Source organism: Urocitellus parryii, chromosome 5 (genome assembly GCF_045843805.1).
Source record: "Urocitellus parryii isolate mUroPar1 chromosome 5, mUroPar1.hap1, whole genome shotgun sequence".
Classification (NCBI taxonomy): Eukaryota; Metazoa; Chordata; class Mammalia; order Rodentia; family Sciuridae; genus Urocitellus; species Urocitellus parryii.
Genome location: NC_135535.1, coordinates 46,093,977 through 46,523,097, shown reverse-complemented (window position 1 = coordinate 46,523,097; position 429,121 = coordinate 46,093,977). Strand labels below are relative to the sequence as shown.

Genomic DNA, 429,121 nt, shown 5'->3' with positions numbered 1-429,121 from the left:
TCTCTTGGCTTGCAGCTGGCCGCCTTCTCACTGTGTTCTCCTGTGGGACACTACTGGTATATCTTCATTCCTATAAGAACATCAGTCCTGTGGGATTAGGGAATTGCCCTTATGACCTAATTTAACTTTAATTTTTAAAAATTTTTAAAAAATAATGTTAAGGTATTTTAAAATTTTTATTTATTTATTTATTTATCTATTTTTTAGTTGGTGCTGAGAATCAACCCAGTGCCTCACACATGCTCTACCACTGAGGCACACCCCAGCCCCCTTAATTACTTCTTTTTTAAAAAATTTTTTTATTGGTTGTTCACAACATTACAAAGCTCTTGACATATCATATTTCATACATTAGATTGAAGTGGCTTATGAACTCCCAATTTTACCCCAAATGCAGATTGCAGAATCAAGTCGGTTACACATCCACAATTTTACATAATGCCCTATTAGTAACTGTTGTATTCTGCTACCTTTCCTATCCCCTACTATCCCCCCTCCCCTTCCCTCACATCTTCTCTCTCTACCCCATCTACTGTAATTCATTTCTCTCCTTGTTTATTTTCCCATTCCCCTCACAACCTCTTATATGTAATTTTGTATAGCAATGAGGGTCTCCCTTCATTTCCATGCAATTTCCCTTTTCTCTCCCTTTCCCTCCCATCTCATGTCTCTGTTTAATGTTAATCTTTTCTTCCTGCTCTTCCTCCCTGCTCTGTTCATAGTTGCTCTCATTATATCAAAGAAGACATTTGGTATTTGTTTTTTAGGGATTGGCTAGCTTCACTAAGCATAATCTGCTCTAGTGCCATCCATTTCCCTGAAAATTCCATGATTTTGTCATTTTTCAGTGCTGCGTAATATTCCATGGTGTATAAATGCCACATTTTTTAATCCATTCATCTATTGAAGGGCATCTGGGTTGGTTCCACAGTCTAGCTATTGTGAATTGTGCTGCTATGAACATCGATGTGGCATTATCCCTGTAGCACGCTCTTTTATGGTGGTTCCATTCCCAGCTTTCCCAGGAATCTCCAAACTGCTTTCCAAATTGGCTGCACCAATTTGCAGTCCCACCAGCAATGTACAAGTGTACCCTTTTCTCCACATCCTCGCCAGCACTTGTTGTTGTTTGACTTCATAGTGCCTGCCAATCTTATGGGAGTGAGATGGTATCTTAGGGTGGTTTTGATTTGCATTTCTCTGACTGCTAGAGATGGTGAGCATTTTTTCATGTACTTGTTGATTGATTGTATATCCTCCTCTGAGAAGTGTCTGTTCAGGTCCTAGGCCCATTTGTTGATTGGGTTATTTGTTATCTTATTGTCTAATTTTTTGAGTTCTTTGTATACTCTGGATATTAGGGCTCTATCTGAAGTGTGAGGAGTAAAAATTTGTTCCCAGGATGTAGGCTCCCTATTTACCTCTCTTATTGTTTCTCTTGCTGAGAAAAAACTTTTTAGTTTAAGTAAGTCCCATTTGTTGATTCTTGTTATTAACTCTTGTGCTATGGGTGTCCTATTAAGGAATTTGGAGCCTGACCCCACAATATGTAGATCGGAGCCAACTTTTTCTTCTATCAGACTCAGAGTCTCTGATTTGATATCAAGCTCCTTGATCCATTTTGAGTTAACTTTTGTGCATGGCGAGAGAAAGGGATTCAGTTTCATTTTGTTGCATATGGATTTCCAGTTTTCCCAACACCATTTGTTGAAGATGCTATCCTTCCTCCATTGCATGCTTTTAGCCCCTTTATCAAATATAAGATAGTTGTAACTTTGTGGATTAGTCTCTGTGTCCTCTATTCTATACCATTGGTCCACCCGCCTGTTTTGGTACCAGTACCATGCTGTTTTTGTCACTATTGCTCTGTAATATAGTTTGAAATCTGGTATCGCTATACCGCCTGATTCACACTTCCTGCTTAGAATTGCTTTTGCTATTCTGGGTCTTTTATTTTTCCATATGAATTTCATGATTGCTTTATCTATTTCTACAAGAAATGCCGTTGGGATTTTGATTGGCATTGCATTAAACCTATAGAGAACTTTTGGTAATATTGCCATTTTGATAATGTTAGTTCTGCCTATCCATGAACAGGGTATGTTTTTCCATCTTCTAAGATCTTCTTCTACTTCTCTCTTTAGGGTTCTGTAGTTTTCATTGTATAAATCTTTCACCTCTTTTGTTAGGTTGATTCCCAAGTATTTTATTTTTTTTGAGGATATTGTGAATGGAGTGTTTTTCCTCATTTCCGTTTCAGAAGTTTTGTTGCTGATATACAGGAATGCCTTTGATTTATGCGTGTTAATTTTATATCCTGCCACTTTGCTGAATTCATTTATTAGTTCTAGTAGTTTCTTTGTAGACCCTTTTGGGTCTTCTAGGTATAGAATCATGTCGTCCGCAAATAGTGATAATTTAAGTTCTTCTTTTCCTATTTTTATGCCTTTAATTTCTTTTGTCTGTTAATTGCTCTGGCTAGTATTTCAAGGACTAAATTAAATAGAAGTGGTGAGAGAGGGCATCCCTGTCTTGTTTCAGATTTTAGAGGGAATGCCTTCAACTTTTCTCCATTCAGAATGATGTTAGCCTGAGGCTTAGCATAGATAGCTTTTACAATGTCAAGGTAAGTTCCTGTTATCCCTAGTTTTTCTAATGTTTTGAAAATAAAGGGATGCTGTACTTTGTCGAATGCTTTCTCTGCGTCTATTGAGATGATCATATGGTTCTTATCTTTAAGTCTATTGATGTGGTGAATAACATTTATTGATTTCTGTATATTGAACCAGCCTTGCATCCCAGGGATGAATCCTACTTGATCATGGTGCACAATTTTTTTGATGTGTTTTTGTATTCGATTTGCCAGAATTTTATTGAGGATTTTTGCATCTAGGTTCATTAGAGATATTGGTCTGTAGTTTTCTTTCTTTGAGGTGTCTTTGTTTGGTTTCGGAATCAGGGTGATGTTGGCCTCATAGAATGAATTTGGAAGAGCTCCCTCTTTTTCTATTTCCTGAAATAACTTGAAAAGTATTGGTATTAATTCTTCTTTAAAGGTTTTGTAAAACTCTGCTGTATACCCATCCGGTCCTGGGCTTTTCTTGGTTGGTAGTCTTTTGATTGCTTCTTCAATTTCATCCATTGATATTGGTCTGTTCAAATTGTGTGTATCCTCCTGACTCAGTCTGGGCAAATCATATGACTTAAGAAATTTATCGATGTCTTCACTATCTTCTATTTTATTGGAATATAGGTTTTCAAAATAATTTCTAATTGTCTTCTGTATTTCTGTAGCATCTGTTGTGATATTGCCTTTTTCATCCCGTATGTTAGTAATTTGAGTTCTCTCTCTTCTTCTCTTCCTTAGCATGGCTAAGGGTCTGTTGATCTTATTTATTTTTTTGAAGAACCAACTTTTAGTTTTGTTAATTTTTTCAATAGTTTCTTTTGTTTCAATTTCATTGATTTCCGCTCTGATTTTAATTATTTCTTGCCTTCTGCTACATTTGCTGTTGTTTTGCTCTTCCTTTTCTAGGGCTTTGAGATGAAGTGTGAGCTCATTTATTTGTTGTTTTTTTTTCTTTTCTTGAGGAATGACCTCCAGGCGATGAATTTCCCTCTTAAAACTGCTTTCATTGTGTCCCATAGATTCCGATATGTTGTGTCTGTATTTTCATTTATCTCTAAGAATTTTTTGATTTCCTCCTTTATGTCTTCTGTAACCCATTGATCATTCAGTAACATATTGTTCATTTTTCATGTGATGTAGGATTTTTCCTTCCTTCTTTTATCATTGATTTCCAGTTTAATTCCATTATGATCAGATAAATTGCATGGTATTATCTCCACCCCTTTATATTTACTGAGGGTTGCCCTATGGCATAACATATTGTCTATTTTTGAGAAGGATCCATGTGCTGCTGAGAAAAAAGTATATCCATTTGATGATGGTTGATATATTCTATATATGTCAGTTAAGTCTAGGTTATTGATTGTGGTATTGAGTTCTATAGTTTCTTTATTCAGCTTTTGTTTGGAGGATATGTCCAATGGTGAGAGAGGTGTGTTGAAGTCACCCATAATTATTTGTTGTGGTCTATTTGATTCTTGAACTTGAGGAGAATTTGTTTTATGAATGTCACAGCACCATTATTTGGTGCATAAATATTGGTAATTGTTATGTCTTGTTGGTGAATGGTTCCTTTTAACAGTATATAATGTCCTTCCTTATCCCTTTTGATTAACTTAGTCTTGAAGTCAATTGTATTTGATATGAGGATGGCCACCCCTGCTTGATTACGAGGACCATGTGTGTGGTATATTTTTTCCCATCCTTTCACCTTCAGCCTGTGTATGTCTTTTCCAATCAGATGTGTCTCCTGGAGGCAGCATATTGTTGGATTTGTTTTTTTAATCCATGATACCAGCCTATGTCGCTTTATTGGAGAGTTTAAGCCATTAACATTTAGAGTTACTATTGATATATGGTTTGTACTTCCAGCCATGTTTGATTATTTATCCTTTTTTTTTTAAAAATTTAGTTTGTTTCTCCATGATTATCTTTCCCCCCACCCTCTGTCTTTACCGAGGCACTTCCCACTGATGGTTTTTGTTATTGTTTTTCATTTCTTCCTTGTGTAGTGCTTTGCAATGCTGGTTTTCTGGCTGCAAATTCTTTTAACTTTTGTTTATCATGAAAGATTTTTATTTCGTTGTCATACCTGAAGCTTAATTTTGCTGGATACAGAATTCTTGGTTGGCATCCATTGTCTTTCAGTGTTTGAAATACATTGTTCCGTGACCTTCTTGCTTTCAGCGTCTGTGATGAAAAATCCGTTGTTAACCTTATTGGTTTACCCCTGAATGTAACATGCCTCCTTTCTCTTGTAGCTTTTAATATTTTCTCTTTCTTCTCTATATTGGATATCTTCATAACAATGTGTCTTGGCGTTGGTCTACTGTGATTTTGTGTGCTTGGTGTCCTGTATGCATCTTCAATTTGTATATCTGTTTCCTTTTTTATTTATGGAAAGTTTTCTGTAATTATTTCATTCAGCAGGTTACTCATTCCCTTGGTTTGAATCTCTGTACCTTCTTCTATCCCGATAACTCATAAGTTTGGTTTTTTTATGTTATCCCATAACTCTTGGATGTTTTTCTCGTGATTTTTTACCAGCCTTTCTGAGTTGGCTAGACTCTTTTCAAGATGATATATTTTGTCTTCATTATCTGACGTTCTGGCTTCTACTTGCTCCACTCTGTTAGTGATACTCTCAATTGAGTTTTTAATTTGGTTTATCGTTTCCTTCATTTCTAGAATTATTGTTTGATTATTCTTTATAATCTCTATCTCCTGATAAAGATGTTTAACTTCCTCTTTTATCTGTTTATGTAATTCATTCTCAATGTGTTCTTTTGCTGCTTGAATTTGCTGTCTCGTATCCTCTTTAAGGTTCCATTCTATCTGTCTAAGGTGTTCCTTGAGTTCTTTATATGACCATTTTTCTGATGACTCTAGGTCCTCCTGAATATTTAGGCTGTCCTGCATTGTTTGTACTCCTTTTCTTCCTTCCGTTTTCAAGCTGCTCATGTTACTTCTTGTTCTGTTTGACTGCTGAGTTACTGTTTACTCCTATAAATTTATTTGATGCTTGGGAGGAAAGGTATTAGAAGGGAAGGGAAGAAGTCACTAAAGAGAATGAGAGTAAGCAGGTAGAATTCAAGGAAGGGGGAATAAGAAAATTGAAAAGAAATGAAAAGACAAAAGAAGAAAAAAAAATAGGAAATTAAAAAAGAAAAAAATTAAAAAAAAAATAATAAAAAAATAAAAATTAAAATTAGAAGAAAAAGAATTTTTAAAAAATTGAAAAAAAATTTAAAAGACAACAAGAAAGAAAAGTGAAAATGAAAGAAAAAACCCAAATCAAAAAAAAAGAGAGAAAAAAAACTAATAAATGCAGTCTTAGAGTTTGATTAACTTCTCTTCCAGTAGGTGGCGCTGTGCCCACCAGGCCAAGCTTCTCCTGTCAATACGCGGGAACCAATCACTGTGCAGCAGCTCCTCCTACCAGACTGGGCGGGTCTCCAATCCTTAGTGCCTAGGGCCTCCTTTTGTGTCTAGTCACTTCCCCACTTTTCCTCTAGCCAGGCCCCTCTCGCCGGTGCCGCTCACCACAATACTGGCTACACGCCAGGTCTGCTGCTCCCGGGAGCCCTGTTTTCATGAACGACTGGGCACACTCTCCCAGTTTGCCCTTCCCTCAGACCCTAAGTTTGTAGAGCTTGGGGCTGAGAACCCTCAGCGAATTTTACTTGCCCTCCGGTAGCCACGCCCCCGGTAGCCACACCCCTGGTAGCTGGTGCAAGAGACCTCAGCTCTCAGCACTGGTGGGCGCGGTAGCCGGGAGTTCCGCACCACGGGTCCGCGCCACGTCTGATTCCCTAGGTCTGGCTACCGCGCTCACGGAGAGCTGGGAGGGGCCCTTAAGGTTTCCCCGCTGTGTGGAGAGGGAAGGCTAGGGGGTTACACACCTGCCGCCGCTGGTTTCAATGAAGTTATGGCCTCCGCCGCAGTCTGGTGACGTCAGTTCTCTGCCATGGTGGTATCTCTTGCAAATGGCGACAGTTCATTTCCCTTTGCCGGGTGACCAATGCAACGGGTGGGTCCTTACTGTCTCTCCCAAGCCCCGTTTCAAACCTGTTTCCACTACCTATGAAGGCTCGGTTGGCATTTACCTCCGTTGGCATTTACCTCTGTAGGATCAGAAGGGCCGACCAGTTGTTTCAGCCGGATGGATCAGTGCTGAGTTGCAGCTGTTTGTCTGCGGGAAGCAGGCGAACGGGAGCTTGAATTCAGCCGATCTGGGCTCAGTGTGTGTTCTGAGAGGCCCAGACTGTTGGCCCCAGATCCACATCAGCTCAGCATTGCCTAGTGATCCGGCTAGCCTCTGCAGGTGAAAACGGCTGTGGAGGCGACAGGAGGCGATGCCCTTGCCTTCTCCGGAGGCTACAGCGGCAACGCTCTCGCTCCCTCGCCCGTGTCCAGTAAGGTGGCGGATGGCGCGCAGGGACAGGAGCCTCTTCCTCAGCTACTGGGCTCTGAATCCTCTGCAGTAGCCGCAGAGGAGCCCGACGGGTGGGGGGAGGGGACGATCGGCATCAAAATTGGACTTCTGTTTTTCCCTCTTTAGGGAGAGGATTCCAGAGAAACATCAGGAAAACAGAATCTCTTAGGTTAAGATTCCAGGTCTTCCCCTAAGAAACATACCAGGATGTAATTCTGAGGTTCTCATTTCCTCCAGCAAAACTCTTTAAGCTTTGAGCCATTTGCTTCTAGGACAGCTTCCAAGACCTTCCCTTTTTTTTCCTACCCATAATTACTTCTTTTTAAAAAAAATGTGTATTTTTTTAATTGTAGGTGGACACAGTACCTTTATTTTATTTTTATGTGGTGCTGAGGATTGAACCCAGTGCTTCACTTGTGCCAGGTAAGCGCTCAACCACTCAGCCCCAGCCCCAGCCCCAACCCCCTTTTAATTACTTCTTTAAAGGCCATTGAAGGGCCAAATCTCCAAATACAGCTTCACTTGGATTGGGGCTTCAACCTTTGAACATTAGGGGTACAAAATTTAGTCTGAAACATTTTCGTACCAAATTCAAAACTGTAAGGGTATAGGTGAAGCCACTGTTACAGAAATACCCAGACCAGAGTAGTTCACCTATAGCGTTTTCTCTCCTGTAGCCAGCCAGAAATAATCCATGGAGATGTCCAGGGACTTGTCTTCCTTCTCCTTGTTTTCCTGCCCTTCCCTAGGATGTCCTCATCAGGACAGGCAGCTCAGAAGGGGGACATAAAGAAAGAAAGGGCAGGCATACACATTTCAAGAAAGGGAGACAGAAGTTGTATATTTCAGTTCTGTATACATCCCTTTGGTGAGAAATGGGCCTCTTGCAGAGCAGTGGTGTCTTCTAAAGGTTGGGACATGGGTTACACTAGTTAAACAAAGAGAAGAAGGATGAGTGAGGAGGAAAATGGTCAGTCCCATACTACATTCCTCTAGTGAACCCTGTACACATGGAAGTAAATAAATTGTTGAGTGTGAGAAGAGAATTGGTCCTGAAAAGAATGATTGCTTTTTGAAATTGAGATAATTCTTTCCATTATTTCATGTTCCTAAAATTAAAGTTTAATTAAATAAGCTTAATTTAATCACTGTTATGATTAAAATTGAATTAACCACAATTTTCTTAAAAACCAGTAAGAGAGCGAGAAGATAGAGAAATTTTGTTCTTCTGCTAGCCGTAAGAAATTTCAGAATGGTAACGGGACAGGGTGCTTTAGGCAGGATGTTGCATAGAAGTGATTTTAAAGACAGCCAATAGAGTTTGGAATTCTTAATGTGTATAGCAGAATCTGTGTGCTTCTTTAATCAAAATAAGAATTTCTATCTTTTTTTAATGCATTGCAGTTGTAAGAAAATATTGTATTTCTTGGAATGTAGAAAGTTTTAGAATTATAGGAAATTTTTAGAATTGCTAGGTTCAGTGGTGCATGCTTATAATCCCAATGACTCTGGAAGCTGAGTCAGGAGGATCAGAGTTCAAAGCTAGCCTCAGCAACTAAGTGAGGCCTTGAGCAACTTAAGAGAGACCCTGTCTCAAAATAAAAAATAAAAGGGCTGGGGATGTGGTTCAGTGGTAAAGCACCTCTGGGTTCAATCCCTGGTACATAAAAAAAAAAAAAAGAAAGGAAGAAAGAAAAAGAAAGAAAGAAAGAAAAGGAAGGAAATAGAAAGAAACATAGGGTTTCATAAAAGAGAACAGAGATATTCTATTAGGATGAATATGACTTCATGTGAGGAATTATCTAAATAAAAGAGAAACCAAAGAGGGAATTTGAAGTCAAACAGCTTGAATTTGAATCCAGCCATTCCATCTTCCCGGCTTTATGATATTGGGCAAGTTAGTTAATTTCTACAGTTCTCTCAAGTATAAAGTGAGGCTGATACTGGTAGCATATCACTAGGGAAGGATTAAATGAAACAATACAGGAGACATGCTAAGCACACAGTGCCAGACCCACAAATACTGTGATGATGATAGTGATGGTGGTGATCATGATGTTGACGGTCATCATGATGGTGTTGCTATAGCATTATTTCAGTAAAAAGCAAAAGATGGTCTCAAAACCAATTTTTCCAATCTGTTTTCATTATTCAGATATTTCTTACTTAATCACTACCAGTCCAAAATAAGACCAATACTGGGCGTTTCCTTTTGTGAAATTCTATCCCTGGTTTGTTTTTATTTCCAAAACTCTAACTCAAAAAAAAAAAAAAGTCTCTACAATCCAGATTCTTCTGAAATCTCAATTTTATTCCATCTTAATACATTGCTGTTTTGAAATTTTCCACATCACAGACTTAGCAATTTCCAACGTTATTAAAAGATGTTTCTTCTTTTTGATGCAAAGCAATTACTGGGATTCTTTCTTTTCCCAGAGATGAAATCCACAGAACATGCTCCTCTTTGTCCATCTTTGTACAAATTGAATTGAAAATGGCTGGGGTACTTTTTGCATGATTAATACATTCTCTAAAAAGAGGCAACAATTCTATATTCCGATGTTTGGAATGTATAAAATATTTTCTGTATCTCATTAGCAAGTCTCTGACTCAGGGTAACTTTTACAAAGGCTTTTTTTCCTCTGTGCTTCCCAAACGACAACTAATGAGGCTGATGAATGTCACCATGTGAGCTCTACACATATATGACAAGTGGAAAAAAGATCCAATTAAGGCCTGAACTTCCAAATGACATCTAGAAGCAATGAGAAATTCAAACAAGACCACCCTGAGTCTTTCAAGGAATTGGAGCTGTTTGAAGTTTGAGAGAAATGCTTTTAGTCATGTGAAAGTCAGTGATGTTAAAGGTCAGATGTGAAACTCCCTCCCAGAGTTCTGGCATTCATGGTAGTGGAGATGTATACAGAGTTAATGAGATAAAATCAAGAGAAGAAAGACACATGTTGATGTCAGGAGATGTGCCTGGCTAAATGCCAGATCTTGTTCATAGCAAGTAAAGGGATCCAATCCTTCAAAGTCATTGCCAAAGGCACTGCACACAACACTCTGCATCATGAATCTAATTGTTGCCACCATGCCCAATGCTACAAGTGCCTGTAATTAACAGAACAGTGCAGGGGTCACCTTTGGACATTTGTCCCATTTGGCAGACAGCAGTTATTGAACTTGCATCTCTGCTTCAAGTTTAGTTTGGCTGGGTGGGTGCAGCCAACTGTAGGAGGCCATTTGTTCCCCATTACAAAGTAACAAAGGGAAGATTCCTGGTAGAAATGTGACAATGATTTCTGAGCCTGGGGCTGGGATGGGAGCAGTGCTTAGTTATACCCTCAGACCTGACCCACCCACCCCAGCAATAGCACAGACATTTACTCTTCTACGTAAAACCAGGGCCTAAAATCAAACTTGATCATCATGGCAGTGGAGGGGGGGCTCTAGAACAGACAGACCTGGAGAAAGTGAGGAAGGAGTTCTTGATTGGCAGATGCTTATGTGTTCCTCAGATTGTCCTCCTGTAGGCACATATCTGTCTGTTCTTCTCACTGTAGGCTACAGAATACAGTCAAAGAAACCTCCACTGACTCATTGTGGAGTGCAGAGTAATATCTAGGTAGAGTATTACCCAATTAATACTAGATGTACTTTTTTTGAAGATTTTCTCTGAGTGGTCTCATCCATGCCCTGGTTTATCTGTCATCTCAGGTGTGATTCCCAGGTTGACTATTGCTTGCTGTTTTAGTCAGCTTTTTCACTGCTGTGACCAAAAGACCTGATAAGAACAATTCTAGAGGAGGGAAAGCTTATTTGGGGACTCACAGTTTCAGAGGTCTCAGGCCATAGAAAGTTGGCTCCATTACTTTGGGCCCAAGGTAAGGCAGAGCATCATGGCAGAAGAGGAGAGGAGAGGAAAGCCACCCAGGACGTGGTACCAGGAAGGGGGGGGGGGGGAGAGAGAGAGAGAGAGAGAGAGAGAGAGAGAGAGAGAAACTCTCCTCACCATATAAATCCCAACAGAATGACTCCATTGACCCATTTCCTCCAGCTACACCCTATCTGCCTACAGTTACCACCCAGTTAATAACTATCAGGGCATTGATGCACCGATTAGGTTAAGGCTCTCATAACATAATCATATCACCCCTAAACTTTTTTGCATTTCTCACACATGGGGGATACTTCATATCTAAACCATAACTCTTGCTTTTTCATATTCTAAGCTCTGGATGTATATGGCAATATCTCTGTTACGTTCTTATATCTCTGTCTCAAGCTTATTGATAGACAATGACTGACAATAAAAAATGGGACAACATACATAGAAAATAACCACTTACCTGCCTCAGATAACTTTTTCTTCTGAAAAGTTAGTGAAATATGTCAAATCATATAACAACCTTTTCTTAATATCTCAACATTTGTGTCACCCATTCATGTATACTCTTCTTCTTGGGGCCTGGGGTCCCCATGGCTTGAACTTGTCTTCTCATATGCATAGCTTGTTCTTCTCATCCATCAATCTGAGCTTAAATATTGACTTTTCCTAGAAGCATTTCCTAACCATCCACACAAGTAAATTAACCTACCATCCCAGATTCTTCTTTTTCTTTTTCTTCTTCTTCTTCTTCTTCTTCTTCTTCTTATTATTATTATTATTATTATTATTTGTCTCTCTCAATAGTTTACAAGATCCATGAATGTCTGTAGGCTTTTTGTTTTTATTTTTTTTTTACCAATGGAATAATGCCAAATTTAGGAAAGAATGAATGAATGAATGAATGTTCCCCACATCCATTGTCCTTTACACATGTGGTTTCCTATATTCTTCTTTGTCTTCGGAATTTTTATCCTGCCTCCAAACACAACCTCTTCCCTCCCTCTAGCTTCCAAGATTACAAGGATGATGGTAATAATGGTGATTACTTCCTCCTATGTGATTCCATAAAAATGTGTACATATCTCTCCTGTTTTAAGGATTTAGTGTTACTGTAAGAATTCAGCATGAGCTAAAGGGCTGTTTAATCCACTGATTCTCATGATCTCCTCATCACATAAGACAAGAAATATCTCATCTTTTTATCCACAAAGACAGTAGTAATAAATAACAACCCCCAACTAACTCTTTTTAAGTGTTTTCTTTGTGTATTCTGAGCTCTTTGTCAAACATTATTCCAAGTTCTTCATCATACCTGGGCAGTGAGGCACTTAGCATAGTACCTGGGGCAAATATAATCCTAGAAAGACATAAATTAATAAATAGCAAGTATATACTGCAATCTTAGTCTTTAAAAGTTTTAGAGAAAATAAGCAAATATTTTGTATTTAAATAACATATAACCCTTTAAGCAAGGAATAGCAGAAAGATCATTGTTTGCCATTAAATTACCCCAAAACTTAGCAACTTAAAACAATAAACACTAATTATTTCACACAATATCTGAATCATGAATCAGGAAGTAGCTTAACAGTAATTTTATTTTATTATTTATTTATTATTATTATTCCTATTATTATTATTATTTTTGTGGTCCTGGGGATCGAACCCAAGGCCTTGTGCATACAAAGCATGTATTTTATTACTGAGCTACATCCCCAACCTAGCTGTAATTTTAAATTATTTTTTTGTGTAACTCATGCCACTTAGATAAATCTAAGGATTGAAGTTATGGTGGAACAGAGATAAGAAGCTAGAGTCCAGCAGAATTATGAACAATTGTTCACATGACAGGCATCTTAAGAACAAAAGCAAGCAAAGTCTTGAATTTTTTGTTGGCATGAAGGGGCTTCCAAAAGAAATTATTGGCGACTTCAAGGGAAGACTTTAGATAGCTTTCAAGAGTAGACTCTGAAGGATCTGTGGCCCTTGCTCCTTCCTAACTGTGAACAGGCTTAGTTCAAAAACAAGGGCTTCAACATTCAAATAAAGGACTAGAATAGAAAATAGCCAGATCTTGAACACCTCACTGAAATTTTTGAAAGAGCCCTGGAGCCCTCAGAATAAACCAAACTAATGCTTTTATAGATAATGCTACTGGAAGCCTCCAGGGAAAGATAACTCTGGTAAAGAAGCCTTTAAATATTGTAACCAGGATGATATTGGGAAAACAGTCCTAGTTACAAAGTGAATGAAAATAAAAAGAATCAACAGAAATGATGTTTTGAGGGGGATTCAAGTACCAAATACCCATTTTATCCTTCTTTAAGTATTAAAGGACAACCTTGAAATGCAGCACCTCTCAGGATTAACAAACTCTCCAGGTGGTAGGTGGCTCTAATAATCCTGAGGCATGCTCCTTGGCCCAGCCCAGAATGTCCAAACAAATGTCTTTGGGTCTTTGGTTTGTAACCAAAGAACCTTCCTTTATCCTTTGTGCCACCACCTTGTAGCTGAATTGGAAAGGATCTGTTCTGCAAATGGATCTGTCAGAGTCTGTACTCTTCTGAACAACTCTTCTTTTAGATCCCATAGGTTTTTCTTATTCAAACCCAGATTAAGCCTAATTTGGAAATCAATGCACTGATATCCTATATCAAAATCAAACATAGACTGAAGATCTCCATGAAAACATGGACCCCCTGTGGACTAAATATTGTACTGACTTAAGTAGGAGAGGAAAGACTTTCTTCTACCTGCCTCAGTTTAGCTCCTGGGGCCCTGCAAATTAAACTGATGAAAAACCTATTACTGGAGAAGCAGTACATATCCATACAGAGGCCTTCGCATAAAGAAGGGATGGACTCAAAGGAGCTGTTAGACCCCAAACCTCCTTAAATACCATTTAATGAAGAGCATTGCCAAGAAGCAACAAGACAACAGAAGGGGGCTTAGGATCTTAAGGGTGGTAAATGATGGACTTATCCTGTTTGAAAGAGGAGAGACAGGAAACCTCCGGGAAGGGAATTTTATGCCTTGATTTTGGCCCAACAGCAGGGAGGGCAGAGAGTTTTTCTGTCTGCTGTTTCCTTAGTTGCCTTCAGTTAAACCAGTCCTTAAAACTGGCATATTTGGGGGTCGCATATTGAGATATTTGGGGATAGAATGTGTACAGATTAATACATCAAAGTTCACGTTGACATATTGAAATCCTATTCAAGCTTGAACATTGACTAAAAAACATTTGGGAAGGACTAAAATCAATAGTTGAAAGCCTACTAAAACAGACTTATCATCAACTTGAACCTGTCCTTAAAATACTCCCATCTATTTGCTCAAGAAACCCAAAGAGCCAAGATGTGGATTTTTTCAGGAACTTAGGGTCACAAATAAAACAGCCATTCTTTGGTTCCTGTGATACTATGTCCTAATGCAATTTCACCATGGGATTGTATGTTCTACTTAAAATCTGTGCTGTGCCTTGTTTAGTAGTCCCGTAGGGTAGTTTGAGACAGTTAATCCTGCTAGCTTTTCCTGGGAGAACCAACAGTCTGCCTGACAGCCATGATTCAATGATTTAATGAGTCCCCTTTTACTGTGTTTATTTCCCCCACTCCCATAATTCCTTGACTTGAACTTTGTGGACTTTAAATTTTCCTGCAATTATACTTGTGTCTAATATGTCAATGACTTCTCCTTATATTCTAAAAATGAATTGAGTTCTCTCAACATTATCATATTTTCTTATAATTTGAGCTCGTAAAGAACTTGAAGTTAGAACGAGAGTTATAATTTTGTCAAAACAAATTATATCCCTTAAATTGAAGTTTACCACTTTAATTTGGGACAGAGGAAAAAACATTCAAAACTTTCCCAGGACAGTTATTCAAAGTCATTATGGTGACTCAACTGTTCTAAAATCATCAAGTGAACTTAGGAGGAAAACCCAAATAAAAATCATCAGGCTTTTATGTGATTGAAATAAGTTTTCAGTACAGTAGTCAACCTTTATCCATGGGATACATTCCCAGATCCCCAGTAAATGCTTGAAACTTTAGATAAGTACTGAAATTTATGTAACTTTTTTTCTCATACACTCATATCTATGATATAATTTAATTTATAAATTAGGAGCAATACGAGGCTAATGAATATAACTAAGAATACTCTGTGCATAGTGGCACATACCTCCCAGCTATGTGGGAGGTTGGGACAGGAGGATCACTTGAGCCAAGGAGTTTGAGATGAGCCTGAGTATAGTGAGACCCTGGCTCAACAAAACAAAATAGCAATAAGCAAAAGAGAAAGAAGTTAAAAAACAAAACAACGGTAATTAATAATAAAATAGAACAATTATAGCAATGTATTATAATAGTAGTTATTTAAAACTTATGAATTGCTTATTTCTGGAATTTTCCATTTGATATTTTCAGACCACACTTAACTGATGATAACTGAAATTACAGAAAGTGAAACCATGGACAAGGGGGGATGCTAGGAAAGAAACTTCCTTGGGAACTTAAATATGAGACAGCATTTGTGATTTAAAATGAGACTTTAAAGTCAGGTGTAGTGGCTCATGCCTTTATTCCTAATTTGGAGGTAGAGGCAGGAGGATTGCATGTTCATAGCCAGTCTCAGTGAGATCCTGTCTCAAAATTAAAACCTTAGTGAGACCTTGTCTCAAAATTAAAAATAAAAGGGTTGGAGATGTAGCTCAATGGTAGACCACCCCTGGGTTCAATACCCCAGTACTGCAAAAACAAAACAAAACAAAAATGACAATAACAACAAAAGACACTCCATGCCTAAAATGAACCTTTTTACATCTTAATACCATGGGTCATTTTAAACCTTTCTATCATTCAAACCATAAGCAAAATGGATGATCCCAAGTGTTTGTACTCAACTTTACAGTACTGTATTTATTAGAGACTTTCCTTTGGCCCAGTGGCAAAAGCCTACCTTCCTTGTCTCAGGGTAATAGTAGCAACTGCAGCTACATTTGCGGAAGCTATTGCTAGTTTCTTAGGGCCTCCTTTAGACGTAGAGAACCCTCATAATATGCAAGCCCTGTTGCTTATTGAAGGTACATCATATTTCTTAGAAGATAGACTTACCTCTCATGAAATTCTATTACTCTCCTTCACACATTTCCTTCTCTTGTAGTAATGCTGAATTCTGTTCCTTTCCTTCTTTACTAGCAGAAGGGGTAAATCATGACTTCCTAACCATTGTCCAAAGGTAGTCCAGGCCCTGAACATACATATTAGAACCTCCTCTAAGAAATTCAGAGTTATTAGCTGAGTTTGCTGATGGGTCATACCTTAACATAAAACAGGAAATTATCAGACTGGATTTGTTGTCAGGGATCTCAACACTCACCTAGGATTCCTTTACTGAAGCCAAAGTCCACTCAGAAGGCAAAATTCATTGTGTTCACCAGGGTTTATCAACTTATTAAAGATAAAAGAGTTAATGCCAACCACAAGGGGCAGACGATGATTTGGAAATAACTAAGGATCTTGATGTCAGCGGGAGGGGTGGGGTGGGGAGGTGGAGGGTGGGAGCAAAGAAAAGTCATCAAAAGATTAAGTGTCGGGCTGGGGTTGTGGCTCAGCGGTAGAGCCCTCGCCTAACGCGTGCAAGGCCCTGGATTAGATCCTCAGCAGCACATAAAAATAAATAAAGGTATTGTATCCAACTATAACTAAAAAATAAATATTATAAAAAAGATTAAGTGCTCTTATGTTTATTAAGGAGGTAGAATGTCAAACGAAAGGGATTGCAAGAAAGGTAAAAGAAATGCCTTGCCTGGTCCAAGCATCAGGACCCCAGTTGACCTGACCATGGCCATCTTGGGTCATAGCCAACATGATGGTCCCTAAGTTACACTGGTCTGTTTCCCCAGCACAGTTTCCTGGCATGCTATAAATAAACAAAACCACCTGAGAGGCATGTGGAGCTGAACAGCCAGACCCTGGGACCATCAGTGCCAGGAATGTGCCTGAGGTCTTTGATGTTAGCTTGAGATAAACCAGATACATTCCAGCTTGGATAAAAGTCACTTTTGTCCTGACCACGATATAAGCCCTGCCCTCTGACCCAAATTGCAGGATCCACTGCCCTTGCTGACACTCTTTACCATGCTTCTGTCATTGAGTCCCTGACAAATTGAACTCCAGATCCTTGATCTGTTTGTCCCCCAAACACTGGGTTCAAAGAACCAGAGATTAATTCTAAGATCATAAGAAAAAAAGTTTATCTATTAGAGCACTAATCAAGATTTACCTTATAATCCTTACCTCATAGCTTCAATTCTAAACTATTATCTCATTCATTTGGCTCAATCTCAATAAATTCTGTGTCTTAAGCCACTGGGAGCCAGATTCCCAAGCCTGTAAATGTCTTTCCCTAACTTCCTTCTTTTAGTTACCACAAAGTTAGTTTCCTTTGCTGTAATAAATTTAACAAACTCAGCTTCATTTGATCAATAGCCTTTTCTGGCATCTCCATGACTTGCTGAAACCATGAAGAAAAATTGAGTTTCTTTTTCCTTTTCCTTCTTTCCTCCCTCCCTCCTTCTCTCCCTCCCTGCCTGCCTCTATTTCTTTCTTTCTTCCTTCCTTTCTTTTCTCAGCCCTTTTTGTGGTATTGATGATGGAACCCAGACTTTCACACATATCAGGCAAGTGTTCTACGATTGAGCTGCATCCCCCAATACTTCACAAATTTTATTTTGAGACATTAGCTTCCTAAATTACATAGGCTGTCTTCAAACTTGTCATCCTCTTGCCTTAGACTCCCTGAATAATTTGAATAAAATTGGGTTTCTTTAAAGTTTATATGTGATTATTAACCAGATTGTCTAAATCTCTTTCTTGGAAGTATGTAAGACCAATTTGAGAATAAGATTTACTCTTCTGGGCCATTTTGTTAAGGTAATTAGTGAGATAATGTATGGAAAGATAATGTATGCAAAAGGCTTAGTGCTTAACATAGTTCTTGGCACAATACAGGTAGTCAATGAATGGTAGCTATCTGAAAAATTCCTGATCTCCCAGTGGTTCCTTACTTGGGACCTTCAAGCCTGAAAACTATAGGTTAGTTGTCTCTGAATTTCAAGTTCAGATTCATAGGTCATCACTGGCTTCCCAAGTACATGACAGGCAGGAACCACCTGCTCTTCCTCTTTTCCTCCTAGCTTTTTGATTACTGTTCCTCTGCATTCCCCACCAGCAAGATGAGGGAGGAATTCAGCTTTGCGCTCTTTAACTATGTTAGGAGACTTTTTCTAGGGAATGATTAACACTGAGTAGAAGATCTCTGGTCAGTTACAGTTGAATGATTTTGTTTTATTTTGGTGCTGGGAATTGAACACAGGGCCTCAGGCATACTAAGTGCATGCTCAACCCCTGCTCTATACCCCTATCCCTGACATTTGATTTTAAAAATGAAAACTCAGAAATACTTTGACCCTAATAAACAGATTTCCTTTTCTACCATTTTACACAAATCAAGAAACAAACCTATAACTTCTTAAAACTATTTTGGATGGAATTGCTGCTAAACAGGGGAAACTTGATTAAGTTATGAGGTTCATGAAATTTAGAGGCTAAGAGAATCCTTGATATATCTGTAATTAATGGGCTTCGGTACCATGAACAACAACAAAAAAATAATTTAGCAAGAGGGATGCCCAGGAGGTTTCTCATGTTCCCCACACCTCAAAGACCAAGAAACACCAAAAAACAAAACAAAACAAAACAAAACCAACGCTTTCCCCATTATTCCTAAAAATTCTGCTTTCTGAGACAGCATATCCAAAATGCCAATTCTGTGTTATTATAAAATTCAAATTGACTCTGAAATTTAGAGGAAACAGATGAAGTATAAATGTGTGAATAAAATCTTCCAAGCTCTACACAAGAAAGAAAATGTTTAAAAGAAGAAGAGAGAGAGAGAGAAAAAAAAAAAAACTAAAGAAATGTTTGCTTTCGCCCTTTATAATTATTGGATAAAATAAAGAGGCTAAGACTGTGACTTCACCTCTTGTTGGGGACAAGTGGGGTGCAGGGTTTGTGAATGTGTTTAATGGACGGAGTGGGAAAGCTTACTGATGGGAAATGATGTTCTGGGAAGTGTTTGGCAATCAGACAGGGGTGAGGGGGGGCCTCATTTATAGCATTTGCTGATTTCTGGGGTGTAAATATTCTCACTGTTACTGATTGCAAGCTACCAATGTGGCATCACTGAATTTGGAGTTGGGAAGAGATGCAAGTAACACCATTATATACTATTTCATCACATAGACACAGCCAACAAAAATGAGCTCAAGAGCAGGTAATTATAAAATGTGGTAAAATTATTACAAAGTTATGAGCTTTGAGTATTTTATTACCTTCATCTTTAAATTGTTGTTTATACAATTTAATTTTTTAAAATGGCTATTGCTTAATGACTGGTTCAGATTTTTTTTTTTTTTTTTTTTTTTTTTTTTTTTTTTTTTTTTTTGTAGCAGGGATTGAACTCAGGGGCAATTGACCACTGAGCCACATCCCCAGCCCTAGTTTGTATTTTACTTAGACACAGGGTCTCATTGAGTTGCTTAGTGTCCTGCTGGTACTGAGGCTAGCTTTGAACTTTCGATCCTCCTGCCTCAGCCTCCTGAGCCACTGGGATTATGGGTGTATGCCACCACACCCAGCTCAGAAAATTTAACATTTGTCCTCTTGTGCATCAATACCAAAAGACCACTGCAAAGCCCATTGTGTCCCTTGATCTGTTTGCCTGTCATGTTGTACTAGCAGTTTTTATTGGCTATATGGATTATTTCAAACCTGAAGACTCAATCTCTGACCCACTTTTTTTTTTTCTTTTAACAAAGATCCTGTTGTAGGGACATATGAGGCAAAGCAGTGAAGATAGCAGGAAACAGTTTTATTTGGCTGCAGCCAGGTTCAGAGGGCACAGCTTTTGCTGTAATCAATAAATCCCCTGAACCCCAAGTTCAGGGAGTTTCAGAATTTTATACCCAGCATGTAAGGGGAGGGACTCAGAAGTTCACATAAAAGCAGCTTTTTCTTTCACTATTCTGGGCAAGCTAACTCTTCAAGGACAATTCCTGAGAAGGGGAGAGCTTCTTCTCCCCTTTCTTTCCTCCCCCTGCCAGCTGTTACCATGGAGCCCATTTGTAACTTATCTTAAAAATGTAGACATCTCTGTGAAGCCCAGCTCAAGGCCAGAGGCCTTGTTTGCACATTTCTTCAAAGTACTATACTGGATAAGTTTGTGAAAAACTAGTAAGGGGGTGTCCAACACCTGGAGTGCTGGTATCTTCTCGGCCAGTGGCCAAGTAAACAGGGCAACATGAAAATAGGAAGTTTATCTACAATGGACTCTTTTGCAGAGACTCTTTTGCTGACAGTTCTAAAATCAGCCATGGTGAAGAGGGCTTTTCTGTGGAGAAAGGGGGTGCCACTTCAATCCTACCTTTCATACAAAGAATATGCTCCTGTTGAATCTCAGTCTCAAGCAATGATTTCTCACCCTGGGTGGGACAAGGGTGAACTCTCCAACTGTATATTCTTCCAAAGGAGGATTGTTTTTTCCAGGGTCACATTGTTGGGGTGGGAAGGAAGCATGAGCTATAGTACCTCAGCCAATCAGTGGAACTTTTTTTAGATCATATGTGTAGGGACAGAGCAGTGACACTTTTCCTCAGAGTGATGTGGACCTGGCTGTTCAACTAAACTAATGTTCCAACTCAAATGACTCATTTTGTAGGAACACTAAGTTCACAGCCAACTTGTCAATATAAGAAAACTACCACCTTATTTCTTAACTTAAAAAGTATTGCTTAAATTTTATGAGTTATAATTCCCATTTTGGCGAAAGACTGAATTGCATGAAGATGATATGGGAGCCATGTTGGCTCTGTGTTCAGCTTGGGTGTCACATTTTCCAGGATGGTTATAGGAGACTGAAAACTGTCATCTAAAGACTAATTGAAGAAACCACTTTTCCTAGAGAAGATGAAAGGAAGACATGTTATGTACTTAAAAATACTTGAAAGGCTGTCATGTGGAAGAGAGATCAAACTTGTTTTACAAATCATCATGGTAGCTAGAAATGGGGGCTCTGTATCACAGAGGCCTAAGTCATTGTTCACTAGTTGTGTGATCTTGGACAAGTCATATAAACTCTCTAAACATCAGATCTCTTACCTACAGAACGGGGTGTATTGGTTTCTTATTACTAATGAAACAAGTTGCCACAAATATGGTGTTTAAAAGAACAATATGAGTTTGTTATTATGGGGGTTGAACTTCAAAACAGGTTTCACTTGGCTAAAAGCAAGATGTCAGCAGGTCTGCATTCTTTATTAAGGGTCTAGGAGAGAATCCATATCCTTTTTATTTTCAGTTTCTCCAGATCACCTACATTCCTTGGCTCATTACCTCAATCCTCCATCTTCAAAGCCATTAAGCTTGGGCAAGTTCTTCTCATATTGCTATCTCCTTGGTTCTCTTTCTTACTTCCTTTTTTCTTCTCTCTCTTCTCCATCCCCTTCCCCTCACTCCTCCTTCTCTTCTTCCTTCTCTTGAGACAGGGTCTCATTAATTTGTCCAGGCTGGCCTCAAACTTGTGATCCTCATGCTTCAGCTTCTTGAGTTGCTTAGATTACAGGCATACACCATCACCCCCCACCTCTGGTTATTTTTGTATACCTTCCTGATTAATTTTTAAGGACTCTTGTGATTTTACTGGGCATATCCAAATAATCCAAGGAAATTGCTTCATTTCAAGATGATTAGTATTCTAAGTCCATTTGCAAAGGAGAATCCTTGATTGTCCTTTGCCTATAATGAAATATATTTACAGATTCCAAGGATTAGAATGTGAAAATCTTTCAGGGCCTCTTATTTTGTCTGTATTATTATACAATGAGGATAGAAATATTTCTTACAGCATCATACTGAGGAAGAGTGAATTAAAAAGCTTTTGATCCAGCATGAGAACTTAATAAATATGAGCATCTATAATTATTATTATCTTTAATACAATTTGTTAGTTTGCTAGAGCAACCTAAACAAGGACCACAAAGTGGTGGTTTAAACAACAATAATTTATTTCTCACAAGCTTGGATGTTCAAAATCTGTGTGGTAGTGCACAACTGTAATCCCAGCTACTGGGGAGGCTGAGACAGAAAGGATCACAAGTTCAAAGCAAGGTTGAGCAACTTAGCCTCATCCTATTTTAAAATAAACAATAAAAAATGGCTGGGGATTTAGCTCAGTGGTAGAGTACTTACCTACCATGCACAAGCCTGGCTAGGTTCAATACACAGATCCTCAGTACTGAATTTAAAAAAAAAGAAAAGATAAAGGTATTGTCAAGGTTGATTCCTTCTGAGGGATGTGAGGGAAGAGTCTGTTATAAATCTCTCCGCTGGCTTCTGGTGATTTAATGGCAATAGTTGGCCTCCTTGGCTTGTAGATTTATCAATCAATCTTTGCTTTCATGTTCACTTTCTACCTATGTGCATATATATGTTCAAATTTCCCTTTTTTTTTAATAAGAATACCAATCATATTGGATTGGGGGGTCCACCCTACTCCAGTGTGACCTTAACTAACTAAATCTACAATGATCCTGTTCCCATATAAGGTTGCATTTTGAGGTGCTAAAAGCCAGGACTTCAATTTATGAATTCTGGGAGACACAATGACATTTATAGGAGCTTTTTATTTGGGGAAGTAGAAATGAAATTAAGAAAAGCAAGTGCAAATATACAGGCAGGTCTTTAACTGGGGCTTCAGCTGAAGAGAGACAGCACAGATCCAGAGATAACAGTCCTGTTGTCTCTCCAAACAAAGACAAATACAAGCTTTTATTGGTTTGCTGGAGTGAGTGAGATTTCCACTGGCCGGGGGCACAGTTCTAATAGATGTTTCTTCTTGCACAAGACTCAGATCACCAGGCGGTTACAGTCAACTTGTACTCTTGCAGTGGACACCATCATCCTATGCCAACATCCTGACCCTCTTGTTCAACCTGGGTCTCATGAAAGGGTTGAAGGACTTAGAGTACTTGTACTACTATAGCTGCTGAAAAAGCACAAGGGTGGTGGATTGAAGAAAACCCACACCAACTCCAATGGACAATCACTGGAGTTGTCTATATGTCTACGTGCAGTGTTGAGAAGAATCTACCCAAAAAGTTAAAGAAGCAAAGGAGGCAGACCTAATATGAAGAAGAGATCCCATTCCAGTCACCATCAGATATCTATAGGCCCAAGTGAAGAGTTGTTTTCAGCAAAAGTGTCCTTCAAGTCTGAAAAGTAACCTAGGCAACCATTATCATCAAGGCCCACACATCAAAGGTGTTATCTATAGCAAAGCTAGTGGGAAACTAATAATGGATTGCCCAGCTGTGTGACCTCCAAAATTAGTATTTTTTAAATTGAGGGGAAAAAAATCAGTGAAACTAGAGGGTTTCTTTAAGTTTTTCCCTGGTAATGCTTTTTTTTTTTTTTTTTTACAATTTTTAAAATATATATATATTTTTAGTTGTTGATGGACATTTATTTTCTTTCTTTCTTTATACATGGTGCTGAGAATCGAACCCGGTGCCTCACACATGCTAGGAAAGCGCTCTACCGCTGAGCCACAACCCCAGCCCCCTGGTAATGATTTTATCTTGTGCAAATTTTCTGCTTCTGTGGCCTTATCAGGCCCACATGATGGGTTTGAAAAAACAGAAGAGAAAAAAACTTGTCGTGCTGCAAAGGGTAATCATTTAGTGCATCCAAGGAATTATTTCATTGTCCCAGCTGCTGTCCCACCGTGGTGGCTCCTGACTGTTTCAACAACTCAACCCATAACAGAATCCAGAAGATTGAACAAGGACCAGTGGGTGGAAGGTGCAGGCAGAGCACACTTACCTTGTTAAAAGGAAGGGTTTTCTATCAGAGATCTGGGTATGGAGTGGAGTGCTGAGTTTTTCAGCATTCAACATTGTCCTTAGTGAGGACAAGGGTATTCTAGAGCAGATTTAAGCATCCCAAAACTACTTGGAAAAGATAAACTTTAAAATGCCCTCTTAGCTTCCTTAAAAAAACTCAAAATAGAACTACCATATAATCCAGCAATCCCACTACTGGATATATATCCAAAGAAGATGAAGTTATTCTACCAAAGAGATTACCCATGTTTATTGCAGTACCATTTACAATGGCTAAGATATGGAATTAATCTAGATGCCCATTAGTGGATAAATGGATAAATAAAATGTGGTATATATACACAATGAAATATTATTTAGCCATAAAAAGAATGAAATTCTGTCATTTGAAGCAACATGCATAGAACCAGAGATGGTTATGTTAAGTGATACAAACCAAACTCCAAGAGACAAATACCACATTTGCACTAATTTGTGTAAACTATAAAGTCAATCTCATAGAAAAATGGATTGGAATAGAGGTAATTAGATACATAGAAATACAGGAGGGTGAGGGGATGAGATATCAAAACAGAGAGGAGGAATTATTTCTGGTTTTCTATAGCACAGTATGGGGACTATTGTTCACAACAACTTGTGATGTATTTCAACCAGAAGAGTACAAAATTCCCAACAGATAACAATGATTAATGTTTGCTAAGATGGAAGTGTTTATAACCTTTTTTTAAAATTGTTACACACTGTATACATATACCATTATCATAATGTCCCCACAAAGATGCACAAATATTATGTCCCAACACCATTTGACCCAGTTATACCACTCCCTAGTATATACCCAAAGGACTTAAAGTCAGGATACTAAATTTATGCAGCCACATCAATATTTATAGAAGCTCAATTTATAATAGCTAAGCTATGGAACTGACCTAAGTGCCCCTCAACAGATGAATGGTAAAGAAAATGCAATATATATATACACGATAAAAGTGTGTATATAGTTTATATACTCAGACATGAAGAAAAATGACTTTATGACTTTTGCTGGTAAATGGATGGAGCTGAAGACTATCATGCTAAGTGAAATAAGCCAATCCCCCCCCCAAAAAAAACAAAGATTGAATAGAAGTTCATTGGATTAGACAAAGGGGAATGAAGAGAAGTGAGGGGACATAGGGATAGGAAAGACAGAATGAATCAGACAAAAGTTTCCTGTGTTCATATATGAATACATGACCAGGAAATCTCTACATCATGTACAACCACAAGAATGAGATGCTAATTAGAACGTTATGCTCTATGTATGTATAATACATAAAATATACTCTACTGCCATGTATACCTAAAAAGAATAAAAATATGTCTCAATAAAAGGTAAATATTGCACAATGTAATATAAAATAAAATATTAACCTGGAGATGATGGGGTTTTTGGTATAATCAACTCCTGAAAGCTGCCCCATTTCTCAGAGATTTATGAGAGCTTGGTAGAGCTTGGGTCTAATGTATATTCCCAGAGGGGCTGCTCTGTGGGGTTCAATGGCATTCTTGGGAAATTTTACCTGAATTTTCATTTCAGATGATAATGAAAGCATACTCCTTTAATCAAAAGTTGTAGAAGTAAGCACTTCAAAGCTCTTGTTGAATGTAATTCTGGGGTGTTGATCACTGTTTGAAGAGGCTGGCTCTGATTGTGCCTATGAGCCTATGTGGGTGAGAAAAATCTCACACACTTCCAGGCAAACCCCAACTAGTGTTGAACAAAATAAGTCTGGATTTAGGTAAAGAGAGGCTTTATTTGAAAGGATGATTGCGAAAGAGAGAAAGGAATGATTGGAATTAGCGGGAGAGAGACAGTTTCAATATGGAGAATGCTCCATCCAGGAGATCAGAGAGTAAAATCAGCCAGAAAGGTTCTTTTTTTCCATAGAAAGGACCAAATGAGGCTGGAAAGAATGGGGTGTGGGGAAATGGATGAGCTGGCGGTGTAATCAGAGAGTTAGCAGGGAATGTTTTATCCCAGGTCAGCCGATTCTCAGGATGGGTCGCTAAGAAGGGCTTGCATGCTGGCTCAGGCTGAGAATGTGCCAAAATTCCATTTTCTCCCCTAAAATATTTCTTGTATCTTCTCTGACACTCAGAACTCATCACAGGGGGTGACAGGTGATGGAGGGCAGGAAAGTCATTAGGCTAGCACTGGCCCTCACGAAGGGTGACAAATGTAGCCCTTTGGTTTATCTACAAATAAAGTTCAATGTAGAGTCTCAGAGATGCTATAGGGATGATAGAGGAAGATACACCCCATGTAACTTTAAATGTAGGCTCATAATTAGGTCAATCTTTAGTCATGCATCACTTAACGGAGGGATACATTCTGGGAAATGCCTCGTAGGTGATTTTGTCATTGAGCGAATATCACAGAGTGTACACACAAACTAAGAAGACCATGACATCACTAGGCAATTCAATCTCATGAGACCACCACAGTATATGCAGTCCATCATTAACAAATATGCACAGAGTATGACTAACACCTATAATGTGTTACAAAGGAATTTTTAAAAATAATGTGCTATAAGGGAGTTTTTAAAAAAATAAATCTTCTCATCATTTTCTGAATTACATTCCCCCCTCCCAGTGCTGAGCATCAAATGCAGGGTCTTGCATGTGCTAGGCAAGTGCTCTACCAGTGAGCCACACCTCCAACCCCAATATAATTTTTGTAACCCTCTTTATGTATGAATTTTTTTCATTTAAAGTTTATTTTTCACTCTACAGAAGCTTTAGCAAATGACAGTGACCCTCACTTCAGCTCTGAGACTTGCTGTTGACCAATTCTCTAATTTATCCCCACAAACCCATCATCCCCAGTTTTATACCTATACTGATGGAGACATTTTTCGTGCCATGGAACACTGCTGAAATTTTTTGTTCCATTTTTCCTGCTAGGCTGTGAGCTGCTTGAAAATAATTTCTCCCAGGCACCAAGTAAATGAATTTAAGACTGATTCCAGATATAATAATAATATAGCAATGCATAATATTAATGGATGTATTTCAACAAATTGCCCAGCATTGTCATTCATTGAATTTTAATACACTTTAATTGACTCCCAATGATCCTATGAAATATGAGACTGAGACCTAAAGAGGTCACAGCTGATACATGTAGAGGAGCAAAAATGTTCAAAACAGCAATGTGTATTCTAGAAATCAAAAATGGTTTGAGACAGTGAGGCTTAAATTGCAAGGGGAGGAGTGGCTACACCTAAAACTGGGGTCAGTGGGTGGGTAGTCACAGGCTGTGTCATGAAAGGCCCCTTAATGCCTGACAAGAAGCCTGGGATGCACTTCATGAGTGAATTGGCATCTCTGGTCAGATCAATCAATCAATCTATCTGTATCTCTCTCTTTCTGTGTATATCTATGTGTGTGTGTGTGTGTGTGTGTGTGTGTGTGTGTGTGTGTGTGTACACACTATTGGGGACTGAACCCAGGGCCTTGTACATGCTAGGCAAGCACTCTACCACTGAGTTACATCCCCAGCCCTATAAAATTTTTTTTGAGACAGGGCTGGCCTAGAACTTGTGATCCTCCTGCCTCAGTCTTCAGAGTAACTGGGATTACAGGCATGCACTACCATGTCTGGCTGTATTTTAGATAAATTAATCTGGGGACAGTGTGGAACATAGAATATCAAAAAGAGGTCTAGAGACCACACAGAGGACTTCAGGGTTTAGTGAGATGATGAGTCTAGTGCTCAGGCAGGAGAGTGCTAGGGAGAAGGGTTAACTCTGTAGAAGGCTAATGGAAAAAAATAGCACTTAAAGGTACTGAGGAGCACTTCCTGTTCAGGAGGTGTGGGTAGAAAAATCAACTGGTCCTGGAGATGTATCCAAAATCGCACGGGTTTTGAGTGAGCCTAGAATCTTCTGCTCTACTTGGAATCCCGTGCCTTTATCCTCTGCCATGCTGCCCAGCAGAGTGCACCCACAGCCTTGAGTGCTGAGGCCCAGGGAAGCTGATCTGGTCCAGGGAAATCCCAGGGAAGCCTTCAAGGCTGCACACTTTGTGGACAGTGGTTCCTTTTTGAGCTCTCCTCATTGCTCCATTTGAGTGTGTCCTGTGTTTGCTGCTGGACCCTTGAGTGATGTATCACTGCTGTCTTTACCCAAATGGGAGTGATGAGTGAGCATTTGTCACACCCTCCTTGCTCATGGCTGGGGGTCACGGACAACAGTAGTGATGGAACCTTCGAGATTCTGGTCTCCCTGCCCTTGTTTCCCCTGCTCATGGCTTGGGTAATGATTGCTTTCTTTGTCTTACTTGCTGTGAACAGTGTTTTAGGGACCTGTTCCTGTCTCCTTTTTCAGCAGTCATTCGGGTCTGACTTCTAGTCCATAGTTAATAGAATATCTGAGAATTGGGAGCTGCATTTTAGGGCCCATTTCTTCTGTCTTACGTGTGGATTTGTTTTCCTGTTTTGTTTTTGTTTTTAATCTCCCATTTTGAGTTGACATGACAGTTCTGCATGGTGTGATCACTGTCTCTTTGCCCTAAGAATTTGTAATCACCAAGAATTGCCCCACAGCCTGTTCTGGGCCCTCTAGAGAACAGATGGGATTTAATTTAGAATACATGACTGTGCTATCACATTAGTCTAAAATGCTGGTGGCAGGGACAATGTAGGGGCAAAGAGAAAGTCTCTCTGCCCCCGAAGGCTCACTGAAATGAATTTCCAATGGTCAGATTGATTTGAGACAAAGACACACGAGTTGATTAAGGTACATAATCATGTAGTCAGGCACAAAGTGGAAAACTCAAAGACATTTGAAACTTAAATAACTTTCTGAGATACAGAGAGCAATAATAAAGGGTTGAATGAGAGGGGCCTGGGGTATTCTGAACCATGGTGATGACAAGCTATGGCCCAGGTAAAGGGAAGACTCATGGGGTGAACAAAGGTTGTCCATTGATGCCGATAAAGTCTCTCAACCTCTCTGAGCTGCCCTGAGAAACATAGTTGAAAAGTTGGAGTGTGGGGGCTGGGGTTGTGCCTCAGTGGTAGAGCAATTGCCTAGCATGTGTGAGGCACTGGGTTCGATTTTCAGCACCGCATATAAATAAATAAAGGCATTGACAACTAAAACATATTAAAAAAAAAAGTTGGAGTGTGGTGATGACTTCAAATCTCTCCTCCAGTGATTAATCTTTCCTGCTTATTTGATGAGATTCTTAGGAGAGTGATTTAAACAATTTTTTTTCCTTTGGAAGACATTTTCCCCTGTCAGATGAGGGAATTCCAGAGATCATCCATCTCTAAACTTGGAGAAAGTGGGAGAGGAGCAAGACAAGCAACCTTGATTCTGAGGCAGCTTTGAAGGCCTCTTAGCATGTCAAAGCTCTAGTACTTGGGGTATTGATTTTTTTTTTTGAGCCCCAAGATCATCAACATCCAGGCTAATGGACAAATGGGTCTTTGGGCAAAAGTCATAAAAGGTAGAAGGAAGTGATTTGCAGCATACATGTGAGTCTGCAGTTGGAAACCCCAAACTAAATTTAAGCTGTGGAGCTTAATCTACCATTTCTCCACCCCATGAAACACCAGAAAATGGTTAAGAACACAGGTGCTAGAATTTCACTGTCCATGTTCTAGCTCTATGATCTAGAGCAAGGTTGCTAACTTTCCTGAGTCCTTCAGTTTTTTCATCTGCAGGATGGAGGTAATAATCCCTACTTTATTTGGTTTTGAGAGGGTTCAGTGAGACAATGCAGTTAATGAGGTAATGCCATTCAGAGTGGAACCTGACACATAACAACAATATCTGCTAACATTAGTGTCATGTGCTAGGACTAAAAAATTAACATTTCCATCCCTCTTTGTCCAGCAGAGCATGTTGTAGAGTTTATTTTCTTTCTACATATTTTTTACTGGTACATTATAGTTGTATAATGGTGGGATTTGTTGTTACATATTCATATGTATATGCACACAATATAATTTGGCCAATGTAATTTCCCAGTATTTTCCCCTTTCATTCCCCTCTACCTTCCACCTGGTCCCTTTCCTGTATTCTGTTGGTCTCTCTTCAGTTTTCATTAGATCCCCCCAACCTGTCTTTTCCTTTTTCCTTTCTAGCTTCCACATATGTGAAACACACAACCCTTGTCTTCCGAGTTTGGCTTATTTTGCTTAACATAATATTCTCAAGTTTCATTCATTTTCCTACAAATAACATGATTTATTTTTCGTTATGGCTGAATAAAACCCCATTGTGTTTTACTAAGCATTAAGAAAAAGTGATATATATATATATATATATATATATATATATATATATATATATATATCTCACATTTTCTTTATCCATTCATCTGTTGATGGACACTCGGGCTGGTTCCATATTTTGACTACTGTGAATTGTGCTGCTATAAACATAGGTATGCATGTAACACTATAGTGTGATGAATACTGAGGAGTGGTATAGCTAGGTCATATGGTGGTTCCATGCCCAGCCTTTTGAGGAACCTCCATACAAATTTCTAGTCCCACCAACAGTGTAATAGTGTTCCTTTTTCTGCATATCTTCTCCAGCTATTAGCATTTATTCTAACTGGAGTGAAATAAAATCTTAGTATAGTTTTGATTTGTGTTTCCCTAATTGCTAAAGATGTTGAACATTTTTTTCATATATTTGTTGGTTATTTGTGTTTCTTCTTTGAGTAGTGTCTGTTTAGTTCATTTGCTCATTTATTATTTGGATTATTTGTTTTTCAGGTGTTAAGTTTTTTTTAGTTCTTTATATTATACTGTGGATATTAATCCTCTGCTAGAGGCATAGCTAGCCAAGATTTCTCACATTCTGTGGATTCTCTCTGTGCATTTCTCATTGTTTCCTTTGCTGTGCAGAGCTTGCTTTTTAATTTGGTTCCATCCCACTTATTAACTCTTATTTCCTGAGCGTTAGGGGTCTTACTGAAATCATCACTGCTTGTGCCTATATGTTTGAGTGTTAAGCCTGTGTTTTCTTCTAAGAGTTGCATAATTTCTGGTCTAATTCCTAGGTCTTTGATCCATTTTGAGTTGACTTCTGTGCAGAGTGAGAGCTAAGGGTCTATTATATATGCAGTCTTATTCCTTCTACATATAGATAAACAGTTTCCCCAGCACCATTTGCTTAAAAGGCTGTCTTTTTTCCAATGTTTGTTTTTTTGTACCTTTATCAAAGATAGAATTTCTTTTCAAAGAGTTAGATTTGACTAATGAGAATTTATAAAGCAGGGAGGGAGGCTGCCCAAACTCCATGCAGAGTAGAATGCATCTGAATCACTTGGAAGATTTGTTGATAAAACACAGATTGCTAGTCCTCTCCACGGGAGTTTCAGATTCAATAGGACTGGGGGATGCTGATCTGAAAAATCTGTTTTTCTAACAAGGTCCTGCGTGATGCTGATACTGCAGGTCTGGGGACCAAACTTTGAGACAAATTGGCATGTAGGTCACATTTTGAAGTCAGAAAGATCCATATTGGCATCTGAACTTTGGCACTGAATGGCCTTGGGAAAATTACTTTTCTTCTTTGAACTTCAGTTTCCCTTTCTCCAAATATAGGTCCAATAACAAGAGTTGTATCAAGAGTTAAATTAGATGATCTGAATAGAACATTGAGCACCTGGCTAGTGTATCCGTGCATTAGCCTTTGTTCCCATCCTGCTAAATTTTGTGCAGCTCCCTCCTGGTTTTGTGCCTCTCCTCCCTGGTTTATAAAGTGAGGGATTTACTAGTATTTATTGCACAGTATCTGGAGGCACTAATAAGGACACAATGGCTTCAATGCTTTTTAAAAAGAAAAAGCAGAGCTGATGTGGTGGCACATGCCTATAATCCCAGGGAGTTGGGAGGCCGAGGCAAGATTATAAATTCAAGGCCAACTTGGGCAGCCTAATGATATTTTGCCTCAAAATAGAAAGCAATGGACCTCTGATCCTGGTAGCTCAGGACACTGAGGCAGGAGGATCCCAAGTTCAAAGTCTCAAAATAAAAAATAAAAAAGGGTTGGGGACGTGGCTTAGTGGTTAAGCACCCCTGGGTTCAATACCAGTTACCAAAAACAAAACAAAACAAACTGATGGGGATATAGATCAGAGGTAGAACCCTCCTGGGTTCAGTTTCAGTACTGAAAAAAAGAAAGCATTGTCTAAATGTGGTAATTTTTAATGTCTCAGAAGTTAAACATACATCATCTTCTGTAGCATTGTATTTTAGTTAAAAAAATTTTTTTTTAGTTGAACATGGACACAATGCCTGTAGTTTACTAATTTATTTACTTTTTGCAGTGCTGAGGAGTGAACTCAGTGCCTCACATGTGCAAGGCAAGCACTCTATCACTGAGCCACAATCCCAGCCCTTTGTTTTAATTTTTTTGTGTGTGTTTTGGGGGGTACTGGAGACTGAACTCTGGTTCTGAAGCATGCTAACTGAGCATGTGCTCTACCACTGAGCTACACTCCCAGCTCATCCGTAGCATTTAAACAGGACTTGGAATGTCCTCCTCTCAGGTTCAATGTAATGACCCTCTGCTACTGCAAGAGGTCAAGGACTCCAGGTTCTTTCAGATTCTACCTCTTGTCTTTAATTTACCCCCCAGTTTTCTTCTCTTCCCAGTCTTCCACCAAGCCAAAGCAACAAAGTAGGATCATTTCATTTCTCCTCCCATTCTCTGTTCACTTTTATTTATTGCTTGCATGTGTTCCTGTCACTTGGGAGGTCGATGGTCACTCCGCCACCTCAGTTGCGGGGGGTAGAGACTCGATGTCAAAACAACACATGGACACCGGGAGCTGGTGAGAGTGCTGGCTGATGAGAAACTGGAGCCGAAGTTCAGCAAGCTCAAGCTCATTTATTTTTGGAATGCATACAGCTGTTATAGGGTTCAGGTAGGGTGTGCCCGCCAATCACACATGAGCACCTTAACATCTATAAGCCAATCATCTTATGCCTAATGTAACCGCACTATGAGGAAGCACTAAATATTGCTGTCGTGATGGAAGGCACTCTAGAAGGATCTTTGTCCCTAAGGAAAGGGGGGCTATGAGTTGGGGGGTTACATGCCCTGAAGCACTTGACTCTCGGTTTCCTGACCTGGTAGTCTGGTAGCTTGACAACGCTGACCACAAGTGCTGAGGATGTGGTTTCACAGACAGCTCGCTAGAGCAGAGTGCCCAGTCTTGTAGGTGTTCCTGTCAGGCCTGTAAGAGCGTAGGTTTTCCTAGCACTCTGAGCGAGCAGTAGCTACTAGCTGTGAACCGAAAGTTATTCCAACAATTGCTGATATTATTTTTTGAATGTAGACAGTTATTTTCTTCTGTAGTCTTCTATCCTAAGTGAGGAAGAACATTCTACTAGGGTGAAGATTGGGGCAATAGTCATTGGAAAGTTCTGTAGGAATAAAATAAATCTTTAAAAAATTCATTTATAATTCTTATTAGTAATATTATCTAATTAAAGCTCCAACTTAGGACTATTCCCTGGCTTCTGAACTTCTCCACTTAAATTTTTTTAAATAAAATATACTTAGTACTTTTCTTTATACTTATTAGTATATATTAATTGTGCACAATAATTGGTTTCATTGTGACAAATTCATACATGAGTATAACATAATGCCCTTCATTTCTATAGTTATGTTCTCAATTTTTTTTAATGTGTGTTTTTGTTTAACTTAGCTCCTTGGCAAGCCCCAAGACAAATACTTCTTGATAATCAATGGCTTATAGCAGCCCTCTCTCTCTCTCTCTCTCTCTCTCTCTCTCTCTCTCTCTCTCTCTCTCAGTAATGGGAGTTGAATCCAGGGGTACTATACCACTTAGCTATATTCCCAGCCCTTTTTAATTTTTTATTTTGAGACAGGGTCTTGCTAAGTGACCCAGGCTGCCTTGAATTTGCACTGCTTCTGTTTCAGGTTCCTGAGTCACTGGGATTACAGGTGTATGCCACTGTGCTCACCTGCTAGATCTTTCTTAAAGACCAAAATAGATGTCAAGTTTCTTCCTGGGGTCAAGAGCTCCAGGGGAAAAGAGGAATATATTAAAGATAATTTACATTAAAGTCCTTGCATCATTACAATTATTAAAGAAAAAATTATTCATAACTTGATGAAGACGGTAAATTAGACTTTATGTAAGAGGGGCCATGGATTATGTATAAGGATCACTGCAATGAGATATTGTAGCCAGGGAGAGAGATTGGCCTCATCTCCCACAAGGACAAGCAAGAATGACTAAGGAGCAGAGTCGGGGGGGCAGTCAGTGGATGGAAATTTTCTAAGAGGAGACATCAGTAGTAAAGGGAATTTCTACTGCTGGCAAACCAGGGATGATGGGTTATGGAGGTTAGGCAGACACCAAGATTGGGGTATTGAAACCATATTGACCTTACACTGGATTCTATATAGACAGAGAGGGAAGCTCAAGTTCTGGCCTTGTCAAATGGAAAGCAAAGAGGAACCTGAAAAAAAATAACAAAGTTTTGGTCAGAGGAGAGAATCCTTGTTACTGTAAAGTAACTAGATCGAAAATTTTTTACCATAATAGAATTCCCTTAGCAAAGAGCTGTGTTGGGAGATACTTTAGTGCGTTGCCTCTGGTGGTGAGGAGGTAAATGTTTACTTCTAAACAGAACCAGCATTGCAGGTTTTTCTCTATTACTTGGGCTTGAATTCTACCAATTAGCTTTTACTCTTCTATTATGAATGTTCCTTTAATAGGCAACACCAAAAGCCTTCCCAGTTCCCCCAAATTCTCCTTGTAGAATCTTTTCTGGATTCTGGTGGTTTGATCTAATTAGCTTTCATAAAGATTTTCATAGAAACTCATATATTTTTCCTTTCCTATTCAATATTATTTTAGCTTTAGGAATTTTTTTGCTTCACTTTTGCTGGGGTCTGACTCTGAAATGAAGTCTAAGATTTATTAACAAACAGATGCATCCAGACATTATATATATATATATATATATATATATATATATATATATATATATATATATAAAGATTGATCATGCAAAAATGTTGAAGGTTCTCAGGATTGTAGATGGTCATTGGGTCTATTGGCTTCTGAGCAGTTTCCTTTTTCTTTTTTTTTTTTCCTCTTAACTTTTTTAGGAGCTTTGTTTTTTTGTCTGTATTTACATCTATGCAGGTTTTCTCCTGTGAGTAAAATTCCAGAATTGTCCTATTTTGCTCTATCATTTTTAAATGTGGGTCTTGGTTTCCTACACTGTTGATCCCAAGTTGGTCCTTCCAGTTTTAATATTTTATGATTGTGGAAGATGTATCAGCAAAAACACTAAGTGATTAGTTCAAATTGTAATCTCTTTCTCTCTCCAGAGCCTCACCCATGATAGGCAAGTGCTCTACCCTGAACCATATCCCCCTAGTCCCTAATATTCTTTTTTTTTTTAAAGAGGAAATTCCATAAATACTACTTAGGAAAAGTCCAACCTCATCGGTCAAATTATTTTGTTAACTTAATCATTGGAATCCAGAAACTGTTTTAAAATGGATTGCTTTGAATTAATGATTTTATATGTAATTCTTTATCCATTACTGTACTTGTTTTAAAGCAAAGGTTCCTGGAGTTAGTTATAGAAAAATAAAATACCAGAGTTGTGAAGGATACTGATCTTCCAACTGGAATATGAAAAAGACAAAGGGTAAAATCATAATTCTGGAAGCAGGCTCAGCAGCAATTTACCAAATGTCACATTGTCCACTAATGTGTAAAAGGTCTCTGAAGGGCTCCCAGCGACCCAGCTGGGGCAGCGCCTCTGAGGATACACCAGGACAGTTGGTAATAGATGACATTGTGGTTACTAATGAACTGAAGAACTAAAAACATGAATTTAGCTGGAGACAGCACTGAAGAGCCTATTACAATATACGCAATGCCGTAGGTGGCCAACTCTGCACTTCCAGGAGCAGAGGTTAAGACAGCCATGTCTTTTATGATAATGGCCTGCAAGATTTTTCTCATTTAAAAGCAGTCACCTTTGACCCTTCTCTTGAGCAGAAGGATGACAAAAATTGAGAAATGAGGAGCAGGCAAGTAGAAGACAGGACACTCTCTTTTCAACAAATAGGCACTTTTATTCCTATACTAATGAGAATGTACACAAGATACTATATAGATTTTTTTTAAATCACAGTTACAAATATAAAAATATATTAAGAACATACATAACTTATAGACTAATGAAGTTCTTTGTCCAAATAAAGTTGGTTATAAACACATTATCATGGGTAGATTCTTTAGTATGAAAAACCAGAATCATTCTACTGCTATTTTAATCAGATATGCAGAAAAAGAATAAATGATTTTAAGAGCATAAAAGTGCTTTACTATAGAATGTAATAAATTTAGTTTTTGTATTTATTTACACTAGAAATGTTTGCTTTACACAGATCAAGGAATGGCCAGATGAATCTCCATGGACATTAGAATTTTTGGATACTATCTCATATCCAAAGTTTCAGGCCAACAGAAATTCCCACTCAAAAAGTATATGCAGAATGTCTATGAGCTGCGAACTCATTTTTACAAGGTAGGAGTACAGAGGAGAATAAAGACTTGGTCCTTGTCCTTGAAGAATTGATAAGCCTGTGTGTCTCACGTGGAAGACCAAAAATCAAGTATTCTTCAGGGGTGTGGGTGTACTCTCCTGTCAGTGTGGCTGAGACCCTCCCCCTCACTTGCAGATGAACTCTTTAACTGTGTAAAGCCACAATTGTAAGTGCTTCTTTCTTGATAGGGTATTATTCACATGCACAGCTATCAAAATACAACATTTCAAACATATCTGAAAGTTTGCTGTTAGGGTGATGGTGGTATTTCTCCTTCTTCTTTTGGTACTAGGAGTTGAACCCAGGGACACTTTACCACTGAGCCACATCACCTGTCCTTTTTTTTTTTCTTTTGTCTTTATTTTGAGATTCAGTCTCCCTAAGTTGCTGAGGAGGCTGACCTTGAATGTATGTTTCTTCAGCTTCAACTGCCCAGGTTGCTGAGATTATAGGCATGCGCTACCACACCCAGCTTGATTATGGTATTCTTGAAAGAAATTACTTAAAGCAGAAAACAGCCATAACAAACCCTTCTTGTGACTATTCTAGAAGGGACACGTTGCATTTGTCTGACATTATTTGCAGTTTTGAATAACTTATTTTGGTACCTTATATAAGATCATGTGCATTGGCATATAGGATATAAAAATAATCTTTGGTAAATCTTTTATTTCCATTACATCAACCTCTATTTTAGGAACATTCACCAACAATTTCCTTATTTAATGAATGTATCTATATAGGCAATCTTTAAAAAAATTAAACGCATACATTTATTCCAAGGGAGCCTCCCTACCAGTCAAGAGTATTCTTTTAGCCAGAAATACTTTCATTGCTAGAAACATTTTTAGAACAGAACAGATTTTTGTTGTTATCATGGCTGCATCAAATGTTACCCTGAATTTTAACTAAAATGGCCAAACATTTTCAAAATCATCATGCACTGTAAGAATCTAAGGTGGATTAAATTATAGAATCCCAAACACAGTAAATTTAGTCAAACATCTGGTCAATTCACAAACTAAATGAATCAATTCAATTGCTTAATCAGATAAATTATCTGGCCAACACAGTCAAAATGAATCCCCAAAAAGGTTAATACAGGTTGAATATTCCATATGTAAAATACCAAAAGTATTTTGGATTTCACTTTTTTGGGGGATGGTAGAGTATTTACATATAATGTTTACCTTGAGAATGGGACCCAAGTCTAAATATGGAAAGTAAAAAAAATTTTTTTTGGTACTGGGCATTGAACTGAGGAGCACCCAACTACTGAGCCACATCCTCAGCCCTATTTTATATTTTATTTAGAGATAGGGTCTCACTGAGCTGCTTAGGGCCTCACTGTTGCTGAGGCTGGCTTTGAACTTGTAATCCAGGCATGCACCAAGGCACCCAGCCCTAAAAAATTTTTTTTCAATGGAAAAGGGAATTAAACCCAGAGCTCTGGATGTGCTAGTCAAGTAGTCTACCACTGAGCTGTATCCTAAGCCCATTTTGTTTTATATTTTGAGACAAGGTCTCAATAAGCTGCCCAGGCTGGCCTTGAACTTGCAATTCTCCCACCTCAGCTTCCCAAGGAGCCAGGATTGCAGATGTGCTCTGCTGCTGCCCCTGACTTGAAAATAATTTTATACAATGATTTTAGTGCACCTGTTGTTTTGACTGTCATGCATCACCTAAGGCCAGGGTGGAATTTTCCACTGTGGTGTCGGTTTAGTTAAAAAAAAAAAAAAAAAAAAAAAACTCTTGGATTTGGAGCATTTTGGATTTCAGAGTTTTGGATTAGGGATGTTCAACTTGTATGTCCTGATGGAAATACATGACGGAGATTTTTAAGGGACAGTATGGCTGGCCAGAATGGCTTGGTCTGGTTCAATTCCTTTTATTCAAATATTTTCCCATCTTTGTGTCATTTTATTTGCTGCCTGCAGTCATGCTTTGCAGTTTTCTTTGATGTGAAACATTCTTTGCATGCCTGATGTGATTCTAAATCTCAGACTAAAGATCCTCCGGAAATGAACAAGACATTTAGGTAAATATGACATTTTCTACTCTTGACTCTTCAGGAATGAGGAAGGGCTCAGAGCTTGCTCACTGCTACTTGGAGGAGGACCACTCTTCCCTTCTGGCCACTCCACCTTGGCTGATCAGTTACCATAAGCCAGCAGCTTATCACCTATTCATGTTGCTAGGTCAGGTTTGGTTTGGTCCACGTGTGTGAACTGATATCCCAGAGTACCCAAGAGCTGGGTCTCAGATGGGATCCTTCACTATCAGGCGGATCTGTTAGCTTTAGGATTTCAGGATTCCAACCTCAAGGAATTCCCAGACAGCTAAGTGAACAAGAATTTGGTAGATGGCAGATAATTTTGTTACAAAGGGTAAGGAGAGTATTTAATTAGGAAACTGGATTCTTAGGCACCAAGGCAAGAGAATCAGAGTGTGAAGTGTAACACGTTGAGTCTTATTTTTGTATTGCTGGACATCTGCTAAATGGCTTCATATTATTTTTTCATGTCATTTTGGGCTTTCTTCCAAGAGGTAATAACAAAATTAATTAAAGACCCTCCCCGCCAAAAAACAAATCCCAAACTGTTTTGTCGCATTTCAGTATTTGAAAATGAGAGCATGGTTATCTCTTTTATACCGTGGAGCCTATAAAATTATACCAATGGGTACAAAGCATTAAGAAGAACAGAAGGTAAAATCACATTCAACCAGCAGAGCAAACATATTTGACAGGGAGAGGGGGCAAGCCATGGGGCTTAGAGGACTAAGGGTTGGGAAGTTATTAGGACAAATTTGTGCAAGCCCAGACAGGGAAGCAAATCTCTGAAGAACTGATTCAAGAGCTGAAAAACTGGCTGCTTTTCAGAGAAAGACTTCATGATAATACAAAATTGATTTAATGAGAAGAGATTAAAGGAGTTAATTATAAGGAACTTGGATAAATAATGATTAAGATGCAAGACAGGACTCTCCGTAGATTTGAGAGCTCCAAACCACTTGGAAACCTTGATGATTAAAGTGTACCCCACAGGTGCACAGACAGGATGCCCACCAAGACAGGAAACGGAATGTTTGCTGAGACCAGCCCCATGATGCAATTAAATGGAAATATATCCAATTGAGCTGAATGTCAAGGAAGTCTTTTTTTCCCCTTCTCTTAAATTTAATGAATAGATCAACTATATTACGTATTTAGTCTTCCTGGGAGCAAAAGGGAATAGTATAATATTTGTTGCTAAGGAGATTTAAAATTAGGTGTAGAGTAGGAATCAATATTTCCTGGATTAGACTAAAAAAAAAAAAAGTACAGCTTCCCCTCCTCGTATTCATTTCTGTAACTCTGATTCCATCTCAGATGTTGCCAGGTGTGTGAGTGTTATTTGCTGTTGCAGATGTGTAGGTTGTTAAGGGCTGTGACTCCCGGGCTGCGCACTGTCAATTGCTCTCATTTGGATCCAGTGGTTGCTACAGAAGTAGCCTCATTACTTGCCAGAGAGAGGCTCCTGGAAGGTGACCACTGCCCTAGACTGGCTCAGTAATCTCAGTCCCTTGCCCAGGTCCTCTTTTAAATTCAAATGAAAATGGTGACAATGGCCTTAACTTTATTATTACCATGTGTTCTATGAATGTGGGTAGAAATGTAGATTCTGGTAGTGTTTGCAGGCCCTTACTAAAAGTTTTCTGAAGGAGTGAAAAGTCAAAAATGAATTTCTCTCTTCAGGCATCAATGTGCTTTGCACAGAATAATTTTAGTTTGAAAATGTTTTGTTTTCCTCTTGCTTTTCTTTATAGTGTAGATAAAATGATTCTTCATCAATATCAAACCTCCTAAGTTACTGACCTCTGTTTCCCTCCCGGTGCACATCTGCCTCACTTAACACAAACGTTGTTCCATTTCTTTCCTAGAGTAGCTATTTAGTTCCCTGATCCTGAATCAGAGACTAATGTTGTCACTTTACAAGGGCACAAAGAAGCTGGGAAAACTTTGAATCCTTTTATTACTCTGCACATTCATCCTTGTGAAGTGTCCCTCTATTTCGATACTTCAAATCACCCCAGAAAAATTCCCAAGTTGGGTACAGAGTTATATAAATATAAATATTTTAGGCACAATAAGACTTGTTATACTATTAATGGAAATTTATGTTAGTAGCAAGATACTTTGACAAAAAAAAGTTTTTTTTTCTGCCAATGAATTGGTGAGATCTCAAATATGACCTCTAATTAAAGACAAATATCTCCAGTTTGTTTTATCAGGTAGCCATAAGAATTTCATATAAATGCTTTTATGATTTTTCCCAGAAAGGCTCTTAGAACTGAACCTTGATAAAGGCAATGCCCACTTCCCGACTCACTGAAATTTGTCATAATCAAAATAAGGCACAAATACTGAGGATTAACTTGGTAGAGTACATATGGCCTTTTATATTAAATGCAACTTTAGGTGACTTGAAATTTTGACTTCATTGACCTACTATAAAAATCTTTTGGAAAATTTTGCACTAAAAACCACTGCAATTTTGTTTTTGTTGCTGTTTGCTTTTTAATTAGCTATATATGATGTTGATAGAAGTTTCTATGACAATGTTGGTATTAGATCCTTTGACCAAGAGCATAATCTGCCAACATAATCTTTTCATGGGAAAACTAAACATGACCTCTCCAGGAAAGCAGACCACTGGAAAGAAGACAAGGACCACTGTGTGTCCATAAGCCAACACTACAGCGCAGGTAAGCATGTTCATGTTCCACACTGTGAATGCAGCAAAATAATCTCTAGTTACTACGGATGGAGTTTTGTGTGCTTTGTTTCCAGTCAGGGTACAGCTGAGATTCTTCTTAACACAAGGAATTCCCTCAACCCTGCAGCCTGAGCTTGTACTAAAGTCACAAGGCCCCTGATCTGGCTACTTGGGCTTGAATCTGTGGCAGGAACAAGAGCAAAGAGCAGCTTATTTAGTCAAAATGACAAAGCTCAGCTTTGGTACAGTCTGATGCATGAATCTGAAAAATTCCTCTCCTAGTACTTTATTTTTTCATGTTTATGATCAATGCATACTAAGCATCCACTCTAAACAGAATTATTCCCGCTATCCTAATCCTGTTTTGACTTTTATTTATCCTGATAACATCTGAATCATACGTGGACTTCAAGCTTCATGGGACAGCAATGCAGCAAAGCTAGCCATGCTATATGTTCTCTCTAGTCCCTGCTCTTTATCCTGTCCAGCAAATATTACAGCAGGTAAGAAACACACAGCCCGAGGGATCTTTCTCTGCAAACACTTCCATGCCCATTTTACCAGTAATCCTGCCATACAAGTTGAATTGGTTTATGTAGAACAAGCCATGAACACTTTTGGGTGAAAAAATAGTATTATATAAAGCTTAATATTAAACATTATGAAAAAAATACATATTTACAGGAAAAACTACAAAATACAACTATGTACAATAATATCTGTTACCTTTAAATTACATAAATTCTTTAACATTCTCCAGATTAATAAATTATACATAGTATTGACAGAAATAGTCGGCACCTCTGCAGGGCAAGAAGCAAATTTTTTTTAAAACAAAATCACACAGTGAAAAATTTTTTATCCAGGAGATCTTCGGGTACATTCTTAATGCCTTGAATAGACTGCATCTGAAAGGGAGGACAAGGTGATTAGAGACCGCAGCGGTGGATGTCACTGTCGTTCTGTTTGTGAAAATGACAAGTCGGAAGGCTACTGGAAATGACTAAAGCTCAACATGGTTTAGGATGAGGACGGCCAGGTCACTCCATTTGGAAATAGATTATCAGATTTGGAAGGGGTGAGTGATGTTAGTCCATGCCCTCTGGCTTTACAGATAAAGTTACTGGCTCAGAGGGACAAAGTAACTCACTCAGGGCCACCCAGCTCATTAATGCTAGGTCTTTCCTCAACTAGGATCTAAATCTTGGCTTTCAAGATGGTGGTGATTTTATCCCGTAGTTAGTTTCTTTCAGACATGCCCAAGACTGTTCTAAAAAAAAAAAAATAGTCTCCAAAAGATCAAAGCAAGACAAAGGAACCTCTAAGATCCCCCAGAGTGTTCTCCATAATTTACTATACAGATAAATTAAGGGGTAATTATTCATAATACAAAAGATTATCTGATTTACAAAGACTCCTCTAAATAGTAGGTCTCTATTTGTGCTTTACGGATTATTAACTAACTATTCAACACATAGGCAAGCTGGTTGGTATAGCAGGTACAGAGGACTCAATAAAAGAAACCTTAAGACATTAAGAGGCATTGCCAACTTAAGGTCATTTAGAAATGAAGATAAGACAGGTCTGAAATAATGCTTGTCAAAGGAAAATTATCTGATTTTAGGTAGCTCTCAGTCCCCCTGGAGAGAAAGTTGCTGGTAGGTAGAAACAGATCTAACCAACATAATGCATGCTCACATTTGCAATCAGTCTATGTGATAACTTAGGTCATTATTAATGATGGCCCAGAGTCGGACAAGGCATGAAAACCATTCTCTTAGCAATCGGTCATTGTTTGATCAAAGAAGTACTTGTAATTTTTTTTCTGCTAATTTTTTTATTTGGAAGTGTTCCATGCTTGTTCTAGAATATACATAAGAATAGAAGAGAAAAATCACATATTTTTCTATTGTTCAGAGAAATGTATTTTACTACTGCATTTTCTCCTGGTCTTGCCCTTCACGCTTTGTTTTTGTATTACATTCTGCATCTATTATTTAACTTATGCTATAGTTTTGATGTGGTTTGTCATCAAAAAGGTTCAAGTCTTGGAAGCTCGGTCCCCAGGGTAACAATTCTGAAAGGTGAAAGGACTAGTGGGGTCTAGTGGGAAGTGACCAGGTCCTCATTGCCATGGTGAAGGGATTGATGCTGGTCTCTCTGTGGGTTAGGCCTCGTGAGAGTGGCTTAGTTCCTGCAAGAGTAGGCTATTTTAAGCTTTGCTCCTCCCCAGCTTTTTGGTCCCTTTCTCATCATATAATGTTTTTCACCATCACATGTCCTGTCACTAGGTGATGACATTGCCATGCTGCAATGCACCCATGAAGCCCCACCAGAGGCTGAACAGATGGAGTCTGCCCAATCTTGGACTTTTAGCCTCAAGAATTAGGAGTGAAATAAAAATCATTTCTCTTTCTTTCCCTTTTTTCTTTTTCTTTCTTTTTTTTTTTTTTTTTTTTGTGCTATGCTGAGAAGACTTGAGCATGCTAAGCATGTACTCTATCACTGAACTACCTCCCTGGCCCAGTCCTCTTTTCTTTTTAAAGTTCACAGTCTCAGATATTTTGCTATAGCAATACAAAATGGACTAAGACAACTTATTTGTAAGAATATCCATATTACTGTAATATATTAAAAAATAACATTCTTAAGCTAGGTGAGGTGGTATATGCCTATAGTCATAGCTATTCAGGAGGCTGAAGAAAAAGAGTTGCTTGAGCCCAAGAGTTGGAGGCCAGTGGGCAATGTAGTGAGATTTCATCTAAATATATCTCTATCTCTATTTCTATCTCTAAAACTCTTGACTTTTCTTTTTTTTTTTGCGGTGCTGGAGATCAAACCAAGGGCCTCACCCTTATTAGGCAAGTGCTCTATTACTAAGCTATGACCCAAGACCTTCTTTTTTTCCAATACTGGAGATTGAATCCAGGGGCATGTTATATCCCCAGCTACATTCCCAGACCTTTTTATTTTTGTTTTGAGACAAGGTCTCACTAAGTTGTTGAGGCTGGCCTCGGACTTGCCATTCTCCTGCCTCAGTCTCCCAAGAATCTGGTTATAGGCATTCACCACCAGGCCAAACCTAAGTCCTTCATTCTTTTTGTTCTTTTCTTTTTGTTGTTGATGGGCTTTGTTTTTTCATGCAGTGCTGACGGTTGAACCCAGTGCCTCACACATGCCGGGCAAGCCCTTCATTCTTAATGCCAACGTCCTATTTTATGAAGTGATACACCATGGTATTTAGTCCTTGCTGTGGTTTGAATATGGTTTGCACCACCAAGGGTCCACTATGATTGAAGGAGTGGTCTGCACGGTGGCAGTGTTAGGAAATACTGTGGTAGAACTTTCGGGATGTGGGGCCTAGCTTGGGGTCCTTAGACCTTTGGGAGTTAGTTCTCAGGGGACTCCTTCTTTTGAAAAGGTTGTTATAGTTGCCTACGATGGCCCCACCCAGCTCTCTCACTTCCTAGCTTAAGATGTGACAGCTTGCTCTTGTCAGGCACTCCTGTGACTGCCATCCACCATTTACCACGAGTTCCTCCCCAGAACTGAGCCAATTGCAGCACCATATCCTTGAAGCTCCCCAAATGTGGGCTAACTAAATCCTTTGTCTTTACAAAGTTAGCTGCCTCAGGTATTTCATTGTGCTAAATGCAAAGCTATCTAATGCAGTCCTTTGTTAAACAGTGTTTTCCACTCAAACTTTTAACTGTGAAAAGATTTATGCATGAAGCTTTTTTTGAATTTAGGGTGGCAGGAAAAGTACTGTGTTACAAAATAAGAACATATTAAGGATTCGGATTACTTGATTGCCAAATTCTTCTCCAAACAATTTTACAACTTGAACTCTCCATTGTGATTTCAATGCATCCTTCTCAGGGGTGAGGCTCATTGCTAGAAAAAGGAATGTTAAGCTGATTCCTTAATAAAGTGCATCCTGGGCTAGGGAGATAGAAACACTTCCTGGAATCGCTGCTGGAATGTGGGAGTACCCTCCTAACTGTTGCCATTCTTTTGGGGGACTTTCTGGGTAAAATAAGAAATGAAAGAGCTTTAAGTGATTAACAACTTCCAGACTGACTAAGTATTGAAAAATGACTTAAAAGCTAATGAACGAGATCCTACCTCTGTGATACTCTGGATTCACATTTTCGTAGATTGGAAACAAGGGGTTTTCTTGTTCACTCCGTAGCTTCCTTGCTCTGAGGACATCTCTTACACACTGATGTAGATATATGTATTGACACTATGGAAAAGCAGAAAACATATCAGAGGAGGGCCTGTTCTCAAGCATAAGAAAGGGGAGAGGCTGTCACAAAACACTGACAGTGATAGGGTTCTGTATAGTTAGCAAATCGTTTGATCATCACCTTGGTACATAAAAGAGGGAATAATTTTTAACCACTGAAAAGAGAAGAATGGTAATGGGCAGAGGGTGTTTATTAATTTCTTTTACATGATGCATATCGATACAGCATGTACTGTGAATACCTTAGAACGAGGTCTAGGCAACCGGTAATTTCATAATTAAATAGATGAATGAACGCCAAACATAAGCTATGCACTCTTCATAGTCATCTCATTTCATGATTTCAACAACCTTGTCAAGTATATAATTATCAATATAAACAGAGACTGAGAAGTTCATTAACTTCTCTAAGGTCACACAGCTCAGAAATGGGGCCCTAGGATTTGACCCAGGGGTATGGGCCTCCAACTTCATGTTTTCACTACACGGATTTTCTTATGAGAAGATAATTTCACAGCATGCTTGTTCTGTCCCCCTTGTTTTGCAGACACATTGAGAAAAAGGAGGTATGTCAGTTCTTGCAAGGTCAGCCTCTAGTCCAGCTCTGTTCAATCAGCACCTGAGTCTGGCTCAGGCAGGAATCTCAAAGATGCTGGCTCATTGCAGAGAATCCCAGAGGGTTACCTAGTGAGAAGGACCTGCCTGTCAGTTATGTAAGGATTAACTACTTTAGAAACATAAACAAATATAGAAAAGTCAGTGCTTTGGAGCCTGAAGACACCTTAAAGTCTTGCACTGACACCAGTGTCTCAGCCACAGGCAACCAATTTGTGCATGGAGCCCCTTCCTGACCAACAGCTAAGCTCTCTGATGAGGGAGAGGATGTCTGTGTGGACTTCGTGCTTGGCCTAGGGCTCCCCTTAATGATGTGACAATTGCTCAGAGCCCAGGGAGCGAGAAGGATAAGAGGGTAAGAGGGGAGCACACAGAGGAGACTGGGTGCTTAGCCTCTATCAGGTCCTGGCTGAACTGTGCGGCTTCTCAGCCTCGCTTTCTCCATCTAGAAAACAAGGAGCCCAAAGTCTCCCCGCAGATAACATCTTTGTTTTGTTTTTTTCTTCCATTTAAAGGGTATAAGCCCCAGTAGCTCCCCCTCCAAAAAAAAAAAAAAAAAAAAAAGACCTGGTATTGATGTCTGTTACATGGATACTGAAAAATATTTCTGGATCGCATGTTTAAAGCAATCAATGTAGTAAATAATAATTAATAAACGATTTGAGATACAAAATAAGGCTAAAAATAAAATCTCCTCTCACTAACAATTTTTCAAAGTGGACCAGTACTTGTTGTTATGGATTGGTAGAAGCCAGTCTGGGCATCTTCTCATGGGACTTTATAATTTAGGTATGGAATAATAATTAATACCTTGTGACATATTGGAAAACCAAATCAATCATAAATGAGGCCTGCACAAATATTAATAACTATTCTTTGCCTTTCAACTCACAGATCCTACTCATATTTATGAGTGTTTTATGCCACATTGACCTTGAAAATTTAGGAAGAGAACTATTCTGAGAATTGTTGTTGGAACAAGACAGACTTTTTGCTGTTTTAAAATTATAGACTGACATCTCATTGTGTCCTCTTATGCAAAACATAATTCCTATTTTTAATTCTACTGGGAGAGTAAATTATTTTGGGACCTTAGAGCTAAACTGTGAATGAACTCTATTATATCTATGCCATGGCCTATTAATAAATTCTTCAGCAATGGTCCACTGTGGGCTTTGAAACTAGTTAATATCCATTTATTTGCCTTGTCTTAAATATAAATTCTTTTCCCAATAGAGTGTCCCTTTGGAAATGATTACTACGGAAACCGTCAGATTTTTTAATGTGCTTCTCACTTTATTCTTAATGAAAAGTAAAAAAAATTCTAATAGATGAACCTCAAATCATGAAAAATTATGTCACGTTAATTGGCAAAGCCTTGGTTTGGCGTTAACACATTCAGTTCCATTCAATTTTACCAGTATTTGTAGTATTGGATAGTATTTATAGTATTATATGTCTGACCTTTCATGGTTCCTGAGTGCATAGTTTAGCAGAAGGGCAGACATGTGAACAAATACCTAGGAGATGATAAACATAAAATAGAATTGTGTGAAAAGTTTCATATAGAAGAGGAAGCCCTTGAGTTTTCTTTTGGGGGAGGAAAGTATCAAGCTAGATAGAAAAGGTGACATTAGTAAGAATTTGAACCAAGTAGGGCATTCCAAGTGATGAAATAATATGAAAGTGCTATATATTCTGGAAACAAAATTATGGTATGGGTGAGCTGTAGATTACATGGGTCATGCAACCTCCAAGACAGTCCCCAAATGGAATCTAGGAGCTTTAATCCTGTAACATCCCTGTGTTTCTTTCTCATGAGAAGCTGATATGAATGTTCTTTAACAAGTTATTGCTCTATCTGAATATCTCTCTCAAAGTCAGGCTGCAAACTTGCCCCAAGGCAGGCTGAAAGGAGAAACACATTTGCAACTCCCCTGTCTAATACCTATTTGTTTAGAAATCCCGTCTGATATATTCATTAAAAATTGTGACAACCTGCATTCCTTTGCATCCCAAATTTCCAGTATATAAGAATGTCAAGGTTAACTGTCACCATGGACCCAGAAAAATAACACAAGGGCTCAGAATGTCCTTTCCCCTTTGTGGAACCGTTTACCTCCCTGGAGCTCACTTGTGGATTAAATCCTTCTGCACCGGTTTCCATTTCCAAGTAAGTCAGCTCAGTTTGAGGGCCAGGGATTCAGAGACCATAGAAAATGTTCAACTTTTGCAGAGACTTCAAGCAAAACAGAAATTATTGAATATTGTTGGGATTTTGTTTGACCAGGCAAAAAGGGAGAAAGAAAATTCCTATCTTACTGCAATGTTTATTTCATCATGATTGAAAGAAACAAAGTTCATTCTGGCCCAGGGAGGAAAAACTTCCTTAATTTTAACAGAACCTGGTATTGATATCTGTTACATGGACATCATGTAGAATAGATGGGTAGACATGAAGCTGGAGAAGTAAGCCAGGGCCGGGTTATAAAGAAATTTGTGCATAAGGATAAGAATTTTAAGTTAAATTTACAAGCAATGGGAACTTCTCAGGATTTTTACGCAGGAGTTGACAAGGTCCCCAGGGAACTTTGATAGTGGCAGTGGTAATGAAGAGCTGTTAGGGGAGAAGCTGGAGGTAGGAGCCCCATTTGGCCACCACAATAGGCCCATCCAGAGTTAACAATAGTTTGAGCAAGGGGTAGCAGTAGGGGAGGGACTAGAACAAAGAGAAAGATCTTGGGTGGAACTGACAGGGCTTCCTGACCGCCTGGATGTGGGAACTGGAGGAAAAGAAGTCTGCTCCCTGGCTTGGGCAGACACATGGGTGGCAACACTGTTAATGGCAATTGGAAGGTACAAGAGCAGGAATGCTGCTCTGTTGTTTCTGCTGTCGTTTTCAAGGAAAGATAATGAGTTTGGTATTAACATTTTGAGTTTGAGGTGGCTATAAGGCCTCCAGGTGGAACTGTCTGATAGGCAGGTCGTTAAGTGAGTGCCAGGGAAGGAGCATTAGATTTGGGAGAAGGGAGCCCATGTGTGGGTTCTTGAAGACTCAAAATGAATGACATCACAAAGAATGAAGATTGGGAGAAACAGAGCCATGCTTTGAGGACAGAACTATGAGGAACCCAAACACTGAGAAGACCAGTTAAGAAGCAAAGCCAGAGAATCATCAGAGAGGTGAGAAAAGGAGAGAACCAGGAAAGGAAGGCATTGTTTCTGAGGAGGAGGAGGAAGAACTTTGGCACATTGCAGCTACCTCTGCTCTGAAAATCAGCCAGTGTCATTTGTGATAGAATTCCTGAACATGGCCCAGGAAGACAGTAACGAGGAAGCCTGAAACACACACACACACACACACACACACACACACACACACACTCTCACACAGCACTCTCAGATTACTTAAAATGTAAAACATGATAGCTTCTTTGCCCCCAAATTACAAGTTAATTATGGTCAGAGTTTGTGGAAGCAATGAAGCCAGATTTAAAGTTAGGTAGTCAGTGTAGTTAGGTAAATCGGGTCTAATATCAAGTGAAATCTAAAATGGAGGCCATGCTGGGAATGACTCAGGGAAAACAGGACAACTCATGGAATGTTAATAAAGTTCCGAAAAGGCCCTAGGCCAAAGTCCACCTGGAAGAAATGTTAATGAGCAGCCCCCAACAGATTTGAAGACAGCCCATCCCAAAGAAATGTTAATGAAGCCCAGGATACAGCCCCCAACAGACTTGGAGATAGCCCATCCCAAAGAAATGTTAATGAACAGCAAACTTGACTCGGAAATGCCCAGATTACTTGTCCCACCCCTCGGGCCTTCCAACCTACATTCCTGAAAGAACTATAAAAAGGGGAGACAACTGCACTTCCACGGATTCCACCTTCTGGGTCCCCTTCTTCCTCCGGGAGAAGTCTTTTCTTCTGTCCTTTAATAAATTTCTAATTTCTACTCTGACCTTGCCCCGGCGTGCTTCTTTGGTGTTATTCTTCAACATCGGGGAGCAAGGGGAGCAAGAACTCGTCACCGGTCAACAGCGGTAACAGCAACAATAAACTAATAATGAAATACTGAGGCTGACTTTTTAGCAAACCAATTGTGGGGTATTTGCTCACTCATTGAATAGATTTTTTTTTTTTTTTTAAAGATGATATAGAGAAGGAAAGCAAGTTCCTACCTTCTTAGATCACGTAGTCTTGAGAAAAACACTGAATGATAACAATTCTGACACAGGAAGATATAATTTTCAACTCTTAATGAATTAGCGTTAGACAGTGATCTTAAGAGGCTGCTAAAGCCATTAAGCAAAAGGTTAAGGGGACCCTGATGATGAATGACTCAGCCCATGGCCCAGGAACCCACTGTTAGTTTAGACTGTGCCACAGCGAGACATAGGCAAGATGATCTACCCGGTCACCTGGGGCAACAGCAAGTGCTCACACCATCCTCAAAGCAGGTGATTTAACAACCAGCTGGTGAAAAATAACAAGGAACAAACACAATACCCATGAAGCAACTAGCCACATCCAGAATGTGGGAAATCTACAGAAAAAAATGAGCTGGTTTCCTGACGGCTAAATGTCATGGAAAAGACATGGGAGGGAGGATTATCATAGATTAAAGAACGATTTTAAAGAAACTACAACCAAATAAAATGTGTGGGCTTTATTTGGATTTTAATGAAAATCAGCTAGTATTATTTTTCTTTACAAGAAATATATTTTTTTCTAAAAGATAATTAGGGACATTTAAATGTTGATTAGATGAAATTTAGGAATTATAGTTCAAATGGTTAGGTATAATAAATGCAGTGGTGGTCATAATATGATAAGCAGGATTTGCTTTAAACTATTTTAAAGGGGACAGGGTAAGGGAACAGTGTATGTAGGACATAGATGAGAAAATAACACAGAATTCTGATAATTGTAGAAGTTTGGGGTTTGGGCACATGAAACCTCCTTATACTATTTCTCTAGTTTTGTGGACATTATTTTTTTCAGTGCCAGAGATCCAATCCAGTGCCTTGTGCATACCAAGCAAGTATTCTATGGATGATCTACACCCCGCAACCCCAGTTCTGTGTAATTTTGAACAATTTCATAATACAATACTCAAGATACAGTGGATAGATTGTTCTCCAGCCTGGACAGTCAGAGATCAGGGAAATGGGTGCAGTCTTGCAGGAGGCAATGACGTCAGTATTTTGCTGAATAATGACATAATGAGAGTTCTGCTGGACATTAAAATGTGCTGTGTTAGAAAAGAATTCAGGGGACACGGTGGTTTGGGGAATAGTGGGCTAATGAAGCCCACAGTGACTCTCTGCTGCAGGATCCTCCCGTATTTTTAAGCGCTGCTGCCTGTGTAGTTTCCATGTTTACTATGACTTAAGAGGAGAGATAGTAGCATGTAGATAGAACTTTTTATCCATGGGAATCTTTTTTATTTTTCTTTTTTACAAAGAGAATTTTTGCAGAGATACTTGAGGAAAAACTTGGGAAACCCAAGAGTAAGAGAACTTGAGCCTGGCAAGTTGCTCATGTCGGAGAAAGACATGCTTGGTATATGGGGTGGGGGTTGGGGGGCAAACTGCTAACCCTGAGGCTGTGGCTTGATACTCAAGGGCCCAGGATTTTCTAGAACAGGGTCCAAGCCAGAGTGGTAGCCTCATATCTATGGGCTTTGTGCAAAGCTCATAAGCATCTGGACCTCAATTTTCTAGGCTAGAAATGGAATGTAATACCTTTTTTACTTGGTATTGTGAAAATTTAATGGGATAACATATTCAAAAGTAATCTGCAAATGTCAAAATGCTTACAAATAGAAGCATTTAGCAAGGAACATGGAGTCCCTTGGTGTCTCCAGAGATGCAGGTGCAGGTAGAGCTGGTCAGGTGGGTGGGTAGAGAAGAGATTGGAATCTTATTCCTCTTCACTAATGAAGTTCTTGTGCTCATACAGCCTATCTGAACTTGAGTTCCAAGATGGGTTGGCCTAGCCTTTTCCCGTATGTATAATGCACTGTTTTTTAAAATAATCATCTTTCTTCCTACCCACTGAAATTAATTCTTTTCTGAGCAGAGCAATCATCTCAGTAAAAATAAGGGCATACGTCATCCTCAAGGTTACTGAGATTTGTTACAAAATAACAAGTCTTGGAAAATGTCTATGTTCACTTCTCTTTCTCTTCCTCATGTGTCATAGTTATTTCCCTTTGTCAGAGGAAAGCCCTGGACGTTTCAGGGGGCAGGAGAAGGGTGCACTGTATCCTTCAGCCTGTAATTCTTACCTCAGTCTGGACCATGTGAACCCTGTGAAGTCTTAGGTCATGCACAGCTCCATAAATGTCCACGGAGTCTTTGGAGTCTAACTGCTGAAGGATTCGGTCCAACGCAATAAAGGTTCCAGTCCTACCCACACCAGCACTAGAAGAGATGTGCAGGAAGATTCAGCCTTTTTATTAAATTGTTTTTTCAAGATTGTACCCAGAGACTCTGGCCCAACCTTTCTTTTCTCTTCCAAGACATGGGAGAATATAGGAATATTTCTTTCTTTCAGAGAAACATTACCTAGAGTCCCAGTATTCCATCTCTTTTTTCCCTTCCTCCTCCTCCATTCCCTACCCCCATCAAGGGTAAGTACCATTCTGCATTTGGTGTGTATCATGTCCATGTTTGTTTTTATACTTTTCCTACATATATGTAGATCCATAAATAATATCTTTTATATGTTTCAAATATTTTACTAAAATGCTAACACATTTTATGTATCCTTTGTCGATTTTTCTACTCAATATTGTGTTTTGAGTTTTGTGCACGTTGTTATACGTAGATCTAATTTCATTTAATCATTCTATAAGAATTCATAAGCCATTGATGATCCATTCCTTATAGGTAGACAATTTTAGTTTAGAGATCATTTTTAGTTTTTCTCTATCAAAAAGTCCGTTGCAATGGACATCTTTGTGCACACAGGTGGCAACTAATCAAGGGCCTATGCCAGAAGAATAACTGCTGGGTTGGTTATAGGGTATCAACACTTGCAGCTTTGCCAGGGATTGCCAAATTGCTCCCCAAAGTGGTTGTTTAATCTGGGGATTTTTGATTCTGAGCAAGATGCTGATGACAAGATGAAATTATTCTCATCAACCCAGACAAAATTAGAGTTGGGAAGTTATGAGGGGGAGAATTCCTGCCTGCCCATTAGTGATATGTTCTTCCTCAAGAACTTTCTAAGTCCCTACAAGAATTTCCTTTTTGTTGACATGCACCTAATGCTTTGCCTACCTTTCAGGTATGCACCGATTTTGTAACAAGGTTTATCATATTCTTTAAGCCCACAGCAATTCAGATATGAAGCTCTGGACAGGACACCAGCACTTCCACCAAATGCTGATACCAACTCTTGCTCAGGTCTCCAAGACCAATGAACTTTGTGTCCAAGTAGCATATATAAATCTCTCTCTCTTGCTTTAAAACTTTCCCTTGCCTCAACCTCTTTGAACACACCCATTGTTTACTATGCTACATTTCCCACAGCAATGTTGCACTGTTCCCAGATAAAGATTATTATTCTTTGGAGAATTTCCCTCTGGTTATTATGTAGGTTGACAATCAGATAAACAAGAACAGTTCTCTAATGATTCTGGATGAAATGCCTGTCATTCTTTGGAAAGCAGGAAGTCCTTGAGTGCCTCACATTCCCATTAAAAGTGTTGGCATTCCAATAATATATAAACTCAGGGCTCCTGGGGTGTTGTGCTGATTGGGAGAAAATTAGTGCACTTGACATTTCTCTTACTGTAGCAATTCCCTGGCTCTTTATTTATTAGTGCCATTCAGTTAGGGCTATCAAAGTGTTGTTGCAAACATTAATTAGCTAAACACCAGGCTCCCCAGAGAGAGAAGGGGAGAGAGACAGAGAGAGAGAGAGAGAGAGAGAGAGAGAGAGAGAGAGAGAGAGAGAGAGATCGAGCACTTGATTTTATGGACAGACTATATGAAGCAAAGAGAAATGAAGATAGAACAGAAATTTAAGAGCAAAACTGGGTCTGCAGATGGCAAGTGCTATGCTGGGGCTGAAAGGTTTGTGTCTCCTAAGCTGTTGCTTAGGCCCTGAGGGCTCCACCCTTATAGATGAGATTAGTCTCTTATAAAAGGGCTGCAGGACAATAGCTAGGTCTTTTTGCCTTTCTGTTCCTTCCTGTGAGGACAAATCCTGTCCTCCTTCCTGGAGGACACGGCAGGGAGGCACTATCTTGGAATCAGACTGGACCCTCCAAAAATACTGAATCTGTCAGCACCTTGATCTTGGACTTCCCAGCCTCCTGAGCCGCAATAAGTAAATTTCTATTGTTTATAAGTTACCCAGTCTGTGGTGGTTTGTTATAGCAGCATCAATAAAGACATGCTACTAGAAAGGGATGGAGCCCAGATCAGGGGCTGTTGAAGGATCGGTGAGGTTAGTACAGGTGGAGGAGAGAAAGGAAGCTACTCCAAGGAGTGAGGATGGTAGGAGGCAAGGATAAGTGTGTACAGTCGCCTTCTGGCTGGAGTGGGAAGGAAGTTCTTGAGAACTCTGAAGGTGAGCTGGACCTTGGGAAGGGCATGGAAATCACTTAAGGATTTTGCATTTCATTCAGTAGGAAAAGGAACAAGAGGAAAAGAGAAGGAGAGAGCAGGATAGAAAGTGAGGGGGAGAGAGGTAGGAGGTGAAGAAAATGGAAAAGGAGAAGTCAGTGGAATGAGGTTGGGGAGCACAAGGAAGAAGGACGTAAGAAATCCTCCCAGGGCTGATAGGTTGGCTGGCTCAGACAAACCTTCCACCCACCACATTCCCCATGTTTGTGCCCTTTTTCAGACTCTGGGGCACAGTCCTTTCAGGGATGCCATTTTACTGTCTCCTAGGTTGTCACATACCTGCAGTGCACCACAGTGGGCCCAGCACCTGGAGTCCTATTGATGTAGTCCCTGACAGTTCTCACAAATTGGATGAGGGACTGGGTGGTCTCTGGGACTCCGTGGTCTGGCCACACTGTATAGTGAAAGTGACGGATGAGTCTGTTTGCATCAAGCTGCTCCTCCTATAAGAGCAGAGAGCAGGATAATCAGAGGAACGGCCCACTGCAGACTCAAATTTGACAATTGTGCCATGTGAGAACGTCTGTGGGCTGAAACTATAGCTAAAGAGGAACCCACAAAAGTTAAGATTCACAGATCTCCATCTTTCCAAGTGGAGTGATTGAATGAAGTGAAGCAAACTAACGTACACTGCATATCTTAAACTCCCTGATGGTCCACTCAGGCAGCACCGACTCTGAGAGCATCTGCAGGATGAGGTCCCCATAGTAGAGGGAGTCCTGATCCGCTGGCCAGTAATGATCACACTTTACCTAGAAGAAGACAGACAGAAAAAAAAGTGAGTTGGGAAACAACTCCAGTGAGAAACTGGACTTTCCCTCCTCTAAATGCCTGAGTTAGGATCTAAAACAATTGGAGCAATTAACCTGCTCAAGGTCAGTACTGAAGATGGGTGACTGCTCCAAGGGACAGGGAGACGTTGCACAAGGCGCTCCCCACCCCACCTGGATTCCTTTACCTCTCCAGCACAGTGTTTTGTGGCTCGAGGTTTTTTTTTCTTATTATCGATTTCTTCAGCATTCTAGTCCCACTAGCAGATAAACCAGGACTTACAATTTATTTACTGCTCTTTTTGAAGAATGATCCAGTCAAGCAGGGGAAGGCATTGTCTTCCTGGCTCTGTTTTGTTCATGTTTTTATCAATTTTCTAGCTTGGGCCATGTGCCAAGAGATCTTTGAGAAGTCCAAATTGTTAGCTAAGCTTGTCTTTTCATATGCGAAGAAAGGAGAGAGGGGACTGTGGACACTATTAATTTATTTTTGCATTTTGTCTGGGAGTATTTATACATTTATTTGTAAATGGATGTTTCATAAGTTATGTGCATTTGTTAGGACTATGTATTTGTGTATGTAGATATGTATATTGAGTACTGTGTCCATGGCTTTTATTCTAGTAATTATGATAAGGCATCCCAGGTGTAAAGATAGAATACATTTCTAGGTTTTACATACAAACATATTTATATGGTCACATACATATTTTAGTTGTCCCATTAAGCATATAGTTAATATGTGTCTCTATATTAATCTAAGCTAGTTTTGCTGAGGACATACATGTCTCACTGCAGCATGAATGACCTAAGAGACATTTGGAAATCCAACGTGTATTTATTAAGTACTTCATATGTGATTTCTCTTTTAATCCTAAAATTAACCATATAAAGTAGAGGAATCTAAGTGCTGTATAAGAGGTTTGCATGATTTGTCCAGATACTTTTTGCTTTGCCTCTGCTGACACAGCCTACTTCTTTCTTGAGAGCAGGGACAGGCCCCTTGACTCTTGCAGTCTCTCTTCCCTTGCTCTGAAGGATGGAGCAGATGAGGCTAGGCACTCTTTCTGACAATGTCATGGCCACTTCTGACAATCCCAGTCCTCACGGGGAGAAAGCTTTGACAGAAACTTCAAACCCAGAACAAGAACTGGAATCACCTGGATTTCCCGTTAGAGCCTTTCACAACTGAGTGGTTTAATTAACTAACAACATTCTCAAGCATCTGTATTTTGTTTCATGGGGTACAGCTTTGGATTGGGGTCGGGATGGAGGCAGGTGTGAATTCCATCTGGATGGTGAAAAGCCAAGGTGGGAAGTCAGGGCAGCTGTTCACTCACCCGGCCCTTCTCAACGCACTGGGTCACCATGACAATGTTGTGAACGTTCTGTTCCCACACCATTTTCCAGAAGTCATCCTTGGTGCCAGGAAGCGGTCCCTGAGTTGCGATGTATTCTCTTCTGAAGTTGTTGCCCTGTGGATGAATTTACAATATGGAAAAGCTGGGAACAATGGGCCTCTTCAGAACTGTAAACAAAGAGTCAGCTCTGCAGATCAGATGATCTGGAGGTCTCTGCCAGGACCCTGACTCCAGAGAAAGATACTTACACAAGTGTCAAGGCTTGAAAGCAGGAAGGACAAAGGCCAGAACACTGAACTATTGTTAAGAGCTAAACTTCCCTTAATCAGGCTGGGTCTATTCTAAAAGGCAAATGGAGGACTCAGGCAGTGATCTCGAAAACCCTTCACCTCAATTATGTGATTGTGTGTGCGTGTGTGTAAACTGTTTGAGGAACTGACTTTTTGTTATTTGGGATAATTGATAATACAATAATTTGATGTCACGAAGGAGAAGATTTCTGTGTGTGTGTGTGTGTGTGTGTGTGTGGGTGTGGGTGTGTCTCCCTGGTGACTGAACCCAGGGCACTCTACCACTAAGCTAGATCCCAAGCCCTTTTTCTTTTCTTCTTCTTCTTCTTCTTGTTCTTCTTTTTTTTTTTTTTTTTTTTTTGAGACATGGTCTCTCTAAGTTGCTCAGCCTGGCCTCAAACTTGCCATCCTTCTGCCTCAGCCTCCTGAGTTGCTGAGGTGACAGGTTCATATCACTGCTCCCAGCTATGCAAGAGAAGCTTAACCACTATTTGTTGCAGTTCCACCAAACAGTGTGCTGTGGGTCAGGACTTCCACAGACACTATTTAATACTAACCATGATTCTATGAGCTAGGGTCTTTCTTCCCACTCATCCTGCACTCCCAGCAATGCAGAATTACCTGTAAATCTTGGTTAAACTTGCTTTCTCTCCTCATCTATCCACAGGGTCTCCATGTTCTGTCACCTCTGCCACTGGGAACCCCACCCACCAGACACTGCCTCTCATCTGACTATCCCTACGTATCCTTAGCAGGTTGGTCGGCTCCACTGAGCTTCCTTTCTCTTTTACTCAGCTGGGTGATATTCTCCTCTTTGATGATCTGTGGCAACCTCTACCCTCTCACTATTCAAAGAGTGCTCCTCTGGCCACCAGCAATGGGATCACACAGGACCTTGTCAGAAAGGCAGAATCCCAGGCGCCACCTCAGTGCTGCTGACTCATTCTACCTTTTGACAAGATCCCTGGATTGTGCTGATATATGGTGATGGTGGAGAAGCACAGCTCTACCAGTTTCTACTGGCACTGCCTTGTATTTTCCTGTCCTGGTAGTTCCTTTAGGGTCGGGATCTCATCCTTGTACACAGCTCAGTGTTTGACCTACAGTTAGCACTTAACTAATTGGTGCTTACTGAGTGAATGAATGATTGTTTGAAGGATATATAATTACCCTAAGTTTTCAGAAAAGGAAATTGGAGACCTGGTAAACCAGCAAGGGATAGAAGTGGGATTCAAATTTGACGCTTAGAACTTCTGCTGCTGCAATGTGTTGAAGGAAGTTGGCAAGATGCTAGCCAGGATCAAAGTCCAAAAGTTTGACACAACCTTTGAGGTGTGTCTGTGGTTTTCAGAAATTCAAATAACAAGACTGACTTCCCTAGTAAGACAGCCTTAGCAGTGGAGGTCCATCTTCCATGGATCTTGTCAAAAGGGTGGCAGAGAAAACAGCCATTGGAAATGTATCCTGGGTGGATGGGCATTGCATATTACCATGGCCATTGTGAAAAACGGGGTTTAGCAGTGATTGAATTGAATTGCCTGCATTTTATGGCAATCAGACATGGTCTTCTACAAATCTAAAAATGTTTCCAGACCTGAGGGCAGTGGGAACATGCAAGAGGAGAGGTATTTCCAGTATAGCTACCTGTTAAAGCTTCATCTCGTGGTTAGTGGCTACTTACTGGGACATAGCTGGCATTGATGTAGTCGGAGCACGGGTCATCATCTACGTTGGACAGCTTCACTCTTGAGGTATCATCTGGAAGGAAGTTTGTTGAGAGATTTGTTGCTACATGCTGGGTTGGCATTTATTTATTTATTTTTTTGTAGCATATGGTATCTGATGTCTCTTATCTCTGATCTCCACAACAGTCATAAGGAGGTGTTTTTATCTCCATTTTACAGGTGAGGCTCAGACATGATAACTAACCTGCCCCATGTTGCACAGGTGGCACAGGAGACAATATGTAGCCCCAACTGTACCTTCCTTTGCAATGTTAATGACACTTGCCAAACTGGAGTGGCCAGTTCCCTTTCACTGATGGAGTAAATACAATCCAGAAAGATTACCTTCTGCTCCTTTACCTAGTGCAGTCAGGATAATTTTTTATAAAAACTGTGAACTAGAGATTTTGCTAAGAAAACCTAGATCAACTTGATGTCAGAGCCCTGCTGTTAACCCCACTGCTGCTCTCAGCCACGAAGGAGAAACAGCAGGTCCACACAGAGAAATCACAGCCAGCAGCAGAGTATCCTCAGAACCATAATTGAAGCTGGTAGTTATCTTTCTGGAGAAAAGTGCAGTAACATGCAAGTCATTCCTTATTAAAGTCATCCGGAGCCTGAGATCCTCCATTTCCAGTTCTGCCATATTTCTTTAGCCTCGTTTTATTCTTGGAAAAGAGCAGAAATGGCTAGAGGCAGACAGTGTCACAAATTTCAACACAAAACTTACAGGGCAATATATTGTTGTATCGATTTTTCCCTCTATTTTCCGGCAAGAGTGCGATGTCACACGACTGGTTTCGACCCACGTCTTTTAAGTCCTATTGCGTCAGAAATAAGTTTGAAAGTGGAAAATGTGAAAAAGAATAACAGACTTTGAGATTGATAATAATATAAAAACACATACACTAGTATGCTTTATTACTGCTTGTAGAATGCCTAGTATTCTCCATGCACTATCTCTGATCCCTTCAACAGCTCCAAATGGGAATGTTCTTATCACCATCTTACAGATGAGGCTTAGACAGGATAACTAATGTACTTTAGGTCACGCAAGTGGCAAAACTGGAAATCAAATCCAAAGCCTGGACACTTTTTTGCCAAACCACATTGTTTTCCAGGCAAGCAAATGGCCAGACTGGATAACGGATGGTTTTAGGTTTTGCATTTGACATTTGTTAATTCTTTCTTACCATCTGATCCTGGTAGCACTTGGTTTGCTGTGCTATTCTGGAACTCTGAGATTAGGTGGTTTATTGTGCAGGGAATGGTTTCAATCACAAAAACACTCAGCTGGGACCCTAAGTATCATTGTAACTCCCAAGTCCAATCAGCCTCTGATTCCACAGTAAAGGTCAGAAAGGATATACGGGGTAAAAAATGGGAGTTCATAACCCACTTGAATCAAATGTATGAAATATGATATGTCAAGAGCTTTGTAATGTTTTGAACAACCAATAAAAAAATAAAAGGATATTCTGCTAAGAACCAGGGGTGTTAAGGCTTCGTTGCATCTGAGTAGTACCTCATATTCCTTGGATAGAAGGTAGTTGGAGTCAGCCTGCAGCTTCATGAAATGCCCTTCAAACTGATTCACTTTTATGGGGCTGTAGAAACAAACAGAAAAAGAGAATTACTGAAGAAAAGAGGAAATGCTATAACCAGCCTGCATTGTATTTTAAAAGCAAATAATAAAGTAATTAATGTGTTCTCTCTTACCAAGAAGTTTTCCTGTTACTGTGAAGAAGCCAAAAGAAGAAAGGCCTTGTTAGCAAATCTCACACAAAGCCACCTTTCAATAAATTAAATAAAAGAAAATGTGGCACTTACCCTTTCTGGCCCAGATTCAAGTGGACAGATAATGGTCGATCCCTACGAATGCTCAGGCGGGCAGAGGGCCTTTCTCGACCATGGCTGAAATGTAAGGCAAAAGATTTTTAGTCTGATCATTCTTGATTTGAACAATTTTTTTTTCCATTTATGGTAAGGCTGTGCATGTTTGAGCAAATGTAGATTTTTCAGTATTCATGTATCTTTGCACTCAGCCAACATCTCTTTGAGGGAGGAACAGGGGAGGAAGAACATTAAAAAGTGGATCTTTCTCACTTAGAAACGGATCTCTATAATAACTGAAGATCTCTGCCTCCTGGTTTTTGGCTACAGGTCATAATCACTTCCTACACTCTCAATAAATCTTTTCTTAAAAAATAAAAAATTCCCAAACCAGTAAACCTTAAATGCCAGACATAACTACAAGAGAGCACATTGTGCCATATTAAAAAAAAAAAAAAATCACCAAAAGAAGAGGACGTGGCATTGGGGCCACATGCTATTTTCTTCTTTTTGGCTTCTTCTTAAATTAGGATGGCAGATACGAGCCATGAAATGGTGTTGTCAACCAGATTTTTCAGGATATTTCAGAAACGAGCTTGGGCATGCAATTGGCAAAATCTCTGTCTTCATGAAGATATGAACCAACAAAAAACATTATTCTTTCTTTGCAAAATGAGTTATTTCATATTTAAATACTTCTAAGGGTCAAATTCATCAATGGTACATGGCTGTGGAGGAGGATGAAAAAGGGAGTTGTTATTTTACGTTTTGACTTTTGTTTTTACTGAGAAAACAATGGAGATTTAACCTGGGGAAATTATTTCTCCTTCTTACTGTTCAAGCTCAAGCGCATTTTCAGTTGCATCTCTGAAACTGTGGGCCCGGTCACCAAAGGGTTCTTTGACTTACCTTGTTTTCCGTCTGCAGATGAAGAAGGCAACGAGAGCCACCAACATGCCAATTAAAAACAGGCCAGCACTCACACCTTCAATGACTCCAAACAAGGGCTCTGCAGTAATCCGGATGGAAAGAACACAGCCAGGTGGGAAAATTAGTGTAGGGGAACCAATAAAAGAGCTACGTAACCCAATCCCCGAAAACCAAATGCCAAATGTTTTCTCTGATATGAGGATGCTGATCCATAATGAGGACGGGGTGGGGGGAGTGGGGGTGGAGCATGGAAGGAATGGAGGAACTTTAGATTGGGCAAAGGGGATGGAGGGGAAGGGAGGGGGCATGGGGGTAGGAAAGATGATGGAATGAGATGTACATCATTACCCTAGGTACATATATGAAGATACAAATGGTGTGACTCTGCTTTGTATACAACCAGAGACATGAAGAATTGTGCTCTATGTGTGTAACATGAATTGAAATGCATTTTGCTGACATATGTAACAAATTAGAATTAAAAAAAAAGAGAGAGCTATGGAGGCTATTTCCAGGGAATGATATCACAAGTATAATTCAAATATGCACCTGAGAAGGTGAAATAGAAGAAATGTTGGCTACTACCCTGCCTGTCACAGGCAGACAAGTTAAGGGAAAAGTTCATTAACTTATTAAGGAATTTTGGACTTTCTGTTTTATCTGAAGCTTGGAGCACCTGAGATAAAAGCCACATGTTTGTCACCCAGATAAAGATTCGATTTCATTTACAGGAATCATGCTATAGAGCATCTGGGGCTTTAACAAATCCAGAGAATTGCTCTGGAGTTATTTTAACACAATCTCATTATCTTGTATGATATTGCCACTGGGAGTTTATGAATAGGTAAACTCCTGTTTTGTTTGTTTGTTTGTTTTTGTTTTTCTTTCAAGGCAAGTCTCTTGATGTTGCCAATCTGGCCTTGAACTTCTGGGTTCAAGCAATTTTCTTGCCTTAGCCTCCCGAGTAGCTAGGACTACAGGTATGTACTCTTGACCCAGCTTGCCCCGGCTCTCACTGCTCTCCCCCTGACCATGCTGGGGTTTGAACAAAAGGCCCTGTGAATGCTAGACAATGCTCTACCACTGAGCTACATTCCTAACTCTATATTTTTTACAGTTTTATTGAAATATAATTCATACACCAAATAATTCACTCATTTAAATTGTACTATTCAATAGCTTTTAGTAGTCATATAAGAGTTTTTAAAACATCACCACAATAAATTTATAACATATTTTTTATCAACTCCAAAAAAAAACTCCCATGTCTATTAGCAGTCACTCCCATTCCTCTTTCCCAGGCCCTGGCAACCAGGAGTCTACTTTCAATGTCTATGGATTTGCCTATTCTGGACATTTCATATAAACAGGAATCATAAATGTGTAGCCTTTTGTGATTGGCTTCTTTCACTTAGCATAATGTGTTCAGGATTCAACCAAATAGCATGTAGGAATATTTCATTCTTTTTAATGGATAAATAATTTTCTCATCATATGGATATATCAGTGTTTTTTTTTTTTGGCAGTTGTTAGTTTTTTTTTTTTTTTTTTTTTTTTTTTTGTGGGTCCAGGGTTTCTCACATGCTAGGTGAACTCTCTACTAACAGAGATGTATCCTCAGCCCACACCTACATATACATTTATCATTTCCACAAGCAACATTTGAGGGTTCCAATTCTCCATATTCTCACTATTGTCTTTTTGATTATTGATGTTCTAGTGATTATGAAGTGTCTTATTGTTGCTTTGATTTGCATTTCCCTAATGACTAAAGATGTTAAATGTCTTTTCAAATACTTATTGGCCATTTGCACATCTTTGTGCAAATTTCTACTCGGCTCCTTTGCCATATTTAAGTTGTGCTACTTGTCTCTTTATTAATGAGTTGTAGGTTAAGAGTTCTTTGTGTATTTTGAATTCTCAATCCTTATCAGGTATATGATTTACAAATATTTTCTCCATTTTGTGGGTTGTCTTTTCACTTGATGGTGTTCTTTCAAGCATTGAAAGCCTTTGTGGTTAACTCCAATACATTTACTTTTTCTTTTGTTGCATTGTTGTTATATCTGAGAAATAATTTTTTAACTCAAGGTCACATAATTGACTTCTATGTTTTCTTTTAAATGTGTTAATGTTTATCTCTCACATTTAGGTCTGTAGACTAGCCTGTTTTGGGAGTTACATTTTAAGACCTTGGATTTATTATCTCATGTTGCTTTTCAATACTCATCACATCAATACAATAATCTTTCTTTTAATATGCTTAATATTCTATTTTGAACCCATGTATAGTGTATTCCTTTACTGGATTACATAAAATTTCTGTTGTCTAAAAATATTTCACATGGGAAAGAATTATGTTTACAGAGTCCTGACTTAACATCAAATTATAAGTGAATACATCAAAATCCTCTTAGCTGGGTTTTGATCCTTCTTTGGTCTGAAAAGTGGAAGATTATCCCTGTCTTTGGCATAGATAGATAGGAAGGTTTGTGGGGTGAGCTACGTTTGTCATGCAGCAGGGGAGACTCTTTCAGCTCTGAAGAACTTCCCTAGACCAAGAGACCAGCACTGTAGCACACGGGCCACCCACGGGAAAGCTGGGACAGACAATGGTGTCAAGGAACAAGGTGATGAAAGAGATGCTATTCTCAGCATGATGGAAATATTCCGAGACAGTGCCGTGCAGAGGCTGTGTGCTCAGGCAGAAAGGGCTGGAAGCACAGCCGTGCCATCTTGGGCAAGTTACTGAGCTCTTGGAGCCTCAAGTCCTCACCTTTAAAATGGAGATGATAAAAGCAGTGAATTCAAAAGGTAGTAGTGAGGATTGGACAAGTTAATTCTATGTGGAATGCTTAACACCGCAGCTCCACAGAGGAGGTGCCCAGCAAATACTAGCCATTTTTATTACTGAGACTTTCCCATGAGCACACCAAAGATGTTTCTTTCATAAATTTATGTAAAGCCTTTTAAATTAACATTTTTATTATTTTTTTCATGGTGCTTGGAATTAAATCCAGGGCCTCATGCATGCTAGGCTAGCATTCTATCACTGAGCTACATCATTTTTTAACATCTAGTTCTTTAAATTAACATTTTTAAATAGTGAAAAAATAACATGTAAGAAGCAAATGAAGAAAAATCACCTATAACACTACTACTTTGAGATACTTGTCATTAATACTTTGTTGTTTTTTATCTAGTCTTTTTTCCTATGTCTAGGTGTTCCTCAGTTTTTGAGGGTGATTCGTTCTGAACCATTTCTGTCAGGATATCAAAATTCATGGTTGGTCAAGTCCTTTATATAAAATGATGTAGCGTATAACCTGTGCACTTCCTCTCTATGCATTGAGTCATCTCCAGATTTCTACAATATGTAAAAATATAAATGCTTTGTCAATAGTTTCTATACTATACTGTTTAGGGAATAATGATAAGAAAATCTCTGTACATGTTGAGTACAGACACAACTTTTTCCCAAAATATTTGCAATACACAATGAATTCAGAGGGTTGACTGTATGTGCATATGTACATTTCTAATCATAACAGAAAGCCTTTCATACCAATTTACATTTTGGCCTGGGCTAGATCTTTATTTTAATGTTTTTCAATTGCTGTTTTTTTTTTTTTTTTTTTTTTTTTCTTTTTTTTTTTTTTTTTATTGGTCGTTCATAACATTACATAGTTCTTAATACATCATATTACACGGTTTGATTCAAGTGGATTATGAACTCCCGCTTTTACCCCGTATACAAATTGCTGTATCACATCAGTTACCCTTCCATTGATTGACATATTGCCTTTCTAGTGTCTGATGTATTCTGCTGTCTGTCCTATTGTCTACTATCCCCCCTCCCCTCCCCTCCCCTCCCCTCCCCTTTTCTCTCTCTACCCCTTCTACTGTAAATCATGTCTTCCATTTGTATTCTCTTGACTTACCCCTCCTTACCTCTTATATGACATTTTGTATAACCCTGAGGATCGCCTTCCATTTCCATGCAATTTCCCTTCTCACTCCCTTTCCCTCCCATCTCTCATCCCTGTTTACTGTACATATTCTTCTCAAGCTCTTCGTCCCTACCCTGTCCTTGTTTACACCCCTTATATCAAAGGAGTCATTTGGTATTTGTTTTTTAAAGATTGACTAAAAAACAACCAATTTCTTCTAACCCTAATAGAAAAAAAATCTTGTACTGCATCTTCTTATCTAGGTTGGTCTCCCACAGAAGTTGTGTAATCTCCCTAATCCACATCAGCTCATGATCATCAAAGATAAAGTTCCATGTGAAAATAATGTTCCTCCTACCAATCAGGAAAGTCACCAGATCTCCCCCTACAGGTGACACAGTGGCTGGCAGAACACATGGGTGGATGGAAAGGTTAGCCTTACCTGACTCAGTGGTGATAGGCAAAGAGAAAAATGTGTCAGAATAGAGTGGCTTTGTGAATTCTTTCAGGTCTTCATCAAACAGCTGAGTAAAAGCCCGAATGCTGATTCTGAAAAGAAATCAGATTTACTCAAGATTTATTAAGTGTAAATTAACAGAACTGATTGAAAAATGTGTACAAGGAGAAACAGGGTGGGCATCTAGTCATTGCATATGGAGGGTGAATATAAATTACGGAATTAGATAAACCCGGGTTCATGCATTCATTCATTGAGGTAGTCATCAAATACTTATTGAGCTCCTGCTGTATGCTAGTTCCTGTTCTAGGAGCTAGGGATACTGCAAAGGAACAAAACAAGTCCCTACCACTCCAGAGGCTACATTCTCATAGAGAAGGTCAGACAATAAATCCACAAACATAAATATGGCAGATGGTAATGTGTGGTTTGAAAAAGAAAAGAGCGGCTTAAGGAAGATGTAAAGCAATAGGAATGGAGACTGTAGGGCTGATTTACTTGGTATGGTGAGTGAAGGTCTTCATTATAAGAAGATATTTTCACAGAAATCTGAGGAAAGAGTGTGTGGGTGGTGGGGGAGGGCAGGCCCACACTCCAGACAGTGGGAACTGGAGGTATAAGGCTCTGAGGTTGGAACATGCCTGGGACTTCTGAGAGGCAGTGAAAGACTAGCATGGCTGAAGTCCAGTGAGTGAGTGGTCAGAGAGGTGGATGGACCAGACTATGCAAGACCCAGGAGGCTATGGTGAAGACTTCAGCTTTGGTTCTAAGTGACATGTGAAGCTACTGGATGGTGTTCAGCAGGAGCATGAAGAATGGATAGCTGGGCAAAAGAAAAGAAGGAAAACTAGTTGGAAGGGTATTGTAATAATCCAGATGGGAAAGAGTAGCCTGGACCAGGGTGGTAGAGGTGAAGGTGGTGAGAAGTGGTGATATGTCAAAGAAAGAGCTGAAAGTTTTGCTGGTAGATGTGGAGTATGAAGGAAAGGTGCAATCAAGGATGATCCCACATGTTCTGACTGGGGAGCAACCGGAAGAGTGGAGGGAATATTTACCAACATGAGGGAAGACTCTTATAGAGTGGTAAATTGAGGAGTTTGAGAAGATCCAGAAAGAGTTTAGTTTTGGGAGCAGAATTCTAAAATGCCTATTAGAGATGGCAAGTGGCTCAAATGCCAATATTATTACTGCTGCTGTTATTGTTATTTTAACTTAGATACTTCCCCATCTTTTTGGCTCTAGTGTTTTTCTAAAGTGCCTTTTATTAAAAAATATTTTCATCTCATTGTTATTGTTCTTAACATGAAATGTTTATTAAAGGCCTTCTTTGTATCTGTTTGCTGTAGTTACAAAGAGATGCACTAGTCTTTAAAACTTGAAAAATAGAGCTGGGCTTAGGAGTACATGCCTGTTATCCTAGTAACTTGGAGGATAGAGGCAGGAAGATCTCAAGTTCAAGGCCAGGTTTGGCAACTCAGCAAGACCCTGTCTCAAAATAAAAAATAAAGAGAAAGGATTGGGGATGTAGCTCAGTGGTAGAGGGCCCCTGGATTCAATCCCCAGTACTGCACAACACCCAACCAACCAGCCTTGAAAAACAGACTATAAACAAATAGGGCAAATAGTAAGAGATGAAAGCACATATTAAATTGCAAACGAGGAGCACTGGAACTTGGAGAAAATGCAAACGAGGAGCACTGGAACTTGGAGAAAACTATTGGGTTGAATGAGGTGTGGTGACTAGAGCAGAAAGCCCAGCTAAGAGACTGCTGCAACAATCCAGGTCAAGGATATGGGGCCCTGACCTGGAGCAATGGCAGTGAGAACGGAAATAAGACTATGAAGGCACTGAGGGAGACTAGATGAGGCTTAGGCTAAAATAAGAAGGGAAGACTCAAAGATGAAAAAAAGCCTTGAGCTCAAGTCATTCAGGAGAACAATAGCACCATTGATAAAACTGGGAGCTCTACTGGAGAAAGATGATGAGCTTTGCTTGGTGAGGCATTGATTTAGAGCTCTCTAGCGGATATTTAGAGTTATTCCAGTCATTTGAACAAGAGAACTGATGAGGTGGCTGTCCATCCATCCACATGAGATAGTAACTGCCAATCAGCTGGTCCAAAATTCAACAAGCAAGATAAATCTACTAAAACAGATTTGTAAGCTCTGTTTGAATGTAAAGCCTAGGATCCACACTATAGGACCAATGTATCATGCTTTTGGCATGAATCAGGCCTATTCTGGAGTGTGACACTCAATGTCTGGGAACATAGGTCAGGAAGAATCAGAAATCATTAGAGGTGATTGACTAGGAAGATGATAGAGAAGACTTAGAGGAAGATGAGAGTTGGCTTCAGATTTAAGGAAAGCTGACACGTGAAAGAGGAAAGGGAAGTGATTGATTTTTCTTCTTAAAGGTAGAACTAGGCTCAGTAGGCTGAAGTCATAGGGAGGGAGGAATTCAGGAACATAAAATCATTTTCTAACATCTAGAGCATGAGCTACTTCATAGGTAGTGAGCTCCCAGTTGTTGGTGCAGATTTAAGCATACGTGGGAGTAGAACGAATTCCCAGGGAAGCTGTAGGAGGGTATCTCTGCATTAAGTTAAAGACTGGTTGGGATGACTTGAGTTCCTTCTATCTTAAAAGATCCCCTGATAAGATTTACTGAAGATTCCTTTGAAGATTTACTGATAAGAACATTAGGCTTGTTCTACATAGGAAGACTTACTACTCTTCATTTAAACCCAGTGAAAGTAAATGGAAGACTCTTTTCTCCTTTAAGAAAAAAAAACCCTACTTGTTTAATCCCAATTTATCGGGTCATGCCCTGTGGAAACGCTGAAGCAGGCACAGTGCAGGGCAAATAGTTCTGACCCTTCAGCTCCTCCTCCTAACTCAAGCCCAGGTCCGAATGTGAAATGAACATCGAGATGGCATTGATCAACTACATCTCTAGTTTCCAGCTCTAAAAGATCCTGGAAGTACATTGGGAGAGGTCTACAAAGGGTAACAAGTAATCACTATGTGTTAAACAAGAAAGTGAGGAGTATGTGTGTGTTGCTAATTTATTATACATTCGGAAATCGAAAAGAGTGTTTCTGAAGATAAGAGTTTCTTATGTTGGTATAGGCATTTATACATGTGGAAGGATTTTAACAAACACGGTTCTATTCATCTCCAAACTTCTTCAACATAACAAGGAAGTTTACTATATTACTTCAGAGGTTTGGAACTTGAATCCATGTCTTTTTGTCCAAGATCACAGAGAAAACTGGTGAAAGAAAACTAAACTCCATTTCTACCTCCTAGTGTGGACCTTTCTCTCCTACTTCCTCTTGATGTGATTTTTGGTTAAAAACAGTGACTTCTATTGGAGGAATGCCAAGAAGGGGCTGGGCCAACAACCAGAGAATCTGAACAGCTTTTGCTCTGTTGCTGATTAAGTAAATGGTCTCCAAAGTTCTGTTTATCTCAGTCCCTTCATTTATAAAATAAAAGCTTTGGATATAACAACTTTGTGTTCTGCTCTAAAATTCTAAGAATCACCAGTATCTAAAAAAAAAAAAAATTACGAAACAGATGCAGGGACCTTTGGGAACACAGGAACGAGACAGCGGCCTAGCAGATGCTTGGCTTAAAATGAGTGGTCATCAGGAACTCTTTGTAAACACAGACGCCACAACCACATTCCCTAGCCCCGCACTTAGCACCCACCCACAATCCTGTCACATCCTATTTCTCAGTCTTTCCTTCTACCTCTTTATGAACCCCTTGTTTGAAACTGGACTCCTTGTTCTTCTCTAAACAATCTGTGTAATTCTGCCTTCAAGCTTTGACTCCCACTGTTCTCTCCACATTGACTCTCCAAACTGTTCCTATCTCCGTATTTCTAAGTCCTTTCATCCTTTTTAGTGCCCAGCTAAAGTGATACATCCTCAAAGAAGTCTTCTGAACATTCACAGCATTTATTTAGCTATATCCTTCTGATGCCCTTCAACATTTCTGCCTGTATTTTATAGACATGTCTCCTTTCGACATTATAAACTCCTTGAAAGCAGGGACCTCACCTACTTATCTTTCTATCAACCCAACACCTGGTCAACCACCTTCCACGAAAGATGTAATAAAACACTCATTGAATAAGTCTTTAGCATGAAAAATATCATAATATGAATGAGATATTATTTTAATGAACAGGTATAAACTTGAATGTATCCAGAATCAGAATTCTATAGCAGAAAGTTAGCCATCACATGGTTTGATTTCCTACATTTGAGGAAAACGAGGTCAGGAGAAGCTGACGACCTGACTGTGGTCAGACTGCTATGCCATTTAGAATAAAAACAAAACCATATCAGCACTTTCATAGCCCCCAAACTATCTCTCACCCTAATGATGTGCCCTTTCTCTTTCCATAAGGAACATGCCAATAATAATCCATACGGTAATAGGAATTCAGCACTGAATGGGAACATATTATATTCATTGACATAATAAACTTGCATATCGCCTACACCTCACATTTCCCATTTCTTTTCATTGCTGATATTTATTTTTCATGTTTTTTTCCCCATTTACTTATTCTCTTTGTGTTGAGGGGCAGGGAGGAGATGACTGACAGCGGGAGGGTCACTGTGGTGATTACCACCTTGAGACAGGCAGAATTCTTACTGCACTGAGGCACGATCTGCAGCCACCACACAAGAGGTTGCTTAGTTTGCGGTTCTCCCATATATTTTGGAAGGTTATGCCCCCTCTTATCTAGAAGTATCTGCCTGGCATGCCTTTAGCAGGAATGAACCAAGCACACATTGGAGAAATACAGGAAAGTTGACATCTAGAAGATAAATATGTGCACCATGAGTTGATTAAGTTATAACAAGGATGGTTAACATTCACAGGTTGTCTGGCTCATTCCCTTATTTGTTCAGAAACATTTCAGGAGTACCTCTTTTGTGTCAAGTACTTGACACAGTGTTCTGTAACCAATGACACTTCTCTCTCCCCTATTAGACTGTGAACTCTCACAGCCTAGTGAAGAGGGAGGGTGATTTGTTGGTAAAGGGTTAAAAGCCACAGGTAAATGCAGGATTAGAGGGATACAGGGACAGGGTACCATGGCAATGGAGCTGAGGAAGCACTCAGGTGCCCAGCCAGGAGTTGACAGGGATGGTATGGGGCGGTTGAAGGTTGAGCTGACTGTTAAACCAGAGAAGAGTAGAAAGCATCCCAAAGAGTGAAAAGAACATGCATGGGTTCAGAGGTATAGGAGAGTTCAGGGAATTGGGAGGAATGAGGAGTAGAAAGTGGGCTGGTGTACTTGGGGCAAATGGTAGGAGACGAGCTACTGTAAGTGAATAGGAACCACAGTATGACCTTAATGTAGAAGGACAAATGAGGAAAGTGAGGATTCAAGAGCTGAAATGCTGCTTACAAGGTTACATAGCTTCAGAGCTGGGGCTCAAATGTAGGGGCTCTTACACAGACTTCCACAGCTACTGTGGATAATTAAGCAGGGTGCAGGGGGATGGGCCCACTGAAGATACAAATTGTCTCCAACTTCTCACTGGCTTTCTCTATGAAATGTGGTACAGTTGTCCTCCCTTATACAGTTTGACTTTCTGCAGTTTCAATTATCTACAGTCAATTGCCATCCCAAAATATTAAATGGAAAATTCCAGAAATAAGCAATTCAGAAGTTTTAAATTGCACACTTCTCTGAGTTGTGTAATGCAATCTCACGTTGTTCTGTTCACTACTGTCCAGGAGGTGAATCATCCCTGTGTTTAGCATTTGCACGCTGTGTATGCTTACCCACCTGTTAATCATTTAATAGCTGTCTTGTTATCAGATTGACTGTCAAGGTCTTGCAATGCTTATGTTCAAGTAACCCTTATTTTATTTAATAATAGCCCCAAAGTACAAAAGTAATAAAGCTGGCAATTTAGATATGCCAAAGAGAAGCTTCAAAGTGCTTCCTTTAGGTATATAATGTGAAAGATCTTTTTTAAAAAAATATTTTTTAGTTGTAGATGGACACAATATCTTTATTTATTTATTTATTTTAAAGAGAGAGGGGAGGGGGAGAGAGAGAGAGAGGGAGAGAGAGAGAGAGGGAATTTTTTTTTAATATTTATTTTTTAGTTTTCGGCGGACACAACATCTTTTTTTGTATGTGGTGCTGAGGATTGAACCCGGGCCGCACACATGCCAGGCGAGCGCGCTACCGCTTGAGCCACATCCCTAGCCCTATCTTTAATTTTATTTATTTATTTTTATGTGGTGCTGGGGATGGAACCCAGGGGCTCACGTGTGCAAGGCAAACGCTCTACTACTGAGCTACAACCCCAGCCTGAAATAAAGAAAAATAATGATATGGCTGAGGTTGCTAAGGTCTATAAGAAGGAATCTTTGACCCATGAAATTGTGAAGAGGGAAAAAGACATCCGTACTAGTTTTGTTGACACAACTCAAATTACAAAAGTTATGCCACATGAGTGATAATTATTTAGTCAAAATGGAAAAAGCATTAAATTAAATACTGCGGTTTCAGGCATCCACTAAAGGTCTTGGAACATATCTTCCTTGAATAAAGGGAGACTAATGTAAGGAGTCATCTTCTCCTTTCCCATCATAAGCAAACAAACAAAAACAGCCTCAATTTTCCACCTCTGAAGTGTTCTTGGGAGACTTGCTCAGGTTTCCTTGAACCCAAGAAGCCAGGGACCTGAGGCATATTTTAATTAGAGGAACTAAAGGATCCCAGTGTCTGATCTCACCTATGTTTCTTCTTTGCCCTAGGATGATCTCTCCTTCAAGTAGGCTCATATGTCTTAAAGTAAGTAACAATAATAAGTTTGTGCATGTTTACTCTGGAAGTGCTGACCTTGCCTGGGAGGTAATAGCAAGCTTGTGGTGAGTCCTGGGCAAAGATAACTACACACATTTTCCTGCATTTGTTGATGTGGAGGGACTAAGAACTCTTAGGTGTGATGTTATGTTTGAGTCTCCGATTGGAAATGGCAGAAAAGATCTTTCTACTGAGACTTAGGAATGATATTCAAAATATTTACAAGTCAATAAGACCTTAGCACTCACCAACCAGAACAGGAACTGGCCCAAGCAGAACCTAAGTGGCTGCCATATTGTCTGGGTACCAGTTCTGTTAACACCCAGCAGAAAGGGTACATCCTCTACGGAAGTCATAATTTTGGATGCCTATGGATTTGTATCCGAGTCTATAGTCTAGGCTCCATTTCCCTTGAGGACGCTGATTGGGATGTTACATGTTTCTGCTTCTACTTACTTTCTGGAAACACAGTGCACAACAAGAGCACAGACAATTTCTAGGGCTGCAAGGGCCTACAAATGGCAGTGTGCTTTCTGGGGCTAAGGCCAAATGGCTGCTGTTTTTCGCCTGCCATCTCAGAGGGAAGAAAGGGTGTCCCCAACTCATTCAGGGACTCTTTCCCTTCAGAGTTCTGCTGAACCACAAAACATCTTCATCTTTACATACCTCAGAAGGTAAATTAAATAATTCCAGTTCTCGTTAAGAGCAGAAGATATAAACTCATATTGTTCAAGTCTCCTTAAACTCAGTCTATTTGAATATTTTCACAAGAGGGAAGGTCATAAGTTATTTGACTCATATTAAAGAATTTGTAGGAAGAAAAAAACAGTCTATTAAAAGTCTTCAGTTTTTCACATAACAAATTGTGACTTTTGCAGAATGCTGAAAGCTCTTTTTACACATTACCTGAGAATGGAGGCAGAAAACCAACTTTTATAAATTACCCAGCAAAATGTAGAGTATTGTTGTAACATAGACTATTAATCTCAGAAGCTCACATCCAGCAGATTCTCAGATAGCTGAGCATCCTGTAATGTAGCATATCCTTTCTAGCAAAACAATGGTAATGCATCTAACCTGTAGGAAGTGTGTGGCTTCAGTGGTCCATCACAGAATTTTTGCTGAGTAGGATCGCATTTTCCACCTAGGCTATCCATCTCTGCTCCAAGCTTAATGTTAAAACTCTTGGAGTTGCTGTCAGGACTTTCGGCACATTTGCTGGCAAAATAATTGGTTTGATACACTCGAATGGAGGCATTGTGCCTGTATTCCAGGTAGGAAGGGAGAGGGTGCTGTTGTTCTGGCTTCATCTCATCGCTGCCTGGAGGAGAAAACCCACAGTTAAGGACTTGCTTTTCTTGTGGCTTGAGTGATTTCTAGCTAGGATTCTAAGGCTGCCTCCTCATCCATTATCTCTGGTCATCCCAGAGTATCGCTGTGAAAGTCTTTTGATGAAATTAATTTTAATTCACTTTTTTTCTAAAAGAAATTTTGTATACACAATATGCACACACGTGTATATCATCACTTTTCTAGGAAAATAAAATGAGATTAGGTCATTGCATCAAATGATAGTTAGTCCCAAAGGGAAGTGCTTGGGAGTAATATTAGCCAAATTATATTATTATATTGTGTATTGTGTGCATGTACTAATGTGTAACTACAAAATCCCATAAGTATGTACAATTATAATGCAGCAACAAAAAATGTGGGTAAAAAAATGAGAATGTACCCAGTAATTCCAGAAAGCTGGACAATTAATTCCCCATTGAGAGAGTGGACCGGCTCCACGAGCTCTCTACCTTGCCAATAACCACTGCAGTTGAGCTAATAAGGAAACCCCTATGACCTGGGAAATAGAGAACAGATAAGAGAAATCATGGCCCTGGCCAGAGCAGTTGTCCCACAAGGAACACTCCACATGCCATTCCCAGTCTGATAATTGCTCTGTGTGGCTCTCTGTTATCTTGGGTACAATTTAGTCCTGGCTCAAACTTGGTCCGTCACGCAGAGCACTTCCCAGAACTCCTCCCTTGTCCACCCAGCCTGCTGTGTGTTTTGGCACTGTCAACTAATTTTGATGTTGGCGGTAGAAAAGCATAACTAGGAAGATAAATATTATAGAGATTAGATACCATTTACAATGAACTTCAAGGTGTGGTACTGTGGGGTTCATTATCCTCTATTCTTGTTTAATAAAATTTGCTCACAATGAGTATATCTTGGAAATATCATTATTATTATTTTTGGTTATCAGTTTTCTACTAATGCTCTGTCTGAGGATGCAGATTGATTGGTAGAGGAGAAGGAAGGGATTGAGAGAGATTAATCCCAAGAACTGAGGTCCTCCCAACATCACATTCCCAAGTCCCATTTATCAAAGTTCCAAGTAGAGACTTTTATGGGTTTTTCTTTAATTCTATTTTCACTTTCCTAAGTTCCCATGTCCCCCTTCCTAAATCCTGAAGTCACCTTTCAAAATGTTCTTTGGTTTCCCTTCTTTCCCAAATTCCCTCTTTCACATCCCTCCAGCTGGCAGAGCTCCCTGCAGACAAGCAAATCCAAGACCCATGTGACAGATGACTGCTTGCATTTGATTAGTTCTTTTGTCACTAATTTTCCTTTCCTATAAAGGAAATATTTTGTTGGCAACAGTTGAAAAGGAATGTTGCTTTTAGAATGAGCATATATGCTATGTGTGACATTTACAGGAGATGAACTATTATTTTAAGGATCACAAGGGATCACAACCCATCTCCATGGACACCAGTAATGGAAACCCATCTATCTGGCTGCAGAACCCAAAGCTGCTGTTAGTGGGACTTCTTTTTGGTCACCTTCTTATATTCATGTAGTAAAACATTATTTCACTGCAGCCTAATTAAATTTTAAGTCTTTCCACAGTTCACAAATTCATCTTCAATTATGAGGTGTGAGAAAATTTGGGATGCACTACTGACCCTTGAAATTATTTAATCAATTATGCATAACCAACTTTAGTACAATTAAATTAAATGTAAAAGCACACAGACTGTTAGGGACCCAGTGAGACCAAAATACCATTTAGCCTAGAAATTGCTCCAGTGTTTGTTAGGTTTAAAGTTCTCTCCTTACCTACATACAAATGGGTCAAAATTGTCCCCTGACAGTCTTAAGAAATTCATGTGCAACACCTTAAACACTTTTGAGAAAATATTATGGAAGTAATATATATTAATATCATTCTAGGCACAAGCATCTCTTTTGGAGAAATAACACATTGGACCTCAATGGCAAATACATACCCCCAATATAACTCTCCTACCTGTAGTTTGACAAATGCTGATATAATAAGCTGTGGCCACACTCAGTTGTTATATGGAATGTTGTGATAACTTTTACCTAGTATTTATCCTGACTTTAGGAATTAGGTAGCCACTGAATAATTCAGGAAATACAGAATGAGTCATACCATTCTAAATTCAGTAAAGAAGGAATGCTTCTCATGAACACCTTTTGCCTCTTTCAAGCTTTTGGATATTTTTGTGAGTTGGTGGGTGACTTGAGAGTATATAGTTGGTTGTGGTATTTGAGACAGAGAAGGGCAAAGAATTGAGGCACATTGCTATTTAATGGTAAAACAAAAGAGTAACAATCAAGATTGGTAAGTTGTGAGAGGACTGAGTGTGTTCATACACACCATGCACCTCCAATAGTGCCTGGTAAATAGTAAGGGCTCAATTAATGATGGTTATGGTTATGATTATTATCTTCCTATTTAATCACTAGGCCCAAAGGTAATTGGCTTTATTGCCACAAGAGTTTTGGAGCAGTTTTTTTGTTGTTGTTACAACTCCCTGTATCCAGCAGAGACAGAGCAGAACGATATCAAAATTAACTTTTCTACTCTTAAAAAACTTGTGATGGAAGGAGTCCCCACATGACCTTTGAGAAAGCAATTCTCCATCTAACAGTAGAATTAGTTAACTCACATTAACTTACCATCAGCCTCTCTCACCACCACTGTGAAGTATTTCACAGCTCCATTGGTGTCACTGAACCAGCTGCAGTTGACAGTAAAGTTGATGGAAGATTTGCTAATTAGCACATCCTTCTCATTCACACGAACATGTGGGGGTGGAGGAGGAGGACCTGGAAAAAGAGGTGGGGAAGGAACCAAGAGGGGTCACAATGCAGCTCTCATCAACTCCCCAAGTCAGTGAAATGGACTCCACTCACTCACATCAGACTCAGCATGTGACACAGTGTGTGTGTGTTTCACACTTGCAGTCAAGAAATTCTCCTTTCCTGAAGGCAAGCAGGCAGAGGAAGTGATTTTCCAGTGGCAAATTAAATATAATGAAAGAGGCAGCTCCTCAGCAGGATTTCCTGAAGTTGTAAGCATCAAATTGCTTCCAAGCTCCATTATAGCTCTAACTATATCAGGCAAAGTGATGTATTTAGATACTAACTCATTCAGGTACTTTTAAGATCATTTCACTTGTTTGTTGTTAGGGTATTTTACCCAGAAAAATGTTTCCATTTTCTGGAGCCTTTTGGGTCCTCTTCTCCAAGTGACAAGTTTATGTATAAGGGAACTGTGTGCAAGTGAATAGTGGACTGGATACGATGGAGTAAGGTGCAAAGCCCCTTGTCCTGTGTGACAGGAGGCCCCACACATAGCTCCAGGGACACTTACGGTCTATCATTGTGATGGTGCTGTCTTCAACCACCTCGCTGGTCACACCGGCTGATTGCACCTTGATGGACACCAGGTACCTCTTATGGGGTACCAGCATCATGATGTTGAGCAGAGATTTTTCTTTCTCCAGCTTTCGGGAAAACTCAATTTCTTGGGTGTCCATTTTGCGGCATTCAATACTATACCCATCGAAGTCAGAATCGGGAGGAATCCAAGAGCAGGCAATGGCTGTCGAGTTCTGGGGCCGGCAGTGCAGGTTTTGTATTTTGTCTGGCTCTAAAGGAGACAGGGAAAGAGACGCATTTCAGCACTGGGGAAGATTATTTTGGTTTTCAGCTCCTTTAGGTCTAACTAGTTCTGAGAGTTCAACACATAGGGTTTTGTTTTCTTTTTAATATTTATTTTTCAGTTGTAGTTGAACACAATCCCTTTATTTTATTTATTCATTTTTATATGGTGCTGAAGATCAAACCCAGGGCCTCGCACGTGCTAGGCAAGCACTGTACCGCTGAGCCACAACCCCAGCCCATCAACACATAGTTTTCATCATTTATTTGGATGGTGTTTTGAGGAAAAAAAAATTCTATGGGTCTTCAAGAGAAGTTTTGCCTGCCAGACCTCACTTTCAAAAAAAATATTGAAAATTAAAATGGTGTCCCATTAGAAAATCACCAAATAATACATGACTGGGAACACAAATGTACACAGAAACACGGAAATCACGTGGCAGAAGTCAGGTAGAAGACGAGGAAGAGAAGTTTTGAGGTTAAAAGGGTGACTTGGTCAGCCTGAATACAAATTCTATTTACCAGCGCTGTACTCTTGAGCAAATTACTTTACCTCCCTATGTTCCATCTGTAAAATGAGGAAATTAAGAATATCTGCCTCTTGTGGTTATTATAATGATTCTCAATGGTGGACATGACTGGTCACCTAGAACAGTGGTTGGCATAGTAATTACTTAATAAATGTAAGATCTAATAGTGATGAAATTAGGAAATGACATTATCAATTTTTTATCCCTTAGACCCTGACTTCTGTCTCTCTCCTCCATTCTTTGCCTGCCCCTCTCTGCTGACATGACAAGCTTCAGGCACTGAAAGTGTGGTGGCTTCCCATGTAGGTCCATGTCATGCTGTTCTATCCCCCTGTGTTTATCACCATCCAGTGTTCTTCTGCTTAACACAGTAGCTGACACATAGTAGCAACTCAATAGATGGTAGCTGATCTATTGTTATTGTGAATGACACAGCAATGAGTAAAAGATTCAGTCTGAAAGAAAAGCTCTTATGAGACTGTTCAAGTTAGTAACCAAACTCTGAGACCGCCCCCAGTTAGCTGCATGTCTACCATCTCTAATTACATGCTATGAAGCTAAATTGGACAGTTGAGATGAGTAATTTATGAATTTTAATTATAGTAACTGAGTCATTTAAACAAGAAAAGTTCTCAGACCCCCAATACATAAATCAGAAGAGCTGTGGTCCTGTGTTGTAAGTGCTTTCAGGGCTCAGAAATGCTAAGCCAGAATGGGATCAAGCCCCCCCCTTGCATATCCTCTTTTTCCAGGAATTTCTCAGGAACTCTCAGACTCTGGGACTAGAACTTGAAAACTAGGTCTATGCCACTCTGTTTCACTCTAGGAGTTGAAAGCCTTGATAAAGAGTAAATTTCAAGGGTAAACTATTGGCCATAGCACAAAATACAATAAGTGCTCAGATGGCAATAATCAGTGAGATCAACCTATCAAATAAGCTCACAGAAACACTGTATATTGTAGGAAGAGAGTCGAAAAATAAGGGAAAAGGCAGTTATGATGGCCCTTGTGAACAGTGAATGGGAAAAACCAATTCCACTTTATTGTTGGGTTTTTATGGTCCCTCTTACAAAATTTCATCCTTTCTTTACTTTTCCCTTCCTCCACCTCCCCAAACTAATTTATATATCTTAAAGATCTTGTGGAGAAGACTAGCTATATAATTTTCACGGTCCAGTGCCAAATGAAAATGCATTGCCCAATGTTAAAAAATTAAGAATTTTAAGCCATTGACATCAAAGAATTAAGGCAAGTACAGGGTTTCTCTAAGCATGGGCTTCTGAGCGCATGCATAGCTGGTGACCCTGGCATTGCTTGTGGAATAGGTCATTCTTTCAACTCATGAAGGACTCGTTACATAGATGAATTTTAGGAACTATGTGTAGACTAAGTAGTCCCTTACAATGGTAATACCTGGTATTCTGCTTTGTAATGCAACACACCTTCTCTTGACACATATTTTGCTATGGAAATTCTTGTGCTAAACAATCACAGCTTTGACTCATCCATCATGTGTGACACCAAATTAATTCTTGTTTCATATCAAGGTCTACAAATGTCACTAAGTCACAAAGATTTAGATGAAGATGACTTTAAGAAAAAACTAACAAAGATTTTTTTTGGTATAGAGGAAGAACTGGGTCTTGAGGCAGGCAATAATTGTGTCTTTCAAAACACTAACTGCTTGTTGATCTGCTGAACTCCCTTCAAAATAAGTCATAGCTGAGTCCCAATGACACCTTTCTCTTCAGACTGGAGAAAATCTTTCAAGGCATCCTGCCAAATCCATAATTCTGATAATCTGCAGAAAGAATATCATGGGAATCTACTTCAACCTTTTTCTTCAATTTCTTCTCTCTCCCCTTGACCTCTAAATCCTCCTTGGCTTCCAAGACTCAAGTCACATCCCTTTTCACTAAGAAATGGACACTGCTCTGGTTTCTGGTTCTGCATGAATAGAGCTTGGAAGCTGCCACTCCATCCCAACAAATAAAAAGCTGATCAGACACAAAATTAGCAAATCTTCTTGGATCTGTAAGAGAAGTGAGGACACCGGGCAAACTGCTGTCCCCAAACACTACAGAGACAGAGAAGTGAATATGGAAGTGAATATGGAAGTTAGGGTTCACTAAAGCACTCATGAGCTGAGGACCAATCTAGGAACTGGTGTTCAGGTAGGAAAATCAGAGCTATAACAGAAGAATTGCTGGAGGCTGAGTGTGGGTATGTTTGAGAGCTAGAAACCGCAGGATGACCCAGATGTGGGAGCCCCCACACGTTTGTGAGTTTAAGCTCTGGGAACTTAACCAGGTTCCCACAATGAAAATGGGAGAAAAATCCCCTTGTGTGATGGTACCTATGGACTGTGTACCAGCTCTCTAAAGGAATAAGATGTGCTCATGTAGTCACCATGCAAAGCTCCCTCCCCACCTTGCCACATCACTAAAGGCCTATCACAGCTATTCCTCTTACCTAGTACATCATGTTTGGTTATAAAAAAAAAAATGTACAAAGCATATTAACAGGCAAAACACATAGTTTGAAAAGAATGAAGAAGCATCTGGAACCAGAAGAGGATATGACAGGAATGTGGGAACGATCTGCCCAGGAATTTAAAACAAGAATGCATGTGATAAAGCTCTAATGGATGAGGTAGACAACACAATAGAACAGACAGGTGATACAAAGTGGACATTCTAAGAACCGGAAAGATATGCTAGAGATCAAAACACTGTAATAAGAATGAAGAAAGACTTTGATGGAATTATTAGTAGGCTGGGCATGGCTGAGGAAAGAGTAGCTGAACTTGAGGACACAGGACAAACTGCTGTCCTCAAAACTACAATAGAGACCTGCAACTCTGACAACAACAACAACAACAACAACAACAACAAAAACAAGACTGAAAAAAACAGAGCAGAACATTCAAGGACCATGGAACAAATATAAAAGGCATAAAACAGGCACGATGGGAATACCAGAAGGAGAAACAAGAGTGACTAAGAATTTGCCACAAATTAATATTGGACACCAAGCCAGAGATCCTGGAAGCTCAGAGAACACCAAATAGGATGAATGTCCAAAATACACAAGTAAGCATATTTTTCACACTACAGAAAAGCAATGATAACCTCCTGAAAGAAGCCAAAGGAGAAAAACATGTTACCTATAGAAGAGCAAAGATAAGAATAAGTAAAGATAATAACTGCAAATTGTTCATCATAGCTAGAGCATATTTGTGAGAAAGTGAGAACTGGAATGATTTTTTTCTCTTGAGGCACTGGGGATGGAACCCCTGTGCACGCTAGGCAAATGTTCTATCTCTGAGTCACACCCTCAACACATGAAATGGTTTTATATAAGAACTATAAACCATAAATTTCTACTTTGTTTAAACCTCTGTTATTTTAGGTTTTGTATTACTCACAGCCCTACCCAATTTTAATACAATCCTAGATAAATAAATATATGATTTTATTTGTTACTCATAAAACACAGAGCTGAGTGCCTCTTTGGGCTGGTTGTTCTCCTCTGGAGCATGCCCCATTTAGCAAATACTGCTCTTAAATTCTAGCATACAGGATGGGGATATAATAGTCCAGATGTGACATACAAGTCCTACCTCTACTGGCATTGCATGAGCTCTTAAACTGAGCAGCCAGGAAGCTGTTGGGAAAGGTGGTCTTATGTGTGCAATCATTGGCTGCCCCACTTGGCTATGTAAAAATGAACCTTGTGCTAGAACATTTCCCTCACAAGAGGTCAAGAGCCCCATGGCTTGTACTGGGCTGATCACTCTGTGTGAGAACTTCTTTCCCATTTGCATGCTCAAAATATGTTCTTTTGTTCTGCATCACAGAGTACCCAGGCCACACCAAGACTATCTATATCTGTCCTCTGAGGAGGGGATCAGAACACTTCTACTGCCTCTGAGGGGAGTGTTTTGCCACTCGCCCAGCAACAGTATCTGGAGAGACCCACCGACCGGGGGCTGACGCATGCTGTTGAATCTGATCTTGTCTGGTCTCTTCTCTTCTCTCTGTGAGTAAAGCTTTGTTCTACCCAGTGCTTGATTACACTGGGTTTCACTTGGTGACTCCAATACCAAGATGCAAGGGGCAAAAGTATTGAGTCCTATTCTGGATTTGATAACCAGGGTGTTGTGTTCTGCTTAACAGATTCAATTGATACCATCTAAAATAAGCCGCTGATTCTGCAATCTGTATTTGGGGTAAAAATGGGAGTTCATAACCCACTTGAATCTAATGTATGAAATATGATATGTCAAGAGCTCTGTAATGTTTTGAACAACCAATAAAAAAAATGTAAAAAAAAAAATTAAAAAATAAAATAAAATAAAATAAGCCGCTGAAAACGCATCCTGAGCTTGCTATGAACCAGAACTCTTAGTTCTTTTTCACACATAATTATCTGATCCCAAACTGCTCTTTGATACAAAATTGAGCACAAGTTATACCTGTCATAGTTTTAATATTTATTGAATAAATGAAAAAAACTCTTGCTTAAATTTCTGATTTTCAACTACATATTTTAACAACCAATAATTGATCTAGGAAATTACATTTACTGGGTATTAACTGATTTATTTGCTGCTAGTTTTCCCCTTTCAATCTGTTCTCTGCAATGTACCCTGAGTGACTTGCTAAAGTGTAAATACTATCTCTGCAGATTTGAGAGGCTCCAATTGGTTCAGAATAAAGTTCAAAGTTGTTAGCACAGCACACAAGACATTTTATGATCGGATTCTCTTTATGCTCACCTTTCATTCTCTGGCCAACTACTTTCTGCTTTTTTATTAGCAGACTTTTCCCTCTCCTCCCTGACTTGCAATATTTTATTCTCCCTATCTGCAATATTCTTCACTTCTTTCCCCACTTTCACCTGATAAATCCTGTTCTCTCTTTATATTTCAATTTGGATTTTCTTCTTCTAGGACACTCTCCTGTATTGGCTCAGATGCCCCTAATACACATTTTTATAAAGTGTCATTTACTTCCCTTATCATAATCAAAGAATAATTATTTGTTCAATTATAATATCTCCTACCCAAGTTCCATGAGGGTACAAATAAATTCTTCATATTAAATTCCAATGTTGAATGAATGAAGAAATGCATGGAGACTTCTACCTGAATTCAAATCCAACCAATCTCAAATAAAAAAGTATATTCAAACCAAGCCCCGTTGGGATAAGATGTTGAATATATCCTTCCTCTCACTCCCTCTGAAATTCAAGAAAAGAAAAACATGTCATACTTGTTCTCACAGATCCAGAAATTGGTTTGCTGTAGGTTTTCCAGGAATCTCCACTGACAGTCTTGACGCTGAATTGATAGGATCTCCCTGGACGAAGACCATACACAATGCGTCCTTCTGATTTTCTGTTGCTGTAGGGGTTGAAGACAGTGAGTGCATCTCTGGGGAGCCATTGTAGCTCAAAGTCATTGTAGTCTGTCCAGTCTGGGGGTCCCTTCCAGGTGATGGCCAAAGATGTGTTTGCAACATCAGCAAATGACAAAAGACTGGGAGGACTTGGGGCTGTACGTAGGAGAAAGTGAAAGGTCACATAATCACATCTGTGCATCAACACATACAAATATGATCACTGATAATGATAATGACATAGGAGCTTTCATTTATAGTATTTATTATGTATAAGACAATGTCCTCAAATGTTTTATGTACCTTTTATTTAATAGTCATAATCAAGCTTCCTTACCAAGGTCATATAGAGTATGAATATTCCCTGAATAGGTTACAAGTGTGTCAATATGTATTGATTCCATCATATTTTGGGTGGCATGGCTGAGGTTCATAGATAATTATGTCCAGTTTTAGATCGCCTTGTTGATTGACCCCAGGTAGCATACAGATATTATCTAGGTGTGCTCAAGACATAAAAACTTTAGGAAGCACTGGTCATAGCAACACAATGATGATTTTATCATTATCTCCATTTTACAGATATGAAAACTGAATGCTCAGTGACCCATCTGGCTTCATAGAGATTAAGTGGCAGTGCAAAGCTAAGGATCTAGTTCTTTTTGACCAAAGAATGTATCTCTTATTCATTGTACCCTAGTGCCTTTTGCATTTCAGGAACTAGTATGTGGCGCATCATTGATTTTATTTATCATTAAAGACATAGTTAAAATGTGTATTAGGAAGCTGCTTCTCACCAACACTTGGCAATTGGTGATTGGGCTTCTTACCTGTTCTGCCCTCCCCTGTGACCTTATTGCTGAGATCTCCACTGTGAGTTATCACACACAGTGTGTACTTCCTTCCAGGGACAAGACCCTGAAAACGCCTCTCTGTCAGGTCCTTGTCTTTCCAGTTTTCCTTTTTTGTGCCATTGGGATTGTAGAGAATCAGTTCATAAAAGTCGAGGTCCCCAGGAGCTGGACTCCAGCTGAACCAAAGACTATCTGTCATGTTCCGATTAGATCCTTTGAGATGACTCACAGGGGCTGGGACTTAAATAGAAGAAAAGTTTACTGTGAATAAAATAAAAGTAAAGTATTTGGCCCACAGGTAAGAATACGAGCTACGCTGGTCAGGTAGGTGAGTAAGAACGCATTGTAGAGTCAGTTCTTAGTTACATTTTGGGTCACTTATGCTATGGGGCATGTGGACTGTAGATGTGGTGCAAATTAAAACAAAACAGGTGGTGGTTTCCATATGGTTGCCACAAACATCCTAACAAACAGGTAAAATGAAATGTTTATGAATTATTAATACTTAACCCAGTAGTTTGTCACTTAGGTTATAAAAGGCCCAGAAAAATGTTCATTAATGGTTCTAGCTCCTTCTATTCTGAGCCATCTAAATGGAAGCAAATACTCAATAACCCCTTTCTGAGTCTCTTTACTTCCTCTCTATCTGCCTTTAGTTTTCTACTCTCTTTGTTATCAAAATCTGCATTGGTACAACTTCACTTAAGAAAAGAAATGTTAACTGTCACTTCTACTATGGTATAAGTTAGGCACCTGCCACCTGCTCCATGCATATTTAAGCTTTGTTGTTCTTTGATCAGTAAAAAATGATGCCCCTTGTTGGAGGAGCTTCAAACATCAATGAGCAGGCAAGGGACAATGTGCAGAGGGCAGGTTGCCCTGGAAATGGTAACATGCAGGCAATTCTATTTGTCCTCTAAGCTCACCACTGCTCTTTTTCATTCCCTTTAGTGGCCCACTCTTGGGTGCCTTTGGGATATGTTTTTCAGGAGACTCTTTTCATCTTTGGGGCTCGGTTAAGATGCCTTCTCTGTTTAAAGTATTGTCTTGTCCTGCCAAGTCACTGTCACAACAGTATTCACTTCTTTCAAAGAATTTAAGATGTTCCAATGTCCTTCCCCTTTCAAATCTGCTGTCCCTGCCCCCTCTTCTCTCCCTTGTGCAGAGTTCTCGGAGGTCAGGGGCCTTATCTAGAAAAAAAGGAGACTCCCATTTTTCCTCTCTGTCTTGGAATCCTGTTTTTATTTCATTTAGTGCTATGTTTCCAATCAAAGTAATCATTGCTTGTTCAATTGTGGTTGCCCTTCTCTGGACCTGCCCTCTGCCTTGTGTTTTTTGTAGGAAGCTGAAGGACACAAATTGAATAGAGCCATGTTGGATTACAACCCTCGTGCACAGTTTGCTGGCAAGAAGAGAAGCCATATTCATTTTTTCATCAAGCACTAGGAGGAAAATAAGTGGAAGCAATAAATAAATAAATAAATAAACCAGAAGCCAGTGGGGGGAAAAAAAAACAGTCCACAAATTATTTATCTATCATCGAAGGCCTGATTTAGGGTTAAAAAGCTTGAAGGTCACAGAATTGTACAACGTTATTACCTGGATAGAATAGGGAACTAAGGACAAATCAAGGAAGAGGCAGTGAGCATTGGGAGAAGTTTCTTGCTATTTACTACTGCTTGGGTCTGGGTCTTACTTGTTCTGCCAAATATGAAAGACTCATTAGACAGCTCCCCACTGTGAGTCACGATCACCATTTTGTACATTCGGCCTTGTAGCAAGTTCTGGAAAGAGAAGCTCTGGATTTGTGGGTCCACTTGGGCTCTCTCCTGAAGAGTTCGATCCGGGTTGTACAGAAAGATGTTATACCAGTTGAACTCCCCCTCTGAGGCGGTCCAACTGAAGGACAGGTGTCTAGTGGAGTTTTCTGTGATCCTCAGGTTGGTGACAGCTGCTGGGACTGGAAAAGTCAAGAAGCGACAGAATGAGACTAAATTTTGGCATGTCCCTGACATGGTCCTCTCAGGATTAACAATGGGTGGGTGCAACTCAACCCAAGCCAGGTGGTATCTGCCTTTAAAATATGTTGACTTCCAGTGGCTGTGAATAGCAACCTCCTCAGTAGAGTACACAGTCTGCTGTTTATACAGGTTGCCCTTATGGACCCTGATGATAGCCCTTTCCAGTGGACATTCATGTCTTTGATCCAGAACTGTTCCCAACCAAGGCCCCAGATAGTATGTGGAGTCCCTTTGGGAAGTTCCAGGGCATGGCATTCAGGGTTCACATTGGGCAAATCATCATGTCCATCCATACCAGGCTACACAACAAGGAGCATGTGACTGAGCCCCTATGCAGTGCGCCAAGTTCAAGTTTCCTGGCCACCACAAGACCGACATCTCAAAGAAGTGGAACTTCCCTAAGTTTAATGAGGATGAATCTGAAGACATGGTGGCTGAGAAGCAGCTTGTTCCCTGTGTTCCCTGGACAAGTGGTGGGCTCTGCATTTGTGAGGCCTTCTAATGTGATACTCCCTCCTTCATCATTTCCACCAATAAATACTACTAAATAACCACAAAATAACTGACTTCATGGAGGCAAAGAATCCTGAAGTCTGAATTACTGATGCTAAAGCTATTAATTAAAAAAAAAAAGCCACAAGAGAACAACAACAACAAAATCAAAACAAAACAGAAATGGGAAATTATCGTCACAGACATATTTGGGAATTAAAATAATCTGATGTGGCTGACTAAATGTTTTTCTAATACTGAGAACTAGATTAGAGATCAAAAGACTGTCTTTGAGTCTCCACAAAGGCTAAGATATGGTCATTGAGAGGAAGGGAGAAGAAAATGGAAAAGAAAGGAAAAACAAATGGAAAGAGAAATCAGTCTTAGGAATATGGGAAAGAAAAACAACAGGAAAAGTCAAAGCCACTTTTAAAAAATGGTTTATATTGGGACTCTGCCACACCTTTGGACTTCAGTGGCACTTGGTGGTAAGGTGGTCCAGTGCTGCTAGAAAGTATTCACTTCTGGGTTGGCCTGAGTCTTGAGATGTGGATGTAAACAGAAAAGGGCATCTGTCTTGATTTTGCTTGAGTTCTCCTTTGTCCAGTTCTTTTTGTTTTTCCCTCTCCTTATTCCAACCCCTTAAAAGTTCATATTGGTCCTCATAGTGGCTATACTGGTTACACTTGCACCAAGAGTAAGAGTTTCCTTTTCTCCACACCCTTGCTAACATTAGCTACTTCTTGTCTTTTTGATAATAGCCACTCTAACCAGAGTGACATGATATCTCATTGTGAGTTTGACTTGCATTTCCTTGATGGCTAATGAAATCGAACTTTTTTTTCCCCTAAATTTATTGGCCATTTGAATTTCTTCTTTTGGGAAGTGTCCATTCATATCCTGTGTCTATTTTTAAATTGTATTATTTGGGTTTCTGTTATTGAGTTTTTTAAGTTCTTTCAACATTCTGAATATTAATCCTTTGTCAGATGAATTTCATGAAAAAAACATTTTCCCCTTTTTGTCTTGTCTTTTCTTTCTTTCTTTTTTTTTCTTTTTTCTTTTTGTATAGTGCTGGAGATTGAATGCAGGGCTTTGTGCATGCAAGGCAAGCACTGTACCAATCTGAGTTATATCCCCAGGCCATATTTTCCCCTTTCTTTAGGTTATCTCTTCACTCTGGTGATTGTGTCTCTGCAGAAGCATTTTAGTTTCTTTCTTTTTCTTTCTTTCTTTTTTTTAGAATTCCTAATCATTGTTCACATTTAATAATAATGAAAACTAAATTATTTTTCTTTTACAATTTTTTATATCTCTGGTTGTATACACAGTATATTCACACCAATTTGTGTCTTCATACATATACTATATTATGTTAGCATTTGTTTCCTGAGTTTTGGGGTCTTATTTAAAATATTATTTATTATACTATTGTCTTGAAATGTTCTTACTCATCTACTGGTATATTATAGTTTCCAGTATTACATTCAGATCTTCAATTCATTTCAAGCTCATTTTTTTTGTATAGGATGAGAGATAGGGGTCAAGTTTCAATCTTCTGCATGTGAATATCCAGTTTTCTGAACACCATTTGTTAAAGAGTCTGTCCTTTCTCCAATGTAGGATTTTGGTGCCTCTGTTGAGAATCAATTGGCTACAAATGCATGGGGGATATTTCCAGGTTCTCTCTTCTGTGTCTGTTTTTAGGCCAGTCCCATACAGCTTTGTTGTATATTTTGGTGTCAGGTAGTGTGATACTTCCAGCTTTGTTTCTTTTCTCTAGATTTTGGCTGTGGGGAGGTCTCTCCATTTTGTGTGTGTCTTCATCAATTTCTTTCATCAGAGTTTTATACTTTTCGTTGTAGAAGTCTTTCGTTTCCCTGAGTATATCTATTTCTAGTCATTATATTTTGTTTGCAGCAATTGTTAATGGGATTCCATTTTATGATTTCTTTCTCAGCAATTTCATTATTCATGCTCAAAATGCTATTTTTTATGTTGAGTCTATATTTTATAACTTCATCAAATTTATCTGATCTAACAGTCTTTTGATAGAGTTTTTAGGTTTTTCTATAGATAGAACATATCATCTGCAAACAGGATAATTTGTCTTCCTCCCTTCCTATTTTTTTCCTTTTATTTCTTTCTTTTGTCCAATTACTCTAAGACTTTCAGTACTATGTTGACTAACACTGGAAAAGTGGACATCCTTGCTTTGTTCCAGATCTTAGAAAAAAGGTTTCAGCTTCTCCCCCAATTACTATGATGTTGGGTAAGGATTTGTTATATTATAGCCACTATGTTGAAATATGTTCCTTCTACAATTAATTTGTTCAGAATTTTATCATAAATGGATGTTGACTTGTATCAAATGCTTTTTCTGCATCAGTTGAGATTATCGAAAGATTTTTGTCCATTTTGTTGATTGGTATACTATAATGGTTATATGTCTATGATGAACCATCCTTGCATCTCTGAGATAAATTCCTCTTATGATCAATGATCTTAACAATATGCTGTTGGATTTGATTTGCTAGTATTTTGTCAAGAATTTTTGCATTTGTGCTCTTTAGAGATACTGGTCTAGAGTTCTCGCTCCTTTTTTTTGTTTGTTTTGTTGGGTCCCTGTCTGGTTTTGATATCAGGGTAACACTGGCCTTGTAAAATGGAGTTGGAAGAATTCCCTCCCTTTATGATTTTTTGGAATAATTTGAGATCTGTTATTACTTCTTGGACAGTAGTTCAGGCCCATAGCTAGCAGTTGGCAGTGGGAGATGGCAACAGGAAAACACAGTGGCAGGAACTGTGGTACCAGCTCTCAGTCCTGGTGGTGGCAAAGACCCACAGGTGGTTAGCTGCAGGGGGAGGCAATGGTGGAGAACCATAGTCTCTGCTCCATGGTTCCTAATTTCAGGCCCGACACAAGAATTCTTAAAAGATGGAAGAAAGAGGCAGGAAAGTAGAGAAGGACATGTGACAACAGATACAGAGGTTGGAATGATTCCCTTGATGGAAGGGACCTTGAGCCAATGAATGTGGGCAGCCTCTAGAAGCTGGCAAGGCATAGATTCTCCGTCTAAAGGTACACAGCCCTGCTGACACCTGACATCTTGATTTCTTTCCTGTTTTCAGATTCTAACTCTCTAGAACTATAAAATAATAAATTTGTGTTGTTTTAAGCCACTAAGTTTGTGGCAATTTATTATAGCAGCAATAGGAAACTAATAGAGACAGCCTTAATGAAAAATCCAAATTGGATTGCGGTGGGCTGAAGTTTCACCCCTCTTATATTATGGTCTTATACAATAGCAGGCAAGGAGATATATGGTAAAATATATTAAATGCTACTAATTACCTGTTTGGCCTTCAGTTTGGGATTCCTTGCTAAAAAGGCCTCCGCTGACAGTTAGAATCTGTATCTTGTATTTCTTGCCTGGTGTTAGATCTTCAAATTTGTGCTGTTTGGCAGTAGCTGGCTCTGATGTGTTACTCAGAAGAATTCCATTTTCATTTAGAAGCAGGACATCATATCTTTCTGCCACACCAGCAGCTTTTTGCCAACTTACTATTAAGGAATGACTGCTGTATGCATTGTCTGCACTTAGTCCCTGGACAGATGCTGGAACTACAAAGAAACAAGAGAAGCAAGAGAACTCAGGTAATATCACTTAGGATAAAGTAATCAGTTGAGAAAAACTCTCTGAAGTCTGCTGGTAGAATACCAATGCCTCTGCTTTATTTGTGTCACACTGATTATTTCTGTGTGTCCTCTGGGAGTAAAGAGGAATGAGCATTTCTTGGCCTGAATTGTCTGAATAGCTATTTTGGTTCTCCAACAGGTAGAAAGATTAGTGAAAGTGACACAGAAGAACACACAGAGTGATATGCATATCTGTTTCCAAAAAGAATACTGAACAAATTTTCACTCAATGAATAGTTTGGATGGCTGAACTGTCATGTTTAGACTATACTCCCAATATTAACTCATGTCAAAACTTCCAGCCTGATTTAAGCAGTAGTAAGGTGATAGTATTTGTGCTCCTGATGTGCAAGGCAAAATAATATTTTTAATAATATTTCCCATTCTAGGTTCATTTCTTTTTTCATTCTAAATAATCTCCTTAGAAGATTTAATTCATTCCCATGGTTTGAATTGTCACTCACATAATGATGACTTTCAAATTTGATGACTCCCAAACTGATGATGCTCAAATTGAATTCCTCATCTCCCTTCCCCAACTTTCTTATTTCCCTATTTTTCTACCTCTTGGCTCAAGTGAGGCCCTTAGTTTGTCACTCTTACCTTTGTAAAGAGAATCAGACATAAGTCTTAAAATTTCCATGTGCTATATCTCATATATCTTGAGTTTATTTATTCTCTCCTTCTTAGGACAACAGCATTTCTTGCCACTGTCTCTTACTTTGTTACTTCCATGGATTCATTCTCCCAGCACTATCATGCTGATAGCCCTTGAATAGCTCTCTGTAAGTTTAAAACACCTTACTAGGTATACAAGACTCCTCATGATTTGATCTATCTACTTACTTGGCTACATGGCTCACATTCTTATTTCTAGCATACTGAGTAGCATATGGGTCCTCAAATGTGCCATGCTTTCTCTCACCCCCAGGTCTTTGCTTTTTCTGCTGTAACTACGTCAACTTAAACTTCACCTGGAAGAGCTGGAAGACCTCTTGATCTTGGTTGAAACATTACTTCCTACTAGAAGCCTTCACTGACTCTTCTTGTTGGTTCCCATAACACATAACACCCCATAATTTGTACAGTAATTGCTGAGTCCAGCTGTAGCAAACTAACGGGGGGGGTGACGAGTAACTTGTGTACATTGATACAGCAGGAGTGGGAGCCGTTTATTGTAGCACAGGAGGAGTATATATACATTCCACACAGCTTATCTTAATTAACATAAACTAGATACAGCAGTCAACCAATAAGGACTCTCCACAATTAATGGCTCACTGGCGCCACCTCACAAACCACTCCGTCTGGCAAAATGCCAGGCGCCATCCCGACTTGTTTATAGACTCTAACAAGTAATCACCTGTTTACCTCTCTGTTTTCTTCACTAGATTATAAGGTTCTTGAGGTTAGTGGCTCTGTCTTTCTACTGAATCCCCACTTTCTAACATAATCCCTTGCTTGCACCAAGGTTACAGGTAGAGAGTGTAGCTCTAGACATGAACTAGAGGCAGAGGAAGGTATGGCATAAAAGCCCAGGTGCCAGAACAAAATAAGTGCTCCTGAGAATGGGAAGCATAAGAAGTGTTGCATCGCAGTAGAGGGAGCATGGAGCCAGAGGGACCTAGATTTGATTTGTAGCTCTAGGTGTCATTACATGTATCCTTGGTTATGCTTCATAAACTTTCTGAGCTTTACTCTCCTCATCTGTAGGATAGATAAATGATCTCCCTTATAGTGTGACTAGATATCATTTTAAATGTCTAGTATATTCCAGGAACTTATTTTTGTTTAAAAATACATAAAATGAGGATATTAACATAAATAAAGAGATCCATTATTCACTCATCTTATGTAAATTATACTTGTAAATTATATGTAAATTATACTTGTTCTTTAGCTATCATGGGTAAAGAAGATGGCAGAAGAACATTTTTTTCTTAAAGATCTTTGAAAGAAGGTTGAAATTTTGAAAAATGCAGTTATGAAGCCTTGTTAACATTTTTACATTATATAGCTAGTATAAAAAATTATTCAAATGATTTGGCTTCCAATTACCTTTGATTTGTTTTGGAAATCTCTGTTAAGAAAGAAAAATGCAAAGGAAAAATGAGAAAGGCTCTTGAAAACATAGTGAAGCATACAAACTTAGGTGGTTTTATAATTGGAGTTTCAACTTGTGAACAGCCAAGCCCCTTCACCGACCCTTTATGGAGAACCATGAGAGTTCTACAGTCTGGCCCTCCTCCAGGAGGGCGCTCACCTGTCCGGCCGAGTGCCTCCATCTGGTTCCTCAGCGACCCGCTGACGGAGGCAATCACAATCTGGTACTGTTCCCCAGCCTCCAGTCTGTGGAACGTGTGCTCAGAGACGTGCTTGGGGATGGTCTGAGACTCAACCTTCTGATTCTGCCTGAAGGTGGACACCACGTAGGAATCAACATCTCCGCCACCTGGGGTCCAGGTCACCGTCAGGCTATCTGTTGCTCCATTGGGAGAGATATGAATATTTTTGACAGCACTAGGAACTAAAAAAAGAAAAGAAAAGAAATTTAAGAGCCATCAAGGGCGGCAGCTGTGGTTGTGAGGCACCTCCAGGTTCCGAGAGGAAGGAGGGGGACGTTGTACGCCGAGGAGATCGACCAACAGCGTTTCCCACAGTGTATCCTGGGGAACTAGGACCCACTGTGTCCTCAACACCGTGACCACTATAGAAGATGATCATGGGAACAGCAGTAGTAGTCATGCAAAAACCTTTTTACCGAAAAAGCTGCTTGAATGTCTGCAGAAACGTTCAAGTTTACCAAAAGTGAGGCACCCTTGGAACATTAATGAGCCATCACAATGCAGCTGTCCTTTATTTTCTTTTGGATAATATGTGACCTTTGGTCCCCTGACCTGCATTCCTTGGTAACTATTTCATTTTTTTCATTTGATTTCATTTTTCATTTTGGTGTACAAATTGTAACATTGCATCTCTCAAAGCACAGCATGCTTATTTCCTCAGATAGAGATACCCCTTTGCGATAAATTTGCAAAATGCTATCATTATTTTTTATAGTAAAATTCTTTTCAGTTTTATACAAATAAAAAAAAGTTTTTTGTTTTTTTTTTTTTAAAGAGTCATCACTTAGAGAATGAACTATGGAAAATGTCAACCAAAGTTTTCAGGCAGGGCTGGGGGTGGAGCTCAGTGGTAGAACCTTGTCTAGCATGCATGAAGATCTGGGTTCTATCCCCAGTACGGAAACAAACAAACAAAAACAAATGTCATGCTTTTTATGTTTTGGCATCTACTGAAAAAGAGGACATGACAAAAAAGTATCAATTTGCCATTTTTCTCTGATTTTCCTGCCTGACCTGAAGCTGATGGGGGAAAGTTTAGAGGGAGGTCAAGGTTAATGAATGGAAATGAAGAACATTAGTAATGTAGCAGGGGCTGGTTAGACTGCCTTACTCCAAGTCTTGGTTTACTCATTTACTAGCTGTGTGACTATAGGCAAATTAATTAATCTTTGTAAATTACAGTTTTCTTATAAGAAAAATTGTAATGATGATAATAATAACCACCCATAGAGTTGTGAGGATTGAACAAAATGTAGATACAAAGTGCTTTGCTGTGGGTCTAGCTCATGGCCAACTGTCAATAAATATCAACTAATATAGCAACAGTCCTAAAAAAGTTCCAAAGAAGTAACAGTCAAGAGAGAGTTATTTATTAAAATATATAATATAATCTGTCTATCTCACAAACACCAGCTAGATTATCAATTCAATGTTACTTCTTTGGAAGCCTCCTCCATATCACATTTCAACTTTATTAATCCAGCTTGGACAATGTCATTGTCACTATCAAGATAACTTTCTCCCTCTTGCCATCTCCCTTCTACCACTCCAAGTTCATCAAAATACCTGGGATACCCAGTATGTTAAATACACCACTATATCTAATCAGGTTCAAGAACAGTACCTAAGTTACCTGTTAGGCCTTCAATGAAGGCTGACTGCTGTACATCCCCACTTATCGTCAAGACGAGAATTTTATACTGGCGCCCTGGTGTTAGGGAGGTAAACCTGTACTCGGTTGCAGTATTTACTAGGTGAAAAGGAGGAAATACTTTCATGTCATTGAAGAGCAACTGAATCTCATACTGGTCAACGTCCCCATCAGCTCGTGACCAAGTCACATGCAGATCCTCAGTGCTCCTATTCCGCAGTGTTAGATCCTTAACAGGCTCTGGGACTAAGGAGAAAATGAGAAGATACTTCAGGAAAGGGACTGATTGGAGTTTACCTACACAATAATTTATGAATCACATTCAAGGAACTGGCAAACATCTCTCTTCCCCAAATAAACCACTCAAGCTACTTCATGCATAATTAAACAAGAAAAATTGGAAGCAACTATTAAAATTGTGATTTTTTTTCTTGACATAAATCTTAAATGCTACATGTTGGTAGAATATAATTATAAAATGAGTTATGATCTCAATCATAAGATAAAACACGAAGTCTAGAATTTTAATGCCATAGTGCAGGAGGACAGGGAAGAAAAATGGAACATTTGGCCTTCTTACTCCTCCACTATGCTTGCTTTTATCTACCAATAAATATTCTGTAATTATAGGCCATGACTTGGCTGGATGAAGTTAGCTTCAAGTAAGACTCAGTGGGAATGCAATTTACTAATCAGTAAGTGGAGAAAATGCGAGGCTCAGATATATTATTTACTCAGTGACCTTCCTGTCCAATCAAAAAAAAAAAAAGATTTTGCAAATTTTTCACGTACTTGTTCTTCCATTCCCTTGTTCGCTGGCTTCATATTGGCCGCTTATTGTACTAACGGTGACACTGTACAACCGTCCAGGGACTAGCTGAACAAATATACACTCATTTTCCGACTTGGGAATGCTCTTGGTTTGAATGAAGTTGTTTTTGTTTTTGATGGTGACTTCATAGTGATCAAAGTCTCCAGTGGCATGCACCCAGGATACCTTTAGGTAGTCACTCCTGGCCGAGTTGCTAACACTGACTCCTTGGACCTTGTCAGGCACTGAAACAGAGAACAGCAAAAGACTTAGTGATTCTGAGTAAGCAATTGATCAGATCAATTTGGGACAATAAAATAAAGTGACTAGATTTTTACTGTGTGCATTTAAAAGAAAAATCTTAGACCTCTTGATCATGAATCTCAAGGGGAAAGACTGTTATGCCCGTTGGGGTGATTAAATGGATCTTTTAACATAACCTGATGAACACATTCTAATCCTCTTGTTTGCCTATACAAAATGCTACTTATAAGATTGGATAATGATTTATTGTGCATAGACAGTGAAACATGTCATGATTAATGTCTTCTATTTAATTTAAAACACAAAGGTGTAGCTTTCTTGCCTTTAACATCAAGACACAAAATATGAATGAATCTTATAAATATAATACATGAAAAAAATCTAAGTCCCTAAAAGATTACATACTGTATTTTACAATGTTAAAGACACTAAAAATTTAAAACTCATAGAATTAGAACTGTATATAGATGCAATAAAACTATATAAAATGGAAGTAAGTGATATGTAAACGTGAGTTAAGATACTGGTTACCTTGGAATGGATTAATGGGGTAGAAGCCACACGATTTGATACAGATCACTGTCAAAGTCCTAGCTTTCAACTTTTGTAGTAGTTTCTCATGTACATCTTAAATTATAAAACATTATTAACTAAATGCCAAAAAAATAAACGTGACTGAGGAGGTAGCTCAAGGGTAGAGTGCTTGCCTAGCATGTACAAGGCTGTGGGTTCAATTCCTAGAACCATGACAAAGAAAAAAAAATAATGACAGTTGATGCATGTTTTTCAGAGTCAAGAATTATAATTAATGCTATTCTGTGTATCTGAATCTCCACAATAAATTCATAAGCAAACACAGTTTTTCCCCTCAATCAATGAATAGATAAATGCATATTACTAGGAACACTGTAAATAAGGCATTATGGTATTTAAAGCATGATATTAAGGATATTCTCATTTTTTCATTTGGAGTTGAATTTTGCTTTAATAGTAGATCACAGATTCATTTCTATCTGGCTATAACCAGACATTATAAATATTCATGAGAAGGGGCATTGAAAAGAGGCATAAACTTAGGTCCAGCATACTAAACTTATGTCCCAATTTTATCATGTCCTCTAGGCCTGTAAAACCTCTGTATGTGGCTTGGTATACATTAAAGGATTTTTGCTTTGACCACATGCCAAACTATGTTCAAATATTCTATTTTTTCCCCAAATCATAAAATGATCTAGAAACTTCAGTATTTTGGTATCTAAGCTATATTTTTTTCATGATGCTTTTCACACTTAAAAACTGCATTAACATCCTTTGTTGGATTATATTTACTGTTTAGTTTTATATTAGAACATAGCTCACCACAGATATACAGCAAGGACAGGTATGCTATGACATTCACCTCAAGCCAGTTACACTGTTGCTAGAATTTGGTCTCACCAGAGTTAAGGTGAAATTCTGAATTGACACTGTATGGGTGAGCTAAGAAAGGTCAATGATCCAGGCAATTTACTGAAGGCGAAGCAATTATTACAGGAAGAAAAACTAGGCTGAATACCATGCTAAGTCAATAAGGTGCTCTCCAGGTGGAACAAGAGGTAATTTGTGAGAAGAGCTTTGATGCACGATGAGATGATGAGATACAGAACTAGAAATATTGGTATTTTCACTCAAAATGTAGGAGAAGGGCATTAGGAAAGGAAAAGGGAATTAAGATAACCAGGCAAAATCAACAAGTCAACAACTCTGACATGACTTTCCAGTTAGAATCATTTGCCTCCATTAGTCATGCACCAAATTCAAGTTCATGCTGTTCAGAGTCAAGAGAGTGCTTTGAATTGAGGATCACTTTTCTTACATTTAGAAGCACTCTCAGCAAAAAGCATTGCAATGTTAATGTCAAAGGGATAGGGAATGCTCATGAATGAACTGGTGTTTATAGGTAGCAAGGGGTTAGAAGTTGGGTGACAATCTTCTTTAATTTCTAGTGATTTTTAGGATCTGAGTTAATAGGAGACAGTGACATAAGATTACTTTGTGAGAAAAAAATCAGCTTTTCAGGTCTAAGCCATCATTGTGATTATCAGAATGATTAGACTTCAAATGATGTGAGGGTAGGAATAACCTCTTTATATGCCCACGAGAGCTCTCAGGTATGGCATGATGTAATGGCAGAACTCTGATACTGGTCACAGCCATGTGACCTTGGAGAAGTCACACTTTCTCTCTGGGATTTTATCTTTGGATGAGAAGATGGGATTACATCATTCGAAGGACACATTTAATGCTAGTTTTCTGGTAACAAGGTAAATCCATGGTTCTTTACTATGAAATCTGATACTAACCAGGAACTCTCTCCTCAGATAAATGCACATATCCTTCTTATCCCCAACAATTTCACTTCTAAAGTCCACCCAGGGCCACCAGGTGAAACCCCCCCCGATCTAAGTGATTTCTGATTATTAGTTCAACAAATACTTATTGAGTGCCTACCAGGCCCTGGACTCTGTGCCAGGTAACAGGATGATGCCCATTGTCCCAGATCCTCATGGAGAAAGAGAATTTTTAAATGTAAAAATCAACCCAGAGCTCAGTAGAAAAGGTTTGACAAAATAGTGACGTCAACCTTAAGCAAAAACTCAGATGTAAACCCCAGAAAGCCTAAATATATTGGGAAAACGGTAGCTGTCTATATTTAGTTCTTTCTAGCACATGAAAGACCTGACATTCATTTGCTAAGATTTCTGCTCCCTAGTCTCAGAACTATAAAGGTTCACATTTTCACCTTTTGTGAGAAAGGATGAATAGTTGTCTTGACCAACAGACACTTCAGAAAGGATTTTAGGACACAGAGCTTTGTAGGCTCTGGAGTCAATCAGAACAAGGTTTAAATCCAGGATCAAAAACTTAGTGGCTGTTTAACAAGGTAAACAGTTGGACAAGTTACTTAACCTTCCCTGAACCTTGGTTTCCTGATCTATAAAATGGGAATCCTAACAACTGCCTCAAGAAGGAGTTTCTAAGGATTAGTTAACATATATAAACCAGGTCATTGCAACTAAAAATACTCGTTAAATAGAAATACTTGTTAAACGATTTGAATAGAATGTGAATTCTAACAAAAATTTTGTTTATCTTCCTCTAAAGGTCATATCTACTCACAGAAGGAGTTTCTTGAGTTAAAATCCAAATTCTCCATAAGGAGTTTGTGATCTCAATTGCCTTTCATCCTAGCTTGACAGGACTGTCACAGCTCTGTGATGCTCTGAGCCATATAACCTGTTGGTTCTTATGGAGCCCTGTACCTTCACACTCCCTTACCTGTCCGCTCTTGGCTGAAGGAATGATTCTCATACTTGCCACTCCTTGTAGTTATGGTCACATTGTAGAGGCGGCCTGGGGTGAGGGAGCTGAAGGAACACTCACTGACAGACTTGGCAATGACCAGGGACTGAACCACCCTGCTGTCGTGGGAGAGGGTCACCACATAGTTATCCACATCTCCAGGCGCTGGCAGCCAGGAAACACTGAGGTAGTCATTACGACCTGAATTGTTCACCGTCATGCCACTCACACTGGAAGGGACTGTAATTTTAAAAGGGGAGAAAATTTAAAAAGGAAAATGATCAAAAGTCCAAGTCACAACAGTATAGATTACTTGTTATAGCGCTCTCTCTCTCTCTCTCTCTCTCTCTCTCTCTCTCTATATATATATATATATATATATATATATATATATATATATATATATATATATTCTAACTTCATGAGCAGGAGGAGAAAGAGTCTTAGTACCACAGCTCCTGTGGATCTGGAAAACGAAGTCAATATCCCATGCTTTTTCCTGGCTTCTTCCCAAGAGATTTTGCCATTAGAGTGAAAAGATTTGAAATTTGTTCATTGTCTTATGTAAAAGCTATAATTGATGCAGCAAGAATTTATTATTCTGCAATGGAAAGGATACAAGCTTAGGAAGGAATAGGCCTCATCTTTGCTATGTACCTTGAGCAAGTAATTTCTTTTTTTCATGGTTTCAGTTCTTTTTTTTTTTGTTTATTACTTAACATTTGAGAGGCTTTGACTAGAAAACATCTTTTTTTTTTTTTTTTTAGAAAACATCTTAAGGTCCCTTCCAGCATGAGCATACTCTGATGGGTTAGGTGACTTTTTAATGTAGTAACAATAAAACAATTGTCTGATTGATCTAAAAAAAAAAAAAAAAAAAAAAAAAAAAAAAAAAAAAAAAGTCCAAGTCATCTATGTGGTCAGCAGAAACCATGAACTGAGGAGAGCTAATGTGATTACAGAAGAGGTCAAGGAAGTGTGAGGATTTTACTTTAGCTTCTAGCAGCTGAGTGCTCCTATGTCAGAAGGCTAACCAAAATAAAAATGCAAGGAAACTTTTCGATGCCTCATAAATACAAGGATGCCTCTACTGCACTTTTATGGGATTTCTGTGTGTACAGTATTTTCAGTGGAGGCATTTTTATGTGAATGCGGTAAGAAGTCCCCTATAGGAAAGGGAACAGACATTTCAACAATCCAAATGAATCAACCTGAACCAAACTCTTCACTAAAGCACAGATGTTTGAGGGAAAAGGTGGAGAATGAACAGCTTTTCTCAAGTGTGTAGGTTTTGGGATACCTTCAATCTTCATGTGAAGAAATCATTTATTCCTGGGGAGTTTGACAGCTAACATAACAGGGGCTGGGGGGGGGGGTGGTGGTACTGTGTTCTCCCTTTGCAAAGCATTTCCTGCCCTCTAGTGGCAAGATATAAGCCTCAAAGCCTACTCTGGATGCAGTAAGTCTGGAAACTGGACCAAATGTGGGCATACAGCTGTGATGGAGACAATCTTTCTGGAAAGGTGTCAACTCTAATCGTTTCCTTATGTCATTTGGGGACCAAACGCCACAAACTTTTACTGAAAACCTAATATTTGTCAAGTATATGAAAATAGAAAGTGTGGATACCTTCAAGGAGCTTCCTGACTAGAAGTAGACAGATGGTAAATTAGTAACCATGGTATGAAATAACGTTTGTGCTATGTATCAGAAGTGTGTGTTAGTAAATAGTACTGCCATTAGAGAATACCAGAACAAAATCCCACAGAATATATGAACTGCACTACTGTTTTCATCATTAATTGATTAACCTCAGCTCAATATTCTTATGTAATTGTCAATATACCAGAATATGGTATATAAAGGCGGGATTTGACTTCTGAGAATCCTTCTAATTTTACTGTTATTTGTGAGTCAAGCCCCAAAGCCTACTTACATAAAAAAATTATATACACCTTACTGAACAACTTTGCTAATGTTGATCCATGTATAGGGACACTTCCTAGCTACTAAGATAAACTTAACTCAGTCTGTCTTTAGGATGTTTAAATAATTCTGTGATGGGGGGCTATGGACTCAGATTTTCGTAAGCTATAAATACAAACATGTTGCATCTCACCTGTTCTTCCTTCCACCACCACTTGTCGGGAGGAGATCCCTCCACTCACTGTTGTTACCACCACGGAGTAAAGGCTGCCTGATTTCAGAGAGTGGAAGCTGTATTTGTTGGTCTCACTGGGAACACTTTCATTTTTGATGACCACATTTTCATGGATCAGTAAGACTTGGTAGAATTCTATGTCTCCCAGGGCCTCAGTCCAGTTGGTAAATAGACTACTGGTCATCCCTTGGTTGGCCACATGCAGGCCAGTTACTTGGGCAGGTACTAAAACACCAAGACAAAATAAATGACAATTAGTGACTCTAAGGAACTGTCATTAAAGTGGGCCAAAAAATGGAGACAGACTTGAAAGCACTAAAAATGAATTTGTTTGTTTTAGCTATAGACCCTCAGCTCTACTTCCTATGGCAAAAAAAAAAAAAAGTGGTTTAGATAGGAAATAAAAATTATTTAGGATGCAAGGATGAGATGCTTACTTACTAAACCATTTGATTTTAAATTTTAAATAGTGAAGGCTGTTGTATTTGAAGGCTTCTTCTTAAAATCTTCTTAAAATTTATTCTAATTAGTTATACATGACAGTAGAATGCATTTTGACATATCGTACATAAATGGAGTATAACTTCTCATTCTTCTGGTTGTACATGATGCAAGGCTTCTATGCTTTTCTCCTTTCTTAACCCATGAGAACTCAAAGCCATGGGATCACTCTAAGCCAAGGGTTAATATAGGTGGTATTAGGAAATCCTTTCAACCCAGTAATTATGTTACCGTTTAGCAAACTGGTTGCTTCTTTACTGGCACATTCTCAAATCTATTATTATTATACCCCCAAATAAACCACACTATTATATATTAAAATAATGATAATTTGAAGTCTACCAAATTATGCAATGTCCATGTATGAACATATATATAAATTTATATGTGCTCATTAAAATAATGATGATGATTATAACAACTATTGAATATCTACCATGCGCCAGTTATAGGCTGAATGTATTATAGAGGTTGTATTATTTGATAGCTCATTCAAAACACTATAAAGTTGGTTCTCTTTACTAATGAAAAAACCAAAGACCATTAAATGTAAGTTTTAAAGCTTTTATTACACAGTGTTGACAAATAATAAACCTGGGGTTCAAGGCTAGATCTGTCTAACCCCTAAACTTTAGACCCTTTTCTAATTAGCAATTATCGTTGCTTTCTACCTATCCATTAGCAAATCTTTTACACAGATATTGAAGTTGGCACTCTATTGAGAGATGTTTTTATTTGTTCTTCTTCTTTAAATTATAATAATCAAAGAGATCAAAACTCTAGCACACTCCATCTCAAAGTTCACTAAGATACAAACATATTCAATAAAAATGCTACTATAATATGGATCCGAAGTTCCTTTCCAATTTGAAATTTTATATGGCAAGCAAAGGAACTATAATACCAAAACAATTTTGAAATAGGGAACAAAGTTGGAGGACTAATATCACCCAGTTTCACTAGAAAGCTAAATGAATCAAGATAGCATGACTGGCAAGAGGCAGAAACAAAACTTGATGGTGCAGAACTGAAAGTTCAAAATAGACCAATGGTGGGGGGAAGTATATGTATGTAAAAATGTACACATTTATGTATATACATATATGCAGTTATATGTATATGTATTTGTATGTATATATGTATATACATATATGCAGTTATATGTATATGTATTTGTATGTATATATGTATATATATGTATATACAAATATATATAAATATGTCTGCATATATGTATGTACATATGTATATATTAGTCAATTTGTTTTACAGAGATTCAAAGGCAATTTAGTGGAGAAAGACCAGTCTTTTCAACAAATAGTTCTGCAATTATTAGATACATTATTTTCTTAGAAATTATTTCATTTCTTATACAAAGAAATGAAACCTCAACCCACATCTCATACCATATATAAAAATTAACTCAAAATGGTTCATAAACCTACATTCAAAGTATAAACTATAAATCTTCTAGGGAAAAAAATCTTAGTGATCTTAAGCAAAGGTTTTTTTAGTTGGACACCAAATGCATGATCTATAAGAGAACCAATCAATGGGAGATCAAAATTAAACACTTCTATTTAGTAAACGACACTTCTAAAATCATTAAGAAACAAGCCATAGACTGAATGGAAGCATTTTCAACACATATTTCTGACATAAGACTTGTGTCTAGGACAAAGAACTCTTAACATTCAATGATAGGGCTGGGGTTGTGGCTCAATGGTACAGCACTTGCCTTGTATGTGTGAGGCACTGGGTTCGATTCTCAGCACCATATATAAATAAATGAATAAATTAAAGATCCACGAACAACTAACAAAAATAAAATTAAAAAAAAAACACTCAATGATAAGGAAACAAAAAAATCCCTATTGAAAAGCAGGTAAAACATTTGAACTGAAACTTTCCCAAAGAAGATAAACAGAGGTGAATAAGCATACAAAAGGATTCACAAAGCCCTTAGGAATTATGAAAGGGCAAATTAAAACCACATGTGATACCAGGGACCTACTAGAATGGCTTAATTTTAAAACAAACAAATGAAGTGACAAAACCTAGTACTGCTGAGGATGTGGAGGAACGGGAATGCTCATACATTGCTGATGGGAATGTAAAATTTGACAGCGTAGCTGGGCATGGTGGCACAGGCCTGTAGTCCCAGCTATTCAGGAGGCTGAGGCAGGAGGATTGCTTAAGTTCGAGATTTCAAGGCCAGCCTGGGCAGCATAGCTAATCACACACACACACACACACACACACACACACACACACACACACACATACACACACACACACACACAAACATATATGTAAGGGGTGGAGTCTTGGGGAAGTAATAGGATCACGGGGGCTCTGAGCTCATCAATAGATTAATCCATTGATGGATTCATAATTGAATGGACTATTGGGAGGTGGTGGAAACTACAGGAAGTAGGGCCTTGTTCAAGGAAGTAGGTCACAAGGGGAGTGCCCTGGAAGGATATATCTTGTCCCTGGCCCCTTTCTTGTCCTCTCTCTTTGCTTCCTGGCTGCCATGAGGTGAGTACTTCTTGCCATAATAATCTGCCTTGCCAAAGGATCACAGCAATGGAGCCAAATGACAATGGACTGAAAAATAAATCTTTCTAGATTTATGTTGATTTTCTCAGGTATTTTGTCACAGTGACGAAAATCTAACACATTTCTGTGTACCATACTCTCTTCTCAGTGTTGCCCTATTTCTTTGCTCTGTTTTGTTTCAATTTTAACAAAAATAAACCCAAGCAAAATAGAAAGAAAGGAGTAATGAAGATAAGAGTTGGATTTGGTAAAATAGCAAACACACTAGAAATCCATAAAACATGGTACTTAATGAACATTTGTAAATTGAATGTTAAATAATTCATCAGACAGTACATGGTAAAATCTAAGATGTATAAAGATTATTACCTGTTCTTCCTTTTATTGAAGAGGAATTTTTTAAGTCTCCACTAATACTGGTGACTGTAGCTGTGTATTTTCGTCCAGGTACCAGATCAGTAAAAGTGAATTCTTTGGCATCTTTGGAGAGCGACTTGTGGATGAGTAAGAGGTCTCTGTCGGCTAGAGAGATGATGTATTTCTCCCACTCTGCAGCAGGGGTCTGCCACATGATGCCCAGTGAAGTTTCGTTAGCATGTTTGACCCGAAGCTGAAGGACAGCCAGGGGAACTGAGGAAAAAGTAACGATGGGGTGAGTCATTGATTAGCTCAGATGCACACACAGAGTATTTTTTAAGGAACTGTTCTCTTCCAACCTCAAGAGTTCTGGTTCAACATTTCTATTCTGAATACTTAAGCACTTTAGAATAAAAAAGGTTTACCACAAAAACTCTGCCATGTAACATAACCAGAAATAAAAATTCAAAAAAATATTGTTGGACAACACCTACTGGATCATTTATTTTTGATCTTAGGTAACTCAATTAGAGTTTATCTCTTCCTATGTATTTTGTGATACAAAAATATTTAATACAATCCTGTCATCCACAAAACCATCAAGAAAAATCTATGAGTATTTAGGTGGAGTGAAACATGTGTTAACCCCACAGTTTTGAAAGACCAAATGCTCAAGCCATTTAAGTCTCGAATTCAGTGAAAACTGGGATATGACATTGGCAGTTTGCTGGGTTACTTGGGAAGGAGAGGATATATCCACGAGTCATGAACACCTTCATATTTGCTTACCTGTCCTGCCTTGGCAACGTTCAGAATTCTTCATATTTCCACTCTCGACGATGACTTCTACCTCATACTGTCTTCCGGGTATGAGACCCACACCATCCATGACATACTGTGTTTCCTCCTTTCCCACAGTGGTGTTGAGCAGTGCTACAGAGTCATTGAAGAGCAGGATACGATACTGCTCCCAGTCTCCAGCAGGGGGCGACCAGCTCACCACAAAGGACCTCATCCAACCATTGTTGTTTGCCTCTAGGTTCCTAACCTTGTCTGGAACTGAACAATGAAATGTCAAGAAGGAGGAGTTAAAAACCTAAGAAAGAATATTCATTTGCCTTTCATGGGTAACAGTAGATGGAACACACAATATTTGCAATTCTAAGGACTGCTATCCCCTCTTGATGACCATGGAGGACAAGGGAGTATTCCTTTTTCATTCTGGAAACATCTGACACTCAAGAAATGTATGCTAAAATCATTTTAGTAAATTAACAGGTATGCAGTCTTCTGGAACACTATTAACAATAGAGGGATATGAATGCCGTTTTTTATTGATTACATGCTTTCCCTAGAGAAAATAATGACATTGCATCTAATGATGGTGACATTGACAGATGTGGCATCTTCGGGAAGAGGTACTGGATATTGTGGTCATGAAATGTTTCTCTTTTCCAAATGAAAAGAATAATATTCTTGAAATATAGCTCTGATCATATTATTCCTTTGCTTCTGAACACTCAAATTTTCTTTAAAAAATTACAGAATAAAATGTCAAGTGCTTCACTTGCATTTGTGGCTCTTCAAGTTCAGAACTCATATCCCCCCTGTCTTAACTGTGAAAATTCCCTGCAGCTACTCTTCCTCCTTCCAGCTGTGTACTCTACATCTGTGTGATTAAAATGCAGCCTCTTTTAAGCAAAGGTTGGGCCAGATGGTAAATACTTCAGGCTTTGCAGGTCACATATGGTCTGTATCTCATATTTTTCTCGGTGTTTTTGTTTGTTTCTACAATCCTCTAAATATATAAAAACCACTCATTAGCTTGGGGCAAGACAAAAACAAGCCATCAATCAGACTTGACCACAGGGAATAGTTTGCATGCAGAACCCTGCCTTAAAGGCAAATGTCTCAAACATTTTAACAATAATATAGCCATTTGCTCATATAAAGCACTGCATACATGCCATAAATTACTAAATTTATGGAAAACATGTTTAAGTGCTAAGTGGTCCTCATCATAAGAATGGATCAGAAGTGTCTTTTTTTTTTTTTTTGCTGATATCAATGTTAATGTATTTAAGTAACTCAAGTGATTGACATGAAAAAAGCATAAAACAGTGAAAATAGGCAGATCATTCAGGAATCCAAATACATTTGCTTAAATTACTCAAAAAATGCAGTTAGCCTCTGCTTTACTCTGTCTGTTGGACCCTGGCCCACAGACACTCCCAGTCATGTAGCTCCTACTTCCTGGGTAGGAGAAGGAGTTTCCCTCCTTTTTTATTTTGTCTTATTTTTTCTTATTCTAAGATGAATCAGAAGAGGACTTGGGCAATAAAGGGAAATTCTGGAGCCCAAGACTCACCTGTTCTGCCCATTACCATCTTCTGAGCAGAGAGTTCACCAGAAATACAGCTGATGGTAACTTGATAAAGTCGTCCAGGGGCTAAGTCTTTAAAGTGAGTTTCAATGATCTGAGGTGCTAATACTCTGGATTCCTTGATGGTCCCTTGGTGAGACAGGGTCACATTGTAGAAACTCACATCTCCAAGAGGTCTTTGCCATTTGACTTTTAGAGAGGTCAAACTGCCATCATTTGTCACCTTCAAATTTGAGACTTCCATGGGAGCTAATTAGCAAAGAATGGAAAAGAGATTTTACTCAGGATATCTTACCATTCCTGTGGCTAAATTCTGACCTATATTGTAGTTCCTGCAAGGCATACTCCTTGATCAGAAGAAAACAACTGCTTTGAGAGACAAAAATAATATTGTAAACACAATGAAGGCAACCTCATGGCAAGAGCACAACCTGGCAGTCAGGAGGCTGCATTCTGGCTGGGACTTGGCCAGCTCTCCTCAGGATTCCGGACAGCTCTCTCTCTGCATCTAGTGTTCCTTGCTGGTAAATAAATCCTGGTCCTAAAATAGTTCTGTCCAGCTCTGAAATTTTTAAATGCAGTCTTCTGAAACACTATTAACAATAGAGGTCTATCGTTTGATTAATTTCTTCTCATCAATAATATCCAGTACTGAATAAACAGGTTGATCCATGGATTGGTGTATTTTTTTTTTTTTACCTCTTGCACATGCTATAATTTTGGATCCCATTCACAGCATAATATGGTTTCATTAAGAATGGGTATATTATTCAACAAATGGTGCTGGAAAAACTGGAAATCCATATGTAGTAAAATGAAATTAAACCTCTATCTCTCATCCTGCACAAAAATCAACTCAAAGTGGATCAAAGACTTAGGCACTAGAATAGAGACCCTGCACCTAATAGAAGAGAAAGTAGGCCCAAATCTTCACCATATCCTTCACCTAGGATATGATTTCCTTAACAAGACCCCTAAAGCACAAGAAGTAAAATCAAGGATCAATAAATGGAATCAACTCAAATTAAAAATCTTCTTCTCAGCAAAGAAAACAATAATGTGAGAAGAGAGCCTACAGATTGGAGACAATCTTTACCACGTGCACCTCCGATAAAGCATTAATCCTACTCTAGTCAGAATGGCAGCTATTAAGAACACAAACAACAAGTGTTTGCTAGGATGTGGGGGAAAAGGCATACTGATACATTGCTGGTGATACTGCAAATTGGTGTAGTCAATATGGAAAGCAGTACGGAGAATCCTTGGAAAATTTGGAATGGAACTACCATTTGACCCAGCTATCCCACTCCTCGGTCTATACCCAAAGGACTTAAAAACAGCCTACTTCAGAGACACAGCCACATTAATGTTTATAACAGCACAATTTACAACAGGTAATTGTGGAACCAACCTAGATTCTCTTCAGTAGATGAATGGCTAAAGAAACTGTGGTATATAAACACAGTGGAATATTATTCAGCATTAAAAGAGAATGAAATCATGGCATTTGCAGGTAAATGGATAGAGTTAGAGAATATAATGCTAAGTGAAGTTAGCCAATCCCCAAAAAACCGAAGGCAAAATGTTTTCTCTGATTTAAGGATGCTGATTCATCATGGGGGAGGCATGGGAGGATTAGATGAACTCTAAATAAGGCAAAGGGGAAAGGGGGAAGGAGGTGAAGGGAGGGGTAATGAGGTAGGGAAGATGGTGGAATGAGGTAGGGAAGATGGTGGAATGAGATGGACATATATCATAAATACATGTATGAAGACAAGAATGGTATGACTCACTTTGTGTACAACCAGAGATATGAAAAATAGTACTCTATATGTGTAACATGAATTATAATGCATTCTGCTGTCATTATATATAACAAAATAAAATAAACTGAAAGCAAAATAAAACAACAACAAAAAACTTAACACCAAAAAACAAATAACCCAATCAATAAATGGGAAAAGGAACTGAACAGACACTTCACAGAAGAAGAAATACAACCAATCAACAAATATATGAAAAAGTGTTTAACATCTCTGGCATTTAGAGAAATGCAAATCAAAACTACACTAAGATTTCATCTCACTCCTGTCAGAATAACAATCATCAAGAATATTGACAACAATAAATGTTGACAAGGATGTGGGAAAAATGGTACACTCATACATTGCTGATGGGACTGCATGTTGGTACAACCATTATGGGAAGCAGTATGGAGATTCCTCAGAAAACTTGGAATGGAACCATCATTTGACCCAGCTATCCCACAGCTTGGTTTACACCTAACGGACTTAAAATCAGCATACTGTAGTAATGCAGCCATGTTAATGTTTATAGCAGCTCAATTCACAATAGCTAAACTATGGAACCAACGTAGGTGTCCTTCAATAGATTAATGTATAAAGAAAATGTGGTATATTTATTTAATGGAATATTACTCAGTTTTAAAGAAGAATGAAATTATGGCATTTGCCAGTAAATGGATGGAGTTGGAGAATATCATGCTAAGCAAAATAAGTCAATCCCAAAACACTAAAGGCCAAATGTTTTCTCTAATATCCGGATACTAATTCACAAAAAGGGGCACAGGACACTAGAAGTGAATAGAGTTACCTTAGATTAGGTAGAGACAAGTGAAAGGAGGGCAGAGGAGGGAATGTGGGGATAGGAAGGATAGTAAAACGAAACAGACATTATTACTTTATGACTCCATGACCAATGTGATTCTTTAACATGTACACTCAGAAAAAATATGAAATTATATCCCATCTATGTATGATATATCAAAGTGCATAAATGCATTCTACTGTTATGTAATTAAGACAAATTACAAAATAAAAAAAGAATGGGCATAGCATACTGACTTTGCAAGGGCAGAAGTACAATTTGTTTTTATCTCCATAAGTAACTCTTAAGATATATGGTATTTTTTTCAAAAATGTCTATTTATCTTTGAAATATGCTATAAAACTATATAAATGTACAGATGTCTCTAGTATCTTTCCCACCAGCTTCTTATAGTTTCAGAAACTTTCTTCATAGAAGTAATTTCCAAGTAACTAAATAATTTTAGATTTTTATCTTAAAATTAGACAATTGATGGAGAGGTGGGATTTATTAACACATCAGATCCTCTAGAAGCATTTTAATTTACTTCAAGCATTTGAATGTGAGCTCCATCAGGGCAACGATTGCCTGTCTTAGATGTTATTATGATCAGCGATGCCTAGCAGTTACAATCAATAAATATTGGTTGGGTGAATGAAAGAACTATTAATACTTGGCACAGATTATTTGATCAGTCTAGAGTAGCTGGGAAACTATGTCCTGTGGTGTTGAGTCCTAGGGTAGGTATTTGTGGATAAAGGGTTTCGGAAGTAACTTTCACTTGGAAGTAGGACTATATGTGACACTGAGAGAAGGAATCCTGTTTCAGTGTGAGTAATGTCACAAAGACATAGGTGCTTGCTTCAGAGACAGAAGCAGAAATCCTTAGGGAGGAGATGGGTGCACTAAAAAGAAAAACTGGGACTGTATCAGCTTTGTTTCCTTCAAAATGTTGCCAAGGACAACCCTCAACATTAGAATAAAAGCTACTCCTTCATTTTTCTACATAGAAAAGTAGATATATATGAAAGTCTTTTTATAACTTACACGAATTTCATTTTTTCCTATACTATTGTTATTCAAATAACTTAGTAAACTTGATTAAAACTTGATGTGACTTTTATTCTTGTTCAACTAGAGAAAGGGTACTTACCTGTCCTGACTAATTTCCACCTGTGGTTCTTCAGTCCTGCAGCCATAGTCACAATAGTGAGGTTGTAGAGGTGGCCAGGTATCAGCCCATGAAAAGTATAGGAGGTATCGCGTTTGTCCACAATACTGTCATGAACTAGGATCCCTTTATCCATTAGCATCAGCCTGTATTGTTCCACATTTCCAGAACCATGGGACCAGGAAATCAGGAGAGAATTAGTTTTTGATGAAATACCAATATCTTTCACTGGAGATGGCACTAGTGGGACAAAACGCATGTCCAAAATGTCATTCATAATGCTCTTAGAGAAGACATAGACACATTTAATAAGAAATCACATATTCACTAATGCTTTGGGTATATCTTAACTTGTATAACAGCAATAATAAATAATAGCACTCTGGAATTCATGGGACCTTGATTAATGCTCTTCAAAGTCTACAGCCTAAAGCTACATCGTAGGTGACTTGTCTATCTCACCTATTTAATAGGTATCAAGGTAGTTTTTGCCAATGAAGTACATCATGGCACAGCAGTAAGTGGAAGAGACAAAGGAAAGAAGCAGAGGAGATCAAAAGTGGAAAGAGAGGGAGATAAAACAAGAGAGAATGAATGAGGGAAGAGTGGGTGGTATGAAAGACATGTACTTTCTGGAAGGAGGTGATAAACAGCTGTGGACACCATGTGGGTACACTCCATGTCTTACTTCTCCCCACATCATGGAAGCAAAGATTTGTTGCAGACATAGGAACATGCAGAACACATCATGACTTGATGTTATTTAAGAAGAATACACAAAGGAGAAAAACATTTATAAAACAAGTTTTATGGCACAAACAGAAAATAAGGCAGAAAATCCTGTTGCCTGGAGTTTGAATTGGAGGAGGTAGAAGGGAGCATCTCCATTTTAAACTAGAGAATAAACCCAAATCAGAGAAGTTTCATCACTTATTCAAGTTTTCCCAACAAGCCAGCATCACAGTCACACATCCTATATTCAGTGTGGTCTTTCCACTCTATCACACTACCTCCTTTCAAAGGGCTAGTTAGTTAATTTATTTATGATCTGAAGAGCATTCTCATCCCCATTCCTTGAATAACTTTTAACTTCAAATGCATCATAGACTATGAACTATAGACAATACAGGTCTTACCTGTTGACCCATTGGTATAAACTGTAGAGGAACGTTTCTCTCCAGAGACAGCTGTGATGGCAACATTATAATAATTACCAGCAGTGAGGTTTAAAAATGTGTGTTCATTCCGTGATGTACTTCCTTGAATTTGGACACCTTGCATCTTTTGGTTATTATCATCTAATAACTGCACCTCATACCAGGTGACTTTTCCAGGAGATGGAGTCCACCAAACATGCAAGCTGGTTGAAGTAGTCTTCTCTTTACTGACTCCAAACCTAGCAGGTGGTAAAGGATCTGCAGGACAAACACCAAGAAAGAGAACACAGCTTGAATATTTCCTCCAATAACTGCTTATATTGCTGCAATCTAGATTCATCTTCATTAAAAATATTAAATAATCTTCTGCCTGCAAAACACATTGTCATTTTGCTTCACTTTCAAATATATCATTTCATTTTCAAAAAAAAACCCAAAACCTTACTGAGTTATCAGTCATGTAAATTTCTTTTTCCAAAAAAACTCTTTTGTGAAGGTAGCTCTGATTTTGAAAGTTTAAGCAAGATTATATTTACTTTGGTTTTCAGGCTTAGCAACCTTTTTAAGTATTGACAAATACCCATACTAAAGATCTGAATAGAAAATGTAGATATTATTGGCGGGAATGTAAATTACTATAGTGACTATGGAAAAACCATTATGGGCACTCCTCAAAGAACTAAAATAATAGAGCTACCATATGATCCAGCTATACCACTCCTGGGTATGTATATGATGGGAATAAAATCATCATACAAAAGAGATATATGCACACCCATGTTTATTACAGCACTATCCACAACAGACAAGTTATGGAAACAGCCAAGATGCCCGACAACAGATGAATGGATAAAGCAAATATAGTATATACACAGTGGAATATTATTTAGCTATAAAAGAAGAATGAAATTATACCATTTGCAGGAAAATAGATTCTTCAAACATTCCTTAGTATTCCTAGATGTTTACAACCTTAGTTCTGGCTCATGTTAAAATTGCTCCCAGAGCAGAAGAGAATGGAGAAGTTTTGCACCCAGGTTTTCATTTCAACTCTCAAAGCCATGGGTAATTTGAGGGGTATGTTTTGCCTATGTTGAATTTTCACCACTGAACATGAAATGGGATGGAAAGTGCAGCTCTGGGTTAGGAGCTCTGGCTTAGTTCCTAACTAGGTCAATGGTAATTAGTGAGCAGTCGTTCTTCTGGTACAGTGAGGAGTAGAATCTTAGAAATAAAGATGTCCCTATTCTGAATACCTAGAGAACCACTGAGAGACATCTATATATAAGACATTTTCAGAAATCCTACTTCGCTCTTGGTCTAGAAAATGGGATCAGGATATTAGAGAGCAATATTCAAGGGTCAGGTCAGATGCTTTAGTGGCACAGTTATAGAGATCTCTGTTCTTAACCACTTCCTTTTAGACTATATTTTGCTCACAAGATAACAACTGGAATTCTAGACCTTATCAGAAAAGTGTGTTTTAGGAAGATGTTCACTTTTGATTGATGGAAGTGCCAAAATAAATAAGGCAACTTTACTCCATATTCAAAAAGCACTTAGAAACCAACAGTTCATATGACAATCAATTAGTGAGCAATAGACACCTTAGGCTTAGTACAACCTATGAAATCAAATGACTTTAATGTTTTATGTTTTGTATGAGCACATCACATTGCAAAAATTAAATATGCCACATTGCACTTTGTAATATCAATAATGAACAATAATATGAACGTTAGTGGGACAAGCCAACCTAGTTACTAAGACAGCCCAAAGTCCAGGTGAGCTTGGAAGACAACGTTTCGTGGTTCACACCAGTTGATGGTTTCACCTGAAGACTGGGTTCTAAAGTCTGGTGACCTGAACTTGAATCTGATTCTCCTATTTTGTAGCTCTGTACTTTGGGCAATTGGTTAATCTCCCTAGGCCTCTGTTTCTTCATCTATTTTCAAATAGTTCTATCTTTTTCATGGAACTGGTAGGAAGATTAAATACAATATTATATAAAAAGCTCTTAGAACAGTATCTGGCAACTGTGATATCATATTATTATTCCTACAATCAGAAGCAGTGACATGTAGTGCTAAAAAGCATGAGCTTGGGCTTTGAAGCCAGACAGAACTACATTCAAATCTTGGCGCCATCACTTACCAGTGAAGAGACTTTGAGCAAGTTACTTAACCTATCTAAGTTTCCCTTTTCCATATGCCTGGTGAGAACAGTAATAACAACACCAACAACAATGACAATCACAACACCTACGTTCCATGGGAATTTTGAGAATTAACAAAATATAGAGGAGATTTTTACCAGTCATGCAATGGGCATTCAATAATATGAGCTTATATCTGTCTACTGACCATAAAAATATATTCTTCTCTGAATCACTGACAAGATGGAGGTAAAAATTGAACAAAGAATTTTAAAAATAATAGCTTAATTGACTCCTCCATAAAAAAAAAACTTGATAAAATCTTAGAACTAACCTTCTAACCCTAAGCTAAATTTAAAAATTCTCAAGATGATTCTTATTTATAGGTTCTCGGGGGAAAAAAATTGTTTTGGAGGGAGGGCAATATTTTTTAAAATTTCAATCCTAGATAATAGCCTATAATGAAGGATGTTATAATAAAAGAAAATAAGATAAGTTTTCCACACAGAAAGTTTTCTTGTCTGTCAAAAACAGTGAATCACATTTAATACCATGTGATTTTAATAGGCAGCGAATCCCAAGAACAATATGATCACACCCAACAAAGATGGTGCATTTTTGCTGAAGTGGCATTTTAAGGACAAGGATGAGAGGGGCAGTTGCTTCTAGTGGTAATTCAGAAGCTATCAATCCTGTCATCTATATCTACTATCAAGTGAGGTAAAGATTAAAGATGATAATATAGTGACCACTATAATATTTAATATATATATATGTATATATTCTGTAAAATACGAGCTATAACAAATAAATTTTAAGGTTGCGTGCCTAGAGGGTGAAGTTCAGAAATGCAGACTTTATCTAATCTCTCTGAGCCAGAAAACAAAACAGTCAATCCTTTGTACATCCGCTAGAACAAAGGACAATGAGACTGGGAAGTGCCTGAGCTGCAAGAACCTGCCCTGGAAACAAACACTTAAAACCCCATTTATACTGTGATAAAGCCCTTTGCTGGCAGGGGTCCACTATTGCTATGCATACTGTGAGAGTTAACTAGTTTTCAAACTTCTTTTTAATCTAAGCCCATTGGGAACTCTGCTCTATGAAAAAGTTTCCAATATTTTATTTAAGACAAATTAGATACTTTTATTAGGGGTGTGATTTTCATGTGTGTGTGTGTGTGTGTGTGTGTGTGTATGTACAGAGAGATTATTGTAATGCTACTTGACAATTTAGTTATGTACCTATAATTTTCTGATCACACATAATTAGAAAACCACACTTGCATAATTCATGTCGATAATTAGAGGTATCAATTGCACATATGCATGCATTTATAGCCTCTTGGGTGATCCCACCCATATACATAGTAATAAATAAAGTATTACAAAATATGAGGACTGTCAAAAACCATAAGCCAATACTTTCATCTTGATCGATGTATCAAAATTCATCATTGTCTATACATTTAAGACATCTCTTCTTGGCTCCAGACAGACCTGAACATGGAATGCCAAATGTAAAGTTCTGCAATATTTATCTGATAGACTTGAAGGAATCTCCCAGCACCAGGAAACCTTGGAATTTTGAAAGTAGGCTTGATGTTAACACAAATTTTTCTGTTCCCAAAGAAAAAGAAAAAGGTTGGAAAAATCCCTAAACCGAAATGAAATCAATTTTACCTTTTTAAAAATGTGATTTAGAAAGAGGGAGAAAATTATATTTAAAATGCAAGTAATATTTACTTTCTACTTTTTTTTAACCACATCATGGCCATTAAAACATTAGTATTTGTTGGTACAAGAAGTTCAAGACTTTTTAGAATTTGAAATGATTGGATTCATTTTAGAAATAAATTTAAACTTATAATAATAAGAGTATAGTCAATCTATAGATTGACAGCAAAAACTTTTCTTGAAGGCACTATAGGCTCCACATTATCTGCATAGGAGCTCATGGCTTACAATCTGCTTTCTCAGTTAAAACAGGGTTTCAGAGACATTAAATGACTCACTCATGTTGTATAGATGCCAGGTACTATGGCTGAGCTTCTAATACCTAATGCAAATTGAGTGCTCTTTCTACCACACTTCAGCTGTCCTGGTGTGGGAAATGATGTCATGAATTGCATATTCAGTGTAACAACAACAAGAAATATATAGATGTCTATGGAAAATGATAATAATTTTATAGAATTTTTCATTTGGTAATTTGGATACTGTAGCAGAGTAAAAAATGAATAACAGCAGTAATGTCAGCTCAATCTAATTCTGAAGCCATGAAAGTTCCCTTGAAATATTCTCTAAGCAATGTTTTTCTTGTCTGTTTCTTTATTCCTCTAAGGTTATTGCCTTTACCTGGGGTCTCCTCGCCTTGTGCTGAGTTGCTTCAAAAGTCTTCCAGGTATCTTCCTTATTTTCTCTTTCCTCCACTGTTGTCACAGAATAACCTCTTTGTACATATTTCCCCTCTGCTTTCCTCATACCCCTTGAAGTATCAAGAACTTTTCAGGAGTTCTGATTTCAAGACCAAGTCTAACTTTCTTCATAGGCACTCAAGGACTTCTGAAACTGGATATTGTCTGCCTTTCCAAATTTATCTTTCACCATTATCACTCCAGCCCAAGAGATTTGTTTTGGGTAACTTCTATATCTTTACAGAATTGGGACACCATTCTAGTTATAAAGCAGGGTGGTTTAGGAGGCATGATTGGAAACTTCATTTACATAAAATGGAACAAACATCAACTATTTATATAAAATAACTGGAGATTTTTCTTATTTACATCAGGGGATGGGGCTAAAGTTCCTGGTGCAAAACACCATGGAAAAGAAATTGCTTACAACCTAAATACACTTCTTGGAGGTAATTTCTATTGTTATTGTTGTTGTTTGACTATAGTCAGTTTTCTTGCTTATTTTAAAGATGATACAATATATTATGCTATCAGGTTGCTGAGCATTAGATTCAACATCTTTATATACTAAATGTAAAAATTAAGCTACTGAGGAGTTTTCAAAGTTTTAACAATTTCAAAAGGAAAATTAAAACAGTTTTCACAGTCATATACATCATTGTTAACAGTGTCGGCTGCTGTGTGAAGCTGCAGGTCATCATATTAAGTGCTAGGTACCTAAGTGCTGGTAGAGAGCAGCACTCTGAGAATCTACAATCTACTCAGGGAGTTATGACTTATGATGAACTGTCAGGAAGGCTGACTTCAATGTCAAACATAGACCAGTGCACCTTAAATACTGTCACAGGGTAGCTTTAGGCAAGTCACTTCACCTCCTCAGCCCTTAGTTCCTCAGCTATAAAATGGGATTAACAATGCCAACTTTATAGAGTTTTAAGTGTTAAGAGGAAATGGAGATAAAGTGTCAAGTGCCGTTCTTGGCACATGGTGGGTACACAGTAAAAGGTAGTTGGTACGAATATTGCCGCTATTCTTGCAGTTAACACAGGTTGAGCATCCTTTACCTGAAATGCTTGGGACCAGAAGCATTTTAGATTTTGAATTTTTTCATATTGGAAAATATTTGCATATACGTAATGAGATATCCTGAGGATGGATCCCAAATCCAAGCACAAAATTCATTTATTTTTCATTATACCTTATATATTGCCTAAAGGTAGCTTTATATACTATTTTTAATAATTTTATGCATAGAAGAGTTTCATGGTCTGGAATTTTCCATTTGTGGCAGCATGTTAATGCACAAAGGTTTGTGGATTGAGGAAGATTTCAGATTTTCAGTTTGCTCAAATTATAGTAAAATAGGCAACATTAATGCTAATTTTGCCAAGTTGAGAATGATATCTAAAGGCTTAGGTATTAGAAGTAAGCTTCATGAAGGAGGTGAACTCAAACACATTTAGAAGGTTAGGTAGGACTTAAAAATCAAGAGAAGAAAGTAATTACAGAGTGAGAGAGAAGTTTAAGATAAATCATGAAAAAGCTCACTTCTAGTTAGAAAATGACATCAGCACTGAAGGTACCCAGATGACTTGCAGAGACTGCTGCACCCTCATCTCCATGGTATCCCAATTCTTTGATGTCAACACCCAATGCTTTTTTTTGGGGGGGGGAGGTACCAGGACTTGAATTCAGGGGCACTTGGACACATCCCCAGCCCTATTTTGTATTTTATTTAGAGACAGGATCTCACTGAGTTGCTTAGCACCTCACCTTTGCTGAACCCTGAGATTCTCCAGTCTCAGCCTCCCAAGCTGCTGGGATTACAGGCGTGTACCACCAAGCTCAGCTATACCTGTCCACCTAAATAAATATTTTAAGGACTTTTTATTAATATTAAGTATGATAATATATTGTGGTTATGTTAAAATCCTATCTTAAAGAGATGAAGTCTGAGATCTTTATAAATAAAATTAGTTGATGATGATGACTTGGATTGCTCAAAATGATGTGCAGTGAAGGAATGGGAGAGCTATAGATGAAACAAAATTGATCATAATTTGTCAATTATTGAAGGTAGGTGATGGGTACATGGTAGTTCATTTATTATTCATTTTACTTTTCATGTGTCTGAGTTTTTTCCATGTAAAAGGAAGAAAAATTAAAATTAAAAATATAAGTCCCTAGGGCTGGGGTTGTAGCTCAGTGGTAGAGGGCTTGCCTGGCATGGGTGAGATTCTGGGTTCAATTCTCAGAACTGCATATAAATAAAAAGTAAAATAAAGGTTCATTGACAATTAAAAAAATTTTTAAAAGAAAATATAAGTCCCTAGAAATCCATGTGTATACCTATGATGTTCATTTTAGTTCATATTTTATGTTTAAGGGCATACGTGTGTCTTAATTTATATATGTTCATACATATAGCATGGGCTTGATTTCTCCTATAAGATCAGAAAGGTGTCAGTATTATCTTTGGAGGGGGTGGTCAACAGATTGGCATCAGAGAATGGAAGGCAAAACAGTTTTTCTTTGTTCTTATTTTCTTTGGGCAAATTAAACTGGGTTGTTTCATTCCGTGTAGATAGCTCAACTTGACCTTAAAATTCCTGAAATATATAGACTGTAAAAGTCTGATTGCTAAATACTGAAGTCATCACCAAAAGTTCAACACAATTAAAAATCAATAACATCTCCCTATTTCCTCATACTAAAACATATTTAATCATTACTTTACCCTTGTGCAGGAAAAGTGTATATAGATTTAAGCTATAGTGTAATATATTTTGTCCTCTGAGGATTGGGAGGCTGAAGCAGGAGGATCATGAGTTCAAAGCCAGCCTCAGCAAAGGTGAGGTGCTAAACAACTCAATGAGATCCTGTCTCTAAATAAAATACAAATAGGGCTGGGGATGTGGCTCAGTGGTTGAGTGCCCCTGAGTTCAATCCCTGGTACCCTCCCACCCCCAAAAAAATCCTTCCTGCAGAATAATTGAAAGAATATTAGGGGAAGCTTGGGCTCTACACTGTGTCGACTGTGTGGATTTATGAAAATCATCAGTTCTTATGAAGATCAATATCATATCCATCCTGAATGTAGTAATAATAGTACACTTACTACAGACCTAGTAGGTGACAAAATGATTCCAGGTTTTATGTATGAATTAAAAATCTCATAACAAATCTATAAAGCAAGTATCATTATTGTTATTGTCTTCACTACATAGATTAGGAAGCAGCCCTGTGTTGGGGAGGGTATTTAGGTAATCTGCACAGAAAAGCTTAGCTGGTGAGCAGTGGAGGCAGTCTGCTTTCAGAACTCCCATTATGCCACCTGCCCCTTCACAATACCCACTCTACAGGATTGCCACAGGGTCAAAGTAAAGAATATATGGTAAATGTAGTATATATTTTATACTTTGTATTTTCAATACAGAAGGTGACAGTGTTCTGTATGCTACAACATCACACTGAAAAAATAAAAGTATGTTTCTCCTCTAGGAAAAAAAAAATATTCCCAGGCCTTATAGATTTAACTATGTATAAAGAGGCATGATCCCAAAATCTTAATGCTAATAAATAATAGAAAAACGATGTCAATAGTTCTTGAACCTCAGGTGCCTTCATTCACTTTGATGTTTGACGTATAGAGTCCCCCAACTCATATCTTCTAAATTCTGATTCATTTCAGGTAGAGCAGAAACCAGGAATATTTTTATAACAAGCTTTGCAAGAGATTTTGATGCAAGTAACTGATGGAGAGTTTTGAGAAATAGTGGCTTATGTTAAAGCTTTGTATTGTGAGATAAAATCTGTCTCCAACAAAATTATATATCAAAGCTGTAAACCCCAGTACCAAATACAAAATGAGGCTGTATTTGGAGGCCCTTTAAAGAAGTGATGAAATTAAAAATGGAGCCATGAGGTAGCTCTGATCCAATAGTGTTCTTTTAAGAAAAGATGATGACACAGGCATGCACAGAGACAACCATGTGAGGATACCACCATCTTCAAATCAAGGCTAGAGGTCTCAGAGAAAAACCAAACCTTCGGACACCTTGGACCTCCAGCCTCCAGGATAGTGAGAAAATAAATTTCTGTTTTTAAGCCACCTAGTCTGTGGGATTTTGTTATGGCAGCCCTAGCTAACCACCATAATAAACACCATTTTGAAGGGGAAATAATAGCTGATGTGGTAATTTGATAATTAAAGTCACTAAATGTTTTTTACTAAGGACAAAAGAATCAGTTATATTAAAATAACTAAAATAATTTCAGGATTATTTTGGTGTTGTTTTTCTATTACTAGGCTAATTACTAAGTAGCCAAGACAGATTAACAAGAAGGCAAATGTCACTGAAATATTTGTTCCACAGGTAAATTTCTCTACCTCTACTCCATTTCTCTGGGCTCCATAATGTACTCATAAACCAGAAAGATTAGATAATATTATTACTATATGTCCATTCTGTTATTAAAATGTTCACTTCATTAATTCACATCTACCTCTATCTACTATCTACCTATCTATAGATCTATTCCTATCCATATATCTATCCAGCCATTTAATCAATACCATGTACTCAATAAAAACCTATATCTTTTAATTCTGGACCAAAAAATGCCCCCAAAAGTTCTAGATGTGAACATTCAAGAAGTTATAAATTCAAATACCCTTAGAATGCATTCAGATGGTTTTCCAAATCTTCCAATAGTTTAAGAGAATTCATACATTTGGATTTTTTTGCACAAGCACTACAGGAGTCAAATACAACATAGCTAGTACTTAGACACCTACACATGCCTAGAGGTTATTTGTTTGCAACCTCTGCTCTAGACTTTCAAAAGTGTCAAGTTGTTCAATATTTGGTATGTTCACTCTGTTATTTCTGGTGGTTTCACAACAAAAACAACTTGACTTTCAAAACATATTCTTGTTAAATTGGCCATTTAATGACACTTGAGAACTGCTGAGTGTCTTCTCCTCTGTGGTATGGCATACTTGAGGAAGGGCAAAGTCCTCATTCAGGAAAATGTGGTAGAGCTCTGTTGTCATCTTCACCATAACCTTGTCTCAGAGCTGCTCAAGACTACAAGGGCAGGGACCACTTTTTGTCATCTTTATTAGCTCACCAATCACTACCTGCCATTGTTCTCTATAGTGTCGTGCACAATTAATATTTACTGAATTGAATTTGAATCCAAATTTTTTCAATTCTGATTTTAAATCTGGAGTGGAAATTGTTGCTAAAATACTACCCATTTAATTAAAATTTTTTGAATCTTAAAGGTCAGGTCTATAGGAAACCAAAATAGCTATTTGAGACCAGAAAACTCACACATGAAATGATACAGAGATAACCTAAGCAATTACTGTATCTACATCCAAGTCTTGTCATGTTCTCATTCTGTTTTATTCTAGACAGATAAGATAGGCATAATGTAATAAGGAAAGCACTCACATTCTTAATGACTTACTTGATGTTTTGTCTCAGACTTAATATTGTACTAGTTAGAATTACTTTTGTAACAGTAAACTATGATTTATGGAACTAATTTCTGTAGCTGAGCAATCAGTATTTACATTAAGAGAAAGCTAGCATTTTTTCTTAATGGAATGAACAATTCACCTATATTTTTAAAATACAGAAAGTACCACTGACAAATAAATAACAAACAACTAAAAAAAATCCTTCCTGAAATAATTTCTAAAATACCTTAATTTTAAGAAGTTCTATTTAAATAAAAAATTATTTTAAAATGTAGAGAATTCCAAGAAGGGTTATACCATCATACAAAAAGCATGCAAAAATAACATTATTACCTAAACACCACCTGTAATTTTCATCCTTCCCATTTATCCTGCAACTCATAAAGTTTGTGGTTAAAAGTACTTGTAAAAAGAATCTCCTTAAGAAGAATGATGAGAATCCTGAATGCTAACATATTGTAGATGATAATGAAGTCTTGTTTTATTCAACATAAACAATAAGATGCAAGCATTTTTTTTCATTTCACAGATACCTTTGGATTTGAGACACCTATCTGCATAACGAAACTCAAAATTTATTCTATATTAGTAACACCCCTAGTGACTCCTTTTCTTTTATAATTTTTTTCCAAAAAAGTAAATCCTCTGGGTTAACTGTATTTTGGCTTTTTCAGGTTTTCATCTTTTCTCCAACAGACATCTAAAAGCTCTTCTACTTTTGACAAATTGCTCTGCCCCACTGAACACACATACAGTTGGCTAAACTCTTTTTCCAAAGTAATTAACACATCTGGAAGTTCTATGTTGTTATAAATTTCACAGTGTTAGTAATATGAGTCTTCACAGAACTGTCTTCAAATACCAAGAAACCAACCATGTTATGACCAAAAACCCAGCTGCTGAAACTTCTATAAAATGTTCTAATTTTGTGGTTGGTTTAAGTCTCTCTTTGGTTCCCTGTAAAATCCAAGCAAATTCTTAACAAGTGGCTTCTCTTTTCAATTTAAATTACTGCAATTCTCAGAAAGAACCTAAAAGTTTCATCTGGAGTAAGTCAAGTGATGTAATTGGGCATTATAATTTTTTTCTTTGAAAAGAAATAAAATTAATAGTTGGTTACAAGAACCCAGTTAAATTTCCTGCCTTGTTTTAACTGTCCTTCAAACTGGATGTTCTCACACCTCTTTCAAAAACTATATGGCTCAATAAATGATTTTGTTCAGGTTAAAATGTGAAAGAATAGTAAGGATAACACATTTCTTAATTGAACTTTCAGAATGTTTTTGCTTCAATTTGGATTTCTGGAGAAAATAAGGCTTTGTTACTGCAACGAACAGAGATAATATTAAAGGCCAATGAAGTCAAAGAACATCAAAGTCATTAGAGAATTCAAAGCACACCTTTGGATAGCTATGAGGATTAAGTGAGGTATATACTTGACAGCCCCTGAACTTAGTAAGAACCTGGACCTCAATGACCTAGTATCATTTTGCAGATAAGAGAACACAGGCAAGAAAGTCAAACTCTTAACATACACACGAAAGGATTTACAAAAAGTGTAAGGAAAACAACTGACTTGAGGTGTAAACAAAACATGTTATCTGGTATTATGCTCTTTTAGTTAGTTACTCAAAAGACACAAAATAATTTTGAATCCTCATCTCAAGGAAATTTCCTAATTTTCCACTATGAATAGCTCTATTCTATTCCTGATGATTTTATGTCCTGGTTCTAAAAATAAAACTAAGTTGAGGAAAGGCATATCCTTAATCATTGCACTTCCAGTATCTATTCCAAAAACATTTACTTAAAATTATTCCAGGATTTGACAACTTAGTGTGATGGAAGCTCAAACCACAACACTTTAACAAATTCCCTCCACAGCCCAAGATTTCTCTTTGCTGCATCCCTTCCCCTCCTACAGTGGCTAGTCAGTGACCGTTTTCAGCACCAAGGTAGTCTCTCAAAGTCAACCAAGCTACTTCTGGTCAGACCTAAGGAGACTAGAAATCCTCGTCAACATTTATCTTCACAGATTTTTTTTTTACCTTTATCTTTTGTATTCCTGGAACTCAAATGAAACACCAGGTTGGAAAGGCAGGATCCAACCTAGAGTGACTTGGCTCTCCAATTGCACCTGTTACCCTTTACCTGTTTGCAAGACCATGGTTCTCTCTTCTCCGTCCAGAGAAACAATCCTGAAGTTGTAGATGGTTCCTGCTTGTAAATCCTTGGGGGTACATCCATAGGTAGTGTTGTCTATCTGAATGGGGTGGCACCATGAAGGCCCTGAGGTGTCACCGCTATAGATGAGGCTAAAGTTACATGGTGACCCTAAAGTTCTCCACTGGATAGACACCGACAAGCTGGAGACCCTGGACTCCGTCAGGGTGAAGTTACATTTCACTGACTCTGCCAGTCCAGTCTGCAAAGGAATCAGAGACCACAGTTTAAACTGGCAGTCCGAACCACCAGGGAGATGTGCTCACAGTGAGGCTCCCCAAGTCGTCTCTATTTGTGCCCCTCAAGCCCAGCCTCAGCCTGTCCCTTTGCCCTTCAGCCTGGGTGAGGGGTCAAAGGGAAAGCAAATGGCAACTTTCTCCCTAGTTCACCCTCCCTGGGAGCAGATGGAGAGAGAAGGTGGCTTTTTTCCTTTGACAGCAGGATGAGATGTCGTTTTAGGAGTTTCCGAAAAGGATTGCTCTTCCCAGGATAGAGGAAGAAATTTTGCCACCTTTCCTTCAAAGCACCGCCTAGGAGAGCGGAAAGTAGAGTTTGGTTCACAGAGAGGGATGCATTAGCGGCCGACCCCTTCTGGGGCCACTCACCTGCAGTAAACTCAGTGTAATCCACAAGGTCAGTCGGGTTCCATAGTTCAGCATTGCGCTCAGGGGTTAAGACCGGGATTAAACCTAGGGGGCTGGACGCGGAGCCGCCCGAGGGCAGGCGTGGGAGTCACTTGTTGCGCGCGCTCAGCGCGCCCCGCGGGCGCAGCGCGCTTCGCTCCCGATCGGAGACAGACAGGGGCCACCGCTGTTGCTGCTTCTGCTGCCGCCCGGGGCGGGCTGCGGACGCGACAGGCGGCGGGGGCAGGCAGCGCACAGCCCTTCCCACGCTGCCATTCTGACCCGCGCTGCCTCGCCCCGAGCCCAGTCCGCGGACTTCCGCAATCAAAAGGCAATTTCCTTGTCTCCCGGCAAAGGAACAATGCGCTGGAGAGGGAGGGAGCCCCGAGGAGCCAACGCCTGAGGCTGCCAAGGGGGCCTGAGGCGAGCCAAGCTGCCCCCGCGCCCTGTGCCTTCCCGGCCAAGGGCCCGGTCTGGGTCCGCGGGCCTCTGCCTTCTCCTCCTTCTGGACTTTCACTTTTCCCCACCCTGTGGCCCACAACCCGGTTGTCTTAGCCACAATTAGTGCTTGCTCCCTCTCACTTTTCAGGCCCCCACCTCCTCCCCTTCCTCCCTCCACACCCCTCCCTATCTTCCTTCCTATCTTTCTCATCTGCTTTCTCCAGAGCCTCTTTTCCCAGGATTAAACTTGACCGCAGCACATTTCCCTAGGTCGCCTACACTCTTTCCTGAAGCCTTTTATTAGAGTGCTTTTGCCCTTCTCACCCTAAAGCATTCATTTGTCATGGGCGCATCCCTTTGACCCCAGCAAGAGAAAAAGACCCCAAAACAGAGCCCTTCCATTGTCAACTTGACCTTCATTCTTTCTCCCTTCACTTTCCCCTTTCTTTTGTGTAGAACTGGGTGCTTTGTAACTCTCATGCAAATAGTGCTTACCAGCAACAAATAATAAATCACCACCAATTCAACCCACAGAGAAGTGGTTTCATCACCGACCATCCAGTAGTGAAAAGCCATTTCATCCAAGTTGTACAACCAATAGAAGAAAGCAATGTAAACTTTTTCTTTTCTTTTCTTCCTCTTTTTTTTTTTTTTTTTTTTTTGCAGAAAATACTATTGATGGCTCAGCTCTCCACGAATTTACAAAGATATGGTATTTACTATTTTCAGCACTAATTTTATGATCTTTAGTAAACTGCCTCATACCCAAATAATTGTATATTTTAAATTCGATTTTAGAAAAGCTCTCAATACCCAAAGAACTAAAATATTTCACTGTGCACAGATGATAATAGCAAGATATTGCAACAACTTTTATAATTATGATTTTTTTGATGAGCCATACCTAACAAGAGATGATGAACTTCCACATTTTAATTTTCAGATCTGTGGGAAGGATGACATATTCCCTTCTTTCTCAGATGGATTATACATAGAGCTGTGTTTTTGGCTACTATATCTACTGCACCTGCTTTGAAGAAAAATAGGAATCAAGCAAAAAAAAAATGAAAATTGTTTCAATTCCTCTAGAAAACATGTTTTTCAAAAATCTCAATGGATTTTTGAAAACCTTTCTTCCATAGATTCTAGGGCTTTAATCTGCAGCCAGAAGAGATCTCAAATCTTCTTTTCAGGTTAGCAAAGACTCAAAAAAGATAAAAGCTAAAGCATCTGCATATTTCTGGGAAAAAAAGAATCTTTCCTATTTCTCTACTAGGTCACTTGTCTTATCAAAGAGCTTTTTAGTTCGTATTTTGCCCCCACGTCCAAAGCTTTGCACAGCCTGGTATACCTTTCAGCCTGTCAGAGACAGCCCTCTCTCTCCTCTGTTAAATACTACAAGCTTTTTTTAAAAATATAGTTTTAGTTGTCAGTGGACCTTTATTTTATTTATTGATACACAGAGCTAAGAATTGAACCCAGTGCCTCACACATTCTAGGCAAGCACTCTGCCACTGAGCCACAATCCCAGCCCACTAGAAACTTTATTACAAGCTCCAGCTACCTTCAACTTTTAGAGGAGTCTTTTTTTCAGCTTTATTTCTTTTGAAATTAGCTTTTTCTTGTCTCACTTTATTCTGAAAGCAATGAGGCTACCTCCACTGTAGAATCAGGATAATACTCTAAAAACTTTACATAGCTATTATGAATAAGTAAGATCATAAATTTTGCAAACTTTAATGTGTTGTACAATGCTTGTTTAGTAATATATCACATCCGAATTACATTTCTTTGCTGTCTTTTAAATTCATTCATTACAAAGGTCCTCCTTACTAACTTTTGCTGCTTGTCCTTCTCTTTGTCTTTTCCATTGGGGTTTCAAATTTTTCTTATAGATTGGTTCTCAGATTTGGAGTCATCTCACTTAAATACACTAAATACCCTTCTGTTTTCTGTGGAAATCTCAAACAAATCCCAAGCTTTCCCGAACATATATTTTTAACATTATATGTTACCATCATACTGCACCCAATCATTTAATTTTTGAGCAACTTCCAACATAATATCTAATGTTCATGTGTAATATGTCAAAATATACTCTACTGCCATGTATATCTAAAAAGAACAAATAAAAAAAAGAAAAAATTTAATAATCCTTCTTTATAATGCATGCAAATGTTCCAAAAAGAAAAAATTGGATGAGGACCAATCAAACAGGGCAATTTTTCTTAATATCCTCTTAATAACAGCTTAGATGCTTCCAAATTAACAGTGACCTGTCAATAATACCCTTGGGAACATGTATAAGAAAATAAGTAAGTGATTTCTTTAAATACAGTTACTTTATTTTCAGTTTATCAAAGAGGGGCATATACCATTTGATTCTTGGGGGTTTTTTTAAATTTATTTTAATATTGTCTATATACATGAAGAATCATAGCAGTACATGAAGGAAAGGACCAATTGTTTTAAATATTTCTTTTCCAAATGAATCTAACTACTAGTTTGCTTTTTAAAAAATCTTAAAACTGAAAGAGGGCTCCCAAATAATTAGTGGGCCCTAAATAACTCATAAGCCTTAGCACAATATGGGACAAAAGGGGAAGTTTAAATTTAGGCTTTTACATATTATGTCTTTTCTTTTAAAATCACACAGGCAGTATCAGAGAGAATGGTAATAGATTCAAGGAAGTATTGGAAAAGCTGCCAGAGTTCATCTTTTTCTATAGTTTATTTGAAACTACTGTACAAAGTGTAAATAAGCTGATTCATTTTGTCCTTTGTTCTCATCTTTGTTTGGAATTCCTCAGCTACTTTCTTTTTTTACCCTGCATAATGACTCTGTATTTGCTTTAGAAGTTACTGCATTCCAAGAATTGGGATCACCCAGTCTGTACCATTCCAGGGTATATAACCCTCTCTCTGCACCATTAGGAAACCCTCCCAGACTACATAGGAAGGGTGTGGCTGCTTTTGATCAGACATCAGAAAACAGACAGCTGCGTTAAAAAAAAAGGCGATATCATTTAATGATCATACTACAGTTAACACAATCATTAATTATGAACTCATGGCACTGTTCTTGTCAATTTATGAGCATAGATATTGGATAATGATACAAATGGTCTTCTGGGGTTCAGGAGCCACTGTTTGAAAGCTGCTATTTAATTTTTTGTACATATTTTTTATATTTACAGGTTTATTATTTTAAAAAATCACCTTAAAGGATACAAATAAAAAAGTAGATGAAGAGATACGTAAGGATACCACTGAGTTGGGCCTCCCTCCAAGTGCAGGAATGTGTTCTTATTCACCTTCCTAGAAGTCCTTGAACTTAGTCCTTTTGGGGTTTTATGGAGGCTGCAGATAGTAGGGGATGACTGAATCATTGGCCTTGGCCTCTGTTAATCACTTCAGCCTTCAGGCTCTCCCCTCCCAAGAGTCCCTTCCAACCCTCTGAGCACACTGATTGGTTCTCTTGGCAACGAGCCTCATCTCCTGCCTCCTATGGTTATCTAGGAACTTTCTAAAAATCACCTCATTAATATAAGCTGGGGTGTGTTTGAAACAAGGCTGTCTTTTGCCTTTATCACTGTGGAGTGTTGGGAACCAAGGTCAAAAGGCCACATATTTTAACCAAAGGCACTCACTTAGGACATTACAAGGATTACAGCAGCTGTGAGCCAGGATCCATGTATGAAAACCAAAATACAGGCATTTCTTGATCTACTCTAGGGTTATGTCCCATTAAGCTCATCAGAAGTTGAAAATATTATAAACCGAAAATGGTACCGAACTTCGTAGCTTAGCCACAGTGTGTTGGTTGTTTACCCTCATGATCATGTGGCTGATCAGGCCAGCTGTGGATTACTGCCACTGTCCAGCATTGCAACAGAATATTATAGTGCACAGTGCTTCCCTGGGAGAAGATCAAAATTCAAAAAAGATTGGCTTCTATTGATTGTGTATTGATTTTGCACCATTGTAAAGTTGAAAACTCACTAAGTGGGAAACCATCTGCATACATATCATAACATCACAGCCACCCCCTGTGTTTCAAATACAGATTCCTTACAGAAAAATGATCATTTCTGTCAGAGAATTTCATTTGCTGTAGCATTTATAGAACGGATATAGCAACAGGATCAACACAGATATGACAAATATTTGGAGAAGACAGTGTGAGGCAGGGATAGATTTAAAGAAACAATTAATTTGCCCCATGAAGCTACAGTGAAACTTATGCTAACTTTATTGTTCCTTTCTTCCCTTGACTTACTGCTATTTTTACTTTATAATAAATGTGTGCAGAACTGTCCAGCACACAAATCTGCTGGTGGTTATCTAGAACGCATTCTTCCTGAGGCCAGTCATTTTCCATAGGTTACATCTTAAGGAAGGTTTAACTCTATTTCCCAATACATGTGATCATCAGTATCAGTATTATCATTAGACTTATTTACATGAGGGAGTTGAATCAGAATCAACAACAGCAGTCTTATGCTGTATTGTGGTATGTTATGGCATGATTCAGTTTCATTACAGAACAGATCAGTAAGAATCACAGAGAGATTTGCTCTGCCTTCCCAGCAGAACTTACCTTTGCTCACATACCAGATATCATTAGGGATAGTGTCATTACTATGGGCCAAGACTCAACTACTTCTATATTCCCAGTTAATTGCAGACAAAGCCAATTACTTATTTTCCATCACAGCCTGGTTTCCAGTGGGTGCCACTGTATAGCCAGGCCTGCAGCAGGCAAGAAACAGGTGATATTTAGAATAGTTTCTATCCCTCCTAACTCTTCTGCAAGATATGTTTTATCTTACCCCATTCCGGGGGCCAGAACAGCCACAGTACATTGATGGAAATTACACCTACCCCTGGAGAACTTCTGTAAATTTGGAGAGCCATAAGAGTTCCATAGGTGGGATCTTTGAGCCTTGGCAACCACCACCCCATGGCCACTCCAGGCTCCACTTGTATTAAAAACAGTCGGGAGGCCCCGTCATGTTTTGGTGTAGGCCCTTTCCCAAAGCTGACTTTATACAGCACATCTGTTGAGTCTGTTTGGCCCACTTTGCTAAAGCCTCATCATAATTCCAGGCAGACTCTAATCCTTTACCTTCCTTCTGGAATAGCACTCCTTCTAATCTACCTATTCTAATTCATAAATCTTTTTCTTCTGAAATGCTACCCCTCGCCCCCATTAGAAACAAATTCAGTTTGTCCTGGGATACACCAATCTGTACCTACCTCCACCAAGGCCCTCCTCTGTCTCATGGGCCACAGTGCACATTGTTGCCACTCTGCACTAACAACCTAAGTACAGGTGGGATACGTGTTTTGCACTCAGACATATAGTATTAGGTGCCCCATACTAGGGGTCTCACCTAGAGGTAATTTAGTTTGAGTCACAAGGCCTCCCACATCCTTCCTTGTCTCAGGATGGGGCCATTTCCCAGGGGAACTCAAATTCACCAAGTGATGCCCACTGCTTTAACCCATTAGGAACCCATCCATAAAGGCAAGGGGGATATGTGTTTGTGCATAGCACACAATGGCATGTTGAACATATTGCCATTATATTTTGTTCTTTATGCCCAAGAATGTTTCTAAGCACAAGGTTTATAGTTACACAATAACCCACCTGCTGGGAACTATGCCATTAGGAAGCAGGCAAACTGCTACCTCAGACCTGAGTTTGAACTAAGTGGGAACAGGAGGGAGGGCGCAAGGGAAATGGGTGGCCGAAAAGGGAAGAAGGTGGACTAGCAGAAGTTAATTCAAGCTCCTCGTGTGTGACTTAAAAGGTCATGGTCTTCACCCTGGCCCTTCACTGCCAGCTCTCTTCCCTACTCCTTGCTTCTCTCCTTGACTTCCATTCAGCAGTTGCCTGGGCTTGATAATTTATTTATGCATCCAATCAGCAGATACTGACCAAGCACCTGCTGTGTGCCAGTCCCTGGCTTGAGTCCTGGGGACACCTCCACTGAACTGATTTTTCCTGTCCCAGAGTCTTGGTGCCTATGATCTCCTCTTCTTGGACAGCTTCTCCCCAGGCTCTCTGTTGGGCTCTCCCTCTCCTCCGTTGGGTTTCACCCTATGGGATCAGGTCCTCTCTGACTTCATAAGGAAAAAGTGTCTCTATTATTCTTTATTTCAGCAGCACCTAATTTGTTTAGTTCAGAGCATTGATGACATGTGGTCATGATCTAATTATTTATACGTGTGTGTGTGTGTGTGTGCGTGTGTGTGCATGCACGCGCGCTGTATGCCTCCCCTAATCATTTGGAGCATTTTTTAAAGGCAAAGTCTTTCCATCTTGCTCTTCTTGCATAGGGGTCTCTCCCAATCTCTCTCATACTTCCTCTCCTCTCTTTTCCTCTCCTCTCTTCTCCTCTTCCTCCCTCACCTCCCACCCATACTAGGAATTGAAACTAGGCCACTTTACCGCTGAGCTACACCCCAGCCCTTTTTATATTTAGAAGGTTCTCACTAAGTTGCCTAGGCTAGTCTCGAACTCACCGTCGTCCTGCCTCAGCCTTCCTAGTAGCTGGGATGGCAGAGGTGCACCACCATGCCTGGTTACAGTCTCAACAAGTATTTGTTGAATGAATGAATGAATGAATCTTTGTAGCTGCTCAATAAATATCATTATGTGAGAAAAGACTTTAGCGAGTCCTTCTAAATGTGGTCCTGTGGGATTCCACCAATATAGAGGGCAGAGGAGGAAGGAGAGGAGAACAAGGGAAAGACAAAGAAATAAAAAAGGGGAAGAGAAGATTGATTTTGAAGAGAAAGAGAAAAAAGTGTGGAAAGGAAGATAAAGGAAAAAAGAGAAGGAAAAGGAGAAAGGCAGTATCCTTTAGGACACTGGTTCTCAAAGTTTAACATTAGCCATCACCTGAGAACTTGCTAGAAATTCAAAATAAAGCTCCTCTCTCCCCAGACCTAATAACGCAGAAATTCTGGGGGTTGAGCCCAATGATCTATGTTTTTAAAAAATGTATGTATATTTTTAATTGTAGATGGACACAACACCTTTATTATGTTTATTTGTTTTTATGTGGTGCTGAGGATAGAACCTAGTGCCTCACACATGCAAGGCAAGCACTCTACCACTGAGCCACAACCCCAGCCCAAATGATCTATGTTTTAATAAGTTCTGTTCTGGTTGGTGAGAAATATCTATTCAATTTTCAAATAAAAGTCTCAGATTATACCTTCACCAAATATTTTATATTCAGTAGAGCTAATATTATCTTGTCATTATTTTTCTCTTAAATTTACCGTAACCAGTTCTCTGGTTACAAGAAGTAATATGGGTAATTTAGAGGGTCTTGAGTGGTTTTAGAACGAATGAATTGGTGGCCTTTATAACATATAATGTGCACATTTGATATTTATAACTTCTCATTAAAATAAAGCACAGATACTTCAGGGAACAGGAAGCATAAGGAAGCATAATTTAATACTAAATGTTAGAACTAAGGCCAGTTTGCTACCTTTCCTCCTAGGGAGTACTTTTGTTATGCAAATCTCAGCCAAGGCTTTTCACAGATATTTTTAAAAAGAAGGCATAGCAATCAGGGGAATGTGTCAATTGAAAATAATTACAAGAGAGCAAATCCTTTCCTAAATATTAATTTGGCCTGACTCAATAGTAAATTATGGCAAAAGTGAATATTATTTTATTTAAAAAGAGACACACTAAGATGTAAGGAAACACACATGTGGTAAGCAATTTTTAAAAATGACCATGATCATCTCAATTTATTTAGAGATTACGGTTTGGTGTACTTATATTTCAAGGAATCTTTCTAGATAAACTTCCTAGATCACTGGGTCTGTAGGAAATAACAGTAACATTTCAAGGGCATTTGCGAGGATGAAATAAGAAGGTGTCTGTTATATGCACAGTAGAGTTTCTAGGTCACAGGCTCAATGAATGACATGGCCTGTGATTAGTAATAGTAATGATATTCTATGAACAACATTAAAATAAATCATGGATGAGGAGGTCTATGTAATACTTAGGGAATGACAAAGTCTGAGGAAGAGAATGTCTTCCTGAGAACATCTAAATGGCAATAAACTATCATTACTTTCAATCTTGATTCCAAGAGAGGATTTTCAGCAGATCAGCACCAAAGACATTTAAGGGCTGCTTGGTCTGTTGATCATGCCAAGGTTTTTTTTTTTTTTAAATCCTGGAAGGAGAAGTGGGAGGGAGTCTTTAACAGCAGGCTCCATCATCTCTAAGACACCTCCCTAATGTTTCCTGGTTTTGTTTTGTTTTTTCCCCCTACAGCAATTTCTCACCCTCTTTCCTTCCCCCACTTTTTTTTTTTTTTTTAAATCTGGGGGAAATAGGCTTTGCATAGCCCTTGTCATAGTCTTGTACCATGGTCGGCCAAATGACTTACATCCAGATGTGACTGTAAAGAATCACATTTTCAACCCCCAAAGGCTACTGCCTCATCTTCACCCAACACCCCTACCCCACCCCCTAGAAATGAGTCTGTTCACAGATGAAGCAGGTCTAGGCATCAGTGTTTACACTGGGGCAGTCTGTATGGGTGTGGCTGCTGTCTATTAGGGTTTTAGGAGCTAGGCTATGATTTTCACAACCTTTATTCACCAGATCCTGGGCCAGTAGATAAACAAAACATGACTTAAGATAACATTGGCTTTAAAGACAGAGAAAACAAAAACAAACAATCATCCACTTAATTTCCCTTAGAAAGTGATGATTAGAAGGTAAAGAGTACCTTCTTTTTATTTTGTATATCACATTACTGCCTATGAATTATCTGGAGGTCACAAAGAGGGGGCCCGGCAATTTGGCCAGCACAGGATACTTTTTGGCTTTTATAGCAAGACCTTAACATTATTTTAAAAATTGGAATAAGTAGGGCATTTGCGAGGATTAAATAAGAAGGTATCTGTTATATGCACAGTATAATATTGAGAAAATTAGATTTTCCATGTTTAAAAAAAATCTGGATTTTTGAATTCTCCTTAAAAAAAATCAAAAACTCAAACTATACTGGGTCCACATTCTGCCTGCCTCTTGGTCAGGTCAAATTCCACACACAGCTTCCTTACCCCACCCTTCTCTGCTGGCTGAGGCAGATGCAAGGCATCTCAGAGACTCCTGAGCATTGGGGCTGGCAGTGATCAAAGCAGAAGATCAAAGGATCTTATCGTGTTTTTCAAAATGTACTGTTAAAAGCCATCAGCTAGATTATAGTCCCTTGAAGAAAGAAATCCTGTTTTTTCATTATCTTCTTTACATCTCCAGGTGATAGCGACTCAATGTCTATCATATAATGACAGAATAAACATTTACACCCCACCACTAAACAAGGGCATGGTTAAGTATTTTATTTGTAAATTTTAAACAAAGTAGGATTCTTCAGATGTTCTGAAACTCTAGTACCTAAGCCTTTGCAAGTAGCCCTTGCTCCATGTGGACAGACTCCATCTCCATGAAGATTTAGTCCTTCTCTACAATAGGAAGTCGTTCCTGACTTTGGTGCTGAGGCTACCAAATAAACACTGTTAGCAAAGCCTGCCCTTGCCACACTCTCTCTACAGCTCTGCTATCCTAAGCTAGAAATACAGCCTGGCAGGAGGAGGGGTGCAGGCAAATGTTCAGACAGATGAACAGCAGGCACCAAGCAAAGATATCCACAGGGCTGTGCCCATTGGTCCAGATCTATCTATCCCAAACCAGAAGAGCTCTGTTGGAAAAGTAGTATCTCCAACTCACAAAGGGAAGATTTCTCTGAGGGAGGATCTCCTCTGGATTTAGCAATGGTGGCACAATGTTTGGCTGTCTGCTCCTTCAATGTGTAGGAAGAGTGGAAAGGAATTTTTACTTCAAAGATAGCTCCTGGAATCACAGTATTTCCCTTCTCAGCTACTTTTCACCATACTCTACATAAGTGATTTCAAAGCAGATATTCTGAGTAACATATGAGGGTGCAACCAATAGCTGGGATAAATTAGGAGCTTTAAAGTACTTAGCAGTTTCTTCCAGAGTTTCCTTATCTTATCGTCATACTTATCGGCTGGCTCATCTGCCAAGTACTGACTCTTGGTGCTACTGTTCTTCCTTGCACATGATGCATTATTTCTTTCCTGGTGTCTCCTCTCCATCCACCCCTGTCCCTCTACGCCCCCATCTGCTCTCACTTGGTCCCAAGAAGACAAAACTTTGTATGTCTCTGAGCCATGAGTCTATCTCTAACTCAGTAGCTCCCTTTGAATTCTACCTTCTGAATTCTCCAGCAAACTTCTATTTAGTTCCTTTCATTTTAAAAAAATAATTTTGAAATAATTTCTCAATATAGTGAAATTGTAAAACCTGTACAGAACACTTCCATGTACCCTTTCTTTATCATTGCTTTATCATTCTTTCTCTCTGCATGTATAATATTTTTACCTGAACTATTTCAGAATAGGGTGCACATATCTCGAATGAAGTATGCAATCCTAGTTAAATTCAGGAGATTTAAAAATTGAACTTAAATCCACAGTCTTCATGTTCATTTTGTCAATGATCTCAGTCATATCCTTTTAGTATTTTTGTTTTCTGTCTAGTATGGGATCCAGCCCACGATCCTGCATTGCATTTAGATGTCAAGTCTCTTAATTGTCTTTAATCTAGAATTATTCCTCAGTCTTTTGAAATGAACTTGACCTCTTTGAACAATGCAGGTTGGTTATTTCCATAGCAGCTTCCTCCATCCAATTTTGTCTGATGTTGCCTTGTGATTGGATTCGGGTTGTAGGTCCCCACTAGCACTTTCTCTCTTATTGCTTTCAATGTTTTCCTAATGAATCACGAACCTAACTGGACGTTGTTAGAACTCTCTGGGAGAGTTTCACATTCTGGGGTGCTCAGGTCTTGTCCTAGTTGACTCTAGTGAAGTAGGTCTGAGGTAGAATCTTGGAATCTGTATCTTAAAAAAACTTTCAGGTAATACTGACAAATGCATTTCGGGGCTGAGAGCCCTGGGTTTACTCTATCAGTTGGACATCCTGGCTTCTCCTTTGATCTCAGTTTCCTCTTCCTTTCCCATTCTCTCACTCTACTGCACCTACTCTCTCCTGGGGTAGACCTCATCTTCCCTCTGCCCAATTTACTAGAGAAATAATGGCGTGTTAAAGAGCCCATTTCAATACATATGTTCTGTTTCATGGCTGCATTTTATGTGCATGTGATTTTTATATTGTGACAAAGTATCAACACAAACTTTCTGTGCACAAAATGGAAAGCAATGCTAATTATCTATAACTAAAAGAAACCAAAAAGAAGGAAAAATTCTTGAGATTTTTAAGGCTGGAGGGGTCAAACGAATTATAAACCATCTGCATGCTATTGGCATATGGTAATCACTTTAGCTGATAAATCAAGAAAATCAGCTTGTGTCAGAATTAGACTTGAAGGTCCTGACTATAGATTAGGGTCTCTAGTAACATAAGAGTAACATATGGAAACACATCCTTCCGTCATATGTTACTCTCTGGCTTGACCTTTTTTGTTGTTGTTGTTATTGGGGATTGAACCCAGGAAGGCTTAGCCACTGAGAAACATCCCCAACCCTTTTTACATTTTATATAGAGACAGGGTCTCACTGAGTTGCTTGGGCCTCACAAAGTTGATGAGGCTGGCTTTGAACCCATGATCCTTCTGCCTCAGCTTCCCCAGCCACTGGGATTACAGGCGTGCACCACTGCATCTGGTCACATGGCCTTCTTTGAAGCATCAGTAGTCTCATCATCTGTTTGCGTTTTATTCCATTCACACTGGAAAGTCCAAGATGTCAGGAGATCTGATTATGGCTTTTTTTTTTTCTTTTCCCCCTACATCTCTTCACTTTTCCCTCTAGGCAGTGGCCTCAATAAGGGAGAATCACTGTCCCATCTTTAGTTCTGGCTACAGAACTGTGGTGTCAGTGGGGTGTCTCCCCTACATTTTTAAAGTGACCCAATAAAAGCGGTTGCTGCAGACTTTTGCAGGTAGTGGGGGAAAGTGGGGCATTTTCTGCATTTGCCTCCTCATTTATTTGGAGACTCACACTGGGCTGTGATCTCTTTGAAGGCCAAATGGAAGGAAATGCAGAACTGTGAAGGCCCAGACCAGCACCACAATGGCTATTCATGAACTGAGGAAATGCCTCCCCCAGGCCAGGGCAAGGGTGGGGTGGGAAGGGGAAGGAGGAGGTGCACCTTCAAACAAGATTTATAGGTATTTAGCAGTATCAGAACCAGCCAATCACATTTTTAATGCATGTTCAGCACTTCAACCCTTTCAAAGCATTGTCCCATAATATGCTAGCTCATCTGGTTTCTACAACCCTGTGTGCGAAGAAGGCAAGGTGGAGGCAAAACCAAGGAGAAGCTAGTGTTAATTGCTAGGATTATTGAACATACATTTGCTAAGTATGGCGAATGTACTAAGCCCCTTTAATAATCAGATAATTACAACTGTTTTATGAGGCAGGTGAGTATCTATAACAATCCTTATTTTATAGAAGAAACCAAGTGTAACTTGAGTAACTAGCATCAGATATACTGGAGTTTAAACTGGTTTCTTTGACATAGAGGCCAGCTCATCAACTTCCTGCAGTGAGCTCACATGGCCAGGAGGGGATCCCATGGGACCTCTCCTGAGAGTGTGCTGCTCAGCAATAGACAGAGCGTGGTCAGGCTTGGAAGCTAATAAGTCCAAGATCCAACCTCCCTCCTTTTGGAGGGCACTTGTCTACAGGTAACTGTTTCTCCTGTGCCCCAACACTCAGCCCCCCCAACAGACTCACCTCCTGTAGCTCCCAGCCATGCCTGTCTCACCTCACCCATAGGTGAAGGGATGGCGATGGGGATGATTGGCACACTCTGATGCTCACACCTGACTTGATTTATGAGCTGTGGGCAGAACATTGGGCATCTGTGTGGGTTGCACATAGGGATTTCTGACTGATGGCCTGTGGTAGCTCAAACCCAGCCCATGTCCCATAGCCAAGTGTCTGCATTCATACAGGAACTGGGGGCATTTTTTCTAATTAACACAAAGCCCTGGAGGGCTGGCAGTAGTGCCTTGGGTGCCCAAGCTTCACTTACTTACCCAGGATTCTATTCCGTAAGGAATGCACACTCTGGAGAGCAACTCAGGATGCTATGATTAGATAAATTGATTTCTGCTGTGTGATTATTTAGTTTTTATGGCACCATCTCCCTGCCCCTCCCCCATCCCTCCTTAACACAATGCCTGAAAGTGTCATCAATGGTGGGAAACAAGCATTTGGGAGTCTGGGGGGAAGATATTGTGAGTCAGGGCCAGATTTATCTAGATCAGTGATTCTCAGACTTAAAAGTACATCCTATGACTTGCAGGGCTTGTAAAAACACAGACCGCTGGGGGCCTGAGTCTCCGAGTTTCTGGTTCAGTACGTCTAGGGTAGAGCCCAAGAGGTCGAATTCCTAACAAGTTCTGGGTCTGGGTTCTGCATCAGGAGAACCACTGGTCTAGATATTTCTTGACTTAGACTACTGATAAGTTTCTTCTTCCACTACTTTGTTCTTTTCCTTCTACCCAGCCACATAATTCTATTTATAATAGCAGCTAAATTAAGGAAACTTTATTGTACTGTTTTCCAGGTGCTACTCTAGGCATATGATATATATTAATTCATTTAATGCCCAGGATCATGAGTAGGGAGAAGAGAGAGACAATCACAGAGTTTTAAGGCTTGCACTGGCTCAAGTATACAACCTCTTGAAGAGTCCTCACACTGGCAGGTAAGAATGTGAGAAAATAAAGAGAAAGGAGAAAGATAAGCAATAGTCTGCCCCCCAAAGGGTCAGTTTGGGACAATTTTGCAATAGCATTATTAAAGAGTGATTTTTGGGTTTCTAATTATTTCCTCCTTGGCATTTGCCTTCATTAGCAAGTACTGTAAGTAAGAGAACAAGGTGACCGCAAGTTCAGGGGTGTGTGAGTGTGTGTGTGCATGTGTATTGTTTGTATATTCTTCTTGCTCTGTAGCCCCCTTGTCAGTTAAATAAGTCTTTGAGCAAGTTTTTAACTTCTTTACATTTCATCTAGGCATTTGGAAAATAGAGACAATGGTGAGGATGATGATGATGACATAGTAGATTGCATTTTAATGGCCACTCAATAGGCATGCCCCTTTTTGCAATGTGATCTTGCAGCTCTCTCCTGAATCTGGCTTAGCTTGTGGTTTATATTACTAATAGCATGTGATAGAAGTGGTATTGTATGATTCAGAGGCTAGTGCTCAAAAGCCTAGTAGCTTCTACCTTTTCCCTCTTTACACTAAGTCATCATGGAAAGGAAACTTGTATAGCTACTGGAGGATGACAGGCCATGTGGAAGAGAACCTAGATAGCCAGCCTCCAGCCAATGCTAGGAGTCATGCAAGTGAGGCTATTGTCAATCTTGTAGCTCAATGTTTATAGCAACACAATTCACAATAGACAAACCGTGGAGCCAACTTAGATGCCCTTCATTGGATGAATGGATAAAAAAGTGGCATTTATACACAATGGAATTTTACTCAGCAATAAAAGAGAATAAAATCATGGCATTTGCATGGATGGTGTTGGAGAAGATAATGCTAAGTGAAGTTAGCCAATCCCCAAAAAACAAATGCCGAATGTTTTCTCTGATATAAGGAGGCTGACTCATAGTGGGGTAGGGATGGGGAGCATGGGAGGAATAGATGAATTCTAGATAGGGAAGAGGGGAGGGAGGGAAAGGGAGGAGGCAGGGGATTAGCAAGGATGGTGGAATGTGATGAACATCATTATTCAAAGTACATGTGTGAAGACACAAATTAGGTGTCAACTTACTTTATATACAGAGATATGAAAAATTGTGGTATATATGTGTAATAAGAATTATAATGCATTCTGCTGTTGTGTATTTAAAAAATAAAATCAATAAAAAACCAAAAAAATGTATTAGTAAAGGATTGCAATAACTGATATTATTTCTTAAATTCTCACCAAGTACAATCACTTGTGTTATCTCTCCCAGCCCTACAGCCATCACAGGTGGAAGTTTCAGTTTACAGATGAGGAAATTGAAGTTTAGAGAATTTAAGTAACTTTTCCTGGTCACCTGGCTAGTAAGAGGCAGAATCAGGGCTTTGCCCTCAAAGTCTGAGTTCTCTGTGTGTGGACACTGGTTCAGTACTCAAGAAATGTTGGTTGGATGAGTGAGCATTCTCCAAAGTCACTAAATGGAACACTCATCACTGCCTTCTCCCTCCTTTTCTCTTATTACTATCTTGTGTGTGGTGGTGGCTGGAAGAGGGTAAAGGGTGATTAGGAGACCACATGGGGAAAACATAAGGAACAGAGGGAGGATGGATAATTAGCTTATGAAGGAAGCACCAAGTATATTTGATAATATAAATGCATTAAACACTAGATAAACACAAGCTTCAAAACAATTAGACAGGGCTGGGGTTGTGGCTCAGCGGTAGTGTGCTTGCTTAGCAGCATGAGGCACTGGGTTTGATCCTTAGCACCACATTAAAAATAAACAAATAAAAGAAATATTTTTTTTAAAAAAAATTAGACAATATGAAACATGGCTGCTCAAGACCATGACACATAGACATTGTCAGTAAATGAGCCCTTTGCTACCTAAGTGGTCAAGAGGGGCCCCACCATACCACTTCATTCCACTCAGTTCCCAGCAATTGTTTTCATTCTTCCCATTCCATCTTACTCCATTCTTTTCTGTTCCATTCTATTCCTTCCATTTTGTTCTATTCCATTCTACTTCATTCCATTCCACTCCATTCCACTTCATCCTATCCTATCCCATCCTGTCCCATCCATTTCATTCCATTTCACTTCATTCCATTCTATGTCATGCCCCTCACACTCCACTCCATTCCATACTTTTCCTTTCTTTTCGAAAACATTTAGTAATTATTATGCAATTGTTTAGGTGCTGGAAATACAAAGCCAAGTAAATACAGTCTCTAACCTCCCAAGACTCATATTCAGATTTTTCCTGTCCTCACCCAATAATAGAACATCCCAACCCAAAGTTCAACGAGAATAAGTCAGTGCAAAATCCTCACAAACCAGGTGCTGTATGATAAAGAAAACAACACATAGAGATGTTCTTTTTACATAATTTTAAGCAATTAAGTATGATGCTTTTACTCCTCTTTTATACTTTTCTAGGTGCCTAGAGTACTTTTTGAAATTGTTTTCAAAGGACAAGCATTTCCTACCCTAAGTGACTCATTTTAACTTTTCAAGGTATAGCCAACTACAGCTGTGTATAATGACTGTTATATAGTAAATGCTCCTGCTAAGAGTCCTGGGAAGTTGCAATTGTAGAAACTGTCTTTGGAAAGAGTACATATTTCTACCCCAGCTTCCCAGGACATTGTCAAGATTTTGTCTGAGCCCCCTCCCCATCCAAAAAACAGAACAAACAAACAAAACAAAACCCCCAAAACAAACAAACAAAACTGAAAAAAAAACAAAACAAACAAAAAACTGGTACATGAGATAACTGGCTTTATATCCATTCTGGTACCCCATTAGGGAGCTCATATAAGCACTGCAGTGGATTTCATTCTAGAAAAGGGCTTTTAAAAATCTCCAGTGCTTTTGCCATGATCCAAAGCTACAAATCCAGCTTGGGGGCTGAATGAAGGTGAGCTCTGTAATACAGGGCTGGGTGGGCCCAAGGGGTGGTGTGCCTGCATTAGAGCTCTGTAGAAGGTGGTTCTGGACACATTCCAGCAGAGCCTGGCCAAGTCTCAAAACTCTCTGTGTTTCACAACAGTCAAACCTGGGCAAAAATGGGAAATAATCTCTTTGGGAAAAGACAAACTTTCAGTGTTCTAGCAGATGTATCTATGCTAGTTTTTAATCAATATGTTTCTTATTTGATACATTTATTTTTTTTCTGTAGTGTTATGTATAATTAAGCTCAGATGTAAATGAATACTCTTTGTAAATTAATGTTAGTATGGAAGTTTTGATTGAAGCACATTCAGCCAAAATGAGGAGGTGTTCCACCAACAAGCATTCATTTTCAAAAGTAAGTGGTGAATCTCTCGCTCACATTAGTGGCTGAAAGGGAACAGGAGCTGGAGAATTAGGGAGACCTCAGTGCCAGTTCATGATGGTAGCCTTAAGTCATAGCTCTCCTGCGCCCATTTCCTGTCTTCCTTTCCCACTTTCCAAGCCTAGACAGATCTGAACCCATAATTACCAAACTAGGATAGGTAGGTAAAAGTCTAGATAGAAAGTGAGAGACTTTGGACATGTTACCCTTTCCCTACTTTAAGTCCATACTGGGTAAAATGATGGAGTAGAAGCTAATCTTTAAGTCAAAATTAGAGTCTGGATTCCTGAAGTGGGTATTTTTGTTAATGGATAAAGATTGAATGCTGGGTTGCAAAGCTGATGTAAAGAGTTTCCAAAAAGTTAAATGGGGCTTTCCTAACTTCTCTTCAGTGACAAGGAGAACTAGTTCACAGGGAAGATTTATGATAATAAAATAAATAAATAAAAACAAAATCCCGTGAGTTGTTCAAGGAACTGGCTATAGTTGTTTCGTGATCAATAACGAAGTATGTGCTCACTAACTGGGAACCACATGCATTATTAGAGTCTACCCAATGCAAAAGAAACCAGAGCACTAAGTAAATGTTATGCCATTTGAATAGCGTTGGGCTTTTTAATTTAATTTAATTGTTTGAATTATTTGAGTTGCTTACTAGAAAACAGCTGAACACTGCCACGTGAAACCTGAACTTTTTTTTTTTTCCCCAGAGCTGGGAATAGAACACGCTAAGCATGTGCTCTACTACTGAGCTACACCCATGGCTCCAATACCTGATCTTTACTGATCTTTTAAAATTACACTGCCTAAATGGTGACCCAAAGCCAAATTGATGAGTGCTGCCATCACTACTCTCAGTCACTTCACTCCTCTGTCACCTTACATGCTAAGAGAGACCTTAAGTAGGTGATGCTCTAAAGTGTAGATGTGGAAATGGTGACTGTTGCTTATCTTTGTGTTCCCAAATCCATGAAAGTGATTTCTGAATCTGCTTTTGCTTTGTGACCCTTTTTCTCCCTTACAGCAGAAATGATGGCGACGTGTGTGCAGGGACACCTGCCAGCTACTGATTTCCTGGTTTCAAGTCATGTGGAAGATCACAAACCCTGGTTTAGTTTTAAAAATGCAGCCAACCTATAGTAGGACAGTTTTGTCATGGTGGCCTTATAATCTTCACCTCAAAAAGATATAGAAATTTCAATTCAATATCAAAGATTTTTCTCATTATGCAAAAATGCATTGGTGAATCATTTGCAGTTAAGACACAGAGCGCCTGGTCTGCCCCTGCAGTAGTGGCATCTTTAGCAAAGCGAGTCTTTTCAGGTCATGGGCTTTCTGAGACTGTTCACAACCACACCTCAACCCCCACCTTTTACCTCTTTAGTGGTGCTGGAGAAGGGCCAAGTAGTTGATGGTATCCACGATGTATCTGCAATTCCAGTTGCATGCAGATTGGGGTAAGGTTTCTTGCTGCTGTTGTGGCTGTGGTTTTCTGTAGTATTGATGATAAAGGCCTCTGTGGTGTTCCTAATAAGGTGCTCCGGGCTATATGGAACTGTATTAAAAGTAGTGGGGATCTGGGGAGGAGCCCTGTTTCTAGTGCTCCTTACTGAAACTTCTGCTCCCAGGCCAGCTGAGGTAAAGAAAGGACAGTTACAAAAATTATTCTCATATCTATAAATATTTGTAGATTCTTCACATAAAAACAATTTTACTTAGAAAAAGAAGACACCTTCAGTAATGGGCATGTAGATAAGTTGAGTTGTATGGAAAAAAGAAGCAAAGATCCTTTGGGTGGATGACAGTGTCCCAGCAATCACCTGACACTTTCCATCAGTTTTATGATGAAGGGAGAGTTGTGAAAACTGTGCTATGGGAGGAAAAATGCCAGGTCCATGTAGAAGACAGAATAAATTTATCATGGACATCTATAGGATCCCTGGGTTGGTTTTCTGGGGGTCCACTAATCTCCAAAACTCAATGCAAAATTCTGATTATATGACATGTGTACCCTTTCTTCTATGGGTGAAGGTCATAATTTTCATCAACTTTTCAAAGGAGATGTTCAACAAGATACCAGGTTGAGAACACTGTTAATGACCTGCCTAATTTCATTGTGAAGTTGGAGGATTCCTTGGGGGAGTAATAACATTTCTTTCTTTTTTAGTTTTTAATTAATAAATTAATTTCTTTTTTTTTTTTTTTGGTACTGAAGATTGAACCCAGGGATGCTTTACCACTGAGCTACATTCCTAGTCCTTTTTTATTTGTTTGAGACAGGATCTTGCTAAATTGCCCAGGATCTTGCTAAGCTGGCCTCAAGCTTGCAATTCCCCTGCCTCAGCCTCCCAAGTTGTTGGGATTACAGGCATTCACAACGACATCTAGCATTTAATTTACTTTTTAACTGATACATACAAACATAAAAATTGCACATAATAGAGATGTTTTAATACCTTCGAACACTGTGTAATGTTTAAATCAGGTTAAACATATCTAGCTCCTCAAACATTTATCTTTTTTTTTATGGTGAAACCATATAGAATCCAGTTTTCTGAAATGTACTGTACATTATTGTTATTTCTGGTCACCCTACTGAACAATAAAGAGCACACCAGAACTTCTTATTACTATCCATTACTTGGTACCTATTGTTGTAAACTGTTTTTAATTCTAATAGAGTGAGTCCCAAATCATGGAACTGTTGTATTTTCTAAGCTATCTACCTTCTGGAAGCATGGCAAATTGATTTAAAATATATGAGCTGGTAGGATTAATTTACAGCTTTGCTTGGCAAGGCTAAACCTCCCACATTAAAATATATATATAATTTTCTGAAATAGTTTCACCTAGCCATGATTTAAAAATGGGCCCTCCATCTTTTGGGGATAGGCTAACATGCAATATCGGCATTTCTAACAATCTCTAAGGTGATGCTAATGATACTAGTCTTTGGATGCCCTTTGTATGGCAAGACTTTAGAACACAATCCTACAATATGAAGTCCTGGAAAATTCTATAAATTATGGGCTAAGGTGATATGTTTAGATGTTTCCATTGATCCCATCAATGGTGAGTTTTCAGGAATATAAGAACCCACAAAATATTATCAAATTATGATAACCATAACTGAATAGTTTTGGCTTAAAGACTGGCAGGTGAAAGATTCTAGTTTTTACTATTCCTTTATTGGTTCATTCATATTTATAAAGCACCTACTATGTGCTGGGTGAAGGTCTCCTAAAGAAGTAATTAATTGTCTCTTTAACATTCATTAATGTTCTATTCTCTTATTGATCACCTTTAAGCCTCATTTCTTTTCATCCCAGTTTCAATGGACTAATCTATTTCATATGATAAGGTATGTAAATAGGAGGATGACTACAAAAAGAGGATTCTCACAGCAAAGCTACTTTTACAATTTAATAAGATATAAATAGCCAGCATGGTGAGGCTCACTTGTGATCCCAGCCACTTGGAAGGCTGAGGCAGGAGGATTACAAGTTCAAGGCTAGCCTTAGCAACTTAATAAGACCCTAAGCAACTTAGTAAGACCCTCTCTCAAAATAAAAAAAAAAGCGTGGGGATGTAGTTCAGTACTTAAGGCCCCCTAAGGTTCAATCCTCAGTATAAAAAAGAGAAAGAATACATATATTTATACACACACACACACACACACACACACACAAGCAATTCTCCTAATAGCTATTAAGCATGCTTCCTTTGAAATGCAGAGTGCCTTGTACAGAGGGTTGACAGATTTAGCTAATAAAAATAAGTAACGCACAGTTAAATTAGAATTTCAGATAAGCAATCAATAATTCTTTAGTATAACTCAGTGTGTTTAGTATATTCCAAATAGACAATACTGCAAAGATTACATGACATATTGTATATTACAAATATACTAAAAATGATCACTTATCTGAAACTCAGATGTAACTGGGCATTGCATATATAATTCAGATATATTAACCCTAGTTGCACATCTACTAGGTCTAGGCTATGAAAGACTTCTAGATGTTCATTTTAGTTTCTTTTTTCTTCTAAATCATGTACAGCTATCACTGTCTTTGTGCCTGGATCAGTTGCTCTGGACATAGACTGACAGATTGATCCTTGAGGTGTTTTCTACATGACATACTCAACCATATTATTAGTGAGGTTCCTTTACAACAAACTCCAAGAAACAATCTTAATTTTGCAGTTATTTGAGTTAGGTGCTTGATTGTTCCCTTAAATAGACCTTTACCTATCGTGGGGATATAAAGCTTTATGTATATGAAGATCAGCATTTTGGTGATTTGAGCTTTGGCCAATGCTAATTCTCTGAGATGACTACTACCTATGACAATTTTAGCTCTTAGGTCCTTAAAAAAATTTAATGATGGGGTTAGGACAAAAAAGAAATGGTTCCAAATACCAAGCCTGCAATTACATTCCTTCATATGGTAACCTATGCTTACTCTTCTTTACTAAGGAGTAGTTGGTAAGTTTTTGTCCTAAGAACTTTGTTTTTAACTAACTTACATAATTAATTCAGTGGGTGAAACTGGACTCTCTCAAAATTAGATAAATGATCAAAACAGTCTCACAATTTCTACAAATAACACAGCTTATCTTACCACTGTGTGTAGCTTTTGGCTATCTTATGGGGAAAAATTCAGTCTCCTGTAATTGTCTTTAATTAACCTTCTCCATATATTTTTAAAACACCTCAAACCAAACATGTCCATTTTCCATTTTAGACTACCCCTCCTTTTATTTTTTTCCAGAGAAAGAAACTACAAAATACTCAGGTCCAGTACCTCTTCATTTTGTGTCTGTGTTTTTAACTTACTTATGCTATTTAAAAAGCCAGAAATAAATCTTGGCCTTAACTTACTTTGTGAATTTTAAAGCTACACTTTTGCAAATGTTGGTAGGAATCAGACTCACCTCTGGTACCTGTTTGCCTTGGAACCCCCTCTAGAAATTGTGATTCAGTAGATTTGATGTGGGACCCAAACCCTGCCTTTCTAACAAGTTTCCTGGGTGATTCTAAGTGTATGGCTTTAGTCATAGTGGAATTCTTAAAACTTCTCATCTGGGTATTGAATAATTGTATAAAATAGACGAAAGGAAAGAAAATCTGTTATAGGAATATACATAGCTATCAAAATAAGTTTATTTTTCTATCTTCTGAATTCTTCCTTGAAATAGATGTATGAATTTATACTAAAGATAGTAGATCTTTGGATACTTTAGTGTCTGTAAATTCTTCTGATGTTCTTTAAAAGCGTATATATGTCTCACTGTTCAAGAAAGAGCAGTTTTGACAAATACAAGGAAAAGTTCTTACACAATGGAACAATATGTTAAAGCTATTTTTAAAGCTTTATTGTACCACTGCTACTACATTGTTTTCACATAAATAACAAAATTAGAACACAATTCAAGGCAAAGTGGACCATCCTGCTTCCAATCTAAAAAGTTTTAGCACGTAAACTGCAAATAGCTCTCTGTGTAGTGTAATATCACCTATGAAATTATTTGCAACAGCTGCATCTTTCTAACACATTTATATATATATATATATATATATATATATATATATATATATATATATATTTTGTTTGTTTGTTTGTTTTGTTTTGTTACTCGAGATTTAACCTAGTGGTATTTTACCACTGAGTCACATCCTCAGTATTTTTTATTTTTTTTATTTTGAGATAGGTTCTCACTAAGTTGCGGAGGCTGGTCTTGGACTTGTGATTCTCCTGTCTCAGCCTCCCAAATTGCTGGAATTACAGATGTGAGCCACCACACCTAGCTTGAACACATTTTTAAAAAGAGCAGTGTGTGTGTGTGTGTGTGTGTGTGTGTGTGTATATATATATATATATATATATATATATATATAGAGAGAGAGAGAGAGAGAGAGAGAGAGAGAGAGAAGGAGAAGTTTGTATTTGTTTAATTAAGTGCTGTGTTTCAGAAATAATTATAATAAAAATGAAACTTTCTGATAGAATGACAATAAAAATGATACATCATTTGTTAGCTTCTGTTCTTTAAATGATACAAATAACTTTAAAGCATGTTGAAAACAGAATAACTTGAATTAAATTCATTTTGGAGATACAAAATTTTAACTATATTAGTACTTATTATTCTTTAGGAAGATACCAAATTTAATATGTATTTAAAAGTAAGTAAATCATCTGGAGGATGAAACTTCAGAGTGAAAGAAAAATGTTTTAATTTTTTCATGCATCAGGAAAAATGCATTTAATAGATTATGAAAATCTATTAAATTACTTTATATATTTTTTTAAATGGTGGAAAGTGCTCACAGAGCCAAAAAATCAAACAAAACAAACAAACAAAAATCACCCCCAAAGCCCAGAATCCACATTAATAGGTCTCAGGCTGAAAATGGTTGGGGAATTCTGATAATGTGCCAACTGTTTTTCAGTGATCATATAAATAACCATAGATGATATTATTTTCAAAGATTATTTGAAAATAATGGTCATTACAAGGCCCATGTTGATGATGCAAAGAGAAAACAAACCCTTAAATGTCTGCGACAGCCAACTTGGCCCAAATGTATATACACAAGTCACTTCCTGTCTTTTTTTGTTATTCCCCACAAGCTCTCTATTCACAAACATTTCTGCCAGGCACTAACACAAATAATTTCTTCCAAAACCTTTTCTCCCAAAGTGTACATGACTGCTTATCTTTTATAATGCTTATGCATTTTATCCTTTCACCTAAAATCTACAATTGAACAATTATTTTAACCAGCAGTTAGTTATATGGAGCCTTCCAACAATATGGCTTACTGCATCAGCAAAATCCTTTTTAGTGATTTCTTCAGCTCAGTCATTCAAGGACAGTTGAAAATTTGACTGCTTTTGGATAAACACGAGAAATGAGTGAATGTGTACTGAGTACTAAATTAATGTTGTTTGGTTGACTGATATTTTATATTCAATATTACTCTTTGTACAATATGAAGCAACTGAGTGAAAATAACAATTTCAGAAATCCATCCAGATTTTTAAAAATGTAAGGATACTTGGCATCCCTTGGAAAATGTATATAAACCGTGCGTAGAATTTTGCACCCTTTACCTGGAAGTTCTAGAACTACATCCATATACTCTAACTGCTACAGAATTTGTGCTGGTGTTGTTGAAGACAGTTTTAAGTTTAGAATGTTTTAGTTTCCCATGCTAAAGATTATTTGCTTAGATCTACTTGCAAACTAGTAAGTTTCTTAAAGTAAATCTCCCTGTTTCCCATATAGATATGGAGGTCAAATGATGACTTGTTTTCCTCATGAGGTAGATCTATAAAACTTCAGTAATCTTATGAGGCCATCCTACTCCTTGCTGGAATAGATACAACTGTAAGTTTTGATGGCTCTGTGAATTTAAAACTCCTATGTGGATTGGATAGAAGACAAAGGCAATAGTCATGATTTCAATGTAGCATTCCTCCTTAAACCTGTATTATTTCTTTATTGTTTCCCCCACTCAACACTTTCCAGAAGTTGAAACATTCCTTCCTTGAATCAGGATTTGTTGAGCATGAATGACAAGACTAGCTTTAAAGTCATCCATTATTAATGGTTTCACTTTCCTCAAGTTACTACAGTCTGAAAATATTAAATGGGAAATTCCTAATTTGTAAGTTTTAAATTGTGCACCATTATGAGTAGTGTGATGAAATTTCAAGGTTTACCACTTCATCCCACCCAGGACTTGAATTGTTTATTTATCTAGGGTATCCACATTGTATATGCTACCTGCCCATTAGTAATATAGTAGCCATCTTGGTTATTAGATAAATGATTGTGGTATCGCAGTGTTTGTGTTCAAGTAACCCTTATTTTTATCAAATAATGGCCCTGAGCTGCAACAATAGTATGAACAGAATTTGGGTATACCAAAGAGAGGCTGTAAAGTGCTTTCTTTAAGTGAAGCAATGAAAGTACAATAAGGTATTAAGAGAGAGGGAGAGACCATATTCACATAAGTTTTAGTACAGTGTATTGTTGTAATTTTTCTAATTTATTATTAGTTATTATTGTTAATCTTTCATTGTGCCTAGTTTATAAATTAAACTATCATCTGTATGTATGTATAAGAAAAAAGTGGTATAGATAGGGTTTGATATGATCTATAGTTTGAGGCATCAACTGGGGGTCTTGGAATATATTACCCATGAATAATAAGGTGGGGGACTACTTCATAAAGATTTAGTGTATGATCTCTGTTTTCAATAGGCTTATAGCATTGCAATTTACTTTTTCAGTTTTTCCCCCTGTATCTCTTATGCTATATAAGAGACTAGGTGATGGGGAAATGATTTTTTTAAAATCAAATTTCAATTGAACTTTCCTAGAATACACTAATGTACAAGTACATCCTAAAATGTAGGCCAGTATAATATTCTTTTTAACTTATTAAGGTTAAGCTAAGCAGGATGTCTTCCCTTTATGATATTATATTTTAAGAGTTCACAGTTAGAGATTTAGACCTCAGAGTGCATTTTCATTCTGGAAGAAAGAGTGCTCCTTAACAAAAAAAAAAAAAAAGGTCAACTGTGTGGTTATATGAAAATTTAATTTAGTGCTATCAAATAGATCTTATTGCATTATTGATGACTATCTTCTGTGAACTGATAGCATGAATGTTTCTAAATATTTGAATATTGGTGTCTGATTGAAAAAGAATATATGGGAGGAATGATATTTCTCAATTTGTAGCTAGATTAGTTGGCATCTTGGAGACAATTCTTTTATTATCATTCTTACTACTCAGAATGAGAATTTTAGGGCTCTGATTTTTATAAAAATTGATTGAACCATACTGCTTTGTTTTTTTAAGAGTGTGTCTGCCAGAACAGTCTTTCTTTGTCCAAAATATGCAGTGTACCTTAAGGGTACTTGAATTTCAGAGGAAATGGTAAATATCTCAATCCCATATTTTCTTTAAATTAGTCTCTGTCACGTACAGGTATCCCTGGTTCCATTCAACCCACATATTCTATTTTATTAAATTCTTATTCATTAAATTATCCTATTAAATTTTATTCTGTTGCTTTATTTGTTCTATTAATATGCTATTTTAAAGAAATATGAGCTACGTAAAAAAATTTTTAAAAATCCAAAACCCATTTTACATTCTTATAGCAAAAACAACTGCTCAGCTCGTGTAGCCCTGTGGTAGAGGCTGGCCTCGTACACACAAGGTCTGGATTCCAACCCCAGCACAGAAAAACAAATAGAAAATCACTAGAGTAAGTTAAGATTATTTGAAATATATATTCTAGTATAAGTGCTCATCTGAAAAAAAAACAAGAGTAACTTTTTAATTGAATTTTAACCTATTTTTGAAGTCTGTTCAATTCAACTTGTTATAGAGGGCTGAGTAGAGGAGAAGAAGGAAAGTAACACACTCTTACTTATGAGAATGGAGATAGGTGAATTATAAGAAAACATAGTGGGGGCTGGGGATGTGGCTCAAGCGGTAGTGCACTCGCCTGGCATGCGTGCGGCCCGGGTTCCATCCTCAGCACCACATACCAACAAAGATGTTGTGTCTGCCGAGAACTAAAAAATAAATATTAAAAATTCTCTCTCTCTCTCTCTCTCTCTCTCTCTCTCTCTCTCTCCTCTCTCACTCTCTCTTTAAAAAAAAACATAGTGGACCCTCAAAAGACTTTTAAAACATATGCAACTGTAAATTATCCTTGATTTATATATATATATATATATAGATATATATATAAAAATCAAGGATAATTTTATATATAATATATAAATTTTGTGTGTGTGTGCTGGGGAGCAAACCTCAAGGCTTTATGCCAGCTAGGCAAGCATTCTACCACTGACCTATAGTTGAATTTTTTTTTTAAAAAAGGAATAAGTGCTTAGGGGTGAGGAGTGGCAGAGCACTTGCCTAGCTCATACAAAGGCTCAGGGTTCAATCCTTAGCACTGGGGTTAGGAGGGGCATCATGAAGAATGGATGCTTAATGTGACATAGTGATATGGATAGACATTGGAAACAGGGGTTCTTTCTTCTTTCTGCACTTTATTGTAATTGCATATTTACTTATCTGACCTCCCCATTACTCTAAGGAGTAAGATACAATTAATGATTTTGAAACGTGGTCACACATTGGAATCACCTAAAAAACTTTTGAAAAATATAATGCCTGATTTAATTGGCCTACAGGAGGTAGACTAGGCATTAGTATTACTTAAAAGCTATCATTGTATTTCTTTTTTTATTTTAATTTTTATTTTTTAGTTGTTTATAGACCTTTATTTTTTTTTATTTGTAGATGGTATTGAGAATTGAACCCAGTGCCTCACATATGCTAGGCAAGTGCGCTACCCAGCCCCAGCCTCAGCCCCTATCATTGTAATTCTAATATGAAACTTGGGTTGAGAATCAATGGTGTAGGGTTTTCAGTTACTAGCACAAGCTCTGGCATATAGTAATTGTTTGATAAATATTACTTGGATGCTTGAATGAAACCATAAATGTGTTCTTTGTGAAACAAATATAAACATATGATTCGGATTTTTAGTATACTTTCTTTTATTGAAGAATGTATAAAATAATTTAAATCCTATAGATGCATATTTATGCTGCCTTAGATTGCAGTATTTAGTTATCAACTTAAAAAATAGATATTTGGAATATTCATTGCAAACATATAAGTGTGTTTTGGTTAATCTTTCACATTGTTTTCTCGAGCAAATTGGTAAACTTTCATACTATAAATTTTATGCTATGCCAAATACCATTCTTAATCTGCTATCAATGCCAAGTTTAAGGTAGAGCAGAAAAGTGTGTCTGTTAGCTTATAATTGTGTTAAAGCACATATATTCTACTTATGTGTATTCAAATATAATATTTTTTATACTGCCATCACGCAAATTTAAATTTTTTCTTTTTCTATAAATCTGTTGTTCTTTCAACACACATTTCTAGTCATGTTGTGGACACGGTGTGTACAGTGGGTAGTGCAAAGGGCTTATTATATGCACTTCACTTATGAAGATATATTTTGTATGAGGGTCAAAGAAGAATTTGTCCATGGATTCTTTTGTCTTGAATAACTTTCCACTGATCAATATCTCCTTTATTAAGCTCCCAAATAATGAACCTTCTGCTAAGGATTAAGAGTTGGGGATGAATCTCACTTCCTGTGTTAGCAGTACAACTTGAACATTTTCAATGTTTCTGTGTTGTTTGGGACAGTCTTCGATAAATGAACAACAGGAAAGAAATTGTATGAATCTGGGTTATATTCTATATATTATTTGATAAAGTTAAATTTTCAGGTTGACTTTTATATTTTTTATCTTCTTTGCATAGCCAGAAATGATATAGGAACTGGAACTCTTAACTCTCAACTGCCATTGTTAGAGGAGTCCACTGCATTCAACTGTAATGCTTGTTTAATTTATGAAATGAATGAGTGATAGGAAAGTGTCCAAAGACTGGCATGGTAGAAAAACACACATTAGCTTCAAAACTGAGCAGCTAGGTAAAAGATTTAAGGGTACAACAGATGGGGATCCTCAAGTAGGATTGTGGACCCATACTACCTGGGGATCTTTTTAAAAGACGTTGTATAAATCCAGATTTCCTGATACAGAATCTTCGAGGTGGTTGTAGAGGAAGAAATAATGGAAAGGAATACTAGTAATCTGTAATTTTTTAATTTTTAATTTTTTAGTTCTCAATGGACCTTTACTTATCTATCTATCTGTTTATTTATTTATTTATATGCAGTGCTGGGATTCAAACCCAGTGCCTCACACATTCTAGGTAAGCCCTCTACCACTAAGCTACAACCCCAGCCCAGTAATTTGTATTTTTAATAAATCCTCCCTTTCCTTCCACTGGGGTTTGTCATGCAACCAGTTGGGCAAATGTGTCTTGTCAAGCATTTTGGAACCGCTGATATAAGGGAACGTAGAGTGGACAAGGAGTCAAGAAATTCAGTTTCTAGTGCTCGCTTTGGCAGCACACATACGAAAATTGGAACAATACAGAGAAGAGTAGCATGGCCCCTGCACAAGGATGATGCACAAATCCATGAAGCATATATTTTGCACAAATGGTGAGACTCTACTTCATGTACACCCAGAGAAGTGAAAAATTCCACTCCATTTGTGTACAATGAATCAAAGAGCTTTCTACTGTCATGTATAACTGATTAGGACTCATAAAAAAAGAAATTCAGGTTCTAGTCATAGCCCTTTTACTAGTTTATCTGGAATAATTCACTTAACCTTGACAAATTTCAATCTCCTTGGTGAGAGGCCTCATTTTTAGATAGTTTCTCTAGTGATTTATAAGGCTCTTTTGTGCCTAATTTATTGGGATTCTGTTAGTTTTATCTTTCATGACTTCCTGAAGCAAACCTCTAATAGAGGAGTAAATTCACAATAAAATGATTAAAGAGAGAATGAATGAAGCTGCATGTATATTCCACAAACAAAAACTCCTGGCTCAGGATTGAACTATGTACTGCACCAGAAGTTTGTGCATGTGCATACAAGTCTTTCTTTACATGTGTCCATCAACTGGGTCCGTTATTGGTCAACAAATTAGAAAAACCTGTGAAAATCACACTTGGGTTTTTAATCGTTTCAAAAAAGTATGTTACCTCCAAAAGAAAGCTACCCTTAAACATTAGCCCAAAAATTTTGCAAAAACACAATTTATTTCCTTGCCAGTTTTATCAAGCACACCTGGATGATGTCATCCTTCTTATCAGAGGACAGAAGTGTCTGTGTCAGCAAAACCTAATAATTTCCTAATCATTGACTATAGTCATTACACAAATATGCTATGTATATGCCTACATCTATAATCCTATATGAAATAGCACATAATCATAGAGTCATTACAAAGGAGAGGCTCAAGAAATGTTTGTTGGAATAGTAAAATAAGCAAGAAAAGAAAGGAAGAACGAGGGATAGAGTACAGTGGGGTTAATGATGAGGATGATGTTTTCTATTATTGGATATCACACAATCCACAGTAGCTTATTAATCTTCCATAGGAAATATATTGGGCATGTAGATCTCCCATGGAGGTGTTAAAACAAGATATCGAGTAGGAGGACTTTCAGAATTGATTCTGAAAGGAATTGCTCACCTTCTTTTAAGCAGAGGCTTTCATTGACCACTTTCCCCTCCTTGTTGATGATTATTTTCATCCAGCTATGGAGGTATTTCCTGCCTTTCTTGACCACTACTTTGGGGCCTTGTTTCTTGAGAAAGAAGGAGGTATTTTTGACCTCCAGGAACCCTTCCTGCTCGTAGCAGGTCCATCGGGGTGCCTGGGAGCAGGGGGTGAGGACAGCTGCACGGGAAGGGCCACCGGAGGAGTTGGAGATGCCCAGGCACAGTGCAGATCCAACATGGAGGAGGTTTCCATCCTCAGCCCACAGCCACTGCTGGTTCTGGCTGGTACCATTGCAGGCTCCCACGATCACTCTCTGATTTACGAAAAGGCACTGATGTTTCTGGACATGGACAATCTGAAACCCCTCTGGAAGATGAAAAGCTTATAAAGTGTTGTATAGCAAGTTATAAGACCTGTTTAAAAATAAAAAAAACCCACCTACCCACAAATGTAAAAATACTAGGTTTATTTATATTTTGCTATTTCTACCATTTCAAGTGAATATTCCTAGAGTCAGCATATGTGATTTAAAATCCCAAGGCTAATAAATACATAAATTAATTCAACTAAAAGTTAAAAGTCTGATGATCAAAAATGTCAAAACGTTACACTTAGCAACCACCTCTCTCCTCTTTTGAAGCTTTCACATGCTGTGAGGGAGAAAACACATATACCTCATAACAAAAATGAAAGGAAACTTGGAAAAGAAACAAAACCATCCAGAGAATACTGTTTTTCTGTGAATAAGGAAGGACCCATCCAAAGAAAGTGGTGTCTCATGATGTGAGCCCAATTAATTAAATATGCTACGGTTATGTAAAGCTCAGTTCCCTTTTTAAATCAGTCAACTCCATATCACCTCTTTCATTCTAAAAAAATAAATCACTTTTTCAATCCTTGAACTCACACTGTAATAAGTATTTGTACACAAATTGCTTAGTTTGCATAAAAATTTTAAAAATTGCACATATTTACCAAAATATAAATATAAAACAATATTTTCCATCCCTCCAAGGACAATCTCCTAGCTGATAGCAACCAATGAAAGCATCAATTATCACAAACTGAGTTTCCATTCCTCCTGGAGAGAAGCTACTATTTTGTGATAATGCCTACAAATTTTCCTTAAATACTAACAGGTTTAAGAACAACAACAACAAAAAACCCCTCAGCATTTCTTGATGTAAGAAAATTAAATACCCACTTGTTAAACATTCACATTAAAAAGTAAGCTATTCAGGCTCAGAAGCGTTTTTAATGAGTTTTGACTTAAATTGCCCACTTCTCCCATGAAAATATTCAGCCCTTCCAAATGACAACTTCTAGATAAAATACATCTCCTCACCCCCTTCAATCATATTCCTTCATAGTTTCTTCCTTTAATATGAAAAAAAAATCAGAACTTTAACCTGATTGGAAAAGGGCATGGGGGTGCTCCAGCCTGTTACATAATAGTAAAGACATCTCCTCAGGGTGCTGTTCTCTCCCCTGTCAAGATGCCCTGCGAGGGGCTGAGCTGCCCAGAGCCTCTGGAGGACCCCAGGAGACGTTTCTGTTCTTTGTGGGAGAATTCTCAGCAGGGTGGGCACAGTTCCCTCCTCACTGTCTTTGGCTCCACTCTCCTGGAGACCTGGTTTCATTTCTGCCTGATCAGCCACTTTTCAAAGGCCACGGGGGACTCCTCTGTTAGATCTGGGAGAAATGCCTCAGGATACTGAGGCAGACCCACTCACCCGAGCTCCCGAAGATCAGGCTGGTAAGAATCGCCATGTAAAATTCAGCCTCCATTTTCCACTTAACAACTCTTCATGCTTCGCTTGGGGGGGAAAAAAAATTCTCCCAGATAAGAGAAGCAAAGACTAGGAAGGAAACGTGCCTTCATGGTGAGGGGAAAAGTCAGTGACGAGCGCTTCCTCCAATTGAATTGTTTGGGGAAGTTTTACACCAGTGTCCTTTTGTCTGTTTCCTTAGAAAGGAGGGATTATGATTACCTCTCTCTTTTTTAAATGTTAGATCTAGCCTCCAGGAGCAGAATAAACCTCCTTAAGTCTTCACCTACCTTCCTTTTGGCACAGGACTACTTCTTAACCTCAAGAGGGAAGAAAAGGAATTGTGATTATAGGTAATGGAGTGCTTCTGCAACGTGACATCTTTTCAGGTGATGCGATTCTGCTGAATATACATAAACCATGTAATTTACGAGGGTCCATGACAAGTCATATAAAGACATGAACATGTACTGTTTGTATAATGATATGCTGGGAGTCGATGAGGAAAACCACATAATGATGGCACTTCTGGATCATTATCTCTCAAGGGATGACAATATTCCATTTCAAGAGAGTCATCTCCACTGGGGAGATGCAGAGACTAAATTTAAACTCATCACATTATCTACTTCAGGCTTCCCCTACCAGATAACGGCCTTTCTCCCAGTAGAGAAAAAAAATTAGATAGAAAGAATATACTTTACTCAATATTTAGTATTAAGAGTAGTTTATTGGCAGTATGAAACAAAGTCAACATCGCTGCATTAAAAATTCATTTTTGAGTGGAACATCTAGGTGTTTGCTGAGTGTAGTTATTTTATTTGTCTCTTGAGGATTAAAACCTTTCAGAAATGTAAGGACATACATGGCAGCATCCTTTTGAAGAACCTCTGGAATTGGGAGTGGCTACAACATCCCCAAAGGTATCTGCCTTTAATTAGGAGAGATTCCAGGTAGACAGCATATTCAAAACTCCCTTCTTAGTAAAAGAGAGACAAGGATTAAATTCGGATGCTTTTTAGTTGCTACAAATTTGTTTTTCCCTTTTGAAGTAAAACAGTTCACAATGTAGAAATATAGTGGATAGAATTCTGGAGCAGGACACACCTCTATGCCTAATGGGAAATAGAATAAGTACATATATATCCAATGACAATCATTGTGCTCTGTAATTGATGGGAGGTACTATAAATACACATTTAATAGATAATATTATCAAGACACATTTCCATATAAAATATTAACTGCTTTTGATTTTTTTTCAAAAACAAAAACTTATTTGTTAAAAATCCATTATCAATCACTTGCGACTTTAGCAGCAAGATTCCAGTAACTGAGATAGGTAATAGCACTTAAAACAGGAACAGTTGAACAGCTGACAGTCCATTCACAAGACAGACTCTGCAAACATTAAAGCATCTAAACACACAATAATGATTTCTTTAGCAGCTCTTCTAGTCATCCCTTGATGACAGATACCACTGAATATTACATACACAAGTTCTGTGTGTCAGATAGACAACACAGACAAAACAAAATCCACCTTAGACTGTGTGGGAAATGTATCATACCTCCATCAGCATAGGGCCTTTAGAATAATTTGGGGGGTGCTTACAAATGCATTCATGTACACAAGGGGCTGGCAACCTTGACCACGTTGCCAAGTCTTCCATGATCCATGCCACAGGTTGGCTTCAGAGCAGCTTTCCTTCCACTGCAGGAAGCTTCTTAGAGAAGCCTCAAGTGGGTGATTTGATTAATCACCCCAGAGATTGATGATCAGGTGAGTCTCCCACGAATCACTGGACAGTTTCTGCTGAAAGTCTGCTCTCGTACAGGCAGAGAGCATGATGTAAAAATTCATACTGCTCACTGGTTTGTACCATTCCACCCCTGCAAAGAAGAAATGACAAAAAAAAAATTCATTTTGTTAACCTCCTGCAATCTTGTAACCCAGAGACTATATTCAAGCTAGGATGTTATGCCAAAGACACACAGAATAGTTCCATATAATGATTCTTTTATTATCCCTTCTACCTGTGTCCAAATGTCCTAATTTGTGGGATTCTCATGTTGATACAGTCATGCACTGCACAATCACCTTGTAGCGTGATGCATTACCCCTGTGTTTGTGTAATACTTAATGATAATAAATGACATTATTGTTTTCATGTATTTACTGTACTATACTTTTTATTATTATTTTAGCATGTACTCCTTCTGCTTATATAAAAAACTTAACTATGAAACCTTATGCCATGTGATGCCAGCAGGAGATTCACACATCTCATGTTTACTGCATCTTTTGATTACATAATTTTCTCTAGTGCTTGGTTTAATTTCATGTTTTGATCATCATGACCCTAGGAGCAATAATCCATTATATTTATTTATATATTTATATTTTATAAATTTATATTTTTATATGTGATATACAGAAGTATTTTTATATATTTATATGTTATATGCAAATAAATATATAAATGTCATATAGTCCAGGAATCATGTAGTCCAGGTGTGCAAGAAGCTATGCCATCCAGGACTGGGTAAGTACACTCTATGTTGTTTGCACAACAACATCACCTAATAACACATTTCTTAGAATGCATCCCAATCATTAAGCAATATATGACTGTATATATAAAGGGCTTAATACAGTGTCTTGTATATTAGGCATGTGATTCATTTTAAATTTTATCTAAGTACCATTACTGAGGAGGTGATATAGTTTTATAGTTAAATACTTGGACTTTGGAACCAGCCAAGCTGAGTTCAAATCCATCCTCTGCCAATTCTTAGCTGTGTGAGTTTGCACAAATTCCTTAAATCCTTTTGCAGCCCAGTTTCCTCCTCTGTTAAAGCAGGAAAGTAACAGTAAGTTATAGCTAGAGTATTATTCATGGGGACCTTATCATTCATCTTTTGTTAAAATAGATTGAAACTGATTGAAATAGGGTACCCAAACAACTCAGCTGTGAAATGCTGCTTTTTATACAAGTAAAAGGAAAGACTACTGCAGAATGGCTTATTTGAGTATGCTAGAAAGCAACCTTTGGGTGTGCTGGGCACCTAAGCACAATAGTGGCAGGTCCTTAGATGAACTGGAAAAGGGGGACTGGCTCTTGCTTTTTCCTTTGGTGTGACCATACTTATCACTAGCTGCTCAGCATTCCCTTCATTGCTGAATTAGTGGAAGTCAGTTGACTTCGTCCTGCTTCTTTATACAATATTTACACCACACTTTCTCCTTATAATGATGGCCTTTTAGCTTGACAGAGTAATCACTGATATAAAGCTGACATATTTTTCCTGCCCAGTGAATAGCAGCATTATTGTTTGTAACTATTTAAAGTCCTACAAAGTCTCTGTAACTCTGCAGGCATACAACTAATTTTATATTTTAGTTTAATTCTACGTTTTAGACAGTTTTTCCTCAGTGGCTGTCAGTATCATTCAAAATAATTTTCAGATCGTTTGAGCACTTCAACTTAAAAACTCGATGCATTACCTCATTGTAACCTGGCCTCGGGTTAATAGTAATGACTAAAACTGGTCTTGGATTTATGTTTACTTGTCAGCCTCTGTAAATATCAAATCGGTAAGACTTCACCCTTCTAAACTAAAGACCGATTCTTCACCCAGGTTCAACATGATGCCAACATGATGTATTTGGCAAGAAATGAAGAAGTAAATTTATAGTATTGAGTGACAGCAGCTTATTGGCAGACCTATTTCTTCTGTCACTTTCCCTAGAACTACATTTTTAAAAATCTGTAGATGGACACAATATCTTTATTTATGTATTTTTATATGGTGCTGAGGATCGAACCCAGTGCCTCACACGTGCAATCGCTCTACCACTGAGCTACATGTAGCCCCAGGCCCTAGAACCACATCTTGTTGACCAAGTGTTCCTTGGTCAGAAGTTGACAACAGAAATGGCCAGCTGAGGATGTGCTCTTTCTTTTGTTAGCTTTATGATGACATCTGGGCACACCTAAAAACAGCAGGTGTCCGGAAGATGTTGGACTGGACTGTGAAACTTGGGAGACACAACCATAGTAAATATTAGATCAGCTCCAGGGAGCTGGGGGCCCCTCCCTTCCTCTGGCATTTGCAAGGCTCAGGGATCCACTACTCCCGCCTTGAATGGACCTTGTATGTGCTCCATCTCTTAGATTCTGGTCTGTGAACGTTCTTTTACCATTCACCTCCCTTTGAGGCACGGTTTTCCCTTTCTTGTATATTCTAGTCAACACCAGTATCTTTGTGTCCCACTGGTGGGTGAACAGACACACAGGGTAGGTCTCAATAACCATTTTACCCTAAGTGGGTCAGCAGTGTATTTTAGATTTTCTATGACATTCTATTAACTAAGTCAAAGTTATTTTAGCCAGTGAAGGTGGGAGAGAAGGGAAAACACTCATTAGTTGTAGGCAAGCAAAATTCTTGCAGATTCTGAAGGCTTCAGGAAGGTATATGAGAAGCTCTAACAACTTCATTTGGAAAATAAAAATGAAGGAATTGGCATTCATTCCATTATTGACAAAATCTAGCTTTCCCAAAAGGAAACAGTTAATATGACAGATGGTCAGCCAGTTTCCACTGAAACGTTCTGAGACTGGCAGAAATGCTCTTGAAGATATCAAAATATCCCGTCCCTCTCTAACTTTCACCCCATTGGTCCAACTGAAATAACCCAGAAATGTCTTAAGGTTCCCCTTGTAGTCACACAATAGCTCTCTAAATGCTGGAAAACAACCATCAAAGTCCCATAATCTTTTCTTCTCTAGACTAAACATCCTGTGGTTACTCAATATTTCTGTACAGCCTGGTTTCCCTGTCACTCACCAATCTAGTCTCCTTCTTCTATAGGTTATTTTACCAAATATGACCTTCTTAGAATGTTGTCTCTTCTCCTGATAATATCTAGTTGGCTGGCATATTCACTCCCTTGAGAAACACATTATAGACCTATGAGTTTGCATTTGCAGGTGCATCAGGTGAGACAAGATCCACACAGCCAGATATTGAATGAAAGTTTAAGTTAATTAAAAAGTCAGCAGGGTTTTTTTGAATGTGAAAATTACATCTCTCTCCCATCCTGTACTTGCACTATTGAATTTTCAAAACTAAATGCAGGGCTTCCTATTTGTCCGTGCTAATTTCAACTTGTTAGTTCTTGTTCTGAGCATGATGTTCTCGTGTACTGAATCATTATTTCTGTCCTTCCATATATTAGTCTTTTATTTCTCACTTCTAAAATTGCATCTTCCAGACATTTGACAAGGATGCCTTACATCTTATCTAAGTCATTTATACCATAATAGAAAAAGAGAGGGTCAACGTATGGTCTTTATTATAAGCAATTTGGTATCATGTTATGTACTGTCTCATCCCAATCTGAAATTGTTTCCTACTAAGTTGTAGATCCTTTAAGGGTAAGAATAATGCATAATCTTTTCATATTTGCAACAATAAGAAGCATTTACTAGTCCTAGGTCAAGTAGGCTACTTGTCAAGTAGGTTTTCCAGGCTATGCTATTTTAATGTAACATGAGAACAGATAAACTCTGGAATAAAATAAAGCAAAAGAGTATCCCAGGATGCATTGATTGGAGGCCTTCATTATCATTTAAACTCCACCAAGGTTAAGATTTTAAATGATTTCCTTGGTGGTTTCAGTGGAGTAGGTTATGAAGCCCCAAACAGCCAGACTGTCATCGGACAGAATGCCCAACACATTATATTAAGGCATTGTCCTTTCTTGAAGTATCCTGTTTAGGTACAAATCTGTTTTCCTGGAAAGTAAAATGCAGTATACTACAATACCTATCATTGAGCAGGAATTAGTCAAAAAAAGTAAGGTCAAATAAAAATGACATGGAAACCCTAGTTAGCTGGGAGTGGTTATGGGTTTGAAAGGGTTTGTAATGCCAAGGCACCAAAGTGTGTCAAGAGGTAAAGGACAACATAAACTGTCCTCAAGACAAAAGCTACTCTATCACTTCCAAGCTGCAGTGCTCAGTTCTCCCATTTGCAAAACAATGATCTATTCAAATAATAGTACTACCTCTGAGCACTGTGAGAAATAAAGGGGCAATCCATCTGAAATTGTTTAGCACAGAGTCATGCTCATAAATATACTCTAATATACTCTAATAGTATATACTCTATATATTCTATATAGAGTAATATGATATACACTCTATATAATATATACTCTATATACTCTATAATCTAGTAATATATACTCTAATATTATTATTACTCTTTGGTACTCTCTGATCCAACAGGTCTGGTTAGGAAGCTCTGGGGTGAGGTCTCTGAAGGCCTTGGAGAGCTAAGAACAGCCTGGCAGAAGACACAAAATTTCCCAGGTCAAGTCTAGATGGAAAGATCCAAATATGCTTCTAAATATTCGTCAGCCTAGAAGATGGCCACAGTGGAGGCAGTGATAAGCAGTGGCCTTGGAGTCCAGCAGATTCAGAAATAAATTCTTATTTCTAACCTACTAGTTGTATGATTTTATCTATCTATCTATCTATCTATCTATCTATCTATCTATCTATACTGGGGATTGAACCCAACGGCACTTTATCACTGAATTTATCCCCACCTTTTCTTTTTTTGAGACAGGATCTCGTGAAGTTGCCCAGGCTATCCCTGAACTTGTGATCCTCCTCCCTTAGCATCCTGAGTGGCTGGGGTTACAGTTGGCATGCACAACCATACCCAGCTAGCTATATGATTTTAGACAAGTCATTTATTTCTTCCCAGCCTGGCTTTTCTCACTTAAAAAGTGACATTAATGACAGATGTCATTCAGTTGTGAGGACTAGAAATTCACAGCCTATCAAATGTCTGGCCACAGGCTGTTTGCAGCACTCTCAGGAGTCCCGTCTCTACAGTGGTACCTGAGGGCTTTGGCAAGGTGGAGGAGGAGGTTGGGTGTTTAGGATTAGTTGCTAATCCCAGCTTTCAACAAGGCAGTTGCACTTTTTATTGATTTTCCACATTGGTGCTTTGTGGAAGATTTTTGTCTGCAAAATTTTTTCCATTGTTCACAAAAAAGTTTGGAAACCACTGGCCTGGCAAGTAATGTTTACTTAATAAGATTTCAAATTTTGCAAGGCTTCAATGAGATAATCCAAAAATCACTTAGCAGAGGGGCTGTCCTTTACTAACTACTAAGCAAATGCTGCCTATTCTTTTTCTGATTCTTTTTGTAAGTGGTAGTTAATACTATGCTGATTGTGCATTCAGGGGTTTGCTTGGGGCCCTCATGGTTCACTTCTGTTGTCCTGGTGTGATTATTAATAGGGCCAACTTTCACTCTCAGAGATGATTTGGTTTGGAATATAAATTACTTGTTCATGTTAATGCCCCTTTCCATGCTGTGGAAAAAGTGGTTCCCTGAATTGCAAAAGTGATGTTGGCTGTGTGGTTCTGACTTTTTTGTGGTTACAGAATATGAATGCTATGTTTGGCCGGGGAAGAAAAGATTCAAATATACTCCCCCTTCTAGAAATGTCAGATATCTCATATCACATTAGCCTTGCCAAACCCAAAAATCAGTGTCATCTCAGTTTCCATGCAGGGAAGCACGTAGCTGTGCCTGTGGGGGGTAGACTCAAGTGTGTGTGGGGGAGGGGGTTTAGTTTTTTCCATTTGCTAGTGCCACAGTGTGTTGGGGGGGAAAAAAAAAGGAAAACCAGAAAACCCTCCAGATGCCCAGGAGAGAGATTTGGTTTTTAACATGTTAAAATTGTGACCTTTTGTGACTATTAACTCACATACAGAGAGCAGCAGCCTTTCCTGCTACACCGCCCAGCCCATATCCGGTCTAATCAGTAGACAGAAGAAATTCTGCAGCAGTGACTCACTTCTGGGTTAACAATGGGCCTTACGCTCCTTTGCTTTTTATTATTTTCAAATCTGGAATTCTTTGGGTAAAGTTTGGTACAGTAAATTTAGAACAAAAGGTGTGGATGTTAATGTGCCTCATGGGTAAAACTGATGGCTAGGGCCTGAGTCAAGTGAGGCTAAGTCTGTTGCCCTAAGTCAGGGCCAGCTGTGAGGCGTGTCTGAGCCCCTCCACCAGAGGTTTTCCCAGGCCTTTCCACAGATGTCTCATCAAGAAGGGAGAACTGAAACAGAAGCGTGACCCATTCTGACCAGGTACTACAAACATACATTTTCTCCCAAATAGGTGTGTTCCAAAATATTTGTAGGTTTGATCTGGCAAAGGGGAGGGAGGGGAAGAGAGGGGACATAGAGGCAGGAAAAATGATAGAATGAGATGGACATCATGACCCTAGGTACTCGTATGACTGACTGCACATATGGTGCAACCCTTCATCATGTACAACCAGAGAAATGAAAAGTTGTGCTCCATTTTTATACAGTGAAAAAATAAATTATATGAAAAAATAAAATATTTCCAGGGCATAAAAGCCAGTCCTGATCAAGTGATAATTCAATGACAGCTCTAGTCTATATCTGGAGTTCCATTTTTTTCCTCTTGAAAATTAGCCATTTTCTTCTGAAGACCCACATTGACACTCAATTAACTCCTAGCTGAGAAGAAGAAGGTTGTCCTGGCAACCCGTTGGAAGACTCAATTGGGTTTGGCAAGGCTAATGTCATATGAGATATCTTTTTGACAAAGACCACCTCTGGTTATGATCTCAGAACCAATAATGTAAAAAAAATAAAATAAAATGAAGTAAACCAAAATGCTGAATTCCTGATCTTCAAATGAGATCTCTGAAATTCTGTAATTAAGGGTACCTTTGTGCTTGGGTGGAAATGCAGAGAGATTCAGATAAGCTGGAAGGCCGTGGTTGATGAAATCATACCAATGAGTAGAAGTTCTGGATTTGAAATCATTTTAACTAGAAATTTGGATACAAAGAATATGTTGGGGACATAGCTTAGCCTATGATGTTGCTGGCACATATACTCCTCCTTTAAGATTGCTATCGTTCATGAAAAAAAGAAAAGAAACTCATGAAACTAAAGTGACTAATCAAAACATTTCAACCGTGATGTGATGTGGTTGAAACTAGAAGCATTGTTCTGTCTAGGAAGCTGGGAGTGAGGCCTGGGGATGTCACTCCCATTTAGGCCTGCAAGGTAAGCGGGTGCGGAGTCCACTCCAGATTTCACCCCTAACTCTCAGAAAGGAGGACTGGGCAGATTGTTTCCTGTTTCTGGGGGAGGAAAAAAAAAAAGTAAAAGAAAAGAAAAAAGCCTTAGAACCAGATATAAGTTTATAATTTTACTTCCCATATTCTGTTTTCAGATTCTGCCAGTTCCCGGAGATGCCAATGGGATTCAAAGAAATGCCATTAGGAAAGAGTTGCCTGAGGTCAAGCTGCCATAGAACATGTCCCTTTCCTCCCTGCCTGGATGTCTTCTGATGCTCACGTCTGGCTCCTTAGTCATTTTCCTGTAATGTCTATGAGTGTCCCGGGCCAGTTTATTACTATAGGTCATCATTTTTTTTTAAAGGGACAAGCCTCTTTCTTATGCTCAAAGTATAAATGACCTTCTATTACTATCTCACAGTATGCAACTTTGTTATACATAAAACTATACATACTTTTCTTGTAGCAGGGGCTACATAAAGTAAAATTTTTTTGGTTTAGCTCTATAGCAATTGGAACTCTTAATTAGGTGGTATAGTCACAATAGTTTAGTGATATTTGAGATTAGAAGACTAAAGCAATATATGAAAGGGCTTTCTAAGTAATAAAAATAGTTTCATTTGATATTAATGTTATTAATGCCTTTTTGTCACGAATTTTTGGAAATTGTTGGCCTTTGCATATATAGTAACTATTTGATAGGAAAATATGAGCTGGGCATAGTGGTGTATACCTCTAATCCTGGTTACTTAGGAGGCTAAGGCAGGAGGATTGTAAGTTCAGGGTCATCTTGGACAATTTAGTGAGATATTGTCTCAAGAAAGAAAGTTTTTTTTTTTTTTTTTTTTAAAGGGGGCTGGGTATACACCTTAGCATAGAGCACTCTTGGGTTTGATCTCTAGCATTGGAAAAAAGAAAAAGAAAAAAAAAACAAAAACCAAAAAAAGGAAAATGTGACTGAGCCAGATAACCCCCCTTTCACAGCCATACTAGCCAACAGAAAGTTCATTATACTTATCATATACAGATATTAGTAATAAGTAATCTAAACTAAAATCATCAGAGGTAAGCATTTTTTTCCCCTGGTTTATATAGCAATTAGTTTAGGGTCATTGACAAAGTATTAGAAAATTAATTTCTCTCTTAACTTTATGCTTAATCTACTTGCATCTCCTACTCTAGAAAATAATAGCCTTTGGGAACCAAACAAGTCTATAGTTTAGTCAAAATTGGAAATTCCATTCAGAGTGTTAAAAAAAAAAGGGTCAAAATTTGTTATGTGACCTTTGATTCATGACTTACTCCTTTTAGTCTTGGATAATACTTTAAGATGAAAGTTTTCTCAATGTTGTCAAGGTCACATTTTTTTTAACGCATTATTTTCCTAGTTGGCATGGGCAAATTTTATGACTATTATTCTTGTTCTCCAAGAAACAGAGGTTCAAAGTTTTAACAAAAGCAATAGCTGAAAGACATCTTACTGGAGACATCTTACCTGAGCCATTATTGGTTGGCCAAATAAACATACATATCCAATATAGTTATCATTAATTTTTAAATATAAGTGGGTGCTCTTGTGAGTCATGGAATGAAAATAAGTACAAGCATTATGGGCTTCAAAACACCACTATCAGGTAGAGATTTATGAAATATTTTAGTCCTTAAAAGGGGTCCTAATACCAGAAATGATTGGGGACCACTGTTGTGTACCACCTCTTTTTGCTATAGACAGAGAGACCAGATGAGTGGTCTCCCAGAAAATTAGGGCAGAGTCAGGTTTAGCACCAAGCTCCTGTTGTCTGGTCCAGGGGCGCCTCAGTCCTCCGGCTCTCTGGCTGCCTGCTCATTCTCCCAGCAGATAGTGCTGAATTCTGATTTCCACATTACCCCTTTAATCATTTAATTAAAAATGAGCCATAGGAATGCAATGATGCTCCATTAATACTCTTCTAAATAAAACACTCGTGGGTGCCTTGCTTTGACTTTGAATTAGGGAAAAAAGAAATCCTGTTTTAGCTCAAAATATGCTCAAAAGTACTATTAAAAGGAGAATCACAGGCTCATGAATCTGCCATGAGAACTGTGGCATCTATTAATAGAAGTTTCCCTAAAGCCAATAATAATAATGTCTTGCCAGAGAAACGAGGAATCTACCAAATGGCTTTGTCACTGTTGTTATACTGGAAACATCCATTCAGCATAACACACTCATTTCTAAACCAGACCATTGGAATTTATTGCTTAAATGCAGATTTGCAACTTGAGTACAAATGGCCTATTTTTGTCCTGTTGAATAACAACCATCATGCATTGTAATTTTTTTTTAACTCAGGATTTTGGCCCTGCCCAGTGCTCACTCTGCCTTCACTTATCAGTCATGAAACAAGCTCCCTTTTACATATCCAAATCACTGTCTTGTTTTTTTCTTTGTTGTTAGCCATTCCTTGACTTCGAAAGGGGAAGCATCTGTGAATGATAAGGGGCTGATTATAAAAGGAAGATGCTCTATGTGCAGTCCTGGACCACTGGAAGGTGGAGGCCATTGTTGAAAAAAATAGGAAAGGTTAGAAAAAGGCCTCCATTGGCTCTATCTTTTGGGTCCTTTATACTCAGCCAGAAGCTTTGATTAGCCAACTCCACCCTTCCCTTTCCCTATTAAATGGTCCCTGTTTAGGATCAAATTATTATCTCATCTCAATGTTTTCTTTTTCACCCTCAAATTCTTGCAAGAAGTTTATATTCATTATTAGAACTCCTTTCCTCTCACCTAGAAGGTCTTTGAGGAAAGTTTTATATGGTTACATCAATGGAAAAGAGTGCTTGAACGCAGTTCAAGGGTTTCTATGCTGGGGGACTCTTCAGATCTGCAAATGTTTGGTGGCTTATTGTGAATCTCCAAGTGGACAGGTTTGGTACCTAGTGGCTCTCAATAATCGTTCATTAAGCTAAGCCTTAAGGAACACAGATTAGAAAAGTTTGTTAGGGAATTTATCTTTCCCCACCCAGGCACCTGACACTTGTCGAGTGGCAAAAGCTTAGTAATGTTTGTTGAAAGGATGAGTGAATGAATGCATGTTTCAGGAGTACCACTCTGAGCAGAGGTCTCCAGGGCTTTTCCCTCAGGGCACAAGGTTCCACAAACACCCACCCTAAAAACACCCCAAAGCAGGGTGGTTTCCAGGGTTGATGATGTGTGCAGTCATTCCTGCTCTCTGCCATTGTGTTGAGAGGGATCTTGCACTTGGATTAATACTCTGTTATCACTGCCTAGAAATGTTATATAACTTTATAAGCCAGGAGATTCCCATTTTCATTTTACATTGGGCCAATTTTGCATCCAGTTTTGCCGGAGGCATCCCAGGCTGGAGCTCCTCTGCTCCTCTCAATACCTCATGTCTTCCTGTTGCACAGAGCTGGTCTACCAGTCTCCTTGGCTTCAGGGCCTCATCAGAGTGTGCTTGGTATCTGGGGCTCTCTCTTCTATTCCCTTTCATCTGAACCCAAGTTCTGAATGGATTCCTAAGATGGAGAGTTACATCCTCTCTGGTTATTATACTGGGAAATGGCAAATCACCTCCTTTGAAGTGTAGCGTTAGATAGCTGAGAAGTTATAAAGGTTTACCCTCACTTCTCATCCTCCAGTTCAATGAACTTTAAAAAAAAAAAAGATTCTTCTAGACAAAGGTTGACTCTCTAAAAACAGTATTTTAGATACTCATTCTACCTAGACGTTTCAGGCATTCTTCATAGACATTCAGGGGTGAGACAACTTTTCTGTTGTTTAAATTGTATTCTTCAGGCAACTGCAGACCATCTCACTTCATTTGTTGAAAAAACAGCCCTTGTTCATACTAACAGCTGTTTTAAAAATTATAATATCATGCTGCCTTTGCATTTTTTAATCGGCAGAACCTTATCCAAGAGACATGCTTTTGTCAGGCAGTTTTACGGAAGACATTGCTTGTTTACTTTTAGCCATGATATTCATACTTATTTTGATAGTCATACACTTGAATTACAACTCTGAACTCCTGGATTCCAAATAGGTCTGATTTGCTATTTCCTAAACTATATGATCTTGAACACATGACTTGGTGTCTTGAATTCTTTGTTTTCTCATTAAAAAAAAATAATAAGTCTAAGAAATACAGTTTTTCCTACTCTTGGGTTAATTTTGGAAGCTCAATGAGTCATAGGGTTTGAAGACCATGGTGGAGATCTGTGATTAGATAAATTTCTGCATGTTGACTAATGCATTTTGGAATGTCTGAAGATAGATCCAGAGCAGAAGGCAAGGAGGACCAGGGAGAACCGAGCGCGCGCCGGGACAAGGTTTGAAAAATTGATAAAGATACACTCAAAGAGAATAAAGGCAGATGTTTGGAATCTCAGAGATCAGTTTTCCTGGCATCAGTCAAGGATGTGGTCTGGGGCAATAGGCAGCTACAAACTGTAGTTTTAAAAATGAGGCATGTCAGGAAATAGCGGAAGAACTGGATAGGGGAGAAAAAGAAGAGGAGGTGAGGGCAAGGAGGAAGATTTTCTGTTTTGCTTTTCATAACCGTTAGAAGAATGCACAACAGGAGAGACAAGAAGAGGAAAATCTGTGTTGATCCTGTGAAGGAAGGAAGGCAAAGGAAAGACCTTTCAGGGAAAACATTAAGGAGAGGATCTATTGCATAAACAACAGATGCAGCTGCTCAGAAAGAATTTATGTAGAAGGGGTCTTGATTAATAAACCAGTTACAATGGTTTTGACACACATGTTGGCAGTAATTCAGATCAAGAGTATGGGGAGCCTATAGGCATCAGATCAGCAGAGAAGTTGGATATGTTTTGAAGATCCTATCAAGAGCAAAAAAAAAAAAAAAAAAAGTCCTATGGGAAGGCCTTGGTGGTAATGGAAGGCCAAGGCCAAAATTTCTGACCATTTGTTTTAGGAAGGAAGGAGTAGATAGAGGAGGCATTGTGATAGGGAAAAAAAAAAAAAGTATTTGTGATTCTATTCAAAACTAGGAGAGAATTCCATAGGCAGGGGAATGGGATTGAGACGTGGAGACCAAGGTGGAGGTCAGGTTACAAAAATGAGTGGGGCAGGTGGGAGATGGGAGGGTGAGTAGGCAAGAATTGACAGAAACAGGAGCCCAGACAAGGAGCAGGTCAAGCCTATTTCTCAGCATGTTGTTCTCAACAGCACCAGGGAGCTGTGATAGGTCAACTGGGTTCAGAATCAGTTTACATCCACGTGCTTTATTTGCAGTTCTGGCATTAGATAGTAGGAAAGCACGACTCAGGGGTACACACTGGAGTCCCCCAGGAATGTGGGGTCCTTTATAGACACACAAAGTAGGAAAGATCAAGATCAATGTGGGAGTAACTCCAGGCTAACTGGGTGCTGTTGTTCATCCTCTAACTTAGAATCCTCTCCTGAGAATAAGTCCCCAAATCTGAAGTAAAGTAACTGCATCCTATGGACTTTCTTGGATGGAAGACAAGGGGATTTATGGAGCTTAAGACAGCAATTGTTAAGAGAAGGAAGAGGGATAACTGGAACTGATTTTCTTATGTACAAAAAGAAAATATTTTTGGAAACAATTGCATGTGCAGTGTGCAAAAGGAGGAAGCAGAGAGGGTTAAGTGCAGGAGGAAATGCAGGTTGTATTCTATTAAGTACATCACAGGATTAATCTCATTTAAATGTTACTGCAGTCCTGAAATATACATTAGTATTTCTAGTTTACAGACACATATTTTGTTTACTAGCTATGTATATTGATTATAAATGTAGTTGAACTTAATCAAATGCTTAGTACGTGCCAGGTGCTTTAAATAAATTGTCTCATTTCATCCTTACAACAATAAAGAAAAGTGTATAATATTATTAATTTCATTTTCAAGATGAGAAAACCAAGAAATAAAAAAGTCTAATAACATACCCAAGACCACAAAAACCAGAAAGTGGTAGAAACTTGGATGCAAACTCAGGTAAACTGTTTCCAGAGTCTAGTATCTTAACCACTGTGATGAATAGCCTCTAATAAGCCAGTCAAGATTAAAAGAAAAAAAACAAGGGAAGACACACTTGCAAAGACTTAGAGCAAGGAAGATGTTAAAAACACAGTATTTCTTGAAGGCTTAATATGTGTCTGGCCATATTCTAAGTGCCTTGTATACAGCAATATCTCCACTAATTTTCAGAACAATCTTTTTGCTGCTTTTATTGAACACACAGAAAGTAGGACATAGTATGTGCTCAGCACACATTTGTTGAGCAATTCTTAAAAGATAACTATTAAATTTTACTTTTCTGGGTCATAGGGCTAAAGTTCAAGTGACTTAGCTCCTATTGTCTTCTTTGTTATATTATTTCACAGTATTTAATTCTGTCTAAAATAATCTTGTTTATTTCTTTATTTGTTATTTGTTTCCTTGTATTAGCATGTAAACTCTAGGAGAACAGGGGCCTCACTCATCTTGTTTAAAGCTGTATTTGCAGCATCCAGAATGAGCTGAATATGATGGTGTGTGCCTATAATCCCAGCAGCTCAGGAGGTGGAGGCAGGAGGATCCTAAGTTTGAGGCCAGCCTTGGCAACTTAGCAAGGCTCTAAGCAATTTGGTGAGACTCTGTCTCAAAATGAAAAATAAAAAGGACTGGGGATGTAGCTCAGTGGTAGAGCACCTCTGGGTTCAATCCCCAGTTTCACAAAAACAAAACAAAAGATGCTAAAGTGAATGATTCAATTAAGTCATATGAAAATCCAGATTATACACAGAGGAATAGGGATGTAAGATATCATAACCTGTAGAAGGGATGAGGACAGATTAAGCATAAGTTTTGGTATTTGGATTTTTGATGGTTGGTGTTATGAACAGGACTTCCTTCAATAGCTTTTTAAATGTAATGCATGACTTTTGGTATTTTACAGGAATCCCTGTAGAGATTTAGAACCTCAGAGCTGATGGAGTCAGGCTGATCAGATCAGGTGGTGACTGATAACGCAGCTCTGAAGTGAAATCCCTATGGCACAATTCCCAGGACACGTACCTGTCTACGCGAAGTTGGCAGACAATATTTAGTGCGTCCACAACGCCTTCTTCTTTCAACTGTTGACAGCCGATGGATGTAGCAATAAAACACCCCGTCCTACCGATCCCTGCGCTGCAAGGAAAAGAAAAGGAATAAAAAGATGGGGGTGGGGGAGAATGACAAAGTTAAGGTGCAGTTCTTTCAAAAGGGTAGTGCACAATCTGAAACAGCTGTGAAGATGAATAGTAATGATAATAAAACTCTCATGTGTTGAGTATTACAAGCTTGGTTCTGTGCTAAGTGCTTAAAATATCTTATCTCATTTAGTTATGAGTAGAAGGATGAGCGGGGTGGAGGGAGGTGATGGGGAGGGGGAGAATACTGAAAAGGCACTGTAATTGTTCTAGAAAGAATAACGAGAGCCTAGACTTAGGTAAGGTGGAGTGAAGATGCTTGTGCTTGGAGGCTAGGAATGGCGGCACCCCTGAGACCAGGGGGATTTTGGAATAAAGCTGATAAGGGTGGATGGGGGTTTGATGTTGAGGAGTCCAGTGAATAACCAAGAACTCAGTCCAGTGTAGGAGAGGGGATGGGGCTAGAAGTACATATTCCACACATCATTAATGTGGAGGTAATCATCGAAATGCTGTCTGTCCTGAAGGGTTCACACATTTATCTGCCTTATACAATATGCCCCTAAAATCAACTGGACAAGGCCCTTCTCACATGCCAATTTCTACCACCAAGTCTTTATGTGAATTTCTCTGAAATCTTCATCTAAAACTAAATTTCTTCTAGCTGGAGCTCTTGCTGTTACTATTTTGCACTCTCTCAGTATCTCTAAGTGTATTTAAAATGGAATGAATTATCTTTTCCCTCAATGGCATTACCACTGAGCCACCAGTTTTTTAGCCTAGAAATCTTGAAGCGATCTTCAACATCTCCCCCTCTCTCACCTCCCACTTCCAATCTGCTACCAAATCTTCTATTTTTCCATCTCTACTGTGCCTTTGATCCATGCTTTCCTTTCTGTAGACTATTTGCATCTTCAACATCTCCTCAGTCCATGACTAGCAGTGATGTCATTGTGGTTTCCAAGTCTCAAATCTGTTCCTTGACTAATACATGATATACACACATGTATATATCATGATGATATGTATATCATCTTTCTAAAATAAGGGCATCATTATATCACTCCTTATTCAAAAACTGTGGATGGCTTCCATTAGTTAAGAGTATAATGTCTGACCTCCCTGTTGGGTATTCACATCTTGCAAAATCTGAATGTCTTTTTGCTGCCTTCTTTCTAGCCAATGTGTTATTATTCTAATTTTCATGTTTTCCTTTCTGTTTCAATGACATTTTCACAGTCAGAAATGCCTTCCCCACCACCTTTTAAAACCACAAACATTGATCAGTTTTTAAGACCTAGTTCAACATTATTCCAATGGTTAGAGGTTTCTTCAACCCCAAGGGTTGGAATTAATCTCTCCCATCTTGGCACTCAAATACCATTAGCTTCTCATAGCTGGTATTGCTTCCTGTTGGATGTGAGTACATAGGAAATCAGAAGGAATGGGTGTCTTTTAGTTGAAGTGTCCATAGACAGTTTGTTTCATGGAAGAAATAGCATTTGAACTGTACCCTCTGTGTGGCAGGCATTTTGGCTATCATGAATGAGAAAATTTTCCAAGTGTGACAATGATATAAAGAAAGAACTGATGCAAAACAGGATTATGATATGTGACAATAAATGTACTAGCCTGGCTAGAAGTAGAAGTTATTTCGTTAGAAAAGTGGGAGATTTTGAAAAAGCTTGGGAAAGTACTCTGGAATCTTACTTGGAGTGCTAAGAGGTTTGGACTGCATCCTCTGTACACCTTTTTTTTTTTTTTCCTTAATTGTTGGAAACTGTAATCTTTCACTTCCCAGAAACAATTCACACATCTTAGTTCAAATAATTTCAAGGAGTTCACTAATCCCTGTAGTTTACCTAAGGACTCAAGGTTAAGGACTTTTGCTCTAGCCAATGCAAAGCCTTTGACAACTTTTGAGCAAGGATTTCATGTGATGAAAAGTGGTTTCAGGAACATGATCCTAGAGAAGTTGACAGGGTGGGCCATCATGGCACAGGAAGAAGGGTATATGTGTGCAATTAGCCAGCTACTTCTAAACTACATGGATGAGGTCAGAAGGGCCTGAACTAGGGTGGTTGGACAGGAAGTGGTGATTATGGGAGAAGCTTTGAAGGGAAAGCCAATCTGGTAACTGATTAGATACTGAGGATGGAGTTGAAAGAAGGGCCAAAGATAACTGTCAACATTGAATGCTGGAAAAAAGAAGGCCTCATTCTTAGAAACAGTAATCAGAAAGGGGGCCTGGTTTTATAGGGGAAATGGCTAGTTCAGTTTAGATATACTGAGTATTTTATGATTTGGGGTGGGGGATAGTTTCAGCCCTTGAGTATGGGCAATTAGGTTGTTTTCTCTCAACTCCAAGGTAAGTTTAGGGCAAGGCCTAATGCTAAAACACTGGATAAAGACACCTTTGGATAAACAGACATATATATTAACTTTTAATCCTAATTAAATCACAAAGTTTCAAGAAGGAAGGAGGCCAGAATGATAATCCGAAATACAACATTTTATTTATTAAAGGCTTTATCAAAACTCTCTTAAGAAACTTATGAGGTTAAACAAAGGAACATGATTATTTTGAGAACGTATGGAGAATAAATGATTGGTTCTAAAAATGACTTTAAATTACTTTGCTTTAGTTGGGTTTCTCTAAAAGGAAAACGAGGGGGAAAGGTACTAGGTGAGCTTAAAGATAGACCTTAGAGAAAGGAGTCACCAGGGACGACTGTTGCTGCTGTTGGCCTGGCCACCATACCCCATATTCTGGTTATAGCACATTATTTTTCTTTTAGTAAACCTGCAGTTTCCCACTTCCCACTTCATAAATTTGTTTCCATTTGAACTTCATGAGGTAACTGAAAATAGTTGACTAGTTCCACCAAATTTGACATAACAATGAAGGTTATCAAGACACAATCCATGTAGAGTTTAGGTGCCATCTTGAAAGAATGGAAAAGCAATTGGTAATTTCAGAAAACACATCTGTAACTCTTAGTGCACATGAGACTGATGAGGCAAAATAAATCAGCCTAAATTTCAAGTCAGATGACTGCCTAAGGTGTCCTGCACACTGAGCTTATTTATTTAGAATTCATATTTTGTTCATCTATTTGCTGAAAATGCCTTAAAAGGGTGTATTCATTTCTGTAAGCATCCTCTTGATGAAGACTAAAATATTAGAAAGTTAGTCAATTTTGATAAATATTTAATCTGTCAAGATTGTCACATTCAGGAAGCAAACCCGTAATTCTTCCATTTCTGTGACTTTATAAAGAAAAAATAGTTGCTGAGGCAGAAAGACAGGTTTATGCCTTACCTGCAGTGGACAACCACAGGCCCTCGGCCCTCAGAAGTAAGTCTGTCTTCTTCTACATCCAGCATAAGCTGCAAAAGGGGCTGGGCGCTGTCCGGAGTCTTGTGGTCAGGCCATGAGGTGTACCAGTAATGCTTCACAAGTTGGGTGTGGCTTCCTTGCTGAAAATAGCAATAGCCACCAAATGCCTTATTCACTTGTGAAACTAAAAGACACCCAGAACATAATACTGAAAGTCTTCTATCATTCCCATCTTGCAAGCTACTTATATATACATGGAAAAAAAATCCTATAGGAGTTCTGAAGAACTGAGAAAACTTTACCTTCAACATTCTGACCTGAAAGGTTGACACTCTTGCATCTATGAAGTGACATTTACATTTTTATCTATAATATAGAATATATATATACCAGAGACTAGATATATGTTTATATATATTTTTCTATGTGAAAAGGGTAGGTGAAAATGTATCCAGAAAGAATCTCAATTAATGTGTTTCCTGCTCTATGATCCCTCTTGACAGGTTATTATAAATACATTAAACAATATGAGAACATTTAATTTCATAGTAAGTCAGGCTGATCTTTCTACACTCAACCCATATTCCAGGATTTAACAGCAGTGAGGAATTTGGTAGTAAGGGAGCTAGATTGGAAACACTTTGAACAAGAGCCTGAGCACATCATCTCAAAATCCTGAACCCGAGTGGGGACCTGGTATGGACTAGGTGAGTGCTGAAAACCAGGTTTTGGTAAATTCCTTCTGATGTCAAACTTTCCAATGAAAAGCATCCCTGCAGCTCTCCCTCTGCTGTCTTCTTCTTTGTGATGATTCTGTTCCAGCATTGAGGCTGCTGACAGGCTGGACATCTTTGGGATGATTCTTCTTTAGATGCAAGAATAATGCCATAGCAATATTCCCTAGCACTTGCTGAGGAACAAGTTAAATAAGATAATTTTTGCATGACGTAAGCTGGTCTGGGGAAAGTCCCTAGGAAGTACTGTAACTCCAGTTTTTTAAGAACTCATCAACACTTCAGGCTTGTCTTGCCTCCCACAGCCACCCACTGGTGCAGATTTTTTTTCTTTCATAGTTTCCAGGCCTTGCTTAAAGCTGCTTAGGCCAAAATGATATTATAAAGAGTCATGGTAAAGTCTCCAGCACAAGGCTTTTGTTAAAGGCTTTGAAAAGGTTAAATCGGAGATGTTTTATTAATGCAAATTAGAAGATCCCAATATCCTACATAATGAACTTCCTTAATGTCTACTTAGATTAATTTAATTATTCCACATACTAACAGTAGCTGACAACAAAGAATACATGAGGGAATGATTATAGTTTCTCTTTGTTTAAGCTGAATCTGTAATTCTTATTAGTGTAAATAATTTCAAAATAGAAATGTCATCCTCTAATTTCATCTACTTCGTAGATAGCTACAGCTGTATAATCTTACCTTTAAGACAAGGTTTCGAATGGTGTAGTTTTCACATTCATTTACACTGATAACCAGAACCTCAACTTTCCCGTATATCCCTCTCTTTTCTGGCCAGTATAGCACACATTTCTGGAGGAGGGGAAGGAAGAACTTTTATTAGCCTTGGAGTACTTTTCATTCAAGTATCTTAAAATGTTTTCTGTCATTAATTAGAAAAATCAAATATCAATTTTTAAAACTCTATAAATATACTAAAACCATTGAATTGTAAATTTTAAATTAAAAAAATTTAAGTTGTAGATAGACATAATATCTTTATTTATTTATTTATTTTTATGTGGTGCTGAGGATCAAACCCAGTGCCTCACATGTGCTAGGCAAGTGCTCTACCTCTGAGCCACAACCCCAGCCCTGAACTATACATTTAAACAGTGAATTATATGGTATAAAATTATGTCTCAATAGGTTGTGATTTTTTAAAAAGTAAATTTTTACAAGCCCTATCAAATACTATCATTACTAATCCCATACTAATAATAATGAAATAGAGAGGCAAAAATTTCCCAAAACTCTGCATAGAAATTAAAAAGTAGTTAAGAACTAAACCAAGAAATTAAAATCCAAATATTAGAGTTTATCATATGATTACTAAAAATAAAATAAATATTCTCCCACAATGATTGAAGTAAGGCACAATTCACCTGTGTGCCTGATATATCCATTAAGAGTGTCTTTAATATACTAGATTCCAATGAATAAAGTTTTCCCTGTATGTAAGGCAGAGGTTATGACCATTAATGCATCTATGGTATTATATTTTACAGGTCTAAGGGGTTTTTAACTTATGCAACTATTGAAATAAATGTACAATTAAATTATTTTTAACATGTTTTTATGATGGATCTACTTTGAGAGGCTTAATAAGAGTAATAATTATATTTTAAGCATGTTAGTATAGCATACTGGCTAAGGCACAGACTTTAAGTGGACTCAGAGAGTCTGAATTCAAATTTTGGTCCCTGTCCTTATTAGCTGTGAATCCATGAGTAAGATACTTAATATATTTGGCCTCAGTTTCCTCATGATTTAAAATGTTCAAGTACTTAGGACAAAGCCAGGTTTACAGTAAACTCTTAGAACACAATGCTATTATTGTTGTTGTTATATCTTAAAACTACTGGGCAATATATTGTGAACCCAAAGTGATTACACTTTCATGCACTAAATATTATTTAATTATTATATTCAGACATCATTATTAAAAGAAAACTGCCAAGTGAGTTTCAAGCATACATATAAACTCATATTATTTATTACTTTGCCTTTTAAATAACTACAAAGGAACTGCTAATTTTCTAATCACATTTTTTGATGATTAAAAAACTAAAGGGTGAAAGTTGATATTTTATTTTGAATGCCCAGGGAAGTGAAGTTAATTCTGGAAATGTTGTTTAAATAGCACTTATCCCTTTCTCTCAAACATACACATTTATATACAGGAATTCATTCACTCGTTGCTTTCAGTCAGGGTCTTTTGGTATCCAGGACACTTGGTTTAACTCTTCTAAGTCAAAGGCAGATGAACAACACACTTGAAAATAATTTAAATACTTATATATTCAAGAAAACAGCAAAAGAATCACAGACTTACAGACCTAAAGGTAAAGACATGTACATTGTCAGTAATACACCTTCGGGCTTTATAATGCTGAACACCAACCACTCTACATGCTAGAGCCACGCAGGAAGTCATCTCACCTAGCCGAATCACAATTTCTTTCATCCATTACAATATAAACACATTTATATCTTCCACATTTTGATCCTTCTCTAGGTGAAGTAAATCATTTCAGCTTTATTTACATGCCACTCACGACTGCAGGCAATCAGACTAAAGGCTTACTCTAGCTGATTGAATGCTAACATGAAGAAAAGAAACCTTTTTTAAAAATAAAATTGTTTTTAAGCTGTTGATGGACCTTTATTTTTATTTATTTATATGTGGTGCTGAGAATTGAACCCAGTGCCTCACACATGCTAGGCAAGCACCCTACCACTGAGCTACAACCCAGCCCAAGAAAAGAAACCTTTTAAAAATAGAGCAACTTATTTCCCTCTGCAGGTGCCAAATGTCTAAAATTGTCCCCATTTGTTAAAGGTAATCATACTAACCAATTTGCCTGGTTTCTTTCAGTGGAGCATCAATTGTTTCGCTGCAAGACCCGAGCTATTGTGTTTCTTAAAACCCATGTCTCCCGGATGAATCCAAGAAGAGTGACAAAGAATCTTGGAAAAAGAATTGACCAAAGAAAGAGGCAAGCAGTGGTGCAGTAGTCTGGCATACGTGCCCCATTGTCCCCAATCAGACCTGAGCAGCAGGCTCCCATTTAGAAAGGCGGCTCTCGAAACCAGTAAGGAAAGCTGCCAGGCAGGAGCTCGCTGCCTGCACCTGACTCTGGTAACAGTACTTGAGCAGGCTTCTGCACCTCCTTGATAAGTGGAAGCCTCCGCTGCTTGCTTCTCTCCCAAGCTGGCCCTGGCCTCTTGAATGTTTTCCTTGACGCTTTACCAAAAAAGCAATTGGCAGCCGGCTCCCAGTAGACAATGCAATGTGACTTGTTCCTTCCAACAACCCTTAATTAGCATCCCATCTCCTCTCAGAGATACAATAGCTTATTTTTACACACTGAATACATTTTCCCCCTTTTAGAAGAAAGTAGAAAAAGAGACCAGATAAGTGTGGGTGCTGTTGAATATGAGGTGGGGGAGAGCTGCAAATGGAGCTGTTTCTAAGAGCACAAGTTCATGTTCAAATTATTTTCCTGAGCAGCTTTTTAGGGTTTCTTTAGTGTGGTGCTAACAATGACATGAAAGAGGCAGAAAATGCAAGGAAGCAAAATGCTATCTTGCAGATGATATTATGAAATCACACTAAATGTAGGTAATTTGAAATAGCATGCTATGTAGCAGAATATAACTCTAAAACATCGCTATTCTCCCAACTGGGCTGATCCTTTTGTCAAATTATCTATTAATCTTAAGAATTCATAATTTGAAGAAAAATGAGGTTTTTAGAGGACCGTGTGCTTCTAGGGTAAATATGTAATTATCAAACCCTGACTGAAAAGATTGTGGACATTAATTGATTCTTTCTAATTAGTAGTTTATAGCAAAAGTGGAATACAATGTGAAACAATGCAAATTCATATATTTTTATGATTTTTTTCCCCTTTGACCATCCTCTATCACCCCTACCAAATGAGGGCTATTTATGTTTAAAGAAGAAAGAATTCTAGCTAGTAGTTTAGCTACCTGGAAATGAGACATCTATTTTCAAGTTATTTTCCTGTTTGTACATTTAAAACCAGAGATTTTGCTCTATGATCTAAAGACTTGTACCACCACATAGAACATGTCTCTAAATAAATAAAAAGAAGATGCTCAATTTCACTTATTGATACATAAGAAACGGATAGAATGGGTGAGATTGTCTAAAATTATTATAGTTACTCTTGTTTCCAGCACTCCAGCCAAACATTATTAATTGACCAGTGATTTCATATAAAAGTACTTTCACCAATATTTTGTCATTTAGTCCCTTCCACAATCCTTTGAGGTATGTAGAGCAGGTAGTAGGTATTACTGTATTTCAAATCCTTTTATAGCTGAGGAAACTGAAGCTCAAGTGTTTTGGGTCTCCGGGCAAACTCCTTCTGGAGCTGAGATCCTCTGGGAAACCGCCACTTTATAAATTCAACTTTCCGTCTTATGTTCCCACATGGACTCTTAACCAAGCTTACTTAAAGACAGCATCAACGGAAGCCCCCAGTCCCCTCTGTAACATGCTGATGTCCAGCAACGCTCAAGCTCTTGGTTCACTTTTATTGGCCCTACTATTTCTGCCACCAGTTTGGAGGCTGTATGTTTACTAAGCAGTATTTAAACTGAAACCTCTTTGTGGCAGCTGTTCTCATTATTGAAGCCTGGTAATTTAATTAAATATTTTGTAGATCAGTGAAGTAGGGGAGCGTGTTGGAGCTCAGAAAACACCTTCCTAAGGTAGGCACTTGGTGTGTTTCAACTCAGGTAACTGGAGGGCTTCAGAAGTGTCCTTAGAAGTGACCTTCTCTTGCCCTCCTGACTCCTCTTGTCTTTCTCCTCCAAGATGAGCCTTAGACATCAGAGTTTCTGTTCTTCAAGGCAGTTCATAGAAATGAGAACCTCCCCTCCTCCAAAGCAAACCATAAAACTGGAAGCCTTGCCTTTCTGTGTAGGAGCTGGCAATCAAAATTTCTCTGACCTATCTCATTTGAGAATAGATCATAGGACCCATGTTCCGGAGGGGTTTTGTCCCATATCTGGGAGGAAGGAGCCATACACAGAAAGGACAAGAAATCTCTCCCCTTCTCCCATTAGATTATGCCCTTTTGTCCAATCACATTTCTATATAGCTGTCCCTTCTTTATCAAACCTAAGCATGAAAATAGAGTTTTCCCTGGGTCTTCAGGCCTTCATTTCCAAAAACTCCCACATCATATAAGGCTTTGATAAAAATAAATTTGCTATGTTTTTAATGTTGTTAAACTGCCTTCTGTTATAGGAGTGTCAGCTGTGACCCTTATTATGGGAAGGGAAAAAAGGAAAGTAACACAACTTTCTACTTCTCAGGTTAAAAAAAAAGTTTTATAAGATTATTACATGGGTTGAATATATTTTTCATTGGGAAAGACGTGAATCAGTAAAGAAAACTATAGTCAGATCAGGTAAAGTTGTGACAACACTAAAGTTCATGTAAAGTTTAAAAATCTAATTACGATTTCTCCATTTATATTTTGTCACTAGGTTCTCTATGTTTTCACTCACTTTAAAGAAATGTGAAATTTCGATGATATATAAAGGGTATGATATACACAAGCTATATGATTTAGGACTCTAGCTTTAGAATAACACTCAAACAAAAAGGACAGAGTCTTATAATTAAAAATGAGTTTTTTTTTTTCAGTACGAGGGATGGAACCTAGGGCTTCCCTTTGTGCTAATATTAGCATAGTAGTTTTTAATGTACAAAGTAATCAAGATGTAAAATATTACTTAATCCCCTCCAATATCTTTTCAAGGTTAAGAAGCCATGTTTTCCCTACTTTTCAGAAGGTGAGTTTGAGAACCAAGACTCCCACCAAGTTCTGACATTAACCCTCAGTGGGTTATTGCTAGGCAATAGTCACATCTTTGACTTCTCTTCCCACCACTCTTTCCCTTGTACATTTGGCTTCAGCCACTCTGGCCTCCTTGCTGGTCCTCAACACACAAGGAGACTCCATGTCACTGGTTGTGGCTTCTGCCTTATGCTGGATCTGTGCCTGACTAATTCTCTACCATGTTTTGTTCAAAGATGCCCATAGTCACCACTTAATTTGATATTACACACTGCCTCCCATCTCCCTTTCCCTCCCCGATGCTTACTTTTTTCCCTATAGAATCAGTGATAATAAACATATTTGATATATATTATATGCAGTATACATGCTGCATATAATAATGTACCAATATCACTGTATATAGTATTTATTTATTTTGTGTCTTATTTATTGTATTTCCTCCTCTTCATCTACAAATGTCATAAAGGGTGGGATTTTTGCTGGTTTTATCAATAAAGATATAGTCTAAATGTTTACACTAGTGTTTGATGGTAGATGATAAATATTTAAGAGTGAAGTGCTGTACACAAACATGTACAACTTTGGATGTTTTATAAGAGGAACTGTGAATGGACGTCATTGAGATTAGCTGGAGAGTTTCAGATACTGAAGATGATATACAATTAGATGTATATTAGGAATATGTTCTTTCTACAGTTCCTATGATTTGGTCAAGGAATTCCACTTCTATAAATATATCTTAAAGAAACAGAGATCCAGACCAAAAAGTGCAAATAATCTAAGAATCTATTAATATATAAATGATTACATATATTTTATTATATCCACACAATGAAATTCTAGTTTTTTAAAAGTAATGTTTTGATGTATTATCAACATAAAGGATGCTCATAATATAATATTAAAAAGCAGAATATACAAGAGAATACAAATCCCCTATTTATTCTTTTTACATCAATTATGTATCTTCCCACAACTTCAACCACCACCTGTCTGATCTCTATCTCCTACCTACACATTTCTCCAGAGCTCCAAACCCTTATTTCTACCTATTTAATTGACTTTACCATCCCAAAGTCTCCAGAACCCTCACACTTTATACTTGAAAAATGAAGCTCATTTTTTTTTTCTTTCACATACCTCCCTTGTTCCCCATGTAGGGGCATGACATCACCACCCACTCAGCCTCCAACACCCAAATCCTGAAGTCAAACTGTCCTTTACATCTCTCATATTCAGTCAAGAACTAAGCCCTGTGGCTTCTATCTCTGTAATTCCTTTTCCTCAGTACTGTCAGCCACTGTCTTACTTCTGCACCCCATTATTTCTTACCTGGGAGTTGCTACAACTTCCCAACCTACATTCCCTACTTCCCCTTGCTTTTTTTTTTAATTAGTTGCTGAAGACAATACAATGATCTTGACATATCATTCATTTGATTCAAATGGGGTATTAATTCTCATTTTTCCACGTGTACAGATTGCAGGATCACATTGGTTATTTTTTTAAATCAAAATTACATGTCTTGCTGCCAATTATATCCCTGCTATACAAATTGCATTATTTCACTCTCCTTCAAAAACATCTTCAGGGGTGCCCAGCTGCCTATATAATGAAGTCCAAAGTTTTTTTTAAGCATAGTTCTCTATTCAATGCGACTTACTTTTGCAGTCTCATTTCCCTTCACTCCTTACTATGTCACATGTGCTCAAATCACACCAAACTGCTCAACTCATGCCCACTCTGTGGTTTCTTGGATGCTTTTGTATGTGTTGTTTTTCTGGACTGTGGTTTCCCCTTGGGCACTTACTCTGCAGACCCAAAGGCATCCTGTAAACTCTTTGGCCACATAAATATAACTAAAGTGATTATTTTCTGTAATTTTATCAGATACAGATGAGAACGAAATGAAAGAAGGAAGAAGTTAAAATAATCCTATTTATGTGGCTTTTCTAGGTGAAATTGTTTGCAATGCCTGAATAAGTAAGTCAGTAGGTAAAATGGAGTCTGTGGTACTTATGTCACATAGCTTAACTAAGATGAAAGACGAATGCAAAAATAGTGAGAGAATGTGGCTGCATTAAATACTTGAAAGAAGTATTATTAAGCCAAATCACTAAGTAATCTCCTCAATTTGTGAAAGATAAATTTGGTGTCTTAATGTTCTCTGAGAGCAATAGTGGGTTGTTTGTCTTCCAAAGTTTTGTAGTTATTTTATTTTATTTTTTGTCCTCTATGATGGAATCATGAATAAGTGCCTGGATTTTGAAATCAAATAAACCTAGATTAAAATTTGAATTCCAACACTCACTAACTTTGAAGCTTTAAGTAAAACGACTTAATCTCTCCAAGTTTCAGTGTTCTTATCTACAGTGTGGAAATGTAAAAACTACTTTGTAGAGTTAGAGTGAGAAGTAACTGAATTTATGTATGACTGTTTAGTACAGATATTCAATAGATGGTAGAGGCTAAAAATGCCTTCCATATAGTATGTGTATTATGCTCAACATTTACACAGAAGGGGAGTGTCGACCAGCAAGCCATGTACAGAGGTAGTCTAAGGACACTGGTTCCCTGGATGTGCACAAACACTACTTGTCATTCTGGAGTTGATCTAGTTCTAGTTTTATATGCTTTGTTCACTCTGTCTTCTCCAGTAATAGAATATTTTATGTATAAAGAATTTGAATATTGTGTTTTAATATTTCTTTATTTCAAAAGGAATTCCCTTCTTGTTGAGATTTATCTAAATGAAGGAACTCAAATTTACAAGCAATTAAATCTTTTTAATTATAACATCAAAACTAATTTTTTACCCTTATTTTTTCACTTTTGCTTATTCTCATTTTTATAAAAAGTGAGAAATAGAATATTGGGATTTTGGAATAAAAGATGGCAATTATTCACTCATTTATTCATTAGAAAGTAGAAAGGTTCATAAAAACACAAAGCGTGGGAACTTCTAAAGATAACTCCACCTCCATATTTTTTTGGAGGAAATGATTTTTGTCTCTTCCAAACAATGACGCTTAACACAAAAGAAAGTTGGCACATTTTCGGTAAACAGCATTTTCCTGGTAGTGCAAAATCTACTGTGCATTCCTTTCAAGCCAGACTTTTCAGTATCATTTGATCTGTAAAACATCAAAGTTTCCTCTAGAGTATTGTATTTACATCTTTAGAGAGTTTGGACCGAAAGGAATTTTCATCTTTATTTAAAGTTATCTTTTATAAAATCAAAAATACTTCTTGCAATGTTTTGGATTATGCCTGGCTACAGGGGGAAGAAAAGTAGCAGATTACACATGGAAGATGTACAATGACACGTTTGATACTGATATTCCTAATAAGTATATCTCAAACACTGAAAAAGAGGCTCAAAATAGGAAAAACCAACCATCCACTTCTCCATGTACGAATTAGGCAGTGGAAGAAAAAAATAAAAATTTCAGCTACCCTTTTGTGTGGGAATTATTTTAAAAAGGTATTCTAGCCTTTACAGGGCCACTTGGCTTTCCTACAGAGACGGAAATCTGAGAACATAACCAACAGGTTAGGTCCAATAGGATTGTTGCCCTTGAAGGAATGAGATGGATTCCATTCCTTTGCAGGCTCAGAATGGAGAGCTCTGAGCATCCTTGGTGAGTGGACTGTGCATAACATGAGTTTTTGCCACAGACAGCAGTTCTGGTTGGATGACAATGCTGGTCTTGGAGCTGGAGAAGAGCAATCATTTGCTGGGGCTTGGCATATTCCTAATTGCTCATGTTAAGTTTATTTTAAAATGTCACATACTATGTACCCTCTAAGGAATGCTTTCAGACTAACATTAGCCTCTGTCCTGATAAAACTCTACTTCAAGAACAAGTTAAAGCGTTGAAAGTGTATTTCTGAGATTTTCTATGAGTGAACAAACATTAGAATGCATCACAAGTTAAAGGATTAAATGCTCGTGAGGACAAAAGCCATAACTTAACTTATGGCTACTAAAAACCATTAGGTAATCCTTATGAGATATTGTTTCACATATGCCTTGCCACACATTAATCCTTAATAAATAAGCAATTTTGGCAACGAAGTACTCTTTTCTGTGGAAAATATGATCTAATTGCTTAAAAATATTTACATATTCATATTTCCAAATGATTAAATAGATTAAGGTACTTTTCTTATACTTATTTTGTTTCTGTATATTTTTTTGCCACACTGGGGATTAAACTCTACCACTGAGCTACATCCTTAGCCCTTTTATTTTGTTTTGAGACAGGGTCTCACCAAGTTGCTGAGGCTGACCTTGAACATGCCATCCTCTTGCCTCAGCCCATATAGGTATATGCCACCATGCCTGGCTATGATTTTATTTTTAATAGAAGAAATAGAATTTTAATTTTAACATTTCTGTGTCCTCTTGTAGACAGACTGTAACTACATTTATCAATTTTGTAAACTCTGGTATTTTATTGGCAAGTTATTTATTCATATTTAGCATGATTACCAATTTATTTGGATTTATTTCTAGCCTACAATTTGTAAAAAAAAAAAACTTTACTTGATTTTTCTATATTCCTTTTTCTTTTTTTTAGTTAATTTTAAAAATTCTGTTTTTTCTTCTGCCAGATTGGAAATTATGCATTCTACTTCCATTCTTTTAGTACGTAGAAAATTTAACATGCACATTTATCTTAAAGTCTAATCTTAGTTTGTATTTCTGCCCTTTTCATGACTAACATAGAAATATTTTAACTCTCTTCATGCTTTATTATTATTGTCCAGTACTTTAATTCTACCCTAATTCTTTCATTTCTTTTCTTGCTATTATTTATTATATTTGACTCTTCTTTTCTGGATTAAATCTCCATGCAATTTGGTAAGATCCTATTGGTATTAAATTCTTTCATTTTTTGTTTGTTTGAAATATTTACTTTTACCCTCATCCTTGTATGATGGATTTGCTGGGTTTGGGGTTGTCGAGTTCCCCCATCCCCCAATCCTTTCTAGGTATTATTCTACTGATTTTTGACCCTATTGTATTTTTGTGTTGTTGTTGTTTGTTTGTTTTGTTCTCAGTTAACTAGTCTTTTGCTAGTTAATCTGATTGTTAACATCATCTCTTTGGTGTTTTCCACAGATGTGTCTAGCTGTGGATTTAGGTTTACTTATCTAGCCTTGGATTTATTGTGCCTTTCAAATTTGAAGCCCATGTCTTTCAATGACTTGGAAAATATGTAGCCATCTTTTAAAAAATATTTCTTTTCCTCACATTGTTTTTTCTTCTAAGTCACCCATTAAACATTTCATGGGGGCATTTAAATACTATTCTTCATGTCTCTTCAGCTCACTTGGTTTTAGCCATTTTGATCTTTCAGGTAATCTCATAAGTTCTATCTTCTAATTCTCTAATTACTGAGCTATGTTTACCTTTATAAACCTGCCTGGTAATCTTTTTTTCGTTTTAATGTCTACATATTATTTTTTCATTTTAATGTCTATATAATATGTTTATTTCTAATACTTTTTAGTTTGATTATAAATATTCTTAGTCTTTTTTTGATAATGACTTGTTGTTTTGTTGATTATTTTACTTTATAGTTTGTGTGCTAAATTATTTTTAAAATCCTACGTTCATAAGTTTATGTTATTTTAATTTCTTGTGGATCTGTTTGTACTATTGGTTGCTTTCCCTATTTTTCCTTATCATATTTTATTTAATTGTATGTCTTATAATTTTGATTTGTGCATTTACATTTGACTGAGTGTTTTTCTGGAAATTCTGTGAGGCCTATATGGAGATTATGTGCATTTGGAAATTATTGCCGCTGTTTCTATAAAGAGCAGTGTGCTACCATCTTGATACTTCACTTAGGTTAATTACCCTATCTGGCAATTTCTGATTTTAAAATTCTTGGGTTTCTCACCTTCAAATACTTGAGAGCATTTTTTATCCCACAAGGAGGACAGATTTAGACAAATTAATTTCCTATTACATTCCTTTTTGGAAGGCAGGTTTATTTTTGAGGTATACTTTTTTACTGTTAAGTATATCCCCTATGGATGTTCACTTTATGGAAGGTCTCAGTTTCAACTTCTGGTTCTTGCAAGCCCAGGATTTGTGTCTAGTATTTATTAAAACACAAGTAATACTTGATTCTCTGGTCTTATGCTTTATTAAATTTTTGAGCACCAGAATTTCCTTTCCTTTCTTTTTTACAAGCTCCACTCTACATGTTGTTTCACATTTTACCCAGTGTAACTGGTTTTGTGGTGGAAGGTTTTTCAGGTTATATAGGTCTGCTGTATTTCATAAATTCTGTGTATGTCCATGTGGATGTATGCCTACAAAGAATATACCTTTTAAACTTGAAGAATCTTCTCTCACAAAGTCAAAACGCCATGTATTTTAAACAACTGTGCAGGAATTGTCAGTGACTTAATATGTTGACAGGGTGGTATTGTATGTGAAACAGCTGAGAATATTAGGAGTTATTTTTATCATACTACCTAAGGCTCTCATATCAGATTCACACAGAAGTGTGTTTATTAGTAAGCCATATAGTTAATTAAGTGTATAACTTTGTATATTGGCCAAAAACATATTTATTTTCCCAGTATAATCAGAAAAATGTGTCATCTATTATAGTAAAAATGGGGGGAAAACAGCAAACTTTTTAAAGCTTACAAATAGCTGTTTTTCTGAGCCTGGGTTCTTTCAATTAGTAGCAGGATTCTACTACCGTCAAGAGTTACAATTCACCAAAAGGGTATAAGGAAAAGATCAGTTTTCCTAAATTCTTATTGTTATGGAAAAGTCCTGGTATAATAATTTTGAGAAGAAAATGTTGACTAAAATCAAAATATGAATTACCCCAATAAGATGTCCTAAAATATAAGTAATACCTAGGAGACTAGACTTCAGGAATCATTCAATGTCCTTACTGAGACTATGGGTACAAATGAGATGTGTGCACGCTAAGTATATTGACTTGTCTGAAGGAAAACTGTCACTCATAGACCAATACCAATTACCATTTTTCAGAAGTATAAAGTGACCTAACCTCTAAATGTCTCAAAATTTCCATCTTAACCCATTAACTTCTAATTCTATAAATATTTCAACAAAATTGACACAAGAGCACTAAAATAGGTTGGAAATCTAAATCAAGAGTTTATATATTTGACTATATTAACTAATATTATTATACATTAAGAATATCAACAGTAATTTAGTATTATTTAATATTAACATTAAGTGTTTTATATAATTATATTGAATATTATATAATTTTGTTATATATTATATAACTTTATTTAAGTTTTTAATATGTGTTTCACACCTGGGACAATGGGACAAAGTAGGTTAAATCTACCTGTCAGAGGTACATGGTGATTTTACTTACACAAAACCTCTTCCCTAGCACTAGAACGTGCATAACATCCAGAACTTGGCTAAAGATCATACCTCATTTTTTTCTTTGAGTTTTGTGATCATAACAATCACAGGGCTGTCTTCCTGCCAAACCATCTGCCAGAAGTCATTCACGGTGTTGATCATGGGACCCTGCGTAGCAATGAATGCTTTCTCCTTGCCACTGTAGCCCTAGTTGGAGTAAAGATACAAACATATTGTCTTTTAAGTTGATGCCTTGCAGTGAACATTTAGGGGAAAGATCTTTGGCTGTCCTGGTCCAAAGGCAACATGGTTGCAAGAGCTTCATTGATTCTAGCACCATGATGCATGTGGCTGTTTTCCTAGCAAGTTCAGCAGGGCATTTGGTACTGAGAGTTGTAATTCTCCATCCTCACCAGAGCACCTGTGTGGAGACCATAGTCAGGGACTAAAAGGAGGACTCATGGTGAAGGATTCACACAGGGTTGACAAATTATAACAAACAGATACCCTCGCTAGCAACCAACTGAAATCAAACTCTGAGAGGGGAAGAAAAGCAAAACTAAACCTAAAATCAATAATTCAAAGTATGTCGACATGCTCACCAGAAAGAAATTTCTATTTATTTACTTACCCTAATATAATTAGCATTAATGTAGGTGCTCAGTGAATCAGTTACATTCTTTGGCCTTAAACACACTCTGCTGTGAGGATCTAATGGAGGAAACAAGAAAAAAAATACATTAAATAAATATACTCTTTTAAAATTTCTTAAAACACCTATAACATGCAGGTGGCACACTGGTTAACTTATACACTGATTGTCTGGCATGTGCCAATGTTGGCCCTTTATACATGTTGTCTTCGTCTCTTGAGCCATCAATGTTTACTGGGGGACCTTTGGGCCCATCTTGACTTCTGCTACTGACATAAATCTTGTCCATGAGGAAGAGATGATGAGTTTACACTCCATGTCATTTTTCATGGGCTTTTCATACTTGACCCCATCTCTCATTTATATCCTCATTTTCTTGGCATTTGGAATTTGAACCAGGTTTCAGTCTTCCTATCTTTCTTCTATCCCTTCCGAGGTGAATCACCTGGCCTTCCTTCATGAGCTTAGACCCTGGCCAGACCTCCTGATTTCCTGAGATAGGCAAGACTATTTCACTAGGTGCCTGACACTATCAGTGTGGGGATGGAGGGTAGAGCAAACCAACAAAAGAGGGAGCTTTTAAAGAGAACCACAATTCATTTCAGTGAGTTCCCAGTCGGATCATAAAATTACCAACAGCCTGTGCTGATTACCTAATGGATGTCAGAGTCTGTTCACAATACTTTACAGGTGTGATGTTGTTTAGTCTTCATAAGACATTCATAAAAATACCTAAATTGATACCCCCAACTTTCAAATAGCAAACAAACAGAGAAGTTAAATTACTTGTCCAAGAGTACACAGTCAGGAAGTAAGTAATGGAGTCGGGCTCTGAACATCTGCTATCTACTCTAGAGCATCCTTAGACTATGCCATGTTGCTTCCCTAATGCTGGCAGCCACACAAACTGATAATTACATTCCACCTGTTACATCCTAGGAGTTGCCTAGTTTCTATTATCCTGAAATAATAGAAAATTCAATGCTTTTCAGCATCCCTTCTCAGTGGAAGGTGGGGTAAAAACTGGGCTGCAGCAAGGAAGCACCCCGCCTTCTATACGCATATCCTGAAGTAAGACAGTCTGTGTGTAAGACAAGGAGACAATCTCTTTTATTCACAGGCCAAGCTGAGAAAATCATAGATAAAGTGAGGGAGGGAGAACTAGAGGAAGAAAGTTGCATAGAATACGTGTGAGTGGAGTTAGAGGTAATTGAAAATGTAACAAATCTGGCACAACCAACATACATTTAATATTTATGATTTAAATTTATATTACATTGAGCTTCACATATAATTGCTATTAAAGATAATAAAAGCTATAACTGGTTAAAAAAAAAAAAAGACAAGTCAGCCCATAAGACTAGGTGTGGTGTGAAAATACAGCCACAACTTCTTTGACACTCTGTCTACAAAAAAAGTAGAGTCCCGTTCACATTCCCTAAAGTGTGGGCAGAAATGAATGACTCTCATCTAATGAATGGAATGTGACAAAGTTGACAGAGCTACCCAGGTCCTAAAGGATACACCACTTCCTCTTTGCTTTCTTTCTTGGGTTGTTTGCCCTGGAGGAAGCTGTTTGTCTTGAGGGAGCTCAAGTAGCCAAACAGCACAGCCAAAATGAGGGAGCCCTCTTGGAAGGAGACCCTTCAGTGCAAGTCACGCCTTCAGCTGACTGCACCCCTGCTCAAGGTCTCAACAGAAACTTCACACATGATCCTGTACCAGAACTATCCAACCAAGCCAATTCCTGATGCATGGAAACTGTGAGATGTTTATTGCTTTAAGCCACTAAATTTCAAGATGATTTGTTATATAGCAGGTAATAGGTAATATGAGGAAAAATAAGGAGGCCATCACCAAACGCTGGGGTGACAATACATGGTTGTCATTGTACTCACTGTGGGCTGAATGTATGCCAGAGATAGAGCAACTATCAGCCTTTTATGCATTCTGTCACCTAATTATCATGGCTTTATAAAGTAGATACTATTAACATTCTCTTTATCTAGATTAGTTAATGGAAGCATAGAAGGGTTAGGTAACTCACCCGAGGTCATGTAGCTCAGAAGAAGTAAAGCAGAGAATGAACCCACCCACGTTATCAAAGTCAGAGCCATAAAGGCCATTATCAAAGGTGATGTTGAAAATATAAAGCTAAATTTCACTCATCAGTCCATAGGGTGTTTGAAATGAAGGCAAATCTTAGAAGTAATAGGAGCTTCCATTCAGGGATGGATAAAACGGATTTGATCTGTAAGATATCTGGTTTTAGGAAGAGAAGCCCCAATTCTGCTTGAATTTACAGAATGCCATGTGAAGACCAAAATGCTGATTGGATAAGGCACAGGTATAACAGCTCCTGGTCCTGTCAGATGTAAGCAATCACAATCCAGGAGATTTCAATCAATCCTAGAAATCAGTGGGAACATCCCTTGGTAATGCTGTGCTTCATAGTAGCTGGACTTCATTCAGCTTCATATAAAACACATTGCACAAGTTCCTGGTGTGTTCTTTTGGATGATCTAAAGGAAAAAGGATGACTACAGGGTACTTAGAGGACTTGATAAGGACTAGTTGAGTTAGGATAGTTCATAAGGGACTGTGGACTGGGCTCAGCAACATGGAGCTCTTTCTTGGGATGAGGGCTTCCAGCTTTTATTTGAGTTCCTCCTGAAGGGTTGTGTTGGGGAAAATGATCCTGAAGCAGACTACCCTCCTTAGAGCAGAGAATGGGCCCTGGCAATGTTTCCTAAGTTAGCTTATCACTTGGAGCCCTCACAGTGCAGGTTCTAGGAGTCAGAAGCTGGCACCTGTCACTCAAACACACCTCATTTCCCCCAGATCTGCTGAAGTCGTGGCAGCTCTCTATATTTCCCACAACAGCAGTAGCAGGGTACCTTCATGTGCACAGGCCATTTTCCATAAAGAGCTTGTGCCTAACTTTGTTTTCATGACGTTTTATCCATTTTTTTTAAAAGCATATCCTCCAAATATAAGCTTTAGTCCCTATCCCCCCATCCCCATCTAAATTTATTCTTGTTGGTAAAACCTCTTGGTCTGAATAAAATTTACCAAGTCCTTCATAATGTCAAAGAGCTTGTGGTAGGCAGCTCTTTTGTTCTCTCATCTTTCCCTTTCCCCTTGCCCTACCAAATATCCTTGAATTCCTATGAGCTGCATTTTAACATTCAGAGTGAAATTATTCCATTTTTCTTTGCATATCTTTTGTCAACCATATGGATCAAAATTCTTTGCAGAATATAAAATTAGAAACAATCCGAAAGAGAAGCCACAGTGGAGCAAACAGCAGGATTCACTGAACATACTCCAATTAATGATAACAGAGAGAAGGGGACCTGATTGGGAGCTTTGAACTGTGCAGTCCCCTTAAGCATCTTGCTGAGCATGTGTGGGGCCATCTGGCATTTCTGCTGTCATCAGCTGGAGCACACAACAGCATGCATAGCTCACATACACACATGCGAGCGTGCGCATACACCCCCACCCCCCCACCCCCCCACACACACCCAGATGTGTATAAAAGACAGTTGTCTCCTGGTATTCACTCTCCCTCTTTCTTTAATAACAAAATCCCACCCAGGTTCTGGCAGGGCCTTGGTATAATGCACAGCATAAGACTCCTCTAATTATTATCATCTCTGGCAATTAGTTGTGGCCACATGACTAAGTTCTCAAAGGTGAAAGTCAGGGATGTGTGTAATTTTTACACCAAAGGAGTGAAGTGAGGGGTGATGTTCTCCTTCTTCCACTCTCACTCCATCGCTGCTTAAAACATAGTTGCAGTGACCAGCATCTCAGCATGCAAAGGAAACCAAGGCCCTGGGGATGGCAAAATAACCAGAGAGAAGACTTGACATGAAGGATGTGGCAAAGCCACCATACCGACCAGGAAGCTTATACCTGGAGGGAAATGCACTTCCAATTTATTTAAACCATTACTATTTTGGGTGTGTTTAATGATACACACACACACACACACACACACACACACACGAATTAATTTCTATTAGAAATAGTTAAAATTTATATATATATATATATATATATATATATATATATATATATATATAAATTTTGGAAAAAGATATAAGAAAGGGATAGTATTATCACAAATCAGTTCTGCTTAGGGAGGCATTAAACAGAGTAGGCGTATTCTATACATCCAGGTTTGGTGCACATTCAGAAGTTGAATTCAGATTTTCTTAGGATCAAAGTTCACATTTGCTAAGTAAAAGAAAAAAATTTTGGTGATATAATAAAAGATATTCCTTTTAGTCTAAAATTAAGCCCCAGGTTCTACAGTATTGCCACCAAAATGCCTGCAGTGATTAGACCACCCTGGATATCACTAAATTACCCACTGTACTGATTTCTTCTATGTTGTCTACAACAAACTGTTCCAAATCCATTCCCCTGTTTGGAAGAAGCTATCTCTAGTTACCGTGTGTGACCACTAGTTACATGTGGCCATTGAACTCGTGATATGTGGCTACTATGAATTGAGGAATGAACATTTTAATTACTTCAAATTCATTTAAATTTAAATTTATGTGGCTAGTAGTTTTTTTTCCTGGACAGTGAAGGCCCAGAGGATGAAATCCAAGTTTCTTACTTAGTAGAGCACAGCAGGTCTTCAGTGACATTTTCTCCATAGACACTTTCCCACATGTACCTTTTGACCTAGCTCCATGGATCTAGGGCAATCACCCAAACATTCCATGTCCTTATAGGTTCCAGGCATTTGCACATATTGTATACTTTGCCATCTCTGCCTGGTAAAGTAGTCTTTCTCAATTATTCAGGGCTCACTTTTAATTATATGTCTTTCAGAGGCCCTCCTTGGCCTTACCAGGCAGCACTAGCCATTCACTATTTTGCTTAGACTCCTTGCATTTTATTTCAGTATGTATCATCCTGCATTTTGAGTGCTTAAATTTCTGCCTACCCTAAATGGATTGTGGCAAATCTCTTGAGGGCAAAAAGTTGTATGTAATTCACTTTTGTATCCTATATCATTTCTGTCTGGTATGTGTTCAAAGAAAGTTTAATACTAGAATTAATTTCTATTAGAAATAGTTAAAACATTGCTTTTGACTTTCCAGATTTTTTTTTCTTTTCTAAGAAAATGAAACAAGCAAACTTTCATTCCTTTTAGTATCCACTGATTATTAGAAGTTTCTAAATGCCCTAAACCACTCAGGCTTGAAAAGAGTCCCAGTCCCTTCAGATTTTGTAAAGCTTATGATGTATATGATTTACTAGGAACCAGATTTTATAACTATGTAGAAGCGATTCCATGTCAAGCTAAAGTTTATGTTGGAAATTAGTAATTTATAGTAATTTTCAAGTATTCAGAGGTTTTCAAATACTTTTTTTTATCTTTAAAGCAAGAACCCAACATATGACTGAATAGGGGAAAAAGTAGACTTCCAACTAAAGCTTTTTAATATATTGGGTTAGACTATTAAAACAACTGAGGATTAAAAATATACTTTACCACCATCATCATCATCATTTTCATCACTACCTCCACAATTATTAATGTTATGCATTTAAGTCTACATATTAGTCAAATTCACTATGATAATTTTAACCAATTACTTCTGAACTATGTTAAATACTTAGCATAGCATTTATGATACATCAGGGTAGTAGCAATAATAATTACACATATTATTTGAATACTGATCATTATTTCTCTCTTTATTTTGCTCTGCCCTTTTATTTTTCTCCTCCCCTCCTCTTTTTTTCTTATTTCCCATAATTCCTTTTTACTTATCTCCCTTCTTTTCTCCTCCTTGTTCATGTTTCCTTTCAACTTTATTGGACAGAAATATAGATTTGTTTCACCAAGTCTGTATTTAAATTTGTTCTGTCAAATTTATATTTATGAAATTTCCTCACCTTGGTCTCTCTAAAATACATGCTGTAATCTCAAATTTTCCATTTAACAGACAAAATGATACCTGGATCCTGATGTGACTAACATTATATTAGATTTTATCAAAGGTTAGTCTGTGTCAAAATTTTCCCCCAGGAAGAAGTGCATTTGAGCTTTGAAGTCAAGAGATAAATTGGTTAGATGGGGAAAAATATATCACTGTAGCATTCAAACAAAGCCAGGAATGAAAAGAATGGTTTCACAGACTAATCAACATAAATCGAGAAATGAGAAGAAAGGAAGAAATTGGTTATATCTTTAACAAAAGAGAGAGAGAGGATACCAAGCCCGAACTGTCTAATGCAGTAGCCAATTAGTCATATGAAGCTAATTAATTTATCTAAATATGAAATAAAACTTAGAAATCAGTTCCTCTAGCTGCATTAGCTATAATCTTCAAGTGCTCACTTGCTACAAATGGTTAATGGGCTATCATATTGGAATTATATAGAACATATCCATAGCTGTAGAGAGTTGATGGTGATTATATAGAAGATCACTTGTAAAAAGCACATGAAAATTATAAAAGAGGGCTCTTGAATACTATGCTTTTGAACCTGTGAACCCTTCTATACATAGAAGAACGTTTTCCGTAATTTATTCTGCAACTGATGGATTCATCATCATTTAGTCAGGGAGGGAAAGCAGAAACCAACAGTATCGTATTATTTATTGGAACTTTGCTTGTCATTTTACATACAATATCATTTAATTCTTTCCATGTCCTTGGAAGCTAGAATTATTATCACTTGTTTTTAGAGATGAAGAAAAGGATGACAAAGGAACATTTAGTAGCCTGTTACAAATTGTGAATGTTTTTTAGTGGGGTAGGAAATAATCTAACTCAATCTGTTGCCTTCAAGAGTGGTTCACTTGTTTGAATATCTACCTTGTAGTAAGTACTTAATATAAAAATATAAAAGCATAATTTAAGTTAAAAACATAACTAGACACTACATTTTTAAGTAAAAAAGAATAGAGTAAACAGTGTTCTTTAATTTTGTATGTATTGCCTTATTTTTGTATAAGTGAAAAAGTGTACATAGTTTTTATCATTTTACTTCATTGGGTGCTAATAATTTCATATTGTTATATGGTTGGGCTTTTCCCTACTGCTTTTGAGATTTTGGGTAGAACATTTTTTATGACTAATATTTATTTATATTACAAAATAATTTGACATAAACTTGACTTTAGCACTTCAATCTACCATATACATTGTTCTGAACCAGGCTAACATTGCCCTGTCCTCAGAGAAATAGTTAAAATTGAATGAGTTTTTGGTATCTATGCACTAAAAAAAAATCCTCAAAATTATATGGCATTACTATTGTGTTCAAACTACCAAAATTTTAAATGTAAAAGGAGTTTATTGTAGGTTAAAACAATAAAAAACAAACATGATGTTTCAAATCTTGGTCAATGGTGAATCATCAACTAACTTAATGTTTTAAATTTATCTCGTATTACATTCTAAAATAAATCATAAAGAACAGCTTTGCCCATATCATTTCAGTCTCTCATAATAATTTTCAGCCAAGAGTGTGGTTTGTAGAAACTCTATTTGCTAAATAATATTTCGTGCAACAAGGTTGGGTGGGATATTTGGGCTACAAGCACTTTCAACAGAAAATCCATCATTCCAAACATCAGTTGTCAGCACAGGTGCCCCTGGTTGAGAGAACGGTCCACCCAGTTCTGGGAATGGAAAAGCTGACACAGGGTTGTGGCGCAGTTGTCTGATATCATCAGGGCAGGAAACAGAGAAGGCTGAACTTTGAAATAATCCTAGTAATTTCCAAATCCTTCTGAAATTAGACGGCAGTTCCTGTATATATAATAATTGTGGTGGATGAATTACTTAACGTTCAGTATATTTTAGATGAAAATTTTAGCAGTGAAGAGAGAACCAATTCTTACACAGAGCACATTCATCCCTTTTAGCTAGTTGTAGTCATAGAATGTCTTTTGACAGTGATTAGAGCTGAGGTAAATAGATTTGACTATATAGACTAGTTAAAATCTTGGTGTGGCGTGACTAACAATGCATTTCAATTCCACCAAAGGGGAGGCCTCGAGACGCATTAACAGTGTTAATAGTAACTCTGGGCTGGGGATCTAACTCAGTGGTAGAGCCCTTGCCTTGCATGTACAAGGCTCTGATTCTGATCTCCAGCACTGGGAAATCAAACAAAAAAACCCAGAAATTCTTCAACTGCTTGAGTTTAAGTGCTTATGATAAGTATGGAGAATTTATTTGCTGTTTTATAAGTGAATTGATGGAATTTAAACTATTTCAATGTCAATACTTCAAATAAATCTTTGTAGCTCCATCTTTGCAGAGTTGTTGCAATCAGATGTTTATGATTTGGCCAAAACCCCAACTCTATCTGTTTCTTGAGTGATGGAAAATATTACTTCTCCAAAATGTTTTTGCAGAATTAATTACTCAGTGCTTTCTACACTTCTGTACCTCTTACACCATAGCTCTATTCTAGCTCTATGACATTATTACTCATTTACATGTCTCTCCTCTCCAGTCCATGAGCTCCTTGATCTTACTGTTTCTCACTCCTTATGGGTCCCTGGTATCCGGCTCACTGCTTGACACTGATAACTTTCATGCAGCCAATTTTAGCTTGAATGTAATTTATAGTATCTCAAAGTGTGGTCCTGGTATCAGTTGTATCAGAATCACCTGGATATTTGCTAGAAGGGGTTTCCTGGGCTCAAGGACACACCTACTTAAACAAAACCCCAGGGACTGGGCACAGGGTGCTGGATTTTCAACACAGATGATAGGAGATTGTTATGCACAGTGGTAATAATATCACTGAGATATAATTCACATTCTATACAATTTGTCCACTAGCATGCCACCACAGTTATGTTTTTCCACTACAGCATCCTGAAAATAACATCATGACGAATCTTATAACATTTTCAGTATTCCCCAGTAAACTCCATACCCTTTAGCGGTCACTCCCATTCCATTCAACACTGGGAAACCACTGATTTGCTTTCTGTCTTCATACATTTGATTGCTGGACATTTCATACAAATGGAATTATAAAATATGATGTGTTTATGCTGTTTTCTTTCATTTAGCAAAATATTTTTAAAGTTTATCCATTTCTAGTATATATTAATACCTGGTTTCTTATTATTCATTCCATATAAATTCAGAATATTCATATAAAATATGAATTTTGGATATACTGAATTTCATTTCCTATTCAATCAATGGACATTCGTGTTATTCCCACTCTTTGGATATTAATAATGTTGCTATGAACATTTTTGTGTATTTTTTTGTGTGGACACACGTTTTATTTCTCTTGGATGTATACTTAGGAGTAGACTGTTTGGTTCATAAAGTAACTTGAGGTTTTACCTTTTTAGGAACTACATACTACTTTCCTAAGTAGCTATAGCATTTGGTAGTCCTATGAGCGATGTCTGAAAAGGTTACAATTGCTGTACATCCTTGCCAATGCTTTTTATTGTCTATCATTTATATAATCATCTTAGTGGATATGAAATGACATAGCATTGTGATTTTGATTCTCTGATGGCTAATGATGGTGAGCATCTTTTTATATGCTTATTTGTTTCTTTTTTGGAGAAGGTAGACTTCTACTGAAGTCCTTTGACTATTTTTAAATTGGGCTGTCCTTTAATAGTGAATTGTAGGAGTACTTTATATACTATACTTACAATTCCTTTTTAAATACATGATTTGAAAATATTGTTTCCTATTCTGTGGGTTGCCTTTTCTCTTTCTTGATAGTGTCATTTGAAGCATACTTTAAAATTTTATGTAGTTTAATTTATTCTTCTTGGTTTATTGTACTTTTCATGTCAAGTTAAAGAAACCATTGACTAATTGAAAATCATGAAGATTTATACCTTTTATCTTAATATTTTTAATTTTTTTAGCTCATATGTAACATGTAGGTATCTGATCCATGATACAAGGTAGGGTTCAATTTCATTTTTTTTGGTAGGGGGGGCGTGTTGTTTTAACATTATTTGTTGAAAGGATGCTCCTTAACCTATTGAATTATCTGATACTCATGATAAAAATCAATTGACCATAATGTGTAGGACAATAAAGTTTTAGAGTCATGTATCTACAGAAATTGTGAGCAGATCATTATAATATGAGTAATATAGAATGAAATTATTTACTTCACATGACTTTAATGGTTATTATTAGTTTGATGTATGGCTGTAACTCCAAATTTGGGCATTGTGAGGATTGGAAATGGTGAAGCCAAGGTGAATGAAAAAGGCTTTGCAGTGCAAATTACTGAATCAAGAAACTTACTTGGCAAAATGGTCTTATAGCGATTTTTAGTTCCATGACGTGGAATGTCAATTTCTTTGGGATCCACAAAGTTCATTGGTATTTCCTGCAAAAATAAATGATATCAAATTCGTGTATCTAACGCTGACACAAAGAAAATCTTCACAGGGGGCCATTTGATCCATGCTGTATTGGACTTCAAAGTCCTTTATAAAACAACAGACTGCCACCTCTGGCTGCCCCACACCCTTCCTTTCATAAACATGCTGGGTGCACCCTGTCAAGCTGACTTCTAAGAAGCAGTGCTCTGTATCAGAAAGCATTATGTTATATGTAGCCATTAAAGAGCCATAAAATGCTTAGATTTTAAGAATCATGTTGTGACACAATTGCTGGAATGACATAGATAGCTGAAAAGTAGATTTTTACAAGGCGTTCAGGTTTTTAAAAAATCTTTATGTAAGTATAGTACCAAAAAAATCTCACTCTGATGGATCCTTCTTTAATATTAATTATGGATTTTTAAAATAATGATTAAAGCCTCCCTCCCAAAGGGGCACATATCAAAGAGTTTTTGTTGTTGTTGATTCAAGCAATGATGACATAATTGTTTTTTTTTTTAATTAAGGAAAGGCTTATAGTTGGATTGTTTCATTTGTGCTTGTAAATACAATATGTTTAAATGAATGGTATACAGATACTTTCTCTCACTTAAGAATATAAATGTCCTTATTTGGTTAGAATATATGTCATAGTTCTCAAATGATTAAGAGAGAGCACAATTAGAATAGAAGTGTCTCTACATGAAGGCATTAGACATGAAAATGAGCATTTTTAGCTAATAGGGGCAAAGAAAGCAATGGGCAAGAATTTTCAAAAGAACCAAAACAAATATTTTAGGATTTGGTTAATCAAAATAGTATGTTTTCCAACATAAAATTATCCAAAGGATTGCTTAAGTAAGGTTAATGTGAAATAAAATAACTTTTGTGTTATTTAATGCCTGATAAGTATAAATTCCTCTGATCACATAAAATAATATTTTTATTACTTTACTCCAATGGAAAATACAGCTCAACCTACTAATATTCTTTGAAATGAAAGAACTCATCTATAAATTAATTCAAATTATCCTAGTTTTCAGTCAATCTGAAACTTTGAGAAAAGTCTGACTATATTATGGATTTGAGGCTTGGTCTGCAGAGCAGAGCAGCTTACTTTCCATTAACTTCTGTTATTTTAGATTTTTATAATATTCTCTGATCCACCTACATGTTTTAACTTCTCAGTTCCAAGTTACCAAATGACCTAAATTGTTGAGTGTTCAATAGAAAACATATGCTCATGCCTGATCATTTTAAACAGGTCAGTCTGTTTTGGCAAAGCCATGAAGTAGGTAATATCTTTATTCCTTACTTTTCTTTCATTTTACCTCCTGTTTTATGACACACACACTGACAATCTGTCATCTTCCAGCATTTTTCTTTTCTTGGATATTCCTTGTTGGCCTTACCTGTCCTTTCAGGGAAGTAGATTACTCTAAAAGCTTATTTCACAAACAAAGGCCACCTTGGTTCAGAAAAGAATCCTAGGTGTGCCTTTGGTTAGCTGTGTGATCACTGGCTGGTTCTTTTATCCCGGTAGGTCTCATTTTCTTCTCATATAAAAATATGACACACAGCAGAGTATAATTTTGAAAACCTCCATGTTTGTATTTGACTTAAGACAATTAATAGTAGTTGATAGGACTAACAGTTGACCTATCTGTACTAGATCTTTTGCCTTAGCATGGCTGCAAATATTTAAACTGATCCTAGAATTTACTTTATTCAATTTACTCTATTCAACCTATGTGGCTTAAGGTATACGACTGATTTAAGATGCAAGTTGATCTACCAAATAAATATTCCCTTTGGACAACAATTAAACCTAAGAAGTCGAATCTGATGCCTGAGTCCAAACTCTTTGGGTATATATATGTTGTTATGCATAAAGTTATCACCTAGAATATTGATAGGTCCAAAACACTTGGTTTTCTTTCTGTGTTCTTTCTTTCATTTAAGAGCACCATATGCATCCTGTTGGTCAAGACAAAAAAAAAAAAAATGGGTATCAATCCTGACTTCTTCATTACTTCTGGCTACCTTTTGTAGGCTTAAAAGATTCTCTTTGTAGGTTTATGGATTCTCTCCATTTTCAAGATAGAGTGTGATCTTTTTAAAATAGAAGTTTAAATGCATATATGATTCTAAAAAATATTTTTGAGGCTCAATTTATCCCTCTTCTCATCTTGATTTTGGTGTTCCTGTTAAATTGAGTTGTGGGAAGCCATCCTCACACGTGATTTGAGTTACCTCCCTGGCTGGGTGAGAGGTGCTTAGACACAGCTGTGTCAGAGCTATTCCCCAACCTTCTCCAGGCCTGAGGGCTTGTCCATGCGGAGGCTTGTCTGGCCACTGCCAGGAAGACACAATCATTGCCCCTGACCTTGGGATGCTGCCCCCTTAACCTTCATTGGATGGGATTTTCCCTGGAATTTTTTGTTCCCCAATAAAAGTCCACTCCCTGGCATGTTTCTCTCTCTCTCTCTCTCTCTCTCTCTCTCTCTCTCTCTCTCTCTCTCTCTCTTTCTCTTTCTCTTTCTCTTTCTCTTTCTCTCTTTCTTTCTCTCTCCTCTTCAGTAATCCTTGCTACTGCATTAGGTGACTGGAGGTGGGGGCTAGGAGGAGCCATCCTGGAGCTGGTTTAAAGGTAATTAGAGTCTTATCTCTTTAATTTAAAACTCCCTAGCATTTTGCTCACGGTTTGAACCTTCTTTAATGAAGCCAGTGCTGGTCGCTGGGCAGATTGAATAATTTAATTCCTCAAAAGGTGAAAACGACTTTTTTTTTTTTTAAATCCTGAAATGCTCCTTTTGTCTATGGCTGTGCCACCCTGCATGTGCCCAATCTCTTCAGAAATGCTCCTTCTCTGCCCAGCTTCTTTGTACCATTGCATTGCCTGGTCAGCTCTTACACACTCTGCCTTAATTTAGCTGCTGCTGTGTAGTCTGAACACTTAATCAACAGTTGATAAGACAGTGGGTAGTTCTAAAACCATCATGCATTATTATAAGCATTTGTTTGCTATAAGCTGCTTGAGCCCAAGGTAGCATCATTCCCACGTGTATCTCATCATTTTCCATATGTATAAAAATACTGAAGGAAAAAATAAATGGCAGGCTCACCATGAATTCACTTTGGAGTAAATGTGAGCTTGCCACGACGTCCCTCAGCTGTGACCTGGTGAGGATTCGGCTGGCTGACTGAAGGTATTCCATGGCCACCTTCTCCCGTGGGGTTGGAATAGCCACGAAGGGTTCAACATTCCCCAAGCTACTCATGTCCAATGTAAGAGATACATTGGATCCTCGTCTACATGGAAAAATAACATTATTAGGTTAAACATCACATGAATTATTTTGATCATACAAATTGGTCTTTTTGAAAATGCATGTAATTCAGCAAGAACTTTTACAGAAATAAGGACCAAATGTATTTTTTCTTTTGGTGCCATGATTGATAATAGCAACTACTCACAAATCCTTTATAGAAAACTGATAATTTTATTTTTTGCAAATAACTCCGAATTGAGAACATGTACTATAATTTACTAATAGATATAGTTGTTATGGAAATAATAGGATGGCTAATTATATTTAGTTAAAAATTTAGGGAACGTAAACACATTTGAATTGAGAAAAATCAGACATAACATAAATTTTTAATTACACATATGTCTGAAAATCCAGTAATAAATCATGTTGACATATAATATTTTGACATCAATGTACTGTGCTTATGATTTTACTGGACATAGGAAATATAGAGAAAAATGTCTTTAAGTACTCCCCATGAAAAAGTAGAACAAGGTAATGCATCTATTGATTAGCTTTACTTAGCATTCCACAAAGTATACATATTTCAAAACATCATATTACACAAATAAACACACTTATACTTTTCAAATAAAACATAATAAAAATTTAAAAACCCCACAATCTCTGTTTTGGTTCAATTTATTGCATTTGAAATACAATTTAAAAGTATAGGGCTGGGGTTGTGGCTCAGTGGTAGAGTGCTTGCCTTGGATGTCTGAGGCACTGGGTTTGATCCTCAGTACCACATAAAATAAACAAATAAAATAAAGGCATGCTGTCTACAACTACAAAATTTTTTAAAAGTATACACACACACATATGCATGTATATATATACATATATATATATGTACATATATATATGTATTTTCTAACTTCTGAGTGAATCCTTAGCTTCTGTCTCCACCATTGCTTTATATATAGATGCATGTCTACGTGGAAATGTATGTATGTACTGCTATTTAACTCTGTGGTGACCTATAAGAAACTGTAGAGATCACAGGCCTGTAAACTAAGCTCCAATTTATCTTCCCTTTATAATTACACTCCTTTCTTTGGGAAGTGAGGTGGGGCTCTTTCAGTGTATGAAGACCCCAGGGTCCTGGGTGGAAGGTGTAAGTGACTCTTACAGTTAAAATAGCTGTAAGGAACATAACAGTAAAATAGCATGTGACAGAGACAGCAAGGCTGTTCCTATAAAATAGCATGTGAGAGACTGAGGGTCAAAGACAGAGACTGCATTCATACTAATTGGTAGATTTAAAGGGGTCTTTGGAGTGTGTCAGGAGATTAAATATGGTGCCAAATGGTTGGTGTTGCACAGGAGGGAACAATAGATCAAAGCAAATAAGAGTAAAGACAGTAAGAGTAGATAGTAGGCCCAGAAGGTTAATCCCTCCAAATGGTGCTCTCCATACTTGCTATGGATTAGATTGCCACATCAGGAGATAGTTAATCGGTTAGAGCCTTTTTGTGTGTGTGTGTGTGTGTGTGTGTGTGTGTGTGTGTGTTGCTGGGGTTTGAACCCAGGGCCTTGTGCATGTGAGGCAGGCACTCTACCCACTGAGCTATATCCCTAGCCCTAGAGCCTAATTTTAAACAATGGAAAAATATGAGAATATAAAACCAAAAATCCACTGAACAAAACGTTGCAGCTTCAGTGCAATTCTAGTTCGATAATTGTTTTTAAAGAATAATATCATTTCATTGTTTATTTTTGCATTTGCTTATTCATTAAATAAATTAAAAAAAATATTGTGCTAGGGATTGAACCCATGGCCTCAGGTGTGCTGGGTAAACACTGTACCCCTGAGCTATACTCCAGTGTTATTTTAATCTCTAAATAGTTTTAATTTCTTCTTATTCTTGATGGTCATTTAAGTGCTTGAACATTAATATTCCTTATTAATGTCTAATTATCCAACATGGAACTTAGAGATGGACTTCTAATGGTTGGGATTTCTTGATTCTTTCTTTGAGAGAAACACTGCAATAATTTTTTTCTAAATATTCCACAGATGCTTTCGCTGTTGGTTTGATCATGTCTGTGTGTAAGTCCTGTGTTACCCATTTGCACATTTATATATACATATCACCTTATTTATTATACTATTACATGTTGTTAAAGATATTATTTCAGTGTATTCTTTCCTATTTTCCTATTGAATTTATCAAAGCCTGTGATATGGATGTAGGTCTTTCACAATAATCACTTGTACTCTTTCTTAATTTTGTACAGTTTTGACATTATCTATTTCAGTCAATGTGTCAATTGAAGAATTAAGAGTGATATATCTTTACTGTAGATCTTATCAATGTTTCTTTCCTATTAATTTTATATTTGTTCTTACATCTGACTTTTAAAAATTTTAATATTGACATGTCTGGCTTTTATTTTGGAGTGTCTCTGAAAGATGTTTTCTCATCTTATTATTATTCTTTTTTAATTAATTAATTAATTTTTAATTTTTTAATTTGTTCTTTTTAGACAGTAGAATGTATGTTGACATATCATATATATGGAGTATAACTTCCCAATCTTGTGGTTGTGCTTGATGTGGAGTTACACTGGTCGTGTATTCATATATGAGCATAGAAAAGTTATGTACTATTCTTTCTACCATCTTTCCTATTCCCATCCCTCCATCCTTCCCTTCATTCCCCTTTGTCTAATCCAGTGAAATTCATTTTTTCCCTTTTGAATTATTGGGTCATTAATTTGGGAAAAGCATTCTGAACGCCTCATAAAATAATGCATATTTTATAGAGGGATGAATGTCTCTCCCCTCCACTTTTTAAATTTTTTGGTTGTTGTTAGTGATATCAGCAGGGCTTCTTGTGTTTCTTAATAGGAGGTAAAGAGCTGAGGAGGAGCAAAGAATGGTTCTACTTTTAGACCAAGAATATCAATATATTTTTAGTGGGAAAACAGTTTTTAAAGTTCCTTGATCCATTTCTTCTGGTCACTAATTTCATGAAAAATCTTTCCCAATTACAATAATGTTTTCTATCAGCCTTACCTTTTAGTATATTTGTGAGGATTTGACTTTTGCTGGTTTCAATAGATATTTTAGTAAGGAGTGGTGAGATGATGTCTAAGGGGTTGCTAATCACATGCCATTTTGAATTATGATTGCATTTAATTTTCAGCTTCAAAAGACAAAAGTGTCTACAATCTGTCAATGAAGTAACACCAGAGCCACTCTAGGTTTAGTAGGTGGTAAGGTCTCTTCCACACAGTTGGACAGTGCAGATACACAAAGGAGGAGTCATTTGAGTTGTGCCCTGAAGGTAAAGTTTCAATAGGTAAATTTTGGGGAGACAATTATTTCAGAGAGATAGTGTGGAAGGAGAAAATGATAAGACAACTTTGAGAAATGACAGAGAAGCTGTTTGATCAGAAGTTCAGTTATGTAAAAAACTTGGTTTACATAATGGAAGACAGGATCATTTATCTGAGATGAGAGGGAGGCAAGAGTTGAGAACCTCTAAGGCTACTGGAAGTCTGCCCAAATCCAGGAGCAAAAGGATCAGAACATGGAGGTTTGTCAACTTCTGTTTTGGCTTCCCAGGGCACTTCCTGCCCAAACCTGGGAGACCCCATGTCTAAGGTCCATTTGCTTTAGTGTGTAAGTATGAAAGGAGTCTGTGCTAAATAGAGACCCAATGTAGCATTTTCATGTAAACTGAAATGTAAACTGTCATCCTGGTAAGGGAAGGAAGAAAGGAAACTAACATTTGTTAAATATTTATTATTTGCCAAGTATTATCATAAGGACTTTCACATATGGTAGCTCAATATTCATAGCCTTCTGCAATATTACTTCCCCTCATTTTACAGGTGAAGGGATCACCAACTTAGAAACCCAACGTGGATGTATAACCGATGTGATTCTGCAATCTGTATACAGGGGAAAAATGGGAGTTCATAACCCACTTGAATCAAATGTATGAAATATGATATGTCAAGAGCTATGTAATGTTTTGAACAAATAATAATAATTAAAAAAAAAAAAAGAAACCCAACGTGGAGCAAAGATTCAATCCAAGTTACAATATAAAATCTGAGCTCTTTCATTTTTGCCTCCCAAGGCAAGGAGTAGGGTGGGCAGATTGTGATAGACTATAAATGCCCTACGTGAGGGAAAGTCAAGTCACTGGAATGCGAGTATTTGTACCAGTGTTCTGGTACAAATTTTATCTTTACAGTTAAACTTGTCTGGGCTCAAAACTTTCCTCTCCATGCCCTTGTGGTGAAACTTCGGTAAGGCCGTCTAGACTTGCTGCTTTTGAACTTTCTTCTTTTATGAAAGAAACCCTATCTCAGAAGGTTATTAAAAGGTTAACTGGATAATGTAAGTAAATTGCTTGTGATGCTTGGCTATTATTAACTTTGGGTAATAATGGGCAAAGTCTTACTTAACTGTCACATTTAGTTCTCTAAGGGATCTATTTTAGGAGGTCTTTACAAAAACTCGAACATTGTTTTTACTGAGATTAATGCTTTGAATTCAGTGGTTATAATCTACACATTTGTCACGAAAGAAAAACACATCCTTCTTGATAACCTATTTATCTTAAAGTTTCTCTTTATTATGGCAAATTCATTTCCCCTGAATCCTAAACAACTCTAAAGCACTTTGCCTCAACACCTCAGACAATGTTTGAAAGTTCACTTATGGAGTTAAATTTGCACAAGCTCTTGACCTCACAGATAGCATTTTCCACAAAACAGTCCTTATCATGGTAAGTACTCTCTGTCCTGTCCGTGAAATATGATGGTAGGATGTCATGACCTTAGAAAAAAATCTTTGCTTTTGTTAATTCTTATTCTCAAGGAACAGGCAATATTTAGATTAAGTGAAATATGGTGGAATTAGGAAATCTAATCAGTAGAATAAAAAAATAGTAAAATATTTGGGCACTTCCTAGTCAGGTCTTGTGCTTAGAGAGAAGAGATGAAATATACTCATGTTTTAATTTTTTTCATTATATAAATAATGCAAGTTCATTAGAGGAAATCTATAAAGTTTAGAAGTTGTAAAAAAAAGGAATTAAAATCACTCCTACTCATGTATTCTTTACTTGCCTTTAAATTGACTTTTAAACTTTGCTGTTTTGTGGGCAGCGATGGCAGTGGCTTATTATTTTATTTCTTTGGTTAAAGATGAGGATAAGCTAGATTTTCATTTGTTTATGTAGGTCTTTACCTTTGAGAATTTTCTGTTCATTCTCTTCATTCTCTTTCCTCATTTTTATATTGTAACATTAATATATTTATTATTGACTAGGCTGATGTTTATATGACATTGTCTGATGTATATGTTGCAAACATATACTTTCTTATTGTCTTGAAACATGAAGAATTGTTTAAAATTTATATTTAGGTTCAGTCTATTGTTAATCTTTACTTTGTAGAGGATTCTTGCATTGCTTTAATTCATAAATTTGAATTAAATTGAAATTTAGTTTCTTAAATCTTTTAATGTATTTATAATTTATTTTGGGGTATGGGAAAGGAAAAATCCTCAAGGTCTTTTTTGTTGTTGTTGTTGGGGGTGGTACTAGGGATTGAACTCAGGGGCACTTAACCACTGAGCTACATCCTCCCCCCTGCCTTTTTTTTTTTTTTTTGCATTTTATTTAAAGACAAGGTCTCACTGGGTTGCTTAGTGCCTCATTTTTGCTGAGGCTGGCTGTGAACTGGTGATCCTCCTGCCTCAGCCTCCTGAGCCGCTGGGATTACAGGCATACACCACCTGCCCAGCTTCAAGGTCTTTGTTTTCTTTTCAAACAGGTTATCAATATTTATAGCACTTTGCTGAAAAATCTAGAGAGGGATATAATTTATAAAATAGGAATGTTATTTGTTTTTGTTTGGTACTGGGGATTGAACCTAAAGGCACTTAACCACTGAGCCACATCCCCAGTCTTTTTTTTTTTTTTTCTTTTGAGACAGGGTTTCACTAAGTTGCTTAGGGGCTCACTAAATTTCTGAGACTGGTCTCAAACTTGCACTTCTCCTGCTTCAGCCTTGCAAGTAACTGGGAATACAGATGTGTGCCATTGAGCCCAGTTGGAATGCTATAACTAACTAATGATTTGAAAGGTAAAATACTATTTTACTGAGCTAAGAGAATATGAATTTGATCAATCACATCCATAAACCAAAATGGTAAGAAGTGAGCATAGAAGCAAAAAGACATTTCTAAAGCAAAGCAAACACAAATTATGGAAAAAATTAAAAAAAGACAGAAAAATATCTAAGTGATTTAGAGAAAAAATCAATAAAATAGTAGAAGTCTGAGACCTTTAATTAAAAAAAAAACAGTGCTTAAAAGTAAGACAGAACTTCTATTGAAAGTCTTGCTTCTATTTTGTAATGTAGCTGTGAACAAACTGTTTAGCTTTTTTAGTGCCTCATGATTGCTGTTGGACAAAAGGGAACGTAATAAAAAGCCTTATCGAGCTGCTGCTGTAGCACCAATTATTATTTATGCCAAAAAATAAAGAGGAGGGAGGAAATTCAAAAGATACCATTGCAAACAATTGAAGGAAAAAGCAAATTCTTAAGGAAAGGTAACAGGAATGCAATAAACATTAACATGCTAATTTCAATTAAGTAAAAAGGAAAACATGTCTAAATATTGTGGGCCAGGGCCACACATCCAGTTCAGCAAGAGAATATAAACATTTCAGCTGAAATTGTTCAATTCCTCATCACTGTTTCTAGAAATACAAGAACACTGCAGCTGAGTGTTGGCAGAGCTGAGAAACCAGGCATTTATTTTCCTAGTAGGTGAGGGCCAGAACTTTGGGTGTTAGAAGCTGGATTTAGGGGGCTGGGGTTGTGGCTCAGTGGTAGAGCTCTTGCCTAGTATGTGTGAGGCACTGGGTTCGATCCTCAGCACCACATATAAGTAAATAAAAAATAAATATCCATCAACAACTAAAAAATAAAAGTAAAAATAAAGAAGCTGGATTTAGGCAGAAGGGTACAGTTTCCTGTGTTGTGTGAAAGGGACTAATTCTTAACTGTGCTACTCCTTCTGTAGTGCTGACCATGGAATGCTATGAGACTTCAAGCCTGGCACTTTATTCAGTACCCAGTAAAGAACAGAAATAGGAGTAGAACAAGATGAGAGAAATGGCCAGTCTGCCTGCAGTGTAGGAAGATGTACTTCTCAGACTCCTGGATGATAAAATTACTTTTCAGTGGGAAATGGTGGCAGCTGTTTATCTTGAAGAACTTGAAATGAGAAAAGAAAGATATGCATCTTAATGATTATAAGAATTTCACATAGAGTGAAAGCAAACAGATTTGACCTTTGAGAATGTTTTTGGTTTTGTTTTAAAAAATACATAATTTGCCCAGAGCCGTCTTCATTAGTATATACATCTTTCACATGATAGGAAGAACTTTATTTTTATTTTTTTTTAAGAGAGAGAGAATTTTTAATATTTATTTTTTAGTTTTCAGTGGACACAACATCTTTGTTTGTATGTGGTTCTGAGGATCAAACCTGGGCCGCACGCATGCCAGGCGAGCGCACTACCACTTGAGCCACATCCCCAACCCAATAGGAAGAACTTTAACACTGACATTCTCCTCACTAGATCTAAAAATGTGAGTCCAAGGACTTCAGCCCAACCTTGCCTCCCTGTATGTTATAATAGTTCATTTGAATAACAAAGGATAGGAAAATAGTAAAATGGAGAGATGGAATTCCTTTACTACATGTGGATTGACTGGCCACCAAAGCTCTTTGCAACTTCAATTCTTTGGCTTTTAAATACCAAGGGTTAATAGTATCTAATTAATAATCCGCTGTTTCCATCTCTCTCTCTCTCTCTTTCAGTACTGGAGATTGAACCCAGGGGCACTCTTCCACTGAGCCACATCTCCAGCCCTCTTTTATTTTAAATTTTTAGACAGGTTTTCACTAAGTTGGTGGGCCTGGTCTTGAACTTGTAATCCTCCTGCCTCAGTCTCCCAAATTGCTGGGAGTACAGTCATGTGCCACCAGTTCCAACCTGTTTTCATCTCTTTATCTTCAAGTAAATGATATGTAGTACCCTTTTTCTGGACCACTTGACAGATGAGAGTGAGGAGAAAGATACCAAGCACTAGGAAAGTTATTTACTGTGACAAAAATTCAAGGTTACTAATCTCTAGAAGCTGTAATAAAGGAATAGGTCCTATATAAAAAGTATAAAAGATATCAGGTCCGGGATCTAGAAGATAATAAATTTCACTCGAAAGTAAAAAGAAAATCTTGTAATATATTGAAAGAACATTTTTGGTGTGGAAATATGGGAAATGATCCATTTTTCTACCTGAAATCACCTACTTCATTGGGTAGACTGTTGCTCTTCCTTTTAAATGATTTGCAAAAAGTTTTTGCATTTGTACCATGATATCAGATCTTTCATAGGCACATAGGACAAGGAAAAATTTAATACACTTTTATTATTTAAAAACAGTCATTTAAAAAGCATATAAATTGAAGTTGTTGCATTATTCTTTAAGTACTGCCCTAAGGATCCGAGCTTAAATAGATGCTAGGCCACTTTGCTTAAACTCACTGGATCTCAGACTCCTTAATTGCAAATAAGGATAATGAAACTCATGGGGTTGTTTCACATTATAAAATGTAAGGAAGGAAAAATATGTGAAATTTTCCAGCACATAATACACATTTGCAAATGATGATGATGATGATGATGATGATGATGATGATAATAATAATAATAATAGTAGCAGTAGTAGTAATTCTTACTTCACATATATAGCTGGGAAAGTGGTGTGGGCATACCCTGATAAATATTTGAAGAAGTCAAGGTTGGTAAAATTGGTTAGTGAGTGAAAGTTTGCAGCAGTGTTATAAATATAACAGTGATCACTTGAGATGAGACCATTTTTCATACCCCATGGACTTAAAATTTTTACCTCATGTGTTTACAATTAGCACACTATTTTCTAACCAAAAGGCATATTCACTGCAGAAAAACTAACAAGCATAGATAAAAAGAAAGAAAATTATTCCATAATAATGATACTTAGAGTAATTGCTGATAACATTTTGTGAATGGTCTTCAAGTCCTTATATGTATGACAATTACTCAATATATTATTTTATGTTTTAATTTTTTTATAAACTAAATATATCTTGAATGTCTTTTAATGTCTCAGATTTATTTAAAGGCTGTTTTCAAACATTCTGTAGTATCCCTCTGTGTGGATGTATCAATTGTTTATTTAACTAATATCTTATTTTTGGACAGTAAGTTATTTTCAGTTTTTTACCATTATAAACAAAACTGCAGTAAACAACCTTGTACTTAAGTGTGCATTTCCATGCTTATTTTTTTAGTTAAGGCATTTAAAAAACTAACTCAAAATCTCTGAGTTTGAAGAAGTTGCTGGACACAAGGGGCTTGGAAGAAGCATGAAGCTGGACTCTCAGGGTCCTTTGATGCTAACTTAGTTTAGATCCTCTTCGTCTCTGGTCCAGACTCTTCCAGTAGGTCTGGACTTACTTCCAGTAAGACTTCCTATCTCTAACATCTCCTAGTTCAATATTTTCTTCCAGATTTTACTGGAATGAAATATGATAATAAAACCCCAACTAGCAGCCCTTCAACATACTATGCTTGCTAATCTACTCCCTGTGTTTTTCTCTAGCCTCATCTATCACATACTACCTTTTCCTGAGCCCCTGGCAAGCAATCAACCTGCATCTCTGTTCCCTATGCCTCAAATGAGCTTGCCCTCAATTTCTTCAGATCCCCTTCCAAACCCTAGGGGCTTTTTCATAGAGCAGTTTTTTTTAATATGTCTTCAATATATGCCATAATCATTAGAAATGATCTGCTCTAAGTGTGAACTCCTGAGGGCAAAGACTTGGGCTTTAATCTTTTCTCCCTCTGTACCACTAAATACATGGAAGGCAACACTTATTACCTGCATAGATGAAAGTTTGCAAATAAACTGGTTAGAGTAATGCTAAGCACAATACTTGTGGTCTGATGGCTCTTCCAATCCTTCTGGAAACAGGGGAATTTGAAGATCATGGTAGAACAGTTTTAAAATTTGAGTGAAGAAGCCAAGCTTATGCAGGTACAGTAAATGCTACAGTTGAGGTCTAGTTTAGTTTGAGTCTTATTTAAATATCAATAGACTGAGCATTAGCATTCTAAAGACTTATGGTGATTTTGTTCATACAAAAAAAGTAGTGCTTTGTTTTGTAATCAAGTATGATTAAGTTTTACTCTCTCTTTTTTTGGCATTTGGTATTGTTTTGACTGTCGCTCATGGTGAGGAGGCTGTTTCCCTTTTTAAAAAAAGAACAAAATGATGGTGGCTCTAATTTTAGTTCCCAAGTTTGGTTCTTCCTAGTTCATATAATTAGTTAAGAGAAAGATGATGCTGGAGAAACATTAAGTTTCAATGATTTATTTATTTATGAGTATGATATTTTGCATTCCAGAAATATTTATTTTTTACCAGTACATCTGCTCCTTGGACATAATATATAGACAATAAAACAGAATCAAAACTTTGAATTCTGCACTTTGCTCGATACTCATGATATCTGCACTTAGGTGAATGGCTACTTGATTTTCAGGATTATCTTGCAATTATTCCGTCTGTCAGTGGATGAGAAAAGACCCAGAAATTAAAATAAATTATTTGAGTCTGAAAGCAGTGAAAAGTCAAGGTCCTATTTCAAAGACCACCAAGTTCATTCATCAGATGAACAAATCCCATAGTTGAGGGGAAAGGCTTATTTTAGGTATTGGCAACTGGGTTTGATGATTTATATTTAAACATCTATCTTGCCCTAGACACCACTGAGACCATGAAGGTGTATTTACATTGGCAAGAATGTGATCATAGTGATCAAATCAAGTGCCCCCTCTTCATTTATCACTAACACCACTCTTCTAGGTTGTTGGCGCCTTCCTTCCTTCCACCTGAGGGTGATGATACTTTGAATACAATCTGTGGCCACAGAGTAACTCAGCAAAGTCATTGACTCTTTGCTGCCCTAAAGGAAGCAACTCCCTACTCTAAAATTCCAAGGTGAAAGGCCAGTGACTTGAAGAGGGCAATGGTCATCCTGGTTTATTTGCAAAGGACCTAACTGACCAAGACCCGCATTGCATTAGTGGGTGGTACCCTTTAAAATGAACTCTGAACAAACACAGGAATGTATATTTAAATAAATTATTGTTCTTGGCGGAACATTTGGGGAAACTCTGGAAATGGTAGATTTTCCTAATTTTGATTGAGAGTTCATTTTAGGTAAAGGTGGGTCTTGATGTGCCCTTGTGGCTAATGACTTAAGATTACAGCTTCTTATGTCAAAAACCAGAGAAGGACCTCTAGGTGCTTTCAGATAGACATTAGATGCAATTACTTTTCAACGTAACTATTTCTTCCCATCAAGGTGAAGTTTTTCTTTGTGAAAATTTAATTTTATAAATGTTTCTCTCTGGTGCCTTGGTCAAGTTCAAGGATTGGTATAAAACATGGTATAAAAGGATTGGTATAAAACATAAATAACTTCTATAAACTCTTAAGCACGTCTCCATGCTCTAACAGGCTACATGGTATTAGAATAATCTGCTTAGGATTCTTTCCTCAGAGTCTATAAAGTTCTCAATGTCAGAGGCCACATCTTATTAACATTAGCCACTGCCCTCCACCCCCAGGGCCCAGCCCAATTTCTAGAAGAAAAAAAAATAGGTATGGATATGTGTTTGTTATTGAACTAAGTTCAGTCTATCTAGTGGTTAAGAATGAAATTCACAGACCTTACTGAGTGAATTTTGATAAAGTTGACATATTTGGTTTCTCTTGCCAATGTAAATACACCTTCATGGTCTCAGTGGTGTCTAGGGCAGGATAGATGTTTAAATATAAATCATCAAACCCAGTTGCCAATACCTAAAATAAGCCTTTCCCCTCAACTATGGGATTTGTTCATCTGATGAATGAACTTGGTGGTCTTTGAAATAGGACCTTGACTTTTCACTGCTTTCAGACTCAAATAATTTATTTTAATTTCTGGGTCTTTTCTCATCCACTGACAGACGGAATAATTGCAAGATAATCCTGAAAATCAAGTAGCCATTCACCTAAGTGCAGATATCATGAGTATCGAGCAAAGTGCAGAATTCAAAGTTTTGATACTGTTTTATTGTCTATATATTATGTCCAAGGAGCAGATGTACTGGTAAAAAATAAATATTTCTGGAATGCAAAATATCATACTCATTTTAAAGAGTGAACTGAAATTTGTCATGTAAAGGATACTTTTATACTTGCTGCAGGAAATACATTTCCAGAAATAAAAGAGTTCTAAATTAGCATGCTTCAACCAAATCAAATAAAATTTTAAAATGCCCAGGAGCAATGTCCAATTAATTTTCTAGAAACCGCTAACATTTTGATATAAAATTTAATTTATGTATACTCCCCCCTTTTCATTGATATATAATTCATATACCATAAAGTTCACCTTTCTAAAGTGTACAATTTAGTGGTTTTTAGTAAAGTCACAGAGTTGTGTAAACATCACCGCAATAAATCTTAAAACATTTCTTTACCCTCAAAAGAAACTACCCACCTACTGACATTCTTCCCTCTCCCCAGTCCGTACAAACCATTAATCTACTTTCTATATCCATGGACTTATCTGTTGTGGACATACACATGGAATACTGTGATATGTGGCCATCTGTGTCTGACGTCCTTAATGTAGCATTGTGTTTTCAGAGTCTTTCACATTGTAGCATCTAGGAGTATTGCAGTCCTGTCTATGGTGTGTTATGTTTCATGTATAAACATGCTACCTTTTGTTGATCCATTTGTCAGCTAATGAACACTTCAGTTGGTTCCGATTTTGACCACTATGAATTATTCTACCACAAACATTGGTGTGCAAGTTTGCGCGTGAAAATGTGTTTTCATTTCTCTTGGAGATGCATCTAGCAATGGAATGGCTAAGTCATATGGTAACTCTAGGTTTAACTTTTCTGAAGCCCTACCAAATGTTCTTCCCAAGTGGCTGGACCATTTTGCATCCCCAGCAGCAATGTATGGGAGTTCCAGTTTCTCCACATTCTGTCCACTACGTGTCACTGTCTGTATTTTACCATGGCCATTCTAGTGAGTATAGGGTGGTATCTCATTGTGGCTTGGATGGCATTTTCCTAATGACTAATGATGTTGAGCATCTTTTGAAGAACTTTCTGAACACTTGTGTATCTTCTAATTCTTTGCCCATTTTTGCCTTATTCCCTTTTTATTTTCAGTTATAAAGTTTTACATGGATACTAGACTTTTATCACATATGATTTGGAAATATTGCTTCCTATTCTGTTGATTGTCTTTTTACTTTTTGACAATGTCTGTGATGGTTAAGTTAATGTGTCAACAGGACAGTCATCTGATCAAACAATACTCTTGGTGTTTTTGTAATAGTATACTGGGTGAGATTAACATTTAAATCTATATAGGGAGGACAGAAGATTGATCTCTCTGGTGTGGTAAGCCTCACGCTATCAATTAAAGTCCTGAATGTAACAGAAGGGCGAACTCTTCCTAGAGTAAGGATCCTGCTGACTTGGTGGTCTTTGAAATGGGGCATTGATTTTTTCCTGCTTTCAGTCTCAAACTGAAGTATCAATTTTCTTTTTCTGGATCTCAAACCTGCAGGCCTTCAGACTAGAACAATACCTTTAGCCCTGACATTTAGGTCTTTGATCTATCAAAACAGAAAGATGCATTTGTACAAAGATGAAAAAATCATACACTATATATGAACATATAAATATATATACACACACACACATAGACATATACCTACTAGTAAAAGTATAAAAATATTTAGGGGGATGATGAATATTAAATTTAGAATAGTGGTTGCCTTCAAGGGAGAGGAAAGAGAATTAGATTAGTTAAAATACACCAGTTTGTTTGTTTCTTTCCTTCCTTCTTTGCCAGCGATTGAACCCAGGGCCTTACTCATGCTAGGCAAATGCTATACAACTGAGCTCTATCTCCTGCCCTTTTTAAGTTTTGAGGCAGGGTCTTGCCAAGTTGCTGAGGCTGGCCTTGAACTTGTGATCCTCCTGCCTCAGCCTCTCAAATTGCTGGAACTACAGGTGTGCACCAACATGCTCAGCAAAATCAACCAGAGTTTCTATTTGTATTTATAATGTTTTATTAATTAAACTGGATAGTATAGGCATGGATGTTCATTATATAATTCTCTATAGGTGTGAATGGAAGCATGTCATGATGAAAGGAATGAGCATGATGTCAAGAACCATGAGATGAAGACCTCATAGCTATGTCTTCATAGCATAAAGTGTGTGGCAGGCCCTTTCTATGGAAAAGGGATTTGTTGCAACACCCCCAATGAATGCCTGAATCTTTGGATAGTACTAAGCATTGTATATACTGCTTTTCCTTTTATCTATGATAAAGTTTACTTTGTAAATTAGGGCCAGTAAGATATGACTAACAATAACTAATAATAAAAATAAGACGATTTTATCAATATTCTGTAATAGTTATGTGGATGTGGTATCTTTCTCTTTCAAAATACCTTATGGCACTGTCCTCACCATTCTTTTGATAATATGTGATGGTACAATGTCTTTATGATGAGACGAAGTGAGGTGGCTGATACAGGCATTGTGATGTCATGTGATGCTACTCTGTAACTATGTAAGAGTTACTTGAACCCAAGTATTGGGAAACTAAATGATTATTAGCTAGTTAGTATATGCAGCATGGATACACTGGACCAAAGGGTAATATAAATCTAGGGCAAAACAGAGTGGGGTAGTATAAAACTTCATCATGCTACTCATAAGGATGTGCAATTTAATACTTATGATTTTTTTTAACTTCAGCATTTTTCAACTTAATATTTTTGGACCATAGTTTATCACAGGTATCTGTAATCATGGAAAGGGAAACTGAAGATAAAGGAGACTAAGGTAGTTTTGGCATTACTTAATCAATCTGAGATTGATATCCCAAAATACCTCTTGATCTTAATGACTGTGTTTGTCTACATTATTATTTTAAAAAATGTGGTTGATGTTCCAGTTCCACTTCATTTTATGTTAAATGGATGTATCTGTGTTATAAAAATCTGTTATTTCAAATAAAATAATATCTCATTTGAATTTGTAGATCTTAACTTTTATAAAGCTTTTATTTGTTTATTTTGTAGTGCTGGGGACTGAACCCAGGGCCTCTCACATGCTAAGTAGATTCTTTACCACATATCTATATTCCCAGCTCTTTTGTAATTTCCAAATTACACAGAAGGAAGAAAGTGAAAAAGAAAGGCCTCTTTCCCTTAGTTTCTTCCATCTCCTCATTTTTGACTCTACTTCTCACTGCACACCACTGTTTGGATTCTTATGTATTCTTAAGATACACATGGATCATAAAATTTCATACAGTTTTGCAACATTTTTTCTACTTTATATATTGAAAAACTTATTAAAGTAACAATGTGTGTTTCATAAATAAATATAAAATACTACATGTGGTTGCTAAACACCTATACAATTATTTATTTCCAGTTAGCTTTGCTATTAAACCATGTTATCATACACATTTTTGTACTCTCTCTTTGCTTATTTGTGCAAATATGTCTATAGAGACACAATATAATTTCCTCCTATATACTCAGTATGGCAAAAACAAAATTTCCTTGTTATTTAAGACCTTACAATAAGCACCTTTTTAATCTCTTTTTTCCCCTCTATCAGTTTTGAAGTCATTATAATAGAATAGAGTTATTAGGACACTGGAATTACAGACATGCTAGAAAAGACTTGGACCGAGTCCACTAGAACTACACTTGAAATTTATCACCCATTTTCAGGGAACATTTTTAGTATTTTTCTTTTGTTCTATTGTCCATTCTTATAATAAAAGAAATTAAGCCACACCTCCAATGAAATTTACTTATAAATGATATACATGAGCTGCTATACTACAGATTATGAAAATTTTTAAATATTTATAAAATTTGAAGTAGTAAAATGCAAGGAAATACCAAATACAGTTTTTGACAGTATTTTTTTCCTTTCCCTTTTTCTTTTCTAATTATTATTATTATTACTATTTTTGTGTGTGTGGTACTAGGAATTGAACCCAGGATTGCTTTACCACTTAGCTATATCCCCAGACCTTTTTTTATTTTTTACTTTGAGAGAGGGTCTTGTTAAGTTGCTGAGGTTGACCTTGAACTTGTGATCCTCTGGTCTCAGCCTCCCAAGTCACCCACCAGGCCTAGATTCTAATGTCTTCTTACTTTGCTCCAACAGATAGATCATTTATTGTGCATATTCTCTGGTGACATTCTACTTTGTGACTACTGCTGAGACTCACAGATGGAAGTGAATCCTTTCAACTGTTTTTGAATATACAAGGTGGTAAGCATTTGGGCATTGCATCAGAGTACCTACGTTATCAGCTGTCACCACTAGTCATGAGAGATGGTTTAAAATAACGCATCTATCATGGGAGACACTTTAGTCTGCCTTCTGGATATGCAACTTGGGTAATCATTAAGTTTTCAATGTAAAAATTTGCTGTCCAAATGACTTTTATAACTGTAAAGATAAAATTAAAATGTTCCAAACTTAATATATTCAATGACACTTCTCTAAGGCAGATGGCAATGGAGAATATGTAAAAACAGGCTTTTAAACAATGGCTATAAGCATATTCCTTGTCTCTAACAAACTATTCTCCCTCAGGTATTGTTTTATAATTCACTATTTTTTTTTCACCAGAGATCTTTTAACATAGAAATCTTAATATTTATGTAGACAACTCTTCATCTCTGAGATATTCAATGATGCCACTTTTATTATATCTCCAGGACATGTTTTTGTGAGTGATGGAATAATGAATAATGGACTTTTCGTTTCAATGCTTTGCCTTTCTCATAAAAGGTGCATGTTAGTCTAGACGGACTTCAGATACTAACTCTATCATCCCAGCATGTTAAGCAATCCTAATCTTCAGAACAAGTGTCACTAGTGTAAATGGTTATTTCTACTAGCGAGAGTACACTCAAGGGAGATGCAAATGCGTGTAATGACTGAAAGACTCTAACAAGGGATGACAAGGATAGAGTCACTGGACTTAGCAAATAAAAATACAGGATGCCCAGTTAGATTTTGAAAAACAGTGTGAACTGCTACATTTTTTGTAATATAATAAAAAAAGCTGAACACAGGACCTTCAGGGCATCCTGACAAAATGACTACAGGATGCAGGACAAAATCATTAAATACAGGACATGTGCCCTATACACAGAATGCCTGGCAACTCTAACAAGGTAGAGGATAATTGACTTATTTCAATCCCTTTTATGCACCTGTTTTTTTTTTTTTTTATGCATGGCAGGGATTTGTGGGCATAGGAAATAAATAAAATGAGAATTAACTACACTGAGATTTTTCAAGACTGACAAGAAATGAATCATTTCTTCTGCTTATAATGTTTTTCACTGATTCCAAAAGAATTAAAAAATAGTGTTTAGATTTACTATGTATTACACAATTATAACATAAAACTTGATAAGTATTCAGGGATTTTCCTATAATCATGTTTACTTATTTCTGGTTTGAACACAGATTTATGCAAAGAAGGTAAAAATAAAATGCTCTTAAAAAAATCCTATACTAACCAGGCATACCTGTAATCCTAGAAATTTGGGAAACTGAGGCAGGAGGATCACAAGTTCAAGCCAATCTCAGCAATTTATTGAGGCCCTAAGCAACTTAGTGAGTTCTTGTCTCAAAATAAAAATTAAAAAGGGCTAGGGATGTGGGCTCAGTGGGAAAGTATCCCTGGGTTCAGGTACCAATAGCAAAAGAAAAAAAATCCCTATACAACTTTAGTATTTGAAAGGACTCCAAATATAAACTATCTGATTCGGATAAAATGAGTTTTTAAAAAACTATCACTTTGATTTAAATATTATTTGTGGATTTGGGAATTTCTTCTTGTCTACTTATTGTTTTTTTCTTCAGTGAAAGTCAGCTGAAAGTTCAGTGAAACAATGCTGAGATTTATTTACTTATTTGTGATTTTTACTGTTTTATTTGTTTATTTTATTAGTTGTCTACTTATTGGAAGCAACAAAGTACCATAAAACTGTAACAATGGAAGTCACATATTTAAGGAAAATTTGAAAGATTCTTCATGGTCTACTCCTTTATATACAAACATGCACTCTTTTCATGCCTAACCATTCCAAGTTGTATATATGGTAAAATGTTTTGAAAAGTTGGATGTTAACATTAATCCTTTGTTTCATGTGAAGAAAATGATGCATTCACCCCCACAAAAAATCTTTAGCAGTTTCCATGTTTTGAGTTCATCTACATTGTCAATAAGGTTCGATGTTTCCAAGGTACAAGAATACAGTTCTGAGGGGGAAATAGATTTGTTGAGCCAAACATATTTATACCAGGTTGCAAATGTTTGAATTATGGCTGAAAAAAAAATGTGAAGACCTTTGAATTTCTTTTGCTTTCATTCGTGTGAATTACCAAATGCATGTGTTTTCCACCAATAATTCTGTGTCACATGAGGACATCCAGAGACGTGTGAAAGATGATGAAAATGAGGTGCTTAAGACAATCTGTTCCAACGGATGGAGTTCACTGACCAAATACCATAGACCAGTTCCTGGAGTTCAGGTCCACACCTAACAAATCCTAAAAGTTCTTCAGACCTCAGCAAGTCAAAATACTCTGCGGAAATCATTTTGACAAGAACTCTTGGGCTAAGCTTTAAGTAATCAGTATCTGGTTAGGACAGGAATCACCCAGTATCCTGTGGAGGAAAACAACTGACAGGAGGGCGGTTTTGGCTCCCCCTCCCAGCAGGCTTTCTCAAGTACTGCCAACTCCGCTCGGGGCTGCCCTAGATAAAGCGCGTAGCCTTACGGGAACCCAGGGTTCATGAATGCAAACTCCACAGACTCATGCAAGCCGCATCCTTTCCTGAAGATCATCTTTACAGTCCAATTGTGCTTTATCAAGAAATTCCTTTTCAAAAGGAGCCCCTAATGGAACTTACAAAACTCCCTGACTAGATCGCATTATTGTTTTGCTAGGAGAGGAAGAAAGAGGGCAAAAAGTCCTTTCTTTTTTTAGAATGAAAATCACAAAGGCACAAGCATTCAAATTCCATTGCTTCCCTCTAGCACAAATCTTCCTTCTTGCTGACAAAGAAGAGAGATCTCAGCCCTTCTGATGGATATCAAATGAGAATTTTCTAAAGGGCTACAGATGTCCCCGTTGGAAAACCTGACGGTGGCATTACTGTGGGAACAGCATCCCTGCTGGAACTGCCTTCTCTAGGTGGCAACCAGGGACCTCTGGGAAGAAAAGTTCTGGTGGCTCCCTGTCAGCTTTAGGATCTTCGCATGTTCCTTTGATTTGATTTAGCTTCAAATCTTAAAAGGGCAGCCCATGTCTCCAGCAGGATTTTGGAGGACAGAGAAAAAACAAATCGCTGTAAATGTCCTTTGAACAAAAGCAAAAGCCCAACCTGCCGAGGACCCTGACTCTCCTTCTGTCTGTGAATGGCGCACAGGTGCCATCTGGAGGGTGGAAGGCGGCACCAGCTGCTCTGCTCCGGTGGCATCCATCTATGAATGTTAGTGAGGCTGAACGTGTGATTTTATTTTAAATGCTTCTGTTTCTTCACTGAGAAAAGACTGAATACTGGGAAGTTCAACTATGAAGATGGAGGAAGTGAAAGCAGAAGAATTATGGAGCACCTTGGACATTAAGAGAGGCAGGAAACAGGAAAGAGCACCAGCTTCCGTGGCACACGGACCTGGGCTCACATGCCACCTCTGGAGCTAATGGGCTCTATGACCATGGACGTTGACTTAAGTGTTTGTGCCTCAGTTTCCACATTATGAAAGTCCAGTGATACAATCTGCCTATCTGATACGCATATGGAGAGGAAATGATATTACATATTTGTAATGCATCTTGTACCATACCTTGCACCTAGCAGCTGTTTCATGTTAAGACAAGAACAGACATTTTGAGGCTTTTCCAGTCTCCTCCTGTCCACCTAGAGGAACAGTTATTCTGTTTTATTGTTCTGATAGAGTTTTCTTATTGGTGGTCACACTAGACCTTGGAATGTTCTCCTGTGTTGGAACAAGCTCAATATCAATGATCTTACTTCCCTACTCCCTTATCTTTGACCCAAACAACTATTTTCCATCCAAGTTCAGATTAAAGCTCAGATTTGGGTCTCCACTGGATAAGGTTTAGCTCTTCCGAGATGTTCCATAATAACAGTGCTTTCTACTCTAAGCATGACAAGAGAAGTTTAAAATGCATTGTGTTATATAAACTAGATCATCTAGGAAAACACATTGCCATATGTCCCTGAAAGAAATGCATTGTTGACATTTACCCATTGTTATCTCTATTGCTTGGCTGTCCCATAAAAGTTTTTGCTTATGTACAGTACTGCCAAACCTCCTAAAGCTCTCAGCTTTGTGAGTGAGAAGTGATGCAAAGGAGACCAAAGGAACAGTCTGGGTTCCAGTAACAGTCAATCAAAGTTGCACAGAGAAAAACCACTGTCCAAGAATAGAAAACATCTCCTGGCATAGTATCTCACAAGGGGGGGGGGAGCGCTATTGTGAATAACAATTGGTGGCTAGCCCCCTTGGGAATACTCCCAGTCAAAGCTGTTAGAAAAGCAGGTGGAAAGAAGAGCAGACTCACAGTGGCTTGCTTCTGTCCAAACAGATTCTCATGCAAATCAGAAGGGGGACTAAAATGCAATGCAGGGAGAGATTATGGAATCCCTTTCAAATACATTTCAGGTTTTCAACCGGCATTCCATCTGGGTTCAGTACTAGCTTCTTTCCCTGTCCTTTTCAAGTCTTCCGGATGGCTTAACAACACTTATTTAATATCTTGGGCTTTTCTTCTACTTGGCTACGGATAAAATTGGGACTATAGCTGTACAAAAAATGGTTAGGGTTCTAAACGTTGTGAATTTTTCTAGTCCCCTTAATCTTTCTTTCACAGTCCTAGCGTTTCTATGGAAGAAGCTTTACCGAACAAGTAAGTAGATTGGGTCAAAACTTGCCCTGATAATACATCCAGGAAAGGAATCTGTGGGAGGGTAGCTGGACGATTACTGGAACAGGCAGAGTCCAAAGGCAACCAACGAAATGCAGAATGTGCTTGCCTTCAGTGACTCCATGACCTGAGTCCACCCCAGTTTAAAATGTATCCAGATTTTGGTGCAGAAAGTGTTAAGAAATAAGAAAAAACTAACAGTTTGTTCTCAGAATGAATTGACCCTTTGGGATATCTGTCCACCCTATGGAACCACCCTGGATGCTTTCTCTCCTACCCACTCTCTGGCTGTCCTGCCTCCATGACCCAGGGTCCTAGGACTAGCACAGCCTTGGGTGAATAAGAATGCTTTTCCTGTGTAAGAGCACAAGACATTTTAGGAACAGGAAAAGCCTATCCGGTCCAACATACCTGCCCTTTTTAGGTTTATCTTAATCTCACCTTCCTGCATCGATACCTTCCTTCATCTTCCTAGAGAAAAAAAAAAAAAAAAAAAAACATTTCTCGTATGTTTCTCATGATCTCTGTTTTTACTAGAACTAGTAAAATTAGATACACCTTTTGGTACCACTATCTTTAAAGCTTGTGATTTCTGAAAACATTTCACAAGGCTAGTGGACAGTCTGTAGTTTTTCTTTCTGTAGAATCATAAACCAGAAAAGACTCCACAGAAGCCTGATTTTGAAGGACTGGAAGGTCACCTGACTTGATCACCCACAAAGCTATCATTGTGAGTTATCTTATTTGTCACCGTCTGGATACTAACATCTTTTTCTCAGAGTGTTTGGTGATAAGGGATATGCTTAGGTGGAATAGGAGTCTTCATGAAGAAAATATGCAGGTGGCTAAAGATTAATCACAAACAGCAGAGACCTGTTAAAAAGCTTAACATTCTTTGAGCCTTTCCGTGCCCCCTGTTTCACATTTTATATCTGGAATTTACAATAGGGTGAGGTAAGCCACTCACCATCATAAAGAAGGTGAAATATTTATTCAACAGATGTTTCATTATTCCAGAAAATTCACTTTTTTTTTTCAATTGAAAAGTCAAAAGATGGACCTTTCATGCATGACCTTAGAAGGGATCCTTGACAGCATTTCTATTTAGTGTCTACAAATTGTATGCACTGAATTTTTACTTTTTAACTTTGCAGGTCAACGAATCACTGAGAAGACACCAAAACTGTCTGCCAGATGTCGACCACTGATTAATTTGTCTTAAGTTCAGCCAAAAGGGAAGAAAATATGACGGGTGGAGCATGAACAGCAAGCACAATCAACATCTGACCAGCCAAGGTTTCCTGTCACCTTGGGAACAAAATTGATTGGCACTGGCTTCCTGTGTACAAGTGAAAAACCAGTGGCAACTGAAGTAACAAGAATAAACTACAGATAAGAGACTTGGAAATTAAATCAAGTCATATCACCAAAACTTCAGCTTGAAACCCTAAGCAGAAAAGTTCTAAGATAACTTTTGAGGGCATTTTAAAAGTTATTATTTTTAAAAAATTTAAAGAGATTTATTTCTTGTCAATTTGCCACTGTGGCAGTCTGAAATCATTAAAAAAGAACGTACAAATTTATGTTAGGGGTCATACATTTTTGCCTGACTCGATACTTTTAAGAGAATAAAATGTTACTAATATATTCACTGGGGTGATGATTTTTTTTTTTTTTTTTGTCTTTTACTGTCTTATTTATAGCTTTCTGGAAGCAGAAGGGATCTTTTTCTGTAAGGACAGTCTCAAGTGTGCACATGAACTAAATAATGCAAATATACTTTGTAAAGTAAACTCTCTCTCTCTCTCTTTTTTTTTTTTTCAGTATTGGGAATTGAACTCAAGGCCTTACACATGCTAGGCAAATGCTCTACCATTGAGGTACATCCCCAGCCCTAAATTTTCAAAATGTGCAATTATAGGAAGCAAAAGAGAAACAAATAGAACCAAAGCATGGGCATTTACCTTTTCATTTGTTTGACTATTTCCTCTTATCTTCTGGCTATTGTTTCCATTAGCATTAAAAGGTACTCTTTTTTTTTTTTTTTTTAAAGAGAGAGTGAGAGAGGAGAGAGGGGAGAGAGAGAGAGAATTTTTAATATTTATTTTATTTAGTTCTCGGCGGACACAACATCTTTGTTGGTATGTGGTGCTGAGGATCGAACCCGGGCCGCACGCATGCCAGGCGAGCGCGCTACCGCTTGAGCCACAACCCCAGCCCTAAAAGGTACTCTTGTCAAGGTTTAAAAAAAAAACGATACTCTGGTTAAAGTAGCATGTCTCACTCAATTCTACTTGCTTTCAGTGTAGATTCTAAAATTTTATTTCTTATTGCTCTACTCATTCAAATATTTATTGAGCACTTACATATGTGGAGGAGTCACATCTATAAACTGAGAATATGGTGCATTAAGTAGCAAGCTTAATTTGCTCTTTATCTTACAAAATCCGCAGTGAAGAACTCCAAAAAGTTAGATAAATGGACGAAGAGTTGGGTGCAAATTGTTAGGAATAATGAAATGGGAGAGCAAAAGTGTTTTCAAAATACACTTTCTTTGATAATTTAATTTGGGAGATGTAAAGAGACTAATTGTGAGACTTTTTAAAAAATTCACTTCATTTCCTCTTCTATTATTCCAATTTCAGAATCACTGTCAAACTTTGTTCACTCATTAGGTAAGTATATATAAATTACAAAACAGAGTGTTTCAGAATTCATGCTACTTTTGTTATTACCACCAACTTGGTGCTTCAGAGCAGATTATGGACTCGACAATTCAGGCTCTGCCCCTTAAAACTGTGTGATTTGGGGCAAGTTTCTTCGTCTGCGTATGTGTCAGTTTCCTCATCTGTAACATGGGGATATAAATTATACAGTTATAGTCTTCCCTCAGGTTCCATGAAGAATTGGTTTTAGGATCCCCCACTGATACTAAAACCGGCAAATGCTCAAGTCCCTTATATGAAATAATAATGCAGTTTTCATACAACCCACACACAACCTTCTGAATCTTTTAAATTATCCCTAGATTTACTCTTAATGCCTAATATAATGTAAATGCTCTGTAAGTAATTTTTATATCATCTAGGGAGCAATGACAAGGAAAAAAATCATACATGTTCCATAAAGATGCAAATAAAAATAATGTTTTATCTGGGGTCAGTTGAATCCGAGGATGCAGGTGGAAGTCACAGAGATGGAGGGCCAACTCTACTTGTTTAGACTGTTATGAGGATTAATTGATAGAATATATAAGGCACTTAGAACAGCCCTTGGTACATAATACGTGCTTTGTAACTCTTAACTGGTTTCTTATCACTATCATTTGTGTTTCTGCTACTGAGACACCTTGAGCGCTGTGACACTGGCCACAGCTTTCTCTGCTGCTCTGGCTACTGTGGTTATGAATTCTCTTGTCACTATTGCTGTCTTAGTAGTGGTAATTACCACTGCTCCACTGCTGTTACAAGTACTGTTGGTTCTTGTTCCTGCTGCTGTTGCTACCCCTGCAGTCATCATCAGCTACTATAGGTGCAGTATGCAAAGGTGCATGTGTGTAGATAAATCTGGAGAATTACTTAAAAAATGTTAATGGTGGTTATCTGCATGGTGGGAGTGCCTGTAAAATAGCTTTTAAAAATAGACTTGACACAGGGCCTCACGATGTTGCCCAAATTTCCCTCTTGCTCTTGGGTTCAAGTGATCCTCCTGTTTCAGCCTCCTGGGAAACTGGGTTTACAGGCATGAGTCATCCATCCTGGGTATATTTTTAGTTTTGCTTAAATATACTTCAAAAATTACTTCAATAACAATTTATTACATTGTAGAGTCCCATTAAAATTTAAAAAAATGAATAAAATAAAAATGAATAAAAGCTAAAAGAAACAACGATGGCTCATGTTTATCAATACTTGAAGGTGTCTCATGGCCAAAACTACCTTCCTGAGAAAGGAAGGGTGTAGAACACATCCCTCCCAGTGGAAGGAGGGTGCCTTATATTATATATCATCCCATTATAAAATAGGCCTAAGGAGACAGGGTCCAGGGACACGATTTATTTGCCTTCTAACTATGCTCTCCGAGCACAGAAGATATTCAGTTGCTGACTGATTTGTTGTTATTTTTATCTTGTGTCAAAACTTTCTTCACTTATCTTTTATGTTTAAGATGAAATATTTTTGATAAGAGAAGCAATCTTTCGTATATTTTAGCCAAACTATTCCCAGGACAATGTCCTTGGGTTGGCCCATAGCTCAATTTTGAACAATTACCCTGACATTATCTTGAGAACAATCCCTACAAGTTTTACTAAGAATAAATAAAGCACAATGGTGTATAATTATCTTATGAATCTAGGAAAAGCTGTGATATTTTAGTCAGGAAATCTAAGTGTTTATTTTCCCCAAATATATTAATTTCTTATGCTTTTATCACCAAATAATTTAGTCAAATTCCCCAGGTGTGGGTTTTGGGGTTGCAAACTAGGGCTGGGCCGGGGGTTATCAAGAGCCAACTTGGGTGACTTTATTCTGGCTGACAATTGTCACTGTGGTACAAATGGTTCTGATTCCAATTGGAAAGGTTTATCCTGAGCAGCATAGCTGAGGGAACAATTCCACCAGTGGTCTTCAAACTGTTCAAAGCTGGGACCTCTCAGGTAAAAGAAAATCTTACCTGTTAGGCTAATAAACAGAGTGAGTGTATACAGAGCTGGGCTCACAGAGGCAAAGGACAAGGGTTCAAGCCCCGTTGACCCACTTCTCCTCTGTGGTCCCAGGAAGCAGAGTTGGAAAACACTGACTTAGAGAAAAATGTGTAAAAATCCAAAGCTCGCCACAGATCCAGTGACAGTCCTATCCTTGAATAACCAGTACTGACAGATGGTTCCCATAGGATTCTTACAGTTCTTTGTAAACAAGTTGGTTAACTTCTTTGTCTCAGTTCCTTGGCTGTAAACAGTGCCAACATCCTGTGATCCTAATAATTTTAGTAATAAATCCAGTTATAGGAACCCCGTGTAATGGAGCAGATAAGAACTGTTGAGGTATTGTGGGGCCAGAAATGAAACTAGTTTTATGAAATCATTTCAAAAGTTTCCTGACTGGCAACGTATGAGTTGTTTCAGTTCCAGAGTGTGGCTCTGATAAGGTCTCTGACCACTGCCTTCAAACTGGGCTCTGACACCAGCTGCATAATTATGGAAACCTCCCTGGAACTTGGAGGAACCCCTGAGATCACAGCCTCCAGACGGGAGGCATTCAAATATAGAAAAATATAGAAATGGAAGTACATAGCGATTAAATCTTGCACAGAAACAGGCATTTATACATACATATATTTAAACACACACACACACACACACACCTAATATGTGTGTTTGTGTGTGTGTGTGTGTGTGTGTGTGTGTATAGGTATTCCTTAGTTTCCACAAGTATTGGATCTAGGAGCCCCAGCAGGTACTAACATCATTAGATATTCGAGTACCTTATATGAAATTGTGTAGTATTTGCATATAACCTACATAATTGTCCTGTATATTTTAAATCATCTCTAGGTTACTTATAATACTTAATTTATATATATATACATATATATATGTATGTATATACATACACATACACATATACATATAATATATAAAATATATTTTCTATCTAAAAATTCTGTTTAGATAGAAAAAAAATTGTATATAGAATACCAGGAGACTTTACAAAGTTTCCTAAGGCACTATGATTTCAAATTACTCTGCTCTAAGATTTCTTTCAACTTTTCAGTGTTGCAATTTTGACTTTTCAAGAAGCCCCTGGTTCTAAAATATGACCTCTGACTCCTAGACTACCACTGTGGTAATCATACCCACCATCACCAGCAGGGAGTAGGGATGGGAAAGGGACAAAACATTTATGTAGGTCTAATGTGCACCAGACAATAAAAGATAAGCAATTCAAAGTTCATGGACATGACAATAAAAATGGACACACATAGTCCTTATTCCCAAGGAGCTTACCATTTAGTGTACTGAACTATACTGTTTAATATATTATGAGGAATATCCATGGTTTAGGAAAAAAATGTGGGATCAAATAATCAAATTAAGCCCTATCTTAATTATTTTACGCATTATTAATATGCTGAAGATTCAGACATTCTGACAGTATTTGGGTTTGTGTACACCCTCCCACCTTGAGGTCATAAAACTGGGTGGCCTATAACAAAAAATAATAATTCCAGAGAGACTGTTATTGACCCTGTGATTTCCTGAGGCACCCGCCCCACCCTTCACTGGTATCACTCTGGATGATGTAAAACCCAGTCCAGGGTCACTATCCCAGAGGCCTGGTTCTACTTTCACAGAATCCTGTTGTTTCACTATGCCCCCTACAGGTCATAAAGGGAAAAATACATTTAAATCAGAAGAAATCATTGGGTCACCATTTCTTAAGTAATATTTACCAAGTATATTTCTCATTCCTTCACTGGATTTTCCATTTAACTGGGGAGGTAATTCCTCTGGAAATATCTCTGTGTGAATTCTTCCAAAATATCTGTCAAGCAAGCTCATATACTCAGTCTGCTCCAACAACAAAATACTTAAGGCCTGCCCTCCCCAGACCTCACATGTGTACGACATTTTATCGCTTACCTGATGGAGTTCTCATGCTCCTAACTGGAAGTAAATTAATTTTATCTTGAACTGCCCCAGCATGAAAACCCTTTCTTTATGTAGTTTTTGGCTGGAATAGAAACTATTTCTATTGATTATTGGCCCCAATGTACTTAACAATTTATGAGGAAGTAGTGGGCAATAAGAGACTTTTGGAGTTGAGAAAACCCACTTCCAAGGCAGATTGAAAAAGTAAAAAAATTCTTCTTAAATTATTGGTGGCAAATCAAGTCATTATCACCATGGTCTAGATAATAGAGATCATGTAATCAAGAAGTTGGATGAAGACAATTTTCTCTGCACGAGTTGCATGATTAAGTTTTTAAAAGGTTGGAGTTTTAAAATGCACAGATGAAAAGGTAAAGGTATGGAGAGTTGGCCCATGCAGAGCTTGGCAGAATGTTCAAAGTTGAGGATGTTTTATCTCCCCTGGAGAAACCTGCATCTCCCATTTTGAGACTCTAGATTTCTTCTTTTACAACTATGGAATCATTCTACTATGGGATTTTTCTTTGCCTAAGTGTCTAGATGTGTATTTGTGATATAAAAGAGGCACAGAATAGAGTCCTTTCAATTTTACAAGATTTATACATTAAACAGGTTCAGAGAAGACATGAACTTTTAATACTCATTGGTTACAGAAAATGGTTGGAGAATTTAGGCACCCAGGAGTGACGTGACAAGTGAAATTTTTTCCTGTCCCTGGGATTTCTAGAACTGGATATTTCAGAGCTGAAAGATGAGTAAGCCAAACTGTATCATTCAGGCAATATATAGAGTCTCTAGTATGTGTGTGAAATGAGAAATGAGGATGAGAAATGTGAGGAACGAGAAATGTGAAATGAGGAAATCTCTTAGGAGATTTTTTTTGTGTGTGTATGTGTGTGTGTGTGTGTGTGCGTGTATGTGTGCATGTGCATGCACATGTATGTATGTGAAAGTATTTGTGAGGTTAGGCAAGGGAAGGAATGTAGTTTAGAGGTAGTTTATTCCTTGAGATCTGTGTTTGTTTATATATGGAAAGGGAGGAGGAAATTTAAGGAGAGAACACTAATCTGGAAAAGCTGCCTTGAGCAACAAGAAGGAGGGCTGATTGGAAAAAGTAATTCTTGAGTAGTGTTGCATTCCAACAGAGGCTAAGGACACCCAGGATTGCACCTGAGGTATGTTCCTTCGGGCAGACTAGCTCTTTGCCAGACTTTCAATGTACTCATTCTTGCATATCCTTTGCCATTTCATCATTTTATTCTCATTATTGATTAAAGTGGGTTTAAGATTCTAATTTGTTTCTTAGAATCCTTAGACAAACAAGAGGAATAGTAATTATTCAGAAGACCATATTCAGAGCAGGGAAAAACTGAACTCCCCTTGCAGTCCTGGAGGGGGCAGTGTGATATCATCAAGGACACACAGGGACACACAGGGACAGCAACTCAAGCGGCTAACAAGACTGGACAACCCGCCAACACGAGAGACTTCTGTTTATGGGCCAAGGTCGGGGGAGATGTTTGGAGTCATTCATTTTCATCTTAAATTTTTTTTTTCTTTCCATGATACAAACCTACTCTTGTTTTTTTCCCCCCATACTGAGATTTAACAAATAGTTATGGAGCATGTGGCAAGCATTGGACACCAACGTGTGGAGACAACCCAATCAGGAGGGAAATAAAAGGTAAGGCAGACAGGACCCTGATAGCTTGGAAAGAGAAGGATCAATGAAGTTCATATTTAAACACCTGCTTTAGAAAAATAATTGGCTCCTTAAACAAATGAACTTGTACATTATAGAACACTATTAGGCAATAATAACTCCATTGGAATGCTATCCCTAAAGTTGCTTGTGGATTATATGAGAAGAGAAAATGACTGGATGCCAAGCATTATTAGAAAGCATTTTATTTTTAAAAGTGTCCACGCCAGTTTGTCATTTCTCAGGTTACAGCTCTTTTATCCCTACACGGAGATTTTTTTCCTAAGATACCTTCTAAGAGAGACTATGCCTTTCCTACCAGAGAGGACATTAAGGTCATTATGGATTTTTGTTTTCTAACAAAAGCAAAATTGACTTTCCCAGGTGAGGTATCAGCTGACAACTGTGCCAACATGGAGTTGTCCACTAGAGGGCACCATTTCCCTGTATTACAGTCACGGCTTCATTTGGCCAGCATCAGGAACAGATCCGAGAACAGACCCCCCCACCTCATGTTCAAGTTACAGCAGATAATCATGGTGCACTGCTAACTGGGAATGCCACTTTAATGTTTGAAAAATACTTACAGGGGGAAAAATGTCCATCAGCTGAAAATTAACTTCATTTTGCTCAGGTCACCTGCCATTGGTGTCTGTGATTTTTCACTGTCCTGCTATATAGAGGTCATATACCAATGTCTGGGAAAATCTGACAAAAGCAGAGAGGTGTCTCCCTCGGTAGGAAAAAAGATGTTCAAGTAGTTCATAAAATGTACACACCGGGATCCTGAGCCATAGCTTCATGACACATTTTAAATAACACCCTGGACAAAAGTCTGCAAGGTAAAACCTCCTGACACAGTATCTAAGATTCAGAACTGCTCTCTCTCAAAATAGGAAGCCACGTTTACTCTGGGAATTGTCTGTGCCTGCCCTGATTAAAACGCTTCTACAAAACAGGCCATTTCACCTAATTCTGTCAGCCTGTACATCAAGATCTGGAACACGGTCTGCTAGTGAAGACAGAAGTCTCATTTTATAAAGCACTGTGTTTTAGTACTCTCCAAAGTGAGTCTCTAACTGGAGCATGTGTAAAGAAATCAGCAAACATAAATCTCCAGAAATGATACCATTACCGCCTCTTCTTTAGGGCGAGGACAATAAGAGCTCAGTAGAAATGCCAGCATTATGCAGCGTAGAGGAAGCAAGCATAATTCTATTTAAAAATAGGTCATGCCCTAAAGAATGGCCAGGAGAGTTCCAAGGGAAGGCAGCTGGATTCATGCCCCTCCCCCTATCGCCATCCTCCACAGTGTGCATGAAAATGGAGGGCACCTGGTTATGCTGGGGCCAGAGTCTGGAATCAGGTGGTAAGTTAGTGGATGTGGGAGGGTATGTGGATATGGAGGTGCTGAGAAGCCCTTTCTGCTGGAACCTCAGGACGAGGCAGGCTATATGAGAGGTGGTCTGGTGACAGATACAGCAGGGACAGGATTACATGGGACTCACACCCATCATTCTGCAGGGTGGGGAAAGGGAGGACAGGGCAGAGGAAAGGAGAAATTACAGTGATGTTCTTGGAGCCGCCTGGGTGCACACTCTTGGGACTCATCCAACCACAAAGGCTCAGGCACAGCAGGCTCTGCTTGGAAAGATGTTGGGCCTGTGCTTATCAATAAGTGATGGACACTTTTTAGGCTAAACGTCTCTATTTTTAATTCTTTATAACTATGTCTTGGTTCCCGTTCTATTCTCCCTGGGTTCTATCTCCTGTCATTTCTTTCATTTCACACTATTATACTGTGTCTCAGGACTTGTCATTAATTTTTAGGCAGATTTCACATTTTGAATTTTCCATTTTCTTAATCTCAGTGAGTTTTTATTTTTACATTTTGTATCTTTAAAGAATAAAAAAACTCCTTCAAAGATTTTTTTTTTTTCCTAGCTCTTTAGGCTCAACTCACTTGCATAAAAATGCAGGTATATCTATCCTGCAAACAAAGAAGAATCTGATGTTCTCCATTAAGGAAGGGCTTATGCATGTTTTCAACGTCCCCCAATCTCTGGACATCCTCATAAAGAATTTTATAAGGATATAATTATAAAAATAATAGAAAGTTAAAATATTCTCATCTGTATCATTGGGGAGGAGGGAGAACACAGTGGCAAGGGCAGATTTTGTAGCCAGACTCTAGATTTGAAACTTCAACTCCATCTTCATTTCTTTGTGACTTTGAGCAAGTTATTCAATCTAAGTCTCTGTTAGCTCACCTGTGAGGAGGGCATAAAAACTGTGCCTGCCTCAAGGGCTGTGAAGATTGCATAAGATGATACATGAGCACAGGGGTTGGCATAGGTAGGTTAGCCTCCAATGTGGTAGCAGTCATTGCTCCTCCATCTATTCTGAAAGCACACGCAGCAACTGGGTGGAGGGGCACAAACGTGTGACTTCATGCTGTCCTTCCCACCCACTTGTAAACAGCAAAACTATGTTTGAGAGTGACACTGGGGTGATTATGCAGACAGTAAGAGACTCCATCACTACCACCACATCCTTTGAGAAAGGTTTTGGACTTCAGTTTTCTGGATTATTGCTTCATATCTCCCTCTTACTTCAGCTCCTTTACTAAACTCATGTTCACCATCATCTTGGTTTTTGATGTCAGATTAGCATCTGACATCAAAGAATGGGAATAACCAAAAAAAAAAAAAAAAAAAAAAGAAGAAGAAAGCTGAGGTGGCCAGTGTGCTTCTAGCAGGGCAACAAATGGTTATCCACCTGAATGCTCTGAATCTACCTCACATGCTTGCATTTTGCCGAATTTAGAAATCTGAAAGCCAATCATGAAATTGGCCAGAAGGAATATAACACATCACAATAGACCTGCTTGCTAAGTATATTGATTTATAATTTACTTTTTCTTTGTTTTCTGTGGAATGTAGGAACACACTCTTCCTCTTTCCCTCAAGGGTGGAGATGTAGTAGGATTTGTTAGGAATACAGTCTCTGCAGCCCACACTGCTTGGGTGTAGAGTCTGTTTGTCAATCTGACATTCCCAGAAACCGACTATTAAGTTGTTTGGGAAGCAACTTAAATGCCCTAAGCCTTAGTTTCCTCACTTGTGAGGATGAAATGAAATAATGCGTATAAACGGTAAGTCTTTTACTAAATCGCTTTATTTATTTATTTTTACCAGAGTTACTTGAAGTTAAGAGAAGATTGACTTCTCAATGCTTTCTTTTGGTTATGTGTTATGTTACCATCCCCCATATTGTCAGGTGGAGCAGATGAGTCATGTTGATAGACTGTGTGCAATGGTGCATAGGTTCTGAGAGAACAATTGGTGTTTATGGGAAGGAGGTCATGTGATATGGGTATAATGACCTGGAAAGATCAAAGAAACCTGGAGTATCAGCTTAGCTCTGCTGAACAAGGTTAACCTTTGGCAAGCAGAGTAATGTTGTCGCAACCCCATCCAGGTGGCTCTTACCAGGTTGCTGCCCTCATCCTCCCTCCCCCATGGGGCAAGCACTGGCTTTCAAAGACCTCCAGCTGCCACTTCTCTGGAGAATCACCCTCAGCCAATGGAGCTGCCCAGCCCAGCCTTAGAGTTATGCCTCCACCACCCTCTGGGTGGCCTAAAGTCGATGGTTGACTGGCATGAGGTTGAAGACACCCAGCCATTTCCCTCAAGGTGGACCAGTGGTCCATGAGCCGCCACTCATACTCCAGACCCCCTGTGTGATCAGGCTGAGGGCAGATGACAGGGGAAAACACCTCTTTCTCCTCTGTTCAGCTTCCCCACTTCCCTAATAGGCTTCTTTGAAAACATTCTCTTAATAAATCACACAGAAAAAAAAAATCTTATCTCAGGCTATGCTTTTAAAAAAATCTCACGTAAGACTTCAGAGAAAATTCTGGGCCTCCGTTTCATTTGACAGAGAGTAAGGGAGTTGACTCTGTTTTCATTAATGGGCTTATTTGGTGAGTACAGATTTTAATTTCCTGAAGATTTCTGTACTCTGTATTCTGTTGTTGTTCAGTTGTATCAATCCTTTATCCATAGGTTCCAAAGGGATATTAATGGCAGAAGGATCAAGGATTTTCTAGGTTATCGTTTTTGAGCATCTGCCTTGCTGGGAGGAAATTGTAGTAAATAAAGGCTTTGAGTGTGGGTATAGAATACTCCACATTTTGTTGACAAAGCCCATCTTTTCATTGTTTCTAGCTCTGACAGAAATCTCCCAGGCTTAGCCAGGATGAAACCCCTAAGAAAACTTTATATTGTCGTAACTGGATGTCATATTATTTGCATGGTATTTGTGGACGCCAAATAAACCATAGCATGGTACAGCCGAAGAAAAATTACAGAATGTTTACTCAGGGGGCATCGGCACCTTTGTGGGCCTATGGAGGTCTCAGCTGTGATAGAAGAAAACCCTCAAAGATGGGATGCCAGATTCCGGCTGGCCCCCCAGTGGATCCCTGAAAGAATAACTCAGGACAGGGAATGCTTTATTAACCACGAGTCTGCTCTTGTCAGAATAGTTCTCTAATTGTCCTTGTTCAGGTTTTACTTCTAAGAGAAAAATCAAGAAAGAAAAATGGGGAAATAATGCGAGCACACTCATTTGCCTGTTGATTTCTTTTCCATAAAATTGGTCATTAGTCATACAGTGGCCTAAAGGGGAAGTGTGCAGAAACTTGGAGATTTATGAGTCCTGTCTCCCCACTGAAGAAAATGTACTTTCTCGGGTTGGAAGGTGATTTTTTTTTTTTTTTTGTTTTTGTTTTCTGGGCAGTTGGAACCCAGTCTGTTTACAGTTTCCTTGTGAGTGACAAGTGGAGGATTCGGAGAGGACAAGGATGGGGTAAAAGAGGAGGCAAAATAGGGAACAGGAGCTATCTATGGCCCCATGCTGTGCTAGCCAGGTGACATCTGTCTGGCTTAACTTTACAACAGTCTGAAATGGACCTGCTGTTCTGCTTATTACGGGTGAACAAACAGGTTCTAGGTTATCTGCATATTATTTAGGAAGCATCTGAATTTATTTCTCCAATCCCTGGGCTCACTGTGGGAAATGAATTCATTTGTCAGACTAGTATAGATTAATTTGATATTGCTAGTGGCCAACTTTTCAGTACATATTTGTAAATTTTATAAATACAAATATACTAATATACTAATAGTTTTATAAATAGGATGTAAAAAACTAAAATTTAATTCAGTTAAGGAAATACTTCAGATGTCATATGGCAGTTTCAACTGTATCAATTCAGCAAAAAAAAAAAAAAAATCTCAGTTTTCCTGTTTTAAAAACATAACTGACCTAGTACATATAGATTCTAAAATGGAATCAGAGAACAAAAACAGAAAAAATACTAGACTACCTTCCCCTTCTCAAGTGCACCAGGGCATTTATGTTGGTTGTTACTTTTACAGTATCCTTTGAAGTCAGGTAGAACAGATATTCTTTTGTAGATTGGGAAAACTATGCCACAGAGGACTTAATCTGTCGAGTCACTTATTTAATAAATGTCAGAGACTCAGCTCTGTAGTTTATCATTAGGCTATTTGTTCTTCTGGAAGGATCTTTAAAAATATATGAGATCCCCAGATGCAAAGGAAAACTAATTAGCTTCACCATGCCTCTTGAGTGTTTACCATGCAACAGGGTTGCAGGAACCCTGGGAGGTAGGAGGTGCAAGGATTTCTTGAGCTGCAGTACTTGTCTTTCAGAGTCTTATGATCTGGTTAAGGGACAGGACAAACCACTCAAGAACCAGTTTGGGTCCTTTTGTGAATGCTTCTTTTCTTAAAATCACTGCCAAGAGGTAGCACATACATGAATCCAGAGGTATTACAAACCCCTGTGGGCATGGAGAAGCGACATGGCCAGTGGAGGAGGCATAGATGGAGGGAAAAAGAGGGACCAAAAAAAAAAAAGATACAAATGTCTGTTCGGCAGGAACCTAAGGCACCCAGGAGCATGGGGACAGACTGGATGGGACAGAAGGTTTAATTTGGGTTGTAGTGACAAAAAGTTTTGGGGAAATCATCAGGGCCAGGCAGTATAGGAGCTCTCAGGCACAGCAGGGTAGCCTGTGCCTCATCCTGTAGACACAGAGGAGCTACTGAGGAGTTTTGCACAGCAAACAGGATAACACAAGTGTTGTTGTAGCAAGATAAACCTCAGGAGTGTACAGCTAGCCAGAGGGAAAAGGATGAAATAAAATAATATATGTGAACTATATAACACCTTGTTAGCCCTAATATTTTTATAATCAGAAGACACAACAATTCAACCATGAAGTAATGAGTACTTGGGTCCCGGGTGATGATTACAGAGAGAATCAATAATAAGAAAGTTGGAAGCTCAAGAATCAATTAAGATTTGGTGAATAGGGAAAAAAAGGAAGAGTGTTCCTCACTATAAAGTTCTTTCATCTTCTTAACTTTCAAGGGATATCTTTCCTATTCAGTTATACGTATGTCTTAACCTGTAAGTTAGCTTTTTACTTATATTTTATTTTAAAATTTACTTTATTATTCATAATACCAAGGTAATAGATTCTCTCCATCAGAGACGAGAGATTTATATATCATGACCCGAGAGACTTCTGGGTCAATTGATTCATAATGAAGTCTTTATGATCTTACGGCTTCATTGCCATACTTTTATGCAATAAACAGAAGATTATTACTTCACTCCTGGATCAAGAAATGGAAAGTAAAGCATGAGGCTATTTAAAAGGGACCATTAGAGTACATAAACATAAATTTCTGAAGGTTTAAAACTGTCAACAAAGTTTTCCGGCAGCATGGCACACTGTATATCCTTCATATTTTACCTCTCTTAAAATTCTTCACTCCACTATATTGGCAGGGAATTACAGGAAAAGAAACAAAGAGTGAGGAGAGCAGAAGAAGGGATGGTGGAATAAGAAAAGTGTTTCTCTAGAGCTGACCTGAGAGTTGACCTGAGAATTACTCCTGAGAATCACTCATTCACTCATTTCCAAGAGCTCCTGCTATCCAGTAATTATGTTCTACATGTGAGAGATAAAAAGACTGTTAAATCATATGTGTTTTCTCAAAAAGTTCAGAGTCTACTGGCTAAGACAGATCAATAACCCCAAATTTAAAATACACCCAAGATGTGCATTAAATACTGTACTCACACTGTGTTATGGGACTAAAGCGAAGAGGGGGGAAGAGGAGTCACTGAGTCAGTGCTGGGCTGCAGGGAGAGTGGGCTGGAGGAGCAGGGAGGGAGGAGGGCACCTGAGAAGCTTCCAGGGGGAAGTGATGTTTGAACTTTCCTCTCCCATTTCCATCCCTCCGTCACCTTTGGACTTTCCCTGTCTGCAGGCTGCCAGGCTGCCTGGTGTTTTATTGCCTTTGGGAAGGGAATTGAAAGCAGAGGGCAGGGAAATTTGAGTCCTGTCTTGGACTTTGAGTCCTAGTGATCAGGCCCTGAGTGGGAGGATCTGTTTCAAGGTGTGGCTGTCAGATGAGGTGGCATGTGAAATAAGCAAGAGCAGGACTTCCTGTCCAGATAGCCCTAGGGAAAGTCCATGGATCCAGGGAGGCACAAGTGTCTAGAGGCTGCCCTGAGGGTACAGGTCCCAAAGTCACCGTGGTTCAGTTTTGCCATAGGGAAATGGGAGGCACCCAGCAGAAGGACCCTGATCCTTGGTAGAGGCATGGGAAAAAGTGGCTGGAAGGTGTTTCAGGGGGTATGGAGTCTTATACATGCACAGAGTTTTCTGTTTCTCCATTTGAGTTGGAGTAGTGAGGTAAGTCCTGAGTGGACTTCTGAGGACTGAAGGCATAATGGACAATTTAGCAAAGTGACAGAAGAGATAATATCAAGGGAGATAGGATCCTTATTCTTCAAATTGAGAAAGTTCCCTGAATAGTCAGATACAATCCCAGGACAATAGAGGCCAGGGGTGAGTGAATTAAGAAAGGGCTCAGATTAAGTTTCTGCCCTTTAGGTGGAATGAGCCCAATGACAAAAGTTTAGTTTTAATTTCAGTAAAATAAAACTACAGTCTTGCCTCCTTGATTTGTAGATCCAGATTCATACTTGCTACAGTGGTGATTTTTTTTTTCAAGGGCAAATAGCAGGAGAGAGAGAGAGAGAGAGAGAGAGAGAGAGAGAGAGAGAGAGTTCGAATCAAGTGCTACTTCCTAGGCTTTAAAGAGCATGACATGGTGCCTAGAAAAATGGCCAAGTGGCAGGACACATATGGGAGGAGGGAGGTCAGAAAGAGTCTTATATTTCTTATAGACAGGATTACCTGTTTCTTCCAGAAGGCAATTTGGAAACACTGAGAAATTTTAAAAAGAGTCTAATATCTGAATCTAATTTGGAAAGACTCTGCCTGAGATGTCCAAAGAATGAAGTGGACAAGGACAGAATTTGAGGCAGGAGAACCAGTAGGAGACTGATCCAGAGAAATGGCAGACCTGAGTGCTCAGTGTGTTGGGCTGGGCCAACAGGAGCACTGCAGGCGAAGTACCAGGTCTTCCAATGTTTGGCTCTAATGAGAGGGGGAGAGAAAAGGTGGGAAGGGTTGAGGGTGCTACCAGGATCCAGAAATTAAAAGAAGAAAGATGGTTTGATGAAGAAGGTTTTGAGTTCTGTTTCTGCATGCTTTGAATTGGTTGTGTTTTAGCAAGATCTCGATGTTCAGTTCAGAACTGGAAAGTGCATCTGGATCTCAGTAGAGGGGTGGACTTGAGTTGAGGTTCTTCCATAGAAATTATCTGTGTACACGGTACTGTGAGAAGACACAACTGTGGTTAGACTACACAGGAGACAGGAAAATGGGCTCAGGATGACATGCTCAAGTGAGCAGGTAAAAGGTGTCAGTGTGGGAGACTAAGGACAGTCACTCAAGAGCCAGGAAAATGTTATCTCAGACACCAAACAGGAGAGACATTAAAAAGGGAAGTAAGTAGTCAGCACTGGATGGGAAGAGAAGTGAAGCCCATGCTTTGGGTCAGGTAGTCAGACCACTGATAATCAACCCAGTATAAATGCATGAAAGAGAGAGGGTGGAAGGTTCTTAACCAATGGGCAGCAAGTAGACTCTGTTCTTTTAAGATGCTTATTTAAGAAGGGAAGGAACTACAGAATCATAGGAAGAATGAATTAAAGGAGGTTTTTCTTTGATACAAAAGAGAACTTGTTTCTAGGCTGAGCAGGTAGCACTGGAAAAAAAGGTGGAGTTGAAAACAGAGAAGGGCTGATGAAGTAAGTTACTAGGTTGGGAGGCAATGACCTGGAGTCCTGTGAAGAGAACACATTTCTCCTGCCCTGAGTGGGAAGGAAAGGGTCAGGTAGGATGGACTTGGGGACAGCTGTAGACTGAAACGGGGAAGCCATCTGACACTGATTAGGTAGGTACATGCTCTGCTAGAGTCTCCTCACAGATCACAAAGATGAACAAGATGCCCACCCCTGTGTTCTCCCATCTCAAACATTCCCATCAATTAAATGAACACGTGGTTATTTAGCCTTATGTCCCTGGGAATTCAAACAATCCCAGCAGTGATCTACAGGATGCTGGGAATAGCTACTCTTCAAAATGCTTTTATATTGATCTTGCTTAGAATTGATGGTGCATGCTGATAATTAAAATCAGTTTGACTTTTAGTCAGTTTATTATGATCTTTAAATCTTCCGCAGACAACACGCCTCTCACGGCCTGCACCAGGGCAGAGCTGTTCTGCTCCGCCCTTGGTTCACCACTGAAGCTCGTTCCCAGATCTGTGCCTCCCTCGAGGTTTCTCTTGGAAGCAGACATAAATGTCTAGGAGAAAGGGAACCTGAAGGAGGCTAAGAAGTCACATTTATCTCCTCATACTTAGAAGGAAGTGAAGCCCAGAGGAGCGGCCGCCTTCCATGTGGCCACCCAACCCAGGCAGGGCAGAGCGGGGCTGCTCCAGTTCTCCTGACTTCCAGCTAGCCTCAAGGAGAGGTCCTTCTATTCTTCCTTTCCAGACTGGATCCTCAAGAGCAATGTAGTGGTGTCCAAGGAAGAGAATGTCAAACATGGGGGCTCACCTGGCTCCACTGGGGACTACCAGGTATTTGGGAGAAGAGGGAGGAAGAATGCCTTGTTTTGTTTTCCCTCTGATGTGGCATCAAAGTGTTTGGCCTTTAAGGGATTATAGAAGTCATTGCCACAAATCCCTTTTTTTTTTTCACATAATTCATGTTCATTGATAATGATTTCAAGGAACTCTGAATGCCAGATTTTGTCTTCTGTAGTTCTTAAAGTGTCAAATGCAATTTTTTGAAGGATGCATCCGTAAACCATGACTGTTTTTATCAGGCCTTGTGATGCATCACTGGAAATATAATCAAAATGTATACATAATCTAAAAAGCTAAGGCAACAAAAGGAGCAGTGATAGAAAATGGAACTATAGGAAAATAAGAGGAGAATGTACTTAAATGTGCCGTCTTAGTTTCTCCCACTACCCGGGTGTACAATGTTGAATACAATGTATAGAATATTTTCTATGTAAAAATAAAACTTACTTTAAGAAATACCACAGAAAAAGCTTTTCTTTGTATTTGGGAAAAGGAAATCAGTAGTCCCCTCATGTAATACTTTGCATATTCTAGTTTTCTTATATTAACTTGCTTTAAATAGAAGTCTGTATAAAGTACATCACATGAATAAGTGCAGGTAAAATAACAAAAATGTCATAGACCTCCATAGTTAATGTTTGTTGTGGTCAAAGGAAGCAGAGGGAAAACTTTAAATAAAATCATTTGTGGCACAGACTTTCCTACATGACTTTAAACAATGTGGGCTTTGGCAGGAAACACTCCAAATTTATTCCCAGTCCCTTTACATCACAGTCTGATGACAATTTAGCAAGGTGGCTATATTTGTTTAGCAGCCCCCAATAATCGCTCAATTAATCGTGAGAGAATCTGCCTTGAACTTGAAGATGGACTTTCCTTGGGTCTGCTCAAGTTTGACAGAATCAGATGTGCTTAACACTCACACTTATCTCTAACAAACTCTCTCTTTGGGAGACAGAAACATGACTTCCTTCTGGTATCCATTTGTTGGTGAATGATTCTACCTGGTTCTGTCTATCATTTCTAGTTCTACTCTTTTTAGTTGATGAATACTCTTTAAAAAGAAAAAAATGACACAGTTGCATATAAAAGCTCTTACCTCTCCTGAAGTCCTATGGGCTTCATTTTGAAAGGAGAAGGGCAGACAGAGGTGGAGGTGGAAGCTTTGATCTCAGGAGTGCATCGGCCTTGAGGGTCCACCACAACGTTCGGCACCTTTGGCGCCAGCTCGGGCTGGACCATGCTGTGGGCTGTCTTTGCCTCCGACTGTGCTGGCTGTAATGCGATGGGTGACAGGTGGATCTCCTGGTGTTTCTCTTTATCCTGTCTCAAGGAAAGCTGAAACCTTTCTTTTAATCTGTATAAAATCTACAAAAGGAGATAAAAAGGGGCTCTTGTCACATTTTCACATACCCAAAACAACATTTTTCTCCACACTGACTTAGAAGACAAATTGAAATAAAAGTTTAATTGCAAAGTAAGCCCAGCCTTCTAGAATAATTTCTTGGTTTTGTGGTACCGAGATATTTTTTCTCAAAAGAATATACTTGGTATTTCTAGTTATGCTGCATGTACATCTCAAATATTTGGGTGCATGAATCCTTTCCCCAAGGATACATTCAAAAGCAAATTTGGCCAATTCTTTAAGAATGCCTGACATCATTTTGATCGCACGGAAATTGACTAAAATGGTAGGATTCTAAAAGGAATAACTGTGAAACATGGGCCTATGACATTTATAGAAACAGAGAAGTGCACCCAGTATAGAAGGGAAGAAAGAAATCTTGTAAAATATTAATAAAGAAAAGTTATACGATAAGTCATGCATTTCTTATCTTGGTAAATATCTGAATGGTCATATCAACTTGGGTACCTGATAATACCTGGCAAAATTAAATTCAGGGCATCTGTTAAATAATTTGGACAACCAGGATTTTTCTATCTTGCCCTTTTCCCCTCTTCGTTTTTTAATGTATATGGAAAAAAGCACAAGTGTTGCTTTCCTTCACTGTTCTGGAATGGCTGATTCCGTTCAGAATTGGTAGCACGACTGGCTTCGAACTCTTAGTAAGTGGGACTGAGTACTGGGACACTCCAGAGGCCAAACTGTGAGGGGGAGCAAAGTTTGTCTCTCATTTTCCCTGACTTCCCTTTTTTATAGGGCTTTTCTGCTTTCTATGCTGAGTGCTCCTTTCCAACTCCTGCGGGAACCTCCTGTTCTTTAAGTGTGTTCTCAGGAAGTGATTTGATGAGCGAGTTTACATGAAGAGGGGATAACTCACTCTGTGCACTTTTCTGAAGGTGTACAGCAGGGATGACATCCACTTCTTAAAATGCCTTAAGCTGGCCAAACTCCCCTGTTTAATTTCTAGAATCTGTAGCTGAATGAACGTTATTTTAGGAGAGGGCTCTCCTGGCACTGCGCAGTCATGTTTACCTAGTCATGAGGTGAGTTCTGACTTCCCTTTTCTTTGCAAAGTGACTTCTAATTCTAGTCATCTTTTGCTAGAAGAATTCAAAGTCTACATATTTATTTTTTTTCCTTCTTATGGAATGAAGGAAATTAAGGAAGAATTAGTATGAAATTGAGGAGTAATAAATACCTTTGAGAATTTATTTCAGGACAATTTTAGAAAATATTTTCCCAGTATTCTCAATACAAAATTGGAAAAATAGATTCTGTTTAACAAAATAAGATCATCAACAAATATCAGAATAAAATAAAATGCAATGAAAATATATCAGACTGAGATTAATTAAAAAAATCCAAAGGTAGAAGTTTTCTTTGCAAACAATAAATAACAGAATTGACAATGTAGAAAGCATCATTGGTGATATATATGGCAACTTTGGGAGACTGTCTGGGATGCAGAGAAAAAGAATAAAGAGAGAAAGATAAAAACAAGAAAAAAGATTGGACATGGAAGTCAGAAGAGTCACTGTAAATGATATGCTAGAATAAATGAAGGAGAAGAAAGTCATTCAAAACTGTTTTTTTTTTTTTTTTTTGGTGGGGGAGTACTGGGGTTTGAACTCAGGGACACTTGACTTGACTACTGAGCCATATCCACAGCCCTATTTTATATTTTATTTAGAGACAGAGTCTCACTGAATTGTTAGCACCTCACTTTTGCTGAGCCTGGCTTTGAACTTGAAATCCTCTTATCTCAGCCTCCAGAGACCCTGGGATTACTGGCATGTGCCACCATGCCCAGCTAAAAACTGTTTTTCAGCACCCACTTTGTGTCATGGGGTATAGGGCATTCCACTATGAACAAAATCGATTGCCTTCTGTGCCTGTGGAACTTAGGCATATGAAATGAAAAAAAAATTCTAGGTCAAAAGATTCTTCCAAATCATGTAAGTCATTTGAAAGAACAGTGAATGTGAGATTAAAATGGAGGAATTTTCATTATTTGAGGAAAACCAATGTATATTACAAAGGATGCATGAATGTTACATCAAGACCAGTTGGGATTTATGTACATGAAGTCAACAGAAGGAATTCTTCAAAATGCAAAATCTCAAAAAATATACTATGCTTGTTTCTTTCTGAAAAAACATGAACTCAAAGATATTCTTTCAGTGCCAAGCATGATGATGCACTCCTGCAGTACCAGTGATTTGGGAGGCTGAGGGGCTGGCCAGCCTGAGAAATTTATTGAGATCCTATTTCAAGATAAAAAAATAAAATAAAATAAAAAGAGCTGGAGATGCAGCATGGAGGTAGAATGACCCTGGGTTAAATTCCAAGTACTGGGAAAAAAAAAGTATAGTCACCTATGAGAAAGATGACTCAAATTTAAAAACTAAAGAACTAGAAACTGCAATATAAAACAGAATTTTGGAATTATTTAAACACAAAGTGAAAACCTAGTTATGTCTCAGGTACAGTATCCCAAATTGTAGTAACAAGAAAGAAATTTGGGGAGGAAAAAGAGGTATTTATAAAAAAATAAAAAAGCAAAATGAGTGAATGTATGCTGAGTGACTTTTTAATTAGAGATGCAGAGGGATTCCGGATTACAATGGTCATTAGATCTTCCAACTCATTACACCTGAAGGAAACTGAGGTCTAACCAAGCAATAGGCTTGTTCTAAGGCAACCTCTGGCTGTGGACCTGCTGACCCTGACACCCTGACATGGCTCTGACCTGCAGCCCTCTGCATGTTCCAGCCCTTACATCAGCTCTTTGGCTTTTCTTCCCCACACACCTTCCTTAAAGGTTGACTTTGAAATTACATGTGCTGCAGGTCTGATCATCACGCCTGGATTTCAAAACCATCAATTCTAAGAATATGCTTTTTTTTTTTTAAAAAAAAGAAGTTTTTTTCTTAAGAAATAAATAAAAAACTATGAAAATGTGAGGTATAATCAGCAATACAGATTATAATTGAACTACTAGGAAATTAATGAGAATCCTCACTGATTTTTTTTTTTTTGTGTTCACTTTCTCATAACTTGGAAACTTTTATGTAGTGCTATTCATTGATTCTGGTAGGGCCAAGCTAAATCTTAGATTTTGAAAGCAATTGTTTCAGCAATTCCTCATGGCAAATATTACTGTGTAAGAAAAAGAAAGATATATAATATTGATAGGCCCTCTTCCCTTTGTTATAATTACTTTCAAATAAGTAGACTATTTTCTTTATGTTATAGAATCGAAAATACTGCAGATAGTGCCTAAGTTTTCTAATTTGGTGCTTCTTTTCCGTGTCCATGAACCACCTCACAGTATACTTGGCCACCAGTCTACAGAAACAAAACCCAGGCTAGAACACCACCAATCAGATGGTGCATATGTGGTGATTTTATTGTGTTAAGCTAAATACATAACTACTGAGATGAAGCAAAGAACTTAAAGTGGGATTGAGCTTTTTCAGTTGCAAGTGATTTATCATCCTAAATGAGAAACAAAAACAAATGTATTTGTACCTTAACAAAAATGCATTTAGTAGAAGATGTTACACATATTGTATATTCTAAGACCCTATGTATAAATGAAATGTGTTTATCAGGACATTTGCTTTGTTTGTTTATACTTGGATTTTGGAGAAACCTATTTCAATGATGACAATGAGAAAACTAGTTGTTCCTCAGTTGTTTGGTCACTTTTACGATCTTGTTAGTGTAAAACAAGGTCTAAAGTCCATTTTTGCTACTTATGAGCTTGTGTGTTTGATGCAGGACCTTTGTCACATATTTACAATAGTAATCTATTTCATCTCAGGTCAGAGATCAACCTTCAGCCTGTCTCTTCAGTATGCATACAAACTGATTTTTACATCTTTCATTGGAAAAAAGCACTGTTACAATACTTGAAAGATTGGACTGTCTGGAAAAAAGTGGAAGAGGCTAGTACTTGGCAATGGGGCAGTTTTGTCTTAGAACTGAGCACTAAGGCAAGGGTTCACAACTGTCAGGGATTTGGGCCTGTAGGGGACATTTGACAAGGTCTGGAGACATTTTTGGTGGTCATATTTGTGGTGGGAGGCAGAACCCGAAGGGTGTTACTAGCATCCCATGATTATAGGCTGTTGATGCAGCTAAATACCCTACAATGCATAGGAAAAACTCCCACCCATGCATCCACCAACAGAATACTCAGCCCAAAATGTCAGTAGTGATGCTGTTGAGAGACCCTGGTGTAAAGGAACTTAAAAATCATCAGGTATAACCTCCATTACACATTTAAGTCCAGACTGGTTGAATGATTCATGGAAGATTGGAAATAAAGTCTAGAATCCAGATTTTCCGATTTCCAGGTATGTGAGCATTTTAGTCTACTGTTCCTTCCCAATCCCCACAACCTTCTTTCCAACCACTTTCCCAAAGCCTCTGGAAAAGTGAGTCAGCAATTTTACTCTGCAGAGATTGAGGTCTGCAATATACCATACACATAATTTTCCTATGCGAATTTAACATTTTGTTTTAAAACTCAATCCGAAAGCTTATCAGAGCAATGGCAAGTTATGGTTTTTCTTTCATCTCTTAGAGCTTGTGTTTGAATAGGGGTGCAGTAAAGTCATTTAATCTATTGAAAAAGGAAAGAATTGGTGCACATCTATAATCCCAGCAGTTCAGGAGGCTGAGACAGGAGGATTGCTAGTTCAAAGGCAGCCTGAGCAATTTAGCAAGGCCCTAAGCAACTTAATGAGACTTTGTCTCAAAATAAAATATAGAGCACACCTGGTTTCAATTATTGGCAGAGAGAGAGAGAGAGAGAGAGAGAGAGAGAGAGAGAGAGAGAGAGAGAATTATTGAATGAGAAAGGAGCTGTATAAACTATAGCAAAGGAAAAAATAATGGCAGTAATGAGAACCTAAAGAACACAGAAATGGGAGGAAGCTGAAAGAATCCTTTGAAGCTCTTTTGTAGTTTATAATTTTCATTAAAAAATCCCAGAAATAAGTAACACAAAACATTCTGTTTGGATTAAAACATGTTCTAATTTTTAAATGATGTCACTGAACAATATTGTGTAGCATTTGTTCTTTACTGTATTTTACAGCTGGTTTTGAGAGAGTATTCATTCTTTTCTCTTAATTTAATAAACACGAATCAATTACTATATGAATCAATACATTTCTGAGACAGACATTGTGGATACCAAGGTAGCACAGGACTCTGTCATCTAGGAACCCACAGGCATCCTGGAGACAGATGTGTGAAAATTACATCAAGTACAAGGTACTAAGTACACACACAGAGGTGTGGCTGTGCACAGATGTGGTGTGGCCCACAGTTATCTGTTCTGCCTGGGTGGAGTGGCTCTGATAAGTGCAAGCATTCTCATCTGTTCCTGGGTACATTTGTAGTTAGAAATAGATATTCACAGAGTGTAGGACTAAAATAGAAACCACAATTTGATTCCTTTATGGGATCACATGACACCGTGGTAAAGAGCTAGGACTTTCAATCCAGATAGACTTGGGTGTGAGTTCCAATCTCACCCTCTACCCTACCACTCACATACACACCACTATTTTTGTTTGTTTGGTCAAGTCACTTATCTTTTCTGAATCTTGGTTTTCTCATCAGTAAGACTAGGAAGCTAAATTACATTAAGTGTTTAGTACCATGCAACAAATTTAGGATCAGTAAACAAGCAATACATAGAAGAAACTAGTTGTTATCATTGTTGCTAATACTAGTGCTACCATGAGTGAAAGGGTTTTTGTCTTCTTAATAAAGAAAAAAAATTGAAAACTATATCCTTACTTTGGAAATGGGTCCAAAAGAAATCATTCCAACTAAGATCTAGTTCCATCTCCCTTAATCCTTGGGGCTTACACACAACAGATTAGACAAGTGTGATTCTTTATGTCCACCTTTGACACCAGATTTTTTTGTGTAATGCTCAGGCTACACCTGGTGGTCTGATGTAGGATTTCGCACCTCAGCTACCAAATCATGACTAGAGAAACCCTTTATATCACATATGGAAGGCTCTTCTGTGGGTCTAACATGCCAGTGCTTTTTCTGATCCAAACAGCTGTCTTATATATGATTTTTAAAAGTGCTTTCCAGATGCAATCTGGTCTGTACACCTCTACCTATTGAATATTTATTTCATACTTTTGAACTTTTTAATAAACTCCCAAGTACATTTGAAGGTCTAATTTAGATGATAAATGGTGTTCTTTCTATTATTTGTTCAAGTTGAAGAACTAATTCTTCTCAGTAATAAATTTCCTCCATCTAAAGCAGACTGAATGGATTGGAACTTGCCCACACATTTTTTCTTGGAAAATTGTATTTGTCTATTTGTCGCTCCACCCACTCTGCATTCACATTTGAGAGGTGCTAAATAAGTCACACATTTGAAAATGTCATGCCTGTCTAATTTTATGCCTGGCAACATACGTTCTTTTTTATTTTTATTTTTTGGATTTTAAGGAAAGTAAACAATATGCCACATTTCGAAAATTTTGCCAAGTCTTATGTTATTGTTATATAGCACATGCAACCCTTCACTATAGCAATTTACCTATATAATTTCATAATAAAGCCACATGCATTTCATTTCTATGGTATGTAGGAAGACTGGATGCAAATAGCAGCATTTGATCTTTCATGAATGTAATTAATGCCAGAAGGAAAATTTTGAATTCTATTTTTTCTTGGTCATGGAATCAACAAATGTATGGAAAACAGAATTTGAATATATATATGTTTGAGGATCACAAAAGTATAACACACTGTACTTCAGTATAAAAATCAGACTAAGTGGGGCTGAGAATATGGCTCAGTGGTAGAGCAGTTGCCTAGCATGTGTGAGGCCCTAGTTTCAATCCTCACTGTCAAAAAAAAAAAGAAAAAGAAATACACACACACACACACACACACACACACACATACACACATACACACACTAAGTGTAAATACTTACAGATCCAAGTAAAAAACTGACTTTAGCATTTGTACACGTATAAAGATTAGCTTATTTCAGAGAAGCACATTCCACCTGTCCCTAAATGTGAACTGTCAAGTCACCTGTGGAAAACTGCATCATCTGAATGTAGCTTTATCTTCAACCTGTCTATCAGGTAGTATCTATTCTTCTCTGAGTATCAGTTCCATTCTGTGGACTGTTGGTTCCTCTGTTTACTTTTTAGATCGACTCTTTCATATTAAAATTGAAGAAAAATATTTTAAGTCAATCATTCTGGTTTTTTGTTGTTGTTGTTGTTGTTGTTTTTCGAGAACTGTCTGTATACTCATAAAAGATATTTCCCTCTTTTTACTCCCCACCCCTCAACGTGTTCCTCTCCTGCATACAGGAGCACCACCATCCAGGCAGCCAAGCCTCCAAACCTAGGAGTCAGCCTTAGGGTTTACCTCTCCCTGAGAATCAGGGCTCTGTAGTCCCGTCAGTTCTACCTTCATCTAGGTCTCAGCCTTCCATTTCTCTCCATCTCCATCACTGCCCCCTACTCTGGGCCACCCTCACCTCTCTCTTGCAGTGACCTCCAGAAGGACACTCCAGCTTCTGCACTTCATTCCACCCTCTGCTTCAACCACACCCTATTGGCAGATGCTGTGATCCTTTAGTCACTCACCTAAGACTCTGCTGGAAACAGCATTTCCATCCTTCCCTTGAGGCCTGACAGGCTAAGTCTATTTTGCCTCAGCACCATCCCATCCCCTGTACCTAGAAAGTCCTTTCCTCACATTTTCATGTCTTAAAGGTCTCAGGTTGGTCTGCTCTGTCATTCACTATGATGTTATCTTCTCTGTGGAAGTTATGACAACTTGATCTCTACAAAAACGAATGAACAGACTTTATGCTTTAGATCATTTTTTGTCTTTATAAGAAAAATTGAGGGCAAAGTACATCATCCCATATAACCCCCCCCCCCCCGCCTCTGTCCTCTCTAAACAGTTTCTTCTGTGACGGACATATTGCATTTGTGTGGGGCATTCATCCCAGGTGATGAACCCTATTGACATTATTAACTAAAGTCCACAGTGTAGATTAGGGCTCACTGTTTGTGCCGGAACTTTCTACAGATTTTGATGAATCCATAATGTAATGCATTCACCATTATACAATACAGAAGAGTTTCACTGTTCTAAAACCTACTGTCTAACCATCTCTGGCCTCCCAACCTCTGGCAACCACTGATCTTAGCCTTTCCCAGAATGTTGTCACACAGTGTGTTGATGTCACACAGTGTGTTCACTATTTGATTATTTGAAAATAATTAACTTAATTATTGTCTGTGTTTCTAAAGACAAAGGCTTCAGAGAATAGGTTCTCCTCTTTCCCCATAGGGCCAACAACAGGTCTGTGGTGATCCTCTGGCAGAATGGATTGATGGAATGAATTACCCACTAATCTAATTGATAGCAATCACCCAAACTTCCTTTCTTGATCTGTTCTAATAACGTTGAGGCAGACTTACCTAAATTTCTAATTTTTACATTGGTGGCTTGAAAATATCTGGAAAAGAGTTGCCCCTGTTCTCAGATGGTTGAAGGTGTGGCTATGGTAGGTCCTTTGGCCATATAAAACCAATGCAGGGATGTGACTAGTTATGCTGGGAACACGGGCGATCCCAAGTTATGACTGCTAGATCTGAAATGTATCTTATATTAATAGCACGTTCAGGGATGCTTCTCTCTGCCCTTTAGTACCCAAAGGCTGCATATAAATCTGCTTCTCAACTTTCTCCTATCATTTCCTTCACTCTTCTGAATCTTAACCATTTATTCCCCCAGTCAATCTCCATTTTTGTCACTTTCTACCCCTTTCTATTCTCCATTCCTCCGCTCCCTCCCTCCTTCCCTCCCTCCTCCTTTCTTCCCTTCCTTCTTACTTTCTTGGTCTTGCACATGCTAGGCAAGTGCTCTACCATCTAGCTTCACCCCCTGCCCCTCCTATCCTTTTTCACCTGTAAAGCAGAAAAACAAGGAAATTGTGACAAGATAGAGAACAACATTTGATATTCCCTATGTTAAGGAAAGAAGAATCCCATATTTTAAAATGCAGTTAACCATAACGAGGAATCAAACCCTTTTAAACAGTAAGAAATACTTAGAGGTCTCTGCTACAATTTCTGGAAATCATTCCATTTTCTTTCATGAAAATTCTTTATTCTTAATCTCCACCTTTAAGATATAAAGATCTATTTTTAACGTTATTCTTAGCTTATTCTTTTGTTCATTGGGTTGCAACTTTTAGAAATCTTTCTTAATTCCTGATCTCTAAAAAATACCTTTGAGTGGAAGTTTTAGGATGTTTTTCTTTTTCTTTTTTAACTGGGGATGAAATCTAGGGGCACATCTCCCTTCCCCTATTTTGAGGCAAGGTCTTGCTTAACTGCTGAAGCTGGCTTTGAACTTGGGAATTGTGATCTTTCTGCCTCAGCTTCTCTAGTAGCTGAGATTGTAGCCATGTGCCATCAAGCCCTGTGGTTTACTTCAGGATTTCGAGTTCTAGGAAACAGACCCATCTTTACCCTATTTAATATCCTTCAAATTTAGATCCACTCAGCCTCTCTCTTTCTGGACTAAACCCCAATCTTTCTACCATAAACCCCTTCCCAGCAGGGGAAGCAAGAATGAGCAAAATCCAGAAAACACTTGCTAATGCTGTTAATTGTGGCTAGAATAAGCAGAATAATGTCTATTTTGGGGGCATTTAAAAAGTATAAAAGAAGCGTTTTTGAAAAATATGCAAAATTAAAAACAATAGCACATAGGAAAAAAGATATTAAAACCCATCTATAAACTTCCCGTATTACGTCATGTCACAAAATTTTCAAAGAAATAAAAAAAATTTTTGAACTTGAAAGATAACTCTTAACTCATTCAATACCAAATAGCACTGTGTAATTTAGTGCATTAGGTTTATTTGAAGTTCTAGTTTTAAAAATTATTAATATGCTTTTAAAGTGAACACATTGTAACTTACAGAACTATTGCAGTGCATACTTTTATACTTATGTATTCACCTAAAATATTAGTTGGTAGAGGTGATCTAGCCTGTGAGGCTATAATCACCTCTTTTGCATGCCTGGTATTTCATAGAATGCTTTCAAGAGCCTTTAAAAGTAAGGAAATAACTCTGCCTTGGGGAGTTAAGCTTGCCCCAAAGACACATTTCTTCTTTTAAAATTTTTCCTGAGTTCCATAAAGATGATATAAAAGGAGGAATAAAGTAAGCCTAAAGTATGCCCATGAGGCTTAAATGACTTTGAGGGTTTCAGTGACCTTAGTAAATCACGGTCTAAAGCTTCATTCTCAGGGTTGATCAAGTTACTAAAAACTTCAGTGCAATTACAGCTCTGTTCTTAAGCAGGTCAGCATCCACACCTCCACAGGCTTCCCTTTAGCAATCACTCTGCGTGTCCCCGAATATTCCCAAATAACAGGATTACCGTCTTGCTTCTTTGCCCAGTCTTTTCAACCTTCATTTGAATGGCAGTGCATCCAATAACATTAAGTAGTGGACTCAGCAAAGGAAAAAGTATACGAAGAAGCCAACTTACCATCAAACACGTTACTATAATAATAAAGATGCTGAGAAAAATGACAACAGCATAAAATCCTTCTTTGCTCCAGATTCTGTCCGCTTCATGCTGCCCTTGTAAAACATTTTTCTTTAAAAGCAAAACAGAAAGTCCGATGTTAAATGAGAGCTTGAGGAAACTGGCGTTCTTATTTAAACACTAAAATATTTTTAGCTTTATTCCATTCAGTGTAGTGGAACACACCTACACCCCCCGCTGCCTGAGCTGCATCTCCAACTGATCTAGACAACAGTCAGCCATCCTGATACATCAAAAGACGTGCAATCTCCGGAACAGGAGCAGGCATGCCCAGCCGGGCATAGAAGGACCTCGCCTTTGGAAAAGTCCCTCACTGTCTCTCTTGCAGCTACCTGGTTCACAGGTAAGAGAGTTCTGTTCCGTGCTGAGGGAACTTGTTTCTGAAGCGTTCCTTACTCTCAAGTCCCCTCCCACACATCAACTCCCTGGTTTACCCTAGCTTACGTGCAGCAGGAACACTGCTTTTACTTTTAAAACAAACAAAAGCGCACGATGCATTCATAAATACAACAACACTATCAGAATCATTGCTCCACCCTTTATCACATCAGTCCCCCCCTCCCCCAGGTGGTGTTTACTTTGTCGAAATCTCAAGCACCATCCCAACCATATAAATTGTTAGGGCATTATATTTTATTTAAAGTAACAGGAAAGACAAAGTTCAGAGTTATTGGGTAATGAAAGGTAAAATAAATAGGTTTATTTTTATTGCTTTTACTCAATCCTTTGGGGGTGGAAGAGTGAGAAGAAACATGCATAAAATGTGACCGTCTCTTAGTTGACATCTCCCTTTCTTTAAAGAAAATAGCACACTGACATCAAATCCTCTTGAACAAAATTGTTTTATAATGTAGTGACATTACAGATTTATAGTTAAAGAAACTTCAACTTTGAAACCAACTGGTTCGTGATGAGGAAAAACAAAGTCTAAGTCATTTCAAATGATTCCACTCATCTAAAATTCAATCTTGTTGAAAGCAGCTTTTTTATTCCTTTAACCAGGGTCAGTATGTACCCTTGTATATTGTCTGCAATGGCTCAGAAAGCCTTGAGTGAAACTTGTCTTCTAGGTGCCTGAACTTTGAAATCATTTCCAATTGTTCTTTAAACCTAGAAAAATACATCAAGTATTTGTAAACTTGACAAAATATTTGCCCTGAGAAAGACTTTATGAGACTTTTTATCTTGAAACTCAATCAAATCTTGGTGGAGAGATGAGCAAGGCAGAATAGAAAAGATCTTTGAGTTCAATTGTTATTACAAAAATTATTTGGAGGGAGACATAATCATTGCTTGAAGTAGTCAAGTTTCCATTTTTTTTTGCTTGTAAAATAGTGATGTGCCCACTATAAAATCTTTTATACTTTCTAGAAAGATGCATAGATAGAAAAAATAATTTTGATGCATATTTTTAAAGTAAGTAAATGGTAAATTAATGGAGAATCTGAAAATACTTGGTTGATGGCATGATTAGTAAATGAGCATCCTGCTGGAAAAAAAATTCTTAGGTTCAAGTGATGATTTTCTTTTCTTTTACCTTTGACATCAGCCAGAACCTTTTGTTTTATTTTGTTTTGTTTTATTCCAGTGTCTCTACAATCATAGCTAAAAAATAACAGAAAAGAAAACTCCTGTAGGAATCAAGTATAAATATGGAAATGAATTTTTTTTGCAAGCAACTAAATAGCATCCATTGTGTGTTATAAAAGCAAACTAGTTAAGCCTTCAAATAGGCAGCATAAATTTGTCAAATTTAAGTATAAGGATCTGAGCTTAAACTCATATGAAATTTGGATAAAAAGGGGTGTTTAGGTGGATGGAAAAAGATGTTGTGTTCCTAACCTGGCTTGGTTTGTTTTTCTTTTTTCCTGCTGTAGTTCTACAACTTCTGGAATATCAGCGTGTTCCTTTTTGCTTAAAACAAATCTTATGCTGGGTGTGGTGGAGCACACCTATAATCCCAGTGGCTCTGGAAGCTAGGGCAGGAGGATTGTGAGTTCAAAGCCAGCTTCAGCAATTTATGGAGGTCCTAAATAACTCAGTGAGACCCTGTCTCTAAAGAAAATACAAAAAAGAACTGGGAATGTGGCTCAGTGATTCAGTATCCCTGAGTTCAATCCCTAGTACACACACACACAAAAAAAAAGTTTGTTTGTTTTCCTTTTTAACTGAAGCAATGATGATGGAAGAATTATCCCCTAACCTCCCATCCCCCACCTCCCGTTTGAAGGACACATGTTTTGAACTAGAGCTTAGTCACTGCACTTTCTTGGTAAATAGATTTCCTTCTGAGTCATGCTACTCCTGCTGAGCACTACTATATTTGTTCAGAGATCTGAAAAACTTGATAAGGACAGGGTAATAAATGGAAAAGTTTGTAGTTAAGATCCCACAAATCAAAAGATTATAACTCACAGAAATCTCCAGTCTAACCTTTGCATCGGGTTAACTTGATGCCTTTTATATTTTATCAGGAGGTTGAGGGTTCAGTAATTCACATACTCCACAGCAGGTCAAATTAATGGCCCTCTATCATCTTTATGTTTTTTTTTTTTCATAGCTACATTGTTTTGCCCTTTAACTTGGTTACAGTGAAAAAGCTGATGAGTTTCATTACTTAAAATTTGGACAGTTTTCAATAGCTTTTCTCTATCTGTTCAATAATTTGTTATATGTGTTAAAAGTTTGTTCTGTTCTCCTTCCCCCTCTTCTTTATTTTCTTTCCATCCCCCCCCCCCCATTTCCTTTCCTTTCCAATTCTGATCCCAGATGCTAGAAAAGATGATACAGAGATATAGACTTTAGGATATATCCCTTTGGGAGAGATGAAGCACACAGAGTAAGAATGAAGTGGAAATGTTATAAATTATCTGGTTAATTTGACTGACTCAGGCAGATGAATGAGATGTATCTGACAAAAATATGGCTTTATTGGGTGCATGCCAAACTTCCACTGCATTAGGCACAAGGTGAACACTTGGTCTGAATGATCAATACATGTCAACATTGATTGAATATCTCCTGTATGACTAGGCTCATAATTCTTTAGACTCAACTGCTGGCTAATGCTCCAAGTTAGAAGGAAAATCACCCAACTCTTGAATTATAGTTCATATTTACATGTTGTATTTTTTTCTCTTTGTAAATATCCCATGAATGTATCAGGCAGCATATTAGCCTTTTATTTAAAGAACTTAACTTCCTCCTTTGAAATATAAGACCTGTGAAACTAGAATCATTTACAGTTGAATAACAGCAAAATCCCTAAGTAATTTTTTTCAATATTAATGCAGAGCTTATTGTTTCAATAGATATTCATTTTCTAAAAACATTTGTAAATAGAGATTAAAGAATGAGTTTAATTTGATTTCCCCAGAATTTGACCTATTAGTCAAGTGAAGGTCTAGTTTTATCTTTATGAACGTCTTACAATAAAATAACACTTAAGAGTCTACAATGCTCTAGGTGTCACATAAAAATATGTAGAAGAAATAATGTCTTTTTAAGAAATTTAGACTGGAAACAAAATCAGATGAACAAACAAAAGTAATTCTCAATTTGGTAATTTTGTTTCCCAAGTGTCATTGCCAATTTAAAAAAAACTAAAGCATATAAAGAAACAGCAGCAACAACAAAAACATCTTTCATGAATGTTATTAATGTAAATTTTGGAAATAGATGCTTTGCGACATCATTCATGATATTCTGTGATCAATGTAAAGGGTGAAAAGTCAAAAGACCAAGGTTCTTTTTATTTTGTTAATGAACATGTTACCATAGCCAGCTGTGTTTGGGGGATTAAAATGTGAAAAAAATGGGTTGAGACATAAGCGGTTATAACACATTAACCATAAGAAGATGGATAAAGATGTGGGGAAGCTCAGAGAATACTATAGCCGGCTTTAAACAACTATCCACAAATGTGTTTGCAAACACTCTAAGCTCTCTCTGTAGCTCTGTAAATAGCTTCCCTAGGCACATGCTGACTTGTTTGTCCTGGGCTTCAGGTCAAAGGGGGATGCCTGGCTTCTTCTAGGAGTGCCTGAACAAAAGGTTCAGAGGACCCATCTCTCTGTGATGACATGCTTCTGATAGCATACCGGCTGACCTCCTATAGATTAAAGATTTCCTGGATTTTTAGGTTCTAATAATTTTATGAGACAATACCACATTTTGATTCTTCAAGTCCAGGATAGGCCTTCTGACCTAGAGTGGACTAACAGCTCTGTGAGAGCTGGTTAAGGTAGGCTCTTCATCTGCACTGAGCTGGGCTGTGTTGGAGGACCCTAAGTATTTGAATTTCAACTTGTTGTTTTTATATAGTAATTTCCCCTTGGTGAGCAAATGTGGATGACTTAACAGAATGCTTTATTCCTAAAGCCTTCAGAATGGCATTTAAACTTAGAATAAAGAAACGGGGAGGGGATTTATATTATTCTCTAAAAGTTTATATGAAACAGAATTAATTCACTCAACGGCATTTTTTTAAATTTTAAAGAGGAATTATCCTAGGCATCGTCTGTTAGTCCTGCTGTGAAGGGCCTAAATTGTGAGAACGGGGTTGGTTGATTACACAAAGTTGATTACACTGCAGATTCAGATGTACTGTAGGGCTTGGGAGGAGATTAATCAATCTCCTGTTAACCCTCTTCTCTGGCCTCTGGGGAGCACAAGGTGGAGTCCTCTTCAAAGTTCCCATGGCACGGGCCTAGTGCTGTATTCTGTTTCTCTGTACCTTACTTGCTCTTCAAGAACATAAAGTCATTGAGAGAAGTAATGATATTATATTATTTATTTGCTTGCTTGTCTGTTCATCTGTTTTTCTGACTTTGGATACAACCCAGCATACCATGTGGCTATTTGTTGATTCAGGTTTTCACTGTGTGCCCTTTGAGTGCCAGGCACTAAATGCTGGCTCTAAGACACAGCTACAAGAAATGTCATGTGCTCTCAGGGAACCTACCTCAGAGAGACAGACTTGAAGGCCAAAGGGGTTTCTGTTCGAGGAGAACACAAGACAAGGAAGGCATGCCCAGGTCTGTGAGGGCACAAGGAAAGGCTCTGCTATTCAAGAGACGGATCTTGCAGAATGAAAGGTCCATGGAAGAAGTCATGTACCAAACAGCACCGAAGGGGGAGAACATGCGGGGGCTTGTGATGTTTGTCTGCTTAGAGCTGCTGAAACTGAACTAGGAAAGGGTTCTCAACATGGATGGAGTCCTGCCCATCTAGGACCACCTACTGTACTAAGAAATCCAGACTTCATTCTGAGGTACTTTGGAAGCCAAAGAAGAATCATGAAAGTAGGACAGCAAGCTGCATTATTGACATTGACAAAGATAACTTCAGTGGCCAGAAAAAAAACAAAACAAAACAAACATAAAGTCCCCACATGTGTCTTTGGAGAAGAGGGACAGGGAAGGGGGACAAGACTAAATGCAGGAAGATCAATGGGGGTTGTTGTCACAGTCACCATTCAATAATGACATACAGTGGCCTTCCTATTTGTAGTTTCTTCATCTGCAAATCTGGTCAACCATGTATGGAAAAATCTTAGGGAAAAAATTTTTCACCTCTACTTAACATGTACAGACTTTTATTGTCATTAGGCCCTAAATAATATAGTACGACAACTATTTATATAGTACTTCTATTATGCTACTCTTATTGTTTAGATGTGAGTTGTCTCCCAGAAGCTCACATGTGAGACAAGGCAAGAAAGGTCAGAGGAGAAATGATTGAGTTATAAGAGTGTTAACCCAATCAGTGAATTCATCTCCCTGATAGGGATTAACAGTGGTAACTGAAGTAGTAGGGTGTGGCTGGAGGAGGTGGGAATTGGGCATGGCTTTGGGGTATCTATTTTCTATCTGGAGAGTGAAGACTCTCTCTCTTCTGAGTATGATATGAGCTGCTTCCCTCCGCCACACTCTTCCACCATGATGTACTGCCTTACCTTGAGCCCAGAGGAATGGAGTCAGCCTTCTCTGGATTAAGACTCCTGAAACCTGGGTCCTCAAGTAAACTTTTCCTTCCCTAAAATTGTTCTGGTTGGATCCTTTAGTCACAGTGGCAAAAAAACCCTGACTAAAACTGCTAGGTATTATAAGTAATCTAGAAATGATTTAAAGTATATCAGAGAATATGTGTAGGCCGCATGCAAATATGATGCTATTTTATTTAAGAAATTTAAGCACCAATAGATTTTGGTATCCTTGGGGATCCTGGAACCATTCCTCCAAGGATACCACAGGAGGGCTGCATGTTCCTGCTCTGCCAATCCATCCTGTATTCAAATTATTTTGTTTAGTGCCTATTCAATGTGAGGATTTCGACATATATCTAAAAATTTTAATCTGTGTTTCAAGTTTATAAGATAAGAACTATACTTATTTTGGCTCTCTAGAAACTGAGACTCACAGTGACACTATGCAAAGGTTAAATGACCTGCCCAAGATCACACACATCTTAAGTGTCAGCCTTGGGATTCAAACTCTCTTGTACCAAAGGTTTTTATATCATAGTTGTTAATATTTGCTGAATGAGAAGCAGTATAATTCACTGGGAAGAAGAGTAGACTCTTTTTTTTCTTTTTTCTTTTTTTTTCTGTTTTTGGCACTAGGGATTGAACCCAGGGGCACCTAACCACTGAGCTACATCCATAGCTCTTTTTATTTCTTATTTTGAAACAGGGTCTTGCTAAGTTGCTTAGGGCTTCACTAAGTTTCTGAGGATGGCTTTGAACTTGCAATCTTCTTGCCTTAGGCTCCCAAGTCACTGGGATTACAGGTATGCGCCACTGTAGCCAGCATAGAATAGAAGAGATCAAGATACCTAGATCATATGTGTTGCTTTTTACTTTGTTCTGTCACCTCAGGGGAATCACTTAATTTCTGTGGACCTTACTTTCTGTATCAGCAAAATGTTCATATGTTCCCTCCAGGTCAAGTTCTATGATTTTCTGAATCAAGTTACATCCTATATACATCCAATAAACATCCTATGTTTAGGATGTCGATCATTCCAGTTTGTGGAGACTAAACATACTCAGAAGCAAGATGGAGGAGGTGGTAGGGGAAATTTTGAAAAGTGTTACATTTGGAAAATATAATAAAGCAAACATTGCCCGTGTTTATGTCTGGTTTCCTCAGCAGAGGAAAAGACACATTCCAACTTAATTCTAAAGTAATCATTTTTCCCCAATGAAGGCCATGTGGACAGGTATATCTGTTGAGAAGGAAAGACAAATAGTGGTTTTTTTTCTGTTTGTTTTTTTTGGGGGGGGTTGTTTGTTTTGACATCAGTTTCAAGTAATGTAACTGGTCTTTCTTCTAGACTAAATTTACTGGTTAAGTTGAAATAAGTTACAAGGCCATAAAATTTCTGAAGAAAGTGTCAAAAAGTGGAACTTTGATATGAAAATGAATTTCTTTAAGGAACAAACATCAGTAGTTTGAAGAGCAGAGAATTCTGACCCTTTGGGAGATTTTTTTTTTCAAGTCAAATAACATACCATAAACAGCTTTCATCTCAAAGCCTCGTGGGGTTGGATTGCCATATCATGCTAAGTGTGCAAATTTTTAAATAAAATATTCCATGCAATACCATACCTCAGGGGAGACTTCTGTGATTCCAAATTGGGATAAGCTTTGATGTAAAACATTGATGTTAAGTGAACGCAACACTTCCTCAGATGGCAGAGCGTCAGAAATTCCTGCTTTTCGGTTTATGGGAGACACAAATAGTTCAACACTGTTCTTCTTTTCCTAGTAAAAGCAGATTATTTGTAGGTGTTATAGACATTTTAAGCAATTTTGTATAATATTTTCCTTTGGAAACATTACAGAAAATCAGAACCCTGGAATCCTTAAAGTCATCCTGGAGTTCACATTGGTCTGTTATTCTCTGATGGAGTTAATATTATCAGTCTGACATCTAAATTCTTTAAATGGCCTCCTTCTAGTTAAGTGGCTCTCCAAAATTTGGAATTTTGTATTTCATTAGATATTGGTTTATTTTCCATTTCATATTTTTTAGTTTTGGAATATTTTGTTCAGATGCTCCCTGAGTAGTTATGTTTAAAGAAGTGTTTTAAAATCAAGTGAATTAAATAGAAGCAGATGTAATAGCATTAGTGGACACCACCACTATTCTCTGTGTTTTCCTCGTGACTTTGTGAAGGTAAAGGCTGCACTAGCCAAGGCTAATATTGCTAAATGAAGTCCCTTCCTTGACTTGGTTCACCTTGGACATGTCACATTTTAAAAATCAACCCTTTGGAAGAATTGCATATATGCATTGGTATGATACTTTTCCTATTAATATTACCTCACTAGCCAAAAACGGAGACAGATTTCTTACCATAAATGAACAATATACCACATACACAAAAAACAAACACCAGACAAAAAATACCATTGACATGAAAACATTCTCTTTTACAACTTAAACAATACAATTATAAAAGGAAATTATTGTTAGTCTTTTCTTTTTGTCACATAGAGTTCTCTTGTCACATAGAGTTCTCTTTTGCTAGAAAATTTTCTTTCCATGCAATTTATCAGAAGTTCACCCATGTATAAAATGAAGAATTGATGTACTACTAGCAATCCAGAAAAAGATTCTGTGTTAGTAGGAACAACAGACAATGACAATCAATATTTACACTGACATGAAATATGCTTATGATAATTTATTAAATAGCTTATAACCTAATAACAATAGAAGGATAGAACATTTGTTTTATGTGTGGCATGCTCCTGTGTTATTTCATTAAAACAGTCACAGGAGATGGACATTATGGTTATCTCCATCTCACAGACATAAGTGGTTTGTCCATGGTCACCCGTCTGGGACTGCCATGCTAGCTAGCAATGGTGTGTGGTTCTTCTTGTCTGTCTCCAAAGCACATGTTCTTCATCACCCTGCTCTGCTGCTTCAGGTATTATAACTCTGCTCACTATAATAACTACTTTTAACAATGCTACCAACAGTTTCCAAGGATAGATATACCCTTCTCCAGGTGTGGCAAATCCTCTTTCATCTCTGAAAACAACTATTATGTTCATTTAGTCTTTACGCATAAAAGTATGTCTTAATTACATATGTGTGTGTGTGTGTGTGTGTGTGTCTGTGTGTGTATATAAAAAATCTAGATCTAGATCCAAGATTTCTGTAATACCTAAATCTTCTCACTTGAGCAAGATATGCTCTGGACATCATAACCTACTTTATTCTGAAAGGATATTAGAAAATGCTGTTTGTCCTCTTCTGTGAAACTGAAATGAAACTTTATCTTTTTAAAAAACCTTATTTAGTCTCAGAAAATGGTTAGCTCACAGAAGAAAGCATTTTCTGGGGAATGAAACAACTCATCCTCCACATGCTGAAAAATGAAAAGAAACATAACTCTAAATCAAAACAAAAAGCAATTTCTATCCATAGTTAGGAACACAGATGTGGAGACAGTGGAAGGTTGAGCTCAATCAGGAACATGACAATTAAAGGCAGGGAGATTCTTTATAGTCTTTGCTTGGACTTCCTATGCAGTGGAAATTAAAAACAATTTAAAAACGATTCAAAAATTTTAAAGTCTCTTAGGGATTAGATTTTACAAAGAAAAAAAAATCATCTGATTTGAATTCGACCTCCTCCCCTTTTATTCCCTTTGCTCACATGCACCTCCAAGTGTAGATGGGAACATGTAGTTAGATGATATTTAACATCCAGCTTCCCAAGCACTAAGGAGGAGACAAAAGAATGGATATGGATGATTGACAGTTAGGTCTTGGTTTACCTGATCCCCACTTCAGATGCCCATCCAATTTTTCTCTTGGCTTTTCTGAACTATCAATGCTTACATTCCATTTGGGCTGCTGTCTGCAAGGACTAGTTCTTCTTTATTCGAAGTCCTCTGCCTTGTATATTCTTTATCCATCATTTTCTATTGATATGCTAGAAGGGGTTTTCGTTGATACTCTCTGGAAATAGTGCTTTACCTGATACAGAGCTCCAAAGGGGAATATTTGAGGAGTAGTTTCAAGTTAGTAAGGTGAGTTTTGGGAACCCTTTGTTCATATTTACCAGGATATCCAGTCTTGAACTATGATAGGGTTGACAAACTTTTCCTGAAAAGGGCCAGACGGTAAATAGTTTAGGCTTCATGGGTCAAACACTTGAGTTGCAATTATTTTTATCTAATGCTGTACGTATGAAAGCAGCCAAGGTGAATGAGTGGAGGTGACTTGCTCCACTCAGTCAATGAAACATTGTTGTAAAAATAGGTAGTATGTAGGAATTGGCTTATGAGCTATTAGAACTACACCATGAGTACTTAGATGACATAAGAAACAGCTTGAATTCTGGGAATATGGGTGTAGGTATCTTACAATGAGGCGGTTGATGTGCACTTGCTGGGGTAGGAGTCCTAAAGCTGCAGCCACTCCTTGGCGGAATATCCGAAGCAGGGTTATGTTCAGCTTGTTTACATCCATTTGCAGTGTCTAGAAAAGAAAAACAAACAAACAAAAAAGAAAATTTCAAATTTTAGTAAGTTTCTGGTTTAAGATAGTTGGTTCCTGACTGATGACTGACCACAAAAATTTCTGTGACTCTTAAGTTCACACTCTGGGTACTTTATTGAATTTTCATGGAAATATAGCTGTATGGATATTTTATGTGAATTTTAATTATGGGATAGCACAATTTGTCTAATTATTTTCAAAAAACACAAATAAATGGACAATTCATAAAGAATTTCATGGCAACATGCTGTGGGTTTGTTTTGCTTTTGCTCAAGTCCAGATGGAATCTGCGGCCAAATATATTTCAGCTATCCAAGCTGAAGGACGTATTTAATTTGTGTTCACAGTTACAGAGACAAAGATGCTGTGTAAGTTCTATAAAGACTGAGTTGGCAGTTTCTCTATATAGTGATCTGCTGCCGGTGCAAGGCAAATAAATGAAGTGCAATAATGATTTGCAAACTCTTGTAAAGTCCAGGGTACCGATGCTTTGGTCCAAGGTAAATGATTTATATTCAATGTTTGGAAAAATGTCAAAATGTTAAAAAGTTCCTAAAATACAAATCAACTTGTGATATTAGTTAAGATAGCCTTAATTTAAGTCTTGAGTACTATTACCACAGTTAAATCATGATCTGGTTCACTATGTATTTTCAAGAATGCATTTTAGTAATTTGAGATAGATACTTTCCAGGTAGGCCAACCAAATCTTTATGCATTTCATGTGTCCTTAGAATGCTTAATTCACTGATTTGACCAGAATAAATTCTCAATAGCTATTGGGTGCTGCAATATCACATCTTCTATAAAATGGGGCACACTTCTAAGGACACACTTCTCTGATAAAGAGGCTGGCTTACAAGTGCAACCTGTTATAGAGGAGGAATTCTTAAACTGAGCCTTCTCTCAAGGAAAATGATACTGCTTTGAGAATTTGTAGTCTTGTTAGGAAATAACATATCTTCTATGCATCAAGTTAGTACAAAACAAGTGATTGGAAACTAGACCAAATGCCCAATGCCACAGGAACCTCAAGCAGTTTGGGAAGGTAAAATAGAATGGTTCTGGGTCAAGATGGAAGGCTTAGCTAAATATCCAGACTACATTTCCTCCTGAGGATCTTTTAATGATTTCATAGGGGCAGGGACCCTGGGGCTTGGTCACATTAGGGAGCTGAAACTGGACTCCTTGCAAAGAATTGGGCAGAATCATTGTAAAACCATTTCTAACAGCCCAAGAGGCAACAACTTGCTTCTAGGGAAGGGAAAAGGAAAACTGTGTAGGTGATAAGTTGAAAAGCAACCTGGAAGCAACATTGAGAAAATATATTTGTTTTTATTATATTTCAATTAAAACAACAGAAATTTATTGTCTCAGAGTTCTAGAGGCTAGAAGTCTGAATCAAGGTATGTTTCCTCTTTAATCTGTAGGTGAGAAGCTTCCCTTGGGTCTTCTAGTTTCTATTATTGGCCAGCAGTTTTTGGTATGTGACTTGAACATGCACCCCTCCAATCTCTGCCATTGTCATCACATGGCCATCTTCTCCCTGTGTGTCTACATAATGTCTTCTGAGTGCTTGTACTTATATTTTCCCTTTTAATAAGGCCACCATAGTCATACTGGATTAGGAGCCTAACCTATTCCAGTATACCCCACTTAAACTAATTATGCCTGAAAACACTATTTGCAAATGAAGTCCCATCGTCAGGTATTGAGGAGTTAGAAATTCAACATATATATTTTGAGGGGACACAAATTAACTCCAAACAAGGAAAATGTTAGAAATCTGAGCAAAGACATTGTTAACGTATAGACAGAGAATTGACCAAGAACTTCAATAATTTTACATGTTTTCCTTCAAGCTTTGAGTTGATACATATTGGAGGTTCACATGAATCCTTTGGTCCGAAGCCAGGTAGGTGTGATAGAAGTATAACTCCATTTCAAATCTGGGTTCAGGGTATGGAGCTTATTGTGGGTAAAGGCAGTGAAAGTGTAAAGGTGAACCCAAGCAAGAGCTAGAAGAATTTACTCACAAGTTGGAAGGGACCCTCTGTTCTAGATTCACTTCACCACGTGCAACATCAGTTTCTACTGGACTTGGGCAAGGTGATTTCTGTCTCAATGTGATCCTCTTCCGGAGAGCAATAGTTTTTTTTTTTTTTTTTTTTTTTAACAACTATCTCCTCCTTCTCCTCCTCCTCCTCCTCCTCCTCCTCCTCCTCCTCCTCCTCCTCCTCCTCCTCCTCCTCCTCCTTTTCTTCTTCTTCTTCTTCTAATGGACATAATGCCTTTTTTGTTTGTTTGTTTGTTTTTTATGTGGTGCTGAAGATCAAACCCAGAGTCTCACACATGTGAGGCAAGGACTCTACTGCTGAGCTACAACCCTGGTCCCAGAGAGTAATATTTTTATTAAATAAAAACCATCTAATGGTACACAAATGGTTGCTCTATTATTCTTTCCACTTTTCTATAGCCTAAAATGTTTCCAACATATAACATCATAATTTAATGCAGAAAGCAAAACTTGAGCTAAACCTTGAAGGGCCAGTAGGATTTGAAAAGGCAATAATGAGGAAAAACAGTGTTATACTTTTAAGCATGATTTATATATCTACCTGGGAAACCCAGTTTAGTCAGCTGGTGGCTTTGAGAATCAGAGACTTCCTTTCCTCAAGCAACTGCTTTCTATTCTGCCAGGCTGTGGAAGCTGTCAGAGACTGTCTATTCTCTTTCCTTTGCAAGATCAAAGAAAGGTTCATCAAATGGATTTCCTAAAACATCGGGGATTGCCATTTAACTTCTGGCTTACCACCAGTGTTTTTCAGTCAGGGTGAGTAGGCAGGCAGTGCCCTAGATCCCCAGGGTCAGGATTTGTAGCCAACAGTCTGCGCTGGGAACTGAGAGTCAAGGAGGTTGTGTGTACACTTGAGAACTCAATTCCCAGGGCCATGATTAACTGAGGCTTGTAACTGTGGAAACAGTATTAAAGTCTCAGACTATAAAGGTAAATGGGAAGTGAAATAGGAACTCAAGATTAAAAATCAGTCAAAAAAGTAAAGCTTGCAAGAAGGTAAAAGCTGTGCATTTGAGACAGAAATTTAGACGATGCAACTAAAGGGGAGTTGAAGTAATTAGTTGAAATTGAAATCATCTGGCTTGTTGCATAAAAACATTTGAATAATTTGCATCAGTTCTCTGCTTGGCCTGTAGCTGGATTGATTCTATGGTGAATGCATGAATTTCTGAGTATTCTACCATAAAATAGTAATGCTAAGATATAGCACACACAGATACATGTGTATTTGAGGGTCTAATATGTACAAAAGTGCAATTTAGGATAAAGAAAGGATTCTGGAAAAAATGAGAGTGTTATTTCACATAAGATTACTTGGAGTTAATGAATGTATGCTATCCACTTCCCCAAAAGATACTGGAAATGTACAACACCTCCTCACCTACTATATGAAATCACAACAATGATAGAATACAAATTCCCAAGGAAATAATAAGGTCGCAGCTTTCAAGTTACCATACAACAGTGCAAGATATATTTTAGTCTGAATTCTAAACCCATTGGATCATTTCTATCCTTTAAACACAAATGATTTAGGATTTTAATTTCAAAGAAATGAAAATGTTCTTTCTAAATGCAAATGCTAAGCCACTTTACAGTCGCAAATAATGCAAATGGAGTTACAAACACTTAGAGTTATAGTTTGCATCTGGAATGTCCCCCAAAGGCCCATGTGCTGAAGGCTTGGTCTCACCCATGGCACCATGGGGAAGTAGTAAAACCTTAAAGAATTAGGGCCTAGTAGAAGCAAGTTAGGTCATAGGGGGGATATTGGAATGCTGTCCCCAGCCCCTTGGTGTCTCTTTTTTGCCTCCTGGCTACCATGTGGTGAGCAGTTTCTTCTGCCACATGCTCCTGCCATGATGTGCTGCCTTGCCACATGCTCAAAATCACTAGACCAACTGACCATGGACAGAAACCTCCAAAACATGAGCCAAGATAAGACTTCACTCTCTACTAGCTGAAAATTGAGTAAGAGAAAGCTGATGAACAGACCATACATGGACAATTGAGTGCTTTTACTGATATCATATATATATAAACATACAAATAAATATAATACAAATTCAAGGTTTCAAACTCAATTTCTATATAAATTTATTGGGTCTCTGCTTTGTTAAGGGGTTTTGGAGTCATTTCCTGTACTACTGTACTCCCTCATAATGGAAAGAGCACTTTGTATCAAGACTTTCTTCCTTTGGTCACTAGACTGTTCATTAAACTAGTTAAAGCCATGTGCATCAGATATAAATCAGGCTGACAGGGCTGATTAGAATATAGCACTTGGATTAGGCAGCAGAATTATGTTTGAACTGTAGGTGATTGGTTTTTAGCCTTTTAGTTTTAAAGGGTGATTGAATTATTTTTGCCTGGGAGGGGGGCAGTTTGTCCCTTCCTGATGTTATTAGGCAGCATAGTCTGTCACTTAGTGACACCCAGTAAGAGTCAGGATTATATCCACTGACCCAGTTAGGGGAAGGAAGGCCAAATAGCCATCTCTTTCCCTTTTGAGATGTCCTCAAAGCCCCTAAGAGAAGTGCTGTCTCAATTCCCAAGAATGACAAAAGGACCCAGCTTTCCTAACCACCAAAACCTGTCAGGAAGAACCCACCCACTTCTTTCTAACTTTAATGTACCCTCTCTGTTACCTGGAATCTTTTCACTCTTGGCCAATTCGAACTTGCCCTTAATGGTTAGCAGCTGGATTGGCAAGTGATTTCTAGAAGTAAAAGCAAAGATTTCTCTGTTTATGCCTCTGAACTGAGTAGAAACCCCCTCATCTGTCACAGGTATTTTATACTGCCACCCAGGCCCCCCTTATAACTTGGCATTTGTTGTCTGTTACTATGTACATACTACATACTACTACTATGTACATGCTAGTGAATTTTATTTCATGTTTCAGAGTCTTATGCCTGCTTCTCTCTATCTGAATGTTCTATTTACATGTCAAACTCATTGTTACTCAAACTGAACGTATTTTTTCCCTCTTTCTTCCTGTCCATAACCAAAGTTGCTTGTTTTCTACTTTTATATAATGAGACAAAGTACCACATTTGGAACTTATGTTGACTCTTTTGTCCTTATTCTTAACTCCACCATTATGGCATCCAATTAATAATCAAGTTCTGTCTATTCCACTTTTTCAATATCTCTTTGAGTGGTGAACCCATCTTCTCTTTATCTATATTTCCATTATCTTTCTTCAGACATCCTGGCCCCAAGCCTATCATGTCATTGGACTACTTGAGTAGAGTCATGAAGGGTTGCCTGCCGTTCTCCCCTGGTCTCTAATTCAGTCTTCCCATGGATACCATACTTAACTGTGCAAAATGCTAACCCAATCAAGTTTTATTATGTTCAAAGTACTTTGAGGAGATCCTGTTTTCTTATGAATGGTCTTAACTCTTTTGGTTCTACAAAATTGCTCTGTCCTTCTAGTCTCCTTCCATGCTTCTTTACAACACATAGTATTCCAGCCACACCTAAAGTTCATTAAAAGCCACGCACTTTCCACATTGTGTAGGTGCGTGTGTGGCTCCCGAGCAGGGCACTCTTCCTTCCTGTAGACCCCATACAAAGACCATTCTCACAGTCTTCCCTGACCTCTCTTCTCTCTTCCTTTGCTTGTACTGTTCAGTTTTTCAATAGTACCATATTGGACTTCAGTTATTTTGCTTGTTTACAGCTTTATAACAAAAATGACCTTATCATAAAAAAATTTAAGGTTCGGAAAGATATATGGTAAAAAGTGAAAATATGTTTATTGTTCCTAACCATTCACCTAAATCCCCAGAAACAACATTGCTAACCATTTTTGTGTCTCCTTCCAAATATTTTTATGTGTATATTATATAAAAATAAAATGTGTACATTATACATCATATCTATTACTATGAAATAAAAATTGGATTAAATCACACATATTGTTCCACAAGTTGTTTTTCTATTTATTATATCTGGGATGTATTTCTATATTTAAAACATATGCCATCATGAAATATGTTTTGATTTTCATCTAATAATTTGTTATTTTTAACAGATTAGTTTATTTACTTTTATTATTTTAACAGATCTAGCTGTGCTTCATTACTTAAGTTATTACCTTTGTTTATTTTTTATTTAGTTTTTTATGTTTTGATATATGTTGTAATATGTTTTGCTTTTGTTTTTCTGTTTTCTACCTATACTGTCTATAATTATAACATTAAAATGCATGATAATATATTTAAACCTTTATTTCTTAATTTATGGAATTTAGAAAGTGTTTATTAACTTCTGCCTTGAAAAATGAGAAAATATACACTTCTTCCCACCAATTCTTGTGATAATCTCCCAGTTTTTGGAAGAGTATTACTTGTATATTGTAATGTTTTGTGATATTTACATTATATTCTGTGCAATGAAGGCAATCCATAGTTCTGAGTAATTAATATAAGTGAAAATAAAGTGACAGTTTTCATTCTCAGGCAGTTAAGAATTAGGGTGCCTTCTTTACTCTATCTCTGTTCTGTTTACTAGCTGGATGGGTCCAGCATGACCTTAAAGCTGCACTGAAAACTGTGGAGTCACCAAAGGAAGACATCTGAGCCACATATCAGTGCATTAAGCAGAGACACCGTCCAACAACACTCATTAAAAAGTGACCTGAGTTAAAAAGACATTCTTATTGTATTAAACCACACGATAGGGGGTTGTGTTAGCATTATTTACCCTGATGAATATACAGTTGCTTCTCAGAATTCATGGGTGATTTGTTCTAAGATTCTCCAAGGTCACACTATCTGCAGATGTTCAAGGTCCTTATATATACTAGGCTAGTATATGCATATAACCTACATAATTTACTGGCTTTATTTTTGGGTGTACTAGGGATTTAACCCAGGGGAAATTTACCACTGAGCTACATCCCCAGTCCTTTTTATTTATTTATTTATTTTATTTGAGACAGGGTCTTGTTAAGTTGCTGAAGTTCTCACTAAGTCCCCCAACCTGGCCTTGAACTTGTGATCCTCCTACCTCAGCTTCCAGAGTTTATTGGACTATAGATGTGTGCCACCATGCACTTTAAATCATCTCTTGATTACTTATAATGTCTAATACTATGTAAATGCTATCTATGGTAATAGTTGATATACTATATTGCTTAGGAAATAATGGACAAGAAAAAAGTCTATATATGGGCTAGGATTGTGGCTCAGTGGTAGACACTCGCCTAGCACAGGCGGGACTGGGTTCGATTTTCAGCACCACATAAAAATAAAAAGGCATTGTGTTGTGTCCATCTACAAAAAAAGATTCTCTCTCTCTCTCTCTCTTCCTCTCTTTTAAAAAAAGTCTAAACATATTCAGTACAGACACATGTATTTTTCAAATATTTTCCATACAGAGTTGGTTGAATGGGAGAATGTGGGATCTTCAGATATGATAGGCTGCTTATATTCTGTAAGTATAATCTCTGTAGTTCTATAGTATTAGTTATATTTAAACAAATTCAGTGTTTGTGATCAGTCTTTCCTCTTCTTCTTTCTTTTCCAGAAGGATGTCTCCATTCTTGAATTTTTTATTTTGACATCTATCTTATTTAGCTGGATTTCATTATCTACTACTTTCAAGTAAGCTCATGAGTGCCATATTTCCAGAAGCACTGTATGTTTGAGATTGTATTTATGGTGCTTTTAACAATAAATAACAGCTTGGCTGGATATTAAATTCTTGATTCAATTTTTATTTTTATTTTTTTTGCTTTTGAACTCTGTTGCTGTTATCCCAATGCCTTCTGGTATTGAAAGTTGCTGTGAGAAATATTCTGGCCTGAGGCTAGCCTGTCTGGTAGATAACTTGCTTTTTCTGCCTGTAATCTCACAGAAGTCTTTATCTTTAAAGTTAAAAAAGTCACCATGATATTTCCTTGGGTAGATAGTTTCTGTACTGTGGGGTATGCTGTTGATTGATTCTAGATTCTATTTCAGAATTTTTTTTTATTACACATTTGAAGATTTTTCTTCTAAATTTTTTCATCTCATCATGGGCACAATATATATATATGCAATTGTATATTCCTTGTCTTTCTCTTTAACCACATTATTTTATGTACTTTTCTCTAGCCACTTGGATGTCTTTATTCGGTTGAAATTTTTCTAGACTTGTTATCTGTATCTTGATATGCTACATTTTCAATAGAATCTATTCCACTTCTTTAATTTCTAATGTGGTTTCAATTTTTCTGATGTGTTATTATGATTACTCTCTTGCTTTTTCTGATGTGTGATTATGATCACCCTCTTGCTTTATCTTCTGAGTTCTGCCAGCTTACTCTTTATGACTGCCCTCAACAGGTGGCCTACTCACCTGAACACAGCTTCTCAAGAGCAGAGCCCTGGACTCTACACAATATATGCACTCTTAGTTGTTTTAAGCAGGAAGTGATACAAAATTTTTAAAGTTTTTGGTCTTTTGTACCTGTTTAAAAATATTTATTTCAAAGAGTTCAGCTTCTTTTCCCTCTGAAAATCCTCATGTAACTTTCTATCATACCTAAAGTAAAACTGAATTCTGTGGGCCTACACTTTATCTGACTCCTATTCTCTCTGAATCTCATTTCCTTTAAATAACTCTTTTTTCCCCCCAATCCCTTCAGAATCTATGCTCATTTCTTCTTCACGATCTTCTTGCCATTTACCTGCTTCTTGCTAGGAGAGTTGTTCAACATTAGTGTGGGTGGCTCTTTCTGGCCTTTCAACTGACATTTTAATAGTCACTTCCTCAGAGAAGACTCCCCATTCCCAATTACATTGCCCTGATCTATTTTTCATATTACATTTAACACTAGTCTACAGTTTCTTGTTTACTTATTACTTATTATTTTATTCACTATCTCTCTTTACTAGAATACAGCCTCCATTGATATGGAAATTCATCAGTCTACTTCTCTGTTGTCTCTCAAAGACCTGGAATAGAACTTGGCATGTAGTAGATACTTAATAAAATCTTTGTGAAATTAAGGACTACATGGATCATCATAATTAATGTTGTATATTTACTAAATGGAAGAATCTGAGTTACATGGCTGGCTTAGAAATGGTTGCAAAAACCTGAGGGCTGTGCACTTGAGAAGGTCACATTAAGGTGAGCAGTCCACTCATAATCCCTAATCATTTAAAGAATACGCTGGATTCATTTTCATAATTTACATTTGATTTATAATTTATGTAGTTCTGACTGGTATTTAATATAGTTCTGATACTTTGACTAGTATACCAAGAAAGAGGGGATAAAAGTCAGAAGTTAATCTCATCAGCCCTTTGAGATCCACTCTTAATAAGTGAAATCAACATTAATTTTCTGAGTTGTGTGCTATTATTTTGGTTGTAAATTAAACTTACACTTAACCAGTATTAATGTCCATTTCTTGCAACTAATTTGAGAATTTAAAAATTTATCTAATTATAAAAATTAAATATGCTTATGCTAGAAGATTTAGAAAATACACTGAATTAGAAAAAAGAAATAAATATTATTTTTAATCGTTTATCTCATTATCCTTAGATAAGGTTGTAATGTTTTTCATGTTAGTTTTTTTTCTGGTATGTAGGTCATATCACATAATACAATAATTATATGTAATATGAATATATTATATATACTCATACATAATTCAAATATTTATCTATTTTAATGTGATGTCATAACTATCGAATTTCTATAGCTTTTCTCTTCTCATGATTTTAGGAGGAAACACTTGGTGTTTTATTCTGTGTGGTGGCAGCTTAAATAAAGTAATGTTGCTGGATTTTTCCTCTTTTCGGCCTCCCAAGGGGAGAAGAAGCAGGCTGGGTTATTGATGCATTTGGAATACGATACTGGGGTGTATGCAGCTCTGTAATTTTCTTTTTGGGTCTGCTTGCCTGTAAAGATCAGACAATCTGGTCTTCTGTTTGCAGGTGCTGAAGTTGTAAAGCCTGTTTCTGCAGAAGAGGGTCATAGTTGACTAGTACTGCTTGTGACTGGTGTATGAATCTCCCTAAGAAGATGCAGTGATAGAAGAATATCATTGTCATGCCAAGTCACATCTCCAGGAACTCTACAAGCAAGAAAAGAGGCATTTTGACCTCCACAGGCCTGTTTCCTTTGTCTTTCTCAGGCAGGAGGAGAGAGAAGTTATTTCTTGTTCCATTCAAGCACAAACACTTAGTACCATAGGCTCGTTGTTACTATAATTTTTCTCATTAGTTGGCCTTGGTTTCAGCATGGGTATCTATTGAGGTGGAAAGATCAGAAGAGAATTAAGATATGTGGTTATGATGGAAATCAGAAGCAGAGAATTTCCAAAAGAGGTTTATCAATGCAGTGGAATGCATTGGTTAAGAAAACTGTGCATCAAGAAAAGGCTACTGGATTTGTTGATGATGAAGTAAAGAGTAACCTTGGGATAGTGATCCTCAAAATGTGGTTCATGGTCCATTGGGAGGCTAAGTGATCCTCACTGGAACTCAGGTGAAAGTACAAGTTCATCATGTTGCAATACAGGTACATTATGTACAATTGTAGACTTTCTTTTATACCCAAGGGAGGTTCATTTAATGAGTTTTAAAGGGTTAATGCAATTTGATATTAATAAACTAAAATTAGCATTTGTTAGTTTATATTGACACTTCTAAGAGGTTCTAGGGAGTGTGGTATATGAAGAAATAGGCAGATCATCAGACCAAGTTTTTCTCAGAACAAAAGGACAAAAATAGGACTGTAAACAGGGAGAAAGTCTTTTTTCTCAGTTAAGTACTTTCACCTTTATATACTAAAGCAACAGTGTCTTAGGTGACTTCATCTTTCCTCCTAAGATCCCTATACTAGTGAGGAGCTACCCTTTAACACATTAAATAACAATACTAGAGTTTTGATGTGATTAATATTTTGAAAACAATTGCAATAACAAGTTAATGACTTTTGCACACATTTGCTCTGTTGCAGTTACCGGCTGCAAAATCATTTAATTAGCAAATTAATTAAAAATTCATGAAGAAACTAAACAAATATCGGATTTGACTGAGAAATGATATCTAAAATTCAAATAAAGGCTAAGACCTCATGACAAGAACAATATTCAAGACCTTTTTGAATTTTGTGCTTGCATATTTAAACACTTTTGACTATTGTGCTTTTTTAAATTGTTAGGGAGACAGGACAAATCAACAATTTTTGTTTGTATGTTTGGAAGTTGCAGATAGGTGAGCAAATACCAAATAAGAAACTTTGCTACACCATCAAATAATAGCTAAGAATGGGTTAGCCAGAGAGATTTGGGTTCAAACTTGGGGTCTATGTTCTTGGTCCAATTATTAACTCTCTCTGAACCTCAGTTTCTTCATCTAACCAATGTTGATGACAACTACATTGCTAGTTATGACAACTACATAAACCATTGGATATAAAACAGCTAGAACTGGCAGACAAAACTGCTCAGTCAGCTTTGCTTAAAGATATGTCTTCAGTATATATTGATGTTGAAAATTTAATGATCTACTTCTTGGGGTATTCAGAACAAGGAAACTGAAATAACAACTTTGTTGATTAAATGAAGGTCTTGAGTTTATTTACCAGAACAGTAAATAATATCAAGACATGAAGAAGTGGCCTGATTGGATTTGCAGTGTTTACATTTACTGATTTTTACATCTGTCAAGGAGCTTTAGCCAAAAGTCAGTCAGGAAGCCTACAACAGAGGAAAATGCAGTGGTCAAAATAGCTTAGTTTTGCTAAAGTAGTATAATCTGGTTTTGGAGAGAATCTATATTTAAGGTTGAAGGTCAGAATGGCATGCTTTAAGAAGATTCTTTGATTTTGGAATTTCTGCTTCCCTTCATTTTCTATCCTGCCCCTTTAAACCAAGGCTGCTGTGAGCACTCACTATAAATTCCAAATTCAGGGAAGATTCTTTGTAACGTTGCATTAAATTTATAATCATCTTCCCTTTTCTTTCTTCTAATGCTACAAATTAAATATCAATAATAATAACAGAGCCAGCCTTGGTAATTTAGGTTAGAATCCCTTAGCTTATTCATTTAAAAAGCCTTTTATAACCTAGTTTTATCTTCCTTGCACTAGTGTCTCCTCTATTTTAATATTACCTCTTAATTAGTGTCCTCTTTTACATTCCCCAATACATTCTTGTGAAAAGAACTCCTTTGCCTTCAAAAACTCTTAAAATTTTTCCATTAAAAGAGGAGGTTTTATGTACAATGTGCTGAAAACTTTAAATTCAGTGTATTTTGGAGTAAGTCTCCTTTCTTATAATAAGCTATTAAAAAAAATCATAAAACAGCAAAGGTCTCAACTTTCCTAAGTACAAATTCACTGGAGGAGATAAAGCTTTCATAAATTATAAAATAATACACTATGTACTTTTATGATATGATCATTCCTATACTTTGTGATTTTGCATTCACTTATATTTGTAAAAATATTTTTATAAAAGTTACAAACATATCTATGGGTGAAACGGAAGGAAATAGAGGTTTAATACAAAGTTATTTAGAGGCAGGAGGAAAAAAAATCACGATTTAACCATGACTAGATATTATCCTGGGTACAGTAAACAAATATAATAGCAAGTTACTGGCTTTTAACAGAGTTTTCAAGTCTTGTTATTATATGTTCCAGTCAACAGAAATTTCCACCTTCGGCTCCTCTGATTATGTTTCCTATTTTGTACTACATGTTATTTTTTTCTCAGCTATTCCTATTCCTTGTGCTCTTGTTCAGTCTATCCTAGGTGGCTCCCCCTGCCGCACCCACTTCCTTTCGCATTTCTCATGCTAGAGGTAGAACAGAGCAGCCAACGTTTGAGTTGAAAATGGCTGGAATCAGGGCCACGCAGAAGCCCCGTGTGGACAAAAACCCAACTCGGGCCACTGCTGTTTGAAAAATGAGGTCAGACAAACTCAGGTTTCTCCGTCCAGCCTCATCAAGATGACAAAACTCTAATCCTCACTGTCATGACTGCCTGAATCATGGAGCTTTCCTGAAGGGACAGAGGAGACTTACTACTATATCCAATAAGAGTCAGGACTAACCTAAGCTCAAAGAGGCATTTAAGGTTGCTTGGAAATAGATGTCCAAGGGCAAAATCATAATCACCATCCCTCCTCCCCCTTACTCTGTGTCCTTGTCTAAACGGATATTGCCTCAAGCCATCAAATATATGTAAATACCACATATTTTAAAAAATGAAGTCATTACTGGCCATGGGTGCTTTATTCCAGATATGGGTAAAAGAAGGAGATGGTTACCTTTTATTTTTATGTGCTTATATTCAATCAGCAGAAATATATTATTTCAGGACTTGCAAGGGATCCCATGCAAAAACTGGAGCTGAAGGGGAGGGAGACCACACAGGCTCTGAAACATCAGTCTGATCACAAGGGTGGTTTGGAGTCTAACACTCCATGGAAAGATGTTATAAATTTACTTTCATTTTGAGTCCCTCCATGAAGGAGTTTATGTTTCACTTCAATGACTATAATAGGATTCTGTTTTCACTCTCCTGGTGAACTACACAATTCTCCAAGAAACATGGTAGAATGAAGTGAGGTTTATTGGCATGTGTTTTTGAGATGCAAATGAAAATGCTTTGATTTATCATCCTTTCAACTTTTATCCCTGTTAATCTTGATTTTTCTGTCACAGTGGGAATTAACAATTTTCTGCATAACTAAAAGTGAATAAAGACAGAGTGTGGAATGTGCTTTAGTCATTGTTCTCATGGTGCTTTCATCGGCAGAAGGATATGGCAAAATAATAATAAGCATATAATTTCCCACAATGTGTTATTTTAGTGATTGGCACCTCCAGAGCCATCTCATTTCTGGAAAAGCAAGACTCTGAGAGATGTTGTCTGCAACATAACTTTAATGCACAGCCTACTGTGCCAGCTTCATCCTGTTATTACCTCTCTGTCTTCACAGTGAGGCTCTTTTTCCTTGCAGCATGATTGGGGTCTGGCATTGATTAGGATTGCTCCATCTCTGATCTAATTATTAAGTAGTCTAATAGAAGAAGCACATGCATTGATCAGAAAAACAAAGGAGACTATATATAGCTTATTCTTCCTTGTTATAGTTATATTTAGAAATGACTAATTTCATACCACACAGTCCAGCCTCAATTATCAACATAGTAATTCACGATAGCAATTTTGAAAAGTAAATTCAAGACTGTGGAAAGCTGTAGGGGAAGATAGTTGGGCATACAAAAATAAGAGGCTGCATCTTTAAAGCCTTAATTTCTATGAGGCCTTTAATGTGAGCCCTCTTCATATCGAGAGGTATAGATACACTGGCATTAAAAGAAAAGCAGTAAATTTTTTTCCTCGTTAGTCCCAAATCTTTTTGTTAAACCCCAAATCTTGCTTTGAAATTTTTGCTAAGCCTTCATTTAATATTATTACCTGCTCGTATCTCACACCAGAGATGCACTCAAAAGACTAAAACAAAACTTGGCAGCCCTATGTTTTGTGGGAAATAGAGCTTGATTCCTTGAATCTAATGATTTATTTGGGCCATCTTGACGACTGCTTTCTGCATTATTGAATCAGACAGGAAATTAATCCAATTTTATTATTAAGATGATGGAAATACCAGATGCATTATTTCTCAACATTGTTATTCATCATCAAGGACCACAGATAAAGTCAGAATTATATATAACTTGTTACCAATATCTGAACAATTATATCATTTTTAAGCACTCAGCCTAAATTTTCATTTTTCTTCCCTGTGGGCCCAAAACTTAATGTCATGCTAAGAACACAATGAGAACTTAATACATATTAAAAAAAATAAATTTAGTGTGCTAAATGTTTTGTGAGGGTTTCTATCCAAGGTTAGCCTTTCCTGTATAGATAGATTATCAATGAAGTTGTGTATAATTATTAATGAAAGCTGTAATGCTTATAAGAACAACTAAAGTTAAGAAGGTCCTTGGTTTAACAAAGGAAAACAACCAAGCTGTCACCCCTACCTGGGAATTAGGCTAGAGACATCTCATATCATAAACTTTCATTGACTAATCCCCACAGCCGATTATGATGAAAGCTACCAACTAGTTTCTCAGCGAAGTCTGCATGCAAAGGTAGGTTCCCCAGGTGCCATTATTATAAAAATGTCTAGTGTAGTGACTGTAGTGACTGAGCTTATGGTGACCCCTTCCTTTCCTTTTCAAAGGAAGTCCGGTCATCTTCTCCCCAACATCAGTGTGGGAGCTACACGAAACAAAACAGAAAATATCTACTTCACTCAATATTTTTTATGAAACTTTAGAGTTCTGGTCAGGTGGATGTGTTTGGAACTCAACTCTCTTTGGAATAATCATGAATTTTGCAAGAAACTCCACATGATTGTGAGTCTTCACTATTAAAATACACTGAATAATTGCATCATGTTGTCTTTTATTTTCGGACTTTGAGGCTGAAACTATTTCCCAGGATATCATGAAGGTTCTCTGCTGACTCACGTACATGCACATGAACAGACACTTACATAAATTGTAGTATTTACCCTCCTAAAGGCACAATATCAAGCATAGGATGCCCTGCTTCACTTACATGAAGGATTCTCTTACCTGTCTGGAAATTGACTGGATGTCGCGATGCATTTGCTTTCCATTTGTACTGTTCTCTGTGTTAATTCCTCACCAAAGCAGGCTGGACTGATCATAAAGCTTTCCAAGCTTGTGTGCTGAGATGAAGCCTCATTTAGTCACCTGCAGGTAACTGCCTGGTACTATTTCTAGAGACATTGCTGGTCCCAGGTCTACTGTAGCTGCCTGTGCTTTCCCAAGAGACACCCCAGGTGCTTGCTGTTTCGACAGTTTACTAGCATTGAAATTCATGTGTTTTTGTTGTTGTTTTTCATGATAATAAACAAAACTGTAAGATGAGAACTTTATGGCCTGTGGTGCACTAGGGATTCTTTTTTTCTTTTTGAATTTAAAAGAAAATTACACATTCACAAGCTCTTTTTATAATAAATGTAAGTTTCTTTTAAAAGTAGAACTTTTAATTTAATTTCCACCAAATTTTCCCAGATGCTAGGGACTTTACAGGTATCTCATTTTAACATGCATTGTAATTTAGGAAGCAGAGATTATTGCTAATATTTTTATTTATAGGAAAAGTAAAGTGATTTATACAAAGCACAGGTAATGACTCTGGGATTCAAATACAGGTTGGTCTGATCACAAAACTGATGATTATCCCTCCAACAATACCATATGTACACCATTGTGATTAAACACAGAGAAATTTCGGATCAATGATTATAGTAATTGTTATTAGGGAAATATTTGGTTTGAAAAAATATGTTGGAATGAAGATAATTAAAACATTGTCTTCAAAGAACTAAATTTATTCTGTTAGAATAAAAGAGGCTGAAGTACTTTAGGGATTCTATGAACTTATGGTGTCAAGATAATATGGCATAATTTAATAAGATTGCAATAAAACTTAACCATTTATGTATTACTAGTAGCAATGTAGATTGATTTTTCTGAAAGCAAAGGGCACTGTCAAGAATCTTTAAAATGCTCCTGATCTTTGATCCAGTAATTCCAAGTCTGCATGTTTAACTTAGTGAATGACCTCAATGAATTAAATTAAACAGGTACAAAGATTTTCTTTGCAATATTACTGCACACAACCAGAAACAACTTAAATGAATATCAATAGCCAAAAGGTTAAATGAATTATGGCATATCAACAAGAGGTAATTGTCATCTAATACTCTCTTTCCTGCATCATGACTCTATTCTCTCTACTTGATCTCTCTAATCTGCCTTCAAATATTCTGTAATATTTCTCGTATTAGAATAAACAAACCAAAATATCTCATCCAGTTGCCATGATTTTTTGTTTCTCCCCTCTTAAACAAAACATCACATTGTTCCTATTTATTGTTTCCAGTTCCTCTTCCTGCCTCCGTGTATTAGCTCCTGTTAAGCTAAACTTGGTTTTCCTCACTCCTCACCTGGAGGATCTCTCAGCAGCCTTTGACACAGCTGAGCCCTCCTCCTGTCCCCCCATACTCTCTCCTCACTGGGCTTCCAGGATGCCACACTTTCTTAGGGTGGCTTCTCATTGGCCACTCCTTCTCAAGTCTCCTTTATTTATTCCTCCTCACCTTCCTGACTTTTATAAGTTATACAGCCCAGTGCTCAATTCTTGGTCTCTTCTATTTTCTAGTCTCAATCAGTCCCTCTCCCTCAGAACTGGACTTGTATATCCAATTGCATACTGAAATACCCACTTAGATGACTCACTTGATCTTCCCCATACTCAACTCCTGATTCCTACCCTATCTACCTCTCCACCAAATCTGTTCCTCCTTCATTTCTCTTCTTTTCTATAATTGGCAACTTCAGTCTTCCATGTGCTCAGAATTAAGTCATCATTCTTGCATTCTTTATGGGCCATACCAACAGACTGACTCTTAATGGGTCTCTCTGCTTCCATTTTGCCCCTTATAGTTGACTTTCCACACAAAGCCTGAGTGATTTTTTTCCCCATGTTTTTATTGGTGCATTAGAGTCGTACATAAGGGTGGAATTCATTGTTACATATTCATATGCACACAATATAACAATCAGATGTAGCCAATATCATTTCCCCTTTCTCTCTCCTTCCCCTCATTCCTTTCCTCTACTCTACTGGTCTCCCTTTGATTTCATGATATTCCACCCCCATCCCTCCCCACCTTTCTTTTCCCTTTTCCTCTCTAGCTTTCACATATGAGAGAAAACACAAGACCCCTGGCTTTCAATTCCTTTTGTTTAACCTAATATTCTCAAGGTCTATCCATTTTCCTGCAAATGACAAAATTTCATTCTTCTTTATGGCTGAATAAAATTCCATTATAATTAGATCATGTCGGTACTTTCCTAAAACCCTCTGGGGGCATCTCAATTTGTTCAGAATAAAATTAGAATGGGATATGGCCGTACTTGATCTTCCTGCTAGAATACCCCTCCCCCAATTTCCGCCACTTTTCCCTTATTTCTCTCCATTTATTCTGGTCTTCTTGCTGCTCTCTTCAAACACTCCAAGCTCCCTCTGGCCTCATGACTTTGCATGTCTCACTGTTAGAAACTCTCTCCCCAAGGGAGCTTTGCAGGCTCACCCCATCACTTTATTCAGGTCTCTGTTCAAACACTACCTTTGCAGAGATGGCTTCTCTAATCAGGCCATTTTTAAAATATCACCTTTTCCGTAACTGTCTGTCTCTACCCTGCTCAATATTTTTTTTTTTGTAGCACTCTTCACACTGTCACTACTAAAAGGTCTGCTTTAATCAAGAATTTTGGCTGTTTTGCTTACTGATAACCCACAGAGCCTGGACAATGCTTTTACGGCAGAAGCTCCATAAGTAATGTCTTTTTGAATGAATGAACAAAGCAAGTCCATGATTTAATACTAGGTGAAATAAGCATAATACAAAGTTATATATAGACTTTAATTATAGTTACATAAATGTGCCAGGTTCTGTGATGATACAAAAACATTTATTTGTGGGTGATGGGATTTGAATAAAATATGATCCTGTTGGGTGAATTTGAAAGATTTTTAAAATGAAGAATCATCATGTATATTTGGGGAATGATAGCTGTCGACAGTTACAGTGAATGCAATTGCTCTTTTGGGGAAATGACTAACTTCAACCACATACCCCAGGGGAAAATAACCACAGTGATTTCAGAGTTAATACCACTCTTGTACATTTGAACATTATCTCCCTTCTGTACAGCACACCAGTTAAGTGCAACAACTTAGAGTCAGACCATCTGGGTCTGAAGTGTAGCTTTTCCACTTAATAGCTCGGTGAACTTGGGCTAATTACTTAGCCCTCTCAAGGTCAGTTTCTTCCTCTGAAAGAAGGGATAGTAATCTATATACTTTGTAGGATTATTAAGGGGATTAATTGAGATAAATCCTCTAACGTATATAAAGTGTGTTTTGGTGTAGATAAGAGGTGTCCCCACAAAGCTCATGCATGAGACAATGCAAGAGCAATCGGAGGTAAAATGATTAGATTATGAGAGATGTAACCTAATCAGTGGATTAATCCATAGGGATTAACTGGGTGGTGACAGTAGGCAGGTAGGGCGTGGCTGGAGGAAGTAGGTCACTGAAGACATGCCTTGGGGATTTATATTTTGTCCCTGGTGAGCAGAGCTCTCTCTCTGCTTCCTTGTGGCCACCTCTTGAGCTGCTTTCTTCTGCCACACCCTTCTGTCTTGAGGTTCTGCCCTACCTTGGGCCTAGAGCAATGGAGTTGGCCATTTATGGACTAAGACCTCTAAAACCTTTAGCACCAAATAAACTTTCCTCCTCTACTTTGTTCTTGTCAGGTCTTTTGGTCCCAGTAGCATAAAAACTGACTAAAATAGTATGTTGCCTGGAATCTAATGTGCCCTCAATTAAATGTTAGCATTCGATATTTGTGTTTGTTCCTATTTCATAGATAAGGAAACTGAAACCCACAAAGGTTAAATGACAACCACTAAATGACAGACGTGGCTATTCTTCAGGAGAAAAATGAAGGTTAAACCCATTTTGTTTAGTAGGAAAAAGAATGTTTTGTCTCTTGGTGAACTTTTCTGTCTTATCTTATCTAGACCATAGTTAACTGTCAATAGTGATATATCATGAGTGATTCAAATTTCAAAGTTGTGTTATGCCATTAGCTTATTTTTTTCCATTTCATTTTTTTATTTGTTCTAATTAGTTATATATGACAGCAGAATGCATTTCAATTCATTGTACACAAATGGAGCACAACTTTTGATTTCTCTGGTTGTACACAATGTAGTTAGCTTATTTTAAAAATACAGATAATAAGGTATAATTGTATTAAAATAATGTAACACTTTTAAGTTTTAAATAATTTTGAGGTTCTTATATAGGGCACAGTTATGAAGAAAAACTGAATTTTTGTATACATACTTCTATTTTATAACACAAATGAGCCATATTTCCTTACTAAAGAATGATTTAGCAATGTTTAAAGAAATTAGGGAGAAGAGAGTGGCTAGTTCAGCCAGATATATTATCTCTAAAGTATTTCATTGGCATATGGAGATTCTGGAATTGTACATCTACGTTTTTCAATTCATCTATAATCACAAAATTGAAAAAAAAATCTTAAAAGATATTTGTTGAGAAACTTAGTTGCCCAAAATAGGATTAATATGAGAATGATCATTGCTTGAAATAATAGTGTGTCCAATGGGGATTCAGAAAGATCTGTCATATTCAGAAGACCAATTAGCTAGACATAGTCATGTGTGTATTGCCATGAGTGACTATGACACTTATTCAGAAGAAACCTGTTCTAGGAAAAGTGAAAGCTGGGTAACTGAAGAGGGATTTAAGGACAAGGAACTTGAGTGAAATGGAAGAAGAGTCAAGAGGAGGGCAGGTCAAGACTTGTGTCAGAACTCTGGGGAAATGAAGCCGAAATAAAGACAACAAACAAACATACACCCCAAATCCCATGTTGTTTTGGGCACATGTATAAATAAGGAATGCAAATTAATGACAGAAGGGAGGCAGAAGAGAAATCCCCTTTCCTTGGTGCATATAGAGCTTAGTGGGGGCTCAGACAACTAACGAGCACACATGGGTCCTCCTGATGAGACACAAGCTGGAGCTTCAGCAGCCACCAGACAGCAGTGTCCTTGGTACAGATATCAATTCCATGAGCATCAGTCCAGGAAGCCTTGGGACAGCCACAGGTGGATATCAACACTGCCAACAGCTGTAACTACTTTGTAGGCATGGGGTCCCCAGAGCAGGTGACCTCAGAGAACAAGAGCAGAGAACTTCTCTCTTGCATATGTCATGCAGAGTTAAAAGAACTGTGCTTTTGAGAGAACTGATGTCTTTTAGGGATTCTCAAAAAATATCAGGATGGGCTAGAGCCCTGGTGATAGTCAATGTGCTGGAAGTGGGAGGCAGGCAGCAGCGAGCATGCGAGTCATCCCTTATATTACCATACTGCTAGGGATGCATATGGGTTTCTGTCAACTTTAGGAATGCTGTGTACTCCAACATGCTATTCTCTTTGTCACTGTTTCTTTCAACTGGCTCACTCATCATTTGGGTTTCAGTTTAAATGACCCTAATTCAGTGTCCCTTTTGTTATAACCCCCAATTTCAATTAACTTTAATTTTCTATTCCCTAAGCTGAAATTCTTTCTAAATATAAATATTATAAAGTGTTTCTTGAAGTCTCAAGAAAGTTCAAGTAAATAGATGTTGGAATAGCTTCAGAACATAATAAGAGATGAGATCAATTTTTGATGATTTTTCTAACGAGCCATGAATGGAAATTTCACAATAACTCTAGGATAAAATAAAGTAATTTTTCTTCCATTGAATGTGTGAGAATCAATTCACATGTTTGTTATTAACTCATCAGAATTCTTCTGAGGACATTATTTTTCAACTTTGTATCACCAGATGATAAAAATGCAGCTGCACCATTCATTATTCATGCACCCTATTAGAATGTGTATAAATACCACTTCTGTTTGTATTACATTTAAACTAGAGAAATAGATGAGTACCTCAGAATTTATCATTCTTTTTCTCCAAAGGCAATGACAAAGTTTCAGGATTTATTACCAACAGTAGAACCATAGTTGATACAAAAAAAAAAGACAGAAAAATCTTAAATGTATCTGCTTATCAAATGCATCATATTTAATGTGCGTTCTTCAAAGTATTTGATTTTTGAGTATTGCTGGCTCTCATATATTTTGAGAAAGACAACTACCAAGTAACAATTGTTTTTTTGCAAATATTTTGCTGAGTCCCATATTAAAAATGCATTTAATACATTTTAATAACAGATAATCTATCTTCCATAGAAGATTTATCTGATTACCTTCATGGGTGCAATAAAAGTGTGTTTATGTGAACCTCATCAGTGTATACTTTTTTCTCTTTTTTAACATTACAGCTTCCCTAGCCTTGTAAACAAATATTAACTCTCTCTGTGAATTAGACCCTAGCAAGTGCCAATTAGCACTTTTACATTTAAGGCAAAATAGAAATGTGATCTTAAATATGTGTTTTGGTTTAACAAATCAGTGATCTTATCAGTGATCAAAATAATTATGGAAACTAAGGAAAATGAATTGCATCAAGAAATTGATTAGGCCACTGCCATGGGTCTAAAACTAAAATTAACCAAGGTGCAAAACACATTTTCTTTTCATTTGAGCATTTACATTGGTAATGGATCATAATAGATGTCCAAATCAAACAAAATACCACATAGGAAACATCCAGTTTGATTTTTTTTAATTTTTATTTTTTGTTGCAAATAGACAGAAGGCCTTTATTTGTTTATTTTTATGTGCTGATGAGGATGGTACCCAGTGCCTCAGGCATTCTAGACAAGCACTCTACCACTGAGCTACAGCCCCAGCCCTCCAGTATGATTTTTAATCATTTAACTGGATTGTCTGATTAGGATAATAAAGAACCCATTGTAAAATAAACAATAACCAATCAAGGAGTACGAATAAGTCACATCCCTCTCTCTCATTTCTCTCGAATACACTTCATTTTCCATGCTCTTTGGATCTACTATTTGTTGTTGTTGTTTCTTTGGCTTGGAGTGGATGTCCAGCATTTATTAAGCTGTTGATGAATGCCACTCTACTCTGGCATACAGTGACTATGAAGGCTACATCTCTATCTTCCCTGTGAAAGGTAACTTTCCTGCTTTTATGAAGGGCAAATCCTCTAATTATGCTGCTACCCCCTGTTGGGGTCTCAAAAATTTTCTTATGCTGTTGCTTTTGTTATCATCAGCTCCTTCCCCACTAGTAGGCTATTAGATACCCATGAGCCATCTTGAAAATGAAATCTTCTTAGGGTCCACATCTGTACCTATTCTCCATTTCTTTGTCTTTTCTTGCATCCTCAAGCTAATCATCTGTAGTCGGTGCTTCATCCTTTTCTCTGTTTCACTCTTCCACTCCTGTCTGACACTGTCCCAACAACTGAAAGAACCCAACCTTGTCCATATCACCCAGGGAATTCCATATTGACCCGCCCAAAAGATACTGATGTGTCCTCAACCTAATTCTCAGCAGCTATTTGCTAAAATGGACTACTCTGTGCATCCTGAAACTTTCTTCTCTTAGCTTCTATGGCATTGTTCAGTCCTGCTTTTCTACAACTTTAGGGGTGTTCCTTCTCATCTCCTTTGCTAGCTCCTCTTTTCCCAATCAACTTCTAAATGTTGATGATACGTGTTCCTTCCTGGATGCGTTCTATTTGCCAAGCATACTCCTTTCCTAGGAAATCTACCCAGTCCCAGGTTTTATGCCCTCTTTATATGCTAATGTTTTCCAAATATCTATATGGAGTCCAGGTCTTTCCTCTGAATTCTACAGACTCACCTATAGCAAACTGCTACCTAATTTCTCAACTGGCATGTCTAAAAGGAATCTTACATTTTGTGTCCAAAATTTCTTATTCTGATTATTCTTAAGCCTTCCCAATTCTTCTAACATTCCCACTGTAGAAAGGGAATGGCAAATCATTCAACAGTATAAGATTAAAAACCTGGAGAGCATCTGGGAATTCTTTGCTTCCCTTGCATTTTCCACACCCAGTCCACCCTCAGATCCATCAGTGATGCCTCCAAATATGCAATAAATCTTTCCACTGGATCCATCTCCACTGTCAGCACCAAGTTCAAGTTACCATCACCCATGTTTTGGGGTACTATTATAGCATCTCTATTTTCCTTCTTGTTCCTTTCCAATTCATTCTTCACACAGAGATATTTTAAAAGTATAAATAAGGTTGCATCTGTACCGTGCAGAAATTCTTTAAGACTTCTTTCCCATTGCTTTTCGGAATGAAGCCCCAACTCTTCACCAGGGATTACAAAGCCCTACATATCTATGACTCCAGCTCAATTCACTGGCCTTATATTCCTCTATTTCCAGGGCTCTAAATACGCTGGTCTCCTTTCTGCTTTGTAAACCTTGCTATTGGGTGTTCCTTCTGCTCATAATGTAGTTTGCCAAAACTGGAAGCTCTGCTTTGCCCTCATTCTTCAGATATTGGGTCAAATGTCCATCCTCATGGAGGCTACTGTAATTATGCTATCTAAAGAAGCACCCTCCCCACTCTTCACACTCTCAGTAACTGCTGTGTTTCTAATAACTCATTTGTGTGTGTGAGTAAACAGGGTAAATACATTACCCTATTTTCTCCAGTGGCTATCATAATTCTTAGTGTGTAAGTAGGTGCTCAATAACTTTGTTGAACAAATGAATGGAGACAAACAGAGAATAACAGAGTGGAAGGAAACCAAAAATGGCAAAAAAGTGGTGTAAGGCCATAGTTGAAGAATACAAGGGGCTCCATGAGCAATTTTTTAAGGGCACCTAATTTCTTGATAAGAAGATTCTAAGGTCCACTTGTCTCTCTGATCATATTAATCTTTATCTTCAAAGAACAATCCAATGTACTTAAGATCAAAGTACACCATTTTGCCAAGTCTGTATGTATTTATGATTATACATATCACATGAATATCATATGCACTTGTACAAAATAAAACACCTTAAATCTAGACATACTGCCATGTATTATTTTGTGACTATGTGGATGTATTGTTCTTGATTCATCAAGAGTTAGCATGTTTATCTCCTCTAAAGCTTTATCTTTAGATATTGAGATTCAGCAACATGATGTCTCAAAATAATTGAGAGTCATGTGAGAAGCTAATATACACTTCTTGCAAATACTGTCCATGTATGATATTTGTATTATTTTTGTCACTAAAGAGCTTGTGACACTAATTTTTTTCACAATATGGATCTATATATTTACATAGGTATTCATATGTTGCATTATTGAAGTTTCATTAAGTGACAAAAAGTCAACTCTGAAAAATAAACATGAGAAATATCCTTGGTGATGGGAAAAGAACGTTAAAAGTCGGATGTGTAAGTCATTTCAAAAAGAGGTGGTTTTGAATAAATAACCCCAGTCTAAGTCTTGATATATAACTTTACTGCACCCCAAACATCCACATCACAGCATTTTGTCACAAGCAGGGTAAGTTATGAGGCAGAATCTCAAGGAGCAGCAGCATGTCGTGTTGTTCAGCCAACCCTTTTAATTAGCAGCTCACCATAAATAACCTCATTACAGGTGATTTGAAGAAACCAGCGGTCACAAAGATATAATTTAAATGCATGACTATCTAGAGAATTCTGGTCTTTCTGAGATCCCGGCTGTGCATCCAGCTGGAGGTGGAGCAAACGTTTGAAGATGTGGCACTCTCCTTTGAGTGTGCTTCGGGATTGCACAGCTTAAGTGTTCAGTGAACATTGACAGATATATCAGTTTGGTTGTTTTGCTAAAATGAAACACCAAAAATAACAAGGAGTAAGAATAAAATATCTGCAGTACAAGATCCATTCATTGTCCATCTCTCCAAACTTGTTTAAACCACTTTTGCCCCTTGCCCACTGGAATTTGGACACACTGTTCTCTTTTCTGTGCTGTGGTTGCAGAACTTGATGTGGAAATCCCTGAAATGCCTGCAGACCTTCAGAATTCTTAGCCTTATAATGAGTTACATTATCAGAGAAAAACAGAAACCAGCTGACACACTGGGCCAGCAATTAAGACCAAAGAGGAAGGAGAAACTTGGATATTTTAGACTTTTGTAGCAAGAATAAGAATAGAGCTAACAATTCCACAGCACTTGCTATGTCCCAGTACACTGAACACGTTGACCAATGAATCTTGTGAAGTAGGTATAATAACTATCATTTAGTAATGAGGAAACTGAGTCTCAAGTGCATTAGTGACCTTCCCAAGACCACATATCTATTAAACCATGCACATATACATATACAAATAAAATTTACTAATATGTAAATCATCATATTTAGGTTCGATTTAATAACAATTTAAAAAGGAACCTAACAGAATGAGAGTTGGATAAAAATATAATAATAGCTATATAATAAAATATGAATATTTAGGTCATGAGCCTGGATTTTTCACTAATTGACCAAGCTGGGAAGTTACTTTATATCTATGGAGTTCAGTTCTGTTGGCTCTAAATGTATAGAGTTGGATTCTTAAGTCCTTGTGATAGTGATTTTTATGTGCTGGGCCAGGGAATACCCAGATATTTAGTTAAACCTTATTCTGGGTGTGTCTATGATGGTGTTTATAGTTGAGATTAACATTTGGATCAGAAAACCAAGTAAAATCCATTGCTCTTCCAGTGCAAGTGGGCATCTTCCCATCCATTGAGGTCATCAGTAGAACAGAAAGGCCAAGTAAGAGAATTTTCTCTGTCTTCAAGTCCAGTTCTTCAGACTTGGACTCAGACTAGAATTTACACCATTGCCTCTTTTGCTTCTCAGGTCCTTGGACTTAGACTGGAATTATACCATGGGTTCTCTTAGGTCTCTAGCTTGTTGCCTGCAGACCTTCGGAATTCTTAGCCTTATAACCAGTGAGCCAATTCCTTTTAATAAATCTCTTTATACCACTCCTCTCTATCTCTGTCCTTACTTCTAGCTCTATCTCTGTTTCCTATTAGTTTTGTTTCTCTGGGGAACCTAGACTAATACATCCAACTAGTAATACTGATAATCTATGATAAACAGCTTTTCCAAAGACAATATGATCGAACTTTTTCTTCTGCATTCTACTTATACTTGTAGAAAGTTTTGGCTTTCACCCTACAGATATGAGAGGAAAGCAGATGGTGTGGGGGTGTAGCAGAGTAGATTGTGGCTACCAAATCAAATATTTCTTGGAAAGTCAGTTTGTCTTTAGCCCACATTGCTGAATGGAATGCTTGCTTGTACAACCTAAATAATTGTCACCTGCTACTTTAGTTCCCTTGTATGACAGCAAAGAAAAAAGGTCATATTACATGGAGCTCACATTGAAATAATTGATAATAGTAAAAGAAGAATTTAATTACTCATAAAATCTAAGCACCACCACCTTAAAACATCTGTCTTTGCAAACATAATTTGCTGAATTAAACAACTTTATAAAGACTAATATTTTCACAGATGTCCTTTCATGATTCACAAAATACTATCCCATTAACTCTATTACTCAATGATGAAAATATTAAGTAAGAAGAGTTGTATAGAAGTCATATTTTGTTAGATTTTAATCACATATAACTATGGGAATTAGGCATAAAATGAAACAATTAAAATGACTTTGAACATTAATGGCAATGACAGGGCAGCAATTTGTTATTTAGTTCCAAATTCTCTGTTTTGCAGATACCTGTGGGATAATAATTAAATAAGCGAAAAAGGTTCAACTTATAACTGAAGGACATGGAGGCTTGAAGCTTAAGGTGGGATGAATGGAAGATTTTGCCACTAGAAAAGTGTTCATGGTGATTTTTTTTTTATACAGTTCCTATGGACTCTACTGTGGAAATTCTAGCATTACACAACGAAGACAATCATGTCCATGGGATTGTGCAGAAATAAAATAAGGAGAAAATAGATTTTCTACCATATCCTATCACCTGCCAGAAGACAGAGCAGTGTCTTCTATCTAAGATAAATTATTAGGTCATCTACATAGTTATAAAGAAACAGAATCAATTATCATTCTGCCATCATCTCCATCTTCCTCACTGCTGTTATATGAGTGTATCCATGTGTGGACACATGCATGTCTTCATGATGCATGGCAGGGACCAAGTTCAGAACTCTCAGGAGGCACTTGCTCTGAGGGAAATATGAGCATTTGGCATTTTGGGAGACTTGAAATGGGATTAGAATTGGAAGTTTGCTCATGATCCCAAGAGTGAGTGCCTCTTTAACATTTTGTACCTGAAGTGCCTCTCTTATTTCACCTGGTTGTGCGTGTGTGTGTGTGTGTTGGGTTGGGGGGGGTGTACGTTTTCACTCCACATTTAGGTCTTTAATTCTTGTGTTCTTTTTACAGTGAGGTTGGCTAGTTGGCTATTTTGTTTGAGCATTTGGTGCTAGCTAATTAAATAAGAAGTAAATTTACCCACATCTTTGTATAATACTATACCAATATCCATATGGCTCAATGCAATTTAAGAAAGTTTGTCAAGGCCACACAAGAAGCTAATGACAGAAAGGGGATTAGAATCCTTCTGCTTCCTGGTTTCTGGCTTCCACCACACCACCCACTGCCTTCACAACCAAAGACAGACTGCTGACAGCCTGAGGAACATGGAAACATGCTGCGAACCACGGGTCATTGCAGTGGTGTCTGCAGAAACTCAGGTTTCAGGATGATTATTGTTACAAGATAAGAAAGCTTTCTCTTTTTTTACTTCAAATTGTTCATTGTGTAAATTTGAAAAAATTGTACAATATAAAAATAAATATCATGTTCATATATTCACTATGAGTAACTGATATTGTTTCTCTCCCTATGCTTAATTTGTCACACACAAAAGTTTTTAATCATTAATTTTTTTTTTAGTAGAAATAGACTTGTTTATGATGTTAGTGTTTTGTTTCCACTTAATAAAAGTCAAAAGGATGAGTCTATCTTATCATGGCATGCACGTTTAAAAATTCATTTAAACAATCCTTACTGAAGAATGTTTATTTCCATTTTCTCCCGCAATATTCTTTGTACATTTCTTGTATTAATTTCTTTGAATTTGTAGAATCAGAGTCCATGTTTTTTTGAGGAACTTTTGATGATTTTACCAAGTTGCCCCCCAGAGAGATGATAAAATATACATTTCTACTAGCAGTTTATATTAGTGTGAAACTGGCTGCTTGTTTTTTTCTTTCTTCTTCCTTCCTTTCTTTCTCTTTCTTTATCCCTCCCTTGCTTTCTTTCTGATGTGCTGGGGGTTGAACTCGGGGTCTGGCACATGCTAAGAACATGCTTTACCACTGAGATATAACTTCAACCCCTGGCTGCCTTTTAATTGGCGTAATAAGTTTCTGTGTTTGAGACAGGCCCATCCATTTTAAACTTCTACTGCCACCCTGCATTAGTGGTCAGTCTTCATTCTAGTGCCATAGAATACTACTAATTTAGACATTCATTCATTTTTCAAATAGCAAACGTTAACTATGTTTGGGGGAGGTTCAAATGTAATAAGGTAGAGTCTTCTCCCTCAAAACAATTATCTGAATTTGATAAGCAATATCAACAATCTAAAGCACTGGCTTAAAAAGTTCACATGAGTTGTCTTATTTAATCTTCACGATTAAATAGGGTATATACCATATTGTTCCCATTGCATAGATGAGGAAATTGAGGTTCAAGATCACATAGCTTTTAAGCAGTAAAGATTTAAACCATGGCAGTTTGACTCCAGAGCATATGTTCTTAACCACTAGGCTACAATTTCTAAAGGATATACAAAAAGAGCTCTAACATTAGGAAAACAATCTGTGATAAGACATTGTATGAGGATGGGGGCTGGCCACAAGCAGAATGTGGACTATAGTTATGCCAAAGCAGAAAGTTCTTTATACCGTAACAGTCTGTGAACAGCTGATGTGGTCTCCCCTGGCCAAGTGGTATAAAAGGCATTGAACTGATGATAGTTATAACCTCCTTAGGTCTGGTAGTTTCTTACTCCCACAGGCCTGAGTTGACCAATCAATGCAGACAGGTCTTCAGGAGAAATGCAGAGAAACTGAGGAGCTACATTCATTACTTGCACCCTACTGCAGTGCATATCGCTGCCCATGTGGAGCCACCTGGAATTGCAAAAAAAGAAAAAAGCAACCTGGAACTGGGTCCGAGGCATCGTTCTGGCCAGATTTGAATGCAGACTAGGAGTTTGGATCTGTCCTAGCTCTTTCCAACAAAGGACCATAACAAGTCCTTAAAATTCTATAATAGGACAAAATAGAGTGACCAGATGCGGTTAAGTGATCTGAGATGATTCCATTCCAAGGTGGCATTTAGGATGGGCCTTTAATAATGGCTAGAATTTACATTTAGAAAGGGCCGGGAGAAGATTTCAGTAGAACCCGTTGCAGGGGACCTTGTGTAGATGTAGAAAGAGAATATTGTTTTTGAAGATGATGGTGGTGGTAAGAAATTCTATTTGACCAGAGGTACTGGCAAAAGTGTGGGATACAGAGTTATGGAAGAATGAATAAGCAGTGAACATTAGGTCCAAATCATCAAAGCCTCCACCACCAGCCCATGAAACTTGAGTTTGATTTTGTAAGTTTTGGGAAACCACTAAAAGTGAAACTATTTGGCACATCAATAAAAGTCCTCTATAAACGAGTCCCAAAATCTCTTCGTAAATTCTTGGTATAAAACTTCCTTACCGGTCCATGACCACATTCCCTTAGATCCAAACATACCATACTACCATCTGCTCCTTCTCCAAACATGCTCTGTCGTTTTATACCCCTATCCTTTTCCTTTGCTTATTCTACTGAATTGTAGCTGAAAGCTCCTTTATCAAATCTCATTTATCCAAAAAGTCAAGTGAAGTGCTGCTTCCATGGTGTCTTTACCCCAAATCAGAAGTTGCTCTTTTCCATTCTAAGAGCTTCTTTCTTTCTGCCATACTTAGTTGGTTTATATAGCAATATTATTAGAGGATTGACCCCACAGAAATTCCAAAGTCCCCTTTATTCTCTTGCCACTCGGTGCCAGAGAGTTTTGAAAAATAAACGTTCATTTCTGCAGGCTTCCCCACAGCTGGGTATGATCACATGGCACAGTCTTCAGGTCTGCAGAGAAAGCACTACAGAGGAGCTTGGCCTCTTTTTCTGTCCTTGAATAGTGATATGGTGCTCAGAGATGTGGCAGCTGTTTTGTATCAATGAGGTGGAAAACACAAGGCCAGAAGACACATGTCAAAAATAGCAAAGGGAAGCAATAGGACATTGTTGAGCTACTGCATCTAATCAGGATTGCTTATCTATGGACTTATTATTCATTATATAAGCCTATGTTATTTGAATTTTCTGTTTCATGTTGCTGAATGTATTCCCAATGGATGCAATCTAACAGCCCATTTTTAACACATTGATATTAACTAAAGTTACCTTGATATACTCTAGATCTCTTGAACTTAATCTTCCTGTCTAAAAGCCTGAAATTTTGTGTCCTTTAAACAACATCTCCCCTTCTCTCATATGATCTGCTTGCCTATCTTTGCCACTAAATGATAAATTTTGTTTCAATATACTTTAAATTTTTTGCTGGAAAGATTCAGACCTCTTCTTCTTTGTACTTAGTTTTTAAGGCTGAACCCTTAGTATAGATCCTCAATAAGGGCTGAATTGATTGAATACGAGTCCATCTATTAACATGACCCATTTAACTAAAAGTAAGGAGAAACGGAACTTAACAAGTAACAAAACAAAAAAACACCTTACTTCTCTGATTTAAAGATATCCTGTGAAACTATTAAAATTTTTTTTTAGGTAAAATTTCCTTTGTTGATATATTATCTAATTTCAAACAAAGCTTAAGTCAGAGATGTTATTGAGCCAGTTTCCGCCTTATTTAGATGAACTTTGGACTGGAAGGCTCATTAGTAATCTGTTTTTGTAAGATATAGCACTCACAGGAGGGGAGGATAAACAACCACCAGCAGTTGGATAAATACAGCTGGACTTTTCCAGTGACGCCATTGTGTTTCACCCTTCATGGCTGCCTGCTTTGGACTGTTTTCCTATAAATCCATCCAGGTAAGCATCTGCTAGGATCATCAAACCTTGAAGAGCCTCCCTGAAGTTATTTTCAGTAGTTCTGTCCCAATAAAAACTTCATTTGAAATTAATAAGCAATTGCTGTGGTTGGATGGGAGGACTCAAAACACATACAGTCCCTGGAGTTGGTTTTGCAAAAGACAGTTATCAAAGGTCGGGCAGTGGAATTGCCTAGTACATTTTCTAACGTTTGGTATTAATATTAAAAACAGTGGGTCTTTAATAATGTGTATATAATATTACTTTCATAGAGGTCTTTTTCTAAGAATGTGTAAACATCGATGGTCAACAATTTAGCATTCACTAACTTCTTGTAGAATGGCATTTAACTTTTAAAAAAAATGACTCGAGGATCAGTTTTTAAAGGCCATTTTCTTCAACACTGAATCAATAAACAATGCTATTGTTAGGTACAATAAATATGAAATTTATACCCCAAACTTCAGTTGCCTAGAAATTCTTACTTGAAAAAACATTTCTCACATTAATATGTTGGAAATTTAAGTAGTTCCCTCAACTGTAATGCTAAAGTGAATAATATACTAGCATTTTACATGACAATGGAAATCTCAATGCCATGCACATTTCTTTTCCCTTCACAAATCAGCATTATTATTGTGTCTGTCACAGAAAGACAAAAGCTCTCTGAGCCAATTAGCTTTAAGACCTTACAGGTAAGAAAATCAGACCTAATTGAAATGCATTATGGTAATTCTACGCCTGCACATCTTGTCAGCATTAACTAGGATTTGATTTAACTGTTTATTCTTCTAAAGGGTAATGCATATTAGTGAATGTGCAGTGAAGAAACAAAATGTCCGTGAGCCTCTGGGTATCATTGCCATTTCACAGTAACAGTGAGGAACTAGGGATGTAGATTCACTATATTAAAATCTCACATTAATAAAAACATAATATGAAAAGAGTATCTTCAGCATAAATGTTAAGATGCTTCCATTTGATGAGTACAATACAATTTCTCAACAAGTACAAAACTGACAATCAAAGATACTGCTCTGAAATAATAATTTCATGGGACATTATTATGAACTGACAGGTGCCTACAAAATATGACATTCTCGTCTCCTTTTTATGTGGATTTTATGTCAGAAGTTCAGTAAATACGTCCCCAAATCTGAAATTATTTAGGCAGCTTTAAAATCAAATCTAAGATAGAGATAATATTCATAATCCGAAAGAATAAAGTATTCATTTTATAATACATTTCGAAAAAAAAAGGACTGCAAAATACTCAAAAGCAAATGCTATAGCTATTAAACAGGGGATTTTAATAAACAACACTGTTAGAAGTTGGCTTCCATGCAGAGACTCAGCAGAAATCTTAGACTGTCAACCTGGGCGATTCTGGTCTCCCAGCCACTTTCACTGTATATTTCCAGACACCTAAAGCAATTTAGATTTTGCTGGATATTTGTGACTATTAATAACAATACCAATATTTATTGAACCCGTTGCATGTATTTGTTCACCGAATTTCTTCTAACACCACTATACATTAGGTTCCATTACCATGTCCACTCTTCCAGTGAGGAAGAGAGGTAAACAAGAGAGGTCAGTCCAAGGTCAAGTAGCTGCAAGCAGGGGACAGGAGGAACAATGCTACCTGCTAAAGCATTTACATTTTCCCATAGGTAGAGGCCTTGCTTAATTCCAAACCAGTAAGTGAAAAAATCAATCATTTTATTTAGCATTGGCTGATACTTACAAGTTTTTCTGTGTTCAAGACAACACTTCATTGTTGTTTAACTCACTGTACTTCAGACAAGAGACCATCAGAAATTACATTGTTCAGTGGGTGGGGATTGTCAGAGTGATTTCTTAGCCTTTTTGCTATGCTTTAAGGAAAATTTGAAATTCTATTTTTCTCTCCATCAATTGACCTTTACTTGTCACATTTCTTCCATTCTTCTCCCCAATTATGGAAGCTAAAAAAATCTCAGAGACATTAAGATTAGAAGACTGAACTGTAAGATGCTGCTCGAAATATGTGTATAATTGCACAAGAGACATGGTTAGCAGTGTGTGTGAAGGAAGCCTTTCAGTAATGCATGAAGCATGACAGTGAGCACCCACATGACACCTTAAAAGGTCAGCTTCAGTGATGCCACCAATGCAAATTGTCTCAGAACATGACAGTGCTCATAAAACATTAACACTGATGTACCATCATGCCACTTGGACTACTTGTGAAAGCGCCCTAGAGAAGGAAGAAAGAAAAATTCACATGCTCACTCCATTTAATTCCCCCAGGAATAGGTTGATTTTTCTGCTGCGTGATCACCTCTAATAATATCACAGCACTTTGAGAAAGGATGGATATGATTTCCCTAACCCACATTTCCCATCTGACAAACTGCAATAACAATTAACTATTAATGACAAGAAGAAAATCAGCTTTCTTTCTCTTGGCAGTCTGTCACCCTGAACTCAGTTGGTTGCTTGAGAAGCAGTTCAGTATGTTGGCCTGTCACAAGGATATCATTTTAAGGGTGAGAAAAGCACACTTTTCAGAAAAGTGCCCTCCTTATGGATAAAACTAGAGTGAAATGATTTTTACATCATATCACATATGCATTTCCGTTTCCATAAATCATGGGAGGATTAAAAGTTTCACTGAATAGAGTCAGAAATAGAAAAAATCATTCCCCTGCTTTCTGGAGCTAAACAATCGATCCCCAGGTTTTTTTTTTTTTTTGTTTTGTTTTGTTTTTTGTTTTTGCTTGATTAGATAGTCTTCTTTCTTAAAATCAGTATTTGTGTATCAAACTAATTATAAGTTTCATAATTTGAAGCAAAGAATTTTAGTGCATTCATTGACATAGACATAATGTGCTACAGTTTGAATTGTCTCAAAATCGAAGTAGTAAACCATTGCTATCTCTGGGATCTCTTACGCTGTATCTTATATTTTAACCTTTTAAATATATGCAGCAGGAACCAAGCTTTTCATCTTTTGGTCTCAGTATACAACTCCATCATCCTGTTTATGGATATTGGCTAATAAGTTCCTATATCTTTGATTTAATTCCCTTTAAAATGTTGATATTCGACATATAAAAGAATTTAACAATTAAATGAAGACTATACTATCTTGGCAAAGTCTTCTAGAAGCAAAGAACAATTTCAAGGTTGTCCTTTCACAGAACCTTTGGGAAACCTTCTGAAAACGACTTCTGCTTCTCTCAAAATGGATGTTTTTTTTTTTTTTTTTTGACAAAATACAACTTGAAAAATCTGCTAGAAATTTCTCTATCATAAAACTTCATCTCCTCTGAATAACTCAATTATTACTTTTTAAATTAATTTTAAATGCCGGGGGTATTGTGTTTCTTCAAATGTGAGAAGTCAGAATTTCCACTTTCAGGCATCAGAGAGAAAGAGGGACTGACTTATTCTCCTTCCTCAAATAAATGTAAAATCAGACAAAAATATGTGGAACAATGGTTTTCAGGTGGTGGTCAAGGGTAGCCCAGGTCAGGGGTCCCTTAAAGGAGAAACCAATTGGGGAAAGCCCTTCCACCACCTCAGCTCTCTGCCTGGGAAAAGGGAGAACCTACCTGGAACCCAGATATCTCCCTCGTTCACTTTCTCCTAAGTTCAGAATTCAGGGAGGCCATGGAGGCTAAAATGGCAGAGGACCAGAGGGCAGGAAGCTTTATGGGGAGGAGAGAGCTGGGGGAAAGAGACAGGGAGAGAAGACAGATGGTTCCTAACAGTTTCCCCTGAGGTGTCCAGCTAAGTTTAGAGCAGCACAAGGATGGAAGGAACCTTCCTGAAGCAAAAGGCGAAACAATCTTCAGGGCTCAGATATGGTTGGGAGTAGTTACTAATTCTATCAGCCTTAGTGTTTAAACCTTATAGGACATGGGATGCTGACTGTAGTATTCAGAATGGTGTTACCTCATTAGCTGGGCAAAATCAGCCCTAGATAGGTGTCCACAAATTTTTCTCTATGAAGGGTCTTCTATGGGCCAGAAGGCAAGTTGAATATATTTTACAGGTACTCACTTGATGAGAGCGAAAACTCCTCACCTCCCCATCTGATGGGGGTGGGCCATCCCGTCCCATGTGGTGGCATACCTTGTGTCTTAGGATAAGAAGAACTGGCCTGAGGGGAGGAGCCTGGCTGGTGTGTGGGAGACAGAGGGTAGCCACTTTGGTCTGTGTGTTCTCTGACCACAGAGAGCCTGACTGTCTTTATAGGGGAGGACTCCTGGAGGGGAGGTGTCCTGCTAAGTGGCCTTACTCTCAGACTGGGATTCCATTGCTCAAAATTTAAAAGTTGCCAAGAGGTGGGTCCCCAACTTGCTGGGCCTGAACAGCTGTGGAATGATGTGGCTGTTGTCAGGGTGGCTGGATCCTTGGGTGGAGGGGGATGGTCTAGATTTGTCTCTGTGGCTCAGGGTTATCCTCAGGTCACATGGAAACAGATAATGAGCTAATTTAGCCTGCAGGCTACAGTTTGACAACCCTGCTCTGCTGCCATCTACAAAGTGTAATCTAGAGAGAATCAAACTGGTTTTAAGAGGCTTAACTACTCAGGAACTCAAAAATGACAGCAACAACAACAATAACCATATGATTGATTATATATATATATATTTCAAAATATTTAAAAGAATAAAACATTCCCATCATCTAACAAGGTAACATTCCCAGTCTTAGTAATCCAGTGAAAATTGTTGCACATGCAGACAATATAGGTGTACATAATATAAATGAAAAAAGTTTTAAAGTTAGAAAAAAGACCCAGAAATGACACAGATAATAAAGTTAGTATATAATGGTATTCAAGCTAACGTTACACCCACATTTGATGTACTTGATAAGGTAGAGGAAAACATGAATGTTGTGAGAGAGATACAGAAGACCAAAAGAGTTGTGTCACTTCTACAGATTAAAAACTGCAGTATTTAAGAGGAAAACAACAACAACAACAACAACAACACTACTGAGATCAACCGCAGAGTAGAAACTGGAGAAAGAGTGAGCGAGCTTGAAGACGGCAACAGGAGCTGTCCAGGAAGAAATTCAAAGAGAATAAGATTGGAAAGCAAATAAGCAGAGTCTCAATTCATGGTAGGATAATTTCAGTTGGCCTAATGGATTGAGGTGCCTAAAGTAGGGGGTTGTAAAAATATATTATGAAATAATGGAAGAAAAAAACCTCCAAATTTAATAAAAATCTTATAGCCACACATGCAAGAAGTTCAAAGACCCTAATGGGAAGAAATGTGAAAAAAATGATCATACACCACCCTGTGTAAGCAATGGGTTTAAAATGTCAGGAGTCAAGAAGTACTTTGGATTAGACAAAGGGGAATGAAGGAAAGGGAGGGGAAATGGGAATAAGAAAGATAGTAGAATGAATTGGACATTACTATCCTATGTGCATATGTGATTACACAACCAATGTAATTCTACATTAGGTACAACCAGAAGAACAAGAAGTTTTACTCCATGTATATATGTCAAAAAATATTCTACTATCATGTATAACTAATAAAAACAAATTTTATATATATATATATATATATATATATATATATATAGAGAGAGAGAGAGAGAGAGAGAGAGAGAGAGAGAGAGATTGATTCTCATAATTGAGTTTACCATTAATATAGGAAGTTTAAGGGAAGTTCAAATGCATCACACTAATTGATGGTTGGGAACAGATTTAGCATCATGAAAATAGAGACTTCAGAGCAAATATATAGTTTGTGTGTGTTAAGCAGTTCAGGTTGTTTCTCCTGACTGAAATTATTTGTATTAAAGGTGGAGAAACTGGTGTAAAATCTCATATATTCATTAATCACTGGTATTCGTTTAACAAACACTTGAGCTATTTCCACAGAAGTACATTAGTACACAAACTGATGTTCATAGTCCTGCTTTCAGATAGCTAATAATCTAGTTATTTTCCAAGTGCTATGGCTGAAACAGTTTTATAATTGTTCAGCAGACACATATACAGATTTTAGCTGTTCCTTCTCCGTTTCCTCATCACATTGCAATGAACATGAAATTACAACTAATTTAGAAGAATGCTCTTTCCTGAGTTATCTATATCTTTTCAATGTGTGAAATCATTCTCTGGGAGAACTGGGTGGGTGGCATTGCTTATGGTAAAAATAGTTTTCCATTTAGTCACCTCTTCAATTCATCATTGTTTATCTCTAGCACAAATGCTTCCTGAAGCTTCTTATCTAATATTTTATGACAAGGTAAAAATGTAACAGTCATGCAATGGTGGATAAATATTTATAAACAAATACGAAATGAATAAGCATGACCCAACAAAATGACCTTTACATAGGTGTATATGCAAATATGAACATGAATGTGGATTCTTCAAGAAAAATAATCTTGAAACCGGTGTGTAGCTATGGAGTCATGACCATAAAGCAATAAATTGGAATAGATGATAAAACATAAAATAATCCAGCCTTGAAGATAAATACTAGTCCAAGGAAAGGAGGTACGATAAACCTAAGGAACATACATAATGATCTACTGGAGTGAATGAAGGAATCATTAAGAAAATTTTTTTATGGACTGGGGATATGGCTCTGTTAGTAGAGTGCTTGCCTAACATGCACAAGGTCTTGGGTTCAATTCTCAGAAACACAGACACACAGACACACACACACACACACACACACAAAATACTTACATCTATTTTATTTGGTTCATTAGAATTTTCTTTTGGGTAAGTTTTGTAATGTCTACAAAATACTAGTATACTATTACATACTTAAGTAAATTAATCAGCACTCACACATTAGAGAAGGTAATGTTGTTTTTTAAATTTATGAGCTATAATAAATTACAGGATAGAGAAGTTATTTTTAAGCAATACTTTTTTCATACCATACCCTTATTTAAAATCCAAAATTTGAAGATAAGACAAATATTTTTTTTACAAATAGTTCATTTATTTTCTAGCTTCCAAGCGATAATGTTTGATTTTTACATACTCAATAAAAATAAATGATGAAGCTTATTTTTTTTTAAATCAAGGATTATGGATAATCGTAGTATTTTATCAGCCTTAGTTCCAGGTTTATTTCTATGGACTTACAGTATTTACAAATAATCATCATTAATTATCACAGTTTCTTTTCTTTTCTTTTTTGGTGGTGCTGGAGATTGAACCCAGGGTCTTGTACATGCCAAGCAAACACTCTTATCAGTGAGCCACATCCATACCCCTTATTGCACTCTCTTCACAGTTTATTTCTTAACAGAATAGAGCTCTAGCTGATCTTCAATATTACCCGTCCTGCTAAATGGATGGGAGAACATGTTAATGAATGCGGCAATGCTCTCTAATGTACAAGGAACAGGAGGAACCTTAAGGTTGATATAAAAATACACCCTGCAGGCAGCACATATTAAAGTTTATGTGGGCAGCAATGTGTCAAAATTTAGTATACATTCTTGTTTGTAAAAATAAGTTAAAATTATTCAAAGAGCTTGAAATACATTAAAGTGAAGTGTAAATCAAATATGTGTAACCCTCTATTTTAGTTTTCCAAAGAAAAAACAATTATAGAAATCCATGAAAATGTAGATTTTCTTTTCTTTCTTTATTCTTTTTCTTTCTCTTTTTTTTGGCTGTAAAGGACCAGATAGGATGAATTGGTAATGGATAAAGTCTATTTATTAGGTAATGGTATTGTATCAATGTTATCTTACTGATTTTAATACTTGTTTTATGATGATGAAAGAGAATGTTCTTGTTTTTAAGAATCATACACTGAACTGTTCAAGAGTGTCATTTGTCTATAGCATATTCTCAAATGGTTTCATTTTTAAAATATATTCTTAGATTGATATCAACAACTTTTACCATGAAGTACCTGCTTAAGAAATGACCATTAGGGGCTGGGGATGTGGCTCAGTGGTAGAGCACTCACCTAGCATGTGTGAGGCCCTGGGTTCAATCCTCAGTACCACATAAAAATAAAATAAAGGTATTCTGTCCAACTACAATTACAAAATAAAACATTAAAAAAAGAAATGACCACTAGAAGCCATTCTAGTCTATTACTTCTGTACATAGAGATTCTCGATAGCCTGAGAAAAAGAGTGATTCCCAAGGGAACACCCATTCAAAATGATCATTTCAGAGATCATCAGGCATTGTTCATACAGTACCATGTCCCTCATGAAAGGAGGCATATTCAAGAGATACATCTGACACAAATGTAAGTCTGAATGTGTCACTCAGTTTATTTGCTCTGAATCATTTATAGCTCTCCAGAATTGTCTTTTTTTCTTAGTTTATGCTTTTATCACCTTTCTTCCTCTACTAGAATGTGAATTTGTGAGACAGGACACACATGTAGACACACACACACACACACACACACATACACACCCACACCCAAATATGTACATCTCTTTCTTTCTCTGTGATCTATTTATCAAGAAAGAGAAGGAGAGGCAGCAGTAGAGACAGAGAGGAAGGGAAGAAAAAAGTAGAGAGAGAAAATAGACAAAAAAAAGAAAAGAAAATGATGTCAATGAAAAATATTAACAACGGAAGAAACTAGGTGAAAATTATAAGAGAGCACTACACTCATTCTTTTCAGAAAGTCTGAAATTATTTGGAAATAAATAATTATAAGAGAAGACTGATCATTGAAATGGAATTACATAGAAAGAGGCTGATTCGGGTTAAGATTTGGAGTTTCTCTGTCTCTTACAGTGATTTAAGTGACAGTTGATTCAGTGCTCTCATGTTACCTCAGAGGCCATTTCACTTTTATTTTATGGAATATTTAACCAAGAATCTATATAAAATCAACCAAAAAGTAATATGTTAAGTAAAATTAAAATATTCATATTAAAAATATTTTCAGGAAAAAATAACAGTAAAAACACCTTGCCTCACTGTTCTGTATTCTAAAATAAATCATGGTAATCCAAAGAACTATTTCAGATACTTTGTCTTTTCTCTACTTCTCCAATGCCAGGGAGAGAGCTCAGGGCCTTGCCTGTGTTAGGCAAGTACTCTAGCATTGAGCTATATCCCCAGCCTTTTTCTCTACATTTGAATGAGGAAGAAGAGCCTTATCTAAGCTTATATAATCTGATTATAAGCTTAGATAATTTGATTGCAGTCTTCCAGAGAATAGGAAAAACCACAACAGAATAAACAATAGGCATTGGCAGTAGAGGTATAGGCGATTATGTGTCTATGGATTTGATGTTTTTTGAAAAATATTTATGTTAAATTTATAAGAAGAGTCAAAATCAGAGTAGGTATTACTGATGAGCTGTGATTTGAGGGTTTGCTGGGAAAGTCCAATTGCTCAAACATTTCACTTCAATATCTTTCACATTGCCTATGATTACTACCACAGAATGTAAGTGTCTCTCAGGATGTAGACATTGTCATTATTGTGTATCAGGAACCTCTGCATTCAGATCTGTTAGTTTTTATGTTGCATAAAAGAGGAGGCAGTTTGAAAAGGTAGAGCAGAGATAGGGCATCAAATGGAATAAGCAGTATACAGAGGCTCCAAAAGGGCAGGATATTTGAGAATACACATTACCTGTTCATGTTTTGCCTTTGATCATTCCCTTTGGACAGCAGCTTTAGAACTCAACAGTCCAATAATATAAAAATGAATACTTTCTATATTATGAGACAGTGTAAAGACATTCCCTGTATTCACCTGTGAAGAGAAGTTCCCTGACAACGTCAATCTGAGAGTGTAGAATGTGAACAGAGGAGGTCCTCTTTCTTGAAATTTCAAGCTAAGAATAAAGAAGAAATATTTATATTGAGGGTGAAGAATATGAAAAATAGATTGAAATAATGTGAAAGAAATGCAACTGGTAAACTGACTGCATTGGGACTTGATGGAGAAGTGAGTGCGTTTATGTACATATTGATATCTAAAATTCAAACCATAACGATGACTGCCTTCAGGTAATCATTAGACAACACACTGTTTTTCAGTGTGGGACACAATGGTGCTCAATAGACAGAGAAAAGACTTGAGAGTAATTCTTGACCAAGATTCTCTTCTTGCTCAAACTCAACAGGCTCCTCTGAGCTCTCTTTTCAACAGAATGTCTTCCTTAGGTCCTGTGGAGTTGAGTTTTAACAAGAATCCCATTAAGACAGTTTAGAGAGAATCTCCATCCCTGGGTATCTGACCACCCTGGATGTCTGATCAAGTCCTCATCCCCCAAGGATAATGCATTAATCTTGAGCCCGCCTTCAACAAGGATCCTGTTAAATCAGTTGAGCAAGAATCCATCCACCTTATGCTCACTCTTGATGTCCCCTCTTAGTCAATTTTTATCTGATGACTCCCTCTCTCTGCTTATTAGCTATAAATCCTGACTGTCTTTGTTGTATTCAGAGTTGAGCCTGGGTCTGTCTCCCTTATTACGGTAGTCTTGGCACCTGTCACAGTCGTCCTGAATAAAGTCTGCTTTACTGTTCCAACAGGTGTCTTTAACCTTTCAAAGTAAATGTCAGTTCAAAAGAGAATAATGAAAAAAAAATACCAGGCCATTGTCTATACAGGATTGCATCCTCCAAGGAAAGGGATGTACATCTTCTGAGAGACTTATTTAGTCAACACTGCCGAAATAAATACAAAGTGTGTTGAAAGTGATCAATCCTTTTCATGCTGTGACCTGACTCAGGAGTTAAGTTTGGCTTGAGAATTGGCAGGAAGGCTAGTGTGGCTGGAACTTCCTCCACGATGGGGGCAATAGCAAGGGCGAAATCTATCCATGGAGTGATAACAGTTGTGTGTCAACATGTCTGATTTCTATGGATGTGCAGTACTTCGAATTCTGATAGATCAATTTCAACACTCCAGGAAATTTCTTGTTTAATAAGGATTGATTGTGCATCATGGTGTAAAAGGCCAGAGTGCTGGACTTTGCAGGAAAAACAAAGGAAAGGCTGTTTTGAACAAGTGATGCTTTAACCTAACCCCAAGTAGGAACACAGAGTGACGTCAAACTTGAGCCAACTGCAATTATCAACTGGAATCCGTACAAGTGAGTGGTAAAGACACAAAGGGGCTTCCCTAAAAAATGAATCATGTCTGTAAAACATAGAAAAAATAGAGTTATGCTTTTCTGCGTCTTAGAAATAAACAATGCACATTGTCAGGAGGAGGGCAAGTGGAAATTCATGCCAGAACTCAGTTTTAAAATTTTCTTTCAAATTAAAAAAAAAAAAGGATTCTAATGCTCATGAAAAACATGTGTCATATACTGCAGAAACTGGGTCAATTCAGTTCTTCATTTATTCATAATTTTTTTGTGTCTGGTATTAGCCATGTGGTGGGGAAACAGCCACGGGCAAAGTGAGAGGTGCCCAAATTCTGCAGTTCAATGGCAGGCTGGGGGGCTTCCTCCCTCCCAGGCCATATTTATACAAAGAACTCCTCCCACCTCCCAGGCAAGAGCTGAAGGAACACAGAGGAAGGAAATTAAATGAATCCACCCATCACTAGGAAGGCAGGGTTGTCAATAAGTGTTTCCAAAAGAAAACATTTAAAAATGCTTTTTTTGAGCCTTTAAGAAATTGCCACTATGGAGAAAGGCACAGATTTGTGTAACCATAATTGATTAAAATGTCCTCTCATCTCTTAACTCATTGGTTGTCTAGACCATAATGCTAATAAAATTAAGATCGTAGGGCCCAATGCTTCTTTAGACCAATTTTGGGAGTGTGTGTGTTTTCTCCTTGGGTAGAAACAATTTTCTCTAAAAGGTCAATTAAATAAAAACAAATATTTGGGAGGGCTCACTTCCTTTTTTTTCTGATTTTCCTCTTTGCCTTCACCCGCTCTGTAATACAAAGTGCACATACACATAGTTTTTTATTGTGTGTGTGTGAAATAACATGGCTGGTACTATGGCACAACTCATAGGTTTAAAACCATTCTTTTTGGTAAGCTTTAAATAAAATGGAACAGAAGAGGTATTGTTATAATTGGCATTATTATTATGTGCAATTGTATCATTACATATGCAATTATATCAATGAGAGAAATGATGGTGGGTTCCTGAAGCACATTCTAAAATTGACTGGCAGGAGGGCAGAGCAGGGGTAGAAGTGTCAATGGTCTGGAAATCTGGACATTGCTGTCAGTCTCACTCAAGTTAAATCCAGCCTAACGGACCCTTATATCTCACAGAAAATAAAGTGATTAACAGAAAAACTGCCTGGAACCTAATTCTGACCCCGAGGTGGACTTTTTAGCTTCTTTCTCTCTATTCTCACAGTGCCCTGCAGTTATTTTATGTTATGATTCTTTTACAATCTGCACCTATTATATCACCTGCCTGCCTGGAACTTTGCTTATTGGAACTTCATCACCCTCCCTACAGTTTCCATGGTATAGGGCACAAAAGTGAAGGCTGAGTTCTCCAGGAGACAACAAAAGGCTGACCTTAGCTTGGGGTGGGAGGGTGGCTACCTGCCAGGGGCCAGCTCCTCACCCAGGAGAGGTGAGAACACTCAAGAGTTCTCAGAGACTGAAATGCAAGGCTACAGCAACTGATAGGGCCAGAGAGGTCAAGGCAAGCCAGAAAGGGCTGCTTCTGCTGTTTGGTCATGGGCTGGATGTGTTGTTCAGCCTGTGGGCACTAGTGAACTAAGTAGCCATGTTGGTGGCAAGCAGCGATGCGTGGAGGGGCTTATAGTGAGGAGAGTAGAGCAGGAGGGAAAGGGCAGGGAAAGGAATTGAGAGGGCTCCCCTCAACCTGTACAGAGAAACTCCTCCTCCACAAACATTCATAGAGATCCCAGCAGTGATATATATTGCTCTGGACCCCAAGTCTCAACCTTGGATAGAACTTCCTCTGGGAAGCAGCTTCTGGGTTCTGTGTCTTTGCTGTGTCCTCATAGAGTTTCTGGCTTAATCCTAACAAGCACTCAATATCTGTGCTGTAATTGTTTGATTATGAGACTTTTTAAAAGTTGTGATTATTAGTGCCTATTACCTATACAAAATAATGGGTTTCATTGTGACAATTTCATGTAAGCATATAATGTTCTTTGATTGTATCCATGCTTCCTATTATCCTCTCTTACCAGGTCATCGAGTCTCCTTCTCTTTCCTTAATAGTCTCTACTTTCAGGTCATCTCTCTGTCTTTTTCCTAGATCCCACATATGAAGGAAAATATTCAACCCTTGACTTTTTGAGTCTGGCTTATTTCACTTGACATGATGATTTCCAGTTCCAACTATTTCCTGCAAACAACATGATTTTGTTCTTCTTTATGGCTGAATAACACTCCATTGTGTATATATCCACATTTTCTTTATTTGTGCATCAGTTGACAGGCACCTAGTCTGATTCCATATCTTGGCTATTGTGAATAGTACTGAAATAAACATGGGTGTGTGGCAGGTATCTCTTTTACATACTGACTTCACTTCTTTTGGGATGTATTCAGGCATGGTGTAGCTGGATCATATTATAGTTCTATTTGTAGTCTCTCTCTCTCTCTCTCTCTCTCTCTCTCTCTCTCTCTCTCTCTCTTTAGGACCCTCCATAGTGCTCTCCATAGTGGCTTTACTAATTTAGGTTCCCATCAACAATGCATAAGTGTTCCTTCCTCTGCCCCCACCCAATATCCCCACTAGCATTTGTTATTTTTTGTTTTCTGGATAATAGCCATTCTGACTGGGGTGAAATGAAATCTCAGTGAAATTTTAATTTGCATTTCCCTAATGACTACACATGTTCAGCAGCCTTTTGAGGCAGAGGCTGTATTACATTTACTCTTGTGTCACCAAGAGTTAGCATAGTGCCTGGCAAATAGTAATCACTCAATGAATATTTTTTTCAGTTAAAGAAATACATAATTTTGAGGATGATAATCCACTTAAGTGTTTTAGAAATATAAGGGATAGTTATATCTTAAACTTGATATTGTTGTCAAGAAACTATGAAGGCCAAAAGCTATTATGAAGGGTATTAAATAACATGGCATTTGATCATCTCAACAAAGCATTAACATTCATGTGAAAACACTATCCATCTGTGTTTGAGCATGGGTTAGACAGTGCTTGGTTCCCAAATGGCTCAGTGTTCCCTTGGGCACCCCTGACCTCAGCAGTTGGCTGGTTCCCAGGAAACCACAGAGGGGCTGGTGATGTCAGCTGCTGGATCTGAACTGTTTTCCTCATCCTCCTAGTGCTAGAAAGCAAGGACTTGGTTGCAATAATTTGGCTGTGACTCCATGAAGGAGTATCTGTATAAAAGTAAAGATGAATAAACACAATATAATAAGGATCAAAGATGATTTTCACATACTTCTTTGACAGCGGGCCACTAGAATTAGTATTCTAATGGTAACATCATTTGGTGCTATTAAGTTTTCTTGGACTATTCCAAATGCTTTACATGTGCTTATTCCAGAAAATAACCCTACTAGGTAGGCAATACTTTTTATTCCAGTTTATAGTCAAGAAAACTGAGTAGAAAGGTGAAGTGGTCCAAATTTAAGTAGAGAGTAAGTGGTGGCCTGAGGACACTTGCTCACTGTCACAATATCATCTTGTTGCACATGTAAATTGCACTTGACTTCAAACACCCTATGTGAGCCTACAGAGGCAGATTCAATCACCTACCATCCAAAATGTGGGTCTGTGGCTAATCAAGAAAGGAGGGCTGGGGTGCCTTAAAGCAGTTACAGATGGTGTCATCTGGTCTCTTCTCAATTCCTTCTGCTCTACTAGGCCTTCCCCAAGCTGTGTTGGAATTACTTTCTCATTCATTCCTTGGTTCCACCATGAAAACACATTCCTTTGTAAAGGCTTTTCTTACGCAGCCTCTCTTGTACTGTGCTCCCTTGTGGGGTCCCAGTCACCCCATTGCATGATTATTTCTAGGGGGCAGGAGTGTGTCTCTTATAGTTTGGATCTGAAATATCCCCAGAGGCCTATATACTAAAAGCTTGGTCACTGGCCTCTGGAGCTGTTGAGAAATGATAGAATCTTTAGGAGGTGGGGCCAAGTGGAAAGGAGGTTGTCATTGAGGGTGTGCCCTTGGAGTGGCTACTGGGGCCTTGGTCCTTTTTCTCTTTCTCTGAATTCTGATCACCATGAGGTGAACAGCTGGTGCTCTCTACCATAATATTCTGCCTCACCACAGACCCTAAAACAATGGATTCAAGTGACCATGGACTGAAAACTCTGAAATAATGAGCCAAAACCTTAAATCTTTGCATTTATTAAGTTGATTTCATCAGGTATTTTGTCACAGCAACAGAAAGCTGACTGATAAAAATTCCCTGTTCATATGTCCCTTAGCATTTAGCATTACAGCTGGCATGCAAAAAGTTTTCCATAAACAGGAGAAGAGATGATGGCTAGAAAGTAACATTATGGGACAATATGGCCACCATATCATGGCTGCCATTTTAGAAATCTCACTGGTTTCAGATAGAAAACATTTCACAACTATTTTTTAAAATATTTTAAAGTTCTTGCATGTATATATATATATATATATATATATATATATATATATATATATATATATATATGCCCTGATTTAACTATGTTGATTGTCAATCTCCTTTTGCAGAAAATATGTTTCTCTGATACAGTGGACTTTAAACATTTTTAGTCTGGAACTTTCTGAAGTCCTGAGTGAAACTTTGCTAGAAAGTGAGAATTTGGGTGAGAGATGGAAGAAAAAGGGAGAAAAAAGAAGGAGAGAAGGAAGTAGTACGAGACTGAGAGAAATGCTGATGTTATCCTACATTGTTACCGAAAGGAAGGCTGGAATTTTGGTAACAGTTTTCTTCAATTAATTTAGAAATGGAATAGTGCTAATAGGAGAGAAGGAGTAAGGTGCAAATGGAACAGTGATAATGGGGATGGTGAGAAGAAGGTGGGAAGGTTGGCTGTGCACACTCATCTCACACCCTCCACTGGCAGGGGATAGATGGCATAGAGAACAAGCTGTGCTACAGAGTTCTGCTCTGTCACTTTCCCCAACTCCTTTGCCTGGGAACTTCTTGAAATTTCTATATAATAGCACTTAGGAAACACTTAAATCATGTTGAGCTAAGAATTCTGCCTCTTTACTCCCCATGACAAGATGAATAAGGCTAGGCACAATTAGAGACAGAGTGGATATTGATCTTAGTTTTTTTTCCCCCAAACAGTCTGATTTGAAATATTCTCTTCTAGTCACCCTGTAAGCACATGTCAATCCATGTGCCCTGGTTTTGGTTTGAAAACACAGCATAAACTGATGCCATGAATGCTCAGGGGTATGAGTGATTGCAAAACTGAATTCATTAGTTCTTTTCCTTATAGCTTTGCCTAAATGATCACCATCCATTCCCCAGATACATTCTCCCTAAAATCACCTCTGTGGAATTTATAATAATACATAATTATCTTATTTATAGGTTTAGTTGTGGATTGTCTGTTTTCCCCATCAGAATTTAAGTTACAGAAGGGCAAGGTCCAGGTCTGTCCAAGGATGGTGTCTAGTGCAAAGTACATAGGTACTAATAATAAAGAGAAGGTAACTATCATAATCTTGGGGCTACTATAGCAAACTGTCATAAACCTGGTGGCTTATTCACAACAGAAATGTATTTTTCACAGTTCTGGAGCTGGGAGTCCTAGAACAAAGTTCTGGCAGATGCAATGTCTGAGGCGGACCCACTTCCTGGTTCATAGACAGCTGTCTTCTCACTGTGTGCTCTCATGGCAGAAAATCTAAGAGAACTCTCCAGAATCTCTTTTACAAGTGTACTAATCCCATCCACGAAGGCTCTGCTCTCATGATCTTATCGTCCAAAGTTCTCAGCTCCAAATACTGTCACATTGGGGTTTGGGTTTCAATACATTAATTTTGGGACATCATGGCATTCAGTTCTCTCAATATTTATTGGTAATAAATTAGATAAAAATAATCTTATATATTAATAGAAGACTAGCTACTATCAGTATTTAATAAATATTGTTTGACAAATGACTAAATAAAGATACAACTCATTTCCTTTGGTAATCAAACACAGTGTAAGATACCCAATATGCCTTAGAAATGAGGAGGGGGCAATAGTAGCCCAGCAAGAGTAAACATCACTACCAAGCCCTTCCCTGCGTCCATGGCCCTTTTCCTGTCCTTGATGTCCCCCTCACTTCTCTGAGCACCACTCTTTGTATTTGTCCTTGTAGTTCCTCAACCACTGAATTAACATCGCCTTAGTGGGAAAAACCATACTTATTAGTCCATATATAGTATGTTATAGGAACTCCTACTATTTAAAGTAACCCTCCCATGAGAACAGGGAGGAAAAAAATATCTTCATGGAAGAGAGAATTACATAAAATTCGGCTTTCTTTTTTCTCTGCGTATTTCCATAATACTCAAACCACAGTTCATATGAAGGTGGAGAGGCTGCTCACAGGGCTACATTTCCAGGCTCACCCTTGGCCACTTTAGGATTATTTCTCAGTATGTGCTACTTTCATACACACACTCTGTATACAAAACACTTTATGCCAATTTTTATTAGCTGAAGAATGTGGTTAATTTTCTGTATTTTTTTTCCCAATCTGAAACTCCTCTGTCAACCAATATAGAACAGCGTCCAAAGCAGTTATTTCTCACATTTTTTTTGGGAGGAATTGAGCATGAAAATCAGTTCTTCTAATTCCTGTTATTTACCCATTGGAAACAAAGATTTACTGAAGCTTTTCTGTATTCTAGGCACTAAGCAAGATGCTAGAGACAGAAAATCTAATGAGATCCATTTCCTTCCTATCTTCAAGGATCCTGTGGTTTAAAGCTATGAATATGCGCACCAAGCCTGTGATGGGGACACAGGCAGGGAGCTGTGGAAGCCTAAGCATCAGCTCACCTTCGACATGCAAGCTCCCTGTGAGCAGTACTTACTTAGTCCACACCTCCATATCTGAAACAGTGACTGGCACAACAGAGTCACTCAGTAAACATTTGATAAATGAATGAATGAATAAATGAGTGAATCTCAATTAGATTGTGCTGTCCAGTAAGATTTCCTGGAAGGTAGATTGAGAGGGGGATCTATTTGAGAACAAACAGTAGAGGTCATTGAACTGACACTTTCCCCACTTTCCAGCAATGGAGAAATCTTCAGGCTATTACACTCTTGGAATGCATCAGGACCTGAGGTTGAAAGATTCGTGCAGTAGGGGTTTCTGGCCATCACAGCCACTAGAGGTACCTGTGCAGACATGATGTACGAGTTAGAATAGGATAGGTTATGCTGAATAACAAATGACCCTGAACTTTCAGAAGATTTAGTAATAAATAGTCATTTCTTACTCATTCAATCCATGTCCAAAATGGATTTTAGTGTCCCAGAGGCTTAGTATGAAAGAAACTTCACCTTGAAATGTTTCCATAGTTTCAAAGGCCAGGAAAGCCATATGGTTAACTGTACACTAAGCTACTGAGGAAGTGGCAAATGATACTCCACCCCCCTTAGAATGACCAAAGCATGTTTTCTGGCAAAGTCTGCTAAGAGTATGCTTCTGGGAAGGGCAATGAGCAACAATGGTAATATGGTTCACCATACTTATCTGTACTTATCTGAGCAGTTTTATCTTCTTTCCTTCCTTCCTTCCTTCCTTCCTTCCTTCCTTCCTTCCTTCCTTCCTTTCTCTCTCTCTCTCTCTCTCTCTCTCTCTCTCTCTCTCTCTCTCTTTCTTTCTTTCTTTCTTTTGTACCAGGGACTGAACCTAGGGGTGGTCAACTACTGAACCACATCCCCAGCCCTTTTAAATTAATTAATTAATTTTTTATTTTGTGACAGTTGCTTAAAACCTTGCTTAATTGCTGGGCAGACCTTGAACTTGTGATCCTCTTGCCTCAGCCTCCTGAACCACTGGGATTACAGATGTAAGCCACTGTGCTCAGTGAGCAGCTTTATCTTAAGTTATAAATGCTATGGACATCACCATTGCCAAACTAGCACCTCTAAAATCTAAGATGGTGGTCACTGATGTCTCACTTGATCAGGCTATCAGTGCTCTGTGCTTCTGCCAGAGGATACCTTTGGAAAAGGAATATGATTTATTTGCTAGAGAAAAAGGGGGAGGGGGCTGTCCTGAGGTGCTCTGAGTTCTTTTCGTGCATTCAAATGACCTGCTTGGAATAAAGTAGCTATGAAATAGTTGACACTTTTCATAGCCAGCAACTAGACCCAGCTCCATGAAGATAGGGACCCAACTATTTTGTTCACCAATGGCTAGTCAGTACCCAGCACAACATCTGACATATGTAATGTTGATAATAGCCAATCTATATGCTAGCGATGTTTTTAATGACTTTATTTGTATTAACTTTTTATTTTTTTAATATTTATTTTTTAGTTTTCAGCGGACACAACATCTTTGTATGTGGTGCTGAGGATCGAACCCGGGCGGCATGCATGCCAGGCGAGCGCGCTACCGCTTGAGCCACATCCTCAGCCCTGTATTAACTTTTAAAATCCTCACCACAATATAATACAGGAAGATACTCTTATTATCTCTGTTTTACAGACAAGGACACCATGACTCAAGAATGGTTAAAAAATTTGCTTGATTTCCACTGGAACCTTTGTGAGTAGGGATTTGAACCAAGATAGTACACACTTTTAACCCTATTATATTGTAACAATGAATGATGAATGTATTAATTAAGAATTCATTTCATAGGTGAATATGGTGGCAGAAGTAAGATTAAAATATATCATCAGCAATTTGTTAGAAGACAAAATCTCACTATTTTTGACTCAATAGTCTTAATATTATAGTAATCATAATCATCAGTCAATAGCAAAGGCCCAATTAAGTTCTTCAAATGTCATTTTGTTCTTCTCTGTAAACAAGGAGCCAGGCTGCTAAGAGAAGTGAAAGGCGATTTTTGAGGCTGCAGGTGGAGAGGACAGATTTGGAGGAAACCTCTAATCATCTGGGGAATGTGTTGGCTTCCTTCTCTGTGAAGTGTTCTGTTGTTACAAATGCTACAACACAGAGCAGCCCACACAAGTGTTACCATTTTCGTTTTGGCTGGTGTTCTGAAGAGCCAGCTCAGGAGGACAGAAGGCAAGCTGTCATTCAGGCCTGCCTTTTGGCTCACCTGCATGTAGCCACATGAAGCTTTCTCCTTTCCTAAGAAAACCTTCTCTATCTCAAGCCATATTTATAGTGTCTGACTCAGCCTCATTGCTCCTAGATATCTTAGTCTTTCATAAGGTCAGGAAGTCTGCCAACATAGCACTTGCCTCTTAGACGGGTTCTTCTGGTAGCACCCTAATTATGTTAATGCCTGGCCTGGCTATTCTTGCTTACCACCATGTTTAGTTTTAATGTTTACATTCTGAAACAAAATCTCTTTCTCAAGCTTAGTCTCCTCCTCCAAGAACTAAATAAATATAACCTTATCTTACCAAATCTGTTACTCCCAGTGCCTGGAATAGTTCAGAATAACAGGGCAGAATTTCTTGTTCACTGAACTTACACTAAGTCATCCTGTTGCAACCATCCTCCATGCTGGAAGCCCTGTGAGTCACTGATCTTTTTTTTTTTCCTAGCTTTTGCACACCTGTAGGTCAAGGGTTGCAAAACTCAAAGGCCACTGTACCTTGTGTTGCCTATGGAAACCACAATGATTTTCCAAGTTGCAGTTGCTCAGCATGACAATGTTGATTCTTCTCAGGACCCACCCTCACCACCTACTTTCACTTCTAGGATGATAACTAGATACAAGTCTAAGCAGGCCCCTAGAAGTAAGGTAGACAGTATGACCTGTGAGGAGGTGTGTTATACTCCAAATAAACTTTTTTTTTTTTTTTTTTGCGGGAGGGGTGGGGGGTACTGGGGATTGAGCTCAAGGGCACTCAAACACTAAGCCACATCCCCAGTCCTTTCTTGTATTTTAATTAGAGATAGGTGTTACTAAGTAGATTAGCACCCTGCTATTGCTGAGGCTGGCTTTGAACTGTGATCCTCCTGCCTCAGCCTTTCAAGTGGCTGGGATTACTGGCATGCACCGCCATGCCCAGCTCCAAAGGAACTTCTTAAGTTTTCTAATTCATACAATCAGAGGTCTGGTGAACAAGTATGGGAATGGATTTTAAGGGTGTGGGATAATGGTGGATGAAATATAAAATTAGATCAGGCTAAATTTATTGATATGAGTTAATTAAGTAGGGGTTCTGGGTTTAATATAGTAGCTCCCAGTGTTAAAAAAGATAATAATTATTTGGTTGGTTGGCTGAAATATGGGTCAAAAGATGGCCTACAGTGAATTAACTGGAAATGACTGCTATCCCTTGATTTTCTTTTGCTGAAGGGATTCATAGGCTCAGAGAGATTGGAATACTGGAGTGAATTTGCCTTGTATGACCTTTTCCTCCACACCAGGAGGGTCCAGAAAAATGTATCCTTCACCAATACTATAAGAAACAGACTAGTGAGGGGAGCACCAGCATCCTTGAAGAACTCTGTAATTGCTCTTCTCTGTATGCTGTATGCCAGGACTTGCGGTAGAAGCTGCAGTCACTCAATTGGGAAAATTAAATATGCTGATTATAATTGAATTCCAGAATGGCAGGGGCCAAGTAGCAGCACTCAGCTGCCAAAGCAAGGTGGTCATGTTTACCATAATGGGTAGCAAAGGAGAAGCCATGAACAGAATGTTCTGACTCTTGCACATCTGTGGCATTGGCTAATCAATCATGGTGTTCCCAGAAGTCAAAAAGATGGGAAACCCACCAAATTCTTACTCTATTTATATAAGCAAGAAAAATTCCAGGGCAAATGTACAAAAGTCTGTCTTAAATCACAACAGCAGAGAATAATGACCCCTCCACTGATTCCCAGACTTGAGCCAGTTTACAGATGCAGAACTCCTTGAATGAAAGGAGGCCAGGCCCCGCTGAGGAAGGACACTGGTGGAGTACCAAAAAGCTTTACTGTTAATCTTTCCTCCATCTTTCCCTAAAGGGACCTAAAACCTTTTACCAGAATAACTATGCATTGGGGAAAACACATCGATCAGAACTTTCAGAGACTACTAGACACTGGCTCTGAATTGACATTGATTCTGGGAGATCTAAAACACCACTGTCCTCGCCCCCTCCCTGCCCCAGTCAAAGTTGGGGCTTATGGAGAAGAAGTGATCAATGAAGTTTTGGCCAAGTTAATACATATAGAAGGTCCATGGGGCTCTTGAACTCATCCTGTGATTATTTCCCCAGTCCCAGAATGCATAGTTGTGAGATCTATGTGTGTTTGTATATATTTATTTATATAAAATTAGCACGGGGCAGAACATTGATTCCCTATCCTGTGGAATGGGGCTATCATCGTGGGAAAGTCCAAATGGAAGACATTAAAGTTGCTTCTTAAATGTGAAAATAGTAAATCAAAAGCAATATCACATCCCTGGAGGGACTGCCGAGATTAGTGCCACCATCAGGGACTTAAAAGATATAGGGGTGGTGGTTACCACCACATCCCCATTTAACTCTTTTATTTGACCTGAGAAGAAGATGGGTGAGTCTTGGAGAATGACAGTTGATTATTATAAGCTTAATCAGGTGGTGACTCCAATTGCAGTTGCTGTACCAGATAGGGTTTTTGTTTGAATAGATTAACACATCTCCTAGGTACCTGATATGCAGCTATTGATGCAGCAAATGTTTTTTTTTTTTTTCTTAATATCTTTATGTAAGGCCCACCAGAAGCCATTTGCTTTTAGCTGGCAAGACCAGCAATTCACCTTCACTATCCTACCTCAGGGTATATCAGCTCTCCAGCCCTGTGTCATAACTTAGCTTGCAGAGATCTCTTCACCTTTCTCCTCCACAAGGTTTCACGTTGGTCCATTACATTGATCACATTATGTTGACTGGACCATAGTGGTGAGCATCTGAGTCTCAGGGGATGGGAAACAAATTCCACTAAAATTCAAGTGCTTTCTACTTCAGTAAACTTCTAAGAGAAGTTTACCTCCTAACTAAAGTAAAGGATAAATTGTTGAATCTGGTTTCTCCTACAAACAAGAAAGAAGCACAGTGCCTGGTGGACCTGTTTGGATTTTGGAGGCAGCATACTCTTCACTTGGGTGTGTTATTCTCACCCATCTACCAGGAGACTCAAAAAGCTGCTGGTTTTGAGTGGAGCCCAGAACAGTAGAAGACTCTTCAACAGGATCAGGCTGCTGTGCAGGCTGCTGTTCCACTTGTGTCATATGGTCCAGCAGACCCAATGGTACTTGAAGTCTGGGGACTTAGACAGGGCCCTAGATGAATCACAGAGGAGATGCCATTTTTCTTTGGTGGTGCTTGGGTTGCTGTTGTGAGTGCCTGAGGATATTGAACTCCAGCCCTTCACTCTTCCAAAATAGACTCTGATCAGTGGTTCTCCAGGGAATTTTCAGTTTTGGACTGGGGCTGTATTATTGGTTCCTCTTCTTCTAAGGTTCCAGCTTTTTGGACTGAGCAGCTACTGGGTCTTCCAGCTCTTCAGTGTGAAGACTTGTCATTGTGGAACTATGCAGTTTATGGTCCTGTAATCTGATCTAATAAACTCTCTTTTTATAATCACATAAGTAATAAGTAACCTGAATGAGTACAATAAGCAGGACTTGAAAGTGGAGGAAATGGAGAGTCAGACTTCTGTCCATAGGAGCTGGAGCTGACTTCCCTGAAGCTCTGGCCACGTGTTGTTGTGTAAAAATGCAGATGTTAAGTTGCTAGCTCTGTTTTTTCAAGAGAAATTCAAATTTTATATTTTAAAAATGTGCAATCCTCTGATTTAAAAATGTTATCTCGGGCTGGAGATGTGGCTCAAGCGGTAGCACGCTCGCCTGGCATGCGTGTGGCCCGGGTTCGATCCTCAGCACCACATACCAACAAAGATGTTGTGTCCGCCGAGAACTAAAAAATAAATATTAAAAATTCTCTCTCTCTCTCTCTCTCTCTCTCTCTCTCTCTCTCTCTACCCCCCTCTCTCACTCTCTCTAAAAAAAAAAAAAAAAAAAAAAAAAAAAAAAAAAAAAAAAATAAAAATGTTATCTCATATTATAAAATATTATTGAGAAAGGACATTGCAAGCAGAGGGAACTTGAGAAAATATGGCACCTGTGGAGAAATACAAGTCATTGATTATGATGGGGTAGAGAATGTACAAGGAGGGCAATAAGAAATGGGACTGGAGAGTCACTTGGATTCTACCTATAGGTGTTGAGATTCCACTTCAGGATCTAAGGAGTAACGTGACATTGTTAGATTCACATTTATATTAGAGTGGTGAATAAGATGGGTCAAAGAGAGAAAAACTTGGGCTGGAACAGGAATCAGTAGGATACTGCAACAGTTCTGGGAGACATCTTGAGGACCCAACATGGGCAGGGATGTAGAAGGGAGCTAGATCAAAGAGCAAAGTAGGAGGAGAGTAAGTAGGATGTGGCAATGGATCCAGTGTGTAGTGAGGAGGAAGGGGTTGTCACTCAGATTTCTAGATAGGAAAAGTAAGTGCTATGAGACTGCAGTGGCCCGTGAAGCTGGAAATAGAAGCGGGTAGGGTGGGCTAATGGATGGGGGAAGCGGAGGTGAAAATTTCAGTTTCTGACCAGTCTTGTGTTTGTGAGACATCAAGATGGGCTGGAGACAAATTCTTGGGAGACAACAGTATAAAGGTGATGCTATAGTTATGAGAATGGATGGCAAGACAGGATAGCCTGGGGACAGGAGTTAGAGAGCAACAATTTAAGATGGAGAACCAGAGGGTGATGACTTAGGGATTAGTGAAGGCATATTGCTTTTATTTCCACCACTGTGTACCCCAAGAGACTTAAGTGCCACTATAAGCCTCACTGGATGGGTAAAAACAGTTCTTCCCCCTGCCTACAGGTTGCAAATGGTTTGGGTATCTAAGCTGACAAGTGGCAGGCTCACCTTGCATGTAGCAATCCAATGAAAGACTCTTGAAGGAAGTCAGTGTGACATCTATAGAGCCTCTGAGAAGTCCCTAGGTGGCACAGATTGAATACAATAAAGAACTTCAAGTTTTACTGGGGTTGCTCATTACTTCCCATGCAATTCTTCTTCAAAAGCAACCGTAGCTAGGCATTTTAACCCACCTGGGAAAGGGCATACAATGATTTTTTTTACCCTATCAGCAGGCTTCCTAGATATCCAGGCAGTTATTGACTTTAGAGTCTACATTGACACACAGTGCAGAAGGGAAATGGAAACTTCACCTTTTGCCATGGATAACAGCTGCCCTTGCTATTACTGCAGGACTCTGGTATTCCAGAGCCCCTTGGTTGCCTTTAGAATATGGTAAGCATACAGAATTTTTGAAGCTCAGATCTAGAGACAAACTCATTCACATTTTGTTTGTATTTAATTTTTCATTTTTTTTACAGGGATGTGGGCTTTTGTTTCATGTTCATGATGACAAGCTTGTATATTTGTGCAGCAAAAACTCACATCGAATGACAATATTCTGAGCCATCTGCCACAGTACATCCCACAAGTTTCCTGGGCCACCTAACTTAAAGTTTCCATATAGGAGATTGCCTCTATTCAATCTTTTCAGGTGGATCAAACCCTTGGTTAGTGCAAAATGAAAAATTAGTTCATTTTCTCAAATTAATTTGGTATTAGCACCTAGTGGAGAAATTGCTGGTGTTATTCAAACCACTAGAGTTTAAGTGATGAGATTGTAAATCAACCAAGGCAGGTTTTTCCATCTATCTATCTATCTATCTATCTATCTATTTATTTTTGGAACCAGAGATTGAACTCAGGGGCACTTGACTATTGAGCCACATCCCCAGCCCTATTTTGTATTTTATTTAGAGACAGGGTCTCACTAAGTTGCTTAGCCCCTGGTTGTTGTTGTGGCTGGCTTGAATTCACCATCTTCCTGTCTCAGCCTCTGGAGCCACTGGGATTACAGGCATGTGCCACCATGCCCAGCTCCTTTCTTTAATTAACTGCTGTTTCTTCCATGGCTGGAATGATGCCTAGGACATAGTAGGCACCCAAGATGCCAATAGAATGGATATATATTTTTTTTCTTGAAGATAATTCTTTCAAAAAGAATTTTTTACTAGTACATTATACATAATAGTGGGATTCACTGTCATATTTCTATATGGACATAACATAATTTGATCAATCTAATTCCCCAGTACCTTTCCTTCCCTCCTCTCTTCTCCCTCCCCCTAAATTGCTTCCTCTGCTCTATTGATCTCTCTCTCTCTCTCTTTCTCTCTCTCTCTCTCTCTCTCTCTCTATATATATATATATATATATATATATAGATATATAGACATATAGATATATAGATATAGATATAAGGAGGCTGATTCATAGTGTGATAGGGAGAGAGGGAGCATGGGAGGAATAGATGAACTCTAGATAGGGCAGAGGGGTTGGAGGGGTAGGGAGGGGGCATGGGGTTATTAATGATGGTAGAATGTGATGATCATTATTATACAAAGTACACGTATGAAAACACAAATTGGAATATACTGTGTATACAACCAGAGATATGAAAAATTGTGCTCTCTCTCTATGCGTATATATATAAAATTCATTGTGGTATATTCATACATGGACATAGCATAATTTGGTATACTTCATTCCTCAGTACTTCTCCAGGTCTTCCCCTTCTCCCTTCCTTTCCATTTCCTTCCTCTACCTCTCCCTTCTGTTTGCATGATATTTCCTCAAAAAGGAGGGAAGTCACATTGTTATTCCAAATAGTGTTTGCCATTATACAAGTCATCATTTGCCTTCCTGGAAAAAATATTTCTAGTACTTCTTGTTGTAAGTAATTGATGCTCAAAGTTACATTACACTCAAGAAATGTGTCTACAATTAGTTGTAGGGATGACTTAGTGAGAAGACCACTGGCTGGCAAAGTCTCAACTTCAATACTTGTCCTTTCTTATACCACTGTGTGCTCTTAAGGAAGACATTTAACTTCTCCAAGGTGGATTTGCTCGTAAAATGGCGTGATAACAATTCCTTTAAAACTCCCTTAACACTGTGAGATTAAATAAGTGTAAGCACTTCTTACAAATTTATCAGATGCAAGGTCATTGTAACAAAGAAGAGTTCAGAAGAATTAAGAAAGTACCCTTGGTTCCTGACTACTTTTCCGTATTGTTTTTATGATTAAAATAGACAATAATGCTAAGTGAAGTTAGCCAATCCTAAAAAACCAAATGCCGAATGTTTTCTCTGATATAAGGAGGGTGATTCATAGGGGGATAGGGAGTGGGAGCATGGAGGAATAGATGAACTCTAGATAGGGCAGAGGGGTGGGAGGGGTAAGGAAGGGGTATGGGGTTATTAATGATGGTGGAAAGTGAGGATCATTATTATTCAAAGTACACATATGAAGGCATGAATTGGTGTGAATATACTTTGTTTACAGCCAGATATGAAAAACTGTGCTCTATATGTGTACTAAGAATTGTAATGCATTCCACTGTCATATATGAATAAAAAAATAGATGATATATATCTAAATGCCCATTGTATATTATAAATTGATGTTTGAAAGGTCAGGCTACTGTTTACATATAAGTAATGTTTATTGTAATTACTGCTCAGTGATTGTATTCATTTATATTATTTATGATAGGCCCTCGTTAGGATTATAGCAGAATTTTGATGCTTTCAGATATACTCCTGAGTCCTTTCTTTCCATCTAATAACTTACAGTGACCAAGCAGAAAGGGACTGACTATCTACAAAGAACAGAGAAAAGTGGCAGGTGAGTATTCAATACCATGAAGCCCTGTCATCGCACTGCCAGTCAATTTCCTTGTCTAGTCACTAAACACTGATTGAAAAGTGATTATAATGTTTTGAGCATGTGGTAAAAGCAATTGGTAGAGCACATATATGTCTCCAATAGGGTGCCTCTAGGAACCAGATAAACTCTTCAAGCTAGAAAACTAAGACCTTAACTGTTGTTTTTTTCTTCTTCAAATTTTCTTCCAGAAGTGTCATGATGAATATCTACTTTAATAAAATTGGCATTCCATTACAGATGTAAGTGGATCAGTTGATGAGAACCAAAAATTAGGCCCAAGTATTTTTATGTTTATTTCATTCTCTCCAATAAGTGATTTCATTAAAACAGCAACCCAGTAGACTTCCAGTTAGCTGACAGTTTTGCAGAGGGGATCACTCAGGTTAATAAACTTCTGTTTACAAAGGTCTCCCTATACCTGCCCCCCCTTTTCTCTTTCCACCATTGCTCCCAAATTTCTAGCCACTATCTTCTCTCTCCTATTGAAGTGCTTTAAGCATTAGTCTCTCTCTCTCCAACCCGTGTTCCACCTTGCTCCAGAATGACTCTGCTGATACTTGAGTATGATCCTATCATTTCCTTGCTCAGATGACCTCAGTGGTATCTCATCACCTACAAGATACAATCCAGACACTCTTGAGTGGCATATATGAGTTGGTCCCTGTCTATCAGACCAAGCTCATTTCTTGTTTCTTTCTGCTCATGCATTGGGAACACTTCTAATGATAGTATCTCAGGCTGCATTTTTAAATTTTTTCTCTGACTGGTGTGACCTCACTACATCTGCTTGCTAGGAAACACCCCACTTCTTTAAATTTCAACTCAAATGCAACACCTATGAAATCTTCATTACCTTATCTGAAAGGTTTAGACAATTTTATAAAAGTTTTGCAGAAATAGGAAATATCAACAAAAATCACCATAAAATCATTTTGGAATAAGATTCAAGGCCTTAGCACGATCAACAAAACCCCATGTGATCTCACCCCTTCCCATCCTCCAGCCTCTTCACTTGTCTTTCTTTCGTGATGATCACTCTGCTCAACCTACACTGGCTTTGAAAGTGCATGTTCCTCGCTGCTTCAGGGCCTTGGTACCTGTGGTTCCCTCTTAAAATCTCTCTGCCCTCCCATTCTCATTCACATTCTTTACCTGCCTAGCTGTTATTTTATCAGGGAAACTTTTCTCTGCCTCTCAGACTGTGATCCCCAGTTATGTGCTCATAGTACACAGTTTTATTTAGTGAATGTGCTTCTTTTATTTACCAATTTGATTTCCACCAGAGTAGGTGTTTGATTAATATTTAATTAAATGAATAATGAACCTGTATTTTAACATTTATCTTGCTAATTTATATATATATATATATATATATATATATATATATATATATAGTACATAAGATATATGTTCTCACTGGGCTATAAATTCTCTAAAGAAAAATCTTATACAAAAACATCTTATTTTAAAATATTTAAGGCATACGACAGGCACAGTGGCACATGCCCATAATCCTAGTGACTTGGGAGGCTGAAACCAGAGGATCACAATTTCAAGGTCAGCTTCAGCAACTTAGCAAGGCCCTCAGCAATTTAGTGAGACCCTGTCTCAGCATGAAAAATAAAAAAGTCTGGGGATGTGGCTCAGTGGTTAAGTGCCCCTGGGTTCAATACCCAGTACCCTCCAAAATATATTTAAGTTATATTAAGTATAAAGAATGATATTCTGAATACCAAATCAGATGGGAGTAATGGAGCCAGAATACAATGCGGAGTAAAAGACAGAAAGTGATAAAAGGAAATGTGGGTATAAATGTAGGTCTGTTAAAATCCAAGTTATTGTATACTGCATTAAGTATCCATATTTGGTTCTAATTTTGGCTTCCCCAACTGAAAATTCCCTCATTTCCCCAGATGTGGCCTTTAATCAGGAAAATGAAAGAAAGATATTGAGCTATATAATCTTGAAGCATTCTTTTATTTCTGATATTTTATGCTACTGAGGCCATTTGGCTGCCTTTATAAGCACTAATCACCTAGTTTGACAGGAAATAAATATTTCTCAATCAGGTGGAATATTCTCATTTCCCCACTACAAACTCTATTTATACATTGCATTTTCAGATCATTATGAAAAAAATCTATTGATCTGAAAATGTCTCTTCTTTTCTTGATTCTGGAGGCTGGACCTCATTTTCTCAACTTTCCTTTACAAAGGAAAATTTTCAACATGCCAACAAAACATCTTAAAAATATCAAGGATATGTAACCCATTGAAGGTGTAGCCTCAGAAGTTCACTCACATCACTATATTAAGATTGATGTGTTTCCATAAGTGAGGTTGCAGATTGACTACCTATCATGGATTTGGTCTCAAAACAATCCAATTTGTTTAAGTAAGAACATTGGCTATTTAGTGTAAGCTTTATCTGCTCTATAGGTCAATAACATGAAAACAACATCTGCAGATCTCATCCTTTCCTAATACATTTTGGAAAAAGACTGAAGCTCTTGAATATTGTCAGCATGAAGATGATTTATGTCACAGGTCATTGGTGGAGACTATTTGGTAATAGAAGATAAAAACCTGAACTATTTGAAATTCTGGGCAATTTGGTTGGTTGGGAGGTGACCATTTAAATACAGAATATGGCAGAGGCAGGCAAGCAGAAATCAAAATGCTCTCACAGGAACACACTAAAGGAAAAAGACTATGACATGTGACAAAGGAAAATGAATCTACCCTGGGCAAACACAGGCACATAGGGAATGCAGGAAAAGCAAGCAGAAAACCAGAAGTGAATGAGCATCAGGCAAATGATAGCAGGATCCAAACATATCCAGACATATTTCTGGGGTGAATCTCATTTGACTGGTGGAGATTATTCTGGCTGTCTGAACAGAGATTGTTACTTATTTGCTGTATCCAGTTTCTCTGTTTTCTCTTACCTAAGAGAGTCTTCCAGGTGTTGGCTGAATATATGGCCACCTATCTGTAAATTACATTTCCCTGCCTCTCTGGCAGCTTGGTGTGGCAGGTAGCTAAATCCTGGCTAATCAGGTGTCAATTGCATACATTTCCTTCACACCCTTAGGCAAAAGTTGTTTACCCTCTACTTCTTTTCCTTACCTGTGACCTAGAATAGAGCAATAGGCTGAGCCATGTGGATGAGGGTCTAAAGTATGGCAGAGTAACAAGAAAGACATTGATAAATGTATGGATCAGACCTACCCTGCCCATTAGGTCTGCCTACCAGGTCAGTGTTTTATGAGAAAAGGAAGTAAAGGCAGTGAAGTAATTTATTCTCTCTATCTTTCTCTCTCTCTCTTTCTGTATACATGTGTCTTAAAGGTGTTCAACATATCATTGATGGTTTGAACAGTATTACCACAAGTCAGATGACTTAAATTACTTAAAAAGAGAAAAATCCTGGAAATATGCAACTTCAACATGTTCTGAAATTGTCACATATACTGTAACTGTGAAGTTATATAAATAATTTCTATAAACAATTTTAAATAACAACAGACACCATAGAACCTGCCTATAATATGGTCCAGGCTCACCTTTTTGTGGCACCCTAATTGTGCTTAATGAGAGCTAGGTCTAGAGCATGGCTTCTCTCCTCCTGTAGAGCAGAGATACTGGTAGGTACTCTTATTTCTGTTTAATATTGCTTTCTTAGTAGCAGATTAATCTTTCTCATTTCGATAATGAATTACCTGAGTGGCAGTATCTGATGATAGCTTCTCAATGGCAGTGTCCTGAGGTAGTGCAGGGCATCAACAAGGAACTCGAGCGAGAGAAAATACAAATGTACTCATGTGTGCCTTCTCTGGTCTTCCTCTTTCTTCTTATAAATCCACTAGTATTCAACACATTGGGCTCTAACCTGATGACTTTCTCTAAACCTAAACCTAACCTTATCTTAATTCTAAACTTATCATAATTCTAAAGCCCTTACTTCCAAACACCATTGTCAGATTATGTTTCCACATTTTTATTACCTCACAGTGGGAAATAAATGTAAACACATAACACCTTGGGAAACACACTTAAGCCAAGTCTAAACCATGGTACAGGTATAAGCCCTGCTAGTTCACCAAAATGCCTGTGCTGTGTTGTAATATTAATATCATCTCGTCAGCTGCAGTGATTTCCCATGCATGTGACAATGGTTTTGGATTTTTAAAGCATTAATTAATTCCAATTCTGTTTCTGTGTTCTTTTCTGAATTCCTCTGTATTAATCATCTGTCATTGCCAAAACAAATTAACTCAAATGTATTAGCTTAATTAATACAAAGTTGTCTTAGAATTCTATAGTTCAGAAGTCTAACATGAGTTTCAGAAGTTTAACATGAGTTTCACCAGACTAAAATCAATCTTTTCTGTAGGTTTTGGGGGAGAATCTGCTTATTCGTCTATTCAGCTTTTTCAGGTTATGGTGTTCCTTGTTTTGTGCCACCTCCCTCCCCCATCTTCAAAGTCAAAAATGGTGTGCTAAGTCGTTCCTGGTTGTCTTTTCCATTCTTAAGGTCCCCTGTAAATACACTGGGTTCAGAAATCCAGCACAATCTCATCTCAGAGTCCTCCAAGGAGCAACTTTAATTCCATCTCCAACCTTATTTCCCCTTTTCCATGTAAAGTAACATATTCCAAGGTTTCAGGAATTAGGACATGGACAACTTTGAGAGGAGCATTATTATTCCTACCACTGCCACTTTTGAGTTAGGTATATTGGGTCTCTCAGTCCAGCTAGACTGCTTCTTTCACTCAATCTTTCCTAGCATAGAATAGACATTTAGGTGACTGAATGACTGAAATGAAAGCACATGGAGGAGTTAAGAATGAATCATCTTTGAAGACGATGGGAAGCACCTTCTAGAAATTCTTTGCCCTCTCCGATGGTTTGGGGTCTGGGTGGAGGAGTAGCAATTGTCTTTGCATCTCCATTTGAGTGCGACTGTACTTTGTACCATGTAGCAAGGAGTTAAGATTAAGGGAATTCCAGAATAATATCTCCCACCAAAACTTTCAGAACAGGGGTTGGTTCTTTATGAACACTATGAAGTCACCGTCTGTGACCAACACAATCAATATGGTCAGAAAGCTTCCTGTCTCAAGTTTTTTGTTTTTTTCTTATATTCATGACACATAGTGGAGTGAATTACATTCATATTTTTTTTTTGCATTATAATTCTTTTTTTTAAAGAGAGAGAAAGAGAGAGAGAGAGGGGGAAAGAATTTTTTTTAATATTTATTTTCTAGTTTTCGGCGGACACAACATTTTATTTGTATGTGGTGCTGAGGATCTGACCGAGCCTCGCGCATGCCGGCGGAGCATGCTACTGCTTGAGCCACATCCCCAGCCCCCATTACAATTCTTAATACACCTTTATACCACAATTTTCCAGCTTTGTTTTCTTAAACAGAACTCATAATCAGGTTCTTTTATATTGTCTAAATAAACCTTCTTTGGTTGGTTCTAGAGAAATTCTTGCACTGAACCTTTTCCCTGACCCAGAAGAGCTGATCAGTGAAAATTTCATTTCAGCTTATAGCGTTGCTGGAATCAGACTTCTTTCTACCAAAACAAAACAATTCCCACAACACATAAATAGCTGCAGCCAGCCTTATCTAGATCCTCCTGTCAATCAACAGGCAACTAAAATAGATTTTCTTAATATGCTAAGTGAGAAGATCTGATTTCAGATTTATTAATATGATGTGGGTAATTCAATTTCCTATAGAGGAACTATATAATGTTTACATTTTTTGGTCTTCATTTGCATCACAAACTGGAAATCTTTCACTCCTCAGCTTGTTCTCTCAACTCTGACTTGGTTTATCTTCCAGAAATGATTAGTTTCTCTATAACTTAAGTTTTATAGCTTCTCTCCCTGCTCCAACTACCAGTCCCATAGGAAATAGCTGAAAGGATAATTGCATAATATGATATTTAACATTGTAAACTTAGACAACTTTTGCCATAGGAATTGAAAACCTATTAAAATAATGTAATGATGAAAATCAAGATGAAATATGGTTTTACATAATAGAGTAATATTTTAAAATATTCAACATGTTTCACATGTTTTATTTAAACTGAATGAAATTAAAGGCAACTTCTTAAATTAAAAATTTCTGGTATAGAAAAAATTTGTTCATTTAATTGCTTGCAACATTAGGTTTCAGTATAAATTCAAAACCCAATTAATATTTTATTAATGAGTTTATATATATATATATGGTCATACAGTAATTACAAAATTTCATAATCACTAACATTTGGTGGATAAGCCTTCCTGTTAACATCGTTAGGGCGCTGTATTAGCATTGCCAAATTTTAAAAATATAATACTAGCACTCAGGTCCCGTAACTTGCAATTTAATTTTACAAGAAAATTTTTTCTGAATAGTTATTATGTTAATATTTTCCTGAATGAATTTATAGCCACCTTTTCTCTTTAAAGGCCTTAGAAAGCTATCTTATAAGCAACACAACAGATGATAATGAATACAATCAGATCTATAAACTTACTGAATTGTTCAAATACTGTTCTTTTGTCCCAGACGTAATCTTAGTTTGTTTCCACTATAGGGATTAGCAGCCAATGCTTATGAAATTTATTTATGGTATGTATTTTAGTTTCCTGTGGCTACTATAATAAATTACCACAAAATTGGTGGTGATGGAAACAAAACTTACTCTCACATGGTTTTGGAGACCAGAAGTCTGAAATCAAGTTTTTTGCAGATCTTCTGTCACTCCAAAAGCCCCTTAGAGGATTCTTTCTTTGTCTCTTCCTGCTACTGGTGGCTGTTGGCATCCCTTGACTTTGGTTGTATCACTCCAGTCTTTGTCCCTATGGTCACATTGCTTTCCTTTCCTTCTCTGTCAGTATTAAATCTACCTCTGCCTTTCTCTTGAAAGGATACCTGTCACTGGATTGAGGACCTACCATGACAGTCTAGCCTTATCCTCTATTTCAAGATTCTTACATCTTCAAAATACCCTTTTTCCAAATAACATTCACAGATTCCAGAAATTTATCTTTTGGGGGACCATTTTAGTTTACCACAGAATGACATTTAAAACTATTTTCTCTGAGATCTTCTAGTTCTTCTGCCTCATAATTTCATTGCTCCTTCAGAACATTTAATTTGAAGAGCTAGTGATAATTACCCTACTTAAATATCTGAAGAAACTCATTCTGATCGAGTTTGGAAAAGTATTTTATTCCAGTAGTTGAAGTGACTTGTGGCTGTCTCACTCCACTCTAATTTAATTTCACAAGAGACTTTTTTTTTGTAATTCATTCCACAGAATGAAAAACAAAAAAAAAACACATTTACAACAAAGTGATCACTTTTTTTTTTTGGTCTGTCTTTGTATAATTGACTTTGTTAAGCTCAGAATGGAAGCTGGCCAACAGTATCATTAGAAACATATGTGTTTATTGAATATATTAATGAAAAGAAGGAATGAACTGGTCATTTACTTCTGTATTCACTCTCTGATTATGGTTCTTCTTATCCCAGAAATCTAGATTGCAAGCTAAACATACTACAAAACTCTTTATGAAAATAAGATATTTGAAAATATTTAATTTCCTCATGAAATCTGAATGGCTTATATTTATTAAGCATTTGCTGTGTGCTAGGACTCTGAATCTTCACATGAACATTTAAGATGACAATATGAACATCATACAGTCACAGAAGCTCTCTAACCTATTGTTGTGGTTAAGATATGAGATGCTCATCAAAAGCTCATTGTGAGACACTATAAGAATGTTCAGAGGTGAAATGATTAAATCATGGAAATTGGAACCTAATCAGTAGATTAATTTCCTATAAAGGATTAACTACATGGTAACTGTAAGCAGGTAGGATGTGACTGGAAGAAGTAGGTCACTGGGTGGTGTGCTTTTGGGTTTATATTTTGTCCCTGGCATCTCTCTCTCTCTCTCTCTCTCTCTCTCTTTCTCCCTCTCTCTCTCTCTCCCCTTCCTGCCACAGCCTTCCACCATGATGTTCTGCTTTACCTTAGGCCCAGAACAATGGAGTCAGACAAAAACTTCTGAAACTATGAACCCCAAGTAAACTTTTCTTCCTCTATATTTTTCTTGCTGGGTCTTTCCATCACAGGGATTAAAAGCTGACTAAAACACAGGGTCTTTAGGAAGTGATTGGGTCATGAGTCCTTAGAAATGGGATTAGTCCCCTTTTTAAAGATAACCAGGAAAGCTTGTTGCTCTTTCTATTGATATACCTAGCCTAGTTATCTCATTAGATCAGAAGCCAGCTTGTCACAAGTTATGAAGGATTCATTTCTGTTTTCTGTAAAAATATCAGGATGTCTGTATGGCCTGGCCATTAGTTGATGTTGTAAAGCTGATTGGAATGCCTGCCCGTGCCCTGAACTCACCCAGGTCCGGTTTTCCCTGACCATATAACAACCCTTTCCTAAACCTTAGTGACGCCTCATAAATTCTGGCCTTCCCTGGCCGGACAATGACCCTCTCTGAGTCTCTAAGATCTCCATAAATTCTGATGCCGGGGCCAGCAAAAATGTAAACTTGTGTTATGCTCCTCAGAGCGTTGTTATCTGTAACCCCCCCCTTTGTGTAACTTTTTGGGCTATAAAACTGGGCCACAAAGAAGCCTCGGGGCTGTCCTTGGCTCCCACGATTTGAGGGGCAAGGCAGCCCGGCCGGTCGAAATAATAAGCTTGCTTTAATTTGATTTTAATTGGAGTCAGTGGTCTTTTCTTTCGTCCTGGTCTAACACTATCACATGAGGATGAAGAGAGAAGGTGTCATCTATGAATCAGACAGTGAGCCTTCACCAGACACAGAATCTTTTGGCCTCTCAATCATGGATTTGCCAGCCTCCAAGAAAAGAAATGAATTGTCATTATTTAAAAGATACCCAGTGTAGTATATTTTGCTATAGCAGCTTGAATAGACTCAAGAGAGGCATCTATCTCTTTTCAAATACTTTTTGTTTGTCCCAGCACATTTTCCTACACTTAAATTACTCATGCATCCTCCATTATTCTTCCATCCATCCCACTTTGTAAGCTTTTGGTCTGAGAATCTTTACTGATGTGTCTGATGTATTGTAAAAGCCCATGACCAAACCAACCTTTCTTCCTTTGAGGAGAGAATTGGGAAACAAACACCTGACATAAGAAATTGGAGGTTAAGCACAAAAGTTTTGGCAAGAAATCTTGCCCTGTATGCAGCTATAAGATTGGTTTTAACAATGGTGTCTATAAATAATCGAGTGTTGTGAAGATGAATTACAACACATATAATGTAGCTACTCACTGTTAGCTCGTTATTATTGATTACCAATGCAATGTTCAAATAACAAACAATCCAAGTATTTGGTTCCAACTCTTTAATACTTGTCCTTGCAAAAAGTCAGTATAGATTATAATATGGTTAGTTTGGCTATGAATTTACATCCTAAAATATGGTTGTACAATCATCACCTTATTCAATTTGCTTGATGAGGTTAAATTCTGGAATGACTGGGTGAGCCATATTCTTGTCTTCCAGGCTTCATTTTACTCAAATTTAAAGATCTTTACTCATTCCTACCACACAAAAATAAGACATGCCAGTTAATAGGATTTATCAATAATGGGCTTTGGATATAATAATACCCAAACCTTAATGCCTAGAGAGAGAATTTTTGAACATTAAATTCTTACTGGTCCTAAGTACCAGATGGAGCCTAGAGCTTCTGCAAAGACTCAGCAGAACTGGAAAACAGATTTTCGTTTTCAGTATTTGTTCTAGCTTTTGTAAAGAACAGTTTAGAAATAATCATCACATATTCTTGATTTGCATAAACATAATGATTTTCAGAGAAAATAATTTGTACTCAGTTGATTTTGAAGTATCCACTTCATATTTTGCCTGAGATTCTAGAGAGAGAACTATTTCTTATGAGCATGGTCATTATCTGTTATTACTTAAAACTCAATGTGTTGTAAGTGTCATTATAATGAGTTACAAGAAATGCCCATTTATTCATAAGACATATAATAGGAGACATGCCTTTAAAATTAACTTGGATTTCAGATGTTGACTCAGTGTAGGCCTAAACCAACCATCAAACAACTAAAAATAAAATATAATGACTTGCTGTGTAGACAGCTGTACTGGCACTGAGTAATCACCATTTGCAATAATTACACAGTTCTGTGACCAAATTTCATTCTCTTATTATTATTCCTCCGGGTATTTGTATGTTCATCTGTGCACATGCAGATTAATGAATGTTAAATTGTAATGATAAGATTAGAGACTTATAACTTAAGGAAATGTATGTTGAATGCTCTTTGGTTTCTCTTAAAAGATTCTGAATAATGTAAAATAATTATTTATAATCAGATTACTAACGGCTTGTGTTAGTCAGCTTTTTGTTACTGTGACCAAAATACCTGAAAAGAACAACTTAGAGGAGGAAAGATTTAATTTGGCCCATGGGTAGAGGTTTAGTTTATGAACCAGTTCAGTTGACTTGTTCCAGGGCAGAATAACCTGGCCCAGATGCATAGTGAAGGAAAGCTTCTCAGCTCATGGCAGCCAGGATGCAGAGAGAGAGGTTGGGGAGAAGACAAAACCATTCAGGGAATCTCCACCCACCACAGCCTACTCTCTCCAACTAGGTCTACCTCCAGGTAGTCAATTTAGAGTCCACATGATCCACTCATTGCTTATGGGCCCCATTTTTGAATCTTGCTGACCATACTTTCATGAGCTTTTGGGGGAGGACATTAAAGATCCAAACCATTACAGAGCTTCCCCCAAATATTGGGCAGAATATGTGATAGATACTTAGAATTATGATTTGAATCTGTGTAGATAACTTTCTAATGAATTTCTGTGTAATATCCATTTAATAAAACACAATTAATAAACTATATAGCCTACTTGGAATTACTAATTAGATATTTTATAAATATTTATTTAATTTATAACTACTATCTTGATATTTTAATTTAAAAAATTTAGTCTAAAACTTTAATTATTATTTATGTTTTTGTATTTATATAAAAATATAAACAATGTAATCTTTATAAGCAATATAATCTTTGCTACCAATATAATCTTCATTCCAAATGATGAACTAATTTTTGAACTTTGGGAACACAACAAAGTTTAACCTGGAGAGGAGAAAATCTAATTTGAATTTATTAGCTGTTAAGTTATTTGGAAGACTATTATTTGGAACAAATGTATTAGGTCTAACTTACGTAATTTTCCAAGATAGAAATTTGAACAGTTTGTGATGGGAAGAGAGACATTGTTGACCAAATTAAGAATTTCCAAGAGACAGAGTTGGTCAGAAATAAACTTGCTGCTTCAAAGAGCAGTTTTCTCATTGAAGGAGGTGCTTAAGAGCAGGCCAGATAACCACTGGGCAAATAAGGTGAGCTGGGAATCCAAGTCTGGAGGGAATGTTTAGAGTTAACTGCTAAAGTTTTATCATTCTATAGTAGCCAAAAATAAGAAATGGAATTGTCTTGTGGAATTTTAGAGACCCAATTACCAGTTTATTTCATTAACAAAACAAGGCACTTACTGTGTAGTAACACATCACCATGTTTGAGAAGAGGGACATCTGGTGGATGATTTAAGCAAAAGAAAAGGTGTTTTGTTTTCATATTCTAATTTTAAGTATGCTTTGACATTTCCATTAATTTTTTTCATAAACGAATCAGTCTATCAGCCTACAAAGGTACATAGTTGACAATGGGAAAAGTTATTCATAATCAAATGATTTGGGAAAGATAACTGTTCCAACTGGCCCTTTAATCCATATTTAATGAATTAAAAAAAATCTGAGGATGAATTTACTTATCCTCATAAAAGCATATAACTTTCATTGCTACCAATTAATTCTTTTTCTTTTTAAGTTAAATCAATCAGTGGAGAAAATGACAAACAAGAAAACAGAAAACAACCAGCTCCTTAAGCTATAAATACAATTGTTTTATTTGTGCCTTTACCAAAATATTCATTTGAATTTTTATGTTCTCATAAATTTGAGGTTAATTAAAATTTAAATATTTAAATGTGATAATATATTTCTTGATGGTAAAGAAGAAATTTTATGTCAATTTCCAGAAAGAGCAATACAATGACATTTAAATCCAGCTAGAATAATAAGCTAAGTCCAACTCTACTGATTAAAATAACTACCTGATCCCTTAGTGATATTTCAGCATCACTAATATTTATGTTTAAATCATAAATAGGTATTAGAAACATCATTCTTGAGAGTAGAACTAGTATTTTTATTTTTTGTATCCTAAGAATAGTATATCATAGGCATTTAAGAATATTTGATGAATGAATACTTTCAAATCAATCCTAGCTGAGAATAATTGAACACTTATGAACTTAGAGCTCTGTATGTGTCTCTATATTTTTAGGGGAGGGGAAACTGATGTTCTGAAAACAAGCAGGAGTAGCTACTCTCATATCCCACAAAGCAGACTTCAAGCCAACATTAATTAGAAGAGACAAAGGTCACTTTGTACTTGTAAAAGGAAAAAATTCCACAAGAAGATACAGCAATAATAAATATTTATGCCCTAAATTCAGTGCATTTAATTACATACAACAGAATTTACTCAACTTAAAGGCTCATAAAGACCCCAGTACAATAATGCTGAGTGGTTTCAACACACTTCTTTCATTAATAGACAGGTCATTTGGACATAAACTCAGTAAAGACTCTTCAGACCTAAAAATATATTATAAGTCAAATAGACTATTGACTCTTTCATCATCCAACAGTAGCCAAATACACTTTTGTCTGAGCTGCTCATGGAAATTTCTCTAAAATAGACCATGTTTCAGTCAGGTTTTTGCTGCTATGACTAAAAGGATCTGAGCACAATTATAGAGGAGGAAAAGTTTATTTGAGCACTCATGGTTTCAGAAGTCTTAGTCCATAGAAGGCCAGCTCCATTCCTCAGGGCTTGAGGGATGGTGATCTGGAAGCACAGAAAGAGACTCCATTCACCAGATACAAATATGTACTAAAAAGCCACACCCCAAAGCCCTATCTCCTCCAGCCACACCCCTTCAATTACCACTTAGTTAATTCCATCAGATGATTAATCACGGATTGGGTTAATGTCCTTGTAACCCAGTCATTTCTTCTTTGAACCTTCTTGCATTGTCTCACAGTTGAGCTTTTGGGGGACACCTCACATATCAAACAGACCATAAAGTAGCTCTTAGAAAATAAAAAATGTTATAATTCTTTGCATCTTACCAGATCATAGTGGAATGAAATTAAAAATCAATATCAAGAAAAATTACAGAAACTATATAAATACATGGAGATTGAAGAATAAACTTTCAAATGATAAATAGGTAATAGAAGAAATTGAGGAGAAATTAAAAATTTCTTAGTATCAAGTGAAAATAATGTTATGACATACCAGAACCTCTGGGACACTATAAAGGAGAACATTTATAGCTATAAGTGTTTACATAAGAAAATCCGAAAGATACCAAGTAAATAGCCTAACAACAAAGAGTTATTTTCTTAAAAGAGATAAGGATTAGTAAACCCTTAGCAAAACAAACCAACAGAAAAGGAAAAAGGACCCACATGAGTAAATTATATATGAAGAAAAGAGATATCACCACAGACATTACAGAAAACCAGAGGATATTAAGGACTATTTTGAAAACTTGTACTCCAATAAATTAAAAAACTGAGAAATAGATATACTTCTAGACACATGTGACCTATCAAAATTAAACCAAGAGAATACAGAAAACTTGAACAGACCATTAGTAAGCAATGAGATTGAAGCAGTAATACAAAATTTTCCAACAAAGAAAATTCTGGGTCCAGAGAGATTCTCAGCTGAATTCTACCAGATCATTAAAGAAAAACTAATGCTGATGTTCCTCAAATTATTCCATGAAATAGAAAGAGGTGTAACACTTTCAAATTCACTCTAGTCAGTATCACCCTTAAACCAAAACCGGATAAGGACACATCAAGGAAATAAAACTACAGACAAATATCCCTGATGAACATACATTCAAAAGTTCTTAAGAAAATATTAGCAAATTGTATTCAATAACATATTAAGAGATGTACATCATAATCAAGTTGATTTTATTGCAGGGAGGCAAGGATGGTTTAATACAAATAAATGTAATTCACTACATAAACAGAATTAAGGACAAAAAAATCACATAATAAATAGATGGAGAGAAAGTCTGACAAAATTGAACACCCATTCATGATAAAAACTTTAAATAAGCTAGGGATAGAATACCTAAATACCATAAAGTCTCTATACAACAAACCCAAAGCCAACATCATAGTGAATGGAAAAAATAACCTGAAATCCTTTTCTCTAAAATGTTGAACAAGACAAGGATATCCACTATCATCACTCTTATACAATATAGTACTGTAAATTCTAACCAGAGCAATTAGTCAAGACATAGAAATAAAAGGGACACAAGTAGGAAAGAAGAAGTCATATTATCATTGCTTACAGATGATATGATCCTATAATTAGAAAATCCTAAAAGTTCTACCATAAGACTTCTAGAGCTGATAAACAAATTCAGCAAAATAGCAGGATAAAAAATCAATATATAAAAATCAATAGTTTCCTCTACACCAATAATGAATTTGCTAAAAAGGAAATCAGAAAAATAAACCCATTCACAATAGCCTCTAAAATTATCTTCAAATAAATTTAACCAAGGAGGTGAAAGACCTGCACAATGAAAGTTATAAAATGCTGAAGAAAAAAATTGAAGAGGACACTAGTTATAAAGACCTCCATGTTCATGGAGAGGCAGAATTACTATTGTTAACATGCCCATATTATCAAAAGAGATATACAGATTCAATGCAATCCCCATCAAAATGCTAATGATATTCTTCATAGAACTAGAAAACAATATTAGAAAATTCATTTGGATAATAAAGAGCCAGAATAGTCAAAATGATTCTAAATGAAAAAAGCAATTCAGTAGTCATCACAATACCTGACTTCAAATTATACTACAGGGCTATCATAACAAAAATGGCATGTAGTGATATAAAAACAGACACCTAGACCAATGGAATAGAAGAGGATACAGAGAGAAACCTACTCAGATACAGTCATCTGATCCAGTCATATATTGGAGAAAAGACAGGCTTTTGAAAGAATGAAATTATGTCATTGTAGGAAAATAGATGGAACTTGAGAGTATCATGTTAAGCAATGTAAGTTAAACTCAGAAAGTCAAGGGTTGTGTGTTTTCTCTCATATGTAGAGGCTAAAGAGAATAAAGGAAAATAAAGGTGTTTGTGTGTGTGTGTGGGGGGGGATCTCATGAACAACAAAGAGAGATCAGCAGAGAAAGGGATGGGGGCGAAGAGAGGAGGAAAAGGGGAAATTCTGGGGAATAATATTGGCCAAATTATATTGTTATATTGTGTGCAGGTATGAACATATAATGACAAATCTCACTATTATTAGTAGTATTATTATAATGCACCAATAAAGAGTATTGGGGAAAAAAGAATTGATGTACCACTCCTTCTCACACATTTAGTGCTAGGTCTGGTAGAGAACACAAAGGCATTTTTCAAATTCCCTTATTTCTCTAGACCCAGCTACAAGAAGAAAGATGCTGTCCCTACATTGCTCTGCACAAAGTACAACCTCAACGCATAGTTTATTAAATGCATAAATAAGTTAATAAATTGTCAACTTTTTGGAGTTTTTTCTCCTACTTAATTTCACATATTGTGATTTCATAAATAATATGCATAAAAGATATTTCAAAAAAAGCACAAACATTTGTTTGGTATTACTTATATTCAGGTATTATTCTAAACACTTGTTCTATAAATCATTTGATTTAGTGCTCATGATAATCCTTTGAGGTGGACTATTTTAAAACTCAAACACCTATTTTTTTAAAGGAAGAAATTAAGGTTGGGTAATTTGCCTAAGGTGGCAGGGTGAGTAAGTGGCAAAGACAGTATTTGAACCCAATTAGATTCTGGTTCCAGAGATAGCTCTTTTAACTACTGCATTTATGATCCTTTGATAAAATGCCCAGACATACAATGAAATGTATGAAATGCTCTTCTGATATGTATTCTAAAGGGCAAACTGGAAAAGGGGAACGAGAATAGCATCCAAAGTCCTCTATGGAACAATCAGAAAAGTGGATTAGGTGGAAGTTAAGAGCACAGCCTTGGGAAGGAGCCTATGTTCTTCTCCCAGAACCATTGCTTACTAGATGTGGGAATTTAGGTAACTCATTTGACTGCTAATTGGCCCTGTTCTTCCAGTTTGAAAAGGGAAAATAAGAGCATCCACTCTGCAGGTATTTTGAAAAGAGTAAACAAGTTAATATGTACAAACTGCCTAGGAAAACAACTGGTACACAATGTTCACTGTGTCTATTGTTGTTTTTCGTCATGCTGAATACATGCTGCCTTATAAAATGATCTACTATTTTCTCCATTGCTTCGATAGAAAAAAAATGCTTATTGTAAGTGCAAGATGCCATTACTTCTTGAGATCCATCCTGATGTCAGAGATGTTGAAATTTAAAAGAGAAAAAGTATATCTTGGAATTGATGAAATGCCCTTTTATAATTATGTGCAAAATAGAGAAGAAAGAAGAAGTCAGTTGAGAGAACCAAATGTTTGAAAGCTTGAGTACGTTAACCTTTTCATTATTTTTCATGTCTTCTTTATTATTTTAAAAAATATTTTGTACTTGATTATGGTCATTCAGTATAATTGTTCTTGAATGTCTATTTGCGTTTAGGCTTAGAAGTTAACTGTGGTACCAAATCCTTTGACAAGAGACAGATGTACTTGAAGGAAGGCAGATAACCTAGGAGTGTGTGGGTGTGGGGGGAGCTGAAGGATGTGTGGGAAATAAAATTAACCTGATCCAACTAGATGTTTTCAATTTTTTTCAGGGCAGAATCCGAAGCCAGTTGGCAAATATGAGAACAAGGAAGGTGTAAGGGTGAGAAAAATGTTTCAGGTGTCAAAATGAGTCACCATATTTATGACAAATCAGTTATTCAAATCATTTGTTTAACAAATGTTAAAATTAAGTAACAATATGAATTCAATGTGCTGTAGTGATATATGAAGAATATAAAAAAATAAGTGAGAAAGAAAAGAATTACAAAAGAAAAGAATACAAAACAAAACAACAACAACAAGAAACAGATAAGAGAAAATGGGCATTAAAATTATGTTAAAGCTAAGCGTGGTGGCACATATGCACAAGGTAATCCCAGAGGCTCCAGAGGCTGCTTTGAGGCAGGAGGATCATGAGTTCAAAGCCAGCCTCAGCAAGGGCAAGGCACTAAGCAACCCAGTGAGACTGGGTCTCTAAATAAAATATAAAAAAGGGCTGGGGATGTGGCTCAGTGGTTGAATGCCCCTGAGTTCAATCCTAAGTACTGCCCCCTCCCCCCAAAAAAAAGTATGTTAAAAAGTGACATGGTTATTTGTGACCATAACCTAGTTTCTTCATTGCTGTCACAATGTTTCTCTCATTAACTTATTTTTTTTAATACTCTGACTACTATAATAATACTGAGAACTCAGCAAAGGGCAATTGGGCCCACTCTCAGGAGAGGTTGATTCTTTACCAAAGTTAAATGAAGGCTCTCCCTGAATCCCAGAGGAAGCACTAGACTGTGGGAATCTAGAGGAAGTGGCCCTGATGTGGTGCTGTGGAATAGATATTAGACTGAGTTCAAGCAATGGAGTTCAAGGGTCAGCTGTGTAACAGATTAGCAATGTGACATTGTGCAAACACCTTATCTATCTGGGCTTCTTGTACTTGTACTTACCAAACATGAATTTAATTTAGGACTTTGCATTTCCTCCTATCTACGTGTTCTTTAATTTTTCAGTGTTGTGTGGAAGATGATAAGAGACACAGGGCAGGAACTGCTGTCAGATGCTAGGCTGGGTGTATATGCTCTATGATTTATGGGTGGGATCTTGGATATTCAAAAGTTCTGTGCTCAGGAGAGATTATCTTACTAAGTTTCTACCTATGTAACTGATAGTAATCAGGGGCCATCCGCTTCCACACTTAATCGTATTTATTTTTACTGCAATCCTCCGAGGTGAATGTTATGACTTGCATTTTATAAAAAAGGAACAGGAAGGCAACGTATTATTAAAAATGAGAGTAACATTAAAATTGAGAGTAACTTGTACTTACTATCTGAAATTACTGTGCCAAGGGCTTCTATTAGCTCCCTCAGTCCTCACATCCACCCTGTAAAGCAGGTTTTGCTATAATTAGCAACCTCACAGCTGAGATATCCAGTGATTAAATAACCTGCTTGTATTGACCCATGATTGGTATTTAGAAAACAGAATTGAAACCTAAGCAATCCATTTACAGAATCTAATACCAAGACATTGAATGTTCTGATTAAACGTATACACAAGGTCACATAACTAGTGAGAAGGAAATTAGGAATCCAGATTTGACTCTGAAATACAGACTTTTAGGCATTAAACAATACTGCATTGGCTGCTTACCTGGCCACTTTCTCTTTCCATGATTGGCTGTGCTTCTCGTCTTCTATCTACCTTACTAAGTCTTCATCTATGATTCAACTTGTGACATCAGCCTAAACCCAAATCTGTTTCAGCTTCTTGTCCTGGACTCTGGGATCCTATTATGCTCCCCCCTCCCAGTACATGATTGCTTTCTCCCTTCTCTGAAGTCTCTACTCTTAACTTGGCACTGACAGCCCAGGGTGCTGGCTTGCCATGGGATCACGTCAGCCAGCAACATCCTACCAAGAAATGGAAAACACTGGTCATATGTCTGTGAAAATTTTACTATAGATTGACAACTGGGAAAGATAAAAGGCATAAAATTCCAAGTGGCAGAGTGTTACTACCCTTCAGTTTCTGTGTGTCAGAAAGCAGGACATTTTAGGTTCATGGTTGTCCCTTGGTATCCATGGGTTATTAGTTACAGGATCCTGTGTGGACATCATAATCCAAGGATGGTCAAGGCTTTCATGTAAAAGGGGGAAGTGTTTGCATATAACCTGCCCCCACTCCCATTTACTTTAAATATTTTATAGATTACTTAGAATAGCTAATACAATGTAAATGATATATAAATAGTTGTTATGGTGTCCTATTTAGGGAATAATGACAAAATGTCTGTACATGTTCATTACAGATGCAAATGTGACTTTTAAAAATATTTTTGATCTGTAGTTACTTGAATCTATGAATGCAGAACCCATGAATACAAATGGCTGAATATATGTATATATATATATATATATACATATATGTGTGTGTATATATGTATAAGTACAGACAATCCTAGAAAAGGGAAAGTGGCCTGGTAAGCAGCCAATGAAATATTGTTTGGTGCCTAAATGAGTTAATAAATCCATATATTTCAGCAGTTAAAATGTCATTACTATTATTATTATTATTAATTATTATTTTGGGAGTACCAGGGTTTGAACTCAGGAGCACTTGATCACTGAGCCACATCCCCGCCCTATTTTGTATTTTGTTTAGAGACAGGGTCTCACTGAGTTGCTTAGTGTCTCACTTTTGCTGAGGCTGGCTTTGAATTTGCAATCCTCCTGCCTCAGCTTCCCAAGCTGCTGGGATTACAGGCATGTGCCACTGCACCTGGCTCTATTATCATTATTTTATTTTCAGACTAAGAATAGTATTTAGAAAACTGAAGTAAAAATATTTTAATGCTCTCTCTTCTTTCTTATTCTAAAATCACGTAGGGCTAGAAGTAATTATTTTAAAGCCATGTACTTGGAAAGAATTGCTCTCCCTTCTCATCCTTTCCCATGACCACATATGGTTTCCCAGTTTGATTGCCAAGGGTTTCTAGGGAATTCACATTCACCTCCTGTGTGACCTTGAGCAATATTAAAGGCAGGTGAAAAGGAGCAGAATTGCTAAGAAGGAAATGGCAGAGCAAAGCCAGTGACTCCCGTCAACATAATATTCTAAACTACATTTTGACAAAATCAAAGTACCCTACTGAGACCACTACATATTTAGTAGATTTTCTGGAACCATTCTCTGCCATGAAGTGCTCTCATTGTTCTGATGAAGCAGTAGATGCATCCTCATTAGGACCCCAGAGAATTCCATGTCCAAAGAGGTGCAGGTTCAATGTCACATATGCAAACAGCATTCTCAGTCCACTCATTTGAAGACTCCCTAAATCTCTTTTCATCTAAACGAACAATTCTTTGACCTACTCTGATGCCTACTGGCCAATGATCTATTTTCTGTTTCCCTTCTTGAGTCACATAAAAAGTATATTTAGGACCTGGAAAATAGAGCTTGATTCTGGATCCAGACTGCCTGGATATGAGTTCCAGATCTGCCACCTAACCACTGTACAACTGAACACATTACTTAAATCCCAGTCACTTTATTTCATTTCTAAAATGGAAATGATGAGATAGTGCCTACCAGTAAAAATAACTTACCAGCTAAGAGTTGTTGTGAGGATTAAATGAACCAATATTTGTAAAAATTTAAAAATAGCACTTGGTATGTGGAAAGTGACTGATAAATATTAGCTACTATTTTTTTTCCGGATAAAGCAAGGGTTGCAAATTCAAATATCTTCTGGGGTCAGCAATGTAAGACAAATAACATGATGAGGTCTAGAGAAAAATGGAAGAGTGCACACTCTGCCTGAAATCTTACAAATTTAAAATGCCTATGAAAAAGCACTGTGAAATCCAACAGCACACATCCGCTGCTGAATTTAGCCTGGTGTAGAGAAATGTGGGTTAAGAGAATTCTTCCATGAAAGGTATAGTAAGTATTCTAGCTCTCTTTGAAGAATTTCAATTTATCCTTTAAAAAGAAATTGTTGTGATGATTGTCTTATATCCAGGAGGATGGAATGATGAAACCATGACTTATAGGAATGAAGTTTAGACACAAACATGAGAGCAATAACCACAATGTGTGGTCAGGGAAAGGGTTTGCTGGTGTCAATAACAAGAGCAGGCACTTCAGCCTCAGCTAGGGCATTTAGGAAGGCTGTAGAGGAAAAGCCCTTGGGAAATGAGAGAAGTCCTACCAAATCTGAGGTGTAGACACTGACCAGAAACTTTGAAACACAAGAAGCACCCTGGGAATGGGAACTGAGCTGGGAGCACATAGTTCTAAAGTCCTGTAGGTAGAAACACCAAGCAGGAAGCAAGAATAGAAAAAAGGGTGGGATTGAACTTTACAGGGTTTGATGTTTTCAGGGGTGGCATGGTAAGGAGCAGCCCTTGATGAACCATGAAAGACTTTTAAATGATAAGAACAGATCTGCCCATGAGAATTTGAACTTCGCAACTGGAAGTCCTGTATTCTAGCCCCAGCTCCATCATGTAGTAACCATCAGTCTTGGCCAGTCTCAGAGCCTCTCAGAGCCTATGTTGTATATAAAAAGATGATCATTTTTATCCTGAATACCTCATTCAGATACTAATACCCAATAAAAATAGGGTGTGAAAACTGTTTGGAAACTTTGAAATACCTTGTGAATGTAAGGTATTATTTTTTTAAGGTTTTCATACCAAATCCCATTTAAACAACAAAGCACAGCACAAAACTTCTTCCACATAACATGTTTTGTGACTCCCATGCCCTACTTATGCAGGGAATTTTTTTTGATACAATTGAAGCTATTACAGGTAGTTGAAGACAATCTTCTGAAGTTGCTCATAATAGAATGAAATTGGTGCACTTAACAAATAGAAGGAACATTTCACTTACAGCCTGCAGCACTTTTACTGTCCAATATTTTGTTCTCCTGTATCTCTTCAAGTACTGTTTTAGAAGAACTTTGGAGAAGCCATAGCTCTCCCACACCCCAATCTTCAAAACTCAAATCTTTGAATTCATTTATTCATGTTCATTCAAACACAAATATTATCAGGCACTTAATGACAGCCACTAGACCAGGCTCTGGGAACATCTTAAAAGAAATACCCCCTGCATCTAACTATTGCCCTTGGTGGTGGATAGATAGACATACCAACAATCACAGGACAATGGTAATGGGTAAAGTGGAGGTGAAGACATAGAAAGAATTCATGGAGGAATTGAGGTGAGGCCCTAATCTACCTGGACTGTTAGGAATGAATAGTCGTTCTCCAGGTTGGCAGATGCAGCAGCAGAGACACAGGGCAAGTAAGAATGAGCATAGTGAATGAGTTCAGGTCAAAGGGAGCACAGGGAACAAAAGTGAGACTATAGGAGGGTGGGGTTGAACTTTATAGGGTTAGATGTTTTCAGGGGTGGCATGGTAAGCAGTAGTCCATGATGAACCATGAAAGACTTTTGAGATAAGAACAGATCTGCCCATGAGAATAACCACTTCAGAGACAAGAGTTAGGGAGCCTAGTTCAAAGCCTACAGCTCCAAACAAGGCAGGGGATTACTAATCATTGTCCCTAAGTATTGTAATTACAGTTGGGACGGTGAAGAACATATTGAGTTGAATTATTTATGGTTGTTGTTCAATTTGACTAACAAGGGAAGGACAGGGAGGGAAGAAGAAAAGGAGATAGAAAGATAAGAGAAAGAGAGTGTATAGTATCACTCTATGGTTATGCTTTGGGAAACTGGATAGTTGTATTTATCAATGCAAGGAATAACAGAAGTTATAGGGGAGCATGAAATTTGTGGGATTTGATTTTTTTAATGATTAAATTTGAGTCAGAAGCATAACATTTGAAGGGAGATACCTATTCCATATTTGATATCTGGAGTGAGAATGATATTGACTAGAGGGAATTCATAAAGTCAAAAGAAAGCACTTGGGATAGATCCCTGAGGGAAACTGGGATTTAAAGGGTTATTGGAAAGCTGAGAAAGGGAAGACAGAGAAGCAGTGGGAACGTCAGAAGAAAGTGCCATGAAGAAGGAAAGAGTCAAAATCTTGAGTCACAGAAGGAGTGAACACTTACTGGATTGTCAAGTAGGCCGCTGAGCCATGGGGCCTTCACTGGGATGGAGGTGAATCCATCCTGCAGGGGGTTAGCAAGTGCTGAGCAAGTCGGGGTGAGCCAGAGATGCTTGGCTACAACGCTATACAATAGAATTAGAGTATTTTGTGATTATTTTGGCTTGCATCAAATAAGCCAGGAAACATAAACTATACAATTTTAGCATAATCGAGGGCTGGATATCAGCCGTGGTTGCAGAACAATAAAGTACTCCATAACATGGGTAGATAAATTGGTTTTCAATTGGTGTATAATGAATTGTGAAATTGTAAGTATGTGACGGGAACACATAAAAGCTTAACTAAGTTGATAAAATTTATAGGAGAAGAATATATACATAACTTAGAAGGCAAGAACACTCAACAATAGATAGAAGCCAGAAGTTGGGGCACTTCTCTAGGAGTATTGCAGCCATGAGGTTGTGTTACTCAGATCTTCCTTCAAGAAAGCACTTGCTGCTAACAGTCAGTAGCTGCTGTATCTGAGGATCCACTACAGTTTCCTGCTGACCGCTTACTCTTTCCTCGACATTCCAGCCCATGGCTGACACAGCAGGGGTACTAGAGCCAGCTCATTCCTGCCCCATGTGGGGACTCCTCCTTTGCCTGGTTGTATTGCAGCCTGAAATTCTTCTTAACCAATCTTCCTTTCTTTCTCTTTTGCCTTTCCAAAATGTCAGATAAGCATCATGGTCCAAATGGCCCCACTCTTGCTCCTTCTATCCTTTTTCCTTAAGGACTTTTCTACCTCTTGTACACCTATTTCCCTCTTTGCAGGCTGCTTCTCGTATGATGCACATTGACACAAAAGGATAGGTATATTAAATTTGGGGAGCATAAACTTTCCAGTTATAGAAGTGTTCTCTCGGTGGGTCAGGGATCATTTGGCACATTTTATTACAGATTCAGTGGCGTATTTCTCTCAAATATTCTACCTCGCTTTTACCTTGAGCTTCCCAAGATAATGCTTGTGAATAGAAAACCTCAGAGTCTCTATTGGAGCCTAGGTGCTTGATCTTCTACTTAATAGTTTCCTCTTTCTTTGCTTTTGAAGTTAACTCCCACTCACTCCCCATTAGCCTATAATCTATTATTTCAACCACTCCTTTTTTTCAGTATCTTCAGCATCCCGGAGATACTGATTTTCATTGCGTCCACCTGGATGGATTTTCATTGCGTCCACCTGGATGACGCCAAGCATTGACTGTTCTTCTCCGTACTTTTATACTGGTTATTGTTGGAGAGACTCTTTAAATCAGTGCCATTCTAAGTTCATGGTAAACTTTAGTCCTATATATCTAACTGTGTACTGGTAACAGCCTTTGTTCTATGCTGTATAGATATTTTAAAATATTTAAAAACTCAACACATCTAAACCCTTCACTTTTTTTTCCTTAAGATAATAAGTACTTATATCTTAATAAATGGCACCAGTGGCTTAAGTACTAGTTGTTTATACCAGGACATTCAATCTTTTACTAACGTCTACTAATTCTATAATCTAAATGTGTCTTCACTCTCCATTAGCTATTTGTGAATTCTTTGAAATTTAACGGAAATAACGAGTTACAGAAGATTGGCGGCTAGAGAGAGGAAGAATGAGGTATAGGATCAGGTAGGCCAATGTTTGTCAACTCTAGCAGATAGGTTTTTGAAACTACTGTACATGGGTTGCACACCTCAAGATTTTGACCCTTCACCTAAGTTTTGCCTGAGTATCACTATTCTTTTCAGAGATTCCCCAGGCAATTTTAACATGCATCCAGGGTTGACAACAGCTGATATGGGGCTTTTGCAGAGCAGGCTATGATCCTCTCTGAGATAGTCTTTGAGGTATAGAACAGTAGTTTTCAGGCTGTACCTAAAGCTGAGTTCCTCCATTTTGTAAAGCAGTGGTTTGCCATAAGCTACTCCATTTTGAGTTTAAGTGCTGAGGTGGAATGACTCAATAGTTTGTTTGTACAAGTAGGTAACCACCATCTGCCAGGCACACCCATAAAGTATAAACTGATAAATAAACTAATCATGCTAATAAAAATGACCACCTGTGAGCTTACTGAATTACTCAGAAGCACATGGATGCATGAATATATCAAACTTATACAAAAAAACAGATCCTTAAGCTTATCCAACACACTAGCAAACACAACAGACCACCAAATGATGCAACCCCCTCATTTGAAACCCCCCAAAACACAATTCACTCACAGACTGGGCATGGAAGCACCCTGACCCCATCACCTGGTCATTTGTCACCAGCCTTGCTCAGGAAAATCACCATCACAGTGAACCTCTGAATCTCTGTCCTTGGGCTTTAGCAGAGTGTGGTTTCTCCTGCCTGTGATCATCATGCAAGTTCCACTCCAAGCAGACATCTCAAACCAACACTCCAAGCTAACTCTGTGAAACTGCCATCCATCTGGACCTTGGCCTAGAATAAGTTCCTATGTTTTGATAGTTTTGCTCCCTGAACAAGTTCTTTGGCTGATTCCCAACTTTATCTGACCTCCTTTATCTGACTCTTTGCATTTATATCTGCTCTCTGCCTTCGCTCTCAGTTAAGCTTTCAGAACCCCAGTGGCTGCCTTAATCCTTTCTTAGCTTTTCTGAATCTGTCTGTCTATCTATCTATCTATCTATCTATCTATCTATCTATCTATCTATCTATCTGAAGTGTGATGTGTGACTGGGTGTTATAAATATTAGAAATTAACACTGGTATAAAAGAAACTATGATTGCCCAACTTATGACTACGAGGTGACTCACAAGTATTCAGTGAACCACCACTGATGAAGGTGGCCCAGCCCCTGGATGTGTTATTGTTCAATTATTCTAGTATTGTGAAAAAACACAAATATTTTTGTTCATTAATGATATAGCATGCTCACAACAAGGCCAAGAGGTTTTTCTGGTTAATGTTTCCAGTTTCTTATGAAGTGAGCCCCTATTTTGGGCTGAGAAAGAAAATATTTATGAAGAAAAAGGCTGAGGATTCTGGGGAGAGTGTGATAATTCGTGAAGCAGGTGAGGACAGAAGATTTATAACAGAAGTTTCACTTCTTTGGGACTTGGGGAAGAAGTAAAGGAGATACACAAATCTAGGGACATTGATAGATACAAGGGACAGGACAGGAAATAGAATGAGTTCCTTGGTGGTGGCTTCTACTTTTTTCTGAGAAATAGGAAACAAGTTCATCAGCATAGAGTGAAGTCAAAAATTCATTTCCCAAGTCCCTGACTTTGGGCAAGTATGAACTTGTGTGCAAGTCTTCTTCTCCAAGCATTTAGATTCCTCCTCCTCCTCCTCCTCCCCCCACTCCTCCTCCTCCTCCTCCTCCTCCTCCTCCTCCTGTTCCTCCTGGTCTTCCTCCTCCTCCTCCTCTACTACTACTACTACTTCTACTACTACTACTACTACTACTACTACTACTACTACTACTACTACTCTTCTTCTTCTTCTTCTTCTTCTTCTTCTTCTTCTTCTTCTTCTTCTAATTTTATTTGTGTGTGTGTTTGTGTGTGTGTTCATACATGTATTTAGAGTAATGATGTCCATCTCATTCCACATCTTTTTCACCCCCATGTCACCTCCTTTCCCCTCCTATCCCTTTGCCCTATCTAGAGTTTGTCTAATCCTCCCATGGTCCCCCTCCCAACCTCACTATGAATCAGCCTCCTTATATCAGAGAAAACATACAGCATTTGGTTTTGGGGGATTGGCTAACTTCACTTAGCATTATATTCTTCAACTTCATCCATTTACCTGCAAATGCCATGATTTTATTCTCTTTTATTGCTGAGTAATATTCCATTGTGTATATATACCACTGGGGTAAATAAAGAACTCAAAAAGTTAAATACGAAAAAACCAACCAACAAACAGCCCAATCAAAAAATGGGCCAAGGAACTGAACAGACACTTCTCAGAAGATGATATATAATCAATCAACAAATATATGAAAAAATGTTGAATATCTCTAGCAATTAGAGAAATGCAAAACAAAACTGCTCTAAGATTTCATCTCACTCCAGTCAGATGGCAGCTATTATGAAGACAAACTACAATAAGTGTTGGCGAGGATGTGGGGACAAAAGTGTTCAGCTTCTTAATGGAAAAGGAACTCTCATGCTTTAATTCTTCCCTAGGCACAGGAATAATAACAAAGCAGAGCTCAGAAATACTTTGGCTTATCTGAACTCATTATTTATCTTCTTCTCCCCTCCCCCAATCACTGTAACAATAACTATCTTATTTTTTTTCTTTGAAAAACCATCTGTTATGTGCCCATTCAGTTATTGTTTTTTTTCCTTTTAACCTTGTGGCCTAAGTTCAAATTCTTCTCTCTCATAAAGTTTTCATGGGTCATCCCTTTCATAAAATACTCAAAGGAATAAAATAAATGAAACAATAGTAGTATTTCATAACATACTACTTTCTGGCAGAAAGAAACATTGAAAGTTTTCAGTGCTGTAAGTGCCTCTTCCTTACATTTTGCAAGGCAACATATGATTTTGTGTAGGCAAATACTACTTTTAATAGAATCAAACTTGGGAAATGAACTTCATTAAGTACTATATGTATTTTCTATGAAGGTTTTACAGTTTTTCAGCATAATGACAAGTGTACACAAACAGACTTGTTCGAGATATACTTTACAAGAGATTCTGTAGAATTGACTATTCGATACAGACTAAATTTTTACAACTGAAACCTAAAGAGTTCAGAATTCCTGTCAATTGAGGATAAATCCAAAGGTCATTATGCATTTCAAAAATTAACATAGATAAAACTTCCAGATAGTGGGAGTTATTGTTTGCCAGCTCGGTGGCTTCAGTTTTATTAGCATCTCATCTCATCTCACTTCTCACATCCTGAAATAGAGTTCCTAGCTACCTCAGGGTTATGTTGTAGACCCTTACTCAAATAGCCTCAGACCTCAGAAACCCTTGATGAAGGATCATTCTCTAGGTCATCCTCAGGAACAAGACGGGTGGAATTAAGAGCTGTAGAGGTCAAGCACGGTGGGAGGCTGAGGCAGGAAGATCTTGAGTTTAAAGCCAGCCTCAACAAAAGCAAAGCACTTACCAACTCAGTGAAACCCTGTGTCTAAATAAAATACCAAATAGGGCTGGCAATGGGGCACAGTGGTTGAGTGTTCCTGAGTTCAATCCCTGGTAACTACCACCTCCCTGCCCCCAAAGAAAAAGAGCTGGAGGGACCTGAGAGGTCACACTCACTTAATGAGATCTGGAAGAACTATTCTTACACCTGCACACCCACATGCCTATGAACAATTTCTATACCTACATGCATGCAAGAAGCACAGAAAATTTGTGAGGCTTGCCATTTCATAATCAAAATGCATATGAAGGTTCTCAGTTGTATTTTCTACCTTTTCCATGTTGTCCACAGCAGGTATTATTTTGCAATTAAAAAAATAATGATTTTTTTCAAGATAGCATATATATGTATATATATACCACACATATATATGTGTATGTGTGTGTGTATTTTAATGTAAGAAATTTTTAGTTGCATGCATCAACTTCTATGCTAATATGAAATAATAGACTTTTAATAGGTGCTTCATGACCCACATTTATTGTGTGTAAGTAGCCATCTTATTTATGTATGTCTAGACTTACTTTTAAAAATCCCACAATTAGATTTGGATGTATCAATCAGTGACACTGTCAAGTAGTTCTATGGAATGTTTCACAGAAATTTAAAATAAACATAAACTCCAATCTGTTTTCTTAAGAGACATACAACTTAGACTAGTCAGCAAAGTTAAGTTATGTGAGTCACAGCATCTGATCTAACTCTTTGACTGTTACATATGGGAATTTATAGAGTTCCTTTATGTGTCATGTATGTGTCAGGCAATAATGACAACTTCAGCCTCTTCCCTGGCCAGTTTATGTGAATGAGGTCTACACATAGCTCTCTATTCCTTTGTTCAGTTATGCTTTTATTTTTGCCATTTTAAATTGTTTTCTAGAACTTGTGCTGGAAGTATTATGCATGTATTTGTTTATGAACTGTCTTTCTCCATTAGAGCAAAAGAGAGGAGGACTGTCTTTCTCCATTAAAATACAAGAGAATAGGGATTTTTTTTGGGGGGGGGATCTCTAGAATTAAAAGCAATACTTGACATACAAAAATTACTCAATAAATACTTCTTGCATGAGTGATGGATCCCTGTGTCCTAGAGTTAGAACAAGGCTAGACTAATGTGAACCAGTGGTGATAGAGAAGTTCCATAGAAGAAGCTCCCCTTGGCATCAGGGAATGAGAAGCAAGATATTTACATGGCAAGAAAAGGCCAGCGAGGAAGAAAGACAAAAGAGAAGTCCCACAGTACAGTCTTTGAAGGCATTTGTTAACCTTGTGGTTAAGCCATTGCTTTGTCATGGGTCTCTGTGAAATTAGTTTCACATGTGGTTTCCCCCATTCCTAGAATTGATAAGTACTTAATTTTCAGATTCCCAAATGTTTTGATATGGTGGCTATAAAGTGGAGCTTGAGAAACTTCCTGACTTGTGGGAAAACGAAGCTTTTATAGAGGTCATTGGTCAGATTGTGAAATCTATAAAATCTTAAGAAGGCTGAGCCCTTCTGTTCCAAATGTCCTCATGGATATTTAATTCTAAATGGCATCCATGCAAATTTCCCAAAGTCTTTCAGAATGACTGGGATTGATCACAGTTGGAGATGTTTTCTAGGTGGTAGTCAACACTCAGTTCACATGGAGACCTTTGCTTAGTCCTGGGGTTGGGGAGAATAGAAGCAGATGCATCTATTCTTCCCATACCAAATTACAGTGCTCTGTCTGTAGGAGTTATGAGCTTGTTAAAGGGTCATCAATCTCGTTCTTTGTATGAGGATTCTTCCAAGCACGGCTCTGTGGACACAAACAGGTGGCCGTAATTGGCTACTGCCTTTCTAATAGAGTTCTTAAGGAATAAAATTTGGATTCTGAAACCAGATTGTAAACTTGAGTTCAGAGCGGAGTGAACTTCTTCAGACTGTCATGCTCTTTTAAGGAGGAATTTTAAACAGAATGACATCTGGCTAGAGGGTAGGGGCACAAGGCAAATCTATCAAAATTGCTCACGACCAGACCTTTCTTTCCCACAGCAAAACGCAGATGGCTTGACAAAATCAGTGATTAGTAGTGAAGAAGGTAAAGCAATTGTCCACAGTCCCCAAAGAAAAATGAAACAATATGCAAAAAATGGCAAGAGTTTGGGTAAGTTCTCCCAGCCTACTTAAAGCTGCATCTCCCCAAGTCTGGATCCTAACTTCAGGGCTATACAGTCCAGAGTAACAAATGTCACAAACTTGAGTCTCAGTTTCCTCATCTATAAAATGACAGCAAAAGCTGCCTCTTTTTCAGAATTGAATTGTGGCTAGCACAGTCACATGTTCAATAACTTGTAGACTTAATTATTTTTATTAAAGCAGGCAACATTCCAATGGTAAAAATTTAAAGAGATCAAAGAAAAAAGTCCAAATAAAAAAAATAAGTACATCAGCCATTCCATCTGTTGCTTAGTTTACCAAAAAAAAAAAAAAAAAAAGGCAAGAGAAAAGACCAATTAACTTAAATTTTATAATAGCCTCTCATTTAGGATCTAAAAAATGTCCAAGTTTACAGAGCAATTGATGGGTAACTAAGCATACAAGGAAGCTGGAAACAGGTGGAGGTATGATTGGGATTGTGTCAGGGTTGGTGTAGAATTCGTCTTCTTGTCAATCAATTGCCCCATTTCCTACTGAAGGTCTTATGTTACTTTTGGCTTTTATATACAACTTATAGTCCACAATAATTATACCCTGTCTAACTGGCACTGATCAAAATGAAAACAAAATATAAACACTGCACACTGACCAGAAGAAGACTGTAATTAAATAAAGTCCCATGACCAAACATGACTGTGTAAGTATGTTTAATATATCAAACTCTCAGCTTCATAAAATTAATTAACTCCCTAATGAAAGTTGTCTGCTATCAGAATAACCAATTTACTTTTTTTCAACAATCTAGTCACACCAGTTTTCAATTAAGATTCAAAAAGCCAAGCCCCAATGAGCAAAGGAGTCATAAATCATTCATGACTGTCCTACTTTTATGTAATGTTACATCTATTATTCTGCTTTAATCTTCTAACATGCTTTTTAATTCGTGAAAAATTAATGCTGAGGCTATTTTACAGAGATTATATACACTTTGAAGGTAACTATTCCAGGAAGCATATTCTAAAGCTAAATATGTCATCTTTTCAAAACTAGCAAGCTGATTCCTAAAATGCCCAATTAAATGTTAATAGTTTCTTTTTGTTTAAATGATATCCTTTTCAGTCCAATGATTTTAATGAACCAGTAGTTATCACTTTGCCTTACTTCAAAACTGATGAAACATTTCTCAGCTATTTTCATTACTGTTTTTTCTACTCAGAATTTAAGGCTACAGGGGTATTTACATCTTGGAAAATGTCCTATGCTTAAAGATGTTTAGACCCAATTCTACTCAGAACAACTCATTGGGAATTTGTGGTGCCTAAAGCCAAATTCTTGATTTTCTTTGATCTTCAATTTGAATGCTGCTATTCCACAGTTCCTCCTTCGTTAAACTCTCCGTCATGCTAGGATCTTGGGTTAAAGCAATGTTCCAGAAAAATATTTTAATTACAAAGAACCTACAGCCCCTCTGGGTTAAAGGCAGAGGAGAAAAGTTGTATGCATCCAAAAAGTTAATTTCATAGGTATCCAAAGTTAGCCAAACCTGTTGTAAATACAATGCCTGTATTCTTTCTGCATACTCTTCTAGAATGTGGCCAGACTGGTAGCCAGTCCCCAATTGCTAGCCTGGCCAATTTGTTCAAGTTTCCCTACCATGTTTAGACATACTATGTCTCTTGGTTTGGATTCTCAAAAGGAAAACCCCTGAAATGCTTAAGCTTGTTTCTTGGGAGTGTACTTTGCAATGGGCCATGGCACAAGCTCCTGATCAGCAAAGGATACGAGTTCTTGGCTCAGGAATTTTTCTGTGGACCCATCAGCTGTAGAGCAGAAAACAGGAGCAGAGAAATAGAGTTGCTTATATAGGACCTATGGGAGGGCAGTACTCATGGTGAAATTCTCTCTATCAGGACAACTACTGTTACCTTGATCAATTTGCAATATTCACTCATAACTAAGTTCTCATAAATACTGGCTGTGATTATAGATACCATTCTCAGTATCATCATTGATTCATTCATTTGCCAAATATTGATTAATTTCCCACTACATGATAGCCACTGAGACTGGAGATAAAGATGAAGAAGGTCTTTATTTGGAATAAAGCAAATCTTAAACCTTAAAGAACTAGTATCCTTAGGAGACAGTTCTGAGAAGAGTCACTTTCGCTGTAACTGGTGGAATATTTTACTTGCAGTGAGATGGAAGGGTTACTAACATGATGATTAGGAATGCCTGCTCCAGATGTTGGTGGTTCCAAGCCGAGAGTCAGGATGAAACAAGAAATACCCAAGGGAAAATCCAATCAATCTACCAATGTCAGGATATTGCTGAATGACAAGGGTCAGTTTCCATTTTGGCTGGATATCTAGAGATTATTTGTCAAAATTATCTGAACAAATTATTCTCTAATATAAATGTTAATGTTGTGGTTTTAGAATTGTGCTTGTAAAGTTAGATATTTAAGTTACAGGATCCAAGCAGTCAAAAGAAATGAGTGATACAGACCTTTATCAGAGAGTGATAGGGACTAATATGAATGGGGCAGTACATGTTCTCTCCACAAAGGGAAGTGTTATGTAGCCATTTGAATATAAGGCACAATCATGCTAAAATAATTTTTAAAAAATACTTGAAATGAAAAATTTAAAAATAAAGCTGCCCACTTAAGAAGAAAAAAATTTTACCGAGGGCCATGTGAAACATATCTGGAGCTGCATCCAGCTTCAGGTCCATTCTTTAAGTTGCAGACCCTTTCATGGTAGGGATACGGATTGGCCTGAAACTCATACTCTGGATTTGAGGAGACTCAGATGAGAGAATCTCTGGATTCTGCCTCCCGAGAGTTGGTGGCACAGTTCTGAGTCACCCAATAAAGTATACCATAATCAATGGAGAAATCACCAGTGTTAGCAGCTGTGGTAGACTGAATGATGGGCCCTTAAAGATGTCCGTGTCTTAATTCTAGGAACCTCTGAATGTTTGTTTATATGGCAAAAGGTACTTTGTAGATGTGAGTGAGTTAAATATTTTGAGATGGGAGATTATCCTGGATTATCTGGATGGACCTAGTGTAATCAACTAATGGAGAGGCAGGGGTTTACCATTGCCATTATGGCACCATGAGCCGAGAAACACAGTTAACCTCTATTTAATTTATCTCTCTTCCTTTTTTACTTTCTTCTTTCTTTCTTGTACTGGGGATTGAACAAAAGGGAGCTCTATCACTGAGCTTTATCCTAGTTGCCGCCCCCACACTTTTTTTTCCCCCATTTTGAGTCAGGGTTTTGCTAGGTTGTCAAGGCTGGCCTTGAGTTTGTAATACTCTTGCCTAAAATTCCAGAGTGACTGGGATCATAGGAACGTACCACCATACTCAGCCACAGGTACCTTTCAGCAGCTAGAAAAAGTAAGGTGCTAATTTCTCCTCTAGAACCTCCAGAAGGAAATAGTCCTACAAACATCTTGACCTTAGATTATAATATGGTACTTCTCATTTCCAAAACTGTAAGATAATTAAATTGCATTGCTTTAAGCTACGGTCTTTGGGTCATTTGTTACAGCAGCCATAGGGAACAAATACAGTGACACAGAACCTCCTAAAGAGCTGGGTATCCTCTTATGTTTCAGAGAAAAGGCTGAGGAGAGTCAGAAATGAAATTTTACAATCAGACTCAGGCCATTAATTTAAAAGCTCTTTAGTTCTGAGGGAAATTTGTCTGCTAGAAGACCCTTGACCTTCTAGCAAATTGACCTACATGGACAATTATTCTCCCACTAGAAGCTCAGAAACATGGCAGCCACTCATCTCTCATCTTGGTCACACTTTTTTGAAAACCTAAAGATAAGAGGTCTCCATGGAAAAGAACACATCTTTAAAATCAAGTGAGGTAGGCACAGCAGCCTACCTGAAGCTCACTATCATTATCTGTAAAATGAGAATACAGCAGTTTCCTGCCTTATTAGAGGTTTCATTTTTACAGTTACCTGTAGTCAACTTCAGTCCAAAAATATTAAATGGAAGACTTCAGCAACAAACAATCCATAAGTTTCAAATTGTGAGCTGTTGTGAGTTGTGTGATGAAATCTCACTATCCATCTCCAACCTGCTTGAGACGTGAATTACCCTCTGTCCAGCACATCTATGTGCTGTGGGCTCATTTGTCACTTATTAACTCTCTTGGTCATCAGATTGATGGCCACAGAATTGCGGTGCTTGTGTTTAAGTCATCTTTTTTTTTTTTAAATAGTTGTAGATGAACACAATATCTTTATTTTATTTTTTATGTGGTGCTGAGGATCGAACACAGGGCCTCGCATGTGCTAGGCGAGAGCTCTACCACTGAGCCACAACCCTAGCCCCTGTTTAAGTCATCTTTATGTGCAAGTGTGAAGCTATGTCACAATGTCTCCTCCATTAGCCTCATGACGTCTCATTACACTGGCATAGTATCATGTCACATCATCACGAGAAGGGTGAGTAGAGTGCAGTTGGAGTGCAGTTTGAGGAAGATATCATATTTATATGATATTTATTACTCTTTATATTGCTACAAATGTTCTATTTTATTATGAGTTATTATTATTAATCTCTTACTGTTCCCAATTTATTATTTGTAATAGGTATGCATGTAGGAAGAAACAGTATATTCAGGGTTTAGCACTATCTAACGTTTTAGGTGTCCACTTGGGGTCTTGAAATGTACCCCTGGGGGCTAAGAGGGATTGATTGTAGTAGTATCAAGCAGGGTTGTAAGGTCAGGGATAAAAACCTCTACCAGAGTGCCTTAAGAATAGTAGGAGCCCGATTAAAAAACAAAAAATTGTTTTTGTTATTCCCCTATTGTTGCTCTTTATTTTCTAGATTCATTGTTACCATAAGATTAACTTTCCTACACATTCCCAGCAAGTTTGGCATTCCAGGGGAAACAACAAAAATATTCAAGTCTGAATTCCATGCTCTATTTCCTCAAAGACAGTGAGAGAACAGATGCTTCTGATGCTGTTATGATTTGAGGCTTATAATGCAACCTTCTGTCACTAGAATGTTAGAAGAATGAGAGCCTTCTTGAAAAGTCTGCCATCCTTAAGCCACGCTGACTACTTTCAAGTCTAATACACACACTGTTGCTAATGCTTGCTGAAGAAGGGCTTCCAACTGTGTGCTTGTGGTACTCGGCAGTCTGCAGGCTTTGTCATGATGCCCAGTAACATTTTCACCAAGGTTTTCACAGTATTATTGCATTAATTGAGCCAAGAATATGTAAAGTGGTATGAATTCACAGATCTGATCCTGTAAAAACAGGCAGTGGGCATGAGCACAAATTGGGATGGACTAAATATAACCAACACTTTGGATATAGAAATTTAATGGACTATGGAATCCAAAACCAATGTTACAGACTTCTTTCAGAAGCAGAGGAGAGGAATCTGCCAGTACTAGGGTTTGGTGGCAAACTGGTTGTAAGCTCTACTTGAAGGCACTCCTCTTCATTCTGTGCAAACACACAGGCCAACAGATTCATCTGTGACTGACTGCAGCTCACAGACTGAGCGAGCAACTCTTTTGGCTCATGGATACTTTGCTGAAAAATCCAGCAGCAGCAAACTTACCCTGAAGGGAAAGTAGGAGATCTTTGTCTTCAGAGCTTCCTGTTCAGTGAACAGCCCTCATTTCTACTGCTACCTCCTAGATATCTGTGACTGTTTTTTGTACTCTGTCTAAACTTTCCCAGGCCCCTAGGTTGGCTCTGCTTAGAGAATAGTCCAGACCTATACCACTGTTAATCTTGATTAGATAAAGACTTATCTGTTCCCTTAGAACAAAGCTAGGAATCTATAGCCCCTATAACAATATTATAATGCCAATATTAGTAAAAGCATACTGTACTATTGTTACTGTTTAGATATTAGGTGTCCCTCAAAAGTTCATGTGTGAGACAATGCAAGAAAGTTTAGAGGTGAACCTTAACCTAATGAGTGAATTAATCCCTGAGAGGGATTAATTGGGTGGTAACGGTAGACAGGTAGAGTGTGGCTAGAGGAGGTGGGCCATTGCAGGCTTTTGGTATATATATTTTGTTTGTGGTGAGGAGAGTGTGAGCGCCCCCACCCCCCGCCCCAACCCCTTCTTCCTAGTGTGATATCCTGAATTGCTTTCTTCCACTACAACCTTTTGCCATAATGTCTCGCCTAATCTCAGGCCTCCAGGAATGGAGTTGCCTGACTATGGACTGAGACCTCTGAAACTGTGAGCCCCAAATAGGCTTTTCCTCCTCTAAAATTGTTCTTCCCAGGTCTTTTGGTCACAGCAGCAAAAAAGTTGACATAAACAACTAAATCTGTTCTTGGCATTATCTGGAAAATTTAAATGAGGAATCTCACACATGTGCTAGATATAAAGTTCCACAGTATATACACAAACATAAAATCAAATTATACTCCATAAAATACATGTAATTATTATTGGGCAGTTAAAAATAAAATTTAAAAAAAGACTATATTCATCTAGATATTTTGGAAATTTGGTATCATCAACTCGAGTCTGTCATTCTCTAGTTGTGCCATTTTATGCCATGACCAGCAGCTTGAGTACATATTTGTGTGCTGTAATCTCTTGTCACCTCAGTCACATGCTGGCCTCATTCCCATAAGGGATGTAATGATGATAACTGGAGAAAGCTGGTAGAGCTTGGAGACATAATAATACTGGCTTTCAGAGTGGTTTTTTGGACTTAATTTTGAAAAGACAGACTACATCTTTTATTTTATTTAGTTTTTTGGTACCATGGATTGAACCCAGGGACACTTAACCCCTGAGCCACATCCTCAGCCCTTTTTTATTTTTTATTTTGAGGCAGGGTCTTGCAAAGTTGTTCAGGGCCTCGCCAAGTTGCTGAGGCTGGCTTTGAACTTGCTATCCTCCTGCCTCAGCCTTCCAAGTTGCTGGGATTATAGACTGTGCCACCATGCTTGGCCAGACGTCATCTTTTTGAACAAAAAATCAACAGAAACGAATTTAGCAAACTTATTTTAAAATTCTGCCCTAATTATTTTTATATAAAAAAGATACATGAGTTTTCCATAAACATCATGAACAGAATTGATTGGGTGATATTTAGTAATTTTTAAAGGTCATTTAGCTTTTTTAGAGTTCATCTAAAGTGTTGGAGTAAAAAGAACTTATGTTCAGATATAGATTTTCTTTAATGTTTGTAAAATTACTTACCCTTGTTTCTATAAAAGATGATTCAATGGCACAAAAAAATAGGCTTCATTGAAGACAAAGCTGTTTGGTACATGAACAAACTGGAAATGCTTTGTCTGAGTTCAAAGCCAAGCTCCCAACTTATTGTTCATTTTAATGCATTAAAAAAAAAAGATGGCAGAAACAGCCTCATATTGGTCTTCAGAATTCACTAAGTTAACTACTCCATTCTTTTTAGATGTGACAATGAAAATCTTTGAGTAAGATGAGTTTCGTAGAGGACCTGTTCATAAATGGAAGTATTGAAATCTATCAAGAAATGTCTAAAGTTTCTCTTAGAAGAAATATAAAAATGAGCTTTGAAACAACTTTGAAATGACTGGAATTTGTGCATAACATCAAGTATTTTCATAAATATTAATTCATTTGATTCTCACTAAGATCCTTGTGAGAAACAGGGAGGATATTAATATCCTAATTTTCATGGGAAAAATACATTCATCTGATTTTTTGTCCTCCCTGAGTCTTTAATCTCAAACAAGTCCCCATAGATCTCTGGACCTATGGATATATGAGTTGAACGGGTGATGTTCAAGACCCCTTTCTCTACAACTACTTGTACATATTTGGAAATTAAGTGGTTGGAATGATTTCACTGTGTGGTCAAATGATCAAGCTGCCAATTTTCCATAATTCGAAACTGAGCTCATTCCTTCTTGTCAGTGCCCAGGGATGATCAAACCCTTGGGAATCCAGCTTGTGTCAATCAAAATGCCTAGAAAATCGAGGTGCCTATAAATTTCACTTATGATGAGAAACAATTGCTAAGGACTAAAAATTCTTTAAAGACTTTTCACTGGAGCATCTTCACCCTGCAGTCAAGTTGATGGGGAGGCCCAGGCCGGAACAGAAGTCAGTTTTGTGGAGTCTTCAGGAAAAATAAATGGAATTGTATTCAACAATGAAAACCCTCTAGGAGAGCTGAGAGGTTTTCTCACTATGGATGCATCTATGACACCAAAATATTTTGAATCCTTGGAACAAGACTAGCTTCCCTGGGTACTGGGTGTACAGGACCATGCTTAGCATGGGTTACCTTCCCTTCTGTGAGCTATCTCCACCATCAACTACTAAGGCCATCTGTTTAGCCTACAACTTTACCACAATAACATAACAGAGGTGTGGTTAGAAGGAGGCAGGAGAGAAAGCAGTGTTCACATACACCAGTGTTTGGAGCACTCCAAAGGCTATAGTGTTTGTAAAGTTTAGTGATATGGTTGGCAGGATGTAGGGAGAGTGAGCACAAAAATGTAAAATTGCAGAATTTGTCAGTATGTATTAATGGAGATAAATTCCCTTTTTTAAGCTGGTGATTTTAGGTTAAAAATTTCCCTTTTATGTGATATGCATATTCTGAGACTATTACTACTTTAGTTAGATTGATAATGATGTTTAAAACTAAATAACAGAACCCATCTTTTTCTTGTCCTTCATTAGTTAGAGACACCTTTGGAAAACAAATTTTCCTTAAGAATTGAATTACTAAAGTATCATTGTGAATGGTACTTTGGGGGCCTCCATTAAGAATCCTATTTACAGGGGCTGGGATTGTATCTCAGTGATAGAGCGCTTGCCTAGCAAGGGTGGGTTTGATCCTTAGTACCACATACACCACATACATGCTATTGCTATACTTTGATACAAATACAAATAAATAAAATTATTGTGTCCATATAAAACTAAAAAATACATTTTAAAAATCCTATTAACAGATGTTTAAATATTTTGAACAAACATAGTCCTCTGACTTTAAAGTCCAAACTTTTCTAGCATCAGAAACAACAAAGGAGGCAGGGTAAAGGTTTGGGTAAGGAGATCACTGGAGTCAAGCACACAGACAGTGACACTGAGATATTTAGAAGGAGGTCAAGAATCTTACAAAGCTAACAGACTGCACAATGTAATAAAGGATGACAACTGATCTGGAGTCATCCAGAAAGGGCAAGTTATTCTTGGAAGCTTCTTTAAGAAGCTGAAGGTGATAATCAAATATAAATTTATACCTCTCAGTCACAAAAACGCAGTGGTAACACTTGCTGATAGGGATGATGGGTGGTTACTCTAGCACTTACTGGTAGGAAGGCAAATTACTATTATCTTTGGGAAACAAATCCAGCTATATATTACTTCAATAAGGCAATCTCACTTTTGAACATCTGCTTCAAAGACATGTGAGCACGAGTACATAGCAGTATATGTAGAAAATAACATTTTTCACAGGGACCAAAATGAAGGTGAAAACAATGAAAGTTATCATTCATAGAGGAATCGTGCCATCACTATACCTTGAAATGGCATGTACCATAAAAAAAAATCAGTTACAATCATGACCCTTGATTAGGAAAGTTTTCCATGAGTACCATTGGGACAGAAAAAGAAAAAAACAGCAGAGAAATATTCCAACTTTTGTGGAATAAAAAATGACAAAATTTCCTACATGGGTACATTCATGCATAGTGCACTACATATCTGTATATGATTATATGTGTGTGTATATATAATTTTTTGTGTATGAAGAAAATAAATCAAAGAATCCATATTATGTTCTTAAAAAGCAGGAGAAATGGAGGTTCAATACAAGAGAATAAATTGGGTGAAAGGAAGAAGGAAAGGGGAGAGGTGGAAAAATTAAACAAAAATGACTACAATAGAAATTTCATGATTTCTTACTTATATAGGACTATGTATGTATAAATTTATCCACATGTAAAGAAACCAAGGAAAGATAAAAGAAAAGGTTAAATTTGCTTTGTTAGGATGACTGTGATATATTAAGTAAAAAAAATGATAGTTACAAAAGGTAGTTTTTAAAGAAGGCAAATAACAATATTTGAACACAAAACAATTAAAATTTTGTATAGCAAAAGGATAGCATGGAAAAGGGAAAGGATAGTCTGGAAAGAAATATCTGTAATCCATCTGACAGATGAAGGAATTATGTTCTAATAAACAAAGAGCCATTACAAATTGTTAAGAAAAAATAATCAACCCAATATACAATATGAGAATAAGCAATTTGCATGAGAAAATCCAAATAGCCAATATATAGGAACTGACTGACACTCAGTCCTTTTCATAGCCAGGGGAAGGCAAATGTAAGCAATAACTAAGTCAATTTTTCACTTTCCTGCTCTGCAAAAAATTAAAAAGAACAATATCCAATTACTCCTACAGAGACTTTGAGTGGATCAGGCACCTTTATATATTGATATATTACTGGCAGAAGGGGGAATTGCTACAACTTTTCAGAAAATAATAACAGTAATATATTAATTAAAATATTTTGGGGCTAAATAATCTCTCTTTTAAACATCCATCTCATGCATAAATATAATACAAATGTACGTATGTATGTTCCTCTTTCCAATGGTGTATAAAGATTATTGCAGCAATTTGTATGTAAACATAAACACATACACAAATATACAAAGAAAGGAAACTGGTTCAATCCCTAGTATTAAAAAAAAAGGCAAATTGCAGAGTAAATACAACCCAATTTTCAAAACAATAAAATCTATGTATGTATTTAAAATAGAGAAATGTGTAAGTTTAAAAGATTTCCATCCTTGTGTAATTTCAAAGGTCTTATCTTTAACAGAAGCTACTGGCCATATAACTAATGATAAGATCCTAAGGCAGTCACTGTATATTTTACTTCAGAGAACTTTAGATGAAAAGACTTGATCTTAGAAGCAGTGACAAGAGGTTTGCAAGGCAGGTGGCAGATGGCACATTCTGTCTGATGGGAAAGATGCTTAGGTTCTAGGTAGACAAGAGTAGCAGGTAGCTTTTTCACAAGAACATGGCAGATAGAGATGTGTACTAGTTGCAAGATCTGAGGTGAAGACAAACTAGTATGAAGGCAGGTTTTCAGCCCCAGAACTGAAATACTGTTGAGCTCAACAAAGCAGACATGCAGGCCAGGAAGAGGAGGTAATCAGAAATGGAGTATAAGCCACCATATGTGGGCTTTACTTAAAAAGGTGAGCATTACTTAAAGTACAGTGTGAAGGGTACCTCCTAGCTTTGTACAACAAGGCAAGAATCCCATTAAAGTACTGAGATTTACCACCAAATCAGAGTAGATCAGCAACATTATTGACAAACCATCTTCCTGACAATCATCACCATCATCATCATCATCATCTCCATCACTGTAACCACCAGTATAATAGCTGACATTATCACAATGATTCATGCTTTAAGGAATGCACTGATCCCAGAAACAACCAAATTAGGCACCCAGGGTAGTTATTACAATTACCATTAAAATGAAGAAATAAACACTGAGATCTGTTCATTGATTTGCCCACAATCTCAAAGGTAGCCACTGGCAGAATAGGCATATGAACTCTGAATGTCTTTAAAAACTATTTTGCTCCCACTACCCCAGCTTCTCACACTAAGACTGAAGATCAATCCTGACATTGGGATTGAGATGAGGTTGGGGTCTCCTGAGCAATAAACCAAACAGATCATTATGCCTGTTGTAATTCTTTCTTCTGCACTGTATTTTCTTGATTTTCCCTGTTGTACAATGTGTAAACACATTTTCCCTGTAAAGGTTTCCCTGCTGTGTTACATTCAGATTCAGCTTGTCCAGACGGATTGTTATTTTGTTGTAGAGACTATTTGTTTACTCAGAACATGTTACGGAAAGGATTTACGGCAGCTTACACAAACACAGATAATACAAAATAAAATTTGATAAAAAGTAAGGAAATGAGGAAATTAAATTAAAAGGAAAATGAATGAAGAAAACATCCAGCCAAGAGTGAGGTTAGTTCACAAAATACATAAAGCACTCAGTAAAGTTTTCTATGTTTGTTAGAGGTGGTAGACCACAAATTTGGCTCTTGACTTTTCAGCCATCAAGAAAAAGAGGGAAACATGATTCTCAGCACTTAAAATATATCATTATAAACCAACCAGTGGCTCAGGAGAAATACAAGTATTCTTGGTACTGAGATCAGAAAGATACATTTTCCTTTATTCCATATAGTGCTGATAATAGCAACCAGGTTTTTAAATTTTTTAAATAAGTATCTTACAATGTTGTCTGGCAGGATGCTAAGTGCTTTGAATGCATTATCTCATTCAATTCCCACAACAATTCCATAGCATGAGTATTATTAGTATCACTTTTAGTATCACCTATATAAAACAAGGAAATCAAAATAAGAGATGTTAAGCAAGTCATTGAAGTAAGTGCAATTAGCAAGTACCTGATTTTGGATTCTAATACAATTTTTCTAACTCCAAAGCTGTACTTCTATCACAAGGCTATTTAGGAGTTAGGTCTTGATTCAATTCCCAAGTATCACTGAATATCCAACAAAATCCCTCACTATCCAATGTAATAAAACTCTACCACTTTCTCCCTGTCATGTAACTTTGTTTTCTTCATTGCAGGACCTGTTCATTTGTTTACTAGTTTAATTATCTTTCTCCCAGTCAGCCGGGCACTGCCCTGAACAGTGATCCTGTACCCTCCTTCACTGTTGAATCCGTAGTGTTGTTTTTGGCCCAGTTCATCAGAGGCACTCCAGTCTCAATGCCTCTACTTATTTGTTCCTTACAGACGTTACTGATTCTTCAGCATCCATGACTTACATATACTAGTCACTTACCAGAAACATGTTTCTTCCTTTAACTTGGCTATTCTTCATAATTTATCTTTGTGTGGACTTAATTTTATTAATTTGATTTTGTAATTTAAAAAAGTATAGTCAAGATATGAATGGCACCTGATGGTCCCACATGAAGATTTTTTATTCATTTGTACGTAAATAGGGATTGCTGTTCTTTTAAGCTTGCATCCAAAGACTTTGCCTAGTAGTGCATTCAATATAGATTTTACCATTTGCTGCCTAGTATTTCCTATTTAAAAACAGACCATTTTCAAAAAAGAGAGAAATCAACTTAATGTTTTAAAGTGCGCGCGCACACACACACACACACAAACAAACAATGTACTTTGGTTAAACACCTCAATTCTAGCTTTTTGAACATGTAGGAAAAATCATCAAATTCTTAAACAATGCAGCTTTATGTGGTTGGCAGTGGGAGCATGAGATAATCTGGGGGTTCATGTGCACAGATACACAAGCACATATAAAACCCTAAGATATTCAGAACAATCTATTAGATGACTCTAACACATGCAATTCAGGAAACTCAGGAGAAGTGAGACAGGTTTCTAGCCCTGACTATCCTGATGCATCTTCTGTGTTCTCTAAGTCCTGAAGACTCTGGAATATTTTTTAGCTGGATATTATTTTCAGAGAGGTGGGTTAATACTTCTCACAAACATCTATCTTTCTACAACCTTAGAAATTCTCTGTGAACATCTGGCCTATCCTTCAAAAGTGGGTTTATTTATTTATTTGTTTATTTATTTGTCTTAGAATTTATCTTTGGCTAACTGTATTATATCTGTTAAAAGGCCAACTCATGAAAATGAAATAAATATCTTTCAAAGGCTATATTGAAAGATATTTAATGTTGATCATGGTCATGTCCTCTTTTTTTTTTTTTTTTCTGTCTCAAACTCAAATCATCCAAATATGGCAGATAAGTAAGAAAAGAAACAACTTGGGATATAAAGACTGGCTGAATTCAACTTTAATTCTTTAAAAAACAAAATTTGGAAAATGTAATTTGGGAAAATGCTTCCAGTACAAGATTCTGAGCAAATCTCCTTCATGAATAGACAGTGATCAGTGGCTAAGCTGGCAGCACATATTTGGGATTTCTGAAGTCATTCTGACCCAATGGAGATTCAACAGTGAGAAGAGGCAAATATATTTGAAGTCATTCATATTAAGAACGTAAGAAAAGATTATTTTCTTTTGAATCAGCCAGAGAATGGTGGAAATAAACATTTCCTATTTTGTCTTCTCTCCTCAAGTGTTGGGTGATTGTTGTGACACTATTGTGACATGGCTTTTATGTTATGCTCCTTGATTTAGTGTTTAATTTTGTACTGATAACTTTACTTCTTTAACCTGGATCTATGGCTTTTATTCTGTCACTTTATGTTTGGGCCACTTAATTTCTGACATCAACATCTTTCTATCCAAACTCTGAGAATTCAATTGAAATCTAATTCTTCTCAAGAGAAAGGGAAGCAATCTATGAATCGAGAAGATTTTTCATTCAGTTTCTACACTGGCATTGCCTTGGAGGTATATATTTTAGGACTTGTGCCTCCACCTATTATGGCTGATTTCCAAATTCTCTAGACGCCATCACTAGTTATGATAAAGAGGTAGAGTGATGGTCAGAATCCATTTTCTCAATCCCTGCCATGACTGCTACCCATCCTCCAGATTCCCAGAAGGTCTAGGGCATCAAGAATACTGTAAGTAAAACACCACTCTCCACGGAGACCCTCCATGGCTATAATAAACACTCTGGAGAAAAGAGAGCAATAAGAAGTAAGAGAGTCGAGAAGGCTCTTCCAGCAAGATCCTAGAAAGAGTTTGCCACTGTTTACATCTAATTGTAATACGTTTATTCTTCCAAAGTGATTAGGCAGAAGATGATTGACTAATACCCATTCTTCTAATTTGCTAAAATCTTCATATTACTGGCCTTCCTTGATGGGCATTTTATAATGTTCAGACTTCCTTTCAATATTACCTGCTGCCTAAACTCACCCAAGAGGCTTTCTGTCCTCTAGTGATCATGAGTTCCAGATCCTGGCCCAAGCTACTCCTAGTTAGAGCCTCAGTTTCTTTGATTTGTACTTTGCAGATAAAATAGCAAGAACATTCTTCATTATGTTGTCAACATTAATTGAGTACTCACCACGTACTCTGCACTATGTTAAGGGTATTAGATTCATTTTATCCTTTAATTTCCACACTCGTATGAGGTGGGTACTTTAATTCCTCCTGTTTCACAGAAAGTAAAACACAGTCAAAATAAGTGTCAACATCACATAGAATGTAGGGGAGACACAGCAATCATGTGAGCCCCGCACATTCCATACTATAGTCATTTTTAGCCACTTCCAATGTTTTCCCCAGGTATCATTGTCCTGGTAAGCTGATTGATTTCCTTGGTGTGGATAATATATTAACAATAACAATGCATCTACACAGCTAGAGCTCAGGCCATGGCACATGGTGTCAATTTCTCTGTGTTCTCTCCAGTTCTCTCCTTCAATCTGCAGATTTTCTCCTCCTTATTTGGTTCAAGTATCTAAGAACTGTCATGTGTCAAAGACTGCATTAAGTATAATGGAAAGTCTAGTATTTTCCCTTAGAAAGTCACAAACAGATCTCGAATTTTGTACCCCTTCAAGAAACAAATGAAAGGGTTAGGAAGCAGAACTTGATTGGCATAATAACCTAATATTTGAGATTCTTTCAGTGGTTAAGATTGCCGGAAGAATTTATGCAGTGAAGTGCCCATATTTCCATTGTTCCTTCTCTGTGCTGATTCTCTCTCCTCTTCCTCCACAGTGATAGTCTACATGCCATCCTCTTTCTTCCTCCAAGCCTCTATTCTCTCATCCACATGCACAGCATTACCTGTAACATCTAGGTCTGTGGGTACTTCCCCGATCTAGAGCTTTGGTCCTGACCTGTCTGAGCTCTAGGCTCACATTCTAAGTGCTGACTGGCACTGTAGGTTTCCTAACTTCACCCAGGGAGAGAAACTTCCACTAGATTTTTAGCTCCTATATTTCCCTGAAACAAGACTAAAGAACAAATTGTTCCTACCTGAGTCACAGGAATCACGTGGAGAGAACTAAAGCATTTTTCTTCATGGTGCCAACTCCATCACACAAAGGCAGCACCAGATTCTCAGAAAGTTCAGTATAATTATTCATTAGCACTTAGACTTGAAGGTAAAATATTGTGTAGTAACAAAATAGTATGCCTGACTTATACGTATTTACGATTAGAGAGAAACGGAGAAAGGAGGAATGAAGGAGAGATAAAGGGACAAAGACACTCACAGAGGGAACACAGCACTAGTTCTTAACTGGAGAGCCAAAAGGCCATTTTAGAAAAAGAACTGCCAGCTCTCAGTAAATACTTGCTCAAAAATAGAAAATACCCTTTGTTTATCTGCAGATTCTATTTTTGTGACATTATCGTGGAGATTTTGTATTAAGAAGGATTTTTCAGGTTTCAGCATAAAAAGGAACAGCAGTTTCCATCTTCTTCAAAGGAAAAAAAAAACCTGAAATAGAACATTTTATATTTTCTGAACAGAACACCCTCTTTTCTTTCCCCTTTTGGTACTGCTTACTTCTTTGGTTGCTTCCCTTGCAGAAGACTGAATATCTATGGAATATGCATAGTTTGCTCAAGGCGGGAAAAATTAGGTCCTGTAGTGTATTATATAGAGTTCATAAAGAAAGTATCTTTCCCTGAGATAAACTCATCAAACTCTCTTAATAATAGTATTTAGATAGTTGCTATAAAAAGAATATTATATTTGATATAGCCAACATTTATTTTTCTCTCTAAAGTTTAGCTTCCTGAAATCAAAGAATCTGTTGAGAAAATAAGTCAATACATGAAACTAAAAGCTACTATATAACGGAATTTTTAGCAGTTGTTAAAAATGATGTTGTATAAAGATAGTCAATGACTTGGAAAAGTGTCTATAATATAAAATAAGTTTAAAAAATAACAAAACTTCATGTACACAGATTCCAAACTTGTTTAAAAATTGTGTATGCTCGCACATAGAAGAATTTATATATAAGTATATACATATATATATTCTTATATATGTAACATTAGTTATCTCATTTTGGTTATCTAATAGTTAAGGATTATTTTTATTTCCTCTCTTTCCTTCTCTATATTTTCCAATTTATCTAAAACTTTACAAGGATTCGTGACTTTTGGAATCAGAATAAAAACCTTACTAAATTAGTCTCTGTTCTCAAGAAAATTCAATATACCTAGAAAGCAGGGCTTATCTTTAGTATGACGATCAATTAAACCAGCTCTCTTTAGACTTCAATCATCCTAATATTGAGTCTATATGATCCAAAACAAGCAGATGTACTGAGTGGCCCATTGTGGACACAGCACATTGACATTGCCAAAGCTTGGCCTCTAGCATTTCCAGAATGTGTTCCAGATCCTCCTTACTGCTTTAATAGTTAGAAATGGAGAAAAGCAACAGATGGTGACAGTTATGACTGTCAGGATGCCAAGATCAAGAATGGAATTTCTACTTACAGATTATTTTGCAAGGAAATAGTATTATCTGGGAAAATCTAAGCACTAAGCTTTCCCAAATGCAAAAGTTTGGGACAAAAATGAAGGTGGTTATGTAAGATCTTATAATTTAATAGGAAGCATTTCAATTAGGTTAAGAAAAGAGCAAAAGTTTAACCAAAATTCTGAAGTAAATTAGAGAATTTCTGTTTCTAGATATTTTTAAAACTAAAATTTAACTTGACTCTGTAGTTCATTTTTTATAATCTTTGGAATGATTGTTGTGAATACTTTTAGTCAAGTCCAATAATTTTGAATACTGAAAATAAATTAAGCAATCATCAAATATTCATAGACTATTTTGTATCCACTACTAAAAGGTTATAGTTAGATAAGAAAATTAATTTTTTTCATGGAATTTCTACTTCATGTAGGCATAGAAAGTATAAAATAAGACCATATTTTGATAGGTGATTAAGTGCTAAATTTCCTTGCTAGAATGTGCCATTTATTTAGTTAGAGGCTTTTTAATTGTGTTCCCTTGAGCATTCATTCATTCATTCATTCAATACATGGTTATTGAATCTCTGATATAGGTGAGGTATTATAATAGGCACTTGGGATACAGCAGGGACCAAATAGAAAAATCCTAGACTTTTGGAACCTAGATTATGGTTGAGGACAAACAGATATAAAAAATAGTAGCAAGAAGGTCAAAGTGCTATGAGGAAAAATAAAGCAGGAAGGTGGGCATAAATGTCTTTGGAAACTGTTCTTTTAAATTAAATGTCATTCTGGCTAAGGTGTAAGACAGCTCCTTCCTTCTTTCAGTGATTCATTATGTTCCCATTGTTTATTTTTTGTTTTCACATTTATACTTGAGAAATTTATTCCTGAAAATTATCCAAAATCTTTGTTTTAAAAAAGATAAGAAAATAAAGAAAGAGGTAAAAAAAATCATTGTAGGTTAAGAGAAACAACAAAGAAATGCAATTTTAAAAATCACTCATAATCTCCATGTCCAGAAACATTTTGCTATTTGACATTTATCTGTTCATATAAAAATGTTTATTTAACCTCCAATATGTGCAAAACACAAGATTTGCAGAAAGTGCATTCTAGGCAAGAGAATATCAAGAACAAATTTCCTGATCCAGAGATGGATTTGCAACTGGAGGCAGAGAGAAGGCCAGAGCAGTTCTCCTGGAATCAGGGAGGGGCAGAGTGGTAGGGATGAGCTCAGAGACATAGAATGGACAGATGGTGACCAATGCTTCCCAAACTTCTCAAACCCTGGGAATCCTCCAGGATACTTTCTGAATATCCAGATTCCTAGAATCCATCCCCAAATTATGGAATCTCCTAGACAAGGTTTCTGGGAAACTTCAACTCCAGGTGATACAGGAAATAGGCCATGGTACCATGGCAAGATGCTTGAATTTTATTTTTATGACAATAGGAAAGTAGTTGTGTGTGTGTGTGTGTGTGTGTGTGTGTGTGTGTGTGTTGTGTTGTGTGTGTGTGTGTATGTGTGTGATGATCTGATTTAAGTTTTCTGTGGTTATTCTGAAAAAAATTGGAACAAGTTTGTACACAATAACTAGTTAGAAGGAAAGATAAAAGCTAAAATGAAGAAATGAAGATAGTCATTTTGTTATTGTCGTAGACTTGCTTGTAACAAATAATACTTCATTCTTAACCAGTGCTAAGGGAAATGCAAATATATAGTGCTTAGCACAAAAAAGTGTTACTGGTTAATAGAATGATGATTATTATTTTTTTCATCAAATAGCTATCCAATTGTGCCAATATCATGTGATTAATAATCTTCTCCACTCTCTTGTGATGCCTCCCTGTCATTCTTTTATTTCTTATAAGGACTCACTTCTCTCTGCGATTTCTCCATTTCCATTCATAAATTTGCATGAGTGTGTTTTAAGTTGTTGTTAAACTAATCTCGTGCATTGTAACTTTTTTAAAAAAAAATTTGTTCTCTCAGCCTTTGTTTTTTTTTTTTTTTTTGGTACCATGGATTGAGCTCAGGAGCACTTGCTTACTGAGTCACATCCCCAGCCCTGTTTTGTATTTTATTTAGAGACAGGATCTCACTAAGTTGCTTAGTGCCTCACTTTTGCTGAGGTTGGCTTTGAACTTATGATCCTCTTGTCTCAGCTTCCCAAGCAGCTGGAATTACAGGCCTGAACCACTGTGCCTGCTCTCTCAGAATTTCTTTATACTCTTTCATGGAACTTGAGACCAAGTGCTCTGGGACTGAATTGAAAGACATCTCAATCATACTTCACAATTCAGTAGACTTGTGTCTTTCATCAACGTAGTATTTTGACCACTGACTCTAACATAGGCTAATTCAACAATTTCCAAAAACCTGCATTTGAAAAACATACTTTCTACACTAAAATATAGTCTTTCTCATTGGCAAAAAGTCTGGTTTTTAAGACATAACCCAGGCACCCATGCCAGAGTGAATTTGCAGTCTGTTTGAGTGTTAGAGAGGTTAGAGTGTGACCTTTGTCATCTATTTTGCACAGGAACATTTCCTGAGACAGTGCTAAGTCCTTATATCCTCATTGTCTCTTGAAGGGGCTATTGTATCTGAAGGAAAACAGAAGTCTATGTCCCCTCCTTTTGCACACACTGAACTGCCCTCCAGTGTCTACTCTACTTCTGCTGGTTAATAGGATCTCATTTTTCAAACAAGTAATCTCCCCTCCTATACATGGCTTGAAAGTTTTTAGAGTGAACTCTGTGGTTTAGGTTTGAAGTAATTAGTCCTATCTTATCACCTGACCACAAATTCTTAAGGGATAAAGTGAGTACTTAAATTGCTCTGGTCACAGGGAAGCCCAGGATATTATTGACAGCTGTGTGATGCTCCTTCCAACTCAATACGAACCTTCAAGGGCGAAACTCCAGGAGCTTCCAAAATTCATGTTGTGACAAAGAGAAGAGAGCCATTCTGAGAATGAATTCACCCAGGGAAAGCAGAGGTGGAAGGTTGATCCTGTTCCCATTACTTGAGCCCTTGCTAGAATCATTTACATGTCATACAAAAGTGTTGGTACTGCAGCCATTAAATTTTCTCTAGTTTATGTTGGTATTTTAGTCACTTGCAACAAAGTCTTAATAACTAAAGCACTTTCCTGGACACAGCTGAATTCCAGTGCTAAGTGCATAAATTCAGCTCATTTCTTAGGACGCTCACTATGCAAATATAAAACTATAATTAAATCAATTTGTCTAGTGAAAAAATGTCCCGAAATTATTTATCCATATCACACAACAGAATAGATGCTACAAAATTCATTTTGCTGTGGCAAGACAATGAGAAGCCTTGACTTTCAAAGCCTTTCCAATCATACCTACAGATGACCTTTTTATAAGGTGAATCCTATAAACTGGCCAGTAACAGAATCAAGCTGAGAGGAGGCTCAAACTGAGTCTAGGATAGATTTGAAATCCTTTCATCCAGAGATTTTGGTTTGAAAAGTTTTCTAAGTCAAATATCTAGTAAAAGTATTTGCAAGAATAGTTTGTATTAAAAAAAAAAAAACAATAGAATACCTGTCTGGGAGCTGGTTTGGGTCAGTGAGCAGAACAAGAAGCCACAGGATTCTAGGTCTCACAGACAGGATCGGCTTCTGGAAACTCCCCCTTGCTTCTTGTGTGCTTAGAGAACAGCCATGTATCCTCTCCTCCTTTTCTGTTCTCTTCCCTGCCCAGAGGCCTTTTTTTTCCCTTTCCTTTCCTCCTCTCCTCTTCTTTCTTCCTCCTCCTTTGCCTTCTCTATCTTCTTTTTATTTCCTTTATTTTCCATCCTTCGAATCCATCCTGTGTAGGAAGCCATAATCTTCCTACCTCTGTCCCTGTTCACTGATCCTAAACATCCTATTATATTCCCAAACCTGATTAGCCCCCAATTTTCTCAGATTTTGGTCAGGCTAGAACATTTTTCACTCAATAACCTATGCTGAAATGGAAAGGCCTCTAGTTGCCTCCAACCATTTTCATGCGTCCCCTTCCTCCTTCCTGGTGTGTGGCTTTGGGGCCTGACAATACCCTAAGAATCTACTGATAAGAGCTATAGAATTACCAGCATGCATTTGGCTAAAGCCCCTTCTCCCCTCTGACCTCAATATTGACCTCCAGGCCCTTCATTTTCCCTCTAAAACAGTCCTCACACAGAAATCCTAATCACAGCTTCTTAATTGAGTTTCTGGAACATCACTAGCATTCTTTGGGGGTAAACATTCTCATTTGTGTTGTCCTTTTCATGGAACAAAAAAAAAAAAACTACAGATTTTCCTGATTACAAAAGAAAGACGAAAAAGGAAAAAAAAAATCATTTGTGGCCAAATCTCTTGTGAAATGCTTTGTGGCAGCAATTAGGAATCCAGAAAGGAGAAGGGACACATGTCCTTGTTAAATTTATCATTCTAAGAACCCATTGCCAGTGATATCAGAAACAAGAGGGAGAGAAAGAAATATTAGAAGGAAGAAAATGTGATCTCTTTTTCTGAGCTGGGAAGTCTTAGAAATTATTATACTGCACATTTGGAGATTGGGGGTCGTTTTTTACCCTATCTAGGCAAAAACCAGTAATTTCTCCATTCAAAAAGCTGATATTCATTAATACGGTTCATTTTGGTATAAAGTAAGCCACAAAAGAATTTTTTAGTACCACTGCAATATTTCCCAAGTGATAAGGTTCACATTTGTATGTGTATGTTTTAAATACATGTATACCCTCTACATACAAACACACATCAATTATTCCATTGAAGTCAGAAAACTGCCTCAGAATATATCCCTTGCATCTTCCACATTCCATTCCTAAATTGCTTTTGTAGATAGAATGGCCCTTCAAACCAGCTGATATTTAATTGCATGTCATCGTATTGCTTTCTCAGGGAGCTGAACATTATTGATTTATTTAAAAAATAACTCCACCTCTGGTTTTCCTAGTATGCCTAAGTAATGTAAGTGGATTACAGGAAATAGCACTAGCAATTATTTTTGCAAGCTACCAAAGCCACAGCATGGTTAGAAGTTAGATCAAGAGACATTAGGTGAGACTAATGCATCCAAATCACCTATTGCATCTGTGAAATCATCACTCAAAAGAAAAAGTACAGCTTCTTCATGAATCTCCAAACCACAAATAGGCTAAAAGTGAAATGACCTGTCAGAATTCTTCGTTGGTGCCTTTTATTGTCCATAATATTAAATTAATGAGACAGTACATGATATTACAAGATAGAACAAACCTCTTGAACTGTAATTCGCAGTGACTTTAAGAGTTGATGACTATGGGTATATGATGGTCACTAGAGGAAATATGTCCCATGGGCCCTATTATTAAAACTGGCATATCCAGGTACAGAGACATCATTAACATCATTTATCTTCACTGAATAGACAGTGACTTTCACCTTCAGAACATCTGCTACTCATGAAATATAAAATACATGTTCAAGTTTTCAAGAGGCCAAACAACCCACATGTTCTGTCTTAACAAAGAGTTCATCTCATGTTTCAATTTATGATTGTTTGTATTATTTTAATGATTGACATTTCCCGCAGACATTTCTCAAGCAAAACCGAGGCTCTTTGGCACTTGTCTTTATTTTCAGATACCCCAAGGGAAAACTGTATCAAATAAATATTCAATATTTCTTAGTGGCAAACATAAGAGAATGGATCTTTGATACTAAGTGTATTATATCATATGTAGTAGATAGAAAATAAAGAAAAAAAGGAGCATGTTAAATTGAATTACATTTGGTACATAGAAAGGTTGCCAAAATGCAAGCAGAGTTTCTTGAACTTATCTTTACCTCGAAAGTCAACTCATTATTATATTTTTAGACAGAAATGCAACAATTATTTAGAAGATCTTCTGTAACTATTTTTATAGTACATATGGGGTACAATGTGATTTTTTTTGGAGGGGTACTGGGGGTTGAACTCAGGGACACTCAACCACTGAGCCATATACCACCAGCCCTATTTTGTATTTTATTTAGAGAAAGGGTCTCACTGAGTTGCCTAGTGCCTTGTTTTTTTCTGAGGCTGGTTTTGAACTCGACCCTCCTGCCTCAGCCACCCTAGCTGCTGGGATTATAGGCATGTGTCACTGTACCCAGCATGATGTGCTATTTCAATTCATGTATATATTGCATAATGATCAGCTGCTATGTAGTTTTTATATTAACATTCCTGTTATGATTTTAAACTTGAGAGGGATTATAGTCCATACAGGTGTCAACCATAGCATCTATTTGAACTGTTAGACCTCTACAAATTGGGAATTTTTGACCTGGGCTACGGAAGTACATAAGAAATGAGATCTTTGCATCACCTAATATAGGCTATGTTTGCACAGTGATATTAAGAATATTATCTATCATTTATTCCTAAATCATCTTATTTACTAGTGACAGAAACCTGTCCTCCTTTTATAACACATTCTTCCTTTCATTCACTTATTATGAGTTGAGCCAAAAGACTTAAAGAATCTTCAATAAGTACTATTTATTACATGGACTGAGACTAATGCCTGTCATTTCAGAACACATTTTACAGAAGCAAGAGGTTCAATATAGGATGTGATCTGTTGTAACTTAAAGCCTCTTTAAAGTAATTTTTAATCCAAATATGTATTAGGCTCCTACTATGCACCATTCATTGTGCTAAGAGCCGAGGATACAGACAAGTTCTCTAATTTCATGGGAGGAAGAAAACAGACAACAATCAAGTAACAAAAAGGAAATTTCAGAGAGTGAGAAGTGCTATGGTCAATAACCATTGAGATCCAATGGTAAGTATTTACAATAATTATTTTTTTCTTCCAGTATCGACCGCAAGGGAAAGCAACAACATCAACATCAGTTAAACCTGATGCTGCTGGGATTGGAAGACTTGGATACTCACCACCACAATTACATTTGCTGCTGGAATTGGTAGATTTTCCACTTCAAGATCTTGACCAGCCACCGCCAACAGATTGAGAGATGGGTCATACGCAGGTCTAGGAAAGGCTGAATTAACAATGTGGTGGCGTTTACCTATCTGAGTCTCAGAAGAGGAAGGATAGCTATGTTTATATATCTTTTGTGGAGTTATATCCAGGCTCTTCTCAATATCTTGTGAACGGTGATAAATGAATACCGGCTTCCCACTCTTCTTCTGATGAATTGCCCAAAAGCGATCATTGTTTCCTGAAAAGCACCCTAAAAGATGGAAGGAGTGAAAAGAAAATTTAAAATTCTATTCAGTAAGATAGGTAGAATTATTCAATAAAGAAAATTATCTTTTCTTGACAGGCTTGAAGACTTATAAAGGTCAATTAGTTCCCCATTCTGCCTTCACAGCTTCATCATCACCCCAAAAGAGAGCACCCTTGGTGCTATGGTGACATCTCAGACAATTTAGGTGGACGGAAGTGGGTGTAGTTTGAAAGAGTTCTATTTATCAGATATTCTAATACCCCTTTTTAGCAAGGAATTTCCTTTTTTGAAAACTTAATCCTGCAGTTCTAATACTCTGTTGGGTTCTATTCCTAGTTATCCCAATCAGCTCCTCAAATGATAAATGTTTATTTAAGCTTTCCCTCCTTCAATTATTAACATTTTAGACAATTTTTATTTCATACTTACTCTGTTTTTCTAGTGTTATAGTTCTGGTGTTGTACTTACGTATAGTTATTAATGCTTGTATAATATTTTAAGTTCACCAAGTTCAGAAATCTAAATATACTCATGGTAGCAACTTCTAGTAATCAGATACCATCCATTGTTCACATTCTTTTTTTAAGAAAATATTTTTTTTTTGTAGTTGTAGAGGAACAGCGTGCCTTTGTTTTACTTGTTTATTTTCATGTGGTGCTAAGGATCAAACCCATTGCCTCACACACACTAGGCAAATGCTCTGCCACTAGGCTATAACCTCAGCCCTCTATTGTTCACCTTCTTATTTAGGACTATGTCAATTCAGCTAAAGAATACAATTATCAGCCTTCTTTGCAACTAAGTTTTGCTATTTGATCAAGATGTGACCTTTGGGGCGTGATTAAACATGATATGAAGACAGATGTGATGTGGCCCTGCTTTCTACCTTTCCCGCTTTGTGCTTAGGCTTAAATGCATATGGCATAGGAGGAGTATGAAGTAGATGTGTTCAAGATGGAAGAACCATAAGACAAAGGATCCTGGACTCTGATGAAAGTGGAGCTATCACACTAACCCCCAGATTTTATGTGGAAAAAAACAATTTTCTACATTGCTTCAGTTGCTGTTCTTTTTAACTATCTTCTAGTTACAACAATTTAACTGTATACTAACCAATTCATTCATCTTTATTTCTTCTGCTAGATAAATAACCATTGACTCAAACAAATGTTTATTCTGTTAGTCATTAATCAGGGAAGAAAAAATAATACATATGAATGAAAAAGAATATCATTAGATCAAATGACAATTAGGAAACACAAGATCTTCTGTGTCACATAATAAGCAGAGTGAAGAGATCACAATGAGTAAAGCCACGTATATAGTACCTAGCAAACTTAGGTATCCCAGATTTTCCTTTGGCGTGCCCAGGGCAACAAGGACTTCTGCAAATACTGTCCTTAGAAAATTACTTATCTCTTTTTACAAGATTTATTTCTGAATCCTTGTCATCTTATCTTCCCAAATCTCTCAGGGATCTGTAAGCCTTTTTTTGCAAACTCAACTATTAACAAACCCAGTTTCAACAGCACTATCATCGTAGACATGGTTCTTACACTGTTGAACATTACACCTTCCTCTTTGCTACAAAAGCCTATTTCTGGGGTGAGAAACCCAAGTTTATCCAAGCATAAAATATGCCTTCCCCACAAGAAGGAATAAATGTTAAATGAAGAGTCTTAGAAAAGTTAAAGTAGTTAAAAATAGCATGTCCATTCTATTTCTCAACTCCAAGGCAACCACTTTGTTGTAGCTCTCCACAACAATAACAGACTCTATTTCTCAGAGAGGAGAGAGGAAATTGTCCACCTTTCAGAACTGTAGAAACTCATCTAGGACACTACAATATCATTTAGCAAATTACTTTCAGTTAAGACCTAAATGAAAGTTCATGTGCATTCTACATTTTAGCACCATTCTCTATTAATAAGATAATGATAAGAATAACAACACTGAGGTATCCTGTTCTGAATTTTACAAATTCATAAATATAAAGTGTTCTTCATGACAGTTTCATTTTCAAATCATTTTTTATTTCATTCAAAAAAGCCAAATTTACAGTTATTTCAAGGCTGTCACTATCTAACCATTATCTTTGATAAATTGTGGTAGCTTGGTGGCTTGGTTTAAAAATGTTATAGTATATTTGGCATGCTCAGAAGGGAAGACATGATTATTATTTCCCATTAGTGTATCAGAATCTACATGAAGTGTAATCAAGATTAGAATGATTTAAAGGCTATTGGTAACAGAAGATGATTCTCAAACTTACTCTTCTATCATAGAGAAAAGCACTTGTGCTAAGAAAATAGCCTATTTTATCTCCCTAAGTGAAAGTTGAGGCATATTGGTGAGACAGAATGGCTAAAAATGCTAAAAATATATGCTGCTCACATAAGGCCTGATGGAGGGCAAAAATTGTAAAAACTGGCAATTCCTCTACTATGGATTCACCAAAAATATTAAATAAAAAAGAAAGAATCAACTGAGATGATGAGAGAGAGCAGATTTCTGAGATATGGAGAAATAAATGAGTAAATGACATAATTATCTTCAATCTTTCTTTTTATATATCAAATCACAGCAGCCTTTTCAGAGACATTTTATTTAAATAGAATAGGTGAGTCCATGAAACACATGTACCTTGTACTAAAATTGGCCTGCAAGGAAAGAGAAAAATCCTAATTTGAAGTGCAGATTAAACATAATTAAGATTTCTCAGGCTTAGCCAGTCACAGTGGTTCATGCCTGTGATCCCAGTGTCTCAGCAGGCTGAGGCAGAAGAATCATGAGTTCAAAGCCAGCCTCAGGAACTAGTGAGGCTCTGCCTCAAAATAAATAATATAAAAGGCCTGGAGATGTGACTCAGTAGTCAAGCACCACTGGGTTCAATCCTTGGTACCAAAAAAAAAAAATCCCCCAGACTTATCTAGTTGTCTGTAAGAATGGGCTCAGTTAGTCCAGCTTGTCCTTAACTAATGAGTACCAATTGGAAGTATAATGTTAGGTATCTTACCACAGTCATTAGGTATGACAAAAAAGTTGAAAGTGTTGTCTTTAGAACTCCTTTCACCATAAGCACCTGAGATATAAAGATATAGTTTCCTAGACCCTGACTTAGAATTACTATAGCATAATATAATACATGTAGCCTAAGAAACTGAATTTATAATAGAATTGTTCTCATACTCTAACTCTGAAGTTTGTGGATCACTGAGCTAGTGTCTGGAATAAGTTTGTCTTTTCTATCCTCAAATGCTACCTCTGTCACCTCCTTCAACATTATAAATATGCTGAAGTAAACATTTTGGAAATGTTAAGAATAAGATACCTATTAAATATCATCATGGAGATGTTGATCTAGAAGTTAGATAAATAAGTGTGTAGCTTATGATGACATAAAAAGAGAATGAGGAAAAAGAATGAAAGGAATGAAGAGGGACTGAAATAGGGAGGGAGAGGAACAGGGAGAGAGAAAGAGAAAGAGAGGGAAAGACTAAGACTTGTGAGTTATCAACTGCAGAGAAAATTTAAAGCCAAGGGGCTGCTGAAAGAGAAAAGGACATAGGACAGAGTACTGAAGAATTTCAATAGAGTCAGGGATGGGATGAAAAGGAGACTGTAAAGATAACTGAGTAAGAAATGGTAGTAAAGAAAAAGAAAACCAGAAAAGATTGGTTTATGGAAGCTTAAAAAAGAAAAGTTTTAGAATGTAGGTATTATAGAGTCTTAGAAAAAACAAACAATCACTTTCATAGCAACGTCTCTAGAAACTAGAATAAAAATGGAACTTCTGTGTGTTTCTGTGGAAGACAAGTTTCATTAAAGACACATTCATAAAATGAAAATAATTAAAAGCACTCTCAGAGACTATTGCTACGAGAGACAGTCAGAAGATGGAAGAAGATTTTCACTCAAGAAAGAATACAAAGAGTAAAAACAAGAGGACTTTAAAAGAAATTGATTTCAAATGTCCAGAGAGATAAACGAAGAAAATAAGAATGAGGAACCTAAGGAAAGTAAAATAGGTATGTTTTAATCCAAGTGGAAATTATAGAAATGAAAATATACTTTTCATTCATATTTCTTGGGGAATCTCAAAGTACAACAGTAGACCAGATACCACTGAACGGTGAATTCATAAATTAGAATTTTTTAGGTACTCATTTAGAAAGGAGTGTTTAGAAATTAAAAGATGAAAATATAAAAAGAAGGCAAGAGATTGTGGTAGATTGATTTATAGGATGGCACTCTGTGATCCACAATTACTGGTATTCACACTATTTTAATCCCTTCCTTTTAAGAATAGGCTTGATCTTGCAACCAACAGATATGGCCAAGGTGATGGAATAATATTTCTGTGATTAAGTTTAAAAATATATACTTTTTGTGCTGTTAGAAGACTCTCTTGATAATGCAAGTTGCCATGTTGAAGGGGTTCACATGAAGGAGGAGTCGTCCTATGTCCAAAAGCCAGTGAAGGCCTTAGTTCAACAACTCTTTTGTAACTAGATCTGCCAATGATCACATAAATAAACTCAGTGGCAAATCTTTTCCAGTGGTGTCTTCCTCTCAATCCCTGTCCTGGCCAAGACCTTAACTGAAGTTTTGTGGGACATTTTAAAGCAGAAGACCTAATAGAGCCATGCTCAGATATATAATTCACAGAAACATAGATAATAAATTTGTGATCTGTATTTCTGGGTAGTTTGTCATGTAGCAACAAGACAGTGAGGCAGAGATTGAGAGATATTGAGGATAATATGAGAAATTCCAAAATAGCTTTAATAACACTTAAAAGATAAAACATTAGAGAAATGAGACATAAGATATAATGAGGATCATGACAAGATAAAATTTATATTTCTGAAAGATTACCATGGGTATGCAAGAAAACAGATTGGAAGGAAACAATAAAGGTATCAACTTGGGTGATAGGATAAGAGTCAAGACCTGATAGTAATAGAGGTATGGAAAAGAGATGAGTTCTAGAATTATTAAGATATGGAATCGATCCTCCCTCCACCAAAACACAAACAAAATCAATTGAGTGATTGAGTTTATGTTGTGGGAAAGAACTGGGAGTGCAGATTTAAGAGTAACTCTAAGGTGGTGCAGTGGCACATGTCTGCAATCCCAGTGGCTCAGGAGCCTGAGACAGAAGGATCACAAGTTCAATATGAAGAGCAAAACAAGAGGGCTTTAAAAGAACTTGATTTCAAATGTCCAGAGAGATAAAGGAAGAAAATAAGAATGAGGAACCTAAGGAAAATAAAATAGATATGTTTAATCCAAGTGCCTCAGCAACTTAGCAAGGCACTAAATAACTCAGTGAGACTCTGTCTCTAAATAAAATACAAAATAGGGCTGGGGATGTGGCTCAGTGGTTGAGTGCTCCTGAGTTCAATTCCTGGTACCCTCCCCCCCCCAGAGAGAGAGAGAGAGAGAGAGAGAGAGAGAGAGAGAGAACCTCTATTTCTATTGGGCAAAGAAATATATGAAGGTACCTTTCATTTAGGTATAGAACTGTGAGTTTGTGGTGCTTACACTATAGAGAAGCAGAAATGTCTGAAGAACAATTATAATTATGTGTAACTCAGGAGAAAGCTCTGGACTAAAAATACATACTTCGAAACCATAAGCATATAGATGGAAAAATGAATGTGTGATTGCCTAGGGAGGCTTGATGAGTGAGAAGAACCGAGAGTATAATTGAGATCCAGAGAAGCCCATATTTAAGGAACAATCATAGGAAGAGGATGAAGAACCAGAGATTGTGGAAGTACTGAAGGCATGGGAAGAATATAATAAGGAGTCTAATCAGCAGCATCCAGTGTTACGGAGAGTCTGAGAGCTCAAGCAAAATGATCATAAACATTGACCTAAAATTCATGAATGGATAGTTGAACCTTAGTGAGACTTGGCAACCTAGTGAGGTACTGTTTCAAAATAATAATAATAATAATAATAATAATCAGCAGCAGCAGGGGAGGTGGCTCCGTGGTAGGCATCCCTGGGTTCAATCCCTAGTGTCAAAAATAAAGGGTCATGGAAGAGTCTATGTTTAATGGAGCAAACACACTTGGCCTGCTTACAATGAACAGAACTAAAAAAAACTTGGACAAAAATGCATAAAACAGCCATTTGAGGACCTGGGAAAGGAAAATAGTACCAAGGGGGAACTAGAGGTTGAGGAGGGACAGAATACAAAGTTTCACAGCACCAGCAGGAAATTTTCCATCTTAATGTCCCCATCTATTCTCTAGAAAACTCATAGTAGACACCAGGGTACAGACAAAGAAAACTTCAGAAGAAATGTTCTATCTCTAGAAAAACCATTTCAAAAAAAAAAAGGGTATTCATGAGACTAAGAGATTACATCAGTCTTTCCCATCTTCCAGCTCTTTTCTCCATTCTCCATGTTCCACCTCAATTAAGAGGCTCCTCGCAGAGTCATTCCTTGCTGAAAGATGAAAGGGCAGAGAGCATGGGGGTGGGGCGCAAACTTACTTACAAACATACTCTTGAGATAGCCAAACCACTCCTGAGATAATGGCATCAATCCATCCAGGAGGGTAAAACCTTCATGAGGCCCTGTCTCTCAGCACTGTGCATTGTGGTTTACGTTTCCAACACAGGAATCTTGGGGGACACATTCAAACCATAGTAGAGGCTAATATCCAGAATATATAAGGAACTTTCGCAACTCAATAGCAAGAAAACAACCTGATTAAAACATGGGCAAAACACCTAAATGGACATTTTTGTAAAGAAGGCATATAGGTACATGAGAACACACTCCACATCACTAATCATTAGAGGAATGCAAATTAAACCTATAATATCACTTTACACCTAAAAGCCACAAGAGAAAGGAGTCAGATTACATATAGGGGAAAACCAATTAGGATAATGACAGATTTTCCACACAGACCCTGAAAGCTAGAAGATCCTGAGACAGCATATATCAAGCTCTGAAAGATAATAGGTGCCAACCAAGAATCTTGTATCCAGTAAAATTAATCTTTAGATTTGAAGATGAAATAAAAACCTTCCACAATAAACAAAAGTTAAAAGAATTTATAGCTAGAAAACCGGCACTACAAAACATCCTTGGAAAAATATTTAATGAAGAGGAAATGAAAAACAATAATGAAAATCAGCAGAGGGAGGTATTACACTAAAACAACAACAAAAAAACCAAAAACTAATCAAAGAGGAAAACCAAGTCAAGTTAAATAACAAAAATAAACAAATATGGCTGGAAATACAAACCATGTCTCAAAAGTAACCTTAAATGTTAATGGCTTAAATTTACCAATCAAAAGACATAGGCTAGCAGATTGGATTAAAAAATATGCTGCCAACAATATGCTGCCTCCAGGAGATTCATAGGAATTGATAGGAAAAAACATACACAGTCTGAAAGTGAAAGGTTGGGAAAAATCATACCACTTACATGGACTGTGGAAGCAAGCAGGGGTTTCCATATTCATATACAAAAAGTAGGCTTTAAGCCAAAGTTAATCAAAAGGGATAAAGATGGATATTACATACTGCTCAAGGGAACCATACAAGATATAACAATCATAAATATATATGCCCCAAACAAGGGTGCAGCTCTATTCATCAAAAAAAAAAAAAAAAACTCTTCTCAAGTTCTGGAATGTCTGTTATAAAAAAGATGATAGATAGTAAGTGTTGATGAGGGTGTTAAAAGAGGGAACAAGTTCTGGAATGTCTGTTATAAAAAAGATGATAGATAGTAAGTGTTGATGAGGGTGTTAAAAGAGGGAACACTTGTGCATTGTTGGAGAGAATGTAATTATTATAGCTATAAGGTGAAACAGGATGGAGTTTCCTCAGAAAAACAAAATATAGAACAATCATGTGATTCAGCAAACCCATGTCTGAGAATATATCCAAAGTATTTGAAATCAGTATGTTGAAGAGATATCTTCAGTTTCAGATAGATAGGACTATTTGAAAGTTTCAGATATATAGGAATGAGTTTTGAGATCTATTGCCCATCATGGTGTTATTGTTAATAATAATGTGTATTTCAGAATAACTCAGAGAGTACATTTCAAATCAATAGAAAAAATGATAAGTAAGGAGATGGATAGGTAAATTAGTTTTAGTTAATCATCCACATTGTACAGATTTATCAAAACATAACATTGCACATCATAAATGTATGTAATTATGGTCTGTCAATTAAATGTATATAATTTGTCAAATAAATGTATATAATTATGATTTGTCCCATCTAAAAATTAAAAAATAAATCCAGAGAAATTATTACCATTTGATGTTTTTATAAATATGGAAAAGCAATAGTGAAATTATAGTTTTTTCAAAAATATATTTAAACAAAAATTTATATTGAAAATATTTGATGTATATATACAACAAAACCAACATTCACCTAAAATTCACATATACAAACATAACTCAAAAGAGATCATAGATCCAGAAGTATAATGAACAACCTAAAAGAAAATTCAGACAATTCTATTATCTAAGGTTAGGCAAAGAGTTCTTAGATCTGACACCAAGTTCACAATATACATAAGAAAATAATTGATAAATTAGGCAGCATTAAAGTAACAAGTTAAAACATTGCTCTGGGAATGACACTGTTAAGAAAGTAAAAAGTCTGGCTTTAAGGTGGGAGAAAAATAATTGCAAATTATATATCCCACAAAGGACTGGTAACCAGGATATATATATAAAACTCAAAGTCAGCAAACAAACCAGTTTAAAAACGTGCTAATGACTTCTAGACAGATACTTCTAGAGAATACATGGATGGCAAAAAAAGCAAATGAAAATATGTCCAACCTTAGTAGTGGTTGGGGAAATATATTAAAACCATGACATGGATTTCATTTTAGTTAACTCAAATGAAAAGTACCAACAATACTCAGTACTGGAAATGATCTGGAACAAATGAGGTCTCAAACCTTACTGGTGGGGCTGGGAATGTGGCTCAGGCGGTAGCGCACTCGCCTGGCATGCGTGCGGCCTGGGTTCGATCCTCAGCACCACATACCAACAAAGATGTTGTGTCCACCGAGAACTAAGAAATAAATATTAAAAATTCTCTCTCTCTCTCTCTCTCTCTCTCTCTTCCTCTCTCTCTCTCTCTCTCCTCTCTCACTCTCTCTTTAAAAAAAAAAAACCTTACTGGTGGGAATGCAAAATAGCAAAGGTACTCTAGAAAATAGTTTGATGATTTCTTAAGTTAAACACATTTTTACCATATGACCCAGCAAACCCATTTCTGCATACTGACCCTATAGAAATAAAACTTTCACTCACACAAAAGTCTGCAAAATTTTTTTATAGCAATTCTCTTCATAATTTCTCCCAAATAGGAATAATCCAAATTCCCTTCTAGGGGTTAATGGGTAAATAAACTATAATACATTTATCCTATGGAGTAAGATCCCTTATCCAAGAGACTTGGATGAATCTGAAAAACATTAGGCTGATTGAAAGGAGACAGTTTCCAAAACTAACTGTATTTTCCATTTATATATCATTCTCAAAAAGATTTTTTAAAAACTAGTAATAAAAGGCCAATGGTTATTAGAGTTTAGGGTCTGGGGAAGGAGAGAGAGAGCATAAAGAAATTTTTGGGAGTGCTGGAACTATTGTGTATCTTTACTGGGTGGTGTTTGCAAGAGTCCATATGTGTGTTAAAATTCCTGGAACTATCCACCAAAAAAAGTCCATAGTTAATATTAAGTTTTGTAAGCTGCCTTTTTTTTGCTCAAGACTATATCAAAATAATCTTTTCTCCTCACTCAATATAAGTTTTTATCACTGAGAAAATCACTGATGAAATTATAGACAATAGCTTCAGTATGTGGGGAGGGAGAAAAGCTAGATTTAATTGGATTGAGGAATGAGAGATTAAAAAAAAAACAAGTGGACAAATCTTTTAAGTTTGGATGTAATAAGAGAGTAACAATATTGTCAGGAATAAGGGGTTTAGGGACTTGTCTTTGTTTTTGTTTTGTTTGAAGATAGGAGAAATTTTAGGACACTTAATCTCTAAGGTAAAGGAGCTAGTCCAAGAGGGGTTATTAAAGATATAGAAACAGGTGGAATAAGCAGTAGTTTAAGCTTTCTGGAAGACAGGAGGAGATACACTCCAAAGCAGAGAGATGAGTTTTGGATTGGAGTAAGGTATTTCTTTCATTGTAAAGTGTGTCAGGGATAGAGGAGACTAGGGATGTTAATAAATTTGGTGGTGGAAGTTACCTTCTGATGGTTTCTAGTTTGTAGAGAAGGGGATGAAGTTATCTTACAAGAAAGGGGGGAAAGTGGAGATTTCAGAAGGATAGAGAGGAATTGAAAGTGTTCTTGGAAAGCATGAGGAAGTGAATTTAAGATGTGTGGTAGGACTCCTTATCTGACTGAGTGTTCAGTAACAGTTTTCCCAATCTGTGAAGGACAGAGTGTCTCTCACAGATTGAGAGTAAGTGGCTCCTCAAAGATAACTCATCTGCATTTAAACTAAGAGAACTTTTTAATCATAGGAGCAACATTTACATGAGAATAACCAGTGAATTTTTATGGTCATAAAATTATACAACTGAAACTGTATTCTGGATTTGACTCTAATAACCTCTCTGAAGAGATATTTAAGAAAGAAAAAAATACATGTATGAAATTACACTGTTAAGTACATTATGATTCATTATTTCAAATTCAATGGTGGTTATTTCTAGAAGCACAAGGTAGAATGGCCTTATATACACCCTCTCAGCATAAGTCCTTGCACTGCAGTCTTTAAATCAATGTCACTGACTATAAAAGGAACAAAAGCATCAATCAGTGGTGTCTAAAGATTTTTGAAAAAGTGAGCATTCAAAAGAAGTCAATTTTGTTGTTTGATGATCTTTTTTAAAGCATTGCTAACACTCTCTTTTCCAGAAAGGAGAGAGAAATGGAAAATATTGGAGGCTTCCCTTGAGAATTTCTGCATAAGAAATGGCTCCAGTTTTATCTGTAAATATCTTTCAGGAAGATTAAAAACAATGAGTACCAATGAAAGCTTTATGTGGGGAAAAATACTTATGGATAGTATTTAGAAAGGACAAAACTTTTTTTTAATAAGAGAAAAAAATTAAGTGTTAAGGAACATAGATTCGAATTTAATACTCTCAATTCCCTTCTTCCCATCTGTGTGAACTTGTGCAGGTCTACTTATTCAAATGAATCTGAGTTTTCTCATCAGAAAATTAGTGTAAAATAAAAGCCTCAATCCAATTCGGCAGATTTTGCATGGTCTTGATTTTTTTATGGAGATAAATTTTTCCATAAATACATTAAGAAGGGCCTTTTTAATGTTTTGAACAACCAATAATAAAAAAATAAAAAAACTCAAATGGGTTATTAAAAAAAAGGGGACTTTGAAAATCCCAGAAACAGGGATTTCCAGAGGTGATATCTTTTGATGTAAAAAGGCTAGTATTAAAACTATTTTCTACTTGTTCCTTAATTATATTCGTAGTGGTAACCCAAGAGGTCACCAAAATACTAATCTCCAGTTAAAAATACACACAATAATAACACTGAAGCCTCCTGAAACCCTATAGTCTTCCCATAATATGGCAAGTCAAGGCTTATTAGGAAAACCTCCCAAAGCATAACATTTGCTTACTCCTAGTAACCTTAGTGGAAATTACACCAATGCTTTGAAAGACTACATTATGGCTATGTATATTTATAAAATCAGCTTAACAGAATTCAGTTTGCATGTCTTAGTTATATTCTAACAGCATATGTATATCTGTAATTGTATGTGCACACATTTGTTTTATACCTTGACATCAAATAAACAAATTAATGAAAATATTCATCCTTAAACCAGCTATTTTGTCATAAAGATTAAACAATAAAGCAGGATGTCTATAAGATGATAAGATTGCATTTATCAAAATTATAAGCTCCCAAAGGCCCCCAAAGAGACTTGAATATATTCATAATTGGAAGAATACATCTTTCTAGGCCTGGTTTTCTTGAGATCCAGTCTACAGGTTCTGATCACTGTGCTGTGAAAACATAAGCTCACCAGGAAGTGCTATGGCATCCTTCCCTTCCCTTCCCCTCCTGCTTGGCTGGTGTGCTCCCCCACCCCACCCCCACTCTCTCTTTCCTTTTTTTCCTCTTCTTTATGGGTACTGAGGGTTGAACCCAGGGCCTTGTTCATGCTAGATAAGTGATCTACCACTGAGCTATATCCCCAGCCTTGTGATATTCATTAATACAAAATGCTCTACATATTTGACAAGTGATATGTCCAATATATCTACAGTAAAAAATAAAGAAGCCAGCAGCAAAATAATTAGTCTATGTTCATAGAGCCAATTATATTATCCTATATTTTTTTTGGAGAGGATCTGAAACCTATAAGAATAAGGAATTGTTTTAATTAAGGTACCTTGTAAAAATTTTTTTTGCATGTTCTTTGATACAATTAAATACTCCTTCATATTTCCTCAAAAATTCCATTGGAAGAAGCAGTTTCTACTCCCACTCCCAGCCCAGGGCAAACACTCTGGATGGCCCTTATTTCCTGTTATCTCATCCAATAAAAATTGATCTGTACAGTTAAAAATTCTATTTGGGAACCATGGAATTGACAAGCACTTCAGGGACAATCCATGGTGTGTTACGTGCTAAAATGGCAATGGAAGGGTTTTATGTTCCCTGATTTTTGCCCAGTTTTAACAAAGTTATTTTTCATTTGATAAATATCTATTACAGAGTGGGACATAATGCAATTAGAGGAGCATCCTTTGGGACAATGTGACTAGACATAAGTCATGAAGAAGGAATGGCCTTGGAGTCTGATGGCAGAAGTGGGATGTATGTCAGCACAGAGAGAAGTCGTCAGAAGCCCACCCACAATCCCTCTATTTTGGAAGAACTAAATCCAAGGGTGCTTGGAGGACAGGGATGAAGACACCTGTGTGCTAAATTCTGTATAGTTGCTAAAAGAATAAAGATATGCCCTCTGGGGAAATGCAGAAGTATAGAAAGCTCATATGGCCAGAAAGCTAAAAAATTGAAACTTAACAGAAATCATAGAAATTGTCCTGAGTAATGAAGTAGTATACTTGGAAAGTCTAATTTTTATAAACTATTCATAATGTAAATAGCTAAAATATAATTAGTTGTAAATAGTTATAGGGATTGAAAACTCTCCCCAATTGTTTTTATAGAAGAGATCTCCAGATTCTTGGAAGGTTGGCTCCAATTTCATGACCAAGTATCGGTTTTAAAAGTAATTCTCATAGCAAAATAAGAATTATGTGAAACACAACTAGACACTAGAATATATACAAAATCAAAATATTGTCATAACAATGATTCTACAGAGAAATCAATGCGTATACATTAGGACGGAGTGAGGAAGGGAGTTCATGGTGACCTCTTGAGGTCCCACTCCTGCTCTCTTTTTTTATGAGATTGGAGGGGCACTTGGTAGACTTTTCAGGCCAACACTTCTTTTCTACCCTGCCCTGATCTCTTCATCTACTATTTGAAATTAATGACACTAGGCTCAGGCACTGCTATCTAATGATTCTTTTGAAAACTGGAAATTTAATGGGGAATTGGCAAATAATTAACAGCTATTTGTTGATCAGTGTAGTTGAGAAGAGATCTCTCCCACAATGGGAAGCAGAAGTTATATGCTTAATAGGGAATGAAGAGGAAAGAGTTAGATTCAGAGGCAGAATCCGAGAACACAGCTATGGAGGGAACACTTGAAGACATTATGAGCAGGAAGGAATACTGCCAGCATTGAGAGCTGATGCTGTAGAGTGAGGGATGGGGGACCAGAATACCTTTGTTTCAGGCACAGGGTAGACCTGAGCATTGGCTATATACCCACCAGCAATTCACAGCACAGTCAGGAATGTCACATTCCCAGGTTTCATGTACAGGAACTCTCTGACTTCATGAAGTGCAAATCCTTCCCATATATACCCAATATATACATATATACCCAAGATACATGGACAATATCTTTAGACTGGAATATGCCGACCAGGATAGCACACAGTTATCAAGGCATGCATAGGCATGGAGGATCAATTTCCAGATCCTCAGCTTTCTCATATATTTTTCTCTAGAATGAATCTGCTTAATGATGAACCTATCATGTTTGTTCTTCTCCTTAAGAAAAGTGTCACTTTATGAAATAAAGGAATACCTCTCACTCAATATGAACCATCTCTTCCGGTCAGGGTGTAAGAACCCCTCAAAGCCCCCAATCAAAGGGACAAAGCAAAGTGGGAAGGTAAGCAAAGTCTCTTTCAATCAGGCTCCCTCCACGCAAATCTGTGGTAGGTTTTCCATTTTTTAGAAATAAGCATTTCTCTAAGAGTGAAGCTCAGCATCAGAAGTGGGGTATACCCTGTTCTGTTGGATGTTGAAACTTCAGATGGTCTGTGGAATGGGTGGCAGGAGTGATGTTGCTGCTTGTCCTCATATCCTGTCATAGCACTGAGACTGACAGATACTTTGCCAGAAGTGCCACCGCCATTGCAGTGCTTCTGGTGGAGAAAGGATGGTTTTCTTTGCCATACTTCAGGTTTTTTTATTCGATGGTTTTCTTTTTTGTTTTTGTTTTTTTAGATATACATGACAGTAGGGTGAATTTTGACATATTATACATGCATGGAGTGCAACTAATTCCAATTAGGAGTCCATTCTTTCTCTCTTCCCTTCATTCCCCTTTGTCTAATGCAAATGAATTTCTATTCTACACTTCCCTACCCTCACTTGTTGTGGGTTAGCATGAACATATCAGAGAGAACATTTGGCCTTTTTTGGGACTGGCTTATTTCACTTAGCATGATATTCTCCAGTTGCATTCATTTACGAGCAAATGCCATAATTTCATTCTTCTTTATGGCTGAGTTATATTCCATTGTGTGTATATATACATATAGTACTTTTTAAAAATTTGTGCAAGAGTTGTGCAACCACTCCTATAATCAATTTTAGAGCATTTTCATTTTCATCTCTCAAAAAAGAAATTTCACAACCACTAGCAGTCATTCTCTATTTCCTCTCCCCCACTCCCTATAACCTAGTCCCAGGCAATAATTTATATACTTTATGTCTCTGTATACTTTTCCATTCTGGACTTTTAAAAAAACCCCTTCTATATACTGTAATTATATATCCTTTCACCAGCATCTCCTCCCTTCCCCTTCCCTGTGATTCCCTCAGCCTCTAGTAACCACCAGTCTACTATCTGCTTCTGTGAGATCTTTTTTTTTTTGATTACACATATAAATGAGATCAAGCAGTTTGTACACTTAAGTCCCTTCAACACAAGCTTGTTAATTATGAGCATTTTAAAATTTATAAGACAAAACTTCTATTAATATTTTTTACATGGAAGCACACCAATTTGATTTTCATGGTAGGCATCTTCACAAAAGAAGGCTTTAGAATGATTTTTAAAATAGCCCAATATTCAAGTGTACTTTTGTGTATGTGGTTCTTTGCACCTGCACATTTTTTTCTTTCCTTCTATTTCTCATTATTTTATTTTTCACATTTGAGAGCTGAAATATGGGACCAATGGAAGTTTTCACATGCATTAGCAAGAGAAGTCTTACAGCTACCAGTTATTGAATATATTCAGTGTTCCAGGATTCATGCTGTGGGGCCTTATGCATTAGCTTTTTTAAATCCTCATACCACCTGGTGAGGTAGTTACTATAGTGTTAAAACTATTTTACAGAGAAAAAAAAAGGGAGGCACAAAGAATTTAAATAGAAAATGGCAGATTATGGGATTCAAACCCAGGTAGACAGATTTTAGAGCCTAAGTGGTTTTTATTGTGCTACATGTGTTAGGGTCTATTTTTGCAGTTTTGGAAGAATGATCATGTCATTTCAAAACATACTTCCTATCCTAAAGGGTGAGATGATTACTTATAAGAAAGTCTGGGATATCATAGGGATTTAGGAAATATTCCTTTGTTTTCCCCTTCCTTTCTTATAAAGAAATGTATTTGTCTCTTTCCTATGAAATCTAATGTTTACCTTGAGGGGAGATCCTGTGTGTGTGTGTGTGTGTGTGTGTGTGTGTGTGTGTGTGTGTATATATATATATATATATATATATATATATATATATATAGTATGCTCAAATTTAGAAGTTGTGAACAGCATTATAAAAATTTATAATTAAAGCCCTCTTAATCTTAGGCATTTCCAATCAGAGGAAAGAAAACTCTCAAAAGTAACTAGAGGACATCTGATGAGAAACCCTGATGCTTTGAAAATAAAGAGGTACCCAAGGATTTCCAGAGCCATGCCTAAGGAGACCAGGCTCATGACCAACCATGAGTAGCATGGTAGGGTGCTTTTTAACTATCATGGAATGTTCAGAGGCACTGAAATCGTTGCCTGTGTCCTTGAACTTGTATAGAGAAGTAAAAGACTACAGTAATGTTTCCACAATTGAATTCTGAGTTTTCTGGTGGACTTCAGGTCTCCAAGTGAGCCAGACTGGATCTGTAGATAATCCAGACACATGAGATAAAATCAGCAGAGAGAAGAGATCTGGAAGATCAGGTGTGGCTAAGTAGCCTAGGTGCTAGGTAAGCATTTGAATCTGTCTTTGGCCATCCCATCTCTAATCTTTCCTACTATTCCTTTATAATCAAACAGACATTCCAGTGTCTATAGAAACATTGGCAGCCTTCCACTTGGACCTGGAGCCCAGTGGTCTGGAAATTCCATGGACTATGAATGATAAACAGGAGAGTGTCTGTTGGTCAGTAGAGAAAAAAAGATTGCCAGAGCAGTAGACAACAGAGGGGAGGCCCGTACAGCTATTAGCAGAAGCCCTGGCCACCTGCCTGAACTTCTCACCCTTTGTGGATCCCCCTAGAGGGACCAATTAGGGAAATGGTGTCTAGCACAAATATGGGCTTACATAATAAATAAGGAAACTCAGTAGGAACTAGATATTTCTGATTTGTGGTATTAATATACCACAAATATGTACATGCTACATATTGTAGTTCATCATCAGGAAAACCCAAGAGAAATATGTAATCAGAATTCATTTAAATAGGGGCTTGCTGAAAACATAATGTTGGGACCAATGGTTAGATGGAACTTTAGGTAAGGCATTGAGAGAAATATCTGGGGGATAGGTAGATGTTTTAGAGCTTCACAAGCCACTACAAACCTGCACATGTAGCCAGGCGCAGGCCTACAGCAGATGAAAACTATGCAGATAAGGCCCAATTAAGAACAGCTGGAATCCAGGATCTATCATATGTGCAGCTCAAACACAAAAAGAATGAGAAAGTACTCCAAGATACCAGTTAACCATTTATCACCCAACATCTCTCCCACATTATCTAAAACTTATGTGGTATTTATTAGGACAGGGCAAGTTTGCATTCATTATCCCATTTACCTCTTAACTACTAAAGTATTCAACTAAAGGTTATCTAAAAATATGGTATTTGCCACTTATTTCAGTGTTCTTCTTACTTCTCTGTTTAAACTATTTCATTTTCTTCCAGGGACAACTGGAAAAAAAAAGGAAAGAAGGACTTATTTTAAATTAAGAAGGCAAAATAAGTTGCTAAAAATTGAAAACCATGCCTTTATATTAATGGATCAGTGATCTTTCAATCTGACTCAACACAATATTAGATTTGGCATTCTCCATATTGAGCATCTTTTCCAAGTAGGTAAAAGTCACCTGGTGGTGAGAGCTGATTCTGCACTTATGCATATTAATTAATTTTCTCTAGTCTTCATCAAGAATTGGATCATTACTATGGTGAAACAGCCATAAAGTCTTGTTGTTTAGGTCAGTGAATCATTATGAGTGGCTTTTAGTCTGTGCTCATTAAATACTCTGTCCCAAAGAACCAGTAGTTTTGGGCTGTTTAGGCCATTCTTCTAATTTAAATCAGAAAATGGACATTGCTTTAAATCTGAACTAGGAGAGAAAAGTCATGTTCCCACTGAACTTGGCATTTGCTTCAGTGCAACTAAACATATTGATCTAAGCTGTTGCTTAATGCAAACAATTAGTTTTGCTTTGTTGTTGGTTCATGCAGCTGCATTTTAAATGGATATCATCATCTTAATACATTGAAATCAAATGAGATTTGTTATGAAGAAAATATAGCTAGTTATTATGAGTAAAAATGTTTATAATATAAATCTGCTAATTGTCTTTTTTTGCAAAAATCGTTGCAATTATAGACACTTATAGTCACATTATATAGTATATAAGCATTAGGAAATTTGATCTTAAAATAGTAATTTACCACTAAATCTTTCTTTTTTACAACTATTAAAATCTTTTATGTTGGGAAACATAAATGGCACTCTAAGTGTGTCAGTGTTTCTGAGTGCTTTGAAGATCTTTCAAAATCTCCTTCTAAAGGGAAAACTGGCTTTCTCTGTCTTTTGAATTTGACTTCAAAAATCAGCTTTTCAAAGATTTAATAATAAACTTACCATGAAATATAACAGCAATGTTAAAGTTAATATGATGGCAATGGATGAGTTTTTGATCTGTGATCTCATTTTCTTGGAAGAAATGGCATCTTATAATTCATAAAGCAATCTCTACTCTTCAGGTATAATTATATTCCCCACAAGAAAAATATGGGGGATCCAAAACTTCATGGTTCTAGAAATACAGTTTACAGATAAAATGAGAGAAAGCGAAAGTGTACAATCATCCAAATACTCCGACATTTTTTGTGATCATTTGAGTTTTGTTTAAGGGAACAAAAGACAGTTGGATTATTTTGGGTCTTGATTTATTAAAGCCAGTGGCTCACTCCCTCCTGATTTTGAAGATGAAATGCCTCATACATATCAAGATAGATGATAATCAATCAGTAATCAGGATCAGTCCTAGTTTATTGCTTAATGTGCAACTTTTATGCTATGTTGCTTATTAATGTCTTGATCTCTTTAAAACAAACAAAAATTAACCAAATTCCCATTGTAAAATCGTTCTAGAAAGTTATAGAAGAACATCTATTCATTTAGGATGAGTTCAACACATAACTACACCACAAATAGCCCCATGCTCATGGAACACAATCTTATAATGTATGTTCAAATGAAAGCTTTCCTGTCCCATCTTCATTGCTTTATAATGAATAAATGTAAATTGGATTGAGGGTGAAGTAGTAAAGTCAATGTTGCTCTTTATACTCACGGAGATGTAATCCATAATTTAATTTATTCATAGTTTATTTTTACAAATATATCATGAATGTATTCATTTATTCATGAATAAATTGATGTTATTGATGGCATACTAGCTAACAGAGACAGTCCTAATGAATAGGAGTGCAGACATAAAGTTACAATTCTGTTATTGTTCTAAAAAAACCCCAAACCACAAATATACAGGTTAAGTACATTGATAGTGGATTATATCTGGCTTAAAAAAAAAACTATTGGACAATTTCTTAAATGAGATGGGTATCTTAGAAGGATTCTCAAAGTAGGGAAGGCCTGATTAAGATTTGAAGCTGGTGTAAGAGTTACATAGCAAAAGAAGCAGAGTGTGATATTTAAGATAAATGAAAGTACTAAAAAGGATACAAGACATGGCAAATAAAAAATATTTAGTATTAGGGCTGGGATTGTAGCTCATGGTAAAGTGCTTGCCTAGCATGTGTGAGACACTGGGTTCAATCCTCAGTACCACATATAAATAAATAAGTGAAATACCGGTATTGTATCCATCTGTAACTAAAAAAAAATTTAAAAAATTGGTATTAAACAATACTAGTGTGTAATGGAGGACATGAGGAGAGGAATAAGAATGGAATTAGAAAGGCCTGATTAGGAAAGACTTTGTCACACTAATGTCTTTGGAATTTATTTTAAGGGAAAGAAAAAGGGCATAGCTGTATTAAAAAATTTATGAAGAGAGAATATGATTGGCTATATTTTTAGAGTTTTACCTCAGGAATTATTATGAAAGATGGGTTTGACAGGAGGTTATTATAAGATACTATAGGAGAAATAAATACCTGTCCTAAGGCAGCGACATGGATGTAGAGAGTAGAGAAGGCTTGATGAGAAATAAGATCTTGGTGACCTTTGGGATGAAAGTAGCAGAGGAAGGGTTTAGAGTTGAGTTTTTAGTTTCAGACTAAAATTATGGGGGTATTCTGGGGTTATTCACAACAACAGGGAAGATAAAATGAAGAGCATCTGTGGTGTAAATGTGCTGAGTATGAACAATTGGATATAAGATTCTTCTGGAATATCCAGTGATTCCTAGATAACTAAATATGTGACTGAAGTTCAGGAGAGAAATCTTAGAAGGAAGTATGGGTTTTGGAATCTTTGATATGCAGATCTGATTATAATTATCCAGGGAGATTATATATATATAGGAAACAACAACAAAAGTAATCTCTAGAAAGTGCCAACCTTTAAATAATATTCAGAGAAACACCTAAAATTACAAACTGAGAAATAGCGGGAGCGATAATAGGGAAGCAAAGAAGTAAGTAGTAACTATCCAAAGGAATCAAGTGAATTTTCAAAATTTGTAAAGAGATCAAATTAGAAAAATGCTGTAAATATTCATTACTCTTCCAAATACTCATTTTCAACAACAGGATGATAGAATGAGGACTGGACTTAGTAGAGAAATAGAAAATAAAGGAGGAGAGGAGAAATATGGATAATGTACCCCATAATTCTTACCAGGTGCTAGGCAGGGGGTGTTATCCAATATAACAAATAGACTCAAAGGTACTAGAAAGATATGATCTCTAATATACATTTCCCTATGATTCTCAAGTGCCAAAGAAGCAGACAGGTTTGTCCCAGTGACTTAAACTTTCTGTTTGCAAATTAGCTGTACAAATCCTTTCACAGAACCATAGCTACTATGACAGATCCTATGCCATCTGATGATCAGTTTGAAGTGCTCTGTCATTGAGTTGATCAGTAGTTTTGATCTCATGAAAGTCCATCCTTGTTGTCCTTCAGTTAACAATGGTAGCAATCTACCAGAGATGTTATGTCCTCTGGGCAAGTGAGACTCCTATGGAGTACCATGAATTTGGGACAAATGAATTCTATTCAAGTCCATTCTGGCTGAGTTGACTAAGAGCATTTTGCATGGATGCCAAGAAGAAATTAAATGCAAAATGGAGAGATCAGAAATAACACTGTATTGTTTATTTTTTTCAACATATTCATTTAGTCTTCAATAGGTTTATGCCTGGCACTGCCCCAGGTACTAGGCAAGGCAAGATCTCTAATAGATACAGCAAAAAATAAAATAGACAAAAATGTGTGCCCTCAAACTTATATTTTCATGCAGAAAGAGAAAAACACAATAATAAAAACAGATAAGTAAAACATATTGTAAATTAAGTGGCGAAAGACCTCTGGGAAAAAGTTAAGCAGGGAAGGAGAACCACAGTTCCTTTTGTGCATGTGTGTGGCAGGGGAGATGGAATATGAAACAGAAGAACAACTGAGGGCCCCACTAAAAAGAGAACATTTGAATAAAGACCTAAAATTGTTAAGGAAAAGCCAAGAAGATAATTGAAGATTGTGTTTCAGTCAAAAAAAAAAAAAAGAAAGAAAGAAAGTAAAACATATGAGATGGGTGAGTGCCTAGTACCTTCTAGGAATAGAAAACAAAAGGCCAATATGGTTGGAGAGAAATAAACCAGGAAAGTCATGTGAGATGACTATCCAAAAGGCAATGGCCATATAGAATCTAGCAGATCTTTGGCCATTGTAAGAACTGTTGGAAGTGACTTTTGTACAGAAAAACTGATTATGGAGTTCTAAGAGACATCTTAAAATGAACTCTATTTTAAAGTCCATTCTGGAATTGGCTAAGTAGACTAGAAGTGTTTTGCAGAGACTGGTTGAACTGAATCCAACTAGTTACATTCCAATCTTTCTTTTGAGTGTGGTGCTTCAGTTCCTGGATTCTCTTAGCCCCACCATAGAATCTCTCCTTCCCATGGCTACAGAAAGTCACTGAACATTTCTCTTAGATGAAGAGACAGCTCCAAGAGACACACTCAGGTCGACTTTGTTCCATTCAGATAAGATGATGGTAACGAAATTGGGAAATGTGAAATAATCTTTCCCATGCTTAAGGAAAAAGTAATGGTTAAAATCAGTTTCTTGATTTTCTTACCAAAACATTCACTAAGAAAAAGTAAGTTTTCACAAGAGAAATTTTAAGATATCCTAAGAAATTCACTCCTTTGCAACTAAAACACTACCCTATCAGTCATACTCTGTCCTCAAAAAAAAAAAAAAAAAAAAAAGAGAGAGAGAGAGAGAGAGAGAGAAGAAACACTGAAGAACATAAGCTATCTGTGGATCTTCACTGAAATTATTTCTCTACCATCCCTATTATTGAGGTAACTTAGTTGCCTTCTTGCATATTCCTGATGTGGTCTTTTTAACTGGAGTTTATATATCACAGTGGTTCTCAGAAGCAGTAAAAGATAAGGGAAGTCAAGTAAAAAGGATTTGACCCCTATCAACTCAATGGTGGCATCACCTATTAGAATTAGTGCATTATTTTATACAGTATACACTCACAGGTCTGAGACCCTGGGTTTTCTTTCTGACTATGCAGTCAACTGATACTTTACTATTCTGGATCTTAGCTTTCTCACCTGTAAAACAAGTAAATGGACATTAACCATAACTTGCTTGTTAAAGAGATCTATGAAAATACAGAGGCCAGATTCTCTAGGGAGCTCCACTCTCAGCAATTCCTTAGGGTTATCTTCACAGCAATGTCAATTACACAGCATTGTAACCCAGTCCTTTATATTCCCATAGATACTGCAACCAGATCACAGTACTTCTTCCTACTGAGTCAGAATCAAGATCAGAATTCCTTTCCTTCCCCCTTCACAGTGTCACACACACTGTAACTAAATAACTAGAACTCAAGTTAAAAAAATTTGTTGCCTTATCATTTGGGGCATGGCTCTATCAGAGGAAATAGTCCCTAATAGAGCTTAAAAAGAACACTTACATCCTGCCAGCCATTTTCCCCCCATTCCTAAAGCATTCTAAAATGTCATCAGTTCTGCCAGAGTAAAATAACCTGGGCATAACCAGAATGAATCAATTAGATTTTTAGTCAAAAGGCCTGAATGTATGGAATTCATTTCCATTCTTTATGAAGTTCACCCCATCCTGAGATAACAGCCTCTGTCAAGGAAATAGACATTCAACAAGTAGAAAGTCAGTGACTCTTTAATCTTTGTAGTCTTACCCACTAATTTTCTTATTACCTACGGGGGGTTAGATCAACAAATCTGTGGGTTGTTTTTTTTTTTTTTGAGTTCTGATGAAACGTCCTAACAATGATATTAGATAACTGTGATGAATTTTAATCTGATGACAGCTTGTGACCCACAAATTACTGTTTAAAATTAAAATGCATCCAAAATGAAACTGGCAAGTAACTGCAATATTAAACTTGCAATCTGCTGTGTTAAAACACCTATCTAAAGCACAATAATAAATATGAATACAATTAATTTCTATACAGCATATTGCAACTGATATCTTTTAAAAACAGCCCTTAATTACATTGCCTTATTAAATTCAAATTAGTCGAATAATCTTATTCTTTTAATCTTTCTTTTTCCAAATTAAGAAATCAAAATAGAGATTGGTTGACTTGGCTTTTGTAAAACACCCTTTGGCAGGGCTCCAAGTATAATCTAGGGCTACAGATTTCTAGGTTTCTCTTTTGATGAACAAAAGTTCTCTATTTCCTCACTCCAAATATTCATGTACAATAAATTGGAAATGTTTTCTACATGCATAATCTTGTTTTTAACTTGTAAGATACAATAACTTCAAATATATTAAATGTAATTTTTAATATTTGTTTATATGTAAGCTTCAAAAATAACTGCACTGATATTTTTGATCAGCTAATCATTACTAAACTTGATAAAAATTGAGACTCTTGTATCAGTGTTATTGTTAAGTAATTGTTTTCATCCCATATTTCAACATTAAAGAACTATATATGATAATGATAGGCTTCATTACAGTTATTTGCAAATAATTTAATAATTAAGTCATAGTTTTTTCTGATTTTCAAAAGATAAAAAACTTCACAATATAACATTGCAATTATAACAATTAACATGCATACTTAATTATAGCTTTAATGCTCCTATACATTACTTGTTCAAAAGATTCACAATACATTAAAATAGCTAGAATAAAAAAGTACTAGATCTTGCTCCCATTACTGTATACATAGAAAAAATCCACTATTTTTAAGAACTATCAAAAGATTATAGTTTCACAGCCATTATATTTGGAACACAGTATACACTCAGTAAATGTTAGCTGGAGAAATGACTGAATATGTGTGATTGGATGTGAAACATACTCAGGGAAAATGACTAGTCTTTGGTTGCTACAGGACTATGGCATGGACAACTGCTGTCGCAGTAGGGTTCCTAAAATCTCTCTGCCATATTTTATTTTGGCTCATGTGTGTGTGTAAAAAATCATAAAGGATTCAGTCCAACTAGTCTCTGCACTACACAGAGGTGGTATGTATTCAGAAAAAAGGCATGCAGTGACATTGAATATAAAATTTCCATACTTCCTAAAGCTTGCTTCCATACTTGATATTGGTTATGATGTCTCATCTATTTATATTGGGGAGCAGTCTCGCTGTCACTATTGGCTAGACCTCATCAAACCTGTCCCAAGGACAGTACCTTCCCCTGGGGTGGTCAGCTTTGAAACTGTGGTTGGGTTTTTATTGCCTGCCCGCGGACGCTGACCATGGTGCTGAAAGAGAAGAGAGGCTCCTATTTGAAACCTTTCCTTCCTCTTATTGGTTTAGAAAATTCGAGTGACAAGTGCAGGGGCCAAAGGAGCCTGGAGCAGCATCATTAATGTGAACCATGTATTTCGATCTTTGGGGCGGAGATGTGGTCCATCAGGTTACAGCCAGTGCATCCCTGTGAGCGCTTGCTAAACCAAGAGACCTTATGCATGTAGCCTCTGCAGTAGAAAAGGTTACATCCAGCAGGATGCCTGGTCTCCCTCCGGAAAAATTGGCAGTCAAGCGCATAGCCTAGAAGCAGAAGCAGGGAGTCTAGATGGAGAGAAGGGGAAAGGGAAGCAAATCTGTATTCATATTTTAAAATGTTCACTATTATTCCCATAAGGTAAAGAGACATTATGAGCCGATTTTGGCTTGAGTTTTCAGCTTCAGTCTGCCAACAGGTGTATTTCCTCGCCCCTTGCCTGTCAGAAACTGTCCTGCTTTGCCTTTCTAAGGCTGTCTTTGCAAGGCAAGCTTTTCCTAGAGTCCTAAGCATGTGCAGTTTCCCATTTCATCCATAGCTCCAGCTCTACACCCGGAAACCCCTTACCTGCAGCGTGAAGATTAAGAAGCAGGCACAGCGCAGGGAAGCCAACTGCTCTCCGCATAGTGTTTGCATTGAGAGGTGGAGGAGAAACTCCGCCACGACCCCACTACGGGCAAAGTGCTATTATCAAGAGCCACCGCCAAGGGTCCTATGGTCTCCAGGATTTCTTCTCAGGGTCCTCGTCTGAGATTTGCAGAGCGGTCTGTGGCGCCGACAGAAACAAGCACCAGCTTCACCTCCCGAAGAGATGGGGAGAGGAAGAAGAGTAGGAGGCGGCAGCTGAGGGGGACCAGAGCGGGCCGGGGGCGAGTCGCTCAGAGGCGCCGAACGTTTGGCCTGCTGGAAGCCCCGCAGCCGCGGCGGTGACAGTGGTGTGGACTCCCGCGCCAGCCCAGAGCAGGCAGCGTGGCAGCCAGTGCAGAGCTAGCAGCAGCCCAGACGCGCCGCGGCTACTGAGCATGCCCAGCGCCGGCCCTCACGCGCCACAGGAGTTTCAAATCGAAATTCCACGCCTCCGGGTCTTAGTGATGGCTGCGAGGGGGACAGTCCCCACCGCGGAGGGCCTCTTGGGGCAATAATTAGGGACCCAGATTCCATCAACTCCTGGAGTTGGGGTGAGATGGAGAGGGACTAGATGGAGGCATGGCCAGAGAACCAGAGGAGGGAGCCAAAGGAAGTGTCAAGCGTGCGACCCGCCCTACCCTATTCCTCTCCCAAATCTGGGTTTACATGTGGACTGAGCTTATCACTGAGAATATGTGTTTGCAGACTTACCAGCTTCCCAGGACTCAATTACAGGAATATAGGCAAGCCTAGTACTCTGGGCTGCTCAGGGAGGGGTTCCCGCAGCCAGTTGGCTTGATGTGAGCAGTAACTGTGTTTGCTGGGGGTGCCTTTTTCTTACCGAAGAGCTAGCTATCCTGTTAGTTTCTCTGTCCCTTCTCTCCAGTCCCATCCTTATGTATATATTTTTTTTTATCTTGCTCTATACTCAAGTACAAAGTCTATAACCATAATGACAGAAAGAAGTGAGGCCATACTTTTAGGCTACTGGAATATATTGTTTTCATCGAAGCAAAAGAAGGCACCTTTTGATTTTCTGGAAATATTTATTTTTAGTCTCCGTTTTACTTTTTGAGGTGAAAGATAACAGAGCTATTTCCCGTGAGTTCCTCAGATTCAGTTCTGTGTCTTAGGCATAACATAAATGTTTTTACCTCCTCACCCCCCAAAAGTCTTTTGGGTGTGGAGATCATGGTTAGTCTAGTATTAATTAGGCTAGCCAGGAAGTCTCTCAACCAGACTCCTTTGCTGAAACCATCCCTGGACCACTGATTCTTCTTCTGTGTCTTCACCATACTGCAGCCTCCTCCCAAATTGCCTCCCCTTTTGCATCACTTGGAGCTTATCAAGGCCTAACCCTGCTCTCACTTTTCCAGAAAGCCCTGGCTTAACTCTAGATTAGCGTGATCGTTCTATTTCACAGCACTTATTTAGCATTGTCAGGTGTTTTTCTTTCAGATAGTTCATTTATCTGCAGTATGCCTTGGTGTGTCTTACAACACATCTGAAGGCTTTTGAAGAATGCCTGCATTTTGCATTAATATAAATTGAATGAGATTGTTCTAGTCAAATTACTAATTTACTTGGTTACGAATAATGCTCAAGGAATTGGGTTGCATACCTCATTTAGTGCTTTCTTCCTGCATCCTCTGAGAATTGGGAGAACTAATGGGAAACAGACTACCCACCAGAGCTTAAATTAGGCAGGGTCTCATAGGACCTGAGAGCTCAGGCAGTATTGTTTATTTCATTTATAATTTATTTTATCTCTAGCACTCAAAGTCCAGAAATTGTACTCCCAACAGGTGGGAGAAATGGAGAATGAGATTTGTTTTTAACACCTTGAAGGGTCTTCTCACCTGAAAATAGAGACATATGCAGCCTCACTTTCGTTACTCCCCATGGTGGTGGTGGTCTCCATTTTGGTGGCACTGCCCTTTCATTCCAAACCACCCTAAATCACAACCTCTTCCCTTATTCTAGATTCACTTTTCCCCTGTTCCCAGTTATTATATCACTTTCAAACTTATTAAAATAATTTTTTATGAAGACTGTTGTTTATTGTCTGTTTTCCTAACCTCTCCTTTAGCAATGGAATCTGACCTCTACAATGGCGGAGATTCTTGACAACTTTATTCTTTGATATAGCCCAACTGCCTAGAACAATGTCTCATATGTGTTCAAAAATGAATGGATGGAAAGCAACTGGGGGACAAATTTCAATACTGGTGGTTAACATAGCTATTTGGAATCTTATTAAATAGATCTTTGAGATAATGTATTTAGCCTTGCTTACGGTTTAGAGGAATAACTCTTTTCTCACATAACATCTGGTGCCAGAGTTTTAGAAAGGCTGGGAATTGGGGAGCAAGAACTACAAGTCCACTTTTAAATGGTATATTTACCTTAGTTTCTTCTTCCCTGGAATATTATCAAGAAGAAAATGCACTGTGGTAATGAAACAATGAGGTAGCAATGTCCTGAACACTTTGCTTTCCCACAGATAATTCTGACAGTTATTTTGAGGGGATTTAAATTTTGATTAATATAATTGGCTATGACTTTGCCAAAGAGTAGACTTCCAGGTATGTACTTTGCCCAGGGCTACAGGTAGCTGAATTATTAAACTATGCATGAAAAATATCTTTAACAGCACAATTTCCAGTTTGACTAGATATGATACTAGAATAGTTCGACATGGTGAAAATAACCTTGATTGAGGTATAATTTTGGTGCCTGGGCATTCATTATTGATTTACTAGAAAAAAGACAACAGGGCAAAAAAATTCATAGATGTGTCAATCTAATATCTTAGATGTGTCAATCTAATATCATACTTCCAATGGAATAGTTCACATTCATATGAAGTCAAGCCACTATAAATGAATTAGCCAATTGGCAAAAATGTCAACCCCGTAATTCTCAGAAATATTCTGTGAGTCCCTAAGTACTGCTTTCCTTTGCCTGTGATCTAATGCCATTAGAGGTGATTTGGTGTTTTAGAGAAGCTTGGTTAAAATGCTGCACCAGGATTTTAAAAAGCTACTTCTAATTTACAGAAGTATGGCAATTAATATGAGAGAACTGTACAAATTAGTATTGCCCTACAGAGCTATGCCCTAAAGAAAATCATCTATGTTTTAAAATATAAGTAGAAAATTAATATCATATGACTGTTTCCTTCCCAGCAGACGGATAATATCTGTTTCTTAGGAGGTAAGTTTCAGAATTTATAAAGGAGGGAAACTTCTCAGAGACTGCCCTCAAAATAAATGTAGCCATTATGAGCCTCCATATCAACAGGTCTAGAAATGGATGAAAATCATTGTGTAAATCCTCCGTCCTTAGTATACTTTAATTACGAAATCAAATCTTATTTATTTTTTAAGTTTCCTATTGTTATTTATGTGTTTATTATTTAAACATAAGGATGGCTAAAATTAAGTTCTTCCTGCATGCCAGGAAGTTCTAGGCAAACAGGTAACCATTTTAAACTGCTGTATTTCTACAAGAAGTCTCTATCATTTCTGATAACACACACACACACACACACACACACAGGCACATACACACTTAGTTATAGGCAGCTCACTAGAATTAGAGAGCTAAGTCAGGGCTGGAGTGGGAGATGCTAACCCTGGACTAACAGTAAAACTGTGTTTTGAGTAACACCCATGGGAGAGTGTTCCCAGTGGAATAAGATACAGCTTGTGGCTATAGATTCCTGGCCTTTGCATCTAATGAACAAAGACAGACTGCAAGTAGATTTATGTCCAAGAGAACATATTGGCAGGATGCTTAAGGTAGAATGGAATAGAATGGAAGAAATGATTTCTTCTATAAAGGAGGGAGCAGAGGTGAGGATAGGTAGCAGCCAAGAAACTGTTAGGGGAGAATAGCAAATGAACTGAGTCTGGCTAGATGAGCAGGTTCCTACTGCATCTGTGTGAAGAAAAAGGCCATGGACTTTTGTGAACAAGTGGAAGAGACAAGAAGCAGCAAAATGGATTGGAGATACTTCTGAACATGTCTGAGAACAGTAGGTAATAGTGGCCAACGCCTTATTGAGATTTGTAATGTTCTTACTCTCCTGATCCTTTACAGAGCCACTTTAACAATCCTAAAGTGTATTTCTTTTGTCTGAGGGATATCTTTTATAATAGGAAAAAAAGAGAGTAACTTATTTGTACAAGGTAAAAAATTGTTGTGAATTAAGCTATATTTAGAGTGGAATGACTCAGAATGAAAAGGAGTAACCCAGAAATTCATAGGAAAAGATATTATGTTCAAGTATATGAATTCACCATTTTTTTTAGTTTTTCCCCCCAAAACTATAACTAGGAGAAACTATCTATCCTTTTGTATAAGCATACAATGAAAAAAAGAGTGAATTAGGTTAGGGGAATGAAAGTACTAAAATATACAAAATATGTGTTATCATATTGAACTCTTGCAAGAGCTCTGTGAGGTACATTCTTCCTTTTGTTATGGAGGAGATAACTGAAGCTCAATGAGGCCATTGATTTGACCAGTCATTCAGATAATAAACAGTGGAGCTGGCACTCAAACTCAGGTCTGGTGACCCCTACCACTGTGTCATTATCAGCTGTGTTGTTATGCCTTCCTGCTTACTGATAGGACTTCTATTATTCAGTCATAAAGAATAATGAAATCCTTTCATTTGCAGTAAATGGATGGAACTGGAAGACATCATGTTACATGAAATAAGCCAGACACAGGAGACAGGTACCTCATGTTTGCTGTCACACGGGGAAATTTAAAAAGCCAAACTGATAACTAGAGGTTGGGAATGGTGCTAGGAGGAGGGTGGATAAAAGGAGACTGAATTTGATCAGTTCACATATGATCTGTTAAACTAACACGCTGAACCCATTAGTGTGTATAGTTAATACAGGTTAATCAAAAATGAATTATAAAAAAGAAAGAAATTGAAGACATCCTAAGTTCAGAAACATGTTAACTTTTAAGTAAAAATTATATTAATAAATTCCAAATTGATAAAAGGAATTAAATAGAAACATGATGTTTTCATCTCAAAAAACTGACTTTACAATAGATAATAACAATTATATTTTATAACAGAGTTTTGTCAAGATTGATGTATTCGAAGCATTTGATAAAAACAATGCATCAATATACGCTTTAAGAAACAAAATTTAGGTACCCCAAATAAAGTAGATGTATTGTTTTTCTCTCTCTATATATATATGAAATATGTTATTGTAGTAAAATACACAATATTAAGGGCAGAAAGTCTACAAATGCCTATAGGTTCTGCTATTGGCTCATCATTAAAATTTTATTTCAAAATGAAGTACAGGTTTTTCTTGGAGCTGCCTCTTGATTCCAGTGCATTGTATTGTCATCCACTCTGGCACTACAAAGGTCAGATTCATCCAAGATGTGGGTAATAGATTTATTTACAAGCTGCTGACTCTCCTGCATTAGCTCTCTGTCCATCCCCAGACATTAATCAGGCTGCACTTACACCATCCATCATCCTGAGCAGCACACAGATGCAAGAGCCCTCGATTATGGCTTAGCCTAGCTACTTAGGGCCATTCAAATACATTTTCTACAAGGTTTGCCTATTCTTTTGGATTTCCTTGAATGAGGCCGCTTTGGAACAATTTGTTCACTCTGACACCAAGAATATCCAGGGAATACAGTTATGGGTATATAAATTATTTAGTCCTACTCCATTTCTGTTACATTAGTTTCTCATATAACTACAAGGTGGACTTAAAATAACATCTCTTAAATACAGGCCTCTATGCCTCTCTCACTAACTGCTCAACCTTTGAAACTAAAAGTCACAATCTTATGCTTCTCTCTTTCTTGTATTTTCACCTTTTCCTGATTCTTGCAGCTGTATGTCTATAGTAGAGAAGGAGGTATTTTGTTGGTCTACAGCTTGAAGAGCCATTTTCAGAACAAAATATTTCCTGTTAAATACCTGTACAACATGGAAAGAAGAATTAGAAAACATCCTACTAAAAATTCCCCCTGACTATAACCTGACCACTGAACTTAGCAGTCATATGCTTAGTGGCAACAATTTTAAATTGTTTATCAGAATTCATATATTCTGGGGTACCAGTAATGTCTTTGTTCAGCGACTATACAAGGGAATATTATTTGAAGTCATGTTATAGTAGGATATGCTATATCACATATTCTAAAAACAGCAGAGTAACCTACTGACATTTTATTGATATGTCTTTTGATTTTAAATAATTGAACAAATAAATAAATAAATATTGAGTGTCTGTCATGAGCCAGGAAATGTTTTATATACTTGTGATATATTACTGAACAAAATAGACAAAAATTCCTGCCCTCATGGAGCTTAAATTCTAGGTGGAATAAAAATACATTTATCATGCATATAAGAAATAAGTAAATTCTATAATGTAGTAGAACTTGGTAATTGCTATGGGAAAAAAATAGATCAAATTATATGGAATCAGGGACATGAGGGCAGGAGTATGAGTACAAGGAATTTGCAGAGTTTTAAGGTGGAACCTTGTGGAGAAACCGAACATTGAACAGAGATTTGAAACTGAGGAAGGAGCTAAAAGCAGCTACCTGGATAAAAACTTTCCAGCAGATGGAACAGCTGTAGCAAAGATCATTGTGATTCTATAGATATCTTTATCAATCTGAAGATCTATCCTGTATGAGAAATAATATCTGGCATCCTGTAAAAATACAAAATATGTATAAGGAAATCCAGGTCTCAAAATGTCAAATTAGACTATATGAATATTTCTCCACCAGAGCTTTTCAATAATTCAGGTGTCACTGATTTCAAATTACAATTTTGAGAATAACAAAACTATTAAAGGGACCAAGATTGTAACTACACGAGATTAGCTGATATAACAAACAGAATTTTATTCTTTATCCCACATGTTGGTGTAAAATAAACACCTTATTAATTTAGAAATGTGGGTTTACATTTTGTTACTTTATTCATCTTAAGACACTTGGAGAAAAACCTTGTGAGCTGCCCTCATAAGAAAGTCAATCCAATATATTATGGATGAGAAATCTAAACAGGAGGAGAATAAAAAAAATACCTAGCAAGCATTTTTATGTTCTCAGTCTTCTGTTTGGCAAATGGCATCAGAATACTTGATTCAGATATTGTTCAATGCTAGAGAATTACCATTTCACTTTTTTCTTAGAAGAGCTCAAGCATACAACTTTGATTTGGGGGATATAATGGAAGGTAGCTTCACTTTATTTTTTATTAAGATTTCTTTTATATTTAATTCTATGTGGTAGATACCAACTCCAAATACTGCTTTGTTGTAGATACAAGTGGAGAGAAAATATAAACCATCCCTTTTGCAAAGGAATCATCTGGAATCTCTAATCTTGGAAGTACTCTACTTTAGAAAGGAAAGTAAGAAATCTAGTCACTATTTGACTTCAGAATTTAAATTAAAATCGTATTTTATATTAGGTCTGTGACAAAGGTGATGATCACAGAGATGGGAAAATGTGCTCCTTTTTCGACCAAATTCTACCACAAATATGTAAATAAAACTAAAATTAACTATTTTTTAAATCAGCCATAGTCAAAAGATAAAGAAGTCCAATTTACCTCCCTATTTCTAGAAAGCAGGAAAAAAGGCATTATATTTCTAAAGTTTTCTTCATCTAAATTATTTCTCTTTGGTCTGAAGTTGGATATTCTAAATTATAACTGTAGATGACTGCTATGTATGTTGCATAATATACAATAGAGAAAAAGTAAAACATGCCCATGGATTCTATCAACATAGTTAATTTTTTCACACACCTAGTTTTCCTTGTCTCAAATCCTGGCAATAGAGGTATCTTTGCATGCATGTACTTCTAATTATTGTTAACTTTTTTTTACATTACTATGATCATAATATGTATTTGAAAATTTTTTTTACTCATTAGTACTGTGGGAATGTATTTTTACATTAAGTTTTTTACATTAAGTTAAGATTTTTCACAGTCATATTTTAAATTGCTATATAGAATTGTATATAGCATTCTGTTGTTGACTTCTTATTTTTAAAAATTTGTCCTCAGTTAATGTAAGTTGCTTTAGGAAGGCAAGCAAAGGTATTCAAATAACACTTAACCTCCAAAATATTTGAAAATATGTGCAGAAGAGTTGAAATTAAATTATTTCCAACATGGCAGCTCTAGTGCCAGTAAAGCCACCACCCCATTAAAAATATAAATAAATAAATTTGTCAGAGTCAGAGAGCATGGGACTTCAGGGATTTTCATGTACAACCACAAAAATAGGATCCTCATCAGAATAAGTTCTACTCCATGTATGTATAATATGTCAAAATACACTCTACCATCATGTATATCTAAAAAGGACAATTAAAAAAAAAAGAATTATCTAAATATATACATTCCAATCTGGTCCTGCCTGACTTAAGAATAGTGGCTAAAAGGAGCAGATGGATAAGAGTCCTTGTTCTTCTTTATCTTTCTCCCTGGATAACTCAGTTGACTAACACTAAAATATCATTGAATAAAAAGGATTGTAAAATGAATTGTATAAATTTTATAAATAGAAGTTACAAGGAACTGCAGTATTTATTTCCTTTTCTAAAAATTGTCTTTTTTCTTCATTTCTGATATCTACAAAAAAAATCCCTTAATGATAGAGAAATACTCCCATCTCCATTCCCTACCTCCTTAAATAACTACTATGATATTGTAGTTTATCACTCCCAATCCTTTTAAAATCTTTATTATAAGTATCCAAAAATAACATGCAATAATTTTTTATTTCAAAATTTACTGGTATTATATCACATAAAGTTAAACTACTGCTGTTTCCCCCATTACAGATAATATTTTAAAATACACTTTTGCAATGCTTATCCAAGCATATTTAACACAGTTTCCATAGTTTCTTTAAGGTACACACTTCAAAGTTAAGTTGTTTCCTCATAGACCTTAACCATCTTTACCTTAATGTCAAATTCTAAATGCTTATATATTGTTGATACCAATTAACATTTTCAACTACAATGTACAGAGCATCAGTTTGCATATAGTTTCACCTATACATACATATCAAGTTTATGAACATGAAAGGGTATCTCATGCTTCAAATATGACTTTTATTGGCTAGCAATCAGAACATGTTAATAAATGTTTAACGGCCTTAGGTGTTTCCTATTTTATGAGTTGTTTTTTATAAACTTTTTGTCTATTTCTTTCTGGGTTGAATTGTTTCATTTTTCTAATTAATTTTTAGAAGTTCTCCATACATTCTTGAATGTAGATACTGAACCTTTGATTTATACTCATGTTGTAAAAATCTTCTTTTGAAGTATGATTTTTTTCCTTTAATATTTGTTTTTTAAATCAACAATCTTAATTTTAATATATTATTCATCAAGCAGTCAGTCTAGGTAGATATGTTTCAATTTTGTTGATCTTTCTCATATAATAGGATTTTGGTTTCATTGACTTTCTTTTTGTTTTTAATTTTAAAGATTTTTGATTTTCTCATTATAGTACTATATTTTTGCTTTGATATTAATTTACTCATTTTTTTCTAGTTTATTAAAGTAGAACCCTAAATCTGTGATTCATGACCTTTCAAAAATGCTATAAATTTCCATGTAATACTGCTTTAGCTGCCTTCCAAATAATTTTTATTTTCATTTTCATTAAGTTCAAATTAATTTCACATTTCTTACATAATTTTCTCTTAAACTCAAAGGTCATTTTATTTCAAATACTTGAGGATTTTTCAAATGTCTTTCTTTTATTATTTTCTAATTTAATTCCATTATGGTTTGAGAGTATACTGTGTATACTTTGTTCAGTTTCAATGACTTTAAATATCTACAAATTCTTTTATACTCATAAACTATTTTGGATAATGTTCCATGTGCTTTTAGGAAAAACAAAATATATTCTGAGTTGTGTGGAATGTTTTAAAAATATCTGTTAAAGCAATTTGGTTCATAGTCTTGTCAGGTCTTCTCTGACAAGGGATTTTTTTTTTTTTTTTTTTGGTCTACTTGTTCTATCAGTTACTAAGGGACAAGTATATATGTAGAGCTATTTACTTTTCCTCTTAGTTTAAAACAACTTCATGTATGCTGATGGTCTCTTCATAGGTGCATGGAAAGTTGTTATATCTTGGTGAACTAACCTTTTTATCATTATGCAATGATTTTAGCCCTTGAATTCTCCTTGTTGTGAAATCAACTTTGGTAATATTAATATAGTTTCTCTATGAAAATGTGACATATAAAGTGCAAGTCAGGGAGATCACCTTGGTTTATCACTGGTTCATGTTACCAGTGGGGCATTGCTCATAGGCCCAGCATTGAATCAAGCACAGTTTACTCCGTGTAAATCAGGAACATGGTTTTCTTGAACTGTCCTCAAGAGATCTTTAAATACCGAGAACAGTTATGTGAAGGAGAATCTAATTAAACATTGCTTCTACTTATTTAATAGACCCTGAACTGGCTCCTAAAAATTAGATATAATTGCAAACATATTTATGTTTCCTTGACTGAAAAAGGCCAAAGAACTTTCCAAAATCTAGATTAAATACCTCTGAAGATTGATTTGGAGAATGGGGAAGGTTAACAATAAACTGTATTTCCTCCATAATTTTGCCACTTTCACTTTACTTTAAAAAAAGAAAAAAGGTAAAATTCCATGCCTAGGAAACATACCAGAATTGTTGTTCTCTCTTTTGTTGGATCAGAACATGATTTACTAATGCCTTCCACTCAATGTCTATCTTGGCCATTACAAGTGTCTTTACTTGATAAGCTAATTCATAAATATGTGTGCCATTTGTCACTTTGAGTCTAAACAAACAGGAAGACATGGATCAACCAAAATGTCATCTTGCTCCCGGACAAGGACTTTTCAAAGCAGCATAATCCTCCTACATCAAAAGTAGTGTTAGCATTGTCTTTGAGGTGATGGTGCCTGAGCACCAGAAGCCACTGGTGACCTGATGTATATGATATGGTAATCTGTGGGCCATTTGGTATTGCTTCATATGGAGGCATCTGCTAACCATTATGTCATACATCATTTGATGAAGATTTCTGCTGCAATTTCTATTGAGATTTTGTTAAATAACTTGATAATTGATATTTGAATTAATAATTTCTGGCCCACTTTTTGAAATTCTTAAACTGGGAGATTTGTAATGCTTGCTTGGTTTCACACAGATTAGAATGTTAAGGTAGTCTCTTCCTACAGCATTCCAGAAGAAAACTAGGACAAAAAACTCCAGAGACAGGTCACTATGTTTCCCAATAATGATTTTTAAATATTATTTCAACTATCATCTATCATTATGCATAATTTTCAAAGATACATTTCCTTTATGAAACTTGACTGTGAATGAAAGGACAGAGCCACTGTGATAGCTAGAGCATAACAAGAAATTATTTGTTTTTCCTCCAGGATAAAGAGGAAGAATGAAAAGCATACTGCAATTTAATTATAATTATATCCTCTCTACTCTGAGCAATTATTGATTTATCTGATGAGTCAAATCATAGCTCATTAACCTAGTCCTCAATGTCAAAACTCAGTTCTCATATCTGGCATGAAATCTTTGTCCACTTCTCAACTCCCATGCTTCTCTCCTTTCTCTGATTTCTTTGGCCTGAACTGCATGCATCTTCCATGGCGACAGTAACTGTGTGAGCTCCTCAAAGAAAGGTGCAGTCCCTCACTCATACCTCTTTCTAGTACCTGCCACAATGTCCAGCCCCTAAAGAACTCATCATATGGCATTGTAAATTCCCAACCCTTCTCCATTTACTCCCAAACTAGACTGTAAACTCCTTGGAAGCAAGGATTATGTCTTATTAGTTGTCATTTCCTCAACACCTGTCATAACACCTGGCACACTAGAGATAACTATAGTATTTTATGTATATATGGCATATGGAGTACTAAAACGTAGATATTTACTAAGCATATATATTTTATGAAATGAGTAATAAATGTGAAAATCTTATATGCTTAATAGTACTAGCAAGTTCCTTGCAATTATCAATCACACCTTACCTTCCTCTTGGACCTCACTCTGTTAGTATCAGAAAGGAGTTTACTAAACACCTTTTAATTGAATAGAAAAGTACAATTATGAAGGATGTTAACTTTTAAAACATGCCCTGTGAATCCATAGTGATGTTCAAAGCAGCTCTCAGTGAAGATCAGGAAATGTTTTCGGAGCATGTATTACATGTCAGGTATTCTTCAAGGCACTAGGAGTAGAAAGAAGAATGGACAAAAGAATAAAATCAGGAAGCAGGTCTCAAAGTAGCTTATCTTAGTGGATAGGGTGGGATATGATCATATAAATAATAAGAATAACATACATATTTTGTATTGTATTTTATGAGCACAGAGAAGCACTTAGTCCAACTTTGGTTTAATTTGTGACTGCTGGAAGAAAATGACATCTTGAAAGACAAAAGAAAGATGGATGTTTTTTGTTAGGGTCTGTAAACAAGTCAGGATGGCGCCTGGCATTTTGCCAGGGGGAGTGGTTTGTGAGGTAGCGCCAGTGAGCCATTAAGTGTGGAGATTCCTTATTGGTTGACTGCTGTATCTAGTTTATGTTAATTAAGATAGGCTATGTGGAATGTATATATACCCCTCCTGTCCTACAATAAAGGGCTCCCACTCCTGCTGTATCAATCTACACAAGTTGCTCGTCACCCCCCAGTTATTTTGCTGCAGCCGGACTGCGGCAGTTCCTGTTCAATTTAAGTGAATGGAGACACAAAAGTCTCAAGGAATAAGATGCATATTTGTTAGAGTATACAATATGAGGTTGAGGGTGAGATAAGAAGTAAAATGTGTCAGGACATAAAAGTATGTATATACCACCTTAAAGAACTTAACTGCCATAGTTTTTTTTTTTTTTTTTTTTTTACCTTTTTTTTTTTTTTTTTATTTATTTCTTAGTTCTCGGCAGACACAACATCTTTGTTGGTATGTGGTGCTGAGGATCGAACCCGGGCCGCACGCATGCCAGGCGAGCGCGCTACCGCTTGAGCCACATCCCCAGCCCATAACTGCCATAGTTAATGGGGGTAGGGTCCTCTCAGTATTTTAAGGACTGGAGTAATATGATCTGGTGTATATTTTAGAGAAACCACTTTTATTATTGTGTAGAAAATTCATTAAGAGGTTAGAGAAATACCAGAATAAGAGAAAACAGGAAGATTCTGAAATTGTATAGGCAAATGGCAAGGGCCTCAACTGGTTGGCAGAAGTAGATATGGAGAAGAACATGAAGGGAATACATTCTAGAAACATTTAGAAGATGTCTTATTAGTTGGCATGATTTGATAATGGATTAAATGAGGGATATGTAAGAGAGATATAAGTCAAGAATGACTTCTATATTCCTGGAAAAGCTTGGAGCACCAACTAGAACAATCAGTGTGGAGGATGTGGAGATAATTGGTCCTTTTTCTGATACACTGATTTTTTTCCCCCTCAGTACTGGGGCTTGAATTGAATGACTCATAGTTCCCTCTGGCCTATAACTACAGTCCTTTTAATTTTTATTTTATTTTGAAATAAGGTATTGCTGAGTTGCCCAGACTGACCTTGAACTTGCAATTCTCTTGTTCATTTCCTGAGTAGCTGGGATTACTGGAATGTGCCATCATGCCCAGATGATATACTGATTTTGAGATACTGTCAAGTACACATATTTAGGTTTATATATCTGAATTGTTGGGCAAAGTTTAGAAAAGAGAGAAAAATCATATAAGTGAAAGAGAGAGGCAGTAAAACAAGTTGATTAACCCATTAGTGGTTGTGAAAGGAGAAGAGAAAGGAAGTATATATTGAGGTCTGAAAAACATCAAAACTAAACAGGAAGAGCAGATAAAGGAGATTCTACCTGTCATAAGATAGGAAATTTCAAGATTTCACTGTATCATAAGGCATGAGAGGTCAACAATGTCCAATACCAATATGCACACATGATTTGTTCCTTAATACCAGCATTTAGCAATGTTCCTATGTCATACTTGTTATCATACTGTACCTAATGCTCACAAAGACCTTTTTGAAAAGACACTAGCCAGATTGTAAGCTACTAAGTGCGCATTATACCATAATGCATGAGAGAATGAAAGAAGGGTAGGAATATTTGTTCACCACTGTGACTTTCCCAGTTACCCTGGGAAAGCAGAGAGCAGGCCTCCAGAGATACACTTATCACAGGGACCATGCTGGCTGAGTGCTAGTGGAAAGCCAGATGGTGATCTGTGTGGTGGGTGCACCGGTCCTGAGACACATTTTAAACAAATGGGTGCTCTTTTGTATGACCATTTGGGCTATAATTGTTAGTATTTTTATATATGTCTTGGTGTATATTTGATGTGGGTTTTTAATGTATTTTAGAGAAAACATGGCACAGCTTTATTCTTTTCTGTGCCTCAAAGGGATGTTATTTGTGAATCTTATTAAAAATTAACACAAATCTATTTCCCATTGTCACAGATGAAGAATGATCTCTTTTGATGAGCACGATTCATTCATTGATTTCTGGACCCAGATGTGCTGGAAAGCAGCTCAAATCATGTGATGTATCTGGACAAAATTCAATAATTTATCTAGATGATGTTCAGAATTTCATGTGTCAATAAAGCTCCCTGGTGACTATAAATTCAGAGAATTCTATTTCTCTCTGTAAGGGAAAAATAATATAACATTCCACAAATTGGGTTACAATTAACATACTTCTGGCTGTACCTGCTTTGCTATCAAAACCACTGAAGTTAGCATCCTACCAGTGATGAATACAGGACTTGAAAGAAGGCAGCTAACCTAAGGACTAACTGGGAAAACCTTGCTAACACTACAGAACTCCCATTGCAACAGGCCATTGTTAGAAGTATTCTAGTTTCATTTTTTTTAATATGGCAAAAACTAAACAAATAAAAAAAAATGACGCACTCCCCATCAAAACTAGAAACACAAGGAAAGTTTATGGAACATAGTCTAATAAGTTCTGGGTTAATTTTATCCATTACACAAACATCACAAAGCATTTAAATAGAAACACCATCCTCTGCCTACTGTAGTACTCTTGCCAGAGGATAATTAAACAGGTAGGCAAGAGAATAATGAAGGGGAAGCAGAAACTGGAAGAGACACTAGGTGAGTTGTTTGTCCTCAGTAGCCTCAGTCTTCTCATGTAGAAAATGGAAATAATATCTTCTAATGTTATTAGTGAAATGCTGCCTAAATTACAACATGTATACGAAACTTTTAACAGACCCTTGATATATTGGAACTGATGATTAAGGGTGATTATTAGTAGTATTTTTCTTAGGATGGTTGCTTTAACCCTCATTTACCACTCATAAATTAGTTTTGCAGTGCACTGGAAGGTAACAGAAAATATTAAAGTGAGGAAAAATCATGAAAGAAAAACACAAAAGGACTAAATGATATTTATTAACTTAACCTATAAATCAGGAAAAATATTATGGCTATAAAATTTTGTGGACAAAGCCATAAGTTCTACAGAAACATATTTAGGAAACCACCTTACAAGACATAATTACACACTCTGCAATGTATCAGCTACCTTTCCTCTGGGGGAGAAATTCTGGATCACCAGCAAAACTGAATCTTCATCATGGTTTACTTTATGGTGGAATATTTCTAGCCCACTTTTCTACAACATAGAGAAGTATAGCATAAATAACTTTAGTCATTCTATTTATTTCACCAACTTAATTCTTTCCAAGGATCTGTGCATTTAATGTTGTGATTTTTAGGTTGTGTACATATAATTTAGGAGTGTTTTCTGTCAGTGAAATGGATTCTCCTTTAAATAAAATTGCAGTGCATCTGCATGCATCATTCTTCCAGGAGATTTGCTACTTGAACAAACTGGAGATTCCTCAAGTAAATATAAAGATGGCTGATTTCAGGTGTAGGCTAGGACTCTCCAACAATGAAAGATTATGCTGAGCTGAAATGACATCAGTAGAAAATATAAGGAGGTAAGGCGGTAGAAAGAAGAGGTTTTCATAATAAATGAGAAGTTAGATAATTAAGACATAGTGCTCTGAGTACTTCGTATAATACTTCTCATAAAAATGCACTGAATGAGTGCTGGTATCCCAGCAGAAGAGAGAGTTTCCAAGACAAGTATTTACAACAAAAGGAATGTCCACACACTCCACAGGGGAAAAAAATTCAAAAAAATATTTATTCCCAATGAAACCTGAGAAAAGCAGGCAGCAGCAGGAGAATTTGGTGTCATTATAAACAGAAAGGATGAAACTATTTCTGATCCAGACCCTGACCCGTGAAGAGTTCTAGGAATGCAGAATTTAACTGTCAAATAGCCAACTTTAGGAATGTATTCACACAGTGAATCCACACTTAATGAAGAATCTACTTCATTTCAGGCTCTGTCCTTGGCATGGGGGATTCAGAGATGAGTGAAATGCTGTCTAAGACTCTGTGGGATTCTTTGTACATTTGGAAAACAGATGAGCAAGTGAAACAATTACCGAAGAGTGAATTAACTAACGTGGGGCCACAGATAAGGGTCATCTCACTTGGCGTGAGATGTCCAAACGCTTCCAGAAGGAAATGACACTTCAGCTGGATTTGAAGGTCATGTAGGAAATCCCTAGAATAAGAGGAAAATTATAGAAAGAATTCCAACATATGCAGCTATGATGCACATGAACTCATGTGGTTGGAGTTGGGGGAGCGTAGGGTAACAAATAGTGCTTCATTTCAGATAACATTGTTCCAGGTAGGCAGATGAAAATGATCCAAGTCATGAAGTCTTGTATATGTTGGAATAAAAGTGGTTCAAATATGTCTGGTGTCTAGTTTTTTTTTTCTTTTTTCTTTTTCTGGATGACTGGCTCTAGAGGTTCTGGGGCAACAGCAGATGTCAGTAGTGTCTTTTGTCCATAATTTGCTATACTTGGGTCACAAGAGCAAATACCAGAAACATCTCTGAGGAGAAATGACCAGGAAATTTTGAGCCAGGAAATTTTGTCTACAAGCAACTAGAGATCTTGAGCCAAGCATTAGAAGCCAAGAGAGAATGCCAAATTGGAATCTGAGAACCAGACAGAGGAGCTGAGAGAGCTGCGGGAGAGAACAGGCAAATTGGTGTCAATCTGGGTGAGTTCTGGAGGCAGCTGAAAAGCCCATGACAGAATGTTTCAGCACTCTTGGTACTTTGTGGCAGAGACAGTTACCTGGCACATGGTAGGTTCTCCACAGGGTGTGTGGTTGTGCTATATGATCTGTCTATTTATATATGTGCTTATATGCTCTGATTCACCCAAGAGTCAGGAATCTCTCCAGTGCAGATAATCTTCTAGGATTATTTATCATGCATCGAAGTATGTAAAAATCATTATCTTAAAGAAATAGCTAGCTTGTTTGTGGCTGTACAACAAAGTCTATTTAAGTGCACAGAGTAGAAACAATCTGAATTGAAATGAAATAAAAGTGCCCTCTAATGCAGCACCCCTTGAAAGCCAGATTAATCATGGCAGATCAATAATTTACTCGCTTTTTACCTTTAATTTTAAAACTGACAAGTCAATTTTAAAAATAATCATACTATAAGTATCAACTTTACAACCAAATGTCATCTTTCAACACTGAAAAGGAGAAAGGTACTTTTTGTAATTAGAATCAGAACAAATAATTTTTACAGTTTAAAATGGTTTTCCAGGAAGTTTGAAAGATCATTTGTAGATGCACAACAAAACCATGGAATTTTGAGAGCCAAAAGAAAGAAAAGATAGAGATTATCTGATCTTGTTGTTTCCTATCATGGATCAGTTGATGTCCACAAAATGACTTCATTCAAAGTTCTCTTTACATAAGCATCCTGTCATATTCTTTTGCTATACTTGGGATGACACCCTACAATCTGCTAATCTAAGTTTTTGTTGCCTATCTCCATTAACTCTTAAGTATTTAGGTATTGTGCAAGAGTAATATCTTTGCACATATATAGTCTACACTATAATGTAGTGTAGAACTAAGCATATGACTAGAAGTTAATGAATATTTGTTGGATGATGAATGAATGCAGTTCATGTATAGAAGTATGACCATGTTGGGAAAAGATATTATTTCAGGAATGATTGATATCTCCTTCATTAACATGTATCTGTTTTCTTTGTTGCCTGTGAAGGGCTATAGTAGACTTTATCCTAGAACTCTTCACTTACTAACATGCCAGATGCCTGATTTTTGATCCATGTAGTAAATATAGATTTCTTAAGACTTATGAGTTCATGTGGCACCAAATGCTTTCCCAATTGTCTATACTTAGATACCAAACACAATTTTCTATCAATGGGAATTTTGCCTTTTCCAAATCAACTCAGGACTCTGGTTGATCCCAGCTTTCACATCTTCAGAGAAGCTAAATGTTTCCATTCTTGGTCTCTTTAGTAATGTTCTGGAATTTTTTTTTGGAAAAGATTAATAATTAGGTTTCAAATTGCCCTCAGATGAAGCATACTTTAAGTGCTAAGTTAATTAAAATCTATTTCCAGTAGTTATGAAATGTACCAAGATGATAACATGACTTAACATTTTCTTTCCTTTCTTTTGTTAGCCTGATAGAACCATTTGTTTATTTATTTATTTTTACAGTTATATTGTGGCATAATCAACAAATCAGTGTTAATTATATTTAAGATATAGAATGTAGTATTTTGAAAGACATATGCATCATGAAATGATTATGTCAATTAAGCTAATTAACATACCCATCACCTCACCCAGTTATGATTTTTGTATGTGTGTGGTGAGGACAGGTAAGAACAATTCTCTTGGCAAATTTCAAACATACAATACAGCTTTATTTGCATTTTCTTTTATTTGGGTCCAACAGAAGGGGATCAAGGTAAACCCTTATGCCATAAGAAATGACACTATTTGATCCCCTCATTTGGAAAAGCCTGATATTTTCGCAGCCCACCAGCCAGTGTTCTATGTAAAGAGGTAACTGAAGATTTGGGCTTAATACTAAAAGGCTAATCAATACTGGCTTTTTGGTTACCTTTTCACACGGATTGTGTTTTATTGGGATTGTGATCATTGGCGGGGTCCCTTCTTTAGAAATCTATTTCTGCTTATAAGGAATAGAAAAGCAGCAGTTAATAAGAGTGCAAGTGCTAAATCATGGCACAGCACTGCATTGCAGTTCCCTTGCTTCCGTATTCCATATGTAACTGTGTGATGCTTTGACAGTGCTGTTGAACAGAGTTTTCCAAAAGTTCTCTCTGCATCTTCAAGACACAATGGTGACGTTTTCAATGTTCTCATTCATGTTCTCATATTCACTTAAGATCATATAGTACCATCCTGCTCACAGTTCGGATTCCTTTCCTTCTTCGTAACTAACTTCTGGACCTGATTATAATTCATATTATATCAGAGTGATTACAGAAAAATGTTCACCTGCCATGAATACAATGCTCTGAATGCAAAAACTAAGCATCTGTCTCGTTTAAAAGCAGAAACTCCTAAAATGTATTAAGAAGGTATCCTTTGCAAGAAGGGAGCATATTTCCTCTAAGATCGCTGTTTCATTCTCCTATGAAATTGGATTCCTATTTCAAGTCTCTTTTTCTTGGAGGTATTAGTTAGATTGAGAAGTTACTAATACTTACAGCATACATTAAATAAACAAATATTTATGACCAATTGATTGAAGAATTAAATTCACTGGGAAGTATGGCAAAATAGATGTATTCTAGTAAGTTCCCTTAACTATTCTACATTGATCCTAACTTTCCCGTTGGATAAAGTGTCCCTTCATGACATCTTAGCTAATAGGTGACCTGACACTCATTGTTATTGTTATTAAAATAATCTCATTTCAGTATGTAAGGCTCCAAAGTATTTGCTTTTTTATGCTTTCAAATTTAACTGCAAATTCTAAAGATTAAAAATATTTATGATCTCAGGAATGAAAAGTGTGTATTTATGACAGAAAATTGGTGATTACAAAAGATGTGCAGAAAGACCATCAGACTTGTTTGCAATTTTTTTAAAAAAAAATTATATGGAAATACAATAAGCCTAGAATAGCCAAAATAATCTCAAAAAAGTAGGGCACAGTTGGAGAAATTACAAGACCTGATATCAAGACTTATCATTAAACTGCAATAATCAATACTATATATGCATTGGTATAAAGACATATAAAAAGGTCAATGAAACAAAAAAGATCATTCTTAAATAGATCTACTGGATCAACTGACTTTTAACAAAAATGCCAAGGCTAATCACTGGGAAAAGAAAAATATTTTTAAGGAGTGATACTTAGATCACTATAGTAAACAAACTGAATTTCAACCCCTACTTCACACCAAATATAAAAATTGGTATGAAATAGATAACACATCTAAATGTGAAAAAAAATTTCTAGAATAGAACAGAACATATCACAACTTTGGCATAAGCAAACACACAAGACTCAAAAAGCATTAACTATGCAATATTTCTAAGTTGGACTCCATCAAAACAAAAATTTCTCCTTAACAAAAGACTCCATTAAATGAAATGTAAGCCATATTCTGGGACAAAATATTTACAACTCACTTATCTGAAAATGTGTACAACCCATATATGCATTCTCCTAATAATTCAGAAATTAAATTTTAAAAATTGGGGACTTAAAGATATATGCACAGCTAATAATACATGGAAAATTGGTAAACATCATTGATCATGAGAAAATGTAAATCAAAATCACAATGGGATACTATGTCATACTCATTGGAATGAAAAAATTTTAAGTTAATAGCAAATGTTGGCAAAGTTATGGAGCAGTTGAAATTCTCATTCAATACTGATGCAATTTAACAACTACTTCTGAACATTGTC

General features: G+C 37.4%; 2 protein-coding genes and 2 non-coding genes across 7 annotated transcripts; 2 read left to right on the top strand and 2 right to left on the bottom strand.

The window, feature by feature from the left end:
- Positions 1-36,101: 36,101 nt before the first annotated feature.
- Ptprb (protein tyrosine phosphatase receptor type B) lies at positions 36,102-157,752 on the bottom strand. 2 transcript variants are annotated; one of them, XM_026386687.2, is made up of 34 exons: positions 157,683-157,752; positions 155,920-156,315; positions 144,116-144,372; positions 124,464-124,737; positions 112,230-112,508; positions 111,076-111,333; positions 107,301-107,564; positions 105,722-105,991; positions 104,945-105,205; positions 101,471-101,737; positions 99,328-99,591; positions 95,727-95,990; positions 94,917-95,180; positions 93,202-93,465; positions 90,594-90,863; positions 86,422-86,685; positions 84,702-84,965; positions 83,746-84,027; positions 77,650-77,928; positions 76,953-77,102; positions 74,049-74,292; positions 66,104-66,210; positions 61,691-61,790; positions 60,779-60,862; positions 60,668-60,685; positions 60,474-60,555; positions 59,679-59,769; positions 58,906-58,982; positions 56,914-57,048; positions 55,433-55,555; positions 55,083-55,246; positions 52,454-52,589; positions 45,423-45,543; positions 36,102-42,205 (listed from the first exon to the last, which is right to left on the bottom strand). In XM_026386687.2, exons 1-34 carry the CDS (start codon positions 157,735-157,737, stop codon positions 42,183-42,185), a joined length of 6,651 nt encoding a protein of 2,216 aa, XP_026242472.2. In that variant the 5' UTR covers positions 157,738-157,752; the 3' UTR covers positions 36,102-42,182. The 2 variants fall into 2 exon arrangements, with proteins under 2 accessions (XP_026242472.2, XP_026242471.2); XM_026386686.2 differs by lacking the exons at positions 144,116-144,372; positions 155,920-156,315; positions 157,683-157,752 and adding an exon at positions 125,141-125,454.
- LOC113181258 (small nucleolar RNA SNORA70) lies at positions 86,768-86,903 on the top strand. The gene has a single exon (XR_003300579.1). It is a non-coding gene; the product is annotated as a small nucleolar RNA SNORA70 (small nucleolar RNA).
- LOC113181257 (U6 spliceosomal RNA) lies at positions 154,765-154,867 on the top strand. Its single transcript, XR_003300578.1, has one exon. It is a non-coding gene; the product is annotated as a U6 spliceosomal RNA (small nuclear RNA).
- Positions 157,753-158,457: 705 nt separating the features above from the next.
- On the bottom strand, positions 158,458-408,167 carry Ptprr (protein tyrosine phosphatase receptor type R). 3 transcript variants are annotated; one of them, XM_026386614.2, is made up of 14 exons: positions 408,110-408,167; positions 382,349-382,647; positions 267,766-267,879; positions 264,988-265,143; positions 257,318-257,428; positions 246,420-246,688; positions 205,484-205,670; positions 202,279-202,363; positions 191,966-192,045; positions 191,404-191,541; positions 178,807-178,917; positions 177,356-177,513; positions 173,918-174,031; positions 158,458-159,611 (listed from the first exon to the last, which is right to left on the bottom strand). In XM_026386614.2, the coding sequence occupies exons 1-14, from the start codon at positions 408,165-408,167 to the stop codon at positions 159,518-159,520; spliced, it is 1,974 nt and encodes a 657-aa protein (XP_026242399.1). In that variant the 3' UTR covers positions 158,458-159,517. The 3 variants fall into 3 exon arrangements, with proteins under 3 accessions (XP_026242399.1, XP_077654823.1, XP_026242401.1); XM_077798697.1 differs by lacking the exon at positions 257,318-257,428; XM_026386616.2 differs by lacking the exons at positions 382,349-382,647; positions 408,110-408,167 and adding an exon at positions 271,605-271,625.
- Positions 408,168-429,121: the final 20,954 nt, after the last annotated feature.

Coding starts and splice junctions, on each gene's coding strand:
- Ptprb (XM_026386687.2), bottom strand. CDS start 157,737: ATGGAGGCTGAATTTTACATGGCGATTCTTACCAGCCTGATCTTCGGG. Junction 112,509..124,463: donor AACCATGGTCTTGCAAACAG/GTAAAGGGTAAC, acceptor TTTGTCCTGCAG/ATCCTTTACCACCTGCTAGG. Junction 99,592..101,470: donor GGTGGTGGAAGGAAGAACAG/GTGAGATGCAAC, acceptor TTAAAATTACAG/TCCCTTCCAGTGTGAGTGGC.
- Ptprr (XM_026386614.2), bottom strand. CDS start 408,167: ATGCGGAGAGCAGTTGGCTTCCCTGCGCTGTGCCTGCTTCTTAATCTT. Junction 382,648..408,109: donor TCTTAATCTTCACGCTGCAG/GTAAGGGGTTTC, acceptor TCCATCTTTTAG/GGTGCTTTTCAGGAAACAAT. Junction 257,429..264,987: donor TCACAGAAGTCTCCCCTGAG/GTATGGTATTGC, acceptor TTGCTTTTAAAG/AAAAATGTTTTACAAGGGCA.